The 576,716-nt window shown below is 43.9% G+C and overlaps 2 protein-coding genes and 1 long non-coding RNA gene across 3 annotated transcripts in view; 2 read left to right on the top strand and 1 right to left on the bottom strand.

The window, feature by feature from the left end:
• KREMEN1 (kringle containing transmembrane protein 1) overlaps positions 1-176,856 on the top strand; it is a 254,774-nt gene extending 77,918 nt beyond the window's left edge. Inside the window, exons 2-9 of the mRNA XM_073558918.1 lie at positions 36,730-36,892; positions 66,112-66,203; positions 105,009-105,133; positions 124,141-124,294; positions 138,439-138,771; positions 161,677-161,835; positions 162,182-162,266; positions 175,771-176,856. Of these exons, the coding sequence (XP_073415019.1) occupies positions 36,730-36,892; positions 66,112-66,203; positions 105,009-105,133; positions 124,141-124,294; positions 138,439-138,771; positions 161,677-161,835; positions 162,182-162,266; positions 175,771-175,930 (1,271 nt within the window). The 3' untranslated portion in view covers positions 175,931-176,856. The remainder of the gene's footprint in view (positions 1-36,729; positions 36,893-66,111; positions 66,204-105,008; positions 105,134-124,140; positions 124,295-138,438; positions 138,772-161,676; positions 161,836-162,181; positions 162,267-175,770) is intronic.
• Positions 176,857-333,653: 156,797 nt separating this feature from the next.
• Positions 333,654-525,874, bottom strand: ZNRF3 (zinc and ring finger 3). Its single transcript, XM_073558769.1, has 9 exons — positions 525,263-525,874; positions 391,265-391,390; positions 342,633-342,707; positions 341,108-341,239; positions 340,887-340,997; positions 339,411-339,578; positions 338,443-338,545; positions 336,452-338,017; positions 333,654-335,036 (listed from the first exon to the last, which is right to left on the bottom strand). Exons 1-9 carry the CDS (start codon positions 525,479-525,481, stop codon positions 335,011-335,013), a joined length of 2,526 nt encoding a protein of 841 aa, XP_073414870.1. The 5' UTR covers positions 525,482-525,874; the 3' UTR covers positions 333,654-335,010.
• LOC141069349 (uncharacterized) lies at positions 525,844-543,733 on the top strand. The gene is made up of 2 exons (XR_012226559.1): positions 525,844-525,955; positions 543,098-543,733. It is a non-coding gene; the product is annotated as an uncharacterized lncRNA (long non-coding RNA).
• The last annotated feature ends 32,983 nt before the right edge of the window (positions 543,734-576,716 follow it).

Here is a 576,716-nt window from a genome sequence, read left to right as displayed (position 1 = left end):
AGATAGCTGCAAGGTACCAGAGGGGCGAGCAGAGAGTAGTCAGGTCACAGGCAATGAGTCATACACAGATAAAACGCAGTACAAAATCAACAGGCAAACTCACAACGGGAAACAGGCGGGTCAGAACCATATAAACAAGCTATAGCAACAAACAGGCACACGGGGGTCAGCACACTAGGCCAAAGGCAAAAGTATAACTGGCAGGGATTGAAGCTACCCAGGGGTTTATGAAGCTCTCCCAGAACCAGAAAGAGGCCACAATCATTAACCCCAAGTGTGCAGGTCAAAACCTGCACAGAGCTCCAGACATTAACCCCCGGTGTGCAGCTCAAAAACCTGCACTGGGATCATGACACTGACCATAACCCTTCCACTTAACCAAATACTGGAGTCTCCGTCTAGCCAGACGGGAATCCAGTATCTTCTCTACCTCATATTCCATGTTACCTTCAACCAATACAGGGTCTGGAGGTGCCACCCCAGGAACTACTGGTTCAACAAACCTATTCAACAAGGACTTATGAAACACATTATGGATTTTAAATGTGACAGGAAGAGCCAAACGAAGAGACCGGATTAATAATCTCCAAAATCTTGTAAGGTCCAATAAATCTAGGCTTAAATTTAGGAGAAGCCACCTTCATAGCGATATTTTTTGATGATAACCAAACCATATCACCAACCTCAAACTGGGGACCAATGGTCCTATGTCGGTTGGAAAACCGCTGGGCCTTTTCCTGGGAGAGAGATAACTTATCCACCACTTGGTCCCAGATCTGGTGCATTCTCTCCAGCACAGTGTCAACACCTGGGCAGGCAGAAGACTCCACCTGCCCTGAAGAAAATCGAGGATGAAACCCAAAGTTACAAAAAAAAGGTGACATCAAAGGGCAGAACTAGATCTATTATTTAAAGCAAATTCGGCCAAGGGCAAAAATGAAACCCAATCATCCTGATCAGCGGAAATAAAACATCTCAAATACGACTCCAAGGTCTGGTTTGTTCTCTCCATCTGCCCATTGGTCTGAGGGTGAAAAGCAGAGGAGAAGGACAACTGAATTCCCAGCTTGGAACAGAAATTCCTCCAAAATCTAGACACAAACTGAACTCCTCTGTCAGATACAATGTTCTCAGGAATCCCGTGCAAGCGAACCACCTGTTGCAAAAACAGGGGCACCAACTCAGAGGAAGACGGCAACTTAGGGAGTGGTACAAGATGCACCATCTTAGAGAACCTATCACAAATCACCCAAATAACAGTCATTCTCTGAGAGACAGGCATATCAGAGATGAAATCCATTGAAATATGGGTCCATGGCCTCCTGGGGACTGGCAAAGGCATCAACAACCCACTAGAGCGAGAACACGGTTTAGACCGGGAGCAAGTCCCACAGGACTGCACAAAGTTCCTGACATCACGAGACAAGGCGGGTCACCAAAAAGACCGACTCACCAGATCTCTAGTACCAAAAATACCTGGATGACCAGCCAATGCAGAGCAATGAACTTCAGACATCACTCTCTTCTTCCACTGGTCAGGAACATACAACTTCCCACTGGGACAACGCTCAGGTTTGTCCTCCTGGAACTCTTCCAGAGCACGTCTCAAATCGGGCGAGATGGCAGAAAGAACTACCCCTTCGCCTAAGATGGTAGCAGGCTTGGTCACCAAAGGAGAATCAGCAAAGAAGCTCCTAGAGAGAGCGTCAGACTTGACATTCTTAGTGCCAGGAAGAAAAGAGACCACAAAATCAAAACGTGTAAAAAACAAGGCCCACCTAGCCTGTCTAGGGTTCAAGCGTTTGGCCGACTCCAGGTAAATCAAATTCTTGTGGTCAGTGAGGACCACGACTTGATGTTTAGCTCCCTCCAACCAATGTCTCCACTCCTCAAATGCCCATTTCATGGCTAACAGTTCCCGATTCCCCACATCATAGTTACGTTCAGATGGAGAGAACTTTCGGGAAAAGAAAAGCACATGGATTCATTTTAGATGTTACAGGATCCTTTTGGGACAAAACAGCTCCTGCACCAATCTCAGAAGCGTCCACCTCTACCTGGAACGGGAGTGAGACATCAGGTTGCCGCAAAACCGGGGCAGAAGTGAATCTTTGCTTCAGCTCCTGAAAGGAAGAAACAGCCTCCGGAGACCAATTCAACACATCAGCACCCTTCTTAGTCAGATCAGTCAATGGCTTGGCAATACTAGAAAATTTTGCTATAAATTTCCGATAAAAATTAGCAAAACCCAAAAACTTCTGGAGGGCCTTCAAAGAAGTGGGCTGAACCCAATCATAAATGGCCTGTACCTTGGCCGGGTCCATTTCAATAGTTGACGGAGACAAAATAAATCCCAAAAAAGAAATCCTCTGTACCCCAAAAAGGCATTTCGATCCTTTGACATACAGGGAATTCTCCCTCAAGATCCGGAACACAGTCCGAACATGTTCCACATGAGAATCCCAATCCTTGGAGAAGATCAAAATATCATCCAGATAGATAATCGCTGCTTTATTTGTTGATACAATACTTTTTTGAATATGGGGTAATGGTACAAAGGACCTGACACTATAATATGCTGCCTTTAATGGTACAAGATCCACTTTACTGATGAGAACAATATAATATTATTAATAATAATAATAATAATAATAATAACACTGAAATTCTAATCAAATTGACATGTTGATGTGAACAGACCCCAGCTTAAAAAAAAAGTATTAGTTATTTTATGTCATGTGCATGCCATATTGTAGGTTAATTTCACTGCTTATTAGCAGATCTGGTGAACAAATAGCCTGCCAGGAACTTGAAGGGACTTGAGAATGTTTTGAATACAACTGTTTCTTTTTATCATTTATTATATACTTTATTGCCCAGAGGGTCTGCTTGTAATTGAACCATATTACTTAAATTTCACAGTTATTGTCAGCAAAGAGCCAAGTATTTGTTTTGAAACAACAATGTTATGAGGGAGTACAGCTGCAGCCTTCCTATGAAGCCATTAGATTATTTTCTACAGATTTGGATTCCTCCTTCTGTGCTTTGGGCTATGTGGCCTATTCATACTGTGCTTTGTCTTTCCATTAGTCATTGGTTCATTCCATCCTCAGTAGACAGCTAAGGTATGTTCCAGGCTGAGAGCAATGCTCCTTATGAATGTCAATTGATATTTTTTCCTTATATGGCTGCAATAATGAAATTAGGAGATTTCAACATGGAAAATGATTACACTTTAGTCTGTGTGTATAGAGGGAGAGCTGCCAGTTTGGCTGAGTGGGAGGGGAGAATCAGGTGGGGACATGCCTCTTGGACTAGTCACCTTGTTCCCGGCTATGCTCTCAACTATGTTTTCCTCTATCTGAAATGCAGGAATTGGTCTCTGATTTTTTTCTTCCAGCAGTTTGAATAGTATGAAAAATATCAGTTACATTTAAAGGGAAAAAATGGGGGGAAAAAAACGCTGTTAACTTGTATCTACAGGTTAATAGCATTTATTACATGACATGTTCCCTTTAAACCAAGTATAACTTTATCTTGAAGCCCCTCAGATTTCAAACTTTTCTAAATTACATAGAGAGAATAGTTACGCCACCCATCCCCCGACAAGAGTTATAACCACTGTATGGCAACATAAAGCACTGGGCATATATATATATATATATATATATATATATACAGTCTAATAGAGAAGCTGTTTTCATTGCCCAGAGAAACCAATCAGTGCTCAGCTTTCATTTTTTTAATTACTCTGGTAAAATGAAAATTTTGCTGTGATTGGTGGGGGGCAATAAGCCAGGTTTTTGACCCAGCAGAGGCTGAATAGGGGGACGTTATTTGAAAAACATACAGAATTGAAGGACAGAGGATTTGAGACCTTTACATGGTGAAAGGGGCAGACAAGAATGACCTTTATTGATGTAATATTAGAAGCTCTCCACAGCACCATGTCTCATCCTCTGTGTTCATTAGCAAATCAAAGAGCAGTTTGGAGGAGCAATGATAGCTGTACATGGAGGAGAGCAGGGAGACTGAACAACCGGACAACTGAAGGATCACCCACTTCATCCTGGTGTAAAAAGGAGACCCGGACCAGCCTACCTACTCTGAGATGGATTTGGAACTGTCAGGGCTGTCACCCAGGTTTCACGGGGGAAAGCTTAAGGCCCCTGACTGACCTCTGCACCTAGGAGTAGGGGGCGTGGCTAAGGTAAAAGGGCAACAGCATGCAGAAAATCAGTTGGTTGCCGTGGGAACGTGCAGCGTGCAGGAGGGCAGTTTCAGGGCTTCTTCGAATAAACCAACTGTGCTATGTCCGGCTCGTCATTTCCTGACACACCGACCAGACAGCGAGGAATCACCGTCGCCGCCAGGAGCCAAGATGTCATCTTTTCCAGAACCATACCGGACCCCTTACACGCCACTGCTTTGGCGCCAACGTCCACATACTGAACTAACTGCATTCTGAAGTCGTCCGACTGATAAGTTTGCTAATCTTGAATTTCCTTCCCTATTCTTCACACCCGTTTCCCCTGGGTTACGTATGGTGTGTCCCTTTATACTGTTTTCCCTGTTTTCTCTCTGCGAGGAGTATACCTGTTAAATTAAACCCCACGTTAACCCTTGCTCTGCCTCCCACCCGTTACTGCATCTTAGTACCTGCTCACACTGCCACAGAGATACAATTATGGAGGAGCTGGAGCAAGAAAAGGATATAAGAAATTATCCAATGGCGCTCTGAAATCATGGTTGAATTATTTTAGAGAGGTTATTAAACTACAGGGAGTTTGCAAAAAAAATAAGATTATGGGCTAATTCCTTTTATATTGGATTTGGCTACTGTGAACTGTGAACTCCACTGGTGAATCAGAAGGAAGAGGTTGTTCCTGGTAATCTGGACACCTAGGGAAGTGTAACAATTATTTACTTTTCTGATTTTTGAAGAGATTGGACCCTTCATCTTATTGTTTATCTCCCGCGGGTATTAATTTTGCATAGATGTGGCACTTATTAATCAATCAATAAAGTCATAAAATAACCCATAGAGCCCCCTTCTAACCTACTTCCCTTATCCAGTTATGAGTACAGTGGCGTAGATGTTCTCACACCTGTGTTGGCAGCCTTTTGGCTCAGGGGACAAGATACAATAATGTCACCACTTGCGCCAGAGGGCTGACACTGTGTGACATTCTGCTGTGACCTAGAGAATATTATGGCTTCACCTATTAAGATGTAGTTACAGTTAAAATTAAAGCCTCCCCAGGAACATGGGGCAATGGGACAAAAGTCTGGTGCACCCAATGTTGGGGAGGTTCGATTACTTCATTGAGTAGCGGGGCACTGAAAATTGCACAGTTATCTCCTCACCTAACTCTATGTCCTTGAGACTGGAAACAGTGACATAAATACAGATTAATGCATGATATCTTCTGTATCTGTGAAAAACTACAGTTCATAGAATATTCAAAAACTAGAGTTGAACATTAAATGGGTTGGCCTATCGATGAATAATCCCTACAATAGGTCATCATTATCAGATCAGTGGGGAACAACACCCAGCACTTACGTCTATTCACTATTATAAGCTCCAGTGGCTTCTGGCGGTAAACACGTTGAAAAGGAATCTATCAACAGGTTTTTGTTATGCAATCTTAGAGCAGCATGATGCAGGGACACAGAACCTGATTACAGCTATGTGCCATTTTGTGGGCTGCTTGCTATAGTTTCGATAAAATTGGTGTTTTACAAGCAGAAGATTATGACTAGAAAACTCATTATCTCATGCCATTTAATTCTCCTGCTCTGTGTAACCTTGGCCCCACCCCTGATTGGAAAAAAGCTGCTAATGTTCATTGTACACAGAAAGCTGCCAATCAATGGTGTGGGCGGGTTATACAGAGCTCAGTAGTCCTACTTTTTCCCTGAGGAAGCCATGCTGTGTGGCGATACTCGTGGGGTTCCTTTTCCCCCCACACACCATGACGTGACTGGGTGACCTTTATCCAAATATTTCAACCAACAGGTCTTATACAGTTTTACCTGCCTGTTCTCTTTTGTGTCCTTCCATTTGTGCTTTTGTACCTCCTACCTCTGGTATACCCCCACTTCTGCCTGTACTCTTCCTATTTTCTTACAGGATTTATCTTTTTGTTTAAGGGGCTTAATTGTTAAGGATTTTTGCATTTTCTTGTTTTGTCAAGTCCATGATATATAAACTGACTTCCTATGGTGCCCAATATTTTAACACACCCCGCGGCACTTAGTGGAGGTGTCTGGTGGATCCTTATATGACCCTCCACTTGTTACTTACCCCTAGTCTGTCTGGCTTTTTTAATTGTTTTTAAATTTATTTCTTGTCTTGCTTGTTGCTTTGTACTTCAATAAATTTCATTTTTGCTTATTAATGGTGATCCTTGCCTCCTACACACTTCTCTTTTTTTCCCTCCATAAATAGATAAATAAACAGCAAGAGTGTATGAAAATAATATAGGTTGCTTGGATAACATAATTTTCATCAAAAAAAGTTAAAAGCAGAAGCTAGACATTATAGTCATGTAGTTCCCCATGCCTGGGTGTCCATTAGCTGGGTTTTGAACACTTTCACAAGCCACTGTGGAAAATATCTGATAACAAATTCTTGTAGAGAACTGCCTTACACCACTCCATTCAATATGTAGTGCCTGCTACCAAGTACTGCAGAACATTTCCTATTTAAAAAACTAAGAGCTATTCTGCAGTACCCAGCAGCAGCAGCTACATATTGCAGCTCCATTCAATGCGTTTATATCCAGCTGCTCTCAGTGCTTGTGATGGCTAATCGTTGGTGGTGCTGGTTGTTGAACTAAATCTGATCTTATCTGGATCTGATCTGATCTGATCTGATCGGATCTGATCTGATCGGATCTGATCTGATCTGGATAAGAATCTGATCTGATCTGGATAAGAATGAAGTGATTAAACAGAGTCAGCATGGGTTTGTAACTAATAAGTCATGTCAGACTAACTTAATTTCCTTCTATGACGGTATCACTGATTGGTTGGATCAAGGAAATGCTGTAGATATAGTATATCTTGACTTCAGCAAAGCATTTGACAAAGTCTCTCATACAATCCTTATTGAAAAAATGATTAAGTATGGAATGGACAAGGCAACTGTTAGGTGGATTCATAACTGGCTTAGTGATCGGACCCAAAGAGTGGTCGTAAATGGCTGCACATCCAGTTGGAAGAATGTCTCAAGTGGGGTACCACAGGGCTCTGTCCTGGGCCCTGTATTGTTCAACATCTTTATCAATGATTTAGATGAAGGAATTGAGGGTAAACTGATTAAATTTGCTGATGACACAAAGCTAGGAGGGATAGCTAATACTAGAGAAGAGAGAGAGAGGATTCAAAAAGATTTAAATAAACTGGAGAAGTGGGCAGCAACTAACAGAATGGTTTTTAACAGGGAGAAATGCAAAGTACTACATCTGGGCAATAAAAATGGAAAAAGCATATATAGAATGGGAGGAATAGGGCTAAGTGACAGCACATGTGAAAAAGACTTGGGTATACTAATAGATCACAGACTGAATATGAGTCAACAGTGTGATGCAGCAGCAAAAAAGGCAAATGCAATTCTAGGATGTATTAACAGAAGCATACAGTCTAGATCACGTGAAGTCATTATTTCCCTCTACTCCTCTTTGGTCAGACCTCATCTGGAATATTGTGTCCAGTTTTGGGCACCACATTTTAAAAAAGACATCAACAAACTGGAGCAAGTTCAGAAAAGAGCGACCAGAATGGTGACCGGTCTGCAAACCCTGTCTTATGAGGAAAGGTTGCAGGATTTGGGAATGTTTAGTTTGCAAAAGAGAAGACTGAGAGGAGACTTAATAGCTGTCTACAAATATCTAAAGGGCTGTCACATTGTAGAAGGATCAACTTTATTCTCATTTGCACAAGGAAAGACTAGAAGCAATGGGATGAAACTGAATGGGAGGAGACACAGATTAGATATTAGAAAAAACTTTTTGACAGTTAGAGTGATCAATGAGTGGAACAGGCTGCCACGAGAAGTGGTGAGTTCTCCTTCAATGGAAGTCTTCAAACAGAGGCTGGACAGATATCTGACTGGGATGATTTAGCGAATCCTGCTTTGAGCAGGGGGTTGGACCAGATGGCCCAGGAGGTCCCTTCCAACTCTACGATTCTATGATTCTATGATTCTTATCTCAATGGCTGGCCAACCCCTTGATGACTAAGAATATTTCTACAACAACTTCTTGACTGGACATCCTCTTTAAATTTGGGGTAAGGTACATTACCGTTCAAAAGTTTGGGGTCACCCAGACAATTTTCCATGAAAACTCATACTTTTATTAAACAAACGAGTTGCCAAATGAATTTAAAATCTAGTCCAGACATTGACAAGGTTAGAAAAAAAAAAGATTTTAATTTGAAATAATATTTTTTTCCTTCAAACTTTGCTTTCGTCAAAGAATGCTCCCTTTGCAGCAATTACAGCATTGCAGACCTTTGGCATTCAAGCAGTTAATTTGCTGAGGTAATCAGGAGAGATTTCACCCCAGGCTTCCAGAAGCCCCTCCCACAAGTTGATTTGGCTTAATGGGCACTTTTTGCGCACCATACGGTCAAGCTGCTCCCGCAACAGCTCAATGGGGTTGAGATCTGGTGACTGCGCTGGCTACTCCATTACAGATAGAATACCAGCTGCCTGCTTCTTTCCTAAATAGTTTTTGCATAATTTGGAGGTGTGCTTTGGGTCATTGTCTTGTTGTAGGATGGAATCCAATCAAGTGCTGTCCAGAGGGTATTGCATGGCATTGCAAAATGGAGTGATAGCCTTCCTTATTCAAAATCCCTTTTACCTTGTACAAATCTACAACTTTACCAGCACCGAAGCAACCCCTGACCATCACATTACCTCCTCCATGTTTGACAGATGGCGTCAGGCACTCTTTCAGCATCTTTTCAGTTATTCTGCGTTTCACAAATGTTCTTCTGTGTGATCCAAACACCTCAAACTTGGATTTGTCTGTCCATAACACTTTTTTCCTATCTTCTTCTGTCCAATGTCTGTGTTGTTTTGCCCATATTAATCTTTTCCTTTTATTAGCCAGTCTCAGATATGGCTTTTTCTTTGCCACTCTGCCCTGAAGGCTAGCATCCCGGAGTCACCTCTTCACTGTAGACGTTGACACTGGCATTTTGCGTGTACTGTTTAATGAAGCTGCCAGTTGAGGACCTGTGAGGCATCAATTTCTCAATCTACAGACTCTAATGTACTTGTCTTGTTGCTCAGTTGTGCAGTGGAGCCTCCCATTTCTCTTTCTATTCTGGTTAGAGCCTGTTTGTGCTCTCCTCTGAAGGGAGTAGTGCACACTGTTGTAGGAAATCTTCAGTTTCTTGGCAATTTCTCGAATGGAATAGACTTCACTTCTAAGAACAAGAATAGACTGTCGAGTTTCACATTAAAGTTCTTTTTTTCTGTCCATTTTGAGAGTTTAATGGAACCAACAAATGTAATGCTCCAGATTCTCAAGTAGCTCAAAGGAAGGTGAGATTTATAGCGTCTCTAATCAGCCAAACTGTTTTCAGCTGTGCTAACATACTTGCACAATGGTTTTCAAGGGTATTCTAAGCATCCATTAGCCTTCTTACACAGTTAGCAAACACAAAGTACCATAAGAACACTGGAGTGATGGTTGTTGGAAATGGGCCTCTATACGCCTATGATGATATTGCATTACAAACCAGACGTTTGCAGCTAGAATAGTCATTTACCACATTAACAATGTATAGAGTGTATTTATGAATCATTTATTGTTAGCTTCAATGGAAAAAACTGCTTTTCTTTCAAAAATAAGGAAATTTCTAAGTGACCCTAAACTTTTGAACGGTAGTGTACATTTGGGTAAAAGCTTAGCTCCCATCTCTCTGACCTCACATGACCTTCTCATAGGGTTTACACCTTCTCCTATTTCAATAAATGCTTCAGTTGACCTCTTAAGCAGGTGAAATATCCTGCACAAGACTAAATGCAGTCAGTTCTGAAGCCAACTTGTCAGTGACATTTGATCACATTGCAGTGGCAGCCAACTTTATCTGTCACTTCTTCTTAATTGACATTGCCTGATACTTTTTGGTTTAAGACACCAATTATTTGCTGTTTTACTTCTAAGACCAAATCTAGTAAACTACTAGTAGTAACAAAACTGTATTGTAATATGTGGTTCAAAGTGAAGCCTTTCTTTTTAGACTTTGCTAGATATAAAAGTACCTTATATTGCAATGTCTCCTCAAAGTGATACCTGCTAAAAATGATGAACTGAAAATCATGGAGACGAGACTATGGAATCACATAGCGGCACTCCGCATACAATCTCTAACACAATGTAGATTTACAATCTAGGCATTAAATAAGAGAAAACCTGTATATGATTGTGATCATTATTGTTCCTATTACTAGGTGAGTTTCCTGGTGTGGGAGGCTATTGTAGCTCCCGCAGTTTCTGGGAAGTGGCTGAGGAAGACGACTGACTAAATTTAGGTGCTATTTTTGGTTACAAAATCATTCACAGATGGCACAGCATTTTTAAATAAGATATTATGAAGCGTGTAGTAAACTGCACTGAGCAAAATGTTCCCCAGATGATATCCAAGAGTTGCTGGCCTCCAGTCTAAACCAAATACTGTCATATGGCAGTAGATTTAAAGCCACAGTCTCGGCATCTTTGTGTTTTGTTTTTTCTAGTACCATTTTCAGGGGGGGGGGAATTTTTTTCCTAAGATAATGGATACTGAGCTATGGTGGTATGCAGTAATAATGAATTTAGTTATATTAAGCTAAAATCAAACTGAAATTGTAAGTATTGCAATACTGCAATTGTTTCCCACGTTGTCAAATGTCAAACATTTTGCTTTACCCTCAGTACGATCACAGTGTGATTCAATTTCCTCGGATGAGGAGAAGATGGAAAATTTTTTTCCATCTTCTCCATTACGTCATTCCATGAAAATTGGACTGCACTCGGATATAATCCGAACGCAGTGTGATTTTGACTTATTGACTTGCATAATCAATAGTGCAATCTGAATATCGGATGCAAATTGAACATGCGGCAATATTTTTCGTTGGACAGAGTCTGTCCAAGATGAAAAGTGGGCGTGCACTGCTCCATAGAATAACATTGCTCAGAGTGTGATCCGATGCACAAGCCCTAAGGCGTGATCATTTTTGCTCAGTATACGAAAAGCTGGTATTATGCTTGTCACATTCTTTATTTATTTATCCACTGGAATGCAGAACTAGAAAATGACAGATGAGAATTACTTTGTAGCTTGGAATAAAAAAAACATACAACCCACATTAAAGACTAGTGGTATAGATTTGTCATCTATAAAACATCCAAGAACCCATGCTTAAATAGAATCAAAATGTGCAGCTTCTTATTGCACACATTCCATTTTTGTCCTTACCAGTCAATTATTTAGTACACACTCGTGTAATAGTCCACTGAGTGACAATTTCCAGTAGTAAAATACCATCTCTCAGATGTGGCTCATGCCCCAACATCCTCCATGAAACACATCGCTGGCTGGTGTTGAAAACTACATACATCCATTAAATGCAAGAGATGTTATCTTAAACAAGCATTTAGAATTCTCACAAAGATGTGATAGAACTTAGAGGTCCTGGATGCAGGACCCTCCAATTCTCTAATGAGTTTGACCCCTGGATTGCCTAAATTGAAAAGTTCTTACAAAATTCAGACAATGGTTTTGCTCCTTCGCTCCTACATAACTCAGGGATTAAAACATCATTATGAATAAGATTATAAATCTCACTTTTGCCTTGGTCCTGGCTTTGAAACTACAAAGTACCTTGTTCCTTATCCTTGCGTCATGTCTGTCATCTTGTAACTCATGTCAGCTATCACATCAATTTTTATTATGGGGTGATCTGTCATTTCGTTAACTCTAGAGCTTTCTCTTTCTTTAAATCCCTCTGTCTTAATTCCCCAGTGCTGTGTGAAGCCTCGTCCCTTAACTGTCAGAATGCTGATATACCGTAATTACCGGTACTTCTTTTAGAGCTTGGCATTTTGTCTTGTTTGTACCCACTGGACATTATCCCTCATGTGGATTATTATTTTCCACATAGCCCTAGTATGTTCATCAAAAAGGGTCATTATAATTTTTTTCTAGCCAGAAATTTATGATTTCTATGGATTCACAACTGTATTTTCAATGACGTTGAAACTAATTTCTTGCATAGGAAATATAAATTTCATTGTTAATTCACACAAGGTGGTTATTGATGAATTTGAGATATTACAAGATAGAATCTTCTTTACTGAGTAGTGAAACTGCCATATACATGCCAGAAACAGTATTACTAATTGAGTACTCACATGACAACTTATTATGATAAGTCAATGGCAGGTATGCTTTCTAAAGATTTTCCATAGAGCCTGACAATTATTAGTAATATGTGTAATCTGTATTCACATACGGTATGCAGAAAACTGATAGAATCAGACATGTTCCTATTACCAAAGACTTAAATATTTGAATTAATATCGTTGTTTAGCATAAATGAAAATGCATTCACAGCCCACACACAAGTTCATAAAAATGTAAATGCAGAATCCATGCTTCACATGAAAAGACTGTTGTAAATTAAAGTGGAATGTGAGTCTTTTTATTCTTTAAGCTTGGGCATTTTAGCATAAACACATCTGGTTATTTTATCAAATCCAATAAAAGCATGCAGTCCATTGGAAGACAAGATCTGTAGAAATGCTAACCTTCTGTTATTGTACAGCCAAGTCGTTCCCCCTCAAAGTATAGAGTTATTATTTAGAACATAACATGATGCATCAAAGGATATCGAGACAAGCATAAGACCCCGATTCATTAAAACTTTTGTTTTGTATGCTAGTTTTAATGAGGGGCGTGCATGAACAAGATCCGCCAAATTCATCAAGAAGCACACACCTCGTAGCGAATTCGGCACAACTTGTTAGTGGCATGATCCTCTGTGCTCTTTGCCAAAAATGTCTGTCCAGCCAGTCTTCTGGCATAAACACTTTGATGAATTGGGGCCTTACTGTCTATCTTTTTCTTACATGCCCAAACAGATTAGTATAATATGTCAATTTTCGGCAGTTTAAAAATGGCCATACACCTTAGATGACTCATTCGGCCAACAACCGACTCTCTTTATTTCCCCCATACCAATCCAAGCATTTTGTGCTTACAATAGTGAGATGGAAAAGCAGCACTGCCAGATACCTCTCTGGTGATTACTTCTATCCTAGGAGAACAAAAGGATCTGGTATTAATCCACTCCCGACATGACCAATTTCCGTTGTTGCATTTTCATTTTTTTCCTCCCCTTCCAAGAACTATAACTTTTTTATTTTTCTATCAACACGACAGTTTTTTTTTTTGCAGGATGAGTTGTACTTTTGAATGACACCATTCATTTTACCACAGTGTACTGAGAAACAGGAAAAAAATTCCAAGCACAGTGAAATTCCAAAAAAAACCCTACAAATCTGATGTTGTTTTTTGGGATTTGTTTTTATGGCGTACATCGTGGTAAAAATGACCTCACATTATGATTCTCCTCATCACTGTGATTCTAACGATGCCAAACTTGTGCAGTTTTTTTATTTTGGTATTGAAAAAAGATTGTATGTTGCTATTTTCTGAGATCGGTAACGTTTTCATTTTTCAGTTGATGGAGCTGTGTGACGGCTTATTTTTGGCAGGGTTAGACAACATTTTTATTGATACCACTGAAGGATAGATATGTCATTTTTATTATGTCTTACAGCATTTTGTGCTGTGTTGCGGCAACCAACATTTTGTTTTTGGTTTTGATTTCACTTTTATGTGGGATACCACATATGTGTGTTTTTTAATTATATTTATTTTTTAATGGGGAGTAGAAAAGGTTTGATTTAATCTTTAAATATTTTCATTCTGTACATATTTTTTAAAACTTTTTTTTAAGCTTGTTACTGTATTTGTTAGTCCCCTTAGGAGACTTGAATCTGTTCTGGTCTGATTGCTTGTACTATATACAGCATTACTACAGTATTGTTACATAGAGCAAAAATTACGGTCTTATTTGAAGCCCAGTCATAGGCTGGGTTTCAATAGAGCTACTTCATGACAGGTACAGAGGTCTTCAACAGAGCTTGGGCTTTTATAGCAACCTGTAGAATAACATGCTCCCATGCCGGCGCACTGCTAATGCCACTGTAAGCGCTTAGCAGCAGTTAACAGGTTAACAGTTGTGGAAGGATTTCCGCTCCACCCGTGGCTGTTACTGGAAGGTCCTGGCTGTGTGTCAAAGCCATTATGTGCCAAGATCAACCCTGTAAGCCTGCTCCATATCCCTGCTATTGACTTGTGTATAGTGGATGTCGGTAACAGGCTAAAATGAAACAAGCCTGATCCTTCTTTTCTCCATCCACAGCTGGCAGTTTGAGTCATAAGACCCCAATATATTTGGTAAGCAGGCTATTGCGGCCTTAAAGATTTTTCTGGTTTTAGTAAACTTTTGTCCCAGGTACGGTTCAGTGAAAAAAAACAAACTAATCTTTGGTTACCCTCTGCAGGTCCAGCACTTTGTCTCCACGACCGCCCCATTCTCTGTTGTGTGTCTGCAGCACTAATGTCACATTGACAGCACTGCAGCATGTGACTGCTGAAGCCAGTCACCGGGTCAATTAAAAATGTAGTTTATTGTAGCTAAAAACGTCAGTAGCTTATAAGAGAGGCATTCTGATGTCACAGGTGCTCTATGGCTCTCAAAGAGCTCAACTTTTTATGTGCACCAAGAAAATAAGCACCAGCCATGGTGGGGTGAGATGGCATTTCTGTTCAATTTTGAAAGGTGAAATAATGTAGCTTTTTAGGTAGATTCTAAAGATCTAACATCTAAATATTTAGGTAATAACAAGCTACAAGAATGCAACAAGCTACATTAGCAGTATCTTATATTAATATTCATGAAGCAGTATAGTAATAGTGTTCTAATTATACTTTTTTATTGCCTGAGGTTTTGGTGGCAAATAAGGCCTCTTCTTAAGACCGGGAATGAACAATGTAATGGAACTCTATCAACTACAGTACTTAGCCAATATAAAGGAATTATTCAACTATATTTCTTGTATGTATCCAATAGATTTTTGAACTAACCTTAACATATTTGCCTTAACCTTAACAGATTTTTAACCTTAACATATTTGCATCCTTCCTCAAATCATTCCTAAAGTAACATTTTGGTGTTTGAAGATGGATTTTGAAAAGCCTTAAAGGGGCTGTTCAGCCTTGGGCTACCAGTCACTCTAACTGCAGATTTGTAAATCCTCACTGAATGCACACTGCATGCTTTGAGGATTCTCCACTGCTGGCACCTGAGTGGGCAATCATGTCCCCACGACTGTGCGAATTCCATATTTCTGACCACATCCCAAGTAGATGTGTCCAATCTCGCTCAATTCACTTGTATTGAGTGAGGCCACGCACATGACGACATATATGCCAATCCTTATCTCACACACTAAATGCTCAACTGATCCTCACAAAATCCACATGTTCCAACATTAATCTCATGTATGTGGCCAGTTTTACACTTAAAGGTAGTGATGAGCGAGTATACTCGTTGCTCGGGGCTCGGGTTTTCCTGAGCATGCTCAGGTGTCTTACGAGTATTTTGGCGTGCTCGGAGATTTAGTTGAATGATTTGTGGCTGCTGGACAACCTGAATACATGTGAGGAATGTCTGTTTTTTAGGGAATTCCCACATGTATCCAGGCAGTCCAGCAGCTGCAAATCATGCAGTTGAGGTGACGAAAAATTAATCTCCGAGCACGCCAAAATACTCGGATGACACCCGAGCATGCTCGGGAAAACCCGAGCAACAGGTATACTCGCTCATCACTACTTAAAGGTGAAATGAAGCTTAATGTAACAACCAGATACAGTATGCACATCAGTCAATTGACATAGGACTTTTTTATTCTATCAGTGAAACTTTGTAATGCCCATGTAACGACAAGTGTATAATTTGTGCCTTTAAAGGGGTTGTTCCTATTAAATAAAATTTTTCATCTTGTTGCATTTGCTATGAAATAACAACTCTACTGTACTCTCCTTCCTTGTGTCCACCGGCAAGTTTCCGCCAATGTTGCCGGTGTCTGGCATTGGCTTCTGCACTGACATCACATTGACAGAGCAGCAGCCAATCAGTGACCTCAGTGGTTCTGTAGAGTTTAGACTAAACAGGATGGCCCAACCTGAGCCGCTGGACTGGACCTGGGCATGGTAAGAACAAAGAGGTTTACCTTTTTTATAGTAAATTGAAGCAAGGGGAGAAATTTTGTTGAAAAGGAAATACCCCTTTATTTGCCTTGTCTCCTGAAATAAACCCTTTTGGAGTGTCCTGATAGCAATTTCTCTATTCTAATGACGATTATAGATGCAAAAGTCTGACTTTATTTGGTTATATGTGGAATATCTGTGTATTTAAGAACTATATTGTAGGAGAATGATTTTTTTCTGAGGCACAATGGGTGTGGTTTTTTACATATTTAATTACCCATATCAGTTTAAAAGGACAACATGAGTAAGTGGCCATGGATGTCACATGAATAAATCTATGAACCTTTCTTGGTTGTGTATGTATGCGTGTATATTTATATTTGAGAGAAATATTCAGAATTACCTTAGAACATCTTAGTGGGTTACATAGAAGAGTCCGCATACATACTGACTATGTGCTTTGAATCATTGCAATGGTCCTTCAACACACATTCTCGCGTTCTTACTGTAACTTGATGTCACACTGACCCTGGACACAAAGGCCCGTTCTATTCTATGAGAAGTGCATTTCAAGCCTTTATCTCAAAGTTTCAGTATAAAGTGAAATGTGAGCCAATAAAACTCAGCCAATAGTACCATCATGACATTAAGTGACGAGACTTTGAATAACATTTTATTCTTCAGTGATTTTTATTACATGGACAACAAAGACTGAAAAAAAGAGCATCCGTACAAATAGGAGCTTACACGGAGCCATATGGCTTTTATAAAAATAACAGGATGAAAATGACTCAGAAATATTTTTACCTCTCAGGCTGGGTGTCCCAGGGACGGCACTGACGCAGTTATCGAGGTGGAAAATTGTCTTTCTCGGTTTGTAATCACAGATTATGTACGGTACCCGATTGCAACTGTCCCACAGAAGAAAATATTTGCAGATGAAAATTCATCCGGAAACGAACTCTCCACTGATTACAGGTTTCAGAAAGCAGACCCCTGTAATTAAATGTTTTACCTCATCATGTGGCTGAGTGGAGGGACCTTTCTAAAAAGGGGTATTTTGCTTTCAAGACAGTTGGCCTTCTCTCAAAACCACCCTAAATATCTACTGTTTTATGGGGTATGACGCATTGTCTCCAATTGCTAAGTGTCTCTCTCTTTTTCATTATGGGCGCTTAACCCTTCTTCATTTGGTCACTACTTACAAAGAAGGGTTCACTTATTAGGTAGCAAACTATCAAAATGAGACAAGCTGGGACCAGATGAAAGGTTCCCATTTTACTTTCTCTTATATGTTTTTGTTCTGCATAGTTTTATGACATTTCGGCTAGGATGACTGTTTATTTTTCTCTCACCTGAGAAAATCGTTCCTATTATGTTGATCAGATGCTGATCAGAGCATGATCAGAGTGTAATCCGATATTCTCATATGTGGAGAATTTAAGAAAAAAAAGTTTCTCCATCTTGTCCATTCAGTCTGTCTATGAAAATCGGCTCCATAAACTTGAATGACCGAGTGCCATCCGATTGTTGGAGACTAATTGTACTTGCTGCAGTTTTTTTCCTCTGACCATTTGGTCCAACGAAAAAATCGGATATGTGAATGACCTTATTGAATAACACGGGCATGAGTGTCAAAATAATGGACAGCGCTCATCTGAAGCCCTTAGGTTGAGTATAATAATAATCTTTATATAGCGCCAACATATTCCGCAACGTTTACACACATTATCATCGCTGTACCCACTGGGGCTCACAATCTAAATTTCCTATCAGTATGTCTTTGTAATGTGGGAGGAAACAAACGCAAACACGGGGAGAACATACAAGCTACAATCTTCTTGCAGATGTTGTCTTTGGTGGGATTTGAACCCAGGACTCCAGCGCTGCAAGGCTACAGTGCTAACCACTGAGCTAGCAGAGATTTCAGTGTGTAGTTATAAGTCTGTACATGCATAAAATAACTAATTTGAAGTACTTGGAACAATGTTGGAATGACGTGAGTGCTGGTGCAATGTGAGTGGAGGTATATACTGAATTACGGAAGAGGTACCAGCACTCACACAAATCCCAAGACCCATTTAAACAGTTGATCAATTAGGGTGATGAGAGTTGGACTTCCAATGATCTGATATTGAGGGCCTATCCTCCAAAGTTCTGGTTTTGGTCAATCGCTTTTGATCTTATACAAGTCTCAATTTCCAAATAGCCTAGGTTAGTTCCCGTGCTTTTTACTTGTATCGTATGTGATCTCTCAGTGAAGATTAGCATAATAAATACAAAGCTACTTACATTTTTTATGTGCATGTTCCAGCTTAGAATTGTTATTTATGCATAAGCAGGGTTGATTTACTGCACACTTCTAGCAACTCAATAAATGAGCATATTTGTAGAGAAAATATAAGTGAAAATTATTTGGACATGTAGTATGAACCTTTGAAGGCATATAGTTTCAGGGAAACATTAGAACATTCAATGACAACTTTACAAGCAAGATATTCCCAAGGATGGGTGGAAAATAGGATGAATCTTGTGGGGTATACATTGTGCTGCTACCCCAACCCCCATTGCAGAGCTCCCCCTGCAGGTGTTAGTGCTGAGGTGATAGCGCGCATGCCCACAAGGAGGGTTCTGCGTGCTCCCTTTGGCATACATGCCATAGGTTCGCCACTACTGGCATAGGGGATAACTTGGTGATCAATGAGGTGTCCCGACCCTGGAATTGAGGCTCTTAATAATATAGTAATAATAATAATCTTTATATAGTGCCAACATATTCCGCAGCGTTTTACAGTTTAACAGTTTCAAAACACAAGTCATAAGTAACAACGTTAACAATACAATAATTAAAGCAAAAATAGACAACACTGTTTGTGAGAGCTTACCATCTACAATGAGGTGAGGGAGATATAAAGTAAAGGTGTGTATTTACAAGGATGGTCCAGCCATCTTGAGGTAGTGGGGGATAGATGGGGATAGTGAATCGGCTACACATGAACACTTTCACATAAAATTACTTTGATTCGTGAATGTGATAGGCCGCTCTGAACAAATGTGTTTTGAGGGAGCACCTAAAATTATGCAAATTGTGGATAGTCCTAATTTCTTGGGGTAGAGCATACCAGAGGATTGGCGCAGCTCGGGAGAAGTCTTGGAGTCGGGAGTGGGAGGTATGGATTAGTGCGGAGGTTAGTCGAAAGTCGATTGCAGAGCGCAGCTGTCGGTTAGGTAGATAGACAGAAATGAGGGAGGAGATGTAGGGGGGTGCCACACTGTGGAGAGCTTTGTGGGTGAGAACAAGTACTTTGAATTGGATCCTATAATGAATGGGCAGCCAATATATTCATTGGCTAAGAGCGGACGCGTCCGAATACCGATTAGCCAAATGGATGACCCTGGCTGCTGCATTAAGTATGGACTGGAGAGGGGAAAGTCGATTAATGGGGAGACCAATTAATAGTGCATTGCAGTAGTCCAGGCGGGAGTGTATCAAAGCGACAGTAACAGTTTTTGTTGTTTTCATGGTGAGAAAAGGGCGGATTCTAGAGATGTTCTTTAGGTGTAAGCTGCAAGCCCTATCCTGTTCTTCAGCCCTATCCTGAATAGAGTGGAGATGAGCACTGTTTGTGGAAGTCTGGCAGCTTTTAACAGAGCTTCCAATAACAAACTTAGTGCAAACCACTCAGTTTACCAGATCTCAGGTGTTGCCCTGGCCTTCACCTTTTAATCATTGTACAGGGATCTGGACTTACACAGGGACCCCTGGGATGGTGCCAGAGTCAATGGCTGCCCAATTTAGCAAGTTAGTGGCAAGAAGAGTCATCATTTGAGGTTGATGCCAAGAGGTCAAGTCACAGACAAAATCAGAGAACAAGAGGGTGGTCAGAATACAAGCCAAGTCCAGAGAATGGGATAAAGTGGGACAACACAAAAGGAGCACAGAACAGACCTATAGACCACATAAGCAGAATTATTGACTGGCAGTGAAAGTCAGAGTTTCCCGGGGCATAAATTGCTTATATTCCCATCCAGGGATCTCAGGAAGGGGTGAACCACTACCATAATTAACCCCATAGTGCCCTGATTTAGCTGAATCAAACATCCCAGAAAAAGCAGGACTGTCACTGTTGCGTTTCGCCTGCAATAAAGGTGGGCCACTGCCAAGCGGCCAAAGCAGTGATTTAAAAGGGGAAGAAGGTGAACCCAGGGAACTATAGGCTGGTGAGTCTGACTTCTATACCAGGAAAGATCTTTGAACAAATTATTAAACAACATGTATGTACATACCTGGATAAGAATGAAGTGATTAACCAGAGTCAGCATGGGTTTGTAACTAATAAGTCATGTCAGACTAACTTAATTTCCTTCTATGACAGACTCACTGATTGGGTGGATCAGGGAAATGCTGTAGATATAGTATATCATAGTAAAGCATTTGACAAAGTATCTCACACAATCCTTATTGAAAAAATGGCTAAGTATGGAATGGACAAGGCAACTGTTAGGTGGATTCATAACTGGCTTAGTAATCAGACCCAAAGATTGGTCGTAAATGGCTGCACATCAAGTTGGAAGAATGTCTCAAGTGGGGTACCACAGGGCTTTGTTCTGGGCCCTGTATTGTTCAATGTCTTTATCTATGATTTAGATGAAGGAATCGAGGGTACACTGATGAAATTTGCTGATGACACAATGTTAGGAGGGATAGCTAATACTAGAGAGGAGAGAGAGAGGATTCAAAAAGATATAAATAAACTGGAGCAGTGGGAAGCAACTAACAGAATGGTTAACAGGGAAAAATGCAAAGTACTACATCTGGGCAATAGAAATGAAAAAAATCATATACAGAATGGGAGGAATAGAGCTAAGGAACAGCACATGTGAAAAAAACTTGGGTATACTAATAGATCATAAACTAAACATAAGTCAATAGTGTGATGCAGCAGCAAAAAGGCAAATACAATTCTGGGATGTATTAACAGAAGCATACAGTCTAGATCACGTGAAGTAATTATCCCCCTCTACTCCTCTTTGGTCCGACCTCATCTGGAATACTGTGTCCAGTTTTGGGCACCACATTTTAAAAAAGACATCAACAAACTGGAGCAAGTTCAGCGCGACCAGAATGGTGAATGGTCTGCAAACCATGTCCTATCAGGAACAGTTACAGGATTTGAGTATGTTTAGCTTCCAAAAAAAAGACTAAAGGTACTGTCACACTTAGCGATGTACCAGCGATCCCGACCAGCGATATGACGCAGTCAGGATCGCTGGTACATCGCTAGGTGGTCGCTAGTGAGCTGCCACACAGGCAGATCTCACCAGCGACATCGCTGGGGACAGGGGTCGCTACTTACCTGTCACACCAGGCGATCCTGCGTCCTCCCGCCCGGCTCCACGCGTCACTCGTCCTCACAGCAGGAAGCGCCACAGGAAGCTGACGACGAGAAACAGTCCTGAACGTTCTCGCGCGATCAGCGATAACCAGCGGGGGAGCCGGTCGCTGGTAAGTATCAGACACAGAGATATCGCTAGCAATATCGCTATAACGTCACTAGTTATAGCGATATTGCTAGCGATATCTCTTAGTGTGACATGCCCTTTAGAGGAGACTTAATAGCTGTCTACAAATATCTCAAGGGCTGTCACATTTTAGAAGGATCATCTTTGTTCTCATTTGCACAAGGAAAGACTGGAAGCAATAGGATGAAACTGAATGGGAGGAGGCACAGATTAGATATTAGAAAAAACTTTATGACAGTGTGTGATGGTTCCCAAGGGTGAACCCACTGGACCGCGGTAAGCGAACCTCCCCTGGGCCAGGTGGACCACCCCCTATACAGGGAGTGTTAGGGACAGGCCCAGGGGAAACTACTCACCACGGCAGCCGGTACCCGAGGAGGACAGAGGAGACACAGCAGGAGATGAGAGAGGCAGGCGGACAGACGTGCAGGACCGGAACCAAGGTGGACGGAGGGGACGGAGACACAGGCTAGCAGGACTGGAACACAGGGATGTGGACAGGAAGATTCAGGCAGGCACGGCAGGAGCGCTGAGATACGGACTGGATGAAGACACAGGCTGGCAGGACTGGAACACAGGGACACAGACTGGAAGTGGACACGGGATGGCAGGCACTGGGAGAGACACAAAAGGAGCAGGTTAGATAATGTAGGACGACCAAGATAGGAAGCGGAGTAACGCAGCAGGAACTGGGAAGGTAGGCAGACAAGGGGCCAGGGTCACTTAGCTAAACACAAGGGAATATCAGGTAACGCCAGGGAGGAAGAGGCGGCCTGATAAGGGCAGGTGCAGAGGTGCTTCCGGGTCAGGACCTATAGTGAGCTGGGGAGAGAGGCCGGTCTCACAGAGAGGGGTGTGCGCGTGGCCGGTGGGGCCGGTCGCGTGCGCGCGCCTGACAGGAAGCCGAGACAGGAGCGGGTGCAGGAGAAGAAGAGCAGACGGGACTGCGCCGGGCCCGGTGAGTATGACGGGGCGCGGGCACGTGCGGCTGCGGGGCAGGCAGAGCAGGCAGCGGCGTGACAGTACCCCCTCTCTTTACGCGCCCTCTTCCCCAGACTGGAAAGAAATCGTGCCAAAATCCGAGGAGCCTGGATGTTCTCCCGAGGCTCCCAAGATCTCTCCTCTGGACTAAAACCTTTCCAATCCACCAGGAAATAGGTTCTCCCTCTAACCCTTTTCATGGCGAGAATGTCTTTAACCTCAAAGACATCATCAGCAGAAACAGGCCGAGGAGAACGAGTGGTAGAGGCATGGAATTGATTAAGAATCACTGGTTTCAGAAGAGAGACATGGAATGAATTGGGGATACGGAGCGAGGCGGGAAGCTTCAACTTGTACTTGTAAGAGACATCGTTAATGCGAGACAAGACCTCGAAGGGTCCGATGTACCGAGGACCCAATTTGTGCGAAGGAATCTTCAGGCAGATGAATTTGGAGGACAACCACACTTTATCGCCCGGATGATAAAGGGGTGGATCCAAGCGCCTCTTATCTGCGTGTCTTTTCATCCTTACACACGCTTGCTCAAGAGCGGTCTTGGTCTCCTGCCAGATCTTGGAGAACTCCCCAGATAGAAGACCGGCCACCGGCACACCCGAGACAGGAGGAACTGGCAGGGGTAAGCCAGGATGTTGCCCGTATACAATAAAAAAGGGGGACTTGGAAGAAGATTCGCTGACATGATTGTTATAAGTGAATTCAGCCCATGGAAGTAAGTCTGTCCAATCATTCTGATGAGCGTTGGAGAAGTGACGGAGGTAATTCACCAAAATTTGGTTAGTACGCTCAGCTTGTCTGTTGGACTGTGGGTGATAGGTGGAGGAAAAATCCAGTACGATGTTCATGGATTTGCAGAGTGCCCTCCAAAATCGAGACATGAACTGGACTCCCCTGTCCGAGACGATATGTTCAGGAAGACCATGAAGACGAAAAATATGATGGATGAAGATTTTTGCCAGTTCGGGGGCCGAAGGTAGACCTGGAAGCGAGAGGAAATGGGCCATCTTGGAAAATCTATCCACAACGACGAGAATGATGGTGCGGCCCGCAAAGCGAGGCAAATCAGTAATAAAGTCCACAGCCACATGCTGCCAGGGAGCCGAAGGGACTGGCAGTGGATGCAAGAGACCAGAAGGTAATTGCCTGGGGACCTTGTACTGGGCACATGAGGGGCAAGACACTAAAAAACTTCGCTTATCCTGAAGAAGAGTGGGCCACCAGTAGTAGCGAGACACGAGCTGAAGAGTCTTTTTGAACCCAACATGACCTGCAATTTTGGAGACATGGCCCCAGTGCAAGACCCGCTTCCTGTTGTTCTCAGGGACATAGGTCTTTCCTGGTGGTTGAGTGGACAGGCTAAGGGGTGCCACTGTGATGATCTTAGAAGGGTCCACGATGTGCATGGGCTCCTCTTCAGTATCGTCCGCAAGAAAAGATCTGGACAACGCATCGGCCTTGAGGTTCTTACTACCTGGATGGAAGTGGAGTTCAAAATCGAACTGGGCGAAAAATAAGGACCATCTGGCTTGCCGGGGATTCAGCCTCTGCGCCGTTCGAATGTATGCCAAATTTTTATGGTCCGTGTAGATCTTAATCGGGTGCACAGCTCCCTCTGATAAGTACCGCCATTCCTCCAATGCCAACTTGATGGCCAACAGCTCCCTGTCACCAATGGCATAATTTCGCTCCAAGATGGTAAATGTCTTTGAGAAGAAGCCGCAGGTGACATGTCGCCCAGAAGAGGATCTCTGCGAGAGCACGGCTCCAGCCCCGATGGCAGAGGCATCCACCTCCATAATGAAAGGCTTGCTGGTCTCCGGACGATGGAGAACGGGATCTGAGGCAAAGGCTTGTTTCAAGGCAAGAAAAGCTTTTTCAGCCTCCGAGGACCAGACGTGAGGATCTGCCCCCTTACGAATTAGAGAGGAGATTGGCGCAGTCAAAGAAGAAAAGTGAGGGATGAACTGCCGGTAATAATTGGCAAAGCCAAGAAATCGCTGGATTGCCTTGATTCCTTGAGGTTGTGGCCAGTTGAGCACGGCGGACACCTTCTCCGGGTCCATACTCAAGCCAGAATTGGAAATAATGTAACCCAGGAACGGGAGAGATGTCTGCTCGAAGGCGCTCTTCTCTAGCTTAGCATACAGGCGATCCTCTCGCAGGCGCAGCAACACTTGACGGACGTTCCTTCTATGTGTAGGCAAGTCCGGGGAAAAGACAAGAATGTCATCCAGATATACCACACAGGAGTACAGAAGGTCTCGGAAAATATCATTCACGAACTCCTGGAACACTGCGGGAGCATTGCACAGGCCGTATGGCATCACTAGATATTCGTAGTGACCATCCCTGGTGTTAAAAGCGGTCTTCCATTCATCTTCGGAACGAATACGAATGAGATTGTAGGCTCCACAGAGATCTAATTTGGTGAAGATTCGTGCTCCCCGCAGTCGATCGAATAGCTCCGGAATGAGAGGGAGCAGGTATTTATTTTTGATGGTGATATCATTAAGGCCCTGATAATCGATGCAGGGACGGAGAGAGCCGTCCTTTTTCTTGACAAAAAAGAAGCCCGCTCCTGCGGGCGAAGACGATTTCCGAATAAAGCCTCTGGCCAAATTCTCCTGAATGTACTTGGTCATGGCCTGTGATTCGAGAGAATTCAGAGGGTAAATTCGACCACGGGGTGGAGTAGAACCCGGAATAAGGTCGACTGGGCAGTTGTAGGGACGATGCGGAGGCAAGCTCTCTGCTTCTTTCTTGTTAAAAACGTCCGCGAAGGACCAGTAGGCTGAAGACAAGCTTGCAGGCGCTGCAGGAGATAGAAAAGCTTTGACTGGCTGAATGGGAAGAAGGCACGTAGAGTGACAGGATTGTCCCCATCGTAAAATGTCACCAGCTCGCCAATCAAGTACGGGTTCGTGGGTTCTTAACCAAGGAAGGCCTAAGAGGAGTGTATGGGATAACGATGGCAGTACAAAGAAGGCGATCTCCTCCTGATGCAGGACTCCAATCTGTAACTCCACCTCTTCGGTGACCAAAGTAACGGTCTCCCGCAGGGGAGCACCGTCGACCGAAGCTAACTGCGGAGGAGTCTCCAAGGATCTGACAGGTATCCTCAATCTTTTGACTGCCTCGAGCTGGATGAAGTTCCCAGTTGCTCCAGAATCTATATAGGCCACCTCGGAGGAGCGGCTGGAACCGAAATTCAATAAGACCGAGAGGGTTAAGGGTAGAGAGGTATTGCTAACACCTAGGGAGGCCTCTCTTACCTGTTCTAGGCAGAGGTGTATCCCGGCCTCACTGGGCAAGAGCGCAGAAGGTGAGAGGAACTGCCACAGTAGAGACAGAGACCTTGGACGAGCCTCTCTTGACGGCGCAGCTCAGCTGGCTTGAGGCGGTCCACCTGCATGGGCTCTGGCGCAGACGCTGCGGTGGAAAATCGTGAGCAGGAAGGACTGCGTGTGGCTGGGGTAGACCGAGAAGGCCTTCTCTCCCTGGCAGCTTCGCGAGTTCGCTCCTGGAAGCGTAGATCGATATGTGTAGCCAGGGAAATTAGATCCTCAAGGGACGTTGGTGTGTCTCGCCCTGCCAACTCGTCTTTGATTCGAGATGACAAGCCTCGCCAAAAAGCTCCTCCCAGGGCCTCGTTGTTCCATCCCAGCTCAGATGACAATGTACGGAACTGGATGGCGTACTGGCCTACGGAGAGGGAACCCTGGCGGAGATTAAATAGAGACTCGGTGGTGGAGGCCAGGCAACCCGGCTCGTTGAAGACTTTACGAAAAGTCTCCAGAAAAGTAGCGAGCTGGGAGACCAGAGGATCGTCTCACTCCCACAGTGGGTTTACCCAGGCTAGCGCCTCTCCCTCCAGATGGGATACCACAAAGGCCACTTTGGCTCGATTGGTGGGGTACTGCTGCGGCAACAGCTCAAAATGCAACTGGCACTGGTTAAGGAACCCCCAACATAATTTGGGATCCCCGCTATACCGCGGAGGTTTGGCCAAATGGGTTGACGGATGTGAGACAGGGGCCTGGACCGAGGCAGAGGTTTGGAGTGAGAGCAATCGGTTATCCACCGAAGCCATGTAGTTAAGTATGTGGGCTTGGGTGTCTCGCTGCTGGGCAAGCTCCTGCTGGAGACTGGACAGCTGGGACGCACTCCCCGGATCGGAGGCCTGTAAAGCTGAGAGACGGGACTCCATGGTTTTCAAAAAAGCCATGATCCGAGACTGATTCTCCCGTAGGATTGCTAGTTCCTTTTGGGCAGCGGCTGAGGTACCGGCGGGGTCCATGGCCTGATCGTGCTGTGATGGTTCCCAAGGGTGAACCCACTGGACCGCGGTAAGCAAACCTCCCCTGGGCGAGCGGGCCAGGTGGACCACCCCCTATACAGGGAGTGTTAGGGACAGGCCCAGGGGAAACTACTCACCGTGGCAGCTGGTACCCGAGGAGGACAGAGGAGAGACACCGGGAGATGAGAGAGGCAGGCAGGCGGACGTGCAGGACCGGAACCAAGGTGGACAGAGGGGACAGAGACACAGGCTAGCAGGACTGGAACACAGGGATGTGGACAGGAAGATTCAGGCAGGCACGGCAGGAGCACTGAGATATGGACTGGATGAAGACACAGGCTGGCAGGACTGGAACACAGGGACACAGACTGGAAGTGGACACGGGATGGCAGGCACTGGGAGAGACACAAAGGAGCAGGTTAGATAATGTAGGACGACCGAGATAGGAAGCAGAGTAACGCAGCAGGAACTGGGAAGGCAGGCAGACAAGGGGCCAGGGTCACTTAGCTAAACACGAGTGACGATCAGGCAACGCCAAGGAGGAAGAGGCAGCCTGATAAGGGCAGGTGCAGAGGTGCTTCTGGGTCAGGACCTATAGTGAGCTGGGGAGAGAGGCCGGTCTCACAGAGAGGGGTGTGCACGTGCGCGGTGGGGCCGGTCGCGTGCGCGCGCCTGACAGGAAGCCGAGACAGGAGCGGGTGCAGGAGAAGAAGAGCAGACGGGACTGCGCCGGGACCGGTGAGTATGACGGGGCGCGGGCACGTGCGGCTGCGGGGCAGGCAGAGCAGGCAGCGGCGTGACACAGTGAGGGTGATCAATGAGTGGAACAGGCTGCCACGAGATTTGCAATTGACTCTGAGCTGGTGGGAGGAGGCTAGCTGCTATGATGTTCCATTACAAGCAACCACACAGAGAGTGGGATTGCTGCTCTTTATTCCTTAGCAAACAAAAGCAGCAGCAGCATGGAGGAAATTTACAGCAGAACTAAGCAGTAAAGATGTGAATCCAGCACTGGGACGATATAAGTGACTTGCAAGAATGATCATCTCTGTCTTTCTGTGTCTTCCTCTGTCTGTTTTCTCATCCCCATCCCCTATCCACAAGGTATAATAGTATAAAGTATAATCTGACACCTCACTGTACTGGCACCCCATGACAATACAAAGCTGAGCTGTTTTTCAGAGTAGATGGGAATTCAGGAGGCTGGCAGGGGGAGGAAAAACTGGCTCATATTATTGATTTATGCAAACTTTGTAGAAAGTACAGTTCCCATTTTAACTACTCACTTTACTCCAGACTGACCAAAAGCCTTCCGTTGATCTGCTGCCAGAAACAAGTCAATTTATGTTACTGCAGCAAGGTGCCGTGCCAGTCTCCAAAGACCATGGCTCCTGAATTTACACAAATTTAGTGGATGTGGGCTGCAAAACTCATGAGTCATTCTTGCAAATTCATTTTTGGATTTCATTTTAATTTTTGTATAATTTGTAAAAGTGAATTCATTTATAGTGGAGAACATGAATAAACTTATCCAAACTTACAAACCTGCTAGATAAATTAAATTATATTAATGTCCTGAATCTTCAAAAACCACAGCACTTGTTCCTTTTAATCACTTGCCCAGTGGCAGCAGCCTTCTGGGCAGCAATTTTCAGTTCCCAAAAATGCCACAAACGAGCTGTTAATGACTTCCGGAGTGAATCTCTTTTGGGCCTGCACTCAGTGCGCTGCTCATCCATTGCAGGAACAAAAGGGATCACTCTCCTCCCAGGAAAACATCCACACATGGAATAGCTTGTTATAAAACCTATACGTCTGGACCTCACAGGTAAAAGTCTCACAACCTGCTGAATAGATGGAGTGCAGATGTGTGAGAAGAGGACATGGAATCCATTATCCTAAGACTTTCTGGGCGGGAGAACAAGAGATCAGAAGGAAAACATTAAAAAGAAATTTAATTACAGGATCAGGTTTAACTCGGGCAGATTCATTTAGTCATGAGTCCTGAATGTATGTTTTTTACAAGCGTGGCTTTTTTTCTCTCTTAAAGGAGAACACCTTGTTCTAATTTGTGACATGTTGTCTCTTCTGTTGGTCATGGTGTCACTTTTGTCTGGCATACTAAGATAGAGAACTGAACATTCATTTTTTGAATTTTCAAATTGAAAAGTCTACTATATTTCTATTACAAAACTTTCTCTATTTTTTAGCCATTACAAATTGACGCACATGAGCACATCCAGTCTGCACAGAAATCCTACAAACCATAGCAGACAGATCTCTAAATGGTTAAATATTCAAATTTATTTAACATATTATTCCTGCACTGTCCCCACAATAGAGCAGTCCATGTTTTATGTGGGCATAAGGATAATGTGACATTTGTATAATATAATGTAATAGCAACTGATTGAGGTTGAACCCTATGACATCCTCCTGACATCATGCCACCACCTACAGATGGTAATAACTGCCACTTGTGGCAAGAGGAACCTTGATTTAGATTTGGTTTGGGCTCTTTTGGTTCCCTCCTTTTTTTGGAAACAGATTTCCTATTTATAATAAATTGTGGCTTAATGTGTATGAAGTATTAATCCTAAGATTATTTACCAACGACGCCAATTATTGGGGTCTGTTATTTTTTCTTGTTTCATTTTATTGGGGCATCTGGTATTGGTGGCACTCCTGGTGACCAAATTACTTTAGGTTTGAAGCTTCATAATCATCATAGTTTTACTTTTGGAGTAATGTTGGGCATGGACAGTAATAGGCCTCTGCGAAAAAATATTGTTTGTGCCCTTTGTGTTCAGTAGCTGATCTGCAGACAGCATGTACTCATCATAGCATTTTTTTTTCTCAATGTACTTATCAGTTAAAGGTAGGTGGATCGACTACTTGTAGGATCGAGTGCAAGTCGAATTTCCTGAAATCCAAATTTGAAAACATAAAAATATTGAATAGCAGCTTGCAAAAAAAATACTTACCAGGCACCATTTCCCACACTGCTGAAGAATCAGAGAGCGGGTAAATGTCTTTTTTGCATGGTCACACAGGTTTCCTCATAATGTCCTGCAGCTATGACATCTTGTGGATTATCATACCTTGTACAGTGGTGGTCACAGTTCCTACAGCAGAGCTTATTTCATCTCCAGAGTCACTGGGTGAGCCTCTTTCTTCCATAGTGTTTAAGCTGTTATGGTCAGTCCAGTCCTCTTTCGCTGACCTGTAAAATGTAAGCTCTTATGGTCAGTGGAGTCATTTCTCGTTCACCTGTAAAATGTAAGCTCTTTTTGTCAGCAAGGTCCTCTCTTTCCTGTAGAGTGTAAGCTCTAATGGTATGCGGGGTGCTTTCACTACTTTCATAAGATCTGCTCATCTCTATTTTTAGTGACAACATATTCTAAAATCTAGCAGCTGATTGTTCGCTGATCTTCCAGGGTTCTGTTGCAAGCACCTCTGGTTATCAGCTGATCTTTGCCAGATGAGCAGCATTTACCCATAAATTTTCTTTGCAATGATAGCCAGTTAGAATTCTGGCTCTCATAGACCTGTTAGGTTTTCTTTAAGAAGCCCTCCTACTCTGTACTCATTACCTGTAACAATTGCACCTGTTTGAACTTGTTACCTACATAAAAGACACATATCCACACACTCAATCACACTCCAATCTCTCCATATGGCCAGGACTAAAGGGCTTTCTAAGGACACCAGAGACAGAATTGTAGACCTGCACAAGACTGGGATGGGCTACAGGACAATAGGCAAGCAGCTTGGTGAGAAGGCAACAAGTGTTGGCACAATTATTAGAAAATAGAGGAAACACAAGATGAGTGTCAGTCTTCCTCAGTCTGGGGCTCCATGCAAGATCTCGAATTGTGGGGTAAGGATGACTCTGAAACAGCTCAGGAATCAGACCAGAATTACATGGGAGGACTTGGTCAATGACCTGAAGAGAGCTGAGACCAGAGTCTCAAACATTACCGATAGTAACTCACTGCACCATCATGGATTAAGATCCTGCAGGGCCCTCTGCTCATGCCAGCACATGTCCAGGCACGAATGAAGTTCACCAATGACTATCTGCTTGATCGGGAGAAGATCATGTGGTGAGGTGAGACCAAGACAGAACTTTTTGGTATCAACTCCACTCGCTGTGTTTGAAGGAAGTAGAAGAATGAGTACAACCCCAAAAACACCATCCCAACTGTGAAGCATGAAGAGGAAACTCTTTGGGGGTGCTTCTCTGCAAAGGGGACTGGATGACTGCATAATATTGAAGTGATGGATGGAGTCATGTATCGTGAGATTTTGGCCAACAACCTCCTTCCTTCAGCAAGAGCATTGAAGATGGGTAGTGGCTGGGTCTTCCAGCATGACAATTGTCATGCTCGCCATGTCTGTCATGTCCGCCATGTTTGTTTTGGCTCATGTTCCCTAGAGCAGTGTGCACACTCACCTCATGACTGTTGGCCTGCAAGATGCCTGTGTTTCTGCTCTGCCTTCTGTGATCATCTCTGCATGTCTGAAACCCCTGATCATGTGACCTTTCCTGGGTTCCAGCAAAGTCGGGTTCTGCAATCATCTCTGCATGTCTGAAACCTCTGATCATGTGACCCTTCCTAGGTTCCAGCATTGTCTGGTTCTACAATCAGCTCTGCATGTCTGAAACCCCTGATTATGTGACCGTTCTCTGTGATCCTGGAGGATCTGAACTGGAAGTTCTCCCCTGGTCCTGACCCGGAAGTGAAGGTGCTAATGCCCTATATCAGACCGCCCCTCCCTATGCTCAGGGCCTGAGTATTGTGTTGCTTCCCTACATTGCTGCTTGGTCTTCTGGGTCACTCTCTCTATTCTGTGCTTGCACTTTGCTCCGTCGTGCGTCTCTGCACACGCTCCGTGCTCGTACTCCACCTCTTGTCTCGTGCCTTGTCTAGTGTTTGTCCCTCGTGCCATGTTTTGTCTCTTCTCTGCCTTGCCTTGTAGTTCTTCCTTGCTCTGATTCTGCTTCGTGTACCCTGTCCCTGGCGTCTCTCTTTACACGTGCAGGCCTCCGTTTTGTACCCTGTCCCTGGTGTGCCCCTCGGCACGTGCAGGTCTCGCCTTGTACTTTGCCCCTGGCATGCCCTCTGCATACGCAGGACTCTTCCTCCTACTCTATGCCTTGTCTCTGATATTTCGTGCACTTTTGCACCTCTCATACTAGGCTTTGCAGTGCTGTCTCGCACGCGTCTCTGTCCTGTACCTTTGCCTAGCCCTGCCTTGTGGCTCCGTGCCCTCTTGCACGCACCTGGTCACCCATTGCCCGCCTGTTGTGCCTCAGCTGTGCCGCTCTTGTCGTGCCTGCCTGTGTGCCTCAGCCGTGCCCGCCGTCCAGTGCTATAGTGATTACCGCCTGTGTGTGCCTCAGCCGTGCCGCCTCTAGTCGTGCCCGCCTGCCTGTGCCACCGCCGGTACTGCCTACCGGTGCCCCAGCCATGGTTTCCGTGCTCCCTTGCACTCACACTGGTTCTTGCACTGTGCGTTTTTGTGCTACTCTTGCACAAGTCTTTCACTTTCCTTGCTCTGTCCTGAACCTTGCCTCCCTGGCGTGTCTCTCTTCACGCTCAGGCCTCCATCCCTGTACCTCTCCCTGACGTGTCTCTCTACACGCGCAGGCCACTGTTCCTCTACCTCTCCCTGGCGTGTCTCTCTACATGCGCAGGTCACCGTACCTGTATCTGTCCATGGCGTGTCTCTCTACAGGCGCAGGCCTCCGTCCCTGTACCTCTCCCTGGCTTGTCTCTCTACACGCGCAGGCCACCATTCCTATACCTCTCCTTGGCGTGTCTCTCTACACACGCAGGCCTCCATCCTGGAACCTGTCTTGCCTGCCGGATTCTGTAACCTGCCGACCGCTGCCAGAGGTCCGGACCTAGATGACTGCGGCCTGGTGTCTGAAGCTGACTTCCACAGCCTGATTCCTGGATCCTGTCGGTCGATGCCAGCACTCCGGATTCCGTTGCCACCGTACCCTATCTTGGATCCTGGCGTGTCTTCGGGCACGCACTCTGTCTTGAACCCCGGCGTGTCCCTTGACACGCATCATGTCTCTAACTTTGTCTTGTCTCCTTGCATGGAACCCTGGTCTGATTACTGGATGCCCAGATCCTGCCGATCGACCATCAGAACCACAGAACCTGATGTCCTGGTTGATCTTCGCTTGCTGTCCAGAGTCTGATGTCATCGTGCCTGTGCATCTTGCACGAACCATGCCTTGAACTTTGGTGTGCCCTTGCACGCACCTTGCTTTGTGTTTCCAGTGTGTTTATGTTTGGTACCTGTTTGACCCTGAAGTGTTCCTTAATGAAGTTACTTTGAACTAACGTCTTGTCTCACCTTGTCTTGTTTCCCTGAGCCGGCCGTCTGGTCCAGCTGCCGTGGTGGCTCACCCCCGTGGTCCTGCCAGAGGGTCCACTCATTCAAGAAAACGACTCGGTGTAAGCTGACATTCGTCACAACAAAGAACTGAAACGCAATGCCAGGGCAACTAAGAAGTGGCTCCTTAAGAAGCATTTCAAGGTCTTGGAGTGGACTAGCCAGTCTCCAGACCTGAAACCAATAGAAAATATTTGGTGGTATCTGAAACTCAATGTTGCCCAACAACAGCACCAAAGCCTGAAAGATCTGGAGAAGAACTGTATGGATGAGTGGACCAAAATCTCTGCTGCTGTGTGTGTAAATTTGTTCAGGAACTACAGGAAAGGTCCAACCTCTGTAACTGCAAACAAAGGTTTCTGAACCAAATATTAAGTTCTGTTTTTCTATTCTATTAAATACTTATTTCAGGCAATAAAATGCAAATTAATTTTATAGAAATCATACAATACGATTTTCTGGATTTTTTTTTAAGATTCTGTCTCACAGTTGAAGTGTACCTATGATAAAACTTACGGACCTCCCCATTCTTTTTAGGAGGCAAAACATGCAAAATTGGCAGTGTATCAAATACTTATTTTCCCCATTGTATATGCATGTATCTGTATGTGCATTCTTGTGTCTGTAAGTATGTTTATAAGTGCAAGCAAGTTCCTGTATGTATGTATGTGCATGCATTTGTATGTATGTATAGGCATGTATCTGTATGTATGTGCATGCATGTATGTATGCGCATTCATTTGTCTTTATGTATGTACATGCATGTGTCTATATGTGCATACAGGCCTCTGTTTATATGTGCCTGTTAATGCATGCCTCTGTATCTATGTGCTGCATGCATTTGCATGCATGTCTCTGTATGTACATACACAAATGTTTTATTCATGCATGTCTCTGTATGTGATACGTGTATACGTGTATCAGTATGTATGTGTATGTTTGTCCTCCATTCATGCATGTGTCTGTATGTATGTTCTTGGCATATGCATGTATCTGCTCCTTGTGTCCATATCCGTGTATGTGATTTGTGTATACATGTGTATGTGCTATATGTGTATACATATATATGTGTGTTTAACATACAGTGTTTGTGTCACATACTGCATCCGCATTTCTAAATCACCCTACGCATGAGCAAAATGCTGCTCATTCATCAGGTGATTGGATTGTTTATGGAGGAACATAAATCATTGTTCTCAGCAGCACATCGCCCGGTGTAAACTGCAGATGTGCTGCTGATAACATGATGCTGGGGACAGATTGATCTACTACTGATCGCTCTTCCTCAGCCGGTGTGAAGAGTTCAGTAACCAACGAGAGGAATATTGTCGATCACACTTATTTAACGGCCTGAACTCAGAGCAACCAAAATGTTTCTGTGTGATGGTGCAATATGTGAGTATTTGGGGCCCCACTTTAAACTTTTGCCCAGGGCCTCACTTTGTCTAAAACCAGCCCTGATAACAGTGGTATAACAAGTAATACAACATCCTGCCTAAAACAAAGGAAACAACAGCAAAAGGTCCAAGGTTTTGGAATGTCCTAATTAGCTGGAGACATGTTGAGTAAACTTTTTTGCTGTAAACATTACCAAACCTCAAAGTCTAACTGCTGAGCTGTCATCACTGACATTTCAGATTTTTTTAGTTCCCATTGTATATTTAAAAACAGTAATGGATGCAAATTCCAAGGCATCTACATAAGCTTATGGTTCTTGATTGCATGTCTTGCTTAAAATCAGTTGATTACACAGATACAAGGTTTCCCCCCTCAAAGTTTGTGAGAATGTTTTTGGAGAAACAGGAATAAATGTAACAGTTCAAAGACGTAGCAAGTATCTGCTTTCTACTCAGTTTAGAAACTCTCCTTCAAGTTTCAATAAATATATAAATCTATACACATACAGGGTAAAATTTTAGGCAGGCGTGGAAAATATGCTGCAAAGTAAGAGGTGATGGTTTATTTTTGTCTATTAAGAAAATGCAAACTGATTTAATGAAAAATGGAAATCAATATTTTGCCTAAAAAAACTAACAACTTTTTATACGTACACTTGTTCGAAGTCAAAGAGTTTGTAGGATTATAAACTGGTAAAATTGGTTACTCATACACCTAAGACCAGGGTCACACTTGCAAGAAACTCGCACAAGTCTCGCATCTCAATACCCGGCACTGCCGACGGCACTCGGGACCGAAGTGTGCGGCTGCATGTATTTCTATGCAGCTGAGTGCTCCGATCCCGAGTGCCGGGTATTGAGATGCGAGACTCATGCTAGTTTATCGCAAGTGTGACCCCGGCCTAATAGGTGATATTGATCAACATTTTCTTATATAGGTTGAAGCATAGCCAGTAACTGAAACAGAAACTGCAGTCCAGGAGTCTTAAACCTTAGTGAATAACAAGCAAACTTGGCTACAATGGTTAGGTTGTGGAAGACAGTTTCTTGCCATAGGTTATATACAATGGCAAAGCTGAGCACAGCAAGAAGAATCAATGTAATTATATTGCATCAGCAAGGTCTGTCCCTGGCAAAGATTGCAAAGTAGACTGTAGCAAAACAACGGTCCCAAACATACAGCCAATGTCATTAAGAACTATCTTTATTGTAAAGAAGAACGAGGAGTTCTGGAAGTGATGACAAGGTGCCCATTGATGGAGCACTGATCTCAACACTGAGAATTCTAGAGAATTCAGGAAAAGACAAAAAGATTTGTGAAAGCCTACAGCATTAATTTTTAGCATTTTTTCCCTCATCTGTAAAAATTTGCACAGGTGCATTAGTGAAATAAGTGGCAGATAAATTATTAAAATACTAATCAAGCAAAGTGGTTGTCTCTTTATGGAAACAGAGAATTTACATTGGCTGCTCATGCCGTTGTCGCTGCAGTGGGAGACTAGTATTACATGTCGCAATTTAGATCGATGATGATAATGCCTGTAAAGTGCTGCGGAATATGATGGTGCTATGTAAGCAAGCAGAATAAATAATAACAAATTTGGTTCATGGATGAGATAATTTAGGCACGCAAGAATGAATGTAATGATTCTGGATTTTGTCTTGGTTAACTTGGCTTTTCACCTGTACAAGTGACTGTATACGATTTATTTGAGAAAATTAAATAAGTTTTTTATATTTATTTTCTAGAATGCTACACTGTCAACGGAGCTGATTATAGAGGAATCCAAAACCAAACATCTCTGGACTGTGGAAAGCCTTGCCTCTTCTGGAACGAGACATTTCAACATCCATACAATACTTTAAAATATCCCAATGGTGAGGGAGGATTGGGAGATCACAATTACTGCAGGTATGAATACCAATATTGGTAGAGAATTGTCATGTTATATAATTTCTGTATATACAGTATATATAAAGTTATACTCTGTGGTGCTAAAGCATGTAAATAAGAAATATATTAAATATGAATAGCATTACTGCTTTAGATAATAAGAAAAAATGGAAATACTTAGCACACAATTTGGCCAATACATGCATGCCCAGCAGCAACGACAAGGCGTTCTCCGGTTTCACTGGGAACCTATCTAGTGTGAACACCTCTCTAAATTTATTGGTAGGTAAGATCCTGCTGCAATTAGAACCGCCGTAGGCTGGTGGGTGGAGTGCTCGATCAGAGAGCTAATATACAAATAACAGAAGACTAAAGGTACCGTTACACATAGCGATGCTCCAGCGATCCTGACAATGATATGACCTGGTAAGGATCGCTGGTGCGTCGCTACATGGTCGCTAGTAAGCTGTCAAACAGGCAGATCTACTCAACGACGCAGCAACGATCCGGCGATTGATATAACGACCTCGGCAGCCGTTGGGACCTTGTCACACAGCAGCTTTTCTGTCGACTCATGCCTGCGTCCCTGAGTTCTGAGTCACCAACGAGGTCGCTCGTCGGCGTCAAACACAAAAATGCATGCTGGCCAGCGGGACACCAGCAATCAAAAAATGGCCCATGATATTCGAGCACGATCAGCGAGATCGCAGCCGGGGGCCCGGTCGCCGCTATGTGTCACACGTAGCGAGATTGCTGGCGAGGTCGCTGTTACGTCACAAAATCTGTGACGTTTCAACGATCTCTCTAACGATCTCGCTATGTGAGATGGGACCTTAAGAGTCGCCATCGTTATGCATAACAAGTAAATAAAGTTGCACCCTGTAGTGCTAAAGCACATAAATATGAATTACTAGCTGAAGAGCCCGGCGCTGCCCGGTAATAGTAACTAACTACGGTTACGGTTACAGTTAGGTAGTGTGCAAAGCTGAGTGTATAGCCCCACCCACGCCGCATAGTCACATTCACTATTATATCCCACATCATCCCGTCAGCCAGAGCCACCGAACTACTACCCCTAATATCCCATACCGTCCCGTCAGCCAGAGCCACCAGACTACTAATATCCCACATCATCCCGTCAGCCATAGTCACTGGACTACTACCCCTAATATCCCACATCATCCTATCACAGCCGCCAGACTACTACCCCTAATATCCCACATCATCCCATCACAGCCGCCAGACTACTACCCCTAATATCCCATATCGTCCCGTCAGCCAGAGCCAACGGACAACTACCCCTAATATCCCACATTATCCCGTCAGCCAGAACCACCAGACTATGACCCCTAATATCCCACATCGTTATATATATAAAGCTGAGTGTATAGCCCCGCCCACTCCGCATAACCACATTCACTATAATATCCCACATTATCCTGTCAGCCAGAGCTACCGGACTACTACCACTAATTTCCCACATCATCCCGTCAAAGCCAGTAAAAGTAGAATAGTGAAATTGCACAGAAAAATGGTTCACTAAGATCCCAGGTCAACTTGTAATTTGTCCGGCTGAGTTGCTCATGGATGTACAGCATCTGTATGCAGTATAGTATCATATTTAATGGGTTGTTATGGGAAAAACATTACATGTTATATGGGTATATTCAGGTGAATTATGGGGAAAGTAGCACTTTAAAAATCTCACAGCATCAGAGCACAGTAACACATCAATAATGCATAAAAGTGTCTGTGAGAAAATATTAAATCCACATGACATTTAATATTTGCTCTTTCCTACATTCATGTGTGTCACTTAATGATACCACACGGGAGGGGGATTCATTTCTGTCATGTGCTCACTGCTCCTTTCTGGGGGCCAGACGATGGCTGGTGCTTATGTTCCTGGGGATGCTACTAGATTTCTGCCACCATGTCAGTGTTTGCTGAGGTGTTGTCACGTGGGAAAACTTGCGCATAGCAACCAATCACAGCTCAGCTGCTGTTAACCAGCTCTGGTGAATTGAGAGATGCTTAGTGATTGATTGCAAGGAAAACTGTTGGTCATAACAACCAATCACAGCTTAGCTTCTTTTGAACAGCTCTGCTGAAATGAAAGATGCTTCGTGATTCGTTGGTGATACACACACACATACACACATTGATTTTTATATATAGAGATAAGAAATTCGAATAGCATTACTGCTCTACATAATAAGAAACAAAATGAAAGTATTTCCATTTTTTACATATATAAAAAATGGAGATTGTGTGTAATACATATATATATATATATATATATATATATATATACTGCTCCAAAACATAAACGGGAACACTAGGCACTCTTACTGAGCAGACACATAGATGTTAGTGACCTTCCTATCATTTCTGCCTCTGTTGTTTATTCCATTGGCACAACAGCAGGAGAAATTGAATCACAATCAGTGTTGATTTCACAGAAGTGTGACTGACTTGGAGTTACATTTTGTTGTTTAAGTGTTCCCTTTATTTTTTGAGCAGTATATATATATATATATATATATATATATATATATATTACACACAATGAACCCAACATAAGTGGTCAGTATGTCTGTCTTGTTCTTCTAGTAGGCTTGATTGATTTCCATGAAGCACATGAGCAGCACCTGCAAAATGAATCAGCAGTGGGCTCCACTGAGGAAGCTAGCCAGTCAAATGCATCATACAAGAGACTGACAGTGCTACCATTTTATTACTGGGCACAGTTCTCTTCCTAGACATTTCCAGAACTGTAATCGCTGTGTATGTGCCCCGAAGAGTTGGCATCTGTGATTGGTAAATGTAGACTTGCCAACTGTGCAGAGGGGAGAAAGCGATATTTTTAGACCAAGTTTTGGCTTCTAACACAGACTACAGCAGTGGAAGCCAGCGTGAAGTTGTATAGACAAAGGAATAAAGTGATTTCCATAGTACGTTGTGCTGCTGTGTGTGGCTGTCTGCTGCCAGTATCAGACTATCTGTCTAAACACTGCAACCTGCTTCCTTGTAATCTAGGTATTATGGGCATCTCCCAATATTTTGGGCTGTCTAAAGCGGTTTGTAACTTTATAACTGATGAGTTTGAGGAATGAATGTGATGTAAGTCGCTGTAAGAATGGGCTGTTACAGGATAGGTCTGCTCACTCACATATTAGTCTCAATTTTAAGTATTTGCTGGGAAACTGTTATATATGATACAATGATGTGGAAAGTAGATGGGGGTTAATTTATTTTAAACAGTTTTAGGGTCAAATTTACAAAACTAACAATATTTGTTGATTGTGTGAGTGAAATCTTTAATTTAAGATTGAGTAGAAAAAAGTTGATTTTTTTTACACTTCTAGCTACTTGGGATTAGTTGTAACAATTCAGTTTGGGGCCTGTTGAAATGAAGAGCAGCTATGGCCAATATTGGATTATGTATAATTATGAACACATCTGTACATATGGCAAAAATTATTAAGACTGGAGTTTCAAGTTTCATATGGAAGTTGTTAGCAGCAGCCCACTGGGGTTAGATGTGCCAGCTTAAAAGGAATCTGTCAGCCGTTTGTTTTGCTATGTAATCTGAGTGGAGCATGAAGTAGGGGCAGAGACCCTGATTCTAGTGAAGTGTCACTTACTAGTCTGTGTAGTGTAGTTTTTATAAAATCACTATTTATCTGCTGCAGACCTAGCAGTTCTTTGTATGCTGAGCCCTGTGTAACCCTGCCCCACGATTGATTAGCTTTCTGTGTACACTGCGCATTAAGAAAAAGATGCTAACAATTACAGGATCAGGGTTAGGCCTCTTTCACATATCCATGTCTCCAGTACGTGTAGTTTTCACACATACCATAGACACGTACACACGTAGACCCATTCAAATGAATGCGTCTGTGCACATGTCAGTGTGTTTCCATGGACCGTGTATCTGTGGACAAAACACGCTGACATGTCAGTTTTTTTACCATCAGCGCGGACAGCAAAACGTCCTGCACACGGAGAGCACATATTTATGTCCTCCATGTGACACGCATTGGCACCAGGGAAGAAGTGCTATAGTAAGCGCTGTTCCCTGGTGGCAGGTGCTGAAGACGGCTTTCATCATTCTCCCCTGCTCTGCCGGCGATCGACGCGAGCAGAGGAGAATGATGAGAGCTATATTAAAGTCTGAACGATGACAGCAGGTGGGGACTTTTGGGACTCTTACCCCCATCATCCAACACTTGCTGCCGCTAATAACAGTAACAGTAGGTGCGGATGATCGGGGTATTCCACAGTCGCTGGCTGCGATCTAACGAATTAAAGGAATGAAAAACTCAACATGGGTTCCCCTCTATTTTCTTCAACCAACCAGGCAAAACTCACAGCTGGGGGCTGCAACCGTCAGCTGTTTGCTTCAGCAAGGAAGGTTATCAAGAATAGAGGGGTCCCACGCTGTTTTTTTTTAGTTATTTAAATAAATAATTTAAAAAACGGCATGGGCTCCCCCCATTTTTAAACCATCAGCCTTGCTAAAGCAGACAACTGGGGGCTGTTATTCTCAGGCTGGTAAGGAGCACAGCATCATTCACCACCGGTGATATCATTGAAGCCAGGCTGAACTGCGGTGACCTCAGGATCGTGGGAAAATGCCAGTGATGATGTCACCGCTGGTGATTGATGCTGCGCTCTCAGCAGCTCCTTCACCAGTGGTTTTCAGCTGGGACGGTTGCATCTTGGCATCGTCCAGGTCGAAAACTATTTAGACCAGACTAACAAGATAATACGAATAAAGATAAAGGAAAATACCAATCATAAAATATACACATATAAACAACAGAGGAATGCAAACTCCAGCCATAAGCTTCTGACAATGAGTGCTAGACAGGGCCCAGATTATATAGTAGATGGTAGTGGCTAACAGTAAACAGCTGAGAGCCTTAAGGCAGGAAAGTTTGTAGGAGCTCTCAACTGAGCAGACTAACCCCTGCACTGCTAAAAGGAACGTGCATGATTTAATATGAAGGTGAAGTGCTTCTAATCACTGCAGGAGTAGGAGAAATCAGAAACCCCACAGTATGATGCCCCACAGTAGGATATCCCCACAGTTTCCAACAAATAATGTGTATTTGTATTCCCCAGATGCATAGTCTTGGTCAGTGCTGTGTACTGAGGCTCCATACAGTTACAATGTAGTGACGTCATCCCGCCTGTTGAGCTCTCAGACTCATAGGCTCATTGGTGAAAGAGATATCCTGAGGAAATTAAGATGCCAGGTGGAGGGCAATTGCATGGTTCGGGCTACTGTTTGCAGCCCGTTGGTTGTCCTGTTGTGCAGCCCACACATGGCATTTTGTGAAAGCCCGGAGCCCCAGCACTTCCATGGTTTACTTTGTGATGGACTTCGGGAAAATGGCTGCCGGGGGTGACGTCTTGGCACTGAGATTTTATCTTCCAAGATCTTGGTGCTGAGATCTCCATCTGTGCATGCTCTGCCCCCAGCAGCAATTTTTGCAGAGTCCACCGCAATGTAAACCATGGAAGTGCAGGGGTCCCGGGCTTCCACAAAATGCTGGCGGAGCCCCTGCACCACCGAACTCATGCAGTGTCGCACCTCCAAACACCCCCTCATTCCAGCCTGTGGCCTGCAGCAATGCGCCACTCTTGCCTCCTCCAGCAGCGACCCTAGGACCCTGCTTCACTGCGGCCTTTAAGGTATATTCGAATTGTAAGACGCACCCCCATTTTCCCCAAAAATTTTTGGGGAAAAAAGTGCATCTTATAATCCAAAAAATATGGTATGCCACTTATATTACATAATTATGGTTATTGACATCCTTACTGCCTGACTTCACTGTACACAAATGTTGAAGCTAACACAGGGCGGTAGTTTTGTTGACGAAGTTTCGGTGATGTATGGTAGATGCCTGTTTTCTTGGTGCATATTGTATCTGATTTTTGTTGAGTCTCAGTAATCCTTTCTATATTGTGTTTCTTTCTTTTTTACATAACATTGAAACGGGACATCATTTTTACCCTTTAAATCTCCCAACATAATTTTTCATCTCTCAACTCAGCTAAACTGCATTGTTGCCAAACAAGATCACAAAACTGCAGAAACTTCAGGGGATCACCCAGCTCCACTGAAAGCTTGAATATAGATTTTTTGCATTAAAATTTTTAAAATCTATTCTAAGGAATGCCAAGTGGAAAGTTTTATAAGCAACTTTACAAAACTATGGAGAAGATTTATCATTGGTATCTTAAAGAGAAGCTGTCATCAAAGAATGAGCTGTTTTAAATCAAGTCTTTGTGTTATATTTATTTTTTAAATTTTGGCAAAGTGTTGTTTTTTCCATATTATCATCTTTATTAAAATAAAAATAATTTCAATCATGTAGTTTCACACTGGCTACTGCGGCTTGTTTAGACTCATTCAGGTTCAGGTTTCAGCAAGTCTCCATATGACACAGGATTATAAACAGTATCCACCAATCACAATAGGTGATGTCACAGCTACATCTCCCTTCACAATGACCTCTGCACAGGCTCATTAGACACAAAATATAGGGTTGGGGTCTGACTATTGTGGATAATGTACATTTGGTGTTTCCTGAAGCAACAGAAGAGTCTAAGGCTGAGGCTAAGTGCACACGTACCAGAACTCTCACGGAAATTACCGCGAGAATTCCGGAATTCCATTCCGCGGGAAAATCGCATTTTAAATTCCCGCGATTTTCCCGCGGAAAAACTAGCATTTTGCAAGCGTAATTAGCTTGCAAAATGCTAGCGTTTTTCCAAGCGTTTTCCAAGCGATCTGTAGCATCGCTTGGAGAACTGATTGACAGGTTGGTCACACTCGTCAAACACAGTGTTTGACGAGTGTGACCAACTTTTTACTACTGAGTCCGCCTATGCAGCATCAGTAGTAAAAGATAGAATGTAAAAAAAAATAAAAAATAGTGTTATTCTCACCTTCCGACGTCCCACGCATCCGTTCCCAGTAATCCTTTGCGAAAATGCCCGCGATGACGTCCGTTCTTGCGGGATCGCGATGTCTCGCGGTCATTTGCGATGAAGTCGCGTGAATGACCACGAGACTTCGCGATCCCGCGAGAACGGACGCCATCGCGGCATTTTCGCAAAGGCTTACTGGGACCGGGAGCGTGGAGAGAGGCGGGAAGACTGCGCGGGACGCCGGAAGGTAAGAATAACAATATTTTTTATTTTAAATTCTATTTTTTACAGGGATATGGTACCCAAAGCCCGGAGGACAGTCTCCTCTCCTCCGGACCGTGGGTACCATCCGCAATTGTTCTGCTTACTTTCCGCATGGTGTGCACAACCACATGCGGGAAGTAAGCGGAACAATGCATTCCTATGGGTGCGGGATCGCCGCGATTCCGCAAATTAATGAGCATGCTGCGTTTTTTACCGCAAAGCGATTCCGCCGCGGTAAAAACCGCAGCATTAGCACAGCATTGCAGAATCCCATAGGAATGCATGGGATGCTTATTTTTCGCGTTTTCGCGGCAAAATCGCGCGGTTAAAACCGCCGCGGAAACACGAAAAAAACGCCACGTGTGAACTCAGCCTGAGTGCACACGTTGCAGAAAATTTCTGCTCAAAAACATGAATCCCTTCCCAGAAACCGCACCTATTTTTCTGCGGCGTTTTTTGCGCGGTTTTGATGCGTTTTTTTCCGCAGCGGCTTCTAAAAGCATGGGAGAAGCCTAAACCGTGGAAAAATCCGCAAAATTAATGTGCATGCTGTGTTTTTTACCGCGATGCGTTTTTTTCGCGGTAAAAAACGCATCAATGTGCACAAAAAGTGCAAAATGCATAGAAATGACTGTGCAGCTTATTTTTAGCGGTTTTATAGTGAAAACCGCGGTAAAAACCGCTAAAAAAACGCTGTGTGTGAACACAGCCTAAAAATGCCCCAGTGACAAATATGAAAATGGCAAGATTTCTATTTTGATGATGGTTTTCCTTTAAGATGTGTCAAGTCAACCTAAATGCCTTAATTAGCGTCATTCTAAATATTTTTTTTTCTCTCATGGCTGCTAGTCTAAAATACACAATAAATGTGGTTTTAATAACCTACTCTTCTTTCTTTACAAGTACTCATAAGAAGAAAATCCAGGTTGAACAGAAATCAAGCGATGCAGATTTATTTTTGGTTATACTGGCAAAGATTTATTATAAAGAGTTTACATTACATCTTAAAGAGAGGCTGTCACGTTGTACATACAGTCCAATCTGTGGACAGCATGGTATAAAGAAAAAGAACCTGAGCAGAATGATATATAGGTTTGTTGGAAAAGATTCATAATATCTTGAATTTTATTAACTGAAATTCCTGGTGTTTACATGCATATGAGTCCAGAGGGTGGTCCTACTCATTTATTAATAGTTGTCAATCACTCGATAGCCCCACTCACTGGACACATACGCAAAGAAAACATTATGTCCAGTCTGTTGTGTGATTTGTGTGCAATGCAAGTCACTCACTTTTGAATTGGAGTTCTCTTCAAGTTGCACGGTCCCTATTCCAGATATCATCACACACTGACAGAGTCCGAGTCCATTTTTAACGACTCAACTTTATTCAACAGGTTCAGTTCAGTCACAGACACCTCACAGAAATTCTCACTGATCAGTTCCTTCCCACTGTGCTGTCCCTTGCTGCTCCTTTTTCCTTGTACCCATGTGACTTCCAACCCTAATGGCTTGATCCCTTGGTCTTGAACTAGTTTCTGAAACAACCTCACCAAACTCCATCCAGCTCTCTAACTAGGAAGTGTCCCAACTACACTTACTCTTGCCCTTCCCAATTTGGAAATCCCCTATTTCCTTAACCAGTTCTATCCTAAACTTATCTAATTTCTAATTTTTTATCTATGTTTGACGAGTGTGACCAACCTGTCAGTTTTCCAAGCGATGCTACAGATCGCTTGGAAAACACTAGTATTCTGCTAGCTATTTTTGCTTGCAAAACACTATTTTTTTGCGGGAAATACACGGGAATTATGCTTGCAGATTTCTGGCGGATTTTTCGCGGCAGGGAATTGAGGAATTGCCACAGAAATTTCGGCGGGAATTCCAGACGTGTGCACATAGCCTGAATGTGCACAGTTGTTATATTCCAAGAGAGCAGTTAACTCTTAACATACCAGTCAGATCTCTCAGCCAATTGATATCTACGCAGCAGTTAACAGCTTTCCTCCCTCTCAGCTCCTGACCAAGATGGTGTTATCAATCCTGTAGAATCGTATCCCCAGTGTTCAGCATCACAGCTCTCACTGTCCTAAGCCCTGCGCTTACTCATATGCCCTGTGATCTCTACATGTAAATATAGTGATGTGAAGAGCGTCAGCTTAAGCTGAGTCATTTTTCTTTAGAGAGTGGACCCTCCTGACCGTGGCACCCAACCTCCTAGGGCTAGCTGACCTAGTGAAGAGCCACCCCCTATACAGGGAGTGTCAGGGGCAAGACCAAGGGGGTGAGCCACCACGGCAGCTGGACCAGATGGCCGGCTCAATGAAATAAGACAAGGCGAGACTAGACGTAGGTTCAAGGAAACTTCATTAAGAGACACTTCAGGGTACAACAGGTGCAAAATGTAAACACGCAGGATACATATAGCAAGGTGCGTGCAGGAACATGCCAAGTTCCCAGGCATGGTACGTGCAAGAGGCACGATGACGTCGGACTCAGGACAGCAAGCAACGATCAACCGGGACATCAGATTCTGTAGCTCCGATGGCGATCGGCAGGATCTGGGCATCCGGTAAGCAAACCAGGGTTCCATGCAAGGAGACAAGACAAAGTTAGAGACAAGATGTGTGTCAAGGAACACGCCAGGGTCCAAGATAGAGTACGGTGGCATCGGAATCCGAACTGCTGGCATCGACAGACAGGATCCAGGAATCAGACTGCAGAAGTCAGCTTGGGACATCAGGACACAGACATCTGGGTCCGGACCTCTGGCAGCGGTCAGCAGGTTACGGAATCCGGCAGGCAAGACAGGTTCCAGGACGGAGGCCTGCACGTGTAGAGAGACGCCAAGGAGAGGTACAGGGACGGTGGCCTGTGCGTGTAGAGAGACACGCCAGGGAGAGGTACAGGTACAGTGGCCTGCGTGTGTAGAGAGACACGCCAGGGAGAGGTACAGGTATGGTGGCCTGCGCATGTAGAGAGACACGCCAGGGGCAGGTACAGGGACGGTGACCTGCAAGTGTAGAGAGACACGCCAGGGAGAGGTTCAAAGCGGAGGCCTGGACATGTAGAGCGACACGCCAGGGACAGGCAAGGGCCTGTGAGTGCAAGAGAGCACGAAGGCACCGTGCAGAGGCAGCGTGAAGTGCAAGGAAACACAGAGAGCACAGCTGGGGCACTGGCTAGCTGGACGGGCTGCAGCACTAACAGACGGGCAAGACTCCAGCGAACCCGTCTGAGGCATAGCAGGCGACACAGCTGTCACTGACCGACGAGCACGGCTGCAGGACAGGCAGGCAGGCGCGGCTAGGGCGGGCACGGCTGAGGCATGAACAGGAGGCTAGGAAGGCCAGGCGCATGCAAAGAGCACACGAAAGAATAAAGCAAGGCGAAGCGAGAAACAAGGCAAGAGCAAGGCAGAGTACGGAACACGGAGCGGAACATAGGCAGAAACACGGAGACAGATCAGAGCAGGAACAGGGCTAGCAGCGGAGCATAGGCCGAAGCCCAGAGCCGGGCCAAGGTAGAGCCTTGGGACTAGCCAGAAAGTGTGCTAGAGAGCACCAGAGGTCAGAGCGAGAACAGAGCTAGCAGCAGAGCGTAGGCCGAAGCCTAGAGCCGGGCCAAGGCAGAGCCTTGGAACTAGCCAGAGAATGTGCTAGGGAGCACCATAGATCGGAGACTTGGAATGGTGCGTGAGCCAGGGGGCACAACAGGGCACCATAGGTCAGAGAGGAGGAAGAACAGGCGAAGACAGAACAGAGGAGAGAACACAAGGCTGAGCATAGAGAAGGCAAGACATGGCAGAAACAGGCAAGGTAGAGAACACCGGAAGGACAACAAGTCCAAGCAGGACAAGGACGAAACATGGCACAACAGACAAACATAAGACAAGGCACGGGACAAGAGACGGAGTACAAGCACAGAGCGTGTGCAGAGACGCACGACAGGGCAAAGTGCAGGGGCACAGAATAGAGGGAGCGACCCAGCAGACCAAGCAGCCATGCAGGGAAGCAACACAATACTTAGGCCAAGACCATAGGGAGGGGCGGTCTGATATAGGGCATTAGCACCTCCACTTTCGGGTCAGGACCAGTTGAGAACTTCCGGTTCAGCTCCTCAGGATAACAGAGAGCAGTCACATGATCAGGATTCCAGGCATGCAGAGAGGATTGCCGAACCAGACAGTGCTGGATCCTAGGAAAGGTCACATGATCAGGGGTCTTCAGACATGCAGGGAAGATCACAGGCGGCAGAGCAGAAACGCAGGCATCTTGCAGCCCAACAGTCACAAGGTAAGTGTGCACACTGCTCCAGGGATCACACATGATAGCAGACATGATATGCACGTGCACATCGCTCCAGGGGTTCTTGAGGCAAAAGAGACATGGCGGACATGACAGACATAGCGAGCATGACAAGTGATAACCTGTAGACTCCAGAACAAACCACTTATAGTTGAATGCACTATAACAGAACTTGTGCTGAGCTTTATAGTTCTTGCCGCACCAGAAACAAGGAACTATGGAGACTTCTGAGTTGTGAGTTGCTCAAGAGACAACTTAAGAATACCCCTTTAAGGATTTCTACATAATGGCTGTATATTGACCGCTATTTGCCAAAGTCAGAGATTCCCAGAGAAAGCAAGCTACTTTGCGGTTTCAGTTTATTGAACTGAGATGCTCCTATACAAGAAATGTCACTTCTTTTAAAGGGAACCTTTTAAGAAACTCACTCCATTCAGCATTAAATACTGACAGGCTCTCCAATTACACAAGTGTTGTGGCATTTCAAGGAAAACCTAGTCGGGATCAAGAAGTCATGCTGAGCGGCTCCCCTCCAGCTACTCCTCACCCAGGTCATCTTGATCGGCAGGTCTCGCCCTATACACAGACAGGAAGGGGAAGACCTGTCCATCAAGCTGAGAAGGGTGGCATGAATCTACTGGTAGGATTCCTTAAATACAGTGTAACAAGAAGCCATGGTTACCGAATAGCTCACCAATTATGAGGAACAGAAATCTACTCTAAAATGATTGAAGTCCTGCGAAGGTGACGCAATTATCTGTTAACTGCAGCGTAAAATGTGGGGTCACATACAGTACCAAAATCATTTCTCATCTCGGCTGCAAAGATAAAATCTGGATCATATTAGACACAGAAACTCTGGAGGTTCCAGATTAATATTACACAATATAAGTTCTTTGATTATGATGCTGCTCGTCATGAATGCTTTGTATTTACACGCATATTGAGATAAGGACATAAAACTTTTATTTGATCTTGTTCATTTGAAAGCACCATTCACCATCTGACCTTGGGTACCATTAACCATTTGCATCCTTGCAGTTGGTTTTATTAATGTGAGTGATGATGATAGTAATTCCATGCCCATCTGTCTGTGATTAGCCCAGACACTCATGCATAGATTGCAGTATAAATGAGTTATGGCATCCTATTAAAAATATCCTTCTTTAGCTTCATGGCAGGCAGCTGTGTGGAATTATCAACATGGGAAACCTCCTGACATCCCTTCTGTTAAAACCTATCGCTATACACTGGACATAGCAAATAGATTCACATTATGCCTAAAACAGTATTTCTTTATACAGTATTTTTTACTTTTGTAGAAAATCTACACAACTTAAGTGCAGCTGATATTTTAACATTGAGGACAAGAAACAGATTACAAATAATCAGTCATTTTACATATAATTGTAGCTTCATTGTTTTATTCAATTGATTTTGCACTATCACCCCATCCTCATCTACAGTTTTTATTAAAAAGTTAAATTTGTGTTAACTAGAATTAGATGCGGCTGGACTGGAAAGAGATACAGAGCATTGGAGACCAACTACTGCGCATGTCTCCTATGCTGAGATGCACTTGCGTACCAACCTCCTGAAGCAGATTCGGCCGGACCGGAAGTGTATACTTAGTGCGGCCGGGATGGAATAAAAGTGAGGATATATGCATTCCACTGACCGGAACATAGGTGGGGAGGCCTGAACAAAGAAAAAGGAAAGGTGATAAGGGAATTGTCATGATCCATGCGGGATCAGGACAGATAAAAGCACAGGTAACCTTTTTTTATCTCAAGCTGTGCTTAGAGATGTTTTTGCCCCGGTGGCCATTAGGATTATTGCACTGTGGTGTCTTTTGTTCTAAATTTGCCTCCCCGGTGGTAGTTAGCGTCATTGCACTCTGTTTCTTTCGTTTAGTGCACATGATTGTAACGCAGGTGTGATTGCTGGCTCTGCTATAAAAGAGTCACAGGTGTTGCAATCAGCGTTGGTGATAGTATTCATTTCCAACCATCCCTGGTGGAGGAAGGAGCTGGAAAGAGCTCCTTGCAGCATGGTCTGAGTTCTGGTGTGGAAGGAGTCAGAGGGTGTTAGCCTGGATGGTCTGGAGCAGGGAACTCCGGGAGTGGACCCTCTGGACTGTGGCACCGAGGGACCCCAGGCGAGCTGCCAGGTGGAACCGACCCCTATACAGGGACCGTTAGGAGCAGGCCCAGGGGTTCAAGTACCATGGTAGCCGGTACCGAGAGGGGCGGCTCAGGATGGACTGGAGTAAGACTGAGATTGGAGTAAAGAATGACAGAACAAGACTGGAACCAGGAGGCCGGAATGAAGTGAGACAGAAAACTGGAACGAAAAGGAATGACAGGAGTAGGAACACTGGAGACAGGACTGGAGTAGGACGGCAGGAACACTGAAGGCAGGACTGGAGTAGGACGGCAGGAACACTGGAGGCTGGACTGGAGCAGGATGGCAGGAGCACTGGAGGCAGGACTGGAGTAGGACGGCAGGGACACTGGAGACAGGACTAGAGTAGGACAGCAGGAACACTGGAGACATGACTGGAGTAGGCTGGCAGGAACACTGGAGACAGGACTGGAGTAGGACGGCAGGAACACTGGAGACAGGACTGGAGTAGGACAATTCCGAAAAGAGGGAAGAATAGGAAGCATTTAAGGAAACCAGGATGGATGAACACAGAACTTAAGCACATGCTAAAAAGGAAGAAAAAAATGTTTATAAAATGGAAAGAGGGAGGCATATCTAAAGAAGAATATAATGCTGTCTGCAGAACCTGCAGGGCACAAATCAGATTAGCTAAAGCTGAAAATGAATTGAGGCTTGCAAGAGATGTCAAAAACAATAATAAAGGATTTTGGGGATATGTCAAAAGTAAAAGAAAAGTCAAAGATGCTATAGGATTTTTACAGGATGAAAATGATGAAATGGTAAGACAGGATGTTGAGAAGGCTGAACTTTTAAATTCCTATTTTGCATCTGTTTTCTCTCAGGAAATGTAACATCAACTGTTATTCACTGTCCTATTAAGGGAATAGAAGAATCCAGGATATCTATAAACAGAAAGATAGTGATGAAACACTTAGCTAACCTAAATGAATTCAAGTCTCCAGGTCCAGATGAATTACACCCCAGAATACTGAAGGAGATAGCAGAAGAAATTTTTGAACCCCTCTCCATAATCTTTGAAAATTCTTGGAGAACAGGAGAAGTGCCAGAAGACTGGAGAAGAGCAAATGTTGTTCCTATCTTCAAAAAGGGGAAGAAGGTGGACCCAGGGAACTATAGACCGGTGAGTCTGACTTCTATACCAGGAAAGATCTTTGAACAAATTATTAAACAACATGTATGTCAATACCTGGATAAGAATGAAGTGATTAAACAGAGTCAGCATGGGTTTGTAACTAATAAGTCATGTCAGACTAACTTAATTTCCTTCTATGACGGTATCACTGATTGGGTGGATCAAGGAAATGCTGTAGATATAGTATATCTTGACTTCAGCAAAGCATTTGACAAAGTCTCTCATACAATCCTTATTGAAAAAATGACTAAGTATGGAATGGACAAGGCAACTGTTAGGTGGATTCATAACTGGCTTATTGATCAGACCCAAAGAGTGGTCATAAATGGCTGCACATCCAGTTGGAAGAATGTCTCAAATGGGGTACCACAGGGCTCTGTCCTGGGCCCTGTATTGTTCAACATCTTTATCAACGATTTAGGTGAAGGAATTGAGGGTAAACTGATTAAATTTGCTGATGACACAAAGCTAGGAGGGATAGCTAATACTAGAGAAGAGAGAGAGAGGATTCAAAAAGATTTAAATAAACTGGAGAAGTGGGCAGCAACTAACAGAATGGTTTTTAACAGGGAGAAATGCAAAGTACTACATCTGGGCAATAAAAATGAAAAAAGCATATATAGAATGGGAGGAATAGGGCTAAGTGACAGCACATGTGAAAAAGACTTGGGTATACTAATAGATCACAGACTGAATATGAGTCAACAGTGTGATGCAGCAGCAAAAAAGGCAAATGCAATTCTAGGATGTATTAACAGAAGCATACAGTCTAGATCACGTGAAGTCATTATTTCCCTCTACTCCTCTTTGGTCAGACCTCATCTGGAATATTGTGTCCAGTTTTGGGCACCACATTTTAAAAAAGACATCAACAAACTGGAGCAAGTTCAGAAAAGAGCGACCAGAATGGTGACCGGTCTGAAAACCCTGTCTTATGAGGAAAGGTTGCAGGATTTGGGAATGTTTAGTTTGCAAAAGAGAAGACTGAGAGGAGACTTAATAGCTGTCTACAAATATCTAAAGGGCTGTCACATTGTAGAAGGATCAACTTTATTCTCATTTGCACAAGGAAAGACTAGAAGCAATGGGATGAAACTGAATGGGAGGAGACACAGATTAGATATTAGAAAAAACTTTTTGACAGAGTGATCAATGAGTGGAACAGGCTGCCACGAGAAGTGGTGAGTTCTCCTTCAATGGAAGTCTTCAAACAGAGGCTGGACAGACATCTGACTGGGATGATTTAGCGAATCCTGCTTTGAGCAGGGGGTTGAACCAGATGGCCCAGGAGGTCCCTTCCAACTCTACGATTCTATGATTCTATGATTCTAGGACGGCAGGAACACTGGAGAAAGCACTGTGGAAGAGAACAAGGAACACGGGTAGCAGGACTGAGAAGCTGCTGCAGGGAGCAGCCGAGAACGGAACTGCAGGAGCAGAGGGCACACGATAAAGCAAGGCCAGAGTGCTAGGAAACACAATGATCAGGCGCCTCCCTCAGGGGGAAGCGGCTTGATATGGCCCTGTCTGGTCAGCCATTGGTCCAAAGGTGCTTCCGGGTCAGGGCACAGCCGGAGCATAAGAAGCAGGAAGGAGGCGCGGCCGCAGCCTATGGCGCATGCGCATAGCATGCAGGGAAGGCATCGGTCGCGAGCCCATCTCAGATGAGTGCCGCAGCCGTCGGGTGGAGAGAGGCTGCGGCGTGGGAGCGGAGGCTGACTGTGGTGTGGGAGCGGAGGCCAAGTGAGTATGGCGGAGCGGTGTAACAGAGGGGATTTCCTTGCAGCTCTGACAGAGCTTGGTGGCAGCATTTCAGGAGGAGAGCTGCATTCTGGTGGTGGACTCTGTTGCCGGGAGCAAGTGCACAGAGTAAAGCTAAGTGGTGTTCCCCTGCTTGTGTTTTCCCTTCGTGTGTATTAGTGCAGCGGTGGGGCCAGTGCCTGCCCCACCCAGCTCCCTAGCAAGGGATAGGTGCAGGGTGTGCCAGGGCGACAGGTATCCTGAGCGGCGCCAGGTGCGGAACCGGCATGGGGAACGTTAGGAGCGTTAGGGACACTGACTCAGGGGAGTGCAGGAGGTCTCCACGTCCCCTTTCCCTATCGCAGGGCCCACCATTGTAACTGTTGTCCCTCCCCCTTGCCTTGTTTACAGCTACCCGGCCTGCGGGCCATGTCACACAGTACAGCTTCACGGGCCGCGTCGTGTTGTTTCAGTTACCGGCCTGCGGGTCGCGTCACACAGGACGGGTCCACGTGACATTATCACCAACTTACATCTTTTTTATTCTGCTGAGCCATGGACCCAGTTCAGCCCTTTGCCCAAATCCTGCAGACCCTTACTAATGAGATTAGGGGGCTGCGCGGAGGGTTGGTGTGGCAGCTGCGGCTGGTGGTGGGCTCTGGGGGCTTGGTTCAGGAACAGGCTCAGCCAGAACCCAAGATATCCCTCCCTGACAGATTTTATGGAGGGAGAGATCAATTCTTGGTATTCCAGCAAGCCTGTAAATTGTATTTCAGGCTGTGCCCTCGTTCATCAGGGAGTGAAGAGCAATGGGTGGGAATCATTATGTCCCTTCTTAAAGGGAATCCCCAATCCTGGGCCTTCTCCCTACCAGACGATTCTCCATCAGTAGAGTCCGTGGACAAGTTTTTTGCGGCTTTGGCGCTTGTGTATGGGGATCCTGATGGCGTCGCCCTGGCAGAATCTCGGATCCGTAGGTGTAAACAGGGAGCCCGGGTTGCTGAGGAGTACTGCTCAGAGTTTAGGAGATGGGCCACTAACAGTGGAATGACCCTGCACTTAGGAGTCAATTTGTGCAGGGTTTGTATCCCAAGTTGCAGAATACTCTGGTGCAGTGCGCCGCCCCCAGGTCGCTGGAGGCTGCCATGTCCCTTGCCATCCAGGTGGATAGACGCCTCAGGGAAAGACATATACAAAAAGTGCCCCCTGATGTCCTCTCTAGGGAGGAGGACCCACCAGTGCGGACGGAGGAACCCAGACAGCCCGGTGTTGTTGAGACAAAAAAGGGGGTGTCTGTGGCTCGTCGTGGTGGGGGGTATGCTTTTCCTGTGGGAAGCCTGGCCATTTTATGAGAGCCTGCCCAGATCATGCCAAGTCCCCAGACGAGCCTATGCAAGTAGGAGGAGCTAGTTTGTGTACAGAGCTGCCTACAGTTCGGGGAGTGGTGTCGGCATGTTTTTACTGTGGGCAGACTGGTCATGTCCTGAAGGCCTGCCCATTGCGCGCCAAATTATCTGTGCCATCTGAGAAGCCGCATTCCCCTGGTCGCTTGGAGGGAGGCGACCAGGGAGAATACATTTCCTCCATTTTGCCCTCCCAAGGTACTATGTCAGCAGAGGTGTTGGCTGGCGGCGTACCGGAGGTGATAGATTGGCGGGCGAGGGAACTGTCTAGGAACTACTGTCTCTGCTGCCTCTCCTCAACGGACCCCTTCCTCTCCGGTGAGAGCAGCAGATGTGCTGCAGGAGAGTAGGGGCAAGTCTCAACCCTCGCCATTGGCCAACCCTGGGAGGCGCAGACCTCGTGGTGGAAGGGGTTGGAGGGTGGTGTACCCCTTGGTGAAGTGCGGGGGTGTGAGTGTGGTGACACAGGGGGACGCATCTGTTGTTAATCCCAGAAAGAGTTCTCCAAATGGTGACAAACAAACGAGTGGCAATAAACGTTCAGGTCCGGACCTGTGTGTGAACGAGCGTGTATGGGTGGCTACCAAAAAACATCCAGTGGAAGTGTGTTGTGGAGTGTTACCAGCTCATACCAAACATACACATGCACAACTCGTTCCCCTGGTCGGCGCTTCGGAGATGTGTGATGCATCCTGAACAAACGTTGCCAATACCAGCAGGCTCGTTTGTCATCAACCTGACGTGCTGATAGTTGCTGGGGTGAACTCTGGGTCTGGGCGTCCCCGCTGTAGGTGGTTCCCTGATGGGGAGCGGTCTTGAGGGTCCAGAGGCCCCTCATTAAGGGGAGGTTACTGTCATGATCCATGTGGGATCAGGACAGATAAAAGCACAGGTAACCTTTTTTTCTCAAGCTGTGCTTAGAGATGTTTTTGCCCCCAGTGGCCATTAGGATTATTGCACTGTGGTGTCTTTTGTTCTAAATTTGCCCCCCGGTGGTGGTGAGCGTCATTGCACTCTGTTTCTTTCGTTTAGTGCACATGATTGTAATGCAGGTGTGATTGCTGGCTCTGCTATAAAAGAGTCACAGGTGTTGCAATCAGCGTTGGTGATAATATTCATTTCCAACCATCCCTGATGGAGGAAGGAGCTGGAGAGAGCTCCTTGCAGCACAGTCTGAGCCCTGGTGTGGAAGGAGTCAGCGGGGATTTCCTTGCAGCTCTGACAGAGCTTGGTGGCAGCATTTCAGGAGGATAGCTGCATTCTGGTGGTGGACTTTGTTGCCGGGAGCAAGTGCACAGAGTAAAGCTAAGTGGTGTTCCCCTGTTTGTGTTTTCCCTTCATGTGTATTAGTGCAGTGGTGGGGCCAGTGCCTGCGCCACCCAGCTCCCTAGCAAGGGATAGGTGCAGGGTGTGCCAGGGCGACAGGTATCCTGAGCGGCGCCCGGTGCGGAACCAGCATAGGGAACGTTAGGAGCGTTAGGGACACTGACTCAGGGGAGTGCAGGAGGTCTCCACGTACCCTTTTCCTATCGCAGGGCCCACCGTTGTAACTGTTGTCCCTCCCCCTTGTCTTGTTGTTTACAGTTACCGGCCTGCGGGCCGTGTCACACAGGACAGCTTCACGTGCCGCGTCGTGTTGTTTCAGTTACCGGCCTGCGGGTCACGTCACACAGGATGAGTCCACGTGACAGGAATCATGTGGTTGGGATGTCCCATCCTTCGCTAATATGGACTAACAGACTGGTGGAGGTAATTACGGTAGCCTCACTACAAATTGAGTCATTCTCAGCACACCCATACCCTTCTCTTTTGCTTTTATGGCACATTCCTGTTCATGTTCCCCTGATGAGCCCCGATAACAGGAGGGGGCGAAATGCGTAGGGACAAGGGACATCAATATTTGAGGTTATTTCAACCAGATAAGTGATCTCTTATGATCCATTTTTTTTGCATCTTGAAAAAAATGAACTGTCTATGATCTCTAAAGAAATCTTGTTTTTTCTGTAAATCACACCTCCAATCTGCATATGAAAGGTGCTGTGTATACAGTGGTGGTATTTTACTGTTTACATTGAACACTTATGCACTTTATTATACACCTGACTTTGCTTTAGCTGTGAAGGTAACCATTTTTATACAGAGGTTGTCTACAGCTATATTGACCTCATGTTGAAAGACCTTCAAGCATTAGAGATCTTCTAGACACAACATAGTGAGACCATAGATATTAAGTTCTATTGTGTGCATGTTGGGAATTGTTGGCATGGGTTTAGCAGTAGGGGGTTGCAAGGACCTTAAAAGATAGCCGACGTTGAGTGGGGACGCCACATTGAACTCTAGGGTGCCAACATTCGCTGTTAGGTAGGTGATCAGTTTATTAGTGTATCATTAGGGTCAGTGTTAGGATTGTTACACCACACTGTCCAAATATCCTACCTAACTCCCTGGCAACATTCCCCTATTCTAAACACCCGGGAGGTGCTACTTGTATTTTTCTAGAGTTTTTTTTCAGAATTTTTTAATCCTATCATATTAAAAGTTAAATTTTAAGGGTGTTGTTTTTCTTTTTGGTTTATGCTACTATACATTTAACCCTGATTTCCCTTTCACCCGGTTTTTATATCCCACTGATTTAGTTCCCCATAATTATTTGAGGGCTTAATCTCTTAATTCGGCCTCACTGGTTATCCAGCATATCTGACTTTGGGTCAGAATTAAAACTGCTACAACATATTAAATGATCTATAAGTCATTCAGATATTGAGCTGATATAGCCAAATATAATAATATCCTGGATTATTAGAGGCATATCATGTTATGCCAATATGCTTACCTCAAGCAGAATTGATATCCAACCCTTGGAGATGGGGAATAGATACATTTTTGGTGGATGATGGCACAGTCTCCGCAGCCTGTACTTGCGTGATATGTGACACGGCTACTACATAGCTGGCACAGCTTTATTAGAGATAAAACATTACCTGTAGCCCTATTATCATAGCTGGCATGTTTCTATCAGAACAATAGGATTGCGAATACAATTAAAGGGGAGCGGGTCACATGCCCTTCCAGTCCAAAGCGATGGTGCATCAAGGAGAATAAGGATCTGCGCCTAGGCGAACCATGTCACGGAGTGACGTGATTAGAAGGATGTCAGTGCGCAAACACAGCTGCGCGGACCACGTCACAGAGTCACGCATTTAGAAAGTTGGCAGGGTGTATGTGCGTCAGCACGGTCCACGTCATTGGGTGACAAGACTAGAAGGAGGTCGAGATGCATGTGTTGCTGATCTTTGGGCCTCTAGCTATGGCACCAGGCACCTGCTTTTGTCATGCGCATTTTCAGAGTGAAGACATAGGAGACAATGTGCCTGATTTTTGTTATTTGCTCCTCCTATCTTCATTATGCTAGTCATTTCTGGGGGGGTATTTAAATGGTTAGTAACACTTCACACACAGACAAGCAGGCTGCAACCCATTACAGATGTCAGTTGGACACTTTCTGTTCCATGAGCCTCCTGAGGAACTTTATGATGGAGGAGAAACGAGATGAGGCAGATTGCATGGCAGAGGCTGCACATAAGTTATATAGTCTTATGCTGTGCTATGTATATTTTTCTTTTAGAATTTATGCCTTTTTTCATTGCATTTGGTTAGTTGTTTGGTTCACTAGTTTTGAGCCTATGAAATCAAGACTTATATCTGATTCCCCCCATGACCTTCATGTCCTATGAATTGTCATTTATACTTTACCTGTTATTGTCTCGTTTACCATGAAGGGTGCATTATCTTGTGTATCCAGGTGAATGTTATCTGTTTGTTTTGCAGTATTTATGGCAATATAGTCAATGTAAGCTGCCTGTTTTTTAAGCTGCAGTCTCTATAGCATCTGTTTTTGTACCTTGTGACATCATTGTCTTTATGATTTTTCTATCTATATTTTAGTTTGAGTTAGTGGGAGTCGTTGGTGAGAGGGGGCACCACTTTGCGTCCAAGTTAGGATGCCATCCTCCACAGCAAGGCAGGGACATCAATTAGGGACCTAATAGGGTAACTTAGTCCTTTATACCTACGTGCTCATTTGGGCAATAAACTCCTTGTCTACCAATATTTATTAATTGTTGCGGCACTACATGTAGAGACTGTTTATTTTGATAGAAGCTGAAACAAATCTACATTATCTTCCGTGCCATAGCTTGAAATTTATGAGATTTGATGCAAGGTATGTGGAATTTGATTTAGAATTATATGTTACTCTCTCACCCGTGTGAGATTTAATTCCTACTATGTGGAATTTGAATTAGATTTATTTTTGACCTATACCCGTGGTATACCTTGTTGAGTGTATTAAATCCTTTCTTTTTCCATGTGAGCAAAATATTAAAGCTTGTCTGGCCGTATACGGCACTGACGTAAAAAATGAGTACCCGTAGACCAAGGATTAACAGACACTACCAGGATCAGCCGCCTGTGAGCAGGGGTGCTACACTGCATCCAAGCGAGGGTGCCAAACTCTACAGGTAGGAAGGGACACTATTTAGGCAATCACTAGGTTGAGATATCATTTTATAATTCCATACCCGTCTTTGAACATATAACTATATTACTTACCTAAATTGTTATTGCTTGTACTTGTCCTTTCTGATCTTTTGACTATTTTAATGATATGATTTAATAAATGGTTTATTTTAATGGGTATTTTTCTTGATAAGGCTAGTTTCACACTAGCGTTTAAACGACGCGCGCACGGCGCCGCTAAGCCACGCCCCCTGCCGGCTCCCTGCCCGCCCCTTCCTGTTATCGCCTCCTCCGAGCGCAGAGGGCTGCATGCGTTATGCGCACCCTATCTTTAGCATAGGGTGCGCAGGCCGTGCGCAACTATGAATATAGCGTGCGCTGCGCATTTTTGAATGTGCGCCGTGCACGCCAAAATGCAACATGCTGCGTTCGGCGCGCACAGCGCACCTCCAAAAATGCGCAGCGCACGCTATATTCATAGTTGCGCACGGCCTGCGCACCCTATGCTAAAGATAGGGTGCGCATAACGCATGCAGCCCTCTGCGCTCGGAGGAGGCGATAACAGGAAGGGGCGGGCAGGGAGCCAGCAGGGGGCGTGGCTTAGCGGCGCCATGCGCGCGTCGTTTAAACGCTAGTGTGAAACTAGCCTTAGCCATACATTACATGCATTGTACTAAGCATTGCACCATGATAGTAGCAGTATGCGTGTAACTGCTGCGGCCATTCATTTTTATCACACTTGCAGATATTTTTACATTTTTTTTAGAAGTTGGATAACCTCCTAAACTTGGCAATCTTCGCATTTTGTGTTTAATTTAAGAAGGGTTGCACATAAAATTTTGTCCATGAATTAACCATCACAAATGATGACAGTCGTCAAGACTCCCAAAAATTACATTAAACAAGTTGGACGTCTTCAGCCATATTTTTAGGATATTGATTGACACCTGTTTATAAGACGGATGCACATTGTTCTAAATGAGCATTGAATTAATATAAATTCAGAGTCTTACATTTCTATAAAATGATGTGTGTACACTTGTGTGTCTAGATTTAAGATATGGTACGTTTACTGATGATGACCATCAACAATAGCTGCATATCAATTATCCACCGATATGTATCATTTAGTCTTTAAAACATATCGATCAATCATAGATGCATATCTATCATTTATATGCAGGACCATCAGCAACAGATGTATGACAAATATATTATAAATGTATCTATAATATGGCTGATGGTCAAACATGTCAACCAATGTTCATTCTGCAGTTTGTAACGGGTTGATTTAGTAACTAACATTAACAATATGCAGTACTGTGAAAAACCTTTTCAAGTCTGTGTAGGCAGCGTAATTCAACTACCTTACAAAAGGCTTGAGCTATAAAGAACCAAGATTTTGTATGGGCCATAACCTGCCATTTCTATTATATTCCTGATCAATGAATGTTTTGAACAAGTACCAGCAGTATGTATCTTGCATTAAGCTTTAAGTTATGGAAAATATCAATTTTCTGACCATGTTATTACTGCTAAATACTGACTACACAGTGATTTGGCTCCAGTCCAGAGCTTTTTTCCTAATATATACACAAAATATGTTGCTTTTTTTCATGCGATGAGATGCTCTGCGTATCGTGGTCTGTGTATTATGAAAGGTTTCATCTTCTGAAGTGTCTGAAGAAGCCTCCTTAAAGAAAATATCTTTATTATCTGAAAAACAGTATAAGACCAATAAAGTCAACTTTTCAGGTCGAAAGCAATATATAACACCTCTAACCGCAATCCATAAGTCAGTGCCTATTATCGAAAAATCAATCTTATGAATTGATGCCAAGCAAGTCCAAAAAGATAATTATTACTTTATATCTTTTATCTTTTGGATATGTTCTTTTAATGATTTCTCTAATATCGAATTAAAGAGAACCTGTCGCCACATTTTTATGTCTAAATCTAATGTCTACAGTGGGAAAAAAGGTATTTAGTCAGCCACCAATTGAGCAAGTTCTCCCACTTAAAAAGATGAGAGAGGCCTGTAATTGACACCATAGGGAGACCACAACTATGAGAGTCAAAATGAGAAAACAAATCCAGAAAATCGCCTTGTCTGATTTAGCAAGATTTATTTTTCAAATTATGGTAGAAAATAGGTATTTGACCATTAAAAAAAAGTTCATCTCAACATTTTGTTATATATCCTTGTTGGCAAAGACAGAGCTCAAACATTTTCTGTAAGTCTTCACAAGTTTGGCACACACTGGTGGTGGTATGTTGGCCCATTCCTCCATGAAGATCTCCCGCTAAAGTTCTAAATTAATTCAGAAAGGTGATTCTTCCAGCGAAAGACCTCGACAAACATCTAGGAAAGCAGGAATCACTCAATGACCTGATCTCTTGTGTCTCCCAGTTCATTACAGGATTGTGTTAATTAACCATGGCAGGACTAACACTAACTTTGCAAGTAGAGAAGGAAAAATCATGAATGAAATGGATTCAGTATGTAACACTTCAACTTTCATACATACATTCTTGACCTTCATAGTAACGTGACTTTATGAAAGAGGAGAGTTATCAATTGCTGAAACTTGAATGGGAAGGTTAAGAGTAGAGCAACCATAACAACAAAAAATGTATGATTAATTCGTTTCAAGGCAGAACCTGAATCCATGAATGCAGAAGTAAATATAAAAACGGACTTAGTCTGCAGGGACACCTGTAAGAAGAACCCGGATGTCCGATCAAGCGACAATCTCAGACTCTGGGAACCTGCATAGTCACATTTTAAAGTTTCTTTCTTTCTCTTTCTTTCTTATTGTCTCTTCAGAGAGGAAAAGGACTAGAACTTTAGTGCCACCTATAGGAAGCAGCAATCCTAGAAGTCAATATTGACCCTTTAGGGTATGTGCACACATTGCAGATTGCTGTGCGGAATTTTCTGTGCGGAATCTGCATCTCTTGGCAGAATCCGCAGGTCAAAAGCCACGCGTTTTTATTGCGGATTTTGTGCGGATTTGGCAAGCGTTTTTACACCTGTGGATTTCTATAATGGAATGGGTGCAAAAACGCTGCGGAATATACACAAAGAATTGACATGCTGTAGAAATGGAACCACTACAGATTCCGCGTGGAAATTTCCGCAGCATGTGCACAGCCAATTTTTTGTTCACATAGGTTATCATTGTACTGTAAATCACATGCAGATCCGCAACAAATCCACAACATGTGCACATACCCTTAAGGAGCCTTGTCACATGACTTAGGATAAAAGCCAACACGAGAATCTCAATTTGCAGACACTGTGTTTCGGGGTACTGACCCTCATCAGTGTAAAGTGGGAGATCTGGTTTGGCTGTGATTGGTTGCTATGAGCAAGTTTTCCCACTTGACAACACCTCAGCAGACACTAACATGGTGGGAGAAATCGAGCATCCCTGGGAACATCCCTTCGCGGGCAGGGTCCTCTCCTCCTGTACCAGTTATGACTTGTATTGTTTAACATTATTGTACTTGTTTTTATTATGTATACCCCTCCTTACATGTAAAGCGCCATGGAATAAATAGCGCTATAACAATAAATAATAATAACATAAGCTCCTAGCCACTGTCTGCCCCCACAGAAAGGAGCAGCGAGCACATGACAGAAATGAATCCCCCCTCCCGTGCCTATATACCCATCACACATCCTCCATACCAAACCATCAAAGTGTGAAAAAACGGATCCATTGCAGATTTGCAAAAAACTGATGCACCGGATCTGGTTTTTGAACAGATCTGTCGCAGCAGCCAGTGTATGAAATTTAAAGGAACAGAACTCTGGAAAAGGGGAGAGAGAGACCCCAGGGATTCTTAAAGGGATCTCTGGTATGGAAGTCAGGGCAAATCCATCCAGCGCTTTGGTTCTGACCCCAGGCCTCTCTTAAAGGGATCCCCGGTATGGAAGTCAGGGCAATTGCCTTCAAATGCTGTGGTACTGACCCCAGGCTCTCTTAAAGGGATCTCCTGTATGGAAGATAGGGCAAATCCCTCAGCGCTCTGACTCTGACCCCAGAGTTCTATTAAAGGGATCATTGGTATGCAAGTAAGGGCAAATCCACTTAGCGCTCTGGTTCTGATCCCAGGCTCTCTTAAAGGGATCCCCGGTATGAAAGTTGGGGCAAATTCACTCAGCGCTCTGGTTCTGACCCAAGGCCCCTCTTAAAGGGATCCCCGGTATGGAAGTGAGGGCATATCCACTCTGCGCTTTGGTACTGACCCCAGGCCTCTCTTAAAGGGATCCCCGGTATGGAAGTTAGGACCGTTCCACTTAGCGCTCTGGTTCTGACCGCAGACTGACGGGATGATGTGGGATATTAGGGGTAGTAGTCCAGTGGCTCTGGCTGATGGGATGATGTGGGATATTAGGGGGAGTAGTCTGATGACTCTGGCTGACGGGATGATGTGGGATAATAGGGGTAATAGTCCGGTGGCTCTGGCTGACGGGATGATGTGGGATATTAGGGGTAGAAGTCCGGTGGTTCTGGCTGACATTATGATGTGGGATATTGCTCTGGCGGACGGGATGATGTGGGATATTATGGGTAGTAGTCCGGCGGCTGTGACGAGATGGTGTGGGATATTAGTGGCAGTTGTCCGGTGGCTCTGGCTGATGGGATGATGCGGGATATTAAGGGTATCAATTAGCAAGGGTATAACCACCAATGTCAAATTTATCCAAATAGCAAATTGGTATATATTGAATTATAACGTAACTTTTAAGTAACCATTAAAAACTTGAAAAGTGCCAATAAGGTGCAAAAAGTGCTTGTGCAAAGTGCATAAAATCACAAACCGTACTGTACCGCCTCAATGTCCTATACATATGGACAAAAAATGATAAAGGCGCAATCGTATCTTATTGCACCTTTATTTAAATTCAGGTGTTACAACTGTATAGACACAACTGAAAAAAATCAAAATTTCTTGATGCAAGACCTATTGTATTACTGCAACCAAACTACAGCATTAGGTCTCCAGTGGCGGCAAATATGTCTTTCATACATGCAGAGCAAACTTTCTATTAATCAACATGTTTTGACATAAATTCATATGCGCTACTTAGTTAGACAGTATAATTTGCATATCATTCATAGAACACAGTGTGTCGGAGTATGGGTACTGTCACACTTAGCGATGCACCAGCGATCCCGACCAGCGATATGACGCTGTCAGGATCGCTGGTGCTTCGCTAAGTGGTCGCTAGTGAGCTGCCACACAGGCAGATCTCACTAGCGACATCGCTGGGGACGGGGGTCGCTACTTACCTGTCACACCAGGCGATCCTGCGTCCTCCCGCCCGGCTCCACGCGTCGCTCGTCGTCACAGCAGGAAGCGCCGCAGGATGCTGACGACAAGAAACAGTCCAACCTGTTCTCGCGCGATCAGCGATAACCAGCGGGGGAGCGGGTTGTAGGTAAGTATCACACACACAGCGATATCGCTAGCAATATCGCTATAACGTCACAAGTTATAGCGATATTGCTAGCGATATCTCTTAGTGTGACATACCCTTATATGTTTCCTCCACAGAACACTGCAGTACTATTGTTCTCATGATAAACTTTAAAGCAAATCCACTGTACTTATCTTATCTCCTTATGGTACGCTCATAATGGAAGGAATACCAGGTTCAGCATATTTTCATGCCTACAGAAGTAACCTTATTCCCTGCATTTGTCATCCAATGTGTTTCATCTTCTTTGAGAATCATCAGGGGTGTCCTTCCATTTTGAGCGAACCATAAGGAGATAAGATAAGTACAGTGGATTTGCTTTAAAGTTTATCATGAGAACAATAGTACTGCAGTGCCTACATTTGTACAGCCCCATACAAGAAATACATGGAGATATGTGCCACAACAGTAGCTTAGCGATGAATCACTTCATATTGATCATGTTGAGGCACAGAGGACTAACAGACAAGGAAGATAGTGTATATAATAATTCCAAAGCTACATATGGATCGTACTCCCTCACAGATGTGCCTGACGTGCGTTTCGCCGTTGCTCTCTCAGAGGGGCAAATTTGTTCTGCTTGGTATCTAGATGGGTTGTTTAGTTTAAAAACACCTTTAGAAAAATGTTATTAAAAAGTATATCTATGAATCCAGGTTTAGATTGTTTACAAATGGTCAATAGGGGTTATGAATTATCATCCATCCAACTATGCAGCACCAACAGTTTTACTGAACTAAACTTAAAATCAGACTTACAAAAAAAATCAACAAAAGGTACAGTAAACTCATGTAGCGTATGTTATTCATTGAGGGAGGACTCCCCCCGTCTTCAACCTCAATGAAGAGGGGGCAGGGGAAAGGTTTCCCTTATCGAGACATGTTTATATACAGTAAATATTAGTCTGCTGTATTCCTATTTAGACTTTATTAGCTAATATTGTTGTGCTTTTAAGCAGAGCAGCATATTCAAGTGGTAGACACTACCCAAGAATCCTCCAAATTCCTAAATGTACCGTGACATTAAATGTAAATTTTTATAGTAAATTACTAATGTACACATATATTTACTACATATATTACTATATATATAAATATATATATATTTCTCTGTGTCTGTGTATGTGTTTGTATATATATATATATATATATATATATATATATATATAGAGTTTAGAGTGATGCATTGTATGCATACTGTCGTCCTTCAGCCATGCTGGTTTTGCTCATTCTGCTTTCTATTTTTGCCAGAAACCCAGATGGTGACGTCAGTCCCTGGTGTTACATAGCAGAACATGAGGATGGCGTGTACTGGAAGTATTGTGACATTCCAACCTGTAGAAGTAAGACTGGAGGGATCTTCCTCTTAATCCTATTTTTGTATGAGATTTGGGAATTCTGCTGGGTTATTTATTTTATGTGCAGCACAAGTGTTATCCTAAACACCTATCTTGCTTATAACATAAGTAACATACTATTTAGTATTATATTACATCATTGTTGACATTTTTTCTTTTTTCAGCATTTGAAAAGTCAACAGAAAGTTTATAGTAAAAAGATTATGTCAGAGTAGATGTAGTATGCTATTAAAATTTCTTTGAAAACTTTAAACCCCCTTTACACTGCTGGTTTATTTGCTCCTAGGAATGCTTGTTTCTCCAAAATCTTGCAGTCTAAATAGGCTGATGGACAAGAAAAATGCTTGATCGTCGGGTGAAATGAACTTTTGTTCTATCACAGATCATTCAGAGAACACCTGAAGCCTCTGTAATCAAGATATTTAAAGGGGTTGTCCCAAGAACAAAGTTCATTTTAATCAATAGATCTTGGAATAATAATATTTTCCACAATTGGATGTGTTCCTGTGCTGAGATAAATGTGCCCCTTCTGTGTACTGTGTAATGGCTGTGTCTTATCGTACAGGATCATGGTCTGATCATACCACAGCTCCTGGGCAGGGGAGGAAGTAAAAAAGTATACAGACATTATATGAGGGGATCACAAATAGTTATTTCTTTGAGAAAAAAACATTTTTTAAAAACATGCAGGAAAATGCTTTTACCTCACAAAAAAGAATCAGCTGTGATCCCCTGCTGTGCTGTCTGTATACTCTTTTGCTTCCTCCCCTGCCTAGGAGCTGTGGTATGATCAGACCATGTTCCTGTACGGTCAGACACCACCATTACACTGTACACAGCAGGGGCACATTTATAAGATTATGTCAGCACAGGAACATTTAAAAAAAAAAAAACATCCAAATGTGGAAATTATTATTATTCCAAGATCTATTGATTAAAGTCAACTTTGACGTTAACTTTGTCCTTGGGAAAACCATTTTAAGTGACAGGTGATCAGCAAACATGCATTTGATTGGCAGTTGTTTATTGCCCTATGTCGTCCACGTATTTACAGACCTTTTGTGATTTGGATCTTTACAATCTATATTTGAGTCTTTTCCATTTGTGTATTTTACATTATAAGCAATTGACTCCTTTTATTTTGCCCCCAGTATAGCGTTTTGCATTTTTTAATAATTCATAAGTTGCAAAATACAGCTACATACAGTTTCAGCTTTTCAAATAAACAAAGTGGCAAAATTAACAAAGCCATACTTATCCTATAAGTTTTGTTCAAAATACCGATCTGTATCTCCAAAAGACTTCATGGAGTGCTCCTCAGACTATCATATTATTAATACTGCAGGATACTTTTCAGTTTGCCTATTAGGGTATGTTCACACTGAGTTTTTCAGAGCAGAATCTCTTCAACTTTCTATTCAAAATGTATAGCTTCTGAGCTCTTCATGCTTTTTGGATAGTTTTTATCTGAAAACTCAGCCAAAAAATTAGTGTGAACACGCCATTAGGTTAAAAATCAAATCCATAAAAGCATCTCACAACATATACATTTTGGATCAACCTTGATCCTCTCTCATAGCATTAAACTAAAACCACTTTTAGTATTTTTTTAATTAAGCGTTTTATTAAGTTTTTTATGTTGCACAAATGACAAAATACTTCTAGTATCTTTATGCCACACTATATCTGGTTAGGGTGATCCATGAGTGATGAATTAATCTTTCATGACAGGCAAGGTAGAGCAAGAACAGAAGCTGCAGACTATACAGTGGGTACGGAAAGTATTCAGACCCCTTTATTTAAAATTTTCACTCTTTGTTTCATTGCAGCCATTTGGAAAATTCAAAAAAAGTTCATTTTTTTTCTCATTAATGTACACTCTGCTCCCCATCTTGACTGAAAAAAACAGGAATGTAGAAATTTTTGCAACTTTATTAAAAAAGAAAAACTGAAATAACACATGGTCATAAGTATTCAAAAATGAACTTTTTTGAATTTACCAAATGGCTGCAATGAAACAAGCGTGAAACATTTAAAGGGGTCTGAATACTTTCCGTACCCACTGTAGCTATGCTACTCGTAGCAAGAGAAAGTCATTCTGGATTCTAACAAAGTTGTGATCTAGAGTCCGACTCCTTTGGGTCTACTGACTCTTTAGATGCTATTAAATTTTAAATGCACTATCCCATTTGTGGCACATTTTTTTGTGATACTCCTGAGAGTGATTGAGAAATTACCGGTTTCAGAAGTAGCAAAGATTCTCCTTGTGGAGAGCACCGTCAGGATAGGGAGACTTATAAGCCATGCAATGTTACCCTCTTAATTTAAATATACAAATAGAGGAAGAGGACTAGAACTTCAGTAATCCTAAAAGTCAATATTGAAGGTTAAACTTTATACCTTATGCCCGCTGTCAGAGGCCTCTCCCCAAGCCAATAGGTTCTCCCTCTTTGCAGTGATGAGGGGTAAACACCAAGAAGCATGTGTACTGTATGCTAATGGACTGCCTGTCTGGTTTGGCTTTTTATCCAGAGTTATGTGGCAACACTCTTTAATCCTTGATAATGACTTTTAGGATTGCTACTTACAATAAGTGGCATTAAAATTCTTACCTTCCTTTCTGAAGAGACTAATTCCAGATGTTAAAAATGGCGACAATTCTCTTTAAGACAGTTTTACAGTGTCCATTGAAACTTCATTTTCTGGCATTGATAGTATGTTAGAATTGGCATTTTTTAGCATATAATATTGACGTTTCTAGAACCATGTCAGAAAATATGTGCTCAGTTGAATAAAGATGACGGTCCAGAACAAAAACAATGTTTCACTGCCACTTGATCTTCCCTTGAGACCAACTTATTTGAGGTTAGCAAAACCATTGGCACAGCAGCACAATAATAAAACATGACTTTTTAGACTAGCTTTAAAATTATTGCAACTTTGGCTATTCAAATTGATGGATTTGAAGCCTTGACATTCTGCCTTTTGCCTCTCACTGCAAAATCTGTGTGAGTTTTTGTAAGCAAATACTATGACCTCTGTCAACTTATTTGCTCTATGATGGTGATAGGGTGGGACAAGGGATTAGAAAACACACCCTGTCTCAGAAATGAAGGGGAGATGTCATTTAGAATGAATTTCTACAAGAACAGAAGGATTTATGCCTATGGTTTAATAATGGTTAACATTCGCTTTCTACTGAATGCTATGATATTTATGGCTGGCTAGGTATGATTACCTCTTTATACTAAAACAGTGTTCTTCTGCCAATTTGTAGCCTGCAGCATTTTGTACGTCTCGGCCTACTTTGTATTCATTATGAGCCTACAGTGCAGATTTTATATTCTACACGGGACTTATCGCTTACTGAACATGCAGCAGGTGTCCTGAACAATTCACCCCCTTAGCAAAGCTTTGATCACATGTATGTTGCATTTATGTCAATCAAAAGGTTAATTTATGTCAGCACCTGTAGGGTTTTTTTAAATAATAATCCTAAAATCTTTATTAAATGATAATGACAATGTTTGCATTTTATTTTGTGCCTTTTTTCAGCCTATAAGAAATTTAAAGGGAATCTCTCAGTAGGTTTTTGCTACCTCATCTGAGAACAGCATGATGTAGACAAAGAGAAGCTGACTCCAATAATGTATCACTTAGATTACTGGGTGTAGAAGTTCTGATATATTCAGAGCTCTTAGTTTTAGCATGAAGCAGAGCTGAGAAAGCTAACCCCGCCCACAACAGGCTCTCTGTGTACAAAGTCCATAGACAGTGAGCTGCCTTTCACAGGAGGGGACGTGATGGACCAGCACTCTCACACCAGCTAGTCACAGCACTGAGAAGCTCCTGGTGCTAAAATAATCATTGTAGGTAATCAAAATCTTTATACGAGAAACATAGCATGATGTAGGGGTTAAAATAGAGATTCCAGCTATCTTCAGATTACATAGCAAAAACCTGATGACAAATTCCCTTTGAAACATTTGTTTGGGAGACTTGTACAAAATAATGACATACTGTAACTGTCCCAAAAAAAGAGCCCTGCTGGAATTATAGCCTTGGCTGCAAGTTGCGTCTGATTTGACATTGTAGATGGCAACTCGACTGCAAAAGACTTGTAAACTGGTTGAGAGATTTGATTATTTATAGCCAAATAGCAGTCAATGTGCCAGTATTACTAATATATATTTCTTCATTCTTATCCTTTATCCAAAATATATCAGAAATTATTTAAAATTAAAAATGTAATATATATAATTAATCTTACATTATCTACACCTATCTAGAGTAACATTGTTGGGACTCTTCCAAAGAAAAATTTTTGAGGACCCACTTTACATTTTGACATTACTTGTGAATTAAAGGAAACCTGTCACCAGGTTTGGCCGATACGAAAAGCTGTTGGAGAAAATAGTGCAAAATACAGTCTTATCTGAGATGCAAGTGACCAATACAATATGATTGCACTCACCAGACGTAGCTGTAATAAAGCATAAAGAAGATACACTGCAGCAGATCCACGGGTCCAACGAGACCGACCGTTAGATATCAGAAATGGGAGAAAAACGTGGTTATTGTTCTGCACTGCTGAATCACTGCAAGTCCAGACACATTAATAATTGTGGTTTTATTCAATGCATTTCAGAGTACAATAGACTCCTTCATCAGGAAATACCACTAAAATGTCACAATAGACTCCTACATCAGGAATGCCACAAAAATGTCAGGTTTGGCCGATATGAGATACAGCAATCACCTTTCTGCCCCCAACCTGACCTGTAAGAGAAGAAAAATAACTTTTATTATACTCGCCTGTGGGGGGTCCGGTCCGAGGGGTGTCGCAGGTCTTGGTCCGAGAAGTCCCATCTTCTTGCTATGCCACCCTCCTGCTTGCTTCGTGTGGATGATGCATCCCTGTATTACCTACAGAGTCTGTTCAGCATCGCGCTCCTGCGCAGGCGTACTTATCTGCCCTGTTGAGGGCAGAGCAGAGTACTGCAGTGCGCAGGTGCTGGGCCTCTCTGACCGTTCCCTGCACCTGCACACTGCAGTACTTTGCTCTGCCTCATACAGGGCAGATAAGTACGCCTGCGCAGGAGCACAATGCTACGGAGACTATGTGGATGATGCAGGGATGCGTCATCCATGCACATCAAGCAGGAGTGCGACATCGCAAGAAGATAGGAGGTGCCAGACCAAGATCTGCAACACTCCTTGGACCAGGCCGCCCCCAAGGTGAGTATAATAAAAGTTAGATATTTTTAAGTTCCTCCAGGTTGGGTTGGGGGCTTATATACAGCATTATATAATCTCATCTCAGCCAAACCTGGTGACAGGTTCCCTTTAAGCCATGAGATCTAGATTTTACTGGCAAGTGATTGGCTCTGAAATCCACTTGAAATTTGGGGCTGTCTTCTAGTAGATAAGGGGAATTTTGACTCTGACTAGACACGTGGAGTTATTGTCTGAAACGCTGGAGAGCTTGTCCAGCCATGTTAGGATAATGCAGTTATTGAGTTGGTGGCTTTCATCCTGAACAGTGGACAACTTTTTGGCTTAATATCCTGTAATCATTATAAAAAGACTAGATTAACCAGTTGGCAGTAAAGAATTGGTAGGCTGCATGTTATCTGGGCAAGAATGAACTACATCAAAATATTTTCTTCAGCAAAAGGATTATCTAGGCTATAAAACATTTTTGTGGTTCTTTGTGAGTGTGAAAGTTGGACTATACAAACAGCAGGATACAATAAGAAGTGCTATTCCTTTGAATATTAGGCGCTTTTTAGGAATCTTGATGGCAAGGAGAATCATTGTATCGATGACTAATTGAAGTTATTTTACTTGAGACACATATTGTCAAATAGAATTATAGTTTGGACATATTAGAAAAAGTGTTCATTGGAAAAGTGTTCCCAAGCTTAATTTGGACAAAACTAATGGGAAAATGGTGAAATTCACAATTTAGATTTAGGCCTGAATAAAATAAATTAATACACCAAATGTGTAGGAAGTTTTTCTTCAAAATACTTTTCAAGCTTCATTAGAAATGACTCTATATAATCAGTTATAGGATATAGTATCAAGGTACAATACTAAGATGTATGCTTTTTAAATTAAATTAAACATTTTATCAGTGGGGGATGATTCCTAAAGTAATTTAAAGTCAACTTTAATAGCATAAACCGTGTCCCTGGAGACAAAACTTCCTTTAAATTTTCCTCCAAAATGAGGTAACCCTCATTAGCAGTGAGCAGAAGAGAGAAAATGAAAAGGGAAGAAGCAGTAACTATAGAATTATGATGTGCAACCAGTCAGCTTGACTCTATAATTACAAGCTCTGAAAGCTACAGGAGAGGATCCGGCCACTGGACATTGGAAAAAGCCTGTATCAGAGAAGAATGGGCGCTATTTCTAGCCGGTTACAGGAATATACAGTCAGGCTACAGTAAAATGCATGTTATTTTCATGAGTAATAGTCATATTGGTAAGGATTTCTGTACTTGTACTAGAGATGCCAACTAGCGCCGATATTACAGGAAGGTATCACAACTGGAATAATTGTACCTATAGAAATAGTGTATATTAAGAATTTGCTACAAATAGGCAGCCTTCTAAAGTATATAACATAGATAACAATTAAGGAACAGTAATGGCACACCATATGACTGTGTAATGCATTATCATGTAAACCATCCAGATCCTGACAAATCACAACTTTAAAACTTTAAGAGATATTGATGAAATGACTACTTGGGGTGGGGGACGACTAGTAATCACTAATGTCATGAGAAAACCACTCCTCCCCATATACAAGTTTTTGTTATCTAGGGCGCATCCCTGTATGTCTGTCAAAAGGGGTGTCAACCCTTTCCAGACAAGTGGAATATGGGTAGAACAAAGTGCCCTCTCACAAGAAAATGGTGGCTCCCCTCAAAAAAAGTCTTGTTTTCTCTGGTTTATATAACGAGTTAATGCCATATTTATCTGTAGCCTATCTGTAAAGGACATGCAAGAAAACATGTTCCATCCATAATACATTACACCTTTAGCTTTCCCATTTAGCATCCCTATAGTCACGTAACGTGAAAGCGGAGTGTATGTGTGTGTGTGTATATATCAAGTGACGTACACTCCACATAGCCACACTCACTTAACACGCAATGCCCCATCCACATGGCCCATGTTGTTTGTGCACATGGGCGGAGACGCATTCACCTTGAAAGCCACACTGCAAAACTCACCAGCTGCGACGTCCCAGCCGGTGCGAGCTACAATTAGGGACGCCGCCTTCAGAGTATCAGTGCACGGTAGGCACATGCCACATCTAGCTCCATCGTGTCTAGAATGGAGTTGCTCCTGTGATGCATGACGTCAAGGGAAAGGGAGGAGCCTCATGGATTATACCGCTGTGCTCATAACAGGAAGTTGCTGTGCACATGTGAGCGGAAGGGAGAATGAGTGGAAAATAAGAGAAGTGAGGGGAAAATTAGATGAGTGAAGGGAAAATGAGAGGAGTGAGGGGAAAATGAAAGGAATGAGGTGAAAATGAGAGGAGTGAGGGGAAAGTAGTGTAGTGAGGGGAAAGTAGTGGAGTAAGGGGAAAGTAGTGGAGTGAGGGGGAAATAACAGGTGTGAGGGGGAAAATGAGAGAAGTCAGGTGCTGCTGCAGTATGAGGCTGTGTATAGAGAAGAGCGAGGTGCTGTAGGTGGAGGCGTGTATAAGGCCACATTCACACATTCAGTATTTGGTCAGTATTTTACCTCAGTATTTATAAGCTAAAGCCACAAGTGCTAGAAAAATACTGTACAGAAGTGGTGACGTGTCTCCATTATACTTTTCCACTGATTTGTTTTACTCCAAGTTTTAGCTCACAAATGTTGAGGTAAAAATACTGCCCAAATAACGTGTGAACAAGGTCTAAAAAGGCTCTTGAATGAGTTGAAAATAAAATACTATCAATACTTAGGTAATCATTTAGTTAACTTGTGTTACAAATCTGTAGTGTTGAAAATATGATGTGAAATGTTTTTTATGTGCAATATAATCATTATAATTTGTTATAACTAGCCACCGTTAGTTATTATGCCTGGACAACGCCCGGCTCTTCAGCTAGTATGAAAATAAAATACAAAATGAACTTGATTTGTTCTACAGATTGCCTTTTTTATCTTCATATTTAGACAAGGAGGTCTTACAGATCTTGTTTTCGAACTTCCAGGCTTTATCCAAATACACTGTTTTGAGCCTAACACTTGTATTAATGCAATATTCTCTTTTGTGATCTCTCAATTCCCATTATACCCTTAGTGTATAGAAAGCTGCTAATTAGAGGGGAATAACCTGTAGGTTATATGGGGATATTTTCATATTTACTAGAATAATCCAAAAGTCTAATACATAGAACAATTCCTTGACAAATAGCAGCTGCTTTAATTTTTTTCCCTGAAGCTGTATCTCCAGGGACAGAATGGGTATGAGAGCCAGTGAAGAATTCCCTCCCATTCTTAATGTGAAACTCATGTTGCCGCCTGTTTAATACTTACTGGCCTGGAAGTGACTAGAATGAAGTCAGTCCTTTCTTTGACCCCAGAATCGAGCTTCAACCCAACTAGATGAAGAACCAGAGATCAAAATCTGCAAAAACACATGATGTGTTAAATATTCAGTAGATGTCACAATTTGCTTCAATAGCAATAATATATGATTTTTTTCTTCCTGCAAAGCTTCTGACACAAATCTATCAATATTTTATTCTATCTGCCTTTAGTCATAACCTGTTTTTAACCCCTTCACGACATGCGCCGTACTAGTACGGCGCATGTCGTGTCTCCCCTTTGATGTGAGCTCCGCTGCTGAGCCCACATCAAAGTCAGGACATGTCAGCTGTTTTGAACAGCTGACATGTGCCCACAATAGGCGCGAGTGGAATCGCGATCCGCCCGCGCCAATTAACTAGTTAAATCCCGCTGTCAAACTCTGACAGTGGGCTTTAACTATAGCTTCCGGCCGTGCGGCCGGAAGTACATGCACTGACGACTCCCGTCATGCGATCTTGGGTCATCAGTGTGTTGCCATGACAACCAGAGGACTCCTCAATACCTCTATCATTGTTGATGGCAGATTGCTATTAGCGTCACCCTGTGGTTGGCGCTCATAGCAATGCTGTCATTCTACTACATAGAGGTGATCTATGCATCGCCTCTATGTAGCAGATGTGATCCAGTTGTGGCAGCTTCTAGCCTCCATGAGGCTATTGAAGCATGCCAAAAGTAAAAAAGAAAGTGTTTAAAAATATAAAAAACTCATAAAAGTTCAAATCACCCCCCTTTCGCCCCAATCAAAATAAAACAATAAAAAAAAATCAAACCTACACATATTTGGTATTCATTGAGTAGTGGCAGCTTCTAGCCTCCCATGGAGCCTATTGAAGCATGCCAAAAGTTAAAAAAAGTTTTTAAAAATATGAAATAAAAAAAATAAAAGTTTGAATCATCCTGCTTTCACCCCATTCAAAATAAAACAATTAAAAAAAAAATCAAACCTATACATATTTGGTATCACCGCATTCAGAAACGCCCGATCTATCAATAAAAAAAGGATTAACCTAATCGCTGAACGGCGTAGCGAGAGAAAAAAATCAAAACGGTAGAATTAAGTTTTTTTGGTCGCTGTGAATTGCATTAAAATGCAATAATGGGCGATCAAAACAACGAATCTGCACAAAACTGGTATCATTAAAAATGTCAGCTTGTCCCTCAAAAAATAAGCCCTCAACCAATCCGAGATCAAGAAAAATGGAGACGCTATGGGTATTGGAAAATGGCGCAATTTTATTTTATTTTTTTAAGCAAGCTTTGGAATTTTTTTTTCACCACTTAGATAAAAGAGAACCTAGACATGTTGGTGTCTATGAACTCGTAATGACCTGGAGAATCATAATGGCAGGTCATTTTTAGCATTTAGCGAACCTAGCAAAAAAGCCAAGCAAAAAACAAGTGTGGGATTGCACTTTTTTGCAATTTCACCACACTTGGAATTTTTTTCCCGTTTTCGAGTACCCGACATGGTAAAACCAATGGTTTTGTTCAAAAGTACAACTCATCCCACAAAAAAATAAGCCCTTATATGGCCATATTGACAGAAAAATAAAAAAGTTGTGGCTCTGGGAAGAAGGGGAGCGAAAAACAGAAACACAAAACCGAAAAATCTTGAAGGCGTTAATGATTTTCTTTCAGGATCTTGGAGCATTTACAGCTTTTACATATGGAACATCGACAAACTGATGAAACTATTAAAACATGAGTGACACAATCAAGGATATTATTTAAACCATGTACCAATAAAGAATTGGGCAAATTAAGTAGAGCTCATAGCATGGGATGTGTGCAGATAAATTGAAAAATGTAGCCCATAACAGGTCTATAGAGTTGCGCCAAATTAATCATTGCACATGCACCATTTTTATAAGTTTTGTTCCTAAAACAGGTGATAGTACAATATTGTGCCAGACGTTATTTTTCTGTGTTGTTTGTGCCCAGTTTAGTTGTAGATACTATGATGTTACCATCTTTGTACAAGGTAATAAAGCTTACAGGCTGCATCGAAAGACATTGTGCTGTCTAACTTCTTCAAGAGAAAATACAATGTCAGGCGGAAGCTGAAGTCAATACCAAGGATAATTCCGTTCAGTGGCAATCTCATAATGCAAATAGAATAGCAGATTGGTGATTTGCACTACCTGATAATTATCTCGTAAAAGGCTATAGATGCTATTGTACTGATTTCTTTTACATTTAAAGCCAGTTTTCCTTTCCATTCTTTCAGTGTAAGGTCGTGTACACATGGTAACTACCTGCTTGTTCTGCTCTTTGATGATTTTTTACAGCTAAGAGTGGTCATGGACCACTCCCACCGGTGATTCTCCTGCTTCCTGTGACATCACGTCAACACAGCAGCTCTTCCTTATGCTCTGCTCTGCTGATGAGGCGTCACTTCCGACATCTGTCTGATTGACAGCTGACTCCCCACTGCCTAAATTTGGGGAGCTGGCTCTGATTCAGAATGACGCCTCATCAACAGAGCAGAGCATAAGGAAGAGCTGGTCTATTGACGTGAGGTCAAAGTAAGGCTACGGTCTCACTATCAGTATTTGGTGAGTTTTTTCCTCAGTGTCTGTAAGCCAAAACCAGGAGTGGAACAATCAGAGGAAAAGTATAATAGAAACATGTCACCACTTCTATATTTTTTACCGACTCCTGATACCATTTGCCCCTGAAGAAGCCTCCTGAGTGGCAAAAAGCATCAGGCTCACCACGCGTATGACCAGACCGCTGCACTTATACTGCCTCAGTCCTGTTCTATGAGCATCCATACTCACCCTTCATTCATGGCACTGCAACCGCAGCGCTGCAGGTAAGATAGAGCTTTTCAGCTGCCTCATCTTGCGGTCACATTTCCATCTTGCATTTGTTATGGTGCTGCTTCACCTCTCCTTAACGTAGGAGATCAGTCTGTTCTATAATTGCATTAGTTGCTGCAATTTTTGACAAGTGTTTGCACAAGGCTCCTGCACAGAAAGCAAGGTATCTATTACAGCTGCATCAGTTCTGTTTGTTTAGGAGTGTGAGGTAACTTTATCCCACTCCTCCCTTGTGTTTACTTCCCTGCTAAAAGGGCCCTATCCTGGGTGCCAAACTAGTGATTTACCTTGAACATCAGGACTGTAAACCTCAGTATTATTGTGATTGTCTATACTTACTGTATATGCATAGCTTCTGAATTTGTAGGTGTCAGCTGGTCTGGTTGGGTCATTTCCCTTAGATGGATTTGATCCACAATTTTGTCTTTTAAATGTTTTCAATTAAATTAGGCTGTTGCATACATTAAATAAATAAAATATTGAACTTTATATGATGATCCCTTTATCCATGCATGTTTCTTTGTTTCTCATTTCCGGTTTTAGACATGCTTCAGGTTTGATCCCGTTTACTATATGATGGTGCCCTCCCTTTTGCTTGTGTGTACTCCTGGTTTTGGCTTACAAATACTGATGTAAAATACTGACCACATACTCAGTGTGTGCACGTGTGCTAAGGAATACCAACAGAGAGGAGCAGGAGGTTGTGTGGAACACATTTAGGTGTGGAAAGAGAGGAAAGCATCCAGGAGATAACACATGCTGCATATCAATGTAAAAAGTAATGAACCCATAGCAAACTCTGCATGGGGAAGGTGAATCCCAAGTTCCTCCACATCAGTGTCACCATGAAATCCCTAACAGGCTGTAAGTGAAATCAGAACACGACTGAATGTGTGCTAATACATGAGACCTAATGAAGGCTAAGTTTTACTTGGAGGGAAACTTCATAAGAAAAGAATGAAACTTACAGCAGGTTGCAAATACTTATCAAGAGGTCCAAAAATGAATGAAGGACTGCTGATTGTGAACTGAGGCTGTAACTTTTTATACCTTAAAGAGAACCTGTCAGCAGGATTTAGCCCTATAAATTAAAGGTTTGGCCATATTGGTATTGTGATGCTGATTAATATGATACCTGATGTAAAGGTATATCACCTTTTGACATTTTCATAAAATGACATCTTCTATACTGTTGTGTATTTCACAGCGGGATGTGGGGGCAGGGTCTTCCTCTGGGTCTTTGCCCACCCACCAGCCTCCTCTGCTAGTTTACTGCAGAGGAAGGATACCATGAGGAAAATACCTCATGCTATAAAGGAAATGTTTATGACTTTGTACTTGCTATCCCTTGTATATAACCATTATCAAGTTACCATTTAGTAAAGATTTTATTTTTGGATGGTAGTCTATCTCATTGAACAGTGAAACATCTGGTCCTGGCAAACCTGCAACCATGTTTATATGCTGCCTGCATGGGTGTAATGCCCCCACAGCACAAATCCACACACTCAGACAGTGCCTCCACTTTCATACAGTATAACGTGTCAGGGCACAACCCCCAAGTGCCTCGCCCATGGCTACCGCTCCGCAACACGTTACACTTGGAGTAGTCAGTAGTATTGTGTCTTGGAGTTGAATGAGCAACACAGTGCAGGGAAGACTTGAGTTGCATGGAACATAGTGACTGTTTTACACCAAACAAGGACTGCAAAATAACGGTGAGTATCATGAAACGGCAAGAAGGACAAGCCCATTGTGGGTATAGAAGGAGCAAAAAGGTCCAAAGCCCTTCAGAAGCTACGCCTACAGAGGGGGTGTTGGAACCAAAAGTGCCAGCTCTCGCCAGGGAGTTGCATTTACGCAGAGTGTTATGGGCAGAAAAACTCTGCCCAGTAAGGTGAGGTCTGAGGAAATGGGCAGAGATGACTGAAAAATGAGAACGCGCCTCCGAGTTTTCCAGAAAAAAAAAGTGAAGTGACTTTCCAGAGATAAGAGTCAGATGTCAAGCTGGCCCAGAGCTCCAGCGCATCTAGGACCCACATATCCCGGAACTACCTCCATGCTAATAGCCGTGGATGGCCAAACTTTTTTCCCCTTCCCAGTTTTGTTTTGTGATAATGGCACATCCCCTTGCTGGATTGCAGAGATGCTACAGCCGCTGGAGTTGCCTAAACCCTCAATCCAGAACTGAATAGAATCCAGCAAGGGAGATGCCTTTGAGAGACTGTGTGCCTGTCTCATGGACAATAGTGAGGTAAAAGGACTGTGTCCCCATCTCATGGACTGATGGGGAACAGTGGACTTTGCCTCTCTAGGACTGTGTCCTTGTCAGTGGACTAATGGTGAGGGAGGGGAGACAGATGACCCAATATCCCAACTGGGTTGAAGCCAAAAAGACAATGCCAGTGGACTGTTGGGGTCACCGTTGTGTTGGCCTGAGGGCCCCTTGTTAAAGGAACTTGAACCCTTTGTTCCGGGGTCCCAACCCAGTGGGACCTGGGAAAAGAACACTACATGCTCTTCAGAAAGGAAACTGTAATTTATGTCTTATGCTATGTGTATTGGTGTCTTGCAGGTGTCTTGTTGAGGATGACCATTGTTAGAGGGGAAAAATGTAAGGGTGGTAGAAAATGGCTGTTGCATTCCTACCCCTGAAGGCACCAATCGTGTTGTTGTAGTGTTACGTGAACTGTGCTTTGCGTCTTTTTTTAAATACTGTGCAGTGTGATAAGTGTTGATGGTAATGTGATGTAATGCATATTTTAAGGTATAGTGTTATAACATAATGTTTTGTAAGGAAGTTCTGCCCAGCAAACAGACAACAAGATCAGAAGTAGTTAACAGTTTGGACTAACCCTTAGTGGGAGGGGCTAGTGTAAGGAAAAGTGACTGCTTCCTGATAGAAAGACAGATATGAACTAGAGTGCAGAGTGAGAGCATGGAGAGAGTAAAGTGAGCTGTGTCGTATTAGATGGTGACTCTGAATGAGAGGAGAATGAATAGAAGGGTTCTAGAAGAGGACGCCTAGCTCTGAGACCTTGGGCTTGTAACACTGAAAAGTAACAGGCCTAAACAGGACTGAGAGACTGGGACTTGTGAAGATTCCCAAGCAGGAGTTTCAGGGCACCAGTAGTGGAACAAATAGGATGTGGTTCCGCTCAACAAGTAAAGGAGTCTTGTTGATCAGGACTGTAGCGTTATAGCTGGGTTGTAGCAAAGTAGGAGCAGTGAATGTAGAAAGCCCTGGAGTATACTACAGAACAAAGAAACTATGTGTAAAATGCTTCATAATATAATGGAAATATTCGTACCCACTTACCCTTGTATATTACCCTTATCAAGTTACCATTCAATAAAGCATTTATTTTTGGATGGTGATCTTTTTCATTCAACTGTGAAACATCTGATACTATTAAACCCACAGCAATGACTAAAAGCGGCCTGAATGGGTATAAAGCCCGAACAGCACAAGTTCACACACTCAGCCAGGGCCTCCACTTTTATGTACCATGCTGGTGTGCTACAGAAGAGTGCCTCTCCCCCAATGCCATGTTACACAAGTGCTGCCTTTTTGGTCACGTACATACGCAGCATTTCTTATTTTGCCATTTTTGGAAAAGTGATTGGATTTTATTGAAATTAATAGAAGAAAATATAGACATTTAACTGTGCATGTCTTCTTATGCATACCAGTTTAACTCGTCCAATTTTACAAATGCAGTGCACATGTCACACCTATATTATGGCATGCTGCCACATTTTTCTTTCTGTTTACAGTGTGTACCTATCTAACTAGCATTTATTATTATGTTCTAGCAAAAATTGAATAATTGGGGTTAAAAAGACTGTCAAAAGTTAATTATAGTGTTGTACAAAATGCATGGTAAAAGAATAATTAAGGAAATATATATATATATATATATATATATATATATATATATATATATTGGGGAAAATAAGTATTTGATATGGGTCGCCCTCCCAGTGCGGTGGGATACTCGGTACCAGGCCGGCAACTCAGAGGGGAAGGTGTCACAGCAGTGGTGACCCGGTCCGTAGCCCTGGGCGCCCAATGTAAAAAGGGGAATTGAATGGTGGAATGTAGTTGATAAATGAATAGTTCGTGAGGCCACCTGTGGTGTTCGGCAATAGATATGTGAGCCGACGCTGCAGGCAGATCCTTTGGGACCGATGGTGTGGTGCAGCAAAGATGTTATAGCCCTCAACAGGCAGGGCTTTGGTCCCAGGGCAGAGTAGGAGAAGTGACACGTACAGTTGTGGCCAAAAGTATTGACACCCTTGCAATTCTGGCAGATAATACTCAGTTTCTTCCTGAAAATGATTGCAAACAAATTCTTTGGTATTATTATCTTCATTTAATTTGTCTTAAATGAAAAAACACAAAAGAGAATAAAGCAGAAAGCAAAACATTGATGATTTCACGCAAAACTCCAAAAATGGGCCAGACAACAGACAAAATGACCTCTGAGGGAGACCCAGCTTTCTCACACTTGGCCCTACATTATGCTGCAAAATTTGTTGGTAGTCTTCAGACTTCATAATGCCATGCACACGGTCAAGAAGTCCAGTGCCAGAGGCAGCAAAGCAACCCCAAAACATCAGGGAACCTCCGCCATGTTTGACTGTAGGGACCGTGTTCTTTTCTTTGAATGCCTCTTTGAATGCTTCTTTTTTTCTCCTGTAAACTCTATGTTGATGTCTTTGCCCAAAAATCTCTACTTTTGTCTCATCTGACCAGAGAACATTCTTCCAAAACGTTTTAGGCTTTTTCAGGTAAGTTTTGGCAAACTCCAGCCTGGCTTTTTATGTCTCGGGGTAAGAAGTGGGTCTTCCTGGTCTCCTACCATACAGTTCCTTTTCATTCAGTCGCCGACGGACAGTACGGGTTGACACTGTTGTACCCTCGGACAGCAGGGCAGCTTGAACTTGTTTGGATGTTAGTCGAGGTTCTTTATCTAACATCCGCACAATCTTGCGTTGAAATCTTTTGCCAATTTTTCTTTTCCGTCCACATCTAGGGAGGTTAGCCACAGTGCCATGGGCTTTAAACTTCTTGATGACACTGCACACGGTAGACACAGGAACATTCAGGTCTTTGGAGATGAATTTGTAGCCTTGAGATTGCTCATGCTTCCTCACAATTTGGTTTCTCAAGTCCTCAGACAGTTCTTTGGTCTTCTTTGTTTTCTCCATGCTCAATGTGGTACACACAAGGACACAGGACTGAGGTTGAGTCAACTTTAATCCATGTCAACTGGCTGCAAGTGTGATTTAGTTATTGCCAACACCTGTTAGGTGCCACAGGTAAGTTACAGGTGCTGTTAATTACACAAATTAGAGAAGCATCACATGATTTTTCGAACAGTGCTAATACTTTTGTCCACCCTCTTTTTTATGTTTGGTGTGGAATTATATCCAATTTGGCTTTAGGACAATTCTTTTTGTGTTTTTTCATTTAAGACAAATTAAATGAAGATAATAATACCAAAGAATTTGTGTTTGCAATCATTTTCAGAAAGAAACTGAGTATTATCTGACAGAATTGCAGGGGTGTCAATACTTTTGGCCACAAGTGTAGATGGTGTAGTGTCTGGCACAAGGGATGTGGCAGTGCTGGGCAGGTTCTCGCAGGAATGAGTGGAGGACACCATGGCATGTAGTTCCAAAGCTATACTCACAGTCTGTTGTACAAACAGGTGCCTGCCTCCGTTCCATGTCCTCCGGGTCAGGGACTCAGTCAACCTCCAGGCCAGATGGAATACTCCTTTCCAACACTCCGCCATAATGTGCCTTTCTGAACGTCTCCTCTTATAGCGCCTTTAAATGAAGTACTCCTAGTACTGAGTTACACTGGAGTTCCTCCTGTCCAATGTTCCTATGAACTCTACTTGTACGGCAGACAGCTGTAGCCTGCTTCGGGGACTCCTTGCTACTAAGTCCTGTCTCACTATCCAGTTGCTGTTGTGCCCCCAAGTCTTGTGTGGGAATAAAGTGGTCACTACTTCTATTCCTCCGGTGTCTGCTGCAGGACCATTAGTATCCATACAACCTCGAGGACCGGGCCCCGGCCTTGTGCTTAGAACTTCTAGGAAGGGTTCTCTTCTAACCCACGTCCTCTGTTCTCTTTTACTCCTCACGTTCCGGACTGATCTTTCTCTCTATGGAGAGTCAGGCTTTCAGTCTATGTTGCTCTCTCTCCCTTTCCTGTGCCAGCAGACCCAGGTCACTGGGATCTGCTGCAGCACTTCCATCCATCTATCCCTCTCTCCAGGGATCTTCTTCTCTCCCCAACAACTACAACTGACTTCTCACAACTACTGACCTCTCTGCTCAACTCTTCTCTCTCTTTTTGTGTCAACTAAACTCCACCCACCTCCCAGCATGTTTCGTGTTCCAAGCAGGGAGCCAACAATGGGTGCTTTGCTATACTCCAAGCAGGGAGCCGCCGAAGGTGCTTTGCTACACTACTTTGTGGTGTGGGGTGCAGGTGTTGGAGTGTGGTCAGGTGTCTCCACCTTACCTGGATGGTGGGGCACCACACCTCAGGAGGAGGTACAGTACCTCTGTGGCGACTGAGCCTCAGGGGCGCCACAGATACACTGCCAATTTTGCAAGTTTTCCCACCTACAAAGAATGAAGAGGTCTGTAATTTTTACCATAGGTACACTTCAACTGTGATACAGAATCTAAAAATTAAAACCAGAAAATCACATTGTATGATTTTTAAATAATTAAATTGCACTTTATTGCATAAAATAAATATTTGATCACCTACCAACCAGCAAGAATTCAGGCTGTCAGAGACCTGTTAGTTTTCCTTTAACCCCTTTCTGCCAGCTGACGGGATAGTACAGTATGTCAGCTAGCAGTATCCCCCGCTTTGATGAGGGCTCCAGCAGTGATCCCACATCAAAGCCGGGACATGTCAGCTGTTTTGAAAAGCTGACATGTGCCCGCAATAGGCGCAAGCAGAATCGCGATCCGCCCGCGCCTATTAACTAGTTAAATGCCGCTGTCAAACACTGACAGTGGTATTTAACAAGCGCTGCCTGTGCGCGGCGTGAACTACGTTGTCATAACAACCAGAGGTCTCCTCGAGACCTCTACAGTTGTTGATGACGGATTACTATGAGCGCCACCCTGTGTTCTGCGCTCATAGCAATGCTGTCATTCTGCTACATTGAGGTGATCTGTGCATCACCTTTATGTAGCAGAGGCGATCGAGTAGTGGCAGTTTCTAGCCTCCCATGGAGGCTATTGAAGCATGCCAAAAGTTCAAAAAAGTTTTTAGAAATATGAAAAAAATAAAAGTTCAAATCATCCTCCTTTCGCCCCATTCAAAATAAAACAATTAAAAAAAAATCAAACCTACACATATTTGGTATCACCGCATTCAGAATCGCCCGATCAATAAAAAAAGATTAACCTGATCGCTAAACGGTGTAGCCAGAAAAAAAATCGAAACGCCTGAATTACTTTTTTGGTCGCCGTGACATTGCATTAAAATGCAATAACGGGCGATCAAAAGAACATATCTGGACAAAAGTGGTATCATTAAAAAATGTCAGCTCAGCACGCAAAAAATAAGTCCTCAAGCAACCCAAGATCATGAAAAATAGAGATGCTACGGGTCTCGAAAAATTGCACAATTTTTTTTTTACCACTTAGATAAAAAGGAACCTAGACATGAACTATGAGCTATGACATATGAACTTGTAATGACTTGGAGAATCATTATGCCAGGTCAGTATTAGCATTTAGTAAATCTAGCATAAAAGGCAGTCAAAAAAACAAGTGTAGGATTCACTTTTTTGCAATTTCACCGCACTTGGAACTTTTTTCCCATTTTCAAGTACACGACATGGTAAAACCAATAGTGTCGTTCAAAAGTATAACTTATCCCACAGAAAATAAGCCCTTACATGGCCATATCGATGGAAAAATAAAAAGTTATGGCTCTGGAAAGAAGGGGAGTGAAAAACGAAAATGCAAAACCGGAAAAAGCTCCGGTCATTAAGGGGTTAAGAAGGCCTCCTACTAATTGCACCTGTTTGAACTTGTTACCAGTATGACTGTATGAAAGACACCTGTCTACACACTCAATCAATCACACTCCAACTTCTCCACCATGGCCAATATCAAATAGCTGTCTAAGAACTCCAGGGACATATTTGTAGACCTGAAAAAGCCTGGAATGGGCTACAGGACAATAGGCAAGCAACTTGGTGTGAAGGCAACAACTGTTGGCATAATTATTAGAAAATGGAAGAAACACAAGATGACTGTCGGTCTTTCTCCGTCTGGGGCTTCATGCAAGATCTCGCTTCGTGGTGTAAGGATGATTCGGACAAAGGTCAGGAATCAGGCCAGAACTCCAAAGGAAGACCTGGTAAATGACCTGAAGATTGCTGACAGAGGCATGGGAGAAGGTCATATGGTCAGATGAGACCAGAACTTTTTAGTATCAACTCCACTCGCCGTGTTTGGAGGAAGAGGAAGAATGAGTACAACCCCAAAAACGCCACCCCAACTGTGAAGCAGAGAGGGAAAAACATCATACTTTGGGGGTGTTTTTCCTCAAGGGAGACAGGACGACTGCACCATATTGAAGGGAGGATAGATGGGATCAAGTATTGCGAGATTTTGGCCAATACCCTCCTTCCCTCAGTAACAGCATTGAAGGTGAGTTATAGATGGGTCTGTCAGCATGACCATGACCTGAAACACACAGCCAGGGCAACTAAGGAGTGGCTTCGTAAGAAGCATTTCATGATCTTGCATGATCTTGGAGTCGCCTAGCCAGTCTCCAGTCCTGAACCCATTAGAAAATCTTTAGAGAGAGCTGAAACTCAATGTTGCCCAGTGACAGTCCCAAAACCTGAAAGATCTGGAGAAGATCTGTATGGAGGAGTGCATCAAAATCCCTGTTGCAGTGTGCCTAAACTTGGTCAAGAACTACAGGAATCGTCTGATCTCTGTAAATGCAAAAAATGCAAACAAAGGTTTCTGGACCAAATATTAATTTTTGTTTTTCTATTATATCAAATACTTATTTCATACAATAAAATGCAAATTAATTATATTAAAATCCTAGAATGTGGTTTTCTGAATTTTTTTTTAAGATTTTGTCTGTTGAAGTGTACCTACGATAAAAATTACAGACCTCTACATTCTTTGTAGGTGGGAAAACTTACAAAATCGGCCATCAGTGTATCAAATACTTATTTTCCCCACTGTACCTAGGATAAGCCTGTGGGAGTTGACAGCAGCAGCAGAAGCTTCACCACCACTACTGGCTCCAGCCATCCAGGGAATAGTGTTACCAAACACAGGTCACAACAAGCGAATTAGTTGGGCGGAAGTGCTATCGTGGCATATATAGCACATCACTCATCTCATTCACAGCAAGATGATGCTACCTTTGACAGTGACACTGTCAATTTGAGTCAGTGCTCTGTAAAGAATGGTCTGTTTGATCACATATGGCTAAGAGGGATACATTTTGGGCCATTCGTTAACTTTAAAAGCACAGAGGCTCAGTGGTTAGTACTGCAGCATTGCAGTGCTGGGGTGCTGGATTTAAATCCCACCAAGGACAACATCTGCAAGGAGTTTGTATGTTCCGCCGTGTTTGCGTGGCTTTCCTCCGGGTACTCTGGTTTACTCCTACATTCCAAAGACAAATTGATAGGGAAGTATGATTGTGAGCCCCATCGGGGACAGTGATGATAATGCCTGTGAAGCGCTGTGGAATTAATGGCGCTATATAAATGAGTACAATAAATAAAAAATAAACAAATGAAAAGTCTATCATTGCACTATGCTATTAAATGGACTGTTGATAATTACCAGGGTACCATTCATTTCTATGGTGAGGTCACTAACATTAATAAAGCAGTGTTTGTGTTAAACAAATTGAAATGAGTTCAATACAGTTGTAGAAAACCTCAGAAGTGTTATTCACATGTTTTCATGAAATTGGAGTATATGCGATTTGCAATAAATTTTTGGCCACAAATTGATTTTTTTTTTTAAATTTGAGAACCTGGTGAATCTCCAAAGATTTGATCTCTAATTGCTAAATTGGTAGATTAATAATTATGAACTGCAGGAAAGCTGGCCGGCATTTTGGGAACAATGTTTAAGTGAATTCAGGAAGAAATCCCCTTAACTAAATTCCATCCCCTTACAATTACATATTTTAACTAGGAAGTGGTCTGTTCAGTACTTTGCAGGGATGAGAATATGTTCTTGAATAAACAAGTGCGCAACCAGTGTTTTTAATGGAATATGCACTCTGCAATTACCGTAGAATAAAATCGTGTTTGGAGAGTAAACTGTGTTTTTATCTGAGGTTTGCCTAATGTGCAATAACATTCTTGTATCAGCGAACTTATCTATGAAGGCGACATATAATATTGTTCTATCTTCACTGTTTATTTAGAGCGGGGTGGCATGCATCTATGATATGTTGCACAACACTAAATAAATAGAGTGAGGAGGATGCCATTTTTTGTGTCCCGAAAGCACCTTTGTAACCAGCTACGTATATATGTATGGATGAATAATAAGTTGAGAACAGATTTCATTTAATTCCATGGTGTAATTCAAGTATGATATTCTGCATTTGTTTATATAAACCCATAATTACATTTTACAATAAGCAGGCAAAGCCTATCGTTGCTGTAACATGTCATTTACGGTTAGTTGTAGATGCGTAACGGTGATAGAATGTAGTAACTTCGGAATGGAGGGTAGGACGAGTGTATGCATAAAGCTTTATCCCTGCAGGACCTCTCAGCTAGAAAGACTTCCACTAAATGGTTTTATCCCTCCTGCCAGGAGATGAGTTGAGCCTGGTATTCATAGGCAGTGTAAGCAGCTATAAGAAATATCATCTCAAGGACAGTCATCAATGTAGACACTTTTTGGGCCAATCAGCATTGGTTTGATCTGAATTTTTCGAGAGCGGTGAACACCGCCATGACCTTATTACACTGAACAACTGTTTGGGGGACAAAAGCGCTCACCTGACGGTGTTGTATGAAGGCACAGCAGTTGTAGACGTGTACTTGCTGCTGTAGCCCTTTGGCTGGAGGAGAAAAACTTCTTCCAGATGATTATTAATAGAGGACGACATCACGGTGAACAGGCAGTGTTGCAGTAAATGAGAAGCCTTTTGTTTCCCCAAATGGTACTTTCTTGTACAAACATGCTTTGGCATTGTAGTGGCGCCTTTCTCAAGGTAAAAAAACAAGCAACATTGATGCAAATATCAGATCATCCTCAATTCCAACAAACACTCATTCTTTTAATATTGAACACATTTTTCTGTTTTCTTCTCCCCCATCCAATATAGTCTTTACAGATTTTAGCATATGAAAACTAGGAAAAAGTTTTTTAAAAAGTACATAGATGGTAAACATTTTTAATAAAACATCAGACCCAGGTAATGACGGGACACAATCTGACAACAGCAGAGAAAACACAGACTGGGACTTCTCATAGTGAATATGATCCCTGCTAGTTCAATCACAAGAGATTACCTTTTCATACAAACAATCATTGTACCTGAAATTTACCTCGTGCTCCTGTTGGACATTGTGAGTGATATTTACTATTGTCTTTCTGCCAAAAACTTGCATGAAAACCTCACAAATCATGTTGCACGCCATTTGTACATCATAATTTGTGACTTTTTAAGTTTCTCTGCCCCACATGTCATGTCTTTAGCATAGTTTACACCAGAAAGTGACAAACGATGGTGCAAATCTGTGATGGCACAAGACTGGCGTAGATATGTACAGTGGTTTGCAAAAGTATTCACCCTCTGGGCTTTTTACCTATTTTTTTACATTTAAACTTGTGTTTTAAATATTTTTGCAATCTGATTTGTCAGCACTAAATAGTTTAAGTTAGTGAAGTGAGAAAAATATAGGCGTAAATTAAATTTATAGGATCAAATCACTAAAAATTGGCCTGTGCATATGCGTTCACCACTTTTGCTATGAATCTGATAAAAATTTCTGGTGCAAGCAATTACCTTTATAAGTCACATGCTTAGTGAAAGGAAGTTCACCTGTGTGCAATCTAATTGTCCCATGATCTGTCAGTATATATACACTTTTCGTGAAAAGTAACAGAGGCTTCAACACCATCAAGCAAGAGCCACCACTAACCAAATAACACCATGAAGATCAAGGAGATCTACAAACATGTCAGGGACAAAGTTATTGAGATGTACAAGTCAGGGTTGAGTTATAAAACAATATCCCAATCTCTGATGATCCCCAGAGCACCATCAAATCCATAATCATGAAATGCAAAGAATGTGGTACCACAACAAACCTGCCAAGAGAGGGCCACCCACCGAAACTCTCAGCCCGGGCAAGGAGGGCATTAATCAGAGAGGGAGCTCAGAGACCAAAGGTAACTCTGAAGGAGCTACCAAGTTGCCAAGCAGAGACTGGCGTATCTGTCCACACAACCACAATAAGCCATACACTCTATAGAGGTGGCTCTTATGGAAGAGTGGGCAGAAAACAGCCTTAACTTACACACAAAAATTGTAAGGCTTGTTTTGAGTTTGCCGAAAGACATGTGGGAAACTCCCCAAATGTATGGAGAAAGGTGCTCTCGTCAGACAAGATCAAAATTGAACTTTTTGATCACCAAGGTAAACGTAATGTCTGGTGCCAAACCAACTCAGCTCATCACCCCAAGAATACCATCCTCCCAGTAAAACATGGCGGTGGCAGCATCACGCTGTGGGGATGTTTTATGCAGCAGGGACAGCAAAAATTGTCCGAGTCGAGGGGAAGAAAATGGTGCAAAATACAGGGATATTCTTGAGCAAAACCTGTTTCAGTCTGTCAGTGATTTGAGACTGGGACAGAGGTTCACCATCCAACAAGACAATGACCCAAAACATGCTGCTAAAGCAACACTCGAGTGGTTTAACAGGAAAAGTGTAATCTTTGGAGTGGCCAAGTCAAAACCCAGATCTTCATCCAATTGAGAAACTGTGGTCAGACTTGAAGATTGCTGTTCATCAGAAGAAACCATCTAACTTGAAGGAGCTGGAGCAATTTTGCCTTGAAGAATGGACAAAAATCCCAGAGACAAGATGTGGAAACTAGCTCATACAGAGTTTTCCAATGCGACTTGTAGCTGTAATTGCTGCAAAAGGACGCTCTATAAACTACTGACTTTAGGGGCGCAATTGTCCTACACACTGAAGTTTTCAATTATTTTGTCCTATTTGTTGTTTGCTTTACAATAAAAAAGAAAATCAAATGTTCACAGTTGTAGGCAGGTAGTAAAACATTAAAAATTTCAATGGGGGGTGAATACTTTCTAAAGCCACTTTATTTCTGTATGCAATGTGCTGAATTTAATAAGCGGTATGTGCCTCCTAATATATCTGGTAAATCAAACATCAGTGTGCCTTTTATTAAAACTGATTGGTCTTAATAATTGTCTCCTTCTGTGCTTTAGGTATGTCTTTACTGACACCTATGTATATTATTATGTTTAAGTTTAATATTCTAAATTATAGTTTAAAAATAAAGATAAATAAAGATCTATTTAATGCAATAATCTAAGCTATCTTCTAATATACTTTATTACAAAAAATCCCTATCCTTCCATATCTACACTATCTAGTTGCTTTTCTTTTTTTTTCACAACTTCCTTTTTGATGTTTGTTTGAGAATCCTAGTGCATGTTGGGATACTCTAATGAAGCGTTATCACGGAGCAGAGACCAGCACTTGTAAGTGATGTCAAGCAAGGTGGGTATTCCTCTTACAACGCGAACTGACAGTGCACTCTATTGCCGACTCATTGCTACTGAGCTGAACCAGAAAGAAAGAGCACTGTCTTTGTGCACATCACACAGTGACAGAGCAGGGACTACTCTGCCCTTGAAATGAAGGTCACTGATAGCGCTTCATTTCAGGAAGGGGGCAGTGGCTGCAGCCTCTGCCCCTGATGATGCTTCGTTTGAGTATCCCAGCATGCACTGGGATTCTCAAATGAAGCATCATTAAAAACAAAATTGGCAAAAAAAGAAAGAAAAGCAGTTAGTGTAGTTAGGGAAGGATATCGAATTTTTAGTTAAAGTATATTAGAAAATAATTTAGATTATGACATAAAATACATTGTCATTTAGGATCAAAATTAATCTGTATTTCAAGCCATCCCTTTAGTTTATGCTTTAAGCTCCTTTCTCCTGCCATCAGGGGCTTTTAGGAGTAATCCCATACTCTGTAAATTGTTGTTCACCCTATCCAAAATAGTTTATTAACTATGCCTTATTGCGGGGCGGTTGAACAATTCATTTAAACGGGTTGGACCATCAATTGTATCACCTTTGCTCATTCGTTAGACCACTTTTTAAATTCTTTTCACTTATAGTGTTAGAGATAAGTTGTGACTGTTGGCCAGTCCCTTTTATACATGATGAATGTTCTAACTTGTCTTTTTTTCAATCATATATGCAACTGTCTAAAAACTTTGACCAAAAGAATATTTTAGGTCACTGAAGAGAAGATTGCTGCTTTGCGTCACAGGATCTTGCCAGGCTTCATTCATTTTAGTAGATCAAACAGCTTTGACTTTTCCTCTGATTAGACTCGGAGAGTCGGAGGTCAGTGTTGTAACCAACATCTGAGAAGAGGTGGAGGATTATTAAAGTTTTGTGAAGATCTCAGCAGATTGGTGAAAGTTTTCATATCATGCCCGAGGAGGATTTGGTTCAGTGATCATGAGTGCTGACAGGTTCAGACTAATCTCAGCTCAACCATCACACAGAAATGCACTTTTGTTACGTGATTCCTCCTTTTGCGTGATAATCCTTTTGGGCCTCCTATGTAAAGTTATGTACATGTGTAAAAATTCAGTCCAGTTTATATGTAGAGCCAGCGATGTCTGCTCCTCAGTGTTTATCTTACAGCCTCGTATTCTATTGATGAATGTCAAAATCTCTTAATAAACCAAAAGCTGTAAAATGATCTCATGAACACATTGTAAAGCATCTGCGTCACAGCACATCAATTTGTTTATATAATAATCTCTGGTATGTAGAAGAATCATCTAAAAGCCTCTAGCAGAAAAGGTGTGGACCAGCAATGTAGAAGAACGCACTAGTCTAGGCTGAAGATAGCATTTCTGAACTGTGGTGACACAACGCATTCCGCACTCACAGCAAATGCTAAAGATTTGTTTCCTAGAATAAAGGACGTCAAAGTCAAATATATTAATTAAATCAACTACATTATAACAAGCGTCTCTTTCATGTCAAGATGTTTATGCTGTGGGTGTGTGCAGCTAATAAACATTGATAGGAAAGGAGAGTGGTATCCTTCCAACAACTAATATAAGCAAGAGAAGCTGGAATCAGCCAGATTGGAATTGCAACTGTATCCAGCTGGACAGCCGCTTTGAGGATCTGATACTGTAAAAATGTCTTTAGGATACCACAATGCAGACAATACATTTCCAGTGAGGCAACCATGCCATAGTCATACGCAATTGTCTAACCAAGAACACGAGCCATTTGGTTTCTACACCTGCATGTAAACATCATGATGTTCAGATCATGCCAACAGAAATCTAAATTCCCTATCAATATATCTTTGGAATGTGGGAGGAAACTGAAGTATCTGGAGGAAACCCACGCAAACACGGGGAGAACGACCAAACTCCTTGCAGATGTTGTCCTTGGTGGGATTGCAAAATTCAGATGTATACAATTAAGGCTCTCCAAAAGAGTGCTGTGACCCTACACTGCAGTCTGTTCATATATGTGCCTCTGACTGGCCTATAGCTAAATAAATAATCTTTATTTTTATATAGCGCTAACATATTCCGCAGCGCTTTACAGTTTGCACACATTATCATCACTGTCCCCGATGGGGCTCACAATGTAAATTCCCTATCAGTATATCTTTGTAATGTGGGAGGAAACCGGAGTACCCGGAGGAAACCCACGCAAACACGGGGAGAACATACAAACTCCTTGCAGATGTTGTACTTGGTGGGATTTGAACCCAAGACTACAGTGCAGCAAGGCTGCAGTGCTATCCACTGATAGCTCAGTCCTTTTTGTAAACTCGTTGTGCCGGGGCATCAGAACAACTCCTGCACTACAGACTCTCAATTATGCTCATTGACGTGGCATCCAAAGTATAAGCCGGCCAACAATATTTAAGTCTTGAAAACTACTTTAGGTCCAGTTCTTTCTTTGAAAAGTTCTATCATGGAGGCATGTGGCTGCAAAAAAAGTGAGGACTAATAAAGCTTTAATTATACCGTTGATCGAGTATTCTCTACTCCTGTTTTGAGTCAAATACAGTAGGTGCAGAAAGAACAGAATAAAAACGCTAAACTGGGCATCACACATCTTAAGGTACAAATGCTATGACATAGCTGTCAGCCAAATGCAGTCTTCGCTATATGCATAAACACACAATGGGGATGTCAGACAGCGTCTTTCTCCCCCTACATTTTATTTATTTGTTCTCTCTTATGTAGCTCGATTAATTACACAACAATTTACACAGGAAAGATGTATATCTTTGTACCGTGTTAGCCAATAGATAGAAGAATATTTAGAATTGAGAGTCCTCAGTGGCTGATACCTTTTAATGGCTAACTGAAAAGATGGTAACACATTGTTAGTCTCGAAAGCTTGCAATTTGTTACCATTTTTTCAATTAGCCATTAAAAGGTATCAACCACTGAGGACTCACAGCAATTTACAGACATCATCGTCACAGTCTCCAATCATGCTCACAATCTAAATTCCCTCTCAGTATTTTTTGGAGTGTGGGAGGAAACCGGAGTACCCAGAGGAAACCGGCGCAAACAGGAGGAGAATCTACAAACTCATTGCAGATGTTGTCCTTAGTGGGATTTGAACCCAGGACCCCAGCACTGCAAGTATACAGTACTAACTAGAGATAAGTGAACCTTTCAAGGTTCAGGGCTGTTCAATTCGCCAAATGTTTAGATGACGAACAGTTCAAAAACGTACCCGAACCCCATTGGATTCAATGAGAGGCCAAACCAAACATGTACACAACACATTAAGGGGTGAGAAAAAGCTTCCCAAACAGCTAACATTAGGGGCAAACACCATGCAAAATGGCATCAATTGACCCACAGTAGAAATTTGCAAATCACACAGCAGCAGTCAGCCATGGGCCATGCATGAGGTATGAGGGTCTGAGACAGCATTTACAACTTTGAATTGAAGTTTCAATGAGGACTTGGTGGTTAAGGGAATGGTGTAAGTCTTCTTAGTGTTAGGAATCTGTGTCCTGCCATACTTATGCAGAGATCCAGATCCTCACATTTGTCTCCAGAGGCTAAGTCCTTTCAGCCAGCTTCTGAGCATGCTCCTGGAATGAGCTCCCATTGGAGTTCAGGAGTCAGGTGCTCAGGTCCTGCTCCTGATTCCATTGGTTCAGCTCAGGGCTCTGGAGATTTCCGGAAGGTCCCGGTCACTATAAAAAATGTGCATGGCTGTTCCGCCATGCGCTAGTATTTTTCATACTTGCTGCTGTGTGTTTGGTATTGGATGCTTGGACTGGCGAATGACTTATTATGAAACCCCTTCCCTCTGATATTACGATTGTGAGTGATTGAGCAGCCGCCAGTAGCAGCGCTAGCGCCAGCACGCTCCACCAATACCTTTTGCAGCAGCTAAGCGTCCAGCATTGCGCCAGCGTCTTTGCAGCGCCTTGCTTGCGGCTTTGTTCATGTCGCGCTGCGGTTGCAGCCTCCCGGGTGTTCGCAGTTGCGAAACCTCGTACCTTATTTTTTACGTTAGGTCTATAGGGGATAGTCCTGGTGTTTAAGGCTATTTCTGTGACCTTTAATACCGTGTCCACATCGCTGAAGTCTGTGACTCTATACAGACTCAGCGGTATTTATGTTTTTGTTGGCAGCTCTGTGCATATAACAGAGTCTGCTTTAGCGCACGGAGTGCAGCTAAAACCCTGTGCACATTACCGCCTGAGTGCCCTGCCTCTTTTAGCAGCGGTTACCCCATCTACAGCACGGTGGACCCCGAGCGGTGAACGCACTTTATTTTAATTTTATTTAGTGCGTTCCACCGCTCATAACATAATACTAGTGCCAGGGTCTGGCTAGAGATGGCAGATCAGCAGCAGCTGTTACAGCTTGTGCGTCAGCTCGAGGCTCATCTTGCTACTCTTGAGAGGTCTCTCGCAGCTGCGCAGGCAACAGATGCTGCTGTTCAGGCACTCACAGATGCGGTAGGACGTATGTCCATGTCCGCCCTTGCACCGACAGTTACCCGCCTCCCGTTGCCCGATAAATATGCTGGGGATGGCGCCTCCTGTAGGGGTTTTATCAGCCAGTGCTCGATACACCTGGAGCTGCTGGCTGCGCAATTCCCTACGGAGCGGGCCAAGGTGGCTTTTGTTATCTCCCTACTGTCGGGCAAGGCGCTGGAATGGGCTACGCCTCTGTGGGAGCGTGGTGACCCCGAGATTCGGTCCACGGCTAACTTGCTAACCGCCATCAGGCAAGTTTTTCTCGGTCCTCAGGTCACGCATAATACGTCCCTGCAGTTACTCGCCCTTTCTCAGGGGTCACTCTCGGTTAGCCAGTATGCCGTCCGTTTTCGGACACTGGCGTCCGAGTTGGAATGGTCCGACAAGGCCCTAATCCCCGTTTTTTGGTGAGGTCTAGCAGAGCATGTGAAGGATGCTCTCTCTACTAGAGAGATTCCCACTAGCTTGGAAGAGCTAATCTCAGTCTCCTCACGCATCGATCTCCATTTTTCGGAGCGCGGTATGGAGCGAGCTCACTCCATGCGCAAATCCGTTTCTGCTCCCATATTTTTTGTACCCCTTGAGCTAGACGAGCCGGAGGTTCTACCTCCTAAGACCATAGAGGTGTCTCGCACCAACTTTAATACAGACTCTGACCAGGAATCCATCTGCGGTTGTCACCATGTCTGTGCGGTTTCTCCGGAAGCCGGCTCCCCGCAAAGGTCGGAGTCTGAACCGGCTATCGAGACCTTTGTCCCTCCTCATCTCAGGGCTCAGGTGCTCGCCTGGGCGCATCCGCCTAACACGCACCACCATCGGGGCTATATGCAGGTCTCAAAATGTTGGCTGATGCGTATTGGTGGCCCCATAGAGCTCGGGACATAAAAAAATTTAATCAGGCTTGCACCTTATGTGCTCAGCCTAACCCTCCTAGACAGAGGGTGGCGACATCTGCCGACACGCGGCAGCATGCCTCTGTCACTCTCGCTCCTACAATCTCCCAAGTGTCCCTCTTGAAACCTGGTGACCTTGGTTCCTCTGATGCCTTCCAGGTGTCTCGGGTTACGGTAACCCCTACCTGGACACCAAGCTCGCCCTCTGACGAGTTTGAGCCCTATGCCACCGTAGGGCACAGGGTATTTGCCCGGAGGGCTCGGGGAGGAGGGGGCCTTAGGAGTGGGAGTAATGTTAGGAATCTGTGTCCTGCCATACTTACGCAGAGATCCAGATCCTCACATTTGTCTCCAGAGGCTGTCCTTTCAGCCAGCTTTTGAGCATGCTCCTGGAATGAGCTAGCATTGGAGTTCAGGAGTCAGGTGCTCAGGTCCTGCTCCTGATTCCATTGGTTCAGCTCAGGGCTCTGGAGATTTCTGGAAGGTCCCAGTCACTATAAAAAATGCGCATGGCTGTTCCGCCATGCGCTAGTATTTTTCATACTTGCTGCTGTGTGTTTGGTATTGGATGCTTGGACTGGTGAATGACTTATTATGAAACCCCTTCCCTCTGATATTACGATTGTGTGAGTGATTGGGCAGCCACCAGTAGCAGCGCTAGCGCCAGCGCGCTCCACCAATACCTTTTGCAGCAGCTAAGCGTCCAGCATTGCGCCAGCGTCTTTGCAGCGCCTTGCTTGCGGCTTTGTTCACGCCGCGCTGCGGTTGCAGCCTCCCGGGTGTTAGCAGTTGCGACACCTCGTACCTTATTTTTTACGGTAGGTCTATAGGGGATAGTCCTGGTGTTTAAGGCTATTTCTGTGACCTTTAATACCGTGTCCACATCGCTGAAGTCTGTGACTCTATACAGACTCAGCGGTATTTATGTTTTTGTTGGCAGCTCTGTGCATATAACAGAGTCTGCTTTAGCGCACGGAGTGCAGCTAAAACCCTGTGCACATTACCGCCTGAGTGCCCTGCCTCTTTTAGCAGCGGTTACCCCATCTACCGCACGGTGGACCCCGAGCGGTGAACGCACTTTATTTTAATTTTATTTAGTGCGTTCCACCGCTCATAACACTTAGATGGGAGCACTGATACCTCATGCAACACCTTCAATTTTTTTTTTATTCCAGCCACACTCAGTTGGCACAAACATTAGTGTCATAGATTACTATTGATAGAAAAATGTAAGAATAATAACACAAGTAGTTGACTGATTAATTGACACAGTAGAACCTGTTATAATGGCACACAATCAGTCAGCCATGGCCATGAATGAGGTACCAGGGTCTGAGCTAGCATTTACAGCTTGGAATTGAAGTTTCAATGAGGACCTGGTGGTTAAGGGAGCGGTGTAAGCCTTCTTAGCTGGGAGCCCTGATACCTCTTGCAACAACTCCAATTTTTTTTTCACCCACACTCAGATGGCACAAACATCAGTTTCATACAGTAATATTGCTAGAAAAATGTAAGGAAAGTAACACAGATAGTTGACTGAAGGTAAGCGCAGGACTTCTTGTCTGGGAGCTCTACTTACACAGGCAACCCACCAGATGGAGACCCAACTTGGAGTCTCCACATTTCAAAAAATAATTGTCACACACCACTAAAGTCCACACAGTAGAAACATTATAATAGGCCTCTGACATACCTTGTACTACAGGCAACCAACCAACTGGAGACCCAACTTGGAGTCTCCACATTAAAAAAAAAGCTTAATAGTGGCTCAGGCTGCAATAATGCGACATCAATGCATGACACTAACAACTACACCACTGCCTAGTCTTCCTTGTCTGTGACTTGGGTGCAAAAGTCATTGGAGATCCATGACTTGTTCATTTTGATGAAAGTTAGGTGGTCTACACTTTAAGGGGACAGCCAGATGCACTGATCATTCAAGACACCACCAGTAGCACTGAAAACATGTTCTGAGAGAATGCTGGCTGCCGGGCATGACAAAACCTCTAAGGCATGACAGGCGAGCTCACGACACTCTTCCATTTTTGAAGACCAAGATACAAAAGGGTCCAACCCCCCCGATGGTATTTATATTGAGCTCCAGGTACTCCATTGATGGCGGTGTAACATTCAAGGTTGCTTCCTCCATCCCCTCTCACAAACCACAGACAACAGAGAGGGGATCATTATTCTTTTCATCTCCTGACTGTTGCCCAATTATCACCTCATCACATCGTCCTTCTCCATTTGTTCCTCGGCTCTTGCACCTTCACTAACAGTTTGTCTGGTACCATGAGCCCCCCTCGATCACTGTAAGCCACTAGCCCATGGCACTCGCCTGTGCGATGACTGTCCGGAAATTTTAAATATTGTTATTCCTTCCGAATCCTTCTCTGCTTCCACCTCTTCTTCTGGGACCACCACCTCCTCATGCAGACTATTCAAAGTGTGCTCCAGCATGCAGATGACCGGACTAGTGATATTGTTGACTGAATCGTTAGCGTTAACAATCTTAGTAGCCATTTCAAAACTTTGCAGAAGGGTGCAGAGGTCCTTCATCTGTCCCAAAGTGTGATTTGCACCATGTCCATACTGCTTTGGCACAGGCTATGCAAAAGGACATACTGCACCAATGCTCGTCGCTACTGCCCCAGTCGCTGCAACATGTGCCAAGTGGAATTCCACTGTGTCGGAACAGCGTAAATCAAATGGTTAACTGGTAGGCCGTTAGACCTCTGTAGCGATGCAAGTCGATGACCCGCGGGATGCGACGGTTGGAAGTAAACACACAACGACCGTGCTTTCTGCAACAGCGCATCCAGGTTGGGATAGTGTCAGAAAAAAAATTGCTATTCCACCAGTTTGATGACATGAGCCACACAAGGCACATGTGTGAGGTTGCCTTGACATAGAGCCGCCTCCAGATTTGCACCATTATTGGACATTGTCTTCCCTGGCTCCAGGTTCAGTGGAGCCAGCCATTGCTCTAACTCGGCCTGGATAGCTGCCCACATCTCTTGAGCTGCGTGACTGCGATCTCCAAGGCATATTAAGTTGAACACTGCCTGATTGCTGTGAAACATGGCTGCACAGTACGGAGGGGGGGATTCTATCTGCACTGTTGGAATGGGTGTCTGATTAAGGGAGAGGTTGGAGGCCCTAGAGGAGGTGGAGGAGCCAGAAGCAGTGAAGGAATGGTTAGATACAGAGGTTTGTCCTGCAAGCCTTGGGGATGCAAAGACTTATGGAGCAGCCCCTTGACTGCCTGCACCAACAGCCACAGTCACTCAGTGCCCAGTCAGTGAGATGTATCTCCTCTGCCCATGTTTACTCGTCCAGGTTCCAGTGGTGAAATGCACTCTGGCACACATAGATTTTTTTATGGAACCAATAATGTCTGCGCCATGCAGATTTTGCGCAGGCACAGCTTTCTTAGAGAAATAATGGTGAGTGGGCAACTGGTGCTAAGGGACTGCAATGGCCATCAACTTTTCCAAACCATCTGTATCCACTAGGCGAAAAGGCAGCATTTCCGTGGCCAACAGATTGGAGATGCTGGCGTTCAAGATTTTATCTTTGACAAGTGTAGGAGGAAACATTCTTTTACGTGACCATAACTGTGGGACCGAGGGCTGGTTGCTGTGCTGAGAGGAGATGGAGTATGGAAAACAGGACAAACTGCTGGACTGTAAGTTAGGTGCAGGCAGAGATGTTATGGTGGATTGAGAAAGATGTGTTGTGCTAGGTGACACAAAAACAGCAGGCATGTCCACTTCCATAACAGCAGATGGGCTCTAACTCACCCCAACTGTAGGGAGTAAGCAAGTGGAGTTTCTGCAGCCGGTGTGGTTGATCGGACAGCCGGTGGTTGGCGAGACCCGCTAGTCCACATTTTAGCGCAGTGAGATTCCCAGACTAAGGCATGTTGATCGTGCATGTGCCGGTTCATGTATGTAGTTATCAAAGTATATCAATTTTTTCCTCTACTGACTTTTTTTATGCAAATTTCACAGATAACGTGCTGGGTCATCCTTTGCGGTCTCAAAAAAGGCCCAGGCTAGGCAAATGTTGCTGCCAATGTGAACTGCACGCTTGCTGGCCATGGCCACAGCCAGAGATAAGGCTGAGGATGCAGTGCATGTCATGGTTGCATCTCTACGTGTCTGCGTGGGAAGCCGCATTGTAACCTCCTCCTCCACCTCTGCTGGGCTACTCAGCTGTGTACTTCTGGGTTCACACCAACTGGGATCTACAACCTCATCATCATCCTCTCTGTCTCACACTTCTCACCCTGAGAGTCACCATCCTCCTCTTCCTGCCCTGACACCACAGTACACTCAGTATGCGCCTTTGGTATCTGAGTTTCATCAGGATCATCTCCACCCTCGATTGTTAATGTCTGGTGATGAGGGTCTGGATTCTGATTGGACCCTTCTTTGTCCGGCCCCGGGTCCAACATGAAAACATTTGGGTTTGGTGCACATTCTTTCCTCCTCTGGAATCTGTGAATCTTTGGAGCAGACCTCTGATGCCCATGGAATAAAATGGGCCATTCTGCAGAGCTGTTCACACATCTGTGGTTCCCCACAGTCAGTTGGTCATTTGGAAATTTGTGACATGGGGAGAAACAAGGTTGATTGTAGTGAGGTTTGTACTGTGTGAAATGTTAATGTGGAGGAAGAGGAGAGACCCCACTTGATGCAGCACTTGCCATCCACTGGAGCACATGCTCTTTCTGAGCCTCATCTACAAGGCATACCACTGTGCGGCTGCCAAAGAAAGGGAGTTGAATACAGATGTTGTCAGTGGTCTTTGGATAGGATGAGACGGTGTTTGTTTAATTGAGCTTTCATTAACATTAACGCCTAACCCATGTACACGTCGAACATCAATCCTATTCCCCCTTCCACAATGGCCTCACTTTTTCCCACTCATGTATTCAGGGGAATTTGTAGTTATATTCCATGCTGCCGCAAGAAAGTATTCCAGGAGATAGATGTCAAAGATTCACAGTGGTTTATTCTACGCATTTCTGGGGTCTCATGCCCCCTTCATCAGGAAATGCCACATAGTATGTACAGGCATCACACATATATATAGTTGAGACAGGACGCTGGGATTAAAAAAAACGAGCGCCAACAGATCAGATGACACAGTGTCAAAGTTCATAGTCGCTACAGGGTTAACGGTTCACATGGATAGTACCACATAAAAATGTACAATAAAACGATTATTAACTGGTGACATTAATGGTGTCTTTCATTTATAGGATACAAATTCAGTTTACAGCATTCAAAAAAGAAAAAGATAAAAAAAGAGAGAGTGAAAAAATGCTGACTTTCACTGAGTGGACAAGAACTCATATTAAAATGAACCTTCAAGCGTGCAAAGGTTCATTTTAATATGAGTTCTTGTCCACTCAGTTTTATTGTACATTTTTATGTGGTACTATCCATGTGAACCGTTAACCCTGTAGCGACTATGAACATTGACACTGTGTCATCTGATCTGTTGGCGCTCGTTTTTTTGAATCCCAACGTCCTGTCTCAACTATATATATGTGTGATGCCTGTACATACTATGTGGTATTTCCTGACGAAGGGGGCATGAGACCCCCGAAACGCGCAGATTAAACCACTGTGAATCTTTGACATCTATCTCCTGGAATACTTTCTTGCGGCAGCGCGGAATATAACTACAAATTCCCCTGAATACGTGATTTCTTCTGGTCGTTGAGGACCTGTGGATCTGCAGCAGCCACCAGACTATATGCTTTCTCTCATCCTAATCAGGTGAGGAAATTTCTTAGTGTAATCTCTCTCTGTAACATGGATAAGACCCTATTGCGCTTTTGTGTCTCCTTTTCTCTGCAATAGTTTTTCCCACTCATGTTCTATGTAACCTTCCCCTCTTGTAACCTGCTGTTTCACAAACTTAGACCCACAGCTGTCAGTCACCTGTCACTAAATGAACAATCGTAATTTATTTTCTTAGATAGTGTGCCTGAACCACACTGTTATAACTATTATAACTAACACTGTTTAGCTAACAATTTGGAAAGAGGAAATCTGGCCTTCTGATTTGTCACTGAAACACAGTTTTATCACAAATGATTTGGATTAGCTAATTTGGCAGCCTCGCTGCACCCCAGTATTAGGTCTAATGATTTTTAAGTGGTAATCTGGCCTTCTGATTTCTCACTGAAACAAGGTTTTATCACAAACGATTTGGATTAGCAAATGGGGGCCTCCTGAGACTGCAACACAATTTTTGCACAATCTAGTTAGATGCAAGAAGATCGATTTCACAGAGGACAGGATCCTAGCTAGCTAGCTGACAAATTCATTTGCAGCACTAGCAGGAGCAGCTTCTCTGCACTGTGGCACTGAGAAAATTGCACCAGCAAACCAAGATGTCCGCTTTTTATATGGCCAACAACATGTGACTTCGGCAGCCAATCACAGAAGACCATGTGTCATGATGTTGTAGATGGTTTCTGAAGCCCTGATTGGCTGCCCGACCAACACACATAAAGTTAAGGGGAAAAAAAGAGCTCACCGCTCCTCTATTCTTTCCACACACCCTCTGCTCATCAAACACTTCCTTTCCCCCCCCGCTCATCATACTCATCAAATAGAACCACTATTCTAGCAAAAGTCATAACAAAAACATTAGTGGCAATGCTATGATTCACCGAACTGTGGCCGAATTTTGCTGACTTTGAGTAAAAATGCTCTTGAAACCGAACACAAATTCGAATTTGAAATTGGCGAATGTTTTATGAACAAGTTCGCTCATCTCTAGTGCATCATATTGCCCATTACCTATTAATGGAGAGGTGGAAGGTACACATCATATGGTCATCGGGTCTTGCTAAAAAATTGATGAATTTTAAACTAGAAAAGACTTTTTCTTATCTATCAAAGTACCCACAAGGAAGAATGATAAACCCCATAGCATAAACTGTGGTCCCGTTTTTCTTCAGAATACATTTCCAATGTACATATGACTTTTTATATATGATATAGCTCTTGGCCAATGTCTTACATCAGTTGAATTGAATTTATTCAAATGTGATATTTTTAATACTTTTTTTTTACTCCAACTTGTTGTTGCCCCTTCTTTGAGTTTACTGCTGTCTAGTTTATTCTAGACATTTATATCACTTAGTTTCAAGGCAGAATTATGCACTCTGTAACCTTTGGACCAGTTGTGATGTTCTATTCCAATTAATTGGTCCCTTTGTGCTACAAGTGTCGCAAGAATCCGCTACATGAAAATATCAATTGCAATGTTAGATGATAAGGTTAGCAAAGCAAAAATATGCTGTGCGGAATTATCAGTCTAATTGCGGATTGTATCAGAGACCTAACAAACTTCTTTAAAAGTTAGTAACTAATGGGTATACAGTACGTAGGAAAGTTCTGTAATCCATGCATGATTATCAATCATTTTTATTATGGTAGGTGTGGAAATGGAGTAAATACATTAAATAATGTTTGTACTGATTTGTAGTATTTGAACAATTATTTCAGTCAAATTGTGATAGGCTTTGTAGAGCTGCTTTCTCAGTGACATTTGAAAATATGTAATATTATTAACATTATGTTGTGATTGTTGTGATGGCTGTCATTAAAATTGTGTATAGGGTAATAAATGTACAAGGAATTACACATGTAACATATAGAAACCAGTGGGGTGACCCACCATTTCCAAAATATTTGGGCCCAAGTAGGTTGAGGTATTAAACATGTATTATTTCATTATAGTTTCACTGACCACTAGAGCCACTACACAAGCAAAGTGTCTTTTTCTGATCAGTGGTTCTGGTGGCTACCGAAACTAAATTGAAACACCGAAAGGCCAGACCCAATAAGTTCCAAACCTGCATAGCAGGATGAATCGAAAACATCAGACTCTGCAGTTTTAGTTATCCTAGAAAACACTGCAACTATAAGTAGAAAGCAAGTATATCAGTCTTCCTGATCTGAGATTTGGAGTTCCAATAGTTGCACCCACTAATTTCTATGTATTAAGACTTCTTTTAATTTCCAGATAACAAAACAGTGTGTCTGATGACTGATCTCTTTTGAAAGTTCAATGCTTTATATTGAAAAACTGAACTTTATTTTTAATTCATTTATAGTGCCTGGGAACCTAGGATGCTTTAAAGACCATGGCAACCCTCCTCCTCTGACTGGCATCACTGAGACGTCCAATAAGCAGACAATTCAAACCTGCATTACTATGTGCCGGAGACAACGCTACAAGGTTTGGCTATAGTCAGCTATGTTTAGCATTTTAGATGTGGGGGGAGTTTAGAGCATGGGCTAACACAGTGCAGATTTTTTTGGGCCAGTGGATGAGATTTTACTACATCTTACCCATCCATTGAATAAACAAATCACAGTATTAATTGACCTGTTGTGTAGATTTTTAATCTGCAAAATGTCAGTGGATGCTGTTGATTTTCAGCTTGCAGGACACATCACTAGTTTGCACATGTGTTAAAGTATGCAAATAGAACACTCATGTACATAAAATGGTGATTACAAGGTTATAGGTTATGTCAATGGGTCAAGGTTCTTCAAAGGGCCTTGTACAAAGGGCCAAACATGTATGACATTTCTGTGCTCTTGGAATTATGTGCAGACCAACATTCACCATTTAGAAGTAAAGATTCGCAAACACAATATTATAAGATCAAACTGCAGACCAAGACAGCAAAGGGCCTTACCATGTCCTCGCCTGACATCCATCCACTGCCGCTTGCTGTCATAGCTCTCGGCTTCCTCCGGATGCAGATAGCATTGAATACTTTGGGCGGGGCCGCCGGTTCCAACTTCCACCTATCAACATGTGAGACAGCAGACGCGATGATGTAATTTCATTGCATTAGCTGTGCAGTGCACTATGGAGAGTCAGTGCATGGGAGATAGCAGAGCACAGGGGAATGACAGCAAAGTGAGTATGTGTTGTTGTGTTTTTCCTTCATGTGTATAGGATATTTGTATGTATGTAGGGAGTATGTAGGGAGGCTATGTGGGAGCTCATAATGTATATAAAAGGCTATGGGGGGCTCATACAGTATATAGCAGACTATGTGGGGGCTCATATTGTATATAGGAGACAATGTGAGGGCTCATACTGTAGATAAGAGGCCATGTTGGGACTCTTACTGTTTATAGGAGGCTATATGAGGCTCATACTATATATAAGAGTCTATCTGGGGCTCATACTTAATATATGAGAAACAAAAAACTTTGTAGAAAAAATCTAGCTCATCGCAGTAGAATCCAATGGCCGTGCACGGAAAGAAGTCCGTGTTCACTTTGACGTAGAACTAGTCAGTTTGAAATGCATAAGGCCATGAGTTTCCCAGGTTACTTGCTTTTTTTCTAAACTAATGGTTTTATACCAAAATTTTAGCCATGTTGATTTTTTTTTAAATAATTATTCACCAATGCATGTTGTGTATTAGAGGCTATACAAGGCACTTTCTGTAAATTAGAGGCTATGTGAGACATATGCTATATATCAGAGGCTTTGTGAGGCACATGCTGTATATAGGAAGCTATGTGGGGTGCTTGCAGTTTATCAGAGGCTATGTTGGTAATATGCTGTATATCAGAGGATATATGGCGAACATGCTGTTTACAATAGCCTATATGGGGCTCATGTTGTATATCAGAGGGTATGTGGGGCTCATGATGTATATAGAGAGGCTATGTGGGGCCCATGCTTTATATAAAAAGCTATGAGGGGCACATGCTGTATAGCAAAGACTGTGGAGCACAAGATGTATGCAATAGGCTACAGTATATGGGGCTCACACTGTATATCAGAGGCTATGTGAGCACATGCTGTATGTAGGAGGCTATTTGGGGGCTCATTCTGTATGTAGGAGGCTATGTGGGGGTTCATACTGTATACAGTGGGTACGGAAAGTATTCAGACCCCTTTAAATTTTTCACTCTGTTTCATTGCAGCCATTTTGTAAATTCAAAAAAGTTTTTTTTTTCTCATTACTGTACACTCTGCACCCCATCTTGACTGATAAAAACAGAAATGTAGACATTTTTGCAAATTTATTAAAAAAGAAAAACTGAAATATCACATGGTCATAAGTATTCAGACCCTTTGCTCAGTGTTTAGTAGAAGCACCCTTTTGAGCTTGTACAGCCTTGAGTCTTCTTGGCAATAATGCAACAAGTTTTTCACACCTGGATATGGGGAACCTTTGCAATCCTTCCTTGCAGATTCTATCCAGTTCCGTCAGGTTGGATGGTGAACGTTGGTGGACAGCCATTTTCAGGTCTCTCCAGAGATGCTCAATTGAGTTTAGGTCAGGGCGCTGTCTGGGCCAGTCAAGAATGGTCATGGAGTTGTTCTGAAGCCACTCCTTTGTTATTTTATCTGTGTGCTTAGGGTCATTGTCTTGCTGGAATGTGAACCTTCGGCCAAGTCTGAGGTCCAGAGCACTCTGGAAGAGTTTTTCATCCAGGATATCTCTGTACTGGGCCGCTTTCATGTTTCCTTCAATTGCAACCAGTCGTCCTGTCCCTGCAGCTAAAAAACACTAAATCAGGATACAAATCCAGCTCACCAGACATAGCATTCCAACATCGGAGCACGAGACCGCTGTGTCAAAGCGCACAATCCAAGGCAATGAGAAAAAACTTTGTCCAGCTCCACGATGTAGTGAAAAATATTCTTTATTCACTCAATAGAAATGAGGTTTAAAAGCCAGCATGAGTTACAAGGCATGCGATCGATCTACGCGTTTCGAGTGGCTAGGCACTCTTAATCATGATTAAGAGTGCCTAGCCACTCGAAACGCGTAGATCGATCGCATGCCTTGTAACTCATGCTGGCTTTTAAACCTCATTTCTATTGAGTGAATAAAGAATATTTTTCACTACATCGTGGAGCTGGACAAAGTTTTTTCTCATAGCTAAAAAACACCCCCATAGCATGATGCTGCCACCACCATGTTTTAATGCTGTGATTGTATTGGGAAGGTGAAGAGCAGTGCCTGGTTTTCTCCACACATACCGCTTAGAATTATCACCAAAAAGTTTTATCCTCATCTCATCAGACCAGAGAATCTTATTTCTCATTGTCTGGGAGTCCTTCATATGTTTTTTAGCAAACTCTATGCCGGCTTTTATATGTCTAGCACTGAGGAGAGGCTTCCGTTGGGCCACTCTGCCATAAAGGCCCAACTGGTGGAGGGTTGCAGTGATAGTTGATTTTGTAGAACTTTCTCCCATCTACCTTCTGCATCTGTGGAGCTCAGCCACAATGATCTTGGGGTTTTTCTTTACCTCTCTCACTAAGGCTCTTCTCCCATGATTGCTCAGTTTGGCTGGACGGCCAGGTCTAGGAAGACTTCTAGTGGTCCCAAACTTCTTCCATTTAAGGATTATGGAGCCCACTGTGCTCTTAGTAACCTTGAGTACTCTAGAAATTCTTTTGTAACCTTGGCCAGATCTGGAAAAAAAAACATGAAGTCAGCTCACCACTGTGTAAACTCCTCATTAGACAGCTGGCACTCAGCACGGTTCCATTGAAGCAAACATGAGTAACAAAGATCTTGACAAAGACTGCAAATCGAAACGCGTTAATCTGAAAACAATGTGCTTTTTGCCTGACAATTTTGTACCATCCATGTTTTTAAAAATAATGGATTAAAAGTTATTTTTTAGACTGCTACTTTCTCACTGGATCCTTCCCTCCTGTTGTTACTTGGCCAGATCTGTGCCTTGCCACAATTCTGTCTTGGCCAGTTCCTTTGACCTCATAATTCTTATTCGGTCTGACATGCACTGTGAGCTGCGAGGTCTTATACAGACAGGTGTGTGCCTTTACAAATCAAGTCCTATCAGTTTAATTAAAAACAGCTGGACTCCAATGAAGGAGTAGAACCATCTCAAGTAGGATCACAAGGAAATGGACAGAATGTGACTTAAATATGAGTGTCTGAGCAAAGGGTCTGAATACTTATGACCTTGTGATATTTCAGTTTTTCTTTTTTAATAAACTTGCAAAAATTTCTACATTTCTGTTTTTTTTTCAGTCAAGATGGTGTGCAGAGTGTACATTAATGAGAAAAAAATGAACTTTTTAGAATTTACCAAATGGCGGCAATGAAACAAAGAGTGAAAATTTTAATGGGGTCTGAATATTTTCTGTACCCATTGTGTAGGAAGCTATATGGAGCTCATACTGTATAGTAGGATATGTGGTGCACATGCTGTATATAAGTGTCATGATCCAGTGTTGGATCTGGCGGTATTAAAAGCACAAAGTGAACTTTTTTTTACTTTGGTTAAGTTCAAAGGTGTTTTGACTGTCCCCGGTGGTGGTGAGTGGTATCGCACCTTAGCTTTAGTTTTAGGTTAATGTGCACTTAATTATAATTCAGGTGTTGGACTCTATAAATGGGTCTCAGGGTGTTCACTCACTGCTGGTGATATTTCTTGCTGAGTTGTTGGAGAGCCTGGTGGAAGGATGGAGCTGGATAGGAGTCCTGCGCAGTCAGCCAGAGAGAACGAGTGCCAGCTAATGGTGTCTGCAGGAAGGACTGGCATGGCCTGGTGGAGTCGCAGTTTATGGTGTCGGCGGGAAGTGCGGGCATGGCTTAGAGGAGTGGCGACTAGGAAGAGAGTTGCACTCAGCATGCTCGACTTGGTTGCTGAGAACTGGACTCGAGCGTGCTTGGATTCTTGGCAGAGGCTGGACTCATCTTGGGACTCTGTGTACTGGACTGCTGCAAGTGGTGATGGACTCTGCTCCCAGGCTGCACGATGGTGATGGATCCAGTTATGGTGATGGATCAGGGTGGAGGAGAAGATGCACACAGGTGGTGGGCTCTGTTGCTAGGAGCGTACGCAACAGAGCAAAGCTAAGTGGTGTTTCCCCTGTATTGTCTCTTTCCTCATGTGTGTTGTTAGTGCAGTGGTGGGATTAGTCTCCGCACCAACCTATTCCCTAGTGAGGGTTTAGGTTTAGGGCGAGCTAGGGTATTGAGGCACGCGTGCGGCGACAGGCGAGGAGCCTGTATAGGGAATGTGAGGAGTGCAGGGACACTGGCTCAGGGGAGTGCAGGAGGTCTCCATTTCCCCATTCCCTATCGCAGGGCCCACCATTGTTAAAGTTACCCAGGTTCCCCCCTTATTATTTAAATGCGCCTTACTGGAGGCGGTGTTTCCAGATATATGTATGCATAGCGTGTAATACCTAAATCCGCCAGGTGGAGGCGGCGTATCCACCTGCACGCTTTATTATTTAAATTCGCCCCACTGGAGGCGGTGTATCCAGGGTCACGTGTGTTATGGGTTCGCCTTGCGACATCATCTGCGTCCTGACACACGTGATCATGACATTATCACCAGCCCTACTTTTTTTTCTGGTGAGCTTTGGCCATGTGGAGACCTGTGGTAATTGCTGCCGGGCCTCACTGAGGTGCAGTGGGGAGCGGCAAGGTGTGTTTAAGCCGCTGCAGCAGCAGTTATCAGGGTCTGGGGCCTCTGCTCAGACAACCAGAGAAACAAAAATGGTGGCTGCGGTCTGGCAAAAGCCCCTAGAGTCGCTGCTGGGGCACATGCTGTATAGCAAAGACTGTGGAGCACAAGATGTATGCAATAGGCTACAGTATATGGGGCTCACACTGTATATCAGAGGCTATGTGAGCACATGCTGTATGTAGGAGGCTATTTGGGGGCTCATTCTGTATGTAGGAGGCTATGTGGGGGTTCATACTGTATACAGTGGGTACGGAAAGTATTCAGACCCCTTTAAATTTTTCACTCTGTTTCATTGCAGCCATTTTGTAAATTCAAAAAAGTTTTTTTTTTCTCATTACTGTACACTCTGCACCCCATCTTGACTGATAAAAACAGAAATGTAGACATTTTTGCAAATTTATTAAAAAAGAAAAACTGAAATATCACATGGTCATAAGTATTCAGACCCTTTGCTCAGTGTTTAGTAGAAGCACCCTTTTGAGCTTGTACAGCCTTGAGTCTTCTTGGCAATAATGCAACAAGTTTTTCACACCTGGATATGGGGAACCTTTGCAATCCTTCCTTGCAGATTCTATCCAGTTCCGTCAGGTTGGATGGTGAACGTTGGTGGACAGCCATTTTCAGGTCTCTCCAGAGATGCTCAATTGAGTTTAGGTCAGGGCGCTGTCTGGGCCAGTCAAGAATGGTCATGGAGTTGTTCTGAAGCCACTCCTTTGTTATTTTATCTGTGTGCTTAGGGTCATTGTCTTGCTGGAATGTGAACCTTCGGCCAAGTCTGAGGTCCAGAGCACTCTGGAAGAGTTTTTCATCCAGGATATCTCTGTACTGGGCCGCTTTCATGTTTCCTTCAATTGCAACCAGTCGTCCTGTCCCTGCAGCTAAAAAACACTAAATCAGGATACAAATCCAGCTCACCAGACATAGCATTCCAACATCGGAGCACGAGACCGCTGTGTCAAAGCGCACAATCCAAGGCAATGAGAAAAAACTTTGTCCAGCTCCACGATGTAGTGAAAAATATTCTTTATTCACTCAATAGAAATGAGGTTTAAAAGCCAGCATGAGTTACAAGGCATGCGATCGATCTACGCGTTTCGAGTGGCTAGGCACTCTTAATCATGATTAAGAGTGCCTAGCCACTCGAAACACGTAGATCGATCGCATGCCTTGTAACTCATGCTGGCTTTTAAACCTCATTTCTATTGAGTGAATAAAGAATATTTTTCACTACATCGTGGAGCTGGACAAAGTTTTTTCTCATAGCTAAAAAACACCCCCATAGCATGATGCTGCCACCACCATGTTTTAATGCTGTGATTGTATTGGGAAGGTGAAGAGCAGTGCCTGGTTTTCTCCACACATACCGCTTAGAATTATCACCAAAAAGTTTTATCCTCATCTCATCAGACCAGAGAATCTTATTTCTCATTGTCTGGGAGTCCTTCATATGTTTTTTAGCAAACTCTATGCCGGCTTTTATATGTCTAGCACTGAGGAGAGGCTTCCGTTGGGCCACTCTGCCATAAAGGCCCAACTGGTGGAGGGTTGCAGTGATAGTTGATTTTGTAGAACTTTCTCCCATCTACCTTCTGCATCTGTGGAGCTCAGCCACAATGATCTTGGGGTTTTTCTTTACCTCTCTCACTAAGGCTCTTCTCCCATGATTGCTCAGTTTGGCTGGACGGCCAGGTCTAGGAAGACTTCTAGTGGTCCCAAACTTCTTCCATTTAAGGATTATGGAGCCCACTGTGCTCTTAGTAACCTTGAGTACTCTAGAAATTCTTTTGTAACCTTGGCCAGATCTGGAAAAAAAAACATGAAGTCAGCTCACCACTGTGTAAACTCCTCATTAGACAGCTGGCACTCAGCACGGTTCCATTGAAGCAAACATGAGTAACAAAGATCTTGACAAAGACTGCAAATCGAAACGCGTTAATCTGAAAACAATGTGCTTTTTGCCTGACAATTTTGTACCATCCATGTTTTTAAAAATAATGGATTAAAAGTTATTTTTTAGACTGCTACTTTCTCACTGGATCCTTCCCTCCTGTTGTTACTTGGCCAGATCTGTGCCTTGCCACAATTCTGTCTTGGCCAGTTCCTTTGACCTCATAATTCTTATTCGGTCTGACATGCACTGTGAGCTGCGAGGTCTTATACAGACAGGTGTGTGCCTTTACAAATCAAGTCCTATCAGTTTAATTAAAAACAGCTGGACTCCAATGAAGGAGTAGAACCATCTCAAGTAGGATCACAAGGAAATGGACAGAATGTGACTTAAATATGAGTGTCTGAGCAAAGGGTCTGAATACTTATGACCTTGTGATATTTCAGTTTTTCTTTTTTAATAAACTTGCAAAAATTTCTACATTTCTGTTTTTTTTTCAGTCAAGATGGTGTGCAGAGTGTACATTAATGAGAAAAAAATGAACTTTTTAGAATTTACCAAATGGCGGCAATGAAACAAAGAGTGAAAATTTTAATGGGGTCTGAATATTTTCTGTACCCATTGTGTAGGAAGCTATATGGAGCTCATACTGTATAGTAGGATATGTGGTGCACATGCTGTATATAAGTGTCATGATCCAGTGTTGGATCTGGCGGTATTAAAAGCACAAAGTGAACTTTTTTTTACTTTGGTTAAGTTCAAAGGTGTTTTGACTGTCCCCGGTGGTGGTGAGTGGTATCGCACCTTAGCTTTAGTTTTAGGTTAATGTGCACTTAATTATAATTCAGGTGTTGGACTCTATAAATGGGTCTCAGGGTGTTCACTCACTGCTGGTGATATTTCTTGCTGAGTTGTTGGAGAGCCTGGTGGAAGGATGGAGCTGGATAGGAGTCCTGCGCAGTCAGCCAGAGAGAACGAGTGCCAGCTAATGGTGTCTGCAGGAAGGACTGGCATGGCCTGGTGGAGTCGCAGTTTATGGTGTCGGCGGGAAGTGCGGGCATGGCTTAGAGGAGTGGCGACTAGGAAGAGAGTTGCACTCAGCATGCTCGACTTGGTTGCTGAGAACTGGACTCGAGCGTGCTTGGATTCTTGGCAGAGGCTGGACTCATCTTGGGACTCTGTGTACTGGACTGCTGCAAGTGGTGATGGACTCTGCTCCCAGGCTGCACGATGGTGATGGATCCAGTTATGGTGATGGATCAGGGTGGAGGAGAAGATGCACACAGGTGGTGGGCTCTGTTGCTAGGAGCGTACGCAACAGAGCAAAGCTAAGTGGTGTTTCCCCTGTATTGTCTCTTTCCTCATGTGTGTTGTTAGTGCAGTGGTGGGATTAGTCTCCGCACCAACCTATTCCCTAGTGAGGGTTTAGGTTTAGGGCGAGCTAGGGTATTGAGGCACGCGTGCGGCGACAGGCGAGGAGCCTGTATAGGGAATGTGAGGAGTGCAGGGACACTGGCTCAGGGGAGTGCAGGAGGTCTCCATTTCCCCATTCCCTATCGCAGGGCCCACCATTGTTAAAGTTACCCAGGTTCCCCCCTTATTATTTAAATGCGCCTTACTGGAGGCGGTGTTTCCAGATATATGTATGCATAGCGTGTAATACCTAAATCCGCCAGGTGGAGGCGGCGTATCCATCTGCACGCTTTATTATTTAAATTCGCCCCACTGGAGGCGGTGTATCCAGGGTCACGTGTGTTATGGGTTCGCCTTGCGACATCATCTGCGTCCTGACACACGTGATCATGACATTATCACCAGCCCTACTTTTTTTTCTGGTGAGCTTTGGCCATGTGGAGACCTGTGGTAATTGCTGCCGGGCCTCACTGAGGTGCAGTGGGGAGCGGCAAGGTGTGTTTAAGCCGCTGCAGCAGCAGTTATCAGGGTCTGGGGCCTCTGCTCAGACAACCAGAGAAACAAAAATGGCGGCTGCGGTCTGGCAAAAGCCCCTAGAGTCGCTGCTGGGGAGCGGGACTTGCTCTTACAGGGGACGCACCCAGGCAGGTGGGAGGAATGGTGCCCCACGGAGCTGCCTGGTATTCCCAGAGGTGAAGGGGTACGTCCCTGTAGTGAGCAGATTGGTGAATAGTCCGCGGGGCTCATGCCAAATCTTCGATGCCGCCCCTCCTGGTCGTGTGGAGGCGACCAGCGAGTGTATATATTTTCCTCCATATTCCTGCGGCTATGGTACTAAAACCCCCTAGAGTCGCTGCTGGGGAGCAGGACTGGTTCATGCAGGCGGGCGCACCCAGGCAGGTGGGAGGAATGGTGCCCCACGGAGCTGCCTGGTATTCCCCGAGGTGAAGGGGTACGCCCCTGTGGTGAGCTGACTGGTGTGATAGTCCACGGGGTTTTACGCCAAATCTTCATACCATCGAAGAAGCCGCCCTCCTGGTCGTGTGGAGGCGACCAGCAAGAGTATATTTCCTCCATTTCCCGGTCCCCTTCTCCTCCTGGTGTGTGCAGCAGGTGTGCTGCGGGGGAGTAGGGACAAATCTCTACCCTCACCATTAACCAACCCTAGGAGGCGCAGTCCTCATGGTGAAAGGGTTGGAGGGTGGTGTCCCTTGGTGAATAGTGGGGGTGTGAGTGTGGTGACACAGGGGGACGCCTCTGTTGAGTCCAGAGTGAGTTCACCAAGTTATGACTAATGTATGTGTGCAATAAACGTTCAGGTCCGGACCTGTGTGTGAACGAGCATGTATGGGTGCCCACTAAATAACATCTTGTGGAAATGTATTGTGGAGTCTGATCAGCTCTGAGCAAACATACATACATAAACTCGTTCCCCAGGTCGGCGCTGTGGAGATGAGTGGTTCCTCCAAAATGAACATGTATTGCCAATTCCAGCGGTGTTTGTCATAAACCTGAAGTGTCAGGGAATGGTGGGGTGAACTCAGGATCTGGGCGTCCCCGCTGTAGGTGTTTCCCTAATGAGGGGTGGTCTTGAGGGTCCAGAGGCCCCTCATTAAGGAGGGGGTACTGTCATGATCCAGTGTTGGATCTGGCGGTATTAAAAGCACAAAGTGAACTTTTTTTACTTTGGTTAAGTTCAAAGGTGTTTTGACTGTCCCCGGTGGTGGTGAGTGGTATCGCACCTTAGCTTTAGTTTTAGGTTAATGTGCACTTAATTATAATTCAGGTGTTGGACTCTATAAATGGGTCTCAGGGTGTTCACTCACTGCTGGTGATATTTCTTGCTGAGTTGTTGGAGAGCCTGGTGGAAGGATGGAGCTGGATAGGAGTCCTGCGCAGTCAGCCAGAGAGAACGAGTGCCAGCTAATGGTGTCTGCAGGAAGGACTGGCATGGCCTGGTGGAGTCGCAGTTTATGGTGTCGGCGGGAAGTGCGGGCATGGCTTAGAGGAGTGGCGACTAGGAAGAGAGTTGCACTCAGCATGCTCGACTTGGTTGCTGAGAACTGGACTCGAGCGTGCTTGGATTCTTGGCAGAGGCTGGACTCATCTTGGGACTCTGTGTACTGGACTGCTGCAAGTGGTGATGGACTCTGCTCCCAGGCTGCAAGATGGTGATGGATCCAGTTATGGTGATGGATCAGGGTGGAGGAGAAGATGCACACAGGTGGTGGGCTCTGTTGCTAGGAGCGTACGCAACAGAGCAAAGCTAAGTGGTGTTTCCCCTGTATTGTCTCTTTCCTCATGTGTGTTGTTAGTGCAGTGGTGGGATTAGTCTCCGCACCAACCTATTCCCTAGTGAGGGTTTAGGTTTAGGGCGAGCTAGGGTATTGAGGCACGCGTGCGGTGACAGGCGAGGAGCCTGTATAGGGAATGTGAGGAGTGCAGGGACACTGGCTCAGGGGAGTGCAGGAGGTCTCCATTTCCCCATTCCCTATCGCAGGGCCCACCATTGTTAAAGTTACCCAGGTTCCCCCCTTATTATTTAAATGCGCCTTACTGGAGGCGGTGTTTCCAGATATATGTATGCATATTATTATTATTATTATTATTTATTGTTCTAGCGCCATTTATTCCATGGCGCTTTACATGTGAGGAGCGGTATACATAAAAACAAGTACAATAATCTTAAACAATACAAGTCATAACTGGTACAGGAGGAGAGAGGACCCTGCCCGCGAGGGCTCACAATCTTCAAGGGATGGGTGATAATACAGTAGGCGAGGGTAGAGCTGGTCGTGCAGCGGTTTGGTCGATCGGTGGTTACTGCAGGTTATAGGCTTGTCGGAAGAGGTGGGTCTTCAGGCTCTTTTTGAAGGTTTCGATGGTAGGTGAGAGTCTGATATGTTGTGGTAGAGAGTTCCAGAGTAGGGGTGATGCGCGAGAGAAATCTTGTATGCGATTGTGGGAAGAGGAGATAAGAGGGGAGTAGAGAAGGAGATCTTGTGAGGATCGGAGGTTGCGTGCAGGAAAGTACCGGGAGACGAGGTCACAGATGTATGGAGGAGACAAGTTGTGGATGGCTTTGTATGTCATGGTTAGGGTTTTGTAATGGAGTCTCTGGGCAATTGGGAGCCAGTGAAGGGATTGACAGAGGGGAGAAGCTGGGGAATAGCGGGGGGACAGGTGGATTAGTCGGGCAGCAGAGTTTAGAATAGATTGGAGGGGTGCGAGAGTGTTTGAGGGGAGGCCACAGAGCATGAGGTTGCAGTAGTCAAGGCGAGAGATGATGAGGGCATGGACTAGGGTTTTTGCAGATTCTTGGGTGAGGAATGAACGGATGCGTGAAATATTTTTGAGTTGAAGTCGGCAGGAAGTGGAAAGGGTTTGGATATGTGGTTTGAAGGAGAGATCAGCGTCAAGGATTACTCCGAGGCAGCGAGCTTGTGGGACTGGGGAGAGTGGGCAGTCATTTACTGTAATTGATAGGTTCGTAGGGGGGGTCACGTGAGATGGGGGAAAGATGATGAATTCTGTTTTGTCCATGTTGAGTTTCAGATATCTAGTGGAGAAGAAGGATGAAATAGTGGACAGACATTGAGGGATTCTGGTTAGTAGGGAGGTGATATCTGGTCCAGAGATGTAGATCTGTGTGTCATCAGCATAAAGATGATACTGAAAGCCATGAGATTCTATGAGCTGTCCCAGGCCAAAGGTGTAAATAGAGAACAGCAGGGGCCCAAGGACTGAACCTTGTGGGACTCCGACAGATAGGGGGCGAGGTGAGGAGGTGGTGTGTGAGTGGGAGACGCTGAATGTCCGGTCTGTTAGGTATGATGAGATCCAGGAGAGGGCCAAGTCTGTGATGCCGAGGGATGAGAGGGTCTGTAATAATAGGGAATGGTCCACTGTGTCAAAGGCAGCCGACAGGTCCAGGAGGAGGAGGACAGAGTAGTGTCGCTTGCTCTTGGCAGTTAAGAGGTCATTGGTGACCTTAGTAAGGGCAGTTTCAGTAGAGTGGTGTGACCGGAAGCCAGATTGTAAGCGGTCGAAGAGGGAGCAAGAAGAGAGATGGGAGGACAGTTCAAGGTAGACGTGTTGTTCCAGTAGCTTGGAGGCGTATGGGAGAAGTGATATAGGGCGATAGCTAGATACAGAGGATGGGTCAAGAGAGGGCTTTTTGAGGATAGGTGTGATGGAGGCATGTTTAAAGCTTGAGGGGAAAACACCAGTTGTTAGTGATAGGTTGAAGAGATGGGTTAGGGTTGGGATGAAGACTGTGGTGAGGTTTGGGATGAAGTGGGATGGGATCGGGTCGAGTGCACAGGTGGTGAGATGTGTGCATAGCGTGTAATACCTAAATCCGCCAGGTGGAGGCGGCGTATCCACCTGCACGCTTTATTATTTAAATTCGCCCCACTGGAGGCGGTGTATCCAGGGTCACGTATGTTATGGGTTCGCCTTGCGACATCATCTGCATCCTGACACACGTGATCATGACAATAAGAAGCTATATGGGGCACATGCTGTTTATCAGAGGTTATGTGGGGCACATGCTGTATATAATAGGCTATATTGGGCTCATGCTGTCTATCAGAAGCTATGTAGGGCATATGCTATATATCAGAGGTTATATACAGGACCATATTGTATAGAGAAGGCTATGTGGGGGCTCATACTGTATATAGGAGGCTATGTGGGGGCTCATACTGTATATACAAAACTATGTGGGGCTCATACGGTATGGTCACCGCCATATAATGTGGGACGTTTTGAAACGCTGTGCCTGTTCCAAATTGATTTGTAAATTTCAAATACGTGCATGGAAGAGCCACTCTAATACATTAAGAATCAAAGCAGATATCTCTTTATTCCATACCTTGGTTGGGGTTTTATAGCTTATCAATATTCATGCATTGTAACAATATAACTGGCTCATCTTATCTCTAACTATGTGCTGGCATTAGCATACATACTTCTAATTGGCTAAGTTAACACTATTGACACTCAACTCGTGGTATAGGGGTCGTACTAGACTCTAATATTTTGTTTCGCTCACTTTCACTTTTACACAAAGACATTCCAAAGCCCCCCCTTATCTGATAATGGACTCCCATCTTGAAGGGAGAGAAATACATGCACAAAGAAACTAAAATGAAGTCAGGATAGATAAAGTATAAATCCTGCTCTCACAGTGGCATGTCATCATACTTATTTCTGCTCAAAATTAAGTGATGCAATTAATTTTAACATAAAATAAATTGAATTAATATCTTCATATTAATATTGAGCAGAATTAATTTCAGCCTATTGGTTTGGCCCTGCACATCGGTCATGGTCTCTTACGTAGCCCCTTGGGAAAATTAATTACCCATGCCTGGTTCAAATTCAGCAAAACCCGACAATATTGGCTGGATGAGCTGCCCCCCTTATGTTCATAGTGGGCTTCTGACACTCACACAACAAATGATGTTGGGGGAGAGAAGGATCGGACTGTTTGGACTCAAAGACCCAGTACTTCTGTTTTGGCAAAAGACACACTTTTCTGGCAGTGAGTTTTTGCCTCTCTTTTCCCCTTTGAAAACCACCTGTACACTTGGCTGAGTTTTTATACTCATGGGTGAGTCAGGAGGAATAACTATCCAGTAAACAGTTAAGATTTCAGTGCCTTAAAGGGAACCTGTCCACTCCATACACTTAACTATATAGTGAAATAGGGTAATCTGCAGGTAAATAGTATTTAAGTCATAACTTACAAAAATGTCCAAAGCCACAGAGCTACATATGACAGATGAATACTATACGTGTATTCACTAAAAATAATATATTAACCTGTAGGAATAACAATCGTTATCCAAAATTTACATTTTTATTTCTTATATTAATGACAAAAAAAAATTAAAACCAATGAAAAAGGTGGAAAAGTTCATACTGTTGTAAATTCCAGTGAGGGAATACAGTAAGTGCTTATCATACAAGATCTAAAAAGAAAATGAATTTATCTCAGTCTACAAGGTTTAGCAACAAATAACAGTGATATCTTATGGAAAAAATAATTTGTGGTGAATATTAGAAAAATTAATTAGACTCAAATATTATAAAATATAACTTCATGATAACAGTACAAACTTATTACCCTCACCCACAAAGCACTCCTTGGCTCAGCACCACCCTACACCTCCTCGCTTGTTTCAGTATACCACCCTCCATTCTGCTGATGACCTGAGGTTAGCATCCTCAATAATCAAAGCCTACCACTCCCGTCTCCAAGACTATACACGTGCTGCACCAATTCTTTGGAATGCACTTCCCAGGTCAATATGATTAGTCCCCAATCCCTACAGTTTTAAGCGTGCCCTGAAAATGCATTTATTCAGACTGGCCTATTGCCTCAACACATTAACCTAATCTATCCCTGTGTGGCACAGTCAAAAGTTTTACCATAACCAGGTTCTCCGCATCATGTTCCCACATGCTTTACGCATCCATTAGCCCTCTGTGTTTGTACTGTTACACACTTAACATTATGGCTGGTCCATACAATCAGGGCAATTGTTGCCACCCACCTTTCGTGTCTCCCCTTTTTTCCCTCATAGATTGTAAGGTTGCGAGCAGGGCCCTCATTCCTCTTGGTATTTGTTATGATCTATGTGATTATTGTTATGCTGTAATGTCTATTGTCTGTACAAGTCCCCTCTGAAATGTAAAGTGCTGCGGAATATGTCGGCGCTATAGAAATAAAATGTATTATTATTATAACATTAAAAGATCAATTCACCATACACAAATATCTGGGGGGAAAAAGCATAAAAGTGTGAAAATGTATATAATCAACAGGTAGATAACACTACTTAAGTAGTAAGTAATACTGTACATGAGAAAAAAAACACAAACTATGAGCGCTGTGCATGAGTAGGTAATATATTGTAATAAATAGATAACTTATCAAGTAATATTATACTGATTATTATAATATAATTACATAGAAAGCCACAAGTTATAAGTGCCGAGTGCATAGTTAATCAATCAGACAACATAATACCTAAACAGATTCATAGGATAAAGTGCAAACCACAGACATAAATAATAATCTTATCTCATTACATAAACCGTATAGATTCTCAAACAGGAGCACTGAAAAGTCAGAAATCCTTATTAAAAAGAAACATATTTATCTAAGCCACTACTCCTCCTCACATGTATGCACCTGATCAGCGTTTCACCATTTCTTCATCAAGGGGCAGATTCTGCTCCATTAAGCCAGCCAAACAGGATTTAAATGCTTTCTTAGCATTCCTGGAAGTGATGGGTTCTCTTGACACTGTGTGCACACGTTGCGGATTCTGCTGCGGAATTTTCCGCACGGATTTGACAAAATGCGCAGGTAAATCCGCAGGGCAAAAGACCTGAGGTTTATCTGCGGATTTATTGCGGATTTGCCTGCGGTTTTCCCCTGTGGATTTTTATAATGGAGCAGGTGTCAAACCGCTGCGGATTCCGCAGTAAGAATTGACCTGCTGCAGATTTAAATCCGCAGCAAATCTTAGTGGAAAATTGCGCATCGTGGGCACTGCGTTTTTTGATTTACATAGACTAAAAGGGTACTGTACAACGCAGCAGAAACTGCTGCGGATTCACAGGGCCAAATCCACTGCGGATCCGCAGCAGAATCCGCAACGTGTGCACACACCCTTAAGATGCAATATGTACAGTGCTTGCCATAGTGCCCCCATTTTGTTTTCTTCACTTGAAACCAGCGCAATAGCAGGAATTATTGAGAACTATATTTGAATCCATTGCCCTGTGAAATAACTATAGGGAATGCAGAGGAATCAGCAGCAGATGCAGCTTTTCTTTGAGAGTCCATAGACCCGCGTTAATACACATCATGCTAATCAGAGTGATTAATGTAATATAATCAGCCTATACAAATGAATACCTCATTTGTATTGTGGGTATACATGTATACTAGGAAGTGTGATATAAACAAATGCAATGGGGAAAATAAGTATTTGATACACTGTCGGACGATTTTGCAAATTTTCCCACCTACGAAAAATGGAGAGGTCTGTATGAAATAAGTATTTGATCACCTACCAACCAGCATGAATTCTGGCTCACAGACCTGTTAGTTTTTTTTAAGAAGCCCTACTACTCTGAACTCATTACCTGTACTAACCGCACCTATTTGAATTCATTACCTGTATAAAAGACACCTATCCACACACTCAATCAATCACACTGCAACCTCTCCACCATGGCCAAGAACAAAGAGCTGTCTAAGAACACCAGGGACAAAATTGTTGACCTGCACAAGGCTGGGATAGGCTATAGGACAATAGGCAAGCAGCACAGTGAGACAGCATCAACTGTTGGCACAATTATTAGAAAATGGAAGAAACACAAGATGACTGTCAATCTTCCTCGGTCTGGGGCTCCATGCAAGATCTCGCCTCGTGGGGTAAGAATGATTCTAAGAAAGGTCAGGAATCAGCCCAGAACTGCATGGGAGTACTTGTTCAATAACCTTAACAGAGCTGGGACCATAGCCTCAAACATTGCCATTAGTAACACACTACACCATCATGGATTAAAATCCTGCAGGGCACGCAAGGTCCCCCTGCTCATGCCAGAACATGTCCAATCCATTTAAAGTTCGTCAATGACCATCTGGATGATCCAGAGAAGGCATGGAAGAAGGTCATGTGGACAGGTAAGACTAAGAACTTTTTGGTATCAACTCCACTCACCGTGTGTTAAAGGAAGATGAAGGATGAGTACAACCCCAAGAACACTGTCCCAACCATGGAGCATGGTGGGGAAATACCATCCTTTGGGGGTGCTTTTCTGCAAAAGGGACAGGATGACTGCACAGTATTGAAGGGAGGATGGATGGGGTCACGTATCACAAGATTTTGGCCAACAACCTCCTTCCCACAGCAAGAAGATGGGTCGTGGCTGTCTGTTCCAGCATGACAATGACCCGAAACACACAGCCTGGGCAGTTAAGGCTCCGTAAAAACACTTCAAGGTCTTGGAGTGGCCTAGCCAGTCTCCAGACCTGAACCCAATAGAAAATCTTTGGTGTTAACTGAAACTCCCTGTTCCCAGCAATAGCCCGAAGCCTGAAAGATCTGGACATCTGTATGAAGGAGTGGGCCAAAATCTCTGCTGCAGTGTTAGCAAAACTTGGTCAAGAACTACAGAAAACATATGGAATAAAATGCAAGTTAATTATTTAAAAATCATACAATGTGATTTTCTAGATTCTGTCTCTCACAGTTGACATGTACCTACAGTAAAAATTACAGAACGTTACAAAACGTGCAACTGCCATGTGTCTGTATCTGGCTTAGTCTGATTGACTGAGGCTAATATACACGTTGCCACCAGTTGGAATCTCACCAGAAACAAATTTAATAAGTGACATATCTCTTTTTTAAGCAGCTATAAAATCCATAAATGACAGTGAGTATTTCTTATTGCAATAAATAGGAAAAATACGTGCCGAAATCCATATGGAACAAAACTACTTATTGTGTCACATACAAGTTGCTTTTTTTAACCTATAGCTAAAATAAAGACAGGTGTAAACATGACAGTCAGACTTTTTTTTATTATACAGATGTAATCACCATATCAATAGCAGCCTCCTTGACATGACATTTACAGTCTCAATGTTGGAGAAGGCCGTATTTCATAGCATTAGGCAGTAGGGAACATTTTACCAGAATTAGATATTTCAATGGTGATTTACAAGTCGCTAATTTAAAAAGCACAGCAATTTTTTTGCTTTGCATTTTCAATCTTTTCAAAGTAAATCGCATTTTTGTATAATGTCATTCCCATAAATCTTCAATTGATATTACCAACATAATGATTAAAGACTTTAATTTGATCAAAATAAAAATCCAAACAGTAGTTCCTTTAAGGGATTTAGCTAAAGAGGGTGCAGAAATATAGACCACACCTGCACCGTCCCAAAAACTTCTGTGACACATTGGAAGATGGCAGTTTTATTAATGGCTTATGGTGGGAGAGTTCATAATTATAGGAAATCTATATGTGCAGTAAATTAGACAATATATTAGTAGTTTTCTTATTGAAATGTAAAGGTTTTCCAGGTTCAGGAGGTGGTTGAAATAGTTAAGACCCACCAGAAACCCATAAAAAAGACCACAACACTAACTAAGTGCTGCAGTTCTTGACAATTTGACCAAGCAACAATGTCCTGGCCAGCCACTGTGCAGGCTTCTCCTGAACGGAGCACTGCTATAGCGTGCCGCACCGTGAGTAGAAGGGTACGCCACTATACTGGAGATAAGCCAAAGGGACATTCCCACCAATAATAATGTTATAGTACCTCCTGCAAATACGCAATAAAATGATCCTAAGTAAGCAATAGTGAATTTATTGATAGTTTAATAATATTCTTCTTTTCTCTTTGACAGTATGCAGGACTGGAGTCTGGGTTTGCTTGCTTCTGCGGCAATAATGCAGATTACAGAAAACATGGAGAGACGCCGAGCACAGATTGCAGCAGTGTCTGTTTTGGAGACCATTCACAGCCATGCGGAGGGGACGGGCGCATCAACCTGTTTGACTGTAAGTGTCCAAACGGTGCAGCAAGCGCCTGAACCTTAGTTGGAACAGTCATTCTACGCTGACAGACTCCCTTCAATAAATTTAGTGTGCATTTATTGAAACCAAAAACCTAATATACATAATAAAAATTAATAAAACAGGTTGGCAGCAGCTTAATAAATCTAAAATAATCGCAACGTTCTGCAGAATATTTTGTCGCTTTATAACTGAAGATTATTATAGAGATCAATGGATGCCATTTATAAATCCAAATTTGAATCGGTTTCTATACATTTGCCCTCTTCTTTATCAGTCATTGATGGACAATTGAGGATAGGCTTATGCACATTCAATCTAGGTGTTTGTATGAAAACCATTTATGTGGAAGGTAAACAACATAAATATCTATCACAATAATTTGCAATTGTCATAAAAAGAAGAGACAATTTTAATAATTTGCCTTTCAATTACAAGAGCAGATGACAGAAGTTACCAATATACTAAACACAATGTAAAGAAAAATTAATGCTATGGTTTAGGAGTGCAAAAGGTGGACTGAAGGCTCCATTGCTTGGGACTATATGCAATTATCATTCCAAACATGGTGTTTTGGCGACCACTTCTTAAAACATCTACCTGCCTAGTACACTGCCCCTGTGATATTGTTTTTTAATTGGGGTTGTTCTCATAATTTACATAAGTAGAGGTTCAAGGCAAAGTGGCCATCTTATTCGTTCTTGCAATTGATCCTCTTGCCATGCTCCTTAGGGCAGACCCTAAGCCGGATGGATGTAGCATTAGTATAGCACAAGCTAAATCTCTTTGCAAACAATATTCTCCCCCATTTATCCTAACCCCTTATGTCCTTGCCCATCCTATAACAGTTTGTCACATTTTTCCTCCATCTCAAGCCTTACAATTAATCCAGATAAATTCAAAGCTCTCAAGATTTATATTTATGAAAAAAACTGCCCCACTTGAAACATAACTATTTCTTTAAATGACCACTTTCCATCTGAGTTACTTAGGAATTACAGTCATATGCCAACCTGTATTGTGCAATTTACCACCAACTATCTGTTCTTTCATGGCCTTGATGAACATGCGGAAGACCCTGATGATATTCTGGCTTGGTCATATCTATGCAATGAAAATTACACAGTTATGAAAACTGTAATAATTACTTAGGGTCTTCCAGTGTCCATCCCTATATCCTTCACAACCTACAGACAAAAGTTGCTTCTTTTACTAGGAGTTTTTCTCAACCCACAATAGTCAGGCATACTTAATATACACAGAGACTTAAGGGTGGACTTGGAGTGCAAGTTCTACTGAAATATTACCAACCAGCTACAAATGCCCAACTGGCCCTTTTCTACCCAACCAATGTAGCTCCTCTCTTGGTTCTGCACAAATCTGAAATATAGATCCTATCTCAATAGACTTATTGATGTAGCTAACCCAACACAAGCTTAGCTGGGGGTTCAGCTCGGGGTTGGGTCTGAAACACCTGAGTGTGCTTCTAACCAGTTATCCCTGATTACAACTACAGTGGCGCTGATTAATAGAAGATGTAGGCGAATCTCAGCAGATGACCGGGCTGTTACTGAAAATAAATTACTATACGAAAACCAACACCGATATTACTGCCATATGGTGACTGTATATAGTTGTAGAACATGTAAGAGATTACAGTACAGTTATAGATGGTGACTTACAGCTGACATTCTTTGTGATGGAGTCATTCACTTTTCCCATCTTTTCCAGCTACCCAGACCAACATGACAACTCTTACAGCCACAACTCATCTACAGAGTTTACAACAAAGACACATTTAACTCACATTTCTAGCACATTCTCAATCTATTTCCAACCTGCACAACTTCTCAACCCAATGTTCAGCAGCTGCTGCAGTATGTGTCTCTATTGCTGGACCACTTATTAGGCACAATAACAGTGCTCCTTTTAGTGCCCCACATAGTAATGCCCACCACTGCGCCACACACAAAGTAAAATGCCTATTTTGTGCTCTCTACATGGTAAAATTACTCACTAGAAAATATTAATGCCCTGTGCAAGGGCCCTAACAGTGTCCATTTTTTGCCCCTAAAAGGTAATAATGCCCGATCCTCACCTTTGACAGCCACAATACCCTAAGTGCCCCAATAACAATAATGCTTCTTAAGTGCCCACTTAACATTTAATAGTATCCCAAGTTCTCCCATGTACAGCTCCCCTATACACACTATGATGGGCCCACACCTCCCTTATACACAGTATTTGCCCACAACTTCCCTAAACAAGGGTAAAGCCCTCAGATTTACTCCATACACAGTATGGTAGGCCCACAGCTCCCTTATACACTGTGTGATTGTACCACAACTCCCCTATACATAGTATAATGTTCCAACTTCTCCCCCAAAACAAGATATACTGATCCCCACAGTATTCCTCACACTGTATGATGGCCTCCACACTATATAATGGCCCCCATAGTAGAACCCGCACTGTATAATGGCCCTGAGGGCCTCACAGTAGTCCCAACACTTTGAGGGCCCTTACATTGTAAGAGAGACCTTCACAGTAGCCACAAAACTGTATAACCGCTCCTAATTATGCAAGCTTATATCTGGTAACCAGCTTTTTCAATCTCTGCTCTGAATCAACTCATGTGTGTCTCCACTCCATTCAATGTCAGCAAGCAGTTAATCCTGAATGCTACATACCATATGTGTTTTCAACTATGCAAGCTTATATCTGGTATATAGTTATTTCAACTTACTCTGCTTGTCCCCTTATGTTGTGAGGTCATGAAACTTTTCAAAGTGTGTTATGATCCATGTAGTGCTGGACATTTGTTTATCTGACCACAACATTTTATTGGGTCCTGCTGTCTCAATTTAGTTTGATTGATTAACGAGAAGAGAGAGAGCAAAAAAAAAAATGGAGATCTAAGCCTTAGCCTCCTATATATTCAGTCATAGCTTGGGGAAGGCATTTATGCAGGGGGCATTTATGCACATTTAATCGAAGTACCGTATATACTCGTGTATAAGCCGAGATTTTCAGCCCATTTTTTTGGGCTTAAAGTCCCCCTCTCGGCTTATACACAAGTCATATACCTGGGGGTCAGTGGGGGAGGGGAGGCGGGGGTGTCACAGATCATACTCACCCATCCTGGCACTCTCTGCAGCCCCCTCGCTTCTCCACTGTCTCCCTTCCTGCCTTCAGCGGTCACGTGGTACCGCTCATTAAACTCATGAATATGCGCATATTCATGAGTGGTAATGAGCGGTATCATGTGACCGCTGAAGGCAGGAAGGGAGACAGTGGAGAAGCGAGGCTGCAGAGATGTTCCAGGATGGGTGAGTATAGCGATATTCACCTGTCCTCGTTCCCACACTGCTCACCGCCGTCTGCTGCTTCCTGTGTCCGTGATGTTTAGCCAGCAAGGGGCACGGTGATGTGGTTAGTGCGCGTTGCCCCTCTGCTGGCTGAACAGTCACTGACAGAGGACGCGCAGACAGTGGTGGGCAGCGATGGACCCCGGACAGGTGAATATCACAGGTGTCGTGGTCCTGAGCAGGAGAGGTGAGTATGGCATTTTTTTTTTGCAGTAGCAGCATATGGGGCATAATATATGGGGCAGCATATGGGGGCATAATCTATAGAGCAGCATATGGGGGCATATTCCATGGAGCAGCATATGGGGGCATATTCTATGGGGCAGCTTATGGGGGCATATTCTATGGGGCAGCATATGGTGGCATATTCTATGGGGCAGCATATGGGGGCATATTCTATGGGGCAGCATATGAGGGCATATTCTATGGGGCAGCATATGGGGGCATAGTCTATGGAGCAGCATATGGGGTCATAATCTATGGAGGAGCATATGGGGGCATATTCCATGGAGCAGCATATGGGGGCATATTCCATGGAGCAGCATATGGTGGCATATTCTATGGAGCAGCATATGGGGGCATAATCTATGGGGCAGCATATGGGGGCATATTCTATGGAGCAGCATATGGGGGCAGCATATGGGGGCATAATCTATGGAGCAGCATATGGGAGCATATTCCATGGAGCAGCATATGGGGCATATTCTATGGGGCAGCATATGGGGGCATAATCTATGGGGCAGCACATGGGGGCATATTCTTTGGAGCAGCATATGGGGGCAGCATATGGGGGCATAATCTATGGAGCAGCATATGGGGGCATATTCCATGGAGCAGCTTATGGGGGCATATTCTACGGGGCAGCATATGTGGGCATATTCTACGGGGCAGCATATGGGGGCATATTCTATGGGGCAGCATATGGGGGTATAGTCTATGGGGCAGCATATGGGGGCATAGTCTATGGAGCAGCATATGGGGGCATATTCTATGAGGCATTTTATGGGGGCATAATCTATGGAGCATCTTATGGGGGCATAATCTATGGTTCATCTTATGGGGGCATTATCTATGGAGCATCTTATGGAGCCATAACCTTTATGGAGCATTATATGGGGCATATTATTCTATGGAGCATCTTATGGGGCCATTATTAACTTGTGTGCAGCATTTTATGGGGTGTATTTTGTATGGAGCCTTATACGGGGCTCCTGATTCAATATGGATATTCAAAAATATTTAACCTACTCATGTCTCAAATAATTTTACTTTTATTGGTATCTATTTCTATTTTTGAAATTTACCAGTAGCTGCTGCATTTTCCACCCTAGGCTTATACACGAGGCAATAATTTTTCCCAGTTTTTTGTGGCAAAATTAGGGGGGGTCGACTTGTACACGGGTCGGCTTATGCACAAGTATATACGGTACATTTAATCAAAGTATGAGGCAGTTATAACATGGCACTTAGACAGGGCAGGAGACAGGTAAGACATTTAAAGACATCTAATACCTGTACATTTGGACTACAACAAATATATACCATATGCATTTGTGCAATTTATATCCTGGCAGCTGCATTCACACACATCCACCGCCCTGGCATTAACTCTACACTCCATCCATATCGGCCCCTCACTCCTTTCCTCTCCTATGTATAGCACTCATGCTCTTTTCACATTGCTAAATTGCACAGATCCATTCAGTCCCACCATCAGAGACGCTCTCACAAATCACTTAACCATCTGCTCACTCTTTCTATCCTCCTCCTAGTCGCAGGAGACATTGCTCCCAACCCTGTTCCCCCATGTTATAGAAAGTCAAACCCCCCAACTGCTACACTCAGAAACCCCTCTAATCTTATTAATATTCCCTGCATGCCATCTGTCTCTCTTAATTGTGCCCTTTGGAATTCTCGCTCAGTGTGTAACAAACTCTCCTTCATTCATGACTTCTTCCTTTCTAATTCTCTTAACCTTCCGGCTCTTACTGAAGCCTGGATCCAGCAGTCAGACACTACCGCTGCTGCTGCTCTTTCATATGGTGGACTACACTTCTCTCATACCCCAAGATCAGACAATAGAGCAGGTGGAGGCATTGGTCTGCTCCTATCACCAAAATGTACCTTTCAGGTTATCCCTCAAGTACCCTCACTTGTCTTCCCTTCTTTTGAGGTCCATGCCGTCAGACTCTACACCCCTTTCTCCATGCGTGTGGCGTAGGTATATCGTCCTCCCGGCCCCTCCCATCAGTTCCTGGATCATTTTGCCACTTGGCTTCCACATTTTCTCTCCTGTGACATCACTACTCTCATCATGGGCGATTTCAAGATCCCCATTGCTCTTCCCCTCTCCCCATCTGCTTCTCACCTTTTATCTCTAACCTCCTCGTTTGGCCTTTCGCAGCTTACTAATTCTCCAACGCATGAAGATGGAAACTCCCTCGACTTCTTTCGGCTTTGTGCAGTGGATGATTTTGCAAACTCCGCACTCCCGCTCTCTGACCACAACCTTCTTTCATTCTCTATCAAGAACTACCAGGCTGCTCAGGTCACCCCCACTGTCCATACTTATAGAAACATACAGGCCATTAACACCCAGAAACTTATGAAGAACTTGCAGTCTTCATTGGCCCCTATCTCCTCCCTCTCATGTCCTGATTCTGCATTGAAGCATTACAATGAAACACTTCAAAGTGCCCTGGATGAATTTGCACCTCCTATACATAGAATACCACAACACAGACGGTGACAACCCTGGCACACCCTGCAAACACGTTTCCTGCAGCGGTGCTCCAGGTGCGCCAAACGTCTGTGGAGAAAATCCAATCTACATGAAGATTTCATCCATTATGAGTTTATGCTTCGAACATACAACACTGCCCTTCACCTCTCAAAACAAACCTATTTCAAAACCCTCATCACCTCACTGTCCAATAACCCTAATCTTCTCTTTGACACTTTTCATTCACTACTCAACCCAAGAGTACAGGCCCCAACCACGGAGCTTCGAGCTGACGATCTGGCCAATTACTTCAAAGAAATAATTGAGACACAGAAACAGAACACAGTATGACAAACGTGCATAAATACTCTGCTGTGAAACATATGTAACTGTAAGTAGCAAGTGTTAGTAAAAGATGTTAACAAAACCAGGGTATTTTGTTGATACTTTTTTTGCAAAAAAATGTACGCTAAGCCACTCCGCCGCGTCAAGGCATACCCTTCTCGGAGCAGTCCTATCTAATATATTTAAAAACCTGAACATGTGAATAATACCTTCATGAGCAGGGTTCAGAAAGGTGCTGCCCGGTATGGGCTCGCTGGGCAAAATGGCTTTTTATGCATGTCCCAAAAGAGAGAGGCGGGGATCTCCCAAAGCTTGCATAAGCAAGAAATCAATGGATTCAAAACACATGAAACATGCACAAAAACTGAACGGGTCAATAAGACCCTGTTCACACCACCCAAGAACTAAGACACAGAAACAGAACACAGTATGACAAACGTGCATAAATACTCTGCTGTGAAACATATGTAACTGTAAGTAGCAAGTGCTAGTAAAAGATGTTAACAAAACCAGGGTATTTTGTTGATCCCCGCCTCTCTCTTTTGGGACATGCATAAAAAGCCATTTTGCCCAGCGAGCCCATACCGGGCAGCACCTTTCTGAACCCTGCTCATGAAGGTATTATTCACATGTTCAGGTTTTTTTCAAATATATTAGATAGGACTGCTCCGAGAAGGGTATGCCTTGATGCGGCGGAGTGGCTTAGCGTACATTTTTTTGCAAAAAAACGTATCAACAAAATACCCTGGTTTTGTTAACATCTTTTACTAGCACTTGCTACTTACAGTTACATATGTTTCACAGCAGAGTATTTATGCACGTTTGTCATACTGTGTTCTGTTTCTGTGTCTTAGTTCTTGGGTGGTGTGAACAGGGTCTTATTGACCCGTTCAGTTTTTGTGCATGTTTCATGTGTTTTGAAAGAAATAATTGACCAGATCCGACAGGAAATTATCTCCCAATCACCTCATACCATGCATTTTCCTTCCTCCCCCATGGCATCTAGCTCACTCTCTGATTTTGAACCAGTCACAGAAAAAGAAGTAAGGAGGCTCCTTGCATCTTCTCGCCCAACCACTTGCACCAGTGACCCATTTCCGTCACATCTACACCAGTCCCTTTCCCCTGCTGTCACCCCTCACCTAACTAAAATACTTAACCTCTCTCTCTCTTCTAGTATCTTTCCCTCCTCATTTAAGCATGCCATCATACATCCACTACTTAAAAAAACATCCCTCGACCAAAACTGGGCCACTAACTATAGACCTGTCTCTAATCTTCCCTTCGGCTCTAAACTCCTGGAACTCCTGGTCCACTCCCATCTTATCCGCTATCTCTTTGATAACTCTCTTCTCGACCCTCTCCAATCCGGTTTCTGTTCTTTACACTCTACTGAAACTGCCCTCACTAAAGTCTCTAATGATCTACTAACAGCTAAATCAAATGGTCATTACTCCATGCTAATTCTCTTGGATCTCTCTGCAGCATTTGACACTGTGGATCATCAGCTCCTCCTCATATGCTCCGTTCCATTGGCCTCAAGAACACCGTTCTCTCCTGGTTCTCCTATCTCTCTGACCACTCCTTTACTGTATCTTTTGCTGGTTCCTCCTCCTCTCATCTTCCCCTTACTGTTGGGGTTCCTCAAGGATCAGTCCTAGGCCCACTCCTCTTCTCTTTGTACACTGCCCCTATTGGACAAACAATCAGTAGATTTGGTTTCCAGTACCATCTCTATGCTGAGACACCCAATTATATGCTTCTTCTCCTGACATCACACCTGCCTTTCTAGAAAACACCAGCGATTGTCTAAATGCTGTGTCTAACATCATGTCCTCATTATATCTGAAACTGAACCTGTCAAAGACTGAACTCCTTGTGTTTCCTCCTGCTACTAATGTACCTATACCTGACATTGCCATTTCCATGTGTGGTTCCACTATTACTCCCCAGCAACATGCCCGCTGTCTTGGGGTCATACTTGACTCCGAGCTTTCCTTTGCCCCCCACATACGATCACTGGCTCACTCTTGTTATCTGCACCTCAAAAACATTTCTAGAATTCGACCTTTTCTTACTTTTGACTCCGCAAAAACTCTTACTGTTTCTCTTATTCATTCTCGTCTCGACTATTGTAACTCTCTTCTAATCGGTCTCCCTCTTACCAAACTTTCCCCCCTCCAATCTATCTTGAATGCTGCAGCCAGGATCATATTCCTCACCAATCGTTACACCGATGCCTCTACCTTGTGGCAGTCATTACACTGGCTACCCATCCACTCCAGAATCCAGTACAAACTTATTACCCTCACCCACAAAGCTCTCCATGGCTCAGCACCACCCTACATCTTCTCCCTTTTTTCTGTATACCACCCTACCCGCGCCCTCCGTTCTGCTGATGACCTGAGGTTAGCATCCTCAATAATCAGAACCTCCCACTCCCGTCTCCAAGACTATACCCGTGCTGCGCCAATTCTTTGGAATGCACTTCCCAGGTCAATACGATTAGTCCCCAATCCCCACAATTTTAAGCGTGCCCTGAAAACGCATTCAGACTGGCCTATTGCCTCAATGCATTAACCTAATCTATCCCTGTGTGGCACAGCCAAAAGATTTACCATAACCAGGTTGCCCGCATCATGTTCCCACATGCTTTATGCATCCATTAGCCCTCTGTGTCTGTACTGTTACACACTTAAATTTATGGCTGGTCCATACAATCAGGGCAATTGTTACCACCCACCTTTCGTGTCTACCTTTTTCCTCATAGATTGTAAGCTTGAGAGCAGGGCCCTCATTCCTCTTGGTATCTGTTATGATCTATGTGATTATTGTTATGCTGTAATGTCTATTGTCTGTACAAGTCCCCTCTGAAATGTAAAGTGCTGCGGAATATGTTGGCGCTATAGAAGTAAAATTTATTATTATTATTATATGGCCTCCCACACTGTATAATGGCCATCACAGTAGTCCCCACACTATATGAGGGTCCCCATCCTTTGATACCCTCACAGACAAACAAGTTTTGATTAAAATAAAAAACAACATTCACTCACCTAATCCAGGATCCTGATGAGTCCACCGGCAAAGCGCAGGCAAACCAACACCTTGATTTCATTGCGCCAGCGCGCGCACAGGACAGCCAGTGCATAACGCTGCAGCTCTGTAATCCGCAGTCTTAAAGAGACCCTCACCAGAATGGAGACCAGTAGTGCAGGGAGATCATGTCTCCCTGCTCTACTGCAGGGCTTAACTGTGTCGGGGCTCAGGGCAACTACTCTCTCAGCACCCCTCGCCCCTCCGGTTGCTATGCTGCTGATTCTAGGCCATCTTTTATTAGCTGCATTATCCCCTGCTCTCTATCTGTTTGGGACCCTGTAATGTATTCTAGCGATCTTCTATGCCCCCCATGTACCTCTCACTCACATACGAACTAGGCCTTATTTCTATCTCCTCATTTCAGTGGTGGCGCTAGGATGGAATTATATCACATGATGTTCCCTAACTATTTTGGTGATGTCTGAGATTTGTAAAATGCTGCATACAAGCAGCAGTAGCAGTAAAAAGATGAAATCGTACTCGTCCTCTGTTTCAATTATGTGTCTCTGCTGATACCCACTGATATGCTGTTTCAGCTACAGGTATCACCGCCTATATATTCCCACATGACGTCAGCAGCCAATCACTAGCCTCAGAGGTCTCAATGATTGGTTGCAGGTGTCATATATGACATATGGACTGAAGCCAATGTAAACAGTATACCAGTGGGAACTAGTGCTTGAGTGCAGCATTTTACATATCTCAGGCCGGTTTCACATTAGCGCTTTTTAAGCGCACGCACGGCCGGGGGTAGCTCCGCCCCCGAGCCGGCTCTCTGTCCGGCGTGCCCTCCCCTTGCTTATATCGCCACCTCCTAGCGGACAGCGGCGCCTGCGATCGGCGCACCCTATCTTTAGCATAGGGTGCGCAGATCGTGCGCAGGCCGTGCGCTAGTTGCGCTTTGACCTGCGCTGCGCACTTTTGACGGTGCGCCGTGCGCGCCAAAATCCAACTTTTTGGATTTTGGCGCGCACGGCGCACCGTCAAAAGTGCGCAGCGCAGGTCGAAGCGCAACTTGCGCACGGCCTGCGCACGATCTGCGCACCCTATGCTAAAGATAGGGTGCGCCGATCGCAGGCGCCGCTGTCCGCTAGGAGGCGGCGCTACAAGCAAGGGGCGGGCACGCCGGGCCGAGAGCCGGCTCGGGGGCGGAGCTACCCCCGGCCGTGCGTGCGCTTAAAAAGCGCTAATGTGAAACCGGCCTCAGACATCTCCTTTAATTCTTAGGAAGAAGAGTGGCTGTGTGAGACTTAAAGGGAACATATAAACTGACCTATGTTGCCCAAGCCACAGGCAGCGTGATCCAGAGCCTCGTTGCATGACTTGCAGTTTGAATATCTCTTATCAACAGACCTGTCAGTCACCTGGAGGGTGGGATAAATCCGCCCAGGCTGCACTAGACTAGTCTCTGTTCTAGCTGGTCCATGGAGCGTTTTACAGAATAATATGCCTGGCTGCAATCGTGAGGTCAGGGGCTGATTTGTGCTGCCTGCAGTTTGGGCAGCATAAATCAGCTGGCAGAGCCTGGAAGAGATTTATAACCAGTCACATAGTTATTAGCTTATTTTTGTGGAAACGTCTAAGGGCTTGTGCACACGACTGACCTCATATGAGTGCTATCTGTGGTTTTCACGGTTACCTCTCGTACCTATAATATTTTATAGGGCTTTGCACATGGACGATTTTTTCCTTAAACCAATTGGTCTGTGCAATAAATCGGAGACTTGTCCTATGCTGTTGTGTCTGATCAAAATCAGCAATGCACGTCTATGGGTCCGTGAAAAACAGGACTGAAGTCGGATCACATCCAATTGAGGTCCGATTTTCACGGACTGACAGAATGGAGAAGCTGAAGAATGTTTTTTTCTGTCCACGTCTGAGAAAAACTGATGACACTCCGATCAAAGTCTGATCAGAATAATCAGACCATTTTTATTACATGTGGAGTAAACAACGGTTGTAAACAGACTCAACCCCCACGAAAAGGAATTGTCCAAATCAGACAAAGTTAAAATGAGAAAATCCCTTAGGTCCCTGTTCATATACTGTGGTTCTGTTGCAAAACTGCTCTTTTATGGAAACTGGGGAAAACTGCAGATGCTCCAAAAATGTAATCAATCATAGTCTAATATTGTCACTTTACAAAAAGGAGAAAAGGAGACAGTGCTGTTAAGAAATTGTCTACAGAATTACATATTGCAGTAGGGAAGCACCACACTTGCTTCTAGTTTAACTTTAAACATGTAACAATAGCATAAAATTGTATGTGATCCTGAATAGGGAATTGAAATAATCCTGAGAATTATGAAAGCAATTGTCCGGTAGCAACTGAGTGACTTTTTTTTTCTTCATCTGTCTTTGGGATTAACATTACTAGAGTTATACTTTATATATGGCATACATTCTAATGCATCAAAAGGAGATCATAGGATCAGCATCACAATGTGTACACTGCATGCAAAATGAAAAAAGGCCACAACCTCTGGGAGCAGATCTAACAATAGATATCTCACCAGCCTGGCATCCAGACCAACAGCTGCCGACAGCAGGTCTCAAGCATTTCCGAGCTATCGTCATTTCATACCACTGTTCCCAAAAAGATATAATAGCTGTGAACAATATGTTATGGGCCAAGTGGCAACTGGAGAAAGGATATGGAGAACAGGTTGTACCTTTACACATAATAAAAGCCTAGGTGATAACATACATACAGTGCACATACAAGTATTATCTATAGAGAAGTGTAATCCTAAAGTTCTTCCTCCTCTATAAATATTATGCCCAACTTTTCACCCTGACAATAAAAGAAGCCTCGATCAAAACTGGGTTAGTCATAAATCCTCTGGAGCTTCTTAGTGTCCAGAAGTCACATCATACTGTGGTCCAGATATACCGTCATTTCTAGTAAACATTTAATGCTTCTTGCTTCCAGCTTCTGAAAGGCCTGCCTGTGAGAACAATGTGGTGCAGTCTAGTTAGATAGAGTGGGTAGACCATTGTGTACTTAGGGGTCAGATTGCGAAAGAACATTTCAAGAGAAGGACACAGCTGTGGTCACACACGCCTTCGATTTGCGGGAACTCAAGTATGTGGCTCTTTGGTTCACAGCCTTTTCAGGCCAGGGCATGAAACCAGAACAGAAGATTGTTGTCTGGTGTTTAGTAGAGGTGGGTGGGGTGGCGTACACTGGATTTCAATCATTTTTCTCACTCAGTGATTTTGGTAATTTTGCCAAATATAATTTTTTCCTGACTTGGCATTATTAGTGTAGAAGATTCTTTCAGCTTCACAATAAGTAGGGCAAAGACATTTGTCCCAATGTTAAGTGTTAGCAACATACTAGAAGAACATAGAGAAGTCAGTAGTGAATGACTAAATGGAAAGTCTCACTATTAAAAAATTTTATCATCTTCATCTTCTGGTACAAGTTTTTAATCACCATTGACTTCCACTAGGTTAAAATAATAAACTCAGATGTTACATACATGCCAGTCCGGCGAAGCCTCTGGCATGTAGTCATGATGTCACTGCGGTGACATCATGGCTACAGTGCACATGACAGCTGCAGTCAGTCACTGGGATCAGTCAGGCATTGATTTCAATATGTGCTGTCTAATGCTTCCTTTTACCAGTGATGGCACTGCAAGGGTATCAAAATACTTGATTCCAGGTTCTCCCGCAGATTATCGTTGATTGATGGGAGTCCCAGCAGCCTGTGATCAGCTTATTTTCAGTAACCTTTGTAACAAAAATGGATTTAAACTGGATAAAACCACAATCTGATTAAAAGGTATATAGTCTAGTCTTGCGTCCTTTTTTATTAGTATTTAGTTTAATTTTTAAAAACAATTTTGCACAATTCTTTTTCTTGTAGATTTCATATGGGAAGAAAGATAATTTTAATCTGCAAGAAAAATATATATGAGGCTTTTTAGCTTCTTCAAGTTTTGCATTCTTGGCATTTTTAAAACGTTTGTCTGGAGACAGATTTTTGTGTTTGCGCCCGTAATCATTGGCACATTGAACATAGTGCTTTAAATATGTGCCTCGGTATTAAAAACAAAAATTCAAATATTTTACTTATGCAATTGTTAAATCAAGTTCTTCTGCACATTTCAACATCAAGTATTTTTATGAAACATTTGTATAAACATTTGCTAAGCAAAAAAGGGCAAAGTGAGTCCAGGCATTTGGTGTATTGTAAGCATTCTACACTTATTATCATGAATTTAAAGGACATCTTGTCAATTACTTCTTGGTAGACTGTATAAAAATATTCCTGAGTGTTGTGACTTGTCCATATTGGTTTCACCTTTAATGTACGTAAAGCAAAGGGGCGCCATATTAAAGATCAAAGTGGGCCCCCTGTTAGTGCTGGTTGATGCCATAAGTTCTTATCACAAAGAAATTGAAATACATATAATTTTTTTCTCCTTGCATAGCTGCAATTTTGGAGAAAGGGAGTCCTATAACCACATAGAAAAGGGGGATAGGATTAGTCAGAGCTACATCCATCTACCATCATCCCAAAGATATGGCGTGCAATTTATGTACACTAGAAAAATAATGAAAATTTCACTTTGTTCTCTTTGCAGCACTTATTGGGGCATGTGGTGGAAATTACACCAAGGAGGCTGCTGCTATCTACTCCCCGGATTTTCCAGACTCATACGGATCAGGAAAAGCCTGTTACTGGACAATACAAGTTCCTGGAGCCAGTTCAATCCGTTTTAACTTTACCTTCTTTGACATTAAAGACTCGCGGGATATGGTGGAGCTTTTAGATGGCTATACAAAGCAGGTTTTGGTACGATTTGATGGCAGGAACCACCCATCACAGAGTTTCAACATTTCATTAGATTTTGTCATCTTGTATTTCTTCTCTGATCGCATCAATCAGGCCCAAGGATTTGCACTTGTATATCAAGGTAAGAGTAATGGTTCTTACATGATAATTTTTATGCATGTACTAGACTTTAAAAGGAACTTGACACGTGAGAAACACACTATTAGCCTGCAGATATGGGGATAATCTACAGGTTAATAGTGTTCTGAATCTGCCCGGTGATGGCACTTAGACCCCCTCTACCGGGAGAAAAAATTAACTTTATTCATCATAGTAGCATTTCTGTTTCAGTCAAAGGGTCGGTGGCGGCGTGGGTTCAGACACTGCTCAGTGCATAAAGAGTGGCGGCTGTAATCGCGCCCCCGGCATTAAGTGACAGCAGCTCAGCATTAGGGCCGGCTGACAGTCAGTGCCATGGGCATGGCTACAACTGTCACTCTCTATATACAGAGCGGTGATTGAACCTGTGCCGGTGCCAGCCATATGACTGAAACAGGAATGCTACCCGGAGGAATAAAGTTCATTTCCTCCTGGCAACAGGGGTCAAAGTGCTGGCACCGGGCACATTCATAAAGCTATTAACCAGAAAATTAACCAAATATCTGCAGGTTCATAGCATTTTTACCTGTGATAGGTTTCCTTTAAGATTTTGGGGTTCGAAAGGGGCATGTTTTAGACCTGTTATTATATGTTTCATTAGCATAGTAGCCCGAAGTCCAATACATTTCTTTTCTTGTCCTCTACTTATTAAAGTCTAACAGGAATATAACATTAGGACTTATCTATTTACCACTTTATGTAGTTTGATGGATTTATGTGACTCTTACAAAGAACCCAAGTTTGCTATAAAATCTTCTACTAATCTACAGATCCCCACAACTGCCTTGTATCACTGCCCATGTCCCCTGATATTCTCCAGTCTCCCTGTCCCAGCATGGTTGGCACATGAATACTGCATGTCACTAATTGGCTTCAGTGATCATATGCCGACCACGCAAGAAGAGGAATTGAGCAGGCTGGTGAGGAACTCAGGCAGTGGGATAGTGGAGCAACGAGATATCAGTAGGTCACTATGGTTTTTTTTTATACATTTTTGGTTACGCTGGGTCTTTTGTCAAATAGAAAATGGAGTGGACAATTCCAATAAATCTAAACGTAATAAAAGGAAGGCAGGTGCTTAGATGAAGGGTGAGGCTTAGCATTCTTGGTCACTTATGTAAGAGAGGAAAAAGTTTGTTGGATGCAGTGAGTAAACAGAGACACAGAAGGGGTTAACAAGAATTTACTAAACAATCGATAACATTAATACTTCACACAGGGAGGTAAAGGCAATGGTAAAGGAATATACAAGATAAATGGGACACTTATCGGTTGCAGTTCTGGCAGGGGGAAGGCTGGAATATCTCCCGGTGGAGTCTCAAACGGTGCACAAAGTCTCTGTCTCTGCTACGAAGAAACGAGTAACACTGCCGCCCGACAGTGCCAAAGGATTCAGTCCTTTTTGTCTTTGGTATGCTGGAACGTGGAAACAGTCCTTTGTATGAATGTCTCAGAAATGGCGCCGGGCACGGGTCGTGAGCACGCGCACTAGACGCAGCAATGCGTGGTCTTTCGGAGTAGTCTCTAGGCTTTTGTTCAGGTATCTCAAGTGAAGCAGGGGTATTCAACAGTACGGATACAGATGGTAGCTCAATAGCGTCAAGAGCAATCTCAAAGTCAGCACACGGAAGTCTGGAAACAGAGGAATCATCAGTAGGAGCAGTGGAGAGGGAGTCAACTGTCTCCTGTCACCTTCCCGCCAAGTCTGCCCCGTTACCGCGCTCGGGTCTCCTTTTGTTCCCCATGCCCCCTGCTGTCTGACAGAAAGATCTCTCCCTCTCAGAGGACAATTTCCCCGCCAACAGTGGTGACAGCCCCGATAGTTCCGGCTTTAAAGGGTACCACACACCGCTGACTCCGTCTTGTCTCACCTGCTTACACTTAATGCAGACGTTAGTGGTGATGGACTACTGCTGCAGACAGTTCTTTTACAGACAGACTGAAAATGATAGGTATAATTATAAGTCATTTTATGTTTGTTATAGCGTATAATATGTGTTTCAGCCAAAATAGGATTTAAAAAATGTAGATATTCTGATGGTAAAAATAGGCTGAATCTTTCTAAATTAAGAATTTCAATCTGTATAATCATATTTATGCCCAGGACAAAACACGACTTACAGAGTAGGTTAGATGACAGGTGTCCTCTAGGTTTAGACTTATTCAAAATGCTTTTTCTCATTAAATAAGAATTGAATTTGTAATATGTGATGCAAACAGGCATATTGCTTTACAGCTCTAATTTTAAAGCATAAATCATGCCATACCGGATCGGAGCAGATGGCTGTGGAACACAGATTTTAGATGTGCATCTGTAGCCATTACTTTAAAGTACTAGGCAGTTTGTCATGTATGTTTTAACAGCTGCTCAAACTGCACAGGAGTAAAACAAGTTCGGTCTTTTACTAGTAGAAGAATGTGTATGTGGCTTACAAGATCTTCTGTTGCTGGACAATTTCAATAGCATCCAAGGTGTAAAGTTTCTTTGCTCTTTGAGTGAGTGTTCCCATTGTAAGGTCAATTATCCTTCAATGAGCCCCTCCCTACCTATAAAAATGAAGGAACAGGCAGCTGTAGAGAACATTATTGTCTGGTATCTAAGGGTGTTATTGTAAGAAGACTGCAGAATGATCCCATATTGAATAGAGCGTCAGCATTCCAGGTAACCAGTCAAGCAGAAATATTTGCCTTTTAAGTCCCACCTGGTGTCCTTAACACAGGTTGGTTACCAGGGAGTCACTCTACCATCAGAAGAAAATGTATTCTGACATGTTTAAGTCTATGGGAAGCTTTTCACATGGCTGTGATGGTGGTTTTCAAAACAAGGAGATTTGAACTCCTTTTAAATCTATGTTTCAAGTACAATGGGGCATTCCTGGCAGTAGACCCTTACCAACTATATAAACTCCAATGATAGTTTGAAGTCCAACACATGATGATTTAAAATCCAATAATCTTTATTGTAAATCCATCTAAAATTTGTCTGACATATTACCAACTATATGCTTTAAGAAGATTTAATCATTAATGGTATCCAAACTGAATTTAGAATTTTTTCATTATTTCAAGATTCATGTTTAACAAAATGAATAGCTAAAATTTTTTATTAGTTGATGTAGTAAACATTTTTTCCTAATATTAAAGGCAGTGGCGTAACTTCAAAGTTATGGGCCACGGTCCGAACTTTCAAATGGGGCCCCCCCATGCCAAAATACATGCACATCTCCGCTCCGTACACCTCGTACACGTGCGGCTCTGCTCCGTACACTTCGTACACACGCAGCTCCGCTCCGTCCTCCTCATACACACACGGCTCCTCTCCATCCACCTCATACACATGCGGCTCCGCTCTGTACACCTCGTGCACACACGGCTCCTCTCTGTCCACTTCATACACATGTGGCTCTGCTCCGTACACCTCGCACACAAACGGCTCCTCTCCGTCCACCTTATACACATGCGGCTTCACACCGTACACACGCAGCTTTGCTCCGTCCACCTCATACACACACGGCTCCTCTCCGTCCACCTCATACACATGCGGTTCCGCTCCGTACACTTCGTACACACACAACTCATCCACGTCCACCTCATACACATGCGGCTCCGCTCCGTACACCTCGTGCACATGAGGCTCTGCTCCGTACACCCCATACACACACGGCTCTGCGCCGTACACTTCGTACACACACGGCTCCTCTCCGTCCACCTCATACACGCATGGCTCCTCTCCGTTCACCTCATACACATGCGGCTCCGCTCCGTACACTTCGCTCACACACAACTCCCCCGTCCACCTCATACACATGCGACTCCGCGCCGTACACCTCGTACACATGCGGCTCTGCTCCGTACACCCCATACACACACGGCTCTGCTCCGTACACTTCGTACACACACTGCTCCTCTCCGCCCACCTCATACACATGCGGCTCCACTCCGCCCACCTCATACACACACGGCTCCTCTCCATCCACCTCATACACATGCGGCTCCGCTCCGTACACTTCCTACACACACAACTCCTCCCAGTCCACCTCATACACATGCGGCTCCGCTCCGTACACCTCGTACACATGCAGCTCTGCTCTGTACACCCCATACACACATGGCTATGCTCCGTACACTTTGTACACTCACGGCTCCTCTCCGTCCACCTCATACATATGCGGCTCCGCTCCGTACACCTCATACACACACGGCTCCTCTCCATCCACCTCATACACATGCGGCTCCGCTCCGTACACTTCCTACACACACAAATCCTCCCAGTCCACCTCATACACATGCAGCTCCGCTCCGCACACCTCGTACACATGCAGCTCTGCTCTGTACACCCCATACACACATGGCTATGCTCCGTACACTTCGTACACTCACGGCTCCTCTCCGTCCACCTCATACACATGCGGCTCTGCTCCGTACACCTCATACACGCGGCTCCGCTCTGTACACCACATACACACACGGCTCTGCTCCGTACACTTTGTACACGGCCGGCTTCTCTCCGTACACCTTGTACACACACTGCTCCGCTTTGTACACACACAGCTCCGCTCTGTACACCTCGTACACACACAGCTCCGCTCACCTCATACACACATAGCTCCGCTCCCTAAGCCTCGTACACACACGGCTGTGCTCCATACACTTCGTACACACACTGCTCTGCTCTGTACACCTTGTACACATACGACTCTGCTCTGTACACTTTGTAGACACACGGTTGCGCCCCATACACTTCGTACACACATGGCTCCGCTCTGTACACCTTGTACACACATGGCTCTGCTACATCCACCCTGTAAACCCCTCCTGACCCCACACATAAACTTACCTCATCCAGCACCATGACAACCAGCACAGCAGAGTCCTCCATACATGGAAGCTCCTGATCATGTGACCCCTGACTCCTCCCCTCCTGTGACCTCATCACAGGTCCTGTGCGCACAGAGCAGCCATCGCGTCAGGCCAATTGCAGCCTGGCAGTCAAAGCACGGAGCTGCATAGCCAATGAGCAGTTGCAACTCCGCGATCGGGCCCCTAAGCATTCCAGGCCCCATCGCAGCTGTGACCACTGCGACCTCGGTAGATATGCCCCTGTTTTCATAGAATCATAGAATCATAGAATCGTAGAGTTGGAAGGGACCTCCTGGGCCATCTGGTCCAACCCCCTGCTCAAAGCAGGATTCGCTAAATCATCCCAGTTAGATGTCTGTCCAGCCTCTGTTTGAAGACTTCCATTGAAGGAGAACTCACCACTTCTCGTGGCAGCCTGTTCCACTCATTGATCACTCTAACTGTCAAAAAGTTTTTTCTAATATCTAATCTGTGTCTCCTCCCATTCAGCTTCATCCCATTGCTTCTAGTCTTTCCTTGTGCAAATGAGAATAAAGTTGATCCTTCTACAATGTGACAGCCCTTTAGATATTTGTAGACAGCTATTAAGTCTCCTCTCAGTCTTCTCTTTTGCAAACTAAACATTCCCAAATCCTGCAACCTTTCCTCATAAGACAGGGTTTGCAGACCGGTCACCATTCTGGTCGCTCTTTTCTGAACTTGCTCCAGTTTGTTGATGTCTTTTTTAAAATGTGGTGCCCAAAATTGGACACAATATTCCAGATGAGGTCTGACCAAAGAGGAGTAGAGGGAAATAATTACTTCACGTGATCTAGACTGTATGCTTCTGTTAATACATCCTAGAATTGCATTTGCCTTTTTTGCTGCTGCATCACACTGTTGACTCATATTCAGTCTGTGATCTATTAGTATACCCAAGTCTTTTTCACATGTGCTGTCACTTAGCCCTATTCCTCCCATTCTATATATGCTTTTTTCATTTTTATTGCCCAGATGTAGTACTTTGCATTTCTCCCTGTTAAAAACCATTCTGTTAGTTGCTGCCCACTTCTCCAGTTTATTTAAATCTTTTTGAATCCTCTCTCTCTCTTCTCTAGTATTAGCTATCCCTCCTAGCTTCCCCTGATTAAAGGGAACCTGATAGCTGATGGATTGGGATTGGGCAGCATGTATTAGACACTGGCTGTACGATCTCAGCCAGGTATGTATAACTCTGAAATGAAGCTTTGTTTCAGGCCACGTGCACACATTGAGTATTTTGTGAGTTTTTTACCTCAGTATTTGTAAACCAAAACCAGGAGTGGGTGATAAATACAGAAGTGGTGACATGTTTCTATTACACTTTTCCTCTGATTGTTCCTCTCCTGCATTTGGCTTACAGATACTGATGTAAAATCTCATCAAATACTGCATGCATGTGGCCTTAGAGAAAAACATATTTTAAAAGCCACAGGAGACTAGTTGGACAAGTGGGTCCCCAGCGGCATCTCCCTGCCCACTGCCATGGATTAACAGGTCTCTTCCTACACGACCCGTCTGTGCAACTAGTCTCCAGCGCTGCTCAGTCCCTGACGGCCTTTAAAGTATGTTAAACGTCGCAGTGTTTCAGAGTCAAACATACCTAGCGGAGTTCATCCAGCCAGTGCCTGACACATGCTGCACGTGGTTTGGGCAGCATGGATCTCCTGTGAGGCTCACTTTAAATACGTTACGATACACTTTATTGATCCCGAGGGAAATTGTGGTATCACAGCAGCAATACAACAGTATTACAAACAAAACATTGCGAACAGCATTACTACATTACATTACAAACAGCATTACATAGAGTAATTACTAGACACAGATCCTGCACATGACTTACCACAATAAGTAACAAACAAAGGTACACAAGTCTCTGATCCTTTACATTAGTCCGCCGGCCCTAGGTCATAGCCATCTTTCACCCTTAGTGAATTGTTATACATCCCCATAGCAGTAGGTACAAACGATTCCCTGAATTTCTCCTTCTTGCACCTGAGTAGGATTAGATGGCTGCTGAATGTGTTCTTCTGATTCAAGAACAGCTTGTATAGTGGGTGTGTATTATTGTTCATTATAGCCCTGCACTTCTTTTGAATCCTATTTTCCACTACCTCCTCAAAAGAGTCAAGATGGAGGCCAACAGCCACGCTTGCTTTCTTGATAAGTTTGTTGAGCTTATTGGCATCAGCTACTCGCACACTACTGCCCCAGCAAATGATAGCAAAAAAGATGGCGCTTGCTACAACGGACTAGTAGAACATTTCCAACATTTTACTGCACACATTAAATGACCTGAGCTTCCGCAGAAAGTACAGTCTGCTCATTCCCTTCTTGTGAATCTTCTCTGTATGACACCTCCAATTAAGTTTGCTGTCAAGGTGGACCCCCAAATATTTATTGGTCTGAACCATCTCCACCTCCTGGCCAGCAATAGTGATCTTTAAGTAGTCATCTTTTTTCCTTCTATAACTCACCACCATCTCCTTGGTTTTCTTTACATTTAGTTCTAGACAGTTAGTCTGGCACCAATCCACAAAGTCAGAAACCACCCTTCTATATTCCTCCTCATCCTGGTCCCCCACAATGCCCCCTACAATCACTGAGTCATCTGAGAATTTTTGGAGGTGACAGAAATCGGATTTATACTGAAAGTCAGGTGTAAAATATAAAAAGAGAACATTACAGTGAATATTTATACATTTTAGTCCAGATATTTATACATTAGATATCGGTCGGCAGAACGAGAGTTCAGCTGGCATCAATCTCTTCTGACTTCCCCCATAAACAGGAAAGCTGAGCTCCGACAAATAATCTTGTGTTCTATAGGAGGTACCTGCTGCCATACTCTTCTACCCACCAAACAAGGGAAATGGCTGTTGAAACCCCCTTCCGTCTCTTCCACGACATTGGGGGTGTATTTGGTTATGCTGAAATCCGCAGGTTCAACTGACTTTTATCTAATGTACATGGGGCCTTTACACATGCACTATTCTTGCTTCCATATGTAGTAAAAGCTCCAAATATCTGCACCCATGCTCGGACTGGCCCATAGGGGAACAGGGGAATACCCTGGTGGGCCCCCAACCCCACTGTATGTTCAGTACTTGTCAAATTAACTTTATTCACTCTGTACAGAAAAAAGCAGGATCTCATTCATTAACCAAACTACTCACTTTATTATTATATAGAGATATATGTAAATTTGTTAACCATGTTTGCATGCAGGTGAAAAGTGGGCCCCCAAAGTCAATGTTACTGGTGGGCCCTTGGCACCCCAGCCTGACACTGTCTGCGCCTGCCAGTGTAACAGAACCCTGACTTCTCTCATCCAAAGCTTATCACTATTAGCCTCTATATATATGTTTAGCATGCAGTATAGCATATACTAAACCTTGCTAGGTATAGATTGCAATTATATATGTTTTTTAGCACCAAGATATAAACAGAAATGTCTTCTTTTATTTGGGACATAAAGGAAGTAGTGGATCTAACCATGGAGCTGCTCAGTGAAGCCTTCAGAGGTGCCGCACATCAGATGAACCCCTTGAGAAAATATACCGGTGGTGAAGTCTTGTAAACCTTTTGCGTTATCTTGTCGTCATCACTAGTGAAAGCAGCAGAACAGTGGAATATACAACCACCGTAGCAACAATAATGGGTTAACTAGCCCACTGCTCTTATACTATTCCCGAGAATAGACTTATATATATACAGATACTTGTGGAATGTGCAAACAGTTTTGTCTGAGTGTTTAATAAAATTGTGTTATCCAAGTCTGTCACATCAACATGGAAGTGATTGTGATGGCTTCAGTCTGTACCTTTCCTATAATCTGATTCCAGGGCTGAAGAGACTCCAATGCAGCTCAGATGTAGAGTAGGATTTTTATCCAATGCTGTATTTCTAGCTTATAAAACTCAAGAAAAACTAAATATATTGTAGTAAGTAAAAAAGTAAATAGTAATAGTACATGTAGATAACAAAAGGTACATAGTTAACACTATTTTGATTAAAAAAAAGCTTAAAAAGCCATCCCACCGAGACAAGGTGTACCCAATCGGAATAGTCCTATCCTATTTCTTGTCTGTAGTGAATATATAATCTCAGTTATATATTGTACCCAAACAGTGGCTCTTATAAGGAGACCTATCATCAAGGACTTAGTGCCAATCCTAAGTAGTACAAGTAACTACACATTTTGGCCCCAATTAATGAAACCATTTTCAACAGAATTCTACCATAAAACTATTATAAATGTTGCAACATGCAACATTTTTGGGCAATTCGCAGTTGCTCAAAATGTCATGATTCTTGCTGTTTTTCTGCCACTTCTGGCTCTGACCAGCTCTGGCATCTTTTTATAAAGTACTAGCTGAAGAGCCCGGCGCCGCCCAGGCATAGTAACTAACTACGGTTAGTTATAACAAATTATAATGATTATAGCTATATATATATATATATATATATATATAAAGCTGAGTGTTAGGCCCTGCCCACTCCACAAAGCCACATTCACTATAATATCCCACATCATCCCGTCAGCCAGAGCTACCGGACAACAACCCTTAATATCCCACATCGTCCCATCAGCCAGGGCCACCGGACTACTACTCCTAATATCCCACATAATCCCATCAGCCAGAGCCACCGGACTACTACCCCTAATATCCCACATTATCCCATCAGCCAGAGCCACCGGACTACTACTCCTAATATCCCACATCATCCCGTCAGCCAGAGCCACCGGACTACTACCCCTAATATCCCACATTATCCCATCAGCCAGAGCCACCGGACTACTACTCCTAATATCCCACATCATCCCATCAGCCAGAGCCACCGGACTACTACCCCTAATATCCCACATTATCCCATCAGCCAGAGCCACCGGACTACTACTCCTAATATCCCACATCATCCCGTCAGCCAGAGCCACCGGACAACTACCACTAATATCCCACATCATTCCATCAGCCAGAGCCACCGGACTACTACCTCTAATATCCCACATCATCCCATCAGCCAGAGCCACCGGACTACTACTCTTAATATCCCACATCGTCCCATCAGCCAGAGCCACCAGACTACTACCCCTAATATCCCACATCATCCCATCAGCCAGAGCCACCGGACTACTACCCCTATTAACCCACATCATTCCGTCAGCCTGGGGTCTGAACCAGAGTGCTAAGTGGAACTGTCCTAACTTCCATACCGGGGATCCCTTTAAGAGAGGCCTGGTGTCAGAAAAAGAGCGCTGAGTGGATCTGCCCTGACTTCCATACCAATGATCCCTTTAATAGAAGCCTGGGGTGAGAATCAGAGCGCTGAGGGATTTACCATAACTTCTATACCAGAGATCCCTTTAAGTGAGTCTGGGATCAGAACCAGAGCGCTGAGTGGATTTGCCCTGACTTGCATACCAATGATCCCTTTAATAGAACCCTGGGGTCAGAATCAGAGCCCTGAGGGATTTGCCCTAACTTACATACTGGGGATCCCTTTAAGAGAGCCTGGGGTCAGTACCAGAGCATTTGTAGGCAATTGCCCTGACTTCCATACCGGAGATCCCTTTAAGAAAGTCCTGGGGTCAGTACCAAAACGCGGAGTGGATTTGCCCTAAATTTCATACCAATGATCCCTTTAAGAGAAACTGGGGTCAGAACCACAGAGCTGAGTGGAATGGTCCTAACTTCCATGCCGGAGATCCCTTTAAGAGAAGTCTGGGGTCAAAACCAAAGCGCTGGATGGATTTGCTCTGACTTCCATATAAATGATCCCTTTAAGAGGGAAGATGTGCCTATATGATGGAGGATATGTGATGTGTATATGGGCACAGGAGGGGGGATTCATTTCTGTCATGTGCTCTCTGCTCCTTTTTGGGGGGCAGACAATGGCTGGGAGCTTATGTTCCTAGAGATGCTAGATTTCTCCCACCATGTCAGTGTCTGCTGAGGTGTTGTCAAGTGGGAAAACTTGCTCATAGCAACCAATCACAGCTCAGCTACTTTTAACCAGCTCTGGTGAAATGAGAGATGCTTAGTGATTGGTTGCAAGGAAAAACGTTGCTCATAGCAACCAATCATAGCTCAGCTTCTTTTGAACAGCTCTGTTGAAATTAAAGATGCTTTGTGATTGGTTGGTGATACACACATACATGCATTCAGTTTTATATAGAGAGATTGGGGAGGCAGTGTGGCTCAGTGCAGATGGCAAATTCATCATTATATATGTGTGGCAGAAATTACTTTGACTGGCGTAACATTTCTTGTGGTGGCGAACGGCAGCTAAAAGATGCACCAAATTCATTAAGAGGGGGCAAGACTATTAATGAATATTGAGGATCTTATTCCAGTGTAAGAATGGATTACATTAAGACTGGAGTACACAGCACCGTACTTCATGAATTGGGCTTTTATCCTTCTATTGCCATATTCTATGCTATTGCTTGAGGAAGGGGGAGTAAAGCAAATTATTTTGATATTTACCACTCCATAATCCACTTCTGCAGCAGTGTATGTAACTAACTGGGAATTGATATTAACCAGGTACAGGAGAAATTAATTTTTGATTTTACATGAAGAGTGTTAGCAAAAACTGACAGTTCAAACTAATCACAGCACAATGTAGGTGACAAAGCCTTGATAAATATTGTACCCTCTGTATTTTAAACCATTGCTGCATTTTGTCTAAAATCCTTCTATATTCAAACATACTAATGAGATGTCCGATGCATGGTTGGCGTGGCTAAGTGACTCAGGGCACCTCCCCACCTACTGCTTTCCCTCTGTTTCTGCCCTCTCTTCCTTGATTGACAGCACTGGCTCCTGTTGAGTGTTCACGTATAACAAGGTGCCCAGATCCACTTGGCAAAACCAAGAGGGCACCAAGCACCTCATTAGGATATTTTAATAAATTATTATTTATTTATTATGCTTAGGCCTCTTTCACACTTCAGTTTTTTGCATCAGTTATAATCCGCCAAAAGGATGGATGGCGGATCCATTTTATTACTGATGACAACGGATGGCACCCGTCCGTTTTTTTGACGGATCCGACAAATGAACAATTTTAAAGGAGTCGCAGCCTGGAAAAGGAGGGAGAGAGGGAGGGAGAGGGAGAGGGAGGGAGAGGGAGAGGGAGGGGGAGGGAGAGGGAGAGGGAGGGGGAGGGGGAGGGGAGGGAGAGGGAGGGGGAGGGAGAGAGAGAGAGAGGGGGAGGGGGAGGGAGAGAGAGAGAAAGAGAGAGGGGGGGAGGGAGAGAGAGAGAGAGAATTTTTTTTTTTTTGTCCAGCACCCAGAAAGAATTTCGGGTTAAATGAGTGTCTGGAGGATCCGCCACAGAAAAAAAACATTGCAAGCTCCATTTTGAAATCTTTGAGGATGGTAACGGACAGCAACTTTTGGCGGATCCGCAAAAAAAGCGGATGCAACGGACGGCAATCCGCCAATAATGGAAGTCAATGGGGAAAAAAACGGATCCTCAAAAAAAAATTGAGGATCCGTTTTTTTTCAAAACCTGGCGGATTGTGACTGATTGTAAAAAACTGAAGTGTGAAAGAGGCCTTACTTACAGTGGGGCAAAAAAGTATTTAGTCAGTCAGCAATAGTGCAAGTTCCACCACTTAAAAAGATGAGAGGCGTCTGTAATTTACATCATAGGTAGACCTCAACTATGGGAAACAAACTGAGAAAAAAAAATCCAGAAAATCACATTGTCTTTTTTTTTTTCATTTTATTTGCATATTATGGTGGAAAATAAGTATTTGGTCAGAAACAAAATTTCATCTCAATACTTTGTGATATATCCTTTGTTGGCAATGACAGAGGTCAAACGTTTTCTGTAAGTCTTCACAAGGTTGCCACACACTGTTGTTGGTATGTTGGCCCATTCCTCCATGCAGATCTCCTCTAGAGCAGTGATGTTTTTGGCTTTTCGCTTGGCAACACGGACTTTCAACTCCCTCCAAAGGTTTTCTATAGGGTTGAGATCTGGAGACTGGCTAGGCCACTCCAGGACCTTGAAATGCTTCTTACGAAGCCACTCCTTCGTTGCCCTGGAGGTGTGCTTTGGATCATTGTCATGTTGAAAGACCCAGCCACGTTTCATCTTCAATGCCCTTGCTGATGGAAGGAGGTTTGCACTCAAAATCTCACGATACATGGCCCCATTCATTCTTTCATGTACCCGGATCAGTCGTCCTGGCCCCTTTGCAGAGAAACAGCCCCAAAGCATGATGTTTCCACCACCATGCTTTACAGTAGGTATGGTGTTTGATGGATGCAACTCAGTATTCTTTTTCCTCCAAACACGACAAGTTGTGTTTCTACCAAACAGTTCCAGTTTGGTTTCATCAGACCATAGAACATTCTCCCAAAATTCCTCTGGATCATCCAAATGCTCTCTAGCAAACTTCAGACGGGCCCGGACATGTACAGGCTTAAGCAGTGGGACACGTCTGGTACTGCAGGATCTGAGTCCATGGTGGCGTAGTGTGTTACTTATGGTAGGCCTTGTTACATTGGTCCCAGCTCTCTGCAGTTCATTCACTAGGTCCCCCCGTGTGGTTCTGGGATTTTTGCTCACCGTTCTTGTGATCATTCTGACCCCACGGGGTGGGATTTTGCGTGGAGCACCAGATCGAGGGAGATTATCAGTGGTCTTGTATGTCTTCCATTTTCTAATTATTGCTCCCACAGTTGATTTCTTCACTCCAAGCTGGTTGGCTATTGCAGATTCAGTCTTCCCAGCCTGGTGCAGGGCTACAATTTTGTTTCTGGTGTCCTTTGACAGCTCTTTGGTCTTCACCATAGTGGAGTTTGGAGTCAGACTGTTTGAGGGTGTGCACAGGTGTCTTTTTATACTGATAACAAGTTTAAACAGGTGCCATTACTACAGGTAATGAGTGGAGGAAAGAGGAGACTTAAAGAAGAAGTTACAGGTCTGTGAGAGCCAGAAATCTTGATTGCTTGTTTCTGACCAAATACTTATTTTCCACCATAATATGCAAATAAAATGAAAAAAAACAGACAATGTGATTTTCTGGATTTTTTTTTCTCAGTTTGTCTCCCATAGTTGAGGTCTACCTATGATGTAAATTACAGACACCTCTCATCTTTTTAAGTGGTGGAACTTGCACTATTGCTGACTGACTAAATACTTTTTTGCCCCACTGTATATAGTGAAATCATATTGCACAGTGCTTTACAGACCGCATCCTCACTGTCCCCACGATCTAAATTCCCCAACAGCATGTCTTTGGAGTACCCATAGGAAACCCATGCAAGCACGGGGAGAACATACAAACTCCTTGCAGATGTTGCCCTTGGTGGGATTTGAACCCAGGACTCCAGTGCTGCAGCGCTAACCACTGAGCCACCGTGGGCAAACACACCAATTTATTGAAACAATAGAGGTACAGTTTTTATTAGGGCTATGTCCCTTACATGGGGGAGTACATTGTGATATCACCATCAATAGATATGGATTAGAATTTTCTCGACTCTTAACAAAGGAAAGCAGACAATTGATATTGTGATTTTATCATTTATGCATGAAATAAATAAAAGCATGTTAATCCACTGAAAAATATCCAATTTAGACCAGGTTCAGACAGCCGAATTGGAAACTGGGCCAGTGCCATCCACACATTTCATATCAGTGTGCTCATCCATAATCCATATTGCAGACGAGTGCTGGAGCTGTCCTTACATTGCATGCATTATTCTGGTCCGTTTTACGCTCTAATAGAGCAGGCTGTAATTTTTATTTTTTTCTTCATGCAGGTAATCAATCCATGTATACTGGCTTTAATGGGTCCATGTGCAGATAGAAAGCCCATGGACCAATTATACACTCAGTCATACTCATCAAAAGTTGTTCATCACAAAAATATTCACCCATCTATTACCCGTTAAAAACAATGGGAATAATGTCAAAGATTATCAAAATATAATAATAAAATTCCAAAATTAATTGATATATACATAAAACTTAAACAACTCTTTTGAAGGATATTTGATATCATATAGGCCTACAGCAAAAAATGACTAGATGTCGTATGAATCAACAGCAAGCCCATAATGTGTGACGGGGATTTTTTCTTTGTGGGCAAAGCCCTGGGACTGTGAACAGACAAACCAAGAGTGCCAGTGAGGCACTTGGAAATGTCTGCATTGGAGGTACAGAATTAATTGTATTTTCTGGTGCGTATCGCAGCATGTACATATGTAAATGAGACCTCATGAAATCTCACTCACAGGCTTTGAGGAAAATCCACATTGTAAATTGGCTGATGCTACAGATTACAATTCCACAGCATAGCAATTTATGCCACAGATGTTTCACATTTTGCAATGTGCAAAGTAGCTTATATCAGGAAAATCAGAGATCTTCTCTAGTTTGGCTGGTATGAGCTCCTTCGCCTATTTTATTTCCTTGAAAATAAGTGTCCATACTGAGTTGGGTCTCTTCCTTAAGGCCTCTTTCACACTTCTGTTTTCTGGCGTCAGTCAAAATCCGTTGTTAGCAGAAAAAAACGGATCCGATGGATTTTCCTGCTGGATCAGTCTTTTTCCCCATAGACTTGTATTAGCAACGGATTACGACGGATGGCCTTGCGTTTCGTCCATCATGCGCTGGATCCGTCGGAATTTGTGTATCCATCGTCTGGAGAGGACGGACCAAGGGTACTTTCACACATCAGTTTTTTGCCATCAGGCGTGATTCGGCTATTTTTTTTTAAACCGGAACCGGCACAATGTAACGCCGGTTCAATTTTTTTCACATTGACTTGTATTAGCGCCGGATTGCACCGCATGGCTTTGCGTTTCATCTGTTTTTTGCTGGATCCGGCAAAACTTTGCATTCCGGCGTCTGGAAAAAACGTTTTTTTTTTTGTTTCCGGCAAAAAGCCGGAAACGTCAGATCTGGAGATTCCGGCTTTTTCAAACAATGGAAGTCTATGAACGCGCAATGTGCCGGATCCGGTGGCCAGATCTGGTTTTTACATCTGAGCATGCTCAGAAGTTGGCCAACCCCCAGGAAACCTAAACCATGCCAGTGGGGCCCTCAGCCATTACCATGCAGGCTGCCAAGCAAAGAGGAGCAGCAAGGCCATCAAGGCCTCAGCCTTCAGCTCAGCATCAGCAGCAGAGGCTGCAAGCAGCAGCAGCCACCACCGCAGACGCCGCCAAGCTGCAAATGCCGCCAGCAGCAACAGACGACGCGCAGCAGACGCCAGCAGCAGCAGACGTCACCAGCAGCAGACGCCAGCCAGCAGCAGCAGACACCGCCAGCAGCAGATGCCAGCAGCAGACACCGCCAGCAGCAGACACCGGCCAGCGGCAGCAGATGCCGCCATCAGCAGCAGACGCCGGCCAGCAGCAGACGTCACCATCAGCAGCTGACATGTCTTCTTCTTCTGGGAGCCCTCCATCGCATCGTAAGTGCTTAGAAGTAAAAAATTATTTTTTTATTTTTTTTTTGAGTTAGTAGCTGAATAGCCCGTCGCTGCTCGGACATAGTAACAAACTATGGTTAGTTATAACAATAATGATTAGATCTATATGTCTCTATATATAAAAATGAATGCTATACACTGCGCTATATATATATATATATATATATATATATATATAGTAGAGAGAGAGAGAGATAATCATTATAATTTGTTATAAATAACTGTAGTTAGTTGCTATGCCCGAGCAGCGACGGGCAATTCAGCTATTATATATGTAAAGCTGAGTGTTTAGCTCCACCCACTCGTCAAAGCCACATTCACTATAAAATCCCACATCATCCCGTCCACCAGAGTTACCAGTCAAATATGTCCACCATCTGTATGCAGTATAGTATTATATTTTATGTTATGGGAAAAGCATTACGCGTTATCTATATATATGATTGTCTTATCAAGTCTGTGTGTCTGTCTGTAAACGAAATCCCACCTTGCTGATTGTTTGCGGATGCCAGGCCACGACCAATCAGCGACAGGCGCAGCTGTTTTTAACGGTAAAAGCTGCACCTGCCGCTGATTGGTCGCGGCCTGGCTGGCGCGACCAATCAGCGTCAGGCGCAGTCAGGCGCAGTGCTCAATCTCTGTAAACAAGAATGTTAAAATACCAAAAAATTTATTCACAACTTACGACTGCCTCTGATCTTCTTTCCACGCGCCCGACCTCGCGGTCCCAGTAATGCCTTGTGGCTAATTAGACCGGAGATGACGTCACTCTCACAAGAGCGCGACGTCAGCAGCGGTTAACCTGCAAGGCATTACTGGGACTGCGATGCCGGGTGCCTGGAAAGAAGATCCGAGGCCGTCGGAAGGTGAGAATAACCTTTTTTTTTTATTTTAGGCTGCAGTTTCCTAGGGGTGAGGGAGACCATGCATACCTGGAAAAGGGGATGAGGTTAACCATGCATACCAGGATTGTGGGGTGCATTATTGCGTTATTAAATCTTCTTAAAGAAACTACATACATATTCTACAATACCCAATGCGTTACAATTAGAATGTCAATTTAATGCTAGCACACGGGAGGGGTGATTCATTTCTGTCATGTACTCACTGCTCCTTTCTGTGGGACAGACGATGGCTGGAGCTAATGTTCCCGGGGATGCTAGATTTTCCCCACCATGTCAGTGTCCATTATTTGGATGGTCACATAAGTGCTCTTCTATTGGCCCCTGTAAATGTGTATGTGTATATATATACCAATGTAATAATCAATTTTTTAATTTAAATAACAGGAATCTGAAGCTGAAGAGGTGCTCTCAGAAGAAGAAGGAAGGAGTGGAGAAATACCTGGAGTGGGCTCACAATTCGTAAGTTTCTTGCATCGCAGAAACACAACATCACAGTACACACAACACATAGAAAAAGATTAAGTACAGCCATCACACTGCAGACAACACATGAAAAGAGATCATTCAAGATATCACAATGCACACAGCACATATGCCTACACCCAAGCACTAATTTTTTATTTGTTTGTATTTTTCTTTATTATAGTCTTCTGAATCGGGTGCTCGCTCAATAGGTCCTCGCAGCACTTCCCAGGCAACACGGCGGTCTCCATCGTGTAAGTAACTTTTTTACTTTTTTGGGGGGGTATTGTCTTCTCCTTTTTTTTTTTTTTATTGTTTAACAAATTTTCGATTTCAAAAACATTTTTTTCTTCTTTAACAGGCTTCACAGCGTGCTCCTGACTCAGACGGTGAGGAGGTGGGGCTGGACATTGACCTCCTCATCGATCTGATCAGAGAAAGGGAGCTGCTGTAAAACATTAGATACCACCGCCATGCCGATTTAATAGTGACCTGTAAGCTCTGGGAGGAAGTCTGTGCACAATTTGTGTACTACTGGGAGGACCTCGATGCTCGGACCAAGATTCAAACGCATAAGTAGACACAGTTCAGTTATGTTTCTGGATGTAAAGCAGTGTTTCCCAAACTTCAGTCCTCGTGGCCCCCACGGGTCAAGTTTTCATGAATTCCTTTGAATTGCGCAGATGGTGGAAGTATCATGAAGGCATCAGTGATTCTATCATCTGTGCAACACTATGGAAATCCTGTAAACATGACCCGTGGGGGACATCAGGACTGTATTTTGGGAAACCCTGATGTTGTATACTAACCAGTTTGTGCTTTCTCTTTTCAGGGGAGAGAATTGTGAAGCTGTGGCGGTCTATCAGGGATCACTTCAAGAAGGAGTTCAACAAAGAAATGCGGGCCCCGAGTGGCTCTGGAGGACGCAGGAGCAAGTTCAAGTATGCGCACGCCCTGTCGTTCCTCCGGGCAACAATGGTGACCAGAAGGTAAATATTACACACAGCATTAAAAAAAATTTTAACATGTCTAACAAATTTTTGTGTTTCAGCCAGGGCCATATAATATCAATATATTAAATGTTTTATTTTTCTCTTTATTCCACAGCACCGTGAGCAGCACTCGGGAGCCTGCACAGTTGGACCCTTCTGGGGAGATCCCTCAGGAGTCAGGCACAGAGGGACACTTCAACTGCCCTGACCCATCTGCAACTTCCCAGCCTTCCCTCACATCTGCTCCCTCTGTCCCATCCTCCAGCGCTGGAGTATCGTGGCCGCCTGCATTGCATGAATCTGATGGTGAGGATATAGCTTTCCCTTTACCCCACCCTTCTGCCGCTGCCACCTCTATTACACCTGTGGGTACTGGGCGGCAGCAGCAGAGGGGTCAGGAAAGGAGCTATGCGCCCGAATTCTTGCATCTGAATGCATCTTTCCAGAACTGTCTAAAAGTGTTGTCAGAGAAAATTGCCGCAGGATTTAATATGATCAACGCCAACATTCTGGAGGTAAAAACACTTCTGCAAACCATGCATTCAGATGCAAGAAGAACTCCAAACCACAGCTTTTTCTGGTCTGTAGTCGAGCGCATAGATACGCTATCTCCTGACCAGCTGATGCATGTAATGCATTCGTGCCACGCTGTTCTAGCGCAGGTTACCTCCCAAGCTCCCACAACCACCCCGGTAGTTCCTCCCACACCTGCCCTCCCTCTAGCCACTGTCCCTCCTCCCCCTCCTATTCAATACCAGCAACCTCCCCAGTACCAGCAACCTCCCCAGTACCAGCAACCTACCCAGTACCATCAAACTGCCCCGTACCAACAACCTCCCCAGTACCAGCAAACTGCCACCTACCATCAACCTGCCACATACCAACATCCTTCCCAGGACCAGTTCCTAACCACATCTTCTGCGCCTCCAGTCCCTGCCCAACCCTCCTCTCCACCACCCACCACCTCCTTTGCCTCCCACATGTACACCCATTCTTATTCTTTTTCAACCCCTTCACCTCTTTTATCAACTGATCCTTCCCCAACACCAACCCAGTTCTCTCTCCTCCCTCCCAGTGTTGAAGTGTCCCAAACTGACAACCCCTCCAACATTATCTCCACCCAACACTATTCAAATTTATAATTTGTTTGCATTAAAATTTAAAAAAATTTCCATTAATAAAAAAAGTTCCCATTAATAAAAAAAAAATTTCAAGAAAAAAAATTTGAATAATCATAAAATAAAAACAAATTTTATTTTTTCAAAAAGTTGTCTGTCATTTAAGTTTAAATATCTTGAACACAAAGGTTATATAGTTAGGCTCAATAGGGTTACATTTTATTGGGTATCCACAACCAGATACATAACTTTAGGTAAAAGGTAAAAAAAAATTACCTTTTGGCTAAAGTTGTGTGCCTGTTTGTGTATTACACAAAGTATTTCAACTTTTACCCAAACTTGTGTACTTGGTTGTGTATTACCTAGAGTGTTTTGGTAAGGTGCACAACTTTAGTTAAAAGGTGAAATACTTTGGGTAATGCACAATCGGGTACACAACTTTGGCCAAAAGGTTTAAATATTGGGGTAAAATACACAACATGTACCTAACCTTGGGTAAAAAGGTAAAATCCTGTAGGTAACAACAAGGTACACAACTTTACAGAAGGTACATGACTTTTGGAGAAAAAGGTAACAGAGCAAATTTTCAAACTCTGTCATCCTGCCAGTCTATTCTTACTTCAGATGAATTCAAGTATTCTGCAAATTTGTCCCTCATTTGGGAAATGGCCACAGAACTTCTATAGGTAATGTTCTGGTAATCATGCAAGGTGGCTTCTTCTTACTGTTCCTCAATCGAAATCTGTTCCTTGCAGATAACAAAATTGTGCAGGACCACACAAGCTTTGATCACCCCGTCCGCAGTTTCCTTCTTGAGGTTGATCGCGGTCAATAGAACACGCCATTTGGCTGTCAGAATACCAAAAGCGCACTCCACCATTCTTTGTGCTCGTGTGAGGCGGTAATTAAAAATTCTTTTTGTAGGTATCAATGCACTGCTGGAGTACGGTTTCAAAAGGTGTTCTGAGAGCTGGAAGGCTTCATCCCCTGCACAAACAAAAGGCATTGGTCGGCATGATGTATCAGGCAGCGGCCTAGGGGGTGGGAATTGGAAGGTATTTCCATAGAGATGACACCCCATTGCTGATAATTTGAATACTTGGGAATCATTGGACCAGCCATAGGCCCCAATATCAACCGCTATAAATTTGTATTCAGCATCAACGATGGCCATGAGGACAATGGAAAAATATTTCTTGTAATTAAAATATTCTGAGCCAGATCCAGCAGGTTTGACGATGCGGATGTGTTTCCCATCCACTGCACCCAAGCAGTTAGGAAACTGACATATTTTTTGGAACTTGTCAGCAATTTCAAGCCAACTCTCCATTGTGGGCTGTGGTATAAATTCGTCAACTAAAGAGTCCCACAATGCACGGCATGTGTACTTCACAATTCCAGATATGGTGGAAATCCCAAGTCTGTACTGGAAATGGAGTGACGAAAGGGATTCTCCAGTTGCAAGATATCTGTGAATAAAAAACAAGGTGAGAAATGAGTTCAAAATCACAGCAATAGCATCACAGTTTTAAGAAACAGTTGGAGATACTATAAAAAGAATTTTTCCAAACTACCAGCAACAACATTCCAGTGCAAGTGTGCTCTCAAGCGAGTAGATCCAATAAATATGGCCTCCCGAAGAGTCACCATCAGACGCTCCGGTGGTGAAATGGAGAAGCAGCAATATGTGTCACTTCTGATGAGGTGTCCAATTCGTTCCACCAATAAATCAAAGTTCTCCATTTTCATCCTAACATATGAGAAAAATTTCTCTGGGTTTCCTCTTAGCTCCATATAGAGTGTAGAATACACCCCTCACGTCATTCTCTTGGCTATGATGGGGTGGATCCACAAACGTCGTCGGCGATGATTCATGATACGTTGCTGTCTCTCTCTCTCCTTCTCCAGAACAATCACGTTCAAACGATTCGCCTCAACAGTGAAATCCACCAAATTCTTCAGAATGTTTCCTATCACAACATCCATATTCACCAGGAACAGACTTGATCTTCTCTCCAACCTGCACTTGCTCCTCAACAACCTGTCAAAGATGGTGGGAAGGAACACTGTAAATTATAGGTTTTCAGTAGCCAATCATGTTTTGGAGCACCCCATGGGCGTTTTTAAAAACCGGATCCGTCGTAATCCATCGAAAAATGGACAAAAAAACGGACGAAACGGATGAAACGGATCCAGTTTTCGGCTGGATTAGTCTAGTGGATCCGGCAGAAAACCAGATCCATTTCATGCGTTTTTACATAACTTGAGCCAGATCCGGAAAAAACTGATGTGTGAAAGTACCCTAAGAGCCAGTATCCCATCTAAAAGTGCAGGTAACAGAGAAACATATGGGTTAATCTTGCGCTGCCGAGTAAGAAGGATGAAGATAGGCAATCCAAGTATAAGTGGTTTATTTGTCAATGCGTTTCAAAGTGTATAAAGATTGTGGAAAAGATTGTGATTGTTCTGAAGAAGAAGTTTCTCCAATACCTGCACTTTTATCTTCTCATGGGTCTACAACAGCCTTAAGCATTACTAGTGGTGGTGTACACACAACCCGACCATGTGAGCACCATTAGGCTAGTCCTTTAACATTGCTACTCAAATTTTGCACTTTGTGTCTTTCCAGTCTTTCTTTTCTTAGTGACCTAAGACTCTTTACAATGAAAAGGGTAAAATGTGCAGCAAATTCACATCCTTTGGCAACAAATAGGACTGGATTTTGCCCAGTTTTTTTCCTACTGCCATATTGATACAGGAAAGATGTATATCTTTGTACCGTGTTAGCCAGTAGATAGAAAAATATTCAGGATTGACAGTCCTCAGTAGTTGATACCTTTTAATGGCTAACTGAAAAGATGTCTTTTCAGTTAGCCATTAAAAGGTATCAACTACTTAGGACTCTCAATCCTGAATATTTTTCCTACTGCCATAGTAATTTATGCTTAGGTAAAAGAATATTGTAGTGAAATGAGTCTGTTTGAACTGGTAGGTACTAAATAATGTATCTACAGTGCATGTATTGTAAGTTTCCTTCCTGGTGACCTTTTATTTGTCATTGGACAGCGTTCAAGACAAGAAGTATGGAAAAGCCACAATCATCCAACCAGACACAGACAGAGCTGATAACTCAAACAGCCAATCTCAGCATCAACGCAGCACGGTCTTCAAAGATCCTGTATGTCATAACAACTAGCCCCAGCCGGCCAACTGGGCAAGTGCCAGGTAAGACTTTTCCAACCATCTGATTCTTCTTATTACATGTGGATCTGCAAGTGTTATGTTACAAAGTATCAGCTGCAAAACATTCACTCTTTATTCGTTCACATTACGCTGGATCAGATCAGGACAAGATTTATTAGCAATACGCGTCTCCTTGGGAGTCAGTGTGTGAACAACGATATTATAGGCTGCATATTTTCTCCATATCTATAAGACCACATCACTTTTTTATTAGTACTGCTCTGAGAAGGGATTGGTACACTTCACTTTAGTCTCAAAGTAGAAGAATTTTAACCATTTGGCCCATATGTAGGCATCTTGTCATCATGTCTTCTTTCTTCTCCTGTAGGCTGGACCATCTACGCACTGACAGCTCTGCTCATTTTAACCATTATCGCCATTTTGGTTAAAGCAATTCTTCATCTAAATATAAAGTAAGTCATTTATTCCCTTATATTTTTCTTGTCACTATGAAACTGTAGAGGCTAAAATGACTTTTTTTTCAACACTAAAAATGAGAGAGGAGTAAGATGATATGATATGCTGCAATGATTAAGCATTTACCATAAATACTCGAGAATAAGCCAACGCGAGTATAGGCCGAGGTCCCTAATTTTGCCACAAAAAACTGGGAAAACTTATTGACTCAAGTATAAGCCTAGGGTGGGAAATGCAGCAGCTCCTAGTAAATTTCAAAAATAAAAATAGATGCCAATAAAGGTAAAATTAATTGAGACATCAGTAGGTTAAATGTTTTTGAATATCCATATTGAATCAGGAGCCCCATATAATGCTCCATACAGTTCATGATGGGGCCCATAAGATGCTCCATACAAAATACGCCTCATATAATGCTCCATACAGTTCATGATGGGCCCCATAAGATGCTCCATACAAAATATGCCCCATATAATGCTCCATAAACTTCATGATTGGCCCCATAAGATGCTCCATACAAACATATGCCCCATATAATGCTGCACAAAGGTTAATAATGGCCCCATAAGATGCTCCATAGAATAATATGCCCCATATGCTGCTCCATAAAAGTTGATGGCCCCAAAAGATGCTCCATAGAATAATATGCCCCATATGCTGCTCCATAAAAGTTGATGGCCCCATAAGATGCTCCATAGAATAATATGCCTCATATGCTGCTCCGTAAAGGTTGAAGGCCCCATAAGATGCTCCATAGATATATATATGCACAATATGCTGCTCCATAAAGGTTGATGTCCAGATAAGATGTCCCATATAATGCTGCATAAAGGTTGATGGCCCCATAAGATGCTCCATAGATCTATATGTCCCATACGCTGCTGCTGCGATTAAAAAAAAAAAGACATACTCACTTCTCATCGTTGGGGGCCAGGTGCCGGTGTTGCTGCTGGCTCAGGGCCCCGGCACCTGTGATATTCACCTGTCCCCATTACACCGCCGCGCGCTGCTCTGTCTTCCGGGTCTCTGCAGTGACTGTTCAGGCAGAGGGCGCACACTTACCATGTCATTGTGCCCTCTGACCTGAACGTCACAGCCAGAGGACATGGAAGACAGAGCGGTGCGCAGCGGTGGAACGGGAACAGGTGAATATCGTATGGCTGCCCCCGTCCTTCCCGTCATACTCGCCCCCTCCTGGTGCATCTATGCACTTGCTTCTCTGATGGTCTCCAGCGCTGGCAGCTCCTTCCAGTGTTCAGCGGTCACATGGTACCACTCATTAAAGTAATGAATATGCGCTCCACGCCTATGGGAGTGGAATCGCGTGCATATTCACTACTTTAATGAGCGGTACCATGTGACCGCTGAACACAGGAAGAGCTGTGGCGCCGGAGACCATCTGAGAGGCAGGGAAGTGCAGAGATTGCGCCAGGAGGGGGTGAGTATGATTTGACAGCCGCCGGCTCCTGCGCTCCCCCTCCCCCGCCTATCCCCTGGGACAATGACTCGAATATAAGCCGAGAGGGGCACTTTCAGCCTAAAAAAATGGGCTGAAAATCTTATCTTATACTCGAGTATATACGGTATATAGCGGGGGAAAAATGTATTTGAACCCTCGCTGATTTTAAAGTTTGCCCACTGACAAAGTCGTGAACAGTCTATAATTTTAAGGGTAGGTTAATATTAACATTGAGAGATAAAATACCAAAAATAAAATCCAGAAAATCACATTGTATAAATTGTGTAAAGTTATTTGCATTTTGCAGTGAAGTATTTGATCCCCTATCAACCATTAAGAGTTCTGGCTCCTACAGACCAGTTAGATGCTCCTAATCAACTCGTTACCTGCATTAAAGATGGCTGTCTTACATAGTCACCTTTATAAAAGACTCCTACCCACAGACTCAATCAGTCAGACTCTAACCTCTACAGCATGGGCAAGACCAAACAGCTTTCTAAGCATGTCAGGGACAAGATCATAGACCTACACAAAGCTGAAATGGGCTACAAAACCATAAGTAGGATGCTGGGTGAGAAGGAGACAACTGTTGGTGCAGTAGTAAGAAAATGGAAGAAATACAAAATGACTGTGAATCGACATCGATCTGGGGCACCATGCAAAATCTCACCTCGTGGGCTATCCTTGATCATGAGGAAGGTGAGAGATCAGCCTTAAATTACACAGGGGGAACTTGTCAATGATCTCAAGGCAGTTGGGATCACATTCACCAAGAAAACCATTGGTAACACATTATACCATAAAGGTTTAAAATCCTGCAGTGCCCGCAAGGTCTCTCTGCTGAAGAAGGCACATGTGCAGGCCTGACTGAAGTTTGCCAATGAACACCTGGATGATTATGTGATTGATTGGGAGAAGGAGCTGTGGTCAGATGAGACAAAAATTGAATTCTTTAGCAATAAATCAACTCGCTGTGTTTGGAGGAATAGAAAAGCTGCCTATGACCCAAAGAACACCGACCCCACTGTCAAGCATGGGGGTGAAAACATTATGTTTTGGGGGGTGTTTCTCTGCTAAGGGCACAGGTCTACTTCACCGCATCAATGGGAGAACGGATTGAGCCATGTACCGTAAAATCCTGAGTGACAAGCTCCTTCCCTCCACCAGGACATTAAAAATGGGTCGTGGTTGGGTCTTCCAGCAAGACAATGACCCAAAACATACAGCCAAGGCAACAAAAGAGTGGCTCAAAAAGAAGCACATTAAGGTTATGGAGTGGCCTAGCCAGTCTCCAGACCCTAATCCCAAAGAAATCTATGGAGGGAGTTGAAGCTCTGAATTGCTATTGATAGCCTCAAAATCTTAATGATTTAGAGATGATCTGCAAAGAGGAATGGACCAAAATTCCTACTGACATGTGTGCAAACCTCATCATCATCAACTACAAAAAAAGTCTGACTGTTATGCTTTGCCAACAAGGGTTTGCCACCAAGTATTAAGTCTTATTTGCCAGAGGGATCAAATACTTATTTCTCACTGCAAAATGCAAATACATTTATATAATTTATACAATATGATTTTCTGGATTTTATTTTTGATATCCTATCTCTCAATAATCAAGTGAACCTACCCTTAAAATTATAGACTGTTTATGTCTTTGTCAGTGGGCAAACTTACAAAATCAGCAAAGGATCAAATACTTATTTCCCCCACTGTGGGGGACTCAACTCTAGGACCACCATGATCACTAGAATAGGTGTCCTGAGCGCCCATTCCTCTTCACAGTGATGCTACTGCCCCATTCATGTCTATGGAACTGTGAGGAAGTACTGATTCTCTTTAACTCCTTGCTCCTGCAGTCAATTTTCATTTTTAATTTTCGTTTTCTTTCCTACATTTTTTACGAGATCCACACCTTTTTTATTTTTCCATCCACATATCAGTAATATTGAGATTATGGAAATAAGAAACTTATTCAGCTTTTTCATTACTTGAGTGAGGAAAAGATATTCTAAAATGTGAGATAAAAAAAACACTTTTTTATTGCGTCATCAAGTTTTGAAACACGTAATTTTTTTTATTTTTTACGTTGATCGAGCTGTATGAGGGGTTGATTTTTTGTGTGGAAAGCTAATGTATTTCTTAATACCATTTTGGGGTACATGCAGTGTTTTGTTCACTTTTTTTAGCATTTTTTTTTCCTACAGATACGATGACTAAACTGCAAATCTGTAGTTTTAATTTTCGTTTGCTCTACATTTACTGTATGGGTTAAATATTGTTATATTTTGGTAAAATCAACATTTACAGATGTTTTGATACCAAATAGGTTTTTTTTTCATCTTTTACTGGAAGAAAAAGGGGTGATTTGAATTTTTTAGGAACAATATATTATGCCCTTAGGTGTATATTATATGTACTAGATGGTGGCCCGATTCTATCACATCGGGTATTCTAGAGTCTCTGTTAAAATAAAAAATAGTGATATACTCACCTTCCGACGGCCCCTGGACTCTTTCTCTCCTCTCCAGGCTCCCGGCATCTTCCGGTTCCAGTAATGCTTTGCGCGAAACACCGCTGATGACGTCGCGCTCTTGCGAGAGTGACGTCATCTTCAGCCCTTCTCGCTAAGCACTACTGGAACCGGAAGATGCCGGGCGCGTGGTGAGAGGAGGGACAGAGTTCGGGGGCCGTCAGAAGGTGAGTATATAAGTATTTTTTAATTTAACATAGACTCTAAAATACCCGATGCAATAGAATCGGGCCACCATCTAGTGTATTATACTCCTGTTACACCCAGAGCTGCTGTCACTGTTCTGCTGTTACCTAATGTATTGTACTCCAGTTACACCCAGAGCTGTAGTCACTGTTCTGCTGTTACCTAATGTATTGTACTCCAGTTACACCCAGATCTGCAGTCACTGTTCTGCTGTTACCTAATGTAATCCTGTTACACCCAGAGCTGCAGTCTCTGTTCTGCTGTTACCTAATGTATTGCACTCCAGTTACACCCAGATCTGCAGTCACTGTTCTGCTGTTGCCTAATGTATTGTACTCCAGTTTCTCCCAGAGCTGCAGTCACTGTTCTGCTTTTACCTAATGTATTGTAGTCCAGTTACACCCAGAGCTGCATTCACCATTCTGCTCTTACCTAATGTATTGTACGCAAGTTACACCCAGAGCTGCAGTCACTGTTCAACTGTTACCTAATGTATTGTACTTCAGTTGCACCCAGATCTACAGTCACTGTTCTACTGTTACCTAATGTACTCCTGTTACACCAGAGCTGCAGTCTCTGTTCTGCTGTTACCTAATGTAGTGTACTCCAGTTACACCCAGAGCTGCAGTCACTGTTCTGCTGTTACCTAATGTAGTGTACTCCAGTTACACCCAGATCTGCAGTCACTGTTCTGCTGTTACCTAATGTAATCCTGTTACACCCAGAGCTGCAGTCACTGTTCTGCTGTTACCTAATGTATTGTACTCCAGTTACACCCAGATCTGCAGTCACTGTTCTGCTGTTACCTAATGTATTGTACTCCAGTTTCTCCTAAAGCTGCAGTCACTGTTCTGCTTTTACCTAATGTATTTTTGTCCTGTTACACCCAGAGCTGTAGTCACCATTCTGCTCTTACCTAAGGTATTATACTCCTGTTACAGCCAGAGCTGCAGTCACTGTTCAGATTTTACCTAATGTACTGTACTCCAGTTACACCCAGAGCTGCAATCATTTTTCTGCTCTTACCTAATGTATTGTACTCCAGTTACACCCAGATCTGCAGTCACTGTTCTGCTGTTACCTAATGTATTGTACTCCAATTTCTCCCAGAGCTGCAGTCACTGTTCTGCTTTTACCTAATGTATTGTAGTCCAGTTACACCCAGAGCTGCAGTCACCATTCTGCTCTTACCTAATGTATCATACTCCTGTTACAGCCAGAGCTGCAGTCACTGTTCAGATCTTACCTAATGTACTGTACTCCAGTTACACCCAGAGCTGCAATCATTTTTCTGCTCTTACCTAATGTATTGTACGCAAGTTACACCCAGAGCTGCAGTCACTGTTCAACTGTTACCTAATGTATTGTACTTCAGTTGCACCCAGATCTACAGTCACTGTTCTGCTGTTACCTAATGTACTCCTGTTACACCAGAGCTGCAGTCTCTGTTCTGCTGTTACCTAATGTAGTGTACTCCAGTTATTCCCAGAGCTGCAGTCACTGTTCTGCTGTTACCTAATGTAGTGTACTCCAGTTACACCCAGATCTGCAGTCACTGTTCTGCTGTTACCTAATGTAATCCTGTTACACCCAGAGCTGCAGTCACTGTTCTGCTGTTACCTAATGTATTATACTCCAGTTACACCCAGATCTGCAGTCACTGTTCTGCTGTTACCTAATGTATTGTACTCCAGTCTCTCCTAAAGCTGCAGTCACTGTTCTGCTTTTACCTAATGTATTGTAGTCCAGTTACACCCAGAGCTGCAGTCACCATTCTGCTCTTACCTAATGTATTATACTCCTGTTACAGCCAGAGCTGCAGTCACTGTTCAGATTTTACCTAATGTACTGTACTCCAGTTACACCCAGAGCTGCAATCATTTTTCTGCTCTTACCTAATGTATTGTACTCCAGTTACACCCAGATCTGCAGTCACTGTTCTGCTGTTACCTAATGTATTGTACTCCAATTTCTCCCAGAGCTGCAGTCACTGTTCTGCTTTTACCTAATGTATTGTAGTCCAGTTACACCCAGAGCTGCAGTCACCATTCTGCTCTTACCTAATGTATCATACTCCTGTTACAGCCAGAGCTGCAGTCACTGTTCAGATCTTACCTAATGTACTGTACTCCAGTTACACCCAGAGCTGCAATCATTTTTCTGCTCTTACCTAATGTATTGTACGCAAGTTACACCCAGAGCTGCAGTCACTGTTCAACTGTTACCTAATGTATTGTACTTCAGTTGCACCCAGATCTACAGTCACTGTTCTGCTGTTACCTAATGTACTCCTGTTACACCAGAGCTGCAGTCTCTGTTCTGCTGTTACCTAATGTAGTGTACTCCAGTTATTCCCAGAGCTGCAGTCACTGTTCTGCTGTTACCTAATGTAGTGTACTCCAGTTACACCCAGATCTGCAGTCACTGTTCTGCTGTTACCTAATGTAATCCTGTTACACCCAGAGCTGCAGTCACTGTTCTGCTGTTACCTAATGTATTATACTCCAGTTACACCCAGATCTGCAGTCACTGTTCTGCTGTTACCTAATGTATTGTACTCCAGTCTCTCCTAAAGCTGCAGTCACTGTTCTGCTTTTACCTAATGTATTGTAGTCCAGTTACACCCAGAGCTGCAGTCACCATTCTGCTCTTACCTAATGTATTATACTCCTGTTACAGCCAGAGCTGCAGTCACTGTTCAGATTTTACCTAATGTACTGTACTTCAGTTACACCCAGAGCTGCAATCATTTTTCTGCTCTTACCTAATGTATTGTACGCAAGTTACACCCAGAGCTGCAGTCACTGTTCTACTGTTACCTAATGTATTGTACTTCAGTTGCACCCAGATCTACAGTCACTGTTCTGCTGTTACCTAATGTACTCCTGTTACACCAAAACTGCAGTCTCTGTTCTGCTGTTACCTAATGTAGTGTACTCCAGTTACACCCAGAGCTGCAGTCACTGTTCTGCTGTTACCTAATGTAGTGTACTCCAGTTACACCTAGAGCTGCAGTCACTGTTCTGCTGTTACCTAATGTATTGTACTGTTGTGAGTTCATTTTCCCCTTCACCATTGAGGTCTGATGAACTCCCTCTTCTGGTGAAGGAAGGTAGTGAGTCTGATTACCAAGCATCTGGGCAGGATGATTATGACTGGGTGATGGGAGTGGCTGACTGGATATAAGGCAGCCGACGCCCTTCTGCCTTGCTGGTGATCTCTCTGAGGGATTCTAGGAGACCAGTCTGATTCCTGCTCCTCAAAAGCTAAGTTTTCTGCTCTGTTTTTTGCATTTGTGTTTTGTTTTTGTTTTTCCTTGTTTTTCTGGATTTCTGCCATTCCCTGCTGGGGTGTGCTGAATTCCTTTTTGCTCTGTCTTCAGAAATTACCTGAGTACTGACATAGTCTTTTTGAAGCCTAGCGTCTTCAGGGCTTTTTTCCCTATCAGCTGTTGGCTCTTGTTTTGATAGGGTTTTGGCGGATTACAGACAGCAGCCATGTGACGTCCGTGCGCAATCCATTTTCTTACATCTACATTAAAATTGTACAAATACAGTTTCCTAGATTCATAATAGAAATGTATCCATAAAAATGAGATACATGAGATAGCACACAGGCAGGGGCTCACATACCAATTGCAAAACCCAAGGGCCCAAGAGGTACCACTTGTGCTTCCAAAGAAGGTGGAACTGTGCATTATTATGAGCTATTGAACTGGAAAGTGCTCATACACTGTTTTTGTACAGGGACCCCTTCTCTCTCCGCTACAGTTCACCGATGTTTTATGAAGGATATGGGTTTTTTTTATACACTCATAGTCTTAAATGCTGCAATTTTTTCCTTATGGTCATTGGTCAGTGAGCTAACTGATCAAAAATTGGACAGGACACATCCGATTTATACGCTCATCTGCATGAACCCTAAAGTGGAGTGCAACGCTTTTAAGGCAATGTCACGAAACTTCTTTAATGTTCTCCTTAAAGAGATCAGCTCAGCATGGAGTCGCACTATGTCCCTCATCAGTGTAGAATAGTCTGGTTGGTTAGCACCCCAGCTCATTTATCCCTGGACATTAATTTATAGAGCAGCCACTTCTATGTCTATGGAATTGGCTGATCCACAAAGTAAGATGGGACCAATAGCAAAAGTCCCCCAATAGCAGATGTCTATGTCTATGGAATTGGCTGATCCACAAAGTAAGATGGGACCGGTTGCAAAAATCTAATGCTTATGGGGGCGTTGTCCTGTCTGTCCCCCAATGCCAGATATCAAAGATGTTCTTAAGGTCGGAAAATTGCTATTACTATTTAGTATACATTCTGAGTTTGCGCATATGTATAAATGGGGCTTCAGAAGCAAAAGCTGTCAGCAAAACTCTAATAGCTATCTAAGATATATGGCCAAATTTTTATGTGAATTTTGAAGAGATTTCTGTTCCAAAATGCACATGAAAAACCACTTTAAACACTGTTTCATAATGGCTTCCTATTAATCGCAATAGGAAAACCTGCATATGGCGTTATGAAAAAAGTGATACGTCAATTCTTGAGATGTTTCTGCCTCATGAAAATCTTAAAGTTTAGCCACTGAATGATTAGTAGCGAAAAAAATGAGCGCACACAGAAAAGTGCATTAAAATCTGCGCCAAAAATAAAAGTTTTTTTATTGCACTGTTTTTGATGATGATTTTTCAGCCTAGGGTTTGTCAAAATGGAAGTTACAATCCCTTGTAACTTTTACATGTTTTGAATACTTTGTAGCTTCATGTGAAAACAAGGAAAACATTTTCTTTGTATTTGAATTCATATTTTACTGTGTAAACAGAGACCAGTTCAAAGTTCTAAACAACATTTTTACGGTATTTGTCTTTCTCAAGTTCTTCATCCAAACAGTCTATGGGAAGGATTCTGAATCCCATAAACCAAAAAGAAAATAATGTCAATCAATTTGGCTAAAACTATTAGCATGCTGTAAAAATATTGGGATCGTGTTATTTCTTGTTCAAAACAGAACCCATGTAATTCTTTAAGAGGTCTTCCAAGAGGAATTGTGCCTTAAATAATGTTGCCATCCGCTAATATTCTAACTGGCAACCAAATTAATTGAATTATAAGACGAGCATAAATCTCATCTTGCCTGGGATTTACAACCTCATATGGGAGCAGTCAGTTTGTTTTGATTTGGCCATTATAAAAAGGCACGGCTCAAGGATAAATTAGGCAGAAAGACCATTTCTTTATAGTCTCAAGGACAAGACAGGTATTATGTTGGCCAGGAAACTGTACAATACAAATCTTCCTTATCTCTTTGTGCAGGCATAGTGAGGTGGTCAATGCCATTACTTCCTTGTGATATATATTCTCTCTCTTTTCCTTCTCCTAGTCTTATAATCTGTATTTTCCAAGACAAATCTTGCCTCTTTGGTGGTCACATTTGCTGATGCAGGATGCCTTTAAGCTAAAAAATACATTTTGCTATACTATATGCTGGTACTTAACGTAACTGAACATGTGGCGTATTTTCAGTCAATAGAAGCCAATGTCTGCATTTTGCGTATACACTGAATATAGTCACTTGTGATCAGAGCACAAGCTCTACCCAATTGGAGGTTCATTTTAATAATCTTTAAGCTATATCAAAAGATAATTGTTTATGAATGTTAACCCCTTAACGACCAGAGGTATTTTTGTCTTTGCATTTTCATTTTTTCTTCCCCTTCAACCCAAAGCCATAACTTTTTTATTTTGTTGTCAAAATGTCCATGTGAGCGCTTGTATTTTTGCAGGACGAGTTGTACTTTTGAATGACACCATTGGTTTTAAAGGGAATCTGTCACCTCATTTTTGGCCTATGAGATGCAGCCACTGCCATCAGGGGCTTATCTACAGCATTCTGTAATGCTGCAGATGTAACCTGAAAGATTAGAAAAACGAGTTAGATTATACTCAACAGGGGGCGTGGTCCGGTGCTGTGGGTGTCGTGGTCTGGTCCGGCGCCTCCCATCTTCTAACGATGACGTCCTCCTTCTTACTCCTGCCGTGGCTCCTGCGCAGGCGTACTTTATATGCCCTGTTGAGGACAGAGTAAAGTACACCTCTCTGACCTTTCCCGGCGCCTGTGCAATGCAGTACTCTGCTCTGCCCTCAATAGGACAGATAAAGTACGCCAGCGCAGGAGCCGCAGCAGAAGTAAGAAGGAGGACATCATCGCTAGAAGATGGGAGGCGCCAGACCGGACCACGACATTCATCGGACAGGACCAGACCCCCGGGTGAGTATTATCTAACTCATTTTTCTTATCCTTCAGGTTACATCGGGGGCTTATCTACAGCATTACAAAATGCTGTAGATAAGCCCCTGATGGCGGTGACCGCATCTCATAGGCCAAAATTGAGGTGACAGATTCCCTGTGGGATTGCACTTTTTTGCAATTTCACCGCACTTGGAATTACAGTGTATTCCCGTTTTCCAGTACAAAATATGTTAAAACTAATGGCGTCATTCAAAAGAACAACTCATCCCGCAAAAAATCAAGCCCTCACATGGCCATTTTGACTGAAAAATAAAACGATATGGCACTGGGAAGAAGGGGAGCAAAAAATGAAAACGGAAAAACAAAAATGCCTCCAGGGTTACTGAGTTAAGCTATGCTATGCCAGGCATGTCAATCTCCACATGGAGCAATGCTACCCCTTAGGTGCCAGTCACAAGTCTCTCATACGGCCAAATCAGATTTCATGCTTTGCACAGATTAGGGGCAACACCCCAAAGCACAAGTCAGCAAACTGAGATTCTACAGGCTGGGCCGTTTATATGGATACACCTAAATAATATGGGAATGGTTGGTGATATCAACTTCCTGTTTGTGACACATTAGTATATGGGAGGGGGGAACTTTTCAAGATGGGTGGTGACCATAGTGGCCATTTTGAAGTTGGCCATTTTGGATCCAACTTTATTTTTTTAAATGGGAAGAGAGTCATGTGACACATCAAACTTATTGAGAATTTCACAAGAAAAACAATGGTGTGCTTGGTTTTAACATAACTTTATTCTTTCATGAGTTATTTACAAGTTTATGACCACTTCTTCCCATTGGAAAAGTAAAGTTTGATACAAAATGGCCGACTTCAAAATGGTCACCATGGTCACCACCCATCTTGAAAAGTTTCCCCCCTCCCATATACTAATATGCCACAAGCAGGAAGTTGATATCACCAACCATTCCCATTTTATTCAGGTGTATCCATATAAATGGCCCACCCTGTAATTTGGCTTTTATCCTAAGACTTATGCAAGGCTCATTAAAGGGTCAGTATAGGCTTTTAGGATTGCTACTTCGAGTAGCTGTTACTAGAGTTACGAGCCATCTTCCTCTGAACAGACATTTTTTAAATCTGCAGCATGTCAATTCTCTCAACATTTTTGTAGCAATTTTTACACCTTGAAATAAACAGAAAAAAAACGCAACTAAAAACATATTCAAGATGCGCTTATTTTAAGATGTGTTTTTCCTGACAACATTTTTTTTTTGGTACAAAAGAATCTGCTGCCAATACTGAACGTGTGCACACAGCCTTAATGGTTAAAGCAGCACAGCAGAATAACGTTCTAAAAGAATGAAGCATTGAATTAGTGTACATAGTGCATAGGTGGAAGGAAATGTATTTACTCTGGTAGATATTAGACTCTGGAATGAAATTTCATACAAAACTTGGAAATATAAAATATTGGATAGGCTGAAAACCTAAAATATTCGCTGTTCTGAAAAGCACAGCGCGTTTTTGTGCGCTGGGCGTAGCGCCAAAAGGGCGCAGCACCAGCAAAATCAGACCAGCACACGGTCAGCGCACGATCAGCGTATGCAATGCTAAATATAGGATACGCTGATCGTATGCAGCCTCATGCGATCAGAGGAGGAACTGACCGGAGGGGCCGAGGCCGGGGGTGGGGCTTAGCAGCAGCCCTGCGCTGCGCCCAAGAACGCTAGTGTGAAACTAGCCTAACACATGGAAAGTGCTTTACTTTGAGCTTTGACTGGTATCTAAATTGCCAGAGTAATCCATTTAGATATTTAGTGTGACACAGATATATTGAGTTGCGTCCAAATGCTATGTTTGGACCGTTTTCCTGAATGTCTGTTTAATGTCCAAAACGTGAAGCCCCCCAAATGTCCTACACAATCCTATACAGCGCCGCAGATACTCTTAATGAAAATCTGTATTAATCATTGCCTTCGGGAAGAAAATATCTAAAACATGCTCAAAAACATAACACAACATGACAAAACAAAGGCAGATTGGCCATAACCCTTGAGAGGTGCACACAATTAATATTAATACAGTATATTCTACCATCTAATACCCATGGGATACATATTTGTGTAAATTGTGTGCTGCATTAGCTAATGAATCTTTGATTGTGATTTGCATTTGGCTACATATGGTTAAGATCACAATGAAATCATACTGTGAATTACAATGAGGTTTTAGCTTAACATTATACATGATTTATTCATTTATTTTGACATGGAAATTATGCTGTAGGGTCACAGTGAAGTCACCAGGTTTCAGGCGCTTAGTATCTGAAATTCATACACATGGTTAATATATTTGTGTTGTCCACGACAACTAACTGAAAATGTTAATATTTTAATTTTAGACTTAGTATTGTCCTTAGCATAGACTAGCAATGTATAATTGTGGAGGCCTGACTCCCAGGATTCCCATCTTTAAGCAGAACAAAGGCGTTTTGGTACTTGCTGCGATTATGCCTGGTCTTCCAGTTCACCCCATTCAAATGCACATGTTGTTGTGTCTAGAAAAACAAAGACGGAAATGTTGTTCCCTTTTTTTCTCCTAAATGTTGATGCTGTGGATTATGCCAACTGATGATTTCTTGATGGCCTATATGAACACTTGGCATGAGATAAATAAATTAGTGTTTTGCCAACTACATTTGGAGATATTTTGTTTATTCCTAAAAATTAACAACTCTTTCTATGTTACCCACTACATGCCAGAAAAGTATATGGGATGCCATACATCCAAAATCAGGAGCATAACCATAATATGTGAACGGGTTTCAATTGCAGCAGGACCATGGAAAGTAGGGGGAACACCAAAAGTCCCTTTACCCCATATAAAATGACGATTACTATTAAAGACCTGTGTTCTTTGGGGGACCCATTGGAGATTTTCCATTAGGACCCACAAGCTTCTAGTTACGCCTCTGTGCAAAATGATCATTATAATCAGTATTTGAACATTACACATAATTCGTATCTCACACATGAAGTTTAACAATTATTCTCTTTCCTTAAGGTCTCAGAGGTTGGCATCACCTACTGGTTTTGACAGCTGCCATCGAGGATCCGCAGGAGAAATATGGAGCATATTCTACAAACCTTCCACATCAATCTCCATTTTCCCTAAGAAGATCAAAGGCCCACATGATGATCGCAACCCATTAGTAGGAGAATAATTTGCACTTTGGTCAAGAGGTTTCAAATCTGCAGAGCTACATTAGGAGACTCCTACCATCTCTGTTTTTAGGAATTGGTTTTATAAATATATATTTATATATTTATGACCTTCTGAAATGGGCCACGAGGAGATGTCATTGTCCAGACCAGAAGATTTTGGTGCCCAATTGACCACATACATTATCCAGCTAAAAGAGCAATAGGAAACATACCAAATGTTCCAAAGTCTATTGTAGCTCTTAACTCTCAGCACAGGTCAAAGAGAACATGTGATTGGGGTGGAGATAGACGGAACACCTTAATGCTGCAGGCGTTACGTACAATCACGCTTCACCCTGCACAGCAGGGCACTCCATATTTGAAAGGGATATCTGATGTACATTCAGGTCTTCAAAATTTTTTAAATATATTTATGAATTTCGGACTTAAAATATGGAGCTCCAAATATTGTCTGGATTTCTGACTGCATCATGGACAACCACAGTAATGGTGGATTTTTTGTATTGTGTATATTTTTCCATAAAACTTCTGAACAACATAAATCAAAGCTGGAACCATCACATTATGAGCCAAACAAGAACAGTTTCCCTCATTCTAGGGTTTACATTGTCTCTTGCACAGAATGAATGGATACTTTACATGAGACTGACAATTCAGGAAGCTATGTTGCCCTACATCATGCATGGGTGTTTTTGTTCTCTGGGTTTTATTTTTCCTTTTGTTCCTTTTTTATTTTCCTTTTAATGCTGCATGAAATGAGTGTCAATGTATATGGGGCCACCAGCTAACTTATTATCAGAATGTGCATATTTGTACCAGCTTTTCAGTTTATAATTTAAACCTGTATTCTATATCACTGTCTGTCCTGGAAATGTTTGTCAGCATAATTCATAAAACCTGTTCAGATAAAGCTTCGGATTGTTTATGTTGTGCCTAACCATTGGTTATCTGATTATATAGTCATTAATGTCTCTTTACGTTTCTTCCAAGAAAGTCTCATCTGTATTCCTACATAAGTGCCTATTGCCTAACAATACTATCAACCAAGAAATACCCTCAGTCATTAAAATATAATTTCAGATACTATAATGTAATATTTAGAGTCTTCTGAAAAAAATATGAATATTCAAAGCGTACCGGTCATTTACCACAAACCTGTAGAAAAGCATGGTCTTGTCACCCTTCTTCACCACAAGCTGAAAATTTTGCTGCATATACTAGTCTAACATCTCAAGGAACTGTCCTGATTATCATGCCCATGTTTTTGTTTAACTGGTCAGTCCCTCATCATCAGCCTTCTGACAGAACTATAGTTGCAGGACCTTCATTTCCCCCACTTCCCAACATGTATTGTGCTTGTTATTGACCAATGATTTGCCTGCCTTGAACTGAAATCCTAGCTCTCTGTCATGCCAGCATGCTGTTGGGCAGCAGTGCAGGACCAGGGAAAAAAGACCTCTTTCCAGTTCTTGAAATCCATCCATGTTGGCATCTCTGACAGTAGAAACTGATTATACTTGACAGCAGGCATTGGACAGCAATTAAGACATGAAGGAGACACATAGGCTCTGAGTCATCAAAGTTTTTATTCCAGAAAACTAGCTTAAAACACGTAGAAAAGTCAAAATATTCTTGCACAATGCGAAGCTGTGCCAAAATGTTGCAAATGTTGTTATTTTCATTGCCATATCCATTTTGGAGAAGCTAGGGAGAAGCCAGGACTGGGCTTTGAAATTCTTGAAAAGTAGCATAATTTCTTATGCCAGATATTCTGGTGAGGTGCAGACCACTGTTAAGATGAGTCAAATTCATTAAGTGGTGCTCGCATTTTAATTAATTTTTGCACACCTTAGACTGGTTTCATACTTGAGTTTTTTGACGTCAGTCAAAATCCGTCATTTTGCAAAAAAAACAGATCCGCCATTTTTTTGACGGATCCATTTTTTTCCCCATTGACTTGCATTGTGACGGATTATGACGGATGGTCATCCGTTGCATCCATTTTTTGACGGATCCGTTATAATTTTGGCGTCCGCTGTCTTGATTGGACGGACAATGAAATGTTTTTTGTGTGCGTCAAAAAAGCGGATAGCAACGGATCCGTCGCTGTCCGCCATGCATTATAATGAACGCCTATGGGCGGCGGATCGGCTGGCAATCGTTAATTGACGGATTCCGCCAATGGATACGCCTTTTTATACTGAGCATGCCGGAAATGGATTTCCTTTCATGAATTTTAACCCCAAATTCCGTTCTGGCATATCTCTCTCTCTCTCCCTCTCTCTCTCCTTTCCCAGAGTCATGTCACTTTAAATTTCATGAACTATCAGCTAAAAACGAATCCGTCTAAAAACGGATCCTGTGTCATCCGTTTGTGACAAAAGGAAATGGATCTGTTTTCTCAAACTCTGGCAGATTTTGACTGACGTCAAAAAACTGAAATGTGAAACAGGCCTTATGCACCAATGCCCACCATAAAGACTGATGTATAAAAAAAAATTTAATCGAGGCCATAGTGCTCCGTTCTTTGGAGTGAATTTTTGATGGTGAGACAAAGATTTTTACATAATTTATAGATTTGTCACATTATCGATAAAATGATGTCTCATAGCACAGTGACTATTTATATAATACTAGATGGTGGCCCGATTCTAATGCATCGGGTATTCTAGAGTCTCTCTTTCTCTCTCCCCGTGCCGCAGATCTCCCGACGGAGGCTTGCGTCTTTCGAATGCGCTGATTGGTCGCGGCCGGCCGGGCACGACCAATCAGCGCCGCGGAATTTCCATTACAGACAGACAGAATTAGATGATTATATAGTAGATGGAATATATAAAATTCTTGCTGTAGGATGATCACTGTGCACCCTGGCCATTCATACAATTCTCTATTAAAAGTAGAAATCACAATTTTGGATTCAAAGGGAATGTATCACCTATATTATTTTGTAACAATTAAAACCTGATACTGAAATATCCCATTTTATAATCTCTTTTTTCTTATTCTAGGTTTTTTTTAATTCCATTTTATGTATGTGATTATGATTGCAGGGATCTTGCCTGAGTTTATGTTACTGTCATTTAGAAATATGTTTCACAGCTGCCACACAGAAGTAAAGCCACTTGGTCAAAAACTTTTTTTTTCCTATGGGACTAAGAACTTACCGGCAAGTATTTGCTATATACCTGCTTATTCTGCCCTGCGTCAATCACTTCTTGTTCAGTCAGCGATCCTCCTGCTTCAGTTATGGTCACATGTTCAGTATTTGGTCAGCATTTTACATCAGTATTTGTAAGCCAAAACCAAGAGTGGGTGAGAAATGCAGAGATGGTGACGTGTTTCTATTATGCTTTTCCTCAGATTGTTCCACTTCTAGTTTTCTATTACAAATACTGAGGAAAAAACTCACCAAATACTGATAGTGGGAACACAGCCTTACTTTGACCTCACGTCAATAGTCCAGCTGTTCCCTCTGCTCTGCTCTGTAGATGAGACATCAATGCTGACGTCATTCTGATTGAGAGCCAGCTTCCTGAATTTAGGCAGTGGGGAGTCAGCTGTCAATCAGAATGATGTCGGCAGTGATGCTCTATCGACAGAGTGGAGCAGAAGAGAAGGAGCTGCTGTGTTGACGTGATGTCACAGGAAGCAGGATAATCACAGGTGGGAGTGGTCCATGACCAATCTTAGCTGTAAAAGATTAACACAGAGCAGAACAAGCAGGTAGTTATCAACTACCTACTGATAATGCTAAGCCCCATAGGGAAAAAACACAAAAGTCATGGATAACAACTTTAAGAGGTAGAAAAGTTTTCTAGGCATGATATGTGACCTGTGCCAGGTCACTGTGACCATTGCCTACATTAAATGGTGTTATCTTGTGCTATCAATATATAGGTGTGTTCACCATCATGCTGCCTGTAATGATAATAATGACTTCCATAAAGTAAGTTCTAAAGAACATGATAAATCAACCTATTATTGCGTTTAGTGTTCAAAGTTAATATTGCAAGATTTTACATTTTTTTAAATTGTAAAAAAATTGTTTCATATAAAATCTTTAAAACATTCATTCATTTCCTTATGACACATTCCTGTTAAGGCTTTAGAATGAGAAAAATGTGAACAATCATCAAATGAAGTTAAGAACTTTCATGTTTACCCTTAAACTGGATAAGTAAATCATACTTGCACTAGTCAGAAGGGCCTTGCATAGTAGAAACAGAAATATGGGATATCGTAAATGATCATCTACAGACCTCAAAGGCATATACTTTTAACTTTAAAATCAGAAAACAACCTTTTTTACTCATAGTAGCACATTGTAAACAGTGATCTGCTTTTAGAAAAAATGGATTATGGTCTACTAACTATTCATATATTTAGATAGTGATTCTTATATACAGGTGCTTCTCACAAAATTAGAATATCATCAAAAAGTTAATTTATTTCAGTCCTTCAATACAAAAAGTGAAACTCATACAGTCATGGCCAAAAGTATTGACACCCCTGAAATTCTGTCAGATAATATTCAGTTTCTTCCTGAAAATGATTGCAAACACAAATTCTTTGGTATTATTATCTTCATTTAATTTGTCTTAAATGAAAAAACACAAAAGAGAATGAAGCAAAAAGCAAAACATTGATCATTTCACACAAAACTCCAAAAATGGGCCGGACAAAAGTATTGGCACCCTCAGCCTAATACTTGGTTGCACAACCTTTAGCCAAAATAACTGCCACCAACCGCTTCCGGTAACCATCAATGAGTTTCTTACAATGCTCTGCTGGAATTTTAGACCATTCTTCTTTGGCAAACTACTCCAGGTCCCTGATATTTGAAGGGTGCCTTCTCCAAAGTGCCATTTTTAGATCTCTCCACAGGTGTTTTATGGGATTCAGGTCTGGACTCATTGCTGGCCACCTTAGAAGTCTCCAGTGCTTTCTCTCAAACCATTTTCTAGTGCTTTTTGAAGTGTGTTTTGGGTTATGTCCTGCTGGAAGACCCATGACCTCTGAGGTAGACCCAGCTTTCTCACACTGGGTCCTAAATTATGCTGCAAAATTTGTTGGTAGTCTTCTGACTTCATAATGCAATGCACACGGTCAAGCAGTCCAGTGCCAGAGGCAGCAAAGCAACCCCAAAACATCAGGGAACCTCCGCCATGTTTGACTGTAGGGACCGTGTACTTTTCTTTGAATGCCTCTTTTTTCTCCTGTAAACTCTATGTTGATGCTTTTGCCCTAAAAGCTCTACTTTTGTCTCATCTGACCAAAGAACATTCTTCCAAAATGTTTTAGGCTTTTTTAGGTAAGTTTTGGCAAACTCCAGCCTGGCTTTTTTATGTCTCGGGGTAAGAAGTGGAGTCTTCCTGGGTCTCCTACCATACAGTCCCTTTTCATTCAGATGCCGACGGATAGTACGGGTTGACACCGTTGTACCCTCGGACTGCAGGGCAGCTTGAACTTGTTTGGATGTTAGTGGAGGTTCTTTATCCAACATCCGCACAATCTTGCGTTGAAATCTCTTGTCAATTTTTCTTTTCCGTCCACATCTAGGGAGGTTAGCCACAGTGCCATGGGCTTTAAACTTCTTGATGACACTGCGCACGGTAGACACAGGAACATTCAGGTCTTTGGAGATGGACTTGTAGCCTTGAGATTGCTCATGCTTCCTTACAATTTGGTTTCTCAAGTCCTCAGACAGTTCTTTGGTCTTCTTTCTTTTCTCCATGCTCAATGTGGTACACACAAGGACACAGGACAGAGGTTGAGTCAACTTTAATCCATGTCAACTGGCTGCAAGTGTGATTTAGTTATTGCCAACACCTGTTAGGTGCCACAGGTAAGTTGCAGGTGCTGTTAATTACACAAATTAGAGAAGCATCACATGATTTTTCGCACAGTGCCAATACTTTTGTCCACCCTCTTTTTTATGTTTGGTGTGGAATTATATCCAATTTGGCTTTAGGACAATTCTTTTTGTGTTTTTTCATTTAAGACAAATTAAATGAAGATAATAATACCAAAGAATTTGTGTTTGCAATCATTTTCAGGAAGAAACTGAGTATTATCTGACAGAATTGCAGGGGTGTCAATACTTTTGGCCATGACTGTATATTATATAGAGTCATTACAAACAGAGTGATCTATTTCAAGTATTTATTTCTGTTAATGTTGATGATTATGGCTTACAGCCAATGAAATCCCAAAAGTCATTAGCTCAGAAAATTAGAATAATTAGCAAAAAAACACCTGCAAAGGCTTCTTAAGTGTTTAAAAAAGTCCAGTAGTCTTTTTCAGTAGGCTTCATAATCATGGGGAAGACTGCTGACTTGACAGATGTCCAGAAGCCAGTCAGTGACACACTCCACAAGGAGTGTAAGCTACAAATGGTCATTGCTAAAGAAACTGGCCGTCACGCTGCAGCACTGCAGGTAAATGCAGAGAAACGCAAACTGCACTAGATGGCAGCAGAGTGGAGAGAGGGCTGAAATCCTGCTCAGAGCTGACCTACCGAGAGGCTAACACCAGGAGGCAGCAGAATCATTAGACAAGCTGGGTCAATACCAGAGAGTAGCAAAGCACCAAGAGGAATCTCACACAAAGTCAGAGGAGCGCAAAAAGGTCAGTACCAGTCTGTAGCAGAAGTACCAAAAGGAAGGGACCGAATAAGGTCAGAGCCAAAGCAGAGTCGAGTAACTGGGAGTCCAAACACACAGGGACACACAGTCGTGACGGGTGGGAGAGGGGTGTACAGACACGGGCAAAGTCAGCTAAAAGCAGCAGGACAAATCAGGGTCTCATCAGAGCCAGCTATACACACCGTAGGCAGGAAATATAACTGGCACTGCCTGCATGATGCAGCGCAGTGAAATAGCAGACCTGACACCAGAACGAGGCAGAGAAAGTTAACTCCTGAATGACCAGACCAGGAAAGGAGAGACAAGACCCAAAGCCTGGTCTGGATCATGACTCTGGCTGTTCACTGTGTTTTATCAAGACCAGTCAGCGCAGTCATCTACCAGGAAATTTTAGAGGATCTGATTTAAAAACAACAGTATCACTGTGCTTGATTGGCCAGCAACCCACCTGACCTTTGTCAAAAGGAAGATAAGAGACACCAGACCCAACAATGCAGGTGAGCTTAAGGCTGCTATCAAAGTAACCTGGGCTTCCATAACACATCAGCAGTGCCATAGGCTGATTGCCTCCATGCCATGCTGCATTTAGGCTAGGTTCACATTAGCGTTTGCATGCGCAGCGTTTCGTCTGCATGCACAAACGCATGTCAAAAGCATACAAATGCATGTTTACACCGCGTTTTTTATCCGCATCAGCTTATGCATAATGGGAAAAACATACGTTTTTCAGCGCATGTGTTCAGAGAATTTCCTTGACACAAGTCACACATAATGGGCGTGTCTCATTTCCCGGACATGATTATGTGAAAAACGCATGCGTTTTGAACGCATGTGTACGCATATCCTTGCGTGCGCATGTGTTCCCATAGACAGTAATGACGCACTCATCCACATGCGCATGAATGCGCATATTTGATGGATTTTTGCCGCTTCCAAAAAATCCAACATGATGCGTTCGCCGGACCCCACCGCACACCAAAAAACGACGCATGCAAACTGATGCAAACGCATGCCCCTGCGTACACCATGTTAAAGATAGGGAAACATGACACATACGGATTGCTGCGGATGAAAGGTTGCGCAAACAGACGCAAATGTGAAACCAGCCTAATGCAGTAATTGATGCAAAAGGAGCCCCGACCAAGTATTGAGTGCATTTACTGAACATACATTTCGGTAGGCCAGCATATTGGATTTTAAAAGAATTTTTCAAGCTGGTGTTATAAAGTATTCTAATTTACTGAGATAATGACTTTTGGGATTTCATTGGCTGTAAGCCATCATCATTAACAGAAATAAACACTTGAAATAGATCACTCTGTTTGCAATGACTCTATATAATATATGAGTTTCACTTTTTGTATTGAAGAACTGAAATAAATTAACTTTTTGATGATATTCTAACTTTGTGGGAAGCATCTGTAGATTGTCTCATGTTGATGGTGGTAGGCACATGGAGTATTTTGGTCTTATAAATGTGTATGGCTAATTTCCCTAAGTTTTCTGATGCTACCAGTAATAGAATTATTTTTTGCTAATATTATTAACTAGAGTTGAGCGACTTTTGGTTTTTTAGGGTCGCGTTTCGTTTCGTGAAACCCGACTTTTCCAAAAGTCGGGTCGAGCAAGATCGTCCGATTATAGGGAAAAGTCGGGGTCGTCCCGAAACACGAAACCCAATGTAAGTCAATGGGGAATAAAAGTCGGCAGTGAGAGGAGGACAGGAAACACACCTACAGTGCCCATTTGAATGCCAAAAGCATCAATTCTTCTTTCTTAAGCTTGTCAACCTTAATTAACTTCATAATACAAGTTACGCACTGAAAAATGGGGGTTATTTGGCTACAAACTGTGGGGGGGGAGGGCTGGCTCCAGGTTTTCATGTGCCCTGGGCGAAAGAGCGCCCCTTTAACACATACCACAACTCATCATGCTCCGATACGGCAGAGAAATAGCGGTATAGTACAATGAAAAATACCTCACTTTTTACATCTCATGACGAGGCCCATCTATTTCTCCATACAGAATCATTGGTCCCATATAATGTTTGAAACAGTATATGATGAGCTCCACATAATGCTACAGTATATGTTGGTCCCCATGGATGAAGCTCCACTGTCTTATGGGCCCAAATAATGCTCCAAACATAATGGGCCCCATTTCTAATGCTCTAGTGTATAATGGGCCCTGTAAATGCTGCTCCAGTGTCTGATGTCCACCTTTGGAATGTTCCAGTGTATGGTGGGCCCCATCTATCATTCTCCAGAGTATAGTGCTCCCCAAAAATTGCTGTCCCAACATTGAAAACAATCAAATAAGTCTCCTCGCTAGGGAATCCCTGTACTTGTCTGGACAGGTGCTGTAGCTTGCTTAAAAGCTCGCCAGCCGTTCTCACGCCCAGTATGGATTACACGTGATTGCACAAAGGTGAGAAAGGGTACCGTATCCCCAGATAACATGTATGGATAGCGTACACATTCAAAATATATGTCTCAGGAGGCAGGCTCAGACGGTGTTAGGCCCAGTATGGATTGCACGTGATTGCACAAAGGTTAGAAAGGGTACCGTATCCCCCGATAACATGTATGGATAGCGTACACATTCAAAATATATGTCTATACAGCATGAGGCAGGCTCAGACGGTGTTAGGCCCAGTATGGATTGCACGTGATTGCACAAAGGTTAGAAAGGGTACCGTATCCCTGGATAACATGTATGGATAGCGTACACATTCAAAATATATGTCTATACAGCATGAGGCAGGCTCAGACGGTGTTAGGCCCAGTATGGATTGCACGTGATTGCACAAAGGTTAGAAAGGGTACCGTATCCCTGGATAACATGTATGGATAGCGTACACATTCAAAATATATGTCTATACAGCATGAGGCAGGCTCAGACGGTGTTAGGCCCAGTATGGATTGCACGTGATTGCACAAAGGTTAGAAAGGGTACCGTATCCCCCGATAACATGTATGGATAGCGTACACATTCAAAATATATGTCTATACAGCATGAGGCAGGCTCAGACAGTGTTAGGCCCAGTATGGATTGCACATGATTGCACAAAGGTTAGAAAGGGTACCGTATCCCTGGATAACATGTATGGATAGCGTACACATTCAAAATATATGTCTATACAGCATGAGGCAGGCTCAGACGGTGTTAGGCCCAGTATGGATTGCACGTGATTGCACAAAGGTTAGAAAGGGTACCGTATCCCCGGATAACATGTATGGATAGCGTACACATTCAAAATATATGTCTATACAGCATGAGGCAGGCTCAGATGGTGTTAGGCCCAGTATGGATTGCACGTGATTGCACAAAGGTTAGAAAGGGTACCGTATCCCTGGATAACATGTATGGATAGCGTACACATTCAAAATATATGTCTATACAGCATGAGGCAGGCTCAGACGGTGTTAGGCCCAGTATGGATTGCACGTGATTGCACAAAGGTTAGAAAGGGTACCGTATCCCTGGATAACATGTATGGATAGCGTACACATTCAAAATATATGTCTATACAGCATGAGGCAGGCTCAGACGGTGTTAGGCCCAGTATGGATTGCACGTGATTGCACAAAGGTTAGAAAGGGTACCGTATCCCTGGATAACATGTATGGATAGCGTACACATTCAAAATATATGTCTCAGGAGGCAGGCTCAGATGGTGTCAGGCACAGTATGGATTTGACGGCCCAGATTACACAGCGGAGGAGCAGGGAGAGGTAAAGATTGCAAATGCTGGGGCCCTGCCCAAGCAAGGGGGGCCCACTCGTGGGCGTCGGTACTGGCACTGGGCCCCTCATAGTACAGCGGTGTGTCTGACGGCGGGTGTGCACCACCACCGTCAGAGACACTTGATTGCACTATGAGGGACCCTGTGCCAGTGCCCGTGCCCAAGAGTCGGCCTACCCACCTGTCCAGGGCAACGGCACTCGCACGGTGTCGTGCGCTAGGTGGTGACCCCGGCCATGGGGGGAAGGCAGCACAGTTAGGGAGTTTTAGAAAGTGGCATATGTTGATGTTGGACATTCAGCTGATGCAAAAGGTGAAATAGGTGAAGTACCAGGAAGAGGTGGATCAAAGCAAGCCATTTTTCTGTCACCCTATGTGTCATCAGGGGAAGGTGGGACAAAATCCTTGGAAACCCATGCGTGGTTCATTTTAATGAAGGTTAGATCATCCACATTTTGGGTTGACAGACGGGTCCTTTTTTCTGTCAGGATTGATCCAGCTGCACTGAAGACTCTTTCCGATAGCACACTTGCAGCTGGGCAAGCGAGCTCCTGTAAGGCATATTGGGCCAATTCAGGCCAGGTGTCCAGTTTAGCGGCCCAATAGTCAAAGGGGAATGACCTGTGTGGGAGAACATCGATATGGGAGGAAAAGTAGTTTGTTACCATAGTTGACAACTGCTGTCTCCTGTCACTTTCCATCGATGCAGTATTACCAGTTGTGTGAGCGGTATTTGAAAAATCAGTCCACAACATTGTCATGAAACCCCTGTCTCCAACGCCACTTCTGCTGTGTGCACCACGAACACCTCTGCCAAGCTGCCCCCGGCCCGTACGGCTCGTGTGAGAACCATCACCGCTGCTGTGTGCTGGGAATGCCTCAAGCAACCGATTTACCAGAGTTGCTTGTTTATTAGCCAATATTAGGTCAAGGTTCTCCTGTGGCATGATGTTTTGTAATTTGCCTTTATAGCGTGGATCCAGGATGCTGGCCAACCAGTAGTCGTCATCGTTCATCATTTTGGCAATGCGGGGGTCCCTTTTTAGGATCCGCAAGGCATAACCTGACATGTGGGCCAATGTTCCCGGTGTCAATGATGCACTGCGAGCGCTGGGTGGAGGAGCACTTTCTGGCAAATCCACATCCCTCCAGTCATGCACAAACCCTGTACCAGACCTTGCCACGCCAACATTTTCACTTGCCCCACGAGATGCATCCTCCTCCCCTAAGTAATCATCCCCATCATCCTCCTCCTCCTCCTCTTCTTCCTCCACCTCATCCAGGAGAGGTCCCTGAGCAGACAATGGCTGAATGTCATCAAGGATTCCCTCCTCCTCTTCCTCCTCATCAACATTGGCTGCAGACGCCTGCTCCTTAAGGTGCGTCTATGTTTGCATGAGCAGACGCATAAGTGGGATGCTCATGCTTAGGATGGCGTCGTCTGCGCTTACCAGCCGTGTGCATTCCTCAAAACACTGAAGGACTTTACAAAGGTCTTTCAGCTTCGACCACTGCACACCTGTCAACTCCATGTCTGCTCTCAAAGTGCTTGGCCGTGTATCCTCCCACAAATGCATTATGGCCTGCCTCTGCTCGCACAGCCGCTCCACCATGTGCAGGGTGGAGTTCCACCTTGTTGCAATGTCGATAATGAGGCGGTGGTTGGGAAGGTGTAGCAATCGCTGCAGCTTCTGCATACGAACGGAGTGTACAGGCGACCGCCGGATGTGCGCGCACAGTCTTCGCACCTTCTGGAGCAGGGCTGTTAACTGCGGATAATTTTTGAGGAAGCACTGCACCACCGGGTTCAAGGTGTGAGCCAAGCAAGGTATGTGGCTGAGTTTTGAAAGGGCTATGGCTGCCACAAAATTACGGCCGTTATCACTAACTACCTTGCCTGCCTCAAGATGTACACTGCCCAGCCATGACTCAGTTTGTCGCTTCAAGTACTCGGCCAGCACCTCGGCGGTGTGTCTGTCGCCCAAACACATCATCTGCAACACAGCCTGCTGACGCTTTCCACTAGCTGCTCGATAGGGGGACACATCGTGTGCAACAGTGGTAGCTGCAGATGGAGTGCTTGTACGACTGCGCTCTGTGGTCGAGCTTTCGCTTCTGGAGGAGGTGGAGGAGGAGGAGGGTCGAACGCCTACAGCCAACTGTTTCCTATACCGTGGGCTAGGCAGCACTGTCCCACCACCGCTGTCCCCTGTGGACCCTGCATCCACCACATTAACCCAGTGCGCAGTGATGGACACGTAACGGCCCTGGCCATGCCGACTGGACCATGCATCAGTTGTGAGGTGCACCTTTCCGCTCACTGACTGCTTGAGTGCATGGACAATGCGGTCTTTCACATGATGGTGGAGGGCTGGGATGGCTTTGCGAGAGAAGAAGTGGCGACTGGGTAGGTCATAGCGTGGTACTGCATAGGCCATGAGTTCGCGGAAATCTGTGCTTTCCACCAACCGAAAGGGCATCATCTCAAACGAGATTAGTTTGGCAATGTGGGCGTTCAAACCCAGTGTACGCGGATGAGAGACTGAGTACTTTCTTGACCTACTCATAGTGTCTGGGAGGGTGAGCTGGACTTGAGAGCTGCATATGGTGGAAGTAGCGGTGGACAGGGCGGACTGAGAGAGGGTTGATGATGGTGATGGAGTTGGTGTTCTTTCTGATGGCCTAGAATCAGTATTTCGTTGATATAACAGTGGGATTCCCTGACTGCTGTGGTCTTGCAACGACACCTCAACATTTGCTGCTGTGCTAACCGGTGGGCTTACAGTGGGGGAAACAATGTAGCGTTGCTGACTACCTTCGTTGTGATCAGTTGCACATGTGGCACTTGAGGTTTGGTGTTGTGTCCACGCTTGCAAGTGCATGCTGGTTAAATGTCTAAGCATGCAACTGGTATTCAAATTTTTCAGATTTTTCCCTCGGCTAAAGGTCTTTGCGCACTTCTTACAGATAACCTTGGCCTGATTATGAGGATTTTGTTCAAAAAAGTGCCACACTGCACTCTTCCTACTTTGGCAGACATTTTGCGGCCTAGCACGCTGTGATCTTTTGACCCTCTGGACAAGCTGTCCAGCAACTCTTTTGATGTTTGGAACCTGTCTTTGGAGTGCTCCGGGCCTGCCAGATAACAGCTGTTGCGATGTCGATGTCTGCTGTGGATGCTCCTCATCTGAGCTATTGGAAGCAGCACCCTCTTCCCCCAATGGATGCCAATCTGGGTCAACAACTGGGTCATCCATCACCTCCTCTTCTATGTCATGTGCACCTTCCTCTGTGTCACCGTGTATGGTGGTATAGTGTGCGGGAAGGGGCACCTGAGTCTCATCAGGGTCAGAATCTGGCTCTGTACACTGCGAGGACAATGTAGTGCTCTGAGTGAATGTACCAGCAGAATCATCCATCAGCGGCTGTGCATCAGTGCACTCCATGTCAGATTCATCTTGGCCTGGGTAATTCACCATTTGACTTGATAATCCAGGCATGGTATGTGAAAACAGCTCCATGGAGTAATCAGTAGTATGGCCTGCGTCATCCTTCAATCTTGGTTGGGGTGAAGGACACAAGGAAAGGTGTGGTTCATGAACATGAGCCTCCAATGACGACTCAGTGCTTTTACTTTTTACAACTGAAGAAGAGGAGGCGATAGAGCTGGAGGCTGAGTCAGCAATGTAAGACAAAACTTTTTCCTGATGCTCTGGCTTTAAAAGCGGTTTGCCAACTCCTAGAAAACTAAGCGTTCGAGGCCTTATGTAGCCAGACGATGACGCAGGGTCAGCACCTCCTGCATTCGGTCCTATTTTGCTCTTGCCACTACCATCAGATCCACCACCAACACCATCATTACCAGCTGCCAACCCCCGCCCAATTCCACGGCCTCTTCCACCAGCCTTCCTCATTTTTGGTAGAAATGTAGACAAAATCCAACAAACTATATAGTAATGTAAAACAAGGTACAAGGTGTCTATAGGACAGGGGAGATTTTGAATTTCTGCACACACTTGTGGACAGTGGACACTTTTGGATTGTGTGAGGCCCACTGATATCTGAGCGCTATGTGACAGGCTCGATGGCACTGCTGTGACAAAAGTGACTAGAGGATAAGGGAGATTTTGAATATCTGCACACACTTTTGGACACTGGACACTTGTGGATTGTGTGAGGCCCACTGATATCTGAGCGCTATGTGACAGGCTCGATGGCACTGCTGTGACAAAAGTGACTAGAGGATAAGGGAGATTTTGAATATCTGCACACACTTTTGGACACTGGACACTTTTGGATTGTGTGAGGCCCACTGATATCTGAGCGCTATGTGACAGGCTCGATGGCACTGCTGTGACAAAAGTGACTAGAGGATAAGGGAGATTTTGAATATCTGCACACACTTTTGGACACTGGACACTTTTGGATTGTGTGAGGCCCACTGATATCTGAGCGCTATGTGACAGGCTCGATGGCACTGCTGTGACAAAAGTGACTAGAGGATAAGGGAGATTTTGATTATCTGCACACACTTTTGGACACTGGACACTTTTGGATTGTGTGAGGCCCACTGATATCTGAGCGCTATGTGACAGGCTCGAAGGCACAGCTGTGACAAAAGTGACTAGAGGATAAGGGAGATTTTGAATATCTGCACACACTTTTGGACACTGGACACTTTTGGATTGTGTGAGGCCCACTGATATCTGAGCGCTATGTGACAGGCTCGATGGCACAGCTGTGACAAAAGTGACTAGAGGATAAGGGAGATTTTGAATTTCTGCACACACTTGTGGACAGTGGACACTTTTGGATTGTGTGAGGCCCACTGATATCTGAGCGCTATGTGACAGGCTCGATGGCACTGCTGTGACAAAAGTGACTAGAGGATAAGGGAGATTTTGAATATCTGCACACACTTGTGGACAGTGGACACTTTTGGATTGTGTGAGGCCCACTGATATCTGAGCGCTATGTGACAGGCTCGATGGCACAGCTGTGACAAAAGTGACTAGAGGATAAGGGAGATTTTGAATTTCTGCACACACTTGTGGACAGTGGACACTTTTGGATTGTGTGAGGCCCACTGATATCTGAGCGCTATGTGACAGGCTCGATGGCACAGCTGTGACAAAAGTGACTAGAGGATAAGGGAGATTTTGAATCTCTGCACACACTTTTGGACACTGGACACTTTTGGATTGTGTGAGGCCCAATGAATATCTGAGCGCTATGTGACAGGCTCGATGGCACTGCTGTGACAAAAGTGACTAGAGGATAAGGGAGATTTTGAATATCTGCACACACTTTTGGACACTGGACACGTTTGGATTGTGTGAGGCCCACTGATATCTGAGCGCTATGTGACAGGCTCGATGGCACTGCTGTGACAAAAGTGACTAGAGGATAAGGGAGATTTTGAATATCTGCACACACTTTTGGACACTGGACACTTTTGGATTGTGTGAGGCCCACTGATATCTGAGCGCTATGTGACAGGCTCGATGGCACTGCTGTGACAAAAGTGACTAGAGGATAAGGGAGATTTTGAATATCTGCACACACTTTTGGACACTGGACACTTTTGGATTGTGTGAGGCCCACTGATATCTGAGCGCTATGTGACAGGCTCGATGGCACAGCTGTGACAAAAGTGACTAGAGGATAAGGGAGATTTTGAATATCTGCACACACTTTTGGACACTGGACACTTTTGGATTGTGTGAGGCCCACTGATATCTGAGCGCTATGTGACAGGCTCGATGGCACAGCTGTGACAAAAGTGACTAGAGGATAAGGGAGATTTTGAATTTCTGCACACACTTGTGGACAGTGGACACTTTTGGATTGTGTGAGGCCCACTGATATCTGAGCGCTATGTGACAGGCTCGATGGCACTGCTGTGACAAAAGTGACTAGAGGATAAGGGAGATTTTGAATATCTGCACACACTTTTGGACACTGGACACTTTTGGATTGTGTGAGGCCCACTGATATCTGAGCGCTATGTGACAGGCTCGATGGCACTGCTGTGACAAAAGTGACTAGAGGATAAGGGAGATTTTCAATATCTGCACACACTTTTGGACACTGGACACTTTTGGATTGTGTGAGGCCCACTGATATCTGAGCGCTATGTGACAGGCTCGATGGCACTGCTGTGACAAAAGTGACTAGAGGATAAGGGAGATTTTGAATTTCTGCACACACTTGTGGACAGTGGACACTTTTGGATTGTGTGAGGCCCACTGATATCTGAGCGCTATGTGACAGGCTCGATGGCACAGCTGTGACAAAAGTGACTAGAGGATAAGGGAGATTTTGAATTTCTGCACACACTTGTGGACAGTGGACACTTTTGGATTGTGTGAGGCCCACTGATATCTGAGCGCTATGTGACAGGCTCGATGGCACAGCTGTGACAAAAGTGACTAGAGGATAAGGGAGATTTTGAATTTCTGCACACACTTGTGGACAGTGGACACTTTTGGATTGTGTGAGGCCCACTGATATCTGAGCGCTATGTGACAGGCTCGATGGCACAGCTGTGACAAAAGTGACTAGAGGATAAGGGAGATTTTGAATCTCTGCACACACTTTTGGACACTGGACACTTTTGGATTGTGTGAGGCCCACTGATATCTGAGCGCTATGTGACAGGCTCGATGGCACTGCAGTGACAAAAGTGACTAGAGGATAAGGGAGATTTTGATTATCTGCACACACTTTTGGACACTGGACACTTTTGGATTGTGTGAGGCCCACTGATATCTGAGCGCTATGTGACAGGCTCGAAGGCACAGCTGTGACAAAAGTGACTAGAGGATAAGGGAGATTTTGAATATCTGCACACACTTTTGGACACTGGACACTTTTGGATTGTGTGAGGCCCACTGATATCTGAGCGCTATGTGACAGGCTCGATGGCACTGCTGTGACAAAAGTGACTAGAGGATAAGGGAGATTTTGAATATCTGCACACACTTTTGGACACTGGACACTTTTGGATTGTGTGAGGCCCACTGATATCTGAGCGCTATGTGACAGGCTCGATGGCACAGCTGTGACAAAAGTGACTAGAGGATAAGGGAGATTTTGAATATCTGCACACACTTTTGGACACTGGACACTTTTGGATTGTGTGAGGCCCACTGATATCTGAGCGCTATGTGACAGGCTCGATGGCACAGCTGTGACAAAAGTGACTAGAGGATAAGGGAGATTTTGAATTTCTGCACACACTTGTGGACAGTGGACACTTTTGGATTGTGTGAGGCCCACTGATATCTGAGCGCTATGTGACAGGCTCGATGGCACTGCTGTGACAAAAGTGACTAGAGGATAAGGGAGATTTTGAATATCTGCACACACTTTTGGACACTGGACACTTTTGGATTGTGTGAGGCCCACTGATATCTGAGCGCTATGTGACAGGCTCGATGGCACTGCTGTGACAAAAGTGACTAGAGGATAAGGGAGATTTTCAATATCTGCACACACTTTTGGACACTGGACACTTTTGGATTGTGTGAGGCCCACTGATATCTGAGCGCTATGTGACAGGCTCGATGGCACTGCTGTGACAAAAGTGACTAGAGGATAAGGGAGATTTTGAATTTCTGCACACACTTGTGGACAGTGGACACTTTTGGATTGTGTGAGGCCCACTGATATCTGAGCGCTATGTGACAGGCTCGATGGCACAGCTGTGACAAAAGTGACTAGAGGATAAGGGAGATTTTGAATTTCTGCACACACTTGTGGACAGTGGACACTTTTGGATTGTGTGAGGCCCACTGATATCTGAGCGCTATGTGACAGGCTCGATGGCACAGCTGTGACAAAAGTGACTAGAGGATAAGGGAGATTTTGAATTTCTGCACACACTTGTGGACAGTGGACACTTTTGGATTGTGTGAGGCCCACTGATATCTGAGCGCTATGTGACAGGCTCGATGGCACAGCTGTGACAAAAGTGACTAGAGGATAAGGGAGATTTTGAATCTCTGCACACACTTTTGGACACTGGACACTTTTGGATTGTGTGAGGCCCAATGAATATCTGAGCGCTATGTGACAGGCTCGATGGCACAGCTGTGACAAAAGTGACTAGAGGATAAGGGAGATTGGATTGCTTTTAAAAAAGCAGTTTGCGGAGCAGTGGGTAAACAGCAATGCCAGCCTGTTAGGAAGCCTTAAAAGGCAGCCCAACAACCAACACCACTGATACACCACTATATAGCCTCCCCTTGCACTGCACACACAGTGACTGGTGTGTTGTGCAGGCCAAATTGCTAGCAGCAGAAGCAGTTTTTTTTTCTTCTCAGCAGGACAAAAAAAAAAATTGGGATTGCTTTTAAAAAAGCAGTTTGCGGAGCAGTGGGTAAACAGCAATGCCAGCCTGTCAGGAAGCTTTAAAAGGCAGCCCAACAACCAACACCACTGATACACCACTATATAGCCTCCCCTTGCACTGCACACACAGTGACTGGTGTGTTGTGCAGGCCAAATCGCTAGCAGCAGAAGCAGTTTTTTTGTCTTCTTCCCTGCCTAACGCTCTCCCTACAGAATCAGCAGCAACCTCTCCCTATACTAAGATCGGCAGAAGTAAGATGGCGGTCGGCGTGCACGCCCTTTTATACCCCCTGTGACGCCCACCAAAGCAAGCCAATCACTTGCATGCCCTTCTGAAAGATGGTGGTGACCCGTGCCTATGTCATCACGTTGCCCACAGTGTCCGTGGATCCTGATTGGCTGAAAAAGAGCGCAAAACAAACTTTTGAAACGCGACTTTGGCGCGTAAGTCGCCGACCCCATCCTAGGGTCGGGTTTCGTTTCATGAAACCCGACTTTGCCAAAAGTCGGCGACTTTTGAATTTTTTCGACCCGTTTCGCTCAACTCTATTATTAACTAAGTGCAGTAAATGTTGTTTGCTGGCCAATACTTGCAGACATACATTGTGTTGGAAACTGTCAATAAGACTGATCCTGGATTAGTGACACTCTTCCGGTGCAATCGTGTTAAATGCCACTCTCAGAGATTGACAACAGCATTTAGCATGTTAACAGCAGCGATTGGATTGTGATTCCACCTGCGTCTGTGTTAGGGGTACATGTCAGCTAATGAATTCAGTTGACATGTGCCGGAAAGGTTTCGGGCTCATCGCCAGAGCCTGCAGCAAGTAGGGGTGGCCACCTTAGGCATAACTATACATCTAAGGTGGTAAAGGGGTTAAAAGTAAATTTTTCTGCAATTAATGCTCTTTTATACGGTAACTTTTTTAACCAACATCTAATAAAAAAAGTTCTACGAAGCATTTCACAACCAAAGGGTATGTGCACACGCTGCGGATTCCGCTGCGTTTCCGCAGCGGTTTTGGCCGCTGCGGACCCGCAGCAGTTTTAGCTGCGGTGTACAGTACCATTCAAATGAATGGTAAAAAAAAACCGCTGTGTAGACGTTGCGGAAAAATCTGCGCGGATTTGCTGCGGTTTTGAAACCGCAGAAAGAATTGACATGTCAATTCTTTCTGCGAAATCCGCAGCGGGTTCCTATCTCCACCATTGTGGAGATGGTGAATCCGCAGGACCAAACCGCAGGCAAAACCGCAGATAATCCGCAGGTCTTTTGACCTGCGGTTTATCTGCGGTTTTTGCAAAATCCGTGCGGATTAATCCGCAGCAGATTCCGCAGCGTCTGCACACACCCTTAGACCTCTCGTGAGAACAGCAGTACCAAAACAGGTAATAAAAACATCTCCATATTTCATGACTAAAAACTCATTGAAACAGAATATTAACCAAGACATTTTTCTTCAAGACGTCTTTTGAGACACCCCCAAACCAAAATCAAACAGACCTATATATGCTTGATGTGAAAAGATCAATCTCTTAGACAAGACTAAAGACTCCAGGTCGTCAGACTCCCTGTTTGTTCTGTTTCAGGGGCGGAAGAAGGGCTCTAGAGCCAGCAGATCTTCACTGTCTAAAGGTATTAAAAAATGTCCTAATATTCTCCTATGAATTGTCTATTAATCTCAAAATCCCAGCTCCGATATGGATTCATTCAATTCTGCACATGAGGCTACTGCAGACAGTGTGGCCGTAGAACAAACCTGCCAAGCATTAACTTGGACATCCTTTTTTACATTTGCTCATCACTATAAGTAGGATGTTTGAGCTGCTAGAGACTCAGCCTTTGGAAGACAAGTGCTCTCTTCTGAAGTTAGTCTTTAACTCCTGCCCTCTTACTTCACATTTTACTATTCTTATTGCTTTGACAATCTTATTTTGTGTTTCATGTAGGGTGATGAGGTAAACTATGGTTTGCTAATCGTAATTTTCTTTCCTTGTGTCTCAAAGTAGAACAGGCATCCCCAAGAAATTGCTTAGTTGTTACAAGTCTCGTTATTGAGTCAGGGGTCCTTTATGGGATTCATCATAATATTGCTTAATTACTTAACAACCAGTTTTTTCACTTCTGTCCTAGATGTGAGGAGATAGACATGATTTCCAAATTGTTTAAAATAATCTTTATATCTAATATCTTATTTGTTATGAAAGAACAGATCATTATACAGTTCATCTACTTCATCATCTTCATGTGCACTGCCATAGGGCTTCCTCTGCATTCTATACTGTTGGGTAGAGCTTGAGATCCAAGCCTATTATTCTCCTCCTCATTAATGGGTAAGCAGATACTGGACAGACATCTGTCTGAGATGGTTTAGTGAATCCTGCATTGAGTAGGGGCTTGGACTCGATGACCCTCAAGGTCTCTTCCAACTCTAACAATCTATGATTATATGAATCAGGCTATCCTGTACCACATGTCCTCAGATCTCTCTGCTGTCTCAGCCATCTTCTTCAGGAACCAACTAATTCTGTACATAGCAAACTACACTACTTGAAGAGACAAACTGAGACTGGGGCTTTTCTATAGACTTAATTTTCCAACCCTTCTGGATCCTTCTACATAGCTCATTGTTAGCATTGCATTAACCATTTATGCAGAGTATGAAGTGCTGAATCATATTGCACTCCTCAAAGCAACAAGCATAATAATACAAACACAGTTACAAGTTTTTAAACACAAAACAATACAGACCGTTACAAAAAATAATGCAACAGTCTAGGATCAAGGTGACAATAAAGCAGTAAATTACAACACATTAATGCAAGCTTCAATTTTGGGACATTAGATAACCATCTACTTTTCTTGGTGACTGTCATTCAGAAATTTGTGGAAACTTATTTGTTCTGTTATGAAAATTGCATAAAATTTGACGCCATTTGGGGGCGGATATGCAGTACCCTGCAGCGGCCACTATCAGAAGACGGAGCAGCTCGCAATTGAGCAGTTACCACTGGCAGCCACTGCTGACGACATCTAGAACAGCTGACCAGAGGCAGTGCAGGGTGTCGGACCCCCAACTGATCAGACATTGATGACCTGTCCTAAGGGTAGGTCATAAATGATAAAGTAGTGGACAACCTCTTTAACCCCTTTCCGACATCGAGCATAATAGTACACCGATGTCGGACACTCTCCCTTTGATATGAGCTCCGGCACTGAGCCTACATCTTTTCTGGCACATGTGAGCTGTTTTAAACAGCTGACATGTGCCTCTAACAGTCGCGGGTGGAATCACTTTCCAACCGCGGCTGTTAACCCATTAAATGCTGCTGTCAAACTCTGACAGCGGCATTTAACACACGCTTCAGGCAAGCGCGCCGGACATCCCGCCCATCGGTGCCCGTGTCATATGACCGCGCATTGGCATGACAACCAGAGGTCTCCAGCAGATACCAGGTGGTCGGCACTCATAACAATTCAGCATTTCTGCTACATACAGGGGATCTGATCATCACCTGTATGTAGCAAAGCCGATCAGGTTATGGCAGCTTCTAGTCTCCCATGGAGACTATTGAAGCATGTCAAATGTAAAAAAAAATTATTTTAAAAATATAAAAAAAATAAAAGTTCAAATCACCCCCTTTTGCCACATTCAAAATAAAACAATAAAAAATATCAAACACACAAATATTTGGTATCTCTGCTTTCAGAATCGCCCCATCTACTAATATAAAAAAAAAATTAATCCGATCGCTAAACGGTGTTTCGAGAAAAAAAGTCAAAACTCCAGAATTAAATTTTTTTGGTCGCTGCAACATTGCATTAAAATGTAATAACGGGCGATCAAAAGATCATATGTGCCCCAAAATGGGATCTTCAAAAACGTCACCTTGGCAAGCAAAAAAGCCCTCATCCAACCCGAGATCACGAAAAATCGAGACGCGATGGGTATCGGAAAATGGTGCAATTTTTCTTTATAACAAATTTGGGTTTTTTTCACCACTTAAATAAAAAAAACCTATACATGTTTGGTGTCTATGTACTTGAAATGACCTGGAGAATCATAATGGCAGGTCAGTTTTAGCATTTAGTGAGCATAGTAAAAAAGCCAAACAAAAAACTATTGTGGAATTGCCCTTTTTTCTGCAATTTCACCACACTTGGAATTGTTTGTTTTCCAGTACATAATATGTTAAAACCAATGTTGTCGTCCAAAAGTACAACTCGTCCTGCAAACAACAAGCCCTCACATGGCCATACGGACCTAAAAATAAAAAAGTTATGGCTCTGGGAACAATGGGAACAAAAAACGAAAAGGCTAAAACAAAAATACCTCTGGGGGTTAAGGAGTTAAATCAGATAAATTAAACCGATTGCATAAGAAACTGGAGAAAGATTTTTTTTTTTTTAAATCTCTTAACATTCTCACTGGCTTTTTGTGGTAGTTTCCTATAATTTATAAAGCAATATTCCAGTTTTATATACTAATCCTTGTAGAGGCTTGCAAGTACCCTGGAAAAGCTGATGTGGCATCACTATGTGCAGGTGCTTCTCACAAAATTAGAATATCATGAAAAAGTTAATTTATTTCAGTTCTTAAATACAAAACGTGAAACTCATATTGTATATAGTTATTACAAACAGAGTGATCTATTTCAAGTGCTTATTTCTGTTAATGTTGATGATTATGTCTTACAGCCAATGAAATCCCAAAAGTCATTAGCTCAGTAAATTAGAATGATTAACAAAAAACACCTGCAAAGATTTCCTAAGCATTTAAAAAGGTTCCTTAGTCTTTTTCAGTAGGCTCCACAATCATGAGGAAGACTGCTGACTTAATAGATGTCCAGAAGGCAGTCATTGACACACTCCACAGGGTGCTAAAGAAGCTGGCTGTTCACAGAGTGCTGTATCCAAGCATATTAATGGAAAGTTGAGTGGAAGGAAAAAGTGTGGTAGAAAAAGGTGCATAAGCAACCGGGATAACCGCAGCCTTGAAAGGATTAATAAAAGGTGTTGTGAAATTGCTTTCTGGCCTACCTCTGGTTACTAGTGAAGGTAGTGGAGCTGGTTATATTGACAGAGGGGTTGCAAGTTCTCTTTCCGGGCTCCCTCTGGTGGTTACTAGAGGTAGTGGAGCTGATCTAATTAACAGAGGCCTGCCACCTGATAATGAGGAGGATGACTGGAGATCTGGAGTTTCTGACTGGATTTAAGACAGCCGACTCCCTCTATCCCTGTTGGTTATTTTCCCTGCCTCCTGAGGTCTTAGTTTTCAGCTCAGTCCATGCATGCTCAGCTAAGTGTTCTTTTGCTATTGTTCACATTTGATCTGGTTTTGTCTATTTCTGTTTTGTGTGATCAGCCAGCTCCGGCTGGGGCTGTGCTGAATTTCTATCCTTATGTTTCTGCTTGTGCCAGTTTGTTTTTGTCCCTTATTAGATTGGTCTCTTTTTGCTCTGCTTTCAGAATATACCAGAGTGCTGATATTGTGGGCGAAGTCTAGTGACTTCAGTATTTTTCTATCAGACGTGTTGGGCATTTTTTGCAGGGTTTTTTGCATGATTGCAGACAGAGTCTTTCCTTTCCTGTCCTGTCTAGTTAGTGTGGTCCCCATCATTTGCTCAGTCTATTTTCCTACCTGCGTTTGTGTTTTCATCTTGTCTCACCGACAATATATGTTTGGGGGCTATCTATTCCTTTGGGGTCTGCTCTGGTGCAGTTTAGATTTCTCCTTTCTTACTTTAGGCTTATTTAGTTCTCCAGCTGTGTCGCGGCATCTAGGATCATCGTAGGTATGCTCCACGGCTACTGCTAGTTGTGTTGATAGGATCAGGGGTCTGCAATCCGCTTAGTTACAAACCTCTCTGGTTTTCTGTGGCTTAGCTTGGTTTTGCTCTCCTCCTCAGTGACCCAATCATAACAAAAAGGCCATTCAAAAATTTGGTGGAGATTCACAAAGAGTGGACTGCTGCTGGAGTCATTACTTCAAGAGCCACCATACACAGACGTCTCCGGGACATGGGCTACAAGTGTCGCATTCCTTGTGTCAAGTCACTCATGACCAATAGACAATGCTAGAAGCATCTTACCTCAGCCAAGGAGAAAAAGAACTGAACTATTGCTCAGTAGTCCAAGGTGTTGTTTTCAGATGAAAGTAAATTTTGCATTTCATTTGAAAATCAAAGTCCCTGAGTCTGGAGGAAAAGTAGAGAGGCACAAAATCCAAGCTGCTTGAGGTCTAGTGTTAAGTTTCCACAATCAGTGATGGATTGTGGAGCCATGTCATCTGCTGGTGTAGGTCCACTGTGTTTTATCAAAACCAAAGTCAGCGCAGCTGTCTATCTGGAAATTTTAGAGCACTTCATGCTTCCCTCTGCAGACAAGCCTTTTGGAGATGGAAATTTCATTCTCCAGCAGGACTTGGCACCTGTCCACACTGCCAAAAGTACCAATACCTGGTTTAAGAACAACAGTATCACTGTGCTTGATTGGCCAGCAAACTCGCCTCACCTTAACCCCATAGAGAATCTATGGGGTGTTGTCAAGAGGAAGATGAGAGACACCAGACTCAACAATGCAGACGAGCTGAAGGCTGCTATCAAAGCAACCTGGGCTTCCATAACACCTCAGCAGTGCCACAGGCTGATCGCCTCCATGCCACACCGAATTGATACAGTAATTGATGCAAAAGGAGCCTTGACCAAGTATTGAGTGCATTTACTGAACATACATTTCAGTAAGCCAACATTTCAGATTTAAAATCATTTTTAAAGCTGGTGTTAAAAATTATTCTAATTTATTGAGATAATGACTTTTGGGTTTTCATGGGCTATAAGCCATAATCATCGACATTAACAAAAATAAACACTTGAAATAGATCACTGTGTGCAATGAATATGTTGGCGCTATAGAAATCAAATTATTAATTACTCTATATAATATATGAGTTTCACTTTTTATATTGAAGAACTGAAATAAATTAACATTTTGATGACATTCTAATTTTGTGAGAAGCACCTGTATATCATCGTGATCATGTTTCACATATCATTGTGTTGAACGTGATGTTATGTTGGCAAAAAAAATCATTAGGACAGAGCAAGAGTGGGTGGATTGGCCCACCCAATTTATCAGTTGCATATTATCTGCAGGCTGTGACAAGTAGGTATAGAGCTACTCTTTATAATATTAGGTGTGAATGTCAAGAAGTCCATATATGCAAAAACAGCAAAAAAAAAATCTATTTTATATTCAGAAAGATAGCTTATAGAGAACTGGATATGATGTAATAAAGCATATAGGGAAATGGATGGAAAATCTAAGAAGGCCTGCATATATACCATAATTTAAAGGTGTAGGAGGTGTGAGAGTGTTGTAACTTAAAGCTTATGAGTCCCAATTAAAAATCTCCAACAGGGCCCCCAACTATCATATGTATTTAATAGTATTGATCTTCTCATAGAAGGCAAAGGGATCTAATGGCCTCTTATGGTCTAGGGCACAGGTGTGTCTGCAACCTCTGTGCCCACTATAGTAATCTCTCTGGATAGTGAAGAACAGTCCTAATTCAGTATTTAACCCCTTCACAACCTCTGACAAATCTATATGGGGTACGTCATGGTGATTGTGTGGGCACAAGAGCTGTGCTCACCCAATCACCGCCGGGAACTCAGCTTAAGTTACATGTGAGACGTGGTTGTGTACCTGTACCGTCCAGGGCATTGTGACTCCCTAAATGCCACAATCGATATCGATCATAACATTTTAAAAGGCAGGGTGAGGCTCACCTTTCTGATAGGCGCCAAGATTGTCACGACTACATCCGGGTCACCAGGCTTTGGCAAGCCTGTTAGATCATGCTTAGAACATGTTCTAAGAGGCTTCTGTCAGTGCAGCACTGACAGAAATAAAGCATAACAATGCATTATACCAGCAATCAGAGTGAAAAAAGTTAAAGTCCCTTAGAAGGAATAAAAATAAAGCTAAAAAAAATTGTAAAAATATTTAAAAAAAAAAAAAAAATCAGAAAATAAAAAGCAAAAAAAAGAAAAAAAATATTATACCAATAAATACACATTTACGTAAAACAAAAAAATAAAAAAGTGCACATATTTAGTATCACCACATCTGGAACCAACTGACCTATAAAACTGTTAAACTAGTTAACCCCTTCAGTAAATAACGTAAAAAAAGGGGGGCAAAAAAAACTATGCTTTTTCATCATACCACCGAACAAAAAGTGGAATAAAACGTGATCAACAAATCAAATGAAAATAAAAATTGTATAGCTGAAAAAGCTGAAAACATAATTTTGTCCCGCAAAAAACAAGCTACCAAACAGCGAATAAATAAAAAGAAATAGCTCTCATAATATAATGATGCAAAAATAATTCTTCTTCATATAAAATAGTTATTGTATAAAAGAAGCAAAACATTAAAAAATTAAATGTTGTATCATTGTAATCGTACTAACCTGAAGAATAGAGATGAGCCAACGTGCTCGGTGATACTTGGATATCACTCGAGTATCTGGGTGCTTGGATGTGCTCGTTACTCAGCGAGCATTAGCTGGTGATTGACTTCAAACTCCCTGCCCCACAAGTTTGGTGTGTTCTAGACAGCCAATAAACATGCAGTAATTTCCTGTAAGGGTGTGTGCACACGCTGCGGATTCTGCTGCGGATCCGCAGCAGTTTCAGTTGCGGTGTACAGTACCATTATAATCTATGGAAACAGAAATACGCAGTGCACACTGTGCGGAATTTTCCACGCGGATTTGCTGCTGTTTCAAAACCGCAGCATGTCAATTCTTTGTGCGGATTCCGCTGCGGTTTGGCACCTGCTCCATGGCAGGTGTCAAACCGCAATGGAAAACCGCAGGCTAAACCGCAGAAAATCTGCAGATAAACCGCAGGTCTTTTGACCTGCAGTTTTACCTGCGTATTTACACAAATCCGCACGGAAAATTCCACAAGACGATCCGTGGCGTGTGCACACACCCTAATGCCATAGCCATTTTGGTAGTGGCATTACTGTGATTGGCTGGCCATGTGACATCATCAGGGGATACAAAAGGACAGGCTTGGCACATTGACACCATTTCACTGCTCTGTGACAGTTGCTATTGGAGGGAGGGAGTGCTTGTCAAGGAGCGTGTGTGTGCACAGTTTAACAAATCAGAGTCCTGCAGTGTTGATACTGGTAATGAAGCAGGACCATCATACTAAAAATCCTTGTAATGGCTAATCTTATGCTTCATGGTTTCCATCAGATACAATCTGTACTTAGCGTAGGTAGGAAGAGAAAGTTGCAGGGCCAGGGAGAGTGGCTGAATAAAGTTTCTATGGATTAGGGCTTTGCAGTCAATTGCTAAAGATATAGCTGTGGCAGTTGACCCCTTTTTTATTTTTTGGATGAAAAATTAACCATATTGTGATCCATAGAGTATTAGAGGCTTTGTGGAACATTTCTGTGTTACATAACACTCCAATAAAGTCTTGAAACATTTTTCTGAATTCAATTACTCATCCATATATTATTATATGGTTTGTAGTACATTTTGGGGTTATATAACAGTCCAAAAAAGTGTTGAAACAATTTTCTGGATTAACCTTCTCATCCATATAGTATTACGTGCTCTGGGGTACATTTCTGTGACATGTATCACTCCAAAAAAGTGTTTAAAAAAATTGTTGCGTACTGCAGACAGGACAGTCAGGATTCAGGAACTGGTGAGCAGACTGCGAAGCCTGGGTTGGTCGGAAGAGAAAAGGAGGCAAGCCAGGATAAGGGCTAAAGAAATGCTATAAGGGCCACTAGTCGCAAGGTACCGACAGTTGGCATCCGGGGGAGGGGTCGTTACGTATGACCGGCAGAGAAGAGAGTCCATAGAAGAGTTTGGGACTTGTCATCACATCTTGTTCAACCAGCAAGAGCTGATAGCTGTTACCAGGGTCACATTCCTCAAAATGGAGAGATAACATTGCTGGTATGCGTTGGGTGTGATCTAAGAATTAAGGGGACAGAATGAACCCTTCTTGAGGAATGAACAAGCCTGGGAGAGGCTCCTCGAGGTGGCTCAAGATGGGGTTGCTACCACCCTCAAGAGATTGTACTGTCCTAGGGGTTACCCACATCCTATGTGGGAGCAGACAATAGTGCAGGTGACACAGGTTGTCTGTCAACCATTTCTACATGTTTGGGGCCCCGGCACTACCTGAAGGCGGATCATATACAGCCCAGGTTCCTGGGAATCAGGTTACAGGAAGCAGGTGGAGGTAATCCCCCCCAGCCTCTGGAGAAAGGAGAACAAGAAGTGGATACCTGAAGAGCATTACTGTATTGCCATCCTTATAATTTTTTACTATCTTTGCAATAAGAGCGATCAAAAGATCGTATACACCTAAATAGTATCAATAAAAACGTCAGATTGGCGCGCAAACAATAAGCCCTCACCCGAGCCCAGATCTCAAAAAAATGGAGACGCTACGGGTCTCGGAAAATGGCAACATTTTTTTTTTTACAAACTTTGGAATTTTTTTTCACCACTTAAATAAAAAAGAACTTAGACATGTTTGGTGTCTGTGAACTCATAATGACCTGGAGAATCATAATGGCAGATTAGTTTTAGTATTTAGTGAACATGTAAAAAGAAAAAAAATCAAAAAACAATTGTGAAACAGCACTTTTTTTTTCAATTTCACTGCATTTGGAATTGTTTTCCCATTTTTCAGTACATGATATGGTAAAATCAATGGTGCAATTAAAAATTACAACTCGACCCGCAAAAAACAAGCCCTCACATGGCCATATTGACAGAAAAATAAAAAAGTTATGGCAGTGGGAAAAAGGGGAGCAAAAAATGGAAACGCCAAAATGGAAATATCCCTGGTCCTTAAGGGGTTAACTCGTTTATTGTGAAATTATGGTGCTATCTAAAACTCCCAAAAAAAGTTCAACATTTGAAAACATGCCAAGTACCAAAGATAGAAAAATATGGCTTGCTTAATATTGCAGCAAGATACTCCCCACAAACTGTAAAACCATAGGAGAAAAATGGGAGCTTACATCCCTCAAATATAAGTCAAATATGCATGTGTGCAAACAAATTAACCATAGAAAATGAGAAGCGTCCTCTTTATGCAAAAATATACCAAATTTTATTCAAAGGGACACAATTACAACCAGCAAGATTTATAACACACACGTAGTAAAGAACAATAATAAAAGACCAGTGAACAAATTATGAAACCATGGTGCAACACTACAGGCATTAGTAGAAAAAAAGGGCAGCAGTGTCCTGATGAAAAGAGTATTTGCTCCTAGTAATCCCACAGCCCACCCAATGGTAGAGGATGAAAAGAAGAGAGCAATCTCCCTATAGGTAGGAATTTGTAAAAGACCAGCATGCTACCATACTCAAATGTATAGTGTCAAAGCAACACAGCAAAATGCCGGACATAAGTAACTACCCAAATCAAACCACCCATGGGTTAAGGGCTGACTGTGTAAAGGACAATCAATATGACGCAGGAGCTAAAGCGGACCCATCATCTTACCCATGTGTAAAGATGCCTGTTACTTGCGCTGAGACCCCGACGGACGTTTCGCTATCCAGCTTCCTCGGGGGGCAGTGTGTTCAAGTGTCAGAACCGGATCTTAAATATCCCGCCGTGTGTGACCGAAATCCAATCATAGGCAGAGGGAGGGTTCCCGTTGAATACCGCGAGACAAAGGGCGCATGTGGGCAGAACATCCGGCAGCCCTCCGTCACTTCCGGCGTCTCGGGTGCGATGCATGTCAGAAGCAAGTGCTTCTTAGAACATCAGTGAAACGCATCGCCCCATTGGATACCATCAGGGGCAGAGACACAGCGGAAGGGCCGGTCACATGCGCGACTCAAGGTAAACAAGAGATCAAGTGTTTAGAGAGGCACATAGCCTGCACCAAGACGATTCAGATTTGCGGTGGGCATATCACCCACCACAGCAAAAGATCAGATGTGCCCTGAATCAATAAACTGCTACTAACGCAATCCAAACATGTCGTAACCATGTTATCTATTTTAGATCATTATAATCTGCATTCAATTTATCATCCATACAGTTTAACTTGTTTTGTGCAAAATTATGGTGGGTTAAAATTTCTAAAAACCGCTCGGTACAGATCACAAAATATTTTTGGTCCAAAAATTTACTAATGTTAAATATACTGTAGAACCTGCTTTGTGTGAAATAAAAACCTAAATTGTCCTGCTACAGGTGTAGAAATTTGGTTGTTCAAAAATTGACTATAGTCATACATACTTTAGAATGTGGCACGTGTGACATTTCATTGGTTTGAAATAAAAACCTAAATTGGTCTGCTTCAGGTGAAGAAATTTGGGTGTTCAAAAATTAACTATTGTCATATATACTGTTGAACTTGGTTTGTGTGAAATTTCGTTGGTTTGAACTAAAAAAAAACAAACTGTCTTTTCACAGGCATTCAAATTTGGTCCCCAGCTGCAATTAATTCTCCCATTGTGGTTCTCCCACCTGCTTGGTCTCCTGGTACTCGATTCCCAGCTGCAACTATTTCTCCCCTTGTGGCCTCCCCGCCTTGTACCAGCACATGTCCAAAAACAGCGACCAAGCCCTTACAAATGTGGTTACTGGGATTGTCTACTTAATGATCGACATATGGACAAGCGCTTGTGATCAGAGATGCTACTTTTCCCTGTCGACACACTGAGTGAACATTGTGGAGTGTGTGGCCGAGTCCCAACCTGGCACGGCATATGAGCTACAAGTGCCAAGATTGCTAGCCCTACTTCTATCAGGGGTTTCTCCACCTCATACACCAGTTCCTACACCCCCTTTTGCTGCTCCTCATCCTCCATCTCCGATATGCTATATTAGAGCACGTCGTCCACATCCGCCGGAAGCTGGAAGCTCTGCAGCACTGCCTCAGCCAAGCTGCAATAGGCACTGGTGAAGCTAATTTGTCTGGGAGACAAACCCAGGGATGCCACCAGGAATTTCAGGGCCCCATACTGGCAAAACTTTCAGGTCCCCTTGAGACTCCACTCCCATCTCTGCCTCTACCGCTTAAGCCTTCCACAGCCATCAGCTTTTGTTTAGGCCCAAAGATTTTTTTAAGCCTCAACCATAACAAGGTGGATTCTTTTGTCTGGGCCCTTCTGTACTTTAACCTATTAAACATTTGTTAAAATATTCTGTCACGATCGGGGAGTTTGTATGACCTTTGGCCGCACACGGCTATCACATGTGAAGGGGGGGCTTATCCTAGTTATCCCACCGCTGCCAACAATGTGACAAAAACAGCAAGCTAGTCTTGCCCTAACAGTTTACCACAGGGGGGTTTATTTTAGTTATCCCACCACTGCCACAATATGTTACAAGCTGCCGGGATTTATGTATATCCCACTTCGCAGATCCGCTTTGGAACTTGCAGCTCTCTGGCGCCCCCCTTACCCTCAGGTCAGTCAGGGAACTACACCTAGGATAATTAGTCGCCGGACGGGCTACTTGATGTGCACTGGCTATTAGGCCGCTGCAGCAAGGAAATTATAACTAGTCCTGGCCACAGCCAGACAAATCAGCTTATAAAACCCCTTCCATCACTGTCAGCTGGCCCACCTGCCCAGAGCACACTTTGCTGCCACCAGCTTCAGATTTCTCTTATTAATATTTAAAATTAATTGAGGGGTTCGAAGCCAACCCAAATTAGTAGCGTAATTAACTCTTAGGCACGTGAATTCGTCATAGGGCAAGGAGACAGAACTAATAATTTTATAGTTTATTCCCAAAAGATGGGCAGTGTTTACAGAAGATAAAAAGGTTTTACAATATGAGTCAATAACAGTATGTACAAAGCAAATACAAATAAAAGGGATTTAAAAAGCAGAGATAGACTTACATATTGCTTAGATCATTTCAGGCAGAACTATGCTGGGGGAGGCAGAGCCAGATGTCACCATTCATTTGAGATCTTATTGCCATGACATCCCAAGCTAGGATGAATGGAGGAGTAGGGGAAAATACCTTATACCTTTGGGCTTGTTACATCACTAAAGGGGCTGGTTCTTCCACCTCCCTCCCCTTGCTTTCAGAGGTACAATCTGGATAATAATAATCATTACTCACAGAGGGTACCTCGTATAGAAACGCACATAGTATCATCTTTTCCAGTTTGTCGCTGGCGATCATTCAAAACCAAACTCAAACTAGTTATTTCACACCATTCAGGATAAATCCATTTCTGTGGTTCTGTTGGCGCTAGAACCATGAAAAACATGGGCTATAGTCGACGCACGTCGCAGAAATGCAACTTTCGTATTTTTATCATAAACTCACAGCATTTTATGACCAAATGATCAGATTCTAATGATAGTCTATGAGAGTAGCTTAGCACATTTTGGAGACAAAGAGACCCCCTGCTGAGAGGCGGGAAACCAGTCACTGGTAATTCAGGCTACACTGAATGTATGTGTGCAGGCTGAGGGGGGAAGGGATGAAGGAACTCACACTGAAGTTTCATGATACAGTCAGGCAGAGGGAGAAAAAGTTGCAGCTGTGACAGGGGGAAAAGAAGGGGGGTCACCACTGACATAGCAGTGCTCAGTATGTGAATAGAAGAGTCTGGAATGTTCCAGAAAACGTGATGATCAGGGAAATCTTAAGTCATATCATACATTTTCGTTACACCTCCCCCTTTTTGAGTGCGCTAAGGAGTCAGGACCTGTCAGTACGCCACCATGCGCCTCTCAGCGGACAACCCATGAGCATTTCCATGCTTGCTGCCCTTTTTGTGTTGTATGGTAAAGTCATACTGCTGGAGGGCAAGGCTCCAGCATAGCAACCTTCTGTTGGTTCCAGACACTGTATGCAGCCAGCTCAGAGGATTGTGGTCGGTTACCACCGTGAAGGTGCACCCGAACAGGTAGGGCTGCAAATGTTGCAGTGCCCAGACCATGGCCAGGCACTCCTTCTCGATGGTGGAGTATGCCGCTTCCCTCGGCAGAAGTTTCCGGCTCAGGTACAACACGTGGTGCTCTTGGTTCCCCGAGTCGACCGGGCTGAGCACAGCACCAAGGCCAGACTCGCTGTCGTCAGTCTGTACCAGGAATGGGCGGCTGCTGTCGACTGCTTTCAACACTGGAGAGTTGCACAGGGCTGTTTTCAAAGCTCAGAAGGCTGCCTCACAGCTGTCTGTCCTTCCGACTGTTTGGGGTAGATTCCGCTTGGTGAGGTCCCTCAAGGGTTTTGCAAGGGAGTTCTGTATATACTATATAGTGAACAAAGCCTGGATTAAACCCGTCTTTGCCACACCACCAGATGACAACAGCACATAAAGTGATACTAATGGTCAATATTTGAATGAGACCCACCAGTTGTTGGCTTCTAGCCTTGTGCAAAGCCTTTATGAGTGTATAAGTACCACAATTACACTTTCTTAATTTTTTTATGAGGCACTCCAGTTGGTGCCTTCAAGGGTGTATGGATGACCCTGCTTGTAATTATTGGCAGCTTTTGCACTGTCTGCAGAACTTGACTGTAGGAGTAACACAACAACACTTTGTTCACAATATATGAATGAGGCATTGCAGTTGGTGCCTTAAAAAGTGTATGGATGACCATGTTTGTTAATCTTGGCAGGATTTGCACATAGTGCATAGCTAGTGCATAGCTTTTATAAGTCTAGGAGTACCACTACATTACAATTTGAACAGAATGTGCATGAGGCCCTTCATTATGTTGAATACAGGGTGTATCTGAGTCCCTCTCAGTCCCTAATTTTTGGCACTTCTTGTTTCCTTCATAAATTACACTGAATTTTCCAGTTTTTAGTAAAAAAATAATTTTGGTTTACTTAAATTACATTTTTTAAAATCCTTTTTAAATTTTGCTTTATATACAAGTCATTTCTTACCATTTTTTCCCTTTAAACTCCAATTTTTTGTCAACTTTGAATGTTTTATTGTCAGTCCTTAAAGTGATGTAAAAGTAGGACACCATTGTTCTCAGTAGTGATTTGAAAGTCAGAGATGCTTCCAGGGGTCTTCCCCATGCTGTTCTCCTTCCATTCAGCACTTTTTACATCCAGTTCAACATTTTCACTGCTCTCTAGACCTCCTTGTAGGGTCTGCTGGAAAAATGCTTGGATTTCTCGTTGACTTCCTTTATACTCGTTACTTGAAACGATAAACCGAACATTAGAAATTGCTAGGTTCGAGTAATGAGCATCTGAGCATTTTGGTGCTCATTCATCTTCATCAAAGAATAAAGCTGCCTTATCACTTTTACCACATGGTGAATGGCAAAACAAAACAAAAAAAAAACAATTCCTGAATAGCTGGTTTTTGTTAATTCTGCTTCCCAAAAATCAGAATAGAAAGCAATTAAAAAATGTTATGTGCCCAAAATAGTGCCAATAAAAATATCAACTCGTTCCACAGAAAAACAAGCCCTCACATGGCTCTGTCGGCAGAAATATAGAAAAATTATAGCTCAAAATATGGTAATGCAAAACCTTGTTTTGTGAAAATAGGAATGAATATAACAAGAGAGGGTTCAAAATCACAGTTAGCTAACATAACGTAGGGTGAACCGAGTGTGCACTATTTATGTATGGTGTTCGTGTTCTTTTCAACTATTTACATTAAGCATGTTTTTGCAATAAAAAGCATTTTTTAGTGTGTGATAGGAGCCAAACATAAAAAAACTATATAAATCTGGTATCATTTGTGGTGTAGTGACTACTGTGTCCGCTAGGGGGCGCTGTGTGGGTGTCCCAGGAGTGAGGATGAGTGGCAGGATGCTGAATGATCGTTATGCATCCCAAGGTAGGTGGCCTTGGGATGGAAGTTTGAATATGTGTGTTGATCAGCAGAGGTACTGCAGAGCTTTTGCTACACTGTCAGGGTGAGCTTTCCAGGTAGCTGGTGAGACAGGCGGAACCAGCTACCTACAAATCCACCCAGGGGTGTGTGTTTAAAAACGCCTATAGTAAAGACTATGTGAGCGTGCTTGTAGGACCTGTGATGAGGTCATAGCCATGTGATCCGGTGGGCATGGCTACGGACCATATAAGGCGGCCAGGGTAGGTCACATGAGTGAATGCTTGGACCCGGTTGGTCCATTTGGAAGGTCTCACTGGAAGATGTGTTTGCCTTCCTGAAGTGCCTGTGTGTAATGGCTGCACGTGTCTGAGAGTTCCCAGAGGAGGGAATGGACATCTGCAGTGTGGTGAAGCAACCATGAGGTAACCTGGTCACAGGATGAGATAACTGTGAGGCTAGAGAGCCTGCGTATTGGACATTGCATAAACCTGTGTGACTACAGGGTTAACAGAGTGGAGCTCTGTCATGGACGCTATGCTGTTTGATATGAACTTTCTATTGCTTTGGGTTTATGATGCCTGAATAAACCGCATGGACTGTTATTGTTTTATGGAAAACCTGTGCTGGATCTGGTTATTTGGCTGCAAAGCGAGTATCCCCAACCTTAATAAAAGCGCTACCTTAACACTGTAATCGCACCGACCCAGGGAATAAAGTCGTCTAATCACTTATACCACTTGAGGAACGGCATAAAAAATAAATGAAACCATTTCTTGACTTGCTATTAATTTGTTCATTCTGCCTTTCGCTTATACCAGGGTTGTAAATTTCTGAAACATGTAATTTAGACAGAACCTCGAATGGAAGATTCCCTGTAATGAGGCAAATGGAGACCCTGTGGATGTCTTTTTAAGTGTGCATAAAAGCACGGTCGACCACAATTTGGTGTATTTTTGAAAAGAAGAACACTGCTGAACAGGCCATGCGCAGTGAATGGATCTCTTAAAGGTTTCATCTTAATCACGCCCTTCGTCCATCATAGAACACAAGATAAATGTGATCCAAAATGTTATATAAAATGTTCCCAATAAAGGCTTTAACTTAATCCACAAAAAAAAAATCAAGTCCCCACTCAGGTCCCTCATCTGTTAAAGGCATTATAGAGGGCTTCCACATTACTGGTAGCACAAAGGCTCTGGAAAAGCGCTACAGCTTTTCTTTCCCGAAAAGAAAAACAATAAATTCTGAACTCCAAATCCAAATGCCCAGCTCCAATTTGAGACCCACAGTGTGCCTAAAGCACATTTACCATACACATGTTTGGCATTCCTGTAGCGATGAGAGCCTGGTTAACTTATGGGGTCCATGTCTCCAGAAGCATGAGCTGGGCACAATATATGGGCACTGCAATGTACTGGATACTGTAATGTATGGGCACTACAATAGCATATTTGACATTTTCACTCAGCAACATCCACTACTGCATGCTTCTGAAGGGGTGTAATTTTGCAAAATGGGGTCACTTGTGTGGGATTTAGGGTCTTCTGGCACACAGGGGCTCTGTATATGGAGTCTGCAAACTATTCTATGAAAAAATGTTCTCTTAATAGTAAAATAACGCTCTTTCTTTCCCAAGTCTCGCTGTGTGGCTAAGCAGTACTGTACAAACCCATATGGGCAAAAATTGTGTGACAAATTTTTTGGCCAGTTTTACTCATTTTTTCGAGTGACAATGTAAAATCTGCAGCTAAAGCAGCATTTTTGTGATTAAAAATGTTATCATTTTTTCTTCACTGCCCAATTGTATAAAATTCTCTGATACACCCATGGGGTCAATATGATCACTGCACCAATAGATTAACTCATTGAGAGGTATAGTTTGTGAAATGTGGTAATTTATGGGGGGTTGGCTGTTCTAGCACCTCAGGGGCTCATCCAGTGGGTCATGCACCTGCAAATCAAAACCGCCAATCTGCACTACAATATGATGCGCCTTCATTTCTGAGCTCTCCACTGTGCCTGAAAAGTAGTTCCCGATTACATGTAGCATATTGGCAAATTCAGGAGAAATTGTACAACAAACTGTAAGTTCCATTGTTTCCTATTAGCCCTTATAAAAATTAAAAACTTGGGGCTATAACAACATTTTCGTGGTAAAAATGTAAAAATGTAATTATTCACACTTATCTGCCCAATGGTATAAAAATCTATGAGGCACATATTGTGTTAATATGCTCACTGCACCCCTAGATGAACTCAATGATACATTTAGTTTGTAAAATTGGGTCACTTATGGGAGGTTCTGCTGTTCTATGCCAATATGACATGGCACCTCCAAACCATTCCATCAAAATCTGAACCCCAATATGGAGCTCCTTCCCTTCTGAGCATTGCACTGTGCCTCAAAAGTCATTTTTGACCACATTTGGCTTATTGGATAAATTCAGGAGAAATTGCGCAACAAATTTTCTCCTATTACCCCTTCTGACTTCTGAAAATTAAAAACTTTGGGTCAATGCAACATTTTATTGGAAAAAAAATATTTTTTCATTTACTCAGCCCAATGTTATACAATTATGTGAATCACCTGAGGGTTAAAAGGGTTAAAAAACCTTATACCTCTAGATGAATTCCTCAAGAGGTCACTTGTGAGGATGCCCACGATTTAGGCACATCATGGGCTTTGCAAACACAACATGGCATCTGCTATCTGTCCCAGCCAATTTTGTGGCCAAAACTCAAATGGTGCTCCTTCCCTTCTGAGCCCTGTAGTGTGCCCAAACAGTATATTTGCACCATATATAGGGTATTGGTCTAATCAGCAGAAATTGCACAACACATTTTGGGTCCAATTGTGAAAATGGAAAATTCGGGTCTAAAACAACATTTTGTGGGAAAAAAGTAAAATGTTAATTATTTCATTCCACATTGCTTCAATTCCTGTGAAGCACCTAAAGACTTAATAAACTTATCGAATGCAATTTTTAGTTCTTTGAGGGGTGCAGTTTTTAAAATTGTTTCACTTTTGAGTATTTTCTGTAATGTCGGCCCCTCAAAGTCAATTCAATTGTGCTGTGGTCCATAAAAAAATTGATTTTGTAAATTTTGTTGGAAAAATGAGAATTTGCTGACAAACATATGACTAATGCAATTTAAATTCTCAAAAACTAAGGACTGATCTGCTTTACAATTATTTTTATGCATCTTTACTCTCATTGAATAAAACACAATCCAGTAATAATATACAGTCCAATAGATTAAACAAGATGGTGGACAGATATTATAAGTTAATGCTACAGTATGCTAGAAGAGGTAAAGAAACAAGCAGCACTGCAGATAATCCAGAGAAGATGGGTGCAGAGCGTCCATGTATTTCACCCAAATCCTCCAGCCCCCCCCCCAATACACAAGCAAAGAGAAATGGTTGAAAGCAGCACTCAAAATTTCAAATAAAGCTGTGATTTTATTATTATTTTATTATTAGTTATTAGGTGCAACTCCAGTACAAACCTCAGTCGAAAAACCTTATTTGATGTGGTTTCCCACAAAGCGTATTTTGGGAAACTAGTATGCCACTTTTTTTTATGTAGTTTTTTTTTAGTCAGTGCCAGATGTTTATCCAGCAGAATGAAATAAAAGTCTTTCCTTTTTATTTCATATTCCCTTTACATTCTGTTATGGTTTTACCTTAAAAAAAAACCTGCATTACAAAGTGATGTCCCAACAGTTTAGTATATGGAAGAAGTTAGATATACTTTCAAACATTGGAATTAATTTAAATGAAGATTGCATCAGTTTATCTGAAAAGGTGTTCCAGTTCACTATTGTAAACTAAAGACATGTTAGAACAGTTGGGAATACTGATTTTGATACTTGGGAAAGCACAATACATGTCACATGATGACAGAAGGATCAAAATACATGGAGGGAAAAATAGTAACAAAATTCTCTTTGGGGTCTGTTACAAACCCCCAAATATAACAGAAATCATGGAAAGTCTACTACTAAGGCAGATAGATGAAGCTGCAACCCATAATGAGGTCCTTGTTATGGGGGACTTTAACTACCCGGATATTGACTGGGAAACAGAGACCTGCAAAACCCATAAAGGCAACAGGTTTCTGCTAATAAACAAGAAAAATTATCTTTCACGATCTTTGCAGAATCCAACCAGAGGAGCAGCACTTTTTGACCTAATACTATCTAAGAGACCTGACAGAAGAACAAATCTGCAGATCATCGGGTATCTAGGAAATAGCAACCACAATATTGTACACTTTCCCCTGTCTTTCGTTATGGGGACTTGCCAGGGAGTCACAAAAACACTGAACTTTAGGAAGGCAAAGTTTGACCAGCTTAGAGATGCCCTTAATCTGGTTGACTGGGGCAATGTCCTCAGAAATAAGAATACAGAAAATAAATGGGAAATGTTTAAGAACATCCTTAATAGGCACTGTAAGGGTTTATACCTTGTGGGAATAAGAGGACAAGAAATAGGTAAAATCCAATGTGGCTAAACAAAGAAGTAAGAGGGGCAATTAACATTGAGGGTGTGTGCACACGCTGCGGATTCTGCTGCGGTTCCGCAGCGGATTTGGCCGCTGCGGATCTGCAGCAGTTTTTGCTGCGGTGTACAGTACCATAATATCCTATGGATATTAAAAACCGCAGTGCAGACGGTGCGGATTTTTCTGCGCGGTTTTCCTACGGTTTCAAAACCGCAGAAAGAATTGACATGTCAATTCTTTCTGCGGATTCTGCTGCGGTTTGCCATCTCCTCCATTGTGGAGATGAAAAACCGCAGGGCAAAACCGCAGGCCAATCTGCAGGTAAAACCGCAGGTCTTTTGACCTGCAGATTTACCTGCAGATTTTACAAAATCCGCGCGGCCAAATCCGCAGAGCATTCCGCAGCGTGTGCACATACCCTAAAAAAAAAACATTTAATCTACTAAAGCAGGATGGCACCGTTGAAGCTATTAAAAACTATATGGAGAAAAATACTTTATCTAAAAAACTAATTAAAGCTGCCAAAAAGGAAACAGAGAAGCACATTGCTAAGGAGAAGCAAAAGTGAAAGTGCGAGGAAAGAATGGTTGTAGATGACAAGGAAAAAGCTAATATATTAAACACCTTCTTCTCCACGGTATTCATGGTGAAAAATGAAATGCTAGGTGAAATGTCGAGAGACAAAGAAAACCCTATATTAAGGGTCACCAATCTAACCAAAGAAGAGGTATGAAACCGGCTAAATAAGATTAAAATAGATAAATATTCGGGTCCAGAAGGCATACACCCATGAGTACTAAGAGAACTAAGTAATGTAATAGACAAACCATTATTTCTTATATTTGGGGACTCTGTAGCGACGGGGTCTGTTCCATAGGACTGGTGCATAGCAAATGTGGTACCAATATTCAAAAAAGGGCTCTAAAAGTGAACCTGGAAATTATAGGCCAGTAAATCTAACCTCTATTGTTGGTAAAATATTTGAAGGGTTTCTGAGGGATGTTATTCTAGATTATCTCAATGAGAATAACTGTTTAACTCCATATCAGCATGGGTTTTTGAGGAATCGCTCCTGTCAAACCAATCTAATCAGTTTTTATGAAGAGGTAAACTATAGACTGGACCAAGGTGAGTCATTGGACCTGGTATATCTTGATTTTTCCAAAGTGTTTGACACCATACCACACAAGAGGTTGGTACACAAAATGAGAATGCTGGGTCTGAAGGAAAATGTGTGTAAATGGGTATGTAACTGGCTTAGTGATAGAAATGAGAGGGTAGTTATAAATGGTATATTCTCTAACTGAGTCGCTGTGACCAATGGAGTACCACAGGGGTTGGTGTTGGGACCTATTCTCTTCAACAAATTTATTAACAATCTGGTAGAAGGTTTACACAGTAAAATATCGATATTTACAGATAATACAAAATTTTGTAACGCACTCAATACAAAAGAAGATAGTATTCTGCTACAGATGGATCTGGATAAGTTGAAAACTTGGGCCGAAAGGTGGCAGATGCGGTTTAACAATGATAAATGTAAGGTTATACACATGGGAAGAAGAAATCAATATCACCATTACACACTGAATGGGAAACCTCTGGGTAAATCTGATATGGAGAAGGACTTGGGGATCCTAGTTAATGATAAACTTACCCACATACTAGCACAGGACGGTGGAGCCACATACCAGGACAGGACGGTGAGAGCCACGCATAGCAGGACAGGGATGAGGGGACAATACATACCTGGCTTATACTCGAGTCAATAAGCTGACCCAGTTTTCCGTGACAAAATTAGGTGCCTCGGCTTATACTCGGGTCAGTTTATACTCGAGTATATACGGTAGTGTCACAATTCTAAAGCAATGTCTGATTTTCGTTAGATTATGTTCAGTAAATTTATATTGAAAATTAGTTTTGTCAGTTTCAAGTTATTTAATTGACCATAGTAGGTTTTTCTTATTTTAACAGAAGGGTACCAGCAATTTTGTCCTCATCTGTATGCCCATGTGGATAGGATATTGTCTGTAGGTTATAGCTGATGTAGCAGATGAATGTGAACATCCACTTTCATTACATATTGGCCAAATGTTCATGCAGTTGGCAAGTATTCCTACCAATGTCCTCATACTCATGCACCAAAGAATTGGCCAATTGTGCATGCGTTCTCAATGAGAATAGGTGGTTATGATGTTTTCTGACACCTCTGGTGACAGCTCATTTTCTGTGAGAAGAAAAGCATTGGTCGTTTTGAATTCAAAATGCTGATCCGTTTTACACTGACATCTACCAAACAAATATTGGCTAAACATCTAATGCATATAACATGGGGAGTTGGTCTCATCTTTCTGATGTGTATGGCTATCTTTAGAATCTTGTTTATAGAGTAGACATTGCTATCAGTAATCTCAAGTCAGCAAACTTCATGTATCCAAGGCTTTGATCTTTGATTTTCGGAGCACAAACTAAGCAGTTAATTAAAACATATTTACTGTGGACCAGGCTATATTTTTAAACAATTGGCTCGTTGTTCGGTATTTGATTAGAGCGGGATTAGCTTGTATGGCATCATCATTATTCTTATGAGGTCATTCATCTTTCTACACTTGTTTGACCTTCCCATCAATCTCTTTGATGTTGACACCCATAAGATGGAACATATCATTCTACAACTAGAAGCTGAATGGCAACTACTGACAAATCTGAAATCTACCTTGTTCTTCTATGCATCTTCTTATTCTAGCAGCATATAAACATTTCTATGATTCCCATCGGCTCATATGTTCATTTATAATTGCTTCTCCCAACCTCATTAATTCTTCAAGAGCTAAAGTGTGGTGACAGTATGGAGCCAGCAGCACAAGGATCTACATCCCTGTTCAGAGTAAACACTCCTATCTGTGCATTCCTAGAGGCAGGGCTCGTGGGAGGACATAGACAGCTGGGTGTAATATGTCCTTTGACATGGCATGAACACTTTTTATAAGAGGTAAAAAAAACCATTGAACAACAAATGATGTGGATCAAGAATATCTCATACCCAGCCTGTGTGATGAGAGGCAAGCTGTATCTGTTGCATCCATAGACAGCTTCAGACTGATTCTTTGCATTTTCTCACCTGTTTATTATTTTGCTCCTGATTTGACCTTTTATGTCAGATTTCATTTTCCATATTTGCAAGTTGTAGCAATGAAAAAAAAACTCAACAAGCTATAGCATTTGCTTTTATACATCAGAAACATGAAGTCTTCTCTCCCTTGAAATCAGGATTGCCAACTGTAATTCTTCTGTTCTCGGAACATTTTATAAAAAAAAAAATTGTCAAATTAAAATCTAAATTAATTATAGTAATATATGTCCTAAGGTTGAGTGCTGATATGAACAATTTGTCAGCATTTACTGTGAGATTTAAAATAATGAAAATTACTCTCACAACGACCTGCATCATCACCCCAGCTTAGAAAAGAAAAATAAAATATTTTTTTACAGACACTTGAAGAAACGTAACTACATTTACAGTCTGTTGGGGAATTTACAGACCATTGGAACCTGTCTTAGAATTCTCAGTATTTCATGGTCACTAGCGACTCATTTTGCCATTTTGGTTGTTGCTTACAGTATTTTCAGCAACGCCACACAGAGAAGGTAAAATTTCCTGAGGAAACCTAGGGATCTGAGTAATTATCTTTCGGTGTATGGAAAAATGAGCTGAAAAATTCTATTATATTATCATAGTCATAATAACTTAGCTTCATTAATTCCTCCATTGCAAAGGTATTGCTTGATATCCACAAGTGTGAGTAAGAGCATCCCAAGGAATTGTCTGTGAAGTGGATGCTTCACTCAATGACCTAAGAACCTGCCAAAAGAACCTTAAGACCCTTTGACAGAATGTAAGCCTTCACTAGCACACAGTGTCAACGATCACTTCACAGCATCAGTGCTTTAAAATTACAGGCATCTCGAAAATGCCTTTATATAGTTCTAAAGGGTAAGGTTTCTCCTCATGGAGAGTGGCATACCAGCTCTGGATTGTCAAGGTAAGGAGGCTTATTTGCCGTGCAATGCTCCTCTGGGAAATTTAATATGCAAATTGCCTCTTCAGAGAGAAAGAGGACTTGAACTCTATAGCGCCACCTGTTGGTAGTAGCAATCCTACAAGTCACAATCAACCCTTTAATGAGTATTGCCATATGACAGGATAAAAGACAAATCAGAATCTCAATTTGCTGACACGGTGTTTCGGACTATTGGCCCTCGTCAGTGCAAAGTATGAGAACTGATTTGTCTATGTGAGATGCTCTGGACTGAACCTTGGCACCTGAAAAAAAATTTTTTTGCATACCTCTGTAATCATTCCTTTGTTGGTGCACTAATTCCAGAGCTGCGGGAAAATAGATATTTTTCACAGGACTTGAGTTAAATAGCAAACAAACAACCAATCTATCTAATAAATGTAGATAGCACTGAACATGGAATCCCCTCCTGTGTCCCAGTAGAAAGGGGCAAAATTTATACATACCAATAAAAGATGTGTTGTATGTTCCCAGTCTAGAAGGAGGATTGTTAACTGTTAATCATATGACTGCTAAGCGACTTGCTGTTAATTTCTAAGGTGGTACAGTAAGTATGCTATCCTGGAGGAAAAAGGTGTGAAAGACATTGTTAAATCAGATGAGCATTTATATAATCTCAATATAGTAAAACAACAAGTGAAACTCTGCATACATGGACACAAAATAATCTATCCACACATGGCATAGATGTCTGAGTAACAAACCATAAGAAAACATTATGGAACTGCAAAAAGAGAACCTGACAATTGGATTTTATAGAGTCCACTTTTTCAAATATTTTAAGATATAACTGTAGCAGGAAACTAAATTACTTGAAAGGTGTATTCTAATAGATCACACATGCCTAAGACACTTCAGGGGAGAACTTAGGTGGCTCGGAAACATAAGAGTGAACCTGACTTTGCAAATAAACAAAAACAAAACTAGAAAGGCAGAATAATAGTGAAAATATAAGTAGCATTTGAAAGGGTGTTAATACAAGCAGTTTATGTGAGGTCTTTCTGAAATTAACTGTTTAACAAGCTAAAACGTATATTTTCACCATAGGGTGGTAAGAATAATATGAAGTTTGCTCAGGAGCTGAGCCTGCTTCATACCAGGCAGATGTTAGCTGTGTTACATAGCTGGCATTTGCCTGTAATTACAGCAACTATAACTTGCTCCTATCACTAATGTTTAACCATTTAAATTCTGAGATCAGTCTCTGACAGTGGCATTTAAACGATCACAGATAACCAATAGGTTACTATTGCAGTCGATAACCTGCTGAAGGTCCCTGTAAATACCTTGTTAGTACTCCTGTGATGCTCAGCCATAGTGGTACTGTGGTATTGCATTATCTAGTATTAGTGATTAAACAATTACAGGTTCAACTCCCCTAAGAGGACTAAAAAATAAAGTAAAAGATAAAACGAAGTGTTTTAAAAAAAATCTAAGAACACTATATAACAGTTTAAATCAGTGATTCCCAAACTCCAGTCCTCGTGGACCCCAACAGGTCATGTTTTCAGGATTTCCATAGTGTTACACATGTGAGAGAATTCCTGATGCCTTGATGATACTTCCATCATCTATGAAATACTAAGGAAATCCTGAAAACATGACATGTTGGGGTCCGCGACGACTGGAGTTTGGGAAACACTGGTTTAAATCAACCAAAATGTTCCCGTTCAAAAATGATCAAAAAAAATTATTTGTCAAGTCCATTCTTTCAAAAGCTAATGTTATTTAAATTGTACGTTAAATGCGGAAAAGTAAAATAAATCTACACCAGAATTTATACTTTTCGGTTGCCACAAACCACAGAAATTGAAATAAAAAGTGATCAAAGTGTCATGTGTATCACAAAATGATATCAATAAAAAGCACAGGGTACAAAAAACAAGCCGACACACAGCTCCATGATGTAAAAGTTATGTGTCTCAAGTGACACCTAACATAATTGTATTTTTTTACTAAATTCAGAATTTTTCTACACCACTAAAATAATAATGGACAAGTTTGGTATTGCTATTCTCATACTGACATGGAGAATCATGTTGGCAGGTGATTTTTATCACAGACTGAACACCAGAAAAAAAATCTCCAAAAATAATAGCAGAATTGCATTGTAAATTGCACAGAGAAATGAATGGTGTTTTTCAAAACTACAGTACATATATTGAAAATTATGGCTCTTGCAACAAGGTGATGAAAGAACGCAAGTACAAAAATAACATTAGCTGGTCCTTAACGAAATGAAGAGAACCAAGATTATAGCTATCTTTCCCAAACTGCTTATAAAGGTACTGGCGCTGACTGCTTCATCAGATACAGATACACCAAACTCTGACTCTACTATGAAAAATGTTCGTCGCTTACCATACGACACATGACAGAGGAGTCAGTGAAGATGGGGAACTGGCTTACAGAACGATTCCTCTCTAAAAACACACGCAGGACCATTATCAGGGTCTCAACAATCTTAGATGGACATTCACTGTAATGCTCCTCTTTTTTGGAGGGGTGTATTGCAGGGAGGTAAGAGCCGGCCAGGATGGTAGTGGCAGCCGAGGACACAGGGGCTCTGGTGTCCTGGCCTCCTCCAACAGGAAAACTTTCAACTTCTACCGGCGCACCTGTTTGGGGTGCTGGTCCATGGACAGGGATTCCACAGCGGTGCGACCCAGCTCCTGCACACTTGGTTTCAGTGCTTAAGGTTGAAATAACGGACACAGATACTGGCTCAGAAGTCAATTCAATGATTTTGATACACTGTTGATTTGGCAAGTTCTCCCACCTAGAAATAATGGAGAGGTTTGTAATTTTTATCGTAGTTGCACTTCAACTGTGAGAGACAGAATCTAAAAAAAATTCCAGAAAGTATGATTTTTACATAACTTATATGCATTTCTTTGCATGAAATAAGTATTTGATACAATTGAAAAACAGAACTTAACATTTGTTACAGAAACCTTTGTTTGCAATTACAGAGGTCACACATTTCCTATAGTTCTTGATGAAGTTTGCATACACATGCAGCAGGGATTTTGGCCCACTCCTTCACACAGATCTTTCAGGTTTCGGGGCTGTTGTTGGACATCATTGAGTTTCAGCTCCATCCAAGGATTTTCTATTGGGTTCAGGTCTGGAGACAGGCTTAGCCACTCCAGGACCTAGAAATACTTCTTACAGAGCCACTCCTTAGTTGCCCCAGCTGTGTGTTTCGGGTCATTGTCATGCTGGAAAACCCAGCCATGACCCTTTTTTTTGCTCTTACTGAGGGAAGGAGTTTGCTGGATAAAATCTAGAGATACATGAATGCATCCATCCTTCCTTCAATATGACGCAGTAGTCATGTCCCCTTTGCAGAAAAGCATCCCCAGAGTATCATGTTTCCCCATCATGCTTCACAGTTGGGATGGTGTTCTTATGGTTGTGCTCATTCTTCTTCCTTCAAGCTCGACAAGTGGAGTTGATACCAAAAAGTTCTATTTTGTTCTCATCTGACCACATGTCGATTGATCACCATGCCTCCTCTGGATCATCCAGATGGTCATTGGCGAATGTCAAACAGGCATGGACATATGCTGGCATGAGCAGGGGAACTTGGATGTGGGTTGCCCTCCCAGGGCTGTGGGGTACTCGGTACCAGGCCGGTGTCAGGGGGAAAGGTGTCACAGCGGCGGTGACCCGGTCCGTGGCCCTGGGCGCCCAAATCAATGGTGGTTTGTGATATAGTTTATGTGATAGCTCGTGACACCACCTGTGGTGTTTGGCAAGCAAGATGTTAAGCCAACGCTGCATGGAGATCCTCTGGGACTGATGGTGTGTTGCAGCAAAGATGGTGTAGCTCCCCACAGGTGAAGCTGTAACCCCAGGGCAGTGTAATGGCAATAGATGAGGATAGGCGCAGGTGGTGTGAGGAATGCTGGTACTCAAATGTAGCGGTGCTGACGATGTTAGCGCACAAATGAATGGAAGACACCAGGGCTTGCAGTTCCAAAGCTTTACTCACAGTCCGTGGTACACACTGGTGCCTGCCTCCGTGCCATGTCCTCCGGGGCAGAGACTCAATCAACCTCCCGGGCAAGTCAGGATTCTCCTCTCCAACACTCCGCCAACATGTACCTTTCCTGAATGACTCCTCTATTGCGCCTTAAGGTGTGAAGAGCTCCAGTACCGTGGTACTCTGAAGTTCCTCCTGTCAGATGTTCCTAACAACTCTACTCGTATGGCAGACAGCTGTAGCCTCTCTCGGGGACTCCCTTCTCTGGAGTCCTGGCTCTCTATTCAGTTGCTGTTGTGCCCCAAGTCTTAGATGGGAGTAGTGCATTTACAGCCACCTACTCCACCGGTGTCTGCTGCAGAACCATAAGTGTCCATACAACCTCGGGGACCGGGCCCCAGCATTGCGCTGAGAACCTATAGGCAGGGTTCCTCTTCCGACCCACAACTCCTCTCTGTTCTCTCTACTCCTTCGTTCCGTGATTGTCTCTCTTTCCTATGGAAGCTTAGGCTGCAGTTCTACATCTTTCTCTCTCTTTTGTTCCTTTCCCGTGCCAGCTGGCTCAGATCACTGAGGCAGCTGCAGCACTCCTTCCTCCATCCCTTCCTCCAGGGATCCCCACTCCTCCCGAGTGGCTTCCTTCCTCGCTGACCTTCTGTCAGACTGAACCCCTAATCCTACACTTTCCCACTCTTTTATATATCCCACCTCTCAGCACATCCAGTGTTCCATACAGGGAACCACCAGAGGCACTCCTAATGTCTAGGAGGAGAGAGCCCTCAATGTGGTTGTGCTGAACTACCCTGTTGTGTGGGATGCGAGTGTTGGAGTGTGGAAAGGAGCTCCCAACTTACCTAGGTGATGGGGCACTACACCTTAGGAGAAGGTGCAGTACCTCTGTGGCGACTGAGCCTCGGGGGCGCCACAGATGCCCTGCAGGATTTAAATCCATGATGGCATAGTGTGTTACTAACAGTAATGTTTGAGACTGTGGTCCCAACTCTCTGCAGGTCATTGACCTGGTACTCCCATGTAGTTCTGGGCTGATTCCTGACCTTTCTCAGAACCATCCTTACCCCACAAGGCGAAATCTTGCATAGAGCCCCAGACCTTGTATTTCTGAGAGAGAGAGAGAGAGAGAGAGAGAGAGAGAGAGAGAATTTTTTTTTTTCTCCGGCAACCAGAAAGAATTTCGGGTTAAATCAGTGTCTGGAGGATCCGCCAGAGAAAAAAACGTTGCAAGCTCCGTTTTGAAATCTTTGAGGATGGTGACGGACAGCAACTTTTGGCGGATCCGCAAAAAAACGGATGCAACGGACGGCAATCCGTCACAATCCGCCTATAATGAAAGTCCATGGGGAAAAAAACGGATCCTCAAAAAAAAATTGCGGATCCGTTTTTTTCAAAACCTGGCGGATTGTGACTGATTGTAAAAAACTGAAGTGTGAAAGAGGCCTAATACTGGTAATGAGTGCAGAGTAGTAAGGCTTCTTAAAGAAAAACTAACAGGTCTGTGAGAGCCAGAATTCCTGCTGGCTGGTAGGTGATTAAATACTTACTTCATGCAATATACTGCAATTTAATTATTTAAAAATTATATAATGTGATTTTCTGGATGTTGTTTTCAGTTTCAGTTTCTCACAGTTGAAGTGTAACTATGATAATAGTGTCAGACCTCTCCATTCTTTGCAGATAGGAAAACTTGAATCGGCAGTGAATCAAATACTTATTTTCCCCACTGTATATAGTGCCATTAATTTTTACAGCGCTTTATGGAGTAAATTCATCACTGTCCCCATTGGGCTCTCAATCTCAATCTAAATTACCTATCAGTAAGATTTTAACCTCTTCACGACCTTAGACGTATCCATAAGTCCAGGTTGGGAAGGACTTCCCGATCTTGGACGCATGGATACATCCTGGAGATTTTGCACATACAGATTCTGTGCATTCTTGAGGGGTCTAGTTTCCAAAATGGGGTCATTTGTGGGGGGGTTTCCACTGCTTAGGCAACGATACCAGCCAATTTTGGCTTCAAAAAGTCAAGTGGTCTTCCTTCCCTACCAAGCCCTGCCATATGCCCAAAGACTAGTTGCCCCCCCCATATGCGGTATCGGAACAAGAGGAACTGCACAACAAATGGTATGGTGTAATTTTTCCAGTTACCTTATAAAAATAACAAAATTGGGGCTAAAAGAACATTTTTGTGATCTAGTTTCGAAAATGTCACTTGTGAGGGTTTTCCACTGTTTAGGCACATCACATTCAGGCCATTTTTGTGTTCAAAAAGTCAAATGGTGCTCCTTCCCTTCCGAGGCCTGCCATGAATCCAAACAGTAGTTTACCCCACATATGGGGCATTGGTGTACTTAGGAGAAATTGTAAAACAAATTTTGGGGTCCATTTTCTCCTGTTGGGGCTAAAGTAAATTTTTTGTGAAAAAAAGTAAAATGTTCATTTTTTTTACTTCTACATTGCATTAATTCCTGTGAAGCACCTGAAGGGTTAATAAACTTCTTAAATGTGACTTTCAGGACTTTGTGGCGTGCAGTTTTTTAAATGACGTCACTTTTGGGTATTTTCTGTCATATAGGCCCCTCAAAGTCACTTCAAATGAGATGTCCCTAAAAAATAGTTTTGTAAATTTTGTTGGAAAAATGAGAAATTGCTGATCAAATTGAACCCTTCTAACTTCCTAACCATAAAAAAATGTTTAAAAGATTATGCAGATGTAAAGTAGACATGTGGTAAATGTTATTTAATAACAATTTTGTGTGACATTACGCTTTGTTTTAAGGGCATAATATTGCGATATTTTCAAACTGTTTGCCAAATTTCCGATATTTTAGCAAATAAATGCAAGTCATATCAAACTAATTTTACCATTATCATTAAGTATGTCAGGAAAAAATATTCTCAGAATCAATGGGATTCATTAACCCCTTCACTACCAAGGGTGGTTTGCACGTTAACTCCCGGGCCAATTTTTACAATTCTGACCACTGTCCTTTTATGAGGCCATAACTCTGGAACGCTTCCATGGATCCCGGTGATTCTGACATTGTTTTCTCGTGACATATTGTTAGTGGTAAAATTTCATTCATATAACTTGCGTTTATTTGTGAAAAAATGGAAATTTGGCGAAAATTTTGAAAATTTCACAATTTTCCAAGTTTGAATTTTTATGCCCTTAAATCACAGAAATACGGCACACAAAAAACTTAATAAGTAACATTTCCCACATGTTTACTTTACATCAGCACAATTCTGGAACCAAAATTTTTTTTTGTTAGGAAGTTATAAGGGTTAAAAGTTGACCAGCGATTTTTCATTTTTGCAACACCATTTTATTTTTACGGACCACATCACATTTGAAGTCACTTTGAAGGGTCTATATGATAGAAAATACCCAAAAGTGACACTATTCTAAAAACTGCACCCCTCAAGATGCTCAAAACCACATTCAAGGAGTTTATTAACCCTTCAGGTGCTTCACAGGAATTTTTTAATATTTAAAAAAAATGAACATTTAACTTTTTTTCACAAAAAAATACTTCAGGTTCAATTTTTTTTATTTTACCAAGGGTAACAGGAGAAATTGGACTGCTAAAATTATTGTGCAATTTGTCCTGAGTACGCTGATACGTAATATGTGGGGGGGAACCACTGTTTCGGCGCATGGCAGAGCTCAGAATTGAAGGAGCGCCGTTTGACTTTTACAATGCAAAATTGGCTGGAATTCAGATCGGACGTCATGTCACGTTTGGAGAGCCCCTGATGTACCTAAACAGTGGAAACCCCCCACAAGTGACTTCATTTTGGAAACTAGACCCCCTAGGAACTTATCTAGATATGTGGTGAGAACTTTGAACCCACAAGGGCTTCACAGAAGTTTATAATGTACAGTGGTATAATTAAAAAATCATATTTTTTCCACAAAATGATCTTTTCACCCCCAATTTTTATTTTCCCAAGGGTAACAGGACCCTAAAAGTTATTGTGCAATTTGTCCTGAGTACGCTGATACCCCATGTGTGGGTGTAAACGACTATTTGGGCGCATGGCAGAGCTCGGAAGAGAAGCAGCGCCATTTTACTTTTTTGGCTGGAATTGAGATCGGACACCATGTCGCGTTTGGAAAGCCCCTGATGTACCAAAACAGTGGAATCCCCCCACAAATGACACCATTTTGGAAACTAGACCCCCCAAGGAACTTATCTAGATGTGTGGTGAGAACCCCCAAGTGCTTCACAGAAGTTTATAACGCCCAGGCGTGAAAATAAAAAAATCATATTTTTTTCCACAAAAATGATATTTTTGCCCCCAATTTTTTATTTTCCTAAGGGCAACAGGAGAAATAGGACCCCAAAAGTTTTTTTGCAAATTGTCCTGAGTAGGCTGATACCCAATATGAGGGGGTAAAACACTGTTTGGGTGCAAGGCAGAGCTTGGAATGGAAGGAGCACCATTTGACTTTTTCAACGCAGAATTGGCTGGAATTGAGATCAGACGCCATGTTGCGTTTGGAGAGCACCTGATGTGCGCAAATAGTGGAAACCCCCAATTCTAACTACAACCATAACCCCAACACACCCCTAACCCTAACCCTAGCCCTAGCCCTAGCCCTAATGGGAAAATTGAAATAAATACATTTTTTTAATTTTATTATTTTTCCCTAACTAAGGGGGTGATAGCGGGGGGGTTTGATTTACTATTTATGGCGGTTTTTATATTTGGCAGCTGTCACATGCTAAAAGACGCTTTTTATTGTAAAAATAGTTTTTGCATCACATATTGAGAGCTATAATTTTTCCATATTTTGACCCACCGAGTCATGTGATGTCTTATTTTTTGCAGGACGAGTTGACGTTTTTATTGGTACCATGTTCAGGCATGTGACATTTTTTGATCGCTTTTTATTTCGTTTTTTGGGACGCAGAATTTACAAAAACCAGCGTTTCATGAATTTCTTTTGGAGGGGTGCGTTTACGCCGTTCTGCGTGCGATAAAATTGATAAAGCGGTTTTCTTCTTTGGGTCAGTATGGTTACAGCGATACCTCATTTATGTAGTTTTTTATGTTTTGGCGCTTTTATGCGATGAAAACAATTTTATATAAAAAATAATTATTTTTGCATCGCTTTATTCTGCGAGCTATAACTTTTTTATTTTTTTGCTGATGATGCTGTATGATGGCTCGTTTGTTGCGGGACAAGATGACATTTTCAGTGGTGCCATGGATATTTATATGTTCACCACGTGGGCGCCGCTTATCGCTATGACGTAATATTCCGTCCATGGTAATTAGGGCCCAGGGCACATGGACGGAATATTACGTCCAATGAAGGAAAGGGGTTAAAGTGTTCTAAAGGTGAAAACTGGCTTGAGGGTGAAGGGGTTAAAAGGAATCTGTCTCTACATTTGGCATATCTAAACTATCAATATGGTCATACAGGTTATAGACAGCTGAAAAAAGTCATAGAATCATAGAATGGTGGAGTTGGAAGGGACCTCCTGGGCCATCTGGTCCAACCCCCTGCTCAAAGCAGGATTCACTGAATCATCCCAGACAGATGTCTGTCCATCCTCTGTTTGAAGACTTCTATTGAAGGAGAACTCACCACCTCTCGTGGCAGTCTGCTCCACTCATTGATCACTCTAACTGTCAAAAAGTTTTTTCTAATATCTAATCTGTATCTCCTCCCATTCAGTTTCATCCCATTGCTTCTAGTCTTTCCTTGTGCAGATGAGAATAAAGATGATCCTTCAACAATGTGACAGCCCTTGAGATAATTGTAGACAGCTATTAAGTCTCCTCTCAGTCTTCTTTTTTGCAAGCTAAATATTCCCAAATCCTGTCATGCTTGTATGTCTCATATCAAATGCCTTGTTGTTGATAAATCACCTTTTATCACTTTATATAAATGACCTCTTCCTGGCTGCCTGGAAGGTAACCTTGCCTCCAGAGCTTATTTTATATAGAAGGTGGAGTTACCAGTGTAATATGTAATGGCCGCTTTCTGCTCTCCTGATCTCACTGCAGAGCTGTGTGTAACTATAAGGGCTCATAATCACATGCGAGAAACTCGGACGAGTCTCGCATGTCAATGCCCGGCACTGCCGCCGGCACTCGAGTCTGGGCGTTCAGCTGCATAGAAATACATGCAGCTGAACCCTCCTCTCAGCTTCAGCTTCCATCTCACATCAGACACAACTTTTTTTTTAAATTTTTAAAAAAAAAACTGATTTCAACTGGATCCATATTTTTTACCATTGAAGTCTATGGAAAATGGACTTGTTAAAGGGCAATCTGTTTTTCTTTCATTTGAAAAGAATCTGTTTTTTGATGATTGGATCTGTTTCAAATAAAAGAAAATGGATGGCTATTTCACAGATCCTTTTTCATAGACATCAATGTTAAAACAAAAAAAGAATCCTGCTGAAATCAGCTTTTTAAAAACGGACAAAAATATAGCGTCTGCACAACAAGTGTGAACTTGGCCTTAGCAATGGTGCTCAATCTGATCATCTACTGGTATATGCCATCTGTGCAAGGTATTTGTTAGGATACACTGACTGTTAGAACAATTATTGACATCCTCCTCTGCCTCCTTTTATCGATCAGTTTTTAACATTCACAAGATCCCCTTTCACTTGAGGTTTTTCCTTGATGACACTATGTAAGGCGGCCAGGGTCGTAGTCATGCATGGTTCCCACACCCTGGCGCCTCACAGATAAAACACAATGTCCCTTCTGCTGCATGTGAAGCATGCGCAGCAGAACACTTACGGTCACTGTCAGAGTCCTTTCCAGTTCTGTCACTCTGGCTCCACAACACAGTTCTTTTCCAAGAGTTGAACTTTACTAAACAATAGGGTATCCATCACATTGGCAACACAGGTTAAACACAGAGACGTCTTCTTATCTTTCCCCGCTGTCCGGGGAGGCCCTATCCTCTCTATCAGCTTACTTTTCCCGGCAATCCCTGCCGTATCTCTGGACAGTCCATGTCCCCTCTGTGTCCTCAATGTCACCAGCTCCCTGTCAGCCCCTCGTCTAATTTCAATTGGGAAAAGTGACAGAAACACCATCTCGGCTGCTTCTGCCCCAGTCGTAGACCCTGGATCCTCCTTGGTTCCATTGAGCTGTTGCCCGACTGCACTATCTACTGCCTGGGGCCCCTTACTGCCATTGCAGCTTTATCCCCAAGGCTAGCAATCCATCTGGACTCACTACTGCATGCACCCTGCCTTGGGCAAGGCTGCCTGGGCTCTGCTGTCTAATCAGGAAGTGTCCTGACTATATCCCTTTGACTCTGCCCTGCTCTGTTCAAACTCCTCCAAACTGAATAACCCCTTGCTGCCGATATTCTTAGCTATTCTATTCTCTATCTCTAATGTGCCCCCCTCTATTCTAATCCCCCTACGGTCCTATACTATCTAAGATCCTATACTAACCCTAAGCCTATACACAGTACCTGACAGACACATGACATTACAGTACATAAACATTACATTTCAAATTAATAAACAATGAGGTGCCACGTGTAATCCTGTGAGAAGCAACCAAGGGAGAGAAGACATGTGAGGGTCCCCACCACATCCTTACACTACTCCCTCCAATTATTATTATTATTATTATTATTATTATTTATTTATTAATATAGCACCATTGATTCTATGGTGCTGTACATGAGAAGGGGTTACAGTAGGGTCATCCCTGACCATGGCAGCACATGTAAATTTAAAACTGCTAGAATTTCTTTTTTTAAAATCATATTTACAATTAATACAGTCTTTGCTTGAGGACTTTTGTGGGTCAACCATGACCCCGGCTCCACTTGGTTGGAGCCCCGGAACAACAGAGATCAAGTGCTTTTCATAGACTGACCCTGGTACCTTGGCTCCTGGGACCCATAAACAAACACACTGGCCAGACGGCCAAATTAGCAATGGTCCATGTTGTCCTAACCTGGCTCGCTCCTCGGGTCCTCCTGCTCAGATTTTCCACCCTCCTTCCTGTAGTAGAGTATGGACCCTTTAAAACAAGTGTGCTGTTTTTTTTAGGGGGGAACAGTCCAGGGTTGTAACAGGTAAAATTCAGGGCTAAAACAGGTGAAATTCAGGGCTAAAACAGTTCAGTTCTTAAAGCAGCCGAACACACAGTCCATTTTTCTCGAGGCTGATTAACCCATTCAGGGCCTTGGTTCTATAAGCCAGCAGGGGGTGCACAACGGGCGCATGTAAAACTTGGATGAAGGAGGCAAACGCAAAACACAGTCACTTTAACCGTGACTGCACTGGTCACCTACCCACACCCAGTCCTAGTACCATCCAGGGCTTCCTGCTCTTCCAGAGATGAGGAACAGTCTCACATATTTTCCCCAGTGCAACTTAACACAATACACTGAAATAGTCACTTCAGTCAATACAGGGCCACTGACCAGCATAGTGGGACGCATTCCATCCCTGGATAATAATAATAATAATAATAATAATAATAATAATAAAGGTATGGCCCGAATATCCACTGAAGGAGGACTCTCCACTGTTTCTTCTGCTCCTTCCATCTTCCAGCAGCAAATTCAGAATACCCAGAGCCTCCTGCTCCCGTGTCCCGACTGTGGCCACCGTGTCCATTAAAGGCATCTCTTCCCCCCTCGCTGACTTCAGGGGCTGCGACCGTTGTAGGCGGCCACACACAATACTGCACTTCCCGCACCCTTCTCTCCTTAATGCTGGAGACCATCTTTACTGCCACTGCATTTGGTCCTGGAGCCCTTGCTCCTTCATGAATGATACTTGGTCCCACTTCTGTAACAGACCGTTAAAATCAATGGACCTCACCTTCACATATACCTTGTCCTCAGTCTTGTGAAGCAACAACAAAAAAGCGGTCTGTAGGAGCACAGCCACAGCCGTCTTCCTCAGGTGTGACCATAGAAACGCGTTGTGGGTATTGGAGGAAGAATTATAGCTGAGTTTTTTACCCTTTTTCTGGTTTCTGCCTCTCCTTTAGCGCTCCTACAGACCGCTTTTTTTGTCGTTGCTTCACATTGAAATTTCCTCTCTGGGGATCAGCGGCAGGAGCAGCTTGGAGGGCAGTTGCTTGTGGGAGAACCTGCATTTGCTGGGCGGTGCTGGGAAGCTCCGGGATCCTTGGTGTTCACTTACGGCTGGGATCGGTCTCAACTTCACATCCGGAAGCCAGTGAGAAATGGACTGACCAGGAGAGCGGAGGTTGCTGACAGCCACGTACAGTGCCCTTCTGGGTTGCGAGGACACGCTCCCCAACTACCATTCATGTTCACACCGTGGTTGTGCAAGGGTGGCACAACCCTGTAAGGTGAGCACCCTGTCGATTCAGTTAGGGAATTAATTTAAACACAGGTACACTCATTGCGCCTCTCTTTGCATTTTTTTTTCTTGTCCTCAGTCTTGGCCTCTTGAATGAATCCATACTCCCGGGAGGGATTAAAGTACTTGATGAGGCCACGTGTCATCCAGCCAGACATGGCTCCCCTTCCGGAGTGCCAAAGTTCCTCTAAAATTCAGCGCTCCCGCTATTTCTTTTCTTCAATAACTTCCTTCACCCATTGAGCCTCCTCCGCCATGAGACCTGGGGTTTGTCCGGATAGACGTTGTAGGAGGATGCTGGGGTGGGGGAAGGTGACGGGGCAGGAATCGGTGCGGGAACTGAGGTAAGTGCAGGTCTTTCACTCACCAAAGCTGCAACTGGCTGTGACGGTCCTCTATGGCAGCCGTGCGAGCTTGGGATCACAGCCGCGATGATTCCTCTCTGGAAGGCATCCGGCGTCTCTATTACCCTTTCCAGTTCCAGCTGCTCCGTGTCCTCAGTGTCTCAGCTTCCAAAAATCTTCCGTTCCGGCCAAATGTGAACCAGTCCTCTAGTTCTGCCGTCCACCAGTCCCCGAGGCACAAGTCTGCCTTCGACTGGGCCACGGACCGCTCCCAATCTTGCCGACCGATGCCCCCACGAAACGACATGCTTCTGCACTGCATCTCAATAGGTAACTCGCTGGGTAATGGCGTCTCGCTTCTGAGCATGCCATCTTGTTCTTCTGAGCCCCACCTGTTCGTTGGTGGAGTCACTTTCGGCTGCCCCACCCATTCCTTCAGATTCTGCTGCAAGGGTCAGTGCTTCTTCTTCGGCCGCACCCATCTCAGGCGGGCATCATTCATTAGAGGATGTGGCCTCGGCTTCTTCCATCTTCATGCCATTTTCTGCTTAGGATGCCCATGGTGGGCGACACCGCTCTCAGCTTTCACGCCACTGAACGCCATCTTCCTGTCAGTGTTCAGCGCCATCTTTAACTCTCTAACGACCACCATCTTTGCCGTTTCCAAGGCTCCTCCATTCTCTGCATATAAGTCATCACAATCCTGCCAACTACACCAATTCTGCAATGCGTCCAGTCATGCAACATGCAACAGGCTGTATGGTTCCCACACCTTTGTGCCCCACTGATAAAACACATTGTCCCTTCTGCTGCATTTGCAGCCCTGCGCAGCAGAACACTTACGGTCACTGTCAGAGTCCTTTCCAGTTCTGTCACTCCGGCTCCACAAAACATCACAGAGTCACAGTTCTTTTCCAACAGTTGAACTTTTCTAAACAACAGGGCATCCATCACATTGGCAGCACAGGTTAAACACAGAGATGTCTTCTTATCTTTCCCTGCCATCCAGGCAAGCCCTATCCTGTCTATCAGCTTACTTTTCCTGGCAATCCCTGCCGTATGTCTGGAAGTCCATGTCCCCTCGTGTCCTCAACGTCACCAGCTCCCTTTTCAGCCTCTAGTCCGGTTCCAATTGGGAAAGGTGCCGGAAACGCCATCTCAGCTGCTTCTGCCCCAGTCGTAGACCCCAGATCTTTCTTGAGGATGGTCCCATTGAGCTGGTACCCGACTGCACTACCCTCTGCTTGGGGGCCCTTACTGCCATCGCAGCTTTATCCCCATGGCTAGCAATCCATCTGGACTCACTACTGCATGCAGGAAATGTCCTGACTATATCCCTTTGACCCTGCCCTGTTCTGTTCTAACTCATCCCCACTGAATAACCCCTTGCTGCCTATACTCTTATCTATTCTATTCTCTACCTCTAATGCACCCCCCTCTATTCTAATTCCCCTACGGTCCTATACGATCTAAGATTCTATACTAGCCCTAAGCCTATACACAGTATCTGACAGACACATGATATTACAGTACATGAACTTTATATTTCACATTAATAAACAATGAGGTGCCGCGCATAATCCTGTGAGTAACTACCAGGGGAGAGGAGGCACTTGAGGGTCCCTGCCACCTCCTTACAACTACTCTTGTGAAACTCTCAGTAAAACCTCATTAAGTTGGGAGCTTTTGAAATGCTGCAGCTAGTCTAACATCAAGAACCATGCTTGAACCTTGTTCAAAGCTGCACAAATCTCTCAAATTTCCCAAGTGGATTCAAGCTGCAATCGATCCCATAGCACGCTCCACGAGAACATTTTCCCACTTACCCAAGACCTTTTTTACAGACCATACTTTCTGGACATGTCTTCAGCTCTCCATATTCCAGTTTTTTGAATGTGTGATTTGATGCTGAAGCAAAGTCTAATGATGTCAATGGAGCATCTTGGAATCATGCACAAGAAATTATTTGGAATGGCCCCTGAACGTTTCTTGAGACTTGCCAAGTATGGGTTGGTTGCATTTGTTTTTGATTTATACTGTAGTATATTAAAGAGTAAGATTAATGCTAACCAGAAGATTGTACTTATCATAGTAAGTCAAGAATGAATATCAGTTTCATGTAAACCTATCCTCTATAAGTTATCCATAACTTTCATGCATATGATTTAGAATTCTATATTTTGCATAGTTCTGGTTCACAGTGAATTTCTGGCAGCCTTGGGTTACAAATGTCAGGTGAGTATACAATTGGGTATTTTAGATGGCCTTGCTCCTTTCACATTTATGATTGACAGATCCTATAGAGACAGCATCATATAATGAGAACTTGGCAAGCTGCTTCTTGTCTTGTTTTCATCTTTCTGCAGAGAAGACTTTAGAATAATTTCCTTTCTTTGCTGGGTGCGCTCTCCTATTACCAGCCGTCTCCTAGGGACTGGATGTAAATGTTACTGGAAATAACATCAAAGCTGACTGCACTGTGTACAGTGTGCTGTTTGGTACGAGGATTTGCTCCTCTGCAGCTGTCTTACCGGTGCCATTCAGACATACAACTTGTGTTTGAAATGTATCTATGATTAAAGATAGAATGCTCAGCCACTGTCTCCTTCCAGCTTTTGTTAAGAAGGGTGGGTGGGGCAAAAGAAGGAAAGAATGTCTTTTTTTAAACTCTATTGTCAGGTGGAGGATTAACCTATTTACTATCAGGATAAACTTCCCAGAAATATGATGTCCAAATACATACCGTATGCTTTTTTCCTAAAGCGGAACTTCTGCTTTATTTATAGCAAATTGTAACTACGTTTGTCAAAATGCTTCATATCCTATAGTGTGGTGCTACAGGGAACTTGCACACTGAAGATCTGTTTACGTTGAATGAATGGCACTCATGATACCACCACCAATCAGTAAAACTTTACCAATCGGCTGTCATTTAAAGGGGATATCCGAGACTTTGCACTTTTTTTTGGCTATGGGGCTAAGAACTCATTGACAAGTAATTGCTAACAACATGCTGTTCTGTCGTGCAACGATCTGTTCCTGTTTAGAAAGGTCAAGAACCACTCCTGTCATCAATTCTCCTACATCCGGTGACGTCATGTCAACAGAGCAGCTCCTTCTCTTCCACTTTGTTCTATTGATTCATTGCCGATGTTATGCTGACTAACAGTCGACTCCTATTTTGCTCATTTATTGGGTGATCAGCAGCCTGTTTACATGGCAAGCTAATAGCGAAAAATACGTTTTTTACAACACTTATTCACGATTCTCTTGCAGTCTAAATACTGCTTAACTCACAATGATTACAGATAAATAAAACAAAGGTTGCACTCAATTGCACTAAAGCAAATCAGTGTGTGATAAATGGTGAATGGCGGGGTGTCCAAGTCAGAAAAAATAGTACATAGTAATGGAAAACTGACCTAACAAATAGCTAGTCTGAACTAGTGCATACTAAAAACAACTACAGTAACATAGTAAATAAAGCAAAGGTTGCACTCAATTGCCCTAAAGCAAATCAGTGTGTGATACATAAAGTGTGAATAGCTTAATGGCTTTTGGAAATGAAAAAACACATGAGATGCTTAGCACAAGATTTGGCCAAAAATTGTGAGCCCATCCACCAAAGTCAAGGTAATCTCATGGATCCGATGGGTCCCTGACCTAACTGCCTAGTGTGAACACTTACCTCTGGCTAAAAACTTGGTAAAGCCTATATTTATAGGAAGATCGGAATCAAATGTTATTGGATGTAATTAAAACCACAGCATGGTGAAGGGCGGGGTGTCCAAGTCAGAAAAAATAATACATAGTAATGGAAAACTGACCTAACAAAGAGCTAGTCTGAACTAGTGCATACTAAAAACAACTACAGTAACATAGTAAATAAAGCAAAGGTTGCACTCAATTGCCCTAAAGCAAATCAGTGTGTGATACATAAAGTGTGAATAGCTTAATGGCTTTTGGAAATGAAAAAACACATGAGATGCTTAGCACAAGATTTGGCCAAACATTGTGAGCCCATCCACCAATGTCAAGGTAATCTCATGGATTGGATCGGTCCCTGACCTAACTGCCTAGTGTGAACACTTACCTCTGGCTAATAACTTGGTAAAGCCTATATTTATAGGAATGTCGGAACCAAATTTGATTGGATGTAATTAAAACCACAGCTTGGTGAAGGGCGGGGTGTTCCGACTTTCCTATAAATATAGGCTTTACCAAGTTATTGTCATGCTACTTCAGTGCAGTATAGCGCAACCTACATTAGTGGTGCTGGTGAGGGAAGAGAGGTTGCATACACAGCATAGCAACACTGAGCAGCAGCACAAGCACCACCAGGTGGCGAAAGAGTGGTCAGATGAGCCGATTCAGAAGCAGTCAGGAGCAGAAGTACTAAAGGTCACAGCAGTACACATGGTCAGAAACAAGCCAGGGGATCAGCAATGATCGAAAGCGGATAAGACAAAGATAAAAGACAGAAGCAGGTCCGATTGCAAGCCAAGTCAAAACCAGGGAGTCAACAAACTTACAGGGAAACACTGAGTCAGGACAGACAGAGGGAATTAACAGACACAGAGCAAGTCAGGGATCACAGCAGGACAAATCAGGACATACCAGAGTCAGATACACACTCCGAAGGCAGAACTATAGCTGACACCGCCTGCAGGATGCAGCGGAGCTAAATAGCAAACCTGAAACCAGACTGAGGCTGAGAAAAGTTAACCCCTGAAATGACCAGACCAGGAACAAGGAAAGACAGGACTCAAAACCCAGTCTGGATCATGACAGTACCCTCCTCTCAAGGGGGCCACCAGACCCCCACACTTCACAGGATAACGTGTATGAAACGCCTGAACCAATCAATCAGCATGGACAGATCTCACCGGATCCCAAGATCGATCCTCAGGACCATAACCCCTCCAATGGACCAAATACTGAAGTGAACCGCGGGCTATGCGAGAATCCACAATCTGTTCCACTTCATACTCAGTCTGACCATCCACAGAGACTGGAGGCGGAGGGGATGGGGACCCAGCAGAGGATGGTACAAATTACTTAAAAAGGGACTTATGGAACACATTGAGGATCCGAAGCAACGGAGGAAGGCGTAAGCGAAAGGCAACTGGATTGACAACCTCAACGATCTTGTAAGGACCAATAATCCTGGGACTTAGCTTAGCAGAAGGAACTTTGAGATGAATGTTCTTGGTAGAGGCAAAAGGAGATAAAGACACTGCATATGTGTAGGATCACCACGCGTATAGATTCTGGTTTAGAAAATCCAATAGATTTTATTAATTGCACAAAAGCAACAAGAAATACCACACATTAAAAACATTTTAAAACAGTTTAGACAAAAAGTTGAATCACCAAGGCATCACAAAAAAGAAAGGGGAAAGAATGACAACATGTAGACCGCTGGCTGCAAAAAGATATAAATGGCACGAAAAAATATCTTCATGAATCATACAGTCAAGCTCCTAATAAAGCTTTCTTTGACTTAGTAAACCCAGACAATAATATAGAGGCTACAGAAAATGTATACATAACAATATAAGATAATCTGAACTACATCCACTGATAGTAGATTTAATATTACAATTATTTGGAGCAGGTACACCAGTCTTGGTGACCGTTATGAATCCTTACATATAAGGCCTGACCAAAATTAAATCATCAGGATCTCCCCCAGAGAGGACTAATAATATAGATGAATGTAATGCACCCCAATGTGGGACCCATACTGCAACATAAAGTGAACAGTCACAAGTTCAGTCAGAGGTCGCCCCGTCGTCTGAGAATAGTGCCAGCAGCCAAAGCAGAATACAAGGACCCACGCGTTCCGACACCTAAAGTGTCTTTCTCAAGGTGAAAGGTCTTTCAGGGGCGACCTTTGACTGAACTTGTGACTGTTCACTTTATGGTGCAGTATGGGTCCCACATTGGGGTGCATTACATTCATCTATATTATTAGTCCTCTCTGGGGGAGATCCTGATGATTTAATTTTGGTCAGGCCTTATATGTAAGGATCCATAACGGTCACCAAGACTGGTGTATCTGCTCCAAATAATTGTAATATTAAATCTGTTATCAATGGATGTAGTTCAGATTATCTTATATTGTTATGTATACATTTTCTGTAGCCTCTATATTGTTGTCTGGGTTTACTAAGTCAAAGAAAGCTTTATTAGGAGCTTGACTGTATGATTCATGAAGATATTTTTACGTGCCATTTATATCTTTTTGCAGCCAGCGGTCTACATGTTGTCATTCTTTCCCCTTTCTTTTTTGTGATGCCTTGGTGATTCAACTTTTTGTCTAAACTGTTTTAAAATGTTTTTAATGTGTGGTATTTCTTGTTGCTTTTGTGCAATTAATAAAATCTATTGGATTTTCTAAACCAGAATCTATACGCGTGGTGATCCTACACATATGCAGAGTCTTTATCTCCTTTTGCCTCTTAGCTTACTTCACCTGCATATGGTGATCCCTGTGTGCTTATATAATGTTGTTTTGGATTCATAGTTTGATGGTGCCCGCTCAACTCATTTTTTCATGAATGTTCTTGGTACACAACCACACTTTATCTCCCACCAGGAACATAGGTCCTACAGACCGTTGCTTATCAGCAAAATGTTTATGTTTGCCCTGAGCTTCCCCAATGTTCTTTTGGACCTCCCTACACACCTCCCCTAACCGTTGAACTGTCGTATCAGCCCCTGGACATCCTAAATCCAGCCTAGAAAATTCGCCAAAATGGGGGTGAAAACCATAGTTACAGAAGAACGGAGAGGTTTCAGTGGACTGGTAAATCCAATTGTTAAATGAAAACTCAGCCATGGGCAACGAAGAACACCAAATCATCCTGCTTAGACGTAGAAAGACACTGCAAAATCTGTTCAAGTGACTGATTGGTCCTCTCTGTCTGACTGTTGGTCTCGTGATGGTAGGCAGATGAGAAGGTCAAGCAAATACCCAATCTTCTACAAAATGCCCTCCAAAATTTGAACACAAATTGTACCCCGCTATCAGTAACCACACTCAAATGCATGCCATGCAGCCATACACCCTGCTCAACAAACAAATTAGATAGTGTTTCTGCATTAGGCAATCCTGTCAAAGGTACAAAATGTGCCTATTTACTAAATCTGTCAACCACTACCCAGATAACAGCCATTGTAAGGAGGGAGATCAGTGATAAAATCCATGGACAAATGAGTCCAAGGTCTATCAGGAATTGGCAATGGCACCAATTCCCCTGCCGGCCGGTTATGAGAGCTCTTAGCACGGGCACAGGTATCATAAGCTGACACATACCTAGCAACATCAGAGGTAATGGAGGACCACCAAAACAGCCTAGCAATGGCTTTCCAGGTGGCCAAAATCCCCTGATGCCCACTGAGAGTTGAGTCATGGAACTCCCAGAGAACCCTCAACCGGTACTGAACCGGGACAAAGAGCTTATTATCATGCAAAGATGGAGGAGCAAGAGACTGAGCCTCCCGAATTTCATGCTCCAATTCAGAGGATACCCCAGCAACAACCACCCCGTGCGGAAGAATGGAGGAAGGAGGTTTGGGGGTAAATTCAGATCAAAACTGCGAAATAAGGTATTCGCCTTGATATTCTTGGAACCAGGCCAAAAAGTGATAGAAAAATGAGAGCGAGAAAAAAAAAGCGACCACCTCGTCTATCTAGGAGTTAACTGGTTCTTGTGGTCTGTAATCACCGTGATCCGATGAACTGCCCCTCTGTCAGAAACTGGTAGGGAAGGAAGGTGAAGAGTCATTGCCAGTAGCAATTGCTAGGGCTGAGCACAATGTGCTGTCAGAAACACTGACACAGTGTAACGGCAATGCTCCACAAGACAAAGACTCCAGTGAACCTGAGGCTGAAGAGTTGGAGGAGAGTGTGGATTTCTCTGAAGTTCCAGAGAGACGAGAGGTACCTAAGGGTGACTGGGCAGAACCTCAAGAGAGGTTGAAGGTGTCGAGCATGGAAGTCACCAAATCCATGACACTGGATCAGGTGTGTTGCCTGGAGTCTGAGCTCTTGGCAGTCAAAGCTCAGATTGGTGAGAAGGAAGCGCAAGAACAGAAAGCTGAGGAAAATGCAGTTTTGGAGTCTGGGAGCAAAAACAGTGATTCTTCAGAGAGCCCAGCAGAGACCCTAGAGGTGGTCGAAGGGGATGGACGGAAGACCCAAGAGAAAGTGGAACCTGTTGATGAAGGAACAGGTAGAACTCTGAAGAGGTAGAGTGTAGGAGTGTAAGGTGGCCCATCTGAAAAGATAATTAAAGAAGTGATGGTGTGACAAGTGCTGGCCAAAAGAGAACAGGACTACGATATAGAGCTGCTTAAAGAGACAGTGAAAGAGCATGTCGAACGAGAAAGGGTCCTGAGACAAGCAGCTGAGCGCAGACTGGATGAGATGGAGAAGGAAGTCTCTGAGCTCAGAGGTCATCTCTTAATGTGTCAAACCGAGAACAAGGCCATATTGGACGATATGGAGGTGCTCAGAGAAGTATTAGGAGGTCTTCTGCAAGAGAAGATGGTGGTAGCAGACTTACAGCAGCAGTGCCAGAGTGGTAACAAGGCGGAGCTGCAAATGCCCATCTTGGCGAAGGGTCTTGCTGAAGATAAAGCTCAGGGAGAGTTTATGCTAAGAGCTGAACAAGACAGTCGCCTGTTTGTGGCAGATAACTTGATGGGAATGTCCAAGACAAAGCAGGAGCCGTCCATCCATGAGAGAGTGAGAGACCTCGCTCTTCAAGTGCATGATAGAGGTACCCAAAGACGTACGAGAGGCATGTGCCATGGAGGCTGTGCATGAGACCTTTAGAAAGGCACTATAAGCATGTAGTGTGAACTGGGCACCAGAGACAAAACAGTTGGTGATACTGTTGACTAGGGAAGTCACAGTGAAGCGGGTGGCTATACTGAGGAATATGCACCTACAATGCCTCCACACGAAACAGATGATCCTGTTGAGGAATAAGAAAGCCACTCGACATCTGAAGCATGCCAGGAAAGCTCAAAGTCAGCTGGGCTTTGTGGAAGACATTGTTCAAGTACCCAGAAATCTGGTGAGGAAAGTCATTGGAAGACTTGGAAAAGTGATGCAGGAAATCGTGAATAAGTCCAGTGTGGTGAAAGCGAGGATTTCACCTGATGATGAAGCCCAGGAGGTGGGTAAAGATGGGATGGTTCCATTCATGATTGTTGGCTCAGTGGAAAGCCTTAAAAATATCCGAATGCTGCTTGAATATCAGGTGACGTATCTACTGTGCGAGAGGTAGAGCAGTTGAGGTTAATTTCACACTTGCTTTTTTTGCAGCGCGTTTTTCCCGCAAAAAAACGCATTGAAAAAACGCATACAACTGCTGCGTTTTTTTCAAGCATTTTTATGAGCATGCATGAAAAAAACGCAGCGTTTTTATGCGTTTGTATGCGTTTTTAGTGCGTTTTTACCGCGTTTGCGTTTTTTCCAAACATTAGGTGGCCCCTCACACTAACCCAAACCATGACTTTACTAACCCTAACCCTAACCCTGACCCTAACCCTAACCCTGACCCTAACCCTAACCCTAACCCTGACCCTAACCCTAACCCTGACCCTAACCCTTAACCAAACCATACTTAACCCTAACCCAAACCCTAAACCATAACTAACCCTGACCCTGACCCTGACCCTAACCCTAACCCTAACCCTAACCCTGATCCTAACCCTAACCCTAACCATAACCCTGACCCTAACCCTGACCCTAACCCTTAACCAAACCATACTTAACCCTAACCCAAACCCTAAACCAGGGGAAGAGTCTTGAGGAGATCATTTGCATATTCCCAGTGCCTTCTGGGATAAGTGAAGAGTCTCCGCGAGCTCAACGATCACTGGGTTTTGGCCGTTGCAGCTGAAAAGAGGAAATCGGAAAAACCGCGCGCCTATTGGCGCGCGAAATTTAGCTCATCTTTCATCGTTTTTAAGAAATCTCAAGATGGAAGAGGCCAGGAGCCATTTGGTGAGCTGCATTTCTTGCTACATGTTCACAGATTTACCAGTGGAAAAGCCAAACTTCACATGCCACAAATGCAAGCTTGTGTCCCTGTTGGAGGAAAAGTTGCAAAATCTCGAAGAGAGGTTAGCTACGTTGAAGATCATTAAGGAAGGTGAAGAGTTCTTGGACAGAGCAGAATTATCTCTTCATGTTACAGAAAGAGAAGAAATTCGAAGTGCACCTGAAGAAACAGAGGAATGGAGACATGTGACCCAGAGAAGCAGGAGGATCAGGAGGCAGTCAGCACCCATACTGCTCAGAAACCAGTACCAGGCTCTCACGCAGGAAAACAATGAACACACAAGGTTAAAAATGTTAACCCTTTAATCCCTACGCGTTTCGAAGCATAACGCTTCTTCTTCAGGGGTTGATACATGACTACAGAGAGCTGTCATCACATTTATACATGCAAGATTCAAATTTGGCGCCATCAGAGACACGAGGAGCGCCGCAAAGGTCAAAGATCAAAGTGATTCAAGCGTCAAGAGTTCATAAAGGTTAAACATTCACTAATTAAAAATCAATCTTTATTATATTTTACAGATAAATGAAGGAAAGAAAAAAGGAAAAGGATAATAAAAATAAAAGAAAACGAGAAAAAAATATACCCACGACGTGATGGCTCGTTTTCTTTTATTTTTATTATCCTTTTCCTTTTTTCTTTCCTTCATTTATCTGTAAAATATAATAAAGATTGATTTTTAATTAGTGAATGTTTAACCTTTATGAACTCTTGACGCTTGAATCACTTTGATCTTTGACCTTTGCGGCGCTCCTCGTGTCTCTGAGGGCGCCAAATTTGAATCTTGCATGTATAAATGTGATGACAGCTCTCTGTAGTCATGTATCAACCCCTGAAGAAGAAGCGTTATGCTTCGAAACGCGTAGGGATTAAAGGGTTAACATTTTTAACCTTGTGTGGTTATTGAATTTGTCTGGCAGCGCACTCTAAGTCCAAGAATTTATTCCTTACTGAACTGTGGTACGGTTCCGTTGTGGACCGTTGGACGTGCAGCAAGCTGACTTACTATACAGGCTTTATTTTCTCTTTGAGAAGGTGAGTTTAATACTTTCAGTATTTGTACATTTTACCCGGATAAGACCCTATTGCGCTTTTGTTTCAACCCTTTAGTGAAAATAATCTAGGAAAACAATGAAGAAATACATCAGGATAAGACTTTGCCAACAAACAGCAACCTTGTACGCCCTCAGAGTCCTCCTGGATGGAGAAAGAAAAATGTTGTGAAGAAGAAACGGAGAGTGGTGGTCATGGGGGATTCCCTGCTGAGAGGAACAGAGGCCGCTATCTGCAGACCGGATATAACTACAAGAGAAATGTGCTGTCTTCCAGGTGCAAAAATTAAAGATGTGTCTGACAGGATATCAGGACTCTTCAGACCTACAGATGACTACCCATTCCTGCTACTACATGTGGGGACAAATGACACCGCAAGAAACGACCTGGAAATCATCTGCAGAGACTTTGAAGACTTAGGCAAGAAAGTGAAAGAACTGGGAGTGCAGGTGGTCTTCTCTTCCATCCTCCCAGTGGATGGCCATGGAACAAGGAGGTGGAATAAGATTCTGCAGGTGAACAACTGGCTACGTCGATGGTGCCGTCAGCAACGATTTGGATTTCTGGATCACGGAGTGAACTACTTATATGATGGACTACTTGCTAGAGATGGGGTGCACCTTACGAAGACTGGAAAGCAGGTATTTGGAAGTCGCCTTGCTACACTTGTAAGGAGAGCTTTAAACTAGAACAACATGGGAAGGGAAGCAAAAGACCAGAAAAAGCCATACACCTGACAAATGCTATTGAGAACTCTGCTATTAGAAGTGGAAAGGAAGAACAAAGACGAAAGAATCTAATTAATAAAAATATTGGAGAAAGAGAAACCAATCACAAACTAAAATGTTTCTATACTAATGCACAAAGCATGGGCAACAAACAAGGAGAATTGGAACTACTAACACAGGAAAAGAAATATGATGTAATTGGAATCACTGAAACTTGGTGGGACAATACACATGATTGGAATACAAGACTAGAATGATACAACTTATTTGCAAGAAACAGACTTGATAAACGAGGAGGGGGTGTCGCATTGTATGTTCGAAACGCGTATATCTGCACAGAGATTGAAGCTTCAGAGACTGGGAGTTCTGTGGAAACTGTTTGGGTAAGAATACAAGGACAGAACAATGGAAAGGACACCATTGTAGGCATTTACTACAGGCCGCCTGTGCAAGCCGAAGATATAGATGAACTCTTTATGCATCAGATGGCCAAGTTCTCCAAAAAATATGACATAGTTGTCATGGGAGATTTCAACTATCCAGACATTTGTTGGGAATCTCTCTCAGGCAAAACTAACAGGTCAAGGAAATTCTTATCCTCTCTTGCTGACAACTTTATATTCCAAAAGGTAAGGGAGAAAACAAGGGGAACTGCTACCTTGGATCTAATCCTTATAAACAGGGAGGAAATGGTTGAGGAGGTAAAAGTGGCTGGGACCCTAGGAGGTAGCGACCATGCTATTTTAGAATTTTGGATAACTAGAGGTGGAAGACCTGTGAAGACTCAGACGTCAAGGTTAGATTTCAGAAAGGCAGATTTTAAGGGATTCAGAAAGAGAATTGGAGGGATCCAATGGCTGGATATCCTTAAAGACAAAAATGTCCAGGAAGGATGGGAAATCTTGAAAAATGAAATTCTCAAAGCACAGTTGTTAACAATTCCGAAAAGAGGGAAGAATAGGAAGCATTTAAGGAAACCAGGATGGATGAACACAGAACTTAAGCACATGCTAAAAAGGAAGAAAAAAATGTTTATAAAATGGAAAGAGGGAGGCATATCTAAAGAAGAATATAATGCTGTCTGCAGAACCTGCAGGGCACAAATCAGATTAGCTAAAGCTGAAAATGAACTGAGGCTTGCAAGAGATGTCAAAAGCAATAATAAAGGATTTTGGGGATATGTCAAAAGTAAAAGAAAAGTCAAAGATGCTATAGGATTTTTACAGGATGAAAATGATGAAATGGTAAGACAGGATGTTGAGAAGGCTGAACTTTTAAATTCCTATTTTGCATCTGTTTTCTCTCAGAAAGGAAATGCAACATCAACTGTTATTCACTGTCCTATTAAGGGAATAGAAGAATCCAGGATATCTATAAACAGAAAGATAGTGAGGAAACACTTAGCTAACCTAAATGAATTCAAGTCTCCAGGTCCAGATGAATTACACCCCAGAGTACTGAAGGAGATAGCAGAAGAAATTTTTGAACCCCTCTCCATAATCTTTGAAAATTCTTGGAGAACAGGAGAAGTGCCAGAAGACTGGAGAAGAGCAAATGTTGTTCCTATCTTCAAAAAGGGGAAGAAGGTGGACCCAGGCAACTATAGGCCGGTGAGTCTGACTTCTATACCAGGAAAGATCTTTGAACAAATTATTAAACAACATGTATGTCAATACCTGGATAAGAATGAAGTGATTAAACAGAGTCAGCATGGGTTTCTAACTAATAAGTCATGTCAGACTAACTTAATTTCCTTCTATGACGGTATCACTGATTGGGTGGATCAAGGAAATGCTGTAGATATAGTATATCTTGACTTCAGCAAAGCATTTGACAAAGTCTCTCATACAATCCTTATTGAAAAAATGACTAAGTATGGAATGGACAAGGCAACTGTTAGGTGGATTCATAACTGGCTTAGTGATCGGACCCAAAGAGTGGTCGTAAATGGCTGCACATCCAGTTGGAAGAATGTCTCAAGTGGGGTACCACAGGGCTCTGTCCTGGGCCCTGTATTGTTCAACATCTTTATCAACGATTTAGATGAAGGAATTGAGGGTAAACTGATTAAATTTGCTGATGACACAAAGCTAGGAGGGATAGCTAATACTAGAGAAGAGAGAGAGAGGATTCAAAAAGATTTAAATAAACTGGAGAAGTGGGCAGCAACTAACAGAATGGTTTTTAACAGGGAGAAATGCAAAGTACTACATCTGGGCAATAAAAATGAAAAAAGCATATATAGAATGGGAGGAATAGGGCTAAGTGACAGCACATGTGAAAAAGACTTGGGTATACTAATAGATCACAGACTGAATATGAGTCAACAGTGTGATGCAGCAGCAAAAAAGGCAAATGCAATTCTAGGATGTATTAACAGAAGCATACAGTCTAGATCACGTGAAGTCATTATTTCCCTCTACTCCTCTTTGGTCAGACCTCATCTGGAATATTGTGTCCAGTTTTGGGCACCACATTTTAAAAAAGACATCAACAAACTGGAGCAAGTTCAGAAAAGAGCGACCAGAATGGTGACCGGTCTGCAAACCCTGTCTTATGAGGAAAGGTTGCAGGATTTGGGAATGTTTAGTTTGCAAAAGAGAAGACTGAGAGGAGACTTAATAGCTGTCTACAAATATCTAAAGGGCTGTCACATTGTAGAAGGATCAACTTTATTCTCATTTGCACAAGGAAAGACTAGAAGCAATGGGATGAAACTGAATGGGAAGAGACACAGATTAGATATTAGAAAAAACTTTTTGACAGTTAGAGTGATCAATGAGTGGAACAGGCTGCCACGAGAAGTGGTGAGTTCTCCTTCAATGGAAGTCTTCAAACAGAGGCTGGACAGACATCTGACTGGGATGATTTAGCGAATCCTGCTTTGAGCAGGGGGTTGGACCAGATGGCCCAGGAGGTCCCTTCCAACTCTACGATTCTATGATTCTATGATTCTCTGTCTATTTAATTTCATAAAACAATATACGTTGATTAAAAATTCCCTATCCTTCTCTAACTACACAATCCATCTGCTTTATTTTTTTCTACTACCTCCTTTTTGATGAGGGTATGTTTGAGAACCTCTCTAAAATGAAACCTTAAGGCTACGTGCCCACGTAGCATTTTTGATGCAGAATATTCCTGAGCAGAAACGCACACCCTCTTCCCGGGAAAACGCATGCGTTTTATGAAGCTCTTTTGTAAGTGTTTTTGACGCTTTTGTTATGCGTTTTCGCATGCGTTTTCCTATGCGTTTTTGCAATACAATTGAATATATGGGGAAATGCGTGCATTTCCGCAAAATTAATGAACATGCTGCGTTTTTTTCTGCTTAGCGCTTCCGCAGTGGAAAAAAGCGCATCATTAGCACAACATGTGCGTTTTCCATTATATTACATTGGATGCTTTTCTTAAGCGTTTCCACATCAGAAACGCTTGTCTAAAAGCGCTGCGGAAACGCTTAAAAAACGCAATGTGGGCACACAGCCTAACAGTGACTTCAGTTTCAGGGGCTGAGCTAGTCCTGCTCTTCTAAGCATGTGTCAGTTGTCAATTCAAGGGCATCACTTCAGATCAGAGCTGGTGAGAGAGTGCGTTGTTAGGGGTATGAGTAGAGCAGCTAGTTCAGGAGTTGAAGAGGAGGCGGAGATTGTCTGCCAATGACTTTGCAGTGATGTAGAATTGAAGTTCTAATGATCAATCATGCATGGAAAAGAGACTTCCTTTTTCTACTTGGAGCATAGAAGGATTTGGCTAGTCTGTTTTAAATAACGTGATGTCATAGACCTGGTGGAAAAGAGAAAAATGAATTGGGTAGAAGGGAAAAATGAGCAATTGTAAGCACATAGTGCCATATAATATGATGACTGCAATAAACTAAGTGGATAAAACTTTGATGGAGCCCTCAGCACAAGAGAGATAAATCTGTTGAGTATAGAGTCAAGTAGAAGAGGTCGCCTTGTGTTAGCAACAGGCCCGAATTGATAATCTGCCCAGCCGGGCAGATTCACGGTGGGCTAGTTCACTAAGACACACAGTAGGCTGCTGGCCCTGGTTTCATGGCCTGGCCCTTTAATTACACACCGATCTTGCGCGCTGCTGCAATATGTGCAAATGCACGGCATGAGCGGGATGGGGCAGCGTCGTACACACTGCTGGGCCGGAAGCATATGACTCCCTGCACTGTGACCGCTAGTGTGTGTGTGTACTGCTGTGTGTATATAGGGCTAGTGTGTGTATACTGCTGTGTATATAGGGCTAGTGTATGCAGGGGGTGCCAGACCCTTTGGCCCTGCTTGACCCTGTATTACCTCACACAGGGAAAGCTCTGCAGACCACCTGCTCTGTCTGCTCCCAGGAAGCAAGACTGACACACCCAATACTCTTCCTGCAGGATTTTTTTCTCCTTCCTCCAATCTGTGGCCATAGGCCACTTATAAGATCTGGGCTGGAGGAAACGGACCTAACCCCACTACCTTCCTGCAGTCCGTTTCAAAAATAAAAGCTCATGCCGGGTTTTCCTGAACAAGCTCCTTGGTCAAAATAACTTGACCAGGTTCAAACTTACTTTTATTCTGCCTTGTGAGTCACAGGTAATGTTGAGCTTTCCGATACCGCAAGTATCGGGTATCGGCCGATATTAACTGTATCGGAATTCCGATACTGACTTCCAATACTTTTTTCATATCGGATACCGGAATCGGAAGTTCCCATAATGCTATCAGCCCGCTCACTTTGATTCAGCCAATGGGAATCCTCAGAAGTGTGGGCACATCCTGTTAGGCATGTAGGCATGTTAACTATTGGCATGGCTGTGATTTGCTGCTGAAATGATGTCATGATGCACTATAAAAGCCGCCGCCGCCATTTCTGGTCACTCTGCTGTGAATTCAGTTAGGGACAGGCTGCTGTTGAAGACTGCGAGGGACAGTTAGAAATAGCGATTCTCAAAACAATATTGTGCTTTACCCAGGCTACATAAACCACCACTGTAGCTTTCTTTTCCCTAGCAGCAGTGTTCACAGCTGTCTGCAAAGGCTGTGTGAGTGCAGCTCATGCTGTGGAGTGGGTCCTTCAGCCGCGTCTGGTTGTAGGCCGCCCAGCGTGGCTCACTGCTGCCTCATACATATTTTTCTTTTCGAGCTGCTTATTTTTTAAAAATTCTATCTAGTGTGCTTCCATCCGTATCCATATACGTTGGCTGCAAACACTAGTAGTAGACAGCGGAGCCTTTCTGCAGCCTTTCAGTGCTAGTGCCCACTTAGCTGCACTGTTCACGGCTGTCTGAGAGGTCTCTGACTGTGTGTGAGTGCAGCTCATGCTGAGTAGTGTGTCCTGCAGCTACGTCTGGTTGTAGGCTGCTCAGCGTGTCACTGCCTCACACATTTTTCTTTTATTGCAGCTCATTTTTTCTCCTATTAGTGTGCATCCATCTGTATCCATATACGGTGGTTGCAAACACTCTAGGAGTACACAGCGGAGCCTTTCTGCAGCCTGTCAGTGCTAGTGCCCACTTAGCTGCACTGTTCACGGCTGTCTGAGAGGTCTCTGACTGTGTGTGAGTGCAGCTCACGCTGAGTAGTGTTTCCTGCAGCTACGTCTGGTTGTAGGCCGCTCAGCGTGCGTCACTGCCTCACACATATTTTTCTTTAATTGCAGCTCATTTTTTCTTCTCCTATTAGTGTGCATCCATCCATATCCATCTACATTGGTTGGTTGCAAACATTATATAGGAGTAGATAGAGCAGCCTTTTTTCTGGCTTGTGCCCTTCAGCTGCAGCCAGATTAGTATTACCCAATTTTTTTGGAGCCTCATCTTTTGCATTGTAGGTTACCTGCCTGCATTGTAATAGCTCCAGAAAGTTGGTGATACTCTGACTTTCAAATCTTTGGTCACATCCTTTTAGTTTTTTTCCCCCCCAAAAAAACCAACAAAGTTCACCAAACACTACATTTGAAAGTTGTGTAGGCCACATTAGCTCCCATTAAAGTGTAGTCGACACACACTTCATAAAATTAGTGTTTCTTATACCTGTAACCAGCTGTTCAGGAATAAGCACACTAAGGCCCCCCTTTGTACTTTTCTGCCTATCTTTATCAGTCTATCAAGATGAAGAAGGCAGGGAGTAAGGAACGTGGCCATGGGTGTGGAGTTTCTGCAGGGAGAGGACGTGGGGATTCTGCAGGGAGAGGACATGGGGATTCTGTGCCTGCTGTTGGCAACAGTGAGTCAGCATCCCCCAGTTTTAGCAGGCAACAGTTCTTTATGCGCAGCTTTGTAGGACCTCACCGTACCCCACTGCTGCGGGAGGAACAAATTGAAGCTGTTGTCAGATGGATGGCAGCTAACGCATCGACTTTAATTACTTCCACATCCTCTCAGGGCCGGAGCACCGAAGAGCAACCATCTGTCTCTTCACCACCTGCCAAAGTGCCCAGGCAGTCAGAGAGCCCTGGACAGGAGCCATCACAGTCTCTACTTCTGTTCTCGGAATCTGTTGGTTTGGAAAGAGGGGGCCAGCCAAGCAGCATTCCAGAATGTGAAGAAGAGGGAGTATGCAGTGATGCGCAACTTTTTTGTCCCTCTGAATCTGAAGAGGCGGGTGGGCCAGTGCCTATGGTCAGCACACCTCAGTACGCATCAGATGATGACGAGACTCAGTTACCACTTTCTGGTGCGTACGGTGCTGGCGAGACAACCCAGGAGAAGCAGGTGTTTGAAGAGGGGAGTGTAGATGATGAGGTCCTTGACCCATCATGGTGTGAGGAACAGGAAGGTTGTGGGAGCAGCTCTGAGGAAGAGATTCCCCGAATGGCCAAAACCGGAGGGAGAGGGAGGGGGCAGACTTGGTTGCCTGTAGCCTCCACTTCGGCACCCGTTAGGAGCATTCCACTTTCAAAAGGCAAAACGGGCGCTCCCAAGACTTGCAGTGCGTGGTCTTTTTTTGACACAGTTGCAGATGACATTTACTTTGTCAAATGCAAGCTGTGTCAAGAGAGAGTCAAAAGAGGGAAAAATGTCAGCAACCTCAACACCACTAATATGTGGAAACATGTGCGGACCAAGCACGAGGTGGAGTTACACAGACACACTGAAGACGTAGGCCAACGTACAGCACCACCTACCACCTCTTCAGCTTGTGTTTGGGCCTCTTCCTTCAGCTCACACACAGCTGGTTCGGCTTCCTCACAGGATCGCCAAGGAAGAACCTTGTTGTCCGGAGACCCTGTGACATTCCACCCACAGCACCACGTTCCAAGTCATCCTCACACTCCCAGGCCACTCGACAGCCATCGGTAGCACAGGCATGGGAGAAAAGGCGGCCATACTCGGCAAACCATCCCCGAGCACAGGCTCTGAATGCTGGCATTGCCAAGCTACTGGCACTTGAAATGCTGTCATTCAGGCTGGTGGAGACTGACACCTTCCGGGACTTCATGGCATTGGCAGTCCCACAATACACCGTGCCCAGACGCTTTTATTTCAGCAGGTGAGCCGTCCCTGCCCTGCAGAAACATGTGGAGGCAAACATAAAACATGCGCTACTAAACGCCATCAGTAGCAAGGTCCACCTGACCACCGATGCGTGGACCAGTAACCATGGACAGGGACGATACCTTTCCCTCACTGCCCATTGGGTCAATGTTGTGGAGCCTGGTACAGATCTGGAGAGTGGCGCTCTACGTGTTCTGCCAACTCCACGGATTGCAGGAATCCAGTCTGTACACATTGACTCCTCCTCCTACTCAAGTTCCTCTGAAACAGCGCTGCAGGAGCCTGTTATGTCCGATATGAGCACAGCCGTGGCCAAACATCAACAGGCTGTACTGAAATTAATTTCTTTGGGGAATCGAAGCCACACAGCGCAGGAGCTCTGGAATGCCATCAAGCAGGAGAGTGACGTGTGGTTTCTGTCAGCGAATCTCCAGCCGGGCTTGGTGGTGTGTGACAATACCCGAAATCTGGTGGCAGCTCTTGGCCTTGGCAACCTCACTCACATCCCATGTCTGGCACATGTGCTCAACTTGGTCGTGCAGAGCTTTCTGAGGGACTATCCGGATCTTGATGCACTGCTGCACAAGGTCCGCATAGAGTGCGCTCACTTGCGTCGTTCCAGCACGGCAAGATCGCGCCTTGCTGCTCTGCAGCACTGATTATACGCCTTCCGGAACATTGCATCATATGTGACCTACCCGCCAGGTGGAATTCAACGTTACATATGTTGGAGCGGTTGTGTGAGCAGCAGGCAGCAGTCATGGAGTACCAGCTGCATCAGGCGCAAACAAGTCGCAATGTGCGCCGGTCACACTTCATTCAGCACCACTGAGTGGGCCTCTATGAAGGACATCTGCCTCGTTTTGCGTGCCTTCGATGATTCCACGCAGATGGCGAGTGCAGATGATGCACTAGTCAGCTTAACTGTCCCCCTTATCTGCCTGCTTCAAAAAACACTGCAAGCACTAAGGGATGAGGTTTTGGAAGAGGTGGAGGATGAGGAGTCCCAAATGCAATCTGCTTCTGGAAAGTCTGCACTAAGTGCTTCCTCACAAAGGCCTAGGCAGGGGACACTTTGTGAGGAGGATGAGGAGGAGTCGATGGAGGAGGAAGACATCTCTCCACAGGAGGGAGGTACACAAAGCTCTAGTCAGTATGTACAGCGAGGGTGGGGTGATGCAGAGCAGGCAGAGATCACGCCTCAAGCAGGGGACAGCGGTTCTTTGGCAGTTGGGAGTCTGCAGAACATGGTTGACTTCATGCTGCAGTGCCTGAGAAACGACCCCCGCATCGCCCACATTCTCTACACGGCTGATTATTGGGTGTACACCCTCCTAGATCCTCGCTACCGGGACAACTTGCAAACCCTCATACCAACGTTGAACCGGGAGCGTAAACTGCGGGAGTACCAAGACACACTGGTGCAGTCCATCATGTTTTCCATTCCACCCGACAGCAGTGGTGCTAGTGCTTTACAAAGCACCTCTGTGCGTCGAGCCAGTAGAGGAAACTTGGCACAAAGAGGGAGCAGAGGCAGCGCCTCAGCACAAGGTATGACCACTATGGCCCAAATGTGGCAAAGTTTTGTGTGTCCGCCACAATTGTCTACACCATCACTGACGGCTCCAGTCAGCAGGAGGCAACGTTTCCGTCAGATGGTGACAGACTACATGTCTTGCCCTGTGACTGTACTCCCAGATGGCTCTTCCCCCTTCAAGTTTTGGGTCTCTAAGCTGGATACATGGCCAGAGCTTAGCCAGTATGCATTGGAGGTGCTGGCTTGCCCTGCTGCCAGTGTATTATCGGAACGCGTCTTTAGTGCCGTAGGTGGTGTACTAACAGACCGTCGCACGCGTATTTCTTCCGATAACGTCGACCGGCTTACTTTTCTGAAAATGAACAAGGCCTGGATCTCCCCAGAATTTGCCAGTCCTCTTCCCGACTAAATAATTGGTTGGCAATTGTATCCAGGTCTCCTGTTGTGTTCATGTTTCTACCACCTGAACTATAATCCCTGAGCTTCAACACAGCCAGTTGTCGCTCAGATGTGTCGTCTGCACAGAGAAAAACACTAGCTCCTGTGTTAGTGGGGTTCAGTAACGCCAGCTGCTCCCCTGCTGTGTGGACGGCAAAGTCTCCTGCTCCATCCACATTCAAACTACTACTGATTTTTAACCCTGCTCCACTTAGGCCTCTGGCTCCACTGTCTCTAGTATTTCCCCTGGCCTCCAACCCCGCCAGTGACAGCTCTTAAGTGGCGTCTGCATAATTCCCACTTGTTCCAGTGTTACTTGGCCTCAGTCACGTCAGTTGATCCCCTGATGTGTGTCCGGCAATGTCTCCTGCACTGTCCCCATTCCCATTAATAGTTGTGGGAATGTGGACAGAGCAGGACGCCTTGCCGGACACACATCAGGGGATCAACTGACGTGACTGAGCCACAGTAACTCGGGAACAAGTGTGGATTGTGCAGACAACACTGCAGAGCAGCAACTGGTGTGGTTGGAGGCCAGGGGAAATAGGAGACAGTAGAGCCAGAGGCCAAAGTGGAGCATCAGTAGTTGTGTACAACCAATATAAAACTCACTCCAAGTTGGCCTCAGCCTGCTGCATGATTAACCCCTGGGCTTCAACATCGCATGTTGCTGCTCAGAAGTGTGTTTGCCACGGGTACTCCCTCCTGCCCAGCCGGGTTTCAGCACCGTCAGCTGTTTCTCGGCAGAGCCTTTGGCCTAGTTGCCTCCTTCTTGGTATCCGAGTTCCAGCAACGTCTGCTGGTCCTTGGTAGTGCTTTTTAGCACAGGTAACTCCTGCTTAGAAACCGTGTTCCAGCACCGTCAGCTGGTCCACGGTTGTGCCATTGGCTCTTGTTCCTTTTGCTGCCCCTCCGGGTTCCAGCACCGTCAGCTGGTTCTCGGCAGTGTCTTTGGCACGGGTACTCCCTCCTGCCCAGCCTGGTTACAGCACGCCTGCTGTTTCCAGGTAGTGTCAACGTCACTTTGCCACTGATACGTTGTCCTGTCGTATTGCGATCAGGTTAGCCGAGTCTATGGTGCCTGCAGTTTCAGTGCTTCCTATGTGGGCTGCGGGTTCTGGTAAAAAAGGCTGGTTCCATAGTGCCAATAGGACAAGCACCCCCTGTAGGACTGTGGGTTTCGTTAACTGTGGCCTGCTCGCAGACGCGACACTTTGTTAATCATGGGTACCTTCTGCTACCCATCCGGGTTCCAGCAACGTCAGCTGGTTCCCGGCAGAGCCTTTGGCCTAGGTGCCTCCTTGTCGGTATCCGAGTCCCACCAACGTCTGCTGGTCCTTGGTAGTGCTTTTTAGCACAGGTACCTCCTGCTTAGTAACCATGTTCCAGCACCGTCAGCTGTTCCACGGTTGTCCCATTGGCTCTTGTTCCTTCTGCTGCCACTCTGGCTTCCAGCACCGTCAGCTGGTTCTCGGTAGTTCCATTGAGTATTGTAGCTTCTGCTCCCAATCCGGGTTCCAGCACCGTCAGCTGGTTCTCGGCAGTGCCTTTGGCCTAGGTGCCTCCTTGTCGGTGTCCGAGTTCCACCAACGTCTGCTGGTCCTTGGTAGTGCTTTGGAGCACAGGTACCTCCTGCTTAGTAACCGTGTTCCAGCACCGTCAGCTGGTCCACGGTTGTGCCATTGGCTCTTGTTCATTCTGCTGCCCCTCCGGGTTCCAGTACCATCAGCTGGTTCAAGGCAGTGTCTTTGGCACGGGTACTCCATCCTGCCCAGCCTGGTTACAGCACGCCTGCTGTTTCCGGGTAGTGTCAACGTCACTTTGCCACTGATACGTTGTCCTGTCGTGTTGCGGTCGGGTTAGCCGAGTCTATGGTGCCTGCAGTTTCAGTGCTTCCTATGTGGACTGCGGGTTCTGGTAACAAAGGCTGGATCCATAGTGCCAATAGGAAAAGGACCCCCTGTAGGACTGTGGGTTTCGGTAACTGCGGCCTGCTCGCAGACGCGACACTTTGTTAATCATGGGTACCTTCTGCTACCCATCCGGGTTCCAGCAACGTCAGCTGGTTCCCGGCAGAGCCTTTGGCCTAGGTGCCTCCTTGTCGGTATCCGAGTCCCACCAACGTCTGCTGGTCCTTGGTAGTGCTTTGGAGCACAGGTACCTCCTGCTTAGTAACCGTGTTCCAGCACCGTCAGCTTGTCCACGGTTGTGCCATTGGCTCTTGTTCATTCTGCTGCCCCTCCGGGTTCCAGCACCGTCAGCTGGTTCTCGGCAGTGTCTTTGGCACGGGTACTCCCTCCTGCCCAGCCTGGTTACAGCACGCCTACTGTTTCCGGGTAGTGTCAACGTCACTTTGCCACTGATACGTTGTCCTGTCGTGTTGCGGTCGGGTTAGCCGAGTCTATGGTGCCTGCAGTTTCAGTGCTTCCTATGTGGACTGCGGGTTCTGGTAACAAAGGCTGGATCCATAGTGCCAATAGGAAAAGCACCCCCTGTAGGACTGTGGGTTTCGGTAACTGCGGCCTGCTCGCGGACGCGACACTTTGTTAATCATGTGTACCTTCTGCTACTCATCCGGGTTCCATTAACGTCAGCTGGTTCCCGGCAGAGCCTTTGGTCTAGGTGCCTCCTTGTCGGTATCCGAGTTCCACCAACGTCTGCTGATCCTTGGTAGTGCTTTGGAGCACAGGTACCTCCTGCTTAGTAACCGTGTTCCAGCACCGTCAGCTGTTCCAAGGTTGTCCCATTGGCTCTTGTTCCCTCTGCTGCCCCTCCGGGTTCCAGCACCATCAGCTGGTCCTCGCTAGTTTCATTTGCTCTTGCAGCTTCTGCTACCCATCCGGGTTCCTGCACCGTCAGCTGGTTCTCGGCAGTGCCTTTGGCCTAGGTGCCTCCTTGTCGGTATCCGAGTTCCACCAACGTCTGCTGGTCCTTGGTAGTGCTTTGGAGCACAGGTACCTCCTGCTTAGTAACCGTGTTCCAGCACCGTCAGCTGGTCCTCGGTTGTGCCATTGGCTCTTGTTCATTCTGCTGCCACTCCGGGTTCCAGTACCATCAGCTGGTTCTCGCCAGTTCCTCAGCCTTCTTGTAACTTCTGCTACTTTTCAAAGTTCAAGCTTGTGGAAATGGTTTTTGATTCTCACTCTGGATCTCCCTGACAATGACCCTGAAGACGACGACCCTGAAGACCACACAGAAGAATACCTAAAAGATGACCCTGAAGAAGATGACCAAGAGGACAAAGAACAGGAAGACAACCACCAAGATGCAGAACAACAAGAGACAGAAGACCAAGAAGCAGAAAAACCAAAAGCAGAAGAACATTAAGCATAAGACTAAAAATCTGAGCAAATGAGATTATCAAATTTATAAGCAGAAGAAGACTAAGCAGTGTATGGGGGTGAGTCCGTTCCTCCTCGTGGTGCCCCTGGAAAAGGCCTGCTACTGCAGGCCAAACTGAACGCGGACAAATCCTGTTGTAAATCTTTTGTGACAGGCTGAACAGAAGGTGTAATCTTCAAACTTTTATAGATAACAACTACAGGAATGCCTGACACAAGTAAGAATATGATGAATAAGAATATGAAGAAGAATAAAAGAAGAAGAAGAAGAAGATACTGCTGCTGCAGAAGATGATGAAGGAGAAAGTGTGGGAAAAGTAAAAAAGAAGGTGAAGAGCATGGAAGTAGTGAAACATACATATCTGACAAAAAAATTAAGACTTTAACATAGTCAATATCTTTGCAACTACGAACGTCTTTAAAAAAAAAAAATTCCTGCTATTCCATTTGATTGGGCTAAACCTCTATGGCTTTAATGTCTCCTACACCTCCCACAATACATTTTACATTATTATTAGTTGTTTTTCTTCATGTATAATTAACCGACAGGGAAAGAAAGGGTTTTTTTTAATTCCGATATTTCTGTTTCATTGACTTGAATGGGACTTCCGGGATCAGAATCGGAGATACCCGATACTTTTTTTAGATTGGCCGATCCATTCCGATACGATATTTTTCAGTATCGGGTGGTATCGCTCAACACTAGTCACAGGCACACTGCTGTGACCACAAGTCAGTCCAGCAGATCTAATATGCTTCTAAGCGCATCCTGGGGGACACATAGCGACCCTCACATATGAGACTGGTCACTGCTTCACATACCCCCCTCTGTTCAAACTTGTGGGGTTGAACATTTGTCTCTGTGATTTCCCCAACCATCTGGTGACTCAGGCATTCCTCTCTTTTTGCATTTCTCATCCAGATGAGGGGTGAATGATCCGTTACCAACCGAAACTGACGTCCCAGCAAATAGTATCATAGGGACTCCAAGACCCATTTGATCGCCAAGCACTCCTTCTCCACTACGCTATAATTTTTCTCTCCCGGGGTCTGTTTCCGGCTCAAATAGGTGACTGAATGCTCATCCCCGTCCACCTCTTGCGACAGCACCGCTCTCGAGCCTACCTCTGAGGCATCGGTTTGGACAATAAAGGTTTTCTTGAAGTCGGGGCTGATGAGGACCGGCTGTCCACACAACGCCGACTTCAGAGACTGGAACTCTTCCTCCACTTGTGAATTCCACTGGACCATCACCGTCTTCCATTTTAGCAGGTCCATTTGGAATGCTGATTTCCCAGCAAAATTGGGTATAATTCGGTGGTAGTACCCAGTGATGCCAAGGAAAGCCCTCACTTGTTTGGTAGTTAAGGGCATGGGCCATTTTTGAATGGCCTCAATCATGTTAAATTGGGGGTTGATAACCCCGCGGACGATCACGTATCTTAAAGTACTGGGCCTCTGTGAGACCTATCGCGCATTTCTTTGGGTTGGCTGGTAACCCCGCAATTCTAAGAGACTCCAGCACTGCTTGTACCTGGGACAGATGGGTATCCCAGTCGGTACTAAAGATGACTATGTCATCCAAATAGGCCAATGCGTAATCCCGATGAGGCACCAACACAATGTCCATCAGCCTCTGGAATGTGGCCGGAGCCCCATGTAACCAAAAAGGCAAGACGACATGTTGATAGAAACCCTGTGGTGTTATAAAAGTGGTCTTTTCTTTCGCTGACTCTGTTGGCAGTAACCTTTTGTGAGATCCAGCGTGGTGAAGTACTGGGCCTCCCCAATTTCTCAATTAGCTCGTCCACCCATGACATGGGATAGAGGTCAAATTTTGACACTTCATTTAACCTCCTGAAGTCGTTACAGAAGCGTAATGACCCATCTGGTTTGGGGATTAGGACAATGGGGCTGACCCACTCATTTCAGGACTCCTCAATGACTCCCAACTGGAGAATTTGCTTCACCTCGGCCTCGATGGCTTGCCTTCGAGCTTCTGGCACTCGGTACAGTTTCATCCGCACCCTTATCCGGGGCTCAGTGACAATGTCATGTTGTATCACCGAGGTCCGCCCCGGCAGCTCTGAGAATATGTCCGTATCCCTCTGTACGAGGGCTCGAGCATCCCGCTGCTGCTGTTTGGTGAGAGCGTCATTTATTTTAACCTGACCCCCTGCTGTGTCCTTGGCCAGTGCTAGAGGGACCTCTGTTGGTACGACCGGAGTCACCTCCGTGACCAAACATTCCCGGTCCTTCCAGGCCTTTAGCAGGTTTACATGATAGAGCTGCTCGGGTTTCCTTTTTCCGGGTTGGTACACTTTATAATTCATTTCCTCTACTTTCCCCCATATCTCATAAGGCCCTTGCCACTTGGCCATGAGTTTACTCTCTGGGGTGGGTATTAGTACCAATACCCAGTCTCCTTCTTTAAAGGTCCTTATCGTGGCCCTTTTATTATACGTACGACTCTGAGTGGCCTGGGCATCCAACAGATGCTCCTTTACTATGAGCCGCATGACCGCAATCCGATCCTGCATATTTGTCACATACTCTATGACACTCTTATGTGGAGTGGGCTCCTGTTCCCACGTCTCTTTGGCTACATCCAGCAGTCCCCTCGGGTGCCTGCCATACAATAGCTCAAATGGGGAGAACCCCATGGACGCCTGCGGTACCTCGCAGATGGCGTACATTAGATAGGGCAGTAACATGTCCCAATCCCTCCCATCCTTGGCAACCACCTTTTTTAGTATGGCTTTGAGGGTTTTATTAAACCTCTCCACCAACCCGTCGGTTTGTGGATTGTACACCGACGTACGTAGCTGTTTAATTTGGAGCAGCTTACACAGCTCCCTGGTCACCTTAGACATAAAAGGGGTACCCTGATCTGTCAAGATCTCCTTGGGTAGCCCAAGGCGACAAAACATGGCAAATAGTTCACGGGCTATTAATTTAGTCGAGGTGTGGCGAAGTGGTATCACCTCTGGATACCAGGTGGCGTAGTCTACAACTACCAATATGTGTTGGTGACCCCGGGCGGATTTTACTACTGGCCCTACCAGATCCATCGCAATCCGCTCAAAAGGTACCTCCTTAATGGGCAGAGGCACAAATGGACTCCGGTAGTTTGTGGTGGGTGAGGTCAGTTGGCACTCTGGACATGTCTCACAATACCTTTGGACCTCAGCGTAGACACCTGGCCAGAAAAACCGCTGCAGTATGCGCGCCTGCCTCTTTTTGGTTCCCAAATGCCCTCCCAGCATGTGAGTGTGAGCCATGTCGAGCACCACCCAATGGTAGGGCTGGGGAACTACCAGTTTTTCTACCACCTCACCCCTGATTTTATCAACCCTGTACAGTAGCTCCTGGTTGATCACCATCCGTGGGAACTCCATCTCTGCACCCTGTTGCTGAGTGACCCCATTTACCTCGATTACTCTTTCCTGTGCCCGTGTCAAAGTGGGATCCTGGAGCTGAGCTGTCCTGATCTTACCAGAGGACCACTCCAGTTCAGGGATCGGCGGGGACTCCTCGACCTCTCCTGCCAATACCTCTAAGGGAAACCTACCAGGGTTACATTCTGATCCTAGGTTGGCGACCCCTATGGCAGGTATCCCTGACTCGGGATCTTTGGATTCGGCGCCCGGAATACCATTGTCCTTGAGAGGGTTAACCCTGGTCTCCCACTAGGACCAGAACAGGGGTAAGTCTTCCACCACATGTTTTATTTCCCCACATGGGGTGGAGAACATGATCTCCGCGGTCGGGTACTCTCGGTGGTCCCCATGTATGCACACCACCTTATGTTCATTAGGACTGTCTCCAGCAACCAGGGACCCATGTACCAGAGTCACCAAGCTCCCTAAGTCCAAGAGAGCGTCCGTCTGGTACCCATTAACGAGTACCTTGCACAGTTGACGTTCAGTACCGGCAGGGTTTGTAGTGGCAGTGCAGACTGGCTGGGTATCCATACATACCCGGTGGGTATACCAACAGTCCATTGGTTGTGTTGTTAAGGGGCAATTGGTAACTTCATGTCCAGGCCCTTGGCATCACCAACACTTAACAACTGCGGCACGAGGAAACTTTGGGGAAAATTTAGGGGAAACGGGTCTATTGTCACACTTCCAAGATACCCCATCAGTACGGGCTCAGTATGGTTTTGTCCCAGTGGAAGGTCGTGGACTTTTCTCAGGCTCCTGAGCTGGTGGAGCCTTAAATGACAGCCGAAGCGGAGGAGTGTCCTGTATAAAGTCCTGAGTGGCCATATACTGCTCTGTCAGTCCTACCACCTGGTCCAGGGTGCCCGGGTCCCCTTGTCTCACCCAACGCTGTATGGCTGCTGGCAGAGCCCTCACCAGCTGGTCAACCACCACCCTCTCCACTACCTGAAGTGGGGTTAAAGTCTCAGGTTGGAGCCACTGTTTCACAAGCTGCAGCAAGTCAACCTGAGACCGGGCAGGCTGAGCTTCCACAAAGGTCCATGAAAACTCCCGTTGGGCTCTCTCTTAAGTATTAACCCCTGGTCGGGCAAGGATCTCACCTTTTAGCTTGGCTTAGTCCTGGGCATCCTCCCGACTGAGGTCCAAGTAGGCCTTTAGCGCGTCACACCTCAGGAACTGAGGCACCAGTTCAGCCTACTGTGACATTGGCAGGTTCTCCCGTTCTGCCGTGCACTCCTAGATGGTGAGGAAAGCTTCCACATCTTCCAGACTCAGTTTCCTCAAAGCGGAGCGGACCTTGTCTAGGGCGTTGCGACGTTCCGGGGTCGGTGCTGGAGGTGCATCACGCAGGGCTGCAATTTGCTGCAGCAACAGGTTAGGCCTCTTTCACACATCAGGTTTTCTGCTTCAGGCGCGATCCGGCGCTTTTGACTAAAACCGGATCCGTCGAAATGCAATGCCGGATCCGGTTTCCCCCCCATTGACTTGCATTAGAGCCGGATCGAGCCGGATGGCCATGCGTTTCATCCGATTTTCGCCGGATCCGGCAATGTGACGCGATCCGGCGTCTGGAAAAAACGTTGACTGTAACGTTTTTTGTATCCGTCGAAAAAGGCGGACACGCCGGATCCGGCGTGTCCGGCTTCTTCATACAATGAAAGCCTATGAGCGCCGCAATGCGCCGGATCCGGCAACAGCCGGATCCGCCAGCCGGATCCGGTTTCTTTGGTCTGAGCATGCTCAGTAGCTCTGCCCACAGGACATATATAAAAGCAAGACAATGGGACCCTCAGCCACACCCAACATGCCACCCAAGCCAAGAACCAGGAGCAGGAGAAGGCAGCAGACATCTGCAGCAGCAGCACCATCAGCACCACCCCAAATGGAGCAGCATGCTGAACAGCGGGAGGGGAGTCCAGCAGCAGATGAGAGACGTAATTATCAAATCCCCCATTCCTCCAAACTAGGGCTATGGAATATCAAGATATTCATTGGCCCTTTGTTTCTCTTTATTCAACAGCCGCCCAATAGATGCAGCAGCAGCAGCAGCAGCAATGGCAGCAGCAGAAACACCACCCACAGCCATGGAGTCTGGCCATGAGGAAGACAGCACATCTTCAGGGAGCCCTCCCTCGCATCGTCAGCGTTTGACGGTAAGTTTTTATTTCCAAAATCCATCATCTCTGTAATATATGTGTATTCATTGCCTTTTATTTCAAAACAGGAATCACAAGATGAAGAGGAGCTCCCAGAAGAAGAAGGAAGGGGTGGACAGACACTTGGAGTGGGCTCACAATTGGTAAGTTTTTTGCATCAAACGCAGAAACACAACATCACACTACACACAACACATAGAAAACAATGTTCTGCAGACCACACACAGCAAACAAATGTCTACATCCAAAGACATAACATTTTTTGTTTTCTTCTCTAGTCTTCCCAATCTGGTGCTCGGCCAAGAGGTCCTCGCAGTGCCTCCCAGGGTCGTCGGCGACAGCAACGCGGCGGTCACCAGCGTGTAAGTATAAATATTTTTGCTTTGTTTTTTTTGCACTTTTTATTTCATTTCTTTTGTGGAGGCTAATTATGTTATTTTTGACTTTTTCTTTAACAGCCTTCACAGCGTGCTCCCGACTCTGACGGTGAGGATGGAGGGATTGATGTGGACCGCCTCATCGATCTCGTCAGAGAAAGGAAGCCGCTCTGGAATATGGCTGACCGACGCCACGCTGACCTGATCGTTACCCGACGACTCTGGGAGGAAATCTGTTCGCTCCTTGTGGACCGCTGGGAGGACCTCGAAGCTCGGGCCCAGATTAAAGAGCGTAAGTATATACAGTACCGGTTGCTTGATTTAAACCAGTGTTTCCCGAACTCCAGTCCTCGTGGTCCCCACGGATCATGTGTTCAGGATTTCTATTTACTTTGGAAATCCTGAAAACATGACCCCTGGGGACCATGAGGACTGGAGTTTGGGAAACACTGATGTTGTATACTAACCACTTTGTCCTTTCTCGTTTCAGGGGAGAGAATTGTGAAGCGGTGGCGGTGTGTGAGGGATCGTTTCAAGAAGGAGTTCAATAAAGAGATGCGGGCCCCGAGTGGATCTGGAGGACGCAGGAGCAAGTACAAGTACGCACGAGCCCTGTCGTTCCTCCGGGAGACAATGCTCACCAGAAGGTAAATATTACACACCACATGTGACAAAAAAATGTTTAGATGTAACTTTTTTATTTCAGCCAGGGCCATACCATGTCACTATTTTAATTGTTTTTTTTTCTCTTTATTCCACAGCACGGTGAGCAGCACTCGGGAGCCTGCACGATTGGACCCTTCTGAGGCGATCCCTGAGGAGACCGGCACCGAGGGACACTTCGACCGCCCCGGTACATCTGCACCTTCCCAGCCTTCCCACACATTCGACCCATCTGTCCCATCCACCAGCACAGGAGCATCGTGGCCGCCTACATTACATGAAGCTGCTGGTGAGGAGATCGCTTTCCCTTTACCCCACCCTTCTGCCCCTGCCACCTCTAGTACACCTGCGGGTACTGGGCGGCAGCGGCAGAGGGGTCAGCAAAAGACTTATGCGCCAGAGTTCTTGCATCTGAATGCATCTTTCCAGAACTGTCTAAAAGTCTTGTCAGAGCAAATCTCCGCAGGCTATCAGCAGATCAACTCCAGCATTCTGGAGGTGAAGACACTTCTGCAAACCATGCATTCAGAAGCAAGATCTTCGCCAAACCACACCTTTTTCAGGTCTGTTGTGGAGCGCATGGAAACGCTCTCTCCTGCCCAGCAGATGCATGTAATGCATTCATGCCACGCTGCTCTCCAGCAAGTTACCTCCCAACCTCCTCCTCCCACCACAGTAGTTCCTCCACCTGCACCCCCTCCAGCCACTTTCCATCCTCCCCCTCCTATTACATCTACACCCCCTCCAGCCACTTTCCATCCTCCCCCTCCTATTACATCTACACCCCCTCCAGCCACTTTCCATCCTCCCCCTCCTATTACATACCATCCACCTCCCCAGCACCATCCACCTCCCCAGCACCATCCACCTCCCCAGCACCAGCAACCTCCCCAGCACCAGCAACCTCCCCAGTACCAGCAACCTCCCCAGTACCAGCAACCTCCCCAGTACCAGCAACCTCCCCAGTACCAGCAACCTCCCCAGTACCTCCAAACTCCCCAGTACCAGCAACCTCCCCAGTACCAGACATCTCCCCACTTCCAGCAACCTGCCCCGAACCAGACATCTCCCCACTTCCAGCAACCTGCCCCGTACCAGACATCTCCCCACTTCCAGCAACCTGCCCCGTACCAGACATCTCCCCACTTCCAGCAACCTGCCCCGTACCAAACTCCTTCCCCATACAACTTGCCATCAACATCATCTGCTCCTACAGTCCCTGCCCAACCCTCCACTCCACCACCCACCACCTCTTCTGCTTCCCACATGTCCACCCATTCTGTAGTTTTTTCTACACCTTCACCTCTAACTGTTCCTTCCCCACCACGATCCCAGTCCTCTCTCCACACTCCCAGTGTCGAAGTGTCCCGCAGCCCCTACAGCAGTATTTCCACCACACACTACACAGATTTATAATGTGTGTATTTAAATAAAAATGACCAGTTTTATGGTTTCAAAGCTTTATTAAACAAGTTTATTAAAATTTTAAAAAAGTTTACTAAAAAAAACATTTTTCAATAAAAGTTAAATTATTTTACACTGGTTGTCTGTCATTTCTTTCTGCGGCGAAAAAGGTTAAATACAGGGTATTTAAAAGGTGAAATGGTATTCAAAACTAGGTATATAACTGTGGGTAAATTTTAGCTTTTTGCCACAGTTGTGTTCCTGGTTGTGTTTGAAGCAAAGTATTTCACCTAAAAAGTTGTGTTTATTGTTGGTGATTTCATAACAATGTACACAACTTTTGTTAAAAGGTGAAATACTTTGCATAAAACACAACCAGGTACACACCTGTGGCCTAAAGCTAAAAATAGAGACCATGACAAGATAGCCAACTTTGGTTGGCAAAGGTATATACTGTTGGTACAGAAGGTACACAAGTTTGGTTGGGCACAAATCTTTCACACTCTGTCATCCTGCCAGTGTACTCTGCCTTGAGGTGACATAAAGTATAGTGCAAAATTGTCCCTCATTACTGAAACCGTCACAGAACTTCTAGTGGTAATGTCATGGTAATCTTGCAAGGTGGTTTCTTCAGAGGTGTCCTCAATGGAAATGGGTTCCTTGCAGATAACAAAATTGTGGAGTACCACGCACGCTTTGATCACCTCGTCCACAGTTTCTGTCTTGAGGTTGATCGCAGTCAATAGGACCCGCCATTTGGCTGTCAGAATACCAAAGGTACATTCAACCATTCTTCTTGCTCTTGTGAGGCGGTAATTAAAAATGCGTTTTGGTCTTGTCAATCCTCTGCTAGAGTACGGTTTCAAAAGGTGTTCTGACAGCTGGAAGGCTTCATCCCCTACACAGACAAATGGCATAGGTGGACCAGATGTTTGCGGCAGCGGTCTAGGTGGTGGGAACTGGAAGGTGTTTCCATACAGTTTACGCCCCATGGCAGACAGTTTGAAAACTTGAGAGTCATTGGAGCGGCCATAGGCCCCAATATCAACCGCAATAAATTTGTATTCCGCGTCAGCGATGGCCATGAGGACAATTGAAAATTATTTTTTGTAATTGAAATATTCCGATCCCGATCCAGCTGGCTTTACAATGCGGATATGTTTCCCGTCCACAGCGCCCAAGCAGTTGGGAAACTGACATGTCTGTTGAAACTTGTCAGCAATTTCAATCCACCTCTCTGTTGTGGGCTCTGGTAAAAACTCTTCAGCTAAGGAGTCCCACAGTGCACGGCATGTGTACTTCACAATTCCAGATATGGTGGAAATCCCGAGTCTGTACTGGAAATGCAGTGACGAAAGGGATTCTCCAGTTGCAAGAAATCTGTGGGGAATTAAAAAACAATAAATTAGTTTTAAATCACAGCATTACATACCAAAACTGAGCTATAACACTAGGAGATACAAACTACCACCAACAAGATTGCAGTGAAAGTGTGCTCTGATGCGATCACATCCAATAAATGTGGCTTACCTTAAAGTCACCATCAGACGCTCTGTGGGTGAAACAGAGAAGCGGCAATAGGTGTCCGCTTTTCTTATGAGGTGTGCAATGCACTCCACCAAGTAATCAAAATTCTCCATTTTCATCCTAACATATCCAAAAAATTTATCCGGGTTTCGTCGAAGGTCCATGCAGAGTGTAGAATAGACCCCACGCGTCATTCTCTTGGCTGTGATGGGGTGGATCCACAAACGTCGTCTACGATGCCTGATGTGCTGCTGTCTCGCTCTCTCCTTCTCCAGAACAATCACCCTCAAACGATTCGCCTCCGCTATAAAATCCGCCAAATTCTTCAAAATATTTCCAATGACAACATCTATCTTCGCCAGTAACTTGCTCTTCTCTCCAACCTGCACTTTCTCCTCTACAACCTGTCAAAGAAGGGCTGTAGGTACATGCTATATATAGTTTTCCAGTAGCCAATCCCGTTTAGAAGGCCACAAGGGTCAATTTTAAAAACTGGATCCGGCGTAATCCGTCGAAAAACGGATAGAAAAACGGATGGACCGGATGAGACGGATCCGGTTTTGTCTGTCAAGAAAAAGACGGATCCGTCACATCCGGTTTTACTAAATATTTGCCGGATCCGGCGTTCCGGCATGACGCCGGATCGCGCCTGACGCCGAAAACCTGAAGTGTAAAAGTAGCCTTATTAGTTTGTTGCTGTTGTTGCTCTGTGAGGACCAGCTGCCTCAGGATCTCCTCCATTTTGTCCACAGGCCTGGGTTGCAATGTAGCAGGCTTAATGTATGACTTGCAGCACGCTTTGTGTATGTGTGGCGCCCCCTGAGGCTCAGTCGCCACAGAGGTACTGCACCTTCTCCTAAGGTGTAGTGCCCCACCACCTAGGTAAGTTGGGAACTCCTTTCCACTCTCCAACACCTGCATCCCACACACAGGATAGTTCAGCACTGACCACATTGCGGCTTCATGATTAGAGGGTAGCAGAGCACCTTTCATGGTTCCTTGCTTCGTAACACGAGATGTGCTGGGAGGTAGGTGGAGTTAGATATAAAAGAGTGGGAAAGTTTAGAATTGGAGGTCAGTCTGACAGAGGGTCAGTCAGTCAGGAGAGACTGAGGACGGATCCCTGGAAGAAGGGATGGAGGAAGGAGTGCTGCAGCTGCCTCTGTGACCTGAGCCAGCTGGCACGGGAAAGGAACAGGAGAAAGATGGAGAAATGCAACCTAAGCTTCCATAAGTGAGAGAAGGAACAGCGCGGAATGAAGGAGTAGGAGAACATAGAGGAGTTGTGGGTTGGAAGAGGAACCCTGCTTATAGGTTCTCAGCGCAAGGCCGAGGCCCGGTCCCCGAGGTTGTATGGACACTTATGGTTCTGCAGCAGACACCGGTGGAGTAGTTGGCTGTAAATGCACTACTCCCATCCAAGACTTGGGGCACAACAGCATCTGTATAGAGAGCCGGGACTCAGGATAAAGGGAGTCCCCGAAGTAGGCTACAGCTGTCTGCCGTACAAGGAGAGTTGTTAGGAACTTCAGAGTACCACGGTACTGGAGCTCTTCACACTACAAGGCGCAATAGAGGAGTCGTTCAGGAGAGGTACATGTTGGAGAGGAGAATCCTGACTTGCCCGGGAGGTTGATTGAGTCTCTACCCCGGAGGACACGGCACGGAGGCAGGCACCAGTGTGTACCACGAACTGTGAGTAAAGCTTTGGAACTACAAGCCCTGGTGTCCTCCATTCCTTTGTGCGCCAACACCGTCAGCACTGCTACATCTGGGTACCAACGTTCCTCACACCGCCTGCGCCTATACACTGCCCTGGGGTTACAGCTTCACCTGTGGGGAGCTACACCATCTATGCTGCAACACACCATCAGCCCCAGAGGATCTGCACGCAGCGTTGGCTTAACATCTTGCTTGTCAAACACCACAGGTGGCGTCACGAACTATCACATAAACTATATCACAAATCACCATTGATTTGGGCGCCCAGGGCCACGGACCAGGTCACAGCTGCCGTGACATATCCCACTGACACCGGCCCGGTACCGAGTACCCCACAGCCCTGGGATGGGGGCAACCCAATTTTTGGCGTCACGAACAGGATGACGAGACCCGATACCATCGGGTTCTGTGCGCCTGAAATTTGTGAGACTTTGAACTTTTGAAAATGTGCAGAAGACCAGATTTGATAGACTGTAAAATGGACATTAGAAATGGCCGCTGGCGCGGAAAAGAAGGGCGTGAAGAGATGGGAGGTCCTAGGAAAAGACCGCGAAGAGTATTGGGCCTTCCCTGCCTGAATTACTATGTGACAGCGACATGGCCCACCCCCCGAAGGGTTCGTATACTGGCTTGGTATGGAGGCGCTGGAAGAAGACGCCGCCCCCGGAAGGAGGGGCAGAAGAAGCCAGTGGCAGGAAAGGGGCCGAGGCAGGAAGAAGAACGCCAGAACGCAATTTTGGAGAGTGAGGGAAGGAGGCCTGCGGAGAGCGGGGAAACGGATCTCCCTGGTGCCATGGCTGACGGCTCCAACCTGAATTCCGGAATGAACCACCAGCAACTAGAAGACGAAATTGCTGAACTGACCACCCGCCTGCAGCTGAGGCAGGAGGCCTTGGAGCAGCTGAGACGGCAGCAGGCCCAGGAGGGGCCTATGCCTGCGGTACCCGCTCCACCGGTACCTGCTACCGCTGCACCGGACTGTCCTCCGGCAGCGCTGATTTTCACCTCCACGCTGTCTGTGCGGCTGAGTGTACCAGAGGATCCGAGAGCTGAGACCCTGCACCTGCCCAGACCTGTTGCGGCTGCGCAGGACCCGACCGAAACCCCCGCGGACCCAGAGCTGCCATCGGCCTAACCACCACCGACGCCTGGACCAACCATTCCGGTGGATATCCCTGCAGCTGCCCACCATCACGAGCCTGCACCGGAGCAGAGACCGCACCGCCAGGAGGCCTCAGGTATGTTAGATGTTCCTCCACCTTGGAAGGCCCTGGGGTGCACCATGGCTGCAGCGGCTGGACAGGTCGTGCTAGACCTGTCTGGGACCAGGATGACTGTCCCCAGGGGGAATCATCTGGACCCCTAACAGTGGTCCCGGGAAGAGCAGGAGGAAGAAGAGAGCTGGGCAGGATGTCGGGCCACCATCCGGCAGATGGCAGTGGAATATCGGGAGAGAGAGCAGAGAAAGATGGCAGTGCTGGGCCCTGATCTGGCCCGGAAGGAGAGGGCCCATGCTGGTCATCACGGCCCCCGGGATGCAGTGGGATGGGGACAAGTACTGAATGTGAACAAGGAGAGGGGTTTTGGATTTATTGCAGACCCCAAGAGGATCAGTGACTTGCTCTTCAACCGGAGGGATGTTGCGTCACATCTGAGAAAGGGACATCCTGACAGAGACCTGCAGCCTGGGGAGTATGTGACATTCACCCGACATGAGGGGCTCCGGGGGTGGTATGCCCTGAATGTACGTCGTACTCCAGAAGAGCTGATTGAGAGGTACAAGCCAAAGCCACCTGTTGCTGCCCCTCCACCCACCGTTGCTACCCAGACTGCTCAGGTACCTGCTCCCAGGAACCAGGCTGCTCTTGCATCCGCTCCAGTACGGCGGCCCAGACCAAAGATCCCTGGCTTGACACCGTGGGAGGAAGAATATTTAAAAATTGTCAACGATTACCTTGAATCTGGTAGCAGTTCCAGTTCAGCTTCCAGAACCCCAGGAGGGGAACACAAGTGAAATTTCCAAAATCTCATTACCCAGGAGGGTTTGTTTGCACCAGTTGTGCCTTTTGCTGTTTTTCTATTTTTGTTATCATGTTTTTCTCTGGTAGCACTTTTGTTGCCCTATTTTGATTGGCAGTGTTCTTCAATTTTGAACTAGCGATCATGAACTTGGAGTGATCCAAAAACTCTCACCTATAAATAGTTGCGCCTCTTTAGGTGCCCTCTTTTGGTTTTACATATAAAAGACACTTTGCGAAGATAATGTTTTACATAAGGACACTTTGCGAAGAAAATGTTTTGCATGGACACTTTTCGAAGATGATGTCTACCCCAAAGGACACTGCAAGAAATCCCGGCTGGGAGCGGTGTCCAGCACTTACAAGAATAATTGTTGAATGTTTTACTGGGAAGTATTTGATAATGTGTTTTATAAGAGTATTAGTAACTGAGAAATGGCTTTTATAGAAGAATTAGGAATGTTTGATATAGAGATGAGCGATATGAATAAAGAATTGAAAGTGACAGGTGACGGACCCGGTATTTGCAGTCAGCGTCTTGCGTCTAGAGAAAGAGAGAAAAATGAGAGAAAATGTGTTACAGAGAAAAGCACTTTGAATTGAGAATTGTACTTAGAATTAAAAATTTTAGATAGAATTTAAGATAGAATTATTTGTAACGTTCAAGATGAGTAACTCCTATACTAGGAAGATTAGTATAAGAAAAGATTGTTATGCATTACAAAATTTTTGTATGTTTCTTTGCTGTTCACTTTGTTGTCTTGCAGCCCGCGGACGTGCTGTGTTTAATGGGGGGGTATATGGCGCCCCCTGAGGCTCAGTCGCCACAGAGGTACTGCACCTTCTCCTAAGGTGTAGTGCCCCACCACCTAGGTAAGTTGGGAACTCCTTTCCACACTCCAACACCTGCATCCCACACACAGGATAGTTCAGCACTGACCACATTGCGGCTTCATGCTTAGAGGGTAGCAGAGCACCTTTCGTGGTTCCTTGCTTCGTAACACGAGATGTGCTGGGAGGTGGGTGGAGTTAGATATAAAAGAGTGGGAAAGTTTAGAATTGGAGGTCAGTCTGACAGAGGGTCAGTCAGTCAGGAGAGACTGAGGACGGATCCCTGAAAGAAGGGATGGAGGAAGGAGTGCTGCAGCTACGTCAGTGACCTGAGCCAGCTGGCACGGGAAAGGAACAGAAGGAGAAAGACGTAGAACTGCAACCTAAGCTTCCATAAGAGAGAGAAGGAACAGCGCGGAACGAAGGAGTAGGAGAACAGAGAGGAGTTGTGGGTTGGAAGAGGAACCCTGCCTATAGGTTCTCAGCGCAAGGCCGTGGCCCGGTCCCTGAGGTTGTATGGACACTTATGGTTCTGCAGCAGACACTGGTGGAGTAGTTGGCTGTAAATGCACTACTCCCATCCAAGACTTGGTGCACAACAGCATCTGTATAGAGAGCCGGGACTCAGGATAAAGGGAGTCCCCGAAGTAGGCTAAAGCTGTCTGCCGTACAAGGAGAGTTGTTAGGAACATCTGACAGGAGGAACTTCAGAGTACCACGGTACTGGAGCTCTTCACACTACAAGGCGCAATAGAGGAGTAGTTCAGGAGAGGTACATGTTGGTGGGGTGTTGGAGAGGAGAATCCTGACTTGCCCGGGAGGTTGATTGAGTCTCTACCCCGGAGGACACTGCACGGAGGCAGGCACCAGTGTGTACCACGAACTGTGAGTAAAGCTTTGGAACTACAAGCCCTGGTGTCCTCCATTCCTTTGTGCGCCAACACCGTCAGCACTGCTACATCTGGGTACCAACGTTCCTCACACCGCCTGCGCCTATACACTGCCCTGGGGTTACAGCTTCACCTGTGGGAAGCTACACCATCTATGCTGCAACACACCATCAGCCCCAGAGGATCTGCATGCAGCTCTGGCTTAACATCGTGCTTGCCAAGCACCACAGTTGGCGTCACGAACTATCACATAAACTATATCACAAACCACCATTGATTTGGGTGCCCAGGGCCATGGACCGGGTCACCGCTGCCGTGACATATCCCACTGACACCGGCCCGGTACCGAGTACCCCACAGCCCTGGGACGGGGGCGACCCATATGCCTCAATTCACAATGCCCGCATTCTGCAACCATATGTAGTGCAGTGGTGTCCACTCTGTGCAGTGATGAGGCAGTGACCAAAGCAAGTTCAAAACAAAACGTGTTTTAATGTCCAACAAACTCACATAGTGCACAGCAAACTGTATCCTCTGGATCGCAGCCGGGAAACAAAATGAAAAGACAGTTCGGGCTAGTTGCAGTGAGCGACAGCACTGCTGTGTTTGCAGTGGGTGCCAGACCCTTTGGTCCCGCTTGACCCTGTGTTACCTCACACAGGGATGCTCTGCAGACCATCTTCTCTGTCTGCTTCTAGGAAGCAAGACTGACACACTCAAAACTCTGCTCAGACTCCCCAACTGACCCGCGGTGAAATGACAGCGTGAAAAAAAGTTCAGAAACTTTCCCAGGCTAATGAGTTAATCTCCGGTCAGGTCGGGGAGGTTGTGCAGGCAGTTTTTCCTTCATTCCTCCGTGGTTTACAGCCGGATCGGTCGCATTAGCCTCCTGTGACCATGCCTCCTGTGACCCTGCTGTACCACCACCAGCCCTCAGGTAAGATACCTTAAATTCGAACAATAAGACAGACCCCCACCTTATAAAAATCTTTTTTTCTGCTATTTTCACCCCAAAAGTTGAAGTGCGTCTTATGGTCCGGTGAGTCTTATATTCCGAAAGATACGGTACATTACTTTGCTGCAACAGCTATTTCCGTGTATTTTTACATGATTTTTATCCTGAAACTTTCTTGCATTTTTTTCATATGCCTTATTTCCAGCCTTAAAACACCTTGTGAAAGTCTGGCAAATCTGAACATATCGTCTTACCACAACGGAGCAGTCCAAAATACTACATAGCTACATATTAAGAGTTAAAAGCATGTTAAACTGAGAACTGTGGGACTTCTCTGCCCCGGCCCATGTTTTGTTCCTAAACAAGAGAAAAAAGATCACATTTCTCACTTATGAAAAGAAGACTTATACCTCAGAAAAAAGAAGTACTTAACCTGAGAGGAGCCAGCACTGAGTGTCAGATGACTCGCAGGGGAAAGAGACCAATTACAATGGTACATTGGATAGTCTAGACCAGTACAGAGCCACAACTAGGGATTGGATTTTACCGAGACTTTGGCCTGGCTTACAGCCATATGTACAATTGCTTATGGAGCTGTTAAGGACAGAAAGATTAAAAAATGATTCATTAAATGAGCTGTTCATCCATATCCACACTAATAATCCTACTATTGAAACAGGATATTAACACCTACACTACTGTGCAAAATTTTTAGTCATTCAAGGAAAAAATTGAGCAAAGTAAAAATGAATTAAAAAATAGAAGCGTTAATAGCTTATTTTTATCAACTAACAAAATGCAAAGTGAATGAATAAAAGAAAAGTCTAAATAAAATCAATATTTGGTGTGACCACTAGAGAGGAGCAAATTTATTTGACTGGAATTGAATTCAACTCAAAAATACAAAAAAGGTCTGCATTTTTCAGATAAAGAATTTTAATAATATTTGCTTTGTTGCCATTTTGCTGAACAGTAGTTGGCTGGGAAAGGTATAAAAAAAAGCAAAAAAAACCCTTATACTCACCTTACTGCTCATCTGTCCAGCCCCTCTGCTAGTTATTGCTCACTGTGCAATCTTTAATCCTACCTATTCTTTCCCCATGGCAATGACCAGACCTTGAAGGTCACTGTGCACTGTGTGTCCTTGATGTCACTCACTACACTACACCTAAATGTCTTCTCTTTCTGCCGTTGTAGCCTCAGTTTATTTCACTTTCTCCCCATGTAAAGTCCCCTTCTCTCACTCAGGTCAAATGTGGTTGAACCCAGGATTTAAAGGGAATCCTCCACCCCAAAATACATTTTAAATAGATCATAGAGTGTTGTAGGAGCTCTATAACAACCATACAAGTAGTGTACCTGATACTTGTACAGTGAGTGAAAACACGCTTCATGCAACCAAGAGCTTGATGCATTGATTTGCCACCTCATTTGCATATTGGGGTCCGTCCTCCACTTCTAATTGACAGTTCTCGCTTCTTAGAGAAAGCACCGTCTGAATGCTTCTGGCATCTGTTCAGCCATGAGCTCACACTGTGGCCGCACACATTTTCCCCCCTATCTTCTTTCTTCCGACTCCGCTATCTACGCTTCCTGGTATATATATATATTTTGCATATGTGTTCAATGTAACAACTGACCTTCACTGTGCTATCGAAGGAATAAAAGCATCCACACTATATATATAAACAAAGAGATGGTGAGGGAACACTTAGCTAATTTAAACTAATTTAAGTCTCCTGTTCCAGATGAATTACATCCTAGAGTACTGAAAGAGATAGCAGAGGAAATTGCAGAACCACTAGACAGAATATTTGAGAAATTCTGGAGAACATGAGAAGTCCAAGAACATTGTAGAACTGCAAATGTTGTCCCTATCTTCAAAATAAAGGAAAGAAGATGGAGCCAGGAAATTACAGGCCAATGAGTCTTACTTCTATACCCGGAAAAATATTTGAAGAAATTATTAAACAGTATGCATTGTGACAAAGTCACATGCAAAGTGCTGGATGAGATATATATTTCACTGAGGCTATTAGCTTCAGTGATTTGAAACCCAGAAGTGTGCCATGTGCACTGTGCTTTGTGTTACCGCTTTGTTTTGCTATCCCGCTTCTGCCCAAAGGGCCGTGTTTATTTCGATTTCAATATGGTTTTAAATATATAATAATAAACCAGTGAAGATCTTAAAGAGACAGTGTTCCTGTGTTTACCTCTGTGTACAGCTGAGTGAGACAATCTACCACATTTCTTGTTTCGAATGCGGGCAACATTCCAGGAATATGTATAGCAGCTGTGGACAAACCGCATGTCTTAGTTAAAAATGGTCATAAGCCAGTAGACGATGACAGACAGCAAGGAGGAGCTTATCAAGCACCTGGTCCAGATACAACAGCAGCAGCATCAAGAGAAGCAGCAAGCAAGTCAACAGCAGCAGCTGGCACAACAGGAAACAAATAAAGTGTTGGTGCAGCAGCTTCAACAGCAGCAACAGCAACAGGAGGTGCTTACAAGGCAGATGGAACTCCTCGTTCTTGTAAAACCGGCAGCCCCTTCCCCAAGGCCAGGTGATGTTCGGAAAGTGGTAGGATGAACCATGCAAAAGATGACCCTGGGGGATGATGTGGAAGCATTTTTTGACAGTTTTTGAGCGGGTAGCAGAGCGTGAAAAACTAACACCAGAGCAGAGGGTGGAGGTGCTGGCCCCTATCTAACTGGCAAACCCCAAAAGGCTTATTATGATTTGGCACTACAGGATACACAGGAGAATGCCAAATTTAAAACTGAAGTTTTTGCACATGTGGTAGTTACTGTGTCAGTAAGCACACAAAGGGTTCACCATTGGGAGTATTATCACCAGTTCATCCCTGTAAAACCCATAGTCGTCTGTTCTATTCACGGGGAAAACAAAGACTACCCTGTTGTCAGAGTGACTAAAAAAATAACTGTGGGGCTAAGTCGCATGAGGTCAGGGTAGTTAAGGATCTGCTACACCTGGTGATAATAGGACAATACTTTAGCCTGCTCTGGGTCTTATGGTGGAAGGTGGGCATACCAAGTGACAGGAGCCAGTTCAACCATGATGAATCGCAGAGGAGGATGAGTTCCCCTTGTGTGTCATTCATGGTGACGAGGACAAGATGAGGGCAGCATGGTGGCTCAGTGGTTAGAACTGCAGCCTTGCAGCACTGGGGTCCTGAGTTCTAATCTCACCAAGGACAACATCCGCAAAGAGTTTGTATGTTCTCTCTGTGTTGCATGGGTTTCCTCTGGGTACTCCGGTTTCCTCCCACAATCCAAAGACATACTGATAGGGAATTTAGATTGTGATCCCCATCAGGGACAGTGCCAATAATGTTTGTAAATGCTGTGGAATAAATGGCGCTATATAAATGAGTAAAATAAATAAATAAAAAAAGATGTTGACCAATGAGGTCGAGAATCCTGAGTTGGGGGTTTCAGGGGGAGTTTTGGGACTGCCCAAATGAAGGATCTTACTTTAAAAAATGGGGTTGCTCAAGAGTCAGGGGCTGGCACAAGGTTTCCATGTTTCACTTTAAATGAAGGGCTTCTTTATCGGGTCATTAAAGCGAGAGGCGAAGTAATAGTGCAGTTGTTGGTACTGGGTCCCTATAGGTGTAGGGTATTAGATCTGGTAGATCTGACACATTCTTGTGTCTTGGGTGGGCATCTGGGAGTAGGCAAAACTCAATAGAGGGTCCTACAGAGGTTCTACAGTCCTGGGTGTCACCGAGGCATTATTAATTTTTGCTGATCCTGCTCTATCTGTCCTAACTGCTCCCATATCTCACTTCAGTCCCCTAGTGCCGCTGCCCACTATAAAGGTCTCATTTGACAGGATTGCCATGGACATTGTTGTGCCTTTTAATTCCGCCAGGGGCCAGGGGTAACCAATACATCTTGGTGGTAATGGACTATGCAACACGGTACCCACACTGCATAGTCTATTACACAAAATAGTTAATAAATAACATTTCCCACATGTCTACTTTACATCAGCACAATTTTTGAAACATAATTTTTCTTTTGTTAGGAAGTTAGAAGGGTCCCATATGGGGGACCCATATGAAAGAAAATATCCACAGTGACACAATTCTAAAAACTGCACCCCTCAAAGGCCTCAAAACCATATTCGAGTAGTTTAACCCTTTGTGTGCTTCAAAAGAACTGAAGCAATGTAGAAGGAAAAAATGAACATTTAACTTTTCACAAAAATTTTACTTTAGCCCCAAATGTTTTATTTTCACAAGGGTAACAGGAGAAAACGGACTCTAAAAATATGTTGTGCAATTTCTCCTGAGTACGCCAATACCCAATATGTGGGGGAAAAGTGCTTTTTGGGAGCACTGCATGGCTTGGAAGGGAGGGAGCACCATTTGACTTTATGAACATACAAATGGCTGGAATCGAGAGCGGATGCCACGTCGCGTTTGGAGAGTCCCTGATGTGCCCAAACAGTAGAAACCCCCCAACAAGTAACACCATTTTGGAAACTAGATCCTTCAAGGAGTGTATCTAGATTGGTGGTGAGCACCTTGAACCAGCAGATGCTTCACAGAAGTTCATAACTTAAAGCGGTGAAAATAAAAAAAATCTAATTTTTCCCACAAAAATACACTTTTAGTCACAATTTTTTATTTTCTCAAGGGTAACAGGAGAAAATGGACTTCAAAATTTGTTGTGCAATTCCTCCAGAGTACGCTCATGCTCTATATTTGGGGGAAAAATACCATTTTGACGCACAGCAGGGCTTGGAAAGAAAGAAGTGACGTTTTGGAACTCAGACTTTGGTGGAATGGTCTGCGGGTGTCATGTCGCGTATGGAGATCCCCTGGTGTGTCTAGATGGTGAAAAATGCACAAATTACTCCATTTTGGAATCTACATCCCTGAATGATTCTATCCAGGGGTATAGTGAGCATTTTAAAACCACAGGTACTACACAGAATTTGATAATATTGGGTCACCATTTTGAACATTTTTATTTTTTTCACAAAAATGTTGTTTTAGCCCCAAATTTGTAATTTTCACAATGGATAATAGGAGAAAACAGACCCCGTAATTTGTGATGCAATTTCTCCCTAACAAGATTATAGCCCATATGTTATCAAAAACTTCTATTTGGGCACATGGCAGGATTAGGAAAGGAAAGAGTGCTACTTGTCTGGAATTGATTGGGAATGCCGTGTTGCATTGGAAAGCCCCTCCAAGTAACCGCATTTTGGAGAGTAGGCTCCTCAAGAAATTCATCTAGCGGTGTATTGAACATTTTTAACCTACACGTGATTTACGAAACTTTATGACATTTAGATGTGAAAACAAAAAAAATATTTTTTCCACTAAAATACTATTTTAGCACCAAATTTATTATTTACACAAGACGTAATGGGAGAAATTGAATCCCACAATTTCTTTTGCAACTTCTCCCAAATGTGGCGGTAGCCCATATGTGGTTGTACACTCCTGTTTGAGCACACTGCAGACATTAGATGGGAAGCAGTGGTACTTGGTTTTTAGAACACAGATTTTGTTTGAGTAGATTAAGGCCGGGTTCACACTTGCGTTTGGCTGGTCTGCGTAGGGCTGCATACTTCTTCCCTTAAGCTACACCTACGCTATGCCTACTTTCGCATGCGGAAATATAACATTTTAGTGGTCAAAATGACTTGTTTGTATTTGCTGCATATTTATCAGGTACAGAAGGTGTAATAGGTGAAACTGTAACTCATAATTTATTGCGTTATTTCTCACGGACGCAGTGATGCACCACATGTCATCAGAAATTACTGTTAGGCCATACATCAGTGCTGAGAAGGAAGGAGCGTTATTTGGCTTTTAGTAGGATAGTTTGCGGGCGACATTTGCAGAGCCCTGAAGGTGCCAGAACAGCAGAAAAAGTAATCCCATTGTAGAAATTGCACATATCAATGAATTAATCTATGGCTGCAGTGACAATTCTATTAAAATTCATGCAAGGCATTTTTTCTGGAGAATTGCAAATATGTTTAGTGTCCATACATTGTGCCCCTATAAAGTGTAGAGCCGCCATATAGTGTAGCGCCCCCATACATTGTGCCCAACTTGTGCTTCTGGTGACACAGAACCCATAAATTGTTAAGCGCTTTCTCCCCACTACAATAATTGCAAATATGTGGCCACATACTGCGGTTTAGGCAAAATGGGGCTCAGAAAGGGGGGCATTTGGGAGCACAGAATGTATTGGATTTTATTTGAGGCGGGAGCCATGCCACTTTTCCAGAGTCTTTGTTCTACCAATAATGTGGGAACTCCTTATAGTTCCAGTGACAGATGACAGACCTGAGTGGTGTCTGGTTTTGTGTGGGATAAATTAGGGTTTTTATTGGTAACATTTTGGAGTACATAATAATTTCTGGTTGTTTCCATAATAAGGCTGGCAATTGCAGCAGGGTAGGCAATATAAATTTAAAACATAACTTGTAAGGATATCCTATAAAAATAGGGGGCTCATCGCCACAATGCATATATAGACTACCAAACAATATCATAAAGTGCAAGTGCTCAAATCCAACTGTGCTCAAGATAAAAAACTGGTATGGTCTCACCAAAGTAGAGTTTCTTTCTTCCCAGTTATACAGATGTCATTTCACATAGGAATGAAGTCTCTTTCCCTTTAAATCAGATAATGGGCAATAAACAGAAAAAAAGTCACTGTTTGGTTCTGTGGACATGGTTTCTTGTTGGTCTTATTGTTATAAACTGGCTAAATTAAGCAGATATGTTAGGGTACATTGTTAACTTTTTACTATATTATAATTTTACACTGAACTGTATTGTTGGTGAAATTTATTGTGTGAGCTCCCTTCTATGAACTTTATTCTTTGGAATGGGAAAGTCTGGATGACATCGATGGGAGCTTTGAGATCAATGAATATACAGCTCTGGCAAAAATTAAGAGACCACTGCACAGTTTTATAAAAATCAGCTTCTCTATATGTCTGACAGCCATTGCATTCCAGTGTCAGTTGAATTCCAACCAGAGTACACCTCATTCTACTTAAGGTGCTTCTGATTAGGTAATCATCTGAACCAAATCTTATTTAACAAAGGAAAGTATAAAAAACCCTGCTGTGGTGTTCACAAACCTCTTGCAATAGGACAAGCTGGATGGCAAAACAAGTGCTAGTAGTATACCAAAAGTAATAGGAATGAAAAAATAACTTTTAACCATGCCAAAGGATTTGAAAAGAAAAGTCTTGAGTGAGGAAAAGAAGGGCTCAAGTCAGGCTTTACTAGCAGAGGGATACACTGAGCGTCATGTTGCCTCCATCCTTAAAATTTCTATGATGGCAGTCCATTACAACAAGGTCAAGCAGCAGACATTGGGGACAACAAAGCTACAGACTGGCAGAGGGCGAAAATGACTCTCCACTGATCGGGATGACTGTCATCTTATTCGAATGTCACTCAGCAACCACAGGATGACATCAAGTGATCTACAAAAGGAATGGCAAATGGCAGCTGGGGTGAAGTGCACAGCAAGAACAGTTCACAACAGGCTCCTAGAGGCAGGGCTCAAGTCTTGTAAAGCTAGAAAAAAGCCTTTCATCAATGAGAAGCAAAGGAGAGCCAGGCTGAAGTTTGCCAAAGACCATAAGGATTGGACCATAGAGGACTGGAGTAAGGTAATCTTCTCTGATGAGTCAAATTTTCAGCTTTGCCCAACACCTGGTCATCTAATGGTTAGACGGAGACCTGGAGAGGTGTACAAGCCACAGTGTCTTGCACCCACTGTGAAATTTCGTGGAGGATCGGTGATGATCTGGGAATGCTTCAGCAAGGCTGGAATTGGGCAGGTTAATTTTGGCGAAGGACGTATTAATCAAGCCGCACACAAGGTTATCCTGGAAAAACAGTTGATTCCTTCTGCTCAGGCAATGTTCCTCAACTCTGAGGACTGGTTTTTCCAGCAGGACAATGCGCCATGCCACACAGCTAGGTCAATCACTGTGTGGATGAAGGATCACCACATCAAATCCCTGTCAAGACCAACCCAATCTCTAGGCCTGAACCCCATTGAAAACCTCTGGAATGTAATCCAGAGGAAGATGGATAGTCACAAGCCATCAAAGAAGAGCTGCTTAAATTATTGTACCAGGAGTGGCATAAGGTCACCCAAAAGCAGTGTGAAAAACTGGTGGAAAGCTTGCCAAGACGCATGAAAGCTGTGATTAAAAATCATGGTTATTCTACAAAATATTGATTTCTGAACTCTTCCTGAGTTAAAACATTAGTATTGTTGTTTCCAAATGATTATGAACTTGTTTTCTTAGCATTATTTGAGGTCTGCAAGCACTGAATTTTTTTTGTTATTTTGACCATTTCTCATTTTCTGAAAATAAATACAAAATTTAGTGCTTGGAAATTCGAAGACATGTTGTCAGTAGTTTATAGAATAAAAGAGCAATTTACATTTTACTCAAAAATATATGTGCTTATAAAGAGAAAAATTCAGACAAAATGAAAATTTTGCAGTGGTCTCTTAATTTTTGCCAGAGCTGTATATTTAGTAGTTCTATATTACATACCCACCGGTTTTGTAATATACATCTTACATATAATATTCAACCGGTTGAATTATAAGGGTTTGAGGTGTATTAAAGCACTCTAGGATTTCTGGGACTGCAATATTGGGACACAGCTCTAATATTGTGATGTTTTTGGTAAGAGCTACGTCGGAGAGTGGACCCTCTGGATCGCGGATCCGGAGCCCCTGGGCCGAGCACACCAGGTGAAGACCGACCCCTATACAGGGATCGTTTGGGGCAGGACCACAGGGGACGGAAGCGCGACAGCTGGAACCAAGAGGGACGGCTCCACGGACAAATAAGGACTAGGGAGGAGGTTGGCTTAGATACGGGCCCGGGACTGACGGACAGAGGAATGTGACACAGGGCAAGGCAGTGAGACAGAGCGTGGACAAGAGGAACTACAGCGGCATGTAACACAGGGCACGGCAGGGAGACAGAGCATGGACAGGGGGAACTACAGAGGCATGAAACACAGGGCACGGCAGGAAGACAGAGCATGGACAAGAGGAACTACAGAGGCTTGTAACACAGGGCATGGCAGGGAGACAGAGCATGGACAAGAGGAACTACAGAGGCATGTAACACAGGGCACGGCAGGGAGACAGAGCATGGACAAGAGGAACTACAGAGGACTATTGCGGCCAGAAGGTGCAGGAGGCTACACGATCATCAGGCGTCCTCCTCACAGCAAGGACGCCTAAAGTATCCTAGCACCCGGAAGTGCGTCCCCCTGTCCTGCCCCTCAGCACCGCCCACCACTGGAGGGAGAGAGCGAGAGGGGGCGCTCGCGACAGAGAGCGGGTACCAGGAGCTGCAGTGAGGAGGAACGCAGGACGAGCGCGCGCCTGAACGGGGGCGCGTAGGTAAAGAGACGCTGCGGCGTGCGCTGCTGCTGGAGGGGGATCGGCGGGCATAGCCGTCGATGTCACAGTACCCCCCTCCTTACGTCCTCCCCTACTGAGATTGGCCAGAAACCTTTTCAGAATCAGGGGGGCATTGATATTCTCTCGAGGCTCCCAGGACCTTTCCTCGGGGCCAAAACCCTTCCAATCGATAAGAAAAAGGGTCTTTCCCTTGACTCTTTTCATAGCCAAGATGTCTTTGACCTCAAAGACGTCGTCCGAGCCAACTGGTGAAGGAGAGGCGATGGAAACTGGTTGGAACCGATTCAGGACTACGGGTTTCAAGAGCGAGACATGGAAGGCGTTGGGAACCCGGAGCGAAGCAGGCAACCTCAGCTTATAAGCCACTTCATTAATGCGTCCGATCACTTCAAACGGCCCAATGTACCGAGGGCTCAACTTGTAAGAGGGAACTCTCAGACGATATGTCTGGTTGAAAGCCAGACTTTGTCACCCGGATGGCACAGAGGCACGTCCTTTCGTCTTTTGTCCGCATGTTTCTTGATTCGGTTATTGGCACTCTTGAGCGCTTCCCTGGTCTCCCTCCAAATCTGCGAGAATTCCATTGCGAGTGAATCTGCTGCGGGCACTCCCATAGACGTGGAAAAGGGTAGCGGAATACCTGGATTCTGACCGGTTACCACAAAGAATGGTGACTTGGCGGTAGATTCGCTGGGATGGTTATTGTGCGAGAATTCAGCCCAAGGTAGGAGCGCGACCCAATTGTCCTGATGGGCGTTGGAGAAGTGACGTAAGAAGGTAGTTAACACCTGATTAACTCGCTCCACTTGCCCGTTGGTCTGAGGATAGTATGCAGAGGAAAAGTCGAGAGATGTACCCATAAGCCGGCAGAGAGCCCTCCAGAAGCGAGAGGTAAACTGGACCCCCCGATCCGACACAATCCACTGAGGAAGACCATGCAGCCTGAAGATCTGGTGGATGAAGATCTCGGCCAACTTCGGGGCGGACGGCAGTCCCGGTAAGGGAACAAAATGGGCCATCTTGGAAAAACGATCTGCTACGACTAAGATAGTGGTACATCCAGCTGAGCGGGGTAAATCAGTCACAAAATCCATAGCGATTTGCTGCCAGGGCACCTCTGGAACTGGTAATGGGTGAAGAAGACCGGAGGGCAAAGCCCTAGCCACCTTGTTCTGGGCACAGGTTGTGCACGAGGCTACATAGTCCATCACATCCTGGCGAAGCGTGGGCCACCAGTAATACCGGGAAAGCAGCAAGAGAGTCTTCTTAGTCCCAACGTGCCCAGCAACTTTGGAGGAATTCCCCCAGCGCAGCACCTCCGAACGTCTGCCTTGAGGGACGAAAGTTTTACCTGGCGGAGGAGTGGAAAAATTCACAGGAGCCACTGTGATCATCTTAGCAGGCTCGATAATATAGGATGGGTCTTCATCCTTCTCTGGTGACTGTAACGACCTGGAAAGGGCATCGGCCTTGATGTTCCTATTACCAGGTCGAAAGTGAAGTTGAAAGTCAAAGTGGGAGAAATACAGGGCCCACCTGGCTTGCCGGGCATTGAGTCTTTGGGCAGACTGCAGGTAAGCCAGATTCTTGTGGTCCGTAAGGATGGTGAAGGGATGTACAGCCCCTCGAGTAAATATCGCCATTCAGCCAAGGCCATCTTAATGGCAAGTAATTCCCAGTCTCCAATGGAGTAGTTGCACTCCGCAGGCGAAAAGGTTTTAGAGAAAAAACCGCAAGGGACCAGACGCCCGAATGAGGCCTGCTGGGACAGGACCGCCCCAGCTCCGGTGGAGGAGGCGTCCACCTCTAGGACGAAGGGCCTGCTGGCCACTGGTCGATGCAAGATGGGTGCAGATGCAAAAGAACGTTTCAGAGCCAGGAAGGCGTCTTCAGCTTCGGGGGACTAGCTGTTGGATTTCATTCCCTTACGGGTCAAGGCCGTGATGGGTTTGGTAACCATAGAAAAATGAGGCACGAATTGACGGTAATAGTTTGCGAACCCAAGGAACCGCTGGATGGCCTTTATCCCCACTGGACGGGGCCACTTGAGTACCGCACTGAGTTTTTCGGGATCCATCTTCAGACCGGAATCGGTGACGATATATCCCAAGAAGGGCAACGACGTCTGCTCAAAAAGGCATTTCTCAATCTTGGCGTAGAGTCGATTCTCTCGAAGGCAATGCAAGACCAAGCGTACGCTCTTGTGATGGGAGGACAGATCGGGCGAGAAAACGAGAATGTCGTCTAAATACACCACCACACAGGAATAGAGAAGATCCCGGAACACCTCGTTAATAAATTCTTGAAATACAGCTGGTGCGTTGCAAAGACCAAATGGCATGACTAAGTATTCATAATGCCCGTCACGGGTATTGAAGGCCGTTTTCCACTCATCCCCTGCGCGGATCCGGATCAGGTTGTAAGCTTCCCGCAGATCTAACTTCGTGAAGATCCGAGCTCCTCTCAGCCGGTCAAAGAGCTCAGGAATCAACGGAAGGGGATATCGGTTTTTAACGGTGATATTGTTTAGGCCCCGGTAATCTATGCAAGGTCGCAGTGATCCATCCTTCTTCCGGACGAAGAAAAAACCTGCGCCCGCAGGGGAAGAGGACTTCCGGATAAAGCCCTTGGTCAGGTTTTCCTGAATGTATTCCGTCATGGCAGAGGTCTCGGCTGGGGAAAGAGGGTACGTTCTTCCTCTGGGAGGGACAGCTCCGGGAATCAGGTCGATAGGGCAGTCAGAGGACCGATGTGGTGGCAGGGAATCCGCTTCCTTCTTGCCGAAAACATCAGCGTACGCGTGATATGGAACAGGAAGGCCCGGGAGATCGGTTGGCCTAGGCAGAGAATGGGGACGAACAAGGGTCCGCAAACAGAGTGCATGGCAGGCGTGCCCCCAGTGCAAGATCTCCCCGGAGCGCCAGTCAACAACTGGCTCATGCCGCCTGAACCAGGGTAACCCTAAGAGAATGGCGTGGGATAGTTGAGGCAGGACATAAAAGGCAATCTTCACGAAGTGAAGTGCACCAATTTGTAGCTCAATTTCGGTGGTAACCGTGGTGATGAGTCCGGGCAGAGGATTGCCATCGACGGAGGTGATTGCTCGTGGGTTTCTTAGGACGACCACGGGAATCTGGAGTTTGTCCACCTCTTCCTGGCGGATGAAGTTGCCTGCTGCGCCCGAGTCCACATACGCCTCCACTGAGCCACGCCCCCGACCTGTGATAAGAAGAGTAAGTGGAAGAGAGGAGGTCTGATCACCTAGGAGGCCCTCTCCTACCTGGCCTAGGTGGATGCGTTTCCCGGTCTCTCAGGACAAGTGCGTACGAAGTGGTTGGCCCGTCCGCAATATAAACAGAGTCCATTAGTCACCCTCTCCCTGCGCCGTTGTTCGGACAGCTTGACGCGATCCACCTGCATAGGCTCAGGAGCAGAGTTACTAGAGGGTGCAACAGAGTGCGGAATGGGGGCTTGGTATAACCTAAAGGGCCTTCTCTCCCTGGCTGACTCTCTGGCGCGTTCCTGAAAACGCAGATCAATACGAGTAGCCAGAGAGATGAGATCTTCCAGGGTGGTTGGAGAGTCACGCCCGGCCAGCTCATCCTTGATTTTACTAGAAAGACCTCTCCAAAAGGCACCTACAAGAGCTTCATTATTCCACCCCAGCTCCGAGGACAGGGTCCGGAAACGGATGGCGTATTGCCCTACCGTCAGGGATCCCTGGCAAAGGTAAAAGAGGGCCTCCGTAGTGGAAGCAAGGCGCCCGGGTTCATCAACTACCTTGCGAAATGTTTCCAAAAAACTCTGGATACTGGTGACCACCGGGTCATCCCTCTCCCATAAGGGATTCACCCAAGCCAGCGCCTCTCCCTCTAGATGGGACACTATAAAGGCCACCTTAGCGCGGTCCGTGGGATATTGTTGGGGCAGAAGCTCAAAGTGCAGTCTGCGCTGGTTTAAAAATCCCCTACACAACTTCGGGTCCCCACTATACCTGGGCGGCTTTCCAAGGCGGGGAGGGGGAGATGGGACAGCGTCCCGGGGTTGGGTAGAAGCGGCCGCGGAGGACTGTAGAGCAAGCAGTCGATCATCCACGGACGCCATATACCCCAGAATGTGAGATTGAGCGTCGCGCTGCTGCGTGAGCTCCTGCTGGAGACTGGCTAAGAGAGGGGCGTGCCCAGGGTCAGCGGTTTGCAGGGTGGAAAGCCGGGTGTCCATGGATTTCATGAAGGACATAATCCGGGTCTGATTCTCCCTTAAGAACAGCAGTTCCTTTTGAGTGGCAGCCGTGGCACCGGCGGGGTCCATGGCCTGATGATACTGTGACGTTTTTGGTAAGAGCTACGTCGGAGAGTGGACCCTCTGGATCGCCGATCCGGAGCTCCTGGGCCGAGCACACCAGGTGAAGACCGACCCCTATACAGGGATCGTTTGGGGCAGGACCACAGGCGACGGAAGCGCGACAGCCGGAACCAAGAGGGACGGCTCCACGGACAAATAAGGACTAGGGAGGATGTTGGCTTAGATACGGGCCCGGGACTGACGGACAGAGGAATGTGACACAGGGCAAGGCAGTGAGACAGAGCGTGGACAAGAGGAACTACAGCGGCATGTAACACAGGGCACAGCAGGGAGACAGAGCATGGACAGAGGGAACTACAGAGGCATGAAACACATGGCACGGCAGGAAGACAGAGCATGGACAAGAGGAACTACAGAGGCTTGTAACACAGGGCACGGCAGGGAGACAGAGCATGGACAAGAGGAACTACAGAGGCTTGTAACACAGGGCACGGCAGGGAGACAGAGCATGGACAAGAGGAACTACAGAGGCATGTAACACAGGGCACGGCAGGGAGACAGAGCATAGACAAGAGGAACTACAGAGGACTGTTGCGGCCAGAAGGTGCAGGAGGCTACACGATCATCAGGCGTCCTCCTCACAGCGAGGATGCCTGAAGTATCCTAGCACCCGGAAGTGCGTCCCCCTGTCCTGCCCCTCAGCGCCGCCCACCGCTGGAGGGAGAGAGCGGGAGGGGGCGCACGTGCGACAGAGAGCGGGTACCAGGAGCTGCAGTGAGGAGGAACGCAGGACGAGCGCGTGCCTGGACGGGGGCGCGTAGGTAAGGAGACGCTGCGGCGTGCGCTGCTGCTGGATGGGCATCGGCGGGCATAGCCGTCGATGTCACAAATATGTTCCAATGTGTCTGTTCTACTGGGATTTCTCTGCGGTCCAAATGTAGGTAGTGAGGGGACTGAGTACGCATGCGTTCCGCTTGAAACATCATGCGATCCAAGCGCCAGAAGGTACAGAAGCAGTCCATTGCGGAAATGCAAGGACGCGGGATCCGGAATGTTCAGTGGATTAATGACGTGTGCAATCCAATAGATACATTATGCGGCCCAAGGGCTGGAACTTATGTTAGCGTTCCACTGCTGAGATGAAGGGACGTGTAAACTGGAAATACTGTTGGAAAAGAGAGATTCCTGGGGCACGTGCGGGGGTTAGACCCACCCCAACCGCAGGGGAGATGATGTAAGATGCCGCGTTAATGGAGGAACTATTTAATGGACACCAGGCAGAATGAATAGGCGAGACCCTTTTTTTCCCTGACCGAAAAAAAAAATGTCTTGGCTTTATTTTTCACAAGTACCCTCACAGAGGTGTTATGTACAAATTCCCTGTATCTAGCAATGTGTGGGTATTTTTTTTTCAAATATCGCCTTTATGACACACAGCAACAGCAGATTAAGGAAAATTATTGCCACTCTTAAATTGTAACATTTGCTTATCTCTGCAGGCTTCGCAGAAGTCGCACAAATTCTACAGGGGAGGAGTCCTTAGGAAGGAATTTGCATATTCCCAGTGAAGAGCCTTCGCTCTTGGCCATTGGAGCTGAAAGGGACATCAGTAAACCAGGGGAGGAGTCCTGAGGAGAGAATTTGCATATTCCCAGTGTATTCTGGGATAAGTGAAGAGTCTCTGCGTTGTCAAAGAACGCTGAATTTTGGCCGTTGCAGCTGAAAGAAGGACATCGGTAAACCAGGGGAAGAGTCCGGAGGAGAGAATTTGCATATTCCCAGTGCATTCTGGGATAAGTGAAGAGTCTTCATGCGCTCAAAGAACACTGGATTTTGGCTGCTGCAGCTGAAAGAAAGACATCGGTAAACCGCCCGTCTACCGGTGCGCGCATTTTGGCAAGTTTTTCCACCGCTTAGATATCTCTTTAACAGTAAGAACATGGAAGAGGCCAGGAGTCATTTGGTGAGCTGCATTTCTTGCTACATGTTCACAGACTTACCAGTGGAAAAGCCAAACTTCACATGACAGAAATGCAAGCTTGTGTCCCTGTTGGCAGAAAAGTTGCAAAATCTAGAACAGAAGTTAGCTACATTGAAAATCATTAAGGAAGCTAAATAGTTTTTAGACAGAGCAGAATTATCTCTTCATGTTACAGAAAGAGAAAAAATTCAAAGTTCACCTGAAGAAACAGAGAAATCGAAGCATGTGACCCAGAGAAGCAGGAGGATCGGGAGTCAGTCAGCACCCATACTGCTCAGGAACCAGTACAGTATAAGACTACCTACAAAGAACAACCTTGTACACCCTCAGAGTCCTCCTGGATGGAGAAAGAAAAATGTTGTGAAGAAGAATCGGAGAGTTGTGGTCATAGGGGATTCCCTGTTAAGGGGAACAGAGGCCGCTATCTGCAGACCGGATGTTACACCCGGTCCCTGTCCTGGCTCTGCACCCCGGTCTGCCACTGCTCCCCGTTCAGGGCACTCATCTCATGTCTTGCACGCTGTCTCTGTGCAGAAGCCATCTCCCTGTGTGTCCCATGCTGCTTCTCAGCGTCCTGTTCTCTCCCCTTCCCCCACCTCCAGGCCTCCCATCAGCAGGTCTTCAGCTAAAGCTACTAGGGCACGTGCGCACGCTCCCCTGGCTTCTTAAAGGGACAGCGTGCATTTTTAAAAATTGGTAATTATCCAATGGCAGCGCAGTGGCTGTTATTTCTGGCCTCTCCTCCATAGGAAGAGTGCCGGAGCAACAAGTATCAATCATTGCTACATCCGGTTCTGTTGCTAATCTGTCTGTGCTGCGCTTGTAGTCTCTGTGCCTTCTCTCATGCTATCTGTCTCCACAGAATATCTGTATCCTGATAACCCTGGCTATCTCGGCAATCATCTGTGCAAATGCCATCTCGTTCCGCCAACAGCCATCTGAGTCCGAGGACTGTGACAAGGTTTCTGGAGCCTGCTATCTACCAACTACCCCGATCCACGATCCATCTCATTACGGACTCTTCTATTATTCCTGTTATCCCTTTTGGTCCCGCTGGGACAGCTGCCACGTGTTCGGGGTCTAACTGGAGGTAGCACCTGTGTCCTCCAGGTATTCCATTCTGGTCCTGTCTGAGGGACTTTACTACAGGTACCCGGGGCTCACTAGATGTGTCTGACAGGATATCAGGACTCTGCAGGCCTACAGATGACCACCCATTCCTGCTGACACATGTGGGGACAAATGACACTTCAAGAAAGGACCTGGAAACCATCTGCAGTGACTTTGAAAACTTAGGTAAGAAAGTGAAAGAACTGGGAGCACAGATGGTCTTCTCTTCCATCCTCCCAGTGGATGGCCATGGAACAAGGAGGTGGAATAAGATTCTGCAGGTGAACAACTGGCTACATCGATGGTGCCGTCAGCAAGGATTTTAATTTCTGGATCACGGAGTGAATTACCTATACAATGGACTGCTTGCTAGAGATGGGGTGCAACTTACGAAGACTGGAAAACATGTATTTGGAAGTCGCCTTGCTACACTCATCAGGAGAGCTTTAAACTTGAACAATGTAGGAAGGGAAGCAAAAGGCCAGAAACAGCTATACACCTGACAAATACTATTGAGAACTCTGCTATTAGAAGTGGAAAGGAAGAACAAAGACAAAAAATTTAAATAATAAAAATATTGGAGGAAGAGAAACCAATCATAAACTAAAATGTGTCTCTACAAATGCACAAAGCATGGGTAACAAACAAGGAGAATTGGAACTACTAACACAGGAGAAGAAATATCATATCACTGGAATCACTGAAACTTGGTGGGACGACACACATGATTGGAATACAAGGCTAGAAGGATACAACTTATTTGCAAGAAACAGACTTGATAAACGAGGAGGAGGTGTCGCATTGTATGATAGAAAAGCGTATATCTGCACAGAGATTGAAACTTTAGAGACTGGAAGTTCTGTGGAAACTGGGTAAGAATACAATGACAGAACAACGGAAAGGACACCATTGAAGGCATTTACTACAGGCCACCTGTGCAAGCTGAAGATATGGATGAACTCTTTATGTATCAAATGGCCAAGTTCTCCAAAAAATATGACATAGTTATCATGAGAGATTTCAACTATCCAGACATTTGTTAGGAATCTCTCTCAGGCAAAGCTAACAGGTCAAGGAAATTCTTATCCTCTCTTGCTGACAACTTTATCTTCCAAAAAGTAGGGGAGAAAACAAGGGGATCTCCTACCTTGGATGTAATCTTTATAAACAGGGAGAAAATGGTTGAGGAGGTAAGAGTGGCTGGGATCCTAGGAGGTAGCGACCATGCTATTTTAGAATTTTGGATAACTAGAGGAGAAAGACCTGTGAAGTCTCAAACTTCAAGGTTAGATTTCAGAAAGGCAGATTTTAAGGGACTCAGAAAGAAAATTGGAGGGATCCTTAAGGACAAAAATGTCAAGGAAGGATGGGAAATCTTGAAAAATAAGATTCTCAAAGCACAATCGTTAACAATTTCAAAAAGAGGGAAGAAAACGAAGCATTTAAGGAAACCAGGATGGATGAACACAGAACTTAAACAGATGCTAAAAAGGAAGAAATTTTTATCAAATGGAAAGAGGGAGGCATATCTAAAGAAGAATATAATACTGTCTGCAGAAACTTCAGGGCACAAATCAGATTATCTAAAGCTGACAATAAATTAAGGCTTGCAAGAGACATCAAAAGCAATAAAAAAGAACTTTGGGGATATGTCAAAAGTAAAAGAAAAGTCAAAGATGCTATAAGATTTTTACAAGATGAAAATGATGAAATGGTAAGAAAGGATGTTGAGAAGGCAAAACTTTTAAATTCCTATTTTGCATCTGTTTTCTCTCAGAAAGGAAATGTAACATCAACTGATCTTCACTGTCCAATTAAAGGAATAGATGAATCCAGGATATCTATAAACAGAAAGATAGTGAGGAAACACATAGCTAACATAAATGAATTCAAGTCTCCAGGTCCAGATGAATTACACCCCAGAGTACTGAAAGAGATAGCAGAAGAAATTTTTGAACCACTCTCCATAATCTTTGAAAATTCTTGGAGAAAAAGACAAGTCCCAGAAGACTGTAGAAGAGCAAATGTTGTTCCTATCTTCAAAAGGGGGAAGAAGGTGGACCCAGGCAACTTTAGGCCAGTGAGTCTGACCTCTATACCAGGAAAGATCTTTTGACAAATTATTAAACAACATGTATGTAAGTACCTGGATAAGAATGAAGTGATTAACCAGAGTCAGCATGGGTTTGTAACTAATAAGTCATGTCAGACTAACTTAATTTCCTTCTATGACAGAATCACTGACTGAGTGGATCAGGGAAATGCTGTAGATATAGTATATCTTGACTTCAGCAAAATATTTGACAAAGTATCTCACACCATCCTTATTGAAAAAATGACTAAGTATGGAATGGACAAGGCAACTGTTAGGTGTATTCATAATTGGCTTAGTGATTGGACCCAAAGAGTGGTCGTAAATGGCTGCACATGCAGTTGGAAGAATGTCTCAAGTGGGGTACCACAGGGTTCTGTCCTGGGCTCTGTATTGTTCAACATCTTTATCAATGATTTCGATGAAGGATTTGAGGGTACACTGATTAAATTTGCCGATGACACAAAGCTACGAGGGATAGCTAATGCTAGAGAAGAGAGAGAGAGGATTCAAAAAGATATAAATAAACTGGAGCAGTGGGCAGCAACTAAGGCTACTTTCACACATCAGTTTTTTGCCGTCAGGCAGGATCCGGCTATTTTTAGAAAAAACGGATCCGGCATAAATTTTGGAGAACTGTAGAAACGGATCCGTTTTTTTGCTGGATCCGTCTAGCAGGTTATATCTGTTCCTGGGGGCTGGCCAATTGGATCTGAGCATGCGCAGACTTAAAAAAACGGATCCGGTGGCTGGATCCGTCTTTTTCTGGATCCGGCGCATTCCGGCGCCCATAGACTTTCATTGTAGCAAAAAGCTGGAAGCGCTTCTGGCTTTTTCGCCGGAGACAAAAAACGTTACAGTAGCCGTTTTTTCCAGACGCCGGAATGAGACAAGTTGCCGGATCCGGCAAAAAACGGATGAAACGCAATGCCATCCGGCATGATCCGGCGCTAATGCAAGTCAATGGGGAAAAACTGGATCCGGCATTGCATTTTGCCGGATCCGGTTTTACAAAAAAAAGCCGGATCGCGCCTGAAGGCAAAAAACTGATGTGTGAAAGAGGCCTAACAGAATAGTTTTTAACGAGGAAAATGGTAAGTACTATATCTGTGCAATAAAAATGAAAAAAGCATATGCAGAATGGGAGGAATAGGACTAAGCAACAGCACATGTGAAATAGACTTGGGTATACTTAGATCATAAACTGAACATGAGTCAACAGTGTGAAGCAGCAGCAAAAAATGCAAATTCAATAACAGAAGCATACAGTCTAGATCACGGGAAGTCATTATTACCCACTACTCCTCTTTGATCAGACCTCATCTGGAATACTGTGTCCAGTTTTGGGCACCACATTTTAAAAAAGACATCAACAAACTGGAGCAAGTTCAAAGAGCGACCAGAATGGTGACCGGTCTGCAAGCCATGTCCTATCAGGAATGGTTACAGGATTTGGGAATGTTTAGCTTGCAAAAAAGAAGACTGAGAGGAGAATTAATTGCTGTATACAAATATCTCAAGGGCTGTCACATTGTAGAAGGATCATCTTGAGGCTGGAGTCACACTAGCGAGAAATACAAAAAGAAAGCATTGCACTTGTCCCAATGTTAATCTATGAGGCAGCTCCCATCAGCCGATTTTTTCTCGGCTGTATTATACGGGCAATATATACTGATGATGATTTAAATTATTTTCAGGCCTCAAAACCGTTAAATGTCCATTTTGCAAGGTTGCGAGAAAAAAACGCTATAGGGATTCCATACGCATACTTAGTGGCGTAACTACAAAGTTATGGGCCCCGGTGCAAACTTTCAAATGGGGCCCCCTATGCCAAAATACACGGACATCTCCGTTCCATATACCTCGTATACACACGGTCTCCGCTCACCTCGTACACACGCGGCTCCGCTCTGTACACTTCATACACACACGGCTCCGCTCACCCCATACACACACGGCTCTGCTCCGTACACCTTGTACACACACAGCTACGCTCACCTCATTCACACGCGGCACCGCTCCGTACAAACATGGCTCTGCTCCGTCCACCTCGTACATACACGGCTCCGCTCACCTCGTACACATGCGGCTCTGCTCCATACACCTTGTACACACACAGCTCCGCTCACCTCGTACACACGCCAGTCTGCTCCATACATTTTGTACACATGCGGCTCCGCTCCGTACACACATAGCTCTGCTCCGTCCACCTCGTACACACATGGCTCCGCTCACCTCGTACACATGTGGCTCTGCTCCGTACACACATGGCTCCACTCTGTACACCTCATACACACGGCTCTACTTTGTACACCTCGTACACACACGGCTCTGCTCCGTACACCTTGTACACACATGGCTCTGCTCAACTCGTACACATGCGGCTCCGCTCCGTACACACATGGCTCCGCTCTGTACACCTCACACACACGGCTCTGCTCCATATACCTTGTACACATACAGCTCCGCTCACCATGTACACACGCAGCTCCGCTCCGTACACACACGGCTCCGCTCTGTACACCTCGTACACACACGGGTCTGCTCTGTACACCTTGTACACAAACGGCTCCGCTCACCTCGTACACACATGGCTCTGCTCCATACACCTTGTACACACATGGCTCTGCTCACCTCGTACACATGCGGTTCCGCTCCGTACACACATGGCTCCGCTCTGTAGACCTCGTACACATGGCTCTGCTCTGTACACCTTGTACACACACAGCTCCGCTCACCATGTACACACACGGCTCCGCTCCGTACACACACGGCTCCGTTCTGTACACCTCGTACACACACGGGTCTGCTCACCTCGTACACATGCAGCGCCGATCCATACACTTTGTACACACACGGCTCCGCTTTGTACACCTCATACACATGTGGCTCTGCTCCGTACACCTCGTACACGTGTGGCTGTGCTCCGTACACCTTGTACACACGCAGCTCTGCTCCGTACACCTTGTACCCATGCGGCTCCGCTCCGTACACCTTGTACACACGCACCTCTGCTCTGTACACCTTGTACACATGCAGCTCCGCTCCATACACCTTGTACACATGTGGCTCCACTCCATACACCTTGTACACATGCACTCCGCTCCGTACACTTAGTACACACACAGCTCCGCTCCGTACACCTCGTACACACATGGCTCCATTCCGTACACACACGGCTCTGCTCTGTACACCTCGAACACACACGGCTCCACTCACCTCATATACACGTGGCTCCGCTCCGTACACTTCGCACACACAAGGCTCCACTCTGTACACCTCGTACACACACGACTCTGCTCCATACACACATTGCTCTGCTCCGTACACCTCGTACACACATGGCTCCGCTCTGTACACCTCGTACACACACGGCTCTGCTCCGTACACCTTGTACACACGCATCTCTGCTCCGTACACCTTGTACACACGCAGCTCCACTCCGTACGCCTTGTACACATGTGGCTCTGTTCTGTACACCTCGCAAACACACGGCTCTGCTCACCTTGTACACACGTGGCTCCGCTCCGTACACTTCGCACACACACGGCTCCACTTCGCACACCTCGTACACACACGGCTCTGCTCCGTACACCTCGTACACGCACATGGCTCCGCTCCGTACACCTCGTACACACACGACTCCGCTTACCTCATATACACGTGTCTCCGCTCCATACACCTCGTACACACAAGGCTCCGTACACACGGCTCCACTCTGTACACTCATGGCTCCGTTCCATACACCTCGTACACATACGGCTCCCCTCACCTCATACACACGCGGCTCCGCTCCGTACACCTCATGCGCACAAGGCTCCGCTCCGTACACCTCATACACACACAGTTCCGCTCCGTACACACACGACTCCGCTCAGTACACCTTGTACACACACTGCTCCGCACACCTCGTACACACACGGCTCCATGCACCTCGTACACACACTGCTCTGCTCACCTCGTACACACACGGCTCCGCTCATCTCATATACACGTGGCTCCGCTCCATACACCTCGTACACACAAGGCTCTGCTCCGTATACCTCGTACACACACGGCTCTGCTCAGTGCACCCCATACACACACGGCTGTGCTACATAAACCCCTCCTGACCCCACACAGAAAGTTTACATCATCCAGCAGTGCACCATGACAACCAGCACAGCAGAGTCCTGCACACACACGAGGCTCATGATCATGTGACCCCTGACTCCTCCCCTCCTGTGACCTCATCACAGGTCCTGTGTGCAGCCATCGCGCCACTCAAAACGAGCTGCGCAGCCAATGAGCGGCTGCAGCTCCGCGATCGGGCCCCTAAACACTCCGGGCAGCTGCGACCCCTGCAACCATGGTAGTCCCTCCCCTGCGCATACGTATCACTGTTGTTCATTGTTCAACATTTCGGTGTATTTCGACCGTAAAATACGGTCCGTATTTTTATACATTTGTATGACTCCAGCCTTATTCTCATTTGCACAAGGAAAGACTAAAAGCAATGGGATGAAACTGAATGGGAGGAGACACAGATTAGATATTAGAAAAAACTTTTTGACGGGGGGGGGGGGGTGATCAATGAGTGGAACAGGCTACCACAAGAGGTGGTGAGTTCTCCTTCCATGGAAGTCTTCAAACAGAAGCTGGACAGACATCTGTCTGGGATGATTTAGTGAATCCTGCTTTGAGCAGGGGTTGGACCAGATGACCCAGGAGGTCCCTTCCAACTCTACCATTCTATGATTCTTACTGTTAGATAGATACATTATTTATTTAACCAATATAAAAAATATATATTTTTTACATTGTCTTTCTTTATGAGACATGCCAACAGTAGAGAAATTACTGGTAAATAGTGACATTTCCGTAGCTCAGCAGGTTTTGCACCAGTCGCACGACTGCTAGATAAATATTAGCTATTTCAGCAATAGGCGAGGAATATTATTTAGTAATTAGCTTTTTAAAAAGGATGGTACTATATGCTGGCACTGACGAATAGTATTTAGCTGTAAAAAAAACATTTTTTTGATATGCTGCTACACAGAAATATTATGTATATCCAAAAACTTTGTTTAGTATATGCTGGTACTAACTAGTATTATTTGGCTCTAAAAAGAGCTGCTTTGTATATTGTGGTAGCGGATGAAACCCTGCCTCTCTCCCTAATCCCACAGTCTGTTCCTAAACTATACAACACAATGCAAACTAGCAGAGATCTGCAGCTTGTACTTGCAATAATGAGAATGTGAGATAGCAGAGACGCAGGATGCAGTGACGAGCAGGAGGCAGAGCAAGAGTTAAAGGGTTTATTACAGGGGATACTCCTCGCAGGGAGAGAAGGAATTATGAGGGGAGTAAAACTGAGTAATATATCAGGGTGAGAACAAATGTTTATGAAATGGGTAAACTTATCAGTCTGATGGTTTCTAGGCTGTGAAAGCTTGAAATCCCATGGTGGCGCCACGAGTGACGCGTTAAGTCTCTGGCGTGATCCTGAAGAAAGTTGAGGCACGGTCTCCTGACAAAAGCAGCATATCCTGGCTCTCCTAGGCGAGGTCCTGCATTCCTGGGACCACGTACGTGATATGGCGTAGTCTGTTGAACCATAGGAGTGTGACTCAGTTCAGCGGCGGAGGAGGAGGTGAAGCTACCTGGCTCTGTATGATTTACCTGGTGAGACTTAAGGCCCTTTTACATTTAGCGATGCACCAGCGATCCGACCAGCGATCCGACCTGGTCAGGATCGCTGGTGCATCGCTAAATGATCGCTAGTGAGCTGTCACACAGGCAGACCTCACAGCAATGCAGCAGCGACGCAGCGCATGATACTCACCTTTCACACACAGCGATCCTGGCGTCCTCCCGCCCGCCTCCGCGTGTCGCTCGTCGTCACAGCAGGAAGCTCCAGCAGGAAGCTGACGACGAGAAATGGAGCCGGACATTCTCGCGCGATCAACGATGGACAGCGGGTGAGCCGGTCGGAGGTAAGTATCACACATAGCGATATCGCTAGTGATATCGCTATAACGTCACAAAATCGGTGACGTTATAGCGATATCGCTAGCGATATCGCTATGTGTAAAACCCCCTTTAGGCCACGGTCAATGGAACAGTGCGGGAAGAATTCTCAGTGCCAGGGGTGAGCGGGTATACAGTTACACGTTGCTCATAGTCAGTGTGCGCATAGGCTGGGGAAATACCGTGCTGGCCTGGGCTGTCGCGTCGCTCCAAGAAGAGAGAATCAACCTTCTCTTGCACTCTGTCTTCCTGACAATTCTCTCGCTTTCCTGCACACCATCCATTTTATGCCTGACACGCCCCCTACTGTTGAGTGCAAAGGTCTGTCCGGGCTTTCCACCCGGCAACAATGGTGACAGCTCTGATAGTTCCGGGACCGACGCGAGAGAGGTACCACCGGCACGGTCCATCTTCCTACAAGAACATCCAAGTGCCTGCCTTTAACTCTCCCTCATATTAAATCTCTCCCTAGTCCCTATGCTATCTCCAACTAACAAAGAACTAATCTTTACCCTCAGTAGCTCTTAAAAGAGCTTTTTGGAATCACAACTCTCCCTATATGCTGCTTTCACTCTTCCTGCGCTCTTACTACTCTGTTTCTGGTTACAATGTGTGCAAGATGGAGCCAGCCAGCAGGGATTAAATATCTCCTATATCGCTGTAAGGTCAGCCAATCACAGTATTGCCACACCAAAGAGGTCGCTAGCATTACTGTGATTGGCAAGCAAGCCCAGCATGTTAATTGGCTGCAAGCACCAAACATGCTGGGCAGGTCAAGCAAATATACCAATGCAAATACAAAATTACTCGCTGACTAGCGAATAGCCCGAATACCATACTATTCATGTGAGTAACGAATAGTGCCGAATGTATTCGCTCATCACTATTACTTATTTATGTCATTCCATGACTTTTTAAATGTTTTTAAACTTGTTTTGCTGTGTGCTTCAATAAAATTAATCTTTGCATTTTTGTGACCCCTGTGTTCATAGCATGTTTCTTTTTCCTTGTGTTGTCATTTTTCACATGCTACAGGTTGATCCTAATTATTGGGTGGTGCACTCCTCCCTTTTTCAGTAGGTCGCATCACTGATGTGTTCGCTCACCAAACCATCCCGATCGTCATGGGACACGGCCTTTAATTGATTATTGGCGGAAAGATGAGTAGTATAACTTTTTTTATTTTTTTTATTTTCATTTTTGGTGAATAAATAGGTAAAAGAGGGCTGGGGAGTTTTTATTTCAAATACAGGACTTTTTTTTCCAATTAAAAGACTTTCTCTGTCTCTGATACATTTGACTATGGGGTTAATTATGGGGCTGTCTTAGGCCGGTTTCACACTAGCGCATTTTCAGCGCGCGCACGGCCGGGGGTAGCTCCGCCCCCGAGCCGGCTCTCTGCCCGGCGTGCCCGCCCCTTCCTTGTAGCGCCGCCTCCTAGCGGACAGCGGCGCCTGCGATCGGCGCACCCTATCTTTAGCATAGGGTGCGCCGATCGTGCGCAGGCCGTGCGCTAGTTGCGCTTTGACCTGCGCTGCGCACTTTTGACGGTGCGCCGTGCGCGCCAAAATCCGAAAAGTTTGATTTTGGCGCGCACGGCGCACCGTCAAAAGTGCGCAGCGCAGGTCAAAGCGCAACTAGCGCACGGCCTGCGCACGATCGGCGCACCCTATGCTAAAGATAGGGTGCGCCGATCGCAGGCGCCGCTGTCCGCTAGGAGGCGGCGCTACAAGGAAGGGGCGGGCACGCCGGGCAGAGAGCCGGCTCGGGGGCGGAGCTACCCCCGGCCGTGCGCGCGCTGAAAATGCGCTAGTGTGAAACCGGCCTTACAGATGCCTCTACATTACTAATCCATGAGCTTGATGTCAGTGGCCATAAAATATCTGATACCAACCCCACAGCTATAACCTAACTTGTCACCACACCAGGGCAAGTGAGAAGAGCGAGGCTAAGCAGCAGAATTGGACCATTTAATGGATGCGCCATTTCTGGAGCAGCTGAGGGCTGATGTTCTGGGAGGGGGCCAATATCTCTGGCCCCTTCTTAAGCTATTAATATCAGCCTGAAGCTGTCCTGTTTAGTCATTGCTGGTTAGTAATTATAGGGGGGACCCCACATCATTCTTGGGGGAGTCTCTTATAATAACCAATAAAGGCTTTTTAACAGCTGTGAGCTGATATTAATAGCCTGGAAATCTTTATAGCTATTGGCCCCTTCCCAGAAAATTAACATCAGCCCGCAGCTGTGGGCTTTCCCTCAGCTGGTTATGAAAAGTACAGGAGACCCCAAGCGTTTTTTTTATTCTATTTATTTAAAACACGCTACATAGCGGGTTCGGACTACAAGTCTCATCAGACTCGACTGGTCTCCCTGATCGCAGGGAGACAAGGCAAAAATGATGAGAGCTGCATTCAGCCCCTGGTGCCTTGGAACAGCGCTAATGGTACTGCTTTTCCCAGGTGTCAGTACGTGTCACACTGATGACACATGGATGTCATCCATGTGTCATCAGTGTGCACATTTGCAGCACGCATTTTGTCCATGGTACGTTTAAAATAGGGACATGTCTGCGGGTTTTCCACAGGGACACATGGTCCGAGTGAAGAACCTGACGTGCGCACCACCATTGAATAGAATGGGCGTGTGTATGTCTGTATTGGCGGTCCTTAAAAAATGGACAACATACTGACATAAAAAATGTATGTTTGAAGGAGGACTTATTGTTATTGCCTGATGGTCTAGGCAGGCAGTGTATACTTAATTGCTTACAGAACAGCAACCTGCTGGCTTTTAGGTGTTTGCTGTGTTGGGAAAAATAGTGATGTTACAACAAGGCAGAAAAAAGGGCCAGTGTGTCAGGCCAGTTTTAATAAAACACTGTTAAAATATTTGCTAGAGGTCAATTAAAGAATGAAATATTCTCAGCAAACAACTGATTTATTTCTGCAAAAAACACCATGATTACAGAATGAGGGGCATTCTGCTTTTAAGAATAGAAGCATATTTCCCCCCACTGGGAGATTACTGCCATCTAGTGGAGAAACAGCTCATTGTGAGTTTTTGATAGCACAATATGCTATGAAGATTTATTGTTCTCAGGAAGATACAAAAATTAATAATCTTGTAGATTTTTACTCTTGCTTTTTAATGGCGAACAAAAATAACTTGATGTTACAAAGCAACATCTTTGTTTTTTCATCAGGCATGGTATGCAAATATATCTGAAGAAACACAGATATATCAAAAGAGCACTCACTTGTCTTGAAAGCTTGCTTTGAAACATCATTATATTTTTGTCAGCCATAAAAAGGCATCACATCTACAAGATTACCATTAGATTTCTCTTAATGTGCAGAATAAATCCTCTAACTTCTGGCTAGTCCAAATACCAAACCTTTCTTCACTGCCTGTGGGAATTATTGTGATATTATTATTATTATTATTATTATTATTATTATTGTTATTACTATTATTATTATTTATATAGCACCATTGATTCCATGGTGCTGTACATGAGAAGGGGTTACATACAGATTACAGATATCACTTACAGCAAACAAACTTACAATGACAGACTGATACAGAGGGGAGAGGACCCTGCCCTTTCGGGCTTGCATGCTACATAATATTTAGCAAATGGTATTTTTAATGTTTCTTCCCTAACTTTCCTTAGCTTAAATTTAGCTATTAGACCACGTTCACACTATCAGTATTTGGTCAGTATTTTATATCAGTATCTGTAAGCCAAAATCAGGAGAGGAACAATCAGAGAAAAGTATAATAGAGACACGTCACCAGTTCTGTATTTATCACCCAGTCATAGTTTTGGCTTACAAATACCGATTTAAAAAACTGACCAAATACTAAACGTATGAACGTGGCCTTAAATGTGTTATCAAGTCACAAGAAAAGTTAGCAGTCACTGTATGTGACTGCTGACTGCCATATTTTGACAGTGTGCATAACTCACACTGTGACAATTCCACTGTATTCCCCATGCAAGTGGGCAGTCTTGTGACCACATGTGTTCCATTTGCATACTTGCAGTAATACGTCAACTAGGTTCTCCTCTGGTTTTTAACATTCCAGTGGAGGAGAGCGTAGTTGACACACCACTAGAAGTATGCAAATTGCATGCACGTGACCAATCAACTGCTTTATGCATCTATTAGCCCTCTGTGCCTGTACTGTTACACACTTAACATTATGGCTGGTCCATACAATCAGGGCAACTGTTACCAACCACCTTTCGTGTCTCCCTTTTTTCCTCATAGACTGTAAGCTTGCAAGCAGGGCCCTCATTCCTCTTGGTATCTGTTATGATCTATGTGATTATTGTTATGCTGTAACGTCTATTGTCTGTACAAGTCCCCTCTGAAATGTAAAGTGCTGCGGAATATGTCGGCGCTATAGAAATAAAATTATTATTAATTATTATTAACTGCACAGGGAAATCATGATATCAAGATTCAGAAAAAGGCATGACATGACAGCAGACATTTCTTCCTAGACTGAACCATCCCTTTAAATTGTTCATATAATTCACTAGCTGCAGGTAAAAAAAAAAAATGTCATACTAGCAGAATTTTAGATGGTAGTCCGTAGCATGCACCATGCAAGTGCAGCATAGAAGTGTGGCGGTATGAATTAATTCAGAATTGAACCAGAAGGGAACTGAAGGTAAATGGATACACAGTCACAGTAAACTGTTTTCACTCTCACCCCTCTAATCCTTCACTTTCTGCTAACCCCCCCTAATTCCTACATCTAATAAGGAACTGGTCATCTATCCCTCCATCCTCCCCATCAGAATTGTTCCTCAATATACTGTACAATCCACAGTCTCCAAACACAGTCACCTCATGATGACCTCTCGTGCTCCCACCTACTAACACTCTCTCTGCTCCTCCTCACTGCTGGTGATATTTCTCCAAATCCTGGTCCTCTTCACCACATCACCACAGTTATTTCTGCCTCCCATCCATGCTTTATCACAACTTTCTGTAACCCTTCTTACCTTATACCCATCCGCCCAGTCTCCGCTTCCCCAGTCCCACTAATAGGAGCTCTATGGAATGCTCGCTCAGTCTGCAACAAACTTACCTCCATCCATGATCTTTTTATTACTAACAAACTCCCCTTCCTCGCTATCACTGAAACCTGGCTCACCCCCTCTGACACAGCCTTTCCAGCTGCACTTTCGTATGGTGGATTCCACCTTTCCCACACACCCCGCCCCAGCAGCAAGCATGGCAGAGAAGTTGGTTTTCTTCTGTCAGATAACTGATCCTTCTTCCAAATCCCACTGCCACCCTGTTACCCTCCCTTCCTTTGAGGTGCACTCTGTATGCATCTACTCCCCCTCCAACCTCCAACTGGCTGTCATTTACCGCGCCTCTAGTGCCAGCCACCACCTTCTTCAACCACTTCACCACCTGGCTACTTCATTTCCTTTTTTGCTGACATCCCCACTATCACCATGGGCAACACCTCGATCCACACTCACTCTCTAAATCCCTTCTCCCTCTTACAGACATGAATTCTCTATAAAATGTGGACGCTGTTGCTGCTTTATATAACACCACAATAGCCATAGCTCTGAAATCGGTCGCCTCGCTCACACATACCAAGACTCACAAAATTAACAGACAACCCTGGCACACAGCCTGACCAAAGAATTGAGACAGGCTTCCAGGGTTGCTGAGTGGAGATGGAAAAGATACCACTCCAATGAGCACTTCATCACATTCAAACAGTCCCTCATTACTTTCATGGCCACACTTGCCACAGCAAAACAAACCTAATTCTCATCTCTCATATCCTCACAGTCTCACAACCCTAAACAGTTTCAATTCTCTCCTTTGTCCCCCAGCACCTCCTCCCTCTCTACTCATCTCAGCTGAAGACTTTGCCTCACTCATCAAGCAGAAGATTGATAACATCAAAGAAAGCTTTGGCCTACAACCCCTCTTCCTAACTACTCAGCCCTTCTCGTCCAAAACCAACTTCTGTAGACTACAAAAAAATACTAGATGTACAATGTGTTTCCTATTAATCAAGAAAGTGATAGTGTATAAAAACTATAAAGACTGTATTTACTAAAACTTCTGGAAAGACTTATCAAAATTAATGCAAAAGAATCTAAACGAAGTAAAATGTTAACCTGATCGATTGTGATCTGCAATCACACTTTTCCCACTTCTTTTGATAAAAATTAATTTTTTCATGTATTTAGAAATTGTCTGACCAGACGATGTTTCTTCTTTCCATCCATATTATCGGGGTTGAAGTCCTCTGTGCCCACTAGTGTTGACCGAACGTGCTCAGATAACATCCTATCCGAGCACGCTCGGTTGTTAGCCGATCATTTGGGTGTGCTTGTATGTTAAGTCCCTGCGGCTGTATGATTTTCAGCTGTTAACAGGTAATCATCACACAATTTTAGGCTAACAAACAGGCAATCCCTGCATGTGTCCAGGCTGTCTAACAGCTGCAAATCATGCAGCCGCAGGGACACAAACATAATATACAAGCATTGCCAGATGCTCGGCTAACACCCGAGCATGCTCAGATAAGACGTTATCCAAGCATGTTCGCTCATCACTAGTGCCCACAGCAAATACTGTACATTATATAAATACATTTAGGTCCAGGAATATTTGGACAGTGACGGAATATTCGTAATTTGGGCTCTGCAAGCCACTATTTTTCATTTAAAATGAAACTACTGAGATGCAATTGAAGTGTAGATTTACTGGTTTAATTAAAGGGGTTGAAGTAAAATATCCTGTGAAATGCTTAGGAATTGAAATAATTTTTCTACAAAGATTCATCATTTCAGGGGCTCAAAAGCAATTAGCCAAATTAACTTTACTATAAATAAAATGTCCAAGTTTAATACTTTAAAGAGAATCCTTTGCAGGCAATGACTGCCTGAAGTCTGGAAGCCATGGACATCACCAAACACTGGGTTTCCTCCATTTTGATGATTTGTCAGGCCTTTACTGACTTACAATGTTGCTTGTTTGTGGGTTTTTCTGCATTAAGTTTTGTGTTAAGCATGTGAAATAATGTTTGTTGGATTGCTTTTCCAGAACTGTGCTGGCTTCTTTAGTTTTTTTGGCAAAGTCTAATCTGGCCTAATTTTAAGGGTGATTAATGGTTTGCACCTTGTGGTGAACTCTCTTTATTTACTCATGAAGTCTTCACTTTATGGTAGACTTAGATATTGAAATACCCACTTCATGAAGTGTTCATCACTTGTGTGGATGATATGAAGGGGTCTTTCTTCACCTTGGAAAGGATTCTGTGATCATCAACCACTGTTGTCTTCCACGGAAGACCAGGTCTTTTTGAGTACCATGCTCATCAATGCGTATTTTTTTTCCCACTTTTTACAGAATGTATCAAACTGTTGATTTGGCCACTCACCTTTTCTGCTATCTCTCTGATGGATTTCTTCTTTTTTCTGCTTAATGATGATCTTTTTCTCTTCCATTGTGACCTCCTGTGACTGCATTTTGTCGGTTCACAGTAACAGCTTTCAATACAAATGCCATACCTGGAATCATCTCCAAACCTTTTACCTGCTTAATTGATGATGGAATAATCAGGGAAAATCAGCCCATAAAAGAGCTTTTGTGATAATTGTCCAATTAGTTTCAGTTTCTTCAAAAAGAGGCAGCTACATATTAATGACACGTAATTCCTAAACCTTTTCTCCAATTAGGATGTGCATACATTTAAATTAAAGCTGAGAATCTGCACTTTAAGCCCAAATTGATTGCATAACTGCATCTTGAATACAGCTAAAATGGCAAAACATGTGTTAGTGTCCAACTATTTGTGACCAATATACATACACATATACAAACTCATTTATACACAGCTCAAAAAATAAAGTGAACATTAAAATACCACATCCTAGATATCATTGAATGAAATATTCCAGTTGCAAATCTTTATTCATTACATAGTGAAATGCGTTGAGAAGAATAAAACATACAAATGATCAATGTAAATCAAAATTAATATCCTAAAGCGGTCTGGATTTGTAATGAAATCAAAGTGGAAAATCAAATTACAGGCTGATCCACCTTCAGTGGAAATGCCTCAAGACAAGGAAATGATGCTCAGTAATGTGTGTGGCCTCCATGTGCCTGTGTGACCTCCCTACAATGCCTAAGCATGGTCCTGATGAGACAGCGAATGTTCTCCTGAGGGTTCTCCTCACAGACCTGGATTAAAGCAACAGTGGTGCAATGTGGCGTTGGTGGATGGAACAAGACATGATGTCCCAGATGTGCTCGATTGGATTAAAGTCTGGGGAACGAGCAGGCAAGTCCATAGGATCAATGCCTTCATCATGCAGGAACTGCTGACAAACCTCAGCCACATGAGGCCTAGCATTGTCATGCATCACAAGGAACCCAGGGCCCAATGCACCTGCATAAAGTCTCGCAATGGGTCTGAGGATCTCATCCCAATACCTGATGGCAGTCAGGGTACCTCAAGGTGGCCTCCCCACACCATTATTGACCCACTGCCAAACCAGTCATGCTGGTGGATGATGCAGGCAGCAGGACATTCTCCATGGTGTCTTCAGACTCTGCCACGTCTATCACAAGTGCTCAGTGTGAACCTGCTTTTTTGTTCCGTGAAGAGCACAGGGCGCCAATGTCAAATCTGCAAATCTAGGTGTTCTCTGGGATATGCCAATCGCCCTGCATGGTGTGCTTACAGCCTAACACCCATTTGTTTATGGTTGGGCTCCCTCCTGGAGTCTGTTTCTTACAGTTTGAGCAGACACATGTATGTTAATAGCCTGCTATAGGTCATTTTTCAGGGCTCTGACACTGCTCCTCCTGTTCCTCCTTTCACAAAGGAGGAGTTAGCGGTTCTACTGCGGGGTTGTTGCCTTACTATGGCCTCCTCCACATCCCCTGGTGTACTGGCCTGTCTCCTGGTATCTGCTCCATGCTCTGGACACTGTGTTGACAGACACAACTACCCTTCTTACCACAGCTTGCATTGATGTGCCTTCCTGGATGAACTGCACTACCTGAGCAACTGTGAGTTGTACAGTACTTCTAGGGGTGAGCACAATGACAAAATGCAAAAGTGACCAAAACAACAGCCACAAAGGATGAGAACAGAGAAATCGTCTGTTCTCATCACCTGCAGAACCACTCCTTTATTGGGGTTGTCTTGCTAATTGCCTATCATTTCTACCTGGTATCTTTTCCATTTGTGTTGTTTCATAACTGGACAGGTTGATTTCACAGAAGTGTGATTGACTTGGAGTTAAATTGTATTGTTTAAGTGTTCCCTTTATTTTCTTGAGCAGTGTATACTGTATACAGTGGGGCAAAAAAGTATTTAGTCAGTCAGCAATAGTGCAAGTTCCACCACTTAAAAAGATGAGAGGCGTCTGTAATTTACATCATAGGTAGACCTCAACTATGGGAGACCAACTGAGAAAAAAATATCCAGAAAATCACATTGTCTGTTTTTTTTTCATTTTATTTGCATATTATGGTGGAAAATAAGTATTTGGTCAGAAACAAGCAATCAAGATTTCTGGCTCTCACAGACCTGTAACTTCTTCTTTAAGAGTCTCCTCTTTCCTCCACTCATTACCTGTAGTAATGGCACCTGTTTAAACTTGTTATCAGTATAAAAAGACACCTGTGCACACCCTCAAACAGTCTGACTCCAAACTCCAATATGGTGAAGACCAAAGAGCTGTCAAAGGACACCAGAAACAAAATTGTAGCCCTGCACCAGGCTGGGAAGACTGAATCTGCAATAGCCAACCAGCTTGGAGTGAAGAAATCAACTGTGGGAGCAATAATTAGAAAATGGAAGACATACAAGACCACTGATAATCTCCCTCGATCTGGTGCTCCACGCAAAATCCCACCCCGTGGGGTCAGAATGATCACAAGAACGGTGAGCAAAAATCCCAGAACCACGCGGGGGGACCTAGTGAATGAACTGCAGAGAGCTGGGACCAATGTAACAAGGCCTACCATAAGTAACACACTACGCCACCATGGACTCAGATCCTGCAGTGCCAGACGTGTCCCACTGCTTAAGCCTGTACATGTCCGGGCCCGTCTGAAGTTTGCTAGAGAGCATTTGGATGATCCAGAGGAGTTTTGGGAGAATGTCCTATGGTCTGATGAAACCAAACTGGAACTGTTTGGTAGAAACACAACTTGTCGTGTTTGGAGGAAAAAGAATACTGAGTTGAATCCATCAAACACCATACCTACTGTAAAGCATGGTGGTGGAAACATCATGCTTTGGGGCTGTTTCTCTGCAAAGGGGCCAGGACGACTGATCCGGGTACATGAAAGAATGAATGGGGCCATGTATCGTGAGATTTTGAGTGCAAACCTCCTTCCATCAGCAAGGGCATTGAAGATGAAACGTGGCTGGGTCTTTCAACATGACAATGATCCAAAGCACACCGCCAGGGCAATGAAGGAGTGGCTTCGTAAGAAGCATTTCAAGGTCCTGGAGTGGCCTAGCCAGTCTCCAGATCTCAACCCTATAGAAAACCTTTGGAGGGAGTTGAAAGTCCGTGTTGCCAAGCGAAAAGCCAAAAACATCACTGCTCTAGAGGAGATCTGCATGGAGGAATGGGCCAACATACCAACAACAGTGTGTGGCAACCTTGTGAAGACTTACAGAAAACGTTTGACCTCTGTCATTGCCAACAAAGGATATATCACAAAGTATTGAGATGAAATTTTGTTTCTGACCAAATACTTATTTTCCACCATAATATGCAAATAAAATGAAAAAAAAAACAGACAATGTGATTTTCTGGATTTTTTTTCTCAGTTTGTCTCCCATAGTTGAGGTGTACCTATGATGTAAATTACAGACGCCTCTCATCTTTTTAAGTGGTGGAACTTGCACTATTGCTGACTGACTAAATACTTTTTTGCCCCACTGTATAAAACTGCATGGTCATAAATACAGGACGCCATCAACAGCAGGGATATGAATCCTGGAGTATTTCATCACTCAAATAAGTAGTGTATAAACCTGGGTTAGGCTGGGTCACATTGTTTTACAGGTACATTTAGCATGAACATTCCAAAAGCTCCTAAATGTATATGGTAAACTGGCCTTAGCCTTCCATTGTCTGACAGAAGCCAGACAAGTCTTTTTGACCTCCGTCTGTCCAATAGTATACCCCCCAAAAAATGGATGGATAGAATACCTTAGTCAAGCATGCTACTCTATCCCAGAGTTCTGCACAAAAATAAAATAGAATATTGAACAATGTATGTTTTGTTTTTGTATGCCTAACGTATGTCAGATGCCACAGATATTTAAATACTTTGTGAGCTTTTTATAACATGTCGAGATATTTTTGTGGCATGCACATTATAATCAGACAATAAACGTAAGTATTTGGTCAGAAACAAGCAATCAAGATTTCTGGCTCTCACAGACCTGTAACTTCTTCTTTAAGAGTCTCCTCTTTCCTCCACTCATTACCTGTAGTAATGGCACCTGTTTAAACTTGTTATCAGTATAAAAAGACACCTGTGCACACCCTCAAACAGTCTGACTCCAAACTCCAATATGGTGAAGACCAAAGAGCTGTCAAAGGACACCAGAAACAAAATTGTAGCCCTGCACCAGGCTGGGAAGACTGAATCTGCAATAGCCAACCAGCTTGGAGTGAAGAAATCAACTGTGGGAGCAATAATTAGAAAATGGAAGACATACAAGACCACTGATAATCTCCCTCGATCTGGTGCTCCACGCAAAATCCCACCCCGTGGGGTCAGAATGATCACAAGAACGGTGAGCAAAAATCCCAGAACCACGCGGGGGGACCTAGTGAATGAACTGCAGAGAGCTGGGACCAATGTAACAAGGCCTACCATAAGTAACACACTACGCCACCATGGACTCAGATCCTGCAGTGCCAGACGTGTCCCACTGCTTAAGCCTGTACATGTCCGGGCCCGTCTGAAGTTTGCTAGAGAGCATTTGGATGATCCAGAGGAGTTTTGGGAGAATGTCCTATGGTCTGATGAAACCAAACTGGAACTGTTTGGTAGAAACACAACTTGTCGTGTTTGGAGGAAAAAGAATACTGAGTTGCATCCATCAAACACCATACCTACTGTAAAGCATGGTGGTGGAAACATCATGCTTTGGGGCTGTTTCTCTGCAAAGGGGCCAGGACGACTGATCCGGGTACATGAAAGAATGAATGGGGCCATGTATCGTGAGATTTTGAGTGCAAACCTCCTTCCATCAGCAAGGGCATTGAAGATGAAACGTGGCTGGGTCTTTCAACATGACAATGATCCAAAGCACACCGCCAGGGCAACGAAGGAGTGGCTTCGTAAGAAGCATTTCAAGGTCCTGGAGTGGCCTAGCCAGTCTCCAGATCTCAACCCTATAGAAAACCTTTGGAGGGAGTTGAAAGTCCGTGTTGCCAAGCGAAAAGCCAAAAACATCACTGCTCTAGAGGAGATCTGCATGGAGGAATGGGCCAACATACCAACAACAGTGTGTGGCAACCTTGTGAAGACTTACAGAAAACGTTTGACCTCTGTCATTGCCAACAAAGGATATATCACAAAGTATTGAGATGAAATTTTGTTTCTGACCAAATACTTATTTTCCACCATAATATGCAAATAAAATGAAAAAAAAAACAGACAATGTGATTTTCTGGATTTTTTTTCTCAGTTTGTCTCCCATAGTTGAGGTGTACCTATGATGTAAATTACAGACGCCTCTCATCTTTTTAAGTGGTGGAACTTGCACTATTGCTGACTGACTAAATACTTTTTTGCCCCACTGTATAAAACTGCATGGTCATAAATACAGGACGCCATCAACAGCAGGGATATGAATCCTGGAGTATTTCATCACTCAAATAAGTAGTGTATAAACCTGGGTTAGGCTGGGTCACATTGTTTTACAGGTACATTTAGCATGAACATTCCAAAAGCTCCTAAATGTATATGGTAAACTGGCCTTAGCCTTCCATTGTCTGACAGAAGCCAGACAAGTCTTTTTGACCTCCGTCTGTCCAATAGTATACCCCCCAAAAAATGGATGGATAGAATACCTTAGTCAAGCATGCTACTCTATCCCAGAGTTCTGCACAAAAATAAAATAGAATATTGAACAATGTATGTTTTGTTTTTGTATGCCTAACGTATGTCAGATGCCACAGATATTTAAATACTTTGTGAGCTTTTTATAACATGTCGAGATATTTTTGTGGCATGCACATTATAATCAGACAATAAACGTGATGTGAACAAGGTCAAGGGACACTATCTAAACACAATCATAATTTTTTTCCATATTTACCAAACAGCTGAACCAGTTGCGAGGGTATGTCCACTTGATCAGTAAATGCTGCGGGTTGGATGCTGCGTACTTGTCCAGCGTCCAGATGTTACAGCATAGTGAATGGGATTTTAAGAAATCCAATGCCCACTATGTGTCCACAGACGCCTGTGGATGACCGGCGGAGATGGACATGCGGTGCCTCTCTCCAGACCTCAGCATGTCAATTTCTTTAGCAGGGGGATGCTAGTCTCCGCAAGAGAAATTTCACCCATACAATGTATTGGATGCGGTGAATCCACACGGTTCAAAGAACACATGCGGATTCACCTGCGATCAATAGACAGCAACGCTTTAGACGCAGTGAACATGTGCTATGTCCAAAGCCCAGTTCCGGATGGTCTGCGCATACCCTGAATTTGCTTAAGATGTAACACTTTGACTGGAGAAGTGTGAAGAGGGAAGGGGTTTATTAGTGTGCCATATTTATGACTGTTCAATGGCAGAATTCACAACCCCATAGCTATTTGTTTGGAGATTCTTTGAAGGGGCCAAACCTATAAAATAGAATTGGCTGTAGGTTTTTTAATTCTGGAAATCCATATAAAGGTTGGTCTACACAACATTTCTAGACATGTCTGACAATCTTTTAGGGTATTATGATGTTGATATTACTTATTAGGTCGGTCATAGTGTCAGATGTGCTGTCTCTTTCCTGATTTATTAATGCATATTTTTCTGTTTTTAAAAAATGTAAAATATATCTTTTTGTACTGAATCTCAGGTGAATGGCAGAATGTAGAAAACTGCAGTTATTTGCACGCTAAATGCACTTAAAGGTTTTTTTTTCCACAAATGACAATCTTACACAGAATAAGTCACCAAGGGTCCCACTGCTAGGACCATGTTCTCTATGATCGAGACTCCCATTTTAGAGATAAGTGGGGTCTCAACTGTGGGACCACAAGCAATTAGTCATTTATCACCTATCCTAAATCAATCTCTTAATCAACCCTATCCTGCTAATTTCAGACCTTATTCTAAACTCTCCTTCATCTTCCAACTCCTGGAAAGCTTGATCTACACTTGACTATATTTCTGTTGACAGTATTATTGACCCTTTACAGAAATTGCTCATAATAAAATTTCTAATGGTCTACTAACAGCTGGATAAATAGCAACCACTCTTTTCTGCTTCACCTGGATCATTCTGCAGTGTTTGACATCATGGACCACCAACTCCTCCACACTATGCTCCGCTTTATTGGATTTAAGAATTACACTCTCTCTTAGTTCACTTCCTACTGCTCTGATTGCTCTATCCGTGTCTCATTTGCTGGGTTTTCTTCATCTCTTCTTCTTCTTCTTGGGGTTCCTCAGGGTCCAGTACTACAGTAACGCTTCAAAGTTTGTGAACCCTTTAGAATTTTCCATATTCCTGTATAAATTTGACCTAAAGTGAAATCAGATTTTAGCACAAGTCATAAAAGTAGATAAAGAGAACCAAATCAAACATGAATTAAGAATATTAGACTGTCATTTTTTCTGATGAAAATTAATCCAATATCACGTTTGTGAGTGACAAAAGTATGAAAACCTTGAGGCTTGCCAAATAATTTGAAGGTGAAATTAGAGTCTGCAAGGTTAGAAGTAACCCAAGGAAACTCATAAACAAATAAAGGCCTCTCCTACATTAGTTATCCACCATCAGGGGGACACCGAACAACAATGGTGTGCATGACAGTATTGAAAGAAGAAAGCAACTTCTCAGCAAAAGAACATTGCTGCCCATCTGCAGTTTGATAAAGAACACCTCGCAAACCAAAATGCTATTGGAAACAGGTTTTTTGGACAGATGACACCAAAGCAGAGCTTTTTGGTTTAAATGCGAAGCATTATACACTGTGTGCAGAAATATTAGGCAAGTTGTATTTGAGAGGATTCTTTTTATTATTGAATAACAACTATGTTCTCAATTAACCCAAAAGACTCATAGATATCAAAGCTTAATATTTTTGGAAGTTGGAGTGGGGTTTTTTTAGATTTGGCTATCTTAGGAGGATATCTGTTTGTGCGGGTAACTATTACAGTGCAGAATTATTAGGCAACTTAATAAAAACCAAATATATACCCATCTCACTTGTTTATTTTCACCAGGTAAACCAATAGAGCAACACAAAATTTAGAAATAAACATTTCTGACATTCAAAAACAAAACAAAAAAATCAGTGACCAATATAGCCACCTTTCTTTACGATGACACTCAAAAGCCTTCCATCCATAGATTCTGTCAGTTGCTTGATCTGTTTACGATCAACATTGCGTGCCGCAGCCACCACAGCCACCCGGACACTGTTCCGAGAGGTGTACTGGTTTCCCTCCCTGTAGATCTCACATTTTATGAGGGACCACAGGTTCTCTATGGGGTTAAGATCAGTGGAACAAGGGGGCCATGTCATTACTTTTTCTTCTTTTACACTTTTACTGGGCAGCCACGCTGTGGAGTATTTGGATGCATGTGATGGAGCATTGTCCTGCATTAAAATCATGTTTTTCTTGAACAATACTGACTTCTTCCTGTACCACTGCTTGAAGGTGTCTTACAGAAACTGCCAGTAGGTCTGGGAGTTGAGCTTCACTCCATCCTCAACCTGAAAAGGTCCCACAAGTTCATCTTTGATGATACCAGCCCATACCAGTACCCCACCTCCACCTTGCTGGCGTCTGAGTCGGAGTGGAGCTCTCTGCCCTTTACTGATCCAGCCTCGGGCCCATCCATCTGACCCATCAAATGTCACTCTCATTTCATCAGTCCATAAAACCTTAGCAAAATCAGTCTTAAGATATTTCTTGGCCCAGTCTTGACGTTTTATCTTATGTTTCTTGTTCAAAGGTGGTCGTTTTTCAGCCTTCCTTAGCTTGGCCATGTCCCCGAGTATGGCACACCTTGAGCTTTTTGATACTCCAGTAACGTTGCAGCTCTGAAATATGGCTAAACTGGTGGCAAATGGCATCTTGACGCTTGATTTTCCTCAATTCATGGGCAGTTATTTTGCGCCTTTTTTTATCAACACGCTTCTTGCGACCCTCTTGGATATTTGCCATGAAACGCTTGATTGTTCGGTGATCATGCTTCAAAAGTTTGGCAATTTCAAGACTGCTGCATCCCTCTGCAAGACATCACACAATTTTTGACTTTTCAGAGTCCGTCAAATCTTTCTTCGGACCCATTTTGCCAAAGGAAAGGAAGCTGCCTAATAATTAAGCACACCTTATATAGGGTGTTGATGTCATTAGACCACACCCCTCCTCATTACAGAGATGCAAATCACCTGATTTACATAATTGGCAGTTGACTTTCAAGCCTATACAGCTTGGAGTAGGACAACATGTATAAAAAGGATGATGTGATCAAAACACTCATTTGCCTAATAATTCTGCACCCAGTGTATTTGGGGAAAGAAAAACATTTCATTTCATTACAACATAAAAACTTCATGCCAGTTGTGGTGGTGATAGTAATATGGTTTGGATATGTTTTGCTGCATCTGGGACAGGATGGCTTACGATCATTGATGGACCAATGAATTCTGAATTTCATTAGATTTTAAAGGAAAATGTCAGGACATCAATGTTGCACTCAAGTTGTTCTACAAACCAATAGTTAAAGAAAAATAAAGTTAAAGCGAACCTGTCACCAGAATTAAGGCTATTAACCTGCAGATATGTGGTCAATCTGCAGGTTAACAGCGTTATTATGCTACCCAGTGCCTGCATGCAGGGGAATGCAGCAAGGAGAAAATGATCTATATTCTCCCCGCCAGCATTCTGTATTCAGTCATGGGGGCGAGGACGGCGCCAGTGCAGTTACGCTCTGAGAATACTGAGTGGCCGCTTTAACCATGCCTCCGGCCTTCACTGACACTGGCTCTACAATGGGGCCAGCTGTGAGTCAGGGCCGGAGGTGCAGTTACAGCGGCTGTTCTGTATTCTTAGAACATGACCTAACCGGCGCAGCACCTATGACTGAAACTGAAGGCTGGAGCAGAGAATAAAGGTGATTTGCAGGTGCCAGACAGCATATTAACACCATTTACCTGCAGATTAACCGCATTCAAACTTTGGAATGTCCAAGACAAAGTCCTGATCTTAATCTTGTGGCAGGACCTAAAATGAGCAGTTCATAGGAGAAAACCCACTAACATTACGGAATTAAAGCGGTTTTGTTGGGCGGAATGAGCTTGTATCTAATGTAGGTTAAGGTCAAATTTATGCAGAAATATAGAGAATTCTGAAGAGTTCACAAACCTTTAACCCCTTCACCCCGGGCCATTTTCTGTTTTTCTTTTTTGCTCCCCTTATTCCCAGAGCCTGAATTTTTCTTTTTCTGTCAATATGGCCATGTGAGGGCTTGTTTTTTGCAGGACGAGTTGTACTTTTGAATGACACCATTGACTTTACCATATAATATACTGGAAAATAAAAAAAAATCCAAGTGTGGTGAAATTGCAAAAATAGTGCAATTACACAATAGTTTTCTGGGCTATTTTTTTTTGCCATGTTCACTAAATACTAAAACTGTCCTGCCATTATGAGTCTCCAGGTCAATACGGGGTACGAAGATACCAAACATATATCCAAACATATATAGGTTCTTTTTTATTTAAGTGGTGAAAAAAAAATCCAACGTTAAGAGAAAAAATGGAGCCATTTTCTGAGACCCATAGTGTCTCCATTTTTTTGGTATCTGGGGCTGTGAGGGCTAACTTTTTGTGCACCGAGGTGACTTTTTTATTGATACAATTTTTGGGTAGATACAATCTTTTGATAGTCTGTTATTGCATTTTATTGCAATGTTGCGGTGACCAAAAAAACATAATTCTGACATTTAAAATTTTTTTCTTATTACGCCGTTTACCGATTGGATCAATTCTGTTTATATTTTGATAGATCAGGCGCTTCTGAACGCGGCAATAACAAGTATGTATTTTTTTATTGTTTTTATTTTCAATGGGGCAAAAGGGAGTGATTTGAACTTTTATATTTTCAAAAACTTTTTTTTACTTTTTCACTTGCTTCAATAGTCTCCTTAGGCCTGTTTCACACTACCGTTTGCTTCCATCAGTCAAAATCTGCCGTTTTGTAAAAAAAAAAACGGATCCGCCATTTTATTTGGCGGATCTGTTTTTTTTCCCCATTGACTTGCATTAGTGGCGGATTTTGATGGATGGTCATCCGTTGGATCTGTTTTTTGATGGATCCGCCAAAATTTTGGCGTCCGCTTACTTGAGTGGACGGACAATGAAACGTTTTTTGTCTGCACGGATCCACTTTTTCACACTGAGCATGCGCGGAAGAATTTCCTGTCCAGAAATTTAACCCCAAATCACGCTCTGGCGGCAGGAAAAATTCTCTCTCTCCTTTTCCAGGCTGCGGTTCCTTTAAATTTCAGACTTCAGCGGATCCGTCAAAACAACGGTCCGGTGGCATACGTTGTGACACATCGGAAACGGATCCGTCTTTTGCATTTTTTCACGGATTGCAACTGACCAAAAAACGGAAGTGTGAAAGAGGCCTTAGGAGACTTGAACCTGTGATATCCTGATCGCTTGTGCTACACATAGCAGGGTATCAGCACTGCTATGTGTAGCGGAAATGCTCATCTGCTATGAACACCGGCCACAGGCAGCTCCTGCAGACCCCCGGTTGCCATGCCAACACATTGGCACCACACGATCATGTGACAGGGGTACCTATGGGCAGAATTAATGATGTACTTCCAGCGCGATCATGCTAAATGCCGCTGTCAGAGATTGAACAGCCACGGATGGATAACTATTCCACTTTCTGCTGTTAGGGGCACATGACAGCTGTTCAAAGGGGGTGACACAACATATGACGTATATATACGTCATGTCATGAAATGGTTAATTGGGTTATCTGGGACCTTGTTGTTAGCTTCTTGTTCTTGTCAGATTTTTAGAATGGCACATGATGATCCATTCTGTACTGAAAATGAAACTAGACATCATGTACCAAGCCTAACATATCAAACAGTGTCTAGACAAGTCTTCGGAATGCATTTGCATGACATTGAGTTACAAGTCAGACGTTCAGCTTCAGGTGTTCGAACGAACTCATCTCAAAGGCTAAATGGTTTAGAGGAAGATGGCAATGGAAGCTGGAATGGAGGTCTATCCGCTTTAGCAAGGTGTCCTGTTTTTGCTTTGGATGCAATGTGCAATGACTAGAGATCAAACTGATGACCAAGTTGGCAATGCCATGAAGATGCCTTCACGAGGAAAATGGAAGTGTCCCAGGAGTCATTTTTCTAAGTGATAATGACAGGCAACGTGTTGCTTGTGCTATTATGAGTATCCTGCACAGCGGAAACGTGCCACAATAGCCTGCAGCATCTCGGGGCTTGTCTCCCATTGAGCACGTCAGGGATGTCATCAATTGGAAAGTGCAAAGGAAGCTGCCAGCAGTGTATACAGAATCCCACACAATCCTCACACAATGTGTTTTCTGGAAGCAAAACTATTAGTGATGTGTCGTTCGCGAATGATCCGACACAAAGAGCCGGCTCCCTGCTGTGAAAGATGGGAGCCAGCATCCCAGTGAGAGCCACTAAAATCCCCGAATGGCTCACTGGGTGTAAAATCAGCAGGCGTAACTCCGCCCACCCGAACAAAACTCCGCCCATTCAGCAATTTAGTTAGTCCCTAGAAAGTGGGCGGAGTTTATGCGGTAGGTGGGCGGGGTTGCGGACGCCTGAACATGGATGCAATAGGGATCCATTTAGGATCCAAAAAGAGCCGGCTCTTTTTGGTGAGCGGAGCCATGAGAGCCAGATTACCAAAAAGAGCCAGACTGCCCATCACTAAAAACTATAAGTTTTAAAGATGAATCTGCTAAAGTATGTGTTACCAGTTAGAAAGTTGTGTTCCTGTTGCTTCTTTGGATTAGTATTGCTTACAATTGCCATTTATAATACATGTACTAATCAATTTGTTAGCTCCAAACAAAGTTTGTGTGGAGGCACTTGATTGACCAATGCTGAGTTCCCACTTCAATCATATAAAATATATTTTTAGGGTAAAATCAATTGGGATTCTATCAAGAGGCAGGTCATTCTTTTCTTCTGGACCCAACTTGATTAGAGGACTTCACATAGACTCTTTACTAAGATTTTAATTTACATTTAATCATACTTTTATATTTTGTTTACATGCTGAGCCCAGATATGACTTTACACCCTGAGAAAAAATAGCTGTACACATGAAGCTTTCTTTAAAGTTTTTGTAGTGTTTTGTGGGTCGGTGACTTTTTCATCAAAGTCTTCACACCATCCCTAAAAACAACATTTTTGAGTGAATCTTATCCCTGACTCTACCCTACATGCAAAGGTCCAGATTGTTCTGATATTGTGAGATATTTAAGAGAAACATCTTAACCTAGAATATTAAATCTATTATTTACATTCCCAGTCAAAACACCTAAGATCCTCCTTCTTTAGATCTATTGATTTGATAGAGTGCAGTCATTTGGCAGGGAAACCTTTTGGAATCAAGTGATCCCTTTAGACCATGTTCACATATTCAGTATTTGGTCAATATTTTGAATTATTATTTGTAAGCCAAAATTAGGAATGAAACAATTAACGGAAAAGTATAATAGAAACATTTGCATCACTTCTGTATTTTTTAACCACTTCTGGTTTTGGCTAACAAATATTGATGAAAAATACTGACCAAATACTAAACGTGTGAACGGAGCTTTAGACTGAAAATCAGATAAAGCAAATGCCTCTGTGATCGTAAGAACTACCATATAGCCAGCTATTTTTCTGAATATACAATTGCTGATACAGACATCTTAAACCTTCAATAAACCTCCTAGAGTTCACCTCTGTCAAAATTGCCATGAACATGTGTCACGGGGGAATAGCAACAGAGATGGACCAGAAGATCGTAGCATCTGGTCACACGAAATCCTGCACTGATTAGAACTGCTTCACCAACCATCCTATTAAATGCCAGGTTTTTTAATTGCTCTGTCATTGCAAGGGTTTATTAGTTCAGTTAATCTGCTGTGGCTCTCCATCCTGAATAGCCTCAGCTGTTCTGTGTTGGCCACTCCCCTCTGCTATATATGCTTTCCACTAGTACTTGTGAGTTGCCAGTGATAGTTCTACTTCCTGGTTAGTTGTTGGAGCAGGAATTCAGGTTGGAGTAAAAGGTTGGAGAGTTGTTCAGGAGATTTCTGCTTGAAGTTGGTTTGAATGCTTATCCTCATCCTCTTCTATTTGGTTTATCCTACCTATCCCTCCACTGTGTTGTTTTGTGAGTATATTTGCATGATTGTAGTTTTCTTTCATCTCTGTTTGTCTATCCTTGTCAATCTGGTTAGTGTATTCCTATACACTTCAGCCTCAAACCTCCCTGGGTGTGGGAGGAAACAGATCAGGTTTAAGATAGGAGCATAGCAAAGTACGTGACTCCACCTTCCAGGGTTATCTGGATGACAGGGATAGAATAGGGTGAGCCCTAGCTAGAGGAATCAGGTAGGCGCCCACCATTCCTAGTCACTTTGTGACAATATGTATTCCAAACTTAAACTGCCCTAAAATCTCATTCTACCATTACCCGACTTGGATCTATTACAGACTTGAGAGCCCTGGTGGCTTGGATGTGGCATCATCTTTGGCATTTCTTCTCATGACTATCTGCTACAACTATCTTTACACAAGAAAATACTCTCTTAAAAATGCTCTGCTTAGGCTTCTGAATTGTCTGCCATACTTTGACCACTAAATATCTGTTCCAAACTCCTATAGATCAGCTCACACAACACCATGTATTTTCTCCAATGATGGGCAGATCTAGAAATGTCCATGACAAGGAAGCAAAAAAAGCCTGTAACTGTGTGCCAGCTGCAAAATTTGTATTTGTTCTTGCTTCCAATATGCCAGTTACACAATTTTACAATAGTATGCAGTATTGCATGCCATCAATTCTCAGTTTTCTGGAGAATTATTGCCTTTAAGGACATACAGTTGTGCTCAAAAGTTTACATACCCCGGCAGAATGTTTGCTTTCTTGCCCATTTTTCAGAGAATATGAATAACACCAAAACTTTTTCTCCACTCATGGTTATTGGTTGAGTGAAGCCATTTATTGTCAAACTAATGTGTTTTCTCTTTTTAAAATCATAATGACAACCCAAAATATCCAAATGACCCTGATCAAAAGTTTACATTCCCTAGTGATTTTAGCCTGATAACATGCAGAGAAGTTGACACAAATGGGTTTGAATGGCTACTAAAGGTAACATCCTCACATGTGACCTGTGATAAATGCCAGGAAAATTGTCTGGGATGCAAAGAAAAACCCACAATTAACATCAACTGAAATTCTGCACTCTAGCGGTGTGGATGTTTCAAAATGCACAATTAGGAGGCGTTTGAAAAAATATGGGCTGCATTGTCAAGCCGCCAGAAGAAAGCCAAATGACCCTGATCAAAAGTTCACACACCCCATTTCTTAATACTATGTATTGTCCCCTCTAACATTAATGACAGCTTGAAGTCTTTTGTGATAGTTGTAGATAAGGTTCTTTATTTTCTCAGATGGTAAAGCTGCACAGTTCCTGTAAATTCCTGGGCTGTTTAGCATAAACTGCACTCTTGAGATCTCCCCAGATTGGCTCAATGATATTGAGGTCAGGAGACTGAGATGGCCATTTCAAAACCTTCACTTTGTTCTGCTGTAGCCAATGACAGGTCAACTTGGTCTTGTGTTTTGGATCGTTGTCACGTTGAAACCTCCAAGTATGTCCCATGCGCAGCTTCCGGACTGAAGATTGCAAATTTGCATACAGTATTTGCTGATAACGTGTTGCATTCATCTTTCCCTTCACCTTTTTCTAAGTTTCCTGTGCCTTTGTAGCTCACACATCCCAAAACATGAACAATCCACCTCCATGCTTTACAGTAGGAATGGTGTTCCTTTCATCATAGGCTTTGTTGACTTCTCTCCAAATGTAAGTTTATGGTTGTGGCCAAAAAGTTAAATTTTGGTGTCATCACTTCAAATTACCTTGTTCCAGAAGTTTTGAGGCTTGTTTCTGTACTGTTTTGTGTATTGTAGGCGACATACTTTCTGCCATTTGCGCAGTAATGGCTTTTTTCTAGCGACTTGACCATGCAGCCCATTTTTCTTCAAGTGCCTCCTTATTGTGTATCTTGAAACAACCACACCGCTTTCAGAGTCCAGTATTTCAGCTGATGTTTTTTATGGGTTTTTCTTTGCATCCCGAACAATTTTCCTGGCATTTATCACAGGTCACAGGTGAGGATGTTACCTTTAGTAGCCATTCAAACCCATCTGTGTGAACTTCTGTGCATGTTATCAGGCCAAAATCACCAAGGTATGTAAAATTTTGATCATGGTCATTTGGATGTTTTGGGTTGTCATTATGATTTAGAAAGAAAACACAGTAGTTTGACAATAAGTGGCTTCACTCAACCACTAACCATGAGTGGAGAAAAAGTTTTGGTGTTATCATTCATATTCTCTGAAAAAAGGCCAAAAAGCAAAAATTCTGCTGGGATATGTAAACTTTTCAGCACAACTGTATGTATAAACACATTTTGGGCTTGAGGAGTCTTTTTAGAAGGATGTATGAATAACTTGTGGGGTGACTGTATGTTCTTTATTTCAAACAGGTACATATGCCTCCATTTTGGAAAAAGAAAGACCCAATGCTTCTGGTACTGTAGAATTACCAACATTGTTCACATGGAAAACCAGATTTTTGCTAGCATGTCAAATTTAACAAATGTTAAAAAACTCTGTATTACTAGATTGAATTTCAATAGTCTCCAGGCTACACAGGATTCTGTCGGTTGTATCATGAATTATACATTGTTGGGGCATTTTTTCCTCAATTTCTATATGGAAACACCCATCATAATCCCTCCCATCTATCTACCTTTTCTTGTCAAATTTTTTTTTATCTTCTTTCTTTCTGGTTCAATGGGTCATAATTATTTTACACCTTAAAACTCAGGGTAGATTTTTTTGGGGGAGGAGTAATTTTCTGACTTGGTTTAAGATAATATTATCGTTGTTACCCTTGCATTATTGCTTAATATTTACTGTAATGTGTTATGTTTAAGTAATGGTCTTAAACTATCTTGCTTTTATTTGTAATTCTAATGCAGAGGATATGAACTGGCTCGGTCTATGCTTCCAACTTTTAAAAAAAAAAACGAAAAAGGATAAATGAAAAGGAAATAAAAGAAAAAAAACCCACTTCTATAAGCTTTAGGTATGGCACTTTTCTCTGGAAATATTCTTTGAAAGGCTTCTTTATAGAGCTTAAAACACACCATAAAAAGCAAGAAACTAAATAAAGAACACCAAAAAAATGTTTCCGCAACCATTCATGTTCCAAAAATTAAATGTATCAAGTTAAACCAATGTGTTGTTCATATCATACAATAAAAAGATCCACAATTTACATATTTTCTTGGTAAAATTGTATTTTTGACATGTGTACACTTTGTTACAAAAACTGTATAGTACTAAAATTATTTTATTTCTTTTTCTTAATCATAATTTGGTCAGAAACTTCACATCCATGTGCATTTTCTGGACAGATACAAAAACAAGTTGTTTTTTTTTGTGTGTGTTAGATATATTCATTGATTACCCCGTTAACACTCAACGTAAGACTTGTCTTAAGATAAATATATTAGTAAATAAATATTCTGAGAACATTTCCATAAATGAAAAAGGGCACACATATACATATAACATACACACGTTTGTTGTTGTTTTCAGCTTTTTACAAACAGTTAAAAAAAAAAATCTTACTGGTAGAAGCTTTGATTGAAAAGATATATCCCAAAATATGTTTCCTCATAATATTCTTTTAAGTGCTACACAATATCTGTTAAAGCTGCAGTACCAAAAGGCAAGACAAAGACAAAGTACAAATATAAAAGTCAGTATTTAAGTAAAAAAAAAAAAATGAACCGTTGCTCCCTAAAAAAAAAAAAAAGTTGTTTTATTATTTTTTTTACTTTTTATACAGTTTTTATTTTATTTATTCTTTTTACAAATTTCTAACACATTTACTCTGGTTAATATGGATTTATTATGGTTTTATGCTTGTAAAGGGAAGTATTTAATAACCAATGAAGGCGAGCCTCGTGTATATAACTAGTGTAGACAAAAAAAGAAAACTTACTGATTTCCCATAGCAGTGAATCAAACTTTTATGTGTATAAAGTAAGTTAGGTAATGTCAAAAGTACAATAACTTGATTGGCTGCTGTGATTAACTGTTCCACTTTCTATATCCAATAGTTTTTACACGAGGCCGCATTTGTGATTTATTACATAGCACAAGGGTTCAGTTGAAACCGACAGTTTTACCAAGAATACCCCAATATTGTACACAAGGCACTTGCGGTGGGCAGAAAGGTGTCAGTGTAACGATGTGCTAACATGAATTGGCCAACACCGGATCCAAAAAAGGATCTTGTGGCATTATTGGAGGAAACCCCTCCCCATCATCTACGAGGATCATCCTAATGAAAATGCCCATTAGATCCTTGCTTTATGACTTTTCAATCTACTGATCAATCATTGATGAGGCACCTTTGGCAGTTGTAGTGTAGCCAAAATTATATCTCCCATCAAGTCCTGACATCCATAGCCACCCTTGGAATTTGTTTTACAGCAGCTTAAAAAGGAGTCTACCTAAACAAAATAACTGTGCAAACAAAGCACAGGCATACAGTGCACCCTTGGTGTGGCCAAACAGTTCAGTGCATCTTGCCGCCTATTGGCTTTCCATCTATATCCGTCACCCCTTCCATGACTGACAGCTGTGGCTTTAGAGCCAGATGGAAAACCAGTAAGCGGAAAGGTGCACTGACCTGTTTCGCCACACCGAGGGTGCTCCATTTGCCGGTGGTTTGTTTGAATAGTTATTTTGACTCCCTTTAAGAACCACATGTTGCAAATCATAAATGTTGACCGCAGCTAGCCAAATATAAGTTACAGCTGTGGCCACGCAATGTTCATTTCTATAATGGGAGCTGTATTTAGATTGTGAGCCCCATCGGGGACAGTGATGATGATGTGTGCAAACTGTAAAGCGCTGCGGAATATGTTAGCGCTATATAAAAATAAAGATTATTATTATTATTATTATTATTTTTCTTGGTGGTCTAAATGAATACATATATATCCCTTTTACCAGGAGCGAGTGTATCAAACAATTCCCTATAACCATTACTTGATTGAATCCAGCTCATAATTACATGGCACATTAATCAGAGGGGGATATGCAACAATAATTCCAATATGTCTTGTGCCTTGTCCTACATGAAGCAGCCAAAGCTTGTTAGCAGCCTTCTCGCTTTCAGTGCAGGAGACCAGTAAGGCTATGCTGCTCGCCAGATGCACTGATAAGAGAAAATTAACCAGAAATTGTGATATTGTGTTAGATTATGTGGGTACTTGAGATTAGTACAAGATCTCAATAACCATTTAGTACTGCGGTTCAACACGAGTGCCCGATCCAATATTAGCCTGAAGTATCTCCAAATTGTCGCATCTCTTAACCAAAGGCAGGTGTTACCCTGAGCTTATTGCAGAGCTCGTTGCTCCAGATCAGCCACCTGAAAGGTCTCCTTTCCTACAGTAGTATTAACAATGAATGACTTAACATTTTCTGCCTCTTTAGCCAAATCCTAGCTCTAGACTAATACCAAATGCTAGCAACAAGTCAAAAAATATTGCCTCCGTGATTTCCATGCATCATAGATTACATCCTAGCTTCACTATGGGGAAGATGTGGCTATAAGTGAATACTGCAGCCAAACATGCCAGAACTTACTAGAAAGGTTCCATTCAAAACCAAAAATATGTTTTAAGGAGTTGTTTGACCTTAGAGTGACTGCAGACTTGTGAATCCTCACATCGTGCGCACTACACACTGTCAGGATTCTCCGGTGCCGGAAGCGGCAAGCGAACAACCACAAGTATGTGATTTGCATACATGCGGTTATATGCCGACTAGATGGGCACGGCTTTGCTCAATGCAAGTATATTGTGCAAGGCTGGACACAGTCTAGTTGGATCGTGGCAGGAAGTATGCTAATTGTATACTTGCGGTCACATGACTGCCGACTCCGGGCATCGGAAAATCCTCATAGTGCATGCGATATGAGGATTTACAAGTCTGCAGTCACTAAATGTGACTGCAGACTGGTAGCCTAAGGCTGGGTCACCCCTTTTACGCTCCAGAATGTAAGCACTGTGTATAGGCTATGGAGCTGATATATCAAAGTGTTTCGGTCAGTTTTCTGACTAGAGTAACATTTCTGGCAAGGCACATGCCAAGATGTGGCTGATTAATTAATTAGGGTTTACCACTTAATGAACCTGGTGCCTTTAACTCTGCTACAACCCTTCAATACGACTAGTGTGTACAATGTTAGTTTTGATGAATCGGGGCCTATATTTTTATAAGACAGCACAGCCGATTCATTCACAAAGGACATCCCTGATAATGCAGCCTATCAATTCATCACCAAACTGCTGTCATCACTGACGCCAATTGTCAGACTAAGTAGTCACTCATGTTCCTACACAGCAGATACAGCAATAGGAGGACCTAAAGAATTTAATAAGAATAAAGATTTTTATCAACTTCCATCTACAGTGGCTTACGAAAGTATTCACCCCCTTGCCTTTTTACCTATTTTGTTACCACATTGCAACCTGTTTGTAAATATTTTTGTAATCAGATTTGTGTGTGATGCATCAGCACTAAATAAGCCAAGCTGGTGAAGTGAGAAAAATATAGACATAAATAAAATTTATGGGATCAAACAACTGAAATTTGGCATATTCATATGTATTCATCCCTTTTGCGAAGAATCTCTATGAAAATTTCCTTCATAGGTCACAAGCTTAGTCACATTCTTGAGCAATCTAAGTGTCACATGGATTGTCAGTATATGCACACCTTTTCAGAAAGGCCACAGAACGATGAGTAAGAAGGTCATTAATCAGAGAGGCAGCGCAGAAACCAAAGGTAACCCTGGAGGAGCTGCAGAGTTCCCAAGCAGAGACTGGTGTATCTGTCCATATAACCACAATAAGCCGTACACTCCATAGGTGGCTTTAATGGAAGAGCGGGCAGAAAAAAGCCTTCACTTACACACACAAAAATATAAAGCTCATTTTGTGTTTGTCAAGAGACATGTGGGAGACTCCCAAATGTATGGTGGAAGGTGCTATGATCACATGAGACCAAAATTGAACATTTTGGCCACCAAGTAAACACTATGTCTGGTGCCAAACCAACACAACTGATCATCTCAAGAACACCATGCTATGGGGATGTTTTCGGCGACAGAGAAAATGGTTAGAATCGAGGGGAAGATGGATGGTGCGATATACATGGATATTCATTCTTGAGTAAAACCTGTTTCAGTCTGTCAGTGATTTCAGACTGGGACGGAGGTTCACCTTCCAACAAGACAATGACCCAAAGCATACTGATAAAGCAACACTCAAGTGGTTTAAGGGGAAACGTGTAAATGTTTTGAAGTGGCCTACTCAAAGCCCAGAACATAATTCAATTGGAAATCTGTGGTCAGAGTTGAAGATTGAAGATTGCTGTTCACCAGAGGAAACCATCTAACATGATGGAGCTGGAGCAGTTTTGCCTTGAGGAATGGGCAGAAATCGCAGTGGGAAGATGTGGAAAGATCAGAGACTTATCCAAAGTAACTTGCAGATGTAATTGCTGCAAAAGGAGGCCCTACAAAAGGGGTGAATAGTTATGTACACTAAAGTTTTCAGTTATTTTGTCCAATTTGTTGTTTGCTTCACAATAAAAAGAAAACCAAATGTTCACAGTTGTAGACATGTTCTTTCCATGAACTGATGTAAACCTTCAAAAAAATCTTTAAAATTACAGGTTGTGAAGTAGCAAAACCCGGAAAAGGTCAAGGGGGTAAACACTTTTGCAAGACACTATACCTGTAAAATGAAAACTTGAGAAGGAAAAAGGATCTAATGAATCTGGTATAAAGTTACTTTCAATGGGTTCTGTCACGAAAGTGGTGACCATGGGTGTAGTGGACCAACTCACGCCAAGACATAAAGTAAGGTTTGTACGGTGCAGCTTACTAAAAGCAGAATAAAATTTCACTGTATTGCTATCTGGGTAATATATTTAGATATATGTACTGATAGCAAATACATTTCAAATCGGTATGTCTGTCTTCTTACTGTCTGTTACTTCTTAGTAACAAAGTTGATCAGTAGAGATGAGCGAATTTGTTCGGATTCAGTTCCGAATATGATCGGAATAAACTTTGTTTTTGCAATATTCGTCGAACACAGCCGAACGTCATTAGAGTCAATGGGAGCAGAAATTACAGAATATGTTCGAAACCGATCATAAGACATACATTCGGCACGAATAGTGTTCGAATATGTCAAAATCAGATTTGGGGATAAAATCCGAACAAATTCGCTCATCTCTAGTGATCTGTAGTGCATTTGCATTAGTAAATAATAAACTATTAGTAAATTAATATATTAAAGTTATATAGTAATATGTAATAGTAAATAATATAGTATTATAGTATATACTATTCGGATTAAAATGTTCAAAAATATAAAATTGGGCTGCACACAGACATTCGCACGGATGTTAGAATGCACTCCTACTGACATTTCATCTACCATTATAGAAAGCAGGTAAGTCTTAAAAGATGGTTAAAGGTCCTATATTTATTGTGCTTAGTTTTTATAGGAATACATATAGTGGGGATATAAAAAAATCTAGACATTCGTGTTAAAATGTCTGGTTTAAAAAAAAAAAAAATCATACTTAAAAAGTGACTAAAAATCTGAAATTATTCTTCTAAGTCACCCATAATCTTTACAATTCAATGGAAAAATAAACTGAAATCTTTTTAGGTGTAAAAAGAAAAATAAAGAATTTAAATAAAAATGCACTCCCTTAAAGTAGCCTTTAAATTTATGACAGCATTTAGACTTTTTGGGTAGGAATCTATCAGCATGGCACAGCTAGAATTGGCAATCTTTGCCCACTTTTCCTTGTGTACAACCTTCTTCAGGTCACCCACAGATTTTCAATAAGATTTAGGTCCATAAAGCTCAACCTTGGTCTCACGAGATGAGAACACATTTTTCCACATATTTTTGACAGATTTTGTCATTGTTCCCCCCCAGGCCAGACATATAAAGTACACAGATTGTTGTCACATATAGTGCACAACATGTACTTGCCAGAATTCCTGCAGCACATTTAACGTTGTTGTAAGCCTCTTGGCAGCCTCCTGGACCAATTTTCTTCTTGTCTTTTCATCAGTAGTTTATGAACGTCCAGTTCTAGCTAATATCAATGTGCCAAATTTAAGCCACTTCTTGATAACCATATTTTTACAGTGTTCCATGGTGTATCTAACATCTTGGAAAAGATTTTTTTCACCTTTCCACTAACTGATAACATTCAAGAATAAGATCCATATGCTATGTTGTAAGATGTTAAAGGGCCATTGTTTTTGCTGTGAAATGCAGCTAAGAAAATATCAAGAAAATCCTACTAGTACAGCTAAACTTTACATGGGGTTAATGACAATCACTGTAAATGATGGCAGCTGTGTACTGACTACTTTTTAACATGAGCTTATAAGTGATTGGCTAATTCTGAGCACAACCATATCCTCAATTACAAGAACCTGTTCACACTTAAGGCCCCGTCACACATAGCGATCTCGCTAGCGAGATCGTGGCTGAGTCACAATTTTTGTGACACAACAGCGATCTCACCAGCGAGATCGATGTGTGTGACAGCGATCAGCGACTGGCCCCCCTGCCGGTATCGCTGCAGGAAAGGTCAGGACTTTTTTTTGGTCGCTGTTCTCCCGCTGGCCACCACACATCGCTGCGTGTGACAGGCGGGAGACCAGCGATCTGCTGGTAACTAATGTAAACATCGGGTATCCAAGGGATGGGAGTCCCTTAGATACCCGATGTGTACGTTAGTTACCAGCGCGCTGATGCAGGGAGCTGGTAACTAACGTACACATCGGGTATCTAGGGACGTACATCCCTTGGATACCCGATGTGTACGTTAGTTACCAGCTTCCTGCATCAGCGCACTGGTTACTAACGTGCACAGCGACGCCGGGCTGATCGCTGGTGAAGCTGTCTGTTTGACAGCTCACCAGCAATCACATAGCGATTCAACAGGGATCCTGACACATTGATATCGTTGTCAGGATCGCTGGTGAGTCGCTATTTGTGACTCCAGCCTTATGCACCCAGTTTTATTATTTTTATTTTGTCAGTGAAAATGATTTCAGTTAATTTCTCAATGGATTTGTACAGATTATGGGTGACATTAAAGGCAAAAGAATAGTTCTGAAATGATTCTTCTTGCGTCTTGGTAAGTTTTTTTTTTACATGGCAAAAACATGCCATTTTAACAGGGAAGTGTCGACTTTTTATATTCAATGTATGCAATTTCCAAGTCCTCAGTATGATAACATAACAACATATATTAAGTGTGTGGAAATACATTAAAAAATATATAAAGTGCTCTCTACTGAGAGCACTTTATATATTTTTTTTAATTTTTTTCTACTGGCTAACACGGTACCAAACCACTTTTTTTGTTTTACGAAATATATTAAGTAATGATTTTTGAGGGTCATCTCCAACATTTTTTCTATTGTACAGCATTTCATTTCATAGGGTACGTAAATTTCAAAGGAGCAGCGAGGGAGTTATATTGAATGTTAGAGAAAGTTATTCAATTGGCGATATGCTTAAAGGGGCTGTCTGGGGAATACAAGTAGCATAGGTGATAACTTGATGATCGGTGGTAGGTCTGACCACTGTGACCTGCACCGACTGACAGATGAAAAAAATGTTAGAATGGAGCTGCAGAGCACATGTGCTACCGCTGCTATATTCATTCCCTATGAGGCTGGTGAGCTCTGCGCTTCTCATAGAGAATGAAGGGAGTGGCGGCTAGGCAACCATTTTGCCGCACCATTTTGTAATGAGGATAAAAGTTCATCCGGTATAAAAGTGCCCTACTCTACAGATTGGTGGGGGTACTGGTGGAGGGACACCCACCGATCAGCAAGATAGGTGATAACGTGATTTCACTGGACTACCCTTCCAACTCCACCATAAACATGCACAGCAGTTTTGGTTCTTATTTTTTAGTTTTCAAATGGGAAAAGGCCAGTCAGACTCTTAACATCTGGCAGTGACCTGCTAGAGGGGAAAAGGGACCAGCCAAGTTAAAATCCAACAAATCTGATCCCTCACACCCCTTCAATCACTGGAAAGAGTTGGGAGACCCCCCCCAATACATCTGGTCAATTATGGATCAATCAAAAAATGATGGTAAGTGAAGTCACTAAGGGAAAATGCAGGATGCTAAATTGAAGTGGAAACACAAATTGTGGCTCAGAAATGGCATTTTTAGTTTCAGAATTTTTTCTATTAAAGTAATCCCACTAACCTCCTAACCCACCCCTAGACTAATCCACATTGTACTGGACCTTGAAATGTTTCAGTAAGTGCATGTGTAGTAATGATACACCGACATGTAGTAATGTAAAGGTCCGCCGCGTTCACCCCATATGCCGATTATAGTGAAATTGTACTTGAGAGTTATTATTAATCCTAAAAACATTGCATATGGATTAGAAGTGCTATAAAAAAATGATAATCAGAGCATCCATTATCATGAACCATGTACGGAGGCTGCAACAAAGCCCTAAATATTCTGGCCATTGTCAAATTTGGACTCAGTCGTATATGGTCAAGATATAATTCATTGGTCCGCTAGAACACATGGGAACCTTGAAAGAAAAAGTATTGAATGTGAAAGCGAAAGGATAGGTTACACAATGAACGCCTTCCTAATGCTAAAAGGTTTGTCCACTTTATCTTAACAAATGAGCTCAGGGACCTGATTATGTGGCACTCTATGTATGTGCATGTGTGTGTATGTGTATACGTGTGCGTATGTATGTATATGCGTGTAGATGTATGTCTATCTATATATATATATATATATATTTATTTATATACATATATATATCAACTCTACCTGCCCATAAATTGCAGGCTTAGCCCGGTAGTGACATGTTTGTCCAAAATTGTAGGCTGGTGGCCCAGAAGTGGCTTATGTACGGTAGAGCAGGGACCCATCAGAGGGAGGTCACCTTGCCGTGGTTGATGGGCTTACATGAATTGGCCAATCTGTGCACTAAGAACCTTCATTTTCATCTATTACTGTAAGTTTAAACATTTTTTTGAAAAAAAATATTTTTGAGGATTATTATACAAATTGAATGGTTTTAATGTTTGTCTGTGTTTTCACATGGCCTAGATTCATGCACATGTGCTGCTGTATTCTTTCTGTCTAAATTGTGCAGCTTTTGCAGCTTGCACGTGTTCACACTAGGAGGTGCTGGTCATTTTTTTGTCTACATATATATGCATATACTGTATATATATATACACTGTGTATATATAAATATATATATATATATATATATACTTATATACACACACGTATACATATAAACACACAGATATATTAATATTGCAGGTTCTTCTCCTGAAACATTTGCAGCGTTGTCAAAGTAGGGGTATGTTTATTATCCATTAACAATTTAAACCATTATGCATGGGAGATCCACCACAAGTCTGGCCACAAGCCCCTCCACTAGCAGCCATGAGAGCCGTGCAATCTGTGCTGAAGGCTCTATTAAAAAGTACAAGAGGGTGAATGGTTAATATTTATATATTCGTAAGTGCCAGTAGTCACATCCATTTGTTAAAAAATTATGAAGTGGACAGCCCCTTTAAAACCATTATGATGCATAGGGTGTTAATCAATTGAATGAAAAAAAGTCTGAATGAATAACATTAGAATACATACACATGTGACACTCACAGGAACACGTTTTCAGTACCCAGTGTCAGCATCTATTCTGTGTATCAAACAAATATTTTTAAAGGGGGTGTCCGGACACAACATAAGACCCATCTCTCGAATAGGTCATCAATATCAAGAGCAGTGAAGGTTCGACACCCGGAACCCTCACTGATCAGCCGATATTAGCTCAGGTGGGCGCCATAGCAAATAACAGCAGGGCACCGGACCCCCACCAGTCTGATAGTGATGCCTTATCCTGTGGATAGGTCAGCAGTATACTGCGCCTGCGCAACCCTTTTATGAATCCAGCAATCCCACATAAACCAGTAACATCGCTAAGGCACAAAGTGAATGGGAAGCATCAGTTCAGCCAGGAGCAAATCAGTACATTTTAACCAGACCAGTCCATTTTTCTATATATTGCTTATGAGCAAAAACTAATCTACTCATACATAAACACAGAGCATTTGAGAAATATGGCATGAAAAAAAAAACATTGAAAATATATTTGCATTGCACAAATACATTCATGTAAAAAAAATGATTACTGTAACATAAAAGTGGTTTTAGCTTATGATCATTACAAAGAATGCACCATAAATATAAACTGCAGCTATAACGAGTACAAATTAGGGCATTGTTTAGCAAAGGCTCAACTTAAATACAAAATAATTTGTCATTTAAAGAGGCAGATAAAAACAAAGTTAACCCCTGATCACTCTTTTTTGTGTTTTTTTTTTCCTGGCTTCAAAGCCAAAAGATAAAAATAATATTAATATTTTCTTGTTCATTTTATTGAAAAAATATATATCTCTTTTTCATCAGGAAACGACAGTTCTTGCGCATGTACAAACTCACAAGGAAAAAAAAAATCTAAAACATCAACCAAAAAATAATATATATTTATATATATTTATATATTTATATATATATATATTTATAAAATAAAAGATTAAAAAAAAATAAAACACCTAAACAAATAACACAGATTCTCCAATTGCTGAGTCCAGGGAATAAAGCAGGTAAAAAGTGGTTGTACTGTGTGGCGGATTCCAGATCACAATGCATTGTTAAGTTAAAGTTTCGTTAAAAAATATTAAAAAAAAAAAAATAAAGTGTGAATTTTTTTTTTCTTCTTTTATTAAAAGTTCAGAAAATATTCCACAAGATTCGATCTAATCCTAGTAGTTTGTATCCTTAGTGCTCAGTCTTTGTCTGTGGTATGGCAGCCTGTTGATATGGAATACAAAGCAGGAATATAAATTGCATTGAAAACTAATCAGTACAAAGATATGCATGAAAAAAAATAAAAAATTAAACCACAAAAAAAGCTTAATAAAAAAAAAGCAATAGTGGTACTGTAAAGCAAGGAAACACTACAGATCAGTAACAAAAATCAATCTAAAGCCTACAAAATGTACATCTATTGTGTACAGGACAGATTAGGCACAAGCAGGATTTTGCCTAGGAGGGACGTTTCATGTCATCCTCATATTAGGCCGGGGTCAGACTTGCGAGTACAATGCGAGAAACTAGTGTGAGTCTATCGGATCAATACCCGGCACTGCCGCCGGCACTCGGGACAAGACCGTGCAGCTACATAGAAATACATGCAGCCGCACACTCTAATCCGAGTGCAGGGTATTGATCCGATAGACTTGCGCGAGTTTCTCGCATCAGGATGTGTGCACACGCTGCGTATTCTGCTGCGAAATTTTCCGCACGGATTTGTCTAAATCTGCAGGTCAAAAGACCTGCAGTTTATCTGCAGATTTTCTGCTGTTTATCCTGCGGGTTTCCCCAGCAGTTTGACACCTGCCATGGAGCAGGTGCCAAACCGCAGCGGAATCCGCACAAAGAATAGACATGTTGAGACCGCAGCAAATCCACGCGGAAAATTCCGCACCGTGTGCACTGCGGAATTTGCAGGACCAAATCCGCTGCGGATCCGCAGCAGAATCCGCAGCGTGTGCACACACCCTCGCACTTGCAAGTGTAATCCCGGCCTTAAGATACACATTCAGCCATCTTAACCCATCGAATAAAGCTGGCAGACCGCAGCCAATAATCGTCCAATGAAAAGCTAGATGCAATCGGGCACTTGGTAATCTGTTTAAGACACTTCCAGCAAAATACGACTGTTAATATGATCGTTCTGTAGACGGAAAACGTCATGTTGTCGGCAGCACATCTCACGTTTACCAGGGATGATGTGCTGCCGAGAACAACGATTCTTTAGCAAGCAATTTTTAAGACAGCCGTTTGGTTTGTTTGCTGGACGATTGTCGGCCTGTATGGACAGACCAATAATCGGGAAACAAAGATTCTTAGAAATGCATGTTTCAGATTATAGGCCAATGTAAATGTGCACTAAGGCAGTATTAAAATAATGGCTATGCTGTTTCTCGCAATGGTCTCTGGTACTGCCTTGCCTGAGTGATGCTGCGGGAGAATGGGGTGTCAGTGCTTTGTGGGGTGTACTTATAAGGTGCTGGGCAGAACACCTATCTAATATCTTCCACGTGGCTAAGAAAGATGTTAGTCAGCAGTTGTTTTTTCAACTGCATCTTACTGAAAACTTAAAAAAAAAAAAAAAAAAGATTTATCATAAAATTCTATCCTCTTAGTAGACCTAACTCATTTACCTGTGACATTTCCAGATCCCTCTGTTGCTGTGTTTCGACACAGGGCACGTGTCTCCTCTACTAGCGTACAACAAGGTCCTTCTGGGCAGTACAGTACCTCCTCCTCATCATCTTCATCAGCCTCCATCTCCCAGGAGACATGACCCACACAATCTAAGCCACCCTCGTAGCCTGGATCCTCGGGAATGATGGGTATAGGTTGACTAGCCTCACACCCGGCCACTGCAGCTGCTGCTGCTGCCGCTGCTGCCTCTGCTAGGGCATACTGAATGCTGACTGCATAGTCCTCAGAGTAGCAGCTCCCATGATTTTCCTCATAGAGGCAGCAGGGCCGAGCAGAGTGGCCAAGTAGAGACCCTGGTTCTGTCCGGTGTAAAAGGCTGGAGGTAACACTGTACAAACCTCCACCGGGGGGTGCAGCTGTGGCTTGCTGGGGTTCAGTACCCATATACAAGTTTGTGCAGTCTGGACCAGGTTCCCCAGCAGGCATTTGAAAACAACAATGACAACCCTTTTCGGGCCCCCGCCAGTCTCTTCCACCCCCTTGTGGGATGGTACAAGATGCTTCTGGGACTAACCCAGATGCCACAGCAGCCCCTCGGCGCTCTAGGGAAGAATTGCTGCTGTAATTCATCTCCAAGCTGCAACTAGACAAGCGATCCCGAGAGGAAGAATTTGGGAAGGTCTGGTGAGGTCTACAGTCTGACCTACCTCTTCCATGTCCTGCTCCAATATCCCCCCCACATGCTATGGCATCCATTACTCCAGTCCTAGCAGGACTTCGACTCCTGTACACATATGGGTCAAAGTCACTACTGAGAGAGCTTCGAAAGGTGGAGCAGCTGCCGTATACTCCCTGGTTGCTGGCCTCTGTGCAGTCCAGCATGGAGTCGCTGGATGATGCATGTCCCTGTGCTGAGCTGGAGCTCGAACTGGAGCTACTGTCACTGCAGGGTACATCAGCTAAGTAGCCACTACATACTGAGCGATGTTGGTGCTGACTATGAAGGTAACAGCTGCCACCAGTAGATGCAGGGGCCATATGCATCATGGTAGGTGCAGTTTGGTATAGCAAATTAGTACCAGTCGGAAAGCCATGGTTCAAGCTCTTTTCTATTCCTCTGGGCATCTGACTACCGCTGACTGTTTCCTGGAGATGCGGGTAGCTCAACCCCTGGAAGTAGTAGTGTTGGTACATCGTTTCATATTGAGAGTAACAGGTGGCAGTGTTGAAGTCTCTTCCTCCATACTTGGACCGACGGAAGCCATGACTAGCCTGAGGATATTGAGCGTGTTCCAGATCACAGTGATGGCCTGCCGTTGGCTGATCTATTGATACAGGCCTGTATCCAGCTAGAAAAGGAGGTTCCATTGGTCTCTCCACAGTAAGTACTGTGATGGGATTGCCATGTGGGCCCATGCTGGTACGAGTTGGATATGCAGCAATAGGTCCAGTTCGTTGTACTCTTCCTGGGTAGTGGACTGGAAGAATGACTCTCTGTTGCTGACGGCCACGGCTGTTTGAGCTGTCAACACACAAGCTGCCAAGACCGCCTTTCTTTTGCTCTGTGGTGTAAAAAAAATTATATTTAAGTATCAACAATAAGCATTTTCTATGGAAAAAATCCACAACGTCATTATGAGTCTGAGGAACAAGAAGGACATGTAAAATTGTATTTAACAACTACAAAAAAAACCCATAACTAAACCAGAGGCGTAACCTAAAACTTCTTGACCCCAGTGCTAAATCTGTAACAGAGCCCCCCATATACCATGCATCATTAAAAATACTCATGTCTTAAGGAGCTTCTGGGGACTTTTAGGGACCAGGTCCTGGATGTGACAATCACCGCCACATACCTTATAGCTAGCCTCCTGAATTAAACCTTCCATAATAAAATATATATTTTTCACTAAATATCAAAATAAGGATACTTTATTTAGGTAAGCAGCCTGCACCATTCATTTATTAAGTGCAAAAGTGCACTCACCTATAATATTGTGCCTGCAATGTGGACATGTATGATTCTGTAAAAGCCACGGGTCCACACACCTCTTGTGAAATCGATGTGTACAAGGAATGACTCTCAGCTCCTAGGTGAGACAAGAGAAAAATATCATCAGGCGCAATGAAGACAACGCAAGGTGGACATACATATTAGTTGGATGTCAGTCAAACTTGCCAATTCAGGGAGTCTTGCTGGACATATATGTGTATGGGGGAGTTTCAACTCCAATGTCAGGTTTGGGGAATTGCAAGGTCAGCATGTTGGATTTCAGCCTTTGTTCTCATGGGAGATAAGCCACCAACAGGTATCTAGCAGTGGTTTATACTGTATTTCTCATACTAAGAGCACATGCATGCTCAGAAAGACGAGAATATTGGCACATGGACAACATTTGCAAGGAGTGTGTATGTTCTCCCAGTGTTTGCGTGGGTTTCCGCCGGGTTCTCCGGTTTCCTCCCACACTCCAAAGACATACCGATAGGGAATCTGGATTGTGAGCCCCATTGGGACAGTGCCAATAATGTCTGTAAAGCGCTGTGGAAATAAAGGCGCTATATAAATGAGTAAAATAAATAAATAGCTGTGCCAACATCTTGCTACCCCATCCAACAGTAACCTTGGGTTTTCTAATTATTAGTAACACTGCAGTTCAGTCAGACACCACTCAATTGAGAGGTATTGAAGAATACGCATAACACTACCTCAACTGGGTCAAAAAGAAACATTCAGACAAATAAAAGCATTTTTAAAAATGCAGCAAACACATAGACAATACTATGACTCTCCATTAGCTTTGACCTGTAAAGATATTGCCTACAATGAGTATTTTTCAATAAATATCCAATACAAGAAGCAATGAAGTAACAGTCTGTAATATATTTGTCAATCCACTAAAATGAGATAAAGAACACATACAATAAGTATTCTTTAATAACCGTCATCAATCTTACCTCTCCATCAATATATTTTTCAAGGCATATGGCACAGTCAGAGGTGGAGCTGCTACTCAGTGTATCAAGGCCACCACAACTACCTTCCCGAGGTACTTTGCCCTTGGCCTTGAATTTTCTGGTCTCCATTTTTTCCAGTGCCTGAACTGCCATCCTGTTCATGGAGTTCTGTAAGAAGATCATTACCATGATTACTCCAATCAATCAGCCATCGCCTGTTTTGCAATGCACTCATGGTGGGATTGCAGAAAGTTTTCTAACAAAGGGAAAAATACGTTTTACCACTGTGATTTTGTCACAAGGAGGTTTTTGCAAATATCACCAACCGTCATGGCGGCATCGGGGTCTGTGCAATCCACAGATTTTTACACTCTTCCATCTAACTCCATTGATAGCTATGATCAACGCAGGGTGACTCTGGGGTCGACTCAAAGAGCAGGCAGGTTAGCAATAGTTAAATTTTTGCTGGGCTAAGGTTGTTACTCTCCTTTAGTCACATGCTGTGAGAAAACCCGTCATATCTGCTCTCCTTCTATATATGCTGGCTTTGCTATGCAGGTAATGCCAGCTATACTTAGTCTACCCTGGGCCTGAGAGGTGGACACAATCCTGGTTAACTGTTGGTTATTACAAAGCTGTTGTGAGCGGTGTTAAGTTAAGCCCTTCCTTTTCCCTTGGTGTCTTTATGTTACTTTGCTGCCTCACGGGTACTATACTTTTCTTCCTTAGTGTTTTTCGCTGTGAACGTGCTGTGTGACTATGCTTCTTTTTTGCCCTGCCTGTCTTATTTGTGCTCTTCCCATAGTTTTTTTTCAGATTAGTGCTACTCAGGAGCATAGTGAGCAATGAGCCCCATGCATCCCCACCTTCAGGGGTAATCCTGGGGACAGGGATAGCTAGATACCCCTAGCCTGAGGGACAATGTAGGAGCAAAAGCTAATAAACGTCACTAAGGATGCAAAGTATAGAATCTGAAACCATATGGCATTAATGGTTTTATGCCTTATATGTCTCTAGCAAGGGAACTTAAAGGGGCTGTCCAGTGGAAACAAGTTATCACCTATCCACAATCCTTGCTGATTGATGAGAGTCCAACCACTGTTACCCATACAGATTGGCAAAACAGGGAACTTTTTTCCCAGATGGAACACTTGTATTCCTGTTAAAGTGGAGCCACAGTAAAAATGTTTAACCACTGCTCCATTCATCCTTTATAGGAAGGCTGGAAAAAGCAGAGTGCAGGGAACAGCAGCCTCACAGAGAAAGAATGGAGCGTGGAGGTCGGGCATGCGCACTGACACTCCATAAAAGTCCCTTGTCAGGCCCTCATCGATCAACAAGATATCTCCTATCCTTTGGATAGGTGCCAGCTCATTTTCATTGGACAACCCCATTACGTTCCATATCTTGATAAAACAAAAAGTAAACAAATGATAAATTTTCATACAACATAGTGTTAATATAACCAATGTATACCTGACTTCTTCTTTGCTTTAATTTGATCTTGATAAGAAGGATAAGGCAGACCAGGGACACCACCACAAAGAAGGCCAAGAAGATGCCCATATCAAAGTATTCAGTAGGTTGCTGACAAGAAAGAAGAAAACAATTATTGCAAAATACATTGAATCAAGCCTTACCCTCCAACCCTAGGGCATTATGGGGCATCACTATTATACCAGCATCATGATGCTTACCCGAGGAGGACGATGCTGAATTCTTGCTCGGGCACCTTTCTGCTTATTGACGATATTCATTAGTTTCATAGCATCAGTGCCTTTCATATATACAACTGGCCTCTTAAGTGGATCTTCCAAGCCTTGGTTCAGCTGCAACAAATGAGCATTATGAATAACAAAAACGTCCGATTTTCAAGACAAATGTCAATATTAACCATTGTTTGCACTCACTGAGCTGATTTGTCCGAAGGGAGTCTGTCACACCCAAAGCTCGAATTAAGCTATGTATGCAGACCTATAGGTCACTTAGACCCTATAAAACTCATTCCTGCCATGGAGATATAATGGTCCAGGAAACGGTTACTTGCTCCTTGGTGCACCCCTGATGTGGTTTCATGCAATGTTCCTCTCCTCTAACATACTGCGCACCTCCCCTAGAAGTGAATCCCCGATCATGCACCTCCGCACTGACACTGCAGGAGCCAAACAGGAGCACACACAGTGTCAGGGCGGTCACGCTCTTATTGGGGTACACACTCACTGCACACAGGATCCTTCAGCCGCCAAGTACTCACACGGACACTGGAGGAGCCAAAGAGGAGCACACAGTGTCAGTGCGGTCACGCTCTTATTGGGGTACACATTCACTGCACACAGGATCCTTCAGCCGCCAAGTACTCACACGGACACTGCAGGAGCCAAAGAGGAGCACACACAGTGTCAGTGCGGGAATGCTCTTGTCTTGTGGGACACGCTCACTGCACACAGGATCCTTCAGCCACTCAGGACTCACACCGACACTGCATAACTGATGTAGATGTGCAGGGTCAGGTAAGTGCCGTCAATTAAGCTACGGGGAGATGGTCATCATCATGTTTATGGCGGAGACAGAGCGGTACTCTGGCTGTTAGGCCATGCCAAGGGTGCACTGAGGAGCCCTCATTTGCATATAAAATAAAACCATTTTCTTGACAGTTAATGGAGGAGAATCTATACTGCAGGTATGAGGTTTACTTGGGGTAAGTCCTCTACAGAATCTCTTTAAACCACAACTCCACCTGCAAAGCCCGAGAACTAACGAAAGACAAGTATTCTTCACTGAAATCTCCCTACAAGATTTGAAGGCCCCTTCCTCAATGGTGGTACCAGACAGAAGAGGGTCTCTGTGCAAGAATAGTGGACGGGCATAGTGCCTAGTCCAATAACTCGTCATAACGTCCCCCCTTTATGTGTCTGAGACGGAATCTGCTTGCTGCTGTGGAGGTGGGGAGTGGGCTCCCTTTCTTCTTGTCCCAAGGGTATGTCCGCCTGTCTCTGCTGTTGATGACTTGTTTTCTCAGTGAGCTCACTGTCTACAAATCTGTAGTCGCTTCTCGTTCTGGAAATCACAGGTCACTGCATAGACCTTTAGTGGTAGGCATTGAACACTGGGAGAAGAATGGCGTCTGGATCATCAAAACTAGTCATTAAGAGGACGTAGGGACAGATAACACTGAACATCACTGCTCAGCTCTGTAGCTGAGCGCCTTTATTCAGCACGTACCTGCTCCACAGCCTCAGGGTTGTCCGAGACATCAAAGATGACTGCTGTAGCCCCTCTCTGCACCGCACGCTTAGCCTACAAGACAAAAAGAAGAAGTGTAACCCAAATGTGTCAGGGAGCAATATATGCTGACAACTATGAGAAAGCGGATGTCGTTAAATATCTGATGAGGAGGAATGCAACGCCACCTTTCACACTAACAGGTAAGTTATAATGTAATAAAAGACATCTGGAAAAAAATATACCATATAATGAGATATAGAAATTCTACAAAGGAGTGTTCATTGGGAAAATGGTCAGCTGTGTAGTAACTTATTACTTCTCCGGATCAATCGTACAGATCCCCGACACTTTGCTGCATGTACGAGGTATAGAAAAATGAACACAAATGCCTAAAATGAAGAATTACTTCTATTTACCATTCTTTGAAGCACATATAAAAAGTTTTTCAATTGTGAAATACTTCCTTAACTACAAAGAATTGCTGCATTCAGAAAATACATGATTATTACTACCACAATAACGGTTTTCTATTATAGTTCATATTGGACACTTTAGATTAAAAGGACATTCAGGGTTCAGACGTACTGGACGTAGCACACTTTGTAGCGCAGCAGTAAGACCATTCCAGATGCAGTTCTATTCTCTTTCCACTAGGGGTCACACAACTACAGTTTGTAGTCTCTCACTGTAAGAGGCAGCACATTAATGGAGATTTCACATCCTACACGGCTCCCACCGGTTTATGAGGAGTAGGAAGGGGTCGGACCTCTGGGACCCCCACCTACTCTGAGATTGAAGGGGAAGTAGCACCCCTTCATGTTTTTGTTCCTTATGTAGTGGAACTCCAGGCCACACAACGGTGCAGAGACTGGGATGCAGGAAAAGGCGGCCATGTTCAGGTTCGGTGTATACGCTTGGCCTGTCACACCGGAGGTTGATAGTCAGACATATACCAAGAGAGTGACCTTTGTCATACATGGCGTCGATATTACGTGACAATATTTTTTCAGCAATATATATATATAATGCATAGTGTATGCTTTCCAATATGAGGGGAGTGGAATTGCAGCTGTGACATTCGGTTGCACATGTCCAGGCCAATTGTACTGCCCTTACATTATTATTATTGGAAACCATAGCCTATACAATATAATATGGTTGGAAAAAATATGTCGGCGGAGTCCAGCTTGATGTATGACCGTCGCCCGTTCCGATACCTTTGCTGGACAGACACACCAAACATGATCATGGCGAGGTTTGCTTTCATGCTTTGCTGTACCAGCAGCCACGCTGGGTGTCATAAAACTGTACCAGAAATGGTTATAAAATAATAAACCAATTAAAATCATTTTTAACATGACAGGATACACGGATATTTTTGTGCTATTTTTACCTGATGCAGCATTAAAGGAGCACGCTCAAGAAATGTGTTAATTGCTCAACCTGTCTAAATAAATGTGTAATGCACACGCAATAAATTACTTGCCGGTCGCCATCTTCCCCATTTTTCAGCGCTGCTCCAGCACTCTTCTCACTCACATGGCTGAGATCCTAACTCACCGGATCACACTGGGGTCTAGGCGGGAGCCTGAACCTGTTTTTAAGGCCAGTGCACACGACCGTAAAAGTCAAAATGACGGCCCATGATATTCCTTGGGACAGTGCACATGTCCGATTTGAAGCAGGCGGCTTGTATGCACAAGTTGCATCTAATTTATTGTACTCGGCCATTCATATCTATGGGTCCAATTTTCAGTCTGCCAGAATGAAGTGGGAGATTTTTTTTTCTTCAATTCTCCACAACCAACAAAATCAGATCACATTCTGATCAGAGTGTGATTAGCACAATCGTTCTGACTTTCTTGGATGAGAGAAAAACGGTTGTGTGATCCTAGCCTTACAACACACATCAAACGCTAGCCTGTTTGCCAAACCTGGCTCGCAGGGTGAGTATATCTGGCTCGCGACGCTGGGCAGGTTCCCCGAGTATATTTGGCCAGCCCAGCATAGCACTTTCAACTGTTTCAGCACTCAAGATGCCAATATAGTAGAAAGCAATCAGCTGTTGCTCCCTCTCCCATTATTCCCTCCTCCGCGTTTGTCATCTTAGCGCAGTGGGCGCGATTACATCATTACAAGGTGCCCGCTGTACCAAGATCAGAGTATTTGAAGACACCGAAGCAGCAGAGGTGAGTCATTTTTTTTTTTTCAGTGTTGGCCCATTATACTGTATGGAGCACTATGTGTGGCACATTATAATGTATGGAGCACTATGTGGAGCCATTATAGTGTATGGAGCACTATGTGGGCCCATTATACTGTATGGAAGACTATATGGAGTCTATTATACTGCATGGAGCGCTATATGGGGCTCATTATACTGTATGGAGCGTTATATGGGGCCCATTATACTGTATGGAGCACCGTGTGGTGCCATTATACTGTATGGAGCACTATGTTGGCCCATTATACTGTATGGAGCACTATGTGTGGCACATTATAATGTATGGAGCACTATGTGGAGCCATTATAGTGTATGGAGCACTATGTGGGCCCATTATACTGTATGGAAGACTATATGGAGTCTATTATACTGCATGGAGCGCTATATGGGGCTCATTATACTGTATGGAGCACTATGCAGGGCAATAATACTGTATGGAACACTATGTGGGTCCATTATACTGTATGGAGCACTATGTTGGGTCATTATAATGTATGGATCAGTATATACATACAGCCATTATAGTGTATGGAGCACTATGTGGGCCCATTTTACTGTATGGAGGACTATATGAAGCCTATTATACTGTATGGAGAGTTATATGGGGCCCATTATACTGTATGGAGCACCGTGTGGTGCCATTATACTGTATGGAGTACTATGTGGAGAGCATTATAATGTATGGAACACTATGTGGAGCCATTTATAGTGTATGGAGCACTATCTATGAGGGCCCATTATACTGTAAGGAAGACTATATGAAGTCTATTATACTGTATGAAGCGTTATATGGGGCCCATTATACTGTATGGAGAACCGTGTGGTGCCATTATACAGTATGGAGCACTATGTGGGGCGCATTATAATGCTTGGAGAACTTTTTGTGGCCAATATACTGTATGGAGTACTATGTAGGGCCATTAAACTGTATGGAGCGCTAAGTGGGTCCATTATGCTGTATAGAGCACTATGTGGGGCCATTATACCGTATGGAAGTAATTGCAGGGCCCCGTTATACTGTATGGAGGACTATGTGGGCCAATTATAATGTACTGTACGTAGCACTTTTTGTGGCCATTACACTGTATGGAGGGCAGTTAGAGAATCATATTGTAATGGGGTCACCATTCTTGTTGGGGGGGGATTGAAGGAGGGGGGTACAGTAGGGTCATCATACCGTGCGTGTGTTGGGTACTGTGGAGGAATTCCTTGTGGTGGTATCATACTGTGTTTGGGGGAACTTTTTTGTTTGCATCATACTTTATTATCTGTATTATTCAAGGATTTTTTTATCCTTTGTTGTTACATATTTAAATTAGGCCTTATGCTTTTTACTGCTCTTACACAGAATAAAATATTGGATTATAATATTTTAAGATATATTAATTAAAATGTACTTTGTTCATGGGACAACCCCTTTAAGTTTCTTTCCATATGAAAAAGTTCATTGTTATTTTTGATGATAAGGAAAAACTTTCTCGATTGTGAGACTTTTTTTTTTTAACAAGGTAGTGACTTTGTCCAAGCTTTTACCCTCTGTGTATTTAAGTTTCACATCCTGCCTTACAATGTAAGTCTATGGAGTGGCAGAACAAAGATCCATATGCTTACACTAAGGCTACAGTCACACTATCAGTTTTTGTTCAGTATTTCACATCAGTATTTGTAAGCCAAAACCCATAGTGGGTCGAACATGCGGAATTGGTGACTTGTTTCTATTATACCTTGTCCTCTATTTGTTCCTCACCTGGTTCTGGCTTACAAATGCTGAGAAAAAATACTGACCAAATACTGATAGTGTGGCCGAAGCCTCATAGCAACTCTTGGATCACATAGACCGCAGTGTGATCCGTCGAGTCACTATTTCAGTTATGTGAGTGAGAAGACGACCAGAGCAGCGCTGAAAACCTGGGAAGATGGCGATTGGTATTTTATTGGACTTACATTGCACAACACCATTATTCAAACAAGTTTAGCAAATGAAAAATGTATTGCGAGTGCTTCACTAATTTGATGCGCATGAGCAATTATGGTCATGTTCACATGATGGAGATTCTGTCTCTGAATGCGTGCCTGAAACATGGCAAAATGAAATTGGAAGGCACATGGCAAAATGAAATTGGCAATGAATGCGCAGATGTTGTTTTACACGTCGTTCACACATTCTGGAAGAGATCAGATTTTACACTCCATAGAGACTGCAGATTTTATACTGAAAGCCTGTGAATTCACCCCACAGAATTACGATGAGGCTAGTCCACCTGCAGAATTGCTAGCCATCATAATCAGGTTCAGCTTCTAAAAAAAAAAACAACTCACGGTAGATTTTTCAAAGGCAAATTGAGCGTCAGAAAGTCTGCATGACCCTCCAGCCCTCCAGAGAAGGTACAATGATGCCACTGGGTGCAGCTGGTATACCTCTGGAATTTATACATCCTACGCAACAGCATCTAAAACAACTGCCTCCGTATAGCGCAATGAGACATCTAGCACATATCTGGGCTTTGAAAAACAATAAAAGAAATTATTTCTGCGTCAGTGTAAAAAAGCACTTTCAAGTGGAGGGAACTTAATGAAGCGCACCTTTAAGACCTCTCTTTTTAGATCTAAAGGGTCAGACATGTCGGCCATCCCTTTGAAAGTTGTGTTCTCAGACATTACTTTGCACAGTGCTCTTGGTGGAGCTGTGCGAATGGTGAGAGCACCTATCAAACACATTACACACACTTCATACATGCACTCCAGCATTCCACAAGCCTCACATATCCGGAACTTTAGGGCTGCTGGCTCCGACCTTGCAGGTTCTCTTGGCAGGAGATCAAAGCTGCGAACAGCACGGAATGCAATCTCTTGCTCTGTTCTCCTATTCACCAGCTCTTATTCTCACTCCCCTCTCTTAGCAACCACCTCCTTCTGTTTCTCTAGTGCTTTATGTTATTACTTGCCTTATGTCAGCTTTCCTCTCATCAGTGCCATCCTCTAACCGACCATTTATCCCTATAGCGCCGTCGCTATCAGCGGAGCATCTCACATCAAGAAGAACAAATACATAAAGTATATTTAGAACAAATGCACAATGCAACCAAAAATTCAGTTCACCCTGATGAAAAATACAACAGTGTATGAAAACCAATGCATGGGAAAAGGACAGAGGCTGCCAACTGCAACCAGTCTCTAGCTCTCATTTTTCACGAGGCCTTCGGAAAACAAAAGCTGTAAACTAATTTGTAGTCATGGGAAACAGCTCCACTTTTCCCCTGAACTGGTACTGAGAAATCTTCGGCAATAGCCCTGCTGAAAAATAGAGGCGATCTACACTAGAAAAACTACACACATACATAGTTAGCAAAGAAGAAAAAAAGACATTTGTCCATCTAGTTCAGCCTATATTCCATCATAATAAACCCCAGATCTACGCCCTTCTAAAGAACCTCATCAATGTAAAATACAATATTGTTACACTCCAGGAAGACATCCAGGCCTCTCTTGAACCCCTCGACAGAGTTTGCCATCGCCACCTCCTCAGGCAAGGATTTCCAGATTCTCACTGCCCTAACAGTAAAGAATCCTCTTCTATGTTGGTGAAAAAAACCTTCTCTCCTCCAGACGCAGAGAATGCCCCCTTGTGACCGTCACCTATCCCGAGAGAGATATTTGTATTGTCCCCTTATATACTTATACATGGTAATTCGATCGCCCCTCAGTCGTCTTTTTTCTAGACTAAATAATGCTAATTTTGCTAATCTCTCTGGGCATTGTAGTTCCCCCATCCCCTTTATTAATTTTAATACCCTCCTTTGTACTCGCTCTAGTTCCATTATATTCTTCCTGAGTATCAGTGGCCAAAACTGTACACAGAGCTACCACGTGCGGCCTAACCAGGGATTTGTACAGAGGCAGTATAATGTGTATCCAGACCTCTTTTAATGAACCCCATGATCCTGTTTGCCTTGGCAGCTGCTGCCTGGCACTGGCTGCTCCAGGTAAATTTATCATTACTGGATTTCGTTCCACTAGTTGGTTAATTTAGTAGTCAGACAGCTACAACTTCCATTATAAAAACATCCTATAAGTTTTGGCATCTACATTTCTGAGTTCATTGGTTATCATTGGAAAATTATCATTGGAAAACAGACTAATTTACAGAGGAAAAGTACAGGCAAAATGATAAAGAACCATTGATAAAGTGATGATGGTGTTTAAATAGTTAATAAGGAGTTCTTTTTCTGGTAATCTGCCCATGTTGTCAGGCTTTAGGGGAGCCCCAGGGAAGAAAGGTGGAGCAAAGGAAAAATAAAATCTTTTGAACTAATTTTCCACACAAGACGCTTTGCCTCTTAATTATGAATGAATTTGTAACAAGCACTGACGAGTACAAGGAGAGTCTATGAGAGAAGGTACAGCCAGGGGTGTAGGAAACATGGACTTGGGCTATACATATGAGGACTTGATCATACTCTCTGTAGCCTTATCTGGGTAATGGCGGAGGTATCATGGTAGATGAAACATATCGGATAGCGACAGCCTTCACAAAGGTCTAATTCACACGGGAATGTGATGGGATGTCATGTTTATTCGGAAACGGGGGACTTTCAGATGTTCTGATCTGTCACATCAAGATTTTATAAGCCCAAGATTATCAAAAACAGCTAAAGCTCAGAGCTTAGTGATAGGTGTCCACTGGGAGAAATGGGTGTCACATTCAATGAAGGAAGGCTAGAATGCCTTTGCTAACTGCATAAATAAGTTTGCCCAATATCTTAGCAATTCCATAAAAAAATCATAAACTCACAATAAGGATATAAAACAAATGACAGCTTAGTAAATATACTCAGATGATGATCACAGGTAACGTATTGGCGCGCCTCCTCGCGGCATTGTAGTGTTTTGTTCCAGTCAACCAGGCCACAATCAATGGGCTCAGCTCACATCAAACCTGAGCCTTCAGTCATAGGAACGCCATAGAGGGGTATCCTAAAGTATACAATTAACGCATTCTAGTGTATCAGTACACCGTGACAATATGTCACTCTCAGGCTTCCATATTAAAAAAAAAAAAGAATAAATAATTTACTGTTTGGTTAGCCTGGATGCTTGGGTATTGAAATGCGCATTTGACTATGTCTTCTATATGGTTCTATACGGGTAAAAAGTAGATATATCATCAAATGCTGACCCAAAGGATGCCAAAATGACTCTTGATATCTGTTGAAGGGGGCACTATGGATAGGTCCGGTATGTACACCAGCTAAGCTGACGCCTAGCCAATCAGATAACATAAATGCAGGGTGAGCATTAACTGGACTGTGCACCCAAACAAAGACTCTAGTGAGGAGTTAAGATCCAAACAAAAGAACAAAAAAATATAAAATCCACACATGCAATTGTGGATGTGGTTGTTCTGCATATCGGACCAGCCTATAGCAGCCTGCGATTGTATTCAGACTGAGGTCCATGAGAAAAATAGACCATGTGAATGTAGCACAGAGGCTAGCATTAGGTTCACATGTTGTTTGTTTCGCATTTGAACAACAGACAGACTGAAAATATATTTGAACGTACCCTTACAGTAAAGCCTCCTGATTCCTCCATACAAAGAAGAACTCACCTGGCATAGTGCTACTGTGTTGTCTATGAGGGAAATGCCGCCAGACATCCAAAATTGGACATTCGGGATCCCCCCCCCCCCCCGACAACATCTGTGGGGGGACAGTCAGACATTAGACTTGCAGCCTAACCCATCAATACTGGCAGGCTGAAATGCTGTTAGTCTAATGTGTATGGGGGAAAGTGGTTGTCCAGCAAACAAAGTACCGTACATTTTAAAAAATAGATCTTGGAAAAAAATAATTTCCACAAATGGATGTGTTAAAAACTGTCCCTGTGCTGAGAGAATCTTATAAATGTGCCCCTCCTGTGTACTGTGTAATGGCTGTGTCTTACCATGCAGACACAGCCATTACACAGTACACAGCAGGGGTACATTTATAAGATTATCTCAGCACAGGAGCATTTTTTTTTTTAAATACATCCAGTTGTGGAACTTATTATTATTCCATGAACTATTGATTAAAATGAACTTTGTTAGTGGGAAAATCCCTTCAACATTGAATTATTGAGGCGGTAAATGATACAGCACTCACAAATACAATTCTAAACTCCAGCTTAATAGGACATCCTTAGTCTTGATGAATCGAGCCCTATATCTTAATTTTAGACTAGTAGTTTTTGAATAATATAGGAATATTTTGCTTTGAGGGATGTCTTCTGATGTTTTCTACTGTGATACTCCTGAATTTCTTCAGTGTGATATAATTAAACTGGAGAGGAACAGAAGTGCACACAAAATAGAGCAACACCGCCTGGTAAGGGATAGGTATAATGGATGGTAGCACTCATCTAAAGGTGTTGTGTGCAGGCACAACACCTATAAAGGCATGGAAAACCGCTGCTGCTGGCTGGAGGAAAACAGTTCTTCCCAGTGGTACAATGGCAAAAATGGAAGCTGCCACGTTTAGGCGGGCTGCGCTGCGCTGCAGGAATGAAGAGTCTTCCTATTTCAAAACGTCCAGGGTTGCGCGGATACTGAAGTCCCGGCAGCTAAGTCCGGAGGGCAGGGGACTGCAGGTCTCCTGGCCTGATCTAATACCCGGCGGCACAGCAGCATACCAGAGCCTGGAGCTGACACAAAGGAGCTGCACCTGTGATAGGTTTGAGCTGCCTGCCATGCGGGCAATGGTTTGTTTTTAAAACAGAGAGAGACCTAGCCAATTGTATCCAAAATTGCTTCCAGGCTGCCCGGCTCTCCATTGCAATCTGTTACCAGTGCCCCGGTCTGTACTATCAAACATCAGGTAAAGTAAAAGAAAACTACAGCCCTTGTGTCCTCCAGTGATCTCTTGCGCCCTGAGTCATCCACCACAAGGTATACAAAGGCTGATATAAACAGAACCCTGGGGCCCCGTTCCACCTGTGGGGAGCAGAACCATCCCAGCTGCCTCACCATCAGCCCCAATGGTCTCCTTTAACAGCGTCGGCTGTGTGAATTCGCTTCTGGCCTCCCTCTGGTTATTACTGAAGGTAGTGGAGCTGGTCAGATCGACAGAGGGGTTGCAAATTCTCTTTCTGGGTTCCATCTGGTGGTTAATTACTAGAGGTAATGGAGCTGATCTGATTGACAGAGGCTTGCCACCTGATAATGATGATGACGATTGGAGATCTGGGGTTTCAGATTGGGATTTAAGACAGCCGACTCCCTCTATCCCTGCTGGTGATTTGCTTCCTGTTCCTCCTGAGGTCTGATTTCTCCAGCTCTGTCCCTGCATGTTCAGCTAAGTGGTTTATTTGCTATTCTGTTTGCATTTGATCTGGTTTTGTCTATCTCTTCTTGGTGCTGGTCAGCCAGCTCCGGCTGGGGCTGTGCTGAATCACCGCCCATATGTTACTGCTTGTGCCAGTTTGTTTTATCCCGTTAGATTGGTCTCTTTTTGCTCTGCTTTCAAAATATACCAGAGTGCTGATATAGTGGGGGGCGAAGTCGTGTGACTTCAGTGTTTTTTGCATCAGACGTGTTGGACTTTTTGTAGGTTTTTTTTTACGCGATTGCAGACAGTGTCTTTCCTGTCCTGTCTAGTCAGTGTGGGCCCCATTATTTGCTCAGTCTATTTTCCTGCCTGTGTTTGTATTTTCATCTTGTCTCACCGACAATATATGTTTGGGGGCTATCTATTCCTTTGGGGTCTGCTCTGGGGCAGTTTAGATTTCCCATTTCTTGCTTTAGGCTTAGTATGCTCTCCGGCTGTGCCAAGGCATCTAGGATCATCGTAGGTACGCTCCACGGCTACTGCTAGTTGTGTGGATAGGATCAGGGGTCTGCAATCTGCTTAGGTACCAACCTCTCTGGTTTTCTGTGGCTTAGCCTGGACCTGCACTCCTCCTCAGTGACCCATTTAAAACAGTCGGCCATCTGTTGCCGAACACCACAGGTGGCGTCACTTTAAATCCCATATACATATTCCCCATTTTACGGCACAGCCAGAGCCACGGAGTTGGGTCACGGCCCTGTGACTTCCCCAAAGAACTGTCCGACCCAGTTCAGAGTACCCCACGGCCCTGGTGGGCGTGTCAGAAGTATAAAAAAAAGCACTTTTTTGGAATCCGGCAGAGGGGATTGAGTTTTTTTTTTTACAGCATTCTAGTATGCAGTAAAAGATGCCTTAATGGTGGAGGCCGTACTTTAGTTGGTAAAAACCTGTATACAGGTTCCCTTTAAAATTACATTTAAATAGCATTGCCAAGGATAAATACAAATTCCCATAAGCGCTACATTTGCACTTGAAAGTAGGTTCACACGTGGCATATAAACTGTGCCTTTTCCTTCTGGATTCGTGGGTGAAAATGCACAAGTTATTACAGAATCAACAAAAAGGATGAGAATGTAACAGATCTCATCCGCATGCTGTAGAATAAACGTGGATTGGAATTTCAAATACTCTTTGAATAATCTTCCCGTCGATTTCAATGAGAAATTTATATTGTGGTTCATACAGCAATTTTCTTTTGACATTTTTGTTCTAATGAGGCTTTGAAAATTCCACCAAGAAAAAAAAACCTGACATTTCACTTATTTGAAACAGATTCCATTCGAGATTGAAACGGTTGAAAACTTAACCCTGTTCAGTCCAAAATAATATTTTTTTTAAATTGAGTCTGAGAAAAAAAGTTTTTCGAAAACTTCAAAAACTCTTCATGTCTCAGATCTGAAAACCTAGCCTAACATCAGAGTTTGATAGTAACATTTAACGGTTTAACAGCTGCGGGTGGATCGCGATTCCACCCGTGGCTGTTAGAAACACATGTCAGCTATTCAAAACAGCTGACATGTGCCGTAAAAGATGTGGGCTCAGCGCCAGAGCCCACATCAAAAGGAGGGAGTCCAACATTGGCATACTATTGCGCCTGATGTCGGAAAGGGGTTAAAGAATGAACCTACCCTAAACCGGGTCTTCTGGTTTAAATAAACCCTGTTAGGTCATGCTAAGCTAAAAGAGAGACTCCACTGCCTTCAATTCACTAGAGCAGTGTTGTAGACAGTGGCATAACAGTTGCCACTATTAGAAACTGATCAGAGTGTGATCAGAGTGTGTTCTGAGTGTCATCCAATTTTCTTGTATGTGGAGAAATTTAAGGGGGGGGGGGGAAATCACAGTTACTCATCCACGAAAATTTGGATGTGTGAATGAGTCCTTGGTTTGCCAAGAATATAACTGTTAGGCGTCGGGTTCCTGCCACTGCACAGCAGGAATCCAGAGCCTTGCATCCAGCGGTCTCCCATTCTTCTTCGGCCGCAGTGGAGCCTGCTCAGCAGATTCGTCGGTCCCGGCGCTCTGCCCAGGTCAACTCCGTGGGTTTGCTAGCTGCTGCCACCTCTGGTACAGCTATGACTATGCATGCTGCTCAGCAGCGAGATTCTCCAGGGACCAAGTCCTCATGTCGGGCCACTGAGCATGCCCGTGGAGTGATCTCCCATTGGAGATCGAAGGTCACGTGCTCAGGTCCTGCTCCTGTTCGGATTGGCCCATCCGAGAAGTCAGGAAGGTCCCAGACGCTCGCGGCTATAAAAGGTTCACATGGCTGCTCAGCCATGTGCTAGGATAAGACTGTATTTACAGACTATGTGGAGTGAGTGATGTATGCATGCATGAATGTCTCTGGTGAATGACTCATTAAGAAACCCCTACCCTTGGTACGCATGTGTTATGCAGCCTAGCCTGCTAGCGCCCAGGCTTAGGTGTAGGTAGGACAGAGGTTGAGTCAGGCATCAGTCCTCACCAGGGACTCGGCACGCCTCAGTGCACGTGCTCCATAGCCTGCGTCTATAGCGGCGTTCGCGGCAGCGACGCCGCGCGTTCAGTGGGCCTAGAAGGACTCTAACCCCTTGTACTCCTTGGCAGAGTTCTGTCGCCGTACACTGTGCGCTCTTTTGGCCGGGCACTGTGAGCTGAACAGGCTCCATCATCTATGTTCAGCGGTTGTGCGGCTCTGTGCATTAACAGAGTTCGCCCCTGTTCACATTGGGTGGCGTAACCCACGTGTGACTGGTTTCACACCGCTTAATTCTTCCGCCATTACTTAGCAGCAGTGTACCACCTCTGCACGGTGGACCCCGGGCTGCGAACGCACCTACAATTATTTTATAATTTGGTGCGTTCCGCCAGCCCTAACAATAACATTTGTTATCTACACTTAGATACTATGGAACACATTAAAAAAAAAAAAATAGAAAAAATCTTTTTTTCTAAAATCTTTGAAATGATTGCCATTAGTATCAATACCATGTGGCCAGAATTCCTCTATGCATTGTAGAATCCTAAAATATTAGTATATTAGAAAACTTATACTTTGGAATAAGAAGAGAATATGGCAATGCCCGCCAATGAGACCATATTGCCAGCAGTCACATATTTTTTAACAGTCAAACAGTGGACTTCTTAACATATCAGACCTGAAATATTTGAGGAGATGGTGTAAAGTGACCTTACCAAGTCGAGTCGGGGAGTCATAGGACTAGTCAATACCACCCTTTGTGTTGGTGTCCCTTGGTCATTGGCATCACACAGTGAATACAGAGTGGAAGAATTCAGGTATGTAACACCTACTCTGCAAGTTTTAACAGTGCTGCTATCTTTTTGCAAAGATTTCGCAATGATGGCGCTAGTAGACATACCATAGAAATGAGAAGAATCCAAGAAACATTCATTTCATAATAAATTCTATCCAGATGGACCCAAGCCTGGTACAACTTACTATATAATGAACACGTCAAACACAATTTATCACGATGTAACGCAGATGATCAGCTATCGACAGGGCATATTTTATACATATTTTACCAGACCTGCGAATGGACATCTACTAGCATTACATATTGCAACTACAATTCAGACATGTAATGTATTCCATTCTTAAAAGGCAAGTTTGGAAGAGTAACAAATGTCTATCTAGCTGTATCTCTCCAGAGTAATGGGCTAGACACACCAGATGTCATCAGAAAGATCTTGGAAATCCACCGCCACTAATGCTTGGCTCGGCTGAGCATGCATAGATTTGTAATGGGGAGAGAGGAGTGTAAACTGTGGCCAGACAACTCTAGCAATAGCTCATCTTCCAGGAGAATAATTTATTTGAAAAGGCCAAACCTTCTCTTCCCCATCATCTGTGGCACAGTCGGAAGCCTCCAACTCCACGAGATGGATGGCAAATCCCGCCAAAAAAACACTGGATTCAGCTGATTTTACACCGGCGGACTTGTTGCAGACTTAACTTTCTATATCGAACATCAGCATTTAGGAACAACTCTAAAGAATGGGGTTTTATACAAAACTTTATATACACATGGCAGAAAAAAAACATGTAAGGATTTTAGGGCATCAATGTTGGACTCCCACCAACCTTCCCACTAAGTGAATATCATATTCCTAGTCAGAACATCCCAATACAACATCTACAGACCAAAATTACTACTAGAACATTATTTATTACCCATCATACTAATTGTGATTACTCACATGAGTCACAATCCCTGCTGGGACCACAGTCTAATTTCCTTCAGTCACACACTACAGTCGAAAGGTTTCTTAGATCACTTGGCTTCATATCAAAATTGTGTTTTAAGTGTGAGAGGAAACCAGAGGAACCAGGAAACCTATGTATATTTTGGGGAGAATATACAGATGTGCATTCGAATACAGATCCCCCAGGTTGGATACCAACCACAGTAGAAACCCGTGCATTGAAAAATACCTTGACCGGTCAGGACAAATGGACTATTTAATCAACCACTCATTTGTAAGGAAAACCTTGCTAAGCATTCAAAATTCATTTCACCTAACAAGGATGGAGAAGACAGAAACCTCCGAAACATGTTCATCTCATGCCACCATGCAATTTTGTCCATAAAAGTCACACTGCAATTACTTTTCAGAATTTGTGCACAATGGTAGAAAGTGTTTGAGAGCAGCACAATTATAATTAGTCACATGTCTGAACGCGACACTTATGGGGAGACAATGGACTGGAACACCTCGTCACTGATTCTATAGGTGCCACTATCTGTAAAGTTCATGGAATTACTCTCCCAAGTTCCTCAGGCGACCCCAGCCTTGCTGGTGAGATGGGAGCGGTGAGAACACAAAGCAGAAGACAAGAGAACCCTGTTGGTTCTTGCAGCATTAACGGACGGGATTAATGATTAACAGATCAGAGGCAGTGGGTGGTTAATGTACAATTCACAGGTCATTCTGGCGGCACTGATGAAAGGAAAGGAAGCAGGCAGCACTCCCAACCTCTTCTGCTACAAAGTATAAAGGAGAAATAAAAAGGAAGAGGGAAGGGGGGCTGGGACATTGGGGTCAGTCACTACTGGATTCAGACCTTATGCCGCTTGTATTTTATACAGATCAGCAGGGAATTGCTCTATTATATGTGGCTGGAAAGACATCTATAATTCTATGCATTAATACATGATCAAGAATAAATTGGGACCTTTAAGGGGGCGAACTCCAATAGTTATTTATCACCTATCCATAGGAGAAACATCTTCGATCCAGTGGATAAATGTCTAATCACTGGGAAGCCAACATCTGGGACCCCCATCTATCACAAGGTGTTCTCAGACCCCCCAGTCCACTTCTCTTCTCTTAATGGAGCATGCATCCAATGTCTATAGGGCTGATGGTAACAGCTGAATGTTGTTTTCTACTTCCGTCCCATAAACAGTGAATGGAGTTGAACAGTGCATGTGCAACTTTCGTTCCATTCAAACTGGGAAGAGGTCAGGAACCATGTTTTAGTGATGGATATTCCAGTGTGGGGTTTAGTTTACTATATTTAGAACTCATACACACAAATGTAAATGTCTTTTGCGGCACAATCCTCCCTTTAACTATTATAGCCTAGGGTGCAGATGGATGTGACTACACATTGGTCATCTCTTCTTCTTTTTTTTTTTTGCAAACACACCATCTGAGACTATGAGACCGCTAATGCTTTGGTTGGCAGAATCTGGGAGGGAGGGGATAAAGCACATGCCCCCAGAGAAGACTCTGGAGAAATAGCAGCTGTGCTACAAGCAGAGATTTCACATACTGTGCTTAAAAGCAACAAATATGAATATCTCTGCAATGGTACAACGTAGTGCAAAACCGTAAAGACTGTCAGAATCAGGGGAGCTCACGAATTTCTAAAATGTATTTAGTGCAATTGTTTTTAAGTACCGTAAGTGGTTAGTCCTAATTAATACTGCTCTTAGATAGGGCAGCATGTACCTGGTGAAACATTTATTTATGATCAAAAGACTCCTACATAAAATACCTGACTACCAATAATAATAATAAAAAAAATCAGGGTAGTGAGCTACAGAACTACTTACGCCGTATCCATATGAAGCAAACCTTCAGCTGGGAGAATTATTAGGTATGTACAGGTTTTCAGCCTTTGGTTGTATATAAGAAAGTTCCCATTCACCGTCAGCAAACATATCCTCAAAATGGTGAGGTATGAAATTGAAAAAGTGCATAAGCTTTTCGTACAATAATCTAGATATACCAGACAAGCAATTTAGTATTGAAATGTGCCTCCCAGCATATTTCAGAGTATAACCAGGGCTGTATTAGCCACTAGGCCTAGGAAGGCAGGAAAGGGAAAAGAAAAAGGACGTAAAGGGAAAAGAAAAATTTTCTTTTTAAACCCCCTCCGTTTTATTAAGAGGGTGGGTGAAATTCTAGGTGCCAGCGCGCTGCAGGGTAGCGGAGCACTAATCAGCTCCCTGCCTTGATGGAAGAAAATACATCCTAGTTGTGGTACAGAACCTGCAATGACGCCATGCTTCTATGACTTCTTGGGGAGCCACAGAGTTTTGTAAGAGGTAATGAGGAAACAGGGTACATAGGGAGTGTAGCATGTATGTGATAGAGGGATACAGGCTGTGTAGAGTATGGGGGGTACAGATTTACAGAGGGGTGTCTGGGCTAGAGGAATGCAGACTGTGACAAAGGGGTGTAGGGTGCATGATAGAGGGGTGGGGTACATGAGATAGAGGGGTGAAGGGTGTGTGATAGAAAGGTGCAAGAGATAGAGGGGGTGGGGTGCATGAGATAGAGATGGGGAGGGTGCATAATAGAGGGGGGCAGGGTGTATAAAAGGGGGCAGGGTGCATGAGATAGAGGGGTGTATGAGATAGAGGGGGAAGGGTAAATGATAGATGGGTGCATGAGAGAGGGGGCCAGGTGTATGAGATAGAGGGGGAAAAGGTGCATGATAGAGGGGTGTATGAGATAGAGGTGGAAAGGGTGCATGAAATAGGGGTATGTGGCATTATAGAGGGGTGCATGAGATATAGGTGGGCATGATAGAGGGGGCAGGGGGCATGACAGAGGGGTGCATGATAGAGGGGGTACAGGGTGCATGAGAGAGGTGTGCAGGGTGCATGATAGAACGGTGAATTATAGAGGGGCACAGGGTGCATGAGATAGATGGGTGCGAGAGGGTGCAGGGTGCGTGAGGTATGGGTGTGTGAGTAGTGAGACAGAGGAGTGCAGACTAAGAAGTGCAAAGGGGTACACGCTGTGAGATAGAGGGGTGCAGACTATGAGAGGACTGCGTGGTGGTACAGGCTGGGAGAGAGGGGTGCAAGCTATGTGGGATATGAGGGTGCAGGATGTGTGGGATAGAGATGTGCTTGGGAGTGAATTGTGTGTAGGATAGAGGGGTCCATCAGACAGAGGGCTGCAGGGTGTGTGGGATATAGTTGCGAAAAAAACATGGATATGTGAACTGCCCTATAGACTATAATGGGCATGTGTTGGATCTGTGAAAAATACGTATAGAACCTATATATGCAACACTGACAGCTGCATGAGGTCTTAAGTCTGACTTAACCAATAGGGGGCGAGACTACTTAAAGTGCCTAAGGCAGCATGAACACCAAATACGGCCCGGAGTATAACTCGTGTAAAATGTCGATATTTCTGCTTAAGACACAGGCCGTGGGTGATTAAGGACGTCTTTGAAACAAATGGCCAAGGACAGCTTCCCAGGGACCATGGTTACAATCGCTGAAGAAACTTCAGTTAGAAACCCAGCAGCTTAGACAACACATAGTGGATGGAATGTAAAGACGAGCCAAGAGGGAAATAGGCCTTGTGTGATCACCCGCTGTTCTCCCACTGAGACGGCTCTCAAATTCTTCTCTTTTAAATTACTTTACTTTTTCCCTTTCATCCTAATCAAAGACATTCTATGAAATCCTCAAGCCATCTCAAAACATAATGCTCTGAAGTGACACGAAAATCTGCTCCGTCTGCATTTTGAAAATAATAAAAATTCTAAGTAAGAACACCACATTGCTAGGGCTTATCCCAAGTCTACTATCAGCGCTGAACGCCTGCCAGGTTACTGAATTTTCAATAATTTATTCTTGCACTTTTTTCTTCTACGATGTGTATAGCAAGTTAGTCCAGGTGTCTGTTATATGATAAACTATATTTTTCTGTATATGACAATTTGTAAGGCCTAATACATATCAGTGTCAAAAGCAGACATTCAAAGAGAGCCTGTTAGCATGTTTTTACATATGCAAGTGACAGAATGGCCGTGTAAGTGCATGTGCCCCAATAAAGCGTTACCTTTTTTTCTGTAGCGATCAGATGAACGAAATCTAGAATAAATGCCATGTGTCAATCAGTCTAGAAATGCACTAGGAGCGTGTCAGTGCACTTGGAAGAATTAGCCCGGTGCACTGACACGCCCCCAGTGCACATCTGAACTGATCTGCATATGGCTTCCAGGCTTCACTAGATTTCCAGCACTGCAGATCTCTACAGATAAGGTACCATTATTATTGAGTGACAAGCACCAATACAGCCAAACTATTACTGCCATGTGTAAATACGTATTCACAGGTTCCCTTTCACAGCTAGTTTTAATGCTCTACAAACGGTAACTGCTTTGTGGCATCCAGGTCATTACATTATAAAGAAAGTATGAATTACTTTGCATCACTCTCAGCTGTAATATGAATACATATGCATTTGGCCCAGATAATGATTCATTGACAAAGCTTCCAACCAGCGGCAGATCATCCAATGCAACAGTGTCCGTTTTCAAGCAGAGATCCAGAGGCAGGGTCCACATTCATATCGGTCATATAGAAATTTGGAATTTAATGTCACTGCCAGTGTTTCAATAAGTAACGCATCAACGCACCTTTCTCCATCAACATTTCTGTAGTTCAGTGGGAGATGCGGCAGACATACGGATGCCCACTCGAGTGACTTGATCAAGTCCCTGCGGCCGCATGTTTTGCGGCTGTTAGACAGCCACAAAACATGCAGGGATTGCCTGACAAACGCGGACAATTTCCATGTTTTGTGGCTGTCTAACAGCCACGAGACATGCAACCACGGGGACTCGGAACATGTCACTCAAGCACCTGCGATACTCGGAGCATAACTGAACACCCTAGGCTAACTGGAGTAACAAGCCCTTGTGCTCATCACTACTATCTGCCACCCGAAACTCTAATCTACTTACACCGGCAGTGGCTACAATAAATCACTAGTTTCTATACAAGTCACAAGGGTTACAAAAACCTACCCCGACAAGCAGAAGTAGTGATGTAATCCAACGCCAGCTACATTATATCAAGTGTCAGAGTTCTGACGCTATTGCCTTGAAAAGGAAAAAGCCCAGGCTACTTTATCTTTATGAAACTGCCAAAAAAGACTAGGTGTCATACTCAAGTCTAAGAAAAAAAATAGTAACAATTCAAATTAAAAAAAAAACAGGAAAGGAGTTTGTATGTTTTCCCCGGGTTTGCATGGATTTCCTCCCAAACTCCAAAGAAATAGTGATAGGGAATCTAGATTGTGAGCCCCAATGGGGTCAGTGCCGATAATGTCTGTAAAGTGCTGTGGAATTAATGGCGCTTTATAAGTGAGTAAAAAAATTACCGGTAAATAAATTTGGAAACAAAACCGTGACCTATACGAGGTAAGACCAGTCACAGCATACGTCATATGATGCGCGGCTCCGGAGCTATCTGGAGGAATGCAGTAGTCCATGTATTCAGCTTACGCACCAATGTATCCTTCATGGTGCGCCAGCAGTACAAAAGTGTTCCCAGACAATAAATTACATTTTGACTAATTCCTAATGAAAAAGGGTGAGGGGCACATAGCTATGCCAGGAGATGTATGAATGGGAATAAAATGAATGCATCCCTACGGTTGACTGGGAATGAGTGAGAATTTGTTTGAAGCCTTCTTGGGGGACACCTCCGTATTATTTGGATAAACACCCTGTAATCTCCCTTTCTTTTGCATATTCACAACTTGTGTGTGCAGGTGGTAATAAGACTAGAGGCTTCTTAAGATACTGTAAAGACATGTAATCTGCTAAAAAAAAAAAACTAATCTGCTATTCTTTTGCCTGTGTCTTGTGGACGGAATATTTACTTGTCTGTGGCTCTCCCCGTTACACCTGGGTCCTTACTCTAAGCCGCAGAGGACACCGGGACTTGTTTGATTAAGCTACAAGGCAAAACAATAAAGTCAATGGAACGTGTTTAGGTGATAGAAGGCAAACCATGCATGGGGTAGCAGTAAAAGGAGGCTTTTGTGAGAGGAGAAAATCACAGAACTTTTCAGAACTATTTAGCGCACAGAAGAGAATGCGGTTACAAACTACAAAAAAACTTCTAAATATTGGGGTTGCTGAAACGTCTTGTCTGAACTGCTACCCTGGTACTTGATTTAATTCCATAATTAAATCTGTAAATGTGAAGGTATAAAAACGGTACAAGTTGATAACCAACATGTTTGGTTTTGGAACTACATTTTGGAGATACTGAAGAAATGAATAGTCCTATGCAGTGATGCTACATGGCCATGAATTTACCAGTCACACATGACTAGTGGTTTGTCGACAGCAATCTATACATGATTCAACATCATTCATTAAAAGCTCATTCATTAGTAAATTAGGCCATGGAAATAAAATAATGACTCACTTTCCAGCTTGCACATAAATCAGGCTCTGCTCATTGACTGGACAGGTAGACATTAACTTATCTGATTCATTTTTTAACCAAACTGGCATCAGGGTAGGGTCCCATAGCCTTTAAAGTGGTGCACATCAAAGATCTACTGTAGCAGAAGGCCCTTATGCACATTGGATGGTTCGCCATATCACACTCTACCCGAATATTTTTGGGCTCCACTCGATGCTCCGAGGAGTTCACCCCTCATTCCCCATATTCAAGTATGCTCGTTTAAATAGATTAAAACTATCAGGTTTGCTAAAACGTTAAATGTCTGATATCTTCTTGCCTGATGTTGTGGCAAAAAAATATCAGCAGAACATCTCATACACATTAGATAGTTGGCCAGTCCCAATGAAATCAGCAGGTTCAACAGACAGTAGTTTAATGTGTATGGCCACAATAGCAGTTCTTTGAGAAATAGATTGATCATATTCATAGAGCTCTGTTCAGATTCTGTAGACAAGGGACTATTCTCATCTCAATATATAGAGTTTCTTCTTAACGATTACTCTGTAGTCATACCAAATTCCATCACGTTAGGTTCTATGTTGGTACATATCAGTAGCCCTGTACTTTCTGCTGATACATATAATTTCCGACTTCAGAGTTCTCATGGAGCACCCACTTGGGTTCGCTCATCCCACGCAATGTTAGCCAAAAGAACCAGGGGCTTTTTGTAATAGCAGTTACCTTTATTTGTACAGTAAGCATTACTGACAGAATTCCCACAGTATGTATGTACTTAACAAGGTCACAGCAATATTTCTAAGACCATGGAAGAACTCTGCCACTTTGTCCCTATTTGATGGAACGATTTAATGTACACCCAAACAAACAATAATGAATATACAAATAAGTAAGCTGTACAGCGTCCCCCAACATATTATATGGACACTCATCAGAAGGGTAGTTTTCATTGTAAAATTGATTCACAAACTAACTAGTCCCCCTCGTCACTCATACAAATAAATAGTCACAAAACCCACTGATTTCGATCAGTACTGCGGACGCCCACCAATTTCGGGGTTAAGCCAACAGTTTTAATTCCAATAAAGACCCTTTTGCCAGTTATCAAACTACGTACGTACATCTATAGAAAGCATCTTCACAAATGTATAATTCTTACCCATATAAAAAATACTTTAAATCTATAAATTGAAAATAATGCAATTTTTATTGTGTGATATGAAGATGAAAAATTATGATTGTGCCTAAACGTTTACTAAAATATGATGTATACAGTCTGTCAATGATATAAATGACAGTGTATAAATCTATTCTGTGAATTGGAGGTCTACAACATTTTACTTTTCTCTCAGACTTCCAAATCATGTAAAATATGCATTTTTTTTTATTCTGTTTAGATCCAGCAGGATGGCACATGTCCAAAGATTCATGTGATTCCAAATGACCAGACTTCAAAAGACAGCAATCATTTTTCAAATCAACTTCAAAAGGACCTTATCAAGACATAAAAAAATCTCTTAATCTTCTCAGATACTGCTGAGGTCTAGTGAGGATTAGCAGCCTAACTTTTTAGATCTTGGGTTAATGCGCTGGGAAGAAAACATGGAAGGAAAGATCGAGAATAAATTGTAGTGATTAAAATAATATATACTAAGGGTACCGTTACACTAAGTGATGCACCAGCGATCCCAACAACGATACGACCTGGTAAGGATCGCTGGTGCATAGCTAAATGATCGCTAGTAAGCTGTCAAACAGTCAGATTTACCCAACGAAGCAGCAACGATCTCGGCGGTTGTTGGGAACTTGTCACACAGCAGCGATTCGGACGACTCCTGCCTGCGTCCATGATTTCTGAGTTGCTAACGAGGTCGTTCGTTGGTGTCAAACACAGTGATGCGCGCTGGCCAGTGGGACACCAGCGATCAAAAAATGGCCCAGGACATTCAAGCATGATCAGCGACATTGCAGCGGGGGCCTGGTCGCTGCTAAGTGTCACACGTAACGAGATCGCTGGCGAGGTTGCCGTGGCATCACAAAATCGGTGACGCTTCAGCGATCTCGCTAGCGATCTCGCTTAGTGTGAAGTACCCCTAACCCTCTATGTGGATTCTAAACCGTGCTCAATATTTTTATTAACCTGCTGAAAAATAATACAAACAGTATATTATACTGTACCAACAGTATATTATTTTACAACCAATTTCTATTGATTAGTTCATAATGCTTCATAATATTCAAGTCACGTGAAAGTCGAGAGACCCTCAACCTATAAATGGTCGGACACGCCTAGCAAAATCGGTCGACAGTAATCCAACAAGCATCAGGACCTTCTGCACACCTGCTGCTCAGGAGTGACAAGTCTCTACCAATACACGGATGTATGTAAAGTAAACTGGGCACTTGTATGTGAAAACGGTAGGTATTTATTTGTGCAGGCAATCCAAAACAGACATTTGGTCCTAAAATGGACCTTCTTCAGAAGTAACAGAACAAGTGATGGGCAGCAGCGACTGCAATTGACTGTCGCTTTCGATTTCCTTTTACCTACGCAGTCTTTGTTTCTGAAGAAGGTCCATTTTAGGACTGAAACATATGTTTTGGATTGCCTGAACAAATAAATATCTACTGTTTTCACATCCAAGTGCCAAGTTTACTTTACATACTTATAGGCATATGATCCTACTGGGGCATCGAGTACGGAAACGTTGTGCTTTAATCTTCTATAAGTGCATGTAGGCAGAGACCTGTCAATGCAGGGCAGGAGGCAGGGGGGTCCGTCTGACTACTTTCCAGGGTGATTCAGTCTCCGGTGACTTAAAGAATGTTTTTCTCTGAAGCACCACAGCATTTCAGAGTCAAATATACCAGGCTGAGATCATACAGCCAGTGTCTGACATATGCTGCCTGTGGATTGGGCAGCATATATCAGTTGTCAGGTTCACTTTAGTTCTTCTGAAGGTTAGCTTTTCCCAGTAGATCTCTGTTTGAAATCCAGGGAAGCAGAACCAGAGGTATCTACTTGCTGGTTACATCTGCCTTACACTGTGATTGATGGAAGTCAGTTGTATGGACCCATCCTAATGTGTAAGACCACTTAAGACCTCATACACGTTAGAAAACCAACAGTTGTCTCTCCCGGTTACACCATACCTAGGAACTCTTGACTCGGCCAAGCGCTCCTGAGTTTTCTATGAGAGAGATTCTGCCAGACTCCTGCAAGTAGCTCCTCTCGGAGAAGAAAAAAAAATGGATCGCTGGCTGAAATTCAGCAGGCCGTATCCATCTGTCTCCTGGCACAATGGGGGAAGAGTCAGAAAGCCTCCATACACATTAGCCTATTGGCCATTCCTGCTAATGTCAGCAAGTTTGGCCTAGTCTTAAATATGTATTGGTGCCTTAAGATTTTATTGCATAGATTAAAAATGTTCCAACAATGTTACATTATAGAATTATTCTCCACTTTTGTTTTTCTCAATAAGATTTTCGGCTATTAACAGACAGCAACGCAGCACAAGTAACTCAACAACTGTGGTCTTCTAGAAGCTCACAATAGGTGGTAATCCACTTGTGGCTAATGTGGAAGTGTCAAAAATTGCCTCCCAAAATGTTAGGAGACAGTCAAATTGAATAAAAATAGTATGGGATTGTGTCCACTTCTAAACTCACACAATAATAATAATTATTACACACCTATATGACCAGGTAGAGGTACATTCGCTGGGACAGCAGCATTAATGTATATAACGCTACATGAAGAATGTCAGCTTCTGTGTATTTCATAGAAAGAAGGCGTCTGAAATATTAAAAGACTCTCTTAGATGTGGAGCCGGCTATGAGGTTATTTGAGGCCTAGGACGTATTAGATTACACAGAGCCCTTAGGCCTTAGGTTTCTCACACTGCCTGATAACTATTTATGTGCAGGAGAGATACAGGACAGACCGACTATCCCTTTCCTTCCTCAGCACGCTTTTTTATCTTGCTCTGTCCTTCATGGCCTGACCTTTTGTACTTTACAATGCAAAGGAGCCCCAGTTATACAGACAGCAACCTTGATAAAAGAGAAAAAAAGAAGAGCGTTTCACAGTGAATCATACCTAGATGTACACTCACTGGCCACTTTATTAGGTACACCTGTCCAACTGTGTGTTAAGACTTAATTTCTAATCAGCCAATCACATGGCGGCAACTCAGTGCATTTAGGCATGTAGACATGGTCAAGACAATCTCCTGCAGTTCAAACCGAGCATCAGTATGGGGAAGAAAGGTGATTTGAGTGCCTTTGAACGTGGCATGATTGTTGGTGCCAGAAGGGCTGGTCTGAGTATTTCAGAAACTGCTGATCTACTGGGATTTTCACGCACAACCATCTCTAGGGTTTACAGAGAATGGTCCGAAAAAGAAAAAAAATCCAGTGAGCGGCAGTTCTGTGGCCGGAAATGCCTTGTTGATGCCAGAGGTCAGAGGAGAATGGGCAGACTGGTTCGAGCTGATAGAAAGGCAACAGTGACTCAAATTGCCACCCGTTACAACCAAGGTAGGCAGAAGAGCATCTCTGAACGCACAGTGCGTCGAACTTTGAGGCAGATGGGCTACAGCAGCAGAAGACCACACTGGGTACCACTCCTCTCAGCTAAGAACAGGAAACTGAGGCTACAATTTGCACAAGCTCATCGAAATTGGACAGTAGAAGATTGGAAAAACGTTGCCTGGTCTGATGAGTCTCGATTTCTGCTGCGACATTCGGATGGTAGGGTCAGAATTTGGCGTAAACAACATGAAAGCATGGATCCATCCTGTCTTGTATCAACGGTTCAGGCTGGTGGTGGTGGTGTCATGGTGTGGGGAATTTTTTCTTGGCACTCTTTGGGCCCCTTGGTACCAATTGAGCATCGTTGCAACGCCACAGCCTACCTGAGTATTGTTGCTGACCATGTCCATCCCTTTATGACCACAATGTACCCAACATCTGATGGCTACTTTCAGCAGGATAATGCGCCATGTCATAAAGCTCGAATCATCTCAGATTGGTTTCTTGAACATGACAATGAGTTCACTGTACTCAAATGGCCTCCTCAGTCACCAGATCTCAATCCAATAGAGCATCTTTGGGATGTGGTGGAACGGGAGATTCGCATCAGGGATGTGCAGCCGACAAATCTGCGCCAACTGTGTGATGCCATCATGTCAATATGGTCCAAAATCTCTGAGGAATGCTTCCAGCACCTTGTTGAATCTCTGCCACGAAGAATTGAGGCAGTTCTGAAGGCAAAAGGGGGTCCAACCCGTTACTAGCATGGTGTACCTAATAAAGTGGCCAGTGAGTGTATATATATGCAATTCTTTATGGACTGTTAAACTTATAAAACAAAAATCTACATTACTCATTCAGGATGGCCGTAAATATTAAGCTGGTCATAAAGATAGCAGTCGAAAGAACGTTCATTTGGCAGACCGCAATCTCCTCTGACTTCTCCATACATATCTGTGTTGGGCTCGGCCAAGTGTTCAGGTGTTCTCAATGGAGGGAGCGTAAAAAGCCTTTTCTTCTTGAAATCAACGATCAATGAAATTCCAACGGCCCAATACTTGTCTTCCCAGACGTCATGTGTCGGGAGAGAATCAGTAGGCACTCATACACGTCAGAAGGTTGGCAAGTCCTGCCTAAATTAGTAGGTTCAGACAACTTTTATCTAATATTATGGGCGGCCTTTAGGTCAGCTTTTTCCTAAGAGCTACTTCATATACAAACGTGCACTGGGCTCAACTGGACAGGCATTTGTTCTGTATTTATAGAGTGGAGAAAGACGCTGTCAGACACCTTCAGGGGCAGCTTCTCTCTAGAGAGCAAAAGGATTAAAACAGGGCTGTGGAGTCGGTAAGCCAAACCTGCGACTCCGACTCCTCAATTTCCCTTACACCGACTCCAACTCCGACTCCACGACTCCGACTCCCACATATATTGCTTATATTTAAGTGAAAAATTTATTGTAGTACAATGTGAACATCAGACATTAAATCATTTTTATGATACAATAATCAAGATATTTAGATAGAACATAATATTTATTGGAATACAACTTTAGAACACAAAAAACTGTAATAAATTGTAAATGTGTAATACACTATGTAATATCGATCACATATATATATATATATATATATATATATATATATATATATATATAACACTATGTAATAAACTATAAGTGGAAAAAAACAGTTTTCAACAAAAACATACTAAATAACATTTGTGCAGTCTATGAATTTGTTCTAAGAAATAAAATTGCCTCCATCAGATCCTCCTTCATAGATAACCTCAAATCTGACCTAATAATTTTCAGACTGGAGAACAACCTCTATAGTAACTTGGGTTGGAGGCAAAACCGTAACCACATGGGCAACATCTCTAACAATTTCCGGGTATAAAGGAATTGCCTCATGCACAGTCAGTTTTGATGAATGGTTGAATTTTTCTATTTCTTTGAGAGCAAGTGAAACATTTTGCTGAAATATGGTCAATCTGCTTGCTATAGGAGACAGAGTGAAATCTTTTTCCTTGCGGCAATGCTTTGCCTGCTCCATGTCATCCAAATACTTGTCAAAGTCAAACTCCTCATCTGATGAGGCTGAAGATATGGCAGCAGTAGCGCTGTCAGGACTCGAGTCCTCTTGCACCTGGCAGTCTTCCTGTAGGCCACTCTTTCTAACTGCTATCTCAGTCAGAGCTTCTTTTCCTTTAGTAAGCTGTTGATTATTAAGCAATATACGATGACTTGGGTCCACATAAACAGCTGCCAGAAAAATTTTATTTTCCAATAGCTGTGTCTCTCTCCGTTTCATTGAAGCAGAAATGCCATCTGCGATTAAACAGCAAAATAGCAAGTTCTTCCACTCCCTCATGAAAATGCCAGGAGTTAAATCCTTAGCTTGTAATTTTTTAGTCACGGTAAATGGGTGATTAAGCAATTCCTTCAATTCAGCCACCTGTGTCCATTGACCTTCATTTAGGATTACCTGAGGGTTCGCCATATCTATATGAAACGGTTTTAGTTGATCAACAATTGCCCTTTTCCAGCACATCTCTTCAAGATGGAATCAATTTTAGGGGTTCTGGAGGCAATAACCAATTTCCTCACTTTTCCAATCAGATTTCCAGCATGTCCCTCTTGCAGACTATCTCTTATTGCCAGCTGCAGCGTGTGCACAACACAGCGCATGTGTTGAATAGGAAAGTGTTTTGAAGCAGCTTCAACAAGATCATCTATTTCTACAGTATAATTTTGCTGTTCTTCTGTAGTAATATCTGTTTGCTCCTCAGTTACATGAGCAGCACTGTGGCCTTCCATCTCAAACATACTGAATCCTAAAAGTTCCTCTAGCTGTTGTTCATTACTCTCATTCATCTGTGTAATTGTACTTATGTTTGAAGCATTGTCCGTTACAATAGCAAGAACCTGTTCTTTTTTTGAGTTCGTAATCTTGCAGAACTTTTTCCACTAAGGCCTGGAGAAACTGGCTGCTGGGATAAGCTTTAGTATCTTTTACTGCCAGCGTGTTGGTAACAATTTCTTTGTTGTCACAAACATATCGAACATTGATGGCAAAATAGTTCACTCTGTGATGTGTGCAGGCATCCATTTTAAGAAACATGAAGCGTCTTTTGAGAGTCTTTTTAAGATCTTCCTTTTGTTTAAGGGCTTCTTCAATCACTAATTTTCTAATACTTTCTCTTTCCAGAGAAACACCAAGTTTGGGGGCCATTTCTCCATTAAGAGCTGTAAAAGCTGGTCGTGCAAATAATGTTAATGGTACACCGTCCTTCACAACAAGCTGTATGAGCTGTCTTTTAGACATATCTGCTGTCATTGTTACAGTAAAGGTACTGTCACACTTAGCGATGTACCAGCGATCCCGACCAGCGATATGACGCGGTCAGGATCGCTGGTACATCGCTAAGTGGTCGCTAGTGAGCTGCCACATAGGCAGATCTCACTAGCGACATCGCTGGGGACGGGGATCGCTACTTACCTGTCACACCAGGCGATCCTGCGTCCTCCCGCCCGGCTCCACGCGTCGCTCGTCTTCACAGCAGGAAGCGCCGCAGGAAGCTGACGACGAGAAACAGTCCTGGACGTTCTCGCGCGATCAGCGATAAGCAGCGGGGGAGCCGGTCGCTGGTAAGTATCAGACACAGAGATATCGCTAGCAATATCGCTATAACGTCACTAGTTATAGCGATATTGCTAGCGATATCTCTTAGTGTGACATGCCCTTAACTTTGTCACTTACAAAATATCTTGTTAATGATGTTTGAGACGCTCTTTCCTCCTCCTTTGCCTGGCAGGAAGTGTTATGTGCTACCCAGCTTTCATTCTTTTTGGTACAGATAAGATATAGATAGACAGATATGGATAAATGGATAGATAGAGCAGATTTTTAATCTGCTTTTGCTATTGAAAACATTATCTATGAGCTCAAAAACCTTTCAGGTGATGCGTTTTTTTAAAAATCTGATCTGCTTTTGCAGCTGAAAAACGTATCCACAAAAAACGCAGCAAAAATGCTGTGTGTGAATGTAGCCTTAGATCAGGAATAGAACAGCCATTTATAGGACATGTCAACTTTCCCAAATTCCTATGAAAAAATATTCAGCACATTCTACATTGAACTATTGTACCCAATTTATTATATATTTTAGGAGTCGGTCCATTTTATACTGACTTCGACTCCACCAAAATGAGCTCCGACTCCACGACTCCGACTCCACAGCCCTGGATTAAAAAATGGCCAATTTTTCTCTCCAATGACATCATGTGATGGGAATGTACAAGCCCCCCTTTAGAGCAAATAGCATGGGGGCTTCATGGGATTGCGGCACTAGCTCCCCCATGTTTTCTATTGGCTAATTGGATTAGAGTTCAGTTTTGGCATGTTCGCTAAAGCCCCGGTTACACACTGCGATATCGCTAGCAATATCGCTGTAAAGTCACCGATTTTGTGACGTATCAGCGATATTGCTAGCGATATCGCTATGTCTGATACTTACCTCCAACCGGCTCCCCCACTGCTCATCGTTGGTCGCGCGAGAACTCCCTGGACCATTCTTCGTCGGCCACTTCCTGCTGCGCTTCCTGTGGCGCCGACGAGCGAGGCGTGGAGGCGGGCAGGAGGACGCCAGGATTGCCGCGTCTGACAGGTAAGTAGCAACCCCCGCTATGTCGCTGGTGAGATCTGCCTGTGTGGCAGCTCACTAGCGACCACTTAGCGATGCACCAGCGATCCATATCGTTGTCGGGATCGCTGGTGCATCGCTAAGTGTAACGGTACCCTTAGTTCTCTCAATGTTTAGGGTTTATTCATATCTCCCCGCTCTTTGATTTGTTATGTTAATGGTGCATAGCTTTTGGTGGATTGGTTCTTCTAGTCCTCAGGTGACAGGCAGAAATGAGCAACAGGAGTCTGATTGGTTAACAGATTTTGGCGCCAAGTAGATGAACTTCTCAAACACTGCATTCCTGTCAGAAGAATTATAGCAGCCGGGATCTTAATTACAGCTGCCCGCCCTCCCTTCCTATGTTAACGCCGTCGTGGTATTTATTAGATGGTGTAATGAATTTTATTGTTTTAATATATTTAATATTTGGGTAACCATTATTTATTGGTTGAATATATTAGATTTTGAGTAACCATTGATAAATACCGCGGCCTTTTATCTTCGCACCATGTGCTTCGTATCATTTATTTGGTAAGTGGTGAAGGTGGCTAGAGGCGGGGGGAGTTTTGGCGCCTGCTATCCCATGAGTCCAAAGGTCCCCATACACATTGGATGGTCCGGCTGTCTTTAATGTGTATGGCGAACCTTTACTAATACTATTAAAATCTATCCTAATATCATTCACGTCATCCTCCATCACTAGAGAACGGTACCATTAACCGGAGTTACAGTACTACGGCTTGTACAATATATATGAGCTCTATCAGCACTGACCAGATTGTGGGGATAGTAAAATGCACTGGTTATTTTATACATGTATTTCCATGAGAAAAAAAAAACAGAGGAACACCACATTAAAGAGTTCTAAGAAAAGATGCTTAAGCATTGCCATTGTCATAAGGAATACAAGTATTCATAAGAACAGACATGCCAGAAGATCTAACCGGTCCCCTTTAACCACTGCAAGACAGCTTGTATAATTATCACGTCCAATACACAGACTGGATTAAAATGCTTACTTTATTAATCCATATTAAAGCTTGACTGACGCCACTCAAAACAAACATTCAGGTGTAACTGCAGCTAATCCTAATATCACAATCACATAAGTAAGCCAAGGTATATGGATTGGCTTGGTGGAGCTCCTTACACTGACAGAACCTAACAACACCTCTCCATATCTCAGTTCCCTGTACCTAATTTTAGAAAAACACGAGAAAAATTATAAATTAAAGTTCACTACCCTTGAAATTTTTACATTTTAAGTAGACTTTAATAGTCCCTAATTTCATAAGACTTTGCAAAAATTACCAGTATTGTGCAGAAACTTGGTAATTTATCTTATGAGAGAAATACGCTTCTCTCTCCATTTATAAAAAAAATAAATATATATATATATATATATATATATATATATATATATATATATATATATATATATATATATATATATATATATATCCCATACCCTTTGCCCGTTAAGTTGAAAATTCACTTACAAATCTGACATGAGAGACTGTCAGCCTCCTGAGGGATAAGTAAAAGTTTATGGAGAAGGGAAGGATAAGTAGAGTGAGAGAAAAAGGCAGAGAGACATACACAGACTGTGGTGTTACCTACTAGTAAAGTGTATATTTTACCTCAGAGAGGATTTCACAGATACACTGCTCAGTACTGCTCTATAATGTCATCCATGCTGCTTCTGAACATGTGCTACAGAGAAACAGGGGAACAAGAGCTCTGTGTTCTGTATATAGAAAACTACTACTTTTCACCCACTAACTCAGAAACAAATGAAAATTAAAGAAGAGCATGCAGATGGAAAAAATGGTGAAAAAAATGCACTGTATGATCTATATAGTAGATATAATAGTGATACTCATCATGTAGTCCTGCGAGAGAATATTCTAAAATTCACCTTGTACAGTTTTACAAACCCTACACAATAGGTAAAGTTTGCATGTTTATGGGGTGGTCGGGCAAGATGACTGCAGCCTGAAAAAGCAAACATTGTATATTGTGATCCTGCAGACTCATATTTTTTCCGTACTATGGTAGATTAGTGAAAAGTATATCACAATGTGAAAAGGATAAGACTGCAGGTTCAGACTACACAGAGATTGTTTGTGGTCTGTTACTGAGGCGATACATATGCTAATTATGAAATTGACATCCAGAAGAAGTGAAAGCTGCTGCTGCTCTCTAATTTACTCCAGATGTCAATTAGTTTCAAAGTCAGTCAGAGTGAAGTGGCCCATTAGTAGCCGAAGGGTTCAAGTGAGATAACATCACAACGTTTGCTGGGACAGCACCGGAGGGGAGTACAGGTTGTTACGTGGGGGAAAATAATGACTGAAAAGGGGCTGTCCAAGTAGTTGACAACCCCTTTAATTAACATCTACTGTAACAATGTGGTATTTGTTCATGTTATAATTAGTGATGACCAAAAGTGCTCAGATACAGTCTTATCCAAGCATGCACACAAGTATTATCCGAGCATCTTGGGGGTGCTTGTAGATTATGTTTGAGTCCTTGTGGCTAATAGATGTGCCTGAGCAGCTGTGGGCTGCTATTTTTAGGTGGGTAGGGGCGATATCCATGGCCCCTTACCAGCCTGAGAATACCAGCCCCGAGCTGTCTGATTTAGCAAGGCTGGTTGTCAAAAATTGGGGAAACCCCACGCGTTTTTTTAAAATTTTTTAATAATTTATTATTTATTATTTAAATAATTTAAAAATACAGCGTGGGGACCCCTCTACTCTTGATAACCAGCCTTGTTGAAGCTGACAGCTAAGGGTTGCAACTCACAGCTGAGAGTTTTGCTTGGCTGGTTAACAAAAAATGAAGGGGAACTCATGCCTTTTTTTTTTTAATTTATTTAATTACAGCACAGGAGCCGGCTAATGAATACTCCCATCAGCCGCTCCTGTTTTCACTGTTATTAGCGGCAGCAGGTGTTGGATGATGGGAGCAGTAGTCCCATTAGCTGACACTAGTGACTGGAGAGAAATTTTACACCTCCGATCACAGCTGTGCGATCACGCTGTCTTTTGACAGCGTGGGAACTGCGTCTCTCTGAACGGCGTACATGAGTTCACCGCCGATCAGAAGCGGTGTCTGCCGCGCTGTCAAGCATATGACAGATTGGCAAATACTGTATGTTCGGGCTCCCCTTTCAAGTGAATGGGGTCCGGGTTCGGGTACTGTTCTGATACCCAAACTTTTTGTAACTGTTCGGCCGGACCCGAAGATCCAGGTGTCCCGCCCATCTCTACTTATTAGCGCACATTTTGGCAAACTGTAGTCTAGTTTTTTTACGTCTCGGCGTTAGCAGTGGGGTCCTCTTGGGTCTTCGGACATAGCGTTTCATTTCATTCAAATAACAACAGATAGTTCATGCTGACACTGTTGCACCCTGAGCCTGCTTTAAATTTCTTTGAAACTTGATTGAGGCCGCTTCTTCACCATCCGGACTATCCTACGTTGCACCCTTTCAAATTTTCTCTGCCGTCCATGTCCAGGGAGATAATTTATAGTGCCATGGGTTGTAAACTTCTTGATTATGTTGAGCACTGTGGACAAAGGAACATGAGGATCTCTGGAGATGGTCTTGCAACCCTCAGGTTGTTGATAATTTTCATCAATTTTTGTTCTCAAGTCCTCAGACAGTTCTCTTTCTGTTCTTCCTTAACGTGGCACACACAGACACACACTGCAAAGTTTGAGTTAACTTTTCCTTTATTTTATCAGGTTTCAGGTGTGATTTTCATATTGCCCACACCTGTTATTACAAGCGAGTTAGAACGAGCATCACATGCCCGAAACAAAAATTGTTTACCCAAAACTGACCAGTCTATTTTTGGAGTTGTGTGAAATTATGTCAAATTTGACTTTTTTTCGTTGTTTTTTTTTGTGTTAAAAACATAAAAACCGCCATAAATAGTAAATCAAACCCCCCGTTATCACCCCCTTAGTTAGGGAAAAATAATAAAATAAAAAAAATGTATTTATTTCCATTTTTCCTTTAGGGTTAGGGCTAGGGTTAGGGCTGAGATTAGGGTTAGGGGTGTGTGGGGGTTCGGGTTGGAGTTAGAATTGGGGGTTTCCACTGTTTGGGCACATCAGGGGCTCTCCAAATGCAACATGGCGTCTGATCTCAATTCCAGCCAATTCTGAGTTAAAAAGTCAAATGGTGCTCCTTCCCTTCCAAGCTCTGCCATGCGCCCAAACAGTGTTTTACCCCCACATGTAGGGTATCAGCCTACTCAGGTCAAATTGCAAAACAATTTTTGGGGTCCAATTTCTCCTGTTACCCTTAGGAAAATAAAAAATTGGGGGCAAAAATATCATTTTTGTGGAAAAAAATGATTTTTTTATTTTCACGTCCGAGCGTTATAAACTTCTGTGAAGCACTTGGGGGTTCAAAGTGCTCACCACACATCTAGATAAGTTCCATGGGGGGCCTAGTGTCCAAAATGGGGTCACTTGTGGGGAGTTTCAATAGTTTAGGTACATCAGGGGCTCTCCAAACGCACATGACACCCGCAGACCATTCCATCAAAGTCTGCATTCCAAAATGTCACTGCTTCCCTTCCGAGCCCCGACGTGTGTCCATACAGTAGTTTTCTCCCACATATGGGGTGTCAGCGTACTCATGACAAATTGGACAACAACTTTTGGGGTCCAATTTCTCCTGTTACCCTTGGGAAAATAAAAAAAATTGGGGACTAATTGATCATGTTTGTGGAAAAAATACGATTTTTTTATTTTCATGCCCGGACATTATAAACTTCTGTGAAGCCCTTGGGGGTTGAAAGTGCTCACCACACATCTAGATAAGTTCCTTAGGGGATCTCGTTTCCAAAATGGGGTCATTTGTGGGGGGTTTCCAATGTTTAGGTACATTAGGGGCTCTCCAAAGGCAACATGACACCCGCAGAACATTCCCTCAAAGTCTGCATTCCAAAACGTCAATACTTCCCTTCCGAGACCCGACGTGTGTCCATACAGTAGTTTTCTCCCACATATGGGGCGTCAGCGTACTCAGGACAACAACTTTTGGGGTTCAATTTCTCCTGTTACCCTTGGGAAAATAAAAAAATTGGCGACTAATTGATCATGTTTGTGGAAAAAATACGATTTTTTTATTTTCATGCCCGGGCATTATAAACTTCTGTGAAGCCCTTGGGGGTTCAAAGTGCTCACCACACATCTAGATAAGTTCCTTAGGGGATCTCGTTTCCAAATTGGGGTCATTTGTCGGGGTTTCCACTGTTTAGGTACATTAGGGGCTCTCCAAAGGCAACATGACACCCGTAGACCATTCCGTCAAAGTCTGCATTCCAAAACGTCAATACTTCCCTTCCGAGCCCCGACGTGTGTCCATACAGTAGTTTTCTCCCACATATGGGGTATCAGCATACTCAGGACAAATTGGACAACAACTTTTGGGGTCCAATTTCTCCTGGTACCCTTCGGAAAATAAAAAAATGGTGACTAAAAGATCATGTTTGTGGAAAAAATACGAATTTTTTATTTTCACGCCCGGGCGTTATAAACTTCTGTGAAGCACTGGGGGGTTCAAAGTGCTCACCACACATCTAGATAAGTTCCTTGGGGGGTCTAGTTTACAAAATGGTGTCATTTGTGGGGGGTTTCCACTGTTTAGGTACATCAGGGGTTTTCCAATCGCGACATGGTGTCCGATCTCAATTCCAGCCAAAAACGTCAAATGGCGCTGCTTCCCTTCCGAGCTCTGCCATGCGCCCAAATAGTGGTTTACCCCCACATGTGGGGTATCAGCGTACTCAGGACAAATTGCACAATAACTTTTAGGGTCCTGTTACCCTCGGGAAAATAAAAATTGGGGTGAAAAGATCATTTTTGTTGAAAAAATATGATTTTTTAATTGTACCGCTGTACGTTATAAACTTCTGTAAAGCCCTTGTGGGTTCAAAGTTCTCACCACATATCTAGATAAGTTCCTTGGGGTTCTAGTTTCCAAAATGGGGTCACTTGTAGGGGGTTTCCACTGTTTAGGTACATCAGGGACTCTCCAAACGTGACATGGCGTCCGATCTGAATGCCAGCCAATTTTGCATTGAAAAAGTCAAACGGCGCTCCTTCCATTCTGAGCTCTGCCATGCGCCGAAACAGTCGTTCCCCCCCACATATCAGGTATCAGCGTACTCAGGACAAATTGCACAATAACATTTGCAGTCCAATTTCTCCTGTTACCCTTGGTAAAATAAAAAAAATTGAACCTGAAGTATTTTTTTTGTGAAAAAAAGTTAGATGTTCATTTTTTTTTAAATATTCAAAAAAATTCCTGTGATGCACCTAAAGGGTTAATAAACTTCTTGAATGTGGTTTTGAGCACCTTAAGGGGTGCAGTTTTTAGAATGGTGTCACTTTTGGGTATTTTCTATCATATAGACCCCTCAAAGTGACCTCAAATGTGATGTGGTCCTAAAAATAAAATGGTGTTGTAAAAATGAGAAATCGCTGGTCAACTTTTAACCCTTATAACTTCCTAACAAAAAAAAATTTTGGTTCCAAAATTGTGCTGATGTAAAGTAAACGTGTGGGAAATGTTAGTTATCAAGTTTTTTGTGTGCTGTATCTCTGTGATTTAAGGGCATAAAAATTCAAATTTGGAACATTTTTCGCCAAATTTCCGTTTTTCCCACAAATAAACGCAAGTTATTTGAATGAAATTTTACCACTAACATGAAGTACAATATGTCACAAGAAAACAATGTCAGAATCACCGGGATCCATGGAAGCGTTCCAGAGTTATGACCTCATAAAGGGACAGTGGTCAGAATTGTAAAAATTGGCCCGGTCATGAACGTGCAAACCACCCTTGGGGGTGAAGGGGTTAAAGGATTATTTTAAAAATAATTTTATGCTTAGTGAAATAAAGCACTCAGACAAGCGGAGAACGCAGAAGATTATCATACGGCCTGCTCACCAGCAGGAATCTGTTCTTGCTTCCGATGAGAAGGATAATGAGCACAGAAATGGGGAGCGAAAACATTAGTTTGAGCTATAGTAGGTATATAAATGTAAAATCTCGGCAAAGAAAAATTTTCTAATGAGTACTGTATTTACATTATGGCCCAGTGTTGTATGTCAAGTCACAAGCCTTACCCTACTAAGTCAGACCGCTTTCAGAAGAACTGCTCCTTTGCTGAGCAAGGCGCAGAAAGTGTCTAAAAACACATAACTGTGGTGCAAGCCATGTACGACAGGTTTTTGGCACAACAGAGTTCTGTCCGCGTTTATCTTAGTAAATTTCCTCCGTTATTTTCTGACATTTTAGGCCGGGTGCCCACGACCCAGAAGTAGCAGCGCTTTGGACGCAGCACAGGTTTGCCGTGTCCAAAGTGCTGCTGTCTATTGAATGCACGTGAATCCACATGTGCCCACTGAACCGTGCGGATTCACCACGTTCAATATATTCTATGGCTGTAGTATCTGTTGTGGAGACTAGCGTCTCCACAAGAAAAATGAACATGCCGCGGTCATGAACGATGTACCGAATGCCGGGAGACCATCGATCAGCGAGCGCCCAGCGCTGTAATCAGACGCTAAGAGCTGGTATCCAAGGTAAACAGCGGGTAACTAAGTGTGTGCGTCGCTTAGTTACCTGCTGTGTACCCTGGATGCCAGTGTGCTCGCGCTGGGAGCAGGAATCCAAGATAAACAGCAGGTAATTAAGCAACGCACGCCCTTGTTACCCGCGTCGTGGCTGGTCCTGATCGCTGGTGAGATCTTCCTGTTTGGCAGCTCACCAGTGATCATGAGCGACACACCAGCGATCCGGAGCAGGTCGCATCGTTGTCTAGATCGCTGGTGCGTCGCTTAGTGTGACGGGGGCTTTAGACTACGTTCCCATAAACACATAAACCTTGAGTACCTGCAAGGGAAATTGACGTGTTGCAAACTTTAAAACACACACCGCAGGTCAGTTTATGCCGAGTGATAAAAAAAAAAAAAAAAAAAAAAAAAAAAAACACAGTGGGCATGAGACTTCTAGAAATCTCATCCACTTTGCCAGAACTGTAAGACGCTGCGTTTTTGAAAAAGCAAAAATGCGCAGCCTTTAAAACTGACAAACAGCTCATTGTGGGTTGACAGCCTTAGAGAGGTGATTTGAGTAAAAACCATACCGTACGTCACATAATTTTAAAATATACATTTGATTATGAAAACTGCATGTTTATTTTCTATGTGAAACCGCTCATCAATTTATGAAATGTACCGCTACAAATATGCCCTCCAATGTGATAGCGTTTTTTCCACCATTGTTCCAACAATCATATTGTGTAATTTGCAGGACATTTCATCTCAATCCTATTCGAGCTTTTAACTCAGGCTGTTAACATTGACAGAGATTTCCTAAGCTTGGAACTAGATAAAAGCAGAACAGGTTACAATGTCCAGAGAGGATGAATATGCAATAAAGATAAGTGCTCCAGAGATGGCACCGTCACACATTTTTCCATCGGCGTTCCTGTGTGCGTATCTTTCAGATTCCCGCCGTCTCAGACACACCTGAGAGAATACTTGGGGGAGGTTGTGTGGTTACATATATAAACACTCAATTCCTCTTTGACAAGTCTGGACATTGCTTGTCTTTTAGAATAGGCAATAGGAACATGGAGGGCCTCTGGACCCCCTCTCTCCGTGTTCCCACCCACCGCTGCTTACTGAACATCAAAGGCTTGATAACTCTGTAGAGGCAGGTGTCCTGGCTTCAGGGTGAAGCAAGAGAAGAAAAGAAGACAGGAGCAGGATTCTCAACTGCAACTGTGCATATTATATATACACACCCGCATAGAAGCTTCCAGGTAAAACACTGAACCCACCCACCAGTGCGACACAAGATTTCACAGACCTCCTTACTATCTGAGGACTCATGGAAATTAAATATTCATAGATACAAGGTATGTAATGGCCCTTTTATACAACGTGATAATCGGCCATCTAACGCAAGTAGGCAATCAACTGACAAACAAGCAAGAAACCCGTTTGTCAGGTGTGCATCAAATCACCACATTATCGGCACCACATCACCCCTAACATTGTACATAGGGACAGAACCATCACATTAGCCATCATTTTGTCCCAATCACTGCCGTCAGCCCATGTAAACAGGATAGAAAGCCAGAGACGGAAAACTTTGATTGGTGCTCATTGATGGCTATGTCAATTGGTCATAAATAGTGTTGAACGATACTTTCCGATATTGAGAAATATCGGATCGGATTCGATCGGACCGATACCCAAAAAGTATCGGGTATCGCCGATTCCGTTACCGGAAACGCCATTCAAGTCAATGGGACAGAAATATCGGAATTAAAAAAAAAAACCTTTCTTTACTTGCACATCCAGTTCGGGAGGGGGGAAGAGTGTGGGCGGTGCGTGGGCGGACACTGTGCGTGTCTGTGTGTGCGGGCATGCCGGGTGTCTGTGCGGGCATGCCGGGGGTCTGTGCGGGCATGCCGGGGGTCTGTGCAGGCATCGTCCGATGGGACTACAAGTCCCATCGGGCTATGCCTGCTACAATGACAGTGATTGAGACATAATTACATTCATACAACATACATACATACATACATACATACTACATACATACTTCATATATACTACATTCATACAACATACATACATACATACCTCATATATACTACATTCATACAACATACATACATACCTCATATATACTACATTCATTTAACATACATACATACTACATTCATTTAACATACATACATACTACATACATACTACATTCATACAACATACATACATACTACATATATACTACATTCATACAACATACATACATACTACATACATACTACATATATACTACATTCATACAACATACATACTACATACATACTACATTCATACAATATACATATATACTGTGGTGTAGTGACCACTGTGTCCGCTGGGGGCGCTGTGTGGGTGTCCCAGGACGGGTGTACAGGCACATTCAGTGTGGTAACAGGAGCAGGGTCCTAAATGACCATTAAAGGTCTCAAGGTGGGTGGCCTTGGGATGCAGGCTCCAGGGTGTATTGATCAGCAGAGGTACTGCGATTCCCAGAAGCACGTGTGGCAGTGCTGGTGATTCTGAGCCAGGAGAACAGACGGTCTGACAACCGTGAGTAATACTGACTGAGGTCAGAGAAAGTGACTGTATTAAAATGTGTGGGATACCTCTAAGGAGAAGAGGCGTCCAGGAACCTGTGTGGCCGACACAGGTGCTTGCTGTGGCTCAGTGCGGTCACGAAGGACTCGCAGCGCGGGGACCTGGTGGTTTTTCTTTTTGGGATCTCCTCCTTGAGCATTGGTAGCAGACGCTGTCTGTCTACACCATCCTGCTGCAGCTGTATTGCAGATGACCAAGCGTATACAGTAGTTGTGGCTTTACACAACTATTGAGGGTGAGTACCCTGTGTTATTTTCTTTATACCCATTATACCTGCATTGGTAAGGCCCTATGGGTGCGCTTTTGTGGGGTTTTTTTTATCTTTGAGGGTGACAAGCGGCTTCCAGTAACCCGGCGGGAATACGAAGGGGACAATCGGCTTCCGGTGGACCGGCGGGTCCACGAAGACGGCGCAGCAGGAGCTGCAGTGACACCAGCCGCTGTGTGTGTGTGTGTGTGTGTGAACAGCAGCCGGAGGTGACGGTGGTTTGTGACAGCTGGAGCTGTGGCAGTGCCAGAAGAAACTGGTGTGGTGTTGTGCTTAAAGGACCAGTACCAGCCTGAAGGAAAAAACTGTACTGTGTGAACTGTGGTCTGAGAAGACCGGTATAACGGACATGGGGAGATCCCGAAAGGGGGCGGCGACCCAAATCGGGGTGGTAGCCCAAAAGGGGGTGGAGTCCCAAATTGGGGTGGTAACCAAAAAAGAAGTGGAGTCCCAAAAGGGGGTGGAGTCCCAAATTGGGGTGGTGGTCCAGAAAGAGGCAGAGTGTGAAGAAATGGCAGCACTGGTTGGCTCAGTGGGTATGTCTGGGAAACTGCAGTGTTCATGTATGTCATTTCCAGAATGTGGGATATTCTTTCCGAGTGATGACTGGCCGCAAGTGTGTACTGTGGTGCTGCACCGGGAAGGAATCTCGGGACGGTTGGACTCCAAGAGTCAAGTGACTCTGGTAGGAACTCCTCTGACTTTCTGTCTGACTGAGAAAATGGCTCAGGTTCGCTGTAAACATGGGGTCACAGTGAACTATGTGCTAGACAGAGTGGTGTTTGAGGGGCTTGGAGGCAGTGAGTGCCAAGGGGGTAGTATCCCATCAGACGTAGTATATGCCTTGGAGTGGGGCCAGGACTTTGTCAGATTTGATGATATATGCCACGAGGGTGGAGACATTCCTACTGTTGGACTAACCAGTACGAAGACGCTGACGCCTCCTAACGTGGACAGGCCAGACGTAGGGGCGACCGGAGAAAGAATTGCGTTAAATCAATTTACTGACCTGACGTCACCTGAAGGGTACCATAGTGTGAATGAGAATGGTGTGGTAAACAACAAGAGCGGAGCTGGCACACAGATAGAGAGTGTCTTGGGGGTTCACCGTACGATGTGGGGTGACTGTGACGTGTTGTTGCCAGTAGCCACCACTAGGACAGAATCTAGTGCTGTGCTGACTGAAACTCATGACAAAACTGACGCTGACCTGGTGGGTAAGACGGCTGAAATAGTCACACGGTTAGTGAGTAACTGGAGGGAGGACTCAATCTCGGGGGGTGACTGTGGCTCTGAGAAAGAAAGGGAGCACAGAATAGAAGGGCTAGAGAAAGAAGTTTCTGAGCTCAAAGGCCACATGGTAACGTGGCAAGGACTGAATAAGGCCCTCAGAGAGGAGGTGGATGAGTGTGGCAAACGAGAAAGAGTCCTGAGACAAACAGCCAAGCACAGGGTCGAGGAGCTCGAGAAAGAAGTCTTGGAGCTCAGAGGTCACCTGTCCACCTGGCAAAGTGTGAACAAGAACCTCAAGGAAGAGATGGAGGAACTCAGAGGAGTAGTTAACAGTCTTCGGCGGGAGAAATTGGACGAAGACTTACCGCGGGTGAGCGCGAGTGAGAGTAAGACAGAACTGCCAGTAGCCATCTTAGAAAAGGGTCCTGAAGACTGTAAATCTCAGGAAGATGTTGAGCCAAGAGCTGCACAAGACAGTCACCCGGTCTTGGCAGATACCTTGAGGGAAGTGTCTGTGGGGAACCCAGAGCCATCTGTCCAGGATGAGAGCAAGTCCACGGCCTTCAAGTGTGTGATGGAGGTACCCGAAGGCGTGCGAGAAGCGTGTGCCAGCGAAGGTGTGCATGAGACCTTTAAAAAGGCAGTAAAGGCCTATAGTGTGAGCTGGGCACCAGAAACAAACCAGTTGGTGATACTGGCGGAAACAGAAGACACAGAGAGAAGGGTGGCTGTCCTGAAGGAGATGCACCTACAATGTCTCCGCACGAAACAGATGCTCATGGAGCGTAAGAGGAAAGTCGCTCGACGTCTGGAGCTTGCAAGGGAAGCTCAAAGTCGGCTGGGCTTTGTGGAAGACATAATTCCGGTACCCCGACATCTGGTGGGGAAAGTCGTTGGCAGACTTGGAAAGGTGATGCAGGAGATGGTGAATCGATCCAGTGTGAAGAGAGTGAGGATCCCACCTGCTGGTGAAAACCAAATCGCTGTTGAAGATGACATGGTTCCTGTCATTGTGGTTGGTTCGGTGGAAAGCATTGGGAACCTCCGCATGCTCCTGGAATATCGGGTAGCGTACCTGAAGGAGATAGAGCAGCTAAGACAGGATCGACTGCAGATGAATAAGCAGATACAGAACGTCAGGTGGCATCCACCTCCAACCCAAGGTGTAAGGACCCGGAGGGATTCTCCAAGGAATGAAAGGACAGGTAGTCGAAGGCAAGAACGTCGAGAGTCCGCAAGTGGCCGTTCTAATCTTAGTGACATAGGCACGAGACCCGGTGGTGGACATAGCGACAAAGGGTCAGACTCAGACCAGCCAGTTAGCCCAACTGGACGTGGGACTCATTACCGTACGAACTGGGAGAGCCGGCCAGTGAAAGAAAAGTCGGGTGATGGAGCACACTGCAGACAGGTGGAGACTAAAGAGTGTCTGGTCACACTGATGGACGGTGACGGGAAGGCCAAAGCCCAAGGCCGAGATACTGACCGCTGGGGGCGGGGGAGGCCTAACGTAAATATGATGCAGTATGACTACCGAGACAGACGGAGATGGTCCTCTCGACTTGTAGGACAGGGTGAGATGGGTGCCCAGTCTCAAGATCCCTGGGTGATGTCATGTGTTCAACCCCACAAGTTTGAACAGAGGGGGGAGGTATGTGGTGTAGTGAACACTGTGTCCGCTGGGGGGCGCTGTGTGGGTGTCCCAGGACGGGTGTACAGGCACATTCAGTGTGGTAACAGGAGCAGGGTCCTAAATGACCATTATGGGTCTCAAGGTGGGTGGCCTTGGGATGCAGGCTCCAGGGTGTATTGATCAGCAGAGGTACTGCTCATATTTCTGTTACACTGTCTCAGGGAAGCCTGTGTGTGTCTATGTGCAATAGAACCTTTAGTGATGTCATAGCCATGTGATCACCTGTGGGTGTGGTTACAGGGCTATGTAATTGAGGTGTGTGGCACATGTGAGAGAGTCTGTTAGAGTGTGGACAGACTTCCCTGTGTCCAGGTGGGACACTACTGAGAGTGGCCTGTGTGCTAAGGAAGGAGAAGCCTTCCTGGGTCTGCAGCTGCAGTTAGAGCGCTGCTCGGGACATTGCCCTGGCCTATGTATTAGTTGTATATGGGGAGGACTACACCTCCCAGCATGTGCTGAGACTCTCGGTCCGAGTCTGAAGCCACGGACATTTATGATCTTTTGGCCTAAGCTAGAGGCTATGTTGGTGATATGCTGAGTTATGGCTTATGAAGCAAATAAACCTCATGGACTTTGGGAAAACCTGCCTCATAATTGTCTCCCGCTGCACCTGAGCGAGTCGAAATCACCACAATACATACTACATATATACTACATTCATACAACATACATACTACATATATACTACATTCATACAACATACATACATAGTACATACTACATACATACTACATACATACAACATACATAAAACATGCTACAGACATACAACATTCACACTACATACAATACATTCATACAATACATACATATAGACATACAGTACATGTAACAGAGTACATACTCACCATCACTTGTCACTTTGATCCCCGAAGCCGGTGTCATCTTTAAAAAATATTAAAATAACAAACAACCGATATACTCCCTGATCTGCAGAAATCCACGAGTGTCCCATGACAATCTCCCGTGGAGAACAGCAGCATCAGCTGATGCCACTGCTCTCTAGGGGCCCCAGGAATACAATGACGGGGGTAGGTATCCTTCCGCATTGTATTCCTCCGCCACTGTAAAAAAAAAATAGTCCCTAGTCTCACTTTTGGCATTGCTGTGAGAGAAAGTTCCCACGCAGCTTTTGCCATAAAGTGAGACCAGTGAACTATAGTAACCTTTCAGTGATGCACTGCAGGAGATCGTCGTGGGACACTCGTGGATTTCTGCGGATCAGGGAGTATATTGCTTGTTTGTTATTTTAATATTTTTTACAGTGAGATGACACTGGCTTCGGGGATCAAAGTGACAAGTGATGGTGAGTATGTACTCTATGTTATATGTACTGTATGTCTATATGTATGTATTGTATGAATGTATTGTATGTAGTATGTATGTTGTATGAATGTAGTATATATGTATGTATGTTGTATGAATGTAGTATATATGTATGTATGTTGTATGAATGTGGTATATATGTATGTTGTATGAATGTAGTATATATGTAGTATATACAGTGGGGAAAAAAAGTATTTAGTCAGTCAGCAATAGTGCAAGTTCCACCACTTAAAAAGATGAGAGGCGTCTGTAATTTACATCATAGGTAGACCTCAACTATGGGAGACAAACTGAGAAAAAAAAATCCAGAAAATCACATTGTCTGGTTTTTTTTTCATTTTATTTGCATATTATGGTGGAAAATAAGTATTTGGTCAGAAACAAGCAATCAAGATTTCTGGCTCTCACAGACCTGTAACTTCTTCTTTAAGAGTCTCCTCTTTCCTCCACTCATTACCTGTAGTAATGGCACCTGTTTAAACTTGTTATCAGTATAAAAAGACACCTGTGCACACCCTCAAACAGTCTGACTCCAAACTCCACTATGGTGAAGACCAAAGAGCTGTCAAAGGACACCAGAAACAAAATTGTAGCCCTGCACCAGGCTGCGAAGACTGAATCTGCAATAGCCAACCAGCTTGGAGTGAAGAAATCAACTGTGGGAGCAATAATTAGAAAATGGAAGACATACAAGACCACTGATAATCTCCCTCGATCTGGTGCTCCACGCAAAATCCCACCCCGTGGGGTCAGAATGATCACAAGAACGGTGAGCAAAAATCCCAGAACCACGCGGGGGGACCTAGTGAATGAACTGCAGAGAGCTGGGACCTATGTAACAAGGCCTACCATAAGTAACACACTACGCCACCATGGACTCAGATCCTGCAGTGCCAGACGTGTCCCACTGCTTAAGCCTGTACATGTCCGGGCCCGTCTGAAGTTTGCTAGAGAGCATTTGGATGATCCAGAGGAGTTTTGGGAGAATGTCCTATGGTCTGATGAAACCAAACTGGAACTGTTTGGTAGAAACACAACTTGTCGTGTTTGGAGGAAAAAGAATACTGAGTTGCATCCATCAAACACCATACCTACTGTAAAGCATGGTGGTGGAAACATCATGCTTTGGGGCTGTTTCTCTGCAAAGGGGCCAGGACGACTGATCCGGGTACATGAAAGAATGAATGGGGCCATGTATCGTGAGATTTTGAGTGCAAACCTCCTTCCATCAGCAAGGGCATTGAAGATGAAACGTGGCTGGGTCTTTTAACATGACAATGATCCAAAGCACACCGCCAGGGCAACGAAGGAGTGGCTTTGTAAGAAGCATTTCAAGGTCCTGGAGTGGCCTAGCCAGTCTCCAGATCTCAACCCTATAGAAAACCTTTGGAGGGAGTTGAAAGTCCGTGTTGCCAAGCGAAAAGCCAAAAACATCACTGCTCTAGAGGAGATCTGCATGGAGGAATGGGCCAACATACCAACAACAGTGTGTGGCAACCTTGTGAAGACTTACAGAAAACGTTTGTCCTCTGTCATTGCCAACAAAGGATATATCACAAAGTATTGAGATGAAATTTTGCTTCTGACCAAATACTTATTTTCCACCATAATATGCAAATAAAATGAAAAAAAAACAGACAATGTGATTTTCTGGATTTTTTTTTCTCAGTTTGTCTCCTATAGTTGAGGTCTACCTATGATGTAAATTACAGACGCCTCTCATCTTTTTAAGTGGTGGAACTTGTACTATTGCTGACTGACTAAATACTTTTTTTCCCCACTGTATGTATGTTGTATGAATGTAGTATATATGTAGTATGTATTGTGAGGTAGCGCTGTCATTTACTTACGGGATTCTCGCTTGCAGCGAACAAAAACCAGCTCCGGCACGGATTTTCCATAAAATCATACAGTCCTTGCGGTTTATTCACGCCTCATAAACCACAGCAGCAACAGAAAGTTCACTCAATAGCATTACCAGCATAGCGTCCATTATAATGCTTCACTCTTATTATCAATGTCCAGTACGCAGGCTCACTTAGCCTCACAATTATCTCACCCAAGTCAGGGCTCCTCATGCGGCTGCAGCATTCCGCACACGTTCGTTCCATCCAGGGAACTCTCAGGCACACACATCGCCATTGCTCCCAGCCACTTCACACGTGCTGTCTGGGAGGAAGCTCCATCTCTGCAGGACCTTCCACACTGGACCAACCAGGTCCCAGCATTCCCCACATGTGACCTTCCCTGGCCACATTATATGGTCCATAGCCATGCCCACCGGGTCCCGTGACTATGATCTCATCACAGGTCCTTCAGACATTCACATAGCCTTTTACTACAGGCGTTTTCAGACACACCCCTGGGTGGGTTTGTAGGTAACTGGCCCGCCCAACTCCCAAGTTACCTAGAGACTTCTCCCTTATACCTTGAAATAACACCTCAGCAATACCATTGCTGATCAATACGCATAACTAAGCCTCTATCTCAAAGCCACCCCCTTTGAGATACACCACCATCCTTCTGGATTCTGCCACTCATCCTCTCCCTTGGAACCTCCACACAGCGCCCCCTAGCGGACATAGTGGTTACTACACCACAGTATGTAGTATGTAGTATGTATGTATGTATGTATGTATGTATGTATGTATGTATGTATGTATGTATGTATGTTGTATGACTGTAGTATATATGTAGTATGTATGTATGTATGTATGTATGTATGTATGTATGTTGTATGAATGTAGTATATATGTAGTATGTATGTTGCATGAATGTAGTATATATGTAGTATGTATGTATGTTGTATGAATGTAGTATATATGTAGTATGTATGTATGTATGTTGTATGAATGTTGTATATATGTAGTATGTATGTTTTTTTGTTTTTTTTTTACATTCAACACATTAGCCGGATGATGGGACTACTACTGTCCCATCATTGGCTAATGTGTCAATCACTGTCATTGTAGCAGGCACAGCCCGAAGGGACTTGTAGTCCCATCGGACGATGCCTGCACACACAACCCCCGGCAGGCCCGCACAGACCCCCGGCAGCCCGCACAGACCCCCGGCAGGTCCGTACAGACCCCCGGCAGGCCCGCACAGACCCCCGGCAGGCCCGCACAGACCCCCGGCAGGCCCGCACAGACCCCCGGCAGCCCGCACAGACCCCCGGCAGGCCCGTACAGACCCCCGGCAGGCCCGCACTGACCGCGCATCATGATGCGCACTGACCGCGCATCATGATGACATCATTTCAGCAGCAGTCATCATTTCACAACACTGGCTCATTGCATTATGGGAACTTCCGATTCCGGTATCCGATATTGTAAAAATATCGGTACTCGGTATCGGAATTCCAATACAGCGAATATTGGCCGATACCCGATATTTGCAGTATCGGAATGCTCAACACTAGTCATAAAATATTAACATCTCCTCGGCTTCCATCAAAAACGGACATCTGCTGCAAAAAGAACTCTCAAAACATGGATTTCTGCATCCCCTATTCAGATTACTGGTCTATTACTAACAATGATACATCACTTCTGTACATGATGGGAGGTCAATGCACAGGAAGCTTAATTTGTTGCTGCTACCATGGCAATCTAAGAGCAGGCAAGTAATGTATTGCCTACAGTCAGCCATGACAACAACAAAAAAAAAAGTTTTTTGTTTTTTTTAAGAATTAAGGACATTTTCAATCTGCAATGTAACAAGCAATGCTTTCAGTCCATCCACCCTTCGGAAAGAATATATCAATCATAGTTTAAAACATCTCCCTACAACATAGGCCTCCAAAATGTACAAAAAAATTCAAAAGTGTTAGAATGGTGGCAAGAAACTAGTTCAATATTTTTTAGTCTTGGCTAAACTCCTATAAAAACCCAGAGGGAAGTAAGCGGAAAAGGCATGAATATCAGATTTAATTGATTAAAGGAGTGAGGAAACCAAAAATAAATGTTATTTCCTGCCAAAAGTCTAACACCAACGTAATTACATGTGAAAAATAGTGTGTGTTTCTTCTTCAGTACAAAAATGATGTGAGTGTACATGAAAACATATAATGCTAAAAATACGCAGAGATCGGTTGTAGGGTCATTCTAGTGCAGTGTTCCCCAACTCCAGTCTTCGAGAACCACTAACAGATCACATTTTCAGGATTCCCTTAGCATTGTTCAGGTGATAGACCGGACTGGAGTTGGGGAACACTGATCTAGTGATTACATAAAAAACCTCAACTAGCAATTTCCTAATACAATGTAAGCAAACAGCAGTTACCTCAGCCTATCGTCTGTCAATGCACAGCTAACAGAGTCACCAGCTATTTGACAAAGTACTGTTCACACTGGCATTGTGGCTTCCTTACCTTTCCCAACACAGTCAGACAAGGTTTTGGATCCATTTCAGGCTGCTCAAGTTTCACCACTCCAACCCAGCCATACTCGTACAAATCTTCCTCGTCGTTGTTATTGCAAAGTCCCAAAGGATGCATCTACGATAAAGAATGAGGGCAAAATTAGCAAGTGAAAAACCATAAATATAACAAATATTCTGTTCTTCAGATAGCAATGAAAAAAACAACACACTTAAGTCCCCAATTACACTGGCTGATAATCTGAAACGAGAGTGCATCGTTCCCGATTGTTGGGTGAATTCAGTTTAGACAGACCCATGAAAGAGGAAAAAGCTCAGTTTTTGGTTCAAATTGTTTGTAAGCTGGATTAGGAATGGTCTCAGCAATATTCCATAATCTGTCCTAATTATATATGTAATGGTGTCTAAGTGTCTTAAATTTCTGACGATCACTGTCTTCATTGACTTCTAGTGCTGCATCCACTGTCTGGAGTGGAGGTATCTACTGCATGGAGCGGTAACATCTACTGTGTGAAGCGTACTGCGTGGAGCGATAACATCTACTGCGTGGAGCGGTAACATCTACTGCGTGGAGCGGTATCATCTACTGCGTGGAGCGGTATCATCTACTGTGTGGAGCGGTATCATCTACTGCGTGGAGCGGTAAGGCTAAGTGCACACGTTACAGAAAATTTCTGCACAAAAACCTGAATCCCTTCCCAGAAACCGCACCTATTTTTCCGCGGCGGTTTTTGCGCGTTTTTTTGCACGGTTTTGATGCGTTTTTGATGCGTTTTTTACCGCAGCGGTTTCTAAAAGCATGGGAGAAGCCTAAACCGCGGAAAAAAACGCAAAATTAATGTGCATGCTGCGGTTTTTACCGCGATGCGGTTTTTTCGCGGTAAAAAACACATCAATGTGCACAAAAAGTGCAAAATGCATAGAAATGACTGTGCAGCTTATTTTTAGCGGTTTTATAGTGAAAACCGCGGTAAAAACCGCTAAAAAAACGCTGTGTGTGAACACAGCCTTACATCTACTGCGTGGAGTGGTAAAATTATTGCATGGAGCGGCAGCAACTACTGCGTGGAGCGGTAACATCTACTACATGGAGCGGTAGCATCTACTGCGTGGAGCGGTAGCATCTACTGCGTTTAGCGGTAACATCTACTGTGTGGAGTGGTAACATCTACTGCGTGGAGCGGTAACATCTACTGCGTGGAGCGGTAACATCTACTGCATGGAGCGGTAGCATATACTGCGTGGAGCGGTAACATCTACTGCGTGGAGCGGTATCATCTACTGCATGGAGCGGTAGCATCTACTGCAGGGAGAGGTAATATCTACTGTGTGGAGCGGTAGCATCCACTGCGTGGAGAGGTAACATCTACTGCGTGAAGCGGTAACATCTACTGCGTGGAGGGGTATTATCTAATGCGTGGAGCGGTAGCATCTACTGCGTGGAGCGGTAGCATCTACTGTGTGGAGCGGTAGCATATACTGCATGTAGTGGTAGCATCTATGCGTGGAGCGGTAACATCTACTATGTGGAGCGGTAACATCTACTGCGTGGAGCGGTAACATTATTGCGTGGAGCGGTAACATCTACTGCGTGGACCGGTAACATCTACTGCGTGGAGCTGTAACATCTACTGCGTGGAGCGGTAACATCTAATGCGTGGAGCAGTAGCATTATTGCGTGGAGCGGTAACATCTACTGCGTGGAGCGGTATTATCTAATGCGTGGAGCGGTAGCAACTACTGCGTGGAGCGGTAGCATCTACTGCGTGGAGCGGTAACATTATTGCGTGGAGCGGTAACATCTACTGCGTGGAGCGGTATTATCTAATGCGTGGAGCGGTAGCAACTACTGCGTGGAGCGGTAGCATCTACTGCGTGGAGCGGTAGCATCTACTGCGTGGAGCGGTAACATTATTGCGTGGAGCGGTAACATTATTGCGTGGAGCGGTAGCATCTACTGCGTGGAGCGGTAGCATCTACTGTGTGGAGGGGTACCATCTACTGCGTGGAGCGGTAACATCTACTGCGTGGAGCGGTATTATCTAATGCGTGGAGCGGTAGCAACTACTGCGTGGAGCGGTAACATTATTGCGTGGAGCGGTAGCATCTACTGCGTGGAGCGGTAGCATCTACTGCGTGGAGCGGTAGCATCTACTGCGTGGAGCGGTAGCCTCTACTGCGTAGAGCGGTAACATCTACTGCATGGAGCGGTAACATCTACTGCGTGGAGCGGTAGCATCTACTTCGCGGTGCGGTAACATCTACTGCGTGGAGCGGTAACATCTACTGCGTGGAGCGGTAACATTATTGCGTGGAGCGGTAGCATCTACTGCGTGGAGCGGTAACATCTACTGCGTGGAGTGGTAACATTATTGCGTGGAGCGGCAGCAACTACTGCGTGGAGCGGTAACATCTACTACATGGAGCGGTAGCATCTACTGCGTGGAGCGGTAGCATCTACTGCGTTTAGCGGTAACATCTACTGTGTGGACTGGTAACATCTACTGCGTGGAGCGGTAACATCTACTGCGTGGAGCGGTAACATCTACTGCATGGAGCGGTAGCATATACTGCGTGGAGCGGTAACATCTACTGCGTGGAGCAGTATCATCTACTGCATGGAGCGGTAGCATCTACTGCAGGGAGAGGTAACATCTACGTGTGGAGCGGTAGCATCCACTGCGTGGAGAGGTAACATCTACTGCGTGAAGCGGTAACATCTACTGCGTGGAGGGGTATTATCTAATGCGTGGAGCGGTAGCATCTACTGCGTGGAGCGGTAGCATCTACTGTGTGGAGCGGTAGCATATACTGCATGTAGTGGTAGCATCTATGCGTGGAGCGGTAACATCTACTACGTGGAGCGGTAACATCTACTATGTGGAGCGGTAACATCTACTGCGTGGAGCGGTAACATTATTGCATGGAGCGGTAACATCTACTGCGTGGACCGGTAACATCTACTGCGTGGACCGGTAACATCTACTGCGTGGAGCGGTAACATCTACTGCGTGGAGCGGTAACATCTACTGCGTGGAGCGGTATTATCTAATGCGTGGAGCGATAGCAACTACTGCGTGGAGCGGTAGCATCTACTGCGTGGAGCGGTAACATTATTGCGTGGAGCGGTAGCATCTACTGCATGGAGTGGTAGCATCTACTGCGTGGAGCGGTGGTAACCAGGGCTGTGGAGTCGGTAAGCCAAACCTGCGACTCCGACTCCTCAATTTCCCTTACACAGACTCCCACATATATTGCTTATATTTAAGTGAAAAATTTATTGTAGTACAATGTGAACATCAGACATGTAATCATTTCTATGATCCAATAATCAAGATATTTAGATAGAACATAATATCTATTTATTGGAATACAACTTTAGAACACAAAAAACTGTAATAAATTGTAAATATGTAATACACTGTATACATGTACATGTATACGGTACAGACCAAAGTTTGGACACACCTTCTCATTCAAAGAGTTTTCTTTATTTTCATGACTATGAAAATTGTAGATTCATTCTGAAGGCATCAAAACAATGAATTAACACATGTGGAATTATATAATTAACAAAAAAGTGTGAAACAACTGAAAATATGTCTTATATTCTAGATTCTTCAAAGTAGCCACCTTTTGCTTTCATTACTGCTTTGCACACTCTTGGCATTCTCTTGATGAGCTTCAAGTGGTAGTCACCAGAAATGGTCTTCCAACAGTCTTGAAGGAGTTCCCAGAGATGCTTAGCACTTGTTGGCCCTTTTGCCTTCATTCTGCGGTCCAGCTTACCCCAAACCATCTCGATTGGGTTCAGGTCTGGTGACCATGGAGGCCAGGTCATCTGGCGTAGCACCCCATCACTCTCCTTCTTGGTCAAATAGCCCTTACACAGCCTGGAAGTGTGTTTGAGGCCATTGTCCTGTTGAAAAATAAATGATGGACCAACTAAGCAAAAACCGGATGGAATAGCATGCCGCTGCAAGATGCTGTGGTAGCCATGCTGGTTCAGTATGCCTTCAATTTTGAATAAATCCCCAACAGTGTCACCAGCAAAGCACCCCCACACCATCACACCTCCTCCTCCATGCTTCACGGTGGGAACCAGGCATGTAGAGTCCATCCGTTCACCTTTTCTGCGTCGCACAAAGACACGGTGGTTGGAACCAAAGATCTCAAATTTGGACTCATCAGACCAAAGCACAGATTTCCACTGGTCTAATGTCCATTCCTTGTGTTCTCTAGCCCAAACAAGTCTCTTCTGCTTGTTGCCTGTCCTTAGCAGTGGTTTCCTAGCAGCTATTTTACCATGAAGGCCTGCTGCACAAAGTCTCCTCTTAACAGTTGTTGTAGAGATGTGTCTGCTGCTAGAACTCTGTGTGGCATTGACCTGGTCTCTATTCTGAGCTGCTGTTAACCTGCGATTTCTGAGGCTGGTGACTAGGATGAACTTATCCTCCGCAGCAGAGGTGACTCTTGGTCTTCCTTTCCTGGGGCGGTCCTCATGTGAGCCAGTTTCTTTGTAGCGCTTGATGGTTTTTGCCAATGCACTTGGGGACACTTTCAAAGTTTTCCCAATTTTTCGGACTGACTGACCTTTATTTCTTAAAGTAATGATGGCCACTCGTTTTTCTTTACTCAGCTGCTTTTTTCTTGCCATAATACAAATTCTAACAGTCTATTCAGTAGGACTATCACCTGTGTATCCACCAGACTTCTTCACAACACAACTGATGGTCCCAACCCCATTTATAAGGCAGGAAATCCCACTTATTAAACCTGACAGAGCACACCTGTGAAGTGAAAACCATTTCCGGTGACTACCTCTTGAAGCTCATCAAGAGAATGCCAAGAGTGTGCAAAGCAGAAATCAAAGCAAAAGGTGGCTACTTTGAAGAACCTAGAATATAAGACATACAGTATTTTCAGTTGTTTCACACTTTTCTGTTAATTATATAATTCCACATGTGTTAATTCATAGTCTTGATGCCTTCAGAGTGAATCTACAATTTTCATAGTCATGAAAATAAAGAAAACTCTTTGATTGAGAAGGTGTGTCCAAACTTTTGGTCTGTACTGTGTGTATATATATATATATATATATATATATACACACACATACACACACACTATGACTTATCTCGGCTAAGATAAAGCCTAGATCCTCAGGCTACATTCACACTATGGGCGTTGCCAGGATCAAACGGGGGGGGGGCAGAATCTCATACTGTTCCGCAGAATTTCATACTGCACACCTCAACTGCTGCAGAACCTCATACTTCACACCCCTACACTTGAAAATAAAGCCTGCACCTTAAGAAGATGTGGTGATGAATGCAGTCTATTTATTCCAACTATCAGTTGATGTTACTGAAGACGAGCAATGCCTGTCCTGGGCGTTCTTTTGGGCAGCTATGAGGTGTACCTGATTGGTGCTAAATAAAAGGAGTGTTAGTCTGTGTGCGATCCGGCTTTCATTCTTTTTGGTACAGATAAGATATGGATAGACAGATATGGATAAATGGATAGATAGAGCAGATTTTTAATCTGCTTTTGCTATTGAAAACATTATCTATGAGCTCAAAAACCTTTCAGGTGATGCAGTTTTTTAAAAAGCTGATCTGCTTTTGCAACTGAAAAACGTATCCTCAAAAAACGCAGGAAAAACGCTGTGTGTGAATGTAGCCTTAGATCAGGAATAGAACAGTCATTTATAGGACAATTCATAACTTTCCCAAATTCCTATGAAAAAATATTCAGCATATTCTGCATTGAACTACTGTACCCAATTTATTATATATTTTAGGAGTCGGAGTCGGTCCATTTTATACCGACTCCAACTCCGACTCCGACTCCACCAAAATGAGCACCGACTCCGACTCCACGACTCCGACTTCACAGCCCTGGCGGTAACATCTACTACGTAGAGCGGTAACATCTACTGCGTGGAGTGGTAGCATCTACTGCGCGGAGCGGTAACATCTACTGCATTCAGCGGTAACATCTACTGCGTGGAGCGGTAACATCTACTGTGTGGCGCGGTAACATCTACTGCACGGAGCGATAACATCTACTGCATTCAGCGGTAACATCTACTGCGTGGCGCGGTAACATCTACTGCATGGAGCGATAACATCTACTGCGTGGCGCGGTAACATCTACTGCACGGAGCGATAACATCTACTGCATTCAGCGGTAACATCTACTGCATGGTGTGGTATCATCTAATGCGTGGAGCGGTAGCAACTACTGCGTGGAGAGGTAGCATCTACTGCATGGAGCGATAACATCTACTGCATGGAGCGGTAACATCTAGTGCGTGGTGCAGTAGCCTCTACTGTGTGGAGCGGTAGCATCTACTGCGTGGAGCGGTAACATCTACTGCGTGGAGCGGTAACATCTACTGCGTGGTGCGGTAGCATCTACTGCATGGAACGGTAACATTATTGCGTGGAACGGTAGCATCTATTGCGTGGAGCGGTATCATCTAATGTGTGGAGCGGTAACATTATTGCGTGGAGCGGTAACATCTACTGCGTGGAGCGGTATCATCTAATGTGTGGAGCGGTAACATTATTGCGTGGAGCGGTAACATCTACTGCGTGGTGCGGTAGCATCTACTGTGTGGAGCGGTAACATCTACTGCGTGGAGCGGTAGCATCTACTGCGTGGAGCGGTAACATCTACTGCGTGGAGCGGTAGCATCTACTGCGTGGAGCGGTAACATTATTGCGTGGAGCGGTAGAATCTAATGCGTGGAGCGGTATCATCTAATGCGTTGAGCGGTAACATTATTGCGTGGAGCGGTAACATCTACTGCACGGAGTGGTAGCATCTACTGCACGGAGTGGTAGCATCTACTGCATGGAGCGGTAGCATCTACTGTGTGGAGCGGTAGCATCTACTGCGTGGCGCGGTAACATCTACTGCACGGAGCGATAACATCTACTGCATTCAGCGGTAACATCTACTGCATGGTGTGGTATCATCTAATGCGTGGAGCGGTAGCAACTACTGCGTGGAGAGGTAGCATCTACTGCATGGAGCGATAACATCTACTGCATGGAGCGGTAACATCTAGTGCGTGGTGCAGTAGCCTCTACTGTGTGGAGCGGTAGCATCTACTGCGTGGAGCGGTAACATCTACTGCGTGGAGCGGTAACATCTACTGCGTGGTGCGGTAGCATCTACTGCATGGAACGGTAACATTATTGCGTGGAACGGTAGCATCTACTGCGTGGAGCGGTAACATCTACTGCGTGGAGCGGTATCATCTAATGTGTGGAGCGGTAACATTATTGCGTGGAGCGGTAACATCTACTGCGTGGAGCGGTATCATCTAATGTGTGGAGCGGTAACATTATTGCGTGGAGCGGTAACATCTACTGCGTGGTGCGGTAGCATCTACTGTGTGGAGCGGTAACATCTACTGCGTGGAGTGGTAGCATCTACTGCGTGGAGCGGTAACATCTACTGCGTGGAGCGGTAGCATCTACTGCGTGGAGCGGTAACATTATTGCGTGGAGCGGTAGAATCTAATGCGTGGAGCGGTATCATCTAATGCGTTGAGCGGTAACATTATTGCGTGGAGCGGTAACATCTACTGCGTGGAGTGGTAGCATCTACTGCGTGGAGTGGTAGCATCTACTGCATGGAGCGGTAGCATCTACTGTGTGGAGCGGTAGCATCTACTGTGTGGAGCGGTAGCATTATTGCGTGGAGCGGTAACATCTAATGCGTGGAGCGGTAACATTATTGCGTGGAGCGGTAACATCTACTGCGTGGAGCGGTAGCATCTACTGCGTGGAGCGGTAACATTATTGCGTGGAGCGGTAGCATCTAATGCGTGGAGCGGTATCGTCTAATGCGTTGAGCGGTAACATTATTGCGTGGAGTGGTAACTTCTACTGCGTGGAGCGGTAGCATCTACTGCGTGGAGTGGTAGCATCTACTGCATGGAGCAGTAGCATCTACTGTGTGGAGCGGTAGCATCTACTGTGTGGAGCGGTAGCATCTACTGTGTGGAGCGGTAACATTATTGCGTGGAGCGGTAACATCTACTGCGTGGAGCGGTATCATCTAATGTGTGGAGCGGTAACAATATTTTTGCGTGGAGCGCTAACATCTACTGCGTGGAGCGGTAGCATCTACTGCGTGGAGCGGTAACATTATTGCGTGGAGCGGTAGCATCTAATGCGTGGAGCGGTATCGTCTAATGCGTTGAGCGGTAACATTATTGCGTGGAGCGGTAACATCTACTGCGTGGAGCGGTAGCATCTACTGCGTGGAGCGGTAGCATCTACTGCGTGGAGTGGTAGCATCTACTGCATGGAGCGGTAGCATCTACTGCATGGAGCGGTAGCATCTACTGTGTGGAGCGGTAGCATCTACTGTGTGCAGCGGTAACATTATTGCATGGAGCAGTAACATCTACTGCGTGGTGCGGTAACATCTACTGCATGGTACGGTAGCATCTACTGCGTGGTGCGGTAGCATCTACTGTGTGGAGCGGTAACATCTACTGCGTGGAGAGGTAACATCTACTGCGTGGAGCGGTAGCATCTACTGCGTGGAGCGGTAACATCTACTGCGTGGAGCGGTAACATCTACTGCGTGGAGCGGTAACATCTACTGCAAGGAACGGTAGCATCTACTGCGTGGAGCGGTAACATCTACTGCGTGGAGCGGTAACATCTACTGCGTGGTGCGGTAACATCTACTGCGTGGTACGGTAGCATCTACTGCGTGGTGCGGTAGCATCTACTGTGTGGAGCGGTAACATCTACTGCGTGGAGAGGTAACATCTACTGCGTGGAGCGGTAGCATCTACTGCGTGGAGCGGTAACATCTACTGCGTGGAGCGGTAACATCTACTGCGTGGAGCGGTAACATCTACTGCAAGGAACGGTAGCATCTACTGCGTGGAGCGGTAACATCTACTGCGTGGAGCGGTAACATCTACTGCGTGGTGCGGTAACATCTACTGCGTGGTGCGGTAACATCTACTGCGTGGTGCGGTAGCATCTACTGCGTGGAGCGGTAGCATCTACTGCGTGGAGCGGTAGCATCTACTGCGTGGAGCGGTAGCATCTACTGCGTGAAGCGGTAACATTATTGCGTGAAGCGTTAGCATCTACTGCATGGAGCGGTAACATCTACTGCGTGGAGCGGTAGCATCTACTGCGTGGAGCTATAACATCTACTGCGTGGCGCAGTAGCTACTTTACCACTTTAAGTCTATTATGCTCAGAACGAAGCTCTATTGACTTACAGTGTGAGAGCGACTTCTGGCCCACACAAACATCTGGGTGAGCTGCATTGTCTGATTTCAAGTCACGTGGGCCAGAAGAACAGAGCGGTGTTGGAAACCGGGAAAGACAGCAATCAGCAAGTATTATAATACCCTAATACACCATTACATACAGCCCCAGATCAAAAAAAAGTTGGCACGCACTGGAAAATATAAAGAAAACAATAATGCAATGATTTGGAAATCTCTTATAGTCATATTTCATTCACAACAGAATATGCAAGAGAGATTAGAAGGGGAAGGTTACTCACTTCTATTTCATTTGAAAAAAAAAAACTAACTCACTTAGAAATTGATGGCAGCGACACATCTCAAAAAAGCTGGGATAGGACCAGGTCTATTACTGTAGCATCCCACCTTTTTTTTTACAACAGTTTGTAAATGTCTGGAAAGTGAAGAGAATAATTGCTGAAGATGAATGTTGTCTTATTCTTGTTTGGTGTAAAGGGGGTTTACACATAGCGATATCGCTAGCAATATCGCTAAACCGTCACCGATTTGGTGACGTAGCAGCGATATTGCTAGCGATATCGGTACGTGTGATACTTACCTCCGACCGGCTCCCCCACTGTCTGTTGATGATCGCGCGAGATCGCACAGCTCCATTTCTCGTCGGGCGCTTCCTGCTGGCGCCAACGAGCGACGCGTGGACGTGGGCGGGAGGACGTCAGGATCGCCGCGTCTGAAAGGTAAGTAACGACCGCTGTATCGCTGCTGCATCGCTGTGAGATCTGCCTGTATGGCAGCTCATTAGCAACCATTTAGTGATGCACCAGCGATCCTGACCAGGTCGCATCCTTGCCGGGATCGCTGGTGCATCGCTAAATGTAAAGGGACCTTTATGTTCGAGCTGCTTGACGGCCCGGAGTGGTTTTTGCCATTTTTTTTCGTTCCAAATGTTTTCTATTGGTGAAAGGTCTGGACTGCAGGCGGTCAGTTAATCACTCATACTCCTCTTCCTTGAAATCAAGCTGTTGTGACGGATGCAGTATGTGGTCTAGAATTGTCTAGAAGGTCATCCCTAAAATACGGTAGATGTTGTCCGGGAGAATATGTAACTATGTACATATAGCTAAACCTCTGTACCTAAAACCTTTATGTGATGCTCAGCGTTGATATGTCTTTCAAGATGTGACCCCATACTATCATAGATGCAGGGATTTGCGCTGTGCAGTGATAACATGGTGGATGATCTCCTCTTTAGTCCCAAGCACATCTGACCACATAACAGATTTCTATCAGTCTGTTTGAAACAAGCTTTGGTCCAGAGAACACTGCAGAAATTCTGGAGAGGGATAACGTATGGCTTCTTCTTTGCATGATTGACAACTTACATTTGTGGGTGGCAAGGTGAACTGTGTTCACACAGAACGATTTCTGGAAATATTCCGGTGTCCATGCAGTGATTGGCATCATTTTAATGCTGTGCTGCCTGTGGGTCAATACATCTTAAGTATCCATTATCGACCGTTGGTCTTGTCCCTTAGGCACATGGATTTCTCCAAAATCTCTTAATCTTCTGATGATATTATGTGCTATATATGATGTGATATTCAAAGTCTTTGCCATTTTACGCTGGAAATTATTTTTCTGAAATGGCTACACAATTGTTGCCCTCTAAAATACACCGTGCCAAAAATAAGCCCTCCAGCTTTTTTTCATTAGTACTACTTACTTGTGTTAACCCTGTCCCAATGTTTCTTGTTTGTGTTGCTGCCATCAATATCATTGCATTCTCGTTATTATATTTTACCGTGTTTCAGCTTTTTTGTAATTGGGGTTGTACATAATTAGGAGGGACTACAGAATAAATATTTGCTGAGACTTCTTTAAAAATCAATGTGCTGCTGTAAATAGGACATGTGTTACCGAGAACAAAGAAATTTTATGGGCAACTCACTCATCTGTTTAAAGAAGCACTCCTCCTCCTCCCATCAAAGTTTTTGTCCTCTTAATATATTGCAATCATCATATTAGCACTGTGTACTTACAACTGCTATTTTTGCCTTTCTACCCAGTAAATTGTTCACTTTTCTCTGCTCTATGTAGAAACAGGAAGTGTTTTTTTTTACCTGCAAAAATCATTCCAATCTTTAAAGGGTTGTCCACCACTAGGACAACCACTTCTTAAATTAAATGTTTGCTCCCGATAAAATAATAAAGCCTATACTCATATTCGTTCCCGGCGCCGTTCCAACGGTGTCAGCACTCGCTCTCCCCAGGGCTGTGATGCGGTGTTGTGACACGTGACGCCGGCACCCAATCAGCGTTAGCGTCACTGATTCAGCCTTCGGACAAACTGAACATTAACAGGAAGTCAGGACTGCAGCTTATCTCGGACTTCCTCATGTTCAGGTTGTCCGAAAACAGGGACAGTGACGCCAGCGCTGATTGGGTGCCAGCATCACGTGTCATTTCACCGCATCACAGCCCAAGTGAGAGCGAGTGCCGCCACCGCGGGAACAGCACCAGCACGGGAGGTGGGTATTGGCTTTGGTTTTTTTTTATCGGGGCCGAACATTTAGTTTAAGAAGGGGTTGTCCTAGTAGTGGACAACTCCTTCAACTCTTGGCCCAGCTTCTCCCTCACCTCCCCTGCCAGGCACTTTTGCTGTGACTTATGACTCATGCAGGGAAAATTGCCCTGCTGTTTCTACATAGAGCTTAGTAGGATTCAGCTAGTCAGTTTTCAATCACGTGATGTCATAGACATGAAGGAAAACAGAATTTACTGTGTAGAAAGGCAAAATGAGCAATTGTAAGTACAAAGTGCTATAAAATATGATGACTGCAATATATTAAGATGATAAAACTTTGATTGGAGTGCTTTTATTAATCATCCGCTAATCACTGCCCACCAGAATAGCAGTGATGATACTGATAAGTATAAGACTGTGTTCACACTTTGCAGATGTGGAGCACGGTTTTTTTTTGCTGTGAAACTTTATTCTGTAGTTACTATGACATGAAAATGCAGCCTAAAGGAGATAAGTTAATTTAATGAATTGATAGATTGGTGGAATACTAGAAAAAAAAGAGAAAATAAAATGTGAAGGGATTAATTTTAGTCATGGTACTGGTCTAAATAGTGATCATCTTCACATATGCAGCAAGGATTATTAATTATTTTGTTAAAAATATTAGGCTTAACATAAAAAGTTATTTTCTTCTTCACCAATATTTAGGGGAAGAGATGCGCAAGCTCAAAAAAGAAAAAAAAGGGGAGAAGGGAGGGCAATCTTAAAGGGGCCTCTGAAGTTTCTTTGAAATGTTTGAGCCTTTAATCCGATTAGCTTGATAAAGACAAAACAAAGGGGGGGAAAAAGAGAGTTTTGTGCATTGGGACGTTGGCAGGGAGAGTGCACAGGGTGAGTAGCAGAAACCGAGGCAAATTATTGTCCTCCAATCTTTCTCATGGGTCACAAATTTGTATGACAAGTTCCACTTTCATTTCAAATCTCCTTTATCCCCCAGTTATCAGCACAGACAGCTCTGCTATTGATCCAAGCATTCTCACCATATCAGCACCCCCATAGAAATGATACCTAAACTCAGATATTTCCAATAGCAATTATTACAATGAACTTATTAAAGAGAGCCCTATGCCCTGACCTATGCATCATTCATGTAGAGCATGCATAAATCCGCAAGATCCAACTAGCACGTTCTTACGAAAATATGACACTATTCATCTAAAAGTCATTTTTAAAAAAATATATATCTTAAACTCTTGGGAGTTTTCTTTAATTTTAGATCCATTAAATTAAATCTATAAAAGACACCCATTATACAGTATATAAGGTATATAAGTCACAAATTGACAAAATATTGTAGAGTCTAGAACTCTAGGAACAAATCTAAGCAGGACAAGTAATGGGTACTCTGCTTCTACAGTAGGGTCAATTGTAAGGTTAAAGTTGGCCATCCACAATAGAATCTGCCGATTTTTTTCAAGCTTGACCTAAAGTGTATGGGACAGCCTCTTGAATGTCCTCCAACAAGGAAAAGAGGAACCAGACACACCACAAGACTACATCCCTCATAGTATAATGAGATGTATATATAATATGTTAAGATCCCACTTTTAGGCCTTTAAAAGATGGAGTATTTTATATAAAAAGTTATCTCATAAATAAGCGTCTCATACTCCTTTGATACAACTCCCATTCAGTGAGCCGACAATAAAATGAACACAGTAAAACTATTGAAGATCTCCTCTAGAGTAGTGATGCCAATTACAGGTCTCTCATCTTTTTAAGTGGGAGAACTTGCACAATGGGTGGCTGACTAAATACTTTTTTCCCCACTGTATAAGGAATGAGGGTGCAAGGTCTTTGTGTACCTTGGTGCACCTTCAGTGGGTAAGCTTAGTCTGCCTTTCCTTATACCAGTAATGGAAGGTGCTGGATGTGGCTCTGAAGGTAAGAATGGCTGGGGACCACTGGTCTTTGGTGCTGTTCATGTGTATGCGTTTTTGTGGACCAAGTATCCACAAAAAATAAATTGAAAAAAATAGACACGTCCAACTTTGATCTAGGCCATAGAACAAAATCTCATACTTAAGTCTGGGTCCGTGAAAAACTTGATCCTAAAAATAACACAAACAAAACACAGATGCCTGAATGGAGCCCAATTTACTATTTTTTTTTTACCGTGGAGAAAATACAAATAGTGATGGACCCATAATCTAAAAGTCGTTCATGACCTACATGTAGATGCTATTTTATGACGAGTGGACGGTGGTGTTCACATTCAGTCAATGGAAAGTTTCTGTAAGACATTTCACACAAGTATTAAAGTTCATATCACTAGGCTTACACCGCAAATATTTTGTCCAGTTTCTTTTCATCTCAATATGGCACTCACACAGAACAGCTCCGATCATCTTTTCACACCCAACTAAGACATGGTCAACAGACAGAAAATGACACTAATTACAGGAAGTGATTTTAAATCGCATTTGCAGACATTACTCAAATGCCTAGAACAATTCTCAACCAGACGAGTTCCTAAAACTGGAAATGTAAACTACATGGCAAATATAAAAAAAAAAAACATTATAGGATGAAATATGGTGGCTTCTGAACAGAGAGGATTGTATGGTGTAGAAACTCTGCTACAAAAGAAAAACTGCACAAATTGGAAAAAAAAAGGTGACCTCAATAGAAGGGGATGAATAGGTAGCGGCACAACTGCATCAATAACAGGTGCAAATAATTCAATAGGATTCTTTTTGTCCCTATAGATCAAATTTTGATGTGTATGCTACTGACATGATAAGACTGTCTCACAAGCATTAATGACTGAAGACCACCTATATGTTCCTAGGGGGGATCGCCTTATTTGTTCAGACTCAGGTGCTAGATATATCATATATATTGTATATTGATGAATGTAACAAATCTAAGACATTTCTACCTATTGGCAAGAAAAAATTCAAAAAAGCCAATGTATGAATTGTATAAGGCATGGGCAAGTCTTTATGTAAAGTGTTCATTGTTTAAATCAAATCCTTCTTTACTGCAAAATATTGAGTGTCCTCTTAAACACCGCAAGGGTTAATGGCGAGTAACCTGACTGGTTGGACCACCTTATCAGTTTGTGTTGGCACTGCCAACACTGGGTCTTTATAAGGCATCAAAAGCACCAAGGGACAGGTACAATAATTACCATTGTCTTGTTCAGCTTGGAAGTGAGCAGCATTAAAGAGACACATATTTGTGTTCTACCCAATAACGTTTCCTTTTTATCATGTCCGCTGCCAGCACGGCTTTTTCATCGTAAGACAAAACATTTCCTCTTTGTCACAATGGGCAGAGTTGGGCGCATTGTCTGAGGTTAAACCTGTTATGGTACAAGGATTATGGGGAATTTTAATTATAAACCGGAGCTTCTCCGTAATTTAAATTACAGGTGCAAGTAGTCTAAAGATGTGATCGTAAACCACACAGAGAGCAAAACCCAACACACAACAGACCCACCACTGTCAAAGACATTTCAGGGCAGAAATAATGAAGGTTTGAGAGAATCTACCTCCTATTTTAAAATGAGACTTCGAAGAAGTCACCTGCTGCTGCTTGGCAAACATGTCCAATTGTCTATTTAGCTAAAAATCCATGGCATTATTAATGTACCGTACTTGCCCATTAAAGAAACATTATGATTGTAGGTGTGGGCACTTAAAGGAGTTGCCCATGACAATTTTTTTTCTTACTAATAGGCAAGTAGTTACTACCTGCATGTTCTACCAAGCTCCATGGTCGAAGACCGCTCCTGCTTTCGATTCAACTGCTCCATGTCAACAGATCAGCTCTTCTTCCAGGCTGCTCTGTCGGTGGGGCATGACTGTTGACATCATGCTGATTGACAGCTGGCTCCCTGCAGTGAGGCAGCAGGGAGCCAGCTGTCAATCAGCATGACATAAGCTGTGATGTTCTGTCAACAGAGCCGCTCTGTCGAAGTGACATCAGCGGAAGTCGCTGAATCGCCGGCAGGAGCAGTCTGTGACCAATCTGTGCTAGCAGGGATCGGTGCCAGGTGTAAAGTTAGCAGCTACGTGCCTGTTAGTTCTTAGGCACGTTGAAAGAAAATAAATAATCCTGGATAACGCCTTTTAAGGTTTTAGGTCTGACTGATGGCCCAAGCCATCGGAGATGTGCATCCTTTTTACAAATTTATGGAGTTACATGTCCTTTTTACACAGTTTTTAATACAAGCAAAATAAACACAAAGCTACAAAAGTTTTTCCTTTACACTTTTGCTCAAAAATATTTGGATGGATCCACAATGTGCGTTTCTGATACATAATTTTTACACTAGCAAATCTGCAGGGGCCAAGGCATCAAGTGGTGCAGATTTTTGCTATCGAGATTCTGCAGATTTAATGCAGATTTTACACTGAAAAATTTGCATGAATTATTAGCAAGCTGTGGATTTTCTCTCCAGTGCGTGTATGAAATTTTACAAAATCACACACAAAGTTTCTGCAATAGGCAGCAAATGTTTCATTTGGACAGTCTGCTGAATATGAAACATGTAAGAACAAACTCTTATTGCTAGATTTTGTGCTAAAAAAAATAAAATAAAAAAATTGCCCTCAATGTGAATCTGCCTTTAAATCACAGGATAATAAATACTAAAGCCAGCCTTTAAAAAAAACAAAAAAAAAAAAACAGATTTTATCTATAGTTTGGCTGCATGAAGACAATTCATGTTAGATATGTATGGTCCCCATTATACCAGAAGGATCGCAGCTTGGATTAAGGAGTGGTTGGACTTGCAGTTGTCAGCGTCCTTGTTTTACATGGCATAAAACCAAAACAAAAGAAATGAATGGAATGAGGTGCTGCCAGCTGCAGCTAACAAGTGTCACTCCGGGCAATGTGAATGGAAGGCAGACGGTAAGGGATGATATGACACATAATGATGGTAATGAAGGTACATGGTAATACTTTCTCCTGACGAACACCAACCTAGATACATTTTCCGATGTGGTGTAATATATCTCCAAGTTTCACTGTCTGATTTCCGGACCATTTACGGGTCACCTGACCCAAGCTCAACAGCTTCATGTATGACTATGAGGTTGATGAGTGTAGGTCAAAAAATCGTGAAGCTTGGATGTGTGAAACCGGACTACCATGTCCCAATTCCACTAGCAAGCCTACGATAGTATTTGGCTCATATTCCCACCAACAGGTTGGCCATGTCTGGTATCAGAAACATGTAAATGTAACGTGGTAATGGGGCGATCCACGATTCAGGATCCAGATGTAAAGGAGACTTCTGTTGGTCTCCCAACATCAGACTACAATCAATTTCTTTTTAGAACATTCGTATTAATATAGTTAATGACTGTCAGATACATGTGCTGTCTGAGGGAACAGTTTATTATCCAAATGAAAAGCCCATCTTCATACAATAATTTAGCTTGCTGTTTGGGAGTTTAATGTGGGAGACTGGTATGGGAACATAACGTATGGAGTAGGCCTCATCCACACGGTAGTGCTGAGTAGAGGAGTGTGGAAGGCGTAACAATGCCCTGTACACAATTCTGTGACAGTACCGTGTGGCCCAGTACGATGGAGCCTGAGGGACTTCAATGTGCTAGTCTTGTAGAAATGCTTAGTAAATACAGAACTGGAGCAAGCCATATTTTTTTCCTGACAGATCTTTATGGAATAAATCTTTGTTGGCATCTTCATGAAATTGGGTGCATGCGTAGGTAATGACATTGGCTGTATGTTCGGTGTCGATGTCCTGCTGCAGAACAAATTTGGAACCAATCAGAGGCCTCCCTAAAGGTATTGTATCATGGATAAGTATCTGTCTGTAATTCCCAGCATTGAAGATACCATTAATCCTGACTAAATTCCCACCTCAATTTGCTTAACGACAAATGTGCAAAAAACCTCCACAAGAAAAGTAAGAGAATCATTGAACTCGGCACATAAATAAAGATACTCTAGTCATATCTCTGTGGACGCCAATCTAATTGCTGACTTGCAATACAACGTATGGAAAATGAAAGTAAAATGGCGCATCCACTTGTAAGTATGATATACAATAAAAAATATCATATTGCAGTACAGTGTTAGCCAGAAAATCGATTTAATTACTTTTATACCCCTAAAAAGACAAAACTAGTTAGGGGGTGATTGGATAACCAGAAAAATTATATTTGCAAGGTTTCATAGCACAGAGGCTCCTTCATAAGGCTATGATATTAAAGGTATCACTCCTAGAACACTTTTGTCTTTTTTAAGGAATAAAAGTATTTACACCCACTTGTAAGTAAAAACACATTTCTTTATTTCAAAACCATAAAACTGTTACTCATGGTGTTTGGATACAAATATCTATTGATGCGTTCCTGTAGTTAAACACGCCTTTAGTCATAAAGATGAGTAGCATTTTAGATTTGAAATTAAGTTTGTGGTTTTTACTTACAAGTGGATGTGCCATTAGCCTCCACCATGCTTCACTTTTGCCACTGTTGCTGGCAGACACTCATCATTGTGCCACTCTTCAGCCCTTCACAAAAACTGCTGCAGCCAAACATTTCACATTTTGATACATAATTTTTGAGCACCATCAGGAAAGCATCTAATTGGCTCCAAATTTACTCAGCAGAAGGACAATGACCCCAAACATATAGTCAATGTCACTTAAAACTATCTTCAGAATAAAGGACAAAAAGGAGCCCTAGAAGTGATCTCATTGACCCCCCCAGAGTCCTCATCTGTGCCTACAACAACAAAAGATCTGTGGTTAGTTCCCCAACAGGTTTGCAACAACCTCCCTGCAGAGTTCCTTTAAAAAGTGTGACCAAGGGTACCTAGAAGAATTTACGTTGTATCCAACTCTAAGGGTGCTCACACCAATTATTGATATTATTTAGATTTTTTTTCTTTTTTTTATTTGCTTCGCATTTGTTTTAATTGATGAAAATAAACTATTAACATTTTTATTCTTACTTTGAAGCATTTTTTCCACACCTGCTTAAATCTTTTGCACACTACTGAACATGATGATTTGACCAACTTTAGTCTATCTGTATAGAGGCCCCATTCACGTTCCTTGGTGCCTTCCTCAGCACCATACAAAACATAATACAACAGTGTGAATTGTGCTTAAGGGTATTTTCACATATTATAGACATATTCGATCCAAATCCACAGGGAAATCCACAGATTTTGTTGCCATCTGACCTGTGAACTAGCAGCATCTTTTCTGGGGAAAAAAAAAACCTCTGCTGGCAAATCCTCCACTTATTACAAGGCTTCCATGCCAGTCTAACAGCATCCTGGTTCCCTTGCTTGATGATCTATCCCATGTGAGCACTTCAGTTTTTGATTGGCTATGGTGGTCACATGGGGACATTACCACAAGGCACAGGAATACAAAGCAAATGGCATGGAAGCCCTGCTTTAACCAGATTAAATACCAGCAAAGGCAGAAAAATTACCAAGGTTGAACTAGCATACTGCAGACTGAATTTACTGCCTAGTAGTAAAAGCAGTGGATGGATGGGATTTAAAAAAAAAATATCTGCACATTGCTAGCACTGTATTCTGCTGCACACTTTTCATACGAAGACAAGAACTAAAAATCCATAGCATACACTCCTAACCAGGAAAGAAAGCAAGTAAATTAAATTAACATATTTATTAATGACCTTGTAGGGGGCATAGAGAGTAGAGTGTCAATATTTGCAGATGACACAAAACTCTGCAGGGTAATCAATACAGAGGAGGACAATTTTATATTACAGGAGGATTTATGTAAACTAGAAGCTTGGGCTGATAAATGGCAAATGAGCTTTAATGGGGATAAATGTAAGGTCATGCACTTGGGTAGAACGAACAAGATGCATAATTATGTGCTTAATTGTAAAACACTGGGCAAAACAAACACTGAAAAAGACCTGGGTGTATGGGTGGACGACAAACTCACATTTAGCGGCCAGTGTCAGGCAGCTACTGCAAAGGCAAATAAAATAATGGGATGCATTAAAAGAGGCATAAATGCTCATGAGGAGAACATAATTTTACCTCTATATAAGTCACTAGTGCGACCACACTTAGAATACTGTGTACAGTTCTGGTCTCCGGTGTATAAGAAAGACATAGCTGAACTGGAGCGGGTGCAGAGAAGAGCGAACAAGGTTATTAGAGAACTAGGGGGTCTGCAATACCAAGGCAGGTTATTACACTTGGGGTTATTTAGTTTGGAGAATCGAAGGCTTAGGGGTGATCTTATTACAATGTATAAATATATGCGGGGACAATACCAAGACCTTTCTAATGATCTTTTTACTCTTAGACCTGTGACGGGGACAAGGGGGCATCCTCTACGTCTGGAGGAAAGAAGGTTTAAGCATACTCACAGACGCGGATTTTTTACTGTAAGAGCAGTGAGACTATGGAACTCTCTGCCATATGATGTTGTAATGAGTGATTCCCTACTAAAATTTAAGAAGGGACTGGATGCCTTTCTTGAAAAGTATAATATTACAGGGTATATACACTAGTTTCCTTAATATTGCGTTGATCTAGGGAGCTAGTCTGATTGCCGTATGTGGAGTCGGGAAGGAATTTTTTTCCCCAATGTGAAGCTTACTGTTTGCCACATGGGGTTTTTTTGCCTTCCTCTGGATCAACATGTTAGGGCAAGTCAGGATAGGATATGGGTTGAACTAGATGGACTTAAAGTCTCCCTTCAACCTTAATAACTATGTTACTATGTAATAGCTTTCTTGAGGTAGTGCTGTGTATGCAGATGGTTTATTACAACATAGTACTTTGATTTACTTAATGAGTCCTGCACCTGACTGTAAGATGTCAGCAACTGTTGACTAATTAACATAAAATACAAAGCATTCATATGTTAGAAAGTAGAGCTGAGAAGAAAGATTCGATCTTGGTGGTCCAGTGGTAATCCGTGGCTGGTGTCATGATCCAGGACGGGATTTTGCTTTGACCCGTCCTGGTTAGACTATGGGTTAATTGTGCTGCCTCTCTCTGGCAGCAGGAGGCTATTTAGTGCTCACTGGACCTGGGTCCGGTGTCAGTTATACTCCTGCCCTCGGCTGAGTTAAGTGACCTCTTGTATACGTGTGTCTTGTGCCTGATATCTTGCTTGCTTGTTCGGTTGTGATCTGGTTCTGTCCCTGTTACGAGTTCTGCCTGACCCTCTTGTACTGCGCTACCTCTCGTGTATGACTCTCTGCTTGTGACCCGACTCCTCTCTGCTTGTCCCCTTGGTACCACGTCGCCCTCTTGTGTATGACCTTTGGCTCTGTCTGACTACCAGTCTGTTTGTCCCTCCTGTACCTCGTTTGCCCGTACTGCTGTAACCTCTGTTTTGCCTGACTCTGAGTTGTTGTATGGTGTCCTGTCCTATCTGAATACAGGACGCTAAGCCCCGCCCCCTTGCAGTCACATGACCATAGGTCCCGTGCAGATTATTCAGTTTCAGTGTCCGCAGGTCCTATGCCTCTTTACCTTCCAGTGCTGACTGGACCCTCACACTATTAGCCTGAAGCACGCATGGTCACCTCTGCTGCCCGTCTCTACAGGTATCTTTTAGCACTGCTTCTGTTCTCAGGACACGCGCACTGGCTCTATGAGCAAGTGCAGTGCGGTGTCTCTGACAGCTGGTGGATCAGAGTCCTAAAAGCCTCCTCCTATCTGTATAACCAATGCCACTCCTGATTAGAATGGCAAAGCTACATCATATCACAACAATGACGTGGCATCAAGCCTCCTAATATGTAAAGGTTCCAAGGGTGCTATCAGGAAGGAAGACGTTCACAGGGCTCTGGTATTGGTGGCCATGGACTAACAACGTGGCCACTGGACCACAATCCCACAAATCTTTTTACCCAACTTTACTAGAAACTCTTCTATGTAAATTTAAAAAAAAAAACCTTAATTATTAAATTCTACGACCATAATAGGGCTCTGCTGCATTCATGAGGTCTCACAAAATCGAAGCAAATATTATTTTCATGATTAAGGTGTTAGGCGTCGGATTCCTGGCACTGCACAGCGGGAATCCAGAACCAGACATCCTGCGGTCTTTCATTCTCCTCCGACCACTCAGACTCCTGCTCAGCAATCACGGCGAGCCAGGCATTTCCCTAAGACTCGTTCTGTGAGCCTGGATGTTGCTGCCACCTCTGGTGCAGCAATGGTAGCGCAACCTGCTTTGCAGGGAACTGCTCCAGAGGCTAAGTCCTCGTGCCGTGCTACTGGGCATGCCCGCAACTTGTCCTCTCAGTGGAGAGCAGGGGTCACATGTGCAGGTCCTATGTCGGATCTGATTGGTCCTTCCCAAAGTACTGGAAGGTCCCGGAAGCGCATGGCTATAAAAAGCCCGCATGGTGGCTCGGCCATGCGCTAGTGTAGCATATTATTCTGTGTGTGTATGGTGATGGATGGATGGACTGGTGTCTGACTCATTATGAAACCCCTACCCTCTGATATTACGAGTGGTGACCGAGTGTGAATAGTCAGCTCCAGGGTTGTTGCAAGCTACACGCCACTTGCTCCACACATACACTAGCGTCCGTCGGTGCCCGGTCCTCGGCGCCGACGCTTGCGGCTTTTCTCTGCCGCTGCGCTGTAGTAACAGCAACTACTGGTGTTCGCGGCTGCGACGCCACACGCAGGCCTCTGTGACGCTAACAGGGCCTGTGCCTTTGCTTTAGCGTTCTCCAAGCGACTCTGTGTTTGTACGGAGTCGCCCTTAGCGTTCGGGTGACGTTAACCCGAGCGCAGTCCCGCACCTACTAGGTGCATCTGCCACTGTTCAGCAGCGGTCTTGTCACCTACCGCACGGTGGATCCCGGGCGGCGAACGCACCTACTACTATTTATATTTGGTGCGTTCCGCCGACCTTAACATAAGGACAGACATCTATAGACACTTTCCATATTGCTGAAACTCAACGACTCATTTATACAGGTTGTTATTTTTTTTTTGTTTAGTATTATCATTTGTCTTGCTACAATTTAAAAAAAAAATCAAAATCCCAATTAATAATTCTTATCGTGAACCTTCATTATCTGCCAAACAAATTTGGAGTGAGGAGCAAACTTTTTGTACTGGATTAATATGGGTTCTACCCTGGTTGAATCGCTCGTTAGCACGTTGTGTGCACTCAAACTTCTCAAAGTTGCTCAATTAATTTAAGAAAAATACAAAATATTAAAAAAAAAAAAAAAAGATGGACCGGCACATTTAAATGTAAAATATGGCGGCCTTAAAACCACTTGGAGATTTACAGAGTTGACCATTGAATTAAACTTAATAAATAATGATGATGGAACAAAATCAATACAAGTATGTTCTTAAGCAAATACACCTATAATAAATTGGAAAAATTAATGCAACTCCAATTCTCTAGAGTCCATTGCAATCATTAAGAAGTCTAACAAAGAAGTTTACCAATCCTAAAATACATGTAAAAATAAAACCCAAGTGGATAACAATAATGTGCCAGTGGAGAGGACAGGAACCCGATGGGTGCTACATGCTAGCTTATTGTGTAATTTAGTTGTTAGAACCTATATTATATATACACATGGGGCCCAATCAGTATTTATGGATAATAACAATACGCACTAGGTCATTGGTGCGTCCCCAGATACTCCCATGCACGTCATTTCTCCAAAAAAGTCATAAGGGTTTTATTCTATTTTTATTTGCTTTCTTAGGTGGATAGCTACACTCATTTCTAGTTTTCATTTAAATGCAGACATTAGTGCGGCGACGCTTTTATAACATATGAAAAGATAAATGAGAAAACCTTTGAAAAGGGGCACAAGGGACTCCGAGCGAAAGAGAATGTAGAGATTGATACATCAAAATGTGCATACGTAAAAAGAAATCTAGATAACTAAAACACAAGCAGCACAGTCTCCCGGGAGGAAATCATTTTCATCTCCGCTAAACAAAAGCTTGCTTATTCACCGAGTGACTTGTAATTAACTGGTTTAAAAAGGCTCAAGCCCAACGAGCAAGGAATAAAGAAATAACATGACAATGTGACCTGGCGCTAAAGCCAAAACTTTGATCACTCGGAGACAAATGTCAGCAGATAAACAATGTTATGGCCTACTAATTTAACATTAGTGCACTTCCCCAGGACTGTATGAAGTTTACTAAAGAGATCAGTACATCCATTCCACCCTTACCTATTTGATGCAAAAGTTTTCTCTGTGGCACCAAATACGGCATGACGGCTACAAGTACCGACCAATAGGTGCACATTAAAAATATCCATTGATGAAGAGTCCATATTGATTAGCAGATCTGCTAGTCCCAGCAATCTGAAGTCACCAGGGCTTAATATAAATGAAAGGGGGTATTACCAGTGTAAGACATGTAATGATAGTCTGCTTTCCTGATCTACACGCTCTGGGGGTAGATTCTTAGGGTACCGTTACACTTAGCGCTGCACCAGCGATCCCGACAACGATATGGATCGCTGGTGCATCGCTAAGTGGTCGCTAGTGAGCTGCCACACAGGCAGATCTCATCAGCGACATAGCAGCGGTCGGGGGTCGCTACTTACCTGTCAGACGAGGCGATCCTGACGTCCTCCCGCCCGCGTCCATGCGTCGCTCGTCGGCGCCACAGGAAGCCCAGCAGGAAGCGCCCGACGAGAAATGGTCCAGGACGTTGTCACGCGACCAGCGATAAGCAGCGGGGGAGCCAGTCGGAGATAACATTACAAAATCGGTCACGTTACAGTGATATTGCTAGCGATATCGCTATGTGTAACGGGGGCTTTAGGGAGACCCGTGCCCGGCCTATAGATCTTAAACAGCTCTTTTCCATATTAATAAATGTGTGGATTTGTTTGGAATAAGATATTGGATCACAGATCTTATTCTGCTTTCTATGACCTACATGTCCACATGGACGGCTTAGGAAGGTTGATTCTACTCACAGGTTCCCATAAGGCTGTGTGCCCACGTTGCGCTTTTTTAAGTGTTTTTGAAGCGTTTGTGCCGGATCAGACGCTTCAGAAACGCTTAAAATAAGCATTCCATTCATTTTAATGCATTTTGGCCTTTTTGTGCCAATTGATGCGTTTTTTCCTCAAAGGAAACGCTTAGTGGCTAAAAACGCAGCATGCTCATTATTTTCCGCATAAGTCTGCGTTTTTAGATGTTTCCTATGAGTCCAGAAGATGCGCGGAAAAAAACGCATGGTTTTTGCGCAGAAAAAAAACGCGCGTTTTCTGGGAAGGAGTCCAGTTTGTATCAGGTTTTAAACGCTAACGTGGGCACATAGCCTTAAACATTCTGATGATCTTTACATAACAGTTTTTCAACTGGGCAAAAATTTTGAATCAATGGTACAATAGAAATGTTATTGAGAAGATAACAGGATGAACTCTTAAATCTAGGCCTTTTAAGATATGGGTACACAAAGTTGAATTTAAGGAGGTCAAAAATGATGCATTTTCTAGTAGAAACTGCTTCAGAAAAGGTTCTTTCTGCGAGGATCCAAGATCCTATGCCATGTTGCTTACCCCATGTGCAGGGCAATGCAGCAGCTTATGTATCCATAGTTATGACCACTCATATAGTGACAGTTACCGTATTTTTCGGACTATAAGACGCACCCCAAATTTTTATAAGGAAAATTGGGAAAACTTTTTTTGTCAAATGGGGGTAAGCAGCGCTGGTTGAGTGGGCTCACAGGAGATGTTCGGTGGTCCGGCGATATGACTCCCATCCCAGGCTGGTGCGGCAGGTGCGATGGCCTCCGGGAAATCATATCCCAGGCTGGTGTGGCAGGTTCGGCGGTGGTGCTCGGGGCTCCGCTGATATCTTGTGAAAGCCTGGAGACCCTGCATAATCTATTGCTGCAATGCTGTGCCCTACAGGAAATCTCAGGCTGGTGCGGCAGGTTCGGCGGCGGTGCTCTGTGGTGTGGGGGGGCTCCACCGGCATCTTGTGAAAGCCCGGAGAACCCGCATATCATTGCTGCGATGCGGTGGCCTCCGTGAAAATGGCCCCCGGAGGCGGCGTATGCTCAGATTGAGATCTCGGCAATGAAATCTTGTCTCCCGCAGCAATGGATGTGCGAGGCCTCCCCGCAGCACAGAGCTCCACCGCCGAACCTGCTGCACCAGCCTGGGAAAGGAGTGTGATCATCACCCTGCAGCGTCAGACCAGCACCGTCGCGACAGTATTTGTAAGTATATTCCGACTATAAAACGCACCACCATTTTCAAAATTGGAGGGGGAGGGGAAGTGAGTCTTAAAGTCCAAAAATACGGTAGTTGTTAGTGGTTGTAACCATGGATATCTAAGCTACTGCAATGCCCTGAACATGAGGTAAGTGACATAGCAAATCAGAAGAACTATAGTATAATTCTAATTGGAGATATTTGATAATATTATTATTACACCTATTAGATATTGCGATAGGGTCTTGAAGAATGGAATACTCCTTCAAGCAGTTTTTTTTAAAAAACTGAACCTTTTTGGAACAGTTTTCATTTCCTACAGCATTTTGTATAGGCTTTTGATTTGACAATCCCTAGTTTAGAGGAGATTTGATACCATCAGGAGATGCCCTTTCATTTTTCACCACTCGGAAGAACTCCTAAAAACTATGTGCACATATCCAGATTCTGAAATCTAACCTCTGTGAATATGAAAACAATAAAAATAATAATTGAAATGATCGCTTTTATAGGACATGGTGAATTACGGTAATTACTCAGGTAGACATCTCTTTTTATAAGAATTCAATATATAAACTAAAATTCTTAACCTCATTTAAAACTCATTTCAGAAAGAATTTATCATTTTATGGAAGAAAAAAAAGTTGTTGCCTCATCTTAATTACTCCCGCACCTACCATGGCATTAAACATCCAGCAAAACAAATCAAAACTCTTCAAAACTAGTCCTTACGGAAATCATATTTTAAGTACATTGCATTTTAAAGTCTAACCATAGATAGCCAGAGGAAGCAGCAGAAATATGGAAAAAGAAAGACGTGTTCTTTCCAATGAACACATTAAATCCTGGCTAAGCTAGCAGTGAAGTGTAAGGAGAAGAACCCAGCTAGGCGTGCTTCCTCCGTAACGGGTCCGGAGCCATTGAGGCTGTCACCTATGTTGCAAGGGGGGGAGCTTAGTGCCCTGGACCGTTCCCTGCACTTGAGGAAAGGGGGCGTGGTTAAGATGAGGGAACTGCAGTGGGCGAGTTATCAGGCAGTTTCGGTGGGAACTAACGAGCGAGACGCCTGTGGGAAGGTTAGAGCTGTGAGGCGGCGCAGTGGATTAGATCCAAATATGGGACGTCACAGGAATACCTCTAGAAACTGTTGACTGAGTGCTGTACTGACACCGCTAACATCGCTGTCAAAGCTGCCTTCGCCGACATCACTGACTGTGAGGGATGTCTGTGAGCGGGAAGTAAGCGCACATCTATACGGTACGATGAACCGGGCTGCTCGTTGTGAACTGTGCTTTGAGAGTGCTGCACGCCTCCGTCGTGCAGGGACAACCACAGCTGGTGATAAGAACGTTTTCTTCTCGGCCTCCACAACTTCTGTGCCCAAGACCCGCGCCAGGACCACGAGGAAACACCGCCAACATCAAGACCACGAGAAAACACCGTCATTGACAGAATTCAGGACACTGACTTCCTCAGGACTGCGTCAGACCCTTACTGCATCATAGTCTAGGCGCCAACAGCGACCTTCAGGAGTTCAACAGTGACTGGCGCCAGAGTGATAAGTCTTGATCATTGAACTTGCTGTCTAGTTTGTTCTGTTACTTAAGGTAAGTTATTGTCTGTTGTTACTGGCCGTATTAGAGAAAATTATCCCTTCGTTGCCTCCCTGCGTGGAGAATCCACTGTTCAATAAACCCGTTACCCTTGGTCTGTATACGGTCTGTTACTGCATCGTGAGTGCCTGCTGTCTCCTCACAGAAGGATAACGTTAGGATAAAAACACAAAGTGCTATGAACGTTTTAAGAACGGACAATGCCCATGCTTACTTGTAACTTCAAATTAAAACCATGATCAGCCAATATGAATGTAAGACTACAGCAGATACGTGCGCCATCACAAAGACTGTTCGGTTGTGATCTGGTTCTGTCCCTGTTACGAGTTCTGCCTGACCCTCTTGTACTGCACTACCTCTCGTGTATGACTCTCTGCTTGTGACCCGACTCCTCTCTGCTTGTCCCCTTGGTACCACGTCGCCCTCTTGTGTATGACCTTTGGCTCTGTCTGACTACCCGTCTGTTTGTCCCTCCTGTACCTCGTTTGCCCGTACTGCTGTAACCTCTGTTTTGCCTGACTCTGAGTTGTTGTATGGTGTCCTGTCCTATCTGAATACAGGACGCTAAGCACCGCCCCCTTGCAGTCACATGACCATAGGTCCCGTGCAGATTATTCAGCTTCAGTGTCCGCAGGTCCTATGCCTCTTTACCTTCCAGCGCTGACTGGACCCTGACACTATTAGCCTGAAGCACGCATGGTCACCTCTGCTGCCCGTCTCTACAGGTATCTTTTAGCACTGCTTCTGTTCTCAGGACACGCGCACTGGCTCTATGAGCAAGTGCAGTGCGGTGTCTCTGACAGCTGGTGGATCAGAGTCCTAAAAGCCTCCTCCTATCTGTATAACCAATGCCACTCCTGATTAGAATGGCAAAGCTACATCATATCACAACAATGACGTGGCATCAAGCCTCCTAATATGTAAAGGTTCCAAGGGTGCTATCAGGAAGGAAGACGTTCACAGGGCTCTGGTATTGGTGGCCATGGACTAACAACGTGGCCACTGGACCACAATCCCACAAATCTTTTTACCCAACTTTACTAGAAACTCTTCTATGTAAATTTAAAAAAAAAAACCTTAATTATTAAATTCTACGACCATAATAGGGCTCTGCTGCATTCATGAGGTCTCACAAAATCGAAGCAAATATTATTTTCATGATTAAGGTGTTAGGCGTCGGATTCCTGGCACTGCACAGCGGGAATCCAGAACCAGACATCCTGCGGTCTTTCATTCTCCTCCGATCACTCAGACTCCTGCTCAGCAATCACGGCGAGCCAGGCATTTCCCTCAGACTCGTTCTGTGAGCCTGGATGTTGCTGCCACCTCTGGTGCAGCAATGGTAGCGCAACCGGCTCGGCCATGCGCTAGTGTAGCATATTATTCTGTGTGTGTATGGTGATGGATGGATGGACTGGTGTCTGACTCATTATGAAACCCCTACCCTCTGATATTACGAGTGGTGACCGAGTGTGAATAGTCAGCTCCAGGGTTGTTGCAAGCTACACGCCACTTGCTCCACACATACACTAGCGTCCGTCGGTGCCCGGTCCTCGGCGCCGACGCTTGCGGCTTTTCTCTGCCGCTGCGCTGTAGTAACAGCAACTACTGGTGTTCGCGGCTGTGACGCCACACGCAGGCCTCTGTGACGCTAACAGGGCCTGTGCCTTTGCTTTAGCGTTCTCCAAGCAACTCTGTGTTTGTACGGAGTCGCCCTTAGCGTTCGGGTGACGTTAACCCGAGCGCAGTCCCGCACCTACTAGGTGCATCTGCCACTGTTCAGCAGCGGTCTTGTCACCTACCGCACGGTGGATCCCGGGCGGCGAACGCACCTACTACTATTTATATTTGGTGCGTTCCGCCGACCTTAACATAAGGACAGACATCTATAGACACTTTCCATATTGCTGAAACTCAACGACTCATTTATACAGGTTGTTATTTTTTTTTTGTTTAGTATTATCATTTGTCTTGCTACAATTTAAAAAAAAAAAATCAAAATCCCAATTAATAATTCTTATCGTAAACCTTCATTATCTGCCAAACAAATTTGGAGTGAGGAGCAAACTTTTTGTACTGGATTAATATGGGTTCTACCCTGGTTGAATCGCTCGTTAGCACGTTGTGTGCACTCAAACTTCTCAAAGTTGCTCAATTAATTTAAGAAAAATACAAAATATTTAAAAAAAAAAAAAAAAAAAAGATGGACCGGCACATTTAAATGTAAAATATGGCGGCCTTAAAACCACTTGGAGATTTACAGAGTTGACCATTGAATTAAACTTAATAAATAATGATGATGGAACAAAATCAATACACGTAAGTTCTTAAGCAAATACACCTATAATAAATTGGAAAAATTAATGCAACTCCAATTCTCTAGAGTCCATTGCAATCATTAAGAAGTCTAACAAAGAAGTTTACCAATCCTAAAATACATGTAAAAATAAAACCCAAGTGGATAACAATAATGTGCCAGTGGAGAGGACAGGAACCCGATGGGTGCTACATGCTAGCTTATTGTGTAATTTAGTTGTTAGAACCTATATTATATATACACATGGGGCCCAATCAGTATTTATGGATAATAACAATACGCACTAGGTCATTGGTGCGTCCCCAGATACTCCCATGCACGTCATTTCTCCAAAAAAGTCATAAGGGTTTTATTCTATTTTTATTTGCTTTCTTAGGTGGATAGCTACACTCATTTCTAGTTTTCATTTAAATGCAGACATTAGTGCGGCGACGCTTTTATAACATATGAAAAGATAAATGAGAAAACCTTTGAAAAGGGGCACAAGGGACTCCGAGCGAAAGAGAATGTAGAGATTGATACATCAAAATGTGCATACGTAAAAAGAAATCTAGATAACTAAAACACAAGCAGCACAGTCTCCCGGGAGGAAATCATTTTCATCTCCGCTAAACAAAAGCTTGCTTATTCACCGAGTGACTTGTAATTAACTGGTTTAAAAAGGCTCAAGCCCAACGAGCAAGGAATAAAGAAATAACATGACAATGTGACCTGGCGCTAAAGCCAAAACTTTGATCACTCGGAGACAAATGTCAGCAGATAAACAATGTTATGGCCTACTAATTTAACATTAGTGCACTTCCCCAGGACTGTATGAAGTTTACTAAAGAGATCAGTACATCCATTCCACCCTTACCTATTTGATGCAAAAGTTTTCTCTGTGGCACCAAATACGGCATGACGGCTACAAGTACCGACCAATAGGTGCACATTAAAAATATCCATTGATGAAGAGTCCATATTGATTAGCAGATCTGCTAGTCCCAGCAATCTGAAGTCACCAGGGCTTAATATAAATGAAAGGGGGTATTACCAGTGTAAGACATGTAATGATAGTCTGCTTTCCTGATCTACACGCTCTGGGGGTAGATTCTTAGGGTACCGTTACACTTAGCGCTGCACCAGCGATCCCGACAACGATATGGATCGCTGGTGCATCGCTAAGTGGTCGCTAGTGAGCTGCCACACAGGCAGATCTCATCAGCGACATAGCAGCGGTCGGGGGTCGCTACTTACCTGTCAGACGAGGCGATCCTGACGTCCTCCCGCCCGCGTCCATGCGTCGCTCGTCGGCGCCACAGGAAGCCCAGCAGGAAGCGCCCGACGAGAAATGGTCCAGGACGTTGTCACGCGACCAGCGATAAGCAGCGGGGGAGCCAGTCGGAGATAACATTACAAAATCGGTCACGTTACAGTGATATTGCTAGCGATATCGCTATGTGTAACGGGGGCTTTAGGGAGACCCGTGCCCGGCCTATAGATCTTAAACAGCTCTTTTCCATATTAATAAATGTGTGGATTTGTTTGGAATAAGATATTGGATCACAGATCTTATTCTGCTTTCTATGACCTACATGTCCACATGGACGGCTTAGGAAGGTTGATTCTACTCACAGGTTCCCATAAGGCTGTGTGCCCACGTTGCGCTTTTTTAAGTGTTTTTGAAGCGTTTGTGCCGGATCAGACGCTTCAGAAACGCTTAAAATAAGCATTCCATTCATTTTAATGCATTTTGGCCTTTTTGTGCCAATTGATGCGTTTTTTCCTCAAAGGAAACGCTTAGTGGCTAAAAACGCAGCATGCTCATTATTTTCCGCATAAGTCTGCGTTTTTAGATGTTTCCTATGAGTCCAGAAGATGCGCGGAAAAAAACGCATGGTTTTTGCGCAGAAAAAAAACGCGCGTTTTCTGGGAAGGAGTCCAGTTTGTATCAGGTTTTAAACGCTAACGTGGGCACATAGCCTTAAACATTCTGATGATCTTTACATAACAGTTTTTCAACTGGGCAAAAATTTTGAATCAATGGTACAATAGAAATGTTATTGAGAAGATAACAGGATGAACTCTTAAATCTAGGCCTTTTAAGATATGGGTACACAAAGTTGAATTTAAGGAGGTCAAAAATGATGCATTTTCTAGTAGAAACTGCTTCAGAAAAGGTTCTTTCTGCGAGGATCCAAGATCCTATGCCATGTTGCTTACCCCATGTGCAGGGCAATGCAGCAGCTTATGTATCCATAGTTATGACCACTCATATAGTGACAGTTACCGTATTTTTCGGACTATAAGACGCACCCCAAATTTTTATAAGGAAAATTGGGAAAACTTTTTTTGTCAAATGGGGGTAAGCAGCGCTGGTTGAGTGGGCTCACAGGAGATGTTCGGTGGTCCGGCGATATGACTCCCATCCCAGGCTGGTGCGGCAGGTGCGATGGCCTCCGGGAAATCATATCCCAGGCTGGTGTGGCAGGTTCGGCGGTGGTGCTCGGGGCTCCGCTGATATCTTGTGAAAGCCTGGAGACCCTGCATAATCTATTGCTGCAATGCTGTGCCCTACAGGAAATCTCAGGCTGGTGCGGCAGGTTCGGCGGCGGTGCTCTGTGGTGTGGGGGGGCTCCACCGGCATCTTGTGAAAGCCCGGAGAACCCGCATATCATTGCTGCGATGCGGTGGCCTCCGTGAAAATGGCCCCCGGAGGCGGCGTATGCTCAGATTGAGATCTCGGCAATGAAATCTTGTCTCCCGCAGCAATGGATGTGCGAGGCCTCCCCGCAGCACAGAGCTCCACCGCCGAACCTGCTGCACCAGCCTGGGAAAGGAGTGTGATCATCACCCTGCAGCGTCAGACCAGCACCGTCGCGACAGTATTTGTAAGTATATTCCGACTATAAAACGCACCACCATTTTCAAAATTGGAGGGGGAGGGGAAGTGAGTCTTAAAGTCCAAAAATACGGTAGTTGTTAGTGGTTGTAACCATGGATATCTAAGCTACTGCAATGCCCTGAACATGAGGTAAGTGACATAGCAAATCAGAAGAACTATAGTATAATTCTAATTGGAGATATTTGATAATATTATTATTACACCTATTAGATATTGCGATAGGGTCTTGAAGAATGGAATACTCCTTCAAGCAGTTTTTTTTAAAAAACTGAACCTTTTTGGAACAGTTTTCATTTCCTACAGCATTTTGTATAGGCTTTTGATTTGACAATCCCTAGTTTAGAGGAGATTTGATACCATCAGGAGATGCCCTTTCATTTTTCACCACTCGGAAGAACTCCTAAAAACTATGTGCACATATCCAGATTCTGAAATCTAACCTCTGTGAATATGAAAACAATAAAAATAATAATTGAAATGATCGCTTTTATAGGACATGGTGAATTACGGTAATTACTCAGGTAGACATCTCTTTTTATAAGAATTCAATATATAAACTAAAATTCTTAACCTCATTTAAAACTCATTTCAGAAAGAATTTATCATTTTATGGAAGAAAAAAAAGTTGTTGCCTCATCTTAATTACTCCCGCACCTACCATGGCATTAAACATCCAGCAAAACAAATCAAAACTCTTCAAAACTAGTCCTTACGGAAATCATATTTTAAGTACATTGCATTTTAAAGTCTAACCATAGATAGCCAGAGGAAGCAGCAGAAATATGGAAAAAGAAAGACGTGTTCTTTCCAATGAACACATTAAATCCTGGCTAAGCTAGCAGTGAAGTGTAAGGAGAAGAACCCAGCTAGGCGTGCTTCCTCCGTAACGGGTCCGGAGCCATTGAGGCTGTCACCTATGTTGCAAGGGGGGGAGCTTAGTGCCCTGGACCGTTCCCTGCACTTGAGGAAAGGGGGCGTGGTTAAGATGAGGGAACTGCAGTGGGCGAGTTATCAGGCAGTTTCGGTGGGAACTAACGAGCGAGACGCCTGTGGGAAGGTTAGAGCTGTGAGGCGGCGCAGTGGATTAGATCCAAATATGGGACGTCACAGGAATACCTCTAGAAACTGTTGACTGAGTGCTGTACTGACACCGCTAACATCGCTGTCAAAGCTGCCTTCGCCGACATCACTGACTGTGAGGGATGTCTGTGAGCGGGAAGTAAGCGCACATCTATACGGTACGATGAACCGGGCTGCTCGTTGTGAACTGTGCTTTGAGAGTGCTGCACGCCTCCGTCGTGCAGGGACAACCACAGCTGGTGATAAGAACGTTTTCTTCTCGGCCTCCACAACTTCTGTGCCCAAGACCCGCGCCAGGACCACGAGGAAACACCGCCAACATCAAGACCACGAGAAAACACCGTCATTGACAGAATTCAGGACACTGACTTCCTCAGGACTGCGTCAGACCCTTACTGCATCATAGTCTAGGCGCCAACAGCGACCTTCAGGAGTTCAACAGTGACTGGCGCCAGAGTGATAAGTCTTGATCATTGAACTTGCTGTCTAGTTTGTTCTGTTACTTAAGGTAAGTTATTGTCTGTTGTTACTGGCCGTATTAGAGAAAATTATCCCTTCGTTGCCTCCCTGCGTGGAGAATCCACTGTTCAATAAACCCGTTACCCTTGGTCTGTATACGGTCTGTTACTGCATCGTGAGTGCCTGCTGTCTCCTCACAGAAGGATAACGTTAGGATAAAAACACAAAGTGCTATGAACGTTTTAAGAACGGACAATGCCCATGCTTACTTGTAACTTCAAATTAAAACCATGATCAGCCAATATGAATGTAAGACTACAGCAGATACGTGCGCCATCACAAAGACTTTTCACACTAACAGCATTTCAGTTTGTGCCGTCATGAGCTGCCGAATTATTAGATGGAATTGAGTCGAGATGGACACATCTTGGCAGTATTAGGAACTTTTCATAGAGCAGGTTGGCCCTGGTTCCACGGTTAGTTAAGGGTCCCCTTTAAACCCAGTAGAGTTGAACTGAAAGAGTTAAGCCACCAGCTGCTTGTTGTACACCAAAGAGAGACCCATTAAATTGCTCTGAACTTTGCCAAGTCACAGTTGGGAAAACTAGAGTCTCATATTCCAGTCTGATCTTTGTCTTCTAAACTCCACATCCCTCTCATAACAATCTCCCGAGTGAATATTTTCTAACGTTTTAGAGAATTCTTTAGGCCTGACCAATTGTGACACCAGAATCACATAATTTTAGTGATTAGGGAGTAAGTAAAATAGAAATGTGTAGACCCTTGAAGTAGAAGAGATACCATTCCGAGAGAATTTATCCCAAATAATAAGGAATGCCAAACACTGAGCACGTTTCTAGCCACCTTTTATAAATTCATGAGAAAAAATAAAAAAAACTTAGTAGGCAATTCAAGATTTCGGGCTGAGTGAAAAATTAAAATGCAAACTTTTTTTTAGTTTTTTTACTCAAAATATACCGGCCTACATTATCATTGGGTGTTAATCTCAGAGGTTGCTCATGGACATTTCAAGTATCTGATCAGAAGCTTGACCAGAAGTTATAAGGGCCGCATGATAATGTTAGACATTTACTAGTAAGGTCCAAGCTCAAGTTGGTAACAGTGCACCAACTGTGCCAAAATTTTAGAATATACAGTATGCTAATCATTTAGTGTTAATATTAGCAGAAGTCTACTACAAAAGAATAAAGGAGTAGTCCAAAATACAGATTAATTTTCATCCTAAATCTCTACTTATAAAATGCCATAAACTATGGTAATCTATTTTCTAATATACAGTATTTTATTGAAAATTCTCTACTCTTACCCCTAAATTCCATAACTACTTTTCTTTTCTCCACTTCCTTTTTTATGACGCTTTGTTTGAGAATCCCAGTGTAAGCTGGTATACTCAAATCAAAAGTCATCAGCTGGCAGAGGCTGCAGTCATTGTGGCCTCTCTGCTCCCTCCCAGAAAAAAGCATCACCCGTAACCAGAGCCGGACTAGCCATATGGCCATTCTGGCAAATGCCAGATGGGCTGGTCCAGTCGTGGGCTGCATTGTCAGCTATGCTGTTAAAAGTATCAGCATCCTCAGTTTGCAGTTGAGATAGAGCATCAAGGGGGAGAAACAAAATGGTTTATGTGCTTTGAAATGCCAGGGCTAAATTTCACTCCGTCCATCCCTGCCTATAACCTTAGTTTCAGAATCTGGGCTAGTCCCTTTGCAATGTGCACAATGACTGTGCGCTCTTGGCGACTCAAATCAGCAGTGATGAGCCGTTGTCAGAATACCAAGCATGCAGGATCAGCGTGAGTTGCAGGAGCGGAGCTGAACTCTGCACACTATGGATTCTGACACTGCGCTCTCTTGCTGACTCGTTACTGCTGATCTGAGCCGGCAAGAGAGTGTGCTGCCATTGTACACATTGCATAGTTACAGAGCAGTCACTAGCCCAGCCCCTGAAACAAAGGTCATTGATGAAGCTTTATTGCAGGTGGGAGGCAGAGACTGTGGCAGTGACTGCAGCCTCTGCCCTCTGATGACGCTTTGTTTCAGGTGGGAGGCAGAGACCGTGGCAGTGACTGCAGCCTCTGCCCTCTGATGACGCTTTGTTTCAGGTGGGAGGCAGAGACCGTGGCAGTGACCGCAGCCTCTGCCCTCTGATGACGCTTTGTTTCAGGTGGGAGGCAGAGACCGTGGCAATGACCGCAGCCTCTGCCCTCTGATGACGCTTTGTTTCAGGTGGGAGGCAGAGACCGTGGCAGTGACTGCAGCCTCTGCCCTCTGATGACACTTTGTTTCAGGTGGGAGGGAGACTGTGGCAGTGACCGCAGCCTCTGCCCTCTGATGATGCTTTGTTTCAGGTGGGAGGCAGAGACCGTGGCAGTGACTGCAGCCTCTGCCCTCTGATGATGCTTTGTTTCAGGTGGGAGGCAGAGACCGTGGCAGTGACTGCAGCCTCTGCCCTCTGATGATGCTTTGTTTCAGGTGGGAGGCAGAGACCGTGGCAGTGACTGCAGCCTCTGCCCTCTGATGACGCTTTGTTTCAGGTGGGAGCCAGAGACCGTGGCAGTGACCGCAGCCTCTGCCCTCTGATGCGATTATTTGAGTATCCCAGCATGCACTTGGATTCTTAAACAAAGCGTCATAAAAAAGGCAGTAGGAAAAAAAAAGGCAGTTAGACAATGTAGTTGGGAATGGGAATTTTTAATTCAAGTATATTAGAAAATAGTTTAACTTATGGCATTAAATAAATAGGGATTTATGATGAAAATTAGTTTGTATTTCGTACCACCCCTTTAACAAAACCAGATAAAAAGTTAAGAAACTTGTCACATTAAAAGCAGTTTAACCAATATCCCAAAAGGCAGTGAGATTAGTGCTTTTGTCACCAAGTTATGACTGGGATCGTCTGGCAAAGCAGGATGTGACAGGACAGGCGGAAACCTAGTTAGCACTGGTGAGGCCAAGTCTAAAATAACCTCAAATGCAGAATAGAACGGTATTCAAGCAGGTTATAGTGACATACAAAGCTGGATCTCAATCCTACAGAGAGTAACAGGATCCACCTAGAGAGGAACATTCTCTAAAAGAGTGCGAGAAATCACTTCCTGCCTTTTGTCCTAATTAGAAAAGCAGCAAAAGCAGTGAGCCATGAATGTGAGCAGGGTGTCCCCAGGGAGATGGCCTGGAAGACAAATCATTGGAATCCTGGAGCTGCTGCAGCCCTGCCAGTGCTCAATATATAGAATTGCTTATTTTCACATTGGTACTATTATCATTATTTTTTATTATTATTTATTGTTCTAGCACCATTTATTCCATGGCGCTTTACATGTGAGGCGGGGTATACATAATAAAAACAAGTACAGCAATTTTAAACAATACAAGTCCCGACTGGTACAGGAGGAGAGGACCCTGCCCACGAGGGCTCGCAATCTACAAGGGATCGGTGAGGATACAATAGGTGAGGGTAGAACTGGTCGTGCAGTGGTTTGGTTGATCGGTGCTTACTGTATGTTGTAGGCCTGTCGGAAGAGGTGGGTCTTCATGTTCTTTTTGAAGGTTTCCATGGTAGGTGAGAGTCTGATATGTTGTGGTAGAGAGTTCCAGAGTAGGGGTGATGCGCAGGAGAAATCTTGTATGCGATTGAGGGAAGAGGCGATAAGAGGAGAGAAGAGAAGGAGATCTTATGAGGATCGGAGGTTGGGTGCACGTAAGTACTGGGAGACGAGGTCACAGAAATATGGAGGAGACAGGTTGTGGATGGCTTTGCATGCCATGGTTAGGGTTTGGAACTGGGGTCTTTGGGTAATGGGGAGCCAGTGCAGGGATTGACAGAGGAGAGAGAATGGGGAATAGCGGGGGCACATGTGGATTAGTCAGGCAGCAGAGTTTAGAATAGATTCGAGGGGTGCAAGAGTGTTAAGAGGGGAGGCCACAGAGCAAGAGATTGCAGTAGTCAAGGCGGGAGATTATGAGGGTATGGACTAGGGTTTTCGCAGATTCATGGTTGAGGAATATATGGATCGGGAAATATTTTTGAGTTGAAGCTGGCAGGATGTAGAAAGGGCTTGGATATGTTGTTTGAAGGCGAGATCAGTGTCAAAGATTACCCCGAGGCAGCGAGCTTGTGGGACTGGGGAGAGCGAGCACCCGTTTTCTTTAATGGACAGGTCCGTTGGGTAGGGGGGGTCGAGTGAGATGGGAGAAAGATGATGAATTCTATTTTGTTCATATTAAGTTTTAGAAATCTAGCGGAGAAGAAGGATGAAATAGCAGATAGACATTGTGGGATTCTGTATAGTAGGGAGGTGATATCTGGTCAAGAGACATAGATCTGTGTGTCATCAGCATATAGGTGATACTGAAAGCCGTGAAATTCTATGAGCTGTTGGGAGGCCGAAGGTGTAAATGGAGAAGAGCAGGGGCCCTAAGATTGAACCTTGCGGGACTCCAGCAGATAGGGGGTGACGTGAGGAGGTGGTGTGCGAGTGGGAGATCCTGAAAGTCCGGTCTGTTAGGTATGACGAGATACAAGCTAGGGCCAAGTCAGTGATGCCAAGAGATGTGAGGGTCTGTATTAAAAATGTAATGGTCCCCTGTGTCAAAGGCTGAGGACAGGTCCAGGAGGAGGAGGACAGAGTAGTGTCACTTGGCTTTGGGGTTTAATAGGTCATTGGTAACTTTAGTTAGGGCAGTTTCAGTGTAGTGATGCGGCTGGACCCAGATTGTATGGAGTCGAAGAGGGAGCAAGAAGAGAGGTGAGAGGACAGTTCAAGATGGATGTGTTGTTCCAGTAGTTTTGAAGCATAGGGGAGAAGTGATAAGGGGCGATAGTTAGATACAGAGGATGGGTCAAGAGAGGGCTTTTGAGGATAGGTGTGATTGAGACATGTTTAAAGTATGAGGGGAAAACACCAGTTGTTAAACACCAGTTGTTAGTGATAGGTTGAAGAGAAGGGTTAGGCTATGTGCACACGTTGCAGAAATGCTGCGGAAATTTCCGCAAAATTTCTGCACTGCTGCTGCGGGTAAAACGCATGCGAATTCGTGGTGAGATGCGGGAAGGACTCCGGGGGCCGCCGGAGGATGAGTATATCACCATTTTTAATTTTTATTCTATTTTTTACAGGATTATCGTACCCAGGGCCTTTGCACATGGTGGGCATAGCCAACATGCGGAAAGTAAGCGGATCAATGCATTCCTATGGGTGCGGAACAGCCGCGATTCCGCAAAAAGAATGAGTATGCTGCAGATTTTACCACGATGCGATTCCACAGCGGTAAAATCTGTAGTATTTTTGCAGCGGAAAATCGCTGAGAAAGCGCAAAAATCTGCAACGTGTGAACGCAGCTTTACGGTTGGGATGAAGATTGTGGTGAGGTTTGGGATGAAGTGGGATGGGACTGGGTCAAGTGCACAGGGATTCAGACTGTGAGTGTAGATCGAGGTGTTTAAGATTTCTGCGAGGGTGTGCAAGTTTATGGAATGAGGATTGTAGACAAGGAGTGGAGAGAGAAGAGAATGTAAGTAGGTTGTGGTCAGAAAGAGGGAGAAGTGTGTTAGAGAGGTTAGATAGGGAGCAGAGGTGGGTGACGATGAGGTCCAATGTGTGGCTATCTTTGTGAGTGGCTGCAGAAGATTGAGGCCGAAGGAGGAAGTGAGAGATAGAAGTTTAGTGACAGCTGTGAGGGAAGTGTCAATGGGGATGTTGAAGTCGCCTAAGATGATAGTGGGGAGGTCAGCAGAAAGGAAATTAAGTAGCCAGGTGGTGAAGTGGTCGAAGAAGGTGGTGGCTGGCCCTGGGGGCGGTTAAAGACAGCAAGTTGGAGCTTAGAATGGAAAGGAGGGTAACAGAGGGTGGCAATGGGATTGGGGTGAAGGGGAGGTTATCTGACAGGAGAAAACCAACTCCTCCACCATGCTTGCTGCTGGGGCGGGGTGTGTGGGAAAGGTGGAATCCACCATATGAAAGTGCAGCAGAAGAGGCTGTGTCACAGGGAAAAAAGTTTGATAGTAATGAAAAGATCATGGATGTTGGAAAGTTTGTTGCAGACAGAGTGAGAGTTCCATAGAGCTTCTGAAAGAGAGACTGGGGAAGCAGGGGCTGGGCGAATGGGTTTAAGGTTAAAGTGGTTATGGAAAGTTGTGATAGAGTATGGATGGGAGGTAGAAATGACTGTGGGAATGTGGTGAAGAGGACCAGGATTTGAAAAAATATCACCGGCAGTGAGGAGGAGCAGAGAAAGTGTCAGTATGTGGGAGCACAAGAGGGCATCATGAGGTACCTGTGTTTGGAGACAGAGATTTGTATGTTGAGGAACAGTTCTGAGGAGTAGGTGAGATGGATGGGGAGGAAGGAGAAAGCGATAATCAGTTCCATACTGGTGTAGGTAATAGGGGGGTTAGCTGAAAGTGAAGGATTATAGGGGTGAGAGTGAATACAAACAAACATTGTTTACAGTGACTAAATACCAGTTGCCTTCAGTTCCAATTCTGGATTAATTCTGAGCTCCACACTTGTATAAAACACTTACAGTGGGGAAAAAAAGTATTTAGTCAGTCAGCAATAGTGCAGGTTCCACCACTTAAAAAGATGAGAGGCGTCTGTAATTTACATCATAGGTAGACCTCAACTATGGGAGACAAACTGAGAAAAAAAAAATCCAGAAAATCACATTGTCTGTTTTTTTTTTCATTTTATTTGCATATTATGGTGGAAAATAAGTATTTGGTCAGAAACAAAATTTCATCTCAATACTTTGTGATATATCCTTTGTTGGCAATGACAGAGGTCAAACGTTTTCTGTAAGTCTTCACAAGGTTGCCACACACTGTTGTTGGTATGTTGGCCACATTCCTCCATGCAGATCTCCTCTAGAGCAGTGATGTTTTTGGCTTTTCGCTTGGCAACACGGACTTTCAACTCCCTCCAAAGGTTTTCTATAGGGTTGAGATCAGGAGACTGGCTAGGCCACTCCAGGACCTTGAAATGCTTCTTACGAAGCCACTCCTTCGTTGCCCTGGCGGTGTGCTTTGGATCATTGTCATGTTGAAAGACCCAGCCACGTTTCATCTTCAATGCCCTTGCTGATGGAAGGAGGTTTGCACTCAAAATCTCACGATACATGGCCCCATTCATTCTTTCATGTACCCGGATCAGTCGTCCTGGCCCCTTTGCAGAGATACTGCCCCAAAGCATGATGTTTCCACCACCATGCTTTACAGTAGGTATGGTGTTTGATGGATGCAACTCAGTATTCTTTTTCCTCCAAACACGACAAGTTGTGTTTCTACCAAACAGTTCCAGTTTGGTTTCATCAGACCATAGGACATTCTCCCAAAACTCCTCTGGATCATCCAAATGCTCTCTAGCAAACTTCAGACGGGCCCGGACATGTACAGGCTTAAGCAGTGGGACACGTCTGGCACTGCAGGATCTGAGTCCATGGTGGCGTAGTGTGTTACTTATGGTAGGCCTTGTTACATTGGTCCCAGCTCTCTGCAGTTCATTCACTAGGTTCCCCCGCGTGGTTCTGGGATTTTTGCTCACCGTTCTTGTGATCATTCTGACCCCACGGGGTGGGATTTTGCGTGGAACACCAGATCGAGGGAGATTATCAGTGGTCTTGTATGTCTTCCATTTTCTAATTATTGCTCCCACAGTTGATTTCTTCACTCCAAGCTGGTTGGCTATTGCAGATTCAGTCTTCCCAGCCTGGTGCAGGGCTACAATTTTGTTTCTGGTGCCCTTTGACAGCTCTTTGGTCTTCACCATAGTGGAGTTTGGAGTCAGACTGTTTGAGGGTGTGCACAGGTGTCTTTTTATACTGATAACAAGTTTAAACAGGTGCCATTACTACAGGTAATGAGTGGAGGAAAGAGACGCTTAAAGAAGAAGTTACAGGTCTGTGAGAGCCAGAAATCTTGATTGCTTGTTTCTGACCAAATACTTATTTTCCACCATAATATGCAAATAAAATGAAAAAAAAAACAGACAATGTGATTTTCTGGATTTTTTTTTCTCAGTTTGTCTCCCATAGTTGAGGTCTACCTATGATGTAAATTACAGACGCCTCTCATCTTTTTAAGTGGTGGAACTTGCACTATTGCTGACTGACTAAATATTTTTTTTCCCCACTGTATGTGATGCACTGGGCAGACTGACTATTACTTACTAACGATGTTTAATCATCAGTGTTACAATAAATCTGCTACACACAAATCATTTTGGTTCATTTACTACCTCTTGAAGTGAAGCAAAGTACCGGTCCAAGTTCACGGAAATGATAATTTGTTGCACATGGTTATAGCCAAGCGCCAGTATATATATATATATATATATATATATATATATATACACACACACACACACACGTATATACACACACTCACACATCTCTTGCAAAAATTAAGAGACCACTGCAAAATTTTCAGTTTGTCTGATTTTTATCTTCATAGGTACTGTATATTTGAGTGAAATGTAAATTGATTTTATTCTATAAACTACTGACAACGTCTTTGAATTTCCAAGCCCTAAATTTTGTACTTATTTTCAGAAAATGAGAAATGGTCAAAATATTAAAAAATGCAGTGCTTGCAGACCTCAAATAATGCTAAAAAAACTAGTTAATAATCATTTAGAAACAACAATACTAATGTTTTAGTATTAGGAAGAGTTCAGAAATCAATATTTTGTGGAATAACCATGATTTTAATCACAGCTTTCATGCGTCTTGGCATGCTTTCCACCAATCTTTCACACTGCTTTTGGGTGACCTTATGCCACTCCTGGTACAAAAAATTAAGCAGTTCTTTTTTGATGGCTTGAGAGCATCCATCTTCCTCTTGATTACATTCCAGAGGTTTTTAACAGGGTTCAGGTCTGGAGATTAGGCTGGCCATGACAGTGATTTGATGTGGTGGTCCTTCATCCACACATTGATTGACCTAGCTGTGTGGCAAGGTGCATTGTCCTGCTGGAAAAACCAGTCCTCTGAGTTGGGGAACATTGCCTGAGCAGAAGGAATCAACCGTTTTTCCTGGATAACCTTGTATGTGGCTTGATTCATACATCCTTCACAAAGATTAACCTGCCCAATTCCAGCCTTGCTGAAGCATCCCCAGACCATCACCGATCCTCCACCAAATTTCACAGTGAGTGCAAGCTTGTATGCCTTCCCAGGTCTCCGTCTTACCACTAGAAGACCAGGTGTTGGGCATAGCTGAAAATTATACTCATCAGAAAAGATTACCTTACTCCAGTCCTTTATGGTCCAATCCTTAAGGTCTTTGGCAAACTTCAGCCTGGCTCTCCTTTGGTTCTCACTGATGAAAGGCTTTTTTCTAGCTTTACATGACTTGAGCCCTGCCTCTAGGAGCCTGTTATGAACTGTTCTTGCCGTGCACTTCACCCCAAGCTGCCATTTGCCATTCCTTTTGTCATCCTGCAGTTGCTGAATTACTTTCGAATAAGATGACGGTCATCCCGGTCAGTGGAGAGTCGCTTTTGCCCTCTGTCGGTCTTTAGCTTTGTTGTCCTCAATGTCGACTGCTTGATCTTGTTGTAATGGACTACCGTCTTAGAAATTTTAAGCATGGAGGCAACATGATGCTCGATGTATCCCTTTGCTAGTAAAGCCAGAATTGAGCCCTTCTTTTTCTCACTCAAGACTTTTCTTTTCAACTCCTTTGGCATGGTTAAAAATTACTTTTTCATTCCTATTACTTTTGGTATATTGCAAGAGGATTGTGAACACCACAGCAGGGTTTTTTTTATACTTTCTTTCGTTAAATAAGACTTGGTTCAGGTGATCACCAAATCAGAAGCACATTAAGTAGAATGAGGTGTACTCTGGTTGGAATTCAACTGATACTGGAATGGAATGTCAGTCAGACATGTAGAGAAGCTGATTTTTATGAAATTGTGCAGTGGTCTCTTAATTTTTGCCAGAGCTGTATACTTTATATTGTATAATTATCTATCTATCTATCAATAACATATAAAGCTCAATGTGGGTGTGTATGTATGTATGTATGTATGTCCGGGATTGGCATCTGCACCGTCGCAGCTACAACCACAAAATTTGGCACAGTCACACGTCTGGACCCTGAGAGCGTCATAGGCTATGTTGTGAGGCAAAATTTTAACCCCGCACGTTCCATTTCACCAAACAATTTTGCCCCTATCTACATAATGGGGAAAAAGTGTATGTATTGGCATCTGCACGGTCGCAGCTACAGCCACAAAATTTTGCACAGTCACACGTCTGAACCCTGAGAGCGTCATAGGCTATGTTGTGAGGCGAAATTTTAACCCCGTGCGTTCCAATTCACCAAACAATTTTGCCCCTGTCTATCTACATAAGGGGGAAAAAGTGAAAAGAAAAGTGTTGGAGGCAAATTGACAGCTGCCAGATGTGAACAAGGGGGACTTAAAGAATGAGAGCGATGGTGCCAAAGAATATATACCGTACAGTTGCTAAGGTGGGGCCCTGATATGGGATACTCACCACACACGGGGATATGAACACACACACAAAATGCACCACACACTACCATGTGCTTCAACACATACAGTGGGGAAAAAAAGTATTTAGTCAGTCAGCAATAGTGCAAGTTCCACCACTTAAAAAGATGAGAGGCGTCTGTAATTTACATCATAGGTAGACCTCAACTATGGGAGACAAACTGAGAAAAAAAAATCCAGAAAATCACATTGTCTGTTTTTTTTTTCATTTTATTTGCATATTATGGTGGAAAATAAGTATTTGGTCAGAAACAAAATTTCATCTCAATACTTTGTGATATATCCTTTGTTGGCAATGACAGAGGTCAAACGTTTTCTGTAAGTCTTCACAAGGTTGCCACACACTGTTGTTGGTATGTTGGCCCATTCCTCCATGCAGATCTCCTCTAGAGCAGTGATGTTTTTGGCTTTTCGCTTGGCAACACGGACTTTCAACTCCCTCCAAAGGTTTTCTATAGGGTTGAGATCTGGAGACTGGCTAGGCCACTCCAGGACCTTGAAATGCTTCTTACGAAGCCACTCCTTCGTTGCCCTGGCGGTGTGCTTTGGATCATTGTCATGTTGAAAGACCCAGCCACGTTTCATCTTCAATGCCCTTGCTGATGGAAGGAGGTTTGCACTCAAAATCTCACGATACATGGCCCCATTCATTCTTTCATGTACCCGGATCAGTCGTCCTGGCCCCTTTGCAGAGATACTGCCCCAAAGCATGATGTTTCCACCACCATGCTTTACAGTAGGTATGGTGTTTGATGGATGCAACTCAGTATTCTTTTTCCTCCAAACACGACAAGTTGTGTTTCTACCAAACAGTTCCAGTTTGGTTTCATCAGACCATAGGGCATTCTCCCAAAACTCCTCTGGATCATCCAAATGCTCTCTAGCAAACTTCAGACGGGCCCGGACATGTACAGGCTTAAGCAGTGGGACACGTCTGGCACTGCAGGATCTGAGTCCATGGTGGCGTAGTGTGTTACTTATGGTAGGCCTTGTTACATTGGTCCCAGCTCTCTGCAGTTCATTCACTAGGTTCCCCCGCGTGGTTCTGGGATTTTTGCTCACCGTTCTTGTGATCATTCTGACCCCACGGGGTGGGATTTTGCGTGGAGCACCAGATCGAGGGAGATTATCAGTGGTCTTGTATGTCTTCCATTTTCTAATTATTGCTCCCACAGTTGATTTCTTCACTCCAAGCTGGTTGGCTATTGCAGATTCAGTCTTCCCAGCCTGGTGCAGGGCTACAATTTTGTTTCTGGTGTCCTTTGACAGCTCTTTGGTCTTCACCATAGTGGAGTTTGGAGTCAGACTGTTTGAGGGTGTGCACAGGTGTCTTTTTATACTGATAACAAGTTTAAACAGGTGCCATTACTACAGGTAATGAGTGGAGGAAAGAGGAGACTCTTAAAGAAGAAGTTACAGGTCTGTGAGAGCCAGAAATTTTGATTGCTTGTTTCTGACCAAATACTTATTTTCCACCATAATATGCAAATAAAATGAAAAAAAAACAGACAATGTGATTTTCTGGATTTTTTTTTCTCAGTTTGTCTCCCATAGTTGAGGTCTACCTATGATGTAAATTACAGACGCCTCTCATCTTTTTAAGTGGTGGAACTTGCACTATTGCTGACTGACTAAATACTTTTTTTCCCCACTGTGTATATATATATATATATATATATATATATATATATATATACATACGTGTGTGTGTGTGTATCTATACATATCTATCTATATCTGTCTATCTATCTCTTATATACATATATAGTGTATATTTATCTACTGTATCATTGTGAGGTGAACACCATCAGGCACCATTAGACTGGCATTATGTCCCTTCAGCTGATGATGTCAGATGACTACTCCGGCGTTAAAACGGATAAAGCAGGACATGCGAGCGTTAAGCGTGCGCGGAGAGAGCTCTACAACTGCCGCATTTCTCACGAACATGGGAAATGACCTCCGACCAGACCGAGGTTTATTCCGGGAAGAAACCATGGAATTTATCCACGTCCCAATGAATCACGGTGAGGAGTTCAGCTAGGCGGAAAGAGCAGAGATCATTCCTGCCCATATGGATGACTAGAATTACGGAAGAGGAAGCAACTTAAGCGATCCGGACAACTTCAGGGACAACCTGAGACCAGGTCAACCCCCTGACTCCTTTCCAAAAGACATCAATTCCGTGAAGCAGAGACCTCTACCACCCCAACGACACTCTGTCCTTTGGGACGCCCAGAAGATACAGGAGTCACCCAAAATCCACACTGTGAGTTTCTCACCACCATTAGAATGCCATGTGGACGGGGCTACCGAGAATCTCACCAGGTCCATCAATTGTCCTCCACCACTTGCCACATGAGGGACGGGCATAGGTGCCTCTCCACTTTGGCTGTGGGTAAACCTTCCTGAAATTTCTGCCAATCAAAACAAGAAAGAGAGTCCGCAATTACATTATTTGCACCCCCGGAATGTGGCGGGCTCGAAACCAGATGTTAAAACTTTGAAATTTTAAAACCAGGAACCTAAGTAGCTTGGGGGGGGTATGAGGATGACAGGTGATTTATGGAGTGTACGACACTCATGTTGTCAGTCCAAAATCAAATTTGTTTTTCCCTAAAAGAGGAACCCCATATGGCAATAGCCATAATAATGGGAAACAACAATGTAAGCTTTGTAACCCAGCCTGAGGCGCGCCAAGATTTTGGCTAGCGATCTGCACACCATTGATCTCTGAAAATAACATCGAAACCTCAGATCCCGGGAGCATCAGAAAAAAGGAGAGATCCTCACTAGTCAATTCCAGGGACTGAAAACACATGTGACCATTATAGGACCACAGGAACTCTTTCCAAAGCAGCAAATCAGCTTTTAAAGTGGGTTTTATCTTTATTTTATGATGGGAGTTTGATGCCTCTGGTCGGCATGGACAAATGTCTTGGAAAAATTCTTCCCATGGGTATTACAAGGCAAGCTAATGTGAGAAGACCCAACGAGGACTGCATCTGGCGTAACGTAACTTTTCCAACAGAGCAAAAAACCTTCAATCAGGGACAGTAATTTTGCAATTTTTTCAGAGGGAAGCTGAAAAACCATTGTTGTGGATTCAATCTCAATACCTAAAAAGGGCAGGGAAGTGGAAGCACCAAAAGCTTTCTTGCTGGATTAGGTCGCAATAATAAGAAACTTCTACAAAGCAAGCCAAACGATGATGACAACCCGGAAGAGCTGGGAAGAGGCAGAAAGCAGACTCAATATTAGATTTTGACATTAAAGCCCCAGAGCCAACCTCCCTAAACAAGGTGATAGCAGTGTCAAAGGAAATGTATGTAACATACATGTGCTTTTCAAAATACCGTCATTTATTGATGACCCCTTGAGGTGGGAGAGGTATTGAATTAGTTGAAACTTGCCAGGATCTTTTTTGGGAATGATTCCTAACATTAAACACGTAAATTGTACAATGGTGTTGGAAATGGACCTCTTAGGGTACCGTTACACCTAGCGACTCACCAGCGATCCCGACCAGCGATATGACGCAGTCAGGATCGCTGGTGCACCGCTAGGTGGTCGCTAGTGAGCTGCCAAACAGGCAGATCTCACTAGCGACATCGCTGGGGACGGGGATCGCTACTTACCTGTCAGACGCGGCGATCCTGCGTCCTCCCGCCCATCTCCACACGTCGCTCGTCGTCACAGCAGGAAGCGCCGCAGGAAGTGACCGACGAGAAATTATCCAGCAGCTTCTCGCGCGATCAGCGATAACCAGCGGGGGAGCCGGTCGGAGGTAAGTATCACATGCAGCGATATCGCTAGCAATATCGCTGCAACGTCACAAAATCGGTGACTTTACAGCGATATTGCTAGCGATATCGCAGTGTGTAACGGGGGCTTATTCTATCTAGAGAAATCTCCATCTGTACCTTATCTGTAAGGATTAGCAGAAAATCCCTTGCTGATTTCAGGTTGAGGGAAAACAACAGTTGTCTACTGAAACAGAATGGGATAAAGAAGCCATAACTGAAACGCAATAGGGCACCTTCTTCCTTATTGGGGTAGAGGTCAAGCCAAGTCGCCATCATGGTTAAGCCCACTGGTTGATTGAGGTTTTCTGTGGGCAATTTGAGGGAGGGACAGGAGCATTTGATTGTGGAATGGGAGCCTCCACAGGCTGAATATTAGTGTTTATTTTTGAATAGTCCAAAAAAACGACAGTGTCCCTCATTGAACAACCAACTGGAGCTGGGTCTGTGGACAGCCAATGACCCTATGTCAGCGGTTTGGGCAGAGGCCGCTGGGTGAAAGGGGTTTGTGGCTTTCTGGCCTAGCATAAGTCGAATTCATATATCCATTGTTTTTACCTCCCAATGCAAATGAGGCTTTAGGGCTAAATGCCTCCTTAATTCCTCATCGTAGCGCCACCAAGCGATGATCAGTTTGACCATAGTGTGATTATAGTGCAATCCGATTTTCTCGAAGGAGAAGATAGAGATAAAACATTTTTTCCAACTTCTCCATTCAGTCAGTCCATGAAAATCAGACAGCACTCAGATGTCATAGGAGTGCAGTTCAATGTTTTCTATGGACTCATTGATTTACATGACCGAGTGCAATCAGATAATCGGATTCAACTTAGGCATGCTGTGATTTGACATGTGCATGGCACCACAGCATCACATCGGTACAGGTGCAATCTGAGTTTTACAAAATCGCACTCGGATTGATAATACGGTCATTTGCATGAGCCCTAACAATCATTCTGTGCTCCTAGAATGACCGCCTGACTGTCAAAATAGGCCAGTGAACAATCGCCAATTAGCTTGCACCATTCCATTGCATCTGTGCCTTTAGCAATGTGGCTAGCGTGGCAACTACACTATGTGGACAAAGTATTGACGCACACATCGTAATCATTAAATTCAAGTTTTTCCACTTACACCCATTGCCACAGGTACATAAAATCAAGCGCCTAGCAAAACAGTCTGCCTTAACAATAACTAATTTTTCAATTATGATTATAAAGAGCTCTCTGAATGCGAGCATTGTTCTGTAATAAGACGCCTCGGTTGCAGAAAGCTAATTCGTGAAATTTCTTCATTCCCAAATATTTCAAGATCAACCCATCAGTTATATTATTGAGAAGTAGAAGCGTACAGGAACCACAGCAACTCAGCCTCAAAGCGGAGACCATGTAATGTTACAGAATGAGGTCACCAAGTGCTGAGGCAAATAGCACATAAAAGTCACCAACGCTCTGCTGACTCCATAACTGCAAATTCCAAATCTCCTCTGGCATGAACATCAGCACAAATGCTGTGTCCCACGATAAGTTTCAATGACCAAGCATACAAGCCTTACATCACCAAGCACATTACCAAGCATCAGATGGAGTGGTGTACAGCCGCCACCACTGGACTCTAGAGCAGTGGAAAAGCGTTCTGTCGAGAGACGAATCACTCTTCTGTCTGGGATAAGCGAATACCAGGACAAGGTTATTTACCTGACGGCAAAGTTTGGTGGAGGAGGGGTAAAGCTATGTCGTTGTTTTTTACGGGTTGGCCAGGCCCCTAATTTCCAGAGCAGGGAAATCTTAATGCTTCAGCATACCAGGATATTTTGGACAATTCTATCCTTTCAGCTTGGTGTGAAGTTTGGGGAAGGCCCTTTTCTGTGCCATCAGCATTGCTAATAAAAACACGATTTGTTCGAATTTGTTGTAGAGGAACTTGACTGGCCACACTGCAACCTGATCGCATCGAACACCTCTAGTATAAACCAGAACAAAGATTGCAAGACTGTCTCCTCACCTCCGATATCAGTGTCTAACCTCAAAAATGCTCTCCTGAATGAATGGGCAAAAATTCCCAAAGACACTCAAAAGCCTTCCCAGAAAGGGTGGAGGACCAACTCCACATCCAATAATGCCGATGGGTCTAGAATGTGATAAATTCTCCTGTAGGTGTAATATGTAGGGTCCCGATACTAATGGCTATAAAGTGTATTTTGCGGAGCAGCAATAATGATAAAGGATGCACACTGCATAGGAACGTAATATCTGAGAGAAACTTTCAGGATCGTCTAGGATGGATGGAAAAGACAAAGAAAACAAATGACTGCAGAAGCGACTTCATTTTTATTTACTCCTCCTGACTGTACCTGATCAGTAATGTATTTTCCCGTTACATGTCAGGCGGTATCATTTATTGAAATGTACTTGTGATAGGGTGAAATCAGTCAAGCACAAGCAAATAGTAAGAAGTGATATTCTCAATGGGGTGTGTTAATCAAGAATTGATACGCCAGGTATAATAAATTGTACAAACACGTAGCAAATATAGGCAAAGGCAATGAAAGCAAGTGGCCGATCAAGTCAAACAAAGGCAGAGATAGAGCGAGAGGTACCATAGCCTAACTCTTCATAAATCAGAAAATAAGTTTGAAAGGGAGGACGTTTTATCGCAAATATGAAACCGGTTTTCCATGAACCCCTTCCTGACTGAAGACACTATAATGGGTTAAACTCCTTGGCAATAGGCAGCTGGTCAAAGTCTTTGAAGTGCCCCTCCTCCCCATTCTGAGCTCCTCCAAAGGAAGGAGTTTTGTGGAATGTACTCAGAGGAATGACCTCCGCTCTGGAATGTGCTGAGCAAAGGAACCAGGAATGCAAGGCCTCTTTTGGGGTGCCCAAAATAAGGAGGATTAGGTGATCCCCATTTCCCTGGACTATTTCCTCAGCATAAGTGACTATTTGCCTTCATAACAATGTGCTCATTTGTGTCCTTCCGAAATGATTAGTTTTACACTTGCATGTCAGTCTTCTTCTGGCATCCAAAACGTGAATGCCCCATAATGGAAATGAACACATTCTAGGAGTCAAGAGAGATATGCAGAGCCATTCCTTGTCCAGGTGCTTCCAGCTGGAAACATGTCTACACGGGCTGCAGTCCTTCCAAACAGCTTGTATTGGGTGAAAAATTCACAAGAAACACGTTAGACAAGAGCAAATCTACCCATTCAATTCAATGATTTTCCCCAAGGATGGACAGATCGGAGGATGTCCAGTAACCCTCATCTTTGTCGCTGTGTAATTATAAAGCGGGAGGGAGGTGAAAGTTCTTAAAAAAATCAGCCATTTCTTAGGTTGCGACGCCCAACATTCCAAATCTCAAGAGGCATGGACTTCCAATTTCTAGAAGGGTTCCAAAATGGTACATCTACTTGGTAATGAAACCATACACCACATGCTCTCCTATGAATGCAGTAGACGCTTGTCTTAGGACATTTCTAGGACACCTGGGTGGCAAATCGTTGACATTGTGGATGCAGATAACAATAATTAAAGGTCATATTTACTGGTATATATTTTTGGTGTAACAAATTTTCACATTAAAAAAAGGTTCTTGGAATTGACAGGAATTCACATGTGGTAGATTTGTAGCAGAAATGTCTCCAAATGTCTCAATTCTCTGAATGAAGATTACAGAATTGTTTGCACCTGCTGCAAACTTCATTTGGATATATGGCAAATTATTATTATAATTTATTATAACGCCATTTATTCCATGGCGCTTTACATGTGAGGAGGGGTATACATAAAAACAAGTACAGTAATCTTAATACAAGTCACGGCTGATACAGGAGGAGAGAGGACCCTGCCCACGAGGGCTCACAGTCTACAAGGGATGGGTGAGGATACAGTAGGTGAGCTAGTCGTACAGAGGTTTGGCGGATCGGTGGTTACTGCAGGTTGTAGGCTTGTCGGAAGAGGTGGGTCTTCAGGTTATTTTTGAAGACCCTTGCATAAGGTCACCCTCATAGGGAATCAGAATTTAATCCGGATGATAAGGCACAGATCGCACATGCCCTTTATGTCAGCCATGTTGACCGTACTCTTCTGTAGTTCAGGAGAATCCTGGAAATATGTGATGAACTATAAAAGTAGGAACGTTAACAGCGCATAGAAAGAAAGCGGTGTGGGCAGACTTTAAAAGGAAGTCATTAGGCCTCCTAGTTCCCCTACTGTGGTTAAAATATCCACACAAAAAAAAACGGTAATAAAATGTTATTGCCGAACTATACAAAAGACTTATTATACTCTGTCAAACATCAAAGTGAGAGCCATAAAATGATCAGAGCCCGATTATCTCTTCAGTTTATAGATAAATGGTAAAATGTAACTTATCTCCTGCATCTCAGGAACGCTCTGCAAACACAAATGTACTGTTTTACCATCAATGAAGATAATGCTAAAAGCCTAATGAAAGATACACCGTCATTTACTCGCCAGAAAGATTTGCCTTCTATTATACTAATGTTATCATCACAATAGTGGGATGTACTGTGGAAAAAGAAAAATTCAATCCCACACCAAGTACAATTTGCTTTTTAAAAAATAAAAAAAGTGTACTAAAAATTGCTTAGAATTTCATCTATTAAAAACACATGGGCTCCGATTCAAAGCACGATTATGGCAGAATTCTTGAGTAAATTGTTTTGAAAACTCGCAAAAAATATTTGAGAATCACAGAGTTGCGAAAAAATTTTGCAACTTTTCGCATTCACAATGAGCTGTGACATTCCTTGCGCCTGAAATCTAAAGGCCCCGTTACACACATCAATGTCCCAGCGATCCCACCAACGATCCGACGTGGATGGGATCGCTGGGACATAGCTGATCGCTGGTGAGCTGTCACATAGACAGACCCACCAGCGATCAAGACCAGAGAGCAAGCTGGTATCCAATGTAAACAGCGGGTAGCTAAGAGCCGCACGGCTCTTAGATACCCGCTGTTTACGTTGGATACCAGCTCCCAGCGTGGCTGATCGTTGCTCTCCCGCTGCCATACGCAGCGATGCGCGCTGGCCAGCGGGAGACCAACGATCAAAAAACGGCCCAGGACGATCCTGCACGATCAGCAATACCCGGCGGGGGGGGGGCGGTTGCTGATGCGTGCCGCACACAGAGAGATCGCTAGCGAGATCGCTGTGGCGTCACAAAATCAGCGATCTCGCTGTGTGTGACGGGGCCTTTACTCAAGCCACAAGCTAGAGTACTGTAAGGGCCCCTTTACATTTAGCGATGCACCAGCGATCCCGACCACGATATGACCCGGTCAGGATCGCTGGTGCATCGCTAAATGGTCGCTAGTGAGCTGCTACACAGGCAGATCTCACTAGCGACGCAGAGATGCTCGGCGGTCGCTCTTACCTTTCAGACACGACGAGGGTGTCCGTCTTCTGCCCGCGTCCATGGCTCACTCGTCAGCGCCAGCAGGAAGCCGACGACGAGAAATGGACCAGGCCGATCTCGCGCGATCAGTGGACCAGGCCGATCTCGCGCGATCAGCGATAACCAGCAGGGGGGGGGGCGGTCGGAGGTAAGTATCACATGTAGCGATATCGCTAGCAATATCGCTGCTGCGTCACAAAATGGGTGACGCTTTAGTGATATTGCTAGCGTTATCGCTATGTGTAAAGCCACCTTTAGATTTGTGGTGAGGCACCCAGGGAGGCGTGCGCCACCTTTCAGATACTCATGATTCACGAAAAGGCATGACTCCAACACGATTCCTCATCAAGAACGGTGTGAAAATCACCGGTTTTGATCAAATGGGGCCATAATCCCTGAGAAGAGCCAAGCAAGCATGTGTATGGAGGAGTCAGGAAAACAAACAGGAAGGTGAAGAAGCAATTGACCAAGTGTTTAAACCCTAAGGCCATCACACAATACACAGCGTATTTCACCCACTGTCTATAAACAGACTGCAATGCCCAGTCTGGTGGCAGGTCTCTGTACTTACAGCCACATGTGTCTATGGGTCTGTAAATTTGGGTCAGTCAACCTGCAGTCAATCTTGGCATTACGATCCATATACGAACCATGAAATAAGTTTGTGTGAATTAGGCCTTAGTCATTAGTTAGTTGGAAACTTTTATTAACCAAATTACAGAAGTGTTTTTCATCTTTAATGGGCCATATCAAACTATATTTTTATCAAAATGGCCCTTCAAATGCTTTCTTCATGCAAATTGTTTTTTTTTTCCAAACATTCATGCAAGTTCTAAACATACAAAAATTAGTTACAACTAGTATGGTCGTCATGGAGGCTTAAAGGGATTGTCCACTACTAGGACATCCTCTTCTCAATCTAAAATGTTTGGCCCCAATAAAATAATAAAGCCTATACTCACCTCCTATGCCGGCGCTATTCCAGCCGTGTCGGCACTCGCTCTCCCCGACGCTCTTGTGCGCTTAGGACGCGTGAGCTTGGCGCCCAATCAGAGCTGGCGTCGCTGTCCCCGCCTTCTGACAAATGAAACACCAAGAGGACGCGAGAGAGAGCAGCCGCAGGCCTGACTTCCTCTTGAGGGGAGTATAGGCTTTTTTATTTTATCGGGGCCAAACATGGGGTATGAGAAGGGATTGTCCAAGTAATGGACAACTTATTTAAAGTGTAACCGTCATTTTAAATTTTTATTTCATGAATCAATAGTACGCATGAAAATAAGCAACATAGAATTGTATCAGTAGCGGCCGCCATCTCCTATCTCGGTAACGGGAATGTGTCTTCACTGAATACAGATTTTACCTCTTGGTCTTTTTCTGCCATACATTTTTTTTATATGTTTTTGTTCAGAAATCCAAAAATAAATAAATATGTTACCTGCCTCACATGAGAAATTGGTCTTATCACTGGTAAAGAATTGGCAGGATTTATTACACTTAGTGTACAGCACTGGGGAATATACTGGCCATTGCAATTGTTCAATAAAAACAACATAACTCATCATAATGTGTATAAAACAAAGACATTGCCTTTTTAATTCATCCAGTAAATCTTTTTGTATGGGATTAGTTTCCAAGAAATATGGCACTCTAAATGTAATATTTTGCTTTTCTCTTCCAGAAAGAAAATAACAGATGGCAGACTTGTAGGACCTCGGTGCCCTATACCAGTATCCGGCTGCAGTACAAAGAATAGGCGGCAAGGCCAAGCGAAACGCTGAGCCCCTGTATGCCGAACAATAACACGGCCCGAGATGTGCTGCTGCCCTTTGCAAGCGAAAAGCTGTGGCCGGGAGTGTGACCAAGAGCAACAGGAAGTCTGGGCTGGCTCATGTACCCTCAATGCTACTTTGTAGATGGAGAAAACAGACTGGGTCGTCCTAATCTTCAGAATGAAATGTATGCAATGATGCACTAAGATCCTGCCGACCGACACAGCTACAGATATCCTTGACAAAGGCAACGTTACTGAAACGTTTGATGGATTTAATGTCTGTAATGCCTTAAAAAGTCGGCTGTGAATTCAACTGCAACTTTTTGAAATATATTTTTACCTGACCCATTGAGTTCCAAAGGTTATCATTCCATAGGGATAATAATCATGTTAGCAATTAAAGGGGCTGTCCACTACTAGGACAACACCTTCTTAATCTGAATAGTTGCCCCCCCCCGATAACATAATCACGTTTATTATGCAATGCGAGTTCTGCACCCAATCAGCGCCGGCATCACTGTCCGGACATTCGGACCTCTAAGGGCGATCCGAAACCTGCCTGCGATTTGAAACACTAGCAGACTTTTGAAGCAGTACATGTTTGCTGCATCCAAAGCACTGCCGTCTGTTGAACGCAGGTATATCCCCATGTGTTCACTGAACCGTGCGGATTCACCGCATCAAATACATTATATGGGTGAAATTGGCATGCTGCGGTCAGGACAGATGTGCCACATGTCCATCTCTGCGGGTGAGCCACGGGCATCTCTGGACGCATAGTGGACATAGGATTTCTTGACATCCCATCCACTATGCTGTCACAGGTGCTGCTGTGGGTTTGTCAGTACACAAGTACACAGCGTCAAACCTGCAGCAACTCCGGATCGCGGGCACGTAACCTAAGTAATCAAGAGGAGGTAGGAGATCAACCACAGTGCTCACTTCCTCTTGATTACTTATTTATCTGAAGAAGGGGACAGTGAAGCCGGCGCCGATTGGTTTCAGTGCGCACATGGCATATGTACCTCACGTGAGCCCCAGGAACAAAAGTGCCGATGCCGCTGGAATGGCACCGGCACAGGAGGAGAATTAAAGGGGGCAAACATTCAAATTGAGATGGGGTTGTCCTAGTAGTGGACAACCACTTTAAGTTTTTATAAGAAACAAAAATGATTTGACTGTTTGGTTTCTTCAGCCTCTATGCATCTCAGTCCATAATAGAATGAGCCATCAAATCCATTAATGAGCTTGTTTTAGAGGCAGGATTTTTAAATCCTCTCTCTGTACTAGGGTCTTGCTAGGCCATTTTGGTTTCCCTATGGAGTCAGGAAACTGGGCGAAAAAAAAGATTAAAAAAATGTCCATAAGGTCCCGTTTCACATAGCGACGCACCAGCAATCCCGACAACGTTACGACCTGGTAGGGATCGCTGGTGCGTCACAACACATAGAAAACGCTGCAGCATGGATTTCCAAAGTGCACGAATCCTGAAAATATTACCCATGTATATTCTGGAGGAAAAGTCAAGTTTGGTTTTACATCTCAGGACATAGTAAAAAGAATCTGTTCCTTAGAAGGTCTTACATTTAAGTAAATGCAACCTCAGGTGAACAACACTCAGTCTGATGTTACTTAATTTACACAAACAAGGCCAAAATGCAGAAGAAATGATTTTTTTTTAACTACCCATAGCACAACTTTACCTAGCTGATTTTCTGATAAGAAAATACACCAAAGCGTTAATCCCCACTTAAAGGGAATCTGTCACACCATTTCTAGAGTAAGGGTACCGTTACACCTAGCGATGCACCAGCGATCCCGACTAGCGATATGACGCGGTCAGGGTCGCTGGTGCATTGCTAGGTGGTCGCTAGTGAGCTGCCACACAGGCAGATCTCACCAGCGACATCGCTGGGGACGGGGGTCGCTATTTACCTGTCAGACGCGGCGATCCTGCGTCCTCCCGCCCGGCTCCACGCTCGTCGGCGCCACAGGAAGCGCTGCAGGAAGTGACCGATGAGGAATGATCCAGGAGCTTCTCGTGCGATCAGCGATAATCAGCGGGGGAGCCGGTCGGAGGTAAGTATCACAAGCAGCGATATCGCTAGCAATATCGCTGCAACGTCACGACTTTACAGCGATATTGCTAGCGATATCGCAGTGTGTAACAGGGGCTTAACACCTACCGACACCGCCATCAGGGGCTTATCTACAGCATTCTGAAATGCTGTAGATAAACCCCCGATGTAACCTGAAAGATAAGAAAAATGAGTTATATTATTCTCACTCAAGGGAGGTCCGGTCTTGGTCCGATGGGTGTAGCGGTCCAGCGCCTCCCATCTTCTAAAAGTGATGTCCTCTTCTTTGGTGCCTGTCGTGACTCCTGCGCAGGCGCACTACTCTGCCCTGTTGGAAGGCAGAACAGAATACTGCAGTGCGCAGGTGCCGGACCTCTCCCAGCACCTGTGCACTGCAGGACTCTGCTCTACCCTCAAAAGGGCAGAGCAGTGTGCCTGCGCAGGAGCCACGACAGGCAGCAAAGAAGAGGACGTCACCATTAGAAGATGGGAGGCGCCGGACCGGACCGCAACACCCATCGGACCAAAACCGGACCCGGACCGCCCCTAGGTGAGTATAATGTAACTCATTTATCTTATTTTTCAGGTTCGGGGACTTATCTACAGCATTACAGAATGCTTTAGGTATGCCCTTGATGGCGGTGGCCGCAGCTGATACTTGAAGAATGGGGTGACAGATTCCCTTTAAGGTAGTGCACATTACATCTTTTATCAGACAGATTCCATCTGGAATCCACCTGAAAAAGTGTCACTAAAGCGTACCATGTAAAAACAGAATGGCTGTGTACATGTTCTGTCTTAAGTCACTTCTTTTCATAGTTTCAGGGTTTGTAAGACCTAAAGCAGTTAGAGAAGTGACATGCTGACATGAACATACTTTGGTAATAGCAGAGTAAAAAAGACGTCGGTGGTGGAGCCACAGCAAAAACAATGGCAAAGCTGCCAGTAAAGCTACTTCTAGAAAATGACGGCTGGCATTTTCCAGAAGCCTATTTTCCTTGGAAAACTAGGTGTCTGAAAGACGTTGTGTGTACTTGGCCTTATAGTTTTACACTCTCCCTACAGTCCTTGGCCAGTTTTTCATGCTATGTTTTCTCTGAAATGCTGCAACGTTTCAGAGCAAAACATACCGGGATGAAATCACACAGTCAAGTTCAGATTCATGCTGCCCATAGTCTGAGCAGCATCGTCTAGCAGCAATGACGTCCTCCTCCTTACTTCTGCCGCGGCTCCTGCGCAGGCGTACTTACTCTGACCTGTTGAGGGCAGAGCAGAGTACTGCAGTGCGCAGGCGCCGGGAAAGGTCAGCGAGGTCCGGAGCCTGCGCACTGCAGTACTTTACTCTGCCCTCAACACGGCAGAGTAAGTACGCCTGCGCAGGAGCCACGGCAGAAGTAAGGAGGAGGACATCATCGCTAGAAGATGGGAGGTGCGGACCGGACTGCGACACCCATCGGACTGGACCAGACCCCGGGGTGAGTATAATCTAACTTGTTTTTCTTATCTTTCAGGTTACATTGGGGGCCGCATCTTATATGGCAAAAATGAGGTGACAGATTCCCTTTAATAGACCAATGCCATCTGATCTGCTCAGGATGTTTCACGCTCTACAAACTGTTTGTCTAATTGATGTAAAGCATTTAATGCGCTTTATGACTGCACTGTGCACTGACACCTTATCCTGTTTATTAACTTTCGTGGCGTACCTAACGAGTGGAAACTCCACCGGTGAATATTTGTATTATATGATGCCATTACTCCATGCTATGCAGGTAATTTCCATTATTTGACTTCATAACAACTTTATTAGGTTTAAAGCCATCAAACCTCATGCTCATCAAGGGTTAAAAAAAATCAACGGAACAGCTGCTCTTCCTGTCCCTTACTGATAATAATTGTTAAAAGCGCTTTCCCCATATGTCCAGCAGCTGCACACATCAGTGTCTACAACATGTTCTTTACTCTCATTTTGCACCAAATTGCATTTTCAACGTTGCACCCTATTGTGGGATTTCACTTAAAAAAAAAAAAAAAAAAGAATACATTCTCCCAGGTCTACAGTTAAAAAGCTCCTGATCGTGTATTACAGAACAGGCTGCAATCACCATTTACTACGGCTATTGCAATGAACTAAGCAGGAAAAACGTTATTAGGTATCAGGGGACTGCGCCGCTGCCCTTTTAAACAACATTCTCAACTGAACTGTGTCATTTTACTTTTTACTTTACATAAACTTGGCGGACAGCGCATAAACTTAAGACCGTTTCTGCCCATTCTTGATGTGCTCTGGTAATCTAACCATCAGAGGGTTTCACCGAGATAGATAGTTCATTGACAAATTGTAAAGAAAGTCATAAAACTATGAATAATTCACTACAGTATACACAGTATAGTACGCCATAAAGCAGGTTATTGTGGCTGTAAGGCTGCACAAACATGAAGATATCTTCTAAGAAAAAGGGGCAACTGTGACAAAGCAATAAGCAAATTAGGGGAAGGATCCTAGATAGAAGGAAATGACATCTATACTCAATTATCTTACTTCTACACCAGAGTTCAACACGGGTGCAAGTATGAAGAAAGCACTAAACTATACTCAAAATTACCTAAAAAGAACATCAAAACCATTCTGTATAAATGTAATGGCCTAGGGTGTGGAAATCCATAACAAAAATGGGCTCTTCTCAAAGACCAAGATCTATGCTTTTTGGTTGGATTCTAAAGTCTCAACTTCTAAGAACCATTTGTGTCCATGGTGAACATAAAGTGGCATCTCCCGAGCAAGAGATGACTTTAAGGTCAAATAATTGTATGACAAGCTTGCCAATATTTAAAATCTGCCTGGAATGGTGCAGGTGTATGGAGAAGTGCAAAGATCTGGGGTGTAGGTAATCCTAACAGATTGGAAGCTGTAGATCGCTCTCTTGAAGGGAGGACAGGACACACGGCCGCCGTTTTGTTATGATACCCAACAGGTCAGACTCAGACTAGATTCTGCACTTTGATCTCGTAAACCTTCGATCACCCACTTGGGTTGCAGCCAAAGGAAACAAATCACAGGATGTCACATAAGAGGATTGATGAAAAAGGAAGTGTGACTTTACTTAGGAACAACAACCGCAATGATTAAAGAGGTGGTGTGTCGCGGAATTGCAATGAGACAGTAGATATTACATTTACGGTACTACATTGCAAACAAAAAAAAGATATTTAATAGTTAGGCAACTAGGTACAGGTGCTTCTCGCAAAATTAGAGAATCAAAAAGTTAATTTATTTCAGTTCTTCAATACAAAAAGTGAAACTCATATATTATATAGAGTCATTACAGAGTGATCTACTTCAAGTCTTTATTTCTGCTAATGTTGATGATTATGGCTTACAGCCAATGGAAACCCAAAAGTCATTATCTCCGTAAATTAGAATTAACAAAAACACCTGCAAAAGCTTCCTAAGCATTTAAAAAGGTCCCTTAGTCTGTTTCAGTAGGCTCCACAATCATGGGGAAGATTGCTGACTTGACAGATGTCCACAAGGCAGTCATTGACACACTCCACAAGGAGGGTAAGCCACAAAAGGTCATTGCTAAAGAAGCTGGCTGGTCACAGAGTGCTGTATCCAAGAATATTAATGGAAAGTTGAGGGGAAGGAAAAAGTGTGGTAGAAAAAGGTGCACAAGCAACCGGGATAACCGCAGCCTTGAAAGGATTGTTAGGAAACGGCCATTCAAATATTTGGGGAGATTCACAAGGAGTGGACTGCTGCTGGAGTCATTTCAAGAGCCATCACATATAGACGTATCCAGGATATGGGCTTAAGTGTCATATTCCTTGTGTCAAGCCTGTCATGACCAACAGACAACGCCAGAAGTGTCTTACCTGGGTCAAGGAGAAAAAGAACTGGACTGTTGCTCAGTGGTCCAAGGTGTTGTTTTCAGATGAAAGTAAATTTTGCATTTCATTTGTAAATCGAAGTCCCAGAGTCTGGAGGATGAGTGGAGAGGCCACAATCCAAGCTGCTTGAGGTCTAGTGTGAAGTTTCCACAATCAGTGATGGTTTGGGGAGCCATGTCATCTGCTGGTGTAGGTCCATTGTGTTTTATCAAGACCAAATTCAGCGCAGTCGTCTACCAGGAAATTTTAGAGCACTTAATGCTTCCCTCTGCCGACAAGCTTTTTGGAGATGGACATTTCCTTCTCCAGCAGGATGACTTGGCACCTGTCCACACTGCCAAAAACACCAATACCTGGTTTAAAAACAACAGCGTCACTATGCTTGATTGGCCAGCAAACTTGCCTGACCTTAACCCCATAGAGAATCTATGTGGTATTGTCAAGAGGAAGATGAGAGACACCAAACCCAACAATGCAGAGGAGCTGAAGGCTGCTATCAAAGCAACCTGGGCTTCCATAACACCTTAGCAGTGCCACAGGCTGATCGCCTCCACGCCACACCGCCTTGATGCAGTAATTGATGCAAAAGGAGCCCCAATCAAGTATTGAGTGTATTTACTGAACATACATTTCAGTAGGCCAACATTTCAGATTTTAAAGTCATTTTTCAAGCTGGTGTTATAAAGTATTCTAATTTACTGAGATAATGACTTTTGGGTTTTCATTGGCTGTAAGCCATAATCATCAACATTAAGGCTAAGTGCACACGTACCGGAACTCTCGCGGAAATTACCACGAGAATTCCGGAATTCCAGTCCGCGGGAAAAATCGCATTTTAAATTCCCGCGATTTTCCCGCGGAAAAACTAGCATTTTGCAAGCGTATTTAGCTTGCAAAATGCTAGCGTTTTCCAAGCGATCTGTAGCATCGCTTGGGGAACTGATTGACAGGTTGGTCACACTCGTCAAACATAGTGTTTGACGAGTGTGACCAACTTTTTACTACTGAGGCTGCCTATGCGGCATCAGTAGTAAAAGATAGAATGTAAAAAAAAATAAAAAATGGTGTTATTCTTACCTTCCGACGTCCCCCGCATCCGTTCCCAGTAATCCTTTGCGAAAATGCACGCGATGACGTCAGTTCTCGCGGGATCGCGACGTCTCGCGGTAATTCGCGATGACGTCGCGCGAATGACCGCAAGACTTCGCGATCCCGCGAGAAGGGACGTCATCGCGAGCATTTTCGCAAAGGATTACTGGGAACGAGAGCGTGAAAAGAAGCGGGAAGGCTGCGCGGGACGCCGGAGGGTGAGAATAATAATATTTTTTATTTTTAAATTCTATTTTTTACAGGGATATGGTACCCAAAGCCCGGAGGACAGTCTTCTCTCCTCCGGACCGTGGGTACCATCCGCAAATGTTCTGCTTACTTTCCGCATGGTGTGCACAGCCACATGCGGGAAATAAGAGGAACAATGCATTCCTATGGGTGCGGGATCGCCGCGATTCCGCAAATTAATGAGCATGCTGCGTTTTTTACCGCAAAGCGATTCCGCCGCAGTAAAAACCGCAGCATTAGCACAGCATTGCGGAATCCCATAGGAATGCATGGGATACTTATTTTTCGCGTTTTCGCGGCAAAATCGCGCGGTTAAAACCTCCGCGGAAACGCGAAAAAAAGCCACGTGTGAACTCAGCCTAACAGAAATAAACACTTGAAATAGATCACTCTGTTTGTAATGACTCTATATATGAGTTTCATTTTTTATATTGAAGAACTGAAATAAACTAACTTTTTGATGATATTCTAATTTTGTGGGAAGCACCTGTATATGATGCCAAATATTTTAGTGGTTAGTGGGGATCCCACAACCCCAAGTTAAAATAAATAACTGGTACCCTCTGCTTAGCAGACCGTACTTGTATAAATAGCTGTCAGGTTCTCAGCACTGAGCACATTGTGGTTAAGGCTATGTGCACACGTATGCAGAAAATTTCTGCATAAAAACTGGACTCCTTCCAGAAAATGCGCGTTTTTTTCCACGCGTTTTCTGTGTGGTTTTTTCGCAAAAAATGCACGTTTTTGATGCGGTTTTTTTCCACGCGTCCCCAGACACATAGAAAATAGCAAGAAATGAGGAATTTTCCGCGAAATTAATGAGCATGCTGTGTTTTTTTACAGCAAAGCGTTTTTTTCGCGGAAAAAAATGCATTAAAATGAATGGGAAGCTTCTTTTAAGCGTTTTTTAAGCAGATTTTTTGGTAAATCCGCGAAAAAAAAACCGCAACGTGTGAACACAGCCTTAAGGGGGTTTTACACTAAGCGATATCGCTAGCAATCTCGCTAAAACGTCACTGGTTTTGTGACGTTATAGCGATATTGCTAGTGATATCGCTATGTGTGATACTTAACAACGACCGGCTCCCCCGCTGTCCATCGCTGATCGCGCGAGAATGTCCGGCTCCATTTCTCGTCGGGCGCTTCCTGCTGGGCTTCCTGCTGTGACGTCCAGCGACGCGTGGAGGCGGGCGGGAGGACGCAGGATCGCTGTGTGTGAATGGTAAGTATCGTGCGCTGCTTCGCTGCTGCATCGCTGTGAGATCTTTCTGTATGAAAGCTCACTAGCGATCATTTAGCGATGCACCAGCGATCCTGACCGGGTCGGATCGCTGGTCGGATCGCTGGTGCATCGCTAAATGTAAAAGGGCCTTTAGTCTGGCACGCTATCCCTAATCTTGTTTGATCCATAAAAAGCAGGAGGAGTGTCTCAGACTACCAAAGCACAATGTCCATAGTATGGATGGGTGATTAAAGGCAATAAGTTAGCTAGTGCAACCTTCCCTCCCACTCCTAACTAAACGTTTTCTATGATCATGTTGGTCAGTGAAAGTCAAATGCATTGGTACCTCTAAATCCACAATTTATTGCCTGAAAGTGGAGAAATCCACGATTGTAATATGAAAAGAAGGCATTAAGTGCTATACCACACCCAGAGCACATAAGAGAACTTTGCCTCCTGAGGCTATTTCCATTTTTGGTGCCTCCTTCTGTTTTTGAGTGATAACTCAAAGTGTCTGTGATGTCAGGCGCTGGCCAGAAAATCTAAAATCACCGCCTTTCTCGCTTTTTATATCACTCGTTAAGAGGGAGATGCCAAGGACGGAAATAACCTCAGAATGTAGAGCTTTGATAAGTGCTCTGGGTGTGACCAAGCACTTAATGCCTCATTTGCAAATTGTCAAAATCAAGCATTTCTCCGAATTCACATAACAGAGAGCAGATATAAAAAGGTACCAAGCATTTATCTTATCTTTAGCTGAAATTCACACTCATAGGGGGATTGATCTTCCTGTTAGATTCCCTGGAAATTAATGATTTCACCCTTTCTCTTCATCATGGTTCTGAATCTGACCAGAACCGTAAATATAAATTGACCCCTTCCCCGTCCCTAGAGAAGGAGGCAATATCAGCAATGAGTGTAAGTGGCGGCATTGTGCAGAAGAAGCCATGGAGCGAAACAACACGTCTGCAACACGTTATATGGTAAAGTAATATATGACTTGTGTTCTGTAGGTATAGTATATCACATCATATATTATTAGGATGTATACTCTAGACATCAGATTATAATATGTGATCAGTATGTCATATACTAAGACCTGTATTCACTATTGTGGCGTTCCAGCGTCTTACCTGTCTGATTATAGATTATTTTTAGTGTATCCTTCCATATTATCCTGATACCCCTTAAAGTCAAGTGTCATCCCTGTCAGTATCAGGTGGTGTGGGGTCGTACTAGGGTGTTTGTCAGGGTAGATCGCGAGTTGGGTTGCCATTTCACAATTTATGCTCTGATTAGGAATGAACATATTCTGGGAAATATTGGGGCATTTTGATAGCTTTTGTATTTGCTTTTTGTTCTATGTTGTGGTCGTTTTAGGACTTTGTGATATACCTATTTAGGGTAAGATCTCACTAGCCATTTTTTCAGAGTATTTTTCTATGCAGCAAAACCTGATATCTTGGCAGGAAAGAAGATGCAGGAAAAAAAAGCAGTTTTTTTTGTGTTTTTTGGCATGCTAGATTTGTCTCTTGTGCATGCTGATAAAGTTTAGTGCAAAAATAAAAAAAAAGAAAAAAGATCCTATTCTACAGAATCAGGATTTGGCACAAGAAAATGCAGCATAAGTGCAGTGACATAAAGTGAGCTGGCTTCATCTCCCTCTGCACATGTGCTGGACGCCTCCTGAGCTCTCTTGTGATGTTGTATCGCGACGAGCCAGGCAAGTTGGGGCTACTCAGGAGAGAGGAACCACTTCTGACTCTCAGCGATGACCAGCATGCTTCATGTACTACAGGGTGGGCCATTTATATGGATAAACCTAAATAAAATGGGAATGGTTGGTGATATCAACTTCCTGTTTAGTATATGGGAGGGAGAAACTTTTCAAGATAAGTGGTGACCATGGCGGCCATTTTGAAGTCGGCCATTTTGGATTGCATCTTTATAAATGGCCCACCCAGGTGTATCCATTTAAATGGCTCACCCTGTACATCTGAGTTTATTTTTTTAATGATAATGCAGAAACACAAAAAAAAATGAATAAGGAGTCGGTTCTATAATCCCCTGTGAGATAAACCAGTATTGGCCATTTATGGTCTCACACATAATCTTGTGGTCTGCAGGTGCCACGCACTAATAACGTAAAAATTGCTCTGTAGCTACAAAAAGGACTTGGTATATAACGATAGGCCCGTGATACAAATTAGATTAATGTTGCTTCAAACCTCCAAAATCCTTTTGTAAATTTTATATCAAAAAAGGAATACAAAGTATTTGTAAAAAGTTCAGCTGCCAAAAAAAAAAAAATCTAAGCAAAAACAAATTGAAAATCTTCATTTGGTTTGAAAGAAAATCAAGATTTTAATTCTATGCCTACCAAATTCCCCAGTGCTATTCCATAGTCTAGCCTGAGACACTCCCCTGAGGATCAGTTGAGAGCAAGGCGGGGAGAAGATGGAAGTACCTCAGACTACCAAAGCACATCATACATAGGGTACTCCGAAAAGCTAGCATCCATCTTACAGAAAAGAAGTGGTGGCTGTAAATTACATAAACGGTGACATCAACTGAAAAGAAAGTACCAAGTATTTTAACTTGGCATTGTATTTAGAAATTTCTAATGTGAGTCAAGGGGTTGCTTTAAAATGAGCAAGTGTGAGCAATCAATGAAGAAAAAAGTTCCTCTAAATATACTGGTGCTGTTTAGATACAAACATGATTACCGCATATTCCAACCATTGCAATAATAAAATAAATGCTTGCATTGAGCCTTCATGTGATATAGCCGGGACCTGCTGTCCAGGTTAGATATGTTCCACAATACAGATTTACAATTCATGAGGCCGTATGATTATTGCTTCAATTTCTTTATTCCTTCACCTTTTTTAGTTCTTCGATCGTGAAAATCTCTTTATAGTTTAACTTGTTCAAGGAAAGTATTACTACAATAAGCAAAATATGGAATAAGCATCGTCAGCCATTACGGGGTTAACCCTAAATGCAGAAAAACTTGACAGACTCTAAACATTGTGTACAGGGGCCCAGAGGAAACCAGATTATGTACACCCGTGGTTTCCTGGAATATCCAGAGTAGAGTGCAATCAAGGCCAGGCGGCTATCCCATCAGGGAGGGGACCCCCGACCGCTCCGGAAGCTGTTGGAAGTACTTCAGACTTACAAGTTGTGGAGAAGACCCTCCCCCAGGAACCCTCTGAGACTGCTAAGTGGCATGTTCCAGGTCTCAGCAGGCACCCAAAGCCCTGGCAGCAAGTATGAGAAAAGAAGACAATAGATTGTTACACAGATCCCATAATGGGCATACAGTAAAGTGCTTCACATAACTGCAAAATACACAGTGCACTCTAGTAAGTCTTCCACACAATAGTTAGTGTAAACTCACGTAGCAGTGTAGGGGTATTATATATATATATATATATATATATATATATATATATATATATATTATAAACACACACATATTGGTGCGCTGGTGCTTGGAGGTAGTTGTTCCCACCTCAGTCACGATCAGCTCGGAAGGGAATAAGTCAAAATTTTTAAGTGTAATAGTCATTTTCATTTTTATTTCATAATTCAAAAGTGCACATGAAAATTAGAAACTTTGTAATACACCGAATCAGATAAATCGGATAATTGATTCTCAAAATTCTTAATTCAGTAGGAAAATCTGCACTCAGTGAAAACCTATTTTTCCCATTGCCGAGATAGGAGATGGCAGTCAGGTCTGTAGAGTCGGAGTTGTGGAGTCGGAGCCCATTTTGGTGGAGTCAGAGTCAGACTTGGTGTAATGGAAATTGAGGAGTTGGAGGTTTGGCTTACCGACTCCACAGCTCTGGTACGAGGAAGTCGGAGTCGTGGAGTCTGACTCATGGAAATTAAAGGAGTCTGAGACGAAGTTGGAGTCGGAGGTTTGGCTTACCGTCTCCACATTCCTGATGGCAGTTGCTACTGATAAGCTTTGTGATATATCTTCTCAGAGAAACCTTCTTATTTTCATGTTTACTATTTATGAAATAAATTAAATGACGGTGACTCTAAGTTATTATAGCAGGCTCGCTTAGAGTAGTACTCAATTTTATTTTTACATATTGCTTACTCTGGTGCAATATATTTTAGCTGTGCAATTTGCTACAACCCAGCACAGTTACATCCACACATTTGGAAGCCTTTCATTATGGCCAGTTGCGTAAGTGATCTACAGCCTGACCACTAGTCTGGTACATGTCCTGCTAAGTAGACAGGAAGTCAGTCTCACTTTCTTCTAACTAAAGGATGACATCATACCGTTTGGCAATTTTCAGAAAAAACTTCACCCTTCTAGCTCTTGTAAGTCCCCCATGTTGTTAAGCATATCATTTTTGCCTTATAAAAGACAGCATTAACATCATATGCTAATGTATACAGTAATGACTTCCAGACAAAAAACTCCCTCTGACTCAAAGTGTCAATCTATACATGGCTTGTGAGATTCTTCTTCAGCTAAGAGAAATAAGAGAAACTTATCACAAGCAGGAGGCAGGAATGACAGGTTAAAGAATTTGAAACTTGTGTGAATCGAGCAGAAGACACTTTAGGAAACTGGAGTCTTTTTTTCCTGAACCATCTTTTGTGTTGTTATTTTTGGTTGTTTCCTTTGTTGTCAGCCAGTCTTTTTTTTTTGAGGGTTTTCACATGATTTTTTTTTCTTTGATATCTGGTCTTTTTTTTTACTCCATTAAATAACTTTTTTCCTTATTTTTTAAGCAAAAACTATGGGAAATCTTTTTAACAGACATCCAGGTGTGTTTCAAACCTCTTTTCAGCTTTACCATTTACTTGTATTGTAAAGTACAGTGTGCCTTTCGAGCGATAATCCATCATATCTTTCATCATAGGAAATCTATAAGGGCACGTAGGTCGTAGGAAGCTGATACCTTGATATCTGCGATCCGATGTCTTATTCCAGAAAAAGCCACATTTTTACTATACGTAAATGAGCTTTTAGAGGCTATGGGCCGCACACTGATCTGAATGAGATTCTGCCTCCAGAAGTTATTTTAAAAGAAAGGAGGCATTACCAGTGTGAGACATGTAACTAAATTGCAGTATTGCATTGGGCACATTTGGACAAGGATTCAAACATATGAAAGTGATGGTAAAACTTCCTATTTACAAGCTGGACTATGATCTGAATTGTGAATGAGCTACAATGCTGGATACAGGTCAAATGCAAAAAAAAACTATATAAATTTAAAAAAAACCCTCCTCTTATGGTGTTTTATGTTCATATAATTCACATTAAGGTTATATACAATCACAATTCCAAAACTGCAAAAAAAAAAAAGTCTCTTTTGTTTGAATAAATACTGAACAGTTGGGTTAAGAATGAAATTACTACTGAAATTACTTTTTGTACATTGGTTACATATTTTAGGAAATAATCTACTCTTAGACTGTCCACAGAGTAAATATGCAAACTTTCCTCCAGAAGCCCGAAGATAGCTGCCTGCGTCACGGCCTGAATATTTGCAATCTTTTGCTTCCCAATTATCCTGAAGAGATAAAGTGGGTCACAGTGCATAACCAAGCTCCTGCGGTGGTCCAAATAAGTAGTGCCACCCACAAGCCCAGCAAACTGAAAACGTAACTCCCTAAGTGCCAGACACAGAACCTTCTGTGGAAACACGCTGCCTTTAGATGTGCCAGGTGTTAGAATTATTGGGTCATTATATGTATCCAGTGAGTAACAGATGTTTCAATAGATCGGGCTAGCGGGACACCACCAGGAACCAGTCTAATCTTCCATATCAGTTCAGGTTTACGATCATCACGAATATATTTCTACTCAGATTGGTTGTATGAGTGAATAGAAGTCAAAGATCCAGCATCTGTTCTAGAGAATTACAGCTTTGAATGCATTCGAGCAAGGACAGAGGTCTTCGAAACCTCATTGATCCTCTGTTAGAGAAGACGAATTCGGCACAGGTTGTGCTTGGATCATTGGTGGAAGACGTTCAATCCTTAATTATCCAGGGCGTGATTGGTAAGTGATGTATCAGTTTATCATTTAATTTACCGACACGCAAAAAGGTAAACGAAACCAATTCTTAGGAGTCTACCCCCTGTGGTCTCCAAGACTCTTCGATCCAGTCTCCAGCAGAATGAGGGTTAAAGGGAATAAAATACACACACAGCATTTTACAGTTTTCTTTTGTTCAAGCTCAAATTCCTTACTGCTACAGGGCATGAAGCAACAGAAACCAAGTTATGTTCCCAACCTCTCTCAGCTTGGCAAGAACCTCGGCACATCACTCCATGCATTCCTCTGCGCTTTAGAAATGAAATCAATGAGGATGTACTGAGGTTTCTGGTTGGAAAGGAGGGAGAACGTTGTGTGTGTGTTGGGAAGTGGTTTATGGAGTCTCTTCATTATAGTAATGGTCTGCTTTTGGAGGTGAAATTCTTACCTCCATAAAGTGCTATCCCTCGGCCTAAAATGGGCAAGTAACATCAGAATATAACAGATCGGCATAACATACAGTGAATGGTTATAAAGAAAAAAGTACTGTCCGAGACTCCACTCCCGCGGCATAGGGTGCACGAGTATTGTGCAAATGAAGCCGAGGAAAATACATCTCTACTCACTGTAAAAGCAAGACTCTTAGTCCCTGTTCACTCTACATTTTGGCTGAATCCGCTGGTGGTTCCCTGTAGATCCCTGAAAAACAATATTTAGATGGTGCCACAGAGTGCAATGACAAAGCTCAGATGCATATCTCTGCTTTTTTTACAGTGATGTAAGTCTGTACAGATGGGCACAAAACAAAGTCTATTAAGTATTTATGCCCATCGTAAAAAAAAAAACACACACAATCCGAGTACATTTGAACTTCACTTGTATAATTGTGCTCTATGGCTTCTTCAGGGGTTTGACTAAATCATATTTTTGTTGATTTGGAAGGAACACCTGGCAGAGTCAGATATACTAAATAAATGCACTGTAGATGGGGACTAAAATAGTATAACTAGATGATTGCCCCAAATCTACTGACAATTCAATATAGGGTAAAACGAGAGGACAGAAGCAGAGTGGATTAGTGCGAAACGGATGTAGCCTTAGTGTGTGCTACACCTCCCCTCTACGTTATGCACTTTTATGGAAGAATATTAAAGTTCTTGACTGAGCAGAGAGTGCTTTCCTGTTCCTACTACTTTTACGCTTTATTCACCTGTTTAGTACTATGGATTTAACACCATTCTAGACGTATTTTGGATTTTTACTACTACTTTCAGGCAAGTCAGCCATCGTGTCAACACGCACAATTTAGTTGTGTGGCTGTGCCGACCCTGTTTCTGACAGGTTCCCCTCAAGAAAATTCCTTTATTTTGCTCAAAATTCCTAACAATAGGGTAAAGGAGACTATAGTATCTAATACAATATTTTTCAAGATGAAGTACCAGTGATATTCCCATTTAGATGGAAACATGAAGCAGAAGATAAAAACTATAAACATATCAGATTAACTGGACACACAATAGTGGCTGCTGAACAAAATAAAACTTCTTGTTTTTTTGTTTTGTTTTTTCGCCAGGGATTTTGCCTCTTCATTGCAGAAATAGTAGCAATCAACATTTTTTTTCCACATGTAAATGAGTTAAAAAAAAAAAATTTAATTTCATAAATCAATAGTATACGTCAAAATAAAATTCTCTGTCAGAATTGATCAGTCATGATCAATATTCTCAGTTCTGAAGTAAAATCTGTATTCAGTTAAGAACAATTGTTATATTACTGAGATAGGAGATGGCGATTTCGACTGAGGGGGGAGAAGGAGGGAGGAGGAAGGAGGAGGTGGCTCTAGGTCGTACCTCCTCCATCTACATAGAATCTTATATGCAGCAGCCACCATCTCCTATCTCAGTAATGGGAATGTGTCTTCACTGAATACAGATTTTACATCAGAACTGAGAATTTTGATAATAATTGATCAATTCTGACAGAGAAAGCAGCACAGTTTCCTGAAAAGATATATTACAGAGTTGCTTATTTCCACGTGTACTATTGATTTACGAAATAAAAATTAAAACAGTTACTCCTTAAGCCCAAGTTTCTGTTATTTTTGTCACTCGAGATGGGGGGCAGTGTACATCTTTCTTTGGTATGAGTTGCTCCATCATAAGCAGGAAGCAACACACTAGAGAGAACACACTTCCAACCATAGCTTAGGTTTCTCAGTATGAGCTGATCTCTGGGTCTAACCTCCTGAATGATTAGACAGTGCTGGGTATTGAACACAGATAGACTTTATCTGAAAGGTGTAAGTTATGTGTGGCTATGTCACATCAAACCCTTGAATCAGCTGTCCTCCTCTCGGACAGTCAGCTCTGCTGGGCTGCCCCTCAACCCACAATACCATAGATACCAACCAGATAAGCTGAGCTTCCTGGTACATGTACAAAGTAGAAGTATCCGGATAAACTTATATTCCATTCATAATCTATGGGTACAATTATGAATGTCAATTGTGTAGTATATCATAAGCTTATGTGGCTGGAATCTATGGCATTGTTCAACCGGAGCTTTCAAGTTGACTTCTCAGCTCTGGACTGACAGTGAAGGGGCAGACCAGCAGAGCTGAAAATATTAACGATAGGTGGAGATCTGATAGCAGGGTTTGCAAAGCATTAACCTTATTTAAAAGGTGTTATTCATGTATGCTCTATACTCTGCACCATCTAATCATGCAGGAGGTTAGACCAGGAGATCAAAGCTGTATCCTTATATCTCACACACTGAGACACCTAAGTTATTGTGCAGGTGTGTTCTCTTTTTAGGATGTTGCTACCTGCTCATTAGGTCACAATTACTTTGATTGCCAATATCTCTGCTATGGAGAGGTGACATTGAAAAAAAAAACCTTAAAAAAACCCTCAAAATAGGTTTTATTCTGCTTTGTAGCCATTATCACATCACGTGATCAGCTCAACGTGAAAAGTTTGGTAAAAGATCCTCTTAAAGAAGCAGCTTCATCTTTTTTTTTTTAATAGTCCACCAACTAAGTGGACAAAAGGTGGCTCTCTGTAAAGCAACTGATTTTCACATACAAAAGACTTGAGAGTACATGTAAGAATTTCCATGCTTTGATCGTAAGATATTTGAAACTATACATGCCATTTCTGGCAGCAGGAATGGAACAAGCACTATGATGCCCACACTTCTATGCCAATCCCCTGCCACAGCTGGTTAGTCTGGCCACTGTCATCAGCTGTCATTTATCAGGCAGTCATACCCAAGAAACTTCAGCCGAGAGAAAACTACTTTTTGTTTTCATAAATATAGAGTCATAGACTTATTAATATTCACCAAGAATTTCATTTTACAATTCTCCAGCTATGTGACAGTCCTGGTAATAGAAACTGAATCTCATAGACATTTATAGCGTATAAGGAACTTTTGATATGCAAAAAACCTCACAAACGGCACTAAAAGGCACTACCCCTTAAATTTTTTTTGTGGCCTCTGAAAATAGTTCAATGTGACCCACAGACCATAAGATGTGTGCGCCTCTATGTTAAAGGGGTTTGTCCAGTCCAAATCGATAAGTCTACAGTCACTCTGTGTGACTGCAGACTTGTGAATTTGAGACCAGAGGGTATGTACGAGTTATAGAAACCGCCGGCCACTGGGCACGGCCTCGCTTCCATACACTTGTATGGAGTGAGACCGTGCCCTCTAGTCGGCCACACCCACTGGCCGTCCGCACTCTCTAGTCTTGGCGTAGTGTATGGTGTAAGGCCACGACCACTGGACTGGACTGTCCCCTTTAAGAGTTACATTGATCTTTACAAGGAATCATTCTTGTGTATGTAGTAAAGGTGAAACATAATATATAGAACCGAAGGTGGTTTGCAAAACTAGAAGTAGCCAATCAAACATCACGCCAATCAAACATCACAATCACTTGAAGGGGTTGCCCAGAAAAAAAAAGAAAAGAAAATATTTAAATGTGTTAACAAGCTACTTTGCATAAATTACAGTCTACATTTATCATTTCCGCCCTGATATCCTGATTCTACGCTGATCTACTGCATAATTGGTTAGCAAAAAGAAGGCTTCCCTTCCGTTTCCGTAAGTGGCTAGTGAGAAGTGAAAAAAAAAGGGGCTGGCTAATGTTCTCATTTTAACGCCTAAGCCAGACCCTTTCTCCTGTACAGCTCTATACATCACTAATCACAAACTGATGTGGATATGGAGGCCTATTTTCTGGGTAATGAGGTCTTCTTTCTGGGTGAGGGGGGGGGGGCTTCTTTCTGGGTGAGGGGGGGGCCTTCTTTCTGGGTGAGGGGGGCCTTCTTTCTGGGTGAGAGGGGCCTTCTTTCTGGGTGAGAGGGGCCTTCCTTCTGGGTGAGGGGGGCCTTCTTTCTGGGTGAGGAGAGGCATTCTTCCTGGGTGAGGTGGACCTTCTTTCTGGGTGAGGGGGAGGCCTTCTTTATGGGTGAGGGGGGGCCTTCTTTCTGGCTGAGGGAGGTCTTCCTTCTGGGTGAGGGGGGCCTTCTTTCTGGGTGAGGGGCATTCTTCCTGAGTGAGGTGGACCTTCTTTCTGGGTGAGGTGGGGCCTTCTTTCTGGGTGAGGAGGGGCCTTCTTTCTGGGTGAGGAGGGGCCTTCTTTCTGGGTGAGGAGGGGCCTTCTTTCTGGGTGAGGAGGGGCCTTCTTTCTGGGTGAGGAGGGGCCTTCTTTCTGGGTGAGGGGGGGCCTTCTTTCTGGGTGAGGGGGGGCCTTCTTTCTGGGTGAGGGGGGCCTTCTTTCTGGGTGAGGGGGGCCTTCTTTCTGGGTGAGGGGGCCTTTTTTCTGGGTGAGGAGGGGCCTTCTTTCTGAGGGGGACCTTCTTTCCTGGTGACGTGGCAGCCTTCTTTCTGGGTGAGGGGCAATCTTCCTGGGTGAGGTGGACCTTCTTTCTGGGTGAGGGGGGGGGGCCTTCTTTCTGGGAGAGGGGGGCCTTCTTTCTGGGTGAGGAGGGGCCTTCTTTCTGGGTGAGGAGGGGCCTTCTTTCTGGGTGAGGGGGGCTTTTTTCTGGGTGAGGGGGGGCCTTCTTTCTGAGTGAGGGGGACCTTCTTTCTGGGTGACATGGTGGCCTTCTTTCTTGGTGACGTGGCGGCCTTCTTTCTGGGTGACTGGACCTTTCTGTGTTGGAACAAATCAGGTAGATCAGAAATTGGTAGCAGAATCAGGATTGCAGGACTACAATAATAACTAGACTCTTATAAAGTTACAGTATGTCAACAACCATTTTAAACGCATTTACAAATGTCTTTTTTTTATGGTTGGAAAACCTCTATAATTCGTGTAATCTTTTGTCTGATTATAATTTTTTTTTTACTGTCTGTTTTACTAGTACTTACTCTGTTTTTCTGCATAGACTAAAATGCACATAAGAAGCTAATGCATAGCTAAAATAATAAACAGTTGTATAGTTAATCCTTTGAAGTCTAAAGGGGTTATCCATTGCTATGATATTGCAGACTAATCCATAGTGTAGTGATGTGCACAGCTCCTGGGTCCTGCCATTCTGCTACTCCTCATCCCCAGTGCTCAGGAGCGGCCACTACACAGTGTACAAACTCTTCACACATAGCCGCTACAGGAGTTTTTAACAGCCGAATATCGGGCCCCCACTGATCTGATATTGATCAACAATCCTGTATAGGTCAAGGTGGCCCTCTTCAATGTGGTCATGCCATTCTATTAGTCTATGGCCAAATTCTGATCTAGCAAATAAACCCACATAGGTGAACTTTACAATGAGTTTAAAATAAAAAGAAATGAATACGTTTCTGAAACCTGATGAGGCTGTTGTGGTTACTTTGAAAATCTATGTCAGAATGGCTGCAAAATCACTTTTGAAAATGTTACAGTTTGATATTAAAATGCTTATTCTAGCCTGCAGTTGCCTGAACACCATCTGAAAAATCCTCATTAGTCCTTCCTTTTTCCTTGTGCACTAGCTGGGATTATCTTAAAGGTGGGTGAGGTCGGCATATCCTCTTCTCCCTTTATCCTCTCCCCATCCCATCATATATCCTATGTAGCCTACATATGTCCCCCCAAAAAAACACTATTTATCTAAGAGGGAACATGTCACACAGAAGCAAAATGAAAACTACAGTCACCTACTTCCCATCGGATTATTCCTTGACATAAAAGACTAGAAAACATAAATCTCCTTGGACTACCAATGTCCTACAAACATGGACTCGTGACCACTTCTATCTCTTGATAAACGAGAACACCATATACAATTCTGGCTACCACTGGCTATATCAGATCGGACCATGATTGTGCCCCATACCGGATCTCCTCCTATATTCCCTCTACCATACTCATTCATTTTCCTTTTACAACTTTCAGTTTTAAAAACGTTCAATAAGAAACTTTCTTAAAACATGCTTACCTATATGTTTGTTTTGAATTATTATTATTTTTATTGGAGGGGGAGGTTTGTTCAAATTGCATTATCCAGATATTTATTTTCAGAATTTTCAGAGGAAGTACACCATCCTCATCAGGTCCAAGATCTTTTTAACAGTGTATACAGTTTGTATATGCAAATTGCCTCATCAGAGAGGAAGAGGACTAGAACTCCATAGCACCACCTCTTGGAAGCAGTCAATAGTGCCACCTGTTGGAAGCAGTGGCTCTATAGTCCTTGTCCTCTCTGAAGAGGCAATTTGCATATTTAATTTCCCAGATGAGCACTGCATGGCGAATAAGCCTTCTTACCTTAGCATGCCAAGTACGGTTTGTATAGTAATATATGGTTGTCAAACTGCATTAAAGGGGTTGTCAGCTATACTTAAAGGGGTTGACCAAGCAGTGGAGGACCCCTTTAAGTATACATATGTGAAAAATACAATTTTGCAATGCAGATGTCAGCTTCGGCTTCATCCGTTTAATATTCAGGAATGGTTTTTAGTACTATTTTTATGATCAGACACTTGGCTTCTTACCAAGGATAAAGCAGGCTCCATGTCTTAGCCACAAATGTGCTGCTCGTGCAAACAGTTCCACGCGACAACATGTGTTCCCTCTTTATATTCTGCGTTGTACTATCATATAACTTGGGTGCTTTTATGAAACCCAAAACAGAATATGATTCATTTAGAAAGATATATGATCAATTAAACTACCTTCTTGTTATGGGATCAGACCGCACCGCCCCATTTTTAGATCTGGGCGTCAGTACAGCTATGGTATAAATGTTAGCGGCCGTTGTAACGTGAAAGGATCATTGAGAATTCGAAAAATTGTTGCTCGCGCCTTTTTTATTATTACATTTAATTCTTTTGCTTTAAAAAAAAAAAAAAATCAGAATTGACATGGAAGAATCTGAAGAAGGCTGGGAAAACTTTATGGAGAATCTACCCCGTCCCTTCCCCCCTGACGCCAATCAATAATTCTACACAAGGGAGACAACAAGCAAACCACAAGGGGGTCATCTTCAAAGAGCCGGTTGCCAGGGAAGCATTTGCATGGGCAGAAAGCATGCTCGCCCTCCTAGTACTGCAGCTGCCATGGCCGGCTCTGGGGTGCGGCAGAGCGGCAGTTAAGTTGAAGCAGTTAAAAAAAAAAAAAAAAAAAGCCTGAAAATATAAAGAGCAAGTTGTTTTTCCATGAAGATTCTTTTTAGCGCTTTGTAAATATTTTTTTCTGGTGCTTGCGAATGTCTCGGCTCCTAAAAATGCTGGAAAAACGTTGACATAAAAGAAAAAAAAACGTAGTGTGGACTTACCGTTATCGTACAGGTTATAATTAAGCCTGCAAACTGTAGTCAGTGTGCATTGATCTTGTCGGCACCCTTCCCATCCCTCTTCTTTAGAATAATATTACATTTTATAGTGCTTAGTTATAAGTATTTTCCATTGCGCTACATTTAATTTTAATTTTTTTAACGTTCCCATGGAAGGAAATCTGATTGTTCTCGCCAGACAGGTACATTAATAACCTAAGAGGTCAGTAATTTTATAATACGAGTTCTCCGCAGCCCGCATGTCACTGTATTCAGAGCTCTGCTGGGGAGGAATGCCAAGCCGGTAGCTGTGAAGTGCGTGCATGTGTATATGTTTGTGTGTTGGAATGGCATGTATGGGATGAATTGCCAGTTGCTCTTAATGAATACACGACCTTGGGGAAGTTCTGACAAGGTCTCCATCAGTGGAAGTCTTGCTAGGCACTCTGTGTAGCAATCATTTCGCCCCAAGAAAAATTGCAAAATCAACCACAGCAACTGGAATTTAGAACCCAATTACTTGTCTATAAAACAATCTTCGTGCCATTAGAGATAGGTGTTTACACTAGTTGTGTGGTTTCCGAATGGAATAAATGGAATTTATACCTTGTAATTAAGTGCTAGAGTAAAATATCAATGTGAAAACCATAACGTGCGAGTTGTGCAGGTATACTATTAATTTCAACTCTGCAACTACTGGAGAGGAAAAAGAAATTTCCGACCACAATAATTATAATAAAAAATAATAGGTTTTTTTTTACCATGCACCAAAAGATTCTCAATATGAGTCGCTTAGAGTCGCTTAGTAACAATCAATATCACTAGGCTACTAAAGCTGGTGCCACATACAACTTTCACAGATTCCTGAATAGCAAAATCTGCCAACTGAAATCCAGAAAAATATTTAAAAAAATTTGAGTCCTCGGTGGTTGACTCCATATAATGGCTATCTGAAAAGATGGTAACATATTGCAAGCTTTCGAGACTATGGAATGGGGGTTAAGTAAAAATGTTCATTGTTGTATTTATTACTCTTCGCTAACTGGTACTGCTACATGTTTACATGTATTACCGCACGTATGAAATGGTACTGCTACCCCTTCAGGTTATTACCATTGTTTTGTCTTTACGTTTTATTGTATTAATGCTTTTATTTGCACATAGTTGTGATGTTTACTGCATTTCATGGTTTGTCATTTACAGTATAAGGAAAGCATAGTGCGCTTTTTTGGACGCTAGAGGGGGGCACTCTAGTGTATAGAACTCATAGTAGGATAGGGTTAAGTGTAGGAGGGGCTGCCGGGAGTTAAGGTTAGAGCAGAAGGGATGTTAGTTGAGATGGGGTCAGGGTGCCCGAAGTGCCCACATGGGCTATAGGCCCAGGACGGCTTAGCAACCACGCATTGTTAAGCAGCGACAGCCCACGTTATCCACGGCCACTGGAAATCAATACAGTGGGCCAGAACAGTGGAGAAAAGATGTGGCAACTCATATCCTGGGCGGACGCCTTAAGGGCGGGAGTCGGTTGGAGGAACAGAAGGCTGCTGAAGCTTCGCAGGGAGTGGTACAGATGTGTCGGATGCTTTTCCAGAAGCAGCCAAACCGGGTGGCGGATGATTTCAAGTCTGGGGCAAAACAGGCAGAAGGAATTGTCATCATGGCGAGGTTAGGCCAGGAAGAACCTGGGAAGCAGTCTAAGACTGTTCGGACATGTGTTGTATAGAAGCGTCAGCAAAGTAGGGAGAGCTGAGGAAGCAAGTAAAGATGAATATATAACCTATGATGTGCCAACTGTGGATAAATTATGTGAAGTTATCAGTAAAGGAACAGTTCAAGTTACTGTGGACTGTGTCTCAATTACTGGGAGTCGCCTCGGAGAAGGACCATCGCCACTTGGGAAGTGCCCAGGGGGACCCGAACCTGGAGACGCAGGTACGCTGAACAGTGAAATGCAATTTTCTGTGAGGGAAGATTGGGACAGTGATGCTTTAGGGTCTCTGGCCACAACTATAGTCCTTTCCAGCCCTTACAACTACTCAGGTCCGTGCATCAAGCATAGAGTGAAAAGATGAAAAGACCTGAGTAGACTCGAAAGCTTGCAATTTGTTACCATCTTTTCAGTTAGCCAATAAAAGGTATCAACCACTCTCAAATATTTATATTTTTCTACCTACTGGCTAACACTGTACAAATATATATATTTTTCTTGTACTGAAATCTTGTAAACTTAGAAAGTTTAGGGAGTTGTAGTGGTAGCCTATTGGTTACCATAAATCTTACACAAAAAAAAATATTAATTAAAATGATTAATTATCAAATTAACAAAAAAAACTTCATAACAGTATATAATATATATTATCTCATTTAACAAATGAAAGTATAAAAAACCCTGCTGTGGTGTTCACAATCCTCTTGCAATAAGACAAGACGGATGGCAAAACAAGTGCTAGTAATATCCCAAAAGTAATAGGAATGAAAAAATAACTTTTATCCATGCCAAAGGAGTTGAAAAGTCTTGAGTGAGGAAAAGAAGGGCTCAATTCTGGCTTTACTAGCAGAGGGATACAGTGAGTGTCATGTTGCCCCCATCCTTAAAATTTCTAAGACGGCAGTCCATTACAACAAAGTTAAGCAGCAGACATTGAGGACAACATAGGTACAGACCGGCAGAGGGCGAAAACGACTCTCCACTGACCGGGATGAGAGTCATCTTATTCGAATGTCACTCAGCAACCACAGGATGAAATCAAGTGACCTACAAAAGGAATGGCAAATGGCAGCTGGGGTGAAGTGCACGGCAAGAACAGATCGTAACAGGCTTCTAGAGGCAGGGCTCAAGTCATGTAAAGCTAGAAAAAGTCTTTCATCATGAGAAGCAAAGATGAGCCAGGCTGAAGTTTGCCAAAGACCATAAGGATTGGACCAGAGAGGACTGGAGTAAGGTAATCTTCTCTGATGAGTCTAATTTTCAGCTATGCCCAACACCTGGTCATCTAATGGTTAGATGGAGACTGGAGAGGCGTACAAGCTGCAGTGTATTGAACACACTTTGAAATTTGGTGAATCAGTAATGATCCGGGAATACTTCAACAAGGCTGGAATTCGGCAGGCTAATCTTTTGCGAAGGAGGTATGAATCAAGCCACATGCAAGGTTGTCCTACAAAAACATAGTAACATAGTTATTAAGGTTGAAGGAAGACTTTAAGTCCATCTAGTTCAACCCATATCCTGTCCTAACCTACCCTAACATGTTGATCCAGAGAAAGGCAAAAAAAAACCCATGTGGCAAACAGTAAGCTTCACATTGGGGAAAAAAATTCCTTCCCGACTCCACATACAGCAATCAGACTAGCTCCTCAGGGATCAACGCAATAATAAGGAAACTAGTATATATACCCTGTAATATTATACTTTTCAAGAAAGGCATCCAGTCCCTTCTTAAATTTTAGTAGGGAATCACTCATTACAACATCATATCGCAGAGAGTTCCATAGTCTCACTGCTCTTACAGTAAAGAATCCGCATCTGTGAGAATGCTTAAACCTTCTTTCCTCCAGACGTAGAGAATGCCCCCTTGTACCCGTCACAGGTCTAAGAGTAAAAAGATCATTAGAAAGGTCTTTGTACTGTCCCCGCATATATTTATACATTGTAATAAGATCACCCCAAAGCCTTCGATTCTCCAAACTAAATAACCCCAAGTGTAATAACCTGTCTTGGTATTGCAGACCCCCTAGGTCCCTAATAACCTTGGTCGCTCTTCTCAGTGGATTCCTTCTGCTCTGGCAATGTTCCCCAACTCTGAGGAACCTTTTTTCCAGCAGGACAATGCGCCATGCCATACAGCTAGGTTAATCAATGTGTGGATGAAGGACCACCACATCAAATCCCTGTCATGGCCAGCCCAATTTCAAGACCTGAACCCCATTGAAAACCTCTGGAATGTAATAAAGAGGAAGATGGATAGTCACAAGCCATCAAACAAAGAAGAACTGCTTACATTTTTGTACCAAAACTGGAATAAGGTCACCCAAAAGCAGTGTGAAAGACTGGTGGAAAGCAGCCAAGACGCATGAAAGCTGTGATTAAAAATCATGGTTATTCCACAAAATATTGATCTCTGAACTCTTCCCGAGTTAAAACATTAGTATTGTTGTTTCTAAAAGATTATTAACTTTTTTTCTTAGCATTATTTGAGGTCTGCAAGCACTGCATTTTTTTGTTATTTTGACCATTTCTCATTTTCTGAAAATAAATACAACATTTAGTGCTAGGAAATTCGAAGACATGTTGTCAGTAGTTTATAGAATAAAAGAGCAATTTACATTTTACTCAAAAATATACCTATAAAGAGAAAAATCAGACAAACTGAAAATTTTGCAGTGGTCTCTTAATTTTTGCCAGAGCTATAATATTATATATATATGTATATATATATATATATATATATATATATATATATATATATATATATATCTATATGTACAGTTGTGGCCAAAAGTATTGACACCCCTGCAATTCTGTCAGATAATACTCAGTTTCTTCCTGAAAATGATTGCAAACACAAATTCTTTGGTATTATTATCTTCATTTAATTTGTCTTAAATGAAAAAACACAAAAAGAATTGTCCTAAAGCCAAATTGGATATAATTCCACACCAAACATAAAAAAGAGGGTGGACAAAAGTATTGGCACTGCTCGAAAAATCATGTGATGCTTCTCTAATTTGTGTAATTAACAGCACCTGTAACTTACCTGTGGCACCTAACAGGTGTTGGCAATAACTAAATCACACTTGCAGCCAGTTGACATGGATTAAAGTTGACTCAACCTCTGTCCTGTGTCCTTGTGTGTACCACATTGAGCATGGAGAAAAGAAAGAAGACCAAAGAACTGTGAGGACTTGAGAAACCAAATTGTGAGGAAGCATGAGCAATATCAAGGCTACAAGTCCATTTCCAAAGACCTGAATGTTCCTGTGTCTACCGTGCGCAGTGTCATCAAGAAGTTTAAAGCCCATGGCACTGTGGCTAACCTCCCTAGATGTGGACGGAAAAGAAAAATTGACAAGAGATTTCAACGCAAGATTGTGCGGATGTTGGATAAAGAACCTCGACTAACATCCAAACAAGTTCAAGCTGCCCTGCAGTCCGAGGGTACAACAGTGTCAACCCGTACTATCCGTCAGCATCTGAATGAAAAGGGACTGTATGGTAGGAGACCCAGGAAGACCCCACTTCTTACCCCGAGACATAAAAAAGCCAGGCTGGAGTTTGCCAAAACTTACCTGAAAAGCCTAAAACGTTTTGGAAGAATGTTCTCTGGTCAGATGAGACAAAAGAAGAGCTTTTTGGGCAAAGGCATCAACATAGAGTTTACAGGAGGAAAAAAGAGGCATTCAAAGAAAAGAACACGGTCCCTACAGTCAAACATGGCAGAGGTTCCCTGATGTTTTGGGGTTGCTTTGCTGCCTCTGGCACTGGACTGCTTGACCGTGTGCATGGCATTATGAAGTCAGAAGACTACCAACAAATTTTGCAGCATAATGTAGGGCCCAGTGTGAGAAAGCTGGGTCTCCCTCAGAGGTCATGGGTCTTCCAGCAGGACAATGACCCAAAACACACTTCAAAAAGCACTAGAAAATGGTTTGAGAGAAAGTACTGGAGACTTCTAAGGTGGCCAGCAATGAGTCCAGACCTGAATCCCATAGAACACCTGTGGAGAGATCTAAAAATGGCAGTTTGGAGAAGGCACCCTTCAAATATCAGGGAACTGGAGCAGTTTGCCAAAGAAGAATGGTCTAAAATTCCAGCAGAGCATTGTAAGAAACTCATTGATGGTTACCAGAAGCGGTTGGTTGCAGTTATTTTAGTTATTTTGGCTAAAGGTTGTGCAACCTAGTATTAGGCTGAGGGTGCCAATACTTTTGTCTGGCCCATTTTTGGAGTTTTGTGTGAAATGATCAATGTTTTCCTTTTTGCTTCATTCCCTTTTGTGTTTTTTTCATTTAAGACAAATTAAATGAAGATAATAATACCAAAGAATTTGTGTTTGCAATCATTTTCAGGAAGAAACTGAGTATTATCTGACAGAATTGCAGGGGTGTCAATACTTTCGGCCATAACTGTACAAATATATATATATATATATAAAACACATATATATATATATAAAACACATATATATATATATATATATATATATATATATATATATATATCTAATATATAAAGCTCAGTGTGTGTGTGTGTGTGTGTGTGTGTGTGTGTGTGTGTGTGTGTGTGTGTGTGTGTGTGTGTGTGTGTGTGTGTGTCCGGGATTGGCATCCGCACCGTCGCAGCTAGAGCCACAAAATTTGGCACAGTCACACGTCTGGACCCCGAGAGCGTCATAGGCTATGTTGTGAGGCAAAATTTTAAGCCCGCGTGTTCCAATTCACCAAACAATTTTGCCCCTCGGTACATAATGGGGAACAAATTTATGTATTGGCATCTGCACCGTCGTAGCTACAGCCACAAAATTTTGCACAGTCACACGTCTGGACCCCGAGAGCGTCATAGGCTATGTTGCGAGGCGAAATTTTAACCCCGCATGTTCCAATTCATCAAACAATTTTGCCCCTATCTACATAATGGGGAAAAAGTGAAAGGAAAAGTGTTGGAGGCAAATTGACAGCTGCCAGATGTGAACAAGGGGGACTTAAAGAATGAGAGCGATGGCGAAAAAGAGTATATACCGTACAGTTGCTAAGGTGGGGCCCTGACATGGGATACTCACCACACAATGGGGATATGAACACACAAAATGCCCCACACACTACCATGTGCTTCAACACATATACCACCCTCAGCACACATTTCACCACACATACACCAACCTCGCCACATAAAAGTCGAAACACAAAAGTCGCCACTCAAAACTCGCCACGCTGTCCCAGAGCTGTTTAAAAGATGAAAAATGAGCTGTGATTGGTTGCTATCAGCAACAGTTTTCTTTGTAGACCGTTGTGGTATCTGAGGCCTATAATTCTTATCATTTCTACGCTGTTATCGTCCTTCTGTAAAGCTGGAAATAACACAATTTATTACCGTGCCAACACAGACCACCCTCTGACACAGACTGCACAGGGAGCCCAGTATCACAAAGGATAGTATTAGATACACGGCTCAGCAGTCAGTATCACACAGGATAGGATTAGACACACAGCTCAGCAGTCAGTATCACACAGGAGAGGATTAGACACATGGCTCAGCAGGCAGTATCACACAGGATAGGATTAGATACACAGCTCAGCAGGCAGTATCACACATGATAGGATTAGATACACAGCTCAGCAGTCAGTATCACACAGGATAGGATTAGTTACATAGCTCAGCAGTCAGTATCACACAGGATAGGATAAGATACATTGCTCAGCACACAGTATCACACAGGATAGGATTAGATACACAGCTCAGCAGGCAGTATCACACAGGATAGGATTAGATACACGGCTCAGCAGTCAGTATCACACAGGATAGGATTAGATACACAGCTCAGCAGGCAGAATCACACAGGATAGGATTAGATACACAGCTCAGCAGGCAGTATCACACAGGATAGGATTAGATACACAGCTCAGCAGGCAGTATCACACAGGATAGGATTAGATACACAGCTCAGCAGTCAGTATCACACAGGATAGGATTAGATACACAGCTCAGCAGGCAGTATCAGACAGGATAGGATTAGATACACGGCTTAGCAGGCAGTATCACACAGGATAGGATTAGATACACAGCTCAGCAGTCAGTACCACACAGGATAGGAATAGATACACGGCTTAGCAGGCAGTATCACACAGGATAGGATTAGATACACAGCTCAGCAGTCAGTATCACACAGGATAGGATTAGATACATAGCTCAGCAGACAGTACCACACAGGAGAGGATTAGACACACGGCTCAGTAGTCAGTATCACACAGGATAGGGTTAGATACACAGCTGAGCAAACTATCACACAGGATAGGATTAGATACACAGCTCAGCAGTCAGTATCACACAGGAGAGGATTAGACACATGGCTCAGCAGGCAGTATCACACAGGATAGGATTAGATACACAGCTCAGCAGTCAGTATCACACAGGAGAGGATTAGACACATGGCTCAGCAGGCAGTATCACACATGATAGGATTAGATACACAGCTCAGCAGTCAGTATCACACAGGATAGGATTAGTTACATAGCTCAGCAGTCAGTATCACACAGGATAGGATAAGATACACTGCTCAGCACACAGTATCACACAGGATAGGATTAGATACACAGCTCAGCAGGCAGTATCACACAGGATAGGATTAGATACACAGCTCAGCAGGCAGTATCACACAGAATAGGATTAGATACACAGCTCAGCAGTCAGTATCACACAGGATAGGATTAGATACATAGCTCAGCAGACAGTACCACACAGGAGAGGATTAGACACACGGCTCAGCAGTCAGTATCACACAGGATAGGGTTAGATACACAGCTCAGCTGTCAGTATCACACAGGATAGGATTAGATGCACGGCTCAGCACACAGTATCACACAGGATAGGATTAGATACACAGCTCAGCAGTCAGTATCACACAGGATAGGATTAGATACATAGCTCAGCAGACAGTACCACACAGGAGAGGATTAGATACACGGCTCAGCAGTCAGTATCACACAGGATAGGGTTAGATACACAGCTGAGCAAACTATCACACAGGATAGGATTAGATACACAGCTCAGCAGGCAGTATCACACAGGAGAGGATTAGTTACATAGCTCAGCAGTCAGTATCACACAGGATAGGATAAGATACACTGCTCAGCACACAGTATCACACAGGATAGGATTAGATACACAGCTCAGCAGGCAGTATCACACAGGATAGGATTAGATACACAGCTCAGCAGTCAGTATCACACAGGATAGGATTAGTTACATAGCTCAGCAGTCAGTATCACACAGGATAGGATAAGATACACTGCTCAGCACACAGTATCACACAGGATAGGATTAGATACACAGCTCAGCAGGCAGTATCACACAGGATAGGATTAGATACACAGCTCAGCAGTCAGTATCACACAGGATAGGATTAGATACATAGCTCAGCAGACAGTACCACACAGGATAGGATTAGATACACAGCTCAGCAGTCAGTATCACACAGGATAGGATTAGATGCACGGCTCAGCACACAGTATCACACAGGATAGGATTAGATACACAGATCAGCAGTCAGTATCACACAGGATAGGATTAGGTACGCAGCTCAGCAGGCAGTATCACACAGTATAGGATTAGTTACATAGCTCAGCAGTCAGTATCACACAGGATAGGGTTAGATACACAGCTGAGCAGACTATCACACAGGATAGGATTAGGTACACCGCTCAGTAGTCAGTATCACACAGGACAGGATTAGATGCACGGCTCAGCACACAGTATCACACAGGATAGGATTAGATACACAGATCAGCAGTCAGTATCACACAGGATAGGATTAGATACACGGCTCAGCAGACAGTATCACACAGGATAGGATTAGATGCACAGCTCAGCACACAGTATCACACAGGATAGGATTAGATACACAGATCAGCAGTCAGTATCACACAGGATAGGATTAGGTACGCAGCTCAGCACACAGTATCACACAGAATAGTAATAGATACACGGCTCAGCAGACAGTATCACACAGTATAGGATTAGATACACGGCTCAGCACACAGTATCACACAGAATAGTATTAGATACACGGCTCAGCAGACAGTATCACACAGGATAGGATTAGATACACGGCTCAGCAGTCAGTATCACACAGGATAGGGTTAGATGCACGGATTTTATGTGCAATATAATCATTATAATTTGTTATAACTAACCACAGTTTGTTACTATGCCCAGGCAACGCCGTTTTTTTTATTTTTTTTAAATTCTAATCCACTAATCCACATTTTGCTTTTTTGATGCAAAATCGAGTACAATGTTATGGAAAAGGCATAAAATATATTTTAGAACCTGGGACACAAAGCACCTATAACAGTTCAGGATATGCAGAGTTCAGACATATCACATACCGTATTTAGTGTTCTTGAACACATCCTTTAAGATTGTGAAGTGAAACTTTTCATGCTGTTCCCTGACTGAAGTATTGCAATCTGAATATTGAAGCTAGAAAACGACCCAGGTTTGATTTGATGGTGAAGACATTTCCTAATATAAAGAAAAGGATGCATGCACAATACTAGCTAATAGAGTTGGTGCAAATTGATTTGCAAGTCCCACATCATGAACCACGGCAGTGATCTGTGGCCTTGCACAGGAGAAGTAGAACTGCCACTTACCAGCTGATATGCACGGCTTTTCTTATACATAGTCATCCTGGCACAACGCAACCGTTGCGATATGACGCACATGTGACATCATGGCAGGTCGGCCAATCAAACAAGAGCCACAGTCATCAGCAGGTAATTGGTGGTATTCCCTCTCCCATGAAGCGGCCACTTCCACGGTCATGGCCGATGCAGATGGACATGTGAATAAATTCACAACTCTTAGCTGGTGTGTCAGAGTTTTCTGGACACATTTCCAGTCTGGTATGCACCTGCGTCTCTGTATGTTCAAACTCAGATTTGGTGGCACGGAGACACAGAAAAAAAACCCAAAAAGTAACAGCTCTTACATACATCTTTGGCAGTAAAAAGATTAAGGACTGATCAATTTTCAAAAGCGGGATCAATATTGAAAAGAGGCTTCTGGATTGGTCTGACTGATTCTCAGAGGCATTGTCTAACCCTGCTTTAAAACATCACCTAACAATTTTTAACAAATATATGTAAAAGGCTGATGACCCATATTTACTAGTGATACAACATGAAATTCTTTTAATGGCTCCATCCATATTTATAATCAGAATTTGTCAGTTTAGCATGAAAGGGAACCTGAAAGGAGATTCAGGCTGCCCACACCACGGGCCACACGAATCAGACATGGACTGTACTACTACAGCGGTGAAGGTTTCACTATCCAGGAAACAAGCTTGGTAAGGCTGGTGGGTGACCATTGGTTTCTGAGGGCTAGATTAACAGGCTGGTCCTCTGCAGTTTCTCTCGATTCGATCCCCTTAACCAACACGTTTCTCCTTGTGCACACACACAGGTAGAGAACGGTCAATTATGGAAATCGTCTAATGAAAATCACCGCACACTCTAACAGAGAATTTTTGCAAGAAGAAGAAACAAGTTTATTCAAAGTACAACAATTAGCCATGATGAATGCCATGAAAAACAATTTTTTGGAAACCGAAAACCCAACGACCCTAGACATCAAAGGGTCTCTATTCCTCTCTATTCTGCCCTTCTATATACTCTCCTGGAACCAAGTAACCCCATGATTAGACCCGGGAGATACATCTAGGCCTATACGGAAGCTGTAGACACGAAACTTAAGATTTTAATCAAGACTACTTGCAAAGTAGTAAAGGTCGAAACGCTGGACTAGATCTGCTTATCATATTGCCGGATCAAATAAAGATTGACAAACTGAACGACGCTGAAGGTCTTCTCTCCTTTCTGTGCTGGAGCTTCATGATGAAGAATATTTGCCAAGCTGTGTCATTCTTCTATTTTAGATGATTAGGAACAATGAGCAAATAAATCTTTCCTGCAAAGGTAGACACAACTTTTCCAAGAAGAGACTCCCAACTTCAACAGAATGACATTTTGAGGTCTTTAGTAACATCCAAAAAGCATGAAAAAAAAAAGAAAGGAAAAATATTTTCTTGGTGTTGTTTTATTAAATACTACTTTGGTGTTAAAGAGATTTTCTTCTATATATAAATTTTCTCTTTTATGAACGTCTTTTAAGTTCTACTGTGCTCTGAGCCCGACAAGCCATTAGAAGAGAGTCTTCTTTATACTTGAGCCAGAACACCCTCTCAAAGCTTTATACAGCAGCGTGCCTTTCCAACACAAATCACGGCAAATCCTTCTCAGAGTTTCCAATCTGACTGTGAAAAGTTCTGGGGTTTCCTAAACTAGAAGCTTTTATTTAAATAGCTCTAGATATTAGCAAGCAACAAAAGTAAATTCATTACCAGAAATACTGGAACGCTGGATTTAGAGACAGGCTGATACCCGCTGTGGGGCCTAGTGAAAGGGGAGATGGCAACACGGCCCAGGACTTGAGCCTCGGCTTTGAAGGTATAATAGATGAGGTATAGTATGCAGAGCATGTTAGCAGGAAGTGAGACACAATCTTTCCATTGCACATCATTCCTCACTCACTAAGCATTTGGCTACACTTTAAAGATCTCAGCTTTCAAAGGACAGCGGGCTGCAGCCGGCAGGTCTCCTCACTCGGGTCTGGAGACATTAAACTCAGACTTGTTAGCAAACGTTGGACTCAGCAGACAGAAAGCCCATTTCCAGGGATATGCGAGTCCATCCACCTGTGAGGTGAATTCAGGGGTAAAAAGCCTGCTGACAGTTCTTTTAATTATATGTCACACCCTCTACAAGATTGGAATATTCACACATTCATTTATACCAACTTATCTTTTCCAATATGTCACCTATTTGGCACTTCTGAGTTATTTTAAGTTATAAAAACTTAAAATCTAACACAAAGATATGGACCAGTCAGCCCTCCTGACTCCATGTCCTAGGAGATACTTCCTCTTCTCAATAAATACTAATTCTGGAGCATCTTTGGCACGACCAAAAGCTGTGAGAATTCCTGAATTATCGAGCCCAGAAACTTATGCATACGTTTCCAACTGAGTATTATTTCTCTTGTCAAAGAGGGGTGACCCGATACAGTCCAATATGGTCAGAACGGGTTGAACAAAGCCAGAATGTGAAGGAATAGGCCCCCAACTGGTAACACAGCGGGTCCCCATTGGCCTCTACATCTTGGCCCTTGCCACAAACTCGGAAAACGCTCAGTTAATTACAGGCTCTACAGTCTCATTGAGAAGCCCGTGAATCACATACATGTTTTATCAATGTTTTTCACCTATACAATACAAACTTATTACAGTCTACGTACGTGGCCGAGAGGTCCACAAAAAAATCATGTCATTTTTTGGTCCAAGCCATGGATCAAAATTACCCATACAAGTTTATGGGTTCATGAAAATCACAGATGGCACATGGATGGCTTCAGTGTAGAATTCACGTGCTGTCTGTGACTAACACTGTAATTTATAGGTGAAGCGTTGAAATTTATGTTCTTCCATCATTGAAAATCATTGACCAAACACTGATGAAGCTCCGGTCCTAGACACTGATGAGCAATGGTCCATATTTTAAGGTACTATAAAAATCATGCAAAGAATAGAATACAGCAGAACTCTGTAAGCGCCAAGATGTATGCAAAAAACAATATCTGAAATTTAGACAGCATGACTGCTATATAGAATATACACTTATAAAATGAAGGTTCTTAGCGGAACACCAGTCACAACAATGATACCTAATATCATTTAAACATGGCTCTCCCAGGCCAAAAGACTACTGATTTAAAGGGCAGGTAGGATCCATCGCCAATTAAAAAGCACCTTAGGCTGATGGAGGGAGTGGTCAACCAATTATTGAGGTAGCCACTACCTCCAAATATAGTCCACAAAAAACAAAAATCGACCAGCACCTGCTACCACAATAAAGTAATCTGAACAGTTACAAACTACAATACAGCAGCACTCTAAGTGAGATGTATGCAAACACTGACTATATTAAATGTAACTAAAACATAAAATATATTATATAAAATATGAAATATATCATAAAAATCATGGACGTCTAAATAAGGCCTGAAGCGGGGCAATGCTACGAGTGTGTCCAGAAGTAGGGAGCTAAAAAGTGGTGGTGTATCTATGAAGCTAGTATACCCTTTGTTCTTTTTGAGCTTAATGGCAATTTGGACTCTTTATGAACTGCTTCTTGCATTATTTTATTTTTTTAACTGGCTAGATAACCCATTTGAATGTTATCATTAGATAGGTGATAACTGGTTGTCTGATAGTGGGTGTCCTACACTGATCAGTAGATTGGGATAAAAAATTTTCCCAGTTACAAGATAAAGCAGCAACTTGGATGCCGAATCATTTTCCATTCATTCTCTTTAGGGCTGCCGCAAAAAGCCAAATATCACTCAGCAGCACCTTAGAGACTAATGGTGGGCAAGTTGAGTAAGCGCATTGATACTCCATTCTAATGGGGATAAAATCTCCACATTCTGTCAATCACTATGGGTCCCAGTGGTTGGACTCTTGATCAACAAGTTATCGCTCATCTTGATAATGGGTAATATCTTGATTTAACGTGACTACACTTTTAAGATTGAGAAAAATTAATAATTATTCATAGGCACCTCAGCAAACTTTGGAACTGCAAGGAAATAAAACCCTGAAACCTTGGAGGCTTTAATAACCCAATACTAGACACATGAATTATAGACCTCAATTTTGGTTGTAGGGCAAGTGAGCTTCAATGCGCTACTTTAATATGTTCCTATTTTTCAAATTGGATCTGTGGTGGGCGTTTGTGGCTGTGACACTTAACTTTTGACCCTTTGTCCACCTTGTTTCCTTCAGCTATATGTACATTAAAAACCACATCACTCAATCAGCATGACTCATTTCTCTTTAGGACCATCCATGATTATTCAGCTGACGAAGAACATCAGGAGACAATCCTGGGGTTTTCTTCACTTCTGAGAATTCCACCAATTCCAGTGAAATAAATGGTCTAACAAATCCCACCTGCAGTTTCAGCCATCAACAGAAAAGCCCCGAGAACTTTCCATCAGATATCACAGTACCGCAATCATTTCATCACTTCTTGACTAACGACGCAAGCATGCTCTTACATCATAGCCCCTAAGAAAGTTGAACATGCAAAAGGTGATTTATTAAACCTCAATACAATTAGAGGAAAAAAAATTTTAAACTTTAACCCTGTTTGGCACCAAACCACATTTTATATATACAGTATATGTGCGCGTCTCTTCCCAGGGTCACTGTGCAGAGAACCAGATGGGAACGTGAAGCTTTTGTTTTACTGTTAGCCAGACACACAATACCAGAGCTTTGAAAAGGCAAAATACAATAATCCATCAAAGAGGCATTGAGACGACTCAGGAAGTGAGGAAAGAAGATCAAAAGAGTCCGGTAATACTCTTGTAATTCAAGGTGAAGCTGAGTCCTATACTTGTCGGACCGATCTAAACCCACTCACTGTAAGAAATTAAGGACATGGGATCTATATATTTTTATAAACACATAAATATTCAAAGAAAAATAATAAATTAAGAGAAGGAGGTTGTGTTGGTTACTAAGAATACCAAACTTACATGATTTTGTGAAGAGAATTAAATCAGACCTAGGAAAAATAAGTAGAACCAATCATTGGCCATAATGGAAAGTATATCACCGGCCAGTGATTTTGCTCCAAATTAATTACGATTATGAATAAGGTTTCAACTGATGCTGGTTGATATTTTATGAGGTGAGTATACTAACACATATACTCCTCTAAGGGGAGAGTCAGACGGTTGTATAACTCAGACGAAGATCGCAACGCAATGCTGTCATATTTGGCCGATCCGAGTATTGCGTTGCAATCTTTGAGTTACGCAGCCACGTGACTCTCCGCTTAGAGGAAGTCTCCAGTAAAACGGCTGCTCTTGCTCAGGAGAACCAACATATATACCGGTATGTAATGCACAGAAAGCCTCACTTGGCACCTTTTAATTTGAAGAATAGACCAATATTGTTGTTTTCTTCCAAAAACTAATGCTATATCTATTCACGGATTGTGTCTAATGCTGAGCCGGCTGTCTGTCAGTCCTTGGGGCGCGATTTCAGCCGCAGCTCTCTATGTACTCGGCGGTGGCTGAAACCCCGCCGATGCCACCCCTATGACTGAAAGTCCGGGGCTACCGGAGGAGTAAAGTTCATTTCCTCCCCGCAGCGGGGCTCTCAGTGCTGTTGCCAAGCACCTTCAGAATGCTAATCACCCCATATCTGCAGGTTAATAGCGTTCTTTTCTTACAGGACAGGTTCCCTTGAAGGCTGCTTTTACACTTGCCGTGTTTTTGCGGTCCGATTTTGCGGCCCCAATAGATTTCTATGGGGTCGCAAAATCGGCCCGCAAAAATTCCATGGCGCGCCGTGAGGGCCGTATTTGCGGCCGTGATAACAGATCAAGCTTGCTCGATCTTTTTGACGGAGTACGGACACGGCCCCCGTTGAAAATCAATGGGGCCGCAAAAACAAACGGAAGTTTGTTTTTGGGGTGCACCGTCACTTCCGGTTTTGCGGAGCGCTGTTTTTTATTCCAATACTATTTCTATAGTATTAGAAAAATGGCGATCTGCAAGCTTATTTGCAGTCCATTATTGTGGCAGACTGTAAAATTTGCGGCAATAACGGGCCGCAAAAAAAGCGGTAAGTGTTAAAGGGGGCTGTCAAGTTTTCTTTATTTTAATAAATGTTTTGTGTACATTTACTATTAGAAAGGGTATGAAAAGTACTGCACTTGTTAGTGCCACCTTACTCACAGACTGCACAGCTTTCTGGTCCACAAAATGCCTTCTGATGGGGGAGCATGTGAACATACCTATCCATGATCCTCCTCCAATTGAAAAGCGGCTTTCCCATGTGAAGTGCTTAACGACTAGACGAGGCGGATAGTCAGGGTCACATGCTGCCATATTCCAGCAAATTGGGGAAGCAGAGTAACATACTTTGTGGCGCTGTGGAGTGACCATTCATTTACCTCCCACTGCTTGCCTAGCACCAACATATTCCAGAGCACTGTACATCGATTGCCACAACTTCCATCGTGGTCACATACTTGTCCAGTGTAGGCGATCTGCTGAGTAAGGACTGGATTATAACATATACTCCACCCTCCAATGTAACCAATGAAAGTTACCGTGTACTAACAATAAAAATAACTACTAAAAAAATACACACGGGTCAGTGTGTTAGAAAATGACAGCTCTTATTTTATAACATTTTATTTTACAACATTTTTTTTGTTACAATGTGATACACCCAAATATAAGCTGTCCAGATAACTGGTCCAGCAGCAACCAACTATAACTTGCAGAGGAACCTGGCTGGTAGCAAATGTCCAATCTCCCTTCAGCAGCCCCAAAGGAAAAATGGTGAAACATGTGCCTATAGAAATGAATAGGCAGTTTGTGCAATGCACATATATTATTTCTATATTATCCCAATATTGTAGGGCTTCGGGCACGTGACTTTATTTTCGGTCTGATTGCGACCCAACAAAACATTGCACTCGGACTAATGTTATATGGGGCCGTGCACACGTCCGATTTTTCCGCACACCGATTCTTTCCGAGAAAAAAAAAAAAAAATCGCAACATGCACAATTTGCATCTGAAAATTGGATCGTACTCTGCCATTCAAGTCAATGGGTCGGTCAAAAAAAGTCGGACAGTACTCGGGTGACATCAGAGAGCGGTCTTATTTTCACAGAAAGGAGAAGATGGAGACTTCTTTTTATATCTCCATTATATCTTTTTATATCCCCATTGACACTTCCCTCTCAGCTTCCACTAAACTTCTATCTCTCACTTCCTCCTTCGGCCTCACTCAATGGTCTTCTACAGCCACCCACAAAGATGGCCACACACTGGACCTCATCTTCACCCGCCTCTGCTCCCTATCTAACCTCTCTAACTCACCTCTTCCTCTCTCTGACCACAACCTGCTCACATTCTCTTCCCTCTTCACTCCATGTCTACAATCCCCACCCCACAAACTTTCACACCCTCGCAGGAATCTTAAACACCTTGACCTACACTCATTCTCCGAATCCCTCCTCCCTCTTACAGATATAAGTTCCTTACACAATGCGGATGACGCTGCCGCTCTATATAACACCACAATAGCTGTAGCTTTGGAATCCGCTGCCCCACTTACACATACCAAAACTCGCAAAATCAACAGACAGCCCTGGCACACCAGCCTGACCAAAGAGCTGAGGCGAGCTTCCAGGGCTGCTGAGCGCAGATGGAAAAGATCCCACTCCAACGAGCATTTCATCGCATTCAAACAGTCCCTCACTACTTTCAAGACCACACTCGCCACAGCTAAACAAACCTACTTCTCATCTCTCATATCCTCCCTGTCTCACAACCCTAAACAGTTATTCAACACCTTCAATTCTCTCCTCCGCCCCCCAGCACCTCCTCCCTCCCCACTCATCTCAGCTGAAGACTTTGCCTCATTTTTCAAGCAGAAAATTGATAACATCAGGGACAGTTTTGTCAACAACCCCCAGAGCCCTTCCTCCCGACTTCCCAGCCCTCCACCTTCAAAACCAACTTCTCCACCATTACAGAAGATCGACTCTCCACTCTACTCTCAAGATCACATCTCACCACCTGTGCACTCGACCCGATCCCATCCCACTTCATCCCAAACCTCACCACAGTCTTCATCCCAACCCTAACCCATCTCTTCAACCTATCACTAACAACTGGTGTTTTCCCCTCAAGCTTTAAACATGCCTCCATCACACCTATCCTCAAAAAGCCCTCTCTTGACCCATCCTCTGTATCTAGCTATCGCCCTATATCACTTCTCCCATACGCCTCCAAGCTACTGGAACAACACGTCTACCTTGAACTGTCCTCCCATCTCTCTTCTTGCTCCCTCTTCGACCGCTTACAATCTGGCTTCCGGTCACACCACTCCACTGAAACTGCCCTTACTAAGGTCACCAATGACCTCTTAACTGCCAAGAGCAAGCGACACTACTCTGTCCTCCTCCTCCTGGACCTGTCGGCTGCCTTTGACACAGTGGACCATTCCCTATTATTACAGACCCTCTCATCCCTCGGCATCACAGACTTGGCCCTCTCCTGGATCTCATCATACCTAACAGACCGGACATTCAGCGTCTCCCACTCACACACCACCTCCTCACCTCGCCCCCTATCTGTCGGAGTCCCACAAGGTTCAGTCCTAGGGCCCCTGCTGTTCTCTATTTACACCTTTGGCCTGGGACAGCTCATAGAATCTCATGGCTTTCAGTATCATCTTTATGCTGATGACACACAGATCTACATCTCTGGACCAGATATCACCTCCCTACTAACCAGAATCCCTCAATGTCTGTCCACTATTTCATCCTTCTTCTCCACTAGATATCTGAAACTCAACATGGACAAAACAGAATTCATCATCTTTCCCCCATCTCACGTGACCCCCCCTACGAACCTATCAATTACAGTAAATGACTGCCCACTCTCCCCAGTCCCACAAGCTCGCTGCCTCGGAGTAATCCTTGATGCTGATCTCTCCTTCAAACCACATATCCAAACCCTTTCCACTTCCTGCCGACTTCAACTCAAAAATATTTCACGCATCCGTTCATTCCTCACCCAAGAATCTGCAAAAACCCTAGTCCATGCCCTCATCATCTCTCGCCTTGACTACTGCAACCTCATGCTCTGCGGCCTCCCCTCAAACACTCTCGCACCCCTCCAATCTATTCTAAACTCTGCTGCCCGACTAATCCACCTGTCCCCCCGCTATTCCCCAGCTTCTCCCCTCTGTCAATCCCTTCACTGGCTCCCAATTGCCCAGAGACTCCATTACAAAACCCTAACCATGACATACAAAGCCATCCACAACTTGTCTCCTCCATACATCTGTGACCTCGTCTCCCGGTACTTTCCTGCACGCAACCTCCGATCCTCACAAGATCTCCTTCTCTACTCCCCTCTTATCTCCTCTTCCCACAATCGCATACAAGATTTCTCTCGCGCATCACCCCTACTCTGGAACTCTCTACCACAACATATCAGACTCTCACCTACCATCGAAACCTTCAAAAAGAGCCTGAAGACCCACCTCTTCCGACAAGCCTATAACCTGCAGTAACCACCGATCGACCAAACCGCTGCACGACCAGCTCTACCCTCGCCTACTGTATTATCACCCATCCCTTGAAGATTGTGAGCCCTCGCGGGCAGGGTCCTCTCTCCTCCTGTACCAGTTATGACTTGTATTGTTTAAGATTATTGTACTTGTTTTTATGTATACCCCCCTCACATGTAAAGCGCCATGGAATAAATGGCGCTATAACAATAAATAATAATAATAATAAATAATATCTCCTTTCTCCACATCTGAGATTATCTGGTCACAATCTGATAGAGTTTGATCAGAGTGTCATTAGCATAAATCGGACCGATTCTCTCGGATGAGAGAAAACAGTCGTGTTATATTTTTTACCTTGTGACCTGTTAAAGAGAGTCTGTCACTGCCAAAACTATAATTAAACCACTATTATTTAGTGGACTTATAAAAATCACTCCTGCAGTGCAGATTTCACTACTTTACTTTTGCATAAAAATAGTTTTATTACATATGGTAATTAAGCGTCCTTGGTGCCCCCTCGGTGTGGCCAAGAGCTCAGTGCACCACTCCGACACTTTAGCTGGATTGAAAACAATCATTTAAGCATTGGTTGTATTGAACCTCCGGCCCTGCACACACCGACACTGCAGGACCTGAGAGCGCCGCTTGCTACTCTTTGACCATGTGTGCAGTGAGCGGTTACTGCAGACAGTATTGGGGGATGAGATCCTACACTGACGTTGTGTTCTTGCGCTTGCTGGGCTCCTGCAGTATCAGGGTGTAGGGCTGGGAATTCAATTCAGGCAGCGCTCGAAGCAAGCACTGTCGATCAAGCTAAGGGGGCATGGGGAGGGTGCTGAGGAACATAAGGTTGCCCTGAGCTTTCACCCATGCCAAAGATGCACAGAGGACCAATAATTAGCATATGCAATAATATATATTTTTTTTTAATGTAAGAATAAAAGTAGTGAAGTCTACAGTACAGGCCTGAATTTTTCAGCGGTTAAGTCGCCTATAAGACTGTATAAGTGGTGTAATTTGAGGTTTAGGTATGACAGACTCCCTTTATCTAGATGAATTCTCTGATAATTCCAGTAAATGTATCTCACTCCACATTCTTTTTAACCTTTTCAGCACTGTGTGCCAATTTTCACCTGCAGCTAAAAGTTTACGTTTTAATAAGTCTAAAAGGCAAGAATCAGCAGGATGTGAGGGGCCAAGGTGAAAAATCTACCTGGGTGGCAGCTGATCTCCGATAACTGGCAGCGTTCCCCGAAATCAGGCTGCAGTTTGGAATACCTGGGTATCTCTCCTGCCTCCCCAGCTCTCAGCACACTTTGCTTCTCTAAATAAACAAGGGCGGCCTTTGTTTAAACAGAGAGAGGGAGAGAGAAAGAGAGGGCGGCGGAGGAGGGGGGGTGAAATAAAAAGCCATATTACATCACCAACAGCTTTTCCGTTTTCAGTATCAATCGTGCATTGCTTTGAAGGATGTGTGTGCGAGTCTGTGAGTGTGGAGGCTTTGATCTTAGCATTTCAATCAGCCTGGAGGAAAGGTGTTGGTTTTTGAAAGGATCATTATGGCTTTGGCTGCACAGGTTTATGCACCGCCACCCGCTTTCATTAACCATTCATGCATGTTAACCCTTGCACTGCCCCAAAGAAAAAAAAAATAAACAAAAAAATAAAAAATAATATATATATATATATATATATGCACTCTATGTGTCAGTAAAAAAAAAAAGATTAAAAAGGAGTCACAGGTGTTAAGCTTCTCTAAGCAAAAAAAACCAACACCCAGTCTAGGCCATGGCCATGTCAATGCATTTCGCAGTGAGGATATTACTAGCACTTTAGTTCACCGAGGTCTCCTGCTTTTATATATATATGCATTGCTTACATAGCACTGTCATATTCCAAATCGCTTTAAATACATTATCATCACTGTCCCCAATGGGGCTCACAATCTAAATTCCCTATCAGTATCTCTTTGGAGTGTAGGAGGAAACTGGAGTGCCCGGAGGAAACCCCCACAAACACAGGAAGAACATACAAACTCCTTGCAGATGTTGTCTTTGGTGGGATTCGAATCCAGGACTCCACTGAGCCAACATGCTTTTAATATCTGGCTACTAGGGTTAATAAAAAAAAAAAGATTGGCAGGACCCTGACGGAAAAGTCGTTAGTCTACAGCCCTGTGAATCTTCTCTTACCTGCTGGGATCTCCACGCCCTCTTCTGATTACTGGGTACAAAAGGACATGATCATTGGGGTGTGACGCATGCACAACATTGCGCCGGGCCTAAGGATGCGCAAGGAATGCCGGAAAGTTGGAAGTTGACAGGGCTTTGCCTCATGCGCCGTAGAGGGTGATTAATGGGGAGAGACCTGTCAATCAACTCAGAGGGAGAAGCGGCTCTGGACTAGTCTAGCCTCTGGCAATAGTCCCCAGCTGGATTTTTAAGGTACAGTATATCTGCTCTGAAATGCTGGAACATTTCTGAGAAAAACATACCAAGCTGCAATCATGTAGCCAAATTCAGATTCATGCTGCCCCCGGTCTGAGCAGCATAAATCAGGTGATAGGCTCACTTTAATCTATCTGTAAACTGCTTGAGACAGCGACATACTGTTAATTTATCAATCATAGCATTAATATTCATTTTCCCCTCTGTTTTGCTTGGAGACTGATAGCAGAATATTTTATGCACTGTGTGGTAAAATGGTAATTATAGTTATTAAAGCCAATTAGAGAAAATTAAAAAAGTAAAGCATACTCTTTGAAAGTTTGCAATTTTCTATACTGACTTCTACTCCTGTTTTAGGATAATGACAAGGAGGGGCAGGTTTATAGGACAAACTGTAAGTAACTGTACTTACTTTAAAGAGGACCTTTCACCAGTTTGAGCATGTTAATCTGGCTACATCATGGAATAGCAGCGGCAAAGCGCAACAAAACATATTTTTTATTTTTTTTAATTTCTCAGCTTGTTAAGTTTAGGTTTTAATTTATGATGAGTCTAATGACATTGTCCAATCAAAAGTCATTCGGGGGAAAAACTAACATACCCCCAATAGGTAAGAAGAACAAGCTTTCTCCTGTGAGATGTAAGGGGAAAGCCCTGATTTCAGCAGCTACTGTGTACATATACCGCAGAGCAGAACGGGATTACAAATATCTCCAGCTTTTATCCCACAGCAGTTAGTATGGTGGAGAGGGACAGCTGAGCTAGTGTGATTATGAACACTTCCAACTCTCATCTAACAGCAGTCAGTGTGGAGGGTGGAAGGGAATGCAGCAAAGCCAAGTGCGATTACGAACACTTCCAGCGTCAGGTCATCTAAATCAGTGTTGGGGAAGAGGCAGAGTTGTAAGTGCTTTGAGAGGCGAGGTGGAGCTTCTTGAGATAATAGTAATTGCACTTAGCTCTGCTGTATACTACACACGGCTAAGAACAGAGCAATCATTACATCTTACTAGAGAAGGCATGTTCTTCAGTCCTTCTGAGGGTGAGTTCTTTTTTCCCCTATGCATTATGACTCTTTCTTATGATTGGTCAACATTATGTAGAGGAAAAGGTCAATGTCCCCAGACAAATATCTCAAGTAATGCCCCATTGGGTTTATCATAAATTAGAATCAAGATTTTACAAAATTAGCATCTCTGCAATAGAGGGGAGAAATTAAAAAATTAAAAGACATTTCATTCATCTCAGCACAGCGCCAACTTTTCCATGATATGGACAGTTTAACATGATAAAATTGATGAAATGTCCACTTTAAGAGCACAGTACAGTATACCACACACTAAATCAGAAAGAATATGTATTTACTTAGACTGTGGACAAAACATAATTTCTAAATTTGGTATGCAAACTAAATGGTACCCCATTTTTTTCTAAGGTGGGCAGGATCAGCTCGAGGGCTAAATGTTAAAAAGTTTCAGAAAGTTAGTGTTTATAGGTGATATGATATCATATGTTAAAAAGAAAAATATCTCAAAGTATGGAGGTTTTTAAAATAAAAAAACAGACACCTCCAAAAACCATCATCAAATGCGAGTTACAGTCTTCCGCATCTAGTTGACATCTGGATGGTGCAGATATCCCTGTTGAAGCAGATGCAGACCTTTGAGCAGACAGGGCTGTATCCACGGGGTGATTGAAGGATAGCATGGCTTCCTTTATTATTTTAAAAACATCCATGTCCAGAATATTGGTTTTTGGTCAGACAAAAAGGGGGCATCAATTACATTATCTATTTTCACTGGCAGTATAACATGCCATGTGGCATAACCATGATTGACTGTTATGGTTATATGACATGATGTTTCAATGAGTGCAAAGGAGTAAAGTTTATCATTGTGGACAGGGCCAAGTTGACAAAGGAACACTCATAGGCCTTGGAAATTTAAATATGCCTCTGAAGAGAAGAGGAACTCTAGTGCCTACTATTGTAAGGAGAAATCCTACAAGTCAAAATCAACCCTTTAAAAATAATGCCTTGTCACATAGGTTGGCTTCTCCATCAAAGTCAAGTGGCAGGAGCCAATATTAACTTTTAGGATTGCTACATCAGATACATTGCCCAAGAGCTCCTGTCCTCTTATTCTCTGAAGAGGCCATTTGTACATGGGGTGCAGAATACCTACATGGTACATGAAGTATTTTTGACTTCTGAAGTCCAATACAATCCACCCACTTATAGGACAACCACTTGCAGTTTGCGTCACACCAAATAGCAACACATTTTATCTGATGTAGGCCACATTCACATGTTCAATATTTTACATCAATATTTGTAAGCCAAAACCATAAGTGGGTGAAAAATGAAGAAGTGGTGTACACATTTCTATTACTTTTCTTCTGATTTTTCCACTCCTGGTTTTGGCCAACAAATATTGATGTAAAATACTGACCAAATACAGAACGTGGGGACATGGCTTAAGTGAAACACTATTGCAGAAAAAAAACATTTATCCCCCATCTCCAGTAGCCATCACCTAGGAGAATATATGGTCCACCAACCAGACCTTCCGCTCTATTACTGTATTTTTCGGACTATAAGACGCACTGTTTTCCCCCCAAAATTTGGAGGAAAATGGGGATGCGTCTTATAGTCTGGATGTACTTACCAGGAGTCTAATCCCAGGCTGATGCACGGCAATTTCGCAGATACTCAGTGGTGCGGGGGCTCCAGGCTGTCACAAAATGTTGGCAGAGCCCCTGCACCACTGAGAATCTCCAGAACGTGCGCACACCAGCCTGGGATGGATGTGTGGGGGATCCGGGATCTCACAAAATGTCGGCGGAGCCCCCCCGCACCGAGCATCTGCAAAACTGCCATGCATCAGCCTGGGATGGATGAGTGGTGGCTTCGGGATCTCAAAAAATGTCGGCGGAGCCCCCACACCACCGAGCATCAGCGAAACTGCCGCACATCAGCCTGTGATGGATGTGTGGAGGCTTTCACAAAATGGCGGAGTCCCCACACCACCGAACCTGCCGTACCAGCCTTGGAGTCAGATCATCGCCAGACCACTGAACACCTCCTGTGACCCCATTCCACCAGTGCACCCGATCACAATCTACCCTCCCCGGTAAGCTGAAAAATTCTGACTGTAAGACGGACCCTCAATTGACGCATTATTTTTTTTCCCTATTTTTCATCTGAAAATTTGGGGTGCGTCTTATGGTCCGGTGTGTCTTATAGTCTGAAAAATAGGGTAAATTACAGTGTATCTTAGACTTCAGAGATTCAGCAAAGTCAACGAGACAAGAATCCCACATACCTATTTGATCGTCAGACTATATATTTAATATGAATGAGATTTTATATACCTATGGATATAACACATTGATTCAACCCATTTTGACTGATAAATGCTCCTGTAAGGGCAATAATGTTGATTTGTTACAAGAGTGGGACAATAAAATCTCTTGAATTTAATATCTGGGAGTGCTACAAGTTTTTGACGTTTACATGTTTTATCCATGATCAGAATTCTGATCACAGGCACCCAAAGAGAAGAAAAGTACACTATGCGGCTTCCTTTCCTACATTCTAAAAATATTCCAGTTATCTGAAGGTCAAAAAACACTGGAAGGTACAACTAAAGATTCGAAACATACGGTGCAATAGCTGTTTGTAGATTTGTCTCATTTGTACGTTTGCACAAATAAAACCAAGTGTACACTGATAAAGATTTGCATTTTAATTTTCATGGCTCTGATACAGTGTCAAGCATGCAAAATCTCCAGATCCTTCTGATGTTGGAGCCAATGCAGGCAACACTCCACCTGGAACCAAACACACTTTAAAGGAGTGGGAAGCTAAGGTTTCTATTAAGTCATTTCTACTGTTGATCCACAGATCTTGGGATACCAGCCAGCGCCGTATTTTTTTTAATTTTTAATTTTTTATTTAACCACATGGTGTCTGCTTGTAACTGGAGTCAATTTACTCAGCTTTGCTTTCAAGGGGAGGTAACCTAACTCCACTAGAAAGGATGCTTTGGCTTCCCAGGCTAGTGCAATCCAATCTGGAGCGGGGGCTTTGCTAAGGGTGTTGCCTTTCTCACAGTATGCAGTGTGCAGGCATGAGCCCCAGGCACTCATTTACGAGAGAACAAGTGCTTTGATAGCCATGCAAAGCAGGACACAGGAGTCAGACATGTTGGGAAGAGTATTGTGGAAGGTATTCACAAGACTGTCAAAGGCAACTGAGCAACCCCACCACCACAGCTTTCCCTTTACAGCCTACAAAGATAATTATACTTGGGTATTATGTTAGCTATGCACAGATCTCATGTTAAAATGACACAAAAGTTAAAAAAAAACAAACAAAAGCAATTGTATGGATTCTACTCGCTTAGGTGCGATGGGAGACAGTCAGGAGGCAGGTTCCCTTAAAGTTCATGCGGTTTATTACGTTATAAACCAAACAGCATGTCACCAAAATAAACAGCCTTCAGTTCAGGAGACAAAGTAACATCACATGTCCTGTCCTTCAGGCTCAGTCCGCGAGCCTCAGCGCACACAGGAGGTGTATACCCCCTCACATACAGCTCTCTGGTTCAAGAACAGGCCACATTATAAGGGTGTAGCCACACCCACGAACCCAGCAGCTGACTGGTCACATGACTGTGACCTCACCACAAGTCCTTCAAAACAATAATACAGCAATATTTGTTATGCCTTACATTATGGAGACAAGCCATTTATGAGACACATATCTCCCATCGATTACACAACCCTTAGCCCTGCCACATACCTCCCCCCTCTTCCTAAAGCCGTGGGGCTTGGCACTTTCACCTACCAGGCAAGAGATTCTGGAGAGGGCATCGGCATTCCCATGTAGCTTCCCGGCCCTATGCTCTACATGGAAGCTGAAGTCTTGTAGGGCTAAGAACCTGCGGGTGACCCTAGCATTCTTACCCTTTGTTTCCCTCATCTACCTGAGTGGGGCATGGTCGGATATTAATCTAAACTTCCGTCCCACCAGTTAGTACCGTAATATATCCACTGCCCATTTTATGGCCAAACACTCCTTCTCTTCAACTGAGTAATTTCTCTCACAAGAAGTCATCTTCCTACTAAAGTAGAGAACAGGATGCTCTTCCGCTCGTATCTCTTGGGAAAGGACTGCTCCTACCCCGACATCTGAGGCATCTGTCTGGAGGACAAATTCACGTTTAAAGTCTGGGGCCACCAAAACAGGTTGCTTACAAAGAGCTCCCTTCATTTCTTGGAAGGCTGAATCTGCTTCTTCGGAGCAGCTGACCATCACTGACTTTGTCCCCATAAGCAGATCAGTTAGAGGTGCAGCCATTGTGGCGAAGTTTGGGATGAACCTCTTGTAATATCCCACAATCCCCGGGAAGGCTTTAACTTGCTTCTTTGACAGAGGTCTCGGCCATGTTTGAATTGCCTCCACTTTATTGATTTGGGGTTTGATCTCGCCACGCCCCACTACATATCCGAGGTACTTGGCTTCCTCCTTACCCAAGGCACACTTTTTTGGGTTTATTGTAAACCCCGCCTCCCTTAGAGCATCAAACACTGCTTGGACCTTTTCCAGGTGAGACTCCCAGTCCGGGGTAAAGATGACGATATCATCCAGGTACGTGGCAGCATATAGCTTATGAGGTGCAAGGATTCTATCCATAGCCCTCTGGAAGGTTGCCGGAGCTCCCTGCAGGCCAAACGGCATCCGACATACTGGAAGCACCCGTCTGGTGTGGAGAATGCCGTCTTCTCCTTGGCTTCCTGTGCCATGGGGATCTGCCAGTATCCCTTTGTCAGATCCAAAGTGGTTATGTACCTGGCAGGTCCAAGTCTCTCGATGAGCTCATCAACGCGTGGCATGGGATAAGCGTCGAACTTGGAGACCTTATTCAGCTTCCGGTAATCGTTGCAGAACCTCCATTCACCATCAGGTTTTGGGACCAGGACAATCGGGCTCGACCAGCCACTCTTGGGTTCTTCAATGACCCCGAGTTTCAACATACGCTGCACCTCCTTGGAGATTACCTCTCACTGAGCCTCAGGAATACTATACGGTTTCACATTCACCTGCACATGTGGCTCAGTCAGAACTTCATGCTCCACAACCTTCGTGCACCACGGAAACTCTGAGAACAGGTCCCTGTTTTTCTGGAGTAATTCTCGGCACTGCTGTTTCTGGGCCTTTGATAGCGTCTCCGCTATGGTAACCGCTCCAACCTCCCCTTCTAGGTTGCCCAGCAAGCACGGAGTTACGGCTGGCTCTCTATGTTGCCACGGCTTGATGAGGTTGACATGGTAAACCTGGTATTTCTTCCGTCTTCCGGGTTGGTGGATCTTGTAGTTTACGTCTCCCAGCTTCTACACCACCTCATATGGCCCTTGCCACTTGGCCAAGAACTTACTCTCCACCGTCAGGATTAGCACGAGAACTCGGTCTCCCGGATTGAACTGACTCACTCTGGCTGACCGGCTGTAGTCCCTGGCCTGAGCCTCTTGTGCCTGGTGGAGATGTTCTTTAACAATGGGCATCACCTTCGCAACCCTCTGCTGCATCAGTGCCACATGCTCAGTGACGCTTCTGTGGGGCGTGACTTCGGCTTCCCAGGTTTCCTTGGCTATATCTAGGAGACCTCGCGGATGCCGGCCGTACAGAAGCTCGAAGGGCGAGAACCCCGTGGAGGCCTGGGGAACTTCACGGATAGAAAACAGTAAATACGGTAAGAGACAATCCCAGTCTCTACCGTCTTTCTCTATCAGTTTTCTCAGCATGCTCTTCAGTGCCTTGTTAAACCTCTCAACAAGGCCATCTGACTGCGGATGGTACACTGAAGTCCTCAACTGGGAGATTTGCAAGACTCTGAACAATTCCCTCATCACCTTGCTCATAAAAGGTGTCCCCTGGTCGGTCAGGATCTCCTTCGGCAAACCCATCCGGGAAAACACATGGACCAGCTTGCGGGCTATACTCTTCGCGGAGGAGTTTCTCAGGGGAATGGCCTCAGGATAGCGTGTGGCATAGTCCAGGATGACTAATATATACTGATGGCCCCGAGCTGATTTAACTAAGGGACCGACCAAGTCCATGGCAATTCTCTCAAATGGCACCTCAATAATGGGCAGTGGCACAAGAGGGTTCCGAAAATGAGATGTGGGGGCAGTTAACTGACATGTCAGGCAGGACCTGCAATAGTTTGCTATTTCCCGGTGACACCCAGGCCAATAGAACCTCTGTACAATCCGTTCCTGCGTTTTTTCCACCCCCAGGTGTCCCCTCAAGATATGTGAATGGGCCATGTCCAACACTTTCCGTCTATAGGTGCCTGGTACTATTAACTGCTATACCACCTCCTCCCTTATTTTCGTGACCCGGTACAACAAATCCCCACTCAACATAAAATAGGGAAACCTTGTGTCTGCTCCCGGCTCTTGTGCAACCCCATTAATGACGGTGACATAGCTAAAGGCTTCCCTCAGCGTGGGGTCCCTATGTTGGGCAGTCCCAAAATTCTCTTTGGCCACCCCTAACTCCGGGATGTCAGGTACAGGGGACCCTTCCTCTTCATCCCCAACAAGGACACATAAAGGAAACCCGTCTGCCTCTGGTGGTGGCGATACCTCATTGGGGTGGATTGGTTCCCTGCTCTTGCGAGCACACTCAGAACCCTTCCCCCACAGTTCCCAAAACAGACAGAAATCCCGGCCAATAATTATAGGATGCAACAAACCCCGAACAACGCCAACTTTATGTGACTCTGTGCCATGCGCCGTTTCAATGTTCATCCTGGCCATAGGGTAGTCCTTTGCATCGCCATGTATGCACCGAACGCCAACCTTTTTACCCGGGAATATGTTGAGAGGAAAACTGGCCCTCACAAGGGTCACCAAGCTCCCGGAGTCTAGAAGCGCAATTGCTGCTCGCCCGTTCACCTTCACGGGACACGCTTGTGGCCCTTCGTTAGGTGGCGAATTCACACTGCAAGCTGGATATGCGTAGTATGAACTACGGTGTCCTATGCTGCAGTCCATCTGCTCGGTGGTCTGGGAACAACGGGCAGCTATATGTCCAGGCCCGTGGCACTTCCAGCAAATAATATCACCCGTGGGGACCTTGGGCACCGCCTCCCCTGCCCCTTTTGACCTTGGACGCGCCACCCCTTTTTGGGACTCCGACCCCCTGCTGGGACCCCTAATACGAAATGGGCTGCTTCCCCAAGGAACCTTCCATCTCCTGGTATCTCTCGACCAGCCCAACCAGTTCATCGGCATTTTGGGGATCACCCTGGGCAACCCAAGTCTGTAGGGTTCTCGGCAGAGAATGCACAAACCGATCCATGACCACTCGCTCTACCATCTGTGCCGGGGAAGACGAGTTTGGCTGAAGCCATTTCTGGACCAGGTGCAACAGGTCGAACATTTGGGAGCACGGTGGTTTGTCCCGGTGATAGGCCCAGCGATGAACTCGCTGTGCCCTGGTAGTCATTGTTACCCACAAGCGTGCGAGAATTTCCGCTTTTAATTTGGGATACTCTCTGGTGTCTTGTACAGTCAAAGTGCGCCTTCTGGGGCTCCCCCGTTAGGTATGGGGCCAGTACCTCTGCCCACAGCTCTGGCTGAAGTTTTTCCCTCTCAGCCACCCTCTCAAACACCGTCAGGAAGGCCTCCACATCATCCTCAGGGGTCATTTTTTGCAATGCGCATCTTACCGCCTTCGAGACGTGGGTGGCATCAGCCGGACATGGGAGTTGGGGTGCTTGTCCTGCCCTCCTGGATGGCAGTTGCCAGAAGCTGCATCAGCTGCCATTGCTCCTGCTGGCTCTGCTGCCGTTGCTCCTGCTGGCTCTGCTGGAGCTGCTGTAAGAACAGCATGTTGGCCTCCTGTTGCTGTGTCTGGGCCTGGACCAGGTGTTTCAGCAGGTCCTCCATTATTCCGGGTAGATCTTGCTGCCTCGCTGAAAACTTTACCCAGGACATGCAGCAACGGTCTCAAGTCTCTGCTGGGAACTCTGCCGCATATCTAGCACCAATTGTAGGGATTTTACTCGCTTAGGTGCGACGGGAGACAGTCAGGAGGCAGGTTCCCTTAAGGTTCATGCGGTTTATTACGTCATAAACCAAACAGCATGTCACCAAAATAAACAGCCATCAGTTCAGGAGACAAAGTAACATCACATGTCCTTTCCTTCAGGCTCAGTCCGCGAGCCTCAGCGCACACAGGAGGTGTACACCCCCTTACATACAGCTGCCTGGTTCAAGAGCAGGCCACATTATAAGGGTGTAGCCACACCCAAGAAACCAGCAGCTGACTGGTCACATGACTGTGACCTCACCACAAGTCCTTCAAAACAATAATACAGCAATATTTGTTATGCCTTACATTATGGAGACAAGCCATTTCTGAGACACATATCTCCCATCGATTACACGACCCTTAGCCCTGCCACACAGCATACAGACGACTTTACTATGCAAAGTTTCCACTGGTCATTCACCAATCCACTCAACTCTTTGTAGTACACAGTGCCCTTAAGGCCTCTTTCACACTTCAGTTTTTTGCATCAGTCAAAATCCGCCAAAAGGACGGATGCTGGATCCGTTTTAGAACTGATGACAACGGATGCCACACATCCGTTTTTTGACGGATCCGCAAAATGAAGAATTTTAAAGGTATCGCAGCATGGAAAAGGAGAGAAGAGAGAGAGAGAATTTTAAAACGTTGCAAGCTCCGTTTTCAAATCTTTGAGGATGGTGACGGACAGCAACTTTTGGCGGATCCTCAAAAAAAACGGATGCAACAGACGGCAATCCGTCACAATCCGCCATTAATGGAAGTCAATGGGGAAAAAACGGATCCTCAAAAGAAAATTGAGGATCCGTTTTTTTTCAAAACCTGGCGGATTGTGACTGATTGCAAAAAACTGAAGTGTGAAAGAGGCCTTAGCCTACAGCTGGCACACATCTTAGGAACAAATCAGACTAAGGCCGGGATCACACATGCAAGAAACAAGGCCGAGTCTCGCATGTTAATACCTGGCACTGCCGCCGGCACTCAGGAGTGGAGCGTGCGGCTTCATGTATTGCTAGGCGGCCGCACGCTCCAATCCAAGTGCCGTGGGCAGTGCCGGATATTAACATGCAAGACTCGGCCGTATTTCTCGCATGTGTGATCCCGGCCTAAGTATGGTACTAAACGTTATATCGGCCCCGTAAAGGGCTCCTGAAAACTACAGTAGGATCAATCTAATGAGTATGGGAGGAAATTAACTCTTCCAATATTTGCTGTGATTTTGCAAATTAATGTTCTTCAATGGAAGAAAAAAAACACAGCCAGGGGTATTTTTCACTAATTTATCCCCATGCCCTATTGCACAAAATATGCCCACTTACCAGATCTACTTTTTTAGGGTGGGAGAAATGCAATAGGCTGCCAGTTATCTCATGTGTTTGGTCAGCTAAAGAAGAATGGTGGCCTTAAGTTGTCTCAAAAGCCCGGGACAAACACACACACATAGATGGTATTGGCCTGGAATCACATCCATGTAACCGGCAAGTTTTGGCAAACAGACTACCAAAAAAGAGAGTCACATACCATTTACAAAAGAGATGGAAAAATATATTAAAAAAAATACATATGGTATGTTCAATGCGATTGCTTAAACAAATTAATTTTATTGAACAATGTATAAAAAATAGTTTTACATGTTCAAATAGAAAAGCCGGTAGGGAATCACATAGTACATATTGTAAAGGTCATAACAGACAAGGGGCAAACAACACACAAACAGTATGTCAGGAATTCTATATACATGGTGAAGTTGGGAAAATGTACAAATAATAAAATGTAAATATGTGTATGATAATACCACAGGAATAGTATAACAAAAGACATGATTAAAGTCAAACCAAAATTCAACATCAAGATAAGACATCAGCACACTGGCTCACCGGTTAGAACTGCAGCCTTGCAGTGCTGGGCTCCTGGGTTCTAATCCCACCTTATAATGATGGTGAATTTGGTCTGAATTAGAATTTAATTTTGGTACTCACTGGTATCCCTGATCATGTAGTATTTTCATACTCTTACATTTTATTATTTCTACATTTTCACAACTTCCTCATTTACCATACATATCATTTCAGTGTGTTTGCCCCTTGTTTGTTATGACCCTTACGCTATGTACTATGTGGCTCTATCTGCCTTTTTCATACAATGTTTCTATAAAATTAATTAGTTTAATCAATCGCAGAGCACATGTGTCTTTTTATAGGTTTGCTTTCGGCTTCCTCTGATATAATACATACTTTATTATTAGAGTTGTGTGTGTAGAGCTGAAAAAATTCCAAGGAGGATGGTAGCCAAGCTGGCTATTGGAGTGTAGTAACTGGCCTCCAAAGACTACAACCCTGATTTACATTTCTAAAATGAAAATGGTAATTAACATTAATGACCTTGTAAAGCTACGTCTCGCATATTACGATGGCTCCTCTTCATGGAGCGTATACACTTTTGTAAGCCGGTCTTCAAGACCACACCAAGCTTACATTAAACATTGGAATCGGAAAAATCTAGTCCACCGTCAAGATGCGGAGACATATATATTTATACATCTCTTTATTTTATTATTTGCACATGAAATCGTGCTTTCTTGCTTCTAATGCATGAGCTCATATTTATGCTTTTAATGCATTAGAGTAAACCTTGACTTCTAGATCTCTGGTCCATTAGCGAAATATGTCAGAAATTGAAACGATATAGCAAATTCACGGCTAAACACAGAAATGTGCTGCTTTATCCACAAGGTCTTGGCAACAAAACAATGTCAAAACATCCCACAACCCATCTCTGGGCCTCCAACATGCAGCGAACGAGCCAATTGACACTATGAAGTGAGTAAGGCCAAGCCATGAAATCCTTTTTTATTGGAACATTACTAATCACCACCATCAAAGAGAGATACTACATTCCCAGGCATTTCCATAGCAGTGTATAGAAAGTCTGGATCATTAATATACGGTACTCAGACTTGAGATGCTACTCAGCTACCGGTACATTAGGTTCCCGTCAAACACAAAGTGACTTTGTGAAGGCTGGGGTCTGAGATACTAAGAAACTTGATTTTCAATTAAGATATATACCAGACTACATATAGGGCAATAAGTAATGTCTTGTTCTGTTGGATGAAAATCAAGCCATACCTGCAACCAACCGTGCCGGTGTCACCTTGCTACAATACGGGTAGCTCAGACTTTATTCTATTTCCAGTGTCATGACCCATGTATGTACAAAATACAAGGCGCTGCAGGTCAGCCCCAGGTTCCAACTTATTCGTAGCCTTTTCATTGACAATATGACATAATTACATTCACACACTTGGAAACATGAAAATGTCAAAGCACTGCCAGCTGAATGACATTGATTCATGTTTAACAGATGGGTCTGAAAAATGAGATGCGCTAGAATTTCTAAGAGTATGAAATCCTAAGGTTGGGTTACACAATGCAATCGTGCTTCGCTTTTTTTTTCCACTTTATTACAAAATCGTGAAAAAAAAAGCACTATATATTTGCTGAAATAAAGTTTACGCAAAAATGATGCATTTATATTTCCATTTTGAAAAATCAAAGGAAAAAAAAGTAGAGCAATCGTGTCATGTTAACATATTACCATTACTGGTAGGACATTCTCAATTAAATATACCTGTGTGGTTGAAATGCTTTCCAGAAATGAAAGGAAATGCTAAAAATTGTAATCCAGATTTAGTTAGGCATCAGAATTCCAGCACATGGGTAGAAAAAAAAAATATGACAATGTAACCCTGTGACTTACCATAATTACACCTCTACATGGATCAGACATCAGATTGGAACATCTTACCAGAGAATTACTGCAAATATTATTGTGTGAAAGGTAGATGTCAAAGGCTACATGATTAGACAGAAAGGGAACAGTCAGTAACAGAGATAAATGTGGTGGAAGCAGAAAACATGGGCAAGTGTAAAATCCCCCATATCCTTTAGATAGCAGTCACCTGACTCTCCCAGAAAAATGGGAGCACTGGGTCAGTCAAGCACTCCTGTGTTCTCTATGAGAAAGCCGCTGCAATACATATTTGGCAGCAGCTTTTCTCTAGAGAACACAAGTCTGAAAATCGGACATACCAGATAGTTGACAATCAGCTGTTGGGGCCACGGTTACACATTAGACTGTTAGCCGTACCTGTCGATACGGGTGGGTTCAGCCAACGTTAATCTAATCTGCATTGGCGCATTAAGAAGAAGGCCAAATCGCTAGGAAACTGTGTCAGAACATCTCCAAAATAGTAAGCATTGTGAGGTGCTAGGGATATGCAGTGGTTAACCAAAAGTGGACGAAGGAAGGACAACTAGTGAAATGGAGACAGGATCATAATTGGTGAAAAGCTCTTGTACTGTATGCACATGTAGAGCTAGGGCTAGCCTACCGGCTACAATTGCTTCTGTAAAACAGATGATTGTTGGATGACTTATTGGTGACTATGATAGTTTGTATTAGAACACAGTGAATCTCAGCTTGCTATTGTACCAAGTAGCTGTAGACCAGTCACCCTTGTCTACCACAGAAAGTAGCTATAATGGAGCCATGAGCATCAGAACTGGACAACTGAGCACATTAAGAAAGTTGGCCTGGATTTGGACTCCAAGTTCCCAAGATCTTAATCTGACTGAGGAGGAGTGGGATATGCTGGAAAAACAAATCTGATCAATGGAGGGCTAAAGTTGAAACTTGCAGTGTTGGCTGTTCAGGTGTGTGTCAGATACCACAAAACTCATCCATGCCTCGTCCAGCAGCTTTGATGGCAGAAGGGGGACCTGTACAACTTTAGGCAGGTCGTTTCAAGAGTATTTATTTTTGGTGTATTATATCAACATGATATACTGTGTTACACACAGTCTGCACTATCATCAATTTCAAACATTGACTAACAGATAGGCAATTGACTTAGCAGAATGGTCTGTGGATTATATTACTTTTATAGCGCCATTAATTGCACACCTTGCACAGCGCTTTACAGACATTATCATCGCTGTCTCCATTGGGGCTCACAATCTAGATTACCTATCACTATGGCTTTGGAATGTGGGAGGACACGGGAGAACCCGGAAGAAACCCACGCAAACACGGGGAGAACATACAAACTCCTTGCAGATGCGGTCCTTGGTGGGAAGAAACAATGCTAACCACTGAGCCACCATGCTGCCCAATAATGGATAGCATCCTAAGCAAATCTATTTAAAAGGGAATCTGTCACCAGTTTTGTCACATAGCAACTAAAAATATCATCTTACTCTGCGTCTGCGCTGCATTCCCTGGTGACAAAACTGGTGACAGGTTCCCTTTAAGTGGAAGGAGACCATGTAAACATCTAGAGGCAGTCCTAGGTCGAATTCAGCTCTATAACCAGTGCTAACCAATGAGCAACCATGATGTCCTAAACAATCAACGCTGTTTCAGGTTCCCTGACACATAAATCAATGGGACACCTGTTATGTGCATGTGACCTATCTAAAGAAAATACTGATGCACCAAGATACACAAACTACTACAAAGCATCCAAAGAACACACCAAAGTTATTCAATACTCATGCTTTTATTAATACAAAATTAGGCTTAAATTACAACACACACCAAGACATACTTAATGAAACGGAAACTATAATAAATGGCAGTGGAGATAAGACGACGCCAGCAGACAGTAGGTCACCATTTGCAAAAAATAGGTAACCAGGCCCAGTGGCATGAATCAAAAATGTACAATACTATGAGAAATTACAACAGACGTCTTAAAGATATGTAAATATACTACTTGATAACAGTATTTTTTTTTTTTTTTTTTTTTTAAAGTAACATATAGCCAATAAGAAAAAACATCTAAACGTAATGAATAATTAATGAAAAAGCTATAATGAATATATGCTAAAAATAATGTGGAATTAATAAGCCATTATATGTGTAAATTATGTACCATTGGTAAACACACTGGAGAACAGTGAGCAATATGGAACTTAGGACGCAAAAGGTGCTACAAATACAATTGGATATATAATTAATGTGCCATAGAAGCCTTGTTTGCAATCCAATAAACTAAAGTGCATCAATAACTGCGAATCCAGCCAAGGAGTGAAAAACACTGGCAACTGAAACAGTCTAAACAGACAAAAGGGAAGTATAACAAGGAAAATTAGGCCAACACAGACAGTCACATTGAATGATGCCTTCTTGTTCCCGTGGCATGCATTCCAACGCGTGTTTTGCGTACAACTTCCTGTGCACGTAACATCATGCATGTGTCACGCCGGGCCTACTACTCAGAAGAGGTGCCAGGGTTCTACTTTATTTCACTAAGGTCTCCAGCTATTATCGCCTGGCTGAGAAAACACATTTCCAGGTCCCTGATCCAGCAGTTTCATCCTTAGGGCCCCGTCACACATAGCAACTCACCAGCGATCCCGACAACGATATCAACTTGTCAGGATCGCTGGTGAGTCGCTACATGATCGCTGGTGAGCTGTCAAACTGACAACTTCACCAGCGATCAGCACCAGCGATGCCGAGAGCGCGGCATCGCTGTGTACTTTAGCTACCAGCGCGCTGATGCAGGGAGCTGGTAACTAAGGTACACATCGGGTTTCTAAGGGGCGTGGGCCACTTAGAAACCCGATGTGTACCTTGGTTACCAGCTCCCTGCATCAGCGCGCTGGTAACTAAGGTACACAGAGGGTTTCTAAGCACCACCCGGTGCTTAGAAATCCTGCGTTTACCTTAGTTACCAGCGCGCTGGTCTCCCGCCTGTCACACGCAGCGATGCGTGCTGGCCAGCGGGAGACCAGCAATCAAAAAAATGTCCTGGCTATTCCAGGACGATCAGCGATAACCGTCAGGGGGGCTGGTCGCTGGTCATTGTCACACACAGCGATCTCGCTGGTGAGATCGCTGTTGCGTCACAAAACTTGCGATCTCGCTAGCGAGATCGCTATGTGTGACGGGGGCTTTAGTCCGAGAGTGCCAGACTAGAGCCCAGAGAACTTCCTTGTACCTCATAGTGTCCTTGACGCCTCTTCTCATTAGTAGGCTCAGGGCAAAGTCATGGTATCGGTTTAACGCACATAAGACTTCAAGCCGGGCTTGGTCACCAGAAGAGACACCAGGGATACTGGCAGGTAGGTGGTGGTTTGCTTGGCTCTAGTCCTACAGGATACTGATGTGACCGCTTTGCCAAGGTCCTCCAAGTCTTTTTTGCTCAATTTTATATACTACAAGTACATTTTTTTTGCAAAATCAGTATCAGAATGTTTTTTATTCCATGGAGTAAGCGAAATAGATTGAGTATTCCACTTTTTTATTAATTCTCTTTCAAGTATACCCAAGATGATTTTAAAGAGTAGATGTGAAAACCTAAGTATTTAATAAAGACTGCTCATTAAAGCTAAAAGTATAGGAAGTGATCAATAGAAAAAGAGAAGGAATTGTAGCGAGCAATTTTCCATACTTAAGAGTAGTCTATAAAACCTGGCCCTTTTCCTAGAAATGACAATTATGTACTTTAATCTTACTGACATATCAGTGACATGATTTAGCTCAAAGATGAATATTATATGACAAATAGGAGCCAGACGGCAACATGAACAGTGTGTTCATAGTTAGGCGCCAGCAGTAAAAGCAGAGGAGCCATGTCTTCCTGGGACTAGGAATTAACTAGAATACAATTCACCTTATAGCAGGGGTACAGCGGTGCATAGTGTACAGTGGGATGCGAAATAAGCTTTTTATTTCCCGCTTTTGAATCCATTTTAATCCCAATACTAAGTTCCCAAACAGTTACAACCCATTAAAATACAATGGTTCCCAAAGCCCAGGCTTGCTGTATGATTGGTAGATGCCATATTTCCACATTTACGACGGTATACTGTCTCTTAGACAAGTTTACACTTAACAAGATGATGTATCTATGGTACAGTAACCTTCAAAAGAGAGTTCATGTAAAGCCATGAGCAACTCAGCCACACACAAAAGCAACACCGCAACGTAATATGTGCTGCAGATGACTCCATAGACAACCATAAACAAAGTCTCCCGAGAATTGATGGAGAGCAATCCATATGTGCTATCAAAGTGATCATCTTGGGAAAATTGTAGCCAATGTAGAAAGGTCTCCTCCTAAACATCAATTGGAGATCTACTGTTCAACAATTGAACCCTATGAAGCCTTTAAGAAATGATGATCCGCTATTATCTCACAGAACATAAGAATATTCTATCCTTGACACAAAAACATATCTGCAAAACTTAACGGGGTTTTCCACTACTAAAATAACCACTTCAAAATCTGATAGTTTACCCCTATTGAAATAAATTACTCACCACCAGTGTCGGTGCTGTTGTAGGGACTCATGTGAGGTTATGTCACGCAAGTCTTGCGCCAATGAGCGCTAGCTTCACTGTCCACGCCTTACAGTGTCTAAGTAATCAACAGGAAGTGAGAGAGCAAACGCGCAGTCCGGCCGCAAATTGGTACGGCATTCGAACAAGGTACGCCACCGCTACCATCGAGGGTCAGCGGCGACGCAGCGGGGAGATGACCGGCGCAGCGCTCAATGTGCAGATGGTACCCAGGATCCGGAGGAGAGGAGACTCTCCTCCAGGCTCTGGGTACCATAAAGCTGTAAAAAATATAATTAAAATAAAAAATAGTGTGATATACTCACCTTCCGACAGCCCCCAGACTCTTTCCCTCCTCTCACCACGCGCCCGGCATTTTCTGGTCCCAGTAATGCTTTGCGCGAAAGACCGCTGATGACGTCGCGCTCTCGCGAGAGTCACGTCATCTCCGGTCCTTTGCGCTAAGCATTACTGGGACCGGAACATGTCAGGAGCGTGGAGAGGAGATCGGGGGCCGTCGGAAGGTGAGAATAACCTTTTTTTTTTATTTATTTTTTTTTATTATTGTTTACACTCTATGCTTTACTATTGATGCTGCATAGGCAGCATCAATAGTAAAAAGTTGATCACAATTGTCAAACACTATGCTTGAAAAGTGTGACCAATCTGTCAATCACATTCCAAGCGATGCTTCAAATCGCTTGGAATGCGCTTGAATTCCGCGCGCGAAAATCGCGTGAAAAACGCATGTTTTCCGCGGGAAAACGCATGCGAATTCGCATGCGTTTTTCCGGTGGCGGGAGTTGCGGAAATGCTGCGGAAATTTCCGCAGCATTTCTGCAACGTGGGTACTTAGCCTCAGTATGACAAGCAGCGACCAGGCCCCCGCTGTGAGAAATCCGATCACGGTGGATCATCCTGGACCATCTTTTGAACGTCGGTCTCCCGCTGGCCATATTCTAGAATACCCGATGCGTTAAAATCGGGCCACTGTCTAGTAAACTATAATTAACCAAAAGTATCATTGCTTGAAAACTAATCTAGTAGCAAAAAACTGCAATGAAAAGTCTTCAAAATAAAACAATCAATGACGTTACAGTTGCAAGTGAGTGTACATGTAATAAGCCGTGTAATGAACAAATACTTATCTATTAAGAGTTTGTCTCAACTTCTTACATGAGTAAATTTGCAAAGTGTTAGTAAAAACAAGCAATTTTGCAATTTAGGGCATTTTAAAATGTTATAGGGTTCAGCTCTTTGCCTAGGTTACTGACCACTTCCGAGTAGCCAGTTTCCTAGACAAGGAGCGTGAGCGTCAGCAAGCAACGGTTGGATCGCGGAATGTGGCCAGTCTCAAAGCCCCTGCACGCCTCCGATGTGGACAAGGCATAGCCGCTTCTGCTGGCAGCACCTGAGAGCGCAGAGTCTGGACCAGTAGGATGAACACGACGCTGGTCTGAATAGTCAACCTTTAGGAGTGCTCTTTTTTAAAAAAAGGAAGATTAAGATAACTTAGAAAAAATCCTTAGCAAGCCAACAGAGAACTGCATTTCTATAACGGTCGAATACCTACATTACCTAAATTTGCATTTAATTGTGTAGTAAAGAAAAAACATTTGATAAATATCAAAGCTATATTAGTTTTATGATCGGTAATACAGTTGTGGTGTACTCTTAAATTAAATTTGAAGTGGACATGTGACATGCAACTACTTAGCAAATATATAAATTAATAATATCCCTGCCAGAGTTATCTTAACCTGCCTATAAATATTTGAAGAACATCAAAGGCGGCACTGTTAAATTAAAAGTGCTGTCACACTGTTAGAAACTGGCCCCTGGCGCTGCCAGATTCAACATGCAGGAACCTCTGATCCCTGAACCGACAGACAGGGAAGAACTGCAACCTGAGACACCGGTGTAGGCCAGGGGCTTGTTCAAATGAAAAAAAAAAAAAATAGACAAAAAACAGGGGGGGGGGGAGTTAATGCATTAATGCATACAATACATACAATTCCTACCTAACCTGCTTCTATTATATCAAAAGCGAAATATTGCACAACTCCCCGCTACCTTCTGTCTAGCATGCAATACTTTGCAGAAAGACTCATTTTTTCTTAAAAAAATAAAAAATAAATAAAGGTTCCTGTTCTACAAATTTATAGTGATACAAGCCAGTTGACAGACTCTGAGCAGAACCATAGCCCATGTACTACACCACTATGCTGTATAACCACCAGCAAATATAATGCCATTCATTACTACAGGAAATGTAGAGATCCATACAGTCATAGCCAAAAGTGTTGGAACCAATGAAATTGTTCCAGAAAATGAAGTATATATCCGAGAAAATTATTGCAATTACAAGTTTTGGTATACACGTGTCTATTTCCTTTGTGTGTATTGGAACAACACAAAAAGACTGAGAAAAAAAAAAGCAAATTGGACAAAATCTCACACAAAACCTCAAAAATGGACAGGAAAAAATTGATGGCACCCTCAACTTAATATTTGGTTGCACACCCTTTGGAGTAAATAACTGCAATCAATCACTTCCTATAACAACAAGCTTCTTACACCTCACAACTGGAATTTTGGACCACTCTTCTTTTGCAAACTGCTCCAGGTCTCTCATATTTGAAGGGTGCCTTCACGTACAGCAATTTTAAGATCTCTCCACATGTGTTCAAAGGGATTTAGATCTGGACTTAATACTGGCTACGTTAGAACTCTCCAGCGCTTTGATTCCATCCAGTTCTGTGTGCTTCTTGAAGTATGTTTAGGGTCATTGTCCTGCTAGAAGACCCATGACTTAGAACACAAACTCAGCTTTCTAATACTACATTGTTACCAAAAATCCTTTGGTAATCTTCAGATTTCATGATGCCTTGAACATAGTCAAGGCACTCAGTGCCAGAGGCAGAAAAATAACCCAATACATCTTTGAGCTTCCACTATATTTGACTGTAGGTACTGTGTTGTTTTCCTTGTAGGTCTCATTCCATTTTCGGTAAACAGTAGAATTATGTGCTTTACCAAAGATCTTTATCTTGGTCTCATCTGTAAACAAGACGCTTTTCCCGAAGGATTATGGCTTACTCATGTACATTTTGGCAAACTGCAGTCTAACTTTTTTTATTTTTCACCTATGGTGTCCTCTTGGGTCTCCTGCCATAGTATTTCATTTAATTCAAATGTCAACAGATAGTCTGCTTTAAATTTTTTTGGAACTTGATTGGGCTGGGCTGCATATCCATCATCCGGACCATCCTGCGTTGCAACCTTTTATCAAATTTTCTCTGCCGTCCATGTCCAAAACCATTACCTACAGTGTCATGGGTTATAAACTTCTTGATTATGTTTCGCAACATGAACAAGAGAACATTAAGATCTCTGGACATGGACTTATAACCTTGAGATTGTTGATATTGTACAAATATTTTGGTTCTCATACAGTTCTCTTCTCCTCTTTCTGTTCTCCATGCTTAGTGTGACACACACAGACACACAATGAAAAGATCTCGACTTTTTACCTGGTTTCAGGTGAGATTTTTTTATTTTGTTGCATGCCACAGGTGAGTTTGAACGAGCATCACTTGCTTGAAACAAAGTTGTTTACCCACAATTTTGGAAAGGTGCCAGCAATTTGGTCAGGCCCATTTTGGGGGTTTTGTGAGAAATTCTGTCCAGTTTGCCTTTTTTTTTCGCTGTTTTTTTTTTTTGTTGTTCCAATACAGACAAAGGGAAATAAACATGTGTATAATAAAACATGTGAAATTGCAATAATATTCTGAGAGACATACTTCATTTTCTGGAACAGTTTCATGGGTGCCAACACTTTCGATCATAACTGTATAGTAAAAATGAGTAAACTTGGACCCCTAAAAAGTCCATAAGAAAGGTTTGATGATGCAGATTGCTTAAGATCCATCTACACTGTCTGATTATCAGGAACGAGCATTCCTAGGAAGGCTCATTATTGATAATCGAGCAGTCTAAAAAGGCTGCCAATCACCCAATAAACAAGCCTTCTGCTGTACAAAAGATTAGTGCTCTCGGCAGCGGATCATGCTCTATAAACAGGACATGTGATGCCGAGATCAACAATAACCTATGAGCTCTGAATGCTTTTATTACGGATTATTCAGTGAACATCAATGCAGAGTATAAACAGGCTATTAAATGACGGCCAACTGGAAGACACGTTGCGTTGTCCTCACGCAATGTAAATGAACCTTTATGTTGCCATTTGGTAGTTTGTGAATTAAGTAGCTAGACGATGTCATCAATATAATGCTCTCACTAAATATAAGGTTTTGCAAAGACTGAGAATTTTTCATTTAATATTCATTAACCAGTTTGTAAATATCCCAGCTAATTAATTCTGTTGAATATGAACGTACCCTTAAATATAGACTCAAGAGGCATCCCGTCAAAAAAAGTGGCTGGACTTCCATTTGTCACGTTTGCAAAAAAAAGGCCACCGCAAAGAAAAATTATAATGTCAAAATCTCTAAAACAAACATCTTTAAAAAAAAAAAATGGCTGTTGTTCATCACTTATCAAACTTATGTTTGGGTGGCAATGCTCTTAGAAGTCTGGCAATTCACATACAACCAAGGAAATCAGACGCCTAAGAGGTGGAAAACACTGTCTGGCTATAAAGAAGAACTTTTCTCCTCCTACCAATCCAAAAATCTACAAGCTGTATTTAAGTCCCATTTTAACTCCTGCAAATAGAAAACACTGTTTATTTAAACACATGCTTTGACAAAATGCGGTCTCCGTCTAGGGAAAATTGCTATGTACAATAATCAAAAAATAAAATGTTACAATACTATATATATGTGTTTACTTCATTAGGGTGGACCACACGCCATATCCTAAAGCAGTTAGATCTGTTGGCCAAGTAAATGTAACTTTTTAGAAGACCTTTCATGTATGATCCCTATGGCTTTAGAACCGTTACAGTACTTAAATTCATTAACAGGTATATGGACACCAAAGGGGATGTTCCCAGAATCACATCTATCCACAACATATGTGTCAAGTGTCCGATTGCCTTTAGGACCTCCAGTTGTCACAAGTATGATGGTCTGGGTGCCCATTTTCAATGCAGCAGCAATCTAACATGTTTACATGTACTCGGTGTGTGCCCGGCGCGCCACAAAATTGATCAGGTAATCCACCTCTCTAAATCATTGCTCCAGCGATATCTCAAGGAAACATATATGGGTACAAGCTTTGGGATATCCTTCTAAATTGACCTGTACTCCTGTGTACAGTCCGTAAAAGAGAGGATGATAGGTCCTTCAGTCGTGGTGAAGGAATCCGGAGGTGGTAGAAGGTGGACATATGGTCAAACAACGTCATGAGCATATTTTCAAAAGAGCATGGAAAAATGCTACCACAGAAGGAAAAAAAAAGGATTGGGCATCTTGAACAACAAGCCACATTCTTCTTTCCCCTGAAATATTTCATTTTCGAAAGACTTGGGACACCACTATACACATTAGATAGTTGGGCAATCCCAAATAACTGTTTCACTGGCTTTCATCTAAGATTATATTCATTCATTATGGTTCTGAGTGGAAGCAGTGGATTTGGTGCCAAAAATATTACACAGAAGCAAAGATACCCTCTCCAAAAGTTTTTTTTCTCAATTCTCATATCAGTGGATCTCATCTAATTTTTGGCACTAAACGCATGCCTCACACATGAAGATATTATATCGCCATGTAGAGAAAGATTAACCATTAAACAATTACCTATAATGTGCCGTGACTGCCTTCCAATTCACTTTCGGTTATAAATCGCTTGCGTTTCTAATACTTGTATGCGCACATAATCACAGCACTTATGTAAAATTAAGGTCAATTACATTTCATGGAGAAATTAAGAAAATTATATCAATTATATCATATGATATTAGTAATTTAGCAAATGGCCGACAAAAAGCTGAAAATTACAGTTGTGGAAATTATATCTATTTTCTTCTTAGGCTATGGGAATTTCTGTGCATTTATGACATATGGTATAGATTTGTTATAACGATTTGTTCTATATTCTGATATGTCATAAGCATTTCATGAAAGTAAAGATTTATTATGCACATTAAGTAACTAAAAATCAAAATGGAATCCACGGTACTTTGTGGAGCTGCTTCGTGCGTTTCATGCTACCACATCAATATGTTGCATGGCCTTCTAACCTTCACCCTTGCCATCATGTCTTGAAACAAAAAGAGAACAAAAAAATATGAAAACCTACATCATGGTTCCACTTGATTTGTCCATTAAAACTGCGGCAGTTGTGGGTGGCAAGAGAACGCTAAGAAAATAATTAAAAAGGATGGGCATGAAGCCAACCTGAGCTTAGCCCTAGGATGACCTAATGTGTACAAGGGCCTCGACACTCCATTATATTCCACAGCACTTTACAGATATGGTCATCCTTGTCTCCATTGGGGCTCACAATCTAAATTCCCTATCAGTATGTCTTTGGAGTAGCGGAGGAAAGAACATATTAACTTCTTGTAGATGTTGTCCTTGGTGGGATTTTAACCCAGGACACCAGCGTTACAAATAAAGAGTGCTAGCCACTGAGCCACAGTTTTTCCTAGGACTGGAAGGATGTTGAGTTTATCTCTGAAGATATCGCCAGAGATGTCCATCATGGGAACTCAGGAAAGATATTTGTTGGCTGAACAATCAATTGGCTGAAAGCTATATGAAGTCTACCGGCAAGTAATGATGCACACAGCACAGTTCTCCAAGATCCTCTTTAGAAATACAAAGATAAATACCACTTATGATGACGCTAACCAGATTGCAATACCATGAGACGTCTCCTTCAGGTGTCTTTAGGTTTGTTATCCGTGTTTGTGTGGAAAAAGCAGAAACCCAGTGGAATATAATACTGTAATTAACTCCTGTGAGGAAAGCTTACCCTGCAATCAATTTTATAATAACATCTAAAAATGAAAAATGTTGGTGCTAACCTTTGAGAAGGATCGGGGAAAGCTGGTCTCAGGCAGTGGTCATCCTGGCTTAAGTTGGTCAGAGTCTTGCAGCTGACGGCCATCTTACCTAATAATTTCATAGGCGTTGACATGTTTATGTGAAACAACAGTGAAACCATAACCCATGTAGTAATGCGGGGACTTTTCACCCTACAGCGCATGTCAACCATGCGGTAATCATGGCTCGAAACGCGAGTTCAGCCAAAAGGTTTCATAAATAAAACAGTGTACACAAAAAGTTAATGCTACACGAAAAAGCTATGGGATTTAAGTGCGCACCACTTCGACTTTAATAATAAATGTCTTAGCTTGGATGTATTCTGGCTTTTTTTGGATGTACTTCAAAAGCAAATAAATAGAAATTCAAAGATTTGACCAATGTTAATATGCATATCAATAGCTAAATTATAAGAATTTACTTTTCTTGTGACATGTTATTAGAAGATGGACAACTATAAAGCAATCCATGCTATATAAAGTGCATGTTGTAAGTGACGTATATGTCAGCTTACTATGATAAAGACAGAAGGGGCATTACACAGGTAAACTTTTAACACTGGTGACCAATCTTTACAATAGGTCATCAATGGTATGATTGGTGGGGATGCGCCACTCACCCCGATCAGCTGATCTCTGTGCTGGCGGCGGCCAAAAGTGCTCAGTTACGGAGCAGCTCCATCTACTGATAGTGGATGCGGTTGGGTACTGCACATCCGACCCCTATTCAAATCATTAGGGGATGGATGTGCAGTACCTGGCCAAGGGCACTATCAGTAGACGGAGCAGCTTCGTAATCAGTATGTCTTTTGGAGTGTCAGATGAAATTGTGAAACCCGGGTGAAACCCACGCAAACACAGGGAGTTGATACGGTTATTTTTATTGATGGCAATATGGAGCAGCATGATTCCCCAGAGGTTAGCACTGTAGTATTGCAAACCAGTGATCCAGAGTTGAAATCCTACCAAGGAGAACATCTGCAAGGAGTTTGTATGTTCTCCCTGTGCTTGCGTGGGTTTCTCCGGGTCTCTGGTTTCTTCCCACACTCCAAAGATATACTGATAGAGAAACTAGATTGTGAGTCCCATTGGGCCAGTGATGATGTCATAAAACCCTATGGAATTAATGGCGCTATATAAGTGAAGTGAAATAAATATAAGTAGGACAATTAGGTTTTTGATGCCTGTAGTCTTCTGCTCTGTCTTTAACCACATCTTTCCTACCATGCATTCAGCCACCCTACAATGCTATATCCAAGTCTCAAATGTCAGTGATGGCCAAGAGAAAACATGGAACAATTCTCTAGGATAGTTTACCTTGAGAATCATTATCCAACAGATTACAAATTGCTTACAGCTTTCTCGAAACCATCTATATTTTTCAACACAAACTACTTCAGTAAAAGCAAATATATTACATTCTAATCTCAGTCAATTTTCTGTACATTACAGTTGTCAACCAAAGAAAAAACGAAATAGCTGAAGGACTTGAAAGAGAGTTTAGATAAGTGTTACGAAAGCCCCATAGAGAATAAAATACTGTTTCATTTTGCCAACTCTTGACATTATCTCTCGGCTCGGCAGGATAAAACAGTTTTAAATGGCTTGTTTAAGTTGCTAATTTTGTATTAATAAGAGCTCAGTCGAGATTAGAGTTAAGAGAGCAAACAGTTGGCACAAAGCATAGGAAACACACATGGTAAAAGGTGTCTGTGGTGAGTGTAAAGATTGTGGACAGGTCACTCGTGATGCGAGATCACCGAATCAACCCAAAAACTAGACATACATGACTCTTCTCAGAAACAACTTAAAAACGCCATCGGCATCACACCGATATAACCTATAACTTCAAAGCAAGCACTGGATTTGGCAGGTCTTTCAAGGAATGTACTCATAACCAATGAGATGGAAGGATCTACAGCACAAAGCGTCTACGCACCAATTGTAGACATGGCTACAATCCAATATGACTTAAGTACTGCCTGAAAATAAGATTGGACATCAACACAAAGAACCCAAATCTATTGACAACTAGAGATGAGCGAATTTGCTCGGATCTTGTCCCCGAATCTGATTTTGACATATTCGGGCCATATTCGAACACTATTCGGTGCGGAATGTTTGTCTTATGATCAGTTTCGAACATATTCTGTAATTTCTGCTCCCATTGACTCTAATGATGTACGGCTGTGTTCGACGAATATTGCAAAAACAATGTTCGGATCAGATTGTATTCGGAACAGAATCCGAACAAATTCGCTCATATCTATTGATAACAACCAACACTGAAAAGCAACACAATAAACAAGGCAGAACGATCCAGACATAAACAGTTCAGTAAAAGACTTTAGAAACACTTTAAAAAACAATAAAAATTGCTTCTACTTCTTAGAAAATTGTCAACCTCAGGGAAAAATAGCATTTCTCAGATTCTTGTATTATTAATAGCTTCAGGAGGTTTTCTTCCTTGATAGCATGGCAATCGGCATAAACATATGAACAAGAAACATATGTCCTTGCAGGTGGTATATGGAAAAAAAAAGGTTTCCCTTCTTAGAACCTCATTAGAATATGATCTGATAAGGGAAGCGATAGCAACTTCAAGTGAATAACAAAGTAACTGATTTGTTCAGTTACTTTGTAATTTACTGCAATAAACATGCATTACACAACCTCACAAAACGAGTTTCCTTCTCACATAAGTGCGTATTCTATTCTACGCAAAAGAGAAGGAGGGGTCTAATTTACGGAAAAGGTATTTGGACAATATGTTTGCTAGAAGAAACAATGGATCAATGGTAGCGCTAGGGTCCTGGCTTCAAATCCAACTCTAAGGAGTTTGTATGTTCTCCTCGTGTTTCCATGGGTATCCTCCGGGTTCCCCGGTTTCCACCCGCACTGCAAAGACCTACTGATTGGGAATCTAAATTGTGGACAATGATGATAATGTTTGTAAAGTGCTGTGGAATATGATGGTGCCATATCAGCAAGGCATGATAAATAAATAAGAATTAATGAGACAAAAATAAAGGAAATAAGAAATAAATCAGATGGTGGTGAGAAGTTTCCTTTCTACCAGAAGAGAAGCGTTAACGTTGCCTCTCGCCATCCCTGTGATCCAATAGATCATGTCAATCAGTAAGTCAGCAGATACTATAGCGAAGAGCTATTTCCTTCCATTTGAGCGACTGAGGTTCTTAGACCAGGTGTTTACCAGTAGTTATGGGCCATGAGCAGAAGACAGATACTACAGGAAGCATTCAAGAAGAAACGATCATGTCATTCACTCATACCAGGATACGCTCTTACTTTTCTAACTATTAAAGTTGGCCTCTGACATCACTGAGGCTGAGTGGAGTCCCCGACTGACCTGAGGTGAACTGATAGCTTGGGAAAAAGTACAGAAACTTTCCCACGTTAATCAGGTCATCTCCGGTCAGCCGCAGGCCTGTGCAGAGATGAATTCATTCATTCTGCAGTGGTTTACAGCGGGGCCGGCAGCATTAGCACCTTGTGATGGAGGTATGTATATTGTTGTTTTTTATTTTATTTTTTTTTTACAAAACAAGGGCTTTGTTTGGATTGGCAGAATAATACATTTTGTCAAAAACTTTGTGTATTAATTTAATTAAAGTATTTTTTAATTAATGTATGTGTGTGTCTTTTTTCAACCCTTTACTATTCTAGGGTTAATAATGGATAGGTGTCTTATTTCAATAGCAAACCCATAAGCCACTGCTAAAAGCCATGGGAATAGAGAGGCTAAGTGCCAGAAAAGGCGCATCTTATATATATATATAACCTGTCAGGAAGCATGCTCAGTTAAAAAAAAACGGATCCGTCTCTGGCATCGGTCATTTGACGGATGACGACGGATCTTGCGTCCATAGGCTTTCATTCAGGGTAACGACGGACAGCGACGGATACGTTGCTGCCCAATTTTTCGACGGATACATGAAACGTTGCTTTGTGCGTCGTGTCTGGCCGCTGGACAAAAATTTTTCGATGGATTCGGCGAACGACAGATGAAATGTGAGGCCATCTGTCGGAATCTGTCGCTAATACAAGTCAATGAGAAAAAAACTGATCCGGCGGCATCCTTTGCCGGATCCGTTTTTTTCAAAAGTTGCCGGATTGCGACTGATGTCAAAAAAGTGATATGTGAAAGCAGCCTTAGGCTGCAAAGGGCCCATATATTGTTCTTACGCAGGGGCCCTTTTCTGCCTGTGTCCGACAGTGACTGAAAGTGTCAATAAACTGCAAACAAGACTAAGTAAAATGTCCAAAAAGTACTTATTTAATCTATATGGAACAGAAGATGCAAGACTTTTGGTCAGTAACCAGCACTAACAATGCAATAGTGATTCTCATTTATGAAGTTACGAAACATGCACTTATTGTAATAACTAGCTATACATATATAAATTCCTTTCCTATATTCAGAGGAATACCTGATCACTGTGAGAACTACTACAGGGTACGATAGTTAACCTTAAATAACTGACACCTCTCCCACAATATTAATCACACCTGTCATGTCAACGACGAATATTGCATCTTACTGTTACGCACCCCTCTTTAAAAAAAAAAAAAGTATGGTACATCTTACATTTTTATATTTGGATGATCTTGCACACCGTTTGCTGACTTATTGGCGGCTATTACTATACCCATAGAGGCTGTGTTTCGGCCCTACACAAATCTCAGTTTCTGTTAGATTTTTCTTCTGGGAAATGGCTGCAAACATGCAACACAAATCCAGATACAGGGTGCAAATATCTGTAACGGATCATACATTCACACCTGCAGATATCTAGGTCACAGAAAACAAAACCTGATGAAATCTGTCCACCAAGAGCTGCGCTATCAAGCTTACTGCGAGTGTCTTATTTCACAGGCTAATGATCAGGACGAGGAAGGATGTAGGTATCGGTTACAGGAAGAATCTCTAACACAAAGCAGATCCCTCCACTGGGTGCTGCAACAATACGTTCTCGCACTTGCAGCAAACCTGGGAAGTAATCAGATTATGCTCTCAACCTATTGACATCTCATCCTCCACAGATGCTGCATTACTACTGGCTTTCCCAGCCGGTTGTCCTCCAGCTGCAGGACTACTGTACGCCGACTGTATGCATCTGAAAGACATTCACAGGAAGGACATACAACATAGCGAAGAATGGACACAGCGTAGAAGAGAATGGAAATGATAACTGCCTTTACTCATTTGTTTCAAAGTACTAGAAATACCTGCAAGACAACACGCCCTAGAAAGAAGACTCATTTCATCATACATATTAGAAATTTAATGACGTCAATTGATCATTTATTCTAAAGCATCGGAATGAAATATGAACTGATCCAACATAACATGAAGGTTCTCAACAGGAGGCCATGCACCTAACGCTCCTTGGCCAAACAATTACCCCTCTCGATTCCATATACACATCTGCTCGGTTCAGGTGAGCATGCACACGTTCTCAGAGGTGAGAAGAGAAGGAGCCACTGCTAGATAACGCGGGCGATTGCTTATCAGGAGTGAGAACAAAGAATTCAACATGTCCGACCATTCTTTCTGTTGACATCTGCTGTTTGGGAAACATCCTCAAGAACAAGGACATGACCTATATGAGAGATCCAATCCCAGATGGGATCTGTCAGGTTCCTTCTGGACTTCAGCGCTTTGATGCCACGAACCTGGAGCAGACCTTACTTTTCTGGTCCACAAAGGCAATGTGAGGCCAAATTCACATACGTGAACGTGAAACATGAACCATGTGGAAATCATCTGACCGGTGGGGCCTCCTGACTTGAGGTAGCTCCATGTAAAAGACAGCTCAGATCAGGAGACCCAGCCGGTTGGGCCACGCATTATGATCAGTGCATGCTCCGGGTTTCACAGGTGTGTAGATTTGTTCTAATCCTTCAAAAAATGGAAAACCATAAAGGTATGTCTACAAGACTTCTTTTTTGGGTGGGCATGCTCCATAGCCCACCTGAGACAATACACTAAATAAACGCTACAAAGACTGGACAAATGCACTGCAATGTAGAAACGACTTGCTGTGCACATATTCCATTTTTTTCAGCTCCTTTTATCTACTTCAGGTTCCCAAAGATGCGGAGAAGTCAGAAGAAGTGACCTGATCATTCGTCAGATGGTTTCTTCTTGGAAGCCACTCTATAGTTTATTCAACACGAGTTAAAAAATTGAAAAAAAAAAAGCCGGCAGTCAAAGACGTCGCAAAAAAAATGTTTAAAAAGACACCGGTGTGTGTGTGTCCTGAAACGTCTTCCTCCTATAAGACTCGCCACATCCATGCACGTCTTAAAAACATTCTTTGCACATTTCCTTGGGTTAACAGAACCCAGCAGTGTTGATAATGGGATGCCGAAACTTTTTTTTAAGTAAAGGATTAAAAATACTGTAGATTGGGGTATTATAATAGATTAATGTGTGGGAATGTGGAATGGATGTGTTCAATAAATTACTAAATAATAAGTATTAGGGAATATGGACATGTAGTCGTGTTGGTTAAAACGGCATCAAAATCATGATTGACAGTGGGGTCATAATGCAGTTATTGCAAAAATATTTGCAGTCGACGAAAAACAAGCAAGACAAAATGTGTTTGAACGCGCTGCAAAATCCCGCGTGTGAATACACCCTTATGATTTGTGCACGCAGACTGATTTTTGCTCTATCGGAAACAACATTTCAGAGAAAAGTGCTTGAGATTTTTTTTGTTTTTTTTTCTCTCCTGAAGCAATTATGAAGAGGTTTTTGAAGGGCTTTGTATTCCTGAAGTATTTGGGTTTTGTACCTTCCGATAGGGCCAGTGCTAATTTGGAGCAGATTCCATCAAATACGTAACTTACACTTTTTCGACACCTGACGAGAAAAAAAAAAAGCTAAAAACACTGCAAGTGTGAACATCAAACAGGATTTACAGAAGAAATGAAGAGGAAGAGTCGTTCAACCATTTTTAGGAATGGACCTGCTAAGAAAAAAACCTCTTCAAAAAAAGCCCTGGCAGCGTCACCTAGGTTCCCCCTGAAATGTGCTATTAAAACGTCTGGGTGGCGGCCACACTGTCACCCAGCTTTCCCAGGGACAGAGAGAATTGAGTAATTATTCATATAAGAACACAAAGTCCTAAATTGATTCCAGCTCACATTTTCCCAGCGAGGGCACAAACACAAAATTCCATCCGACGGTCTTTTGCTTTTTGTTTCCCCGCTAAGGATAACTGCAGAAAGCTTAGAAATTAAGTGAAAAAAAAGGATCTGTATGGCAATTGTAGTTAAACTGTGTATTTATTCCAATGCGAATGCATCTCTGAGCTGCAGAGCTCGCAGTCTAAATTCTATGGGAAGAGCCTGGAACATCAAAGCCTTTGCCTGCAGCGCTGGGGACAGACCGCACAGCACGTGGCATCACAACGCCAAGCGCAGAGAGAAAAATCCAGGCCTTTTATTCTGCACCAGCCAATCACCCAAAGTCAGCACCTCGGGAAAATAATAATACAGAGCGGAAACCATGTGTGGCCTATGGGTCACAGTCCGGAGCCTTCCAGACATACCGTACGCAGATGTCGCCGCCGGTCCCCGAAGGGTTAAGCCCCATCTTCGGAGTAAGGCGCACTGCTGACAATCTATAACTTCTATCCCTGCAGCGAACGCTTTGGGGAAATATTAGCCCAGACCTGTGTCTTCTCCAAACACTCCTTGCCAACAGGGCAGGTCATGGGGTGCAGGAGAACGCAATCGCTCATGCCCTCTTCACCCCAAAAAGTCAGCCGGCGATGCCCCTCATGGTTCGGATTCCTATGCAGCCAGCCTAGACGAGGCCTATTACACTGGCCAGGATACTGTGTGAGGGAAACATGTCCCACCTAGGCCGTGTGATGGACGGCACACCTGACAGACCACTGTCCGGAATCACAATTCATCCAGAAATCAGGTCTGAGATATGCATGGGCCGAAAGGGTTAAATGCAAGAAAAAAGTGCGAAGACTGACCCATGTGAAGGCTTCATACACTAACAGAGGCAATGTATCCAGCAGGTATCAGCAGCAGGACATGGCCAGTGTCAGGGCTCACCTGGCCAGCTGCTGCAGGACTACAACTCCCAGCATGCCCTCACAGGCACAGGCTCACATGGCATGCTGGGGCTTGTAGTTTCCGCGCAGAGGAACCGGGCAGCTCTCCTTATCACAGCAGTGCCCCTATTGTGAATGAAGTCCACACATAGTAGAGTCCATCTTGTGACCAGACCGCTGCACAGGCGGCCCCCTCCTCAATCACTCCCCTCCTACAAGGAAGGAAACTTTCTGCTCCGCAGTCAGGAGGGAGCAGCGGGCACCGGGGAAGCCTCGGCGGGCACCGGAGAACCCACAGCAGGGCACCGGAGAACCCACGGCGGGCACCGGAGAACCCACAGCAGGGCACCGGGGAAACCACAGCAGGGCACCGGGGAAGCCACGGCAGGGCACCGGGGAAGCCACGGCAGGGCACCGGGGTAGCCACGGCAGGGCACCGGGGAAGCCACCGCAGGGCACCGGGGAAACCACAGCAGGGCACCGGGGAAACCACAGCAGGGCACCGGGGAAACCACAGCAGGGCACCGGGGAAACCACAGCAGGGCACCGGGGAAGCCACGGCAGGGCACCGGGGAAACCACAGCAGGGCACCGGGGAAACCACAGCAGGGCACCGGGGAAGCCACCGCAGGGCACCGGGGACGCCACACCGCAGGGCACCGGGGAAGCCACCGCAGGGCACCGGGGAAACCATCGCAGGGCACCGGGGAAACCATCGCAGGGCACCGGGGAAACCACCGCAGGGCACCGGGGACGCCACACCGCATGACATGACGCCGGGATCGGGGTCCACCTCTTACCTGCACGATCTCCCCCTCCGCGCTGATCGTGGCTCCCGCCCGGGTGAACCTCCCCTGCAGCTCGGTCGTGTGGGTTTTATAATCTCCATTGGGACTGGACTCGAACAGAACCACTTCCACAAATGCCGTCTCCTTAGCCAGGGACCCCCCGGGAGCCGCGGCCAGCAGGACCCCCAGCCATAGCAGGGGCAGGCTCCCCCGGATCCTCGGCTCTCTCATCTCGCAGGATGGGGGATCAGCACCGACGGGAACATAATGTCCTTCTCGTCCTGGGGCCGGGGGTGAGCGCCCGGTCGGCCGGGTGGATGGAGGCAGCGCTCGGATCAGCAGTCAGGAGGAGGGGATCACGCGGGGGGCTGCCCGATCACTGCTCCATTACATGGCTGAGGATCCTCGGTGTCTCCGCTCCCTCTCGCTGCTCTGCCAGGCGGCATCCCTTTCATCTCATCCACGTGATTGTCTTTCTTTTTTTTCCCTTTTTTCCCAAAAGGGGGTTGTCCCCGCCTCCCAGATCTCCCTGACCCCTCTGTGTCCCCTCCCAGTGCCGGGGAGGAGGGGGCTGCACTGAGAACAACACAGGAAGATCAGGAACTTCTTATTCTTGTTTTCTGCTTCCAGTGTCCTGATGGCAGGAGAGCGGCGGCGGCGGTCCGGGAAGTCAGTGCGGGAGGAGGAGCGGGCGGGGAGTGGGCGGTAAGGAGGACAAAGATCAAAGGCTGCGGCTCCTCCGGCGCCTGAGGAGGCTCGTCCGGGGGCTACAGTCCTGCGCCTGGGGAGGGGGCTGCAGTCCTGGACCTGGGGAGGGGGCTGCAGTCCTGGACCTGGGGAGGGGGCTACAGTCCTGTGCCTGGGGAGGGGGCTGCAGTCCTGCGCCTGGGGAGGGGGCTGCAGTCCTGCGTCTGGGGAGGGGGCTACAGTCCTGCGCCTGGTGAGGGGGCTGCAGTTCTGGACCTGGGGAGGGGGCTACAGTCCTGCGTCTGGGGAGGGGGCTGCAGTCCTGGACCTGGGGAGGGGGCTACAGTCCTGCGTCAGGGGAGGGGGCTGGAGTCCTGGACCTGGGGAGGGGGCTACAGTCCTGCGTCTGGGGAGGGGGCTGCAGTCCTGCGCCTGGGGAGGGGGCTGCAGTCCTGCGTCTGGGGAGGGGGCTACAGTCCTGCGCCTGGGGAGGGGGCTGCAGTTCTGGACCTGGGGAGGGGGCTTCAGTCCTGCGTCTGGGGAGGGGGCTGCAGTCCTGGACCTGGGGAGGGGGCTACAGTCCTGAGGGGAGGGGGCTGCAGTCCTGGACCTGGGGAGGGGGCTACAGTCCTGCGTCTGGGGAGGGGGCTGCAGTCCTGGACCTGGGGAGGGGGCTACAGTCCTGCGTCTGGGGAGGGGACTGCAGTCCTGGACCTGGGGAGGGGGCTACAGTCCTGCATCTGGGGAGGGGGCTGCAGTCCTGGACCTGGGGAGGGGGCTACAGTCCTGCGTCTGGGGAGGCTCGTCCGGGAGCTGCATCGGCGCATGGGAAGGCTTGTCGGGGGGGGGGCTGCAGTCCTGGACCTGGGGAGGGGGCTACAGTCCTGCGTCTAGGGAGGAGGCTGCAGTCCTGCGTCTGGGGAGGCTCGTCCGGGAGCTGCATTGGCGCATGGGAAGGCTTGTCGCGGGGGGGGGCTGCAGTCCTGCGCCTGGGGAGGTCATGCGTTATTATGGGGCGCAGCGTGTTCCCCTAATGGTTCCCAAAAACCTTCATTTGTGTGTTTTATTTCAGAGATTTCCTTTTCTAATTGCTTTCTTTCCTTTTTCCTCTCCACTCTTGTTTTTCACACCTGGGGTCGTGCATTGTCCTGGTGTTTTCACACCTGGGGTCGTGCATTGTCCTCGTGTGAGCTGTCATGCATTGTCCTCGTGTGAGCTGTCATGCATTGTCCTCGTGTGAGCTTTCCTAGGTAGAGGATGAAGTCGTCCATCATAGGATGTAGAGTACGTACTGCTCTGGGAAATCTGCAGCCTGCGCCTGATGTGTGCGCCCGTCCTATAGAAGCTGGGTCATTGGGGACTGTAAGAGCTTGTTAAGATGTACGTATAATGGGAGCAATAGTCTGCGTGTAAGAAACCGCAGCGTTCGCTTCCCTAACCCATATCTCGGAGCAGACTCGACCATTAGAAGTGAATGCGTGCGCGCCAAGAATGGAGCAGGTGCGGGCTAGCAGAGATTACTTCTTTTTTTCACTCATCATTGCAGTTATCAACATAAAAACATTTAGGCTGTGTGCACACGCTGCGGATTGTGGTGCGGATTCATCCGCGCGGATTTTGTAAAATCCGCAGGTGAAACCGCAGGTCAAAAGACCTGCGGTTTTACCTGCGGATTGCTCTGCGGTTTTGCCCTGCGGTTTTTCATCTCAATGGAGGAGATGGCAAACCGCAGAAAGAATTGACATGTCAATTCTTTCTGCGGATTGAAAACCGCAGATAATCCGCATGTAAAATTCCGCACCGTCTGCACCGCGGTTTTTGATTCCCATAGGGAATCATGGTACTGTACACTGCAGCAGTTGCTGCGGAACCACAGCAAAATCCGCAGCGTGTGCACACAGCCTTAATGTATAAAACATAAGCCATACTGGTGCAATATACAAGTAAAAGAACGGACTTATGAATGGAGTATGGAATAAATTGTCCATTCTCTCTGGATGAAAATTGCACAATTTTGCATATGCTCAATTGAACCCAGCGTTGCCCAGATGGCACTGGGGAAAGTTCAGCCTCAGGTGTCTTGGTAGAGAGAAGCGGGCACCTCGTAATAGATCCCAAATGGGCCTATCACATAAGGCCTTTCCATATCTACGATATAGATGACCACAATATCACAGTTCGGGACTGTATGCAATTAGCTTTCACCAGGTCTTGCAGCCAGGGCTGTGGAGTCAGTGTCCATTTTGGTGGAGTTTTTATAAAATGGACCGACTCCTAAAATATATAATAAATTGGGTACAGTAGTTCAATGCAGGATGGGCTGAATATTTTTCATAAGAATTTGGGAAAGTTCTGAAATGTCCTATAAATGTCTGTTCTGTTCCTGATCTAAGGATCTCGGCTTTTAGTGGAGATGAATCTGTGCTGCACTTTATGTCCATGCTCAGTAGTGACCAGTGCTGTGGGGTCATAGATGAGATGAATCTGTGCTGAACTTTATGTCCATGCTCAGTAGTGACCAGTGCTGTGGGGTCGTAGATGAGATGAATCTGTGCTGCACTTTATGTACATACTCAGTAGTGACCAGTGCTGTGGGGTCATAGATGAGATGAATCTGTGCTGCACTTTATGTCCATGCTCAGTAGTGACCAGTGCTGTGGGGTCATAGATGAGATGAATCTGTGCTGCACTTTATGTCCATGCTCAGTAGTGACCAGTGCTGTGGGGTCATAGATGAGATGAATCTGTGCTGCCCTTTATGTCCATGCTCAGTAGTGACCAGTGCTGTGGGGTCATAGATGAGATGAATTTGTGCTGCACTTTATGTCCATGCTCAGTAGTGACCAGTGCTGTGGGGTCATAGATGAGATGAATCTGTGCTGCACTTTATGTACATGCTCAGTAGTGACCAGTGCTGTGGGGTCATAGATGAGATGAATCTGTGCTGCCCTTTATGTCCATGCTCAGTAGTGACCAGTGCTGTGGAGTCGTAGATGAGATGAATCTGTGCTGCACTTTATGTCCATGCTCAGTAGTGACCAGTGCTGTGGAGTCATAGATGAGATTAATCTGTGCTGCACTTTATGTCCATGCTCAGTAGTGACCAGTGCTGTGGAGACATAGATGAGATGAATCTGTGCTGCACTTTATGTACATGCTCAGTAGTGATCAGTGCTGTGGGGTCATAGATGAGATAAATCTGTGCTGCACTTTATGCACATGCCCAGTAGTGAGGCAGTGCTGTGGGGTCATAGATGAGATGAATCTGTGCTGCACTTTATGTCCATGCTCAGTAGTGACCAGTGCTGTGGAGTCATAGATGAGATGAATCTGTGCTGCACTTTATGCACATGCCCAGTAGTGAGGCAGTGCTGTGGGGTCATAGATGAGATGAATCTGTGCTGCACTTTATGTCCATGCTCAGTAGTGACCAGTGCTGTGGAGTCATAGGTGAGATGAATCTGTGCTGCACTTTATGTACATGCTCAGTAGTGACCAGTGCTGTGGGGTCATAGATGAGATGAATTTGTGCTGCACTTTATGTCCATGCTCAGTAGTGACCAGTGCTGTGGGGTCATAGATGAGATGAATTTGTGCTGCACTTTATGTCCATGCTCAGTAGTGACCAGTGCTGTGGGGTCATAGATGAGATGAATCTGTGCTGCACTTTATGTCCATGCTCAGTAGTGACCAGTGCTGTGGAGTCATAGGTGAGATGAATCTGTGCTGCACTTTATGTACATGTTCAGTAGTGACCAGTGCTGTGGGGTCATAGATGAGATGAATTTGTGCTGCACTTTATGTCCATGCTCAGTAGTGACCAGTGCTGTGGAGTCATAGATGAGATGAATCTGTGCTGCACTTTATGTACATGCTCAGTAGTGACCAGTGCTGTGGAGTCATAGATGAGATGAATCTGTGCTGCACTTTATGTACATGCTCAGTAGTGACCAGTGCTGTGGGGTCATAGATGAGATGAATCTGTGCTGCCCTTTATGTCCATGCTCAGTAGTGACCAGTGCCGTGGAGTCGTAAATGAGATGAATTTGTGCTGCACTTTATGTCCATGCTCAGTAGTGACCAGTGCCGTGGAGTCGTAAATGAGATGAATTTGTGCTGCACTTTATGTCCATGCTCAGCAGTGACCAGTGCTGTGGAGTCAGAGTCAGGGAAATTGGGCAGTCAGATTCAGAGTCGGTGGTTTGCCTTATCGACTCTACATCCTTGCTTGCAGCTGCTGTAAGTATAAGGGCACTTGCTGACGAGCGTATGAGAAATCGTCCGAGTTTCATCCAGAAAACTCAAATGATTTTCTTCTAATTTTTCTTCCGTGTGCCATCCCTGTGTACTTTCTGTACATCTCTGTCATATCAGTGTGACGTTTTTGTACATCTACAATAAAAATTGTACATGACCAATTAGAGTTTCCTAGGTGTATATGTAGGGTCGGTGGTGGGGTGCCGAGCTGGGGGGTGATAGGGGGTGATCCCACTTCTTACCGCGCAGAGATGATAACAGAGACACGATGAGGCAGATTCTGGGTGCAACAGGTCCAAGTTTATTGTCCACCGTCCGACTGACGGTCCTCGCGGTACACCGCGATATCTCTCTCTCTGCCCTCCGTGTCCAGGGCCGCTTCAACACCGTACGTTACACTAGGGACGTATTTATACGTACCATCCCGTCTCACACTGTGACAATCCTGACAGCTCAGTTACTGTGGCCGCCTTAGGCCCGTACACCATCAGCACTTTACTGGTCAGTTTCGTCGTTACACATACGGTGTCCTCCACCCAGAGCCTTGTCTCTGCTGCGGTCCTTTCCTGTCAGGACCACCCCCCTGACGTTTCCTCTCCTCAGTCCCCTTGGTCGGATTCTCCTCAGGGCACACAGACTGGCGTAGTCCTCCTGTCACCTGAGCTCCCCCTGGGGACTGGAACCTTCTGGAACCCTCCCTCAGAATTTATAACTCTCCCGGTTCCTTGAAACTGTCACTCTGTCACCACGCCCCCCATGACCAACGGTTTCTAAAGCCCTAAGCTGCTGTAAAGTCCTTTGCTCACACTCCACCCTGCCACCTAATGGTCATCCCAAGGTACTGCACGTCCACTACACTTTCCTAGTTGTTTCCCCACTGTAATCACTGACTCCTACCTACACTGTGCAAACCTATCTTTCTTCACTCTGACTAGTCCGTCCGTCCGTCAGGTCACCTTCCCTACATATAGTAGAAATATGTCCGTAAAAATCAGATGCCACTCTGATGTTTTGTGTGGGATCCGATTTTTTTTCGTTACGCACCCATAAACGAAATGTAATAAAAACTTCGGCATTCAGCATCATGGAGGACTAGATTTTAGGAGTGCCGAAGTTTATATTATATTTCATTTTTGTGACCTCCTGTCATATTTCAGAGCACCCACTCATACACTTGAGCGACACCTATCATCCATTTTACGCACCCATAGACATGAATGGGTAACTCTCATTCAAGACTCAGAAGAAAGTAGTGCATGCTGCAATTTTTTTCTCACAGACAGTTGGGCTGTGAAAAAAATTGAATATCCCTATTGAATAATATGGGTCAGTGTCCTGTTTGTGTGATATCTGATTAAAAATTGGACAGCACACGTAGATTTATACGTTTGTTTGCATGAGCACTCATACACTCCTCTTTATGAGTCGTAAACTGTCCATAGCATGGGCGGCGGCACTGGGGCCCGGAGGTGGAGGGGGTCCCCTGCTGGGTGGCTAAAAATGAGAGCAATCTGGCCTGTTTATGTGGCCCCGAGGCTCTGGGGGGGGGGGCCTGGCCAGATTGCCCTCGTGCGGTGGGCAGGGAGTGATTCCTGCAGCTCTGCTGCCTACAAGAGAAAATAGCAGTGGAGCGGAGCTGCAGGGATCTGTCCTGTTTCCTGCCCGCGCTTCCTGTCTCTGACACTGCGCGGCTGGATGACTGTTGAGAATTCTCTTCTGAGTCAGGGCTCTCTCTGGTGGTACTGTGGGTAGTGGAGCTGGCCGGATTGACAGAGGTCTGCCACCTGATGATGATGATTGGAGATCTGGGGTTACTGATTGGGATTATTTAAGTGAGCAGACTTCCCTCAATTGTTGCTGGTGATTAGTTCTTCCTGTGCAACTTGAGGTCTGCTGTCTCCTGCCTGATCCTGCATTTTTCAGCTAAGTTGTTCATTTGCTAATCCTTTGCTTCTGATCTGGTTTTGCCTTTTTTTGCTTTGCGGGTTCAGCGTTCTCCCTGCTGGGGGCTGTGCTGGACCCCACTCCATATGTTGCAGCTTGTGTCATTTTGTTCAGTCCCCTGTTATATTAGTCTCTTTTGCTTTGCTGCCAGTTCATACCAGAATGCTGATATAGTGGGGCGAGGTCGTGAGACCTCAGTGGGTTTTTTTGTACATCAGACATGTTGGATTTTTTAGGGTTTTTGCGTGATTGCAGACAGGGTCTTTCCTTTCCTATCCTATCTAGTCAGTTTGGGCCCCATCATTTGCTCAGTCTATTTTCTGCCTGCGTTTGTGTCTCATCTTGTATCACCGATGTTATATTTGGGGGCTATCTATTCCTTTGGGGTCTACTCCGGGGCAGTTTATATTTCACCTTTCTTGCTTTAGGCTTAGTTAGCTCTCCGGCTGTGCCGAGGCATCTAGGGCATCGTAGGTACGCTCCACGGCTACTGCTAGTTGTGTTGTTAGGATTAGGGGTCTGCAATCCGCTAAGTTACCAACCTTTCTGGTTTCCTGGTGGCCTAGCCTATTCCTGAAATCCTCCTCAGTGACCTGTTCATAACAGATGATGTCATAATTTCAGCGCTGCTATGCCAGAGAGAGGAAGCTGCTGGGACAGTGCTGCTTCAGTTGTAGGAGAGTGTGCAGAGAGGTAAGAGGTGCTGTGTGTGTTTTGTTGTATGTATGTGTGTGTGTGTGTGTGTAGAGATGAGTGGTGATGTGTGTGCATGCAAGCACAGCTGTTACGAATGGGTCACCGAGGAGGAAAACAAGACCAAGCCAAGTCACAGAAAAACCAGAGAGGTTGGTAACTATGCGGATTGCAGACCCCTGATCCTGACCACACAACTAACAGTAGCCGTGGAGCGTACCTACGATGATTCTAGACGCCTTGTCACAGCCGGAGGACTAAATAAGCCTAAAGCAAGAAAAAGGGAAATCTAAACTGCCCCAGAGCAGACCCCAAAGGAATAGACAGCCCCCACGCATGTATTGACGGTGAGACAAGATGAAAGCACAAACACAGGTAGGAAAATAGGCTGAGCAAACGATGTGGCCCACACTAACTAGAAAGGACAGGAAAGGAGAGATACTGTCTGCAATCACGCCAAAAAAACCCTGCAAAAATGTTCAACACTTATGATAGCAAAAAAACCTGAAGTCACTAGACTTCTCCCACTATATCAGCACTCTGGCATATTCTGAGAACAGAGCAAAAAGAGGCCAATCTAATAAGAGACAAAAAGCAAACTGGCACATACAGTGACATAAGAATGGAAATTCAGCACAGCCCCAGCCGGGGCTGGCTGACCACACAAAAAACTGAATAGACCAAACCAAATCAAATGTGAACATTAGCAGAGAACACTTGGCTTGAGAAGGCAGGAACTGAACTGGAAGCAAAGACCTCAGGAGGCAGGAAAAAATCACCAGCATGGGAATAGGGAGTCGGCTGTCTTAAATCCAGTCTGAGACTCCAGATGTCCAATCCTCATCCTCATTATCAGGTGGCAGGTCTCTTAATTAGATCAGCTTCATTACCTCCTGCCACCACCAGAGGGAGCCCGGAAAAAGAACTCGCAACTCCTCTGTCAGCACAACCAGCTCCCTCACCAGAAACCGGAGGCAGACCAGAAAATGAGTTCACAACACACAGCGCTGTGGGGTAATGTGCAAAGAGGTGAATGGTGCTGTGTGTATGTGGAGGAGAGGGCATTGATGGGGTTATTGGGGAGAAGGCAATGATGGGGTGATGGAGAGGGCAATGATGGGGATGGTGGGAGAGGAGGAAATGATGGAAGTGGTGGAATGGGCAATGATAGGGATGGTGGGGAGGAGAAAATGATGGACTTGGTGGAATGGACAAGGATGGGGATGGTAGGGGAGGAGGAAATGATGGAGATGGTGGAAAGGGCAATGCTGGGGGAGGAGGAAATGATGGAGGTGGTGGTATGGGAAGTGTGATGGTGGGGGAGGAGGAAATGATGGAGGTGGTGGAAAAGGCAATTATGGGAATGGTGGAGGAGGAGGAAATGATAAGATGCAGGTGGTGGAAAGGGCAATGGTGGTGGTAGTGGAAAAGACAATGATGGGAGTGGTGGAGAAGAAGGCAATGATGGAGGTGGTGGAGGAGAAGGCAATGATGGCGGTGGTGGAAAGGGCAATGATGGGAGTGATGGAGAGGGTAATGATGGGGTGGTGGGGGAGAAAGCAATAATGGAGATGGTGGAGAGAGCAAGGGTGGGGTGGTGTAGAATGCAATGATGGTGGTGGAAAGGACAATGATGCTGGTGGTGGAAAGGGCAATAATGTGGGTGGTGGGGGAGGAGGAAATGATAGAGGTGGTGGAATGGGCAATGATGGGGTGGGGGAGAAGCCAATAATGGGATGCAGAGGGAGGAGGACAATGAGGGGTGTGGGGGATTGGAATGGGAGAAAGGGGGGCTTACAATGGACTTAGGAACAGGGGGAGGTGGAGGAAGACATTATCGCTTATTATATCTAACACGGTCCCTTACTATATAGTGTGCTCACTTATGTATAGCACAGTCCCTAAGTATGTAGTGTATGTACTTATGTATAACTCAGTCCCTTAGTATATAGTGTACGTACTTATTATGTATAACACAGTCCCTTAGTATATAGTGTACATACTTATTATGTATAACACAGTCCCTTATTACATAGTGTACTCACTAATTGTCACGTGCCCCGTCCTGTGTGACACGGCCAGCAGGCCGGTAACTAATACAACAGGACACGGCACGTGTAATTGTCCAGTGTGACGCGGCCCGCAGGCCAGTAACTAACTAATACAACAAGACACAGGGGATAGGGAAACATTTACAACAGTGGGCACTGCGATAGGGAACGGGGATGTGAAGACTGCACTCCCCTGAGTCAGTCCCTAACACTCCTAACATTCCCTATACAGGCTCCTCACCTGTCGCCGAACAGGATACCTGTCACCGTAGCACACCCTACACCTATTGCTAACTAGGAAGCTGGGTGGTGCAGGCACTGGCCCCACCGCTGTACTAACACCAACATGAGGACAAGTGACAAAACAGGGAAACACTTAGCTTTGCTCTGATGCACTTGCTCCAGGCAACAGTCCAACACCTGATTGCATCTTCCACCGTGTCCAACACCTGGGTGCAGCTGTCCAACAACGAAGTCCAGCAGCTGTCCAGCAGCGGAGTCCAGCACCTGAGTTCAGCTTCCAGCAATAGAGTCCAGCAACTGAGAGCAGCTCTACACCATAGCTGCCACTCCACCAAGCTTTGCAAGAATTCTTCACTGACACCATAGCTGCCACTCCACCATGCTTTACACGAACTCGCTGACACCATAGCTGCCACTGCACCATGCTTTACACGAACTCCTCGCTGACACCATAGCTGCTACTCCAGGACTCTGATTGAGTTGTCCTGGACTCTCCTCAGCTCCTTCCTTCACCCAGCATGGTTGGAAAAGACCAACAATATCACCAACGTCAGTGAGCACAACTGACACACCTTTATTGAGTAAACACACCTGTTAGTGATTCCCATGCAATTACACTAACCACCACCAGGGGCCACACTCTCTAAAAACAGTGCAATGACCATAATGGCCACCGGGGCAAACAAAACAAAAGACACCACCGTGTAATAATCCTAATGGCCACCGGGGGCAAACCCAACTCCTAGCACACAGCTCAAGGGAAAAAAAAGGTTACTTTGCATTTTATCAGTCATGATCCAGCATGGATCATGACACTAATTCTGTATAACACCATCCTTAGTTACATAGTTTCCTCTTTTATTATGTATAGCACTGTCTCTTATTATGTACCATCCTCTCTAGTCATATATGGTGCCGTCCCTTATTATATGGCTTCCTCTGCTGTTATGTACAGTGCTGTCTCGTACATAGTGTATTCTTGTTAATTTTGATATTCACAGCGCCCTCTTTTATTACATAGTCCCCTCTCTTGTTAGATATAAAATGACTGCTGATGGAGGAACCGGTGACCGGACGACCAGTCCATCAGCTCCTCCATTAGAAAGGAAGCTTTCCCATGCTCCATCAGCCATCATTGCATTATACAGCTAACAAGACGGGAAGGTATGTAATAAAAAACAGGTCTTTATATAATCCAATATGTAAGGGACAGTACTGTACACAACAAGAGAAGGCACTGTATAATAAGAGACGGCAATATACATAATAAAGGAGACTATGTAATATATACATGTATGTGTGTGTGGCTATATATATATATACATATATATATATATATATATATAGCTTTGTCGCCATAAAAGGAAGGGGGTCCAGACACATTTCTTGCACAGTGGCCCCAAGCTGTCAGTGTCTGCCCCTGGTCCATAGCTAGGACACCACAGCCTCATACAATGAGTAGTGTCCTCTCTTAGGTACTGCAGCTCAGCTCCCTTTCACTGGGCGCTAATTGGCAGAAACCAAGAACAGGCATTACATATTGTAGCTATGGTGCTTCAGCTCCATTCACTGCATACTACAAGTAGCCATGGGACCAGGAAACGACTTAGGTCATTTATATCAAATTCGGGATAATACAGGAGCAGACATATGGCATGTGTAGCCAATTCAGTCACACGGGGGTATGGCCAGCCCAGATGCCGCTGTGATTCTTCCATTTTCCTTGCCCTCCCATGCTTATGTCTCAGCTTTCCTTTGTCATTGATACAAGGGATTGTCCACGTTCAGATTTCTCCATTATTTTCACGGTTTCATCACTCACTGTGTCCTAGGGATGCTGTGAGTGACAGCTCAGCTGCCCTATAGGATCTGGAGTGTGCTGGACTGTCAGTATGTTTAGTGACAGCCCAGTCATGCAATCTGAGGCTGGGGCATGCTGGGCTGTCAGTATTTTGATTGACAGCCCTACTGCTCAATCTGGCCAAGCATGTGAACTTTCCTCCAGGTGTCGCCCTTTATTGATAATTGGCTAGCTATTTAACAGACTATGAGAAGACCATTGTGAGTTGTAGCTTTGCTCAGTGTGGTGTATGCTCGTTGTCTGATTTCCTGATCTTTGTTGTTGGACCTTGGATTTGTTTTACCTATTCCTGTGTATTATCTGTTTTACTGTTAACACTATTTGACCTCGGGTACCTGATCCTGGACTTGGGAACCATCTATTTCTCTTATTACTTTATCTTGAGTTACCCTCCCGGCATTTAACCCCAAACAGTGACTTGACCACGCCTTTCTCCTGCCCATCTGTATTCCGAGCTCTCCTGGTTTCTGACCTGACTACTCGGCCTCATGACTTGTCCATGAGTAGTGACTCAGCATCACAATTGAGCCTTCATCCACATCTTCAACTTTGTACTGCACTTACCGTATATTTATGTAAGTGTCTCCTTCTTGGTCTTCCTGGGAGCCGTCATGTAACCTGAACTCACATTTTGTGATCTGGCTGTGATTACATCACATCAACCAGTCATATGGACCTGTGGTTTTCTCAAACTTACAACCCTATATGGATGGGATAGTTCTGGGGTGCAGGGGGCATACAGCCGTATGTCTCTATTGCATACCCAAACCAAGCAACAGCTGTGTCTGTGCATGTGAGTTGTAGCTTTGCTCAGTGTGGTGTGTGCTCGTCTGATTTCCTGATCTTTGTTGTTGGACCTTGGATTTGTTTTACCTATTCCTGTGTATTATCTGTTTTACTGTTAACACTATTTGACCTCTAGTACCTGATCCTGGACTTGGGAACCATCTATTTCTCTTATAACTTTATCTTGAGTTACCCTCCTGTCATTTAACCCCAAACTGTGACTTGACCACGCCTTTCTCCTGCCCCTCTGTACTCCGAGCTCTCCTAGTATCTGACCTCCTGACTACTCAGTCTCATGACTTGTCCATGAGTAGTGACTAAGCATCACAATTAAGCCTTCATCCACATCTTCAACTTTGTACTGCACTTACCGTATATTTGTGTAAGTGTCTCCTTCTTGGTCTTCCTGGGAGCCGTCATGTAACCTGAACTCCCATTTTGTGATCTGGCTGTGATTACATCACATCAACCAGTCATATGGATATGTGGTTTTCTCAAACTTACAACCCTACTATGTGGATGGGATAGTTCTGGGGTGCAGGGGGCATACAGCCGTAAGTCTGTATTGCATACCCAAACCAAGCAACAGCTGCGTCTTCTGTGCATGTGCTCCCTAGGCAAATCAGAAGATGGGAGGATTGCACATTACCTCAATCAGTATCTTCTCTCCTCAACCTTTATCTAACAGATAATCCAGTGCTAGATAAGCCTGATATACTAGTGACATGCCTCATCCCTGCTGAATTGAGAGGTAAATAAGCAGAGTTGCATGATGAAAGGGACTACATGGAAATGTAAAAAAAACATAGTTTTTGAGATCTAGGCACTAATCAGCTTTGGTAATTTTAGACCATTTTTACTAAAATAGAAAACCCCTTCAAATATTTGCTTTGAAACGTGGCCTGTCCCTGTATTCAAACTCACAACCTGTAGCACGGCAGGGAGCAGCTTTAGCTTTGAGCTACTGACTGCACTACAATGGAACAGGTATTTTTTTCTATCTATAAAGCAAAATTTTGTCTCTTTTTACAGGAGTATTGCACTGATACATCTCTATATACCTATATACTTGAGGTAAGATAAAGGGATTTTATTTCCCTACAAAATCATTAACAAATCAAAAGACATCAACAAACTGGAGCAAGTTCAGAAAAGAGCGACCAGAATGGTGACCGGTCTGCAAACCCTGTCTTATGAGGAAAGGTTGCAGGATTTGGGAATGTTTAGCTTGCAGAAGAGAAGACTAAGAGGACACTTAATAGCTGTCTACAAATATCTAAAGGGCTGTTACATTGTAGAAGGATCTTTATTCTCATTTGCACAAGGAAAGACTAGAAGCAATGGGATGAAACTGAATGGGAGGAGACACAGATTAGATATTAGAAAAAACTTTTTGACAGTTAGAGTGATCAATGAGTGGAGCAGGCTGCCACGAGAAGTGGTGAGTTCTCCTTCAATGGAAGTCTTCAAAGAGAGGCTGGACAGACATTTGACTGGGAAGATTTAGCGAATCCTGCTTTGAGCAGGGGGTTGGACCAGATGGCCCAGGAGGTCCCTTCCAACTCTACGAATCTATGATTCTAAATGAATAACAACTATAATTAAACTTTTTAATACACTTTTTAAAATAAACATCACAAAATGGTAACTAACATGGACATATATTATAACCCTGTAATCGTAACATCTCGTGTAATGAGTGAGCAGATTATTTATGGTGATCGCTAAATGGCGTAATTGTTTTTTATTCCATTAAATCCATCAAAAAGTGAAAACTAATGTAATTGTTAAATATTTGTTTGGCAAAATGGCACTTAAAAAAAAAACCTTCAGCTCGTCTGGTGGTCTGAACAAATGCATAATAAAAAATATCAGTGTTTATTGACATGTCTGATTTGTATATACGTATTTTATTTATGCTGTGTGCACTATGTAAATGCATGCTTAATGTGTAAATGTATGTGCAATATTTATTAGCATGTGGACATCATACTATATTGGTTCGAAAGTGAATATGCATGTAAATGTGTGTTTACTTGGGTGGTGCTTGATGTTTGGGGGAGCCTAGACACAAGTCCTGCACAGGGACCCTTCACTGTCAATGTCCGTTCCTGACCTAACAAGAATATAGGTCATCAGTAGTGTACTGTAGTAGTACTGTAGCTGAAGCCATCACTGAAGGAGGGAAGTCCTGCATAAAGTTACACGAGAAACAACTACTGTCTATTGGCCATGTAGATATTTTGTATGCTGCATGTTCTAGTGACCCTACTTCTTGCCTGAAGAATTCTGGAAAAGTGTCATGTTATTGCTCCCCTGTGGCCGTTCTTTGTAAATGGAAAGTCTGTTTCTATGTTAGTAGCAAAATCTTTATCTCTGTTTTCATAATTGTAAACCTGAAACTTTGGCTTCCAAAGACCAACACTGATCACTAAAACAAAGGAGCAGAAGTGCTTCTCAGAGCACTGTGCCATTTGACATAGATCGGCTTGGCTCTTCTCAGGTTAGTAGGTATGTGAGCAGGTTGTGGGATGCAGTGACAGGCAGGAGACAGAGCAAGGGTTAACTGGGTTTTAATCAACAGTGGAATACTCCACGCAGGGAGGTAAAGGGTTAAATGGAATAAAACAGTTCAATGGTGAAATTGTGGATAAAGTTAAAGAATAGTGAAGACAGTAGGGACAGTTCTTGTGGGGTTAACTTATGCTATCCGCTGATCCTCAGGCCGTGGGTGTTGTGAAACGGTGATGGCGCCAACCATGGCTGATGCAGCGCTTGTCCACGTAGGTCCTGGAAATAACGATGGTCCATCTTCTGGCAGCAGCGGTTGGTCTCCGGTACCTTCCGCTGAGCCCCTAGTCCATGTACCAGTGTGGCTGGAAGAATGGAAGTCACCGCACGGTCTGAGCCCAACGTGGTCTGGCAAAAGTATTCCGGGGAACCAGAGCACTGATAGCAGTTCGACTCTCGGTCTCTCTCAAGCAGTATTCACGGGCCCGAAGCACCCGGCTTGTTGCTTAGTCACAATTAGCGGGCGCACTGCACATCTTTTCTCACAAGTTCTGACAGCAGTGGGGATGCTCCGGCGCGGGCCTGCGTCGTGTCGGTGCTCGAGGTAAGGAGTGCTCACCCCTGTCTGCTGTTCGCTGTCCCTTCCCGCCAAGTCTCTCTGTTCCCGCGTGCACTGTTGCCTCTAAACTTTCCCCTGGACAACAGAGGAGGCGGCCCCGACAGTTACAGACCTGGCGCAAAACAGGTATCCCTGGTCCGGTCCTTCTTACAGGTACAGAAATCAACCTTTAAATTAAAGAGAACCTGTCAGCACGATTTTGTGAAGTAAAACATGGCTGTAATGACACTATTACAGATTACATTGATACCTTTGGAGAAGAAATCCACTTTGTTGTTTAATCACCATTTGAAGTTTTCTGCTAATTAGACTTTGGTGCACAGGGGCCGTTCTGTACACGGCATCTTCTCCTTGTCTGTGATTCCCGCCCCCTCCGTCTGCCTCCGGTCTGTGAATGAGACAGGTCGTTACGGAGTTTTCACACAGAGGAAGCAGGTCATTCACAGACCGGAGCCAGGTGGAGGGGCTGGAGAATTATAGACAGAGAGGATAAGACTCAGTGACTAGTGTTGAGCATTCTGATACAGCAAATATCGGGTATCGGCCGATATTCACGATATCAGAATTCGATACTGAGTTCCGATACTTTTTGCATATCGAATACCGGAATCGGAAGTTCACGTAATGCTATGAGCCAGTTTGATTTGATTCAGCCAATGAGGAATCCTAAGAAGTGTGGGCACATCCTGTTAGGCATGTAGGCATGTTAACTAATGGCATGGCTGTGATTGGCTGCTGAAATAAAGTCATGATGCACTATAAAAGCCGCCGCCATTTTGGGTTCACTCTGCTGTGAATTCAGTTAGGGACAGGACGCTGCTCTTGTGACTCTGAGGGACAGTTAGAAATATCGATTTACTAGATTGTGCTTTACCCAGGCTAGTTTAGCAACCCCTGTGAGAAGCTTTCTTTTGCCTTGCAGCGCTGTTCACAGCTATCTGCAAAGTCTGTGTGAGTGCAGCTCACGCTGTAGTGTGTCCTGCAGCCACCTCTGGTTGTAGGCCGCTCAGCGTGCGTCACTGCCTCATACATATTTATTTTTGTTTTATTGCTGCTCATTTTTCATTAATTCTCCTATTAGTGTGCATCCATCTGTATCCATCTATATTGGTTGCAAACACTATATAGTAGACAGCGGAGCCTTTCTGCAGCCTTTCAGTGCTAGTGCACAGTTCTCTGCACTGTTCACGGCTGTCTGAGGTCTCTGTGTGTGAGTGCAGCTCACGCTGTAGTGTGTTCTGCAGCACCTCTGGTTGTAGTCCGCTCAGCATGCGTCAAGGCCTAATACATTGTTCTTTTTTGCTGTAGTGCTGCTAATTTTTCCTGAATGTCTCCTATTAGTGTGCTTCCATCTGTATCCAGCTAGATTGGTTGCAAACACTATATTGGAGTAGATAGAGGAACCTTTTTTCTGGCTTGTGCCCTGCAGCCCCAGCCAGATTAGTATTAGCCTATTTTTTGGAGCCTCATCTATTGCATTGTAGGTTACCTTCCTGCATTGTAATAGCTCCAAAAAGTTTGTGATACTATCGCTTTCACATCTTTGGTCACATTCTTTTTGTTTTTTTGAAAAAAAACACATAAATAAAGTTCACCAAACACTCCACTTGACAGTTGTGTAGGCCACATTAGCTCATATTAAAGTGTAGTCCACATACTTTATAAAATTAGTGTTTCTTATACCTGTTGTCATGTCCGCCATGTCTGCCCTGTCTGTTTTCTCTCAAGAACTCCTGGAGCGATGTGCATGCGCATATCTTGTCTGCTATCCTGCTCGCTCCCTAGAGCAGTGTGCACACTCACCTCATGTCTGAGCTGCAGGATGCCTGCGTTTCTGCTCTGCCTTCTGTGATCTTCTCGTCATGTCTAGAATCCCTGATCATGTGTCCCTGCCTGGATCCTGCACTGTCTGGTTCTGCAATCATCTCGTCATGTCTGGAACGCTGATCATGTGACCTTTCCTAGGATCCTGCACTGTCTGGTTTGGTAATCATCTCGTCATGTCTAGAACTCTGATCATGTGACCTGTCTAGGTTTCAGCACTGATTCGGCAGTCGTCTCGTCATGTCTGGAACTCTGATCATGTGACTACGCTCTGTTATTCTGTGGATCACTCACGCTGGTTCTCGCACTGTGCCTTTTCGTGCTACTCTTGCACAAAGCCTTTGTCTCTTTTGCTCTTCTCTGTTCCCTAGTTTGACTGCCGGATTCCATGACCTGCCGACCGCTGCCAGAGGTCCGGACCAAGATGACTGCGGCCTGATGTCCGGAGCTGATGTCCGTAGCCAGATACCTGGACCCTGTCGGTCGATGCCAGCATTTGGATTCCGATGCCACCGTACTCTGTGCCTCTCCCTGGCATGCCCCTTGGCATGCGCAGGCCACCGTCCTGTGAACCTGACCCGTCCCTGGCATGCCCCTTGGCATGCGCAGGTCTCTGTTCTGTGAACCTGATCCTGGCGTGTCCGTTGACATGCACCATGTCTTTAACCCTGTCTTGTCTCCTTGCATGGAACCCTGGCTCACTTCTGGATCCTGCCGATCACCCTCTGAGCTACAGACCCTGATGCCCTGCTTGATAGTGGACTGTTGTCCGGAGTCCGAGGTCCACGTACCATCTGCTCGTTCCATGCCTGGACCTCGGCGTGCCATTGCACGCACCCTGTTCCACAAACTCTGTGTGTTCACGTTTGCTCCTGTTGCACCCTGAAGAGTTCCTCAAGTCTTGGACCTCGGCGTGCTCTTGCACGCACCTTGCCTTATGTTCTGTGTGTCCACGTTTTGCACCTGTTGTACCTGAAGTCTTCCTTAATGAAGTTTCTTTGATTTAATGACTCGTCTTGCCTTGTCTTGTTTCCCTGAGCCGGCCGTCTGGTCCAGCTGCCGTGGTGGCTCACCCCCTTGGTCTTGCCCCTGACACTCCCTGTATAGGGGGTGGTTCTCATTAGGTCAGCTCGCCCTAGGTGGGTGGGTGCCACGGCCCAGAGGGTCCACTCTCTCAAAGAAGAACAACTCAGCGTAAGCTGACACTTGTCACACCTGTTAGCAGCTGTTCAGGAATAAGCACACTAAGCCCCCCCTTTGTACTTTTCTGCCTATCTTTCTCAGCCTACCAAGATGAAGAAGGCAGGGAGTAAGGCTCGTGGGCGTGGAGTTTCAGCAGGGGGAGGACGTGGGGATTCTGTGCCTGCTGCGGGCACCAGTGACTCAGCATCCCCCAGTTTTACCAGGGAACAGTCCTTTATGCGCAGCTTTGTAGGACCTCGCCGTACCCCACTGCTGCGGGACGAACAAATTGAAGCTATTGGATGGATGGCAGCTAACACATCGACTAAAATTACTTCAACATCCTCTCAGGGCCAGAGCACTGAAGAGCAACCATCTGTCTCTTCACCACCTGCCAAAATGCCCAGGCAGTCAGAGAGCCCTGGACAGGAGCCATCTCTACTTCTGTTCTCTGAATCTCTTGGCTTGGAAACGGGGCCAGCCAAGCAGCATTCTAGAATGTGAAGAAGAGGGAGTATGCAGTGATGTGCAACTGCTTTGTCCCTCTGAATCTGAAGAGGCGGGTGGGCCAGTGCCTATGGTCAGCACACCTCGGTACGCATCAGATGATGAGACTCAGGTGCCACTTTCTGGTGCGTACTGTGCTGGCGAGATTACCCAGGAGAAGCAGGTGTTTGAAGAGGGGAGTGTAGACGATGAGGTCCTTGACCCATCATGGCGTGAGGAACAGGAAGGTGGTGGGAGCAGCTCTGAGGAAAAGATTCCCCGAACAGCCAAAACAGGAGGGAGGGGGCAGACTTGGTTGCCTGTAGCCTCCACTTCGGCACCCATTAGGAGCATTCCTCTTCCAAAACCCAAAACGGGCGCTCCCAGGACTTGCAGTGCGTGGTCCTTTTTTGACACAGTTGCAGATGACATTTGCTTTGTCAAATGCAAGCTGTGTATCAGAAAGTCAAAAGAGGGAAAAGTGTCAGCAACCTCAATACCACAAATATCTGGAAACATGTGCGGACCAAGCACGTGGTGGAGTTACAAAGACACACTGAAGACGTAGGCCAACCTACAGCACCACCTACCACCTCTTCAGCTCATGTTGTAGCCTCTTCCTCCAGCTCACACACAGCTGGTTTGGCTTCCTCACAGGATCACCATGGAAGAACCTCTGGCACTGTTGTCCAGAGACCCAGTTCATTCCACCCACAGCACCACGTTCCCTGTCATCCTCACTCCCAGGCCACTCTACAGCCATCGGTAGCACAGGCATAGGAGAAAAGGCGGCCATACTCGGCAAACCATCCCCGAGCACAGGCTCTGATTGCTGGCATTGCAAAACTACTGGCCCTTGAAATGCTCTCATTCAGGCTGGTGGAGACTGACACCTTCCGTAACTTCATGGCATTGGCAGTCCCACAATACACCGTGCCCAGCCGCTTTTATTTCAGCACGCAAGCCGTCCCTGCCCTGCAAAAGCATGTGGAGGGAAAAATTAAACATGCGCTACTAAACGCCATCAGTAGCAAGGTCCACCTGACCACCGATGCGTGGACCAGTAACCATGGACAGGGACGATACCTTTCCCTCACTGCCCATTGGGTCAATGTTGTGGAGCCGGGTACAGATCTTGAGAGTGGCGCTGTACGTGTTCTGCCAACTCCAAGGATTGCAGGAATCCAGTCTGTACACACTGACTCCTCCTCATACTCCAGTTCCTCGGAATCAGCGCTGCTGGAGCCGTCTCAGTCTACCTCCACATGGACCCATGAATGCTTACCTGTTACGACCGATATGAGCACAGCCGTGGCCAAACGTCAACAAGCCGTACTGAAGTTAATTTCTTTGGGGAATCGAGGCCACACAGCGCAGGAGCTCTGGAATGCCATCAAGCAGGAGAGCAACGTGTGGTTTGTGCCAGCGAATCTCCAGCCAGACTTGGTAGTGTGTGACAATGGCCAAAATCTGGTGGCAGCTCTGGGCCTAGGCAACCTCACTCACATCCCATATCTAGCACATGTGCTCAACTTGGTCGTGCAGAGCTTTCTGAGGGACTATCTGGATTTTGATGCACTGCTGCACAAGGTCCACATACAGTGCGTTCACTTGCGGCGTTCCAGCATGCCAAGATCGCGCATTGCAGCTCTACAGCGCCGATTCCGCCTTCCGAAACATCGCATCATATGTGACCTACCCACCAGGTGGAATTCAACGTTACATATGTTGGAGCGGTTGTGTGAGTAGCAGGCAGCAGTAATGGAGTACCAGCTGCATCAGGCGCAAACAAGTCGCACTGCGCACCTGTCACACTTCACCACCACTGAGTGGGCCTCTATGAAGGACATCTGCCACGTTTTGCATGCCTTCGATGATTCCACGCGTATGGTGAGTGCAGATGATTCACTAGTTAGCATGACTGTCCCCCTTATCTGCCTGCTTCAAAAAACACTGCAAGCACTAAGGGAGGAGGTTTTGGAAGAAGTGGAGGATGAGGAGTCACAAATGCCATCTGCTTCTGGACAGTCTGCGCAACGTGGTTCCTCACAAAGGCCTAGGCAGGGGACATTTTGTGAGGAGGATGAGGAGGAGTCAATGGAGGAGGAAGACATCTCTCCAGAGGAGGGAGGTACACAATGCTCTAGTAGTCAGTAAGCAGAGTGAGGGTGGGGTAATGCAGAGCAGGCAGAGATGACGCCTCAAGTAGGGGACAGCGTTTCTTGGCCAGTTGGGAGTCTGCAGCACATGGTTGATTTCATGCTGCAGTGCCTGAGAAACGACCGCCGCATCGCCCACATTCTCAACACGGCTGATTATTGGTTGTCCACCCTCCTAGATCCTCGCTACCGGGACAACTTACAAAGCCTCATAACACCGTTGAACCGGGAGCGTAAAATGCGGGAGTACCAAGACACACTGGTGCATTCCATCATGTTCTCCATTCCACCCGAGAGCAGTGCTGCTAGTGCTTTACAAAGCAGCTCTGTGCGTCGAGGCAGTGGAGGAAGCTCTGCACAAAGAGGGAGCAGAAGCAGCGCCTCAGCACAAGGCAAGACCAGTATGGCCAAAATGTGGCAAAGTTTTGTGTGCCCGCTACAAATGTCTACACCATCACAGACGGCTCCAGTCAGCAGGAGACAACATTTCCGTCAGATGGTGACAGACTACATGTCTTGCCCTCTCAATGTACTCCCAGACAGCTCTTCCCCCTTCAAGTTTTGGGTCTCTAAGCTGGATACCTGGCCAGAGCTTAGCCAGTAAGCATTGGAGGTGCTGGCTTGCCCTGCTGCTAGTGTATTATCGGAACGCGTCTTTAGTGTCGCAGGTGGTGTACTAGCAGATCGTCGCATGCGACTATCCTCCGATAACGTCGACCGGCTTACTTTTCAGAAAATGAACAAGGCCTGGATCTCGCCTGAATTTGCCAGTCCTCTTACAGATTAAATAATTGGTTGGCAACAGTATCCAGGTCTCCTGTTGTGTTCATGTTTCTACCACCTGAACTGTAATCCCTGGGCTCCAACACGACCAGTAGCTGCTCATAAGTGTCTGCACAGAGAAAAACACTAGCTCCTGTGTTAGTTGGGTTCAGTAAAGCCAGCTGCTCCCCTGCTGTGTGTACGGCAATATCTCCTGCTCCCTCCACATTCACCCCGCATCAGATATTAAACTTGCTCCAATTAGGCCTCAGCCTACTCCTTGATTGACCCTGGGCTCCAACACCGCCAGTTGTTGCTCAGAAGTGCCGTCTGCACAGAGAAAAACACTAGCTGCTGTGTTAGTGGGGTTCAGTAACGCCAGCTGCTCCCCTGCTGTGTGTCCGGCAATATCTCCTGCTTCCTCCACATTCAAACTACATCAGATTTTAAACTTGCTCCAAGTAGGACTCAGCCTACTCCATGATTGACCCTGGGCTCCGACACCGCTAGTTGCTGCTCGGAAGTGCCCTCTGCACAGAGAAAAACACTAGCTCCTGTGTTAGTGGGGCTCAGTAACGCCAGCTGCTCCCCTGCTGTTTGTCCGGCAATATCTCCTGCCCCCTCCACATTCACCCCGCATCAGATATTAAACTTGCTCCAATTAGGCCTCATCCTACTCCTTGATTTACCCTGGGCTCCAACCGCCAGTTGCTCAGAAGTGCCACCTGCACAGACAGAGAAAAACACTATCTCCAGTGTTAGTGGGGTTCAGTAACGCCAGCTGCTCCCCTGCTGTTTGTCCGGCAGTATCTCCTGCCCCCTCCACATTCACCCCACATCAGATATTAAACTTGCTCCAATTAGGCCTCATCCTACTCCTTGATTTACCCTGGGCTCCAACACCGCCAGTTGCTCAGAAGTGCCGCCTGCACAGACAGAGAAAAACACTATCTCCAGTGTTAGTGGGGTTCAGTAACGCCAGCTGCTCCCCTGCTGTGTGTACAGCAATATCTCCTGCTCCCTCCACATTCAAACTAAATCAGATTTTAAACTTGCTCCAGTTAGGCCTCAGCATACTCCTTGATTGACCCTGGGCTCCAACATCTCCAGTTGTTGCTAAGAAGTGCCATCTGCACAGTCAACATATGCTCCTGTGTTATTGGGGTTCAGTAATGTCAGCTGATCCCCAGCTGTGTGTACGGAAATGTCTCCTGCTCTGTCCTCACTCACACAGCTAAAGATTTTAAACTTGCTACAATTAGGACTCTTCCTCCACTCTGTTTGAACTGTAATCCCTGGGCTCCAACACCGTCAGTTGCTGCTCAGAAGTGTCTTTGGCCCAGGTAGTCCTTAATGGCCAGCCTGGTTCCAGCATGCCAGCTGTTTCCGGGAGGTGTCAACGTCACTTTGTCACCAATACGTTGTCCTGTCGTGTTGCGGTTGGGTTAGCCGACTCTATGGTGCCTGCAGTTTAGGTGCTTCCTATGCGGGCTGCGGGTTCTGGCAATAAAGGCTGGTTCCGTAGTGCCAATAGGACAAGCACCCCCTGTAGGACTGTGGGTTTCGGTAACTGCGGCCGGCTCGCGGCCTTGCAACTTTGTTTTTCATGGGTACCTTCTGCTACCCATCCGGGTTCCAGCACCGTCAGCTGGTTCTCGGCAGTGCCTTTGGCTTAGGTGCCTCTTTCTCGGTATCCAAGTTCCAGCAATGTCTGCTGGTCTTTGGTAGTGCTTTCTAGCACAGGTACCTCCTGCTTAGTAACCGGGTTCCAGTGCCATCAGCTGGTCCTCGGTAGTTCCATTGGCTCTTGTTCCTTCTGCTACCAATCCGGGTTCCAGCACCGTCAGCTGGTTCTCGGCAGTTCCTCAACCTTCTTGTACCTTCTGCTACATTTCCAAGTTCAAACTTTTTGAAATGTTTTTTGGTAATCACTCTGGATCTCCCTGAGGACGACCCTGAAGACCACCCCAAAGAAGACCAAAAAGATGACCCTGAAGAAGATGACCAAGAGGACAAAGAACATGAAGACAACCACCAAGATACAGAACAACAAGAGACAGAAGACCAAGAAGCAGAAGAACAAAAAGCAGAATAACAAAAAGCAGAATAACATTAAGCATAAGACTAAAAATCAGAGCAAAAGATATCTAAAATATAAGCAGAAGAAGACTAAGCAGTGTATCGGGGTGAGTCCGTTCCTCCTCGTGGTGCCCCTGGAAAATGCCTGCTGCTGCAGGCCAAACTGAACTCGGACAAATCCTGTTGTAAATCTTTTGTGACAGGCAGAACGGCTGGGGTAATCTTCAAACTTTTATAGATAACAACTACAGGAATGCCTGTCACAAATAAGAATATGATGAAGAAGAAGAATAGGAAGAAGATGAAGAAGTAGAATATGAAGAAGAATAGTAGCTGAATAAGAAGAATATGAAGAATGTAAAAAAAAAGGATAATAGGAAGAAGGTGAAGAAGAAGATGAATAAGGTGAAGAAGTTGATGAAAAAGATGCTGCTGCTGCTGCTGAGGATCCTGAAGGAGAAAGTGTGGGAGAAGTAAAAAAGAAGGTGAAGAGCATGGAAGTAGTGCAACATACATATCTGACAAAATATAAAAAAAGGTTAACATAGCCAATATCTTTGTAACTCCGAACGTATTAAAAAAAAAAATGTATTCCTGCTATTCCATTTGATTGGGCTAAACCTCTATGCCTTTAATGTCTCCTCCACCTCCCCCAATACATTCTACATTATTATTAGTTGTTTTTCTTCATGTAAAATTAACCTACAAGGAAAGAAAGGGTTTATTTTAATTCCAATATTTCTGTCCCTTTGACTTGCATTGGTTTCCGGTATTGGAATCGGCGATATCCGTTACTTTTTGGGTATCGGTCCGATCCAATCCGATATTTCACGATATCGGAAGGTATCGCTCAACACTAGTTTACTGGAACCCGGATGGGTAGCAGGAGGAACAAGAGCCAATGGAACTACCTGGGACCAGCTGATGGTACTGGAACCCGGTTACTAAGCAGGAGGTACCTGTGCTAGAAAGCACTACCAAGGACCAGCAGACGTTTGCTGGAACTCAGATACCGAGAAGGAGGCACCTAAGCCAAAGGCACTGCCGAGAGCCAGCTGATGGTGCTGGAACCCGGAGGGGCAGCAGAAGGAGAAAGAGGCAATGGAACTACCGAGGATCAGCTGACGGTGCTGGAGCCCAGATGGGTAGCAGAAGGAACATGAGCCAATGGCACTACCAAGAACCAGCTGATGTTACTGGAACCCGGTCACTAAGCAGGAGGTACCTGTGCTAGAAAGCACTACCAAGGACCAGCAGACGTTGCTGGAACTTGGATACCGAGATGGAGGCACCTAAGCCAAAGGCACTGCCGAGAACCAGCTGATGGTGCGGGAACCCGGAGGGGCAGCAGAAGGTACCCATGAAAAACAAAGTTGCAAGGCCGCAGTTACCGAAACCCACAGTCCTACAGGGGGTGCTTGTCTTATTGGCACTACGGAACCAGCCTTTATTGCTAGAACCCGCAGCCCAAATAGGAAGCACCTAAACTGCAGGCACCATAGAGTCGGCTAACTCGATCGCAACACAACAGGACAATGTATTGGTGCCAAAGTGACGTTGACACTTCCCTGAAACAGCTGACGGTGCTGGAACCCGGAGGGGCAGCAGAAGGAACAAGAGCCAATGGCACTACCGAGGACCAGCTGACGGTACTGGAACCCGGTGACTAAGCAGGAGGTACCTGTGCTAGAAAGCACTACCAAGGACCAGCAGACGCTGCTGGAACTCGGATACCAAGATGGAGGCACCTAAGCCAAAGGCACTGCCGAGAACCCAGCTGACGGCGCTGGAACCCGGAGGGGCAGCAGAAGGAACAAGAGGCAATGGAACTACTGAGGACCAGCTGACGGTGCTGGAACCCGGAGGGGCAGCAGAAGGTACCCATGAAAAACAAAGTTGCAAGGCCGCGAGCCAGCCGCAGTTACCGAAACCCACAGTCCTACAGGGGGTGCTTGTCCTATTGGTACAACGGAACCAGCCTTTATTGCCAGAACCCACAGCCCACATAGGAAGCACCTAAACTGCAGGCACCATAGAGTCGGCTAACCCAACCGCAACACGACAGGACAACGTATTGGTGACAAAGTGACGTTGACACCTCCCGGAAACAGCTCCCGTGCTGGAACCAGGCTGGCCAGGAAGGACTACCTGGGCCAAAGACACTTCTGAGCAGCAACTGGCGATGTTGGAGCCCAGGGATTACAGTTCAAACAGAGTGGGGAAGAGTCCTAATTGCAGCAAGTTTAAAATCCTTGGTTGTGTGAGTGTGGACAGAGCAGAAGACATTGCCGTACACACAGCTGGGGATTAGCTGACATTACTGAACCCCAATAACACTGGAGCATATGTTGACTGTGCAGACGGCACTTCTGAGCAACAACTGGCGGTGTTGAAGCCCAGGGTCAATCAAGGAGTAGGCTGAGGCCTAATAGCAGCAAGTTTAAAATTTGTTGTAGTTTGAATGTGGAGGGAGCAGGAGATTTTGCCGGACACACAGCAGGGGAACAGCTGGCGTTACTGAACCCCACTAACACAGGAGCTAGTGTTTTTCTCTGTGCAGACGGCACTTCTGAGCAACAACTGGAGGTGTTGGAGCCCAGGGTCAATCAAGGAGTAGGCTGAGGCCTAATTGGAGCAAGTTTAATATCTGATGCAGGGTGAATGTGGAGGGAGCAGGAGATATTGCCGTACACACAGCAGGGAAGCAGCTGACGTTACTGAACCCCACTTACACAGGAGCTAGTGTTTTCTCTGTGCAGACGGCACTTCCGAGCAACAACTGGCGGTGTTAGAGCCCAGGATAAATCATGGTGTAGGCTGAGGCCTACTTGGAGCAAGTTTAATATCTGATGTAGTTTGAATGTGGAGGGAGCAGGAGATATTGCCGGACATACAGCAGGGGAGCAGCTGGCGTTACTGAACCCCACTAACACAGGAGCTAGTGTTTTTCTCTGTGCAGACGGCACTTCCGAGCAGCAACTGGTGGTGTTGGAGCCCAGGGTCAATCATGGAGTAGGCTGAGGCCTACTTGGAGCAAGTTTAAAATCTGATGTAGTTTGAATGTGGAGGGAACAGGAGATATTGCCGGACACACAGCAGGGGAGCAGCTGGCGTTACTGAACCCCACTAACACAGGAGCTAGTGTTTTTCTCTGTGCAGATGGCACTTCTGAGCAACAACTAGTGGCGTTGGAGCCCAGGGTCAATCAAGGAGTAGGCTGAGGCCTAATTGAAGCAAGTTTAATATCTGATGCAGGGTGAATGTGGGGGGAGCAGGAGATATTTCCGTACACACAGCAGGGGAACAGCTGGCGTTACTGAACCCCACTAACACAGGAGCTAGTGTTTTTCTCTGTGCAGACGGCACTTCTGAGCAAGAACTGGCGGTGTTGGAGCCCAGGATCAATCATGGTGTAGGCTGAGGCCTATTTAGAGCAAGTTTAATATCTGATGTAGTTTGAATGTGGAGGGAGCAGGAGACATTGCCGTACACACAGCAGGGGAGCAGCTGACGTTACTGAACCCCACTAACACAGGAGCTAGTGTTTTTCTCTGTGCAGACGGCACTTTTGAGCAACAACTAGCGGTGTTGGAGCCCAGGGTCAATCATGGAGTAGGCTGAGGCCTAATTGGAGCAAGTTTAATATCTGATGTAGTTTGAATGTGGAGGGAGCAGGAGACATTGCCATACACACAGCAGGGGAGCAGCTGGTGTTACTGAACCCCACTCACACAGGAGCTAGTGTTTTTTTCTGTGCAGACGGCACTTTTGAGCAGCAACTAGTCGTGTTGGAGCCCAGGGATTACAGTTCAGGTGGTAGAAACATGAACACAACAGGATACCTGGATACTGTTGCCAACCAATTATTTAATCTGGAAGAGGACTGGCAATTTCAGGCGAGATCCAGGCCTTGCTCATTTTCAGAAAAGTAAGCCGGTCAACGTTATCGGAGGATAGTCGCATGCGAAGGTCTGTTAGTACACCACCTGCGGCACTAAAAACGCGTTCCGATAATACACTAGCAGCAGGGCAAGCCAGCACCTCCAATGCATGCTGGCTAAGCTCTGGCCAGGTATCCAGCTTAGAGACCCAAAACTTGAAGGGAAGAGCCGTCTGGGAGTACATTGAGAGGGCAAGACATGTAGTCTGTCACCATCTGACGGAAACGTTACCTCCTGCTGACTGGAGCCGTCTGTGATGGTGTAGACATTTGTCGCGGGCACACAAAACTTTGCTACATTTTGGCCATACTGGTCTTGCCTTGTGCTGAGGCGCTGCTTCTGCTCCCTCTTTGTGCAGAGCTTCCTCCACTGCCTCGACGCACAGAGCTGCTTTGTAAAGCACTAGCAGCACTGCTCTCGGGTGGAATGGAGAACATGATGGAATGCACCAGTGTGTCTTGGTACTCCGGCATTTTATGCTCCCGGTTATGAGGCTTTGTAAGTTGTCCCGGTAGCGAGGATCTAGGAGGGTGTACACCCAATAATCAGCCGTGTTGAGAATGTGGGCGATGCGGCGGTCGTTTCTCAGGCACTGCAGCATGAAATCAACCATGTGCTGCAGACTTCCAACTGGCCAAGAAATGCTGTCCCCTGCTTGAGGCGTCATGTCTGCCTGCTCGCTCTACATACTGACTACTAGAGCATTGTGTACCTCCCTCCTCTGGAGTGATGTCTTCCTCCTCCATTGACTCCTCCTCATCCTCCTCACAAAGTGTCCTCTGCCTAGGCCTTTGTGAGGAACCACGTTGCGCAGACTGTCCAGAAGCAGATGGCATTTGTAACTCCTCATCCTCCACCTCTTCCAAAACCTCCTCCCTTAGTGCTTGCAGTGTTTTTTGAAGCAGGCAGATAAGGGGGATAGTCATGCTGACTAGTGCATCATCTGCACTCGCCATCCACGTGGAATCATCGAAGGCACGCAAAACGTGGCAGATGTCCTTCATAGAGGCCCACTCAGTGGTGGTGAAGTGTGACCGGCGCGCAGTGCGACTTTTTGCGCCTGATGCAGCTGGTACTCCATTACTGCTGCCTGCTGCTCACACAACCGCTCCAACATATGTAATGTTGAATTCCACCTGGTGGGTAGGTCACATATGATGCGATGTTCCAGAAGGCGGAATCGGCGCTGCAGAGCTGCAATGTGCGATCTTGCCATGCTGGAACGCCGCAAGTAAGCGCACTCTATGCGGACCTTGTGCAGCAGTGCATCAAGATCCGGATAGTCCCTCAGAAAGCTCTGCACGACCAAGTTGAGCACATGTGCCAGACATGGGATGTGAGTGAGGTTGCCTAGGCCCAGAGCTGCCACCAGATTTCGGCCATTGTCACACACTACCAAGCCTGGCTGGAGATTCGCTGGCACAAACCACATGTCGCTCTCCTGCTTGATGGCATTCCAGAGCTCCTGCGCTGTGTGGCTTCGATTCCCCAAAGAAATTAATTTCAGTACGGCCTGCTGACGTTTGGCCACGGCAGTGCTCATATCGGTCGTAACAGGTAAGCGTTCACAGGTCCATGTGGAGGTAGACCGTGACAGCTCCTGCAGCGCTGATTCTGAGGAACTGGAGTATGAGGAGGAGTCAATGTGTACAGACTGGATTCCTGCAATCCTTGGAGTTGGCAGAACACATATAGCGCCACTCTCAAGATCTGTACCCAGCTCCACAACATTGACCCAAGGGGCAGTGAGGGAAAGGTATCGTCCCTGTGCATGGTTACTGGTCCACGCATCGGTGGTCAGGTGGACCTTGCTACTGATGGCGTTTAGTAATGCATGCTTAATTTTTCCCTCCACATGCTTTTGCAGGGCAGGGACGGCTTGCCTGCTGAAATAAAAGCGGCTGGGCACGGTGTATTGTGGGACTGCCAATGCCATGAAGTTACGGAAGGTGTCAGTCTCCACCAGCCTGAATGACAGCATTTCAAGGGCCAGTAGTTTTGCAATGCCAGCATTCAGAGCCTGTGCTCCGGGATGGTTTGCCGAGTATGGCCGCCTTTTCTCCCATGCCTGTGCTACCGATGGCTGTAGAGTGGCCTGGGAGTGTGAGGATGATAGGGAACGTGGTGCTGTGGGTGGAATGTCTCTGGGTCTCGGGACAACAGTGCCAGAGGTTCTTCCATGGCGATCCTGTGAGGAAGCCGAACCAGCTGTGTGAGCTGGAGGAAGAGGTTACAACACGAGCTGAAGAGGTGGTAGGTGGTGCTGTAGTTTGGGCTACGTCTTCAGTGTGTCTTTGTAACTCCGCCACGCGCTTGGTCCGCACATGTTTCCAGATATTTGTGGTATTGAGGTTGCTGACACTTTTCCCGCTTTTGACTTTCTGATTACACAGCTTGCATTTGACAAAGCAAATGTCATCTGCAACTGTGTCAAAAAAGGACCACGCACTGCAAGTCCTGGGAGCGCCCGTTTTGGGTTTTGGAAGAGGAATGCTCCTAATGGGTGCCGAAGTGGAGGCTACAGGCAACCAAATCTGCCCCCTCCCTCTCCCTCCTGTTTTGGCCGTTCGGGGAATCTCTTCCTCAGAGCTGCTCCCACCACCTTCCTGTTCCTCACGCCATGATGGGTCAAGGACCTCATCGTCTACACTCCCCTCTTCAAACACCTGCTTCTCCTGGGTAGTCTCGCCTGCACAGTACGCACCAGAAAGTGGCACCTGAGTCTCATCATCTCATGCGTACCGAGGTGTGCTGACCATAGGCACTGGCCCACCCGCCTCTTCAGATTCAGAGGGACAAAGCAGTTGCGCATTACTGCATACTCCCTCTTCTTCACATTCTAGAATGCTGCTTGGCTGGCCCCCTGTTTCCAAGCCAAGAGATTCAGAGAACAGAAGTAGAGATGGCTCCTGTCCAGGGCTCTCTGACTGCGTGGGCAATTTGGCAGGTGGTGAAGAGACAGATGGTTGCTCTTCAGTGCTCTGGCCCTGAGAGGATGTGGAAGTAATTGAAGTCGATGCGTTAGCTGCCATCCATCCGACAACGGCTTCAATTTGTTCGTCCCGCAGCAGTGGAGTACGGCGAGGTCCTACAAAGCTGTGCATAAGGGACTGTTCCCTGGTAAAACTGGGGGATGCTGAGTCACTGGTGCCCGCAGCAGGCACACAATCCCCACGTCCTCTCCCTGCTGAAACTCCACGCCCACGACCACGTGCCTTACTCCCTGCCTTCTTTATCTTGGTAGACTGATAAAGATAGGCAGAAAAGTACAAAGGGGGCTTAGTGTGCTTATTCCTGAACAGCTGCTAACAGGTATAAGAAACACTAATTTTATAAAGTGTGTGGACTACACTTTAATATGAGCTAATGTGGCCTACACAACTGTCAAGTGGAATGTTTGGTGAACTTTATTTACGTGTTTTTTTTTTCAAAAAAACAAAAAGGATGTGACCAAAGATGTCAAAGCGATAGTATCACAAACTTTTTGGAGCTATTACAATGCAGGAAGGTAACCTACAATGCAATAGATGAGGCTCCAAAAAATAGGCTAATACTAATCTGGCTGGGGCTGCAGGGCACAAGTCAGAAAAAAGGTTCCTCTATCTACTCCTATATAGTGTTTGCAACCAATCTAGCTGGATACAGATGGAAGCACACTAATAGGAAAAATTCAGGAAAAATAAGCAGCACTACAGCAAAAAAGAACAATGTATGAGGCAGTGACGCACGCTGAGCGGACTACAACCAGAGGTGGCTGCACAACACACTACAGCGTGAGCTGCACTCACACACAGAGACCTCACAGACAGCCGTGAACAGTGCAGAGAACTGTGCACTAGCACTGAAAGGCTGCAGAAAGGCTCCGCTGTCTACTCCTATATAGTGTAGCGTTTGCAACCAATGTAGATGGATATGGATGGATGCACACTAATAGGAGAATTAATGAAAAATGAGCAGCAATAAAACAAAAAAAAATATGTATGAGGCAGTGACGCACGCTGAGCGGCCTACAACCAGAGGTGGCTGCAGGACACACTACAGTGTGAGCTGCACTCACACAGACCTTGCAGATAGCTGTGAACAGCGCTGCAAGGCAAAAGAAAGCTTCTCACAGGGGTAGCTAAACTAGCCTGGGTAAAGCACAATTTAGCAAATCGATATTTCTAACTGTCCCTCAGAGTCACAAGAGCAGCGTCCTGTCCCTAACTGAATTCACAGCAGAGTGAACCCAAAATGGCGGCGGCGGCTTTTATAGGGCATCATGACATCATTTCAGCAGCCAATCACAGCCATGCCATTAGAAAACATGCCTACATGCCTAACAGGATGTGCCCACACTTCTTAGGATTTCTCATTGGCTGAATCAAATCAAACTGGCTCATAGCATTATGGGAACTTCCGATTTCGGTATTCAATTAGCAAAAAGTATCGGAACTCGGTATCGGAATTCAGATACCGCGAATATCGGCCGATACCCAATATTTGCGGTATCGGAATGCTCAATACTACTCAACACTATCAGTGACCAGTCCAGCATACATCGGCTGTCATACTATCTAAATGCCTCTGCCAATGATTGACAAGGGCATCAAAACACCTAAAACAGCAGCAGTCAAGGCAAGCTCCGGTCACTGCTGTCACAGGCAGATGTATGACATCGGACACCTCAGCTCCTGAACCCGTTCCATACAAGCCAATCGCTATGGTAACAGTTATGTCAAGGTTCACAAAGGGGTTAATTTCACTTGTTTGTTCCTAAACTTGGAAAGACAAATGGTAATCCCTAAGGTCTGTTTCACACTTCCGTTTTTTGACGTCTGTCAAAATCCGCCAATTTTCGAAAAAAATGGATCCGTCAGAAAAGGGGCTGATCTGTTTTTCCCCCATAGACTTACATTAGCGGCGGATCTTGAATGACGGTCGTACGTCACACACGTTTTTTGACCGATCCGTCAAACTTTTAGCGTCTCCCGGGGGGATGAGACGGACTCTGCAACGTTTTTTTCCGAGCGACGGTCCGCTAATTTATATTGCGCATGCCCGGCAGATTTGCTGGAGCAGGGATTTTAACCCTTGAGTAGCGTTCTCTCTCTCTCCTTTTTTCCCCAGACTCGTTTTCCTTTAAATTTCGTTCACTACCTTGCTAAAGCGGATCCATCCAAAAACGGATCCTGAGGCATCCGTTTGTGTCACAACGCTGATGGATCCGTTTTTTAACAACCTGGCGGATTTGGACTGACGTCAAAAAACGGAGGTGTGAAACAGGCCTAACACACACCATAATACAGTACTACATATATACATTTTAGAAAAATATATACAATTCCAAATACACTGACATATATGCAGATAAGGATACAGACAGACATAAGTACATGACTACATCACCTGTACATCAATTGTAATGTCAGTTCAGCCCTATAAATATTTGTTTCGCATGCACCTACTACTCCCAGTATGTCCTAACAATGGTAAGGAGATGTTGGCACTTCATGTTATCAGTCGTCATTAGACTGTAGACCATAAAGGAATCAGTATGGATGAGAGGCAGGCATTATGACAAATAATCATTTATATCCAGGTACCTTATAGGTGACATCTTCTCTGATTAGAATCATTCTCTTTCTTCTCTTCTCCATCTTGTCGAGATGCTATGATAACTTTTCACACCAACAGCTCTTCTCTGTACACCTCCATCTTCTCTGGTATTCTGCAGCACTTCCTGACACGGTGTCCTTAAAAATAGCAGTGAGATTATAGTGCTTCTGAATAAAAATATCTTCCCTACATTGTGCCCCTGAATGAATTATTGCCTATCACTGTGATCCCTGCACAAAATATGACCCGCATACTACCCCACTTATGGTACATGCTCTCCACAAAGTCCTCTTCTTTCTATACAGGGCACCATCTTCACACTGTACCCTCCCACTGTGTCCCCCCATACTGCCCAGTCTCTATACTGTGCCCCCTTAGCACACTCCCCCTCCGTTATGCAACTGGAAACACCATTATTTTTCAGTGGAGATGAGACCTGGAGTCTTCCTGTGGCTATGGAGGTGAGCGCTGTCACTGGTGAGGAAAAGGAAAGAAGACGCCGCCGGGAGAAGCAGTTGTGCTTCTATTGTGGGGAATCTGGACACTAGAAGAAGGACTGCCCCTCCTCTCCGTCATCCTTCAAGATGGCAGGAAACAACTAGGTCTGGGTAGTAGTCGAGGAGACTACCCAGACCTTCAGGTACAATTTTCCTCACGTGTAGTGTTGAGCATTCCGATACCGCAAGTATCGGGTATCGGCCGATACTTGCTGTATCGGAATTCCGATACCGACTTCCGATATTTTTTCAATATCGGAATTCGGCATCGGAATCGGAAGTTCAAAGTTGATTGACAGCCTGACGTCATCATGATGCGCGGTGTGTGCGCATCATGATGCGCCGTCATTTCGGGCCTTCCGGGGGTCTCTGCCGGCCTGCCGGGGGGCTGTGTGGACTGCCCGGGGTCTGTACCGGCCTGCCGGGGGGCTGTGCTGGCCTGCCGGTGGTCTGTGCACCCTGTGGGGGTCTGTACCGGCCTGCCGGGGGGCTGTGCCGGCCTGCCGGTGGTCTGTGCGCCCTGTGGGGGTCTGTACCGGCCTGCCGGGGGGCTGTGCCGGCCTGCCGGGGGGCTGTGCTGATGTCCGGGGGTCTGTGCAAGCATCGTCCGATGGGACTACAAGTCCCATCTGGCGATGCCTGCTACCATGACAGTGATTGACACATTAGCCAATGATGGGACAGTAGTAGTCCCATCATCCGGCTAATGTGTTAAATGTTAAAAAAAAAAAAAAAATACTACATACATACTACATACATACTACATGCATGCTACATACATACTACATGCTACATACATACTACATATATACTACATACATACTACATACATACTACATACATGCTACATACATACTGCATGCTACATACATACTACATACATACTACATGCATGCTGCATGCATGCTACATACATACTACATGCTACATACATACCACATACATACTACATACATACTACATACATACTACATGCTACATACATACTACATATATACTACATGCATGCTACATACATACTACATGCTACATACATACCACATACATACTACATACATGCTACATGCTACATACTACATATATACTACATACATACTACATACATACTACATACATACTACATGCATGCTACATACATACTACATACATACTACATACATACTACATGCATGCTACATACATACTACATGCATGCTACATGCATGCTACATACATACTACATGCTACATACATACCACATACATACTACATACATACTACATACATACTACATGCTACATACATACTACATATATACTACATGCATGCTACATACATACTACATGCTACATACATACCACATACATACTACATACATGCTACATGCTACATACATACTACATATATACTACATGCATGCTACATACATACTACATATATACTACATGCATGCTACATACATACTGCATGCTACATGCATGCTACATACATACTACATGCTACATACATACCACATATATACTACATACATACAATACATTCATACAATACATACATAGACATACAGTACATATAACATAGAGTAACATACTTACCAATACTTGTCACATTGTTCCCCGAAGCCATTGTCTTTTCCGGAATAAATATTAACATAACAAACCACAAAAATACTCACCCACGATCCGAAGCAGTCAACGAGTGTGTCCCACGACGATCTTGGGTAGAGAACTGCAGCATCAGATGATGCTGCCGTTCTCTACGGGCTGCAGGAATCCAATGACGGAAGGTAGGTATCCTTCCGCACTGTATTCCTCCGCCACTTTAAAAAAAAAAAGTCCCTAGTCTCACTTTATGCCATTGCTGCGTGGGAATTCCCACACAGCAATGGCATAAAGTGAGACTAGGGACTTTTTTTTTTTTCTTTAAGTGGCGGAGGAATACAGTGCGGAAGGATAACTACCTTCCGTCATTGGATTCCTGCAGCCCGTAGAGAACGGCAGCATCAGCTGATGCTGCAGTTCTCTACCCAAGATCGTCGTGGGACACACTCGTGGACTGCTTCGGATCATGGGTGAGTATTTTTGTGGTTTGTTATGTTAATATTTATTCCGGAAAAGACAATGGCTTCGGGGAACAATGTGACAAGTATTGGTAAGTATGTTACTCTATGTTATATGTACTGTATGTCTATGTATGTATTGTATGAATGTATTGTATGTATGTAGTATATATGTGGTATGTATGTAGCATGTAGTATGTATGTAGTATGTATGTAGCATGCATGTAGTATGTATGTAGTATGTATGTGGTATGTATGTAGCATGCAGTATGTATGTAGCATGCATGTAGTATATATGTAGTATGTATGTGGTATGTATGTAGCATGTAGTATGTATGTAGCATGCATGTAGTATGTATGTAGTATGTATCATGCATGTAGTATATATGTAGTATGTATGTAGCATGTAGTATGTATGTAGCATGCATGTAGTATATATGTAGTATGTATGTAGCATGTAGTATGTATGTAGCATGCATGTAGTGTATATGTAGTATGTATGTAGCATGTAGTATGTATGTAGCATGCATGTAGTATATATGTAGTATGTAGCATGTAGTATGTATGTAGCATGCATGTAGTATGTATGTAGCATGCATGTGGTATGTATGTAGCATGTAGTATGTATGTAGCATGCATGTAGTATATATGTGTTATGTATGTAGCATGTAGCATGCATGTAGCATGCATGTAGTATGTATGTAGTATGTATGTAGTATGTATGTGGTATGTATGTAGCATGCATGTAGTATGTATGTAGTATATATGTGGTATGTATGTAGCATGTAGTATGTATGTAGCATGCAGTATGTATGTAGCATGCATGTAGTATATATGTAGTATGTATGTAGTATATATGTAGTATGTATGTTGCATGTAGTATTTATGTAGTATGAATGTAGCATGTATGTAGTATGTAGTATGAATGTAGCATGTATGTAGTATGCATGTTGTATGTATGTAGCATGTATGTAGCATGTAATTTTTTTTTTTTTACATTCAACACATTAGCCGGATGATGGGACTACTACTGTCCCATCATTGGCTAATGTGTCAATCACTGTCATGGTAGCAGGCATCGCCCGATGGGACTGGTAGTCCCATCGGACGATGCCTGCACAGACCCCCGAAGCCTGCACAGACCACCGGCAGGCCGGCACAGCCCCCCGGCAGGCCGGCACAGCCCCCCGGAGCCTGCACAGACCACCGGCAGGCCGGCACAGCCCCCCGGCAGGCCGGCACAGCCCCCCGGAGCCTGCACAGCCCCCCGGCAGGCCGGCACAGCCCCCCGGCAGGCCGGCACAGCCCACCGGAGCCTGCACAGACCACCGGCAGGCCGGCACAGCCCCCCGGCAGACCGGCACAGACCACCGGAGCCTGCACAGACCCCCTGGCAGGCCGGCACAGCCCCCCGAAAGGCCCGTACAGACCCCAGAGAGGCTGTACAAGGCAAAAACAGGGTTTTTCTTATTCCGATACCGGAAGTCCCATAGACTTGAATGGGACTTCCGGTATCGGAATCAGCGATACCGATACTTTTTTTAAAGATCGGCCGATCCATTCCGATCCGATACTTTGAAGTATCGGACGGTATCGCTCAACTCTACTCACGTGCAAAAATGGTTCTGCAGGTGGAACTGGAACTTGGTAATGGTCCGGTTCAAACTACTGCTTTTGTTGACTGTGGTTCTGCCTTGAACCTGATTGATACCAAAATGATGACTCTTAATAAGATAGGGACAGTCAGGCTTCAGGATCCTGTTAAACTTGTGGCAATTGACTCGTCCCCTCTTACCCAGGACGGTATCTGTTGCAGGTCTGAACTTTTTTCTCTAAAAGTGGGTTCCACTCATGTGGAAAAACTAAGTTGTCTTGGGCTAGATAACTCACCTGCAGGACTGGTACTGGGATGCCTTGGCTTCAACGCCATAATCCTACCATTGATTGGGTGACAGGGGAGATCACTCAATGGGGATGTAAAGATAAATGTGGTAACCTGGGACATCTTGTTAACGCTGTTAAATCCGTACCTGTGTCATCTGTCGGTCTGGAAGGTATTCTGGAGTACCCGAAGGAATTCGAAGACGTTTTTTCCGAAAGTGAGGCTGAGGCGCTGCCACCACATAGACCTTATGATTGTGCCATTGATTTAGTACCCGGAGCCAAGTTACCTAATGCTCGATTGTTCAATTTGTCCGGGCCTGAGCACCAAGCCATGAAGGAGTACATAGCTGAGAGTCCCCGCAAAGGGCATATCAGGCCTTCTGTGTCACCTGTGGCAGCAGGATTCTTCTTTGTGAAGAAGAAAGATGGTGGTTTGCGGCCGTGCCTCGACTTTCAGGAACTGAACAAGATAACGGTTAGGAACACTTACCCGCTTCCCCTCATCCCAGACTTATGTAACCAGTTAGCTGGGGCCCAATGGTTCTCCAAGTTAGATCTCTAGGGGGCCTACAATCTGATAATGGTTCGGGAAGGGGACGAGTGGAAAACTGCGCTGTTCACATCAGAAGGACTCTTTGAAAACCTGGTAATGCCGTTTGGGTTAACTAATGCCCCCGCTATTTTCCAGAATTTCATCAATGTTGTGTTTTCTGACCTGATAGGCCGTTTTTTAATTATTTATTTGGATGACATTTTGGTGTATTCCCCGACAGCCAACCTCACTTGCAACATCTACAGACAGTTCTCCAGAGACTCAGGGAGAACCAATTGTTCGCTAAATTGGAAAAATGTTCATTTTTTGTACAGGAACTGTCTTTTTTGGGGTTGATTGTGTCCTGTGAGGGGTTTCGTATGGATCCTAAGAAAGTGCTGGCGATCGCTGACTGGGTTCAGCCTCGAGATTTCAAGGGGCTCCAGCGCTTCTTAGGATTTGCAAACTATATCGGAGATTCATTAAAGGTTTCTCACAAGTGGTTAAACCACTCACGGATCTTACCCAGAAGGGCGCTGATGTAAAAAATTGGTCTGTACTCGCTAAGGAGTCCTTCTCAGCTATTAAGAAATGTTTCATGTCCGCCCCAGTGTTGGTACCCGTCCAAACCATTCATTGTGGAGGTGGATGCTTCTGAAGTGGGGGTGGGGGCTGTGCTGTCCCAGGATCTGGCTACCCTTACCAATCTCAAGCCCTGTGCCTTCTTCTCCAAGAAGTTCTCTTCAGCCGAGAGAAACTATGACGAAGGCAATAGAGAACTTCTAGCGGACAAGCTGGCGTTTGAGGAATGGAGGCACTTTTTGGAAGGGGCGGCTCACCCTATCACGGTTGTCATGGATCACAAAAATTTGGCATACCTTGAATCTGCTAAGAGGCTTACTCCGAGACAAGCCCGCTGGTCACTTTTTTTTTCACGATTTCAATTCTCCATTACTTTTCGACCGGGGTCCAAAAATGTTAAAGCGGATGCCCTGTCCAGAAGTTTTCACCCGGTGTCTCCCCCCGAGCAGCCATCCTCCATTCTTCCCCCAGGGGTGGTAGTGGCAGGGGTCTCATCTGAGTTGGAACAAGAAATGCTAAGGGCTCAGGCCCTAGCTCTGGCAACCAGGCCAGGGGATAAATTGTTTGTTCCAGATTTATTGCGGCCTAGACTTCTGCAGGAGTTTCATGAGTCTAGGTTGAGTGCTCATCCAGGTATCACGGCCACTAGAGAGGCAGTAGCCAGAGGTTTTTGGTGGCCTTCACTAAGGTCCGATGTCAAGAAATTTGTTTCTGCTTGTGGTGTGTGTGCCCGTTCCAAAAGCTCGCATAACCGGTCGGCTGGGGAACTCATAACTTTACCGGTTCCAGATAGGCCATGGACTCATCTTTCCATGTTTCCATGGATTTTATTACCGGCCATCCACCTTCCAGGGGCAATACCGTGATCTGGGTGGTGGTGGATAGGTTTTCTAAACAGGCCCATTTCATTCCCTTGGCAGCATTACCCTCAGCAGAAACATTGTCAAGGTTGTTTGTGCAGCATGTGGTCCGATTGCATGGGGTACCCCTGAATGTTGTGTCTGACAGAGGTGTGCAGTTGTGGCCAAATTTTGGAGGGTGTCCTGTATGAAATTGGGCATCTCACTCTCCTTCTCTTCGGCATATCACCCGGAGAGTAATGGTCAGACAGAATGCACCAATCAATCCCTGGAACAAATTCTCTGGTGTCTGACCTCCGCCAGACAAGAGGATTGGTGTGATGCGTTGCCGTTGGCGGAATTCGCTTTTAACAACCGGTTGAGTCAGTCCACCAACATGTCCCCATTCCTGACTAACTATGGGTTCAATCCGCATTTTGGGGAGTTTTCACGGGTGGATTCCGGTTGTCCAGGGGTAGAGGGGTCTGTTCATCGGTTAAAAAACCTCTGGGCTGAAGTCCAGCGTAATATCTCTCGGGCCCAGGGGAGGTTCAAATATTTTGCTGACAAAAAGAGAGCCTCGGGAGACATGTTTCAGGTGGGAGAGAAGGTTTGGCTTTCCACACGTAACATCAACTTGAAGGTACCATCAGCTAAATTGGGACCAAAGTTTATTGGTCCGTACGAGATTATGGAGATAGTCAACCCAGTGGCATATAGGTTGCGTCTCCCCGCCTCCTTAAAAATATCCAATGTGTTCCATAAATCTCTGTTGAAATCCGTAGGGTCTGTCAAAGAGGACTCCGAGCCTGTTGTTCCTCCAGTGCTGGTGGAGGGTCAATTGGAGTATGAGGTAGGACATATTGTGGACTCTCAGCGGGTGCGCCGCTCTTTGCAGTACCTGGTCCACTGGAAGGGATATGGACCACAGGATCGCTCATGGGTCCCTGCTCGCTCTGTACATGCAGATCGCCTGGTTTGGGCTTTCCATGCCAAGTACCCGGGGAAGCCTGGGGGTCCAGAGGCCCCCCAATGAGAGGGGGGTACTGTCATGATCCCAGTGCAGGTTTTTGAGTTGCACGTCAGGGGTTAATGTCTGGAGCTCTGTGCAGGTTTTGACCTGCACACCTGGGGTTAATGATTGTGGCCTCTCTATGGTTCTGGGAGAGCTTCTTAAACCCCTGGGAAGCTCCAATCCCTGTCAGTTATACTTTTGCCTTTGGCTGAGTGTGCTGACCTCTGTGTGCCTGTGCCTGTTCGTTGTTATAGCTTGTTTATATGGTTCTGACCCGGTTCTGTTCCCCGTTGTGAGTTTGCCTGTTGATTCTGTACTTCGCTACCCTCCCTGTGTATGACTCGTTGCCTGTGATCTGACTACTCTCTGCTCGCCCCTCTTGTACCTTGCAGCTATCTCTGTGTATGACTCATTGGCTACGTCCTGACTATCCTCCCTGTCTATGCCCCTTGGTAACTTTGTCTCACAGTTACCCTGCTAGGAGTTCTCGTGCAGCTCCTAGCTCTCTGGAGTTTAGGCCACACCCCCAGCAGTCACGTGCTTCAGGTCCTGCTGTTCTGAAGTACGCACCTACTTGGCTGCTGCCCACTCCACAGGTATCATTGCGCACAGTTCGCTTTACTCAGGACACGCGCACTGGCTCAGTGAGCTAGTGCAGTGCGGTGTTCCAGACAATATTTATTTGCATTCTAAGGCCTGTTTCACACATCAGTTTTTTCCTGTCAGTCATAATCCGCCAATTTTTGAAAAAAATGGATCAGCCAAAAAAGGGGTGGATCAATTTTTTTCCCCCATAGACTTAGGCCGGAGTCACACTAGCGATTAAATCGGACGAATGCAATGCGATAAAAAATCGCATTGCATTCGTCCCAATGTTATTCTATGGGGCAGCTCCCATCATCCGATTTTTTTTCTGAACGTTTCCTCGGACCGCATGCTGCGATTGTCACCGATTTTCGGATCGGACTCGCCAATGCAAGTCTATGGGGGCGCTAAAAAATCTGATTACAAACGGACCAGATATGTGAGTTGCGATAAAATCGCACCCGGTGTCCTTTACAAAAAGCCGGCAATTCATTTAGCAATACAGTAAAATCACACTGACAGGTTAAATAAAGAAACGAAAGAATAGATATAGACACAGAATGCAATATATATATATATATATATATATATATATATATAATTCATGCAGTTCTTCATAGCAGAATAGCCACTGTAACATTTGCTGGCTTCTGTAAATTCATTCCCCTACCCGACATGAAATGACACATGGTTTACATATAGTTAACCATTTCATTTCATGGTTTTTTTTTTAATGTCTATCACTAGTAATTAGATGAGGGTTTTTGTGTAAAATTTTGGAGTTGTAGGCATTAATTTAAGGGGTTAATTCGTTGTAAAAAATTGCGGGGAATTCCGCTGAGGTCACGGAGGCTGCAGGGAGTCCCCGCAATTTTTTACAACAAATTAACCCCTTAAATTAACACCTACAACTCCAAAATTTTACACAAAAACCCTCATCTAATTAATAGTGATAGACATAAAAAAAACAAAAAATGAAATGGTTAACTATATGTAAACCATGTCTCATTTCATGTTGGGTAGGGGAATGAATTTACAGAAGCCAGCAAATGTTACAGTGGCTACTCTGCTATGAAGAACTGCATGAATTATATATATATATATTGTATTCTATGTGTCTATATCTATTCTTTCCTTTGTGTTTGAAAACCTGTCATAGGGCTCCATTAGATGTCCATTTTGCAAGTCTGCGAGAAAATCTCGCCAGATGGATGTCAAACGGATGCTTACATGCGAATAAAATCAGTTCTACACGGGAAAATCGGATCACAGACGGAGCCATGGTGAAGAACCTTTGTGTGATTTCGGACCGTTAAAATCAGACCGATTTTTTAATCGTTGTGTGTGACTCCAGCCTTACAGTATTGGCGGATCTTGACTGACGGTCGTCCGTCACCCCCGTTTTTTGACGGATCCGACAAAATTTTTCTGGCTCCCGGGCGGATGAGACGGACACTGCAACGTTTTTTCTTCTTGACGGAATGCTATTTTCATGTGCACATGACCGGAAGCTTTGCTCCGGGATCATTTTCTCTCTTGCTCTCTCCTTTTTTCCGGGCACGGGTTCCTTTACAATTCAAACTTTGCCGGATCCGTCTGAACAACGATCCAGTGCCACACGTTTCTGTCAATCAGCCGACGGATCCGTTTTCCGACGTTTTCGCGGATTACGACTGATCTGTAAAACTGATGAGTGCAGCCGGCCTAAGGGGTGCACGCAGTGTGGGGTGCTTGCACGCACATCCCCTCAGCAAAGTATCCCATTTGCTAAGCATCCAGGAGAAGCAATTACCCAGAAGAAGCAGTTATTCCGTAGCAGTTGCTAAGCATTCAGAAGAAGCAGTTACCCAGAAGAAGCAGTTATTCCGTGGCAGTTGCTAAGCATCCAGAAGAAGCAGTTACCCAGAAGAAGCAGTTATTCCGTTGCAGTTTGTCAGGGCAGGAGTCAGGTAAATCAAACTTTGTTCTCCCTTCTATCCAAGTGCTTTATTTCTATCCTTCTGTGTTCTCTTGCCTTCCACCTTCACCACCCCATCCCCCCTCCATCACCACTCATACACATCAGCCCCTCTTAAACTTCCCTCTCCCATGTACAGCTCCCATGCTCTTCTCACCTTCCTGAAAAACCTAGCCTATCTTGCCCAAACACATCACACAAAGAAACTTCTTACAATTCCAAAAACTACTTGTTCTTCGTCTTCTTACTCCTACTGATTTCAGGGGACATCTCCCCCAACCCTGGTCCGCCATCCCTCAACCCCTACCCTACCTCATATCAAACCTTACTAACCATATTAATATTACTTGCACTCACTCATCTCCTTCTTTTAATTGTGCCCTCTGGAATCCGCGGTCTGTATGTAACAAGCTTCCTTTCCTGCCCAACTACTTTCTGAACAACTCTCTTAATCTGTTGGCCCTCACTGAAACATGGTTTCAGAATTCTGACACTGTCTCCCCTGCTGCCATCTCCCATGGTGGCTTACAATTCTCCCATTTCCCGAAACCCACAAACAGACTTGGTGGTGGAGTCGTCATATTCCTGTCCCCACAATGCACTTTCCAGGTCATCCCCCCAGCTCCATCGCTCTCATTCCCTTCTTTTGAGGTCCACACCATCAGGCTCTTCCATCCCCTCTCCCTCAGAGTAGCGGTCATATACCGGCCTCCAGGCTCAACCACCCACTTCCTTGACCACTTCTCAGCCTGGCTGCCACACTTCATGTCCTCAGAACTCCCAACCCTTATCCTGGGAGACTTCAACATCCCCATTAACAGCCCCACTTCCACAGCTGCATCCCAGCTTCTTTCACTAATCACTTCTCTCGGCCTCTCACAGATCTCAACCTCCGAGGCACACAAAGACGGTAATACCCTTGACCTGATCTTTGTCCGGCTCTGTTCAATCCCCTACCTAGATAACTCACCGCTTCCCCTCACTGACCACAACATTCTGTCCTTCACAATCACAAATCCTCGCCCACCCCAGCACACTTCTACCTACCACACATTCAGAAATCTACATAAACCCTCATACACTTGCAAACTCCCTGCACTCATCATTGTGCTAAATCTCTTTTTCCTGTCCTGATCTGGCTGTACACCACTACAAAGACACTCTTAGAAGCACCCTTGACCAAGTAGCTCCTCTCACCCGCCAAACCTCCAAGCACAGAGTAAAATAGCCCTGACTCACATCGCAAACTCAACTTCTCCAGCGATGCTCTAGGAGTGCTGAACGCTTATGGAGGAAAACTCACACACCAGAAGACTTCATCCACTTCAAATTCATGTTAAGAACCTATAATTCTGCCCTTCACCTTGCAAAACAGACCTACTTCACCACCCTGATCTCCTCACTATCCAACAACCCCAAGAAACGTTTTGATACCTTTCACTCACTCCTTTGTGCTGGTGACCTGGCCTCCCACTTTATAGAGAAAATACATAATATCCATCAGGAAATCTGCTTCCAGCCACCAAGTGCACTGACTCTCATCCCTCCCTGCATTTCCCCTGGCTCACTCTCCACATTTGATCCTATCATAGAAGAAGAAGTCTCCAGACACCTCTCTTTTTCTCGTCTGACTACATGCACTACTGACCCCATTCCCTCACATCTCCTCCAGTCTCTCTCTCCAGTCGTCACAACTCACCTAACTACAATCTTTAATCTCTCCCTCTCCTCAGGCATTTTCCCCTCCTCCTTCAAACACTCTATAATTACTCCATTATTAAAGAAAGCCGCTCTCGACTCATCCTGCACAAACAACTACAGACCAGTCTCCTCCAATCTCCCCTTCATCTCTAAACTCTTGGAGCGACTGGTTTACCCCTGTCTTACCCATTACCTCTCCACTCACTCCCTGCAAGACCCATCACAGTCCAATTTCCACCCCCTACATTCATCAGAAACTGCACTCAAAGTGACCAATGACCTTCTGACAGCAAAATGTCATGGTGACCACTCTCTGCTCATTCTCCCCGACCTTTTTGCAGCTTTCGACACTGTTGACCACCATCTTTACTCTCTAGGCTCCAGTCACTAGCCATTAAGGACACTGCTCTCTCCTGGTTCTCTTCCTAACTTTCTGACTGCTCCTTCAGTGTTCTGTTTGCTGGCTCCACTTCATCTCCTCTTCTTCTCACTGTTGGGGTACCTCAGGGCTCAGTACTTGGCCCCCTTCTCTTCTCTCTCTACACTACCCAAATTGGACAGACTATCAGCAGATTTGGCTTTCAGTACCATCTTTATGCTGATGACACACAACTATACACATCATCCCCTGACCTTACCACCGCTGTACTACAGAACGCCAGTGACTCTCTGTCTGCAGTCTCCAACATCATGTCTGCTTTCTATCTGAAACTCAACCTTTCCAAAACTGAACTTCTTCTACTCTCGCCGTCTACCAACCTCCCTAAATCTGACATTTCCCTCTCCGTGGGTGGCACCATAATAACACCCCGGCAGCAGGCGCTCTGTCTGGGAGTTATGTTTGACACCAATATCTCTTTCACCTCCCATATACAATCTCTTTTCCACTTTTGCAGCTTACACCTAAAGAACATCTCTAGAATCCGCCCTTTTCAAAACTGTGGAAACAACAAAAACCCTCACTGTCGCCTTGATCCACTCCCGCCTGGACTATTGTAATGCTCCATTAATTGGCCTCCCCATCACTCGACTTTCCCCTCTCCAGTCCATCCTTAATTCTGCAGCGTCCGCTCTTCGCCAATCGTGACACTGGCTGCCTATTCATTATAGTATCCAATTCAAAGTACTTGTTCTCACCCACAAAGCTCTCCATGGTGCGACACCCCATTACATTTCCTTCCTCATTTCTGTCTAACCGACCGCTGCGCTCTGCAAACGACTTTCGACTAACCTCTGCACTAATCCGTACCTCCCACTCCCGACTCCAAGACTTCTCCCGCGCTGCCCCAATCCTCTGCAATGCTCTACCCCACAAAATTAGGACCAGCCACAACTTGCAGTTTTAGGCGCTCCCTCAAAACACATTTGTTCAGCCTATCACATTCCTTAATCAGTCATTTTACAGTTAAGTCCATAAATATTTGGACAGAGACAACATTTTTCTAATTTTGGTTCTAGACATTACCACAAAGAATTTTAAACAAAACAATTCAGATGCTGTTGAAGTTCAGACTTTCAGCTTTCATTTGAGGGTATCCACATTAAAATTGGATGAAGGGTTTAGGAGTTTCAGCTCCTTAACATGTGCCACCCTGTTTTTAAAGGGACCAAAAGTAATTGGACAATTGACTTCAAGGCTATTTCATAGACAGGTGTGGGCAATCCCTTCGTTATGTCATTCTCAGTTAAGCAGATAAAAGGCCTGGAGTTGATTTGAGGTGTGGTGCTTGCATTTGGAAGGTTTTGCTATGAAGGAAACATGCGGTCAAATGAGCTCTCCATGCAGGTGAAACAAGCCATCCTTAAGCTGCAAAAACAGAAAAAAAACCATCCGAGAAATTGCTACAACATTAGGAGTGGCAAAATCTACAGTTTGGTACATCCTGAGAAAGAAAGCACTTGTGAACTCATCAATGCAAAAAGACCTGGGAGCCCACGGAAGACAACAGTGGTAGATGATCGCAAAATAATCTCCATGGTGAAGAGAAACCCCTTCACAACAGCCAACCAAGTGAACAACACTCTCAAGAAGGTAGGCGTATCAATATCCAAATCTACCATAAAGAGAAGACTGCATGAAAGTAAATACAGAGGGTTCACTGCATGGTGAAAGCCACTCATGTTAGGGCTGGCGGAATGCACCAAATTATAAAATAATAGTAGGTGCGTTCGCCACCCGGGGTCCACCGTGCAGAGGTGTTATGCTGCTGCTAAGCAATGGCGAACGCAAAATATGACAGTATAACACGCGGGTTGAATGTCACCCGGTGTGTGCTGGGTGGACTCTGTTACATCACAGAGCCGCCGAAGCACTAAACACAAATACTGAGCCTATTCAAGCTTACAGAGCTCAGCGAGATGCACGCCCGGTATATGGTCATAGGACTCTGGCCTAAGACACAGGGTCAGCATCCCTCTAGACCTACCATGCGTGCGGTGTCGCAGCCGCGAACGCCAATGACTGCTGCCGACTGCAGCGAGGCGACAGACATTGCCGCGGTACGATAATGCCCTGTATTGGGCCACACTATCGGACGCTAGTACAGTGGAATGATATGCACCGTGGCCTGTAGCTTGCCACTGACTGGCACTGACTCTATCTGTAGTTCCCTGTCCACACATGTAATATCAGAGGGAGGGGAATCTCAATGAGTCATTCGCAGTTCCATGCATTCGTCATCATTCACACATGTAGCAACTAGAGTCTATACTAGCGCATGGCCGAGCGGCCATGCGAACCTTTTATAGCCGAGACCTTCCGGAAGCTTCCAGATCCCCATGATAGACCGATCAGATCTGGAGAAGGACCTGTGCATGTGACTCCTGATCTCCAATGGGAGATCGTCCCGTGAGCATGCTCAGTGGAGCGATGGAAGGACCTAGCCTCTGGAGTGGCTTGCTGCTGAACAGCCTGCGTTGCTATTGCTGGCCCAGAGGTGACCGCAACAGCCAAACCCACAGAGCTGGTCTGAGCAGAGCATTGGGAACAACGAGACTGCTGAGCAGGGTCCTCTGCGGTTGAAGCAGAATGGGAGAGCACCGAATGCAAGGCTCTGGACTCCCGCCGTGCTGTGGCAGGAACCCGACGCCTAACATTACCCCCCCAGGGCCCCCTCCCCTCTGAGCCTCGCTACGCTCAAATGCTGCAATATGGAGCGGAGCGTTGATGTTTTACACTGGTTCCCAAGTCCGAGCCTCTGGACCATGACCCTTCCAGTCCACCAACTAAAACTTTTTGCCATGCACCACCCTGTGTCCCACAATGGCGTTGACCTCAAACTCGTCTGAAGACAAGTCTGATGTCCCGGCAGATGACTCGGAAAACCGGGACATGTGAACAGGTTTGAGAAGGGACACGTGGAAGGCGTCAGAGATGGCAAAGTGTGGTGGAAGAGCCAGACGATAGACCACCGAACTGATCTGCTCGAGGACTTTGAAGGGACCAATGTATCGCACGCGAACTTGGTGGACTCGGCCCGCAGCCTGATATTTCGGGCAGAGAGCCACATCAAGTCGCCAGGGGCAAAAGTTGGAGGGGAATGCCGATGCGTGTCTGCGGACGCCCTCATTCTTCCCTAAGGCTACTTTCACACATCAGGTTTTCGGAGTCAAGCGCGATCCGGCGTCGTGCCGGAATGCCGGATCCGGCAAATGTTTTGTAAAACCTGAAGTGCCGGATCCGGTTTTCTGCCGGATCCGTCTTGTTCTTGACAGACAAAACCGGATCCGTCTCATCCGGTTCATCCGTTTTTCTATCCGTTTTTCTATCCGTTTTTCGACGGATTACGCCGGATCCGGTTTTTAAAATTGACCCTTGTGGCCTTCCGAACGGGATTGGCTACTGGAAAACTAGATATAGCATGTTCCTACAGCCCTTCTTTGACAGGTTGTAGAGAAGAAAGTGCAGGTTGGAGAGAAGAGCAAGTTACTGGCGAAGATGGATGTTGTCATTGGAAATATTACCACTAGAAGTTCTGTGACGGTTTCAGGGACAATTTTCCACTATACTTTATGTCACCTCAAGGCAGAGTACACTGGGATGACAGAATGTGAAAGATTTGTGCCCTAAACTTGTGTACCTTCTGGACCAACAGTATATACCTTTGCCAACCAAAGTTGGCTATCTTGTCATGGTCTTACTATTTTTACCTTTAGGCCACAGGTGTGTACCTGGTTGTGTTTTATGCAAAGTATTTCACCTTTTAACAAAAGTTGTGTACATTGGTAGGAAATCACCAACAATAAACACAACTTTTTAGGTGAAATACTTTGCTTCAAACACAACCAGGAACACAACTGTGGCAAAAAGCTAAAATTTACCCACAGTTATATACCTGGTTTTGAATACCTTTTTACCTTTGAAATACCCTGTATTTAACCTTTTTTTAAAACATAGTTCGCCGCAGAAAGAAATGACAGACAACCATTGTGAAACGATAATTTAACTTTTATTTAAATTTTTTTTTTTTTTTGTAAAATGTTTTTAAAGTGCAAAAAACTTTTTTAATAAAGGTTTTAAACCCAATGGGCATTTTTATTACAAAAAACACACATTACAAATCTGTGTACTGTGGGGTGGAAATACTGCTGGAGGGGCTGCGGGACACTTCGACACTGGGTGTGTGGAGAGAGGACTGGGATCGTGGTGGGGAATGAACAGTTAGAGGTGAAGGTGTGGAAAAAGCTACAGAATGGGTGGACATGTGGGAGGCAGAAGAGGTGGTGGGCGGTGGAGTGGAGGGTTGGGCAGGGACTGTAGGAGCAGATGATGTTGATGGAAAGTTGTATGGGGAAGGAGTTTGGTACGGGGAAGGAGTTTGGTACGGGGAAGGAGTTTGGTACGGGGCAGGTTGCTGGAAGTGGGGAGATGTCTGGTACTGGGGAGGTTGCTGGTACTGGTGAGGTTGCTGGTATGTAATAGGAGGGGGAGGATGGAAAGTGGCTGGAGGGGGTGCAGATGTAATAGGAGGGGGAGGATGGAAAGTGGCTGGAGGGGGTGCAGATGTAATAGGAGGGGGAGGATGGAAAGTGGCTGGAGGGGGTGCAGGTGGAGGAACTACAGTGGTGGGAGGTGGAGGTTGGGAGGTAACCTGCTGTAGAGCACCGTGGCACGAATGCATTACATGCATCTGCTGGGTAGGAGATAGTGTTGCCATGCGCTCCACAACAGACCTGAAAAAGGTGTGGTTTGGCGAAGATCTTGCTTCTGAATGCATGGTTTGCAGAAGTGTCTTCACCTCCAGAATGCTGGAGTTGATCTGCTGAAAGCCTGCGGAGATTTGCTCTGACAAGACTTTGAGACAGTTCTGGAAAGATGCATTCAGATGCAAGAACTCTTGCGCATAACTCTTTTCCTGACCCCTCTGCCGCTGCCGCCCAGTACCCGCAGGTGTACTAGAGGTGGCAGGGGCAGAAGGGTGGGGTAAAGGGAAAGCGATCTCCTCACCAGCAGCTTCATGTAATGTAGGCGGCCACGATGCTCCTGTGCTGGTGGATGGGACAGATGGGTCGAATGTGTGGGAAGGCTGGGAAGGTGCAGATGTACCGGGGCGGTCGAAGTGTCCCTCGGTGCCGGTCTCCTCAGGGATCGCCTCAGAAGGGTCCAATCGTGCAGGCTCCCGAGTGCTGCTCACCGTGCTGTGTAATAAAGAGAAAAAAACCAATTAAAATACTGACATGGTATGGCCCTGGCTGAAAAAAAAAAGTTACATCTAACATTTTTTTCACATGTGGTGTGTAATATTTACCTTCTGGTGAGCATTGTTTCCCGGAGGAACGACAGGGCTTGTGCGTACTTGTACTTGCTCCTGCGTCCTCCAGATCCACTCGGGGCCCGCATCTCTTTATTGAACTCCTTCTTGAAACGATCCCTCACAGACCGCCACCGATTCACAATTCTGTTCCCTGAAACGAGAAAGGAGTGGTTAGTATACAACATCAGTGTTTCACAAACTCCAGTCCTCATGGTCCCCAGGGGTCATGTTTTCAGGATTTCCATAGTAAATAGAAATCCTGAACACATGATCCGTGGGGACCACGAGGACTGGAGTTCGGGAAACACTGGTTTACATCAAGCAACCGGTACTGTATATACTTACGCTCTTTAATCTGGGCCCGAGCTTCGAGGTCCTCCCAGCGGCCCACAAGGAGAGA

The sequence above is a fragment of the Dendrobates tinctorius genome, unplaced genomic scaffold, assembly GCF_039654945.1.
Source record: "Dendrobates tinctorius isolate UK_male_01 unplaced genomic scaffold, ASM3965494v1 ptg000003l, whole genome shotgun sequence".
Lineage (NCBI taxonomy): Eukaryota > Metazoa > Chordata > Amphibia > Anura > Dendrobatidae > Dendrobates > Dendrobates tinctorius.
This window is presented reverse-complemented; position numbering and strand designations above follow the sequence as displayed.

What these genes read in the sequence shown, in the direction of transcription:
- ZNRF3 (XM_073558769.1), bottom strand. Translation starts at nt 525,481, where the DNA reads ATGAGAGAGCCGAGGATCCGGGGGAGCCTGCCCCTGCTATGGCTGGGG. An exon ending in TTCAGCATCGTCCTCCTCGG is followed by an intron (nt 340,998 to 341,107) that starts GTAAGCATCATG and finishes CTTTCTTGTCAG; the next exon opens with CAACCTACTGAATACTTTGA. An exon ending in TAAAGCAAAGAAGAAGTCAG is followed by an intron (nt 339,579 to 340,886) that starts GTATACATTGGT and finishes ATCTTCTTACAG; the next exon opens with AACTCCATGAACAGGATGGC.